General features: G+C 38.7%; 2 protein-coding genes and 1 pseudogene across 51 annotated transcripts; 2 read left to right on the top strand and 1 right to left on the bottom strand.

The window, feature by feature from the left end:
- Window positions 1-39,489: 39,489 nt before the first annotated feature.
- EPB41L2 (erythrocyte membrane protein band 4.1 like 2) lies at window positions 39,490-267,449 on the top strand. 50 transcript variants are annotated; one of them, XR_013416198.1, is made up of 24 exons: window positions 39,490-39,594; window positions 103,993-104,110; window positions 148,613-149,097; window positions 149,771-149,983; window positions 178,513-178,617; window positions 197,357-197,399; window positions 201,971-202,046; window positions 205,449-205,667; window positions 207,061-207,148; window positions 211,541-211,693; window positions 212,211-212,308; window positions 216,303-216,475; window positions 221,817-221,989; window positions 226,876-226,938; window positions 228,845-228,991; window positions 230,330-230,431; window positions 236,944-236,997; window positions 237,199-237,286; window positions 237,381-237,513; window positions 239,742-239,864; window positions 241,690-241,788; window positions 243,591-243,671; window positions 248,720-248,832; window positions 266,197-267,449. XR_013416198.1 is itself a non-coding variant. In XM_077999402.1 (23 exons), exons 3-22 carry the CDS (start codon window positions 148,627-148,629, stop codon window positions 248,825-248,827), a joined length of 3,153 nt encoding a protein of 1,050 aa, XP_077855528.1. In that variant the 5' UTR covers window positions 39,490-39,581; window positions 103,993-104,110; window positions 148,613-148,626; the 3' UTR covers window positions 248,828-248,832; window positions 266,197-267,449. The 50 variants fall into 50 exon arrangements, 38 of the variants coding, with proteins under 38 accessions (XP_077855528.1, XP_077855526.1, XP_077855539.1 ...); XR_013416196.1 differs by lacking the exon at window positions 103,993-104,110; XR_013416195.1 differs by lacking the exon at window positions 103,993-104,110 and having other exon boundaries at window positions 237,381-237,762.
- On the top strand, window positions 48,435-48,998 carry LOC144340278 (interferon-activable protein 208-like; annotated as a pseudogene).
- Window positions 267,450-271,524: 4,075 nt separating the features above from the next.
- Window positions 271,525-279,430, bottom strand: SMLR1 (small leucine rich protein 1). Its single transcript, XM_001104212.5, has 2 exons — window positions 279,172-279,430; window positions 271,525-271,941 (listed from the first exon to the last, which is right to left on the bottom strand). Exons 1-2 carry the CDS (start codon window positions 279,407-279,409, stop codon window positions 271,856-271,858), a joined length of 324 nt encoding a protein of 107 aa, XP_001104212.1. The 5' UTR covers window positions 279,410-279,430; the 3' UTR covers window positions 271,525-271,855.
- Between the last annotated feature and the right edge of the window lie 193,436 nt (window positions 279,431-472,866).

Below are 472,866 nucleotides of genomic sequence, written 5' to 3'. Positions count from 1 at the left end.
ACTGAGAGCTAGAGACTTGGCATAGCTCTGAGACAGGACTATTGTGTACTGCTTACACTTCTGTGTAAATGTAAGGGGCTCCTGTGATCCTTACTTATTGGTATAGAATGGGAGTCAGAAGACTAGAATCTGCAGACTGGACATTTGTTTTGTAAGTAAAGATTCTTTGGAATACAGGCATGCCCATTCATTTACATATTGTTCGTGGCTGCTTTCACCCTACCATAGCATATTGAGTAGTTGGGATAAAAACCTTTACAGACCAGCCAAAATATTGCCTTCAAACTCAAGATAAAAAGAAATAAAACAAAGTCTTAAATTACATCTAAAACAAAACAATGGCCCCTTTATGAAAAACATATGCTAAAATGTATTAATAATGGTTAAAATCAAGTGCTTTTTTTTTCAGAGATTTGCAATAATTAATACCTATTTAAGTGGGCTTTCCCCCTAGGTCTTTACCTTCTAGTATAAAACAGGCAGAGCTGGGCATTTCTCTTAACCTCTGATCAAATAAGCTTGCTTAGAAAAAGCTATGTGTTTTTCTTATATCATTGGGCAAAGTAATTTGTAATATATGATTGACATGATAAATCATTACTTCTAATGAAGCACATTTTTAGAAAAATAAAATCTTTGTGCACCTGTTTTAAAAAGCTCCAGTGCACTTTCCAGCTCAATCAGAATCCTCATTTGGATTCCTTCCTTCCTTCCTTCCTTCCTTCCTTCCTTCCTTCCTTTCTTTGTTTCTTTCTTTCTTCCCTTCTTTCAAGATGGGGTCTCGCTCTGATATAGTTTGACTGTGTCCCCACTGAAATCTCAATTTGAGTTGTATCTCCCAGAATTCCCATGTGTTGTGGGAGGGACTTAGGGGGAGGTAATTAAATCATGGGGACTGATTTTTCCTGGGCTAGTCTCATGATAGTGAATAAGTCTCATGAGATCTGATGGGTTTATCAGGGGTTTCTGCTTTTGCTTCTTCCTCATTTTTCTCTTGTCGCCAATATAAGAAGTGCCTTTCACCTCTCACCATGATTCCCAGTCATGTGGAACTGTAAGTCCAATTAAACCTCTTTCTCTTCCCAGTTTCAGGTATGTCTTTATCAACAGCATAAAAACAAACTAATACACACTGTCACCCAGGCTGGATTGCAGTGGTGCAAACATGACTCACTGCAGCCTCCACCTCATGGGTTCTAGTGATTCCCCTGCCTCAGCCTCCCAAGAAGCTGGGACTGCAGGCACACATCACCAAGCCCAGCAAATGTTTGCATTTTTTGTAGAGATGAGGTTATGTCATGTTGCGCAGGCTAGTTCTGAACTCCTGAGCTCAGGCAATCTGCCTGTCTCAGCCTCCCAAAGCGCTGGGATTATAGGTGGGAGCCACGGCGTCCGGTCTTAAGAACTTTTTAAGAGTTTAGTTGTGATATTCTGAAATATCTAAGCACAGGAAGTTGTGTCTCTGGATAATTATTAGGTTTTTGTTTGTTTGTTTGTTTTGTTTTGTTTTGTTTTTTGTTTTGTTTTGTTTTGTTTTTTGTTTTGTTTTGTCGCCCAGGCTGGAGTGCAGTGTCATGATCTCGGCTCACTGCGACCTCCACCTCCTGGGTTCAAGCTGTTCTCCTGTCTCAGCCTACCAAGTAGCTGGGACTACAGGTGCACACCACCACGCCCAGCTAATTTTTGTTATTTTTAGTAGAGAGGGGGTTTCACCATGTTGGCCAGACTGGTCTTGAACTCCTGATCTCAGGTGATCCACCCACCTTGGCCTCCCAAAGTGCTGGGATTGCAGGCGTGAGCCACTGCACCTGGCCTAATTATTAGTATTAAACAGCAAATTAATCTTTTGGGAATGATTCCAGTGTAGTCCTGCTTAAAGTCAGCAGCTGCCTGAAATGTTTCCCATCCAGTTCTGTTATTCTATGCTATTACCTCTAGGAAGAGGGTGTTTTTCCTGCCACTTTAACTCCTATACAGTCATTGTGAAAGACTTTGTAATCTAAGATAAGAATATGCTTCTTGAAGTGTGTGTCATCAAGCTCTGTGCAAATGTGAAGCAGAAACAAGTATGCTTTTCCTTGGCTTCTTGCTGAGGTCACACACTACCAGATTTGCCAGTTATTCACTCATTAATTTATCTGATAAACATTCATTTCATATACACTATGTACTTGATTTGTAGATTATAAAAAAACTTCAGTAAAACCATTTCCTAGCTAATAGATTTTGAGTGGCCTTGTCAAAACCAATTCTAGTGACACATGTGAATTATTATCTTCATTAGAAAGCAGTTTCAAGTGCCTGGAAGCCTAAGGCTAGATAATACACGAAGGAAACTAAACAAGCATCCTTTTGTCATCTGGCGCAGGGGTCAGCAAACTTTTCTGTGAAGGGCCAGATTGTGAACATTTTAGGATTTTAGGGCCATATGGTCTTTGTTGCAATGACTTAACTCTCCCTTGCAGTGCAAAAGCAACCATACAAAATATGTGAATGAATGAACATGGCCATGTTCCCATGAAACTTTATAGAAGGGCTTAAATTTGAATTTCACATAGCTTTCATGTAACACAAAATATTATTTTTTTGACATTCTAGAAACCACTTAAAATGTAAAAACCATTCTTATCTTGCAAATCATACAAAAACAAGGCAGTGGGTTATCATTTGCCAATCCCTGATCTAAGAAAAAAAGAAAATATAGTTGTAGATGAACAGAAAGGACATGCAGGCAATATAATAAAATGTCAAAATAAATATAAAACTAAAAGGTAAATATTTAAAATATGTTAATGTCAAGAGTCTGAAAGATGATAAAGTGTTATGTGGGTTTCATTTCTGGATGGAGCAGATTTGGCTCTCCTTAGATGAGTAATTTCAGCCATCAGTAGAGAAGGACTCCAAATGACTGCATGCTAAAAGATGAAAAATAAGAACTTATCTTCAAATGTGTCACAGCGCTAAGCCTTATGTTGTCTGGAAGTTGAAGTGCTTCCCACACAACTCTCTGTACTTAGCTACTATTTTTGTTTTTTAAATAACTGACCTGAATTTCCAAACTATGTGTCACTTGGAGAAAGTATGGTAGACAAGGGAGAAACGGTATATTACAAGAAACCTCTTGATAAGCTCTCTTAATAAAATCAAACTTTAGCCATCAAGGTTTAGAATGGAGGTAGGGTGTTCAAGTGAAGACTGTGACTAGAGCTAGGAGTGGGGACTGGAACTCATAGACCTGATTGGAGTCTTTAGAGGGTCCCCACATTGACCATCTCCTGTGCCTGGCCTCACATCCTTTTGCCTGTCTTTAGTCCAGTCACACCTGTTGCAAAGAGCTTCATGTCTTATCACCCAAGAACAAGTTTCCTCAGTTTTTTTTTTTTTTTTTTTTTGAGACAGGGTCTCAATCTGTTGCCCAGGCTGGAGGGCAATGGTGCTCACTGCAATCTCAGCCTCCTGGGCTCAAGCAATCCTCCCACCTCAGCCTCCCGAGTAGCTAAGACTACAAGTGTGCACCACCATCACATCCAGTTAGTTTAGTTTGTTTGTTTTTTTGGTTTGTTTGTTTGTTTTGTAGAGATGGGGGTCTCACTATGTTGCCCGGGTTGGTCTTGAACTCCTGGCCTCAAGTGATCCTCCCACCTCAACCTCCCAAAGTGTTGGGATTACAGACATGAGCCATTGAGCTCGGTCCAGTTGTACTGTTTAACTATCATGTTTTATCCTGGGACTATCCTACCCTGGGATAGCATAGGGTGGGATGTCTGCAGAGACCTACCTGGCATTCAAGCGAGTGTGCACACTGGAAGTGTGAGGGAATCAGTGCCCCATGGACAGTCGCCTTGCCCGGTTGGGACAGGAGATGGTGAGTCGATCAACTGTTCCCCTTTTCCTTCCCTTAAGAGACAATTCTGAGGCTCCTTGGAAGGTCCTGGCAAGATAACATCATTTTATTGGCTTTTTTTTTTTCCTTTGAGGGTCATTTTAATATTCCAAGCTGTTTTTACTCATAACACTTTTGGCAGCAAATGTGTGGGTTGTGTCCATACCAACAACCAGTTCTCCAACCTTCCAGATACTAACTAGGTATCCTACAATTGAATTCAATTCCTATAGTAACTAACTGGAGTCAAGTCAGATTCCACAGGCTCAGTCCCACAAGACCAACTGCCTTCATTTCAGATGCCAGTTGCAAGTATCTTGTTTCCATCAGTACTTCTGACCAACTGACTAGTAATCATGCGTTCCTATAACCCCTTCCTCAGGTTTTATCATTTGCTCGAATGGCTCATAAAACTTGGGAAAAGACTTTGTTTATTATCTCTGCTAATTACCAAAGGAGAGAAATGAACAGCTAGATAAGGAGATACACAGGGAAAGATCTTGAAGGGTCCTGAGCACAGGAACTTCTGTCCCCGTGGAACTGGGGCGTGCCTCCCTCTCAGCATGCAGATGTGTTCTGCAATCCTGAAGCTGTCTGAGTCGTATTGTTTAGGGCTTTTATAGAGGTTCCATTATGTAGGCATGATTGATTAAATTGTTGGCCATTGGTAATTGAACTCAATCTCCAGCCCTTCTCCCCTCCTTAGAGATCCAGGAATGGGGCTGAAAATTCCAACCCTTTAATCACATGGTTAGTTCCTCTGGCAACCAGCTCCCATCCTAAAGCTATCTGGGGGCCCAACAAGGGCTGGGTGCAGTAGCTCACATCTGTAATCCTAGCACTGTTTTAGGCCAAGGTGGGAGGATTGCTTCAGGCCAGGGATTCGGAGCCAGTCTGGACAGCAAAGCAAGAACCGTTCTCCACAAAAAAATTGAAAAATTAGCCAGGCATGGTGGCACACGCCTGTGGTCCCAGCTACTCAGGAGGCCAAGGCGGAAAGGTCATTTGAGCCCAGGAGGTGGAGGCTACAGTGAGCTGTGATCACATCACTGCACTCCAGCCTGGGCTACAGAGTGAGACCCTCTCTCTCTCTCTCTCTCTCTCTCTCTCTCTCTCTCTCTCTCTTTCTCTCTCTCTCTCTTTCTCTCTCTCTCTCTCTCTCTCTCACACACACACACACACACACACACAGTTCTGTGTCAGGAACTGGGGCCAAAACTAAGTATGTACTTCTTACTATGTCACAGGTATCCAGAGTGCCATAGTCTGCTCAGACTGCCATAACAAAGGATCATAGGTGGCTTAAACAACAGAAATTTAAATTCTTGTTGTTATGGAGGCAGGAGTTGTAGATTAAGGTCCAATAGGGTTGGTTCCTAGTAAAGGTCTTCTTTCTGGCTTGTAGACAGCTGCATTGTTGCGGTGCCCTCACATGGCCTTTCCTTAGAGGCACTGAGAAGAGAGGAAGTCCTCTGGTGTCTCTTCTAGTAAGGACACTAATCTCATTGGCCAATTATAGGTTAGCCACGCTAATATTATATGTACAATGCAGGCTGTAAAATAAGATTCCCTCTTAGTTCTCTGAGGGCCTCAGTGGTTTTACTTGCAGCTCTGATGATTGATACCATATTTCCCCATGTCAGAGGTTCTAGATCCTGGCTGCACAACTCAATCAGCAGGGGAGGTTTGGCAAAATAACAAGGTCTGATCCCACATCCAAAGTCTGATATAGTTGTTCTGGTGCAGGGATTGAAGACTCAGCAGGTTTTCATTCTAACGTGCAGGCTCAGAATATAGGTCACTGCCCTATGTGGGCCTATACAAACTGCTCACTGCTCACTGTGAGTTTTCCTACTTGACAAACAGTGACTTTTGAAAATGACATACTAAATACTCCTAACTAATTTGGGGCTGGATTTATCAAGAGGCCAGGCAACAGTTAATTGTAAAAGTTCTTCCAATCACTCAGGAGAAAGTAAATATGATAACATTTAAAAACGAAACATTGTACACCAATGTTCAGTGAAGCATTTTATACAGTAATCAGAAGGTGGGAGCAATTCAAACGTTCACTGATGGATGAAAGGACAACCAAAATGTAGTATACACATACAATAGAATATTGCTCAGCCTTAAAACAGAAGGAAATTCTGATACATCTAGAGCATTCATCAACCTTGAAACATTGTACTGAGTAAAATAAGCCAGACACAACAGGACAAATATTGTATGATTCCACTCCACTTATACAAGTTACTCGGAATAGGCAAATTCACAGAAACAGAAAGTAGATTAGAGGTTACCAGGAACTGGTGGGTAATAGAGAGTGGATGGAATAATTGACAGTTGGTATTTAGTGAGTAAGAGTTTCTGTTAGGGATGATAGAAACATAGCAGAAAGTATTACATTACTTTCAATGGCAAAATCCGCAATTACCTTGGCACCAACCTATAATGTTAAATTTTATTTTATGTATATTTTACCACAATAAAACAAAACCTCCTCTTTTCAAGTACGATAGTTCTGAATGAAGATTGAAGCTGTTCTGTAGTTCTGAGGGTTATCATACCACTGAGAGTAAAAGGTGAGTTGGCAACAGTGAAAGAGAAACCTCATTTAACAAATGTTTTTGGAATGTATCATCAGTCTGAAGTCACTATAAAACGATGTACTTGCAGGACATTTTTCAGTGTGATAAATATTTAAATATCAGTAAGTATGTTTAAGCCCCTTAAAAGAAAAAAATAGTGCTTTCTGTTTGGAATTTACTTTTCTAAATTTTTTGACATTGAAATTAATGTTTGAAAATAATAAAAGTAATGATGATCTGATCAACTTAATCTGGTATCATAACTCCGGAGTTGTAGATGCAATAGTAGAGAGTGTGTATCCCTCAGCTTTAAAGATTATCACCTAATGATTAACATCATGTTGGGACAGGTGCTGTAAAGGATGGAGATTATCATGCTTTTGGAATTTCTGACTCACACTATAGTCTGCCATAAAGAGCAGCATAAAAAAGGATTTGTTCAGATGGACGAAAATCACATAATTAGTTCTTTTAGTGGCAGTAAGAAGTGCATGTTTTAAGATAATTCTAGGTCAAAAGGACTTCCTGTAGATTAACTGTTACCAGCTCCCTTTTTCCTGCCTGACTGTCAACTTATGCAAAATTTTACTCCTTTCAAATTTGGATAATACCTCTCTTTCTTTGCTCGCTATTAACCTGATAAATCTGTTTCTTGTACCTCCATTTCTCCCTTTCTGCCTCTCTCTCACATGAAGTCTTTTTCCGTGGTAACATATTCTCAGAAATTATAATGAATGTAATGAGAAAAAGAGTAACTCATCATTTCAATGTTTTCTTTGCAAACAGCTTTTCAGTTACAACTCAACGGTATTAGACAAATGGCATTTAGTAAACAGTTCTGACTCTTCTTACTCTTGGAGATGTGGGGAAGCTCTTCTCAAGATGTTTACCAAACTCTCCTGCAGATGAGATTTTATGTTATAAAAAATTTCAGAGTCGAATGAATGAATAAAGAGATGAGACAGAAGTTGTCTAAAACATTCAAGTTTATAAAGACATTTACAGAATGTCCTGGAGTCCTTCAGATCTCTTGTGATGAAATTCCCTTCCACATATCTCACATAAAGACAACTTGCCTCAAAGTGAAGAGACTTTTGTGATCAAAACTGTGTCTTCATTCAGAAAGGAATTTCCTTATCCCTAAGTGCTTGGTTGAGGATCTTGTCTTACCCAATTTTTGTTCCTTGCCTACCAACAGCAGCCTCACTGTGTGTGTGTGTGTGTGTGTGTGTGTGTGTGGTCAGAGACTGGCATCTTGCTTTTCCTTCCTGCCTTCTAATTTGACTGAAGACTTCTAGGAGCTTCCCTTTCCTTCCCTGCTTCCTTAGGGAATCTTCAATAGCTAGGGGGCTACATTTTGAGAAGGTGTTTTCCGATGGGCTATAGTTGAACATCAGAAACAATTGTCACCAAGAAGCAATGTTGCCCAGGAAAATGTGTCCTGTGGCATAAGCAAATGGAAAAACATTCCACCCTCGTGGATAGGAAGAATCAATATTGTGAAAATGGCTATATTGTTCAAAGTAATTTATAGATTCAATGCTGTTCCCATCAAGCTATTTGATATTCTTCACAGAATTAGAAAAAAACTACTTTAAATTTCATATGGAATCAAAGAAGATCCCATATAGCCAAGACAATCCTAAGGAAAAAGAAAAAAGCCAGAGGCATCACACTACCTGACTTCAAACTATACTACAAGGCTACAGTAACCAAAACAGCATGGTACTGGAACCAAAACAGACATATAGGCAAATGGAACAGAACAGAGACCTCAGAAATAACACCACACATCTACAGCTATCTGATCTTTGACAAACCTGACAAAAACAAGCAATGGGAAAAGGATTTCCTATTCAATAAATAGTGCTGGGAAAACTGGCTAGCCATATGCACAAAACTAAAACTGGACCCCTTCCTTACACCTTGTACAAAAATTAACTCAAGATGGATTAAATACTTAAATATAAAACCCAAAACCATAAAAACCCTAGAAGAAAATCTAAACAATACCATTCAGGACATAGGCATGGGTAAAGACTTCATGACAAAAATGCCGAAAGCAATTGCAACAAAAGCAAAAACTGACAAATGGGATCTAGTTCAACTACAGAACTTCTGCACAGCAAAAGAAACTATCATCAGAGAGAACAGGCAACCTATAAAAAGTGGGCAAAGGATATGACCAAACACTTCTTAAAAGAAGACATTTATGCAGCCAACAAACATATGAAAAAAAGCTCAATATCACTGATCATTAGAGAAATGCAAATCAAAACCACAATGAGATACCATCTCATGCCAGTCAGAATGGCAATTATTAAAAAGTCAAGAAACAATAGATGCTGGGAGGCTGTGGAGAAATAGGAATGCTTTTACACTGTTGGGAATGTAAATTAGTCCAACCATTATGGAAAACAGTATGGTGATTCCCCAAGGATCTTCAACCAGAAATATGATGTGACCCAGCAATCCCATTACTGGTTATATACCGAAAGGAATATAAATCATTCTACTGTAAAGACACATGCACACATATGTTTACTGTAGCACTATCTACAATAGCAAAGTCATGGAACCAACCCAAATGTCCATCAATGACAGACTGGATAAAGAAAATGTGGCACATATACACCATGGAATACTATGCAGCCATAAAAAACGATGAGTCCATGTCCTTTGCAGGGACACGGATGAAGCTAGAAGCCATCATCCTCAGCAAACTAACACAGGAACAGAAAATCAAACACTGCATGTTCTCGCTTATAAGTGGTAGTTGAACAATGAGAACACATGGACACTGGGAGATGAATAACACACACCAGGGCCTGTTGGGGTTTGAGGGGTGAGGGAAGGGAACTAAGAGGACAGGTCAATAGGTGCAGCAAACCACAATGGCACAGGTATACCTATGTAAAAAAACCTGTATGTTTTGCACATGTATCTCACAGCTTAAAATTTAAAAAAAATAATAAAAAAGGAAATGTTAAGAAAAAAGAGTATGTGTCCCATAGGCATATGGATAAATACACAGTTGAGCTACATTGTGGTGCCCCAATCATTCATTTGTTGGTTTAACGTGTATGTATTTATTTATCAAATAACTGCTATATCCTATGCACTATTTTACAGATTTGGTATTAAAAAATTAAGAATCACTACTCTTGTAGGACTCTTATTCTAGTGGGGACAGTTAAAAAGGTAAACAACTAAACTATATAGAGTGATATATCCAAGAAACATCCAAGAAAAAATAATAAAGCAGAGAAGGCAGAGTAAGGAAGAATGGTTATGCAACGTTAGATAGGGCAATGAGATAAGGCTTCTCTGAGGAGATAACATTTCAGTAAAGACCTGAAGGAGGCCAGGCATGGTGGCTCATGCCTGTAATCCCAGCACTTTGGGAGGTCGAAGCGGGAGGATCACTTGTGGTCAGGAGTTCAACACCAGCCTGGCCAACATGGTGAAACCCTGTATCTATGAAAAATATATAAATTAGCTGGACATGGTGGTGGGCACCTGTAATCCCAGCTACTCAGGAGGCTGGGGCAAGAGAATCGCTTGAACCCAGGAGGTGAGATTGCAATGAGCTGAGATCATGCCACTGCACTCCAGTCTGGGTGACAGAGTAAGATTCCATCTCAAAAACAAAACAAAACAAACCTGAAGGAGAAGAAAGTCTTGCATAAAACCGAGGGAAGAACATTCCGGGCAGAGGATTCAGCAAGTGGAAAGGATCTACCTGAGGTAGTTGTGAATGTGTGTTCCAGGAAGAGCAAGAGGACCAGTGAGGATAGAGTACAGTAAAAGAATGGGAGTGCATTAGGGAATGAGGACAGAGAAGTGCAGCTGGACAAACCCTATGAAAAAATTGCAAAGACTTCGGTTCTGCTCTAAGTAACATGGAAAGCTACAAGGAATTTGAGCAGATAACTGACATGATCTGACTTCTATTTTATAGCTCATGCTGGATACAGTGTTGAGAAAAGTCTGAAGGGGATGTGGGTGAGAGTAGAAACATCGAAAGCAGTTAGGAGGTTATTGCAATAATAGGTGAGAAATGAGGGTTGTTTAGATCAAGATAAGAGCAGTACAGGTGATGAAAGGAAATATATCTGGAAATATTGTGAAGGTCAAGTTAATAAGCCAATGTCTGTGGACGTAATAAGGGATGAGCAAAAAGAGTAGTGTTGAGATGACTGGGTCTTATTGAAGTGTTGCAGTGTCAATCTCCAATTGAAATCTATACTATCAATAATGCTTATAATTACAGATGAGAAAACAGAAGTTTAGAGTGGTTAGGTAATTCACCTACAATCACACAGGGTGGAGGAGGAGGAACCAAGGCTTAAACCCAGATATATTTGATCAGAACCCATACTTTTAAACAGTACTACTTAATAACACACTTTTTAAAGAAAGCTTTTATTTTAAGGGTTACATGTGCAAATTTTTTTTATATAGGAAAGTTGTATCATGGGGATTTGTTGTATAGATTATGTCATCACCCAGGTATAAAGCCTAGTACCTATTAGTTATTTTTCTTGATCCTCTCTCTTCTCCCACATTCTACCCTCCAATAGGCCTCAGTGTGTGTTGGTTCCATCTACGTGCCCATGTATTCTCATCATTTAGCTTATAAGTGAGAACATGCAGTATTTGGTTTTCTCTTCCTGTGTTAGTTTGCTAAGGATAATGGCCTCTAGCTCCATGCATATTTCTGCAAAGAACATATCATCCTTTTTATGGCTGCATAGTGTTCCATGGTGTATATGTACCAAATTTTCTTTATCCAGTCCACTATTGATGGGCATTTAGGTTGATTCTATGTCTTTGCTATTGTGAATAGTGCTGCAATGAACATATGCATGCATGTATGTTTATAATGATTTACATTTCTTTGGGTATATACTCAGTAATGGGATTGCTGGGTTGAATGACATTTCTGTTTTTAGGCCTTTGAGAAATCGCCACACTGTCTTCCACTATGGTTGAACTAATTTACACTTCTACCAACAGTGTATAAGCGTTCCTTATTATCCACAACTTCACAAGTATCTGTTATTTTTTGGTGTTTTATCATAGCCATTCTGACTGGTGTGAGATGGTATCTCATTGTGGTTTTGATTTGCATTTCTCTAATGATCAGTGATGTTGAGCTTTTTTTCATATGACTGTTGTCCTCATGTATGTCTTCTTTTGAAAAGTGTTCATGCCCTTTGCCCACTTTTTAATGGGTTTTTTTTTCTTGTGAATTTAAGTTATTTATGGATGCTAGACATTAGACTTATGTCAGATGTGTAGTTTGCAAATTTTTTCTCCCATTCTTTAGGTTGTCTGTTCACTCTGTTGATAGTTTATTTTGTTGTGCATAAGTTATTTAGTTTACTTAGTTCCCATTTGTCAATTTTTGCTTTTGTTGCAATTGCTTTTGGCATCTTCATCATCAAATCTTTGCCTGTTCCTATGTCCACAATGGTATGGCCCAGATTGTCTTCCAGGGTTTTTAGTTTGGGGTTTAACATTTAAGTCTTTAATCCATCTTGTGTTAATTTTCATATATGTTGTAAGGAAGGGATCCAGTTTCACTCTTCTGTGTATGTCTGGCCAGTTATCACAGTACCATTTATTGAATAGGGAATCCTTTCCTCATTGCATGTTTTTGTCAGGTTTATCAAAGATCAGCTAGTTGTAGGTGTGCAGCCTTAGTTCTGAGTTCTCTGTTCTGTTCCATTGGTCTATGTTTTTGTACAGTGTCATGCTGTTTTGATTACTGTAGACCTGTAGTACAGTTTGAAGCTGGGTAGTATGATACCTCCAGCTTTGTTCTTTTTACTTAGGATTGCCTTGACTATTTGGGCTCTCTTTTGGTTCCAAATGAATTTTAAAATAGTTTTTTCTAGTTCTGTGAAAAAAAATGCCATTGATAGTTTAATATGAAAGCACTGAATCTATGAGTTGCTTTGGGCAGAATGGCCATTTTAATGATATTGATCCTTCCTATCCATGAGCATGGAATGTTTTTCCATTTGTTTGTGCCATCTCTGATTTCTTTGAGCAGTGTTTTGTAGTTCTTGTTGTAGAGATCTTTCACCTCTCTGGTTAGCTGTATTCCTAGATATTTTATTTTGAGTGTGTGGCAATTGTGAATGGGATTTCATTCCTGATTTGACTCTCAGTTTGACTGTTGTTGGTATATAGGAGGGCTAGTAATTTTTGCACATTGATTTATTATCCTGAAATTTTGCTGAAGTTGTTTATCAGCTTAAGGAACTTTTGGACCAAGACTATGGGGTTTTCTGAATACAGGATCATGTCTGAAAACAGGAATAGTTTGACTTCCTCTCTTCCTATTTGGATGCTATTTATTTCTTTCTCTTGCCTGATTGTCTTGTGCTGGTTTTCAAGGAAAATGCTTCTAGCTTTTGCCCATTCAGTGTGATGTTGGCTGTGGGCACTTATTATTTTGAGGTACATCCTTTCAATACCTAGTTTATTGAGAGTCTTTAACATGAAATAGTGTTACATTTTATCAAAAGCATTTTCTGCATCTATTGAGACAATTATGTGGGTTTTGTCTTTAGTTCTGTTTATGTGATGAATCATATTTATCAATTTGTGTATGTTGACCCAACCTTGCATCTCATGGATAAAGACTACTTTGTCATGGTGGAAAAACTTCTCGATGTGCTGCTAGATTCAGTTTGCCAGTATTTTGTCGAGAATTTTTGCATCAATGTTCATCAAGGATATTGGCCTGAAGTTTTCTTTTTTCGTTGTCTCTCCCAGGTTGGTATCAGGATAATACTGGCCTCACAGAATGAGTCTGGAAAGAATCCCTCCTTCTCAATTTTTTTGATTAGTTTAAGTAGGAATGGCATCAGCTCTTCTTTGTACATCTGGTAAAATTCAGTTGTGGATCTGTCTGGTTCTGGGCATTTTTTGGTTGGTAGCTTATTTACTACTGACTCAATTTCAGAGCTCATTATTGGTGTGTTTGCAGATTCAATTTCATCCTTGTTCAGTCTTGGGAGGGTTTATGTGTCCAGAAATCTATCCATTTCTGCTAGATTTTCTGGTTTATGTGCTTAGAGGTGTTCCATAATATTCTCTGATGGTTATTTGTATGTCTGTGGGGTCAGTGGTAATATCCCCCTTGACATTTCTGGTTGTGTTTCTCTGAATCTTTTCTCTTTTCTTCTTTCTTAGTTTATCTAGTGGTCTATATTATTAATTTTTTCAAAAAACCAGCTCCTGGATTCATTGATCTTTTGAATAGTTTTGTGTGTCTCAATCTCCTTCAATTCAGCTCTCATTTTGATTATTTCTTCTCTTTTGCTAGCTTTGGGATTGGTTTGCTCTTGGTTCTCTATTTCTTTTAGTTGTGATGTTATAATAGGCTGCTAAATTGAGATCTTTCTAACCTTTCTTTTTTTGTTTTTGTTTTGTTTTTGTTTGTTTGTTTGTTTGTTTGTTTGTTTTTGTGAGACAGGGTCTCACTCTGTCACCCAGGCTGGAATGCAGTGGTGCAATCTTGGCTCACTGTAACCTCTACCTCTTGAGTTCAAGCAATCCTCATGCCTCAGCCCCCCGAGTGACTGGGACTGCAGGTGTACCCCACCACGCCCAGCTAATTTTTGTATTTTTAGTAGAGATGGATTTTTCCTTGTTGGCCAGGCTGGTCTCAAACTCCTGACCTCAGGTGATTCACTCACCTTGGCCTCCCAAAGTGCTGGGATACAGGAGTGAGGTACCATGCCCGGCCCTTTCTAACTTTTTGATTGGTCATTTAGTGCCATAAATTTCACTCTTAACACTGCCTTAGCTGTGTCCCAGAGATTCTGGTACATTGTTTATTTGTCCTCTTTAATTTCAAAGAACTTCTTGGTTTCTGCTGTAATTTTATTATTTACCCAAAAGTCATTCAGAAGCAGTTTATTCAATTTCCAAGTAATTGTATGGTTCTGAGTGAATTTCTTGGTCTTGATTTCTAATTTGTTTGTGCTGTGGTCCAAGAGATTGTTTATGATTTCAGTTTTTTTGCATTTGCTGACAAGGGTTTTACTTCTGATTACATGATCAATTTTAGAGTAAGTGCCTGTGGCAGTGAAAAGAACGTATATTCTGTTGTTTTGGGATGGAGAATTCTGTAGACGTCTATCAGGTCCATTTGATCCAGTGCTGAGTTCAGGTGCTGAGTATCTTTGTTAATTTTCTATCTTCATGATTTAATATTGACAGTGGGGTGTTAAAGTGTCCCATTATTGTGGGAGTCTACATCTCTTTGAAGGTCTCTAAGAACTTGCTTTATGAATCTGGGTGCTCCTGTGTTGGGTGTGTGTGTGTGTGTATATATATATATATATATATATTTAGGATAGTTAGATTTTCTTGTTGAATTGAACCCTTCACCATTATGTAATGACCTTCTTTGTCTTTTTGATCTTTGTTGGTTTAAAGTCTGTTTTGTCTGAAACTAAGATTGCAACCCCTGCTTTTTTCTGTGTTTCAAATTGCTTGGTAGATGTTTATCCATCCCTTTATTTTGAGTGTAAGTGTGTCACTGCATGTGAGATATGCAAGCTGGATAAAGCACCAAGACCCATTGGTATGCTGTCTTCAAGAGACTGGATAAAGAAGACAGTATACCAATGGGCCTCAGGTCTTTATCCAGTGTGCCACTCCGTGTCTTTTAATTGGGGAATTTAGTCCATTTACATTCAAGGTTAGTATGGATATATGTGGATTTGTTCTGTTCATCATGATGTTAGCTGGTTGTTTTGCAGACTTGTTTATATGGTTGCTTTATAGTGTCACTGATCTGTGTACTTCAGTGTGTTTTTGTAGAGGCTGGTAACCGTCTTTCCTTTCCATGTTTAGTGCTCAGGAGCTCTTGTAAGGCAGGTTTGATGGCAACGAATTCCTTCAACACTTGCTTTTTTGAAAAGGATCTTATTTCTTCCTCACTTAAGAAATTCTGGGTTGGAATTTTTCTTTTTTTTTTTTCTTTCTTTCTTTTTTTTTTTTTTGAGATAGAGTCTTGCTCTGCTGCCTGGGCTGGAGTGCTGTGGTGCAATCTTGGCTTACTGCAACCTCCACTTCCTGGGTTCAAGCAATTCTCCTGCCTCAGCCTCCCTAGTAGCTGGGATTACAGGCGCACACCACCATGCCTGGCTAATTTTGCATTTTTAGTAGAGACAGGGTTTCACCATGTTGGTCAGGCTGATCTTGAACTCCTGACCTTAGGTGATCCGCCCGTCTTAGCCTGCCAAAGCACTGGGATTACAGACGTGAACCACCATGCCCAGCCTCTTTTCTTTAAGAAGTTTGAATATTGGCCCCCAATCTTTTCTGGCTTGTAGGGTTTCAGCTGAGAGGCCTGCTGTTTGTCTGCTGTACTTCCCTTTGTAGCTGCCTTTCACATTTTTTCTTTCATTTTGACCTTGGAGAATCTGATGATTACGTGTCTTGGCCATGATCTTCTTGTGAAATATTTTACTGGGGTTTTCCGCATTTCCTGAATTTGAATGTTGGCCTTTCTAGCTAAGTTGGAGAAGTTCTCATGGATTATATCCTGAAATATGTTTTCCAAGTTGGTTCAATTTTTCCCCATCTCTTTCAGGGACAGCAATGAGTCATAGATTTGGTCTTTTTACATAATCCCCTATTTCTCAGAGTTTTTTTTCATTCCTTTTCATTCTTTTTTCTCTTTTCTTGTCTGACTATTTCAGAAAGGCAGTCTTCAAGCTCTGAGATTCTTTCCTCTGCTTGGTCTATTCTACTATTAATACTTGTGATTGCATTATGAAATTCTTGTAGTGTGTTTTTCAGCTCTGTCAGGTTGGTTACATTCTTTTCTATACTGGCTATTTTGTCTGTCCGTTTCTGCATTGTTTTATTATGATTCTTAGCTTCCTTGGATTGGGTTTCAACATATTCCTGTAGCTCAGTGATCTTCATTCCTATCCATATTCTGAATTCTATTTCTGTCATTTCAGCCGCCTCAGCTCAGTTCAGAATCCTTGCCAGAGAGGTGTTGTGGTCATCTGGAGGGAAGAAGTCACTCTGGCTTTTTGAGTTGTAAGGGTTCTTGTGCTGGTTTTTTCTCATTTTTGTGGGCTTATGTTCCTTTAATCTTTCAAGTTGCTGACCTTTGGATTCTTTTTTTAGTTATATTTGATGTCCTTGAGGGTTTGGTTGTGGCATAAGGTGTATTCAACCTCCTGGCTTTGTTTCTGGAAGATTTTAGGGGGGCCAGTGCTCAGCTTTCAACTCCTGGACTACATGCTCTAATTCTGGGGGTTTTGTGATGGGTTCCAATGTGGTTCTGTGACTCCTTGAGGTTAGGAATCCATTGTACTTGAGGGCTGAAGGGCTTCTGAACCACTGGTCACTACACTTCAATGGGTAGTGTCAGCCAAAAGTGTTTCAGTGTGGTGACAGTGGGATCCATCCCTGTTTGCATGTGCCAGCAGCAGTGGTAGCAGCAGCTGCAGCAGGATGCTAGCAGGTACTGGAATTCTTGCCTCCCTGTGGGCATTCACCACAGTTCCAGAAGCAATGCAGTTGTGGGAGTGCAGGGGGCCCCTGCTGGTGACTGTGTGCCTGGTCACACTGATGATGGTGAAATAACACACTTTTTAGATAAATGTAAGAATAATGTTTTAGTTTAACTTTGTTACCTACCTTAGAGATATTTTTTAAAATTAGCAGGAGTCCGCTGGGCATGGTGTCATGTGCCTATAATTCCAGCTACTCAGGAGGCTGAGGCAGGAGGATTGCTGGAGACCAGGAGTTTGAGGCCAGCCTGCACAACATAGCAAGACCCCGTCTCAACAACAACAACAACAACAACAACAACAAAAGTATCAGAAGTCATTGTAAAGGTATACCTGAGCAAGAAAGAAAGCAACATATACTGAATTATAGAATCTGTTCTGTTTCCTGTTATCACTCCTGAAATTCATGTATACTAAAGTGTGAACAATGACAGGCATGGGTTATAAGAGCAGAAACAGCTCCTTAATGAGAATGAACTGACTGTAGGTGGGAGGGTGTCTTTCTTCTAGCCCAATTTGTCCAGCCTGATTGATGAGCTTTAAAATGCTTTCCCCAATCTGGGGACAATATGCTCAATAAATATTTCTTTCTTTTCTTTCTTTCTTATCCATTTTGCTTCCTTCTGCCTTTCACCATTGGTGTCAATATGGCTCCACTGTATCTGAGGGCTTAAATGATGAGTCACCTGGCTTCATTCACCCCACACCCTGTTTTTTGATATATTTTCAACCCCCTTTCAATGCACCCTCCAGTTACAGCTCAGCCTAAACTGATCCAGTTTGCTCTTTATTTTTGTACGTCCTGGCCTCAGGCCTTGCTCTGATTCTCAGCTATTGTTTTCATCTCTTTTCCACAGTTCAGGGAATCAGTGAACAGTTTCTCAGGCAACACCGCTCTTGATCTATTTATATGCCTTAGGTCCTCCCCTTTCAGCTTTTGTTTTAAATCGCCCCCCACCCAGATCCATCTTGGCCTTCTGCATTTATTTGTAAGTCAGTGGTTTAAAACTCAGTGTGCACTTTCCCACTAACGCTGCACAAAACTGTTTGTACCTCAGGCACATCTATAAAAGCAAATGAGAGCATTTTTTAGCAATTTTTCTGAATAGTATGGCAGACCTGAGTAGTATGAAGAGAAAACTGAGCAAATATTGTAAATCTAATGTATGACTCAGATTAGGGCTCAGTAGATAAGAGTTTTTTCCTTCATCATGACCTTACTGCCAAACAAAATATACTCTCATAGCTTTTCCCCTATACTTCAGTCCCTGAAATAAGCACATAATCCTCTGGAGGACGCCTAGTGTTTTCAACTGTTAGTAACAATGGGAAAAGATGAAGTATACAAGTGTTCTTAAACTTTTATGGACATCCCCTTAGATCGTGAAGTGAAAGCCATTGTAACATATTGATACCAATGTTGAAAGGGAGAAGCAAAATGGAAGAGATGGGAAAGCAGGAAGGAAACATTTATTGAGTACATACTCAGTGGTAGGCACTTTCCGGTATGACCTCAGTGAATCATCCATCTTGTGTTATCTCTGTTCTATACAGACGAGAACATCATACCTCCGAGGTGATGAATCTCACCTAAGTTCCGACAACTGGTAGGTGGTGGAGCTGAAATTTAAAGCTGATTTTGTCTAACTTCTAAGACTGTAATATTTAATATGTTTAATAGACATAAAAATGTGTATAAATAATATCTGACATTTTTATTAAAATAAACATTTTTCTGTCTCTCATAATCTTAATTATCTACCTTCTTTACCCAGGTAAGCACTATGCCATTGTTCTCCTAGAGTAATTTCATATTGCAATCATAATATGCCAGCCAGGCTTGGTGGCTCATCCCTGTAATCCCAGCACTTTGGGAGGCCAAGGCAGGTGGATCACTTGAGGTCAGGAGTTCAAGACCAGCCTGGCCAACATGGCGAAACCCCATCTATACTAAAAATACAAAAATTAGTTGGGTGCGGTGGCAGGCTCCTGTAGTCCCAGCTACTCTGGAGGCTGAGGCATGAGAATCGCTTGAACCTTGGAGGAGGCGGTTGCAGTGAGCCAAAATCATACCACTGTACTCCAGTCTGGGCAACAGAGTGAGACTACCTCAAAAAAATATATAAATATAATATGCCTAATTAATATGAGAAATTTGAGTAAAATGGCAATTTAGTTTTGTTTTTCACAGACTTACTTTATAAGGAATTTATAATAAAAATGCCTTTCTAAATGTAACTGTGGTATAATTTCCTCAGTTCTTTAATAGCTTCCAGATGCTTGGATAATTTTGTTTAAAAACGTTTAAAATTATCGAACTTCTTTGCTGTTTAAATAGTGCTTATAATAAAGTAAGTCTTCTCTCCCCTGTTAGGCTTTGTGATGTTGAAAACTTTTTGAAGTCATAACTTCAAAGTAGTTTACATGGTTATTGTCTCATAATAAATACAGGATTATAGACTTTTCTGTGAGATTATAAAGGAAATTAAAAAGAAATAATGACAAAGTGACTTCCCATGTTCATATTCTTTCTTTAAATGTTTACCAGTTGGCTGCTAAACTTGATAGACTGAAAAGTCTTATTGACATCAAAGGATATTTTCTCCAGGACAAAGGGCCAAGTGCAGTACCTTAATTGTCAACTCACAGATCACTGGCAATATAGTTAAACAATTTACATAGACTTCAGATAAAGTGAATGACAATTTGTGCAGTGGGAAGTAAAAAAATCCAGGTTTGTAGGTTGGAGGCATGGACAGCAAAGTTTCCTTTTGTTAACAGTCAGAATTATTATTATTATTATTATTAGTAGTAGTAGTAGTAGTAGTAGTAGTAGTAGTAGTAGTAGTAGTATTTTGAGATGGAGCTTTGCTATTGCTGCCCAGGCTAAAGTGCAATGGTGCAATCTCAGCTCACCACAACCTCTGCCTCCTGGGTTCAAGCGATTCTCCTGCCTCAGCCTCCCAAAAAGCTGGGATTACAAGCACCTGCCACTACGCCTGGCTAATTTGTTTTTTCAGTATAGACAGGGTTTCACCATGTTGGCCAGGCTGGTCTCAGACTCCTGACCTCAGGTCATCCACCCACCCAGGCCTCCCGAAGTGCTGGGATTACAGGCATGAGCCACTGCGCCTGGCCCAAAACAGTTGCTAAATGGTGAGGAGAAATATGGAACCAATTGAAAAAAGGATGGAGAATTACAAATGAGACATTTAAAGACAATGTTTATGTTTTAAATCCCTAGAGTCTGAAGATTAGAGAAGGGGATCTGATTTAAACTACAAAAACAAAAATGGCTAGTGACTGAGGGTGAGAGAAAAACTTTTTAAGTTTTGCTTTCTCTGTTTTAAAAAGAGATAATGGCTTAAGGCTGCAGAAAATAACAACAACAACAAAAAGGGATAGCTTGAACTTCAGTAATAGTGTGACAGAGAGTGACACATGGCTGTTGCCATTGTGTGTGTGTGGTAAACTCCCGTGACTACCACACTTCTGGATGGAGCTCTGTTATACAGGCGTGTTCTTTTTATTAGTCATCACCTACCTTCCATCTGAATTGGTGTGAGTACAAAAACACACACTTCTTTTACATGACTTACACGTTAGTGCTAAGCCCTAAGAACTGTTGAGAACTTAGACCTGAACCCTCTCGTAGTAAACTTGCTTTTCAAGTGTAGCTTTAAAAAAATTAAAAGGAGGCACACATTGTAAATATTATTGCAGTAGAAGATTCCACTTGCTTGGAGTTCATACCATTATATTCCAAACAATTGGTGAGATACTTATTCAGAAGTGGTTTTCAGTTGTTTCATTATATTGTTTCCTGGATCTTTTTCATCCTTTCCTCTAGTAATTCTCTTTACTAAAGTTATTCCATGATCCGATAAAAGGACCATGTCATCAGGCTGGAAAAAATAACTTGTTTACTTTTCTCAGACTATTATTTTTTGCCTTGATTTGTCTTCTATCCCTTTTTCCATTTCTTTTTCTTCTCCCGCCCTCCCTCCCTCTCTCTCTCTCTTTTTTTCTTTCTTTCTTTCAACAGGATTTCACTCATTTCACTCTGTCACCCAGACTGGAGTTCAGTAGTACAATCCTAGCTTACTGCAGCCTTGAACTCCTGGGCTTGGGGATCCTCCTGGCTCAGCCTTCCAAGGAGCTAGGACTACAGGCATGTGCCATCACACCCAGCTAATTTTTATTATTATTTTGTGCATTTAGGAATGGTGTCTTGCTTTATTGCCCAGGCTAGTCTTGAACTCTGGGTCTCAAGTGATCCTCCTACCTTGGCCTCTTGAAGTGCTGGGATCACAGACATGAGCCACCATGTCCAGCCCCTTTTTTTCTTGATGGATAAAAAGGAGGATATAATAAGATAGGCCTTCCTTTGCCTACATGTGCTCTCCCACAGGCTATGCAACCCATATTCTGTGAGTGAGTTTTTAAAAAATACTTTTTACTTTAGAACCTATATTGATTGAGAAATATATTTCTTCACATGTGCATATATACAAAAACATAATTATGCTACTGCTCTAATTCCTCGACTACTCACAGAAACAATCATATCCCATTCACATTGTTATGTTGAAAATTTAAAAATACATACATTGGAGACAGAGGTCATATAGACAGATGTACAAATCTACCACATATTTATTTTAAAGTCCGTCATTGATCTCCCTGAATACAAAGTGAAACTGCTGTTGAAAAACATTAAACAGGCCGGTCGTAGTGGCTCATGCCTTTAATCCCAGCATTTTCAGACACTGAGGCAGACAGATTGCTTGAGTTCAGGAGTTTGAGACCAGCCTAGGCAACATGGTAAAACCCCATCTCTTCAAAAATAAAAAATAAAAATAAAAATAAGCCGGGCATGGCATGCAGGACATGCGTGTGTTCCCAGCTACTCAGAAGGCTGAGGTGGGAGGATCACTTGAGCCTGGGAGGCAGAGGTTGCAGTGAGCTATGATCTCACCACTACACTCCAGCCTGGGTGACGATGAGATCCCGTTGCAAAAAAAAAAAAGACAAGTAAAAAGAAGCAAGCTTGGTTTTCAAAATTAAATGTTGAATATTTTTATCCAGCATTTAATTTTGAAAACCAAACTTGCTTCTTTTAAAAAAAAATTTACAGAAATGAAAATAAAAGTTGGTAATTACTTAGGTAACAGTAATTAACAGGTTGGAGTTAAGGAGATAGGTCAACCCTATCAAACCTAATGTTAAGGTTAGGATCTGTATTATTTTTAAAGGTATTTAATATTTTAATACAATTTGACATACACACACAGAGTGAGGAGTTTAATTCTTTCTGCTAGGAAGGCCTACGATAAAAGCACAGAAATGCTGCTACTTAGAGTTGGTATAGACGCACATTTTTTCCTTAGCATTTTTTTTTTTTTTTTTTTTTTTTTTTTGAGACGGAGTTTCACTCTTGTTGCCCAGGCTGGAGTGCAATGGCACGATCTCAGCTCACCGCAACCTCTGCCTTCCCGGTTCAAGCGATTCTCCTGCCTCAGCCTCCCGAGTAGCTGGGATTACAGGCATGCACCACTACGCCCAGCTAATTGCGTATTTTTGATAGAGACGGGGTTTCTCCATGTTTGTCAGGCTGGTCACAAACTCCTGACCTCAGGTAATCTGCCCGCCTCAGCCTCCCAAATTGCTGGGAGTACAGGCATGAGCCACTGGGCACGACCAGCATTTGTTTAATTCAACTTTTTTTTTTTTTTTTTTTTTTTTTCTGAGAGAGAGTCTCACTCTGTCACCCAGGCTGGAGTGCAGTGGCGCCATCTTGGCTAACTGCAACCTCCACCTCCCGGGTTCAAGCGATTCTCCTGCCTCAGCTTCCCAAGTAGCAGGTGCGCACCACCACGTCCAGCTAATTTTTGAAGTACAACATTCATGCAGAAAGTTCACAAATTATAAACCTACCACTCAATGAATTTTTAGAAAATTAACACACTTGTGTAACCACCACCCATATGAGAAAATACATCATTGACATCACCTCAAAACCCCCTTTCAGTCATTCCTTCACCAGCAAGTTAACCATCATCCTTGATTGATACCACGATAGATTATTATTACCTGCTTTTGTGCTTTGTATATATAGACTCGTATTGTGTATATTCTTCTATTGGGCTTTTTTCACTCACCATTACATTTTTGAGGTACATCCACGTCTGATTGTAGAAAATTTATTCATTTTCATTGCTGTATTATAACTGATTATATGAGCATACCACAATTCTATTCTTTGGGCATATTCCATTATTTGGGTTATTTCAAAAATGCTGTTATGCACATTTGCATATGTGTCTTTTGGTGTGTTTATGTACACGTTTCTTTAGAACATATTCCTTGGAGTAGAATTTTTGGGCCGTAAGATATGCATATGCTCAGCTTTAGTATATTTAGCCAGTTTTCCAGATTAGTTTTACCAGTTTGGACTCTCATCATCCTTAACATTTGGTATTCATTCTTTTTACTTTTAGCCCTTTTGGTGGCTACATAGTGGTAATACACCATGATTTCAATTTGCATTCCTCTGGTGACTAACGATGTTGAGTAACTTTTCTGTTTTATCTTATTTTATTTCCATAGGATTTTGGGGAACAGGTAGTGGTTGGTTACACGAGTAAGTTCTTTAGTCGTGATTTTTAAGATTTCTGTGAACCCATCACCCCAGCAGTATGCCCTGTACCTAACTTGTAGTATTTTATCCTTTACCCCACTCCCACACTCCCCCTCAAGTCCCCAAAGTCCATTGTATCATTTTTATGCCTTTGCATCCTCATAGCTTAGCTCCCACTTATGAGTGAAAACATACGATGTTTGGTTTTCCATTCCTGAGTTAGACGTTGAGAAAGTTTTCATATGTTTGTTAATCCTTTGAATATCCTGTTTGTATGAAGTTGCCATGTCTTTGGCCCATTTTCCACTGGGTGTTTTGGCTTATTTTTATTGGTTTGTAGATGTTCTTTATATATTCTACACAAGGATACTTTGTCAAATATGTGAATTCCAAACATTTACTTCCACCCCACAACTTGCCTTTTCATTCTCTTAATGGTGTCTTCTCCTGAACAATTGTTCTTAATATTAATGAATGCAACAGATCAGTCTGTTTCTTTATGGGCTGTGTATGTGTACATGCACACATACGTTAATTCTAAGAAACTGCTACCTATCCCAAGATTATGAAGACATTCTTTCATATTACCTTTTGTAGATAAGAGCTTTACATATTTCCATTTACATTAGGTCTATTATACAATCTAGCCACAACTGATTTTTATATGGACAGGGAAGAATGGATCAGGATTCATTTATTTTTCCATATAGATATCCAATAGACCCAATACCATTTATTTGACAAGAACATTCTTTCTCTGTTTCCCTGCAGCAGCACCTTTCTCATAAATTGAGTAACTATACATGTGTGGGTCTGGTTTCCAACACTCTGTTGTGTTCCAGTGGCCTATTTGTTTATCCTTCTGGCAATATCATGTATCCTATAGCTTTACAATAAGTCTTGATATCAAATACTGCCAAATACACCCAGATTTTGAACTAAAAGAATATTTTTAACTAAATGAAAGCAAAAATATAATATCAAAATGCATGAAATGTTAAGAATTTTATAGCCATAAATGCATATATAAGGAAAAAAGAAATACTGAAAAAGCAATAATCTAGCTTTCTGAAGATTTTAGAAGAACAACAAATGAAATAAATAAAAGAATAAGGGCAGATACTAATTAGATTTAAAAAAAAACACCATCTGGGAGTGGTGGCTCTCGCTTATAATCCCAGCACTTTGGGATACCTAGGCGGGCGGATCAACTGAGGTTGGGAGTTCGAGACCAGGGTGACCAAAATGGAGAAACCCCATCTCTACTAAAAATACAAAAAAAAAAATTAGCCGGGCATGGTGGCGCATGCCTGTAATCCCAACTACTAGGGAGGCTGAGGCAGGAGAATCATTTGACCCTGGGAGGCGGAGGTTGTGGTGAGCCAAGATTGCACCATTGCACTCCAGCCTGGGCAACAAGAGCGAAACCCTGTCTCAAAAAACAAACAAACAAACCAACAAACAAAAAACACTCGGGGGGCTGAGTGTGGTGACTCATGCCTATAATCCCAGAGCTTTGGGACACTGAGGTGAGAGGATGGCTTGAAGTAAGGAGTTTGACATCACCCTGGGCAACATAGCAAGACTCTGTCACTATGAAAAAAAAAATAATGTAGCCAGGCATGGGGGCAAGCACCTGTAGTCCTAGCTACTTAGAAGGCTGAGGTGGGAGGATCAATTGAACCCAGGCGTTTGAGGTTTCAGTGAACTATAACTGCACTATTGCACCCAAACCTGGGCAACAGAGTAATACCCTGTCTCTTAAAAAAAAGGCACTGGGAAAAAAATTAAAGCCAAAAGGTCTTCTTTAAAATGACTAATAAAATTGATTAACCCCCAGCAAGACTATTCAAGAAAAAAAGAGAAAGCACCTAGCCTGGGCCACATAGGGAGACCTCATCTCTACAAAAAATACAAAAAATTAGTCGGGTGTGGTGGCACAACCATGGCCCCAGCTACTTGGGAGGCTGAGATGACAGGATTGCTTGAGCCCAGGAGGCAGAGGTTGCAATGAGCCAAGATTGTACCACTGCATTGCATCCTGGGCAATAGAGTAAGACCGTCTCAAAAAACAAACAACAACAAAAAGAGAAAGCATAATGACCTAGGCCAGAAATAAAGAGACAGCACTACAGATCCTTTTGACATTAAAAGGGTAATAAAAACATGAACAATTTATGCCAATAAATTTAAAAATTCAGAAGAAATTTTGATTCCTTTAAAAATGCAACTTACCAAAACGTTTTTTGATTTAAAAAGCTCTGTAATTAAAAACCTTTCCACAAAAATTTCTGAGACTATATGTCTTTATTGGTGAATTATTATACACTTAAGAAAAAATAACACCAATCTTATAAGAAACCTTTCAAAAAATAGAAAATGAGTGTAAACTTTGCAACTTATAAGGCTAACATCACCTTGATACCAAAATTTAATTAAGGACATTACTAAAAAGGAAATATTACAATTCAATGTCTCTCGTGAATAAAAATGCAAAAATTCTAAATACAGTATTAGCAAATTGAATGTAGCAGTGTGTAAAAAGGTAATACATTACAATCAAATTGATTTTTTTAAAATTATTTTTTGAGATGGAGTCTTGCTCTGGTACCCAGGCTGTAGTGCAGTGGCACCATCTCAGCTCATTGCAACCTCTGTCTTCCAGGCTTAGGCAATTCTTCCACCTCAGCCTCTTGAGTAGCTGGGACTACAGGTGTGTGCTACCACATCTGGCTAACTTTTTGTATTTTTTGGTAGAGACAGGTTTCATCGTGTTGCCCAGGCTGGTCTCCAACTTCTGAGCTCAAGTGGTCCTCCCACCTCCCAAAGTGCTGGGATTATAGGTGTGAGCCACCATGCCTGGCCTAAACTGAATTTATTATAGGAGCACAAAGTTGACTTAACATTTGAAAATCAATTAATGTAATTCACTTCATAAAGGAAAGAAATCATATATGATCATCTTACTAGATTCAAAGAAAAAAACTCATTTGATTAAATTTAACAGCTGCTCATTATTTTAAAAAAAAGAAAAAGAAGAGAACTCTTCACAGTTTAGGAATAGAAAGAAACATTCTTAGTTTGATAAAAGGTATTTACCCAAAAAGCTAAACACAGGCATTCTACTTAATAATGAATGAAATATTCTCCTTGAAACTAGGAATAAGATATAGAGCCACATTGTCATTAGTTCTATTCAACATTGGCCCAGCTAGTACAGTAAGTCAAGAACAAGGAATAAAGAACAAAATGAGAAGAATGAAAGAAAACTATTATTTGAAAATAAAATATGGGTAGTACACATTTTAATTATCTATTGCTGTATAACAAATTACCCCAAAACTTAACAGCTTAAAGCAATATTTATTTATTTATTTGAGATGGAGTTTTACTCTTGTTGCCCAGGCTGGAGTGCAGTGGTGTGGTCTCGGCTCACCACAACCTCCACCTCGCAGGTTCAAGCGATTCTCCTGCCTCAGCCTCCTGAGTTACTGGGATTACAGGCATGCGCCACCACGCCCAGCTAATTTTTTTTTTTTTTTTTTTTGTATTTTTAGTAGAGACGGGCTTTCTCCATGTTGGTCAGGCTGGTCTCGAACTCTCGACCTCAGGTGATCCACCCGCCTAGGCCTCCTAAAGTGTTGGGATTACAGGTGTGAGCCACAGGGCCTGGCCTAACAAATATTTATTATCTCACAGGTTCTGTGGGTCAGGGATTAGGGAGTGGCTTTGCTGATTGATTTTGGTTTAAGGTCTTTCATGACATCAATTAGGGTTGCAGTTACCCAAATCTTGCCTGGGGCTGCAGCATCCACTTCTAAGATTGCTCACTCACATGGTTGTTGGCGCACGGGCCTCTGCATTGGGCTGTTTGAGGGTCTTCACCATGTGGCAGCTGGCTTCCCAGAACCAATGGTCTAAGAGAGAGCAAAATAGAAACCACAACATGTTTTACAATCTTGCCTTGGAAATCATACACTGTAATTTTCTGCCATATCCCTTTAGTTAAAAGCAAGTTATCAAGTATGGCTCACACTCAGTGGAAGGAAATTAGTCTCTGCCAGACAAAGGTATGTTAAAAAATTTGTGGGCAGATTTTTTTTTTTTTTTGTAGAAAAGGGGTATGACATAGGGAGGGGAACATTATACACTGACGCCTGTTGAGGGGTTGGGGGCAAGGGGAGAAAGAGCATTAGGACAAATACCTAATGCATGCGGGGCTTAAAACCTAGATGACAGGTTGGTAGGTGCAGCAAACCACCATGGCACATGTATACCTGTGTAACTAACCTGCATGTTCAGCACATGTATCCCAGAACTTAAAGCAAAAAAAAAAAAAAAAAAAAGAAGAAGAAGAAATGGGGTCCAGCTATGTTGCCCAGACTGGTCTCAACTCCTGGGCTCAAGTGATCCTCTCATCTCAGCTTCCCAAAATGCTGTGATTGTAGTTGTGAGCCACTGTGCTTGGCCTGTGGGCAGAGTTTTAAAACCATCATAGTGTACACTGAAAATTCAAAAGAGTTTTATTAGTCTGTTCTCAGGGTGCTATAAAGAGATGTCTGACACTGGATAATTTATAAAGGAAAGAGTTTTAATTGACTCACAGTTCCACTTGGCTAGGGAGGCCTGAGGAAACTTACAATCATGGCAGAAGGGGAAGCAAGCATGTTTTACATGGTGGCAGGAGAGAGACAGCATGACTGTGTGTAAGAGGAAATGTCAAACACGTATAAAACCATCAGATCTCGTGAGAACTCACTCACTATCATAAGAACAGCAGGGGGAAACCACCCCCATGATCCAGTCACCTCCCACCAGGTCCCGCACTTGACATGTGGGGACTATGAGGATTACAATTTAAGATGAGATTTGGGTGGGGACAAAAAGCCAAAACTATATCAAGAGTCTGCAGAAGAACTGTTAGAATTAAAAGTAGATTTATTAAGATCACAGGATACAAGCACACATACTAAAATCAATTGCATTTCCATTTAATAGAATCAATTACTTAAAAAATAAAATGTACAAAATGATACTATTTATAATCGCATGAAAAAAATGAAATACCTAGCAACAAGTACAATTAAAGCTAAGAAAGATGTCTACATGGAAAAGTTCGGAACATTTAGCTAAATTATAGATACTGAATTGAATTTGTGAAATTAAATAACTAGCTATATTTTCTTCTAAATACCATCCAATTAAAGATCATCAGCTGCAAAATGAATTGCATCTTTTGCTAAAGGTTTAACATACTTGTGTGTGAAAGCAAAAGAGAAATCTCTATCGTCGTCAGTTTTCTTTCTTTGGCCTACAAGGTTCATCTCACAACTGTGCCAAGTAGTCAGCCTCCTGTGGTTTTCTGGATCTCCTGATGTTCTACTAATGCTGCCTCTGTTATATTTGGAAGCAACTGGCTTTCCATTTCCTTGGCCTGTTACTTAGGTTTTACCAAAATCTTTCCTTATCTTTTTTCCTTCACTGTAGTTCTGGCAGATGTTTAAAATAGATAGCAATAAAAATAAATCTAAACTAAAATTAAAACCCAATTTTAAAAATTCAAAAGCATAAAAACAAGCAAGTTTAGAAAATTCAAATTTCCAAATATAATAAAGTCAAAATTGACTAAGCGCACAGATGTCTACTCTTTTTCTGACCCTACCTAAGAGATCTCCATCTTGAAGTAGCTTTGCGTTGGCACAGTAATTATGCCTGGAATAAGTGTAGTTATTCAAAGAACCTGTGTCCTTGTTCTCTCTTTGTATGTTCTAGGGTATTCAAGACCCAGATCTTCCCCTGAGTCTAATAATATTGAACTATTCAAACAAAGTACCTGTAGTATTTACAGTTCCTACAGAGGGAATGGGCCCCAGGATATTCTTTGAACAGGAATATTCATGTTAAATTTGCGACCCTCATCTCTCACCCCCAATATATGCACAGCCATATTGTATTCCCAAACATCTGAACCACAGCCATCCAGCCAATCCACAGTCCAGCCAGTGACCTATGAGGTAATTTGCCATGAAAATTTGTCTTCAAATACGGCAACACATATTTAGAATTTCTTCAAATATTCTTCCACCCAATAGTTATACTTCTGGAAATTTATCCTACATATACACTTGTACATTTTACTTATAGACATATAGACAAGAATGTTAATTTTATTATAAGCATTATTTATAGCAGCAAAAAATTTTAACTATATATACTTCAATAAGGGACAACTTAAATGCATTGTAACTTTATAATACAGTTGTTGAAAAAAAGACACAGATTAATACATTGCTTTCACTCTGTCATGTTTGCGTGCATGGTATAAAAACCTCCTTCCCATGGGGAAGTTTGAGTTCTTCACAGTGGGTTTTGTCTTCCCCAACCCTAACCTCAGCTAACTTCTGGATTAATTAATTAACCCATTTTTGCCTAGTTTACCATTATTGAGACGCTAAGCTTGTGGGGGTTATTTATGTCCTACTGCTCAAGGCCATTGCCAAAGTTTGACTTTTCAAAAAAGAAATTTGCAACCTCTGGCATAAATGGATTAATTTTCTTTGTGGTATAAGATGTTAGATATGACTTCTACCTTTGGGAGCCTACCCTTGTCTATTAGCCTTTTCCAAAACAGACAAAAAATTATTTTTAAATATTAGTACTAGAAATAAAACCAACTGGGAAAGCTATTTGTTGAGGTCAGAGCTTTTGGAGATCTGAACAGATACTGGTGAGGAAGCAAGGCAAAGTATTTGACCAGGTAGATCAGATCAGTACAGACTGGTGGTGAATTTGCCTGATAGATCTCACAACCAAACTATTCTCACATCTTAAATTTTTCTTCTTGGAAAAACCTCATGCATCTGGAATTCTCCCACTGTGTTCCTACTCCAGGTGGTAGAATGCCTAGTGTTATTAACTTGGCAAGAAATCTATGATTGACACCACTGAGCTCAAATGAAGAGTCAGACCCTACTTACCCCAAAGGCTTACCTCCACCCATTTTTGGAGGACTCTATTTAGTTCACTCTTTTTTTGGGGGGGCGGGGGCTGGCAGATATTTTGGAATATTAAATTTACTTGACATAAGCAATGTATCAGGATGAGTGTTATTCTTTCACAAGGGATACATGAAGCTCTTAGAGAAAAACCGAATTTTTTAAACGTAAAAATTTCACCAAACCTCTACTTATTTAGGCATCATTGAGCAATGGGGTAAAAGTTATAAGCCAAGCACTAATTTTTTTTGAGGGGTGGAGGGAGAGACCGGCTTGCAAGTCTACTTAGTTCATGGCACATTGCAATAAAAATATTTGCTCAATTTACTGAATTTAGACTTTAATGAATTGAGATATTATACTTTGACATTTTGCTTAAGTAAGACTTTACAGGAAAGCTATATTTACAGTAATAAATGAATAAAACATTTAATAAAAGACAATTCTTCTGGGAATCTGTAGTGATTCCTTATTGCATATAGGCAATCAGGAACAAACTCAAGCTCCTCTTTGAAGTCTCAACACCTTTGCTCATGAAGTTCCTCTCCAAAGCCACCAACTCTGTCAAATTTCCACGATACTCTTCATCACAATTTATCATTTCTTTCTTTATTATGCAAATATCTTTAATTCAAATTTTAGCTATTTTCCCTGTTGTGTAAATTTCCCTTTTGTTGAGATTGATTTGAAGATTTTTCCTCACTGTAGTGTTCTTGTGTTTTGGAATTATAAAATGACTTGGAGTGTGTTTCCTTTTTTCCTGTTTTCTGGGTGAGTTGGTATAGCATTGCTTTATTTTCAGGGTAGGCTAACTGATGTTAAAAACAACAACAACAACAACAACGATGACAAAACAAAACCTTCAAAATCTTAGTGGCTCGACAATATAAGGGTTTATTTCTCCCTCATTCTTACTCACACTTCAGTATTGGTTATGAGTGGGCATGGGGGAGGACTCTGCTCCATACAGTCATTAAGGGATCCAGGCTTCTTACATTTTAGAAGATCTATTGTCCCCTAGGGCTTCAGAGTCCTCCTCTGGGTCCTCTGCATTTAACAAACAAAGGAAGAGACAGAGAGTGACAGATCATACAAGAGATTTTTTAATAGGCACTAGGCCTACAGACAGTGTACATCATCTCTAACCCACATCCCATTGGCAAGAACCCACTCACATGACCACACTTAAATGCAAAGGATGCTGGGAGACACAGATAGTTTTGTGCTCCAGCAGAAAAGAAAATATGATGTGGTGATCACATAGCCTTGTCTCCAGTGATCTTTTCTTCTGGTAGGGAAACATCTGCTTCCCCTTCTTTCCACACAAAGAACATACTCACCTTTTCCACAAGAAAAACAACCCAAAGTCCCACAATGTCATGTAATCTAGCTAAAAATACATGATCTCTAGGTGATGTGTAGCCTCTCCTTCAGTTTCAGATATGGCTTCTCATGATCTAGCAAGCTATCACCTAAAAAGCCAAGTGGTCTGTAGGCCTAACACGCAGTACTGTAGCAGTAGAGCAAGGACAATTTGTTATTTGTTGTTTCTTGACTCTGAATGTTTGGTAGATATTCTCATCTATAAACTACCTACCTCTGGTGCTTTCTTTTTGGGAAGTTTTAAACTTCTGATTCAATTTCAATAATGGTCACAGAAAAGATTAGCTTTTCTATTTCTTCTTTAGTTGAATTTAGCAATTTGTAATTTTTCTAAGAATTTTCCCCTTTCCCTAAGCTTTTACATTTGTCTTAAAGTTAATAGTATTTTTGGGTTATCCTTTAAATCGCTGCTTCATCTTTTTCCCTTTTGGTATTCCTACTATTGCTTGTTTGTGCCATCTCACTTTTCTAGATTGGTCTTGCCAGAGATTATTAATTTTATAAGTGTTTTTACAGAACCAAATTTTGACTGTGATGATCTTTTCTTCCCAGTGTTTTCTAGATCACTAATTTCTTCTTATATTTATTACTTTCTTAGGGAATATTCTTTTCAAACTAATTTTGTAAGTTGGATGATTATCTTATTAATTTTCAGCCTTTCTTTTTTTAACTACATACGTCTAAGGGTATGATTTTTTTTGAAGCACTGTTTTAGCTGAATTCCACAATCATTCTAATCATGTCATTATGTTGTTCTGAGCATTTTAATAATTTTTATTATGTTTTCTTCTCTGTCCATGAAATATTAGGAAGTTCCCTCCTCCTGAAAATAAATGGAGTTTTAAAAGTTATTTAGTTACTATTCATTCATTACCTAATTGCAATGATGTCAGTGTATGGTATGCTATACTATATCAGTTGTATGAAATTTGAGACTTGGGTTTAAAGTTGAAATTTGAAAGTTGTAAACTGCCTGAGCACGGTTGCTTATGCTTGTAATTCCAGCACTTTGGGAGGCCAGGTGGTAGGATCACTTGAGGCCAGGAGTTTAAGACCAGCCTGGGCAACCGAGCGAGACCCAGTCTCTATAAAAAACGTAAAAAAGAAAAAATTAGCTTTGTGTGGTGGCACATACCTGTAGTCCCAGCTACTTGGGATGTTGAAGTAGGAGAATCACCTGAGCCCAGAATAATTGGTGGGACCGTTGAGTGATCACACAACTGCACTCTAACCTGGGCGATAGAGTGAGACCCTGTCTCAAATTTTAAAAAAAGAAAGGAAGGAAGGTAATTAGTTGAAACTTATTTTACAGCCTACTATGTAATTTTCATAAAGAGTCCTTGTATGCTTGAGAAAAATGCATATTCTGCAGTTGCTGGGTGAAATTTTCTACATATGTTCATTATTTCAATATTATTAATTCTATTTTTAAAATCTTATGTATTCCTATTGACTTCTATCTCTTGCCTCAGCCTCCTGAGTAGCTGAGACTATAGGCTGATGCCACTGCACCCAGCTAATTTTTGTATTTTCAGTAGAGACAGGGTTTCACTGTGTTGGCCAGGCTGATCATGAACTCCTGATCTCAAGTGATCCACCTGCTTTGGCCTCCCAAAGTGTTGGGCTTACAGGCTGAGCCACCGTGCCCTGCCAGATGAATATCAAAAACACGTTTCTTCCTCTGGGCTGAGTCAAACCTTGAGAAGCTAAGTGTGGATTAAACATCACTTCACTGTTCACCTTGACTGGGCGCTCTTGTGCAGGGCACAGTCTTATCACTGTGTGCAGAGCTTGTGCCTGCTTTAGCATTTGCTTATCTTTTGGGATCTGCTCTTCCTCACAGATTCTAGCCTCTCACAATTACTTTACCTTTTGTACCAGGCTCAGCCATGTATTTTTAAAATGCTTTAAAAATTACATTAATCATTTTTAGGTGTTATGCCCTGGGAATTTTCCTCTGAATACCGGACCTATCAAACTGTAGGAAATCGAAGGTACCTCACTCATTTTCGATTAGATTGACTCTTTCATCAAATATTTACTTAAGAAGCCCTCTATGAGTTGCTGTGCTTGGAACTAAAATACAATGATAAAGAAAGCAAAGTCCCTGCCTTTGCAAAACCTATAGTTGAGTGGTCCTTTTTCATTTTCTGGGTGTGTTTTTCTTCTCAGGGATTGCACCCTCCCGGAAGGTTTTCCTCTGGAAAGTGTGGGATCATAAGCAGCAATAGCATACACATAACCTTAAAACTCCTATCCTTCTAAGTGTTTTCTAATAAGTAGAACACATTTGTGTGCCTTGGGAAACCACACAAAACCAAACCGAAGAATGGTACTTTGCTAATACCAACCTTCCGCCACACATCTGTTTTGAATAAACGAAGGACCACTCTCTAAGATGGTCCGTTTTCCAAAGGGAGGAATTTGTTTGCTTAGAGACGGCAACATTCCAGCTCCAATCCCACTGTCGCCACTATTTCCGGGGGCTATTTTGCAAACCAGCCAATCAAGTCTGGGCTATGCAAATATTCCAAGGATATAATCCAGGGGATTACTCTTCCAATTTTCCCCCGGTACTTTTATTCAGCAGCCTCTCTGCTGCTCCGATTGTAGCTGTTGATGGGTTTTTACCACCATTTGCTGAGACCACTTACAAATTATGCTCCTCCGGCAAGGTTCCCCAGCGTGGGCCCAAGGCTCGCCTTGTCACACCACATCAAAAGTTGTCTATGGTATTATGGGGGTAATTCCGTCTGTCCAGCAAAGTCCAATGACACTCCTTAAAGGTCATTTTGCTTTTCCCATCCCATCTAATTAAGTGGGCAGTCTGCTGACTGCAGGCTTGTAGCGGAGTGGGGTGGTCACATGCCAGTCCACTTTTAGTAAACTTTGGTGTTCTGTCTCTCATTTTCCGCAGCAGGACATCTGCGAACTCCCTGCAAAACAGGAATCTAAAGAGCCCTTTAGGCTCTTTTCAGAGTCTCCTCTTTGCTTTGACTATGTCTATGAATGAGTCTGGAGCCTTCTCTTTTGACGTCTCTGTTTTTTTTGTTTTTTTTGTTTTTTTTAGAGAGAGAATCTGGTTCTGACGCCCAGGCTGGGGTGCAGTGGCACCATCTTGGCTTACTGCAACCTCTGTCTCCTGGGTTGAAGCAATTCTCCTGCCTCAGCCTCCCAAGTAGGTGGAATTACAGGTGTGTGCCACCACTTGCTAAAATAATATACATATATTATATGCTTTCCAAATGTAGCTTTTCTGGACTTTTATTGGACCTGTACCATTTGTTTTCAGTTCTAGGGAGCAATTGATCATGAGATGTCATGACGAGCAACTCTGAAGACTATGTTCCAGCTTAAGGGAATGAACCACTCCATGCCTCTTTCTTTGTCATTGAGCCTAATGAAATAGGGGTGTGTGTGGGGGGGGGCAAAACTCTAACTACAATTGAGAGAATATCTCAATTTGGCAGGCTTGAGATGCATATACCTGTTATTAGCCATGGTTGGGACTGGCTTTTCCAAAGATGACATCATTTAGTGTGACTTAGACGGAAAGGAGGCCCTGTGATGCTTTTAATAAAAAATCTGTGTGAAGAGTTGCTTGAGGACCAACTTGAATACCAGACTAGAAAAACATGGTGTCTGTAGTGAATTGCTAACAAGATGTCTGCCAACAATTTCCCCCCTCACTGTACACACATTCCACTCCTTCTACTGTGTCCAGAATTGCTGGGTTCTTGGTCTCACTTACTTCAACAATGAAGATGCGGACCCTTGCGGTGAGTGTTACAGTTCTTAAAGATGGTGTGTCTTGAGTTTGTTCCTTCTGATGTTCAGACGTGTCCGGAGTGTCTTCCTTCTGGTGGGTTCATGGTCTCGCTGACTTCAAGAGTGAAGCCGCAGACCTTTGCAGTGAGTGTTACAGCTCAGCTTAAAGGCAGCAGGTCCAGCGTTGTTCATTCCTTCCCTGGTGGGTTCGTGGTCCGGCTGACTTCAGCAGTGAAGCTGCAGACCTTCAGGGTGAGTGTCACAGCTATAAACGCAGCACGAACCCGAGTGAGCAGCAGCAATATTTACTGCGAAGAGCAAAATAACAAAGCTTCCATGCCGTTGACAGAGTACCCCAGTGGGTTACCGGTGCTGGCACTGGTGGCCTGCTTTTATTCCCTTATTTGGCCCCACCCACATCCTGCTGATTGGTCCATTTTACAGAGTGCTGATTGGTGCATTTACAATCCTTTAGCTAGACAGAAAAGTTCTTCAAGTCCCCACCCTAGGTAGAAGCCCAGTTGTCTTTACCTCTCACTACCAAGAGGCAAAGTCTATGACCCCTCTCCTTGAATTGGGGCTAGCCCTCTGATTTGCTTTGACCAACAGAATGGAACATAAGTGATGCTGTGTGACTTCTGGGTCAAGCCCTTGCAGGCCTTGCAGCATTTGCTTTTGTTCTCTTGGAAGCTGGGTGTCATGTAAAGAAGTCTGTGTTATCCTACTAGATAGGCCACATAGAGGATGGAGGGAGGAAGCACATGCAGAAAACAAAGGGAGGAGGGAGAGAGAGAGTCTGGAGGATGAGAGTCCATGTGGAGGAGAAGTTAGGAGCCCCCAGTTGACAGGCAGCACCAACTGCCAGACATGTGAGTAAAGCCATCTTAGATCCTTTATCCACAGTTGAGCCTCCCAGCTGAGCATTGCTTGAATTCCTGCCCCAGAGAATCACAAGCAATAAAACGGTTGTTTGAAGTCACTAAAGCAGAGTCTTGTAGCCCAACTGAAACTGAGCCAAAGTTGGGCAGGTGACAGAGTGACTCCTGCAGTCATTTGTGTGATATGTTTGTTGCTGTGGCAGTGGAACTGGGATTGCATGAATTCATGATGAAGCTTGAGAATGCCTTAGAAATAGTAGGAGAGAGCCTTTTCAGGTCTTGTTGCCTGTGGATCATGTAAAGGAAGGGCAGGTCCTCAACCCAGAGCCACTCCAACCTGGTTTGGGCTTGGCACACAGAAGGCACAAAGATAAAACAATGACTCATGGATATAGTGAGATCAAGCTTTTCCAGGGGCCATGCCTATGGGGGTGAGTTGGTGAGTAAAGGCACTAAGGAAGTCCTGGCTACATTTCTAGTCCATACTTCCAAACTAACTATGTTTGCAGATAGTGCCCAGGATTGAGGCTATTATGGTACATTTGGATGTGGTAGCTCTCAGGACTAGTACCTATATTCCTGTCTTGTTCTCTGCGTCAGTCCTTTGCCTGTTACTATGGTGTGTCTAGTGGGAAGACTCAATCTTGTTCTTTCTAGTGTGTTTTCCTGGGGATTAACATTCTGTCCTTGAACTGCAGCCTGGTAGTCCTGACAGTACTTCCACCTGCCTGAGTCTTTGAATATCACCTATTCCAGGACTTTGTCCTTCTTTCTGTTCAAACTCCTCTTCTCTTCTTGTTAGACTTCCCTGGTTGTCTGGACTACCACCTGTTGTTTGCTAAAATCTCTATGATGCCACCTTCCATCAGTTTTTTTCACTTCCTTATAGCTCCTGGGACTTGATTTTTCTACCCTCAGTTCCTGCTAGGTCCTCACTGAATCTGTTCCATTCCATTAAAATGCTAGGGCTATGTAAGGCTGTGTCCAAAAACAGAGTTCAATTCTTCTTCCACACAATAGCCTTTAGAGATTTGACAACCTTTTCATCACCTTTAATCGTCTCTTTAGGCTAAATCTTGCTGGTTCCCACATTTTCAAGGTCACGCATTTATGGTTATAATTCAGGTTTCAATATTTTCTTTTGGAGGGAAAAATTCCTTCTTAAAATGTGGTGTATAGGAGAGATTCATGTACTTCAACAGAGAGTATAGGAGGCATATCCTTTCTTATGAGAAGGGCATTGTATTTAATTAATTATGCCTATATTTATGTTATTTTGCACTAGCATTTTAAAGGGATTCCATCAGGGTGGATCAATGTTTTACGGGCCCAAAAGCTTATATGACTTTAGGGACTCTTTAAAAAACACAAAATGAAATACAAAATTATAAAGTTAGTTTCAAGTCTTGTGAAAATGAGAGATCCTGGCTTGTTTCATTAGTTTTGTTGTAAATCTGCTGCATATTTCTTATTATGAGAAAATAATAGTATTTTCTCATTAAATTTCCAGGTCTCCTTTACCAGAATTGCTGTCTGATCAGATTTCTGCTCTGTTTTAGCACATCTTATAAAATTTAACTTGTATACTTAGCATAAGGGATTGTGATTAAGTAAATTAATACATGTAAGGGACTTAGAACAATGCCTAGCGCATAAAGCACACAATCAGCCTTAACTATTATTATTTGGATTATTTACTAGAAGGACCTTGGCAAATAATTTATTTTCCCAACTCTTTTTGATGTAATGGAGCTAATACGTGCCTGCCTTTTTCGTAGGGTAATTGTGAGGATCAAATGATAATAAAATATGTGAATGTATTTCGTTAACTAGAAGGTATTGTTACTGAGGTTTCATTTGACATTGTTAATTTTGGAAAAGGTTCTGTTTAGGAAAGAAAGGGAGACTTAGCTGTGACTGGTGGAATCACTAAAGACCTCAATAAAGGAGGGAGGAGTAAAAAGGACAAGAGGTGTGTGTGAGGCAGATGCTGGAGGCAGTGAGCTGGACACGTTGACACCAGCTTGACGCGCAAACCTTCAGAAAAGATGAAATATGTTGAATCTGAAACATATTGACCTCATCGTACAAAAGAACCAGAAGGGTAGAGTGTGTGTGTGTGTGTGTGTGTGTGCTTGTGGCTTTCCACAATTTAGCCCCAAACTAGGTTTTTTCCAGACTCTTCTTCACCCGTGGTCATGCTCTGCAATCCAGGTTCCCAGGCCTCTGCCCGGAGAAATCCTACTTACTCTGGGGAGGCCTTTCCTCCACGGGGTTTCCCCAACCCCTCCTGTCCTTCCCACAGGAAGAAAAAATGGTTCCTTTTCAATGCCCTTTCTGTGAAAGCACTTTTTCCACTCTAGACTGAGGGAGACCCGGTTTTCCTTATTCTGCATCTCCAGGCTCTGCTCCAGTGTCTACCTCTACGAAGGCGCTCAATGAAGGTTTAGTCAGCGAATGCACTTTGAATAAATAACTTTTAAAAGTTAAGAGGACATTTAAGGCCAGGAACCGCAGTTGAGAACGCGTTGCCCAGGCGCATTAGCTATCATCCGGGCTGCCCTGAGGGCGAAGGACGTCCTCCAGCCCCGGGTCCCCGCGGCAGCCCTCAGCGAATCCCGCGGGAAAGGTCTCCCGCCCGCGCAGGGGCGGGGCCTGGGCGTCGGGGGCGGGACCGCCCGCGGGGGTTTCCGCGCCGGGGGCTCGTCCGGCGGGGGCGCGGGAGGGGCTTCCGCCGCAAGGGGGCGGGGCCGGCGCTCAGAGTCCTCTGACGGCCCCAGCCAGGGAATTTCAATTTGAAACCTAGCGGAGGGAGGAGGCAGGCGCGGCTGCCGGCGGCTGGGACCGAAGAGGGACGGGTCCTCGCGGCGAGCGAGCTCCTGAGGTGCGGCGTCGGGGTAAGGAGGCTTGCGGGGCTGCACGGGCCGGGCAACTCGTCAGTGTGGGGCTGCAGGGGCGGCTCAGATTTTTCCTCTGGCTGCAGCTGGGAAGCTGATCCCAGGCAGGAAGCGGTGGCTGGACGGTCCCACCGGGATGGGGGGCGGGGAGAGGGGGCCCGGCTTTGGGATTTTCTGAGGCTCCCTCTCTCCTTTCCCTCCCGGTCTCTGCCCGACCTGATTCCTGCCCCGGGGTCCGGGTCCTGTTGCTCCGAGCCGGATCCCGGCTTCGCTGCTCCCCGCGGTCCCCCTCTTCCCTCTTCCGGGGGACCGGGGCTGCGTCCTGGCGGAGCCAGGAGAGGCGGGGGCACGGGGAGGACGCCGTCCCCCCCGGGGTGCCGTGGGCTCAGGTCACGCGTCCGGGCCCCGTGGAGCAGCAGCGGGAGAAATCCGTCTCCATCCCCCCCGCGGGGAGGGGCTCGGCCGCCGCGTCGCCCTTCAGGAGGAGGGTTTTAGGAGGGGAAGCGCGGGCCGGCCGCGCGCGTGGGGACTGCGGGAAGCCGGGCGAGGGCGGCGCGCCAGCCCCACGCGCGGTGCGGATCGGGCCCGGCGTCGGCTTGCGCCCGCGCCCCCAGCTGCCGCCTGCGCCGTCTGGGAGCTGCGGAGAGGGACGCGTGTTTCGTGCTCGGATCGTTACAGTTCCCACACCCAGGCCATCTCACCACCGATGGCTTGTTTTTTTCTCCTCCCGCGCTGGGGGCCGAGGGTTGGGAGCATTTTTAGGGCAGCAGCGGGGAAGGACGAGGAGAACCTAAAGGAGCGCGACAGGGTTGAAGTCGGCGTCTGGGGAACCCATCCCCAGGCGCAGACGCTGCCCCCAGCAGCCTGACGTCTGTGGTAGGACATCAGTTATGCTTCTCCAGATCGCTCACCTCCCCTGAGGTCAAGTTTATTTATTTATTATTATTTTTATTTTTTTAAATAAAATGAGGTTTGGCGAGAAGAACTCCTGCCTAGAGTCTATTATTTTGGGGAGGGGTCTGGGTATGGAGCCCTCCCTACTGACCCGGGTAGTCTTTCATTGAATTGCCCCATCAACACCACAGCTGCCCCTAATTTTAAGATCCCTGGGTGGTTGGGAGGGATGGTGGAACCTAGAGAAGCTGTGGCTATATTTTCACATTTCTGAATCACATCTTTCCCCAGTTTCTTGAACTTCTTGCCTCTGAAATGGCGTGTGTGTGCCAGGCGTCTTGTTCCTCTTGTTACTGTTATTTAAGCTGTTTTAAAAAAAAGACTTTCGCGGTTTTCCCCTCATTTCTTCAGTCTTTATTTCCTCCCCACCCCCCGTTTTTATTGTTTTTTTTTTTTTTTCAACTGAATACTTTATTTCTGTGGTCTCTTTATAATGCTCTTGAGAATTAGCATTTCAGTTGGTATTCTGTCACATTTCACCTTGGGCTTAGCACTTGAGGGAAACTGAGTCAATTTCTATGCTGCAAGGGCTAGGATTTAGAATTCTCAAGCTTTGAACAGGTTTCAGTGGGGAACGAATAGTGCTTAATCCTATTCAGTTTCCCTTTGCAGGCTCATTGCTGTGAGAAATCACTGGGTGGCTGTTGCAGCCGCTGATGGGGGCTACATTGCAATGCAATCTTGAATTGTGATAAGGGCCAACGGGGTACATCCATCAGGCTGTGAGTTTGACGTAACTTTTAAAGAGCTATGCTGTGTCACCTGTCAGAGCTCGAGTGGTCATTCTTTTAATTCAATTTAAGAACTACCATCAAACTTCAGATATCTATTCTTGGGAGGTTATTGGAGAACTGTACAACTGGTAATGGCTTGGAACAATGGTGTGGATTTAGCGCTAATTTAATCCTATCCTGTCTTCCTCACTTCTTGGGCAGAATTCCCACTGAAGTCAGTAGTGGTCTTGTGTGCAGACAGACTGCTGAGAACAAGAGGCTGCTCATTTAGCGTAACGGGAAGGGACGGTTTCTTTCCTTTTAAAACATCCCTCTGTAAGAAAGACCTAGTCATAACAGTTCTTTAATCTTTCACCACTAGTCCAAGTAGTTAAGAGCACTTTTTGCAAAAACCTTCGAAAGAAAATTTGTGGATGAATTGAGCCACGTCCCTCGAACTCTTGATATTTACATTGGATGGTGATTGTTAAGATTAAAAGCGATTTAAAAAATCAGTTAACAAAGCTATAATTTCAGTAAAATTTTTCCTAACTTTTGTAAAAAACGTAAACTGCCAGGGAGCATTTTGTAGCAACTGGGTATGTATGCTTCAAATCTGAAATTTAAGTCCAAGTAGAAAGAAGCAAATTTAATTTAGGGGATGAATCTGAAGAGAAGCCACCAAAAAAATAACTATCTAAATATAAAAGAAGGAAATTCAGATATCTTTTGCTGTATTTCAGGAGATAGCTTTAGGGCAGTTTGCTCACTTTCATACGTGTTCTTAAAGACTTACTGACTGCCTGGGTCCATCGTTAGATATGCGAGCACTTGGAGGTTTCCAAATGAGCTTTGTGCTGATCTGAGTTGCTGAGCTAGTTAGATCCTTGGCTTCTTAACGTAACATTCTTGTGGCTTACCCTTTCCAAATTACTACTTCTAAGGAATTGAGTTTAAAAAACCTAACCAGTGACCAGAAAGTAAAAATAGGTATTTAAAAATCAGAACCATGTCCACGTGTACTACCCAACCACTTGCTTTCAACTAAAAATACTTGCAAAGATGACAAAGCAGTCCACAACCAAAATATTTATTGGTACAATTTCTCTGTAATTAGTAATATTGTACAGTTATGTTTAACATCAGGTTCTGCCCTGAATCACCCCTCTCATATTACTGTGGCCAGTGAACTACAAAGGTTGTATCTTTGCCATTTCATTTAGGAATGTGGGGTTTATATTTTATATTGCAGAATGCTAAATATTTTTGAAGGTTTTGTTTTGTTTCTGTTTCTACCCTGTCTTTACTAAAAATACAAAAATGAGCCGGGCATGGTGGCGCACGCCTGTAATCCCAGCTGAAGACACGGGCTCTTTTCTTTCTTTTTTGAACTGAAGTAGTCTGTTTAAAAGCTGTGTGTGGACTTTTTATTGAAAAGTATGACTTGCTACTAGTGTTATAAGGCAAATAAACAGTTTATAGAGATCAATACCACTGAGTCACATTTTGCATTTCTAAAATCTGTATTGTTTACTTGGAGAAAACAAAAGAAATGTGCCTACCTCCTTCCTCCATCCCACCTTTATTTAGAAACATTTCCAGTGGGCTTTTTTTTTTTTTTTTTTTTTTTTTCAGATTCAGAATTACTGTACCTAACCACTGGGTACCCTTACAGATCTCAAAGCCTCAAGTAAATGTTTATGCTGGCTTTCGTAGTCAGCAAATAGTAGCCAAACCCTAATTTACTGCTCTTTTATAGAATCTTGGAATCTCAGGGCTGAACCCTTAGGAGTCAGCAGATCCACTCTTAGCCCTAGTCTCTTCCTCTCAACATGCAAACAGTTCTAATCTCTTTGGAATGTCTGAGCAAACAGAAGATTTGTATGTGATTCTGTCACCTTCTAGACAGAACATCCTTTGGGATGCCATGTTTTGGCATAAACCAGCAACTTGATATTGTACGATTTGTAGCATTTCTCTGCGTGGGCAGTGCCCTGGACTAAAATCTAAAATGGAGTCAATGCCTGGTGTCGTTAACTATAGGGAAATAGCCTCCAAGTTAGCTATTAGAGTTATTTAGAAGTTATAGTCGAGTGTGGTGGCTCACACCTGTAATCCCAGCACTTTGGGAGGCCGAGGCGGGCAGATCATGAGGTCAGGAGATGGAGACCATCCTGGCTAACACCATGAAACTGCGTCTCTACTAAAAATAAAAAAAATTAGCCAGGCGTGGTGGCGGGCGCCTGTAGTCCCAGCTACTCGGGAGGCTGAGGCAGGAGAATGGCCTGAACCCGGGACGTGGAGTTTGCAGTGAGCCCAGATTGCGCCACTGCACCCAGGCCTGGGCGACAGAGCGAGACTGCGTCTCAAAAAAAAAAAAAAAAAAAAAAGAAGAAGTTACAGGGAAGCCAAGAAGGAAAGAAATAAATCATCTCAGTTATCATCTAGAAATGATTTATAGTTTTTGTTGTTGTTGTTTTGTTTTGTTTTTGAGACACAGTTTCACTCTGTCGCCCAGGCTGGAGTACAGTGACTGTGATCTCGGCTCACTGCAACCTCCGTTTACCAGTTCAAGTGATTCTGGTGCTTCAGCCTCCCAAGTAGCTGGGATTACAGATGTGTGCCACCATGCCCGGCTAATTTTTGTATTTTTAGTAAAGACAGGGTTTCACCATGTTGACCAGGCTAGTCTTGAACTCCTTACCTCAAGTGATCCACCCAACTTGGCCTCCCAAAGTGTCGGGATTACAAGTGTGAGCCACCGTGCCCAGCCGGTTTATAGTTATAGCTAATGGATTTTGGTAGCTTTTTCTATAAAGTATGTGTATGTATGTGTATTTCATATGAGAAAGGGAATATTGTATGTATTCATGATGTGAAGCACCTACTCATTGTATTTAATAAATATTTGATGCATTAATTCATTGAACCTTTAATATATTAGAGGAGAAAAATCTTTAGTGAAGATTCTTTGATAGAGTTGACGTAGAAATGGGTAATGTTTCATGTAGAAATATCATGTCGGTAATATTTCATTTAGAGGATTTGCTTTTCTAACCACTGGTATTGTTTCTCCTGGTTTTGTGGTTGGCTTCGGATCTGTGTTGTAACTTTCTTAGATGCATGTTTTTCATGTCTAGAAGAGTAGATAATCTGTGTATTTCTGTGGTGTTGGGATAGTATTAATTTTAATTAGAATTTCAGAGCTTTCTGAATTTTCTTATTTCAAAGCGATACCTCTTACCCCTTGGCATTGGAATAGATTTCATGTGATCTATGAGTGCATTCATACTGCTTCTGGATTTTTTTTCTTCAAAGATTGCAATTGAGCTAATTTCATATTCTCAGTTATCTTTAAAATCAAAACATGTTTTCACTTCACAGATACCTCTCTGAATTTTGCATATTTTCACTCTAGCATATTAGAGCCATAAAGTCAAAAAGTACATAGATTATCTCCCAAATAATCTGGAATAAATTGAAGGATAAGAACAATCTTTTCTTGAGATCTGAGCTGTATCTTAAGTAAGGTTTTGCTTTAGATAGCCAAGTTGACATTTTGCATAGATAACTAAATCCGGCATCATGGGGATAATTTTAGTTCTTCCCAGGTTAGGAACTGGAGGGCATGGAAAGGCTCCCAAAGTGGTTTTGTCAGTGTTCATCTGTAGGACCTTATTGCCTAGGTCAGTTAGGGTAGTTCATGCATTTAAACCAAATCTTTCTGAAGAGACCAGTTTCCTTTTGCTTTGCTCTTAGGGCCTCACCATCAACCTTCAAGAAAGAATTTTCAAAGACTTAAAGACCTATGTTACCCTTCAGTTGCCTTTTTCCAGAATAATTGTGGTTTTAAAAAACTTGTCATATAGGTCTGATTACCAGCTCTGAAGTCACCTTTTCCAAGCTCTTGTAATCAAGTTTCCAGACCTGCTGATGGGCTTCAGGGCTGGGCCATTGTAACAACAGTGCTGAATTTACTCACATTTTTCATAGTTTCCTACATTCTACCAATATATGTACATATCCCAGTAGCTTAAATACATAAAATTAAAATGTGATTTACACTCTGCCATAATTCTTTGTTTCTTTCTCTTTTTGTCCAGAAGCTACTTGTTTTTCACCCTAGATTCATTTACCTCGAGGGCCAGAAGGGAACTTGGAGATAATTTGGTTCAGACTCCTGACCTGGGGGGGAGAGTGGGGTTCTTGGGCCTCACGGGTGCATAAACTGCCTGAGACTAAGTGAGGTATTGAGCTCCCATGTACATGCTCTCCTGTGTGTGTGCGGCATCTGTGTGTGTGTGTATGCACAAGTCGATGAGAGAGACAGGTTTGAGGGAGAAAGAACTTTAGGAGCGGTTTTTGAAAGGGTTTTGGGAAACAGAAAAGGTTGAGAACTGATATTTCAGTTCTTATTTTCGAAATTAGAAGATGAATGTTTTAAGAGCATTCTTTTGTTTTTCTCTTCTTTTTCATTTTTTCACCCTATTGCTCTTTTCATAATTTATTCTCCCCTACCCCCCATTGTATTTCTTTCCATTTATTTGAATTCATTTAGTTGACCCCCATTTACGTAACTGTCAAGGTTAAACTGAATTCTGATATAATTCTGGCCACTCATATTCTTACCTGTGAACTTAATGAATGTGCATTTATTTCCTCACAAATTTCTTTGATGGAATATTGATTAGAAGGGATCAGTAACATGTCCACACTATTTGATGCTGGTTAGACTGCCACATATGCTGTTGTGATCTTGGGCAAATTATTTCTCAAAGCCTCGTTTCCTGTAGTAAGGGGTTAAAAATCATACCTACCTCAGAGTTCCATGAGGATTAAATGAGCTAATGCTTATAAAATGCTTCACAGAGTGCCTGGCATCTGTAAAAATTACTAGGTTAAGAAAAGACCTAGTGGGTTGGTTACTGGTGAATATGTAGTAAGCAGATTTCTTGCAGTGGTCAGGAATAATTATCTGTGTGGAAGTACAGTGTTTGATATGAAATGGTAATTTCCTATGGTGATCACAAGTTAAAACCACTTTTTAACAATTTCAGTCCAGTGTCTATAAATGTTTGAGCTTTTAGAAACTCTTGTCTTCATTCTTTTTGGTAATTTACAAAAGAACATATATATGGCAAAACAGTTGGGATCTAGTTTCAATAACACAGGGATAATGTAGTCTTTTTTGTTATGTTGCCAGAGGTAACTGATTATAAATGTAAAATTGTGTGCATATGCTCTATTATAACTTCTCTCTATAACCACAGTAAACTTGCTGAAAAAAGCCTATTAGTGAGTAGAATTTTTATTGATAATGTTTAAACCTCTGCATATGGCATTAAAATGTAACCTTTATAAATCTGTGTGAAATATACCTGCACACATAATTTCTAGCAACATAGTGTTTTAACTTGTTAGTTGCCAACATTAAGAAATCGGATTTTATATCAATATTTTTATTTTAGGCTAGAAAAACTGGATGATGGTGTAGCACTGGGCCCACTGGGTCCACTGGGTCTGTTGCTTCTGGTGCTGTCACGCATCAGCTGCTTTGCTTAACCTGTCCCTGACGCATGCATTTTATGCTCAGTTCTAGCTTTGTTCTAGGTTCCATCGTAAGTAATCCTGTAAGGCGTGAAGCATTGATAATCAATAAACATGTAAAAAAAAAATAATAAGGAAGCTAATGGTTTTGCAGCACAGACTATACACCAGGTGCTGTAATTGGTACTTTATATATGTTAATAACCCTGCTCCTTTTTTGCAGCACTGTCTTGGAGTAGCTGGTGTGCTCATTTTATGGATGAGAAACTGAGGCTTAAAAATTGGATAAATGGCTCAAGGGCACCCAGCTTGTGTATGGCTAAAACCCTTGTTTTTTCTGTGAGTTCCAGTTATTGCTTTTAATTGTTTGTTGTTTTTACTCAGTAGAAGTTGATGTTTTTTGGAATTTGTTGGCATTTGCAGTGTCTAACTTTTATGAAAGACAGGCTTGCTTTCCTGACTGGGTTCACCCATCTAGTTTTTTGTGTAAAGGTATGATTATGAAGCAGACCTGAGTACTACTGTTAGTTGTGTGATTCTTGAATTATGCTGGAACAGGGAGTACCCTTCATCTAGTTTTTCAGACTAGAAACATTTAGAGTAATGTTTCTAGCCTGATGTTTCAATATTAGAAAAGTATACCAGAGGATAAAACACATCAGAATAAAATGTGGCTCTCCCTCGACCTTTAGTTTCTGCCTTTTCTGTGGTTTTGCACTTTTTGCTTTCATTTAAAGTGCAAATGGCGTTCCCTGGGGTGCTTTATATGATTTAGAAAGTCAGGTAGTACTGTAGGGATTATGAAGAAAAGCAGCAGACTAGTGCCCTAGCTCCCTTCTTGACAGATTTCTGCTCCCCTGAGGTAACTACTTGTTGGAGGCTGAAAGAACGAGGGTTGTAATCAACTCAGTATACCACTGGAGGCTATATGAGTAAGCAGCAAACTTTTTCCATAAGTGCAGAATGTTGGCAAACTGACAAACTGCATATGCCACCCAGAAGGAATGCTGAGGGCAGTCACGCCCCAAGTGCAGTGTTTCTTGTGATTAGGTACATGTGACGCCTGTTAGTAACAATACGAACCTGTGATCAATTAAGCAGTGGACCAATCATTACCTCCTCCTCCCTGCTCTTGTTACCCAATAAATAAAAAGGGCTATGGAAGCTCAGGGGTTGCCTTTGCTCACTAGAAGCAGGGAGCTCTTTTCTTCTTTCCCTGGCCCTTTAAAACAGTTTCTTTTGTGTTTTTTGTTGTTGTTGTTGTTGTTATCATTTCCATGCTCATCCCTTCATTTAGTCTCATAATGACGGTCTCAAGTAGTAACAGTAGTAACTGTCATAGTGATGGTCTCAAGTAGAAACTGTGGCAGTCTGCCACAAGTGGCGCCCGAACAGGGACTATCAGTGACAAACAGAGACCTGAAGAGACCTGAAGGGACCTGAGGAGGCCTGCAGGGACAAATAGAGATAAGTAGGGATAAATAGAGACAAACAGAGACAGATAGGGAAAGATAGGGACTTGCACCAACTTGGAGGAACTAACAGGGACCATAGGAACAGACAGGGAAAGATAGGGATAGGTAAAGACTAGCAGAGACTAGCAGAAGCCAGCAGAAACTTGCAGGGACAGACAGAGACAGATGGAGACAGGGTCCTACAGGGACTTGAACGAGGAAGGTCTGCTGGAACAGAAAAAACTAAAACCAACCAGACAAACGAGAAACCCCCATACAAGTCTGCTGGCGGCAATATAAGGAGATGAACAAACTGTGTGGGTGCCCTCAAGGTGTGTGTGACCATGGAATGGAAGATTGGAGATACCCGTGGATTCCAGCTACAGGCCTGATTCCCCTAGTACAAGCCATGAGCCAGTTGAATCTGAATGCAAAGTTGGAACAGAGGACCGACTGGAGTCACACTGACATCAACTCCCATGACATGGGGACGGATAAAGAAAACTACGCAGGAGGCTGAGAAACTGTTAGAGTGTCAGGGCCAGGCAGAGACCACTGACTCCATGTTTGTGGCCATGCTGGCCATGGTTTCCTGTGTGTCTGTAAGATCAGCTGGACCACCAACCGGCAATTAAGGGCTGCACAGGCTGTAGTTGCCTTTCTCAATTAATTCAAAAACAAAATGGGAGAAATGTTGGAGGTTGAAAGAATGAGGGTCGTGATCAATTCAGTATACCACTGGAGGCTATAGGAGTAAGCAGCAAACTTTCTCATAAATGCAGAATGTTGGCAAACTGACAAACTGCATATGCCACCCAGAAGGAATGCTGAGGGCAGTCACGCCCCAAGTGCAGTGTTTCTTGTGATTAGGTACATGTGAAGCCTGTTAGTAACAATACGAACCTGTGATCAATTAAGCAGTGGACCAATCGTTACCTCCTCCTCCCTGCTCTTGTTACCCAATAAATAGAAAGGGCTGTGGAAGCTCAGGGGTTTGCCTTTGCTCACTAGAAGCAGGGAGCTCTTTTCTTTTTCCCCTGGCCCTTCCTTTAAAACAGTTTCTTTTTTTGTTTGTTTGTTTTTTTTGTTATCATTTCCACGTTTGTCCCTTCGTCCCTTTATTCAGTCTCCGAATGATGGTCTCAAGTAGTTAACAGTAGCAGCTGTTGTAGTCATGGTCTCAAGTAGTAACTGTGACAGTCTGCCACAGCTACTTTCACTAGTTTTGGTTTTATTTTCTGGTGTTTTGTCTCTAAATAACATGATTTTCTTGTTTCTTGATTTTTTTAAAGTGACAGAATATTTTTATGTTTTATTATTTGTTAAAAGTTTAGTGGCTGGGGCCGGGCGCGGTAGCTCAAGCCTGTAATCCCAGCACTTTGGGAGGCCGAGACAGGTGGATCACGAGGTCAGGAGATCGAGACCATCCTGGCTAGCACGGTGAAACCCCATCTCTACTAAAAAATACAAAAAACTAGCCGGGCGAGGTGGCGGGCGCCTGTGGTCCCAGCTACTCGGGAGGCTAAGGCAGGAGAATGGCGTAAACCCGGGAGGCGGAGCTTGCAGTGAGCTGAGATCCGGCCACTGCACTCCAGCCTGGGCGACAGAGCGAGACTCCGTCTCAAAAAAAAAAAAAAAAAAAAAAAAGTTTAGTGGCTGGGCATGGCGAATCACGCCTGTAACCCCAGCACTTTGGGAGGCTGAGGTGGGTGGATCACCTGAGGTCAGGAGTTCGAGACTAGCCTGGCCAACATGGTGAAACCCTGTCTCTACTAAAAATACAAAATTAGCTGGGTGTGGTGGTTCATGCCTGTAATCCCAGCTACTCAGGAGGCAGAGACAGGAGAATCGCTTGAACCCAGGAGGTGGAAGTTTCAGTGAGCCAAGATCGTGCCATGGCACTCCAGCCTGGGCAGTGAGAGTGAAATTCCTCAAAAAAAAAAAAAAAAAAAAAGTTTATATTTTTGTGTGTAGATAGTTGTTCAAATTGATGTTTCTGTAGGGGTGAGGTTAGCAGGCCGAGTGGGGCAGAGAAGCACTAGAAAAGCCTATTCTGCTACCTTGCTGAGGTCTGCTTACTCCTGTTTCTTGATTTTTACATTTTACATGTAATACCTGTTTGACTTTCTACCTCTAGTTAGCTTCCTTACTAACTCCTTCCCATTTTCTCCCCTCTTCTGTTTTCCAGCTTATATATACCAAAGCTGAGTGCTTTGATTACATGTACTTTCTTTTACAACTTTATGTTTTATCCTGAAGTTATCCTGATCCTTATCCTTTTCCTTATTTTCTTTGTTTTCTTTGTACCCATCCTTGGTTCAGCTTTAAACTATTTTAGAAACTGTGAAATTCTTGCTGGTAGGATCAAACATGATATAATCTTTTGGTTCCATTTTCTTTTTTTGTTAAAGCTGTCCTTCCTGGCTGGGCCCTCCATCGTCCTGAACAGGTTTTATTTCTAGAACTGCTGTGTAGCTGTGTGCAGGGAAGTCCTTTGCCTCTTTTTCTGCGCTCTATGTTTCTTTCTTGGTTCACTGACAAAAAGTCAAGAGTTTATCCGTGAACTTGTAACCAGAACTGTTTTTGAATCTTGGCCATTAAAATCAGCATCAGTGGCTGGGTGTGGTGGCTCATGCCTGTAATCTTAGCACTTTGGGAGGCTGAGTCAGGTGGATCACCTGAGGTCAGGAGTTTGAGACCAGCCTGGCCAACATGGCAAAACCCCATCTGTACTAAAAATACAAAAATCAGCCAGGTATGGTGGTACCTGCCTATATAGTCCCAGCTACTTGGGTGACTGAGGCAGGAGAATTGCTTGAACCCAGGAGGTGGAGCTTGCAGTGAGCCGAGATCATGCCACTGCACACCAGCCTGGGTGACAGAGTAAGACTCCATCTCAAAAAAAAAGAAAAAAAAGAGAAAAAATCAACATCAGCACAGGCTACATCCTAATTTCCTTAATGAAGACTTCTAGTAGTTGCCCAAAAAAGTGTGAATGGGAGGTGGGTTTCTTGATGCATGCGTGTCTTAAAATGTCTTTCTCCACTCTCAGTTTGGTTGCTCTTACAGTTTGGTTGTATATAGAATTCTATTAGGTGATTACTTTCCCTCCAAATTGTGAAGGCATCTTTTGAAGCCATTTGAAGGATGCTCTTTCTCTCACCTAAGTCCTCAGAGGTACCTGGAACCTCCAAATCTTCAGACTCTCAGGGCTTTTCCAACAATCAACTTGTTTCTTGTAGGCCTCCACCAAAACAGTAACAGTTTTCTGCTTCCTCTGCTCTGCTAAGTCAGTTACTTTGTACATCTGCTTTCCATCTTCTAAAATTTTGTTGACATATCTGCTGGCCTGACCCCTCCCATTGTTTTTTTTTAATGTATTATTATTATTATTTTTGCTTTGCTTTTGTGAATTTGTTCCTTGTAAGAAAACTTTTCTCACTGTCATTTTAGTGTGGTTCCGGGAGGAAGAAGAAATTAGCTTATGTTAAATATATTGGATTTTGGAATTTAAATAGATTAAAAACAAAATTCCACAAGATTGCCATGGTACTCACATTTGATAAGGACTGCAGCCATAATAAATTTATACTTGTTTCCCCGTGCCAGCTGCTGGGTTGAAGTTCATTTATATAGAGGGAGGTGGAAAAGTCAGGTGATTGAGTGAACATCTAGGGTGCCTGTGAGTGGATAATTGATACGTTATTGGTCAAGAAACTGCTTCCTAGGAAAAGTTCAGTAAATGTGTTATATTTTTTTCCTGTGGTCTTTCAAGGATTAGTTCAGTATAAACTCTTAGAAATATTATATACTTGAACTAGACTTAACAATACATACTTACCAAATTTGTTTTTGCTGTGTATTGGAGGTGACAGCATTAGTTTAGATTTATTGAGTATATTGGTTTGTCTGTCTTTAGACAGACATATTGTTCTCACACATATACTTGAATATCCTTTGGACCAGGCACGATTGCTCATGCCTATAATCCCAGCACTTTGGGAGGCCAAAGTGGGCAGATCACTTAAGCTCAGGAATTCAAGACCAGCCTGGGCAACATGAGGAAACCACATCTCTATTAAAAATAAATAAATAAAAGAATATTGTCTGAATATGATTTGGGGATTACAGTAAGCTTTGAACATATGCAGGTTCTGTTAAATACTGTAAGGATGAAAATTTCATTTCATTACTAGGTGGGACATAATTAGGGATAATGTGAAGGTACGGATGTTAGGGATTTTGAGTATGGGTTTTGGGGATGGTAAAACAAAAAGGAAGGTTCTGAATGTCGTAGTGGGTCAGTAGTGACTGTGAGGTCTGAGGAAATGTCAGGATGATCTAATGCCTGTTATGTGATCAGTGTTGGTTAATTTAGTTGCCCAGTGGGTTTTAGAGATTTAGAAATTCAAATCTATTATGCGTTAATGTAGAAGATGTTTCAGGGAATAGATAAGGAAAGTATTTCCCCAGAGTATGTTGGTATGCTAAATGACTTGAGTCTTTCATTTTTTTTTGGGAGACAGAGTCTCGCTCTATCGCCCAGGCAGGAGTGCAGTGATGCAATCTCGGCTCCCTGCAACCTCCACCTCCCGAGTTCAAGCAATTCTCCTGCCTCAGCCTCTTGAGTGGCTGAGATTACAGGTGCCCACCACCATGCATGGCTAATTTTTATATTTTTGGTGGAGACGGGGTTTCACCATCTTGGCCAGGCTGGTTTTGAACTCCTGACCTCGTGATCCACTTGCCTCGGCCTCCCAAGTGCTGAGATTACAGGGGTGAGCCACCGCGCCTGTATGAAAACTTTTCTTCCCCCTACCCTGACCAAGGAGGGCAGATCACCTCTGCCCTCCTTGACCTCCCAAAGTGCTGGTATTACAGGTGTGAGCCACTGCACCCAGCCCCCATTTGATTTTTAAAACAATTTTGTGCCACGGGTCTGACAAGAAAAGTGAAGAGTTGAAACTTAACCAGAGTCCTGGAGCAGTTACTAACGGAGCTTCAGGCACAGCCAAGGTCTCTTATGTCCAGAGTTGTTCTCTCTACACTGTGCGCTTTTGCCAGTTGAAGTTTTCTTGGAAAACTCAGGAAGTCTGCCAAGTTTTATAGCTAGAGGGATGTCCTGTAGCTTTTATATATTTGTGTCTTGAGCCCTGAAGGTAGACAGAGCTCGGTCTTCCAAAAATAGTTCAATAAATGTGTTAACATTTTGAAATACTACTGAAAAAACAAGGAAGTAAAAGTCCTATGGGATTATTGGAAAATGGTGCCAAATGCCTCCACAAGTATTTGAAAAGCAAATGTGGCAGTGGTTATAAGCTAGACAATGGTTCATATTCAGCCTTTGCTTTTGGGGACCATTTTTATTATGATAATCTTTTACTGTTTCCCACTACTCTGTTTAATTGCTTCTAGACTCTGGTAGAAAAGCTACTAAATGAACATCTTCCTTGGAAAATTTTCTTTAATTCACTTCTCTTAAGGAGAAAAAGGAAAACTTTTTTTCCTTAATAAAGTGGGTAAAAGTTGTGTGTGGGAAAGGTCAGAATGTCACGTACTGAGTTGGGTCTGTCCACTGCAAAGAAATCAAGAGTTTATCCATGAACTTGTAACCAGAACTGTTTCTGGATCTTGGCCATTAAAATCAACATCAGTAAAGCCTATGTCTTGATTTCCTTAATGCCAAGATTGTCTGTTTTAAATTACACACATATGGGAATGTGAATACATTCGTCTTCCCCCACCTCCCTCCGTCCGAAAACAGGAGGAAAATAAAGGTACGTTGAAGATATTCTAAACTGTTGCAGCTCTGCAATGAAGAGCCGTAGATGTGGGCTGCATATGTGGTGCAGATGTGGCTCCTACCTAATTGAGGCCATTTCACCTTCATCCTCAGTGCTGCAAGCTTAAATCGAAAGAGGGTAGATTCTAGAATAGTCTATAGATCTATGATTTATGTGTTACTTGCTCTGTGTAGAACACATAATAGCAGTGAAGGATAATGTGGCATTTTTTTTAAGGAATTTTTTTTTCCAGTTAGGTTTTCTAAAGCCATGTTTGGTTAGGTTGTTTTTTAAAAGTCATATAGTATCTGATTATCAAAGTGTTTTTGGAAGAAAGACTGTACCATTATCAGTTACAGAAAAGTGTTTTATTGTTTTAAACTTTTTACTATGGAAATTTTTCAATATATTCAGAAGTAGAGAATACTGGTATAATGAACCTCACGTATCCTCGCCTGGCTTCAACAGATACCATCCACATAACCAGTCTTGTTTCATCTGTATTTCCCTTTGACTCCCTGACCCACTCTCCTCTTTATTTTGAAGCAAATTCCAAACATCGTATAATTTTATTTGTGAATACGTGAGATTCCCTCCGCTTCCCTTTTCTTGGCATGTGCTTCGTGGTCTCCCAAATAAAGCTCATATTTATTACTGATTTTGTGTAATAACAGAAAGTAGATCATTTGTGACATATTGTTGTGATGTTTTTGGAATAAATATCTGAATATTGTTTTAGTCAGTGAAAGCGGTTTCACCTAAATGTAGCATTGTGGACACAGAGAATGCTTTAACCAGTGCCAAAAACAAGGCACATAAAATAAAAAATACAGCAAAAAACCCTAACAATTTCTAAACCAAATCTGAACTGATCTTCAAATTCTCATATTTTCTCAAGGTAATGTTAAAGTTGATGTTGTATATATTTTTTTTTCCTATGACTCCTACCTATGTTTATATTATGTTTTATTGTTTTTAGATTTTTCTTTTTTCTTTTCTTTATTTTTTTTTAAGATGGAGTCTCACTCTGTCGCCCAGGCTGGATGCAGTGGCGTGATCTTGGCTCACTGGAACCTCTGCCTCCCAGATTCAAGCTGTTCTCTGCCTCAGCCTCCTGAGTAGCTGGGATTACAGGCGCCCACCACCACGCATGGCTAATTTTTTATATTTTTAGTGGAGATGGGGTTTCATCATCTTGGCCAGGCTGGTTTTGGACTCCTGACCTCGTGATCCACCTGCCTCGGCCTCCCAAGTGCTGGGATTACAGGCGTGAGCCACCGCGCCTGTATGAAAACTTTTCTTCCTCCTACCCTGCCTTCTTTCTTTCCTTCTTTTGCCTAACATAGTTTAGTGGAAATATGTTGGAACTAGACCAAGCAAAATCTTCTTTTTTAGCTGACTGAACTTTAATGGGACTACACAGTTACAAAATCAAAGCAACCTGTTTGTATATGGTTCTGTCTGGCAGTATAGAAGGGAAGGTACATGCCTTAAACATCGATGATACACTAATTTAGAAATCATTATGTAAATTGTTGGCATTATAGCTGCCCCTGACAATCACTTCATAGTCGAAGTGCTTTTCCTAAGTAACAGGCAGTATTTTTATGTTGGAGATAGTTTATTTTATATTTTAATCTGTACTTTCAATTAAGATATAATTATTTAATATAATTTCTTTGTAAAGTCATTGAATTATAAAATATTGATAATAATAAGCACCATGTTTTGAATACTTAATATATGTCAGGTGCTATTCTATAGGCACTTTTATTTTTAAATTTTTTTTTAGAGATGGGATCTTGCTGTGTTGTCTGGGCAGGAGTACACTGGCTACTCACACATGTGATCATTGCATACTACAGCCTTGAACTCCTGGGCTCAAGTGATCCTGCTGTCTCAGCTTCTTGAGTTCCTGGGACTAGAGGTGTGTGCCACCATGCTGGTTATCTATAAGCACTTTTACGTATATTTATGTATTTAATTCTTGTAGTAACTCTCTGTGGTAGGTACTATTATCCTAAGTATCCTATAAGAAAACTGAGGCACTGCATTTTGAAATAACTTGCTCAGGATCACTCAGCCAATTAATGGTGGAGCAGGGATTTGAACCCAGGCTGTCTGCTTCCACAGCCTATAGCCATAACTACTGTCTTATATTATCCCTAAGAATATGTAAACTACGTCAAATCCCGATCCTATTTGCATTCGCCTCCCCACGGGTAGCTATCTTTAATCAGAGCCAATACTACACTATTGTATTAGGATGTAATTTCATCATTGGGGGAGAGTTTTCATTCAGAAACTAGAAAGCACTGATGAGATCCTACCATGTTCCTTTACCAGCTTTAGTTATAAAGGGGAAGCAGGAAAATGGCAGCATGTAGAGGATAAGGTGATAACCTCCATCTTACCGTCTTCCTTCTCCCCACTTAAAAAAGAAATGGAATGTTGAGTCCATCTGGAATGTTGACAGGTTACAAAGGACCTGTTGAAGCCTGTCGTTCACAGTACCATTGAAAGGTGAAAATTTGTCTCCCCTTGAGTACCTTGAAATGGCAGGTGTGTTATTGGAATATTGGACATCGTTGGTCAGTACTGCCAAGTATAGTCTTTTGTAGGAGTTTATCCCAAATCTACAGTGACCGGAATTTCAGCAAACCAGGTATTTGATACTGTTTTTTCCCTTTTGTTTCTGAAAGGAGCAGAGGATAGAAAGACAATTGTTCTAGCCTCAAGTCCCAGTCTACTCATTAGTTAAGTGTGACGGTGGTCAAATGATGTTGCTTTTTGTGTCTGTTTTCTCTTAGGTGGTTCAGGTACCCTGAAATAAATCCTAATTTACATGTCTGTTGCTCATCATAAAGTGTCCTTCCTTTAAGAAGGAAAGAGCCGGGGCATAGTGGCTCACATCTGTAATCCTAGCACTTTGGGAGGCCGAGGCGGGAGAATTGCTTCAGTCAGGAGTTTGAGACTGGCCTGGGCAGCATAGTGAAACCATGTCTCTACCCCCAAAAAAAGAAAAAAATTAGCTTTGGAGACTGAGGCGGGAGGATTCCTTGAGCTCCAGAGATGGAGGCTACAGTGAGCTGTGATCTTGCCACTGCACCCCAGCCTTGGTAGTGACAGAGTCACACACAGTCTCAAAAACAAACAAACAAACAAACAAAAAAACAGAGAAAGAAAAATACAGGGATTGTATCTTGGCAAAACATTTGATAAAATTTTCATAGTATCTTTATATCTTTATAAACAACTTTGGAGAAAAATCTCTGGTGGTATTTGTTACCAAAATTTTAATCTTTGTCATCTCCTATCCAAGATATTTTTGCCAGTGATTTTTAATGATAACAAACAAGGATTACTTATGAGATACACAGATTTCACAGAAGTTTGTAGGGAAAACCAAGTAAGCTGTACCTAGATTGTCTTGTTAGCTACAAAATGGGCTGAAATAAATAACATGAAATTTGTTGGGATGTCTTTGAAAGTCTTCGAGTCTCTCCTGACATGTTTTGGCTGTTTGTTCTACTTTTCCTTCTGTTCTTTGCAGACTTCTTTTCCTCTGACTGTCCTTTCAATTTTCCTATTTCCCAGGGTTCTATCGTTAGCCTTTGATTCGTAGCCCTGACTAATTTTTATCACCCAAGACTTTACCTATTATAATCTGTTAACTCACATCTCTCTCCAGGTTAAGTCTTTCTCTTGAGTTCTGGATCTTCGGTGACTTAGAAGAATCTCTGCCAGCATCTCATCGTTTTTAAATAAATGTATGAAATATTTTGTGTAGAATGTGGGCTGTATGGATTATTTTGCATTGACTTAGAATATTTAGATACCTCATTTTAAGGGGTACATAGTGTGCACTAATAGACATTTGTTCAATAAAGATGAGTGGAAACCATATCCATGAAGGGTTGCTGGGATGTTGAGATGAGGAGAAACTATAGCACCTGAAGAACTAGCCGTTGAAATAACTGAAGGGATAAGACTTACGAGGGGATAGCTTGTTGAGAGCTGGTTTAAGATATAATTATTTAATATAATTTCTTTTTAAAGACACTGAATTATAAAATATTGATAATAAGCACCATGTTTTGAATACTCGAGCACTGCCTTTCTAATTTTGTTTTTGACAAAATCTGCTGGAAGAAATAAATTTTACATCTTGACCCTTTATTCAGTCTGGACGTATGTATGTGTATATATATGTATGAATAACAGAAACAAGTTTCACAAATTAGTTCTTAACCTTACTGTGTGTATTGTGCTCTGAGATTTTCTTTTCTACTTGATAATAATAAAATTCCAGTCAATAGTCCACTAACTTAATTTCACAACTCACTAATGGACTGTCGCTGCAATTTGAAAGTTCTTTTTCCATGGATAAAACTAAGAAATTTGGAGAAGGGAATTTTTCTACCTGGTAGCAGAAGAACTTTTTAACAGTTGGAGCAGGCTGACGATGGAACGGGGCTGCCTTGGAAAGGAGTGCTTTCCCAAGGCTCGAAGGACCCAGACAACAAGCCGTTGGAAGGTGGGAGGAAGATTCACTGGGTGGGAGATGGAACTTTGTGACCACCAAGGTGTCTTCCAAGTCTTAAGATTTTATGATTCCCATTTTGTGACTTGCTGAAATTTTAAGATGATTAAAGTTATTTGAAGATGAAAAAGATTCTGAATTTTATTTACCATGATTCTACTTTTTTGTCAAAAATGTCTCAATTGTTTTAGAAATTAATTTTTAAAGTAAAAAGTTTTAAGAATTTTATATGCTAACTGTATTTCCATTATTAATTTATTTCCATTTCCATTATTTCAATTTTTTTTTTTTTTTAAAAACATTACTGACTGGGTGCTGTGGCTCATGCCTGTGATCCCAGCACTTTGGGAAGCTGATGCCGGAGGATCCCTTGAGCCCAGGAGTTTGAGACCAGCCTGGGCAATGTGGTGAAACTCCATATCTACAAAAGGTACAAAATAAACTTCGGCATGGTGACCAGTGCCTGTGGTCCCAGCTACTTGGGAGGCTGAGGTGGGAGAATCTCCTGAGCCCAGGGGGCCAAGGCTGCAGTGAGTGGTGATTGTACCACTGCACTCCAAGCTGGGCAACAGAGTGAGACCCCATCTCAAAAAAAAAAAAAAACCATTATTTAGGAAGTTTTAAATATATACAAAACTAAACTGAATAGCATATTTACTCCCCGTTCCTTTCCCACCATTCGGCTTTAACAGCTGTCGGCTCACGGCTGGCCTTCTTTCATCAATCTCTCTATTCACTTCACTTCTTACTATATTATTTGGAAGCAATTCCCAGGCATGTCATCATTCCATCTACATGACTTCGGTATGTATTTATAAAAGATGAGACTCTTGAGAATACCATTATAATATCTAAATAAATTAACAGTAAATCCTTAATGTCATCACATATTCACTGTGTTCAAATTTCCATTTGTCTTTGTTTCTTTCATAGTCTCTTATTTGAATCAGGATCCAAGTTAGGTACATACATTGCGATTGTGATGGGTCTCTTCAATTCTCTTTAATCTATCGGTTCTGTCCCCTTCTTTCTTTTATATTTCCTTGCAGTTTTTGTTGTTGTTGAAGAAGTTGGGTTGTCATCTATCCTTCCTGCAATTTCTGTTTTTCTGATTCCATCCTTGTGTAGTTTAACCTGTGCCCTCATCCTGTGAATTGGTAGTACATGCAGAGGCTTTTTATCAGCTTCTGGTTCAATTTTTGTTGTTGTTAATACTTCATGAGTTTTGTTTTTCTTAAAACCACTCAAAGAGTATACCTAAATGCTAAATGTAAGGATGTTTGGATTTATTTATTTATATTTTTTAAGACAGTGTCTCACTCTGTCACCCAGGCTGGAGTACAGTGGCGCAATTTCGGCTCACTGCAACCTCTGCATCCCAGGTTCAAGCGATTCTGCTGCCCCAGCCTCCTGAGTAGCTGGAATTACAGGATCGTGCCACTACACCCAGCTAATTTTTTTATATTCTTAGTAGAGACAGGGTTTCGCCATGTTTGCCAGGCTGGTCTCGAACTCCTGACCTCAAGTAATCCGCCCGCCTTGGCCTCTCAAAGTGTTGGGATTACAGGCCTGAGCCACCTTGCCCAGCCTCAGATTTCTTACTTGGTTCTTCATTTTTTGAAATCAGCCTAAGCCAAATTCCCCCTAAAAACAGATGGAACCACTTAGAAATTTGGGAAGATAATAATCCTCTGCGAACACCACATCCAAATACAGATTACACAAGAATTTCTACTCCAGCTTCATTTCCAAAAAAGAAAGGGAGAAAGCAGCTGTCTTAGTAATTTCCGTGGACCACAAACCAGGTTTTCAGTTCAAGTGAGACATTTTACAGTAAAATCAGTCTTGATTTTTCTAGCACAGTGATGGAAACTTTTTAGTTTTGCTAGTTAGATTTCTCACCCAGTAAGCAAGAATCCTTAGTGACTCTTTTTTCCCCCTGTTACTCCTTGACAATTAGAAGTAGGATAAAAGTGAGAAAATGTGAAATCAGAAAGCAACCAATTTATGTGGGAAATTAAATAAATGTTCTATAGTGATCCTTTGAAGGAATTTGTAATCTGTTTTTACTTCTTCTTGTGGAAATTTTTCTGTGTATAAATAAAGAGGGCAGAATAATACCATCCATTTCCCCACCACCTTCTTTTCCCCCTAATGTTTAGTGCATTAAGAGATGGAGATGAAGTCACACTGCTATTCACTGTAATCTTCTCTACTTTTTCATTTGTTGTATCAGGCTTGTAGCATAGGTTTTACATCTTTTTCTTTCTTTTGTTAATACTGGTAAATCTTGCTAGTTTTTATTTTAAGGTCTTTTGGCTGTTATTCATTTTGCTAGGAAGTAGACGATTCTATGGTGAGGTGAAGATGCTGGGATTAGGGTTCATTTCCTGCCTTATTTTATTTTTTATTTTTTTTGAGACAGAGTCTCGCTTTATTGCCCAGGCTGGAGTGCAGTGGCATGATCTCGGCTCGCTGCAAGCTCCTCCTCCCGGATTCACGCCATTTTCCTGCCTCAGCCTCCTGAGTAGCTGAGACTACAGCTGCCTGCCCAACTGATTTTTTGTATTTTTAGTAGAGATGGGATTTCACCGTGTTAGCCAGGATGGTCTCGATCTCCTGACCTTGTGATCCGCCCCCCTCGGCCTCCCAAAATGCTGGGATTACAGGCATGAGCCACGGCGCCCGGCCATTCCCTGCCTTCTTACTGAGTTTCTTTTAAAAAATACTTTTTATAATGGAGGTGTATGCAAACATAGAGTAGAATAATGAATCCCCGCATACCCGTCTTCCAACTAATTACTCCCATATGGCCAATTTTCATCTGTGGACCTTCCAAACCCATGTTCCCTGTTCCATGCTGGATTGTCTTAAAGCAGATCCCAGATATTATATGACTTCATTCATACTTTTAAAAATAGGTCTGTGATGAGTAAGCATTAAAAAAATGAAAACCACAATACTGTTGTTACATCTAAAAAACTTACTTTCTTAATTTATCAAATATTCAACGTGTGCTCATATTTATCCAGTTGTTCATAAATGCTCTTACGGTTGGTTTAAGTTAGAATCCAAATAAGATCTATATTATGTTTGGTTTATATGTCTCTTGAACACAGTATCTTAATACGTACTTTGTTTCTCTTCTTTTTCTTTCAGTTTATTTGTTGGAACTGTGTTGTTTGTTCTATATTCAATTAATTTGTTGAAACTCTATTGTTTGCTCTCTAGAGTTTCCCACATTCTGGAATTTGTTGATTGCATCTCTGCCTGTGCTGCTGTTTAATATGTTTCTCTCTTCTGAATTTCCTATAAATTGGTAGTAGGTCTGAGGCTTACTCAGATTCAAGATTAACTGGGAGTTAGGAGTATAGAATCCTTCCTAGTTATTAGTGTGTATTTCTTACTGCTTCCCATCAAGAGATACAATATAGGATTAGTTTTCTTTTTGGAATGAAGATTGATCAGTGAGCTCAGGTGTTTCTAGCTGGACTGATCCATCCATCAGTCTGTTGGGAAAAGCTTGATTTCCCATTAAGCTTTTTTGCCTAATGGTTTTTAACAGCCATCGATGATTATTGCCTAGACACATTATTTCCTTACATTACCTTTTTCCCCATATGTTTTTTCCTGAAGTAATTTAAATTATGAAACATCACATTTTCAGCCCTAACTTTTTTGTTACGTATTTGTAAAAAACATGGACTGTTTCTCATTTAACCAGCACACTATTACATGAATCAGTTGACAGTAGTTCTCTAATATTAGCTAATATCTATGCTATATTAAAGTCTCTCCAGTCATTCTCATGATGTCTTTTATAGTGTGTTTGGCAAACTGGGATCCTGCCAAGGAGCACATAACTGCATTTAGTTATGATTGTGTCACTTAAGTTGCTTACAGTCTAAAATAGTTCTTCGCCTTCCTTTTTCATTCACTTTTCATGATGGTGACCTGTTAGAGAGATGCAGGATGTTACAGGTCTTGGAGAATCTTTGTTTTTCTTAGCTGGCTTAATTGTTTCTATGTAAGAGTATTTAAATCATTCGTCTAAACTCTGTATTTTCTGTAAAGTAGAATTTAGATCTAAATTCTTCATTAGATTCAGAACAAACATTTTTGGTAAGAGTATTTTCATAGCCAATTTGTATGCTTTGCATTGCTTAGTATCAGGAACCACATAATGCAGTTATCTCACTATTAGTGAAGCTAAGATTGAGTAAGGTGATGACAGATCTCCCCATTGTAAAATTATAGTTTTCCCTTTTGATAGTGGCATGTAATCTGGGAGGAGGGAGGAGTGAGATGTTGGTACCATACAAATAGTTAATTCTTTGACAGTCTTTGACATAATAGTGTTAGTATCCATTGGTGATTTTACCTGAATCAGTTATCTCTTTGGGAATAGCAAAATGGTGATAAAATGGGATTTTTAAAGAATTGTGGTAAAATACACATACCTAAAATTAACCATTTTAGCTTTTTTTTTTTTTTTTTGGGGGGGACAGAGTCTCGTTCTGCTGCCCAGGCTGGAGTGCAGTGGTGCAGTCCCAGCTCACTGCAACCTCCACCTCCTTGTTTCAAGCGATTCTCATGCCTCAGCCTCCCGAGCAGCTGGGATTACAGGTGCGCACCTCCATGCCTGACTAATTTTTTGTATTTTTTAGTAGAGATGGGGTTTTGCCATGTTGGCCAGGCTGGTCTCGAACCCCTGGCCTCAAGTGATCTGCCTGCCTTGGCCACCCAAAGTGCTGGGATTACAGGTGTGAGCCACTGCACCCGGCCACCATGTTAACCATTTTTAAGTGTATAGTTTAGTAGGAGTAAACACATTCACATTGTTGTGCAACCAGTCTCTAGAACTCTCGCAACATTAACACTCTATACCCTAAAATGGAATTTTTAAGTTTTATTATTTCTTCAATTTTATTAGGTTGCAGTTTTCTGAGCAAAATAGCTTTCCCTCATTAATGCGGGCTATTTGATTACTGTGAAATACAGGCTTTTATTTGAAATGCAGGATAAATACTTAATTTTCCCCTTTATCAAATTTCAGAATAAACTGTTGGCATAATAGTTATCTCGAGTTTTTTTCTTTGGTTGTGTTTCTCTTTTTGAGTATCATTTTTGACTTAAGGATGTTTATATATTCAGTGTTTCAGTCAATTGCAGGCATTCTTTTTGATGTTCAAATTGTTCCAACTTTGGCCATCCTCTTCAAACTGGCTCCTGTATCCTTTTGACACAAACTTGTCAGGCCTTGGAAGCAAGGAGTGTGTTTATTTAAAGGCAGTAATGTTTCTTTTGGAGAATAACATCAAATCTCCATTGACTGTGGCACAGAAAGCATTTACGTTATAGGAAGGTACTGCAGAGCATGGTAAAACTTTGATACTATGGCCCTAATTCAGTAAATGGAAAAACAGGGTAAAGTTAGATAATCTCTAAGGCCTCTTCTCATTTTATGGTCTGTGATCTTTTACTACCTATAAAACTGTTTTGCTATTTGATTATTTTTGGAACAAAATATTTCAGGGGTTTGCATGTTGTTAAATTTTGTCTTAAACAACATCTTCATTGCTTTCTTCCTATTCTGATAGTTTCCTGGGCCGTGGATTAAAGGATTGGAAATTTGGAAATGTAGGAGTTCCCACATATTTTACAGTTACAAAGTCCATACCCAGAGGAAGTGAGAAGGGGTTTGTGTCCTAACCTTTGCCTTTTATACCAACATAACATAGCTAAACATTCTGTTGAGAGAAGGTCGACCTTGTGATGCTGGATCAATAAGCTGCTGTCTTGTTTCCTGCAGACAGCTTTATTTCCTCTGATTTGGGTAAACAGATGAGGTTTCATCGAGAGTTTAAATATATAACTGAATTTGTGAAGAACTGTTTTCTAATGGAATAACATAATACTTTTATCATGTTTCTAAGCCTCTGGGAAGTCACTGTCTGACACTTAAAAAAAAAGTTGGTTTTGTAAATTGACTTTTCTTTTCCTAATGTAGAGTTTAATGTGGAAAATGGTCATTCTTTTTAGTTTTGTAGGTTTTTTCCCCCAGAATAAATGTGGCTCAGTTTTATCCTTATGCTCCCAATAGTCACTATCATGACTCTTTTGTTAAGCATTAAATACGAATTGCCAGTTTGAAATACTTTGAACACTTACTGAATGCTGGGCAGCAGTACAAATAATACAGCTGCATACCATACTAATAAAAACAAAATGCTGTGCCTTGAAAAACCATTTCTTCTCTAAGAATGAAAGAAGTATTATGGAATTCTGTATTTATTTACCAGTGACTTACATTTTAGTGAAAATAAAAGATTATACTGTATTTTAGTTAAAAGTATTCCTTTTCAATGTTAGGAGGCATGCTTGATTTGTGAAATAACTTTACAAGATTATTTTTATAAGTAGACCATTAATTATTTTTAAAGAACCAGCATTTAAAAAATGTGTGAAATTGCTTTAACTGTGAATACTGTTATATCCAGTAAATAAAGTTATTCTGTGAATTTTCCAGATGGTGATAGCCAACTAGAATAATTTAATTCATCATTTCTGTCTCATGCATGATATTAATGAATTGTGAATTAGTACAATTAAAAGCTGCACTGGATTGTCCCATGTAAGACTCTACAGGCTTGGTGTTTCTTAAATGAGAAATGCTAGTATATGTTTTTAGAGAGGTAGTTATTTTCTGCATCACTGGTATAAAGGATTTAAGGCATTGAATAGGGAATAACTATGATAAAATCGCTTAAAATTTTATTATATTGCTTAAATTGCTTATATTTCTTTTTTATTTTTATTTTTATTTTTTATTTTATTTTATTTATTTATTTATTTTTTTTTTGAGACGGAGTCTGGCTCTGTTGCCCAGGCTGGAGTGCAGTGGCCGGATCTCAGCTCACTGCAAGCCCCGCCTCCCGGGTTCACGCCATTCTCCTGCCTCAGCCTCCCGAGTAGCTGGGAGTACAGGCGCTCACCACCTCGCCCGGCTAATTTTTTTTGTATTTTTAGTAGAGACGGGGTTTCACTGTGTTAGCCAGGATGGTCTCGATCTCCTGACCTCGTGATCCGCCCGTCTCGGCCTCCCAAAGTGCTGGGATTACAGGCTTGAGCCACCGCGCCCGGCCTTCTTTTTTATTTTTAATGTACTTGACTTTAAAAACAAATCAAGATGAAATACATTAAAAAGAAATATAAAAATGAAGATCTACATATGTGTTTATTGATACTCTGTTTATGTGTATTTTTGTATGTATATACACAAGAAATATTTTTAAAGGACACAATACTTGATAAGTCTCTCTTCTCTGAAATGTCTACTGTAAATTATTGCAGATTTTTTCCCCCTTAAATGTGATTCTTAAATGTTTTAGGTTTTTAGGGCTGGGTGCGGTGGCTCACACCTGTAATCCTACCAATTTTGGAGGCTGAACTGGGCAAATCACTTGAAGTCAAGAGTTCGAGACCAGCTTGGCCAACATGGTGAAACCCTGTCACTACAAAATTACAAAAATTAGTCAGGCATGGTGACACATGCCTGTTGTCCCAGCTACTCTGGAGGCTGAGGCAGCAGGAGAATCGCTTGAGCCCAGGAGGTGGAGGTTGCAGTGAGCCAAGGTTACACTACTGCACTCCAGTCTGTGCAACAGAGCGAGACTCCATCTCAAAAAAAAAAAAAAGTTTTAGGTTTTCAAAGTATAAAGATAAATAACATTTTTGAAAAAAAAATTACCATAATTAATAGTTGAGAGTAATTTTTTTCAGTTTTATTTTCTGAAAGCATTTTATAAGCATATGCTTTAGAGCCACTTTTTTTTCAAACCCTGGACCCTGCAAAAGTGAATCATATCATCTAAGGCGCAGCTCATACGTCAGCTTTTCTAAGTCTTTCCTAACTCCCACAAGTAGTGTTAATACCTCTGTCTTTTGTGGCACTTACCAGGTTGGATTTTGAAATCCTAAAAATGTCAGTTTTCTCCACTTACATAAATTTTTTCAGGGCAGCAGCCCTAATTTATTTGTGTATTCCCAGTGATCAGCATAGTAAGGCATTCTGTAGATGCTTGTGGAATGAGTAAAAACCAGTAAATGAAATGAAAGTTGTAATAAAGTTCAGATTGTTAAAATAGGTTGGTTGTTTTGGAATAAGCAAATATATTAGCTGCTTTTGGCAATCTTTTTATTGTACAGAAATTTCTGAAGTGCTAATCGTAATGTGAGTTGGCTTATAGTTGAATTTGAGACAGATTCTTCAATGGAGAAGGTGGAGGTGATCAGCTCACAACTTCTGCTTTGCAACCTAACAGCGACTTACCCAACCATACCTCTTTCCTGCCCCTCTCGGTGGAAAAGATGGCCTTGTTTCAGTCTGTGTATAAGTACACTTATCCTGTCTGTGCCCTAGAATTCTGTCTCATCACTTCTGGCCTACTCTCAGATGTCCTATCAATTAACCCATAACTGTTTTTTTTTTCTCTTTGTTTAGATAATGGTATTCAACCCTGGCTTGTACAATAGAAACATTTGGGGATCTTAAAAAAAACCTGGGCCCCAATCCAGATAAATTGTATCAGAATCTTAGAATCATAGGATTGTAGAGTTGGAGGAGATGAAAGTTATTTTATGAAGGAATTGAGACCTAGAGACTTTAAGGGGCTTTTCTAAGCTAATGCTTCTAGTTAGTCTAAAAACTTGGGGCAAGAACTGTGGTTGCCATTCCCATCGCATTGTTCCAGAATTGTTGAATCCCATTCGTTTGGTTTCTCATTGGTTTTCATCCTCTTACTCTCCTTTTCCCAGTTTATTCTACTCTTTATGCTATTACTTTATTACATCCGTCTTCTGCTCTTTAAGATACTATTATTGTTTTGTTATGCCACTCTCTTGCTTGTTAACCTCTAGTAGGTCCTTTCTACCTACGCGGAGGTAAAAATGAGCAGTTCATGTTCTCTCCTCCCTTTTCCCCCATTGGATCTTACACTGTAGCTAGGGGATCCTTTCCTGTCTTCTGTATAGCTTTATATTTTTCAGAATTTTACAACATTCCATAAACTGTACCTGGACTTACTTCCTTCTTTCACTTTGCCTACCTGGTTCCTACACCAAATTACAGAATGTTAGCTCTAGAAGATTATAATCATCCTTTAAGTCAGTTTTTGAACTTACAAATAGAAAAATTGAGATCCTGAAATTTTAAATGATTCCCCACTGCCCACCACCCAGGTCACAAAGCAAATTAGCCTCAGATCCAGGTTATAACTCAGGTCTCTCTGTTCACTTTTCACTTTGAAGATGTAGCTGAGATTTGACCGTTTCTCTCAAACCTTCTCTAATCAACTTAGAGGGTCTATTCTGGCCTCCAAACTTTGATACCATTTATTTTATCATGGCAGCATTTGTGCTTTCTCTTGTAATAATAATTAACAGTGACATTGCTAACCTCTGACTTCTGAACTCTGGACTGATAAGTGTATTGCTTATCTCATTTAACCTCACAAGCACACATATATATTGCTATCCACATTACAGAAGTAAGGAAGCTGAAATTTAGAGAGGTAAAGTCTTAAAGGGTCAAAGTTTAGATTTGAATCCAGGTCTATCTGGTCACAGAGCTGGACTCAATACCCTGTATTGTAATCTTTTACACAGAAAGTTTGAATTGTAAGGCTCTTAATAACAATAAATAGGTCACTAAATGTCTTTGAATTTTCTACTACATCTATCCCAGAAGAGCTCAGTAAATATTTATTGACTTCAGTTGGAAGGATCATAACTTTTGACCGCATCTTGAAGATGAAGGTGTTGGTGTATGGCAGGGAAGGAAGCAGAAGGGGAGATGGGAAGTACAAGAGTAGGACTACATTTAGGCTCTAGCTCTAGGAAGGAGACAAAAGTGTGGAGGTGATTGAAGTTTCTTTGGAATGATATGGGCAGCAGAGGTTCATAACTTTCCTCATTTGCTGGTTGTAACCCAATATTACACATGGATTCACCTGTAAGAGTTTTCGATAGCATCTCAGTTGCCATTGTCATTGCTGGCTTTGCTCACTGTTGTATTTGGCATTTCCTTCCTTAAGTAGTCCTGAAACTGTCTCACAACAAGAGTATTAACAAATACCTTTCCATGTAAGATTGGTTGTTTTAACCAACAGAGGTCTCGGATGCTTTTCTTAGGTAGGATCTTGAACTTTGTCTTCTTAACTAAGAGCTCCCAAGCTGGTAGCCTGCTTAAGCTGTGCAAGTCATTTTCTTGTGGATGTGGGATGTGTGAATGTTTGTCCTTTTGTAGTTAGGCAGTTAGGTGTGAAAAATCTTTTCTCCCTTCTTCTGCGCGTTAGGAAAGTGAAACCCTTAAGCTGTTATAAGCATATTGATTTACCATTTTTCTAGGATTTAAGTTTAGTCTTGTTGTTCTTTTGAACTAACCCCCATAGGATATTGTGCCAGCTTACTTCTTTAGTGATCACAGGAATATGGGAATGAACCCAACCTTCAGATAGATTCAGGAGTTATAAGGTGATCTTCGAAGTGTAGTTCTCAGGACATTTGAATAACCTTTTTAAAATGAATGCCATTACTTGAAAGAGAGGATGAGTGACATATTCAAGCCAAACTAAGTGTAGGAAGAGTACCAGTCTAGGGACAAGAGACTTGAGTTGTTCGAGTCCTTGTTTTGTTATAACCAGTTGTATGATTTTGGAAAAGTAATTTTGAGTTTAATTTTCTTCATTTCTTTTTTTGACACAGGGTCTCAATTTGTTGCCCAGGCTGGACTGGAGTGGCGCCATCTTGGCTCAGTTCAGCCCTGGCTAATTTTTGTAGTTTTTGTGGAGATGAGGTTTCACCATGCTGCTCAGACTGATCTCAAACTCCTGGGCTCAGGCAATCTGCTTGCCTTGGCTTCCCAAAGTTCTGGGATTACAGGTGTGTGACACTACACCTGACCAATTTTTGTCATTTCTAAACTTTTAATGAGTTGGATTATATTATACTGTCCCCCCCAACTCCCAATATGTTTACTGGTCTCAGACCCCAAATTCAGTTTGTTTCTAATAGATATGAAACCATAATTTACATTCCGTTTGTTTAGTTAAGAAAATAGGTCTCTAGTGTCAACTTGCAGTAGTATTACACCATGTAGTTTATTCAGAAACTGGCATGCTGACTTTATGGTTCTCCATATACATTAGATGTTTTAACAGTCATGAACTCTTTCTGTGCTTACATCTTCAAGTAATTGTTGATGATGATAGATTTAGCCCTTGAGTTTTATTTTTTATTGTGGTAAAATACGTATAAAGATATATTAAAAACTACACAAAACTATGTTAAAAATTGCCATTTTAACTATTTGTAAATGTGCAGCTCAGAAGAATGAAGTATGTTCACAATGCTGTGCAACCATCACCACTGTCTACTTTTTCATCATCCCAAACACAGTCTCTCTACCTGTTATACAGTAACTCCTCTTCCTTTTTTCTCGCAGCCCCACGTGATTTTTGTTCTGCTTTCTGTCTATGAATTTGCCTATTCTCGGTACTTCATAAAAGTGGAATCATACAATATTTGTCTTTCTTTATCTGGCTTATTTCACTTAGCATAGTGTTTTCAAAGTTCATTCATGTAGCATGTCAGAATTTTATTCCTTTTAAAGGCTGAATGATATTTCATTGTATGTGTATGTCTTATTTTGTTTATCCATTCATCTATTGTTGGACATTTTTGTTTCTACCTTTTGTCTATTGTGAATAATGCTGTTATGAACATTGGTGCACAAATATCTATTTGGGTCCCTGCTTTCACTTCTTTTGAGTGCATACTTGCGTGTGGAATTGCTAGGTCATATGATAATTCTTAAATTTGTGGGGAACAAACAGTTCTACAGGGACTGTGCCATTCATTCTATATTCCTGCCAGCAACTTATAAGGGTTTTATTTCTTCTACCTCCTTGCCTATACTTGTTTTGCTCCTTTCTTCCTTCCTTCCTCCCCCCTCCCTCCCTCCCTTCTTTCTTTCTCTCTCTCCTTTCTTTCTTTGTCTTTCTCTGTTGCTTTTATTTTATTTTTTAAATCATAGCCATCCTGTCCAGGTGGCTCATGCATGTAATCCTAGCACTTTGGGAGGCCGAGGCAGATGTATCATGAGGTCAGGAGTTCAAGACCAGCCTGGCCAAGATGGTGAAACCCTGTCTCTACTAAAACTACAAAAATTAGCCAGGTGTGGTGGCAAGCACCTGTAATCCCAGCTACTCCGGAGGCTGAGGCAGGAGAATTGCTTGAATCCGGGCGACAGAGGTTGCAGTGAGCTGAGATTGCGCCACTATACTCCCAAAGTGCTGGGATTTCCCAAAGTGCTGGGATTACAAGCGTGAGCCACCGTGCCCAGCCTTAAATTTTTTTTTTGGTTGTTATTGTTGGCCTTTGATTTTTAAATGTAACATTGAATAAAGAGGTACCATTATGAGGTTAGTGCACTTAACTTCAGCATTGGTATATATAAAATTTTTACCTTATGGTTATTATTTTGGCAGGACTGGTAGGTAAGAATACATCCTCTTTCATACAGTTTTTCACAAATGATAATTCTTTTGTGACTTGAGAGATTAAGTGATGTAGTAAACAGAATTTTTTTCTGTTACTTTTCTGTAAAGTTCCAGGCTCGAGTCCATGCCTTGGGCAAGTTCACCTAGCAAGTGAGCATACCTTGTGATATCCTGGGATGATGGTCACTCTGCCTCACTACTGGTTGTTGAGATTTAAGTATAAATCTGAAAGTGCTTTGTGAACTGAATAATGCCATTTGTTATTTTTTGCTTTGTTCCACTGAGATACTGTGACCTTCTGTGCAAACGAGTTTTTAATCATGAGGAAAGAAAATGAAGGTTTATGTAGCACTTGTCTTTAAAAGAACCACAATTATTTCATTTATTCCCTTTACATTCTCAGAAACTGTAAGAAGATAAATGCTACCGCATCTTAGGGATGAAAAAACTGAAGGAAGGATGAAACCCATGCATTTTTCCATAGCTTTGTAAACCACTATATCAGTCCCTCTTCAAGCAAGACTTTATTGTGCTGGCTAGGGCTGTCTCTGTGGTTCTTGACTTGGTAATATATAAGAATATATGATATATGAGAATATGTGGGACTATAACTGATGTAAACTTGGTTTATGGGCTTATCTGATAAGCATTTCTTTGAGTGGTTTTCTCTTCACATGTGTTTTTAGGGATATTTTCTCAGGGGTGAAGCCATTTTGAAATTTGCTGTATAGTTTGAACAAATGCCTTGCTTCCTCTCCCTTTTATACCCTCTTCACTTTGGAGTAAGTATAGCTATGCCCTCTTCAAGAAAGAATTTCATGGCATTTAAAGAGGAAAATATTATCTTCTGCTAATGGTAATATTAACATAGCATTTCTTTTTCTAATTTTTCTCTAGTTCTCATTTGTGTACTTCAATAAATGCCGCCGTCAGAATTGGAGAAAGGTTGAGATAGAAAACATATATTATCAGAGCTTCATGATCAAAAGGTTCATTTTATAGTGACAATTACTATCTCACAGATTGGATTATTTATTTCTTTTGGTTGTAAATGTTTACAATTCTACTGCATTTTGAGCTAGTGTGCTTATACATTATTTTCTTTATTGTATGACAATTCATATGACAGAAGAATTGAATGAGGAAATTAGGAAGTTTTGAACTGTAACGTTGGCCAGGAGTTGGATTTAATTTATTATTAGTAAAATTTCCAGTTAATTAAATAAGATAATTCTAATATTTATAAGTTACTGTGTGTTCTTTCAGCATGCTTCTTGGTGCGAAACTATTCAATTGAATTTACTAACTATATATGATTATCTTGGAGCCATTTTTGGTACCCTATCAGCTGTTTCTATGGCAATTTTTTGTTCATTGTTATCACTTATAGCTTACTCTATTATGGCTTTAAAAAAAAATTCTGTATATTTTCTCATTCTTACTTGTTTGCTTACTTTTCTATCCATTAGTCTAAATGGACATTTAGGTAAATTTGCTTTTAAGTTGAATACTTAAGCCAGTGATTCAGTCATTTTGTCTTTTTTGGGGTGGTTAGTGCCTACTAGATACTTAGCTCTGTGCTACATTTTAATATTTCTTACCATTCACTATAAACTTTTTTTAGACAGGATCTCCCTCTGTTGCCCAGACTGGAGTACAGTGGTGCCATCTCGGCTTGTTGCATCCTTAATCTCTTGGACTCAGGCAATCCCCCCACCTCAGCCTCCTGAGTAGCTGGAACTGCCGGTGCATGCCACCATCATGCCTCACTAATTTTTGTACTTTTTTTTTTTTTCTTTGTAGAGATGGGATTTTGCCATGTTGCCCAGGCTGGTCCTCGAACTCCTGAGCTTAAGCGATCCGCCTGCCTTGGCCTGCCAAAGTGCTGGGATTATAGGCGTGAGCCACACCATGCCCTGGCTCTCTATACATTATTTAATACATCAGACCCTTTGGTACTTCTAGGCAGAGGACCTCAAATAATTTATGAGCAGCTGTTGCTGTATACATGTAATTATGTTTGACTACAAATGCATCTTTACAAAATGGTCCTAGTGGAGTAATAATATAAATGGTTCAGATTAACTTAATTCAGATTAAGGAAATTGTTTCATACTGAGGTAAGCGCTTGAAAAATTGTCTATTTAAAAATGTAGTGCATTTTAAAGAGTTACTATTTGAGGATCTAAAATATACAGGGAAGGCTGCATATTTTACTTTGATCTTATTACCATCCAAAGGAAAGCTTACTTAAAAATGATTTGTCACTTTCTGCTTCCTGAAGAAGATATATGAGTCTTTTAGCCAGATCCTGACTATGTAGTCAATTGAGAAATACTTTCAGTAAAAACCTGTTGGTAGAATTTTGCCAGTTTATGGAGCACTTGCTCAAGTAGTTGTTTTCCAAGGGGCAGTGGTGAGACCAGGATGTTCAAGCCCCAAGGAAGGCCATGCAGTCCATCTCAGCTCGGCCATGTCGTGCTGTGAGAGGTTCCATTGTCCAGTGGTCAAGGAAGGGATCAGGCCCTGCAGTCACACTGCCTTTGCCTCTTGCTGACTTTATTCTTGAGCGAGTCACTTGGCAGAGCCTCTTTTAGGGTTGCTGTAAGCATAGAGCACAGGTCCTGGTAGGGAGCAAATAATAGCAGGGCCCTGAACCATTTGTTAAAGTCATTGAGGAATTGCAAACAGTGGTCCTGAATAGTTTTTAGTGTGTGTGAAACCATGATTGTAACTGTACATGTGTTTGTGGAAGGCCACAATCCAATTGTGCAGGCTGGGGTGCTGCATTAAAAAAAAAAAAAAAAAAAAAAAAGAAAAATCCTCCCCTGAGGATTTCATTGTTGGATAAAGGGCTCGGAACAATCAGATCTTGCTTTGGGCTTTTAGGTATTGTGGCACCAACAGCTGTATCCTATTATAGATCAACTTTCGGCTGTTTGATAGCAGTTAAATGTCACTGGAATGTTTAGGCAGTTGCTTTGTAATTTGACAGGCATCTCTAAGTTTTTCCAAAGTAAATGTATTAAATCTAAGTCAGCCTTTGACATGAAAATTATATTCAGGATTCGATGGGAGTTGAGGTGGGAGAATGAACTTTTAATTTCTGGAATTAATTTGGCATTTTAAAAATAGAGCTGCGATAGCTCTAATGTTGAATCCTTTCTGCGTGTTTAAAAAATTGTTTCTATAGAATGAAATTGTAGAAGGTAGATTTAGTTTTTGAAAGGACAGTTATTAATGTGCTATTTATCCAGGTGGTTTTCAGAATTTGACTAGTGGAATTAAGCATGCTTTCTTTTTTTGTAACAAATGCTCAAGTGGGGTGGATGTGATATTTTCAGGTTTTTGCAAAACCCTACACTGTTATGCTTTTCAGTCCTAAGCAAAACAGAACAAAACATCAGTATTCCTTTGATGCTTTTCCGAAGCATAGCCCACTAAAGGAGGAAGTTATATAAGGAGACAAAGTCTTGTATTTCCGTACCAGAATTTTGGGAAGTAGAGAGATGTTAGGGAGGAAAATACCCATGCAAATATGAAATATTCAAGATTTTTTTTCCCTTTAGTATTCTTTCTCCATTGTTACCACTGATGAGTTATACTGATTGGAAGACGGGAAGGTTGAAACGTTTGCTATTTGATAAAAGCAATTGATCTCCCAGAGAGAATTGTGATAGCTTTGCAGAATTCTTTGTAACCCTGTAAAGCCAAGTTAATCAGTCATTTTGGTGTACCTTTAGTAATCTGGCTATTCAAAAATGCAACAAGAGTTTATCCATTTGTATGTACACATGGGGATAAAAGGAATGAAGGACATGGCAAGTGTAGATTATTTTAGAGTGAGAAACATTGCTTTAAATAATTATTACTTAGAGCATTTGAGTTACCTAGTTACCCAAGTATGATTGGAGGTCAATAATGAAGAGAAAAACATGTATATATAAATACATACTTATCTGTGGTAGGTAAAGTACCCTGAAGAATTTTCCATGAAACTGGTGTTATGTAATATTAATACATATTTTGATAATTTGGTATATGATTTAGAGACTGTATGATCTTTTTTTCTTGTGATTATGGGAACAAAAAACTTGTGTTGTTTGAGGGCTACTTCAGTGAGGTATGTGTACTTAGACAATGTAGTATCGTAGTGTTCAAAGTATGGAATCAGATTTTATGATTTGATCATATAATTAACATTTTCTCTTTTTATTTATTTATTTATTTATTTATTATTATTATACTTTAAGTTCTAGGGTACATGTGCATAATGTGCAGGTTTGTTACATATGTATACTTGTGCCATGTTGGTGTGCTGCACCCATCAACTCGTCAGCACCCATCAACTCGTCATTTACATCAGGTATAACTCCCAATGCAATCCCTCCCCCCTCCCCCCTCCCCATGATAGGCCCCGGTGTGTGATGTTCCCCTTCCCGAGTCCAAGTGATCTCATTGTTCAGTTCCCACCTATGAGTGAGAACATGCGGTGTTTGGTTTTCTGTTCTTGTGATAGTTTGCAAAGAATGATGGTTTCCAGCTGCATCCATGTCCCTACAAAGGACACAAACTCATCCTTTTTTATGGCTGCATAGTATTCCACGGTGCAACCCCACCAAAAAGTGGGCAAAGGATATGAACAGACATTTCTCAAAAGAAGACATTCATACAGCCAACAGACACATGAAAAAATGCTCATCATCACTGGCCATCAGAGAAATGCAAATCAAAACCACAATGAGATATCATCTCACACCAGTTAGAATGGCAATCATTAAAAAGTCAGGAAACAACAGGTGCTGGAGAGGATGTGGAGAAATAGGAACACTTTTACACTGTTGGTGGGATTGTAAACTAGTTCCACCATTATGGAAAACAGTATGGCGATTCCTCAAGGATCTAGAACTAGATGTACCATATGACCCAGCCATCCCACTACTGGGTATATACCCAAAGGATTATAAATCATGCTGCTATAAAGACACATGCACACGTATGTTTATTGCAGCACTATTCACAATAGCAAAGACTTGGAATCAACCCAAATGTCCATCAGTGACAGACTGGATTAAGAAAATGTGGCACATTTTCTCTTTTAAAATAATAAAACAGCTAGAGTCAACTTTTTATATAGTCTAGTACGTCCTGAACATCAGACAGTGGGATATTTTTAGCTCATTGCTTTATTTCTTGGAGAGCAAAATTGTTGCACTAAGAGATGACCCAATCCATTTGTGACAAATAAATAGAACATGGCCAGGCAGACTCAGAAGGGGAAATGAGTTGTGTACCAGCATAGAAAACTGCTTTATGCCCATTATGTAAGGCTTGTTTGGCATATACTTTTCTGAGTGGCCTAATAATCATTTTGTCCACTCCAGAAATAGTTTTAAAACATGTTAATTCTTAGAAGGTGTCGGTAATTCTGATGTTGCTCTGGATTGGTAGTGTTAGTTGGTGAACTGACATCATCTTTTTGCTGATAGTGTTAATGAGGGGTAGATCGACTTCATGTATTATAACTGCTAACTTTTAAACTCAGATATCTAATTTTAAAACATGTTGAAACCTTGCTTTCTGTTTACCGGTATTTGCTTTTTTGTCAGGTCTTTTGAAATGATCTTGGCAGACACCAAATAAGTATATTGTATGTTGGATATCTGAATTTTGTTTAAGCACTTATGAGATAAGTTATAATGTAAAATTTTCATTTTGCCTTCTTTGGGAATATTTTAAGTCCTGGCAGTTTGGTTTGAATTTTTAAATTTTTAAAAAACTTTAAATTTTTGTGGGTACGTAGTTGGTGTATATATTTATGGGGTACATGAGATGTTTGGATATAAGCATGCAATGTGAAATAATTACATCATGGAGAATGGAGTATCCATCCCCTCAAGCATTTATTCTCTGTGTTATAAAAGTTTCATATAAACTGTTCAGAATGATGCCAGCGCTATTGCTATGATGGTTGGCTCGTGGTGCCACTATTAATCACTGGCTGCATTAAGCATTGGCCTTGTATCTTTTTGGCAAACGTTTGAATCTCTGCAGATTTTTAAGGTAATGGGTAATTGTTGGACTTCCTAGGCAACAGCCCGCTGAGACCCAATCTGTTGTGTTCCAGGGGGAGCTATAATAGCTATCTTGGGGCCTGGCCCTGTGGAAAGGAAGCTTATTTACCTTATTGTCAGCTTTTACTGTATTAAAATACACAGTTGGATGTGGGTGATGCACATTTAGCTGTGAGTCTAACTTGTAAGGCTTGCTGTTATGACTGAGTATATTTCAGATTTAATAGAATCAGTTATACCTAATGGTTCTGGCTTGCAGAAAGAAAAGACAAACAAACAAACAGAAAAACCAGTAACTGCAAACCCAGCCCTGATATAGAGAGAAAATTTAACTTTTTAAGTATTTACTTATCAAATAATTTCCATTTATTAAGAAAAATGTGGTTTTTTTCCAATGTATTTTGCCCGCTCAATCTCTTACGTAGTATATATATTTGGAATGAGGGCTGTAAAAGTCATAAGAATTCTTGTACTTGAGCTTATTTAGTAAGTCAGACAAATTAGTTATATAGATAAAACCATGACAGAGTAAGTTTTAGACCAGTAACATGTATTACATGCATTGAAGTACCTAAAGGAATATGTAGTGAGGGAAGAAGTCTGGGAAACATTGATGAATGGGGCTAGAAAAGGCGAGGGAAGAGAAGAATGGGATGAGATGAATGCAGAGAGGCCATCTTGCACATACCGTAGGGGACTGTATGGCCTTCCATACAGATTAGAGGAGTTAAAATTTCATCTCCGGGCCATAGGGATTCCGTTGTAGCTGTTAAGGTGTGGCACGGTGAAAGTAGCATTGAAACAAATGAATAGCGTTTGCAGAGATGTCCAGGATGGTTTGTGTGAAAGGGCTAAATTGGTGGTGTATACCAGGAAAGATGGGTTTACTGGTACAAAGTGACTACCCTCATAAAGTGACATTTACTTTGTTCAGTTCTCTTTAGCCCAGAGTTTGAGCCTCTGCTTTAGATACACAAATTCAGTCTTGTCAGCATCTTGTTAATAGGGCTTAGGAAAGCTGAACCATGCCCTTCCTGCTCTCCCCCAAGCAAGAAAAACAAAAACTGAAAACCCAACTCCCACAAACAAATAATAAGCCTTTAGAGGAGATGGGAGGGTATGAATTAGAATGCCAATAAATATACAAATCATCTGTCTAGTGTGTGTTCTGCTTGTTGGCCACATGGCACATTGTCAGATGGTGTGTTATGGGAGTTGAATCAGAACTGGAAGGTTGGTTATAATGATAAAGCTTATGAGCAATTCCTTGTTATTTCTTGTATCTGTTACCTGTTTGTTCCTGGGCTAGGTGCTTTCTCTTCATACAGCTTCAACAAAATGAATCTAGTCCCTGCCCTTGCCTATCCACTCAATAAAGTTATTCTTACTAGAAGGGATTAAGTTCCTAAATTGCTTCTCTCTTTCCTCATTGCTGGCCACTCTTCAGATTTACAAATGTATAAAAAGTCTTTTTAATAATTTCAATCATAGTGTCTTTAGTCTCAGTGACCTGGGGACTGTTTGGTATTTTTTTTAGGTGACTTTGCACATCTTTGCTTTGATCCACTTTGTAATGACTTTTGTATACTCTTAAAGGATAATCTTACATTTAGATTTCCTTTTGCCCCTATGTACTGCATACAATTCGAAATGGACCAAGATTGCTGGCAGGGTAGTAAACTAGGAAGTCAGCTCATGGGTTCAGCTTCTGACTGTGAGCTTGCTTTGCTGCTTGTACAGTATTTCCATACTTTAGGGGGTTTGGAGTAGAGAGTTTGCTATAAGAACAAAGACAGGGATCAATCTACCAACCTTTGCAAGGAATAGATGACAGACACTAATGAGGACAATTGCGTTTTTAAAGAAAGGATGGAGTCGGCCGGGCGCAGTGGCTCACGCCTGTAATCCCAGCACTTTGGGAGGCCAAGACAGGCGGATCACGAGGTCAGGAGATCGAGACCATCCTGGCTAACACGGTGAAACCTCGTCTCTACTAAAAATACAAAAAAATTAGCTGGGCGTGGTGGTAGGCATCTGTAGTCACAGCTACTCAGGAGGCTGAGGCAGGAGAATGGTGTGAACCTGGAAGGCGGAGCTTGCAGTGAGCTGAGATCGCACCACTGTACTCCAGCCTGGGTGACAGAGCGAGACTCCATTTCAAAAAAAAAGAAAGGATAGAGTCAGAGGCAGCTCTGGAGTGAAAGCCCAAGGGGAGTCAGTTTTGTGGGAAGATGATTAATTTTTGACAGAGTCACAGTAGATCATCCAAGTGGAGATAATTATAGGCCAGTGGTTTGGTGTGGTTTGATACTGTGACTTTGCTGATTGATCAAGGCCAGAAATGCACAGTTGGGCGATGTAATATGAAATAATTGCTGTCTGATCTCGATCAAGTCTGTTACTTTTTCTGAGCATCTTTAAAACAAGTCTATAAAGAAGGCAACAATTCATGCCGTAAATTCCTTAGGATGTTGGTTTGATGATTAATAATAAAATAGCTAGCACTATTGTGGTATTATGCTAAGTACTTTTGCATGTAGTATCTCAATGTCTTCAAAACAAGTTAGGAATTGGATTCATTTATCCCAGTCATACCAGAGGGGAAATAGGCTTAGAAAGGCACCTAAGGTCACAGTTACCAAGAGTGGTCTTGGAACTTGTGGGTGTCTGGCTGCTACTCTTAACTACTACACTGCATTTCCCCTCAGATAATTTCTATAAAAGCAATCTAAAAATCATGTGGCTTAAAAAAAACCCTGAAATAAGCGGAATAGAGTGAAGCCCCCAATGAGAAGATGATGGGCTGAACTGAGTTTTGGAATGATACCCATAGAATGAAGAATAGAGAGGAAGAAGACTATTCTTAGGAGAATAAAGGGAATTAAGAAGGATGGCTTTGAATCCAAATAATAGTGTATTAAAGAGGAGATTTAATGTTAAACATGAGCTAGGGATATAAGGAGAGGGTAGGAACCAGAAATTCTAGAAGCTAACCTTTTTTTTTATTCTCAGGTATCACTTCCTCAGAGAGCCTCTAAGATTGCTTGGGACAGGGTGGTCTAACATCTGTGAGTACCCAGTGTTTAGTATAACACCTAGTGCGTCGTATGTGCTTGGCATTTGTTAAGTAAGGGAATTATGTTAGTAGACATTTGGGAGATAACTTGAGTGAGACACGGTTGGTCCTTGCGCTCAAAGAGCTCTTGGTGCAGTCAGGACATTTGATTGTAAAAACATGAATAAATTACTGTGTGCTGGTGAATAGCTGTTGTGTTTGAGGTGGCGCTTTGGCTCGTGGTCCTGCTTATTTCTGTCATAAAATGGCTTATGACATGCCATTCTATGACAGAGATGCTTAGTTTTGGGAACCTCCTGCAGCTGGAAGGCTTAGCCGTGCCATACCTCTTCCTTGGCCTGGATACAAGACCCCTTATAATGAACACCCCTCTTTCCCGGCAGCTCTGCCATAATCTCAACCATAAACCCAACACACGAGTGACATCAGATTACTCATTTACTTCTTGAGCATGCCATATTGTTTCATTGCACGTAGGCTTTTGTATATTTGTTCTTCCCTCTGCCTTTCTCTTCTCACCTGTCAACCTTCTACTGATTTGCTGAGTTTAGTTTAAAAAAAAAGTGTTCATTCTGTTGAGTTTTTGGGCTGTTCTTGCCCTTACAGCATTTGGCTTCTCCTGCCTCTGCGATTCTGCCTCTGTTGTAGACTTAGAGCTCTGTAAAATTATGTGTTTCCATGTCCATCTTTCACAGTGACTGCAGGGCTTTGTCCACTTTCCTCCTTTTTTCTCTAGAGTTCAGCCTAATGCCTGAGTCATAGGGGGAGTATCCAATACACAGATCCTGAACGAGTGAAATAATAGTGGCTGACTGTCTCTCAGAAAATGACAGTTTTCTCCAATATTTGTTTTAAAAAAGGTTTATTTATTTGATATAGGAAAAAAGAATTAAATATTCCTATAGACATAGAGTTCTTTTCAGGAAACAGATATAGAAAAAAGAGTTAAATATTCCTATAGACATAGAGTTCTTTCAGGAAACAGATATATATATATATATATATATATTTTTTTTTTTCTTCTGTTTTTGAGACGAAGTCTCGCTCTGTCGCCCAGACTAGAGTGCAGTGGCACGATCTTGGCTCACTGCCACCTCTGCCTCCTGGGTTCAAGCGATTCTCCTGCCTCAGCCTCCTGAATAGCTGGGATTACAGGCGTGTGCACCACCATGCCCGGCTAATTTTTGTATTTTTAGTAGAGATGGGGTTTCCCCATGTTGGTCAGGCTGGTGTCAAACTTCTGACCTTGTGATCCACCTGCCTCGGCCTCCCAAAGTGCTGGGATTACAGACGTGAGCCACCATGCCCAGCCTGTATTTTCATCTACTGAAATCTTTGGCTTACTAAATAGTAGATGGAATTAATTTTGGAGGGAAGATGAAGGACAACACAGGAAAATAAATAAGAAATAATAGGAAATAAGTTAGGCCGTTAACATCTTAAGAAGTCTATCAACTTTGAGGGTAGCAGATGAAATAATAAAACCTTTGAATATTGGAGTTATTACATAATAGTCACATACACATGCAAAAATAGCAATATATCATTATTATGTGGAAGGAATACTTTGCATTATTTTATGAAACTTTATGTAAGATTGTGTAAAACTTATCTAACCTAGTTTTTTAGTACATACTATATTCATTTTCTTTTATATTGTTTGAGATTCAATACTTTTTACTAATTTATTCAACAAACATATATTGATGCCAAGCAATATTGTAGGTAATGGAAATAAGGTGTTTTACAAAACAGACAAAAATTCCTGCCGTTGTGGAAATCGTCTTCTAGAGTTGAGTCTGGCATGATGATGTCACAGAATTTTATCCAGAAACATGTTTGATTACTTAATATCCATGATATCTGCAAAAGGTTAGTGTTACAGAATTCCGTTTAAAAAATATTTTTAAAAGGCTTATGTGCAATGGTATTATTTACAGTTTAAGAGGAAATAATAACCTAGGAGCACTGGATGATGATGATGACGACACTGTTTTCATAATAGCAGTGAACACAAATTACTTACCAGGCACAGTAATATAACTAGAGTGCTATGATTCATTTGAACCCCACACTTAATTTTGACATAGGTGCTATCAGTTATTTTCCTTTTACAGATGAGGAAACCAAGGCAAGGAGATTAAATCACTTGCACAGCAGATAAATATGGAACCAAGATTTGAACTCAAGCCTGTTAGTAATTTATTATTCAAAATAAAGCACTCGAGAGATTTTTCCCTTTAATAAGAGACCTTGTGAAGATCTGAATATAAAGCTGGTGGAGGGTTATCTGTATATAGGAAATTGATAGCTCCTATAGATGACTAGGAGTAGAAAGAAGGTAGTAGAAAGAATGCAGTGTCACGTTACCATGTCACAGGGGTAGCAGGGGTTCCCAATCTCCAGGCCACGGACTGCAAAGCAGGAGGTGAGGGGCAGGTGGCCATTACCTCCTGAGCTCTGCCTCTTGTCAGTGGCATTAGAGTCTCATAGGAGCATGAACCTATTGTGAACTGCACATGTGAGGGATCTAGGTTGTGCACTCCGTATGAAAATCTAATGCCTGATGATTGGTAACTGTCTCCCATCACCCCCCTGATGGGACTGCCTAGTTGCAGGAAAACAAGTCCAGGGGTCCCACTGATTCTACATTATGGTGAGTTTTGTAATTATTTCATTATATATTACAATGTAATAATAATAGAAATAAAGTGCACAATAAATGTAATACACTTTATCCCAAAACCATCCCCCGTCCCTGGTCTGTGGAAAAATTATCTTCCACAAAACCAGTCCCTGGTACCAAAAAGGTTGGGACTGCCGACATATGGTGTGGTAATTATGAGCACTACTGGAGCTTGACTGTCTGGGTTTGTCCTTACCAACTAGGTGCCTTAATTTCATCTATAAAATGGGAGTAAGAATAGTTTTTACTTCATAGGGTTTTTGTAGGGATTACATTAGTATATACAACAGAATGGTGCATAGGAAGTGTTAGCTGATGCTCTTACTATTATTGTTTTTATTACTTTTTTTTTTTTTTTTCCAGACAGAATCTCACTCTTGTCGCCCAGGCTGGACTGCAATGGTGTGATCTTGGCTCACTGCAACCCTCCGCCTCCTGGGTTCAAGGGATTCTCCTGGCTCAGCCTCCTGAGTAGCTGGGATTACAGGCACCCGCCACCACGCCTGCCTAATTTTTTGTTTATTGCCATTTTAAAATAGGATTCCCTTTTCCCTGAGGGTTTTTATTTTGAAAAAGTTGCCATATTTTGGGGTGTATACCTTGCTTACTTCCCTGATTCATTTTTTTTTTTGTTTTGTATCATTTGGGAGGTTTTGGCCAGCATTTTGCTCAGAGGGTAGTGGCGTGCAGTTCTTTAAGTTTATGTGGGGGTTTTAATGTTTTCTATTAATTCTCGTTTGCTATACCTGCTAATAGTTAGAGCCATCAGTAGGTGTTGTAACCTAGGAAGTCTTGCAGTCTTGAAATGATGTTTGTTGAAATGATATTCTGAGTGAGCTCCTTCTGTGGAAAGATCACAGCTCTCACTAAACTGTCATGAAGTGAGAAGAAAGGGAGAGGTCAGAGTGAACTCAAGAATTGTTGCAAGCCTAGTGCGGTGGCTCACGCCTGTAATCCCAGTGCTGTGGGAGGCCAAGGCAGAAGGATCACTTGAGGCTAGGAGTTTGAGACCAGCTTGGGAAATAAAACAAGACCCTGTCTCTACAAAAAAGCTTAAAAAAAAAAAAATTAGCCTGGTGGGGTGGCACGTGGCTGTAGTTCCAGCTACTTGGGAGGCTGAGGCGGGAGGATCACTTGAGCCCAGGAATTCAAGGCTTTAGTGAGCTATAATCATGCTACTGCATTCCAGCCTGGGTGACAGAGCAAGACTCTGTCTCTTAACAACAAAAAAATTGTTCCAAGAGCATTACTGGCACAATGAGTGCTGAAGAGCTGAAGACTCATGGGAAACCCCTTCAGTAAACTGAGCAACTTTGATGGAAATCATCAGTAATGGCCTGGTTGACCCCATCTAAAGAATGAGACAAAATTATTGATTGGCATCTCTCACCAAATAAACTTTAGATATTTAGCATGAAAAATCAGTCCATCAGTCTTTTCACTGTCATTTCATTTACTGTCATTTTCATTAGCGAAAATGCAAAGTGCTGATTCTTGGGCAGGGTGGGAGAAGGCAAATCACCCAATAAAGGATAACCCTTTAATATTTTATCTAAGAAAAAAGAAGGAAGAGAAAAACATTTACCATCTCAGATTAGAAAACAATATAAATGTATACATCTATGTTAATACTTTTGAAAATACTGACAAAATAGAAACATATGTTTTCCTCCAGAAATATAGAAAACCTTGGAAATTAGTAACCATGTTTCCATGGTTATTAGACTAAAAAATAGTGGTTGTTGGAACTAGACTATGGGAAAGTGTTTTCATACTGCCATGGGGGAGAAACTCCCACACTGTTCCAGAAAATAGAAACATATTAAAGCATTCTTGAATTTTTAAGCTAACATAACCCTGGTAACAATAGTGACCAGAACAGTGAAAACAGGAAACGTACAGGTAAATGTCACCCATAAATATATGTAATGTCCCAGTAAAACAGAAAAAAAAATCTATTATATGTAGTATATTAGCTATAATTCATTTTAGGAATGAAGAAATGATATACAATTTCACCCTCCTTTAAAGAATTGATTGTTAACTAAAAGGAAAACATAACATTGTTTTGCTAGATAAAGCATTTTATGAAATGCCAATATTCATTCATGAAAATGCTAACTAAATTAGGAATGCAGTATAATTCTCTACCATGCTAAATAATGTCTTTGAAAATAAAATTCAACGTTATATTTAGCAATATGATAATAGCACAAATTTCTTAAGGTCAAGATACAAAATTACTACTTTTAGTCATTTATATAGTTGTTGAAATTTGTCAGTACAGTATGACAAGAATAGAAATGATCATAAATATTGGAAAGGAGGAATCAAAATTATCCTTTGCAGTTTATATAATATACTGTATGCAAAACTTAAGTGAGTCTAGGGATAACCAACTAGAAAATTTATGTAAAGAAGATCAAGATCATATTTCCATTTTCTAAAAATGCAAAACTCTGTTTCCTGGGAACAAATCTAACAAGATATATAAAATCTTTATGGATAAATCTTGAAACATTGAAGGATGTGAAAGAAGGGATGAATACATGGAGAAGTGTTCGTTGTCCACAAGTGGGAATGCTTGATATTGTAAAGATAAGTTTTCCCCAAATAAATTGGTAATTTCCGTGAAAATTCACTCATAATCCAAGCAGGGTTTTTATGGGTCAGCCAATTCTGAAGTTAATATGCAAATGAGCATGTGTTGAAGAATAGTCAAAATAATTTTGAAGAACAGGTTGGGAAGATTTTGTCCCTACCACATATCAAGGCTGTTAAAACTATTGTGGCAAGGATAGATAATTATACCAGTAAACCTGATTTAAACATATACAAGTCTAGAAACTTAATATAAACGAATATAACGAAGCTTGTTACACTATAGGAGCGGTGTTATAAATCAGTAGAGAAAGGTAAACTATTAAATAAATGGGGTAAACATCCACTGATTGGTCTATATAAGAAAAAAAATTCATTCCCTACTTCATGCCATATACAAAATGCATTATAGATGCAGTATAGATTTGGTATTTATGGATGCATTACATTTAGGCTTGAAGGCAAGAAGCCAATCTTTAAAATATTTAGCAGAAAATACTAGCATTGTTGGTGAGTGGGTTGGGGGACACAGAAAACATGATAAAGAAAAGGATTCAGAAGTTTGATTCTATTAAAATAAACTTCCTTATAAGAAAATTACCACAGTGAAAAGAAAAGGTTTACACTGGTGTCATGCGTTTGTAAGGCATGTTTGAAAGCCATTGCTAGCAGCTTAGCTCACCTATTCACCTTTCCTTACCAACACAACCCTGATTTTGTGCCCATTTAGAAATAGCTGTCTCATCTGATGTCCTTTAGAGGTCTCAGTGGTGGCCAATGAGATGTGAACTTAGGATTTCTGGGAAAGTTTTACTCCTTGAATATGAAGTCCAGTCTTTCTTCTCCCATGCTTGAAGTGGACGTAATGTTTAGAGCTGCAGCAGCTGTCTTGCAGAGGTGAAAATGAGGCTAGTGTTAAAGACGGCAGAGCAGGAGGGCAAAAGGAGGCTAGTTTCTTGATGACATCCTTGACTGTGTACAACAGCCATGGCTTGCGTACTCCTGTACTTGTGGTCACATGAGAAAAATGACTTGGGTCTATTCTAGCTAGACCTTTAGGTAGCCTTGGCCAAGTGGCAATCCTGTTGAAAATAGCCTATATGCTACAAGGATTAAAAATCTAGATTATATGAACAACTGTTATAAATTAAGAAAAAGGCAGATAACCTAGTAGCAAAATAGAGCATAATTGTACACAGCTCAGAGAACTGGAAACTCAAATGGCCAGTAACCCTGAGTCTCACGAGTAGTTAGGCAAATGTAAGTTAAAATAGAGACGTTTTCATGACCAGCATAATATAAGTATAAAAATACCAATGTTGGGGAAGATTCATTGTTGGTGAGAGCATAAGTTGGCATAACCATCTTGGAGAACAGTTCGGCAGTGTAAAACTGACCATACCATACTAGCTAGCAATTGCATAGGTATATACTCTCGAGATTCCTGTACCTATAGGCGAAGGGAAACTCAGAAGGCATGCTTATTGACGCTTTGATAATAGCAAAACGTTGGAACCAACCTACCCTTCAATTAGGAAAAATAAAGTATATTTTATAACAGAGTACTGTATAGGAGTTAAAATGAGCGAGCTGCATATGAACTATATAGAGCTACATATATTAACATATATGTACTAAAATACAAAAAACTATGAATATGGTGAGAATTTATATAAAATATGAAAACAATAATGAAATTACACGAAGTTCTGTTACCAGCCATTGAGAGATGTGCAAACTCTGATAAATGATTTCTACTTATCAGTGAATTTTCTGGAAGCCTAAACATTGATTTTTAAAATCTAGCCAATGTTAGTTTGTTTTATTCTTAACAAGGTTTTACCAGCTGGGATATTGAAACCACTGAGCTGCTCCTGTTCCAGTGGTATAATGTTAAAATTTAAAGCACTTTGCAACACATATTCATGTATATTTTTATTTAAGTATTCTAATAACTTTATGAGATAATAGGACAGGTAGGATTTTTATTGTAACTCAAATTAAGTGATGGTAGTTGGACTTGAACTTTCCTTTTCTGATGCCTAGTTTGGTTTTTTTTTTTTTTAAATAATAGTTTCATAGTGTTTTTCCAACACACAGTTTAATGTCTAGGTATACTTCATTTATGCAGCGGATTTATTGCTGAAAAAGTGATGTGCAAATAAGTGTTTAGAACAAGTGTTATTTTAAATATAACTAGAGTGGCTTTCTAATTTCAGAGACCCAATGGTGAGTCTTTTAAAGTAAATAATGGCATGCTAATTTATTGTCAGGTTTTGTGTGTGTGTGTGTGTGTGTGTGTGTGTGTGTGTGTGTCAGTCAATATAGTAGTGCTTTTTTTTTTTTTTTTTTTTTTTTTTGGAGACAGAGTCTCCCTGTGTCACCCATGCTGGAGTGTGGTGGCATGATCTCAGCTCACTGCAACCTCCACCTCCCGGGCTCTAGTGATTCTCGTGCCTCAACCTCCCGAGTAGCTGGGATTATGGGCACATGCCATCACCTTAGTATGTACAGGAATCATCCTGGGAATTTATGAAAAACACAACTCTGACCCCCTTGTTTCTCTCTGTTGTTATGTTGGTTTCTTAAGGGCTGTGAGTTTTTCTCATTGATTTTGGTATTCTCCACAGTGACCAGCCTGGTGGAGTGTGTGTGTGTTAGTGTTTCCTTATTAAGTGCTTAATAAGTATTTGCCGGATGATTTCAGGAAGAGCTTCCCAGAAGTGAATACCTGAACAAAATGAATACTGTGTTAATTGTGGATGGAGAATACTAGAAGTAATTTAATGCTCTTTCTAGTGTGTGCTGAAATTTGTTTTCAGTTAAGCTGTTGAGCATTATTTTGAAACATTCTTTTTACTGGAAAGATCATTTAAAAACATGATTATTTTAAATTTCCACAGAAGAATTTTGCTGGAAAAGGTATAACAGAAAATAACTGAATGGAAAAAAATCACATTGTTTCACACAATTATCCCAGGCCAGCTTGGAAGTTACAGTTCTCTTCTCAGAGAAGATTTCTTTAGCCACAAGCTACTGGGAATTGTTCAGCCCATTGGCAGCTACACAGAACACTGCCCTTTTCACCCTATCCAGTACACAAACCTAGACGATTCATAGCTGGAACCTATCTTCAAGAAAGTGATGGCTTTATTGAAGCCAAATGTCCAGACTTTTTCATTTAGACACATGAAGGACCTTCAGTGCTTTTGCCATATAAAAAGTGAACCACAGAGACATTCTTAAAAACAACACCAGGAAACAAATAAAACACCTGAACTTACCGTGTGCAAATTGCAGATGCAGACATAGCCTGTTTGGCAGTAAGTACATCTCTCTATCTTGCTCACTCTATCCCTCTTCAGTACTAGCTGTGTGCTTTTTAATATAGTAACTGTACAATAAATATTAGTTGAATGTAGGTGGAAGTAGGATGAGAATGAACAGAAGTCAGTGACCAATTCTGTATTTTTCATCTCTTTTGTTTTTTAGAAGAGTCCAGTTTTGTTTTAAGATGAGTGTTCTAATAGGGTGAATTTAAAAATGTAACAGTAGTAAAGAGATTCCTTAATTGCCCATTTAGTTTGATTTTAAGTAAATCTTTCCCAGGCTGAAGTTTTCTACTATGGGCCAGGAAACCCATGTTTAAACTGTGAATTTGAGTGCTTTATCTTCTTATGCCAGATCTCTGGATAACGTTGGCCTAGTTGTTCTGTTGTTGTTTACTTATTCGAAAGTTATTCTTGTGAAGATGTGGACTATTAACTCAAGAAATCTGTGTTTTTGCTTTTTGGTGATTGTCTTACAGGCTATTTTATGATAGTGATGAACAGCACACAAAACTCCTTCAGACCCTCCCGAGTGAGTTTCCAACACAGACTCTTTCTTCTTGCTCTTTCCACAGATGCTGTCTCATAAGTAGTATCAAATACAGATGTAGTTTGATGATGCTGATAAGCTGATAAACAATAATGTGAAATCTCTTTGATATTCTGTTTTGTTTATGGAGATGAAAGATAGCCTGGTTTACTAACATTTTGTTAAGGCAAGCAGTGAATGAAAGCATGTTTACAGTTGGTTCCTGCTCCACTGTGCAGTTTATTTAAGTAGGAAAAATTACCTAAAATAACAAGGTGTGCCTTTTGTACCTAGATATAGCCAAGCAGGTCTCTTTACCTACCAGACATCCAAACATTTTTCTTTGAATTTCTATTTTGAATTCCTTGGTTTGCTTCCCGGATTTCTTCCCTGTGTAATCTAGAGGATTTATTATGGTGGAATAATTTAAAGTGTGCCTTTGAAAAGAAGTTCTGAATTTGAGCATATTTTACATTAGTGTTTATGTTGGACTCTGACTGAAAAATACTCTTTTATCTCCTCTTGAATCGAAGTGTAATGGGTCTTGTGTAATTGAATCGAGGTTCCTTTGCTTATCATTTTTGTGTATGTGGTTTTTGGACAGTTTCTGAAATTGTACCCTTTTGGAGAGGTTGCCTTTGCGTCATTATTGGAACTTGTTTGCAGTTGCAAGTCGTTTTTGGAGACAGAAAACGTCCCTTGGAAAATATTGTGCTGATTTTTTTTTTTTTCCTCCAATCTATGAATTGTGGAACTTGGGTCACAGATTGAATTTTGGCATTCAACTCTCCCAGGACAGGGTAGTATCCAGCTTCATTTTGTGAGTGATTGCAGATGCCTTTTTACCATTTGGACTTTCTTGTGTTCTAAATAAATGACCAGTCTGTGAAATTTTAAGCCAAATGGGATACAAAGGGATTCCTGGTTTTCAAAGGGTCGTCTTTAATTTTGCATTTAAAAGGCAGTATTGGCTTCATTTTTAGAAATTAAATACATTATAGCTGTTGCATAATTTGCCACCTCCTACCCTCACCTCCCCTTAAATAATTGAAGGAGAAAAATGTGGGTTGATTTTGTATACTTGAATAAGAAAGCTGAGAAGAACTTCAGCTTCATCCTGTGACCTGCTCAAATGTCTTTATGTGATCTATAATATTGTAGAAAAACCTCAGATTCAAATGAAAGATATAGTGAGTGAGTGGGCTGCCTGAGTTTTGTTTTAATCACACCTATTTTAACTATTTATTTGAAACATGGCAAGTTGAGAATAGTGGGACACCAAGGCACAGTTAAGCATCAGGAAATAGCTTCACGTGTTGCCCATTGCATTCTTGACAATTGGGATAAAACAGAAACAGCTGTGATTCCGAATGCCCTATAAATTTCAAATGTTGGTGTAGCACACTTTATGAGCTGATTTAATAAATAACCACCCGTATGTCTTTGGTGACTTGCTTTCAATTTTCTTTACAAAAATGCAGAATATTTGGGGCCCTTTCTTAATGCTAAATGAAAAGTTGTGTGCATTTGGCTCTGTAAAGCAAAGTAGCCTTGAGACATGGGCTCGCCTAGAAATTGACTCCATTTTTGTGGGAGAACGGGTGAAAAGGGCAGTTTCCTGTGTTGCTGCCAAAAGGTCTGAACAATTTGTAGTAGCTTGTGGCTAGAAAACAACTTCTGTGAGGCAAAAACAGCAACTCTAAACTGGCTCTGGGTATGTGTGAGAAAATACTCTTTTTTCTACTTGATTATTAGGCTTCATAGAAAATTTCTTTTACAAAGTGAATTTTTAATCTCAACTCCTTGAAAATGGTATTTTAGCTGATTTGGTTAAAAGTCTGGGGAAATATATTTGGAGTTCGTGCTAGTGGGAAATAATGTGATACTTTAAAAAAAAAGTAGCGTTTGTATTTTGCTTTTATTATGGCCATGTGCTTGGTTGGTAATCCATGTTTTTCTCCTGCCTTAAGAGCGAAGTGAATTTTGGCATCTTAGGCATGTATTTTACAGGATTGGGTCTTACGTTTTTTTTTTTTTTTTTTTTTTTCTTCAGTTAACTGACTAAAAGTGTGTTTTCTTTGTAGTTCCACTTGGGCAATGTCTTCCATTTTGTAGTAAAAGCATGTTAACAAAATATTATGTATAACTACTGGTAATTGCCATTTATTATTACTTATAGTGTGCCAGACACTGTGCTCATGTTCTTACATTGGTTACACCTTTTACTTGTCTGGATAGGGGAAATAGCTTAGAGAGGGTGTTATGTAGATAGAAGATGGTTGGAACCAGGATTTGGAGTCCTGTCTATGTGTTGCTAATTATTATTAATACAAAATAGTTACTATTACAGATGTTCATTTTGTAGAATCAAATCAGATGATTTGTTACTATTACAGATGTTCATTTTGTAGAATCAAATTAAAGAGGATTCTTGTAGAATGGGCTTGGATATATGGAATGAAGATAGAGTTGGTTTGACTTGGTTTTAACGTTTTCACTAAACTCTGTCTTTGTTGCACTTTCACCATACCTGAGCACCTGTGTACTTAATCATTTAATGTAATTTTGCGGTCTCAGCAATTAGCATCACATACACACAATCATGTTTTTATTAAATGCTGCAGACTTTGCTTTGCTTTACTTTGTTGGACTTAATTTTGATTTTTTTTCCCTCTTCTGTTGGGGATATCTATTGGCTTTTCGTTAAAATGCAGGCAGTAGCCCAATAAGGCATAATCTTTTCCTTATCTCAATATTTTGTCCTATTCATCAACATCAGTTTCTTCTTCATTGTATAGTTAATAAGGAGCCTGATGTTCATCATCTAGTATGGTGGTTCCCAGCCCAGGTGACGTTCCCTAGGGAACATTTTTTATTTCCACGACTTGAGGGTGTGCTAGTGGTATCTAGTGTGTGGCAGCCAGCTGTGCTGCTAAACATCCTACAGTTCACAGGGACAGCTTCTCACAATAAAATGTTGATAGTGTGGAGGTTGAGAAACCATGACTTAGCTAACACAGGGCCTAGGCTAAATCTAATCCATTAGAAGCTCTGACTTCATGAGATTTTTTTTCATAACAAAACAACTCAGTAGTAACTAGGGAAGCTCCCCCCACCCCCATCCAGAGTCTCCCTCTGTTGCCCAGTCTGGAGTACAGTGGCTCAGTCTCGGCTCACTGCAGATTCTGCATCCTGGGTTAAAGTGATTCTCATACCTCAGCCTCCCAAGTAGCTGGAACTACAGGCATGTGCCACCATGCCCAGCTAATTTTTATATTTTTGGTAGAGATGGGGTATTGCCATGTTGGCCAGGCTGGTCTCGAACTCTTGACCTCAGTTGAGCCACCTACCTTGGTCTCCCAAAGTGCTGGATTATAGGCTTGAGCCACTGTGCTTGGCCTGGAAAGTTTTTCTCTTCTAGAGATGCAGGAAGAATATATCCATCTGCTTTCTCACCCCGTCCTAACTTAACACCCATTTACTGTACACTGGATTCTCTTTCACTTGCTTCCTATCTTCACCCCTACTTAGGGGAGGTCACACTTTAAACTGATATCTGCCATTCCATTAGCCATGATAGCTGACTGCCTGTTAAGAGTTGTACCTGAACTACCTTGGCTTGGGGTGGGAGAGAAGCCAAAGAATGAAAGGGATACCCACCAAAGATAAATTTCACTTAAGACAGTTTCGGCTTGGATGAAGGTCCTAGTATGCCTCTCAGAATTATATTGAGTGCCAGAGAATGCAGTTGTGATTAAGACATAAGTTTGAAGTACATGTCTGTAGAGTCAAGTGTTGATTTGTAAATTGAAAGCCGAAATACGATGGTTACATGGAATTTTCAGAAGATCTTGAAAAGAAGAAACTTCTCAGTTAATATCTAAAAAATATCCACCTTGTTAGTAGAAAAATGGACTGATTTATTACCTTGGAAGTTCTTGGGGCTACACTTTGTGATTTTGACCAAATTTGAAAAGTTGAAAAGAGCAACTTGTAGTGGTCTTTTATGCTTGATGCCTTTGCAGGTCCTTGGGAATCTGTACCTCCTTTCTTCCCTCCATCCTTTATGAATGGCTCCCATTTTATCCTACTCCATCTTCTGTTCTTATGCTACTTTGCATATGGCTTTCTGTAGATAGTTCTCAGAATGGATTATAATTATGCACTTACTCCCTGTGTCCCTTACTGGGCTATGATGTCCTGGCACAGTGCTCATTACATCATAGCCAGATTCCTACATTTTGAGTGAATGAATGGTGGAGGAGAAGGAGCAGCATAAACATCTTAGCAGTCTTAACACTGAATAAGGGGAAATGGTTGGTAGGATGATGAAAAGTCAGGGTGCTGAGGAGGGCGCCTGAGTAAGTGAAGGTAGGAATTGTTGCCGTAGCTTGATCTTCTTGGTGCTGTGCACGTTCCTTTTTGATGCTGGAGGTCTGGATGAGTAAGGCTAGGAGGCTGGCAGGCTAGCGTGTGGTCTTGGCTATATCTACAGGTCCAAGAGGTGTTTACGTTTTTCACCTGAGGTTCCTCCAAGCTGAAGAAAGATCTGCCTATTTGCTGGTATGTGGATTTAAACACTCAAGTCCGAGTATTTTTAAAAAATTGATTATTTAATTCTAGCCAGGTACAGTGGCTCATGCCTGTAATTCCAGCACTTTGGGAGGCTGAGGCGGGAGGATCACTTGAGGTCAGGAGTTTGAGACCAGCCTGGCCAATATGGTGAAACCTTGTCTCTATTAAAAATACAAAACTTAGCTGGGCATGGTGGCGTGTATCCATAATCCCAGCTACTTCGGAGGCTGAGACACGAGAATTGCTTGAACCCAGGAGGCGGAGGTTGCAGCGGGCCAAGATTGAGCCACTGTACTCCAGCCTGGGCGACAGAGTGAAACTGCATTTTGAAAAAAAAAAAAATTAATTCTTTATTTCTATCAGGAAGAAAGGGGTTTCAAAGCAATAGAAATGGCCCTTGATGTCCTGCAGTGATTGTAAAATGACAGCACTCTTGTAGCACCTGGAATTCTGGGCTGTGCTTCTTACAGTCTCTTTGGGCAGACATGCTTCCTTAGCCTTCACTTCTACTGGCCCTTGAATTTGAAGAAACACAGCTTCATTTTACTATGGGGTTTATATGCTTATGTGCATTGGTGTTACCATTAGTGACTTGGGTTAGAATAAATAGTAACTCTATAATGTACATGTTTTGGTTTTGTTGAATTACATGAAAGCATTTATTAGACACTTGAGTTCAATCTAGAGATAATTGTGGGAAAAGCTGTTTCATTCAGCGAAAGGCCCACTAACAGCGCATTGTTGCTTATCACTTGTGGCCATGTCATTGGACTTGTCCCTGGCAAATTGAACATGTCTGATTGCACAGATGTTTGCATGGTTGAACAAATTATATTTGGACAATAAACTGTTATGCCTATCGGTGATTAGGGAGGCAGGACATAGTTGCGTATGGACTACTTTGGTAAGAGAATTAAGAGAGAATATTACCAAACATTTTCATAAAAGGGGAGAAAACAAAAGCACTTTTTGAGAGTAAATTTCCTTGTATTCTTTAATGGTTATGTGGCCTTAAACTTATTAATATTACTGGGGCAGATTTACCTTTTTTTCTAAATGACTAGTTTTTTTGGTGGGGGCGTGGGTAACAGTTAGTTAAACAGAATGTTAGATTTTTCCTATTGGAGGATAGCTGTAGTTGGATTGTGGCTGAGAACATGGGAACATCCAATTACTAGTGTTACATATTTTTAAGTCTATAATTTTTTTTGCTTTATGTACAGGTGTGAAATATGTACAGGTGTGAAATAAGTTTCTAAGAGCCTGGAAGTATGGATTGAGTAGAGAATTCTCATAGGATTTCTGAGGATCGCTAAGGGTCTGTGTATTAGTCTGTTCTCATGCTGCTATGAACAAATACCCGAGACTGGGTAATTTATAAGGAAAAGAGGTTTAATTGACTCACAGTTCCACATGGCTGGGGAAGCCTCAGGAAGCTTACAATCATGGTGGAAGGCAGCTCTTCACAGGGCAGCAGGAGAGTGAATGAGTGCCAACTGAAGGGGGAAGCCTCTTATAAAGCCATCAGATCTCGTGAGCACTCACTCACTATCACAAGAACAGCATGGGGTAACTGCCCCCATGATTCGCTTATCTGCATCTGGCCCGACCCTTTACACATGGGGATTATTACAATTCAAGGTGAGATTGGAGTGGGGACACAGAGGCAAACCATATAATTCCAACCCGGTCCCTCCCAAATCTCATATCCTCACATTTCAAAACACAATCATGTCCTTCCAACAATCCCCCAAAGTCTTAACTCATTCCAGCATTAATTTAGAAGTCCAAGTCCAAAGTCTTATCTGAGACAAGGCAAGTCCCTTCAGCCTATGAGCCTGTAAATCAAAAGCAAGTTAGTTACTCCTAGATAAAATGGGAGTACAGGCATTTGGTATTTACCATTCCAAATGGGAGAAATTGGCCAAAACAAAGGGGCTACAGGCCCCATGCAAGTCTGAAATCCGATAGGGCAGTAATTAAACCTTAAAGTTCCAAAATGATATCCTTTGACTCCATGTCTCACATCTAGGTCACGCTGATGCAAGAGGTGGACTCCCATGGCCTTGGGCAGCTCTGCCCCTGTGGCTTTGCAGGGTACAGCCCCACTCCTGGCTGCTTTAATGGGCTTGCATTGAGTGTCTATGGCTTTTCCAGGCACACGGTGCAAGCTGTTGGTGAATCTACCATTCTGGGGTCTGGAGGACAGCAGCCATCTTCTCACAGCTCCACCAAGCAGTGCCCCAGTGGGGACTCTGTGTGGGCCTCTAACCTTATATTTCCCTTCCACACTGCCCTAGCAGAGGTTCTTTCTGAGGGCTCCACTCCTGCAGCAAACTTCTGCCTAGACATCCAGCTGTTTCCATACATCCTCCGAAAGCTAGGTGGAAGTTCCCAAACCTCAATTTTTAACTTCTGCATACCCACAAGGTCAACACCATGTGGATGCCACCAAGGCTTGGGGCTTGCACCTCTGAAACAATGGCCTGAGCTGTACCTTGGCCCCTTTTAGCCACCACAGCTGGAGCTGAAGCAGCTGGGATGTAGGGCACATGTCCAGAGGCTGCACAGAGCAGCAGGCCCTGGGCCCAGCCCACAAAACCATTTTTTCCCTCCTGGGCTTCTGGGCCTGTGATGGGAAGCGGCTGTTGTGAAGGTCTCTGACATATCCTGGAGACATTTTTCCCATTGTCTTGGGATTAACATTGGCTCCTTGTTACTCATGCATATTTCTGCAGCCAGTTTGTATTTCTCCCCAGAAAATCGGTGTTTCTTTTTTATTGTATTGTGAGGCTGCAAATTTTCCAAACTTTTATGCTCTGCTTCTGTTTTAAACATAAATTCAAATTTTAAACCATCTCTTTGTGAACACATAAAACTGAATACTTTCAGAATAATCCAGGTCACATCTTGAATGCTTTGCTGCCTGGAAATTTCTTCCATCAGATACCCTAAGTAGTCTCTCTTAAGTTCAAAGTTCCACAGATCTCAAGGGCGGGGGCAAAATGTCACCAGTCTCTTTGCTAAAGCATAGCAAGAGTGACCTTTACTCCAGTTCCCAACAAGTTCCTCATCTCCATCTGAGACCACCTCAGCTTGGACTTCATTACCCATATTAGTATCAGCATTTTGGTCTAAGCCATTCAACAAGTCTCTAGGAGGTTCCAAACTTTCCCACATTTTCCTATCTTCTTCTGAGTCCTCCTAACTGTTCCAACCTCTGCCTGTTACCCATTTCCAAAGTTGCTTCCACATTTTTGGGTATCTTTACAGCAGCACCTCACTCCTGGTACCAGTTTACTGTATTAGTCCGTTTTCATGCTGCTATAAAGAAATGCCCAAGACTGGGTAATTTTTAAAGGAAAAAGTTTAATTGACTCACAGTTCCACTTGGCTGGGAAGACCTCAGGAAACAAAGTTATGGTGGAAGACACCTCTTCACAGGGCGGCAGGAGAGAGAATGAGTGCTGAGTGAAGGGGGAAGCCCCTTATAAAACTATCACATCTTGTGAGAACTCACTATCGTGAGAACAGCATGGGGGAAACTGCCCACCTGGTCCTGCCCTTGACACACAGGGATTATTACAATTCAAGGTGAGATCTGAGTGGGGACACAGAGCCAAACCATATCAGTCTGCTTAAAGTTTGTGGCTGTGAATTTATATTGAGAAAAGTTATTGTGGCTATTTTCATTTTGACTGCTTGAGTGCACATCTGAAGTAAGGCCAAGTTAAATGTAACCATAAAGAAGGGGAGTGTGCTGGAGGTAGGGCGGGGCAATGGAGTTAAGATGTGATTGGGGCCCATGGGATCCAAGCTGCTTAAGGAAGGGAGTGAAGATTGGGGCGCTGGGAAGGTGGTATGGGCATAGGATCCTCAGCGTTACAGAATTGTTGGAGAAGAGAGATTGAGCTGGAAAGATAGATATTCAGAGGTTGGGGTGCATGAAATGAGATAATTATATAGAATAATAAGTCTAGGGCAGGATTTTTCAAAACCTAATATTAGAGAGTCATGACTAGCATTTTAAAAAAATGCTAAAAAATCTAACTCCTATGGAACTTTTAATGAATCTTTTTTTTTTTTTTTTTGAGATAGAGTCTCACTCTGTCACCTAGTCTGGAGTTCAGTGGTGTGATCTTGGCTCACTGCAACCTCTGCCTCCTGGGTTCAAGCGATTATCCTGCCTTAGCCTCCCAAATAGCTGGAAATACAGGCACGTGCCACCACACTCGGCTAAATTTTTTTTTTGTTTTCAGTAGAGACAGGGTTTTGTCATTGACTAGGCTGGTCTCAAACTCCTGACCTCAAGTGATCTGCCTGCCTCGGCTTCTCAAAGTGCTGGGATTACAGGCGCGAGCCACCGTGCCCGTCCTTAAGTGAATTTAAAAAGAAGTTGGTCGGGTGCAGTGGCTCATGCCTGTAATCCCAGCACTTTGGGAGGCTGAGGCAGGCGGATCATTTGAGGTTAGGAGTTTGAGACCAGCCTGGCCAACATAGTGAAACCTCGTCTCTACTAAAAAATACAAAAATTAGCCGGGTGTGGTGGTGGGCGCCTGTAATCCCAGCTACTCAGGAGGCTGAGGCGTGAGAATCGCTTGAACCTGGGAGGCAGAGGTTGCAGTGAGCCAAGATCAAGCCAGTGCACTTCAGCATGGGTGACAGAGCGAAACAAAAAAAAAAATTCCAAAAGAAAACCTAACACACAACAAGGAGGATTCCTCTTTGGGAAAGGAAAGAAATAAGGAAGGGGAGGAAAGAGATGCCCCTTTTTTTCTGGCTGAGGCAATCTGCTGTCAGGGAGAAGGCTTTTTGAGTGGAAGGGTTGGGGCTAGATTTAGCATGAATTCTCGAAGCTTAGCCTTGAGTCTTGATCAGGGTGATCACATAGTCATTTAAAGATGTTGTTTTCATTAAAACTGGGTGTGTTTACTGTGCATTTGTGAACTGGGTTGGGATGTAAATATTTCCCTCTGGGTCACAGTTGGAAAAATTTGAAAGCGAGTTCTTGGGGCATGACCGTGGGAATGGGTAACTGAGATAGTGAGAAGAACAGGATCACTGAGATTTGCCTTTTAAGTAGGAATGCATACACACTCGCATAGTCCTCTGCCCTGTGCCTTATAGAAAGGAGCAAGAATATGGGTAATAACCAAAAACTGTTTACATTTGGAATACATCATATACGTGAAGGCTTGGCTTGAGATTCCGGCTCCCCCCCAACACTCCCTTTTCCACTGACTTTAAACATTGTAGAGTGGTGGGGAAAAGCATGGTCCAGAGATACTGGTTGAACTTCTGGCTCCACCCAGATAGCTCCAGCTTATTGTCAGACTGGGAGAAATAGATTAGACAAATGTCAGGGTCTGGGGCATCTCTAAGATCTTGTGTCTGTAAAAGCTGTGCAATAAGGAGAGGGGACTTTTGATGTGCTTTGGGTCACAGGGAGAGAGCTTTCTGGAACGTAGTTATGTCGTTGCCTACAAAACATATCACCAACAGTAGATAATTGAAAACTGACTAATTTTCAGAGGGTTGTGAAGGTAAAAAAAAAAAACTCTGTAAAAGATCAAGTAAGCACCATCTTGGGAATTGCAAGATAGAAGTTGCAGCTTCTTCCTTTTTCTGTTGTCTTGACTACTTTAAATATATCTATATTAGCATTGACGTCTGAGTGTGATTTTTGCCTTTGCCTTTGGAATGTAAGTAAAAACAGACAAACATATTGGGGCTTTTCTTACCCATTTCTTGATTGTTATGGATAATAAAATCTTGATAGATAGTTGCAAAGCTTTATGTTGCTTTCTAGACTGAATTTGGAAGGTGAAGAGTCTGGTTTCTCTTTGTACATGACCGTCCTGGACAGATGTTGGCAGTGGGAAGCAGGAGGGCTACATTTGGTGGCTCCTAAAAAGGAAGGGAAAGGTGACTGGGAGTTGTGTAGTGGGGAGTTGGGTGATTTGGGCAGAGGCTTAGATTTCTGTAGCCCTTCACCACTAGTCTGTTAGAGTTCAGAGTTCACATCCCATCTCCTTTTCAGGCACCCCATTTCTGGGTGGGCTCCTTGCTGGAGGAGTGGCGGGGGTCAGGATTCAAAATTGCACTGTCTGGTGTGAATGGAGAGTGCACTTCTTCCTCTGGAGAGCATATGTGTGCTAGTCAGAACTCCTTATTGCATGCTTTCCTTAGAAGTGTTGTTAGGATTTGTGGTTTTCAAGTACTTTCAGGTGTGTTAATAGATTAATTGATCTTCCTTCGGTAGGCCTAGGGAATTAATACTCCCTTTAATGACTGTTTCTGTAAAGAGAGAAAATAATAACAGTAGCTAACATTTATTTAGTGTTTATGTCAAGAAACTGTTATTCTACCTGCCTTGTTTTAGATTTCCTTAACCTCATTTTGCAGATTGAGGATTGAAGCTTACACCCCCAGGTTCACTTTTGTCATTCCCTGTCGGTCTCACTCCCCCACTGTGCCCACCCCTTCTTCAATCAAGCCTTCACTACATCTGTTGTTGGGGAGGATGCATAGTTCTTTTTCCAAGCTGGTGACTCAAAATCAGGCTTTTGGAATACAACCTATCATGAATCAGGGACTGTCTATAGATAGGCATGCAGAAGGAGTCGTTCACAGGCCTGCCAGATATTAAATAAAGGTTTAGAGCTGTAAAGTTTGGCCTTCCAAGGATGATCCTTGACAATATTTGATGCTATGTTCTATAAAAAGTTTAAAGCTGATAAATTGTAAGTACAGGGCTTCCTAAGCAGAGCCAGTCAAATGTGAGTGTGTTTTATGTTCAGCAGCGTTGGGTGGGCTCAGAGATTCAAGCTGCAAGCTTCATTCCAGGGACAGTTCAGACCCATGGCTGGTAATGACATCACCTCCACAGGTGCCAAATTATTCTCCTCTTTTTTCTGATGTTACCTGCCCATGCTTTTGAAAAAAGGAAAAAGAAAATGTTTAAGTACCACTGGGAGATTTTGTTGTGAAAGTAAGTATGAAATCCAGTTCTGGGCGTGTGTGAAGTAGGGAGATGACAGTATGATGGTTTTTGAAAACCATACAGTTCCAGAAATTCCAGTTTTAGGTTACTTGCGTTCAGTCACTCCCAAGAGGTTTTTGTGAGGAGGGGGTGGGGTGGAGAAAGGGATTTTAGACTAGGTGAGAAAAGTAGTAGTGTAAAAACAAAGTTGTGGGTTTGCCCCTTCTCTTTTCCCCCTAATTGAAGACTGGGCTTACAGTGTTTCTAAGACAACTCTGATTGGCAGTGTATTTCGAAGAGGCTGAAGAGCTCTGATTCAAAATGTCAAGCTTGGATTCAAAGGATTGGATCTTTTTATATGTTTATTAACTAGAATTGGAAATAGCATAAATAATAAAATGAGAGCTGGCCTCATTTCCACCTTCACTGTTAATATTATATTGTTTTTATCTTTGTACCCTACATTCATGGCTTATGGAATAAATCTTTAAGTAAACACATATTTTTGTACATTTCACAAAGTGAGGCTCATATTCTGATTTTGTTGTCATTTTCCACTCAGTGTTATTTTGTGTGCTCTTTGCAATGCCAAGTGATTTTTTTTTTTTTTTGAAATGTAGAATTTTATAACTAAGTGATGCTTAAAAAGAGATAACTAATCCCTCCTCCTTTAATTTTACTGATAGGAAATTTAGTAAAGTGAAATAAAATAACTTGCTTAAAACTACTATTGTTTTCATAACTGGAATTACAATTGGTTCCACCTATTCCAGAACATTTTTCACTATACCACTCTGCCTGTTTTACTTTATCTACTGGGGAAAATGCATAAAGTATTGTTTTCCTCTAGGAGGACTTAAAAGATCATTGACCCCGAGGGTTAAATCTATCTAATTATAACTTTGAGTGAAAAACTGAGACCACCCAAACACAGCTGTTTAGTTAATTTGGCCCGAGCAATTGGAAGAAGTTTGAAAACCATTATGATGTGGCTGGATTGTTGCCATTTTAGGGTTATTTGATATGAACCTGAAAGGAATAGAGGTTAAAAACACACAGCCATATCTGAAGTATTTCTCTTCTGCCATATTAAAACCAACAAATCCATTAAAGCTTTTAAAATGATTTTGCCAAAGTAACTATCTCATCTCATATGCCAAATTCCTTTTACTCTGGAATATATTCGCTTCATTTTGCTGAATTCCTATAGGAATTTGTAGCTGTGTAATTCCTTTAGCAGTTGCTCATACACAGTCTTATGGCATTTATTCTAATGTCACCTTGAAATTTGACCCGTTTATTAATGTTAACTTTCCATGAGGTTGTCTATGTTAGCGGTCTAGGTTATCAGCTCCTCAGGGACAAGGCTATTGTATTGCCATTCCCCTTCTTCTTTCTCCCCTCCACTTTCCCTCGACTCCATAGTGCTAGCAGAGGGCCTTGTATGTTCTCAGTATTATTGCTAGGACTTGTGAAAAACGTTCTGAGTGCATTTGGGGCTAATTTGAGGACAAGGTCTCTTCTCTGCGTGTGTTTATAGTTGTGCTGGCACTGATGATCGAAGGAATGCCTCTGAAGAATAAGCAAGTCTGGCATGATTGGCACACTTTCAATCAACAGGTAGTTAAAGTTCTTTTTGAGGCAGTAATCGTGGCTTCAGACTCACATTTATTTGCATTTGACCTTAGTCTAAATCTAGAAAAATCTATATATGACGGCTCAGGTGAATTTGGTGAGATGAGAAGGAATATCTGAAAAATAGATGATGGAGAATCATTAGTTTTTGGTTTGCTTGGAAATACTCTTCCACAGAAATGTTTAGAACATTAAATTTGGCATCCTAAAGATTTATTGACAATTTTGTGCATTTCTTGGCTTTCTTTATCTTGAAGGAAGAATTGAAGCTGGTGTGGGGGCAACGGAGAAATTTAGTTTTGAAAGTCTAAGGAGAGCAGGGAAAAAAGGAAGTAACTTTTCTTGCTGGGATCTACTTGTAGGTAGGGAAAGAAGGACAGGAAGAAAGAATGGAAAGAGATCAAGAAATAAGGGGGATAAACAGCCAAATATTAGGGTGGGACTTACTCTGAAACTCATTTTGAAAATTTGGTTATACTTTTGGTTCTTTTCCAGAAGGTTTTCAAATGCATGGGGTGGGTGGGGAAACTCCAGTAGAGATGACAGCTTAAGTGTTGGAGAAAGATGATGGAAACTGGCCTGTGTGGCTAGATAGAGTAGGAAGAAACAGAACTAAAAAAAAGAATTCTTTTTTTCTGGAGGCACTCTGCGCTTCTTATAATGCTGTACTTAACTTGTTCTCTAGTGTTGTACCAAAAAGTTTATTCAGTGTAATATAAAGAATCTCTGTTTTGACTGACTGCTTGCTTGCACATGCTTGTTCGCGCTCACGCGCTCTCTTTCTCTTTCCCTTGCGCTCTCTCTCAGCTGCTTGTCTCAGAGGAGGCATTGGAGCTCTCCCTGTCCCTCAATTTGTTCACCATGGAAGTGTCAGGATGTAGACGTGACTGATTCTATGAGCTTCTGGAGAAGCAACCACACCACTTTATAGTCTAAGCACACTTGAGTGATAGCGTGTACGCACACATGTACGCTCTCTTCTCTTAAAAAAGAGAAGTGTATAGTTGTGATATACTTGGCAGAAAGGTTCTTGCGTTGCTAGAGTGGGATCTCATTTCTCTTTAGTCTTTGTTTATTATTCATTATATTTAAATAATAATGGAGCGGCATTCTCTCCAGATCATTTGGAATTATTTGTCATCTGTTTTTGTTTGGCTCTGGAAAAAAATAAGTAAAATAATTTGGGAATCCATTTCATGATTTTAGAAGCAATGCTGCTTCCTAAAGATATTTATGTTTACCTTTGGGCTCTATTATCTGTCTCATTATTTCCTGACCCAGCGCTGGGCCACCTCTGACTTAAGCACTAGGACTGGATTGTGTCAGCACTGTACTTAAGGCGTTTATCCTAATCCAGGCGTCCTTGGATTGCACGGTGCCAGCAAGCAAGGTGGTAACAGTGATCACAGCCCGGGCTGCAGGTGTGAGTTCTGAGGAGATCTATGGTTTACCCAGTGAATTTACTACTGATAAATGTGAGTTGCTGTTTTCCTTGAGATGCTCTGTTGTGGGGCAAGTGGTATTTCTGTTATTTACTGTGTTATTGTCCTCAAATGGAAGGATTGCCTGTGAATTTTGTTTCATAGGGTGCCATTAACCCGTTGATGTATGGTACAGGTTAGAATTTTGGTAGTTGGGTTGGCCAGATTTCCTGGAAGAGAGCTTGTATTTTTCTTCCTAAAAGTTATGTGTAACTGTTACAAATTATATTTGAGGGGTTGCAGAAGAAAAAAGTAATAGCGGATTTCTTGTCTTATGCCTCAGTTGTGAGCTTTCCTGGATAGGCACCCTTCACTTTTCCAGGCATTCTGCGTTCCTATTTTCTGCTGTGATTTTAGTACCAACTTGAGCAGTGAAGGAAGAAGATCCCCCCTACCCCAGTCTCGTAAATGTTATACACGGATGAGAGATTATAGTGATGCTTGTATTTTTTTTTGTTTTTTACAAAGCCACTATTCCACATCTTTATATGGTATTTACATCTATAGGAAATTGGAAGGTCCACAGTGAGAGATGCATTGGGAAGACAAAGATAACAAGAGGAAAGTGTATTTGGCAAAAATGAGCTCCATTTGAGAAAACACTGAGGGGTAAATTCATTCAGAAACGTGAGCTTATCACCTAATTGATTTCAGCTCATTGCCTGGTTGATTTAACATGTTTATGCAAATGAGAAATACCTGGCAACTATTTTTTTTGCCAGGAGGTTAGGTTTCTGCCTTTGCTTAGGATATTGTAAAAAGCTGCTATTTCAGTCTGTTAGCTCAGTCTAAAATTTCTTTGATTCTCTAATATCTGCACAGTAAAGGGTTAGCTAAGTTATTTTCTTGGGTCCTTTCCAGATCTAAAATTACTATGATTCAGGAGGATTGTATACCTGCCAAATTAATTTTAGCATGTCTTCTAGAGACATTTCTAGTTTCTTCTTGCTTTTCTTAGAATTTGATATCTTTTGAAGCTAGTGACCCAGTAGGCCAATCTTAATCCATGAGAAGCAATCATGCAGGGTGAAGATAGTAAATACCATGCTTCCCACATTTTCTTAATAGGAATCTTAAAAGATGACATGAGATTTCTTACTACAAATGGGCTGAAATAATATTTGTTCCAGTAGAGTGCTGTTTGACTTAATATTACAATAACTTTATTGAATCATTAAGATGATTATCTTGGATAATAGAAAAGTAAGATTATAATGCCTAGAATGGTTTGAAAACTTAGGCATGCTGGATTTTTCTTATCGTTTCTTTCTGCCCAACGTATATTAAGTAGAACTTTGTGCAAAAGGGTATGTTTGGTTGCTGTGGTGCATACAGAGATAAGTAAGACAGACTTGTTTGGTAAGGTGGATAAGATGGGTGCATTGGGCCTGAGTGTAGGCAAGGAAATGCACAGCGTTTTACAATATCCTAATCATAGTAATTTAAGACAGACTTGTTTGGTAAGGTGGATAAGATGGGTGCATTGGGCCTGAGTGTAGGAAAATACTATACACGAGAAATCACTGGACTTCTCAGAGTGAGATTCTGAGAAGTCCAGTGATTTCTCGTGTATAGTACTTCCACTGGATTTCTCGTGTATAGTACACAGGGTAGGGGATGCTGTGGCATCTGGGAGAGAACAGCATTGAGCTGAGGTAGGCAGGCAAGTCATAGCCTGGTAACTGGACTCTACAGTGGTGCTTGTGATGATGGGCATTCTACTTGGGTGGCTGCCTTTTGAGAAGAGGCTTGAGGATTGAGCCTGGAGACAGTGGCTTTTACCTCCAGAATGATAGCATTCATCCCGGGCAGAACTGAGCATAAGTCTGGAAAAGGAGAGTCAGGCCAGAGTGTGGAGGACTCTATTCGAGGTGGAAGAATTGCTTTCTGGGTTTGCTTTCCTCACTCAGTGGAGTCACTGAGGTTTCCTGCACAGATGAATGATATGATCAGAACTGGAGTTTAGGAAGATTAGTTGGGTAACAGTGTTCTGGGATTCAAACTAGGATTGACAATTTATGAAACAAATAGTCATAGGGAGAAAAATTTACCTGTTGCTAACTTATTTACTGGTTTTATTTACTGTAATCAGAGTCTACTGTTTGTAACTATGACTGAAGTTGTTTTGCACAATATAGAAGTCATCAAATAGTTTTTTAGAGTACTGTCCACTAAAGATAACTAAGCACATAAACCTCAGATAAAGTGAGGAATAATCAGTTTAGTATCTTGATTATCATCTTTCTCCATCCAGTCTATTCAGACATGATATTTATTTTGTAATTAATCCTAACTCTCATCATTCCTTCTCTTCGTTTTTTTCCTAAGGCATTCTTAAGCTACTCTTTTAACAGTGTTTTGAAAGTGTTACTTGGTTGGTCTTGGGTGGGTATATCCCAATTTCCCCTACGCCCCCAATTCCTTAGGCAACTAGCTCCATTTTTGTATGATGTTACAGGAAAGTTCTTGTCCCATTTTTGAAAATAATTTGTCCTTAATCCATGTGATAATTGTTTGATTTTCATAGTCTTGGAATTTAAAGTATCTTGGAAAGAAAGTCAGAGTCTCATAGCTAGTAAGTGAAGGAGTTGGAATTGAAATTCAAATCTGCCTGATGCTGAGCTATGTTATATCTCTAAGCTTCAATTTCCTTACTTGTAAAATGGAGTCATTGGTAGTACATTTCTCGTAGAGTAGTCATGAGAAATTAAATGAAATGATACACATAGATTGCTTATCATAATACTGTTATCGCTTGTTTATAAACTACCTTTTAACAGGAATTATAGAAATACAGGGCTTATGAATCCAAAATTAATTCAATTGATAAGGTTATTTTGTGCTTTTTTTAGTTATAATTTTATTTGCAAACAACATTTGCAATTACTCGATTTTTAAAACATTAGGTGCTCTTATATACAATAATGAGTGAAACTTGTGTCCTCAATAGTTTCTTTTAATTCTTCCCTACAGACTGTCATTCTCCATGTTTAGCTCTGTTTTGTGTTAATTTTCACTGCTTTTTCCCCCCTGAAATGCAATAGTCCTGTAGTGTCCTACTGGAAACATTGTTCTCTTTGTTACAGCTAAAGAAGTGCCTTTGTCACTCCTTTGAGACATTCTGCAGATGCCATTTTGCAGTCCTGAAAAATATGTCCCTGTCCGCCTTGTGCTGTGTTAAATTGTGCATGTATTGTGCTTGATATTTTAATGAAGTCTTAGAGAAAATTTGACAGTAACACTTGTCATATAACAAAAGAAAGGCTCTTTCTTGATCTAATGTAGATATGTGTTCCCTGATCCCTTCATAGCTCTGTGTGGTCTGAAAGTAGATGCCCCCTACACTTAGATGTGACCTCAGATGGTTGATGCTTTTTGACTACCTTCATAGGAAACTGTTAAAACAACTTCTGAGCAGGAACTCTTAAGTCTTTTGTTGATGTGTATTGCTTTTTAAAGACCTCTTAATTTACATGATCTTAATAGCGTTTTAAGTGGCAAGTACGCTCTCTAATTTGCTAAGTGGCTTTAATCCTTGTATTAAGAACTGAGGGAAAAATCTCCTGGGAAATTGCTGTGATAAAATCCAGGAAATTCCTTTCATTCTTTTAAATCCAGTTAAAATCTAACTTAAAGAAAAGTCCTCTGATGTAACAGTGTCTGAAAGCTTCTCAGAGTCCAGTGATTTCTTGTGTATAGTGCCAAGCTCAAAGAGGAATAGTATGAATGTAGCTCTGTGTTTTTGGTAAATCTATACCACATGGCACAATACCAGTTTATTATAACTTTGCTGGGACTTAGTTATCCTGTTTTATACTGCCCTTAAAACTGTTAAGGAGTACAGAGTAAAGGGTGAAAACTCTACATTTTTAAATTTTAATGGAGTTTATTTAAATTTTTGAAAATTATAACACATGTTCAGTGCAGAAAACTTGGTAACAGAAAAATGCAAATAAAGCAAAATTTCCAGGTACCCACATTTCAGGAATAATTACCGTTACCATTTTGGTTGAACATTTCTAGTCTCTTGTCTGTAAATATGTTCGCATAGGTTAAAACAACAGCATTATCCTTTTTAACTCATTTGTTTTCCCTTTGCAAAATAGGGTGATGCATCGCCACAAATTCTTAAGGTAGTAGGACTTACTTTTGGAAGTGTTAATCTGTAGGGCATTCATTCGTTCATTAGATGGACTCGTTTGAAAGTTCACAGTTTGTAGAAAGTGTGTATATTTGTTGCCTACAGAAGATGTGTGTCAGAAAGACATAGGCTAGTCATTCTGGATGTTTTCCAGGATCATATAAGTGTAACAAGTCTGTATTATAACTCTTAAGAAGGCTTTGGAGCAAGTAAAGATCTGATCACATAAGCCCTGACCTGTCCTGGAGAGCCGGCTCACTGATTTGCAACAAGAGCTGATTCTGTGCTCGCCTGACTCCTGTCATCTGGGGCGGGTTCCAGTGTTTGTTTATGTCTGGGCATCAGTTGGGCTTGTTTTATAGAATGATTCCAAGCTCTTGGTCGTGCCATTCCATCTGTGTCTTTTAAAGATAAATACACAATTGGTACCGGACAGATCCTGTTACAGTAAACTTTATGGCAGAAACCAACTCTTTATATGGATGTTCTTTTGTAGCTAAGGGGTATAAGTGAGAGGAAACCCTCCAAGGAGACTCAGATACTGGGGCCAGTCCCTCTCCCCAGAAGAGACAAAGTATCTCTGGCTCCCTTATTACTCTGAGGTCCAATGGGAAGAATATTTACTTATGATATACAGATAATAGAACAGGAAAAACAAGTTTCCTTATCTATTCATAACTGTGCTGTTGAATTTATATGTTCCAATATGGTTAACCTGGAATTTTATGGGGACAGTGGGAGGAGATAGACAATGATTGGGAAGCAGGATATGACAGCATTCCAAAATATGGCTGAACTCAAACTGCTTGAACAGAGCTAGTCTAAATCATGAGAGTGAGGTCAACCATAGGAGGAGGAAAGGATCAGGCAGATCATGACAAAGGGAAAGTTAAGTATGGCAGCTAAGTTAATTTTTATGAGTGCTACATTTCACCTTTTTGTTCAGATATATAGTATGTACTATGAACCCTGAATATCTGAGACAGGTCTCAGTCAATTTAGAAATCTTGTTTTGCCAAGGTTGAAAACCTGCACCCATGACACAGCCCCAGGAGGTCCTGACGACATGTGCCTATGGTGGTCAGAGCACAGTTTGGTTTTATACATTTTGTTTTATTACTATTTTTGAAACAGGGTCTCACTCTGTCACCCAGGCTAGAGTGATTTCACCATATTGGCCAGGCGGGACTCGAATTCCTGACCTCAGATGATCTGCCTGCCTAGGCATTTTTTTTGAGACGAAGTCTCGCTCTGTCGCCCAGGCCGGAGTGCAGTGGCGCAATCTCGGCTCACTGCAAGCTCCGCCTCCTGGGTTCATGCCATTCTCCTGCCTCAGCTTCCCGAGTAGCTGGGACTACAGGCGCCTGTCACCATGCCCGGCTAAGTTTTTGTATTTTTAGTAGAGATGGGTTTCACCGTGTTAGCCAGGATGGTCTCAATCTCCTGACCTCGTGATCTGCCCGCCTTGGCCTCCCAAAGTGCTGGGATAGCAGGTGTGAGCCACCATGCCCGGCCGGCCTGTTTTACATATTTTAGAGAGACATAAGACATCAGTCAACATATGTAAGATGAATATAGGTTCTATCTGGAAAGGTGGGGCGGGACAACTTGAAGCAAAGGTGGGACAACTCAGTGGGGAGGGAGATTCCTGGTCATAGGTAGATAAGAGACAAATGGTTGCATTCTTTTGAGTTTCTGATTATCCTCTCCAAAGGAGGCAATCGGATATGCATTTATCTCAGGGAGCAGATCGGTGACTTTAAAAAGAATGGGAGAGTCAGGTTTGCCCTAAGCAATTCCCAGCTTGACTTTTCCTTTTGGCTTAGTGATTTGGGGGCCCCAAGATTTATGTTTTTCACAGTACGTATACTTTTCTATATATTTAAGTATAATATATAAACATGTATATCCTTTCAGTGAGTGTAGTCATAGATATGTCCTTGTCCGTCATGCTTCAGCTTTTATAGGTACAACTGTAGACACAGTCCTTTTGTTGCCTGGGGCAGACCATGCAAAGTCCAGTTGACCTGTTGCACCTGGAGGCCGTCTTTTTTCATAGAATGCAGTCTGCAGGGGCTGTTCATTCCTCTGGTTCCATTTCTATCCAGTCCGTGTGTCAGTGGTGAGTCCCAGCGTTAGGTTTTCCCCAGGACATACTCTGCCCTGCCCTCTCCTGTTCCACAGCCATATCCCAGTTCTATACGTCATTAGTTGTATGGCTCGTGGGTAGATGATCAGGTAAGTGATTTTCTGGGTCTCAGCTTGTCCTTGAAGTGTGATTCCTGATCAGATCTAACTGCCCCTGGTTCCTTCACGCACTGTGTTACAGCTCAGGGTCATCTTGGAAAAGGGGCTACATTACTGTTAGCCCATTTTAGTCTTTCACATTCTTGGCATCCTGCTTACTCCGCCAGTGGATTTTGCTGGAGTGGTAGAGACTCCCTGCTGGGTTGGTTTGCCATCTACTAGATGTCTCTTTCACAGCCTTGTGATTTGTGAATGTGTGCACCATAAACTCACAAATAACTTTATGATGTTTTTCCCAACCCCAAGTTTTATTCCCGGTATACTGTGGCTTAAAATCGGTAACAGAGCTATTGTTAGGTTTGGTCATATACTGCCTATTTTTAACCATATACCTGGAAGCTTGGGTTGGTTTTTAAAAATTTTTCATCCAAGCCAAGGGTAACCCTGATGGTGGCAGGTAGGCCAGTATATTTTTAAAAAATTCACACTGGGGCAACCTACTCTGCTTTACCTTTTCTATAACCAAATAGACGGGAATGAAAGATTCTCCCCGGGCCCTGGAAGCTTAAGGGAATGAATAACTCCTCCCTCCTCAGGCCCAGTCCCAAGGAGCAAGGTCACTTGCGCCAGCAGCCAGCGTGCGTCAGCAAGATAGCAGAAGCAGGAAGAGAGCTGGCCGGAAGACACATACCCCCTGAAGATGGAGAGGGAGGCCGTCTGGGTACTACGTAGCAGTTATGTCAGACTGAGACACTTCCTGTTTTCAGGAGACTATAAAATCCCTGCCCCGTCCTCTTTGGTGCTGACGCCATTTTAAGCCTCAGCCCGCCTGCACCCAGGCGCTCATTAAAACAGCGTGTTGCTACACACCGTCTCGTGTTGTTTGTTGGCGGGCTCTCAGGGTTTGAACCCATACAAGAGCCTTGCAGAGGCAATTACAAGTATCTGTGTTTCAGAAATATATGCTGGGTTTCCCAGAAGATTACCTAATTTCCCTGGGCCGAGGAAGCCTCATTTCGTATTTCTTTTATCTATAGCTACTAGATGTCGTTTCTGGGTCCAGTAATGATCTTGTATTTCTCTCTGTGCGGTAACACCTGGTGGTATATATACCTTTTTGGGGTATTATAAAGGTGACTAGGATCAAATATTTAATTGTAATAGTGAATTTTGTTGTTGCCAATTAAATTCATTATGCTTACCACTATAATAACACAAAGATTGAGAATACAGATTTAAGGAACTATCTTTGGTATTTGTTTTTCCTTATTATGAAATAAATTGGTGCCCAGTCTTACTGTGTGCCCAGCTAGGGATTCAAAGGTGAGTAAGAAGACTGAGCTGCTGAGTTCACAGTAAGACAGACTGATACTGAGAATTCAAATTGGGGCGAGGTGCCGCGACTCATGCCTGTAATCCCAGCACTTTGGGAGGCTGGAGGCTGAGGCGGGTGGATCAAGAGGTCGAGACCGTCCTGGCCAACATGGTGAAACCCCGTCTCTACTAAAAATACAAAAATTAGCTGGGTATGGTGGCCTTGTAGTCCCAGCTACTTGGGAGGCTGAGGCAGGAGGAGAATCGCTTGAACCCAGGAGGCGTAGGTTGCAGTGAGCTGTGAGATGGCGCCACTGCATTCCAGCCTGGCAACTGAGTGAGACTCTGTCTCAAAAAAAAAAAAAAAAAAAAAAAAAAGAATTTGAATTGATAATTTCAGTAGTAGAAATACACGCAGAGAAAGGACAACAAACTGAGTCCCCATAGAAAGAGAGGAAAGGATGAGGAATGATGGCTATACTGAGTTCATTTTTTGTTTGTTTTACTGGGATTTGGTTTGTAGCTGTACACCACTTAATGAATTAGGTACAATTATCGGTTAACTCATAAAATGTTCCATTGACTACTGACTACAAGACTAAGTTATTAGGGTGTGGAGGGTATGGATGTAAGACTGCTGACTTTCCCCTAGGGATCCGATTGCTTGAGTGGCAGCCAGTCAACAGCAATTTAGTGGGAAAGAGAAGGATGCTGGTGCTAGGAATTTGACCAGCAAAACTGTGGATACATAAATTTTTCATACTGAACCATTTTGCTTAATATTTAACAGAATCTTACCAATATCAAATATGTGAGAGTGTGAATCCTTTTGCAAATCACCCTCTTAATAATTACTCAAGAAACGTGTTGAGTCAATGAATGTATCTTTTGTGTAAGAATAGATTTTTATAAATTGGTATTAACATTTGTATTATTTGCTACTGGCTGTCCTTCCATAGAAAGATTTTCTTTCTTTTCTTCCCCCCCCCAATTGAAACTTCCAGGAAGTATCACTCTCCTAGGATTTCTGTCCAAGTAGTTTTCTGAAGCCAATGGGTGGGTGTATGTTTAGATCCAAGAGAAACAAATTATAACCATGGATGTGAACTTTTCACAGTCTTCTCAAAATAAAAGCTTGAAAAAATATTTTTTATACTTTTCTTCTGCAAAGACCAAATCTCTTTCTGAAGAGGAATAAAGCAAAGACAACATGTTAAACATATATGCATCTTCATGTTGTTGACCCATTCCCCTTTCCTAATAATTAGTAGAACACCTCAAAATGTTTATTGTGTATTTTTGGCCATGATTTTACATTTTAAAAACCAGTACAAAGATGTTGCTATATCAAGTCCAACAGAGCTTAAAGGTAAAAAAATAAAAAAAGTAGATACGTAGTGGAGTTCAAATAATATTGGACATTGCTCTTTTAACGAATGCGTTTTGAGTGTCAAGGAACAAAATACTGCAGGATTAGATTTATGAGGGTAAGCCAAGTAAAATGTGGATGCCGAGTAGTAAGAGCTTTCTACTGTATCAAACATGAATTAGACATGTTTAAAGCCTCTTAAATTTATTAAATTAGAATATGATTGGGAAAGGGTGAAGGCTCTGTAAACTGTAAAGCCCCTGTAAATATCTCCTTGGTTTACCACACTGATTGGTTTCTTAAGCTACTTGCCTCCCATATGACTACCATTGTGTTTTGTTTGTGTGGAAGAGGACATAGCTGTGAGGGTACACATTACTAACCTGGTAGATGGGGGCATTGGAAATCAGGGTAGAAAAGGAGTATGACAGCCACAAAACTGACATATTTTAACTTCAAAACTACTGATGTTTCCAAGTCATGGACTTGAACCAAGATTGTATTGTTTGGTAGGTGGTTCATGCCTGTAATCTCAGCACTTTGGGAGGCTGAGGCTGGCGGATCACGAGGTCATGAGATTGAGACTATCCTGGCTAACATGGTGAAACTCTGTCTCTACTAAAAATACAAAAAAAATTAGCCGAGCGTGGTGGCAGGCACCTGTAGTCCCAGCTACTTGGGGGGCTGAGGCAGGAGAATCTCTTGAACCCGGGAGGCGGAGGTTGCAGTGAGCCAAAATCCTGCCACTGCACTCCAGCCTGGGTGACAGAGTGAGACTCCATCTCAAAAAAAAAAAAAAAAAAAAAAAAAACAAAAAACCAAAAAACAACCTCTATAATTAATAAAGTTACAGGCACCTTTAGGACATTTAATTATATGTCCTCAGTATAGTATACCAACCATACTCATTTGTATTATTATGAGATCTTTGTCTAGACTTTTACAGACATTCACTCTTGAACTAAACAGAGCACTTCAGTTTTGCCGTTTAGGGCTATCTCTTTATTTTACCATCAAAGTTAATTCTGTATATCACAATTTGCTGCTTCATACCATCTCTCTTTTCCTATATTTTTATCTTTAAAGTAGGTTTCTTGTACATAGACTAGAATTGATTCTTCCTTTTTAAACCAGTCTGACAATCTCTGCCTTTTAATTTGTATCTTGAGACGATTTACATTTAATTCTTGATATATTTGGCTACCATCCTGCTATGTGTTATGTATTTCTCCCATCTAGTCTTCGTTTCTTTTTCTCTTTTACAGCCTTCCTCTAGATATGTTTTTCCTCTGACTTCATTTTGTCTTTCCACTATTGGCTTTTTTTTTTTTTTGAGACAGAGTCTTGCTTTGTTGCCCAGGCTGGAGTGCAGTGGTGCGATCTCAGCTCACTGCAACCTCTGCCTCCCGGGTTCCAGCGATTCTCTTGCCTCAGCCTCCTGAGTAGCTGGACCTGCAGTCATACACCACCACACTGAGCCAATTTTTGTATTTTCAGTTGAGGCAGGGTTTCGCCATTTTAGCCGGGCTGGTGTCAAACTCCTGACCTCAGGTGATCGGCCTATCTTGGCCTCCCAAAATGCAGGGATTACGGGTGTGAGCCACTGCGCCCGGTCAATCCACTATTGTCTTTTATTAGTTATATGTCTTTTTGTGGTTGTTACCCGGTCTAAATTGAACTCATTAACTTCCCTCCAGAAGAGCCTAGTCCTTCCTTGTTAACTATTTCAGTGAATGGCTTTACTGTCCCATTTCTCGTTGTTCTTTCTTTAGCTTTCCCTTGCTCTCTTAATTCCCGAATGTCTTTGGCCATGTGTCTTCTTACCATTCTACTAATTGAATATTTCTTGAATTTGTCCACTTCGTTCCACTGACACTCGCCCTATTCAGATACTGTAACTTGCATAAAGATGAGCTCACTCAGGGCCTAGTTTTAATTTTGATAACCAAAGAAACACAGATCCCAACATTGACAAAGAATTGACAAACTATTTAAGTTTTTAGTCTCTAAAGAAGCAAAAGAAAAGGTTTTGTTATAACAGCAAAACTTAAGAAAAATTCTCTTCATCAACTAACCTTTTTTGATTCTTCATTACAGTATAGAGCAGACCCCAAACACTCTCCCTTAAACCAGTTTCTTGCCCACCAAATATCAACTCTCTCACAGTTCTTTTAGCAGCTGTTCTTTTCTTTTTTCTACTCAGCCCATTCCATAATATGTCAGTCAAGCTGTGTTCAAAATTGAAATTATAAAGGCATACTTCTCTTTGAGAGAGAGAGAGAGCAGAGGCTATGACTACCTATTTGTCAACCTTATATTTTATTTTAAACATTATACAGCCTTGTGGAGCTTGTAACCTGATAGGGGAGAAAGGCAAGTAGAGAGTCAATTGGGGAGAATAGAGGTTGTTCAAAAGAGTATGTATTAGGTGTGTGTACCTAAGGCATTTATCGCATGTGTGTCCACAATTGTCTGGCACTTAATGGGCTATCAATAGTTATTTGCTGAATGAGTGAACGATCAATGAATGATCTGATATTGGGCTTCCTGTCCTTCATTCTTTTTTGTTTTTGAGATGGAGTCTCACTGTCTCACAGGCTGGAGTGCAGTGGCATGATCTTGGCTCACTGCAACCTCTGCCTCCTGAGTTCAAGCAGTTCTCCCACCTCAGCCTCCTGAGTAGCTGGGACTACAGGCATGCACCACCATGCCCAGCTTATTTTTGTGTTTTTAGTAGAGATGGGGTTTCACCATGTTGGCTAGGCTGGTCTCGAACTCCTGACCTTAGGTGATCCGCCCGCCTCGGGCTCCCAAACTGCTGAGATTACAGGCATGAGTCACCCTGCCCAGCCTCCTTTCCTTCATTCTTAGCACTTATCTTGCCTGTTGATTAGTTTGCCACTGAGATTTCCCTCCAAATATTTTTTCATTAGACACATGGAGGTGACTGTACCTTCTTAAGAAGGTAGACTTGGTCTACCACATTTAGTTCTTACAGCACCTTGATGCTATTCTTGTTATGCAGACTTTTATATATTTCTAGCCCCTTTGGATGCCCTGCCGTAGTCTCCCCCGCCACCCCTCAGGAAAGCCTGGCTTTAGGGTGCTTTTTCTGTATTTTTGTATTACTAAAACTTTTCAGGAATAGTCACTTGTTTGGAAACAAGTTTTAAGATTAATACTAGTAACAAATGATAGGATCAGGGTTAATCTCTCATACCTCTGGGGTGACCCCTAAATTATCATCTTTACTCTTGATTTCTGTAATCTTCTGTAAGAACTTAGGTGTCACATCACTTCAAACTCAGTGTACTTGAAAGTTCCAGCATCTTACAGTCTTCTAGTCTTCTCGCCTTGAATCTTGGCATTATTTTTTAGTTATTCTTTATCTGCTATTTAGACTTCAACTCCTGTGGATTATTTTCTCTTAAATATGTTTAATACCTACTCTTTTGTTGTTGTTGTTGTTGTTATTTTGGCTGGTACTTCCACCTGAGCCTATTTTTATTTATTTATTTTTGAGACAGGGTCTTCCTCTGTCACTCAAGCTGGAGTGCAGTAGCCCAGTCAGGGCTCACTGCAGCCTCCACCTCCTGGGTGCGAGCAACTTTTCCACCTCAGCCTCCTGAGTAGCTGGGACCACAGGCATGCACCACCAACACTCAGCTAATTTTTAAATATTTTGTAGAGATAGGGATCTCACCATGTTGCCCAGGCTGGTGTTGAACCCCTGGGCTCAAGCAGTCCTCCTGCTTAGGGCTCCCAGAGTATTAGGATTATAGGTGTGAGCCACTGCACCTAGCCCACCTGAGCCTATTTACCTTTCTGTCTGCATTCTTCCTGTTTCTGCTGACTACTCTTCCCAATTTTGGGCTCCCAAGTTTATCTTCTCAGAACAACATTCATTCATTCGACAGAGTCTTGCTCTGTTGTCCAGGCTAGAGTTCCATGGCATGATCTCGGCTTACTGCAACCTCTGCCTCCCGGGTTCAAGTGATTCTCCTGCCTCAGCCTCCTGAGTAGCTGGGACTACAGGTGCACGCCATCACACCTGGCTAATTTTTGTATTTTTAGTAGAGATGAGGTTTCACCCTGTTGGGCAGCCTGGTCTTGAACTCCAGCAATCAAGTGATCCATCTCCCTCAGCCTCCCAAAGTGCTGGGATTACAGTCATGAGCCACCATGCCTGACCCTCAGAACAATATTTAGTGTTCATCCTGCTTGGCCACAGTAGGCCCAGGAGATTGGAACCCATGTATACTGCTGGTGGGAATGTAAGTGCAGTCATGTTGGAAAGTAGTCTGGTGTGTCCTCAAAAACTTAACATAATCATTTGATCCAGCAGTTCTGCCCCTAAGTATATGCTCAACAGAAATGAAAACATGACCACACAATAAATTATACACGGATTTTCATAGCAGCTATTCATACTGACCAAAAGGCAGACACAACCCAAATATCCATCAGTTGATGAACGGATAAACACCCTGTGATGCAGCCATAGTATTTAATATTATTGGGGCATACAAATGAAGGAAGTACTGATATATTATAACATGTATGACCCTTGAAAACATAAGTGAAAGAAACCAGACACAAAAGGCCACATATAAGAATCCATTTATGTAAAATGTCCAGGATCAGGACATTTATAGAAACAGAAAGTAGATTAGTGATTGCTGGGGATAATGTGGTGTGACAGCTGGAGTATGAGGTTTCTTTTTTCTTTAATGAGATCAAAATCATATAACATAAATTTATTATTTTACCCATTTTAAAATATACAGTTCAGCGGTTTTTATTACATTTGAAATGTTCAACCATTACTACTATCTCAGAACATTTTTATCTTCTCCAGAAAAAAAGTCCTGTACCTCTTAAGTAGTCACTTCCCACTCCTCACTTTCCCTAGAAGCTTCTGAATCTGCTACACCATTTTACATTCCTGCCAGCAATGGGTAAGGATTCGAATTCTCCAAATCCTTACCAACACTTCTTTTTTATTTTTTAAACATTGCTATCCTAGTGGGTTTGAAGCGGTATCTGAATGTGATTTTGATTTCCATTTTCTAATGACTAATGATATTTAATATCTTTTCATGTTATGATTGGCCACTTGTATATCTTCCTTGGAGAAATGTTACTCCTAGTTTTTTGAGTATTTTTACTGTGAAAAGGATGCTGGCTTTTGTCAAATGCTTTTTCTGTGTCTATTGAGGTGATCATGTGGGTTTCCCTGCTTCATCTCTATTAATATGGTTTATCGATTAATTTTCTTTTGTTGCACTACTCTTGTATTTCTGGAATAAATCCCACTTGGCCACGATATAAGATCCTTTAATATCCTGCTGGATTTGGTTTGCCAGTGTTTTGCCAAGGATTTTTGCCTGTATGTTTATAAGGGTGTTGGTCTTTAGTTTTCTTTTCTTGTGGTGGTTTTGTTTGGCTTTTGTATCAGGCCCCATAGAATGGGTTAGAAAGGGTTTCTTTTTTGGGTGATAAATGTGGTCTAAAATTGTTTGTGGTGTTGGTTGTACGACTCTGTGACTATACTCAAAACCATTTAATCGTATACCTAAAATGGGTGACTTGTATATCTCCAAGCTGCTACCAATCTCCATGCTGCTACCAAAAAAGCAAAACAAAAGAAAAACATCTGCAAGGAGCTTCTCACCTATATTCTTTAGCCCAAAGTTCTTTTTCTGTTCTTCAAAGCCCTCAGCAGTCTTTCTGGCTGTCATATTTCAGCATTACCTCTGATTTATCTTTGTATATAATTCTGATCCAGTGACAGTGGTCATTTTGCTGCCCGGCTCACCAACTCTTACTCCCCAATGACACAGGATTCTTTTCCTGGTCACTTTGCAAGCCAGGGACCTTCAACTTGTGATGTCCCATCTGGACCTCACTTGGTCATGCTACCTGCTGTAGGAGATGTCCCTTTCACTTGGCCCGTCCAGGTTGAATCTAGCTTACGCACTGGTTCCCGAGGTCTTGTCCCACACACTGGTTCCTGAGTTCTTGTCCTGTACCCAAGAAGAAGGAAGTACACTGACAGTTGAAGAGTGAGCAAGGCAGGGAGCTTTACTGAGTGAGGAAAATAGCTTTCAGTGGAGAGGAGATGCTGGGTAGTGTTACTACTTGAAGGTGGAAAGCCCCCACCGAAATGCGGCTGAGTGTGGGGCTTTTATGGGCTCAGAGTGGGGTAGAGGCCGGTCATAGGTAGGATTGGAAAAGACTACATTCAGTTGGTTAAAAAGCATTATTCAGAAAGAATCAGCTGGGAAAGGGTGGGCAAACAGGAACAGAAGATCTCACTCTGGGTTATGCGTTTCATTCAGGACTAGCAGTCCTGGTCTTTCAGCTTTCAGGCTGGTTTTTTTGGCTTGAAGGTGAGGGTTCACTGGGGACCTGCCCCTGTCTGTCTAGGCATTTGGCTGCCTCTTGTCACTATCACCAAGATCTTTGAGGGCATGTTGTCCAGTCTGCATCTTCACCCTGCCTTAGGATTGTTTCCATCTCTCTTGAATGTTCCTGTCCCTTTTTCCTACCAATGGCAATTCAGTCTCCCTTTCAGAGTTTTATTCGAGTTTCTTCTATTCACCTTCTAACCAATAGTAATCTCTTGGTCCCAAGCCCCTAAATCTGGTGATTATGTTGTTTCAGTTAAAAAATAGAAAGGATAAATATGATCTAGAATGTATGTATTTTCTTAAGGAGACAGTGGGACAGAATATTTGAAACCAGAACTGTTCTGGGAAACCTGATGTATGTGTTGGTAGTCCTTTAGGCATCTTTTTAAAAAATGCATTTACAGTTACCTCAAGTTTATAGAGATACCTTTTCATTTGGACTTCTCTGATCTCCCCAAATACAGTCATGTGATACATAACAACATTTTGGTCAACAACAGACCACATACAGGATGGAGGTACTATAAGATTATAGTGGAGGTGAAGAATTCGTATTATCTGGTGACACTGTTCCCATGGTAATGTCATAGCACAATGCATTACTCTCACATGTTTGTGGTGATGTTGGTGTTAACAAACCTACTGTACAGCCAATCTTATAAAGATCTAGCACATACAATTAGGTACAGTACATAATACTTGATAATGATAGATGATTATTTTACTGGTTTGTGTATTTACTGTACTTTTTATCACTATTTTAGAATATACTTGTTCCACTTACACAAAACAAACTTTAACTGTGAAATAGATTCAGGCATGTCCTTCAGGAGGGGTTTAAGAAGAAGGCATTGTTATCATGGGAGATGATAGCTCCATGTTATTGCCCCTGCCGACCTTCTAGTAGCACCAGATATGGAGGTAGAAGACAGTGATAGTGATGATTCTGACCCTGTAGGGACCTATGCTAGTATGTGTGTTTTTATCTTAGTTTTTAACAAAAAAGTTTAAAAATAGAAAAAAGCTTATAGAATAGGGATTTAACGAAAGGATATTTTTGTAAAGCTGTACAATATATTTGCATTTTAAGCTAAGTGTTACAAGAGTAAAAAAAGCTTTAAAAATGCAAGTTTATAAAGTAAAAAGACAGTAAGCTAAGGTTAATTCATCGAATAAAAATATTTAAAAATATTTAATGTGGCCTAAGTGTACAGTGTTTATAAAGTCTATAGTCAGGCTGGACATGGTATCCCATGCCAGTAATCCCTGCACTTTGAGAGGTCTAGGCAGGAGGATTGCTTGAGCCCAGAAACTTGAGACCAGTCTGCAAAACATGGTGCAATCCCATCTCTACAAAAAAATAAAAAAATCAGCAGAGCAGGTGGTGTGTGCCTGTAGTCCCAGCTACTTGGGAGGTTGAGGTGGGAGGATCACTGGAGCCTGGGAGGTTGAGGCAGAGAGCCATGATCACACCACTGCACTGCAGCCTGGGTGAACTTTCAGGTGAACTCAAGATTGTCTCAAAAAAAAAAAAAGTCTATAGTAGTGTACAAGTGTATAGTAACATGTCGTACCAGTTTGTAGCCTAGAAGTAATAGACTATGCCATCTAGCCTAGATGTGTAGTAGGCTATGCCATGTACGTTGTAAGTACATTCTATGATGCTTGCATAAGGATGAAATCACCTTAAGGATACATTTCTCTTTTTTTTTTTTTTTGAGACGGAGTCTCGCTCTGTCGCCCAGCCCAGGCTGGAGTGCAGTGGCGCGATCTCGGCTCACTGCAAGCTCCGCCTCCCGGGTTCACGCCATTCTCCTGCCTCAGCCTCCCGAGTAGCTGGGACTACAGGCGCCCACAACCGCGCCCGGCTAATTTTTTGTATTTTTAGTAGAGACGGGGTTTCACCGTGGTCTCGATCTCCTGACCTTGTGATCCGCCTGCCTCTGCCTCCCAAAGTGCTGGGATTACAGGCGTGAGCCTCGTTGACACATTACTGTAGTTCTTCCTGTTCGAAGAAAGGCATATACTGATATATCTAGCCAGTAACATTCAATGCCAGGCAAGCCTCTGTTGATACATATATATGTATTTGGAAGGTAGAAACATCTGCAAATTTCATTTGCTGTTCCTGGTTTCTCTTATGAAATCTTTTTGAGAACTTTATGGTACTAGAGTGGAAACAGTTGAATAAAGTCCTGATGATGATAGTAAAGTCTTGTGGGCAAATGTGAGACACTGGAAGGTGAGGCTGTTTACCTAAAGGCTGCTTTTTGTAGTTCAGGCTATATAAGCATCATGGTGTGATGTCAAGAATGTATCTCACATAAACTAGAATTGGATTTACACATGGTTGTTAGGCGGTTGAGCCAGAATCAAATTCAGGTTTGTCGAACTCCAGGACTGTTGATTAACCACTGTATGATTTTTGCATTTTATGCTTATTAAGGGAAGTTATGTAATTTCTCTGAGCCTCATTTTCTTTGACTACAGAATGAACTTGATAATATGTGCCTTACAGAGATATTTTGAAGCATAAATATGTTTGTAAAGCATTTAGCAGAAAGTTTTCTCACCAGGTAGGTAGGTCTTTTATTATTAGTAAAATATTTTCTTCAAGACAATGACTCCAACAAAAAATGGTTTTTGAAAGCAAGTCTGAAACTTCTGCAGAGAACGTTGCATATTTCTTGGAATATTTGAGTGCTTTACGTTTTTACACAAAGTTTTCAGTGTTCCGTTTCTCTAGAATTTAGATAATGTTCCAAATAAGTCGTTTGTTGGTCATTACTTTATTTCCCCCTATTGTTTTTTTGTTTGTTATTCTGAATGAATTGTTGTCAAAAAGGTAATAGAATTATACCCTCTTTGTCATTAACTTCCCTTCCGAAGACTTGGAGAATATCTGACACTTGTGGTTAACTGCAACTGTTATATAGTTAAGCCTTAGGTTTTGAAGTTTATGGAATGAGGTTTGGAAAGGCTGATTTTTTTGTTGTTGTTGTTGGAAGCCACAATAGAAATAAACTGGAGAAGTGGTTATTGGTTTTCATCTTGGCTGCAGAAGAAGTATTTGTTGGTGTTGCTATAGAAACATAGTCAAAACTACAGTATTGAAAGCATCACAAAATAAAGCATTGATTTGATTACTTAAATTGTGTTTCTTGTGTCGGAGTTATTCCTAATTGACTTAAAAATGCCTTTGGTTTTTTTTTTTTTATTCTTAGCTGTCATAAATATCCAGATATAAGTTTAAATGAAATAAAGCTCAAAATAAATCAGTGTTCTGAATATGAATGCTAATCATCTAAACTTTTAAAATCACCATTATTCCTTAGTAGTTTGAAAAAATAATTATGTTATAATAAATTCAAATTTCCTGCTGGTGATGGTGATAAGTTATAATTTTAAAAATGTATAGCTTTATATATTTTAGCACAATTTTGGTTCATTTGGGGATTTTGCATAATGAAAACCACATATGCTTTTTATCTTCAAATTTTATTTATATTTTCTTTTACCAATTTAAATGGACATGCTATTTTAGCTTTTTAATAAAGCTACAATTTGGATCAGTAGAAGACAGTTCCACTAAACAGTGTGTAGGGGAAAATAGCTCTGCTTCTGGCTTTTATAGACTCTCTTGCTCAAAGGAAGAACTGCTATTGAGTCAGTTACAACTTCAGTGGAAGATGTCTTGCAGCTGTGCCTTTTTGGTTTTGTTCCAGAGATAGTATTTGTGTGCACTGTCAGAATGTCTTAAAGGCCCACCCTGGAAAGGATTCAACCCTATAAAAGGAGTTTTGTTTTATAACCTTTCACATATTCTTATGGAGTTCTGGTGGTGATGGTGGTCTTCATTATCTTGTCTTTTAAACTGGCATTTTATTGAGACACAGGCTTCACAGTTTGAGAATAGGAGCTACAGTTGTAGGTATTGTGTCTAATGAAATAAATTTAGTCAAGCCCTTCGCACACACTATGATGAAAACAAAATACCCTTCCCCAAACTTTGCAATTTCAGTGAATTATTTTTAACAACTTTTCTGCCTCTGTACTGATAAGGAGATTGGCACTCATTTGATTATTCTCCTGGGTAACTTACTTAATAGATACTGATTTACAAATCAAGTTACTATATGAGAAGAGTTTCAAACACCAATTACTTCTCATATTGAAAATTGTTCGGCCTAAACTGTTTTAAGCCATATGTTTATATAAATGCTAGGAGAATTATCATTGAATATATTCTGGGTGATTGACCGTATTTTCTCCAAAATTTCCCCCTTTCTCCTTAGTTTTTTTCATTTACATTGTTAAAATTACAGCAAATTTAGTTTAAAGATTTTAATGGTTTTTATTTGCCATTCAAGACTGGAGCAACACCTCATTCTATAAAATAGAACGAATATCCGATAAGCTGAACAGAGGAAGTTGCTTTTATAGACAGAAAAGAGCTGAGGGAAGCAGAAACAGAGAACAAACGCATGTTGGTTGTTTCAAAGTGACTTTTCTTATAGCGTTAAAACAGAGGGGACTTCCTTATGCCTTCCCCTTTGGATTGGTTGTTGTGAATTTCTTTCTTCCTTTTTAAAAAACTGCCCCGTTTCAGAGTTTAGTTTGATTACCTGGCTCCATTCTGGTGTGATATGGTCTGCTGGAGCCTAGTGCAGGAGGCTAGTCCAAAACAATGGCCTCCTGTAAATTTTATTTAACAAAATGCTCCAAAGTTGTTAGCTTCCTTAAACCCCTTCCTCTCCGAGCCCATGTCTATCTCCCATTACTGTTCTCTTTGGCCTGTGGGGTCAGGATGTTCCTCCTGCCCCCACAGAAGGTTAAACTCTTCTCTGTGGTTTTGATCCTTTTCCTCCATCTTTTTTGAACTACATGCCATTCATTTTCCTTTGTTTCTCCTTTGTGTCTTCAACCTCTCCTCTCTCTCTCTCTCCCACCGACAGACTGCACCAAACAAAAACAGCCTAAACGTACATCTCCCCTCAATCTTAGACTCTTTGTAGTTATTACTTGACCTTTTCTCATTGCTAAACTTCAGATATTAATTTTCACTTATCTCTTTCCCTCCCCTCTTCTGATATTTTATCTGTAGCCATTAGCTTTTTCTTCTCCTAGCCACTGAACTTGCTGTTTGAGGTTAGCAGCAATCTTGTGACCCTTTTAACCCTTATTGTTCCCTGAAGCAATCTACCCTTGCCCCTGTTGACCATGCCTCCCTGTTAGACTCTTCTTTCTTGTCAGTACTTTCTTGGTTTTCTTTCTCTTAGTGCCTTTTAGCCTTCTTGATAGGTTCTTTGGTCTCTCTGCCTGGGGATTTTTGGTGAGCATTTATCCTACTGTTTGCTTTCTCTACAGTTTCATCTACCTCTGATAATGCTGATTGGCTGAGCAATTCCACATCTCAGTCTGGAAACCCAGGCTCTGTCATTCAGACACACACCTTCAACCATATTCGGATTTCCACCTGGATGTCACACATTTTCAGCCCAGATGCATTCAAAGTGGAAGCTTTTGCTTCCTTTCTTTCTGATTTTTACTTTGTTTGGAAGTCTCTTTCTAACTTCATGGTACCACCATCTAACCGTTGACTCTCAGGAACCTGGGAGCTTTATTTTTCGTTACTCCCACCATCCAGTTAATTATCAAGTCCCATTCATTTTACCCATTAAATATTTATTGACACCATCTCTTCATTTGCATTCTTATTGCTTCTATCTTAGTCTCCTGGATCCCTGGAGCATCATCTTAACGAGTTTCTTTTTTTTTTTTTTTTTGATAGTCTCGCTCCGTCACCCAGGCTGTAGTGCAGTGGCACGATCTTGGCTCACTGCAGCTGCCGCCTCCTGGGTTCAAGCAATTCTCATGTCTCAGCCTCCCAAGTAGCTGGGATTACAGGTGTGTGCCACCATGTCTGGCTAATAATTTGTATTTTTAGGAGAGATGGAGTTTCGCTATGTTGGCCAGGCTGGTCTCAAACTTTTGACCTGAAGTGGTCCACCCACCTCAGCCTCCCAAAGTGCTGGGGTTATAGGCATGAGCCACCACGCCCGGCCAGTCAGTTTCCTTTCATTGTGTCAATTGGTCTCACATGGCTGCCAAAGTTATCTTCCAGAAATACAAAGTTAATAGCTTTTTAAAAAATTGCCTGCAGGATAGAGTAAAAACATCTGAGCTTAGCATATTGATCATGCATTATTTGGGTGTTGCTTCCCTTGTCCTGTCTCCTCCACTCCCCACCCTGTGTTCCAGGCCGTTGAAGTTCTCACTGTTCTCTACAACACATTTATCTTTCATGATTCTGTGTCCTTCACTTACTGTTCCCACGGTGAGGAGTGTGCTTCTACCAACTTATAATAAGCCCAGTAAGCTCCTTCTTATCCTTCAAGGTCAGGGCAAGTGTCACCTCGGGAAGCATTCTTTCTTCATCAAGTCTGTTAACTGTTAAATTGTTTATGCTTCCATCATAGCTCTTATTCTCTTTGCAGTTAGCTATTTAAATACCCTACTGTCACACCACTAGAGCCACATTTTACACAGGTCTGTATCCTCAGCAGCTATCAGCAAGCTCAAAGCAATTCCTCATGGAATGAATGGATCTTTACAAAACCCAGAAGTACAGTATTAAAATCAAGATTTCCTGGGCAGAGGTAATGGTGAGTATAATGGCTTGATATTAGATATTTTTTATTTATTGTTTTGAGTAGGTATGGTTGTGGATTGAGAACATCTTGGCACTTGTGGTTAGGATTTTCTAATTCAAGTTTAGAGAATTAGGTTTTGAAAGTGAAGCTACAGAGCTGTAGTCTCAAATTATGGAGAGCTAATAAAGTTATGAAGGATGGGAAGTACACTGGGTTCTCAACAAGTGGCCACACCATTGCAGATCATATATCAGGCAGAAGGAGGATAGCGAGACAGGTGAAGTGAGGAGAGGGCCCCAGACTGGGGCTGTACCTCCCCAGCACACTCTGGGTTTGTAGCTGTGCCTTGCTTATTACATACACCTTAACATTTCCCCAGCTTGCCCTGGTAGAAGCAGCATTCAATTTTATACAACGTGTTTTTTGATGAAAGCTTTGTGTTTACACGTTTGATGTTTATATGGTTCTAGCAGAGCCTCTTGGAATGGTGGTGGCTGTCTTAAAGTAAAGGAGAGAAAAGAAAGAAGGGAAATTATAGGGGGTGGGTTGGGGTGGGGATATAATTTTCTTTCTACAAGTTGAGAAAGAAATAGATACATTGGATTGGTGGGAAATTATTATACATTAATGTTTACTTTTTAAAAATGAAGTTAAACCATAATGATACCTTCCACCACTTTTAGGGGAAAAGGCGTAGATGAATCTTTTGACCATGGAAATTCTGTGTTTAACAGTAAATTGCATTCATTTAGTGTTTTGCACTTTACCAGTAGCTATTATGGTTCGTTTTTGATCCTTTCAATCTCATTATATAGGTAGGTTAGCAGCTGCTACTTTTATTTTATACATGTAGCTAAATGGCAACATGGGAATATATCTAAGCTATTTGACTATGTTTGATGTTCCTTAAGGTTAAGAAGGGTAGATATTTCTTGTCAGTTGCCCTTTTATTTTTGGAGACTTACAATTTTGGGGGAGGAGGGAGGTTATAGCATTTTTCTTGGGTACAGAAGTTGGAGCAGAGCTGGGGAGCATTGTAGGTCTCTTGGAATTCCTAGTCTCAGGGCTGTTTTGTTTCTTCTGGCCCTTGGACAACAATGAAGGGTCTCTATTCTTTTTTCTCTCCTTAACAGTGTGTCTCCCCTTCTCATCCAGGCAGGACAGTTTGCTACAGGAAAAGGCATTGGGATTATTGGTAAGAATCTGACATCTAGCCTGGTGAGATCTTGCTACTGATTTGCTATGTAAATAATCTGACTTCTGGGCCTTAGATTTCCCATCTAATTAAAGGCAAGAGGTAGAGGTACATGAACATTGAGATCCTTTTTAGCTCTGAACTACTTTGATTCTCTACAAATTCCATTTTGCTCAGTCATATCTACAGTATTATACAGCTGCTAGCAAGATTGTTGTTTCTGCTTTGTATGTAGTGGAATTTCTGGTAGGTGCTTTTGTTTTATTTCTTTAATCCCTAAGGCAAAGTGGGTGTCATTATGACCTAGTGGTAGCATCTGCTCATTCAAAGTGTGAGAGAAGAATGATCCTATAATTGTAATCTTTATAAAGCTTTCCTTGACCACCGAAAGGAGGTGACCATTTCCTTTGTGCCCTTCTTGTACCTGTCTTACAGCCCTTATCACATAAGGTGTAATGATTTGTTTATGTGTCTGACTTCCCTGCTAGACTGTAAATGTCCAGTAGACTCTTGTGGGCAAGAACTTTCCCTAGGTCCTTAGGGCCTAGACCAGTGTCTGGTGTAAAGCAGGAATTCAGCACATATTTCTTAGACATAAAGTAGAATAAAAATAATACGGTTTAATGTACCTGCTGGATTACTATACTGGTCTGATTGTGTAATTTAAAAAGTGGCGCTTTTGACTTTTGTAGTTAATTAAAAGCAAACAAAAAGGATTTAAGAGTTTTATCCTGATACTTTTTAGATGCTTCTTTGGTTGAAAACAGTAACTTTTTGATTAGAGATTCTCAGCTACCACTCTTTTATTCTTTATCCATTTTCCTCCTTCTGTACCTGCTCCCACTTTCTCTCCATACCCCCTGTAAAAATCTGAGGTCATGCAGTGTCTTTCTTTCCTAGAGTCCCATAAATCTACAGTACTTTTCAACATTACATCTTAAAAATGTAATTGTTTTTAATGTAATTGAACATGTGAGTCTAATCTTGCTAAGATGTCTGGTAGGGAAGAAATTTTGCAGGTGACGCATGTGTAGTTGTATACATTATTCTGGTTTAGAGCCTGAGAGAAGTTAAACTGTGGTATGTGGTCAAAGAAGAACTTGCACATTAGAGCCAACGTGCTAGTGAAAAAAATTATTTTTTCTGCCTACATCAGATACGTCAGTATCAATGATCCTATGAAATGTGGACCATTTTTAAAAATGTTAAAAAAATGTTATAGACTGATTGGGAAGTTCATCCATATTGAAGAGTCATGGAACTCCTGTCCATATTTGTTCAGGAAGTAATCTTGCATGACAATTGGTAGATGAGAAGATTGGATTCCCTGTACAATCAGAATAAAAAGAGTTCTGTTTTTTGTTTTGTTTTGTTTTGTTTTGAAGACGGAGTCTTGTTCTGTCACCTAGGCTGGAGTGCAATGGCACAATCTTGGTTCACTGCAGCCTCTGCCTCCCAGACTCAAGTGTTTCTCCTGCCTCAGCCTCCCGAGTAGCTGGGATTATAGGCACATGCCACTGTGCCCAGCTAATTTTTTTTGTATTTTTAGTAGAGACGGGGTTTCACCATGTTGGCCAGGATGGTCTTGAACTCCTGACCTCAGGTGATCCACCCGTGTTGGCCTCCCAAAGTGCTGGGATTACAGGCATGAGCCACCATGCCCGGCCAGAGATTTTAAGAAAAATTTCTTCTGAATACTTTTTAGGTTATTTTAGTTTTTTTCCAGAAAATTGTGTTGTCTGCTTCTTTTCTTAGTAGGATAGATGATAATCACTTTACAGATGGGGGCTAAATGGGCAGAAGTGAGATGACCAAAAGGAATTCTTCTTCCTCATTGTCTTTTCTGTGATATTGATAACTGTACTTTCTGCCTAGAGTTTGTGTCTCTTAAGGTTTTCGAGCCATTAGTGACTCATCAGATTATGGGGTTCTTTATGTCTTACGCATTCTTTGTCCTCATAAAGTAGGAGGTAGGATGATTTTTAAAAGTCAGGTGATACTGGGTTTAAGATAAAATTCTGTGTCTACACAAACTCACATACACAAATGTAGGGAAAGTGTTCCCTTCCTAACCTTAACCAACTTCCTTGAATATTTTAAAATTAACTTTTGGAGGATAAACCTGATTTCCTGTTTTAATGAAATAATGAGACATTGTTGAAACTTGACTTTTTTCGGTCTTCTCAAAATAGATGTAATACATATAAATTCATATAATAACAATTTTAAAATATTAAGACCTTTGTAGATGTTTCAACCTATATATTTTATGTACTCAAATGTATTTAAATCATATTGGAAATGAGTAAATGACACTGGACCTTGTTTGTATACTTCTTTGCTAATAACCCATCAAGTAATCTCATATGTTATTTCACCTCTCTGGGTTCACTTGACTTATCTGAAAAACAAGAGTGTTAAAAAGACTGCCTTGCCAGCCTGGTCAATATGGTAAAACCCCATCTCTACGAAAAATACAAAAATTAGCCAGGTGTGGTAGCAGGCACCTGTAGTCCCAGCTACTTGGGAGGCTGAGGCAGGTGAATTGCTTGAACTCGGGAGGCTGAGGCAGAAGAATCACTTGAACCCGGGAGGGAGAGGTTGCGGTGAGCTGAGATCGCACCACTGTACTCTAGCCTGGGAGTCATGGCGACACTCCATCTAAAAAAGAAAGAGGCTGCCTTGTGGAAAAGTCTATTGGCTTTGAAGGCAGACCAAATTGATGTGAATTCTGGCTCTACCACTCATAAGTGGGTATGTGAGTTTGAGACTCAATTTCTTTAGGTTCTAATAGTCTAATTTTTAAATTCACTTTATTAATAGTTCTTTTTCAAAATCATAATGCTACAAAACTCATCCTCTCTGAATTCTCCCAACCTTTTTTTAAACAATGAGATTCACAGGTCTCCTGAGTAGGATCTTTTGAGGCCAGCAGAGGAGCTGAGCAGTAGCATTGGGTTCCCTAGTTAAGAAGGTAGGCGTCTTAGCTCATGCTGCCATAACAAAATACCGTAGACTGGGTGGGTCACACAATAGGTACTTATTTTCTCACAGTTCATCTAAGTTGGAGGGTTTCTGGTAAGGGCTCTTCTTTGCTTCCTGACAATTTTTACTGTGCCCTTCATGGTAGAGAGAGAATGAGAGACTGCACAAGTTCACTGGTGCTTCTTTTTATGAGGGCACTAATTTCATCATTAGGGCCCCACCCTCATGACCTTATCTAAACCTATCTCCCAAAGCTCCTACCTCCATCACGTTGTAGGTTAGATTCAACATAGGAATTTTAGAGGGATGCAATTCAGTTCATAGCAGTAGGAGAGTAAGAGAGTAAGAGAAGAGAGCAGGAGACACAGGGGTGTTAAGAAATGCCTAGGATGGACCAGAAGATCTACCACTATTGAATTCATAGGGCCCAGTGCTGCTATAGGTTATAAGTTTTCACATTTCTGGATTACAAGGAGTTATGAATTTCAGAAAAAAAGGTTGAAAGTGTGAACCCGAATACCTGACGACATGCGCCTACGGTAGTCAGAGCACAGTTTGGTTTTATACATTTTAGGGAGAAAGGAGACATCAGTCAACATATGTAAGATGAACATTGGTTCAGTCTGGAAAGACAGGACAAATGAAGCAAAGGTGGGACAACTTGAAGCAGAGAGGGGGCTTCCTGGTCACAGGTGGATAAGAGTCAAATGGTTGCATTCTTCTGAGTTTTCGATTAGCCTCTCCAAAGGAGGCAATCGGATATGCATTTATCTCGGTGAGCAGAGGGGTGACTTTGAATAGAAAGGAGGGAGGCAGGTTTGCCCTAAGCAGTTCCTAGCTTGACTTTTCCCTTTAGCTTAGTGATTTGGGGGCGTCAAGATTTATTTTCCTTTCACAAAGGCATTATTTTTCCAAGTTAAGTATATTGTAACAAATTTACAGTTACATCAGCAGTGTTTATTAAAAAACACATTTAACATAAAAAGGTGGGAAGAACTTAATCTGCATAAGGGAAGATGCTCTGGATTGAATAAAATTGGCTGTATTAAAAAACTCACCAAATTTGCCCTTTGTGAACCCGTGAAAACTTTATGATGGATAGTACAATTTACTTTCACTATGTAGAATGACTTTAAAAAAAAGTTTTGTGTCTGCCCATTTTGGCAAAGATGAATCTCTTCAGAGGTGCCGTGGAAACTTTTACCACAATAAAATTTTTTTAAAAAGTGAAAAAGTGAAGAAGAAAAATGAGGACTTTCATCAAGTCTTCCTATTAAGCAAACCTTAGTTTTTAAAATTTTTAATTTTTTTTGAAATGGAGTCGCTCAGGCTGGAGTGCAATGGCGTGATCTTGGCTCACTGCAACCTCCGCCTCCCAGGTTCAAGTGATTCTTCTGCCTCAGACTCCCGAGTAGCTGGGATTACAGGCACGCGCCACCATGCCCGGGTTTTTTTTTTTTTTTTTTTGTATCTTTAGTAGAGACGGGTTTTTACCATGTTGGCCAGGCTGGGCTCAAACCCCTGACCTCGTGATCTGCCCACCTTGGCCTCACAAAGTGGTGGGATTACAGGCGTGACCCACCACGCCTGGCCGCAAGCCTTACTTTTTTTGCTAGTTGGTACTGGTGACATCTTGTTTATTAATAAATATCTGAAGTGTTTTCTTTGTGATTTACAAGAGACCCATTAAAGACTTTGCTGTAGGTGAATGTGAACAGATTACTACTGCTCTGTAGGAGTGTAACACAGTAACTGGATAAAGTTGTAAAAATGCACAAGTGCACTTCTAGTCTATCTCAGTCATGAATTGTCAGTGCAAATATGTGTGTTGGGGAAAAAAACCCAGAATTTAAATTGTGGAAATGTAAAGGGGGGTTGGTACTATGGAGTTAAGGAACATTAGTTATTTCTCAGATTGCTCTGACCTGAATCTTAGAATTGACGCATTTTCCTTTAGTGACTTTACATTTTCGTTGCTTCCATGTTTCTTTAGTCATATTATAGGTGGATATAGTATTATCTTATTTTTAGTCATTTCTCTTTTTATTTATTTATTTTATTTATTTTTTTGAGACGGAGTCTCGTTTTTGCCCAGGCTGGAGTGCAATGGCACAATCCTGGCTCACTGCAACCTCCGCCTCCTGAGTTCAAGCAATTCTCCTGCCTCGGCCTCCTGAGTAGCTGGGACCACAGGCGTGCGCTATGACACTCAGCCAATTGTTGTGTTTTTAGTAGAGATGGAGTTTCGCCACGTTGGCCAGGCTGGTCTAGAACTCCTGACCTCAAGTGATTTGTCTACCTCGGCCTCCCAAAGTTCTGGTGTTACAGGCACGAGCCACTGCGCCTGGCCATTTTTAGTAATTTCTCAATTTAGGATTGAAATATGAAACAAGGATTTAATAGCTTTATAACTATATCACGGTACCTATACTATCTGGGTTAAAATGTACCTCCATTTTTATATACAGTGTGAATGAATAGACATTCTTGTATAAATGAGTCAAAATGAATATTTTTTAATGTTGAAATATGGATGATGTATTTGCACAGTTTTTCTGTATCTGAAAATTTGTCTATAGTAATTTATAGATAAAGATGATTAGACTGTACAATAGACCTCCCCTTATTCATAGTTTTGCTTTCTGCAGTGCAGTTACCTGCAGTCATCTGTGGTCTAAAATTATTACATGGAAAATTCTAGAAACAAGCAATTCATAAGTTTTCAGTTGCACACCATTTTTAGTAGCATGATGAAATATCACACTCTCTGCCGCATCCTGTGCGGGATGTGAATTACGCATTTGCCCAGTGGCTCCATGCTGTAGAAGCAACCACCTGTCAGTTACTTAGTAGCTGGCTTGGTGATCAGATTGACTATCGTAATATCACAGTGCTTGTGTTCAAATCACCCTTATTCTACTTAATAAAAGCACAAGAATAGTAATGGTGGCAATTTGAATATGCCAAAGAGAAGCCATCAGGTGCTTCCATTATGCGAAAAGGGGAAAGTTCTTAAGGAAAAAGAAAAAAATCGTATGCTAAGGTTGCTAAGATCTATGGTAAGAATCCAATCTTCAACCTGTGAAATTGTGAAAAAAGAAAAAAAAAATTTGTGCTAGTTTGGCTGTCGCACTTCAAACTGCAAAAGTTATGGCCACAGTGAATAAACTCTTAGTTAGGGTGTAAGAGGGTGGCCAGACGCAGTGGCTCACGCCTGTAATCCCAGCATTTTGGGAGGCCAAGGCAGGATGATCACTTGAGTCCTGGAGTTTGAGATCAGCCTCGGCTGTATCATAGTGAGACTCTATCTCTACAAAAACGTAAAAAAATTAGCTGGGCATGGCAGTGCATGCCTCTGGTCCCAGCTACTTGAGAGGCTGGGGTGGGAGGATTGTTTGAGTCCAGGAGGTCGAGGCTGCAGTGAGCCATGAGTGTGCCATTGCACTCCAGCCTGGGTGACAGGGTGAGCCCCTGTCTCTAAAAATAAGGAAGAAAATTTAAAAAGTACAAGGCATTAAATTTGTGGGTGGAAGACATGAACAGAAGAAACACGTTCCAATTGATGAGTCGGGTTTGGTACTCTCAGTGGTTTCAGGCATCTACTGGGCTTCTTTCCCCAAGGATAAGGGGGGACCACTTTAAGTTGTGTACATATACTTTTGGTGTCTATTCTAGGATGAATTAAAATGACAAAAATAAAAACAAAGTTGCAGGATGGAGACCCGAAGCAAAGCAAAAATCATAACCACAAAAACTAAACGAGAAAAAAACTCAGGATAGAAAAATTTTATAAAAATTATAGAATTACAATTGTGTCATTAAAACTAGTTTCTATGCCGAAGGGTTCTTCATTTGTGGGGTAGAACAGGCAGCAGGAAGCAGACTTTTTTCTTTGACCCATGTGCATTTTCTAGCTGAGGAATGAAGTGACTTGGAACCAAACTGGGCTTCTCTACTGAGCATGTCCCTCTCCAGCAGGGTCTGGCTTGGGTGGGGCCAGTCTTGCTCATTAAGCTTTTGGACGCTGGATTTCCATCAGCTTTCCACAGTTTTCCAATGACAGGAAATAGCAGAGAGCGGGCTTGATGTGCTTAAAAGCTGCGTATGTATTTCAAGGGGGGAGATTATTAGGACGTTTTTGTTGCAGTGGTTGGGTTTTGTGATACATGCTTGTTTGTTTCTGCTTGTGGAGGAAGTTTGCTATTGAAAGTGTGACTAGTCAGGGGACTGAAAATTAGGAAAATACTAATATACAGAGTAGATGGAATCTGAGTACGTACACTGTTTCACAAGGGAATATGTTGTGATATTTGAACTAAGCCCTATGAAAAATACATTTTTCTAGTGGGCCGAGTTTAGTTTTAGATGTCTTGTTTGCATTTTTCTAGGCAAATGTTGACTTTTGTCAGGCTATCTTTAACATGATAGCTGTTTCAGGTTTGACCTATGAGAATAATGAAGCTAGTTGGTTTCTTTTATATGCTTGTCTGGTTGTTTCACAATTTTTTCAGTGGTATGACATAATACTGTACAAAATTAGTACTATATTATTTCCGGAAGCACAGTGAGGACTATGTAAGGTTAATTGTGTGCAGTTATTTTCTTTTTAGCATCTTAAAGAATTATAATTTTCAATTTACTTCTAAAGTGCTTCATTTTCACCCTAACTTGTTTGATTAAAAGAAGCTGTACTGTAGCTATCAGAGATTTGAGTTCACAGTTTTTAGCGTCTACAGATTAGTAGCCATTTAACAGTTACCAAGGTCTGGTTATTGGTTTGATGTTGTCACACCCTAAGTAAATATTGATAGAATAAGAATAGGTATCAACATCTTCATTTATTACTGAATATTTAATTGGTTGTCATATTGAATACATGTGAAAATGTATATTGCCCAGATTCTGACATCCAGACTTGGGAAAAAATCTTCTTGCATTTTCTTTATATAATCTAACAGTCTAGCAGTCTTCAAAAAGATTCTTGCTTCATTGAGACTTCCTGACAAAATGAAAAGCGGGGCCACTATAATTAGCGATGACCTCTGCGATTCCTTTTTTTATTGTTGACACTGTAAGGGATGCTCTATATCACTGAAGTGTTTATGGTATTTTGAGGGAGGTGCACGTGTACTTGGGAAGTTTAAGTTTTTCTTTTTTATTGTCACAAGGAAGATTTGTCTCTTCAAATTATTTGCATCGTGGGTGTGGGAGCTGAATAAATGATAACTGTTGAGGTGATGCTGATGACCTGGACAGTCAGTTGTCCCCTGCATCTACTTTGTAGTGTTCCTGTACAGATGATATGATATATTGATGATCTATAGTTTAGTATCATAGCAGGATCACAAGGCAAGTTACATTGGAAAGGTAAATTTTTAACTTTGATGTTGGTTTTGCTTGCATTTTTTGGTGGACTCCAGACATTGAATGCCTGACCTATTCTCCAGCGTGATTCTCTACCAAATCACTTTTGCAAATGTTGGACTTCGAGAATTTTACCTGTAAGAAAACAAATACATTTCACTGAAGTAAAAACTTATCCTAGCCACCAGCACCTAAAAATAGTTATTTGAAGTCCTCACTAAGTAGTTCTGAACTAAATGAATCCTCAGAGTAGAAATACTTTAAGGAAAAAAAAAAAAAGGTTTTATAGCACTCCAGATGGCATGTCTGTAATTCCATTGTAGTTACAGCTTTTCCCGCCGAGGGAAAGTTGCTCTTATCGCGCCAGGCTTGGAGGGTCCATAATTTGGATACTCTCTGGCACCTTCTGCTGATCAGCCGGTGGACTGGGGTCAGCATTTGGATATGCTTGCTTAAGCTAGAAAAGTCATTCAGTCTATAGTCTTAGTTTTTAGCATGTATGCTATGTATTGGTAGAACTCTTCAGTACTGCTTTAACTACTTAAAATGGCAGAAGAACTAACGGCCAAAACTTAAGAAGTGAATTATGTTTTTTATGAGGTTTAGGTATTTATGCCTGTTGACTACAGCATTCCAAAGCTTATAGAGAAGAGGATTTGAAAGTGTGAGATCAGTGTAGGCTCCAGCTTGGTGGACTTGTCATAGTGTGGGGGAGTTGATTGACTTTGACAAGCTTTTGTCTTATGACCTATTAAAATGCAGCATCTGCAGCCTGTGCGTTTATCCTGTGCAGTTAACCTTGGTGGATTTGTCGTTTGCTTATTTGGGAAATGCCTCCTGAACTGCTACTGTTATTTTTTAGAGTTTGACTCACACAGAAATAGTATTAGACTGGTTGTTGATTACTGTTGGATACCAAGTGGGCACGAGTTTTATGATGGGGATGGGGAGCCATTTTATGCGTAAGATAGTTGTGGGATGAGCTTAGGAAAAATAGGCTCGCTGGCATCTGTCATGATCATGGGAGTCTGTTGGTATTGGCCCTGCTCTGGTTTGAGCGTGGTTATGATGTCACTGGAATAAACTGCACGTTAGCATTTTTTTTTTACTATGGAGCATTCATTATAGGGGGGTGGCCCAAATAAATGTTCCCTAAATGCCAGGAACATCACAAAAGATACTTATCAGGAAGCCACCGGATGCAAACACTGTGCTAGGAACATGTAGTTGTTTATCTGCACAAAAGTTTTACCCTCTTCATGTGAATATAGTAGCAGATGGGCAGGGAAGAGGTGTGGACAGGAAACTTGATGACAAACTTGTGCTGTCAGGCCAATTTTATTCCTGCTTTTCCCTGTGAGGAGGAAGCTGCTGAAAGAGATTGGGGAATGTTTATGTATGACCAGCTTAGACATTTAATAGGACTCTTCCCATTCTGTTTATTCTGCCTTTAAAAAAAAAGTCCCCAACTTTCAGAGAACTCTGTTTCCAAGTGCCCTGTTCCCAGCCCTCCAGCAGATAATACGAATAATCTTTTTATGCTGCCTGCATATGCACCAATATTATTGTCAGCAAAAGACACTTGTTTGTTTCAAGTCCACACTGAGTAAAAAAGGATAAAAAACAAGCATAAAACAAGTTCCTGTTTTCTCAGGAACTGTAATTGACTCTTGAACAACACGAGCCTGCACCGCATAGGTCCGCTTATGTGTGAGTTTTTTCAGTAAATCTAATCAGCCCTGTATATAGGCCACTTCTGTATCTGCAACCAAATTCAGGTTGAAAATAACTGTTCGCAGGGTGCTAAACTCGGATACAGATGGCTGACGTTTCCTGATCCACAGGTTCAGCAAGGCTGACAGCGGGACTTGAGTATGTGTGGATTTGGGTATCTGTGGACCAATCCCCCACAGATACTGAGGGACAACTGTATTTTTTTAAATGAAGAACTGATACACTTCTTAAAAAAAATGTTGCTGCACTAAAAGCTTGGGTGTTGAGCTTATACTACTTAGGGGAACAATCTAGATGGGGTAAGTGGTGGGTTTGTGAAATATACTGAAGTGGAGGCTGGCAGAAATCAGTTTCTTTGAGGATACAGAAACAGTCTTAACCTTCATACACTAGGAAATCCAAAGCTTAGGCCATCTTAATGCTACTGCTCAGCTGGAATCGACGTTCATTTGTGTGGCTAGAGCTGTGTGACAGGGCAAAGTGGCATTGTGGCTTGTGGGAGTCATACACGTGTTGTCTCCAAGGAAGCTGGCTAACCAAGCTGGGTTCACTTAATGCATAAATATTGTTCTCCTAGTAAAATACTTAAGTGCTTAAGTTTATGAAAACTTCTGCTCAGTAAAAACATCATCTCCCACGTCTGTACCTCGGCAGTCATCCGCCATTGACTGCCACCCTCCATTCCGCGTAATCACTGTTGTTACTCTCTTGCATCCTTCCCTAGTTTCTTTACTCATTTAAAGGAAAATGTGTGTGTCCATATTCACATCCTTTGTATGTGTATCTCCCACATGCTTTACTTTCAACCTATAAGGTGTACTGTCTGTATAAGGTATCCTATCCCTATAAAGTGACCTATCACTTATACCATCTGAATCTTGCTGTTTGTACTTAACAATGTACTTAATAATTGGAGTTATTTTCCCAACTGGGGTGGTAGCCTTTCTCATCTTTTCTCTTTACAGTTGCATAGTATTCTGTTGTATGAATGTGGTGTAATGCCCCCTGTTGATGGACATGGATCCTTAGCTTTTACAGTGTTGTAGTGAGTCACCTTTACGTAATTATTTTACATGTGCACAAATATGTCTGTAGGATACTTTACCACAAGCTTGTCCAACCTGTGGCCTGTAGGCCACACGAGGCCCGGGACAGCTTTGAATTCTGCCCAACACAAATTTGTAAACTTTCTTAGAGCATTATGAGATTTTTTGTTTTGTTTTTTTAATCTCATCAGCTATTGTTAGTGTACTTTATGTGTGGCCCAAGACATTCTTCTTTTTCCAGTGTGGCCCAGGGAAGCCACCCCTGCATTACCACAAGCAGGATTACTAAAGTGCGGACACATTTGGAATTTTGAAAGCTGTTGGCAAATTGACTTCCACTGGGCCCATACCAGTTTATTCTTCTGCTAGCAGTTGTTTGAGAATGCCTTCGTTCCCATAGTCTTGCTCAGTGAGTGCATGATTACACTTTTGGATGTCTCCATTCTGAATTTTTAGTTTCATTTCTTCTTCTAAAGGTGTGACAAGCACCTCTTCATATGTTTATGTGCCATTTGTCTTCTTTCCTTCTTTCCTTCTTTTCTTTTCTCTTCTTTTCTTTTCTTTTCTTTTCTTTTCTTTTCTTTTCTTTTCTTTTCTTTTCTTTTCTTTTCTTTTCTTTTCTTTTCTTTTCTTTTCTTTTCTTTCTTCTCTGTTTATCCATTAGCCACTTTCTCTACCATTGGACCAATGATTTAAATTGGCCTAGCCAAAAATTTAAAAATACAATTTGTTTTTTATTTTTTTAATGTTGAGGCAACTTACACCCAAGCTTGTTTTATTGGACTTTTAAATTTAGGTTACTTGAATTCAGATAGAGACCAAATAAAAATGGGAAAGAGAATTATTCCTCTCTAAAAAGCATGTAATGACTATTTGTATGTTATGAGTGTTTAACCAGCATTTCCTATGAAGGACCATTCATTGTGTGATTTCCTGAAGAGATAACAAGAAAATCGTGGCTGCTTTTCAAGCTAGTAGTTATTTTAAAATCTGAATTACCAAGATTTATGAATTGGTTACAAGTTGTTTGACCCATGAATGCTAATCTTATTACCTATGTCTCCCACTATACTGAGAGCAGGATTCTTTCATCTGTATTACTGGTGCCTGGTGCATATGCTTTGAGAGTACTCAATAAACACTTGTTTTGAAAGAAGAGGATAAGATAGTGACCCCACTCACATCCTGATGGTCACTGAAATTCACGAGGGGTGCTCCGTTAGAACATCCTGCTAATGATTATAAAGCCCCAAAACATAGTGGTAATTATCAATTTCACTTTTCAACAAATCATTAGCTGTCAGGCATCATGCTAGGTGCAAGTTATACAGTAGTGAAGTCGTTTTGGGATTGAAGGCAGTGTTGGACAAGGTCTTTAGAGCTGGACGGCCTGGGTTTGAATTGTGGCACTTCTCTTTATTGGTTATATGGCTTTGACCAACCCATCTATCCTCTTTTTACCTTTTTCATCTGTAACATGAGAATAATTTCAGTTCCTTCCTAAAAGGGTTGAGAAGGTTCAAGTTGCTGCATGCAATGTTTCTAGAGCAGTGTTTAACAAATAACTGATATTATCATGATTATTTATGTTATGATTACTGTTATTACTACCATTACTGTTTTTTTTTAGTAAACAAATATAGTTATTTTCTTGGCAGAATCTCTATGTGATGACAGTGGCTGATCATTTATTATGAATTTATTATGTGCCAGGCACTTTATGTATTATAGCATCTAATCTAATACTTGGAATCAACCAATGAGTACATTTTATTATCCTTTTTTTTTTTTTTTTTTGCTTATGAGGAAGCTGAAACTCAGCAAGGCTAAAATAACTTGTCTGCAGTTACATGGCTAATAAGCAGAGCTGAAATTCTAATCCTGTTTTATTTCCCAGTCTTGATCTCCAAACCACCAGGCTATTTTATTCAGACATAGGTAACTTCTCACAGAAAGAATGTAGCTTCAGGCTGGACGTGGTGGCTCATGCCTGTAATCCCAGCACTTTGGGAGGCTGAGGCGGGTGGATCACTTGAGGTCAGGAGTTTGAGACCAGCCTGGTCAACATGGAGAAACCCTGTCTCTACTAAAAATACAAAAATTAGCCAGGCATGGTGGCATGCACCTGTAATCCCAGCTAGTCGGGAGGCTGAGGCAGGAGAATCGCTTGAACCCAGCAGGTGGAGATTGCAGTAAGCTGATAACATGCCATGGCACTTCAGCCCTGGGCGACAGAGGGAAACTCCATCTGAAAAAAAAAGCAAAAGAAAAGAAAGAATATAGCTTCAGCTTTGATTATTACGCAGAATTGGGTCTCTACCTGAGAGAAGGAATTGGAGCAGATGCCGTTCACCAAAATTTCTGACCATACTACTCAGTGTGCATAATTGATTGATGAGAACTCAGCAGGGTTCTGGATGTCTCTGTCATCTCTGCTAGTGTGTGTTGTTGGATTGCCAGTATTACAAGGTTTATATGCATTATGGTTATGTGAATAAAGATATCCAATATTAGAGTCCTTCATGATTTGTGTGGCCTCTGGTTGTTTAGCTTTAACTTCAGGAAATTGTATCCATTTCCAAGATTGCCTTAGTTGCTGGTGGAGAATGCTTTGCCTGGCACATGTCTTTTTCTTGACTCCATCCTTAATGACAGCAGTGGGGACTTGCTTTCAACAAAGAAGATTGTTATTGCTACTGGATGTTATTTAAAAGTATGCCTTGGCCGGGCGCGGTGGCTCAAGCCTGTAATCCCAGCACTTTGGGAGGCCGAGACGGGCGGATCACGAGGTCAGGAGATCGAGACCATCCTGGCTAACACGGTGAAACCCCGTCTCTACTAAAAAAATACAAAAAACTAGCCGGGCGAGGTGACGGGCGCCTGTAGTCCCAGCTACTTGGGAGGCTGAGGCAGGAGAATGGCATAAACCCGGGAGGCGGAGCTTGCAGTGAGCTGAGATCCGGCCACTGTACTCCAGCCCTGGCGACAAAAAAAAAAAAAAAAAAAAAAAAGTATGCCTTAGTTTTCATATACCCGTCTCTCCAACATATGAAGAAAGGGACTCATATGTTGATAAAGTAAGATTTTTTTTTTGTTTCATTTTTATTTAGAGTTGTTAGAATAAAGAATTAATGGTTTATCTCACTAATATTAACTCAAGTATTAGGTTTTAAAAAATTGAACATCATTTGGAAAAAATGGAATACTTTGACAACCATAGCTCTTAGGTATGAGGGTCATAAAATGCAAGTGGGAGTAATGATGACCTGAGATCTATATGTACTCTCAGTTTCTTAATGCTTATTTTCTAATGCTCTCCTCAGAATATGCAGAAGTCAACATCAAGATGTTTTTGAGTACAAGTCACTGAAATCCCTGGCTCATTGAGCCCTCTTCTCTGTGATTCTCTTGCTAGTGTCCTTTGTTGTATGACAGTGTGTCACCAGGCTTTTTCTTCTCTGTGGATTCAAGATGACAACAGCATTTAACAGAGTTATGTATACAATGTTCAGAGACAGCAGAAGGGGCCTCCTCTTCCTGTGGCTCTTTTTAGAGGGAGAGATCCTTTTCCAGAAGCCCACCAGTGGACTTTGTGCATATTTTCTTGGCAAAGGGTGGGAGACTACCACGATTGCCCTAGACCAGTAGATGCTACCCTTCAGGCCCATCTGGAGCTAGCCTCTGTTGAAACACATATGGAAGGGGGGAAGTGGAACAAAATTTAGGTTCTGTTAAAAAGGAGAAAGAGTGGAAGAAATATATGCTCTGAATGTCACCTGATCCCATCTAGACTTGAACTAGCGAAGATTGTAGTTCATATGTTTTGTATGTGTGAGTTTAATTTAAACTGGATATTAGTTTACATCTTTATAGTAATAGTTCTGTCTCTCTAATAGGTTCCTTATCCCTTTAAAAATAAATAAACAAGTGATATAGTGGGTTATAAAGGTAACTAGGGTGAGCAGCATTGGATTACTTGTTCATCCTCCCTATATAGATAATATGAACTAACAAATAGTCCCTTTGGAATGTATTTATACTTACTTGAATATGAAGTATAGTATTTTCTAGACCATCTGACATTTAAGAAACATAAACCTATGAGGGTAAGGACTTACTTGCACTCTGGTGCTCTAAATCTGCTTGTTTTTGTTATTCCTTCTTCCTCCAGATATTTCTTCTTCCTTGTTCCCCTTCCCCCTCCCTCTCCTCTCTCTTCCTCCTCCCCCTCCACCCCTGCCTCTCCTGCCTTTTCCCCTTCTCCTTTCAAATGATGAATATATTTGAGAAGCATCACTCCATTATTTCTCAAGTAGAGTTAGGTGGCTGCTGAATCATTTCTATATTTGTTTTTTTTCCCCCCCACGTTTGATGCGTTAATGGCATCAAATAGTGCAGTATTAAAAGACCTTCTCTTTTAATAGCTATAGACCCTTTGGGGAGGTGAACGTACAAGCACTTGATTGTGGGTATCAGCAGGATGCTCTACATATCCTCTACCCACAAGCAGATGAAAACTAGTTTTGTCAGATGTAGAAAATGGCCAGATTAGAGCTGTCTATACATTGCCAGTATGTTTAAAGTTCAATGGTTATTTGTTGCAAAGTTTTGTTGTTTTCTCAAAGCTCAAGTGAAAGCCTCCCTCCATCCTCTCGCTACCATTTTTGAAGCTTAGAAATGCATTCCTTCCCATTTTGTGAATCTTGGGTCCTTAAAAAATGGGTTGAGCTCTCTTGGTAGAAATCAAAGACCCTCATATTGCTTGTGATCTCAGCAGAGAATGGGAGCTACTCAGCTGGCAGCAGCACCTACCCTGTTCCCTGCTCAGGGGTTTTATTAACAGTAAGGTCCCAGTTTCCTCAAGGTTTTAAGGAAACATCTGAACCCAAGAATTAGCATGAACCCCTTGCTTGAAGTTGTTTGTATGTTTGTAAGGTTGTGTATCTGCTTTGCTTTGCTGGCTGTAGTATTCTGATTAAGGGCCAATGTTTTAAGTAGCATGATGTTATATGGTTGGCAGTTCAGCCTACTGATAGAGATAGCACGTTAAAATGTACCTCCTTTTTTAAACTTTGGAAAAAAAAAGAATGGGTTTATGTAACACAGCTCCTTACCTAACCAGTACTGATCCTCTGTTGATGATGGTTTTCTGCTTCATTGCATGTTAAATGATGCATGCTTTTTCTCATGAAGCTGTCACAATAACGAATACTTTTATCAACCCAGATGGAGCATGCCAACATGGTAATTGTGTCAAAACCACATGCTTGTCTAATGGGCGGGCTGTTCACAGCAGTGTTCTTTTTGGTTGATGGTAAGTAGAAAGATCATTACTTAATGTATTATATAACTATACTAATGATGGATTTTGGGTAATTATAATTAAATATTAGTCAATGAGCATTGCCAGAATTTGGGAAACCTTAGTTCCAGCTTTGGCTTGCCCATCTGACTTTACCATCTCAGGCAAATCTCCTGGTCTTTCTGATCCTCAGTTTTGTTGTTGATAAAATAAAGTGAGGATATTAGGCTAGATGACTGAACAATACTCACTTAGTAAGTACTTATTAGGTACCTATTATGTGCCAGTCTAGATGCTGGAAACATAGCAGTATATAAAAGAAAGATCCCAGCCCTCATGGAGCTTTCGTTTTAGAGGGAATGTCAGCATTCCACTGCAAGAGTTCTCATTTTCATGGGTGATAGAGTTTAAAGGCTTATCCACATCTGAAAGAAACTCAGGGTTATAGGCATGATAATTAGGGTGAGTGAATGTACTGTAATCATGTTTTCTTGATGGTGGTAATTTGTTCAAGAAACCATTTTATCAACAAAGAAGGTAGTGTTTTGTTTTGAGCTCTGTTGAACTCTTGAAACTGTTTCAAGAATATGTTGAGTAATGATCCAATTAGTCTTTTCCATTGTTTTCTGTCTTGTAACTTCTATTTGGATGGGTGACAATGATCGTCACTTTTGAGGCTCTTAACCCTTGTAGGTGTTGTGAATACAGTGGTGATTGAGGATGACTTTGTGAGGCTTAACCATATGGTTTTGTTGGTGCTCTTCATGTCTGTATTTGTACTTTGTCTTCAGTTTCTGTTGACCGGCTCAGTTATGATTACATGGTCAAGCAATAACGTTCAAATGGGATTTTCTTTGTGATTTAAATTCATCTATAAATTTCTTACTTTTAAGAGAGAGTATTCTGAATAAATCTGAGAACACATTTTTGTTATTTTATAGTCAGTTTCATTAACTGGCAGGAGCCTTCTTTGAGTACTAGGCCAAGGACTCTGTGGTTGAGCAGGTCATTCACACATAATGGAACTGTGATTGCATTTGAAGTGTGTGTGAGGGAAGGTATACACAGCTGGGTGGTTCTCCATTAGTGGCCTTGGATAAGTGACTTCTGTTTATTATTTGTAAAATAGGGATAATACATACTTTGTAGAATATTTTGAGAAACAGATTATGGGTACTGTGTCAGACAGTAAACAGTGAGTAGTGACCCTTATGATTAAAATATAAACAACTATTAATGCTTTTAACATAATACTGGAAACTCAAATTTTATATTTCACTGCTTCTAAAATATTTTGGCCAAAAAGCAGCCTTAGCTGATTGGTTCCCAGACTGTTTCTCACAGCCAAAGTAATTAGAGAGCTGCCAATTTACCTTGGTTAGCTTAGACAAGTATGGGGCATTTTGGTTTTAATTTTACCAGGACATTTATTCAGCTCTTAGAATGTAGCTAGAGAGTATATACTAGAAATATACTTTGGTTATTTCATGATTAAAGTAAATAATACTGTCCACTTAAATGGTACATGGGAAATGGTACGTTAAAGAAGGAAAAAAGGTTTTCTGTGCAATATGGAGCTGGCTTACCTGTCCTCGGGTCTCGTTGGAAGATATACTTTTGAATTTCAAATACCTGAGAATGAGAAGCAGCATAGAATATGTAGGTAGGATAGTTAACTATTCCCTCTTACATAGCATTGCTGTCAAGGATATTACTGTCCCCTGATCTCCCTGCCTCGCTATGTATTTCTCCTGGCCCTCATGCGTTTTCTTCTGCCTGACCTTACATGTTGATGGTGATAAGAGCTCTTTTAAGGATCCTCTAAGTTTAAGCTACCCTTTTTCTCTAGGTGATGTATCTCCTGCTATCACCCATATGCTGACAACGTCCAAACCCTATCTCTAGTGTGTATCTAGTCTCCAATCAAAACCTGCTTGTCTCGGGGTCATCTAGACATCTCCACAACTTCTCAATCATAGTGAATTCAAAATTGAATTATATATGTCAGCCAGACCCACTTTTACAGGTGTTCCCCATTTCCATGAATGTTTCTACCATCGCCCTAGTCTTCCATGACCTGGGCATTTTCCTTGACTCTTTCCTCTCTTTGACTTTCTATATTCAGCCTGGATATCAAGTCATATCCACTCTACTTCTTTACCTTTAGATTAATATCTTGTCCTTTACCCTACTGTTTTCTGCCATAGTAGAGACCATCGTCTTCTCAGGTCTGGATCAACCAGAGATCGGATCAACCCAATCTCCTGGATGTCTTTCTGCTTCAGTTTTTTCTTTCATCCTGTACTTTACAGCCAAGTTGGGCTAAGTGAAATGAGAATCTTATTACATTTCTCCTCTACTTCAAGCACTTATGTAACTTCTCATTGCTTTTCAAATAACCCCCGCATTGCCTTTAAAATAACACAAAATCTTTTATGTTTTGGCTTCTGCCTTCCTTTCTTACTTCATTATTACCAGTTCAGCTTCCGCCCGTCCTATCTTCACTCATAAGCCCCCACTTCACTTGTACAGAGGATTATTGTTCTGTGCCTGTGGTTTCCTTTTTTATGAGGAATGTTCTCATGTTTCCACACAACTCCCTATGCCTGACACATACCTTCCATTCTGGCTATTTTGTCTGAATAATGAGTACCCAATAAAAAAATAAACTCAGATGTCAACTTCTGCAGAAACGCCTGCCTGGTGACCCTTTTCTTCTCCTAACCTGGTGGGTTAAGTCCTTTGCTGCTTGTTGTTGTTGTCGTTATTGTTGTTGTTGTTGTTGTTGTTGTTTTGAGACAGGATCTCGCTCTGTTGTCTAGGCTGGAGTGCAGTGACACAATCTTGGCTCACTGCAACCTCTGCCTCCCGGGTCAAACAATTCTCCTGCCTCAGCCTCCCAAGTAGCTGGGATTACAGAGACGTGCCACCACGCTCGGCTAATTTTTGTATTTTTAGTAGAGATGGGATTTTGCCATGTTCAAGCCAGGATGGTCTCGAACTCCTGACCTCAAGTGGTCCACCCTCCTCAGCCTCCCAAAGTGCTGGGATTATAGGCATGAGCCACCGCACCTGGCCTAGTCCTGTGCTTTTTGTGCAACATGCTATTGACTTATCTATGCTTATTTGTAGCCCTCACTCCCTTAGCTCCTCAAAGGTTGTCTTTATTCATGTGCCTATGGCTTACCACATCATAGAAGCCATTAAATATAGGCAAATTGACTTGACTATTTTTGTGGTTGCATATTAGATGTGAAAAACATTTTTAAGTTATTTTTATTGAGAAAATTAACATATCACAAAATTCACCCTTTTAAAGTGGCTGGTTTTGGATATATTCATAAGGTTGCCGGGGGTGAGGGGGAATGCAGAGTGACTACTAATGGGCACAGGATTTCTTTCTGGAGTGATGAAAATGCTCTAGAATTAGTGATGATGGTTGCACAACCTTGTGAGTATACTCAAAATCACTAACTGTATACTTTAAGAGGGTGAAATTTATGGTACATGAATTATGTCTTAATAAAGCTTTAAAACAAGTGTACTTTTTTTTGACTTATTCAAGTTTGTACCACTTAAAAAGTTAAGAAAAAAATTTTTTAAGACTTAGGGTCTCACTCTGTTTCTCAGGCTGGCCTCAGACTCTGGGCTCAAGCATGTTTCTTGTCTCAGACTCCCAAGTAGCTGGGACTACTAGAATACACCATGTCCGTCTCTAAGGTTTTATCACCTTTGAAGATAGCTGGGACACTGCTCGTTGTCCAGGGTGCCAGGACTCTGGGCGCTTATTATTGGCAAGGGAGGGGAGAGTGAATGTGATCAGCTGTCTCTGCAGGCCCTGCCTGTTGTCCTTTATGTCATCATGCTGCAACACTTTAAAAGTCCCTCTTTGCTTATGTAAAATTTAGTTATTTTCAGAATTAATTTAAATTTTGTTCTAATTTAGTTATGATAAGAGCAATCGTCGGATGCATTTTTTCCACCTCATAATGTCTTCATTTGGTATGGATTATGGCCCTTAGGTATTTTTCTTATATATACAAAGAAAAGTGTGATTACGGTTGGGTGGGATGGAGGTTTGGGGTTTTGATTAGAATTTGAGTACCTTTTCCAGAAGATTTAACTTTTGCATTGGAACATTGTTGGTGAATTACGGGATTTAATATTGGAACACAGAATAATATGTTTTTGTTCCAGATTTTACCTTCTTGCTGTTACACACCATACACTTAAAATTGGTTTTTCTAATATCTAGCACTTTGATAGATTTTGGGTTTAATGTATGAAATTGTAGTGAAATGTGTCTCATTGCTTACTAGCACTGTTGATAATGTTTTCATGTTACAGAATAAAGAATACCAAGTACAGATAAAAATACTTTTTCTTTAAAAAATTGGATTTTAAAAATCAATTATTGTTTATAACAAGTTGAAAGCAAATAAAATCAATCCCTGTTTCTTGAGTTCTTGATGATTTTATAACTATATAGAACTTAGAACACACAGAGTTCTATTGTGATGCTAGTTTTGGGTCTGTGATTCTGATAGAGAATTCTAAAAGTTAGAGCAACAGTCTCCATTTTGTCTTAGGCTTTTCAGTCTTCTTTCTTGATGTGCTTTCTCCCAGTTATCTGTTACTCCCCTTCCCATCTTTCCTTATCATGCCCCTTGCAACCAAACTGAATTTGAGAGAACTTATAAAATGACATTTTGTGATTTTTGTTTTGATTACAGCATAAGCTGTGACCATGACTACTGAAGTAGGCTCTGCGTCTGAAGTGAAGAAGGACTCTGGCCAGTTAGGAACAGATGCAACCAAGGAAAAGCCTAAAGAAGTAGCAGAAAATCAGCAGAATCAGTCATCCGATCTAGAGGAGGAAAAAGGTTCCCAGCCAGCTCCTGCAGCTGAAAGCCAAAGTAGTCTACGCCGCCAGAAGAGAGAGAAGGAAACATCTGAGAGCAGGGGTATTTCTCGGTTCTTACCGCCATGGCTTAAGAAGCAAAAGTCATATACCTTAGTAGTGGCCAAAGATGGAGGAGATAAAAAAGAACCCACCCAAGCTGTTGTTGAAGAACAGGTCTTAGATAAAGAGGAACCCCTTCCGGAAGAACAGAGACAGGATAAGGGTGATGCTGAAGAAATGGCTCAGAAGAAACAACAAGAGATTAAGGTTGAAGTCAAGGAAGAAAAACCCTCAGTGAGCAAAGTGGAGACGCAGGTATGTTTGGGAATAATTGCCTGGAAATGAAAACCTGATAGCGTAACCACATAACAAAAAGGGTTTGTTTTGGATCATTTCCAGATTTATTGTACTGAGATACTGCTTTGGCTTAATGTATACGGAATGGGTCTTAGATTGGTCTACCATAGCCTTTCCCTGTTACTCCTTGAAAAAAAACTCCACTATATATGCACATTGCTAAAAAATTCGTGTCTGTAACCTGTTAAGGTGAGATAGATACTCTGAGCCCTGCCATCTGTTTTTTAAACAGAATGCTCTTTTATGCCTCTTTTAAGTTTTCACCGGACAGTAAATAGTAGATTTGTGTGTGCGCATTTTGGTTGCCTAACAAAGCCTAGATTTTGCCATGGTATAAGATTTTAATTGGAAATGTTATTATTGGAGATGATACTTAAATTGTAGTTGCTGGGATGTAGTTTCTTTGATTCATTTAATGCTACATAACCAACTTGGCAAAATGAGAATTTTGACCATGAGAAGAGGATGAGGGGAAATATACTTTCTATTGGAATTTTCAAGTCTTTAAAAATCTGAGAGTTACAGTGTTTAAAGTAACGATCCTGATTCTTATGAAACATTTTCCTTTTAATATGTTGTCATCTGCAAGTTGGTTGACTATAGTATCAATTTAATTTTTTTTCCTCAACAGCCTACTGAATTAGTAAGTAAGGAGAGAGAAGAGAAGGTAAAGGAAACACAGGAAGACAAATTTGAAGGAGAAGCAGCAAAGAGGGAGACCAAGGAAGTGCAGACCAATGAACTGAAAGCAGAGAAGGCATCTCAAAAAGTCACCAAGAAGACCAAAACTGTCCAGTGTAAAGTGACCCTCTTAGATGGCACCGAATACAGCTGTGACCTGGAGGTGAGATAAGGAGCTGAGTGAGAGCTAGCTTAATGTGTGGATTGTGACATGGCATGATGAATAGATTTTTGTGTTTTACTAAGTTCCTATAAGCCAGTTTATTACAGTTTTGTACTAAAAAAAAAAATACATTGAAGTGGGTCATCATTTCTGTCACAAACAATATTTCATGACCTTAGGTTAAGCAGGGATGCTATTCTGCCAGTCTGCACTAGTCATGTTTACTGGTTGGTGTGTATTCTGAATGGGTGTTAAATATTTGGAATATTGCTTTTGGCTAGAAGATGTTTTTCTTGAGGGAAAATGATAGCACTAGGCTGACATTTCGGAATAAAGAAGTTTCAGCAGTAAACTTAGCCCCAAGTGTTTTATCCTGAGACAGATACTGGCTTAACATCTAATTAATTTAGTTTCATTTAATTAAAAACCACCGGTGATTTGCAAAACATACAATTAGTGCTGTTGCTGACAGAAGTCAGTTTAATCTTTTAATGCATCTAGTAACTTATAATTTTATATCCATCAGAAGAGTTTGTTGCTTTCCACAAATTATTTACGTAACATATACTGATAGCTAATGTTGACTGAAGAACTGTGTGAAGTGCTTTGAACGGATTATCTTGTTTAATGGATTATCTTGTTTTGTTGATTAAGAATCGATAAAGGTAGATATTATCATTGCTATTTTCAGTGTTACATGTTACAGTGGGGAACTTAAGGCTTAGAGAAGTTAAATTCCTTGCCCAAAGTTTCACAGCTGGTTAGAGGTTGAACAAGGATTCCACCCCCTGAAGTTTGGTTCTAGAGCTCACGAACCTCACCACAGAACTAACTATGCTGTTTGGTCTGATACATGTGGGACCTATCTTGCCTGTTTCTTTTGTGTCCTCATCTATTAAATATTAGACACATTTTCCCCTAATTCGTTTCATTCTTATTAAAAAGAGAAGTTACACTGCAATAAAAATGAAAGTATTCAGCTTCGTAAAGACACTTAGGTCTATCTAGTTGAACAGTAGTTTATTATATATTTGAATGTGTATTATATTGCAAAGTGCTGAGGGTACTAATATGAATAATTCTTGATTCTTGCTCTTTGTATTAGTTACCTATAATTTTATTTTACTCATTTTAGTTATAATTTTTCTGATTTCAATTGTTTAAAGAAAAGTAGTAGCAAAAGAGGATTAAAAATCCTTATCTTAGTTTTTGCTGTTGTAACAAAATACCTTCAATTGGGTAATTTAAAAACAACATGAATTTATTGCCCACAGCTCTGGAGGCTGGGAAGTCCCAGATCAGTACACCAGAAAATTTGGTGTCTGGTGAGGAGCTTGCTCTCTGCTTCCAGGATGGCCCCTCCTTTCTGGATCTTTACATGGTGGATAGGGCAAGTGCTGTGTCCTCACCTGACGGAAGGACAAGGCAGCTCCCTTCAGCCTCAGTTACAAGAGCACTACCCCCATTCATGAAGGCAGAGTGATTAAGTCACTTCCTAAAGACACCACCTCTTAATGCCACCACCATAGGGATTAGGTTTCAGCGTGAATTGTGGAGGAATGCATTGAGACCATGGCAGTCCTTAAAGCTTTCTTTTCTTTTGCTCTTTTTAACACTTCCCTTTGTCCTTTCCTGAGACTCCCTCTCTATGCCAGGGAGAGAGGAGAAGTCTTAGGGATAGGAGTGAGAGACCATAAAGAAAGGGACAGAATGGTTTTCTGAACTTGACTCAATTACATTATATTTGATTGCATGTCCCTTGTCTTTCCTACCTATCCTGGAAATTAGGGGATGTAGATTTTTGAGAACCAACTTGATGTTATGTAACCTTGAGTCATTTACTCAACCTCTGTAGACCTCAGTTTCTTCATATATAGAATATAGGATTGCTTAGATCATCTAGAATGCCTTTTCATTTCTAAAGTTCTTTATGTCACTAAACCACAAGACTCACCAACATACTTTATGGTTTAAATCTATCTTTGTTCTCTTTTTTAAAAAATCATAAAACGTTTAAAAAACTACAAAAATATAAAAATAATAGAGGAGACAGTTGTGTATCCAGCACAAAAATTTCAATCAGTTTTGCCATTTGTTTTAGATTTTTTTTTTTTTTTTTTTTGAGATGGAGTCTCACTCTTTTTCCAGGCAGGAGTGCAGTGGTGGAATCTCAGCTCACTGCAGCCTCTGACTTTCTCATTCAAGCAGTTCTCCTGCCTCAGCCTCCCAAGTAGCTGGGATTACAGGCATGAGCCACTACACCCAGCTAGTTTTTGTATTTTTAGTCAAGACAGGGTTCCACCATGTTGGCCAGGATGGTCTCTATCTCCTGACCTCATGATCCGCCTGCCTTGGCCTCCCAAGTGCTGGAATTACAGTGTTTTAGATCTTTAACAAAATAGAACATTAAAGACATTGCCAAAGTCTCATTCTCATCTTTTCCTTCTTGTCCTGCATGTATCTTTTTATGATATATAAATCTATTCATTTAAATTGTTGTATCGTATTTCTTTGACTAAACTAGTTTATTCCCCTCCTAAGTCACAGTTTCTTTGTATACTGTAAGAAGTAGTTCTTCAGTGAACACTTTAAGACATGTTTCCTTGTGTAAGAGTTTCTTGAGGGTAGATACCTAGTGGTGGAATTGTTAGATTGATGGAATCCAGTTTTACTTCTTCAGTTTCCCCAGATATTGCCAAAGTAATAAATGAAATTGATAAAATTTACAATTTACATTTCAACCAGCAACCATTAAGTTTGATTTTGCCATATTGTCATCAATGATTCTTGTTATCAGACTTATTAATTTGGACCAATCAAATGTATGTGAAATAGCTTGTTAGTATTTTAACTTGCATTTGTTTGATCACTGTCAGCTTTCACTAGGTTATGTTGCAGTAACCAAAAAACCTCAAATCTTCATGACTTTTAATAAAAATGGTTTATTTCTTGCTCATGTTACATGTGCTTGGTGGGTTTGTTACGGCTTTTTTCCATATCATCTTTATTTCTGATCAAGACTGAAAGAATAGCCTCTACGTGGGACATGCTGGTTTCATGATAAAGGGAAAAGAAAACACAGCAAAACCACACTACAGTTCTTGAATCTTCTGCTTGGAAGTGGTATATATTACTTTAACTCACATTTCATTGGCCAATTAAGTCTCATGGCCAAGGCTGATAACAATAAGTGGGCAAATATGATCCTCTCATGGGAAGGATACTCAAAACCATGAAAACAGTACTACAGCTCATATTAGCCTGGTGCAAAAGTAATTGCAGTTTTTGCCATTAAAATTAATGAGGCTGGGCACGGTGGGTCATATCTGTAATCCCAGCACTCTGGGAGGCTGAGGCAGGCAGATCACGTGAGGTCAGGGGTTCGAGACCAGCCTGACAAACATGGTGAGACCCCATCTTTACCAAAAATACAATTAGCCGGGCGTGGCAGTGGGTGCCTATAATCTGAGCTACTCAGGAGGCTGAGGCAGGAGAATCACTTGAACCCAGGAGGCAGAGGTTGCAGTGAGCTGAGGTTGTGCCACTGCACTTCAGCTTGGGCAACAGAGTGAGACTCTTGTTTTTTTTAAAAAAAAAAAAAAGGCTGAGCATCTTGAGCACCCCCCCCTTTTTTTTTTTTTTTAAGACGATTGCTCTGTCACCCAGGCTGGAGTACAGCGGCGTGATCTCGGCTTACTGCAACCTCCACCTTCTGGGTTCAAGCATTTTTCCTGCCTCAGCCTCCCAAGTAGCTGGGATTACAGACGCATGCCACCATGCCCATCTAATTTTGTATTTTTGGTAGAGACGGGGTTTCACCATGTTGGCCATGCTGGTCTCGAACTCCTCACCATCTTTTTATGTTTTATTTAGGTTTATATGATCACTCTGAAAGTTTTAAAAATAAATATTATTTCTCAGATTAAGGACTTTCTCCCCTCATTTCTAAGACTTACTCATGAGTAGGTGGTGAATTTTATCAAATGTATTTTTTGCATCAACTAAGAGGATCATCTATTTTTCTAACCCGCTAATGTTGTAAACTACATTATTTTCTACTGTTAAACCATCTGAATTTCTAGTGTAAACTTGGTAGTGATGATTCTGCATTCATTTGTATTATTTTTGTTTAGGACTTTTGCATATATTACCTTTAATTTTCTTTTATCAAATTGTCTTCATCAGATTTTGTTATCTGGGTTGTATTCTATCCTCATAAAGTTGCTTCCCTTTTACCATTACCTAGAAAAGCTTGGATAAATTACTGATGGTCTGTCTTTTGGTGATCTGGTAGAACTTGCCTTTAGAACTGTCTTGGATGGTAGGTAGCCTTTTTGGGAGAAGAGTGGAAGTGGAAGGTTGTTTTTGTTTTTTTAAATCGTTGATTCAAATTTTTAAATTTTTTTCCCGAGTTAGTTACAGCAATTAATATTTTTGGTAGAGATTGTCCATTTCATCTAATTTGAAAAATTTATTGGCATGAAAGTTTTCATAGTGTTCTTGCTTTGTGCATTTGATTTTTATTTCTTATTTCTAGTGTTGTTTGCATTTTAAAAATTATTCTTACTATAGATTTGCCATTATATGTTTTTTCCCAAAGGAAACAACTTGGTTTTATCATTTCTATTGTATCTTTTCTATTTGGTAACATTTCATCTCGTTTTGCTCTTTTTCTTTGGGATAACTGTTCTTTTTCTAATTTCTTGAGTTTAACACTTAAAACATTGTTTTCGGGGCTCTAATTTTCCCTTGAAGTACCTCTGATTGATTGTACAAATTTGAAATATAGTTGACCCTTGGACAAGGTGAGAGTTAGGGGTACCAGCTTTCTGCACAGTTGAAATTTTGCATATAACACTCGACTGCCCCCACATGTAACTACTAATAATCAGTTTCCTGTTGCCTGGAGCCTTTCCAATAACTTAAACAGTCAATACAATTTTGTGTGTTGTATGTATTATATACTGTATTCTTACAATAAGGTAGAGAAAAGATGTTCTTAAAAAATTACAAGAAGGAAAAAAATATATTTACTATTCATTAAGTGGAAGTAGATTAGCATTAAGGTCTCCATTTTAATTGTCTTCATATTGCCTGAGGAAGAGGAGGAGGAAGAGGGGGGATTGGTCTTGCTGTCTGTTTCTTGGTGGAAGAAAATTGAGGTGTAAGTGGATCCGTGCAGTTCAGACCTGTGTTGTTCAAGAGTCAACTATATGGTGCTTTCATTACCATTCAGTTTTAATTTTCTCATTGTATCTCATTTGGCCCTTCCCTTTCCTGTCCCTTCCCTGTCCCTTCCTTTCCCTTCCCTGTCCCTTTTTCTTCTTTTTTCTTTTCTTTTTTCGACAGGGTCTCTCTCTGTTGCCCAGGCTGGAGTGCAGTGGCAGTCCCTCTTCTTGCCTCAGCCTCCAGAGTATCTGGGGCTACAGGTATATGCCACCATGCCCAGCTTATCTTTAAACTCCTTTTGTAGAGATAGAGTCTTGCTTTGTTGCCCAGGTAGGTCTCAATTACTGGGCTCAAGCGATTCTTCCTCCTTGACCTCCCAAGGTGCTGGGATTATAGGCATGAGCCACTGTGTCTGGCCCCATTATGTATCATTTTTGACCACTGGATTTTTTACAGGTGTGATTTAAAATTTCCAAAATGTGTGTGCATTTGTGTTTGTGTATGCATGTCTTGTGGGAAGAGAGAATGTTTTTGTTTGTTCATATTTCCAGTTTTATGTTACATCGTGGTCAGAATGTGGTCTAAGAGATTCTTAAATTTATTAAGACTTTGAAATATATAGTCAATTTTTATATGGGTTCTTTTTGAATTTGGAAAGCATGGTCTTCCTATTGTTGATACCAGTTTCTAGGTCTGTCATCTTGGTCAGACAATTATGTGGGTCGTGTTATCTATCTCTATTAATTATTTAACTGCTTAGTTTATCAGTTAATAAGAGAGGTGTGTTCAAACCTTTCCTTGTAATTGTTGATTTGGTAATTTCTCTTGGTATTCCTGTAAGTTTATGCTTTATAAAATTTGAGGCTAGATTATTAGATGCACACATGTGCAGAATTATATATTCTTGGATAACCTTTTTTTTTTTTTTTTTAACCATCATGTAATACGTTGAAATTTATTTTATTTGATATTTATGTTATTGTACTAGCTTTATTTTGGTTAGAATTTGTCAGGACTCTCTTCTGCCTTTTTTTTTTTTTTTTTTTTTTTTTTTTGCGTTTAAACGTTGTATCCTTATTAAGTCTTTGAGGTGACTTTTTAATCACATTTGAGAATTTTGTCTTTTAGCTGGTAAATTTAAACCATTTATTTTATAGTACTACTGAGATTAGTGACTCTATTTTGCCATCTAATTTTGGATTGTCTGTTTTTCTTTGTTTACTTGAATTTTCTTTTTTCCCTTTTACTGCTGCTCTTTTAGAAATTAAGTATATTACAGACACACTTGAGTTAATAAAGTCTAATGCTAATCACTATACCTACCCCCCTCTTTCCCCATCTTATTTAGTATGCATTTCGTAGATCTCAGGTCTCGTTTTGGAATGATACAAAAACAACAATTTCTTATCTGTGTAACTAGTCCTTCTATGATCTACTACCTGTAGGGAATCAACTTACTGTATTGCCTGAAGCAGAGTTGAGGTAGTATCCAAAGCAAAAAGCAGCAGTTTAGTCTTCTAATTCACCAATATTTAAATTGGTTGGGAAAGCATAGGAGTCTTTATTTTTATGACTGTGTTAATTTATCATTAGAATATCTTTTCATTTAATAGATGATTACTTAATATTGCCATCATAAAAATGAACTTTGGAGGACAAGACATGATGAAATAAGCTTAAAAACAGCATTTGTGTTGAGTAATCCTTTCTTTTTCTTTTGAGTTCATAGCAAAATGGAGTTTGAATAGATTTTAGTGATACTATCCCACAGCAGATCTTAGGTACCAGCAGTTCACTTGAATTCTAAGCTGTGACTTTACATCTCAACATAGGCCATAATTCATCAATATCCTAATAGCTATTATAACAATGCAGAAGTTATAAATTATATTAGCCTTTTTAATGAATTTTCCTTTTATACAAGTTTTCCTCTTATTTTGGTTTTCCCGTTGCTTGCTTAGTATCATTAGTTTGGGTCTGTTACTCATCAGACCTGCTCTTATTTCCTCCTCAGGAGTGGAGCCCAGAGTACAGCCATCACGGGGTTGAGCAGGCTCCTGTTTCCCAGTTCCAGTATTGACCTTAGGCAGATTGGATGATATGCTGATACTGCTTATCTGTGGTTCTGTATCTCTACACCGGAAATCACTGTCTGAGGACTATTTGGGGAAGTAGTTGTGGGAAACTGTAGCTATTAATGAACTTTTGAGTACTCAAAAAAGGAGAATAGAATATGGGAAAGAAATACTTGTATTTGGTTTGAGAGAATAGATTGTTTCCATCTGTTTACTCTCAGCAAAGATTGTATTTCTTCATGGCTCTTCAGAGGACTGTAGTTATTGTTTGTTCTTTTTCTTTCTATATGTACATTTGTCTAATTGTCAATTAAACCTTGATATAACATGCCCACTGAAGAAGACCTAATTGTCTTCACTTAGGGTGCTTAAAACAATGGAGAGAAGTCACTCAAAGCATGGGCTGTGCAGGAAGTCATGAGGTGATAGCTTGGCTTGCAGGGATCTTATAGAGTAGGGTGAGGTTCTAAAAGGCCTCAAATGCCAGGATGAGAAGATTAAAACTTATCCATAGAGCAAAAAGGAGCTGCTGAGTAATGGACCAGAGGTTGTAAAGTCATTGGTATACAGGACCTAGCAAAGTCAAGGGCACTGTTTAGATTTTGGATCATTGTAGCTAGCTACATGACTCGTAATTTAAGGGAGGGTCTTCTTTATTCACTGCATTGCTTATGATGCACATCAGTGGTCTTTATAGATAATTTTTTTTGTGATGCGATTAGAACATTGGGTACGTTAGACACTTTCCTGTGCATGTTACCTTTGGTCAACAAAAGTACCCCCTTTAAACCATTTAATGTGAATACTGCTGTATTGATGGAATAATATTTTTAAAACCAAAAAACATAATTCGTGGGGGCATTTTGGTTTGACATCTGAACATCATCTCTGCTTCCTAGATTACTCACTATATATAGATGTAATTAATATATTCTGTATAATCTATATTACTATGTTGTTATATATTTATATGTATTTTATATGTACATCTCCATATATCTGTTCATATCCTTTCTTTCTCCCCTTATCCTCTACTTTTCATGGCTTCCTGTTTCCACATTCTTTTTCCTGTGGGCTATCAGCCTATTCTTTCTCTCCTGAACTTCAGGAGAGAAACTGAAAAAAGACAACTGCCCAAGGAACCAATACAGCTCTGTTTTTGAAAACAAATTGCCATCTTTGAAATTTGTGTTCTTTTAAGGAAAGAGGGCATTTGCTAATATTAAGTGGATAAAAAATTTTTATGCCACACAGAATTTTCTGGATTCCCCAAAGCTGGAAATAATAAGTGAGCATAAACATTGGGTAATAGTGCATTTTTAGAGGATAATTATATTTAAGTTAAACAAAATACTATGGAAATGGCCCAACTTTAATGTTATTTTTGGCTTATGTAACAATAGGTTTATTGTTAAGCCATGCATTAATTTTGACCTGAGGCCTAGGCTCTCTTTGTGCATTTGTTCCAAATCTTTGTGGTAGGTACTGTTTCATTGTTGTCACTGAAAATTACAATTTACATTCTATACTAATTTATCATCTATTGATAGTAAACTGAGATCTCAAATATTTTTTGAAAAAGCTGAAGATTTTTTAATGAAGAAACTTATAATTTGGTTGTTTTTGAAATGTTAATTTTTATCTCATTGAGATATTTAAATGGTATGTGCCAACCTTCTTTGGTTCCAGAGTTAAATTTTAAAGAATTTTAGGGGCCGGGCGCGGTGGCTCAAGCCTGTAATCCCAGCACTTTGGGAGGCCGAGGCGGGTGGATCACGAGGTCAGGAGATCGAGACTATCCTGGCTAACACGGTGAAACCCCGTCTCTACTAAAAATACAAAAAACTAGCTGGGCGTGGTGGCGGGCGCCTGTTGTCTCAGCTACTCGGGAGGCCGAGGCGGGAGAATGGCATGAACCCGGGAGGCGGAGCTTGCAGTGAGCCGAGATCACGCCACTGCACTCCAGCCTGGGAGACACAGCGAGACTCCGTCTCAAAAAAAAAAAAAAGAATTTTAGGGTGTCTCTTGGATTCTGCATGTTACAGGAACTTGACTCTAGCACTCTGTGATATTGCTGCTAAGGTCATTTACATACTCAGTGTGTTAAAACAGCAAAGCTCTTTCCTCTAAGCAGGGTGAAAAAGACAATAAGGTTTAGTTGAAGCCATGGATATAAAGTCAGGCGATCTATGTTTACTTTTCTTTTTACTCTTTGGGTATCTTGGGGGAGTCACTTCCTCTCTTCTATTCTCAGATTGCAAAGAGAGTGAAAATATTTACTTCCTCCATTTTTAGAATTGAGCTGGTTTTACTACAACTGATAAGTCTGTGTATGTGTTTTAAAGTTTGCAAATAAGTGTGAAAGTTCCTGCAAGACTTTGGAAGCTTGAGTGAATGTGCATTCTGAGTTAGAGTTGCTCACATTTTCCTCTGGCATCTGAAAGTTGTTCCCACGTGTTGATTTTGTCTGAGAATCGAGGGCATTGTTTCTGCCCACACAGGAATGTCAGTACCATTTTTCTTAGTTATGAATAAGGCTAACAGAATGTAGGCTCTCTTCATCAGTGTCCTGATGATAAAAGTATTTCTCAGAAAGCAGAATGTGTCAAGGTCTTTTTGCCTTTTTTTGTGTTGAGTTCCAGTCTCAGAAATCCAATTTGCTATAATTACTTTGAGTGTGTTTTACTTGCTTACTTGTTTGTTGTTGTTTCTTTTCACCCTCCAAGGTTGTGTTTCAGACCTATAGTACTGACGCTTACTAAGTTTACTAAACAGTTTCAACTATCTATATATTTGTAGAGGATCTGGAAGTTATGATACTCTATAAGATTCCATAAAATAGTGGCAGATTTATATGTGATTTTGGGAACTGGGAATAATTTAATGGGCGTGTATTATGTGCAATTTAAAATTCCAGTGACATTGGTCAAGGTGGAATGTCTTTATCCTTTTAGCTTAAAACAGGATTTAGGGTGATAATTCTATTCAAAATTTAATTTGTATTTACTAAATAGGAAAAGACTGCCGTGCCATGTAAGTGATAGAATATTTTGGTCCAGCTTGAAGAACACAAAGAGCTCACAGCAGCAGAGCCTGGCCTCATAATCAAGTCACTCCTTAGCTGGACCTCGGCCCCCCTCCCCGCTCCCCTCTCCACACTTGGTCACATATAACCTCAGGCTGTCTTTTGACCTCTCTTACCACTTGATTTTCTGAGTCTTCCGTTGTGTCAAGTTGGTTCTCTAATCAGACACATGCTGAATTGCCTGGCCTTCCTTCCAGTTTCTGACCCTACCAACTCCACATTTTACTTTCCCCATCACATGATTCCTGCCTATCTTTTCATTTCCAGTTCAAATCCAGCTCTCAGAATGTTCTTTTCTTCCTTGGAACTTGTTTGCACCATTAGTTTGGCAATTAATCATGCACTGCCTTGTGAAAGACTCTCTTGTATTGCTCTGTTGAACAACTGCTAAACTCTTGTATTGTTTGATTTTTCTTATGCTGATGTTGTTTCTTCACCTGGTTTATTATTAGTTTCTCTAGAAAAATAACTTTCTTCTCTTTCCCCACAGAGTCTTAACGGAGGACTTTGCCTAAAATACTTCTCATAGAAAGTAATTTTTGACTTATTTCCCTGTACTTTCTTGTACATTTATAAAGTTTTTATCTTTCTATCCAAGATAAATGATAGCATTTGCTTATTTGTGTTCCTAAGTCTTCTCTCCATCCCCTCTCATTAGAAACAAAGATTTGGGCATTTGTGTGTGTGTGTGTGTGTGTGTGTGTGTGTGTGTGTGTGTGTATATACATATATATATAATCCACCTACCCTCATCATTGCGACTGCTGTCCACTATTGCTCTGCTTTTCAGATGCTTGGAAACAGCAGACCAACTTGTTATAGAAATACTTCAAGGGTTTATTGTAAATGAAAACTGCTACATTTCTACAAAAGGTTGTGAAACTCTAGGCGTGAGAGCCATATAGAAGTTACTGTGGTGTGACCCCTGGCCCTTTAGGGTTCACATTCACAGCCCTGAGGGAATTGCAGGCACCTGGGAGCTCTGTTCTTTCACTTCTGTTGGAGCTGCTGTCAGACCAGGTTGCTTGCTGGCTAGGCATAGGCTGGGCTTGAAGAGACTATAATTCTTATTCTCTGCCCCTTGTTTTCTAATAATGCCTCCTCTTCTCTTGAGGAAACTAAAGAATGATAGACCATTTTATTTCTCACATTCGAGGAATTCTCCCACATGCCTTTTTCTTCTCTGTCTTCTCCACGTTTGGTTTCAAAACCAGGGGATTACTTTGTTTGTCCCTACATCACTGGTATTTTAAAAGCATTAAACTTGAAAGTAACTTGTAACTGTAAGCAGCCATCCTGACATACTTTTGAAGACACCATCCACCTCTTGCTGGATAGGCATGCTACACACTGGCAGCCACGCCAACTCCTTGGTGATTTACCACTTAGTAAGTTTTCACTCTTTTCAGAGGGTGGTAGTAGAACAGGAACTAGATCTTTAAATTATTTTTCTATTTTGGAATGAAAATTACTTCAGGGTCGAGTAGGGTTAGAAATGGTGGGAAAAATTATTTTCAGAATAAAATTTGTATTTTAAAATCAATTTGGACACATTTTTGTTACTTTAAAATATGTACTCACGCTAGTTAGAATGGCGATCATTAAAAAGTCAGGAAACAACAGATGCTGGAGAGGAGGTGGAGAAATAGGAACGCTTTTTACACTGTTGGTGGGAGCATAAATTAGTTCAACCATTGTGGAAGACAGTGTGGCGTTTCCTTAAGGATCTAGAACCAGAAATACCATTTGACCTAGCAATCCCATTACTGGGTATATACCCAAAGAATTATAAATCATTCTACATAAAGACGCATGCACATTTATGTTTACTGCAGCACTATTTACAATAGCAAAGACTTGAAACCAATCTAAATGCCCATCAATGATAGACTGGATAAAGAAAATGTGGCACATAGACACCATGGAATACTATGCAGCCATAAAAAAGGATGAGTTTGTGTCCTTTGCAGGGACATGGATGAAACTGGAAACCATCATTCTCAGCAAAACAGGAACAGAAAACCAGATACCACATGTTCTCACGCATAAGTGGGAGTTGAGCATTGAGAACACATGGGCACAGGGAGGGGAACATCACACACCAGGACCTGTCAGGGGTTGGAGGCTAGGGAAAGAATAGCATTAGGAGAAATACCTAATGTAGATGACAGGTTGATGGGTGCAGCCAACCACCATGGCACATATCTACCTATGTAACAAACCTGCACGTTCTGCACATGTATCCCAGAACTTCAAGCATAATTTTAAAAAAATATGTAAGCAGTGAAATTTTAAAAATCTTTGCCAGAGTTCATCAAATGAAGGGATATAATCTAATTGCTCTCTCATGCAAGAACATTTATCAGTATCTTTTGTTAAACCCACTGTGTTTAGAATCATTCTGTCATCGTCACTGTTTTATTTCTAGTCTTTGATTTCTCTTCTGTTGCCTTCTATTCTTCTGAACAAATTAAAGATGGTGTTACTGACATAGTTTTTGTTTTTCAGCTGTCAGGAAATTTTACCGATTATTTGCTTTCCTCTTCCTACCTCCACCTTCCCAGCTTTCAGGCATGATATGGGGGACAGGGATTTGGGAATATTGTCTCCACCCGTGAATGTTGTTTAATTTATCGCACAAAAGCTGGAGTTAGGTTCATTCTTTTCATCCATTGCTCAGCAGAAGCGCATACTCTGTGGCCAAGTGGAAAAGTGGACAGAAGTTATCATTAGTATTTATAGCACTATAACATAATATGCCAGCATTTGGAGCTTAAAGGGATTAAATGTGGTATAACATAATAAAATATAGTCTATAAAAATCCCTGGATTATTCAGAAAAATAATTTTATGATGCAAGGTAGTTAAATGATTAAAGCACTGATAAATGATCTGTCAGTTTGCTATTTAAATTTTTATTTAATTATGTTCTGCAATGGAGTTATACATTAACTCTGAACTGTGTTAGAAAAATTATGATTAGGAGTATTAGTTTATCTTTTATTTTGTTTTGACTCTTGTATTCTGGAGAGTCACCTGAAGACAAAAGCTCCATTCTGTCTAGTAATCAGACTACATCTCGTAAGTGTACTTCATTTGCAGAATATGCCATTTTAACCTGTTTTGACATTAACCCTGATTTTGTGCATCAGTCTAGTTATTTGCACGAGGGGAAACTTAATCTGAGTGTTACCACCCTCTACTTGTTGTATTCATTGACATCTCCTTCCAGATTTCTGTCAGCAACAATTTCAAGTGAATCAAATAGGACTGCTCTCATAAGCTATTCTTCTGTAGCACAGAAAGCCTGTATGAATCAAATGTCAAAATTCATTCTAGGCAAATAGTTTACAGAGAATGTGCTAGCCTACAGAAGTTTGCTGCTCATGGTTTTTGAATAAGTTTTCATGGAAATATGGTGCTTAGCAGCTTTTATGAAAGATATTTTTTAAAATTTGGTGTTTGCCTCTGGCTAGAAGTTTGATACCAGCCTCTTCATTATCTAACAGTTATAGTCAGTTCTCCATCTTTTAAAAGAGATTATAATTCTTTACAGACTTAAGCCAAGTCTTGCTGTTTAAAGTGAGTAATAGAAAAAGTTGGACAAAAATCCTGGGTTTTCATTTTTAAAAAATTAATGACAAGGTTGCTAGTCTCCCTTAGGGATGATATATAATTTTTAAGAAAAATGAGAAGTTAAGGAAGTCATATTTTTACACTATTTTACAAATTTCCTCTCAAAATAGTAGTTATTTAAATATATCCTGTGAGTTCAGAAATAATTTTTATCCCCAGACATTGATTTGGTTCCTACTTGGGCTGAGAAGATAAAAAGAAAAGTATGAGGTGTTATTTTTCCTTTTAGTTACGAATTTTACTTTCAGAGCTAAGCTTTACATATAAAACAGTAATAGCAGGTGTATATACACACACAGTTATATCCACACACATAAACATATGAGTAAAATTGATAAAGTATTTTTTATAGTAAAGTAATATAATATAGTAAAGTAATATAAAAGCACAGAAGTGCCAAGTTACTATAGACTGGAGTTGGTAGGCATGTCTTCATTGAGGAGAAACTTTTGGATTTCAAAGAATAATATATTTAGGGCTGAGTGCGCTGACACATGCCTGTAATCCCAGCACTTTGGGAGGTCGTGGCGGGCGGATCACACTTGAGGTCAGGAATTTGAGACTAGCCTGGCCAGTGTGATGAAACCTCATCTCTACTAAAAATACAAAAATTAACTGAGCATGGTGAGGGGGGCATCTGTAGTCTCAGCTACTAGGGAGGCTGAGGCACGAGAATTGCTTGAACCCATGAGATAGAGGCTACAGTGAGCCGGGATCATGCCACTGCACTACAGCCTGGGTGACAGACTGAGACTCCATCTCAAAAAAATATATATATACACACACATATATATATAAGTTAAATATATATATAAATATATATATGGAAAACTCAGCTATACTTTACCTGTTACATTTTTCATTTGAAAATTGCTTAAATAGTAGAATCTAAGCAAAAATTGGGGGTTACAAGAAAAGGTTTTAATATATCCTTGCATATCAAGGATGACATAAAAAAAAAATGTACCATAAACATTTGTTCAGGGCAAACCACCTTCCTGACTTTACAGGGCCAGTGTTGCCATTTTTGATCCGGGCTTTCTTTGGCTTGGCATTAACTAGGAATCTTCCATCTTGCAAAACCAGTGTATTTATTGGGGTTTAAATAAATTAAGCTCTTTGCTTCTGCTAAATCATATGGAGAAGTGGGTTCCCACCCATGGGAAAGAAAGCATAAAATACAAATGCACTGATCCTGCCTCCTGTCCTTTTTCAGTCTGCTTGTCCTACTTTTGCTGGTCTCAGGTTCCTTGTGTTGGGGGAAGAATCCATGTGTGCATCTGTACACAGTAACATGCACACTCTGCGTTGTCTTAGAACAAATTCTTTAGGGAGCAGAGCTAAATGTGCATGTTCATTCTACCATCTTTAATTGGAAGTCCACTTTCTACTTCTAAAAGTTGAACAATGAGCATGTTTTATCACATACTAAAATAAAGTGGACTCTTCCCCTGAATATAGCACATGTCAAAGTTACCATTAGGCTGTCTGGGTATCTTCTAAAAAGACTTTTGATTGTGGTAGCTTTAGTAGCATCTGTTTTGACATAGTTCTTTGTTTTCTTGCAGATGCTTCTCAGTAGTTTTCATTTTCTTGCTTTATTATTCCCTGCAGGTGTCTAGATAATCCATTTTATTTTGCATGTGTGTTTAATTGGGGAGTGGGTCCTAGGAGATGAAAGAGGATAGAAATGCTTTTCTCCTTAAAATATGTTATTTGGGGCCAGGCGTGTTGGCTTACACCTGTAATCCCAGCACTTTGGGAGGCTGAGGTGGGCAGGTCACGAGGTCAGGAGTTCGATACCAGCCTGGCCAACATGGAGAAACCACATCTCTACTAAAGATACAAAAAGTTAGCCAGGCGTTGTGGCGCACACCTCTAGTCCCAGTTACTCTGGAGGCTGAGGCAGGAGAATCACTTGAACCCTAGAGGCAAAGCGGCGATCACGCTATTGAACTCCAGCCTGGGCAATAGAGCGAGACTCAGTCTCAAAAAAAAAAAAAGTTATTTGGGTTTTTGGCAAATAATAGGTGCAATTCATTTGTTATTCACTTGGTTTCGGTCATTATTTATCATATATAGTTTTGTGGCTTTGTTCATTAAACATTTCTGGAGCAAGCAGTGGTGATACCATGAGGAATTTTTAGTCTCCTCTGACCCTTGGTTGGAGCCTGTGCAGTAAAGGGGAAAGGATTCGTTCCTGTGTTCCTGGTTGGATTTCACACTGATTTACTTTTCTATTTCTTGGTGCTTTTCTCCCTTAGACTTTCATGTTACTAGTTCCATAATGACATCCAGGTGTTCCTTTGTAGTATTATAATACAAAAAAAAAAAAAAGTTCTATGCTTCCTGACTACTTTTTCTTCCTCTGGAAACAAAATCCCTACTTTTTCAAATCTAGCAGATAACCTAGAGAGGATCAGCAGTTTGAGTGAATGACTTTAGTGTGTGAATTACCTGTACTGCCTTCTAAGAGATATTTGCATTTTAAAAGAAGATACCTGTTTACTCTAAAGAATCTAGTGGTCGAATTCTAGTGGTAGAATTTCACTACTGAAGCCTAGAGAAGTAAAAAAATAAAGGCAGTTTGGGGTGGGAGGAAGGTCGAGGGCTGGATTTTTGGCATCTTTGGATCAGGTGGTCACACTACCAGTAGTACAGCCTTTTTGAAAGGCACGGTTCAGGGCCATGTTCACCCAAAGCTGCTTAACTTCCCTGCTTCTGAATTCCTAGGTTCTTTCTGATGCCTCACAATTTCCTCCTTACATAGTTGTAGCATTTTTTGTGTATGTGTGTTTTAAATCAAGCGAGACCTTAAAGATTCACCCAGCCAGGTCCCCCTCCTTCCACACTCCAGTGGTGAACAAAGACCTTGTTGTCACTTTGTCTTTTATTTTACTTTGTTAGTCATCCACCAGGAACGAAAAGCTTTTACTTGGAAAAAATGTCAAATTGAATAGAAACACTGTTGCCCCAAGTAGATCAATGTTTAAAAACTGAGATATCTCAAAATGAACTGGATTTTTCCCTAGATTGCCCAGAAGTTACTTGTCATCAAATTCAAGAATCAGAAATTCAGATGGTGAAGTATAAGGCAACTACTGTTGTTAGGAAACTCATCGAGACCTCTCCTTAGTCACATATCCTATCTCCCTCTGCTTTACAACCATAATAAAGTAAGCATTTAAGTGATTAAGATTATTCTGCATTGTAACTTGTCTTCTACTTTGGTTAGTTGTTGAAAGAATAAGCACTTCTGGCTAGTAGAGGTAAGAACAGTTTGAGTGGGTCTGGCTTGTGATAAGATATAGGATCTCTAGTTGTCTTGTGTTTTTTCACCTGATGATTTCTTTCACAAAGGTAGACTCAGATATAGTTGTCATTGAAGATTGTCAGATAAATCTTATTTTATCAGGCTGTGTTAATCTTTTTTTTTTTTGAGATGGAGTCTCACTCTGTCACCCAGGCTGGAGGGCAGTGGCACAATCTCTGCTCACTGCAACCTCTGCTGTCTGGGTTCAAGCAGTTCTCCTGCCTCAGCCTCCCAAGTACCTGGGATTACAGGCGCCTGCCACTGCACCTGGCAATTTTTTGTAGTTTTCATAGAGATGGGGTTTCACCATCTTGGCCAGGCTGGTCTTGAACTCCTGACCTCGTGATCCACCCGCTTCAGCCTCCCAAAGTGCCGGGATTACAGGCATGAGCCACTGCGCCTGGCCAATCATTTTTTTAAAAAAGAATTTTAAGTGAATAATTGAGCATTTGATTTTTTATCCTGGCTTTTCTATCTGGGTCTTTGAGAGGGACAAAAGGAGCACATATACTCCATGGGATGTAGCCTGGCCAGATTGAAAACTGAAAATTGATGGATTTGGAGTATGCGGGCAGATAGTTGTATGCTGGGACAGGGATTCTCTTTGCTGACTGCCTCATGTTTAAGCTTTTAAAAATTTGTTGGTTAAGCTTTTAAAAAAATTTTAGGGTTTTTAGGGCAATGAAGTTACTCTGTATGATGCTATAATACATCATGGATACATGTCATTGTACATTTGTCCAAACCCATAGAATGCAGACACTGAGAGTGAACCCTGACATAAACTGTGGACTTAGGGTGATAACGACATGTCGGTGGAGGTTCACCAGTTGTAACAACTGTACCCACTGTGTGGGAGATGTTGCTAATTTTCCCAATGGGGGGGTTATGCATGTGTGAAAGCAGGGGATATAGGGAAAACTTCTGTACTTTATGCTCAATTTTGCTGCAAACCTAAAACTGGTATAAATAAAAAGTTACAGATGCCCAGGATCCTCTTTTGTAGATTCTAATTCAGTGGATCTGATGCTGGCTGGAGCATCTGTGTAGCCAGAGTTAAGAACTGCTTTGAGAGACCTCATGTTAAGACTGTAGGAGGTCTTATTAAGTGTATGTTTGGGTTCATTTAATTCACAGCTGTTTGCTAACTCTAATTGGTAGCTGAATTTGGTTATGATTTGTTTGGAGCAATGCCTAGGACATTATAAGGGCTTGACAAATATTAACTATAATTTTTATTGTTAAAATCCTGATTATATGTTTTTCTCAGAGTTTGACAAGCTTTCTTAAATTTCTGATGAAAATACTTAAGTTCTATGCCTTGGATAAATTCCTAGTATTCTTATATTTTATCACTATGTGGCTTAGAAGGGCCATAATGTAAACGGATGCCACTTATATATTCACAGTGACTTTGTAATTTAAATAACTTGGTTAGACTGAAAAATTAAACCCTATTTAGTACTTTTACAAGTAAGAAAAACCTCACAAGATTTTAAAATAATATATTTTATCTTGTAATTTTGAATAAGCCAATCCCTGGTGTCCAAGGACTTATCCTTTTGTTGGAGGGTCAGAAGAGAGACGTTGGCTATAATCAGTTGTGTTACAAAAATGTAGAATGTCAAAGGTGAACTTATTTCCCACTGAAATAAACTCTAAGAGTAGAAATATTTGTTTTTTGCAGTTGAGAAATTGCAAATTTAGCAGGCTAGTTACCAGCTGTTCACTTAGAGCAAGCGAAGATTTAGATAATTCTTCCTTATAAGCTAGAATACTATTCCATTAAACTTTTATTACCAAAGGAAGGCATTTATGGAATGCCTGCAGGGCTGTATTTTATGAATGACTGAGCAACTGACATATACTAGAACTGACAGAGGTGTTTGTTGTTTTGTTTAAGCAAAAAATACATTTTTTATATAAAATTTGTGGATATTTACATGTCATCAAATATGGTTTTCTTAACAAGCTTTAAGATCCATTGCTCTGGGGCTTTTTTGAGGTTTTCTGCATCTTCATTCCAGAGGTTGGCTTTGGGTTAGTTGTGGAGCTAGAACGTAGGTGTGAGGAGTGGGCATTGGTTGCTGGAATAGCCTTCTGCACACCTGTTTGGATATGTGGAGATAGAAACCCTCCAAGTGGGCACACCCTAGTCTACTAGCTCATTCTTGTGTCTTGAAAACTATTGGAAATTTCTGGGCTGCAGGAGATAAAAACTGCAACTGCCTAAGAAATAAATTTGTGTGTAGTTATGAATGAGATATTAAAAGGTTAATATTGTTTAAAAACTAGCATTTGTTTTCTTTGTTAAAAAAAAGGGGCCATATCATAGACTTCAACTTGTTGACAGTGTGATTTTTTGTGTGTGTTAATAATGTTGGTAGCAGGATTTCAGATTTTTTTGGTGCCATTTTCCACATAGCAGAAAAATGAAATACATTTTCCCATCTTGTCTGAGCTTACCAAGTTGCTTATGAGATTAATTGTATGCTCAGTTAAGAACTCCGAAATATTTCAAAACCCAGCAGACTGGGGTGGAAGAACATTCCATTGAATACTGCTCTTAGACTTGATGGGCTTGGAAACATCGTGCTCATGAAATAAGGATCTTACTTTATAACATTTAAGAAGGGCAAGTACTTCTCTCCTTGAGGAGTCAAAGTGTCTGTGTGATTTTTTTAAAGGTGAACCTCTGTGCTTCTAGCTTTACTAGGATATCCTTTTAAATTATTGCAGGTTACAGTTACTGAAGGTTATCTTTGCAGTCTGTTCTAGTCTAGTGTGTGTTTTCCTAAGTAGCAGCTTTTTAATTTTAATTTTTAGCAACTGAAACTACATTGAATGCATGGTATTTTGTGTCATTCCTGTCAACAGCACTGCAAAATTCCCCCAGTATTCTCTCATAATCCTCTGAATCCTGTGGAATGGAAAAGATGTGGCAATCCTTAATGAACTGTGAGAAGTTTTCCTTTCTCCCTCCCTTCCTTTTTTTTGGTTTAGTCTCTAAGGAAATAGTATACAAGAAAAAATTCTTTATAGTGACTTGTAAGAAACCAATATGTTTAAATAAATCTGATATCTGTCTATCTTGTTTACTTGTATACATATATACAAAGTTTTCCTGATTAATGAAAACTAAGTTTGAAAAAAATTTTTCAGTTACTAAAAAAATAAAAAAAAAGGGATGGGTGCTGTGGCTCATGCCTGTAATGCCAACACTTTGGGAGACCAAGGTGGGAGAATTGCTTGAACCCAGAGGTTTTAGAGACCAGCCTGGGTAAGATGATGAAACCCCATCTGCCTCTACCAAAAAATTTTTAAAATTAGCCAGGCATGGCGGCATGCACCTGCAGTCTCAGATACTCGGGAGGCTGAGGCAGGAAGGTCATTTGAGCCTAGAAGTTTGAGGCTGCAGTGAGCCGGGATTGTGCCACTTCACTCCAGCTTCAGCAACAGAGCAAGATCCCATCTCTTAGAAGAGAAAAAAAAAATGTAAATGTATTTGTCTTCTATATTTATGTATCTACATGCATATGTTTGTATATTATATATAATATGTATCTTTTTTAAGTATTTGGGAAAAACATTTTCAAATTTAATTCTTATTAATGATCAGGGAAACTTACTCTTAAGAATCTTCCTTTACTATATAAATGTCTCATTTACTACTGGAATTATGTTTTTAACACACACACAAAATTGACCAGGGTTTCTTTTTCCTGGGGTTTGAATGAAGTTTGGGAAAGAGATATGTTGACAGCTCCCTTAGATTGGTAAGAAAATAATTATCTGATAAATCACAGCCTTGGATAATTTGAGACACTCTCTATTCTTCCCTAAGGTTTTATAGGATTCCCATCCTCCTTCCCCAACAATGTATCAGTTGTTGTATTTGCTCTGTGCATACCTTTCTTTCCTTGGCCTTTTATATTTGCATAGTGTAGATTGGAGCTAGTGCAAAATACATAGCTTCAGGGCTGTAATGTATAGATTGCATTGTGCACTTCCCATCATCGTCTCCTCAGCACACAATAACTGCAGTGTGGAGGGCCCTACACAGACACAGTGATGGTGTTTATAAAACGCCAGTGGTGTGTGGCGTTCACTACAATCTGCCGGGTAAGCAGTTGCACAAATTCCTCTAAGTTGAGAGGCCTCCAGAAATGTCATGTTTTGGCCTCAGTGTTGAATGCCACAAATAACAGCACAGGCATGGGGGACTTTGCTCAGCCTCTCAGATTCCAGCCTCCCTTCCTTTGGCTGCATCTACAGTAGATTTCATTGCCTCTTTCTTTTTAAATGAAAGTTCCCAAAAGCTAGCATTCTAATTTTTGAATAACGTATCTTGAGCCCATCTAAATTGTCTTGTTTTTGTCTATTTTCTTTGGGTATCTATAATACAGTATGTAGGTTTTTAAAAAAACTAAAATTCTGATACCTGGAAAGTAGACCAAAGAGCTTTTTTTGTTTGTTTTTTTGAAGTTTTCAACCCATTAACTTTATATTGCTAGTGAGTGGTATAAGTAGGGTTAGGGAGAGGCAGACAGAGGAAAAACAGATAGCTAAGCTTGTTGGTATTTAATATAGAAAGTTATATTCAAAATATTTCTTTTTGAAGTATATTTGGCAAGTTTTATTAACAGTTGCATGGTTTTTATTGTTTAATAAACTTGATGTCATATTATCAGAATAGAGATTGACACAGCTTGTACTTTATGAAGATTCTACTGTGAGAACAGAAACACAGCGAAGGCATGCTTTAGATAGCAAGAAGAAATGACAGCGAAAGTGATGTCTTAGTGAAGGAATGTGCAAGACTAGGAAACCCCCTGTCCCTTCTGCATAAAGATGAGGTATGGCCTACTCTTGAGAGGAAGGGGCAGATTGGCTTTTTTGCTCATGTCATTCCTCTAGTTCCCAAAACGTATTTGGAAATGCCCCAGTTTACTAAGGAAGAGTATAAGCACAATGTAGAATTGTGAAAATGAAGTGTTGGTCTACGCTGGTCTTTTCCCAGAAACTAGTTAGCAGCGTGTGTTTGGTTTAGGTCCTTGAACATTACGGGTTGGTAGTCCATGAGCTAGATAAGGAAGATTGTGTAAGAAACCAGAAGGCCTGAATTCTAGACTCAACCCTGCCAACTTTTTGACTGGGCTTATGGCATTGAACCATTCCACCAGCAGATATCTTTTGGCCTATTAGTCAGGTAATTACTCAGTAGGAGGCATTGAAGTAAGATGTCCTCTTTCTTCAAGAACTCAATGTCTGAAAGTAATAAGTATCAAAAGGAGTACAGTGGAAGAATAAGTGCCATAGATGTGAAATAATGCTCTTGAAGGAGAATGATGCAATATTGGGAGATTGGAACAGGCTTCATAGGGAAGGATAATTTAGAGATTTATATACAAGTAGAAGTAGTTTTGACATTTGTAAATAAATCAGGGGAAAAAATTAGAATATGTCTTGATAAGTCAGTAAGTGGTTCTCTTTATCTGGGGCAATACCTCAAAATTGCTGTGACAACTAAAGAAGCAACTATGTGTACTGGTATCTTAGGTGCAAGTTATGAAGCAAAATTATGTGTATTGCTTGGTTAACAAATGTATATTTGTAGTCCTTTTATACAGTAGAATTCAAGTTATTGTTTATTTAAAAAAAAAAAAGCAATGTTAATGGGAGAAAATTACTTTCCTGGATAGAAGTGTGGAATATTAGTGTATATTAATAGCACACATAATAATTTAATTATTTTAACTGAAATTCAGAAAATCAGACTGAAAAATTAGATAAACTCTCTATAACCTTATTTTTCTTATTTGTGAAATAAGGAAGTTTGCTTAAATAATGGAAAACTTTAAAATCATATTTAAAATCAATTATTATTTTAGAGCAGCTCAAAAAGATCTTGTAATTTCAGCTGGCTTTAATGAATCCATGTAATAAGCCAAACATTTTATTGATCACTTTAAACATACTTCATTTAATTCTCTCATCACCATTATAAGGTGGGTACTTTTACAGAGAGGAAACTGAGGCACAGAGAAGTTACGTAACTTGCCGTGGTTACAGAGCTGTTAAGAGTAAGGCTGGGGGTCAAGCTCAGGACACTGTGATTATACTGCAGTACTTTTCTTCCATATTGTTAAGAATTGGTGATTCTCAAGAAAGATGGAACATACCAGAATCTGGGGGGGAAGGAAGAACTATTTTGAGGAACAATTTCAACTTACATGCCCCCGTACATTTTTATATGCTACCATTATGCATTGTACCTTGGTTCTTCACCCCCATCCCAAAGGGAATTACTATTTATGGAGTGTGTTGTGAACAATGTCAAGACAAAGTTGTGAGCCACTAACTAGATGATGTTGCTGTCTGAGCCGATCCAATCGAGTTTGATTGCACATTAGTGCTATAAATGTTGTAACTTGGAACATTCATATGTAGCATTTAATGTGTGTCACCTGATAATCTGATGCTTTTTAGAATATAAGAAGAAATGTGCTACTTATTTTGTTTGCGTTTTTGAATAAGCCTTCAAAGCACATGTTTTAGGTTTCTTAGAAGTGACTTTTCTGTGTTTTTTTGTTACAATTTTCCTTCTCAGTCCTTCTTTTTATTCCCTAGTTTATGTTTCATTCCCTCTTGTCTTGATGACTTTATTATAGCTATTTAAAAAAATGCATGTTAGAACCATTTATGTGTTGAGTATAAATAATAAATTAGTAGAATAAAATCATTGTGGATTAATAAATTTTATTAATTTTGCTAGGGATTTATTGAGCTTTCTTAATTTGAAGTTTTATAGCATTGTTTCTTTTAATATTGCCTTTCCCTTATTCTCTCTCGTCTCCATCTAGGATTCTGATGAGATATTTGTAGACCCCTCATTCTGTTCTCCATGTCTGTGAAGTTCTTTCATATTGTCCTTCCCTTTGTCTTTTTCAGCCACATTCTGGACAGTTTTTTTCAGATCTGTCTTCCAGTTCACTGGTTTTCTCTTCAGCTTTGTCATATCCTGTCCATTTGGATTGTAATTTAGTTACATATCGTTTTCATTTCTAGGTGTTTTATTTGATTATTTTCAAAAACTGCTTTTCCATAGTCACTTTTTCCTTAGTCATATTTTAAAATATTTCTTACAAACACATAAAACATATATATTTTGTGTTTTGTACCTGATAATTCTATTATGTGCAGTCTCTGAAAATCTGATTCTGATACTGTGTCTCTCAATAATGGTGTCTGGTTTCCTTGTGGTTTTGTGATTTTTAATGTATGTTTTTTGAGATTTTTGTTTATGAGAATTTCTTGCTTCTCCCAGGCAGCTGGGCACATCTAATCTTGGACCAGTTTAAACTGGATTCTCTTTTGGCATTTTTGAATCAAACAGATATGAGTACCAGTGTCTACATCTGCGTTAGAGTCAGATGGTGGTACAGGTTGAGTATCTTTTATCTGAAATGCTTGGGACCAGAAATGTTTTGTATTTCAAGTTTTTTTCAGATTTTGTAATACTCGAACACTCCAAATCAAGAAATTGGAAATCTGAAACGCTCCAATGAGCATTTTCTTTGAGCATAATGTTGGCGTTGAAAAAATTTCGGATTTTGGAGTATTTCGTATTTTTGGTTTTTGGATTTGGGATGCTCAACCTGTAATTCTTTCCTACCTCATTTCTTGAGGTGTGGTCATTAAAACAGTAATTCTGTTGTAGAATACATTAGTAAATGTATTAAAAAATAGCGGGCTCTTTTGCTAAATGGTTTTGGGAAACATCAGGTTTCCCAAGTGAAAGAAATAATGGGAAACAGGGTTTTTGCATTGCAGAACTCCTCAGGGTGTCTGTTATACAAATAGGTGTTTTGATGCTCAGTAATCATATGCAACAGGCAGATTTTTTCTTGTCCCACTCTGCTGCTCTTTTTGGGAATGAGGGATGTATATAACTCATGGGACAAGTGGGACCAGTGGAAAATAACTTTGGCAAATATACGTTGGCCTCCTGATACTCTTGGCTTCTGCTAATTGCCCTTCTCGCTGTCTTTCCTACTGTGTTTACACCACTTTATGACCCTGTGTGTGTGTGTGTGTCTTATATTTAATCTGCCTGAGGGAAGTCATGATTGTATCTGCTATTCCTTATCCCCAGAGCAAAACATTGTCATTGTGCAGAGCTCTGGTATCAGGCTATCTCGTAGGCCACTGGTCACTTTTCTTTGAGCCAGTTTGGCCAAGTACCTAATTATGTCCAAATTGGTAGATACATAATGCTTTATTTTTGGCTTCCCGTTCATTCTGTTTCTCTGCCAGTTGCATATAAATTTCCTAAGACCATGTTTGTCGTGCTCATCATTGATTCCCCGGTATCTTAATATAGGAACTGACACATATGGGTCAATATAGATTGAGTATTAGCTTGGCAAGCCCTCACAGTCATCTGAGAGTCAGACAGGGTAACCAGCAGTCATATCGCATGGCTTGTTTATTCTAGATGGCTTCCTTTTTTTCATTTTACTGTATCCTCCAGTGTCTTTTGAACAGAAATTGACTCAGTCTCTGGAAACATCCAAAGTAAAAAGTAAGCTCTATAAACATACATCCAAAGTAAAAAGTAAGTTATTTTGAATATCTGTTTTCTCTACCTCAAAAAATCATTTCCTCCTCGAAGATTCACTTCAAATATCATATTCTTGGTGAAGCTGTGATTTCTGTTAGTCACATTTACTCATTTCATTCCTGGTGTTCCAATTGCACTTTGTACATCACTCTCTCAACATGTGCTTCCTGGTGTTGTTGCATTTTTGCTTTTTCTTCCAGATTTTGAGTTCATTGAGGGTGGAGAGGCAGATGGAAGCTTAAGTAACGTGTATGTGCAGTCAGGATCTCATGAAGCATTGAGAATATCTGTTTCCTGGAGACAGAAGGAAAGAATAGTAGAGAAGCAGGCTTAGCATCCAAAAACATTTTGGTGTTTGTTAGATGTGGACTAGTGAAGGAATAGTTGACAGTAGAGTACTGCTATGGTTGGTTGAGGCGTATTCCATCTCACTGGGTTAATTTTATTGTCATGTGAGCTCTGAGGTAGTTATTATCCTCATTTTACAGACAAAGAGACTAAGTGGTTTTCTATTGTCACACTGGTTCAGTAATAGTAAATGCTTACAAAATGTTGAATGATAGAGGAACTAGGTCCGATAGAGGAACTGGTCCAGCCATCATGCTGATACCTCACGTACTGCATACCAACACCAAATTGTAGTGGTGAGCTGTGTGGGTGTTTTTTCCTCTTATTCTTGTACGGAAATTCTGTGCATGAGGGCATGTTCCTGTTTTTGAAATGGAAACCAATGAGAACGTGTGAATTATTAATAAGAATTGACTTAAAGCTAGTATTGGAATTGCAATGTGTTTTCTCCTTGAACCAAAGTGTATCGTTGTAGACATCAGTTGTCTTAAATATCCTTTTTACCCTAATTTCAAATAACATGATAACCAACTGTTATGTACTGAAACTCTTTTAGTACTCACCACACCTCCTGTAGTATCTGCTACCTGTTATCCCCATTTCACAGATGTGCAGATTAAGGTAAGCAGACATTAAGTGTCTTGCCACATAGCTTGTAGGTAGTGAAAGTGTATTTAGAACTTTGGTGTTTGACATACAGAGCCCAATCCTCTTATTCTCTACACTGTATTTGTATATACTTTTAATATATAGACAAACAAGCACATATCCATCTTAAACATGCTCAGTAATTTAATTGACTATTAAATCCTGATTGTGAACCTGTAATATGTATATGGCACATTGCTTTATTTTTAAATTTTTTATTATTTATGTATTTATTCATTGAGACAGGGTCTCACTGTCACCAAGCCTGGATTGCAGTGGCGTGAACACAGCTCACTGCAGCCTCAGCCTCCCAGGCTTAAGCAATCCTTCCACCCTAGCCTCCTGAGTAGCTGAGACTACAAGCACAAGCCACCACACCTGGCTAATGTTTGTATTTTTTGTAGAGATGAAGGTTCACCATGTTGCCCAGGCTGATCTCAAACTCCTGAGCTCAAGTAATATGCCTGCCTCAGCCTCCCAAAGTGCTGGGATTACAGGCGTGAGCTACCACGCCTGGCCTTACACTGCTTATTATGTTGAAATAATGTAATCTGTGTGGCATTCTCCTTCTTCCCTTTACAATTTGATGCAATTCTATTCTTTTCAGAAATGTTACCATAAGAGGCTTAATAACAAAAGTACCAGATTCTCCTCCTCAAGATATATATGTGGGGAACATTAATTTTCACACACTGGGTGAACTAGTACACATTTTGATAGTGAGAGGGCATTTGTTTAGAGGATGGAAAAGTCTGATGGCTTTTTCTTTTTCACTAGCAGTCCATTGGTGGCTTTTATCAGTGCATCTGGGGAGGAGGCGTGTGTCTGACCTGACCTCACAGTTGGGTTGTTCCAGGGGTGTGCATCTTAATTGGAAATGAGTCACCACTCTGCTTATGTTTTGCCATTGATTAGACAATGAGCTTTTCTTCTATGCCTGTCAAAGGCTCTTACATCTCTGTTCATAGCAGCTTCTTAAATTAAAATATATGTGTATATATATATATTCGAGGTAAAAATATGTTAAGTCCTTAGAGGCAGTTGATTTCTTGTCCCACTTCCATTATCTTGTATTTTTAGAATTTATCCTAAGGAGCGAACACCCTATCGTTCTCTAGGAAATTGTAAATAGGAGCATAGCTCGTACAGAAAAAGTAATTCTATTCTACACATATCATGGAACAAAAACTCAAACATTAAACCGAAGTGCTGATAGGATAAATTATGTTAGGATCTACTGAATAATAGGGCTAAATGATTTTCCTGGGGAGTAGTATACTTTGTAGATATGAGCCACCTTGAGGAATTGATGGAAGCAGTTTGAACATTTTTAAAATAAGAAAATGAACAGCTAACATTTTGCCTTTTTAGTCCTTTTTATATCCATATCGAGTAGCAGTAAAGCAGACGGTGCTTGCTTATGCTTTTGTTTCACATTTTATGCTTTGTCTGTGTGTGCAGGGTGGGAGGGGTGAAGTTAAAAATTTAATCATTTTTATATTGTTAAAAAATGAGAAAACAAATATTTCATGTTAATTTATAATAAATCATGTATCTGATATGATGTCTTATATTTATAGCAGTCTTGGAATCTTTAGTACTTGAAAGGTAAAGTTGTTATTTTTTCTCCAGAAACGTGCTAAGGGACAAGTGTTATTTGACAAAGTGTGTGAACACCTCAATCTCTTGGAGAAGGACTACTTTGGACTTTTGTTCCAGGAAAGCCCTGAGCAGAAAGTAAGTGATTTCAAATTTATTTGTCTCTTTTTAGAACATAATGTATTTTTTATTAACCAGTTTATCTCAGTTTAAAATTTAGCTTTAAAATAACTTAGGTGTTTATTATGATTTCACTGTGAAATTTGGTAAAAACTGAAAAACTTATCTTGTGTAGAGAGAAACCACCTGTAGCTTTTTGGTGTGTGTGTATTTGTGCATGTGCGTGCACGTGTGTATGTGCTTTGCACTGCCATCATGCGCAGACAGAATAGAATGTCATCAGTGGAAAATTGATGTTCTGGCATAAAGAGAACACAGACTAAATGGTATTAATCACTTTTGGTTCTCAATCACTGAATCTCGCCTTTTGGTACTAAGTAAAGAAGCTGGCCACAGCAGCTCATATTGTGCAGTCACCTGTATGCTAGATATTAAAGCATACCCAAAAGACAGGGAAGGCAGCGCATTGGAACGATTCTGTCTGAGGATACCAAGAACACTTGGTCACAGTGAAAGGGATTACTCCCCGTGATCTAACATTCAGATCACAGTCAGGAGAACAGAGCAATCAACAGAAGAACAGAAGTGTGAATTTTATTTGCCTACGTTGCTATCATTGTTAGTATTTACATGTCCTACTAATGAAATATAGGATAGTAAGAGTGATAATTATATATACTTTAAGTTTTCTCAACTTGCTTAGCTTTAAATACTTGATATCTAATTTGTGGTTTAATTCCATGTTTAGACTAAAGACAATTAAATTGCATGCGTGCCTGCTGAATAGTACATGAGTATTCTTAATAGAACTCTGTTTAGAGTACTGTTCTCAGACATAATAGCACATTTGACTAAATAAATTAGGTTTTTTAGACTATAAATTATAAGGTGGTCTTGATAATGTTTCCTAAAAGCTGCAAAAGAGAAAGTGGTGGGAATTTGGCTAGGATTACCTACTTTTTTTGAGATTACATACTGGTAGATTCATAGGAGCATGTAATATAATCTTTGTAAAGTAGAGGGACAATTGAGTATGTTGTACAATATGTGGAATCACATGTTCTATTAGTAGGCATAGGATATACTACATTAAGAAATCTGGGCTGAGCGTGGTGGCTTATGCCTATAATCCCAGCACTTTGGGAGGCCGAGGCCGGCGGATCACTTGAGGCCAGGAGTTCAAGACCAGCCTGGCTAACATGGTGAAACCCCGTCTCTACTAAAAATACAAAAATTAGCTGGGCATGGTGGTGGCCGCTTGTAATCCCAGGTACTCGGGAGGCTGAGGCAGGAGAATCGCTTGAACCCAGGAGGCAGAGGTTGCAGTGAGCCGAGATCACGCCACTGCACTCCAGCCTGGGCGACACAGCGAGACTCCGTCTCAAAAGAAGAAAAGGAAAAGAAAAGAAACCTGATATTTTTGAAATACTAGTTTTGCATAAGAAAGAGTAGTATTTAGATAGTAGGATATACTATTTTTTTTATTTTGACAACTCTCAATTTATGTGTCTACTTCGTAGCTTTCACTGAATCTCAGACTCATCTACTTAACTGCCTGCTGGATGTGGGAGTTGGCAATTCCCTTTGTCTGTCATGTATACATTATACACACCTTGTTTGTTACTCTTTCTCCCCATTCTATGAATTCCTCGAGGGTAGATGCCATGCCTTACTTATCTGTATAGTCTCTGTATATGTAGACGTTAGCTGCTATCTATTACCTGTGTGTCATATCACACCTATAAGGATGTCCGCTCTCATGAAAATAGAAAATAGCAAGTGTTGGCAAGGATGTGGAGAGACTGGAGATGCTGTGTGCTATGGTTAGGAAGGTAAACTGGTACAACCACTCTGGAAAACAGTGTGGAAGTTCCACAGAAAATTAAAAATAGAACTACTGGCTGGGCACGATGGCTCACACCTGTAATCCCCGCACTTTGGGAGACTGAGGCGGACAGATCACGAGGTCGGGAGTTCGAGATCAGCCTGGCCAACAAGGTGAAACCCCGTCTCTACTATTAAAAATACAAAAATTAGTTGGGCATGGTGGCACACGCCTGTAGTCCCAGCTACTTGGGTTGCTGAGGCAGGAGAATCACTTGAACCCGGGAGGTAGAGGTTGCAGTGAGCTGAAATCGCGGCAGTGCACTCCAGTCTGGGCAACAAGAGCGAAACTCCATCTCAAAAAAAAAAAAAAGAACTACTACATGATCTAACAATCCCACTTCTGAGTATATATACAAAATAATTGAAAGCAAGATCTTGAAGAGATGTTTGTTTACCCATGTTTATTGCAGCATTATTCATAATAGCCAAGAGATGGAAGCAACATTAATGGGTGAATAAAGAAAATGTGGTGTATACATACAATGGAATGTTTATGTACATATCAATACATACTCAGCCCTGAGAAAGAAGGAAATCCTGTCACATGTTATATCATGGATTAACCTAGAGGACACCATGTTAAGTGAATTAAGGAAGTCACTAAAAGACAAGCACTATAGCATTCCACTTATATGAGGTATCTAAAGTAGTCAGACTCATGGAAACAGAGAGTAGAATGGTGGTTGCTAGGGGCTGGGGGAGGGGGAGTTGGGGAATTGTTTAATGGGTAGAGTTTCAGTTTTGCAAGATGTAAAAGTTCTAGAGATCTGTTGAACAATGAGAGTATGGTTTACACTACTCAACTGTACATTAATAAATGGTTAAAATTGCAAGTTTTATGTTATGTGTTTTTTACACAATTAAAAATAATCCCACTACCTGTGTATAAACCAGCGTGCTCACTGCTGAGGCTCTAACTGTAAACAGTGAGAACCTAGACCCTGCCCTCAGAGGTGTCCCTGCTTATGTTTTAGTTGAAGAGGCAGAGTGGAAAAGCTAATTCTGCAGTTAGTGAATGTTGATTACTACTCTGCAGGAGAAAGTCATGGTGCTAACAGGAAGACTCTGCTTAAGCAGAAACCTCATGTGTGAGTGGACTTTGGCTGGGCAATGGGATATGGGAAGCACATACATGAGGCCCTGAGACTGGTGCAGCTGTCTGGTTAAAAACTGGAAAGAAGCCTGGTGTGGGTTAGTAAGGGGAGAATGAGATTAGGCTAGGGGAAAGGCTGGGTATTAATGAGGCTCAGATCATGCAGGGCCCATTAAGCCTATATGTTAAGGTTTGGGACATTTCCTTTTTGCTAAGAAAAATGGCAAACTGTTGATAGGCTGAAGCAAGGATGTGAGACGACCAGTTTTGTCTTTAGAAAGGTCACTTTGGTTGATGGTTGGAATGGGATGAGAGGGGACTTGAGTAGGGCTGTGCACCCAAAGCACAAAAGTAGCCTTGAGTAAGGTTGTGGCAGTGGAAATCGAAAAGCGAACGATTGAAGAGAGAGTGAGGAAGGAGGCAGACTCAATCTGATGAATAATTGGACATGAAGAATGACAGATATCAAGAATTAAGGCCTGGGTTTCAGGATGGTTGGAGCTGTTCAGTAAGAAGGGAAGGAGGACTCGATTGGGGGTTGGTAGGGGATATCATGAGCGTAGTTTCTGACATATTGAGTTTTAGGTTCAATTACTTATGGAGAGAACAAGTAAATAAATGAATTTAGTTTTGGATGTGTCTTAAAGAATGGCAGATTGCGTGGAACAAATACTCCACTCTAGGTATAATCTGTCTTAGCAGTGCAGGGTGCGTGGGGTAGTTTCATTTTCTGATGTGAATATCTTATTTGTGTGGAGGCTTGTAACCAGAAGTACTTCTTTGTAACTTACCTGTTTTTAAAAAAATCAGAGGTGGCTTTTACCATACAAATATTCCAAATAAAACAGAAATGGCTGTTAACAGCTAATCATTCTGGTATTCTCACTAGGCAGCAGGCACCTTACCTGTGTTATCTCATATAGTTCTCAGAATGACCCTAAGAGGCAGGTGTTATTAACTACACTTTATAGATGCAGAGATTTGAGGCACAGAGGAAGTTTAAAAAGTCAGCCAAGGTCACCTAGCCAATAAGTGTTGGCGATAAGATTCAAATTCAGGCAAAAAACTCAGAAGAAAAAGATACATTTTAGATTTTAGGGAAAATGTCAACAGTTGTAAACCTTCTGTCAGTCAAGGTAAAAATGGGCACAATTTTTCATAGCTATCATAACTGGAAAGTAGAAGAATACCATCTTGCCTCAGAGGAATTTTTCATGTTCTGAAATCCTGAAAGCTACCTTGCAAGACTTTACACATAGGGTGTTGAAGGACATTGTGAGCTGAGTTCCTGGGATGAGTTTCACAGTTGATGTTTCTATTATATTGTCAACAAATTTAAGGGCATGAGCTGACTTACTGATGGTGATTCTGTGATGGTCCATGCCAGTGCTGCTCAAAAGAGACTTCTTCCTTTGTGGTAGAATCACCTGGAAGACAGATTTTCAATTAGGAATCTTATTTATCTCTCTTCTTCCTCCATTGTCCGTAAACACACATGCGTGAATTCACGCACATGCACACACACATAGAAATGCACGTTCATTGGGTATGTCTTGATTCCTCCCTTCCCAGTTAAAAAATAGTGCCATTACTATTTAATTTACATATAGGATGTTGAAGGATGTTATGGGCTGTGCTACCAGCAGGGATATGTCCTATTCCTAAGATAATTGGGGCCAGAAAACAGATTAACCTTTGGTCAGGCTGATATTTTCAAGTATATAGCTTTCCAGTAATCTAATTCAATTCGGTGATAGAGCTTAATATACCCTGTCCTAAATACCAGCTGGATATTTATTAGGGACTAGATAGGAGAGACACTTTCAAGTTTTACTACCTGACAAGGGCCTGTGATATGAATATTTTATATTGTTGTATTAAAGCAAATCTGTAAATTTTGGAAATCATATGAGCAGTTTAGTGTTGACATTCTATTATAGCTATTGAGAATTACGGCCAGTATTCTGGATGTGGGCAGGGAAGGGACGTTTTGCACAGAAGAAAAGTAATCGTTCCAGCATGAATGATCATGATGTGGGTGTGGAGTTTCAAGTTGTCCAAAGGGCTGGAGGATGTGGCAGTTCCAGCCTCTCTGAATAGGAAAGACCAGTGAGGGGTAGGCATGCTGGCAGGGGGAGGTAGGGACTCGTGTTGCAGCTGTGTTTTCTCATGAGCACACTGTTTTAACTTAGACCATGGGTTAATTTGGGGTGACTTTGTGGGGAGTGCTAATGGAGTTTATGGGAAAGCAGCTGGAAAAATAAGTGAAGATCATTCTTTGGATCTTGTATCTCATGCTGAGGAATCTAGATTTTAAGTAGGAAGCAACAGAGTCAGATTTTAGTATCAGAAAGAACCCGTTCATAGTGTGGAGCGAGATGATAGGGGACTGAGACCAGAGGCAGGAAGGTCAGGAGACAGTTGCAGTAGTCTCGAGGTGATGAAAACCAAAGCAGTGGTACTAGGAGTGAAGAGGAAAGGACAGAGATTCAGTGTAGGTAATGTCCGCAGGACTTTGTGACTGCCACCTCTTAGCTATGGCAGTGAGGGGAGAGTTGGGGAAAAGTCCTAGGTTTCAGGGTTGGGGAGCTGGGGAGCTTGATGGAGACTTTTATACAGGGACCTTAGAGGAGGAGCCGCAGTTTGAGGTATGCTAGGGAGCGGAGATGGAATTTAATTTTTATTTTGCCAAGTTGGACATATTCGTAAGCTGTTAGCTAGATGATTGGGGATCAGGGAGTAGGTGAAGCATGAAGAAAGTTAGCAGTAAAGAATTTGAGAGGCCAGGTGTGGTGGATCATACCTGTAATCCCAGCACTTTAGGAAGCCCAGGCGGGAGGATCACTTGAGCCCAGGAATTTGAGACCAGCCTGGGCAACATAATGAGACTTTGTCTCTACAAAAAATTAAAAAACTAGCCAGGCAGCGTGGCACATACCTTTAGTCCCAGCTATTCGGTGGAGGAGAGAGGGGTGCTGAGGTGGGAAGATCACTTGAGCCCAGTAGGTCAGGGCAGCAATGAGCTGTGATTGCACCACTACACTTTGGCCTAGGTGACAGAGCAAGACCCTGCCTAAAAAGAAAAAAAAAAGAAATTTGAGAGTGAGTGTAAACTGTTGTTTAAAGAAGCGTTTGGCCGTGGAGAAAAGAACAGTTGGGAGAATGATACTAGAGGATATAGACCTGCAGTGTCCAAGTCTTTTTAGTTAAAGCCTATATACAAAACATGTGTCTAATTTTATATGTTCATCTTACCTTTCATAAGAGACACTACCATGTATAATAAGGAATTAGGAATTCCTTATTTATCATTAGTGTCTTTCTGTTAGTAAGAATGCAATGTAGACCCAACCAAATGTATCTTTATCTTTTTTCTTCCTTAATGACCTTAATCTCTCCTTGACCTTAGCCATTCCCTTTCAAGGCCACACACTGGGTCTTGTCATGCAGGACTTTGTGACTGCCACCTCTTAGCTATGGCAGCGAGGGGAGAGTTGGGGAAAAGTCCTAGGTTTCAGGATTGGGGAGCTGGGGAGCTTGATGGAGACTTTTACACAGGGACCTTGGAGGAGGAGCAGCAGTTTCAGGATTTTTTTTTTTTTTTTAACAAGAATGGATCACAAAAATTTTCATGGAGAGAAAATCTACACATTTGTTTGGTTTTAATATCGAACTGTATCTCATAGTTGAGACACTGAGGTGAAAGCCTTTTTAGTTCATTCTGAGTATGAAAATCTATCATTGTTAGTGTTAAAGCTTTTTTAATTTCTATTGAGAGTGCTTATATAAATTTTACTATGGAAAATGTTGTTAAAAAAATGGATGTGTTTTAACAAGACACATCCAACAAGAATCTTGCTCCACACCATAAACAGGTTCTTTCTGATACTCACATCTGACCGTGTTACTTCCTACTTAAAATCTAGATTCCTCAGCATGAGATACAAGATCCAATAGGCTGATACACTGGGGGAGGATGAGGAACTGCCACATCCTCCAGCCCGTTGGACAACTTGAAACTCCACAAGTTTTCATGATGATGAAATGTTTGATACCTATACTGTCCAGCATGGCAGCCATTAGCTGCATATGGCTATTGAGCACTTGAAAGAAGGCTAATGTGTCTGAAGAAATAGACTTAAATTTTATTTACTGTAACTAATTTAAATTTAAATAGCCTCGTGTGACCAGTGGCTATCATATTGCACCGTGGAGAGAGTTTACTGAGAGTTTTGGGGTTGGCAGATTTACTTTGATGGAAATAACTTTGACTTTAGCTATGAGAAAACCCAAGAAAAGTGTATGGTTGAAGAGAGAAGAGAGTGACTATGATGACGACAGTCATGAAAAGGATTAGTCTTGAATAAAGATGTTATGTCATCCTGAGTCTGCAAGAAACAGAATAAGAGGTGGTGCAGTTGTTAAAAAAAAAAAAAATCTTAGTTGAGCAAAGTGCAGCCTCAAATCTCTGTGAAATAGAAGGTAAAAGCATTTGCTTAAGAGTGACTAGGGTAGCAGTGGGACAAGAGAAGGAGCCAACCAAGAATTAGTAAGTGCATTGCTGTTAACAGTTCTTCTGAGATTGGGGGGTCATACAGTTGGGATGGCAGCAGAATATATTTGTGTGTGTTTTTCTCTAATTGCCATTAGCAACCTGAGTATCATAGTTGAGAAATGGGAGTATTAGCAGAGTTCTCAGTTGACTGTGTTCATGGAGGCAATAGTAAGAGGATGACGGATTGTGAAATCTGGAGTTGCTGATGAGATGTAATTAAGCTGATTATTCACAGGGTCACAGGAAAGAAAATTACTGAAGCTGTAATAGGCTGATACACTGGGAGAACATGGCTGGGGCAAAGGATGAATGTTCAAAGATGTTGAAGAGTAGGTACAGTGGGGATACATGGGTAGAAAATTAGAAGGAGAGGAAATGACTGCATCTGAGAATGGGTTGATGGAGTCTAATGAAGTGAAGAGCTATGTGATGATGACAAGACCCAGGGTGTGACCTTGAAAGGGAATGGCTAAAGTCAAGGAGAGATTAAGGTCATTAAGGAAGAGAAAAGATAAAGGTAAATTTGGTTGGGTCTACTGTAGCATTCTTATTAACAGAAAGACACTAATGGTAATTAAGGAATTCCTAATTCCTTATTGTACATGGTAGTTTCTCTTATGAAAGGTAAGATGAACATATAAAATTAGATATATGCTTTGTATATAGGCTTTAACTCAAAAACTTTGGGAACTTAAGAATGAGGTGTCCCATGCACACGTATGTTTATTGTGGCACTATTCACAATAGCAAAGACTTGGAACCAACCCAAATGTCCATCAGTGACAGACTGGATTAAGAAAATGTGGCACATATACACCATGAAATACTATGCAGCCATAAAAAAGGATGAGTTTGTGTCCTTTGTAGGGACATGGATGCAGCTGGAAACCATCATTCTCAGCAAACTATCGCAAGAACAGAAAACGAAACACCGCATGTTCTCACTCATTGGTGAGAACTGAACAATGAGATCACTTGGACTCGGGAAGGGGAACATCACACACTGGGGCCTACCATGGGGAGGGGGGAGAGGGGAGGGATTGCACTGGGAGTTATACCTGATGTAAATGACGAGTTGATGGGTGCAGCACACCAACATGGCACAAATATACATATGTAACAAACGTGCACATTATGCACATGTACCTTAGAACTTAAAGTATAATAATAATAATATAATAATAATAAATATATTAATTAAAAAAAGAATGAGGTGTCTTTCTGAGACATTCACTTTTCAGGAGTGAATACTTAAATATAATTAGCAATATATTTAATTATTTATATATAATCTAATTTGCTATTACTTTTGTATTGTGTAATTTTTAAAAATTTCTGCTATGTAGACAAAATCCAGTCCTCAAGACATCTAGGCAAAACAACTCTTATTCTTCCAGTATAGATTTGTATGGTATCCTATTTTTTTCCCATAGAAATTTATTACTATTATACTAACTCAGCTCAATCAGTCCTACTTTGTTTAAAGCCCATGCAGTTCTAACAGCAGAATATAATGATGTAAGGATCTTTCTTTTTCATGCTGAATATTATCTGTACTTACGGGAAATTTTGATATTTGTTTCAACCCATTAGAAAGTAAAGGTGGGTGAAAACCACAATTATTTGTATAAAAAAATTTTCATGGAGAGAAAATCTACACATTTGTTTGGTTTTAATATAGTACTATATCTCATGGTTGAGACACTGAGGTGAAAGCCTTTTTAGTTCATTCTGAGTATGAAAATCTGTCATTGTTAGTGTTAAAGCTTTTTTAATGTCTATTGAGAATGCTTATATAAATTTTACTATGGAAAATGTTGTTAAAAATATGTGGAATCAAGCAGCATGTTTGTTCAATATGGAATTCCAAGTCCATATAGTTCTTGTATTTATGTCTAAATGAAACCATCGTTAAGGGTTTTGGACTCTCTTTAAAGGGAAAAATACTGTCTTAAATTTTGATGTTAATAGTTTGGCATTTGGCCCAAAATGACATTATAATGTCATTTTGCTGCACGCTATATTGAGAAAGGAGCTTGTTAGAAATGTAGTTGATATCCACGGCTAACTTTATGAAAATTAGTTGAAGCAGTCATCTAATAGACCATTTCTTTCCAGAAACTAGAACTAAAAACTCAAATGTTAAAGTGTTTGCATATATAAACTATTCTTTAATAAATTTCTACATTCAATCCAGTTAAACTTTATAATCACACATTCTCCCAGATGTGTAGTGAATGTTTCACTGTGATACAGTGCCTGTAACTTTTCTCCTAACACCAGCATTACGGTAGAGTTCTTTTAAACCCAGTTTAGGCAAAGGTATATCAAAGGGGATCTGTTTCAGCACTATAAATTCCTGTGAGAAAATGCAGATTCTAGACAGAACTACTTTGAATTTTTAACATTTAGTAATACACTGTGAATTGGGTGGAATTCGTTAATTTCTCTTACCTGGCCAAATTAGAGATCCTCTAAAGCCAGTGAGGAAGGCATGGCGAGGCATTTGAAGAAACTTCTAACTCTGGGATCTTAGGGTCTAACTTAAAGGGGAATTAAATGAGTGAGATAGATGTTTTTTGGGGGGAAAGGAACTGTTAAAGAAAAAGTTTTTCTAACACTTGTTAAAACGATAAGACAGACTTTATTCAGGACTGTTGCAATAGGTATAAGGACCTTTGCAGTGGGGTTTTGCAGTAGGCAAGAGAGATTGGGTTCAACTCCAAATACAACAAGGAAAAGTGGAAATTTATAGTCAAGGAGCAGGGTGGGGGTCAGTAGATGGGAAACTACTAAGAGGAAACATCAGGGGGCACTTAGGGGAATTCTGGCTAAACCAAGCTAACAGGAGTCTTGCTGAAGGCAGGTGAGGGTGATCTGATATCACTTGGGGGATGGTGGAGGATGAGGAACCCCATCAGATATCAAGGGTAGTTAGTAATGAAGAGTGGGGCATTCCCACTAAACCAACTTATTAACAGGATTCTTGCTAAAGTTGGATGGTGTGTAGATGGACAGAGAAGTCTGAAAGTTGAAGGCTAATTGGGAAGAGGATTCAGAGGAGCCTGACTAAAGTTTGGTCAAGAAAAGACTCGTTGTCTTAACTAGAAGATGGATTTTGTGACTGTGTTTTGGGTTGTTATCCAGGTCAAGCATGGTTGGGACCCTGCTGTGGACAACCGCAGACCCAGACTACTAATAGCATGGTGCCAGTTGATGACTGTGGTTGCGTATCTCTTGTCAGGTGAAAGTGGTTAGCAAGTAGAATAAAAAGACCCGGTATTCTTTGGTATAGCTACTTATTGTGATGGGGAGGAGTTCAAAGGAACACTTAGATATGGTAATGTGGAAACTGTGCCCTGCTAGGGCTTTCTGCAGGAAGCTGTCAGTAATTAGAAGATTTACTCAGTGAAGGCTGACAAGCCAGCAGAACTTGAAAAATGTCTCTCTATATTGAGCTTTCAGGAAAAGAAAGTGATTTCTACATAAAAAGAACTCTAGGGCTATCCTACTCAAAGAGTGGTCCAAGGACCAGCAGTGTTGACACCACGCAGAATCTTTTTAGAAATGAAGAACTCCAGCTGTCACCCTAGACCTGCTGAAATAGATTTTATTTTGGCTGGATGTTCAGGTGATTCAAATACACCTTTAAAGTTTAAGAAGCACTGATGTAGGGCTAAACTGTTCTTTTGATGTAGCAGAGAGCATTACAGGAGTTTGAAATGTCATGAAAGCCACGGGAGGAGGGGAGTCCTAGTGAGCCCATGTGGTTCGTGGTCCCAGAAGTGTTCAAATATTCATAGCCACAGAGGCAAGAGTTAGGCCATTCCCCAAATATGGACATTTGGACCATATATTCTGAGGTTCTTTCTAACAGTGGTATTCTATGAATATGAATACAGTATTAGGATTCACAATTAAGCTTTTTTTTCTTTTTCCCTAGATGTTTCTGTCCCTAGAGCATAATTGATAATCATCTTTAACACTTTTTCTGGGAACCCGTAATGAAAATGTTGTAGGGGAAATGTCGCAAGACAAGACTTTCAGCCTCAGATTTGTGGCGGATAAAGAGTAAGATTAAGGAGATTCTCTATTTAACTAATAGAAAGACTTTAGTGTAAAATACATATAAGTACAGCTATTCACTGTGCTGCTTAAAAAAATTTCTGTAACCTTTTAAGGCAGGAAAAAAAATCCCACCTCTTTTTGTGCCTTGGATTCCTTTGGCAGTCTGCTGAATTCTATAGGCTGCTTCTCAGAACAGTATTTTCAGTTTATAACTTTAATAAAGTACACAGGGCTACAAAGAAAGCCAATAACTAAATAACATTCCCAAAATAGTAATATAAAATTTGAGACAAAGTAATAGGCGTGCGTATTAGTCCATTTTCACACTGTTGATAAAGATATACCTGAGGCTGGGCAATTTACAAAAGAAAGAGATTTATTGGACTTACAATTCCACATGGCTGGGGAGGCCTCACAATCATGGCAGAAGGCAAGGAGGAGCAAGCCACATCTTACATGGATGGCGGCAGGCAGAGAGAGAGCTTGTGCACAGAAACTCCTGTTTTTAAAACCATCAGATCTCTTGAGACCCATTCACTATCATGAGAACAGCATGAAGATCCACCCCCATGATTCACTCATCTCCCACCAGGCCCCTCCCACAACAAATGGAATCATGGGAGCTACAAGATGAGATTTGGGTGGGGACACAGAGCCAAACCATATCATTATGTGTTTTTATTTATATATTAATCATCAGTATCAAATCTAATAGCTACTGTGACTTCAAAATATTGGCTAACATAAATGGTCTTTTAAGATCTGCAGCTACTGCAATGTGATGTGGAAATGTTTTTGATTTCTGCAGGTGACAAAGAGGTTCTGCTGATATTAACCAGGTTTTTTTCTGCTATGTTCCTAATTGACAGTGATGCCAGGTTTCAGTTACAAGTTAGTAAAAATAAAGATGTGTAACATTTTTTCCCCAAACTTGAGTTCATTAACTCCTGATTTCATGTTTGAAGGTGATTTAACGATACTTGATATTCTAAGGCCACATTTTAATTTTAGTTTACTTCTGATGGAAGCCCGTTTTAGGATTCCATGTAACTTTAAGCAATTGGCAAAATCCTTGGTTTTTTTTTTTTTTTTCTTTTTTTTTTTAAATAAACCAAGATAAATTTTATTGAAAACTGATATAGGTCAGCTCTTGAGTTTTGCATGGTTGCTTACACCTTAATGTTCGGGAAACATCAAGAAAATCCGTGTCTTGCCTGATCTTGAATTGCCTGAAACTGTCACTTTCCGGGGTTCCTTCCCTGGAGAATGTTTTAGGATGTTCCGGGGGGTTGTCCATGGACAAAGCTGTCTTTTAAAAAATTTGCCAGGTGGGTTTTTACTGCTTGTCAAAATGTAGAAAAGCTTAGCTGGATAATACTTTAACATCCACATAGAAGCTCTTAGACTAGCCACATCTGTAACTGTTTTCATGAGAAGGCGTCATGTCATTGATGTCTTCGTTTCCAAGAAGAGTCTTTTCTGCAGTGAAGCAGCTTTACATAGAAAGGACTGACATGAGACATTTTCTCTAAGGAAAAGGGGTGTGGATTTCATTTCATCTCACCTGTGAATACGGTAACTGTATTTGGTGAACCCAAAGTCTGATTTATTAACTTTTTGTGGGTGAAATATTCATGTAGAGATTAAATTATTTAATGTATATAACACATCACCTATGGAAATATAAAATTATGTGAAGAAGAGATATATACCAAAAGATGACAATTTAGTTTTATTATTGCAAATAGTGATCTACTAATGCTGATCTGCTGGGGAAAGTACTTGTATGCATATTTATTCTTCAGGAATGAATATTGTTTGAAAAGAACTACCCTGTGAGGTAGATATTGTGATCCCCATTTTGTGTTTGAGGAAATTGAAGCTTAAAGAAGCCAAGGAATGTGCCCAAGTTAGGGTTGATAGAAAACCAGAATTTAACTGCGTGTATTTCTGATTCCAAAGTTTATATATGTGGCTGTAGCAGACGAATCTCTAAGTCTAAAACCTGGCAATGAATACTGTAATGTACCATGGGGTGCGGGTGGTTGTTGTATGTTGTGCACACCCACCCTCATGCATTTTTCTTATTCTCTGATGACATTTTCCATCTTCTTCCATCTGCTTCTTGGTCTGCCCAGCCCTCCTCCTTAAGTGTCAAACCAAGAAGTTAATTTTTATTATTTACTGTATTTATTTAAAAGTTTTGTTTATTATTTCTTCATAACCGATAATGCAGATCATTAACTTGTATTTCTTTTAAGTCATGTAAGTAATTTTTTTTTTTTACTTAGGAATTTATGATACTATACCCCACTTACCATCTAAGTACTCATTAGAGATACTTATTCAAGTAAAAATAAATGTAATAAAAATAATATAACTTGTGATCATTTAAGATGATCACAGTGTGGAGAGGAAGGAGGCAAGCAGTGGGCATGTATCAGTCAGCAGGTGTTAATTTAGTGCTTACTGGTTGCCTAAAACTGTATTAAGTACCCTGGGAGATGTAAATATTATGGTCTGTTCCAGCCCTTGCAAAGTTGTAGTACTGGGGAGTGAGAAGACGGCCTAATGCTTGGCAGGAATGGAACTTAACAGTGTGAAAGTGAATGTGGTTAGGAAAGGGAAAACCAGGTGAGGAAATCATGCTGCTGTGTGATCACATCAGGTAAACTCCGCCCACGTAGTCTTTGGATGGGGTTGAAAGTAAGCCATTTCAGCCTTCAGTAATCTCTCTGGCAGTGTTGTAGAAAGTGGCCTGAGAAGTACACCAAGTCTGAATTTGGCTGGCTGACTTTTCACTCATATTGCTGGGTTTATGGAGCTGACTCTCACCATGCCCTGTAGAAACTTTTAGGTAATTTGTACAAGGGCTGGGTGCTTTAGGTGAGAATAGAAGATGCCCGGTGGCTGGGACACAGGGTTAGTCCCTGGGGTGACAAGCTTCCACCATCTTCTGGAACAGAAAAGGGTCCTTTGTTGCTCTTCTGTATCGGGGATCTATATCACTGTTCAAACTTAATGAAACTGGGGATTTGGAAGGGTCTGTCTTTAAGACCAGCACTTTCTCCTCTACTGTCTTCTTTCTCTGTGCTAATGTTCTGGGGATTTCTTTTTTTTCTTTTCAATTTGACACTATCCAATTCCATTTTTCTTGCTACAGTTGTTCGTTGGGTGAAAATTCCACCCATTTGCCCCTTTCTCACCTCTCTCCCAGCCTCCAGCCAGTCTGGGCTAGAGGCTGAATGATGTGTTTTTTCATTCTTGTGCACTCATCGAGGCTGGCCATTTGTGAGCCAGCTGTTGGGTGGGACAGCAGCTGCAGTGCATGCAAACTGAATGGCAGGCTGTCTTGTGAAGGGAGAATTAGAGCTGCCCCTCACATGGCACTGGAGGCACCCTTAGAGAGACCTGCTGCCCCTCACATCAGTAGTGCCTGCAGCTGGGACACCAGTAATGTGAAATTATTGAGAGGTTTGAATATAACCAGTGTTAGAACAGAGCCATGCACACCTTGGATCCTTGCTACCCCGAGTGCGGGCCATGAACAGTAGTGGAACCCGAGGGGCCGTGCAGCTCTGCTTTCATAGCATCTTACAGTTTTACTTTTTAATAGTGTCACTTAATGTTCCGTTATACCATTTTAATATGTTATTAAGACAGCAGGTTGTTTTCTATGTACTAACAAGCATTTTAATTGTTTGCTTTATATATCTGAATAAAATTCTGTTTAAGCACAGATCTTATAACAGTGGTCCGCAACCTGTTTGGCAACAGGGACCGGTTTTGTGGAAGACAGTTTTTCCACAGACCGGGGCGGGGGCGAGGGAATGGTTTTGGGATGAAACTGCTCCACCTCAGATCATCAGGCATTAGTCAGACTCTCATAAGGAGCATGCAGTCTAGATCCCTGTCTCGTGCAGTTCACAATAGGGTTTGTGCTCCTCTGGGAATCTAATGCCGGTGCTGATCTGACAGGAGGTGGTGCTCAGGCGGTAATGCTCACTTACCTGCTATTCACATCCTGCCGTGCAGCCCAGTTCCTAACAGGCCACGATCAGTACCAGTTCATGGGCTGCGGGTTGAGGGCCCCTGTTATATTATTTTGGACACTGCTTAGAATGAAGAAAACTGCTAGACTCATTTATTTGAATTAGTTTATTGTGCCTCAAAAAACTTGCAGTTCTTCTATGTTAGTGATAACTTGAGGATAGAAAAGTATAAATATAAAAATATAAACAAAAATCTAAATTTTTTTATTGGTCTTTTGCTTATAGCTTCAAAAAACAAAAATTTAATGTCCTTGGGTAGTTAAAACCTAGTGATTAAATTTGGTCTTTTTTGCTTTAAGATGCTATAATAGTTTCCTAGCATTTTTTTTAAAGCTTTCTTTTTTGTGGTTAATTGGAGAGTTTATTTAACTTCCATTGGATGTAACTATTGACTTGTTTTCTTTTTTTAAAAAAAGTATTGTTACACTTTAAGTTCTGGGATACATGTGCAGAATGTGCAGGTTTGTTACATAGGTGTACACATGCTGTGGTGGTTTGCTGCACTCATCAGTCTGTCATCTACATTAGGTATTTATCTTAATGCAATCCCTCCCCTAGCCCCCCACACCCTGACAGGCCCTGGTGTGTGATGTTCCCCTCCCTGTGTCCATGTGTTCTCATCGTTCAGCTCCCACTTATGAGTGAGAATATATGGTGTTTGGTTTTCTGTTCCTGTGTTAGTTTGCTGAGAATGATGCTTTCCAGCTTCATCCATGTCCCTGCAAAGGACATGAACTGATCCTTTTTATGGCTGCATGGTATTTCATGGTGTATATATGCCACATTTTCTTTATCCAGTCTATCACTGATGGGCATTTGGGTTGGTACCAAGTCTTTGCTATTGTGAACAGTGCTGCAATGAACATACGTGTGCATGTGTCCTTATAATAGAATGATATATAATCCTTTGGGTGTATACCCAGTAATGGGATTGCTGGGTCAAATGGTATTTCTAGTTCTAGATCTTTGAGGAATCACCACACTGTCTTCCACAATGGTTGAACTAATTTACACTCCCACCAACAGTGTAAAAGTGTTCCTCTTTCTCCACGTCCTCTCCAGCATCTGTTGTTTCCTGACTTTTTAATAATCGCCATTCTAACTGGCGTGAGATGGTGTCTCATTATGGTTTTGATTTGCATTTCTCTAATGACCAGTGATGATGAGCTTTTTTTCATATGTTTGTTGGCTGCATAAATGTCTTCTTTTGAGAAGTGTCTGTTCATATCCTTCACCCACTTTTTGATGGGGTTATTTTTTTCTTGTAGATTTGTTTAAGTTCCTTGTAGATTCTGGATATTAGCCCTGTGTCAGATGGATAGAGTGCAAAATTTTTTTCTCATTCTGTAGGTTGCCTGTTCACTCTGATGATGGTCTTTGGCTGTGCAGAAGCTCTTTAGTTTAATCAGATTCCATTTGTCAATTTTGGTTTTTGTTGCCATTGCTTTTGGTGTTTTAGAAACGATGTATTTGCCCATGCCTATGTCCTGAATGGTATTGCCTAGGTTTTCTTCTAGGGTTTTTATGGTTTTAGTCTTACGTTTAAGTCTTTAATCCATCTTGAGTTAATTTTGTATAAGGTGTAAGGAAGGAGTCCAGTTTCAGTTTTCTGCATATGGCTAGCCAGTGTTTCCAACATCATTTATTAAATAGGGAATCCTTTCCTCATTGCTTGTTTTTGTCAGGTTTGTCAAAGATCAGTTGGTTGTAGATGTGTGATGTTATTTCTGAGGCATCTGTTCTATTCCATTGGTCTGTACATCTGTTTTGGTACCAGTACCATGCTGTTTTGGTTACTGTAGCCTTGTAGTGTAGTTTGAAGTCAGGTAGTGTGATGCCTCTAGCATCACAGCATTGTTTGTTATTTTTGTTAAGGATTGTCTTGGCTATACAGGCTCTTTTTTGGTTCCATATGAAATTTAAATTAGTTTTTTTCTAATTCTGTGAAGAAAGACAGTGGCAGCTTGATGGGGATAGCATTGAATCTATAAATTATTTTGGGCAGTATGGTCATTTTCACGATATTGATTCTTCCTATCCATGAGCATGGCATGTTTTTCCATTTGTTTGTGTCCTCTTATTTCCTTGTGCAGTGCTTTGTAGTTCTCCTCGAAGAGGCCCTTCACATTCCTTGTAAGTTGTATTCCTAGGTATTTTATTCTCTTAGTGAATGGGAGTTCAGTCATCATTGGCTCTCTATTATTGGTGTATAGGAATGCTTGTGATTTTTGCACATTGATTTTGTATCCTGAGACTTTGCTGAAGTTGCCTATCAGCTTAAGGAGACATTGGGCTGAGACAATGGGATTTTCTAAATATACAGTCATGTCATCTGCAAACAGAGACAATTTGGCTTCCTTTCTACCTATTTTAATACTCTTTATTTCTTTCTCTTGCCTGATTGCCCTGGCCAGAGCTGCCAGCAGAGCAGCCTGAGTAAAGTTTTCTTAAGGAGCAGGAATGAGGGGAAAGTGAAAGGGAGTTCCTCATGATTGTTACTTCCAACTTAGAATCAGATTAAGAAGAAAGAAGTATGTTATATTAAGACCAGGAAGGGAAATATTATCTACAGTCTGACCTTACCTCTCTTTATAATTATAGAGTTGGAGGGAAAAGGAGGATTAAGGAGGAGGAGGAGTTGGTTTTAGGAGTTGAGATAATTGATTGGTATGTATATACTTTTAGCCATCAGTTTCCATTTTCACACTTTATCCTTCATGATTAAGAATCCATTATTGTCCTTGAAAAGCTCTCATTTCAGTGTCTGCAGGGGCTATTTGTTGGGAGTTCTACAGAATAAAGACTGTATGAAGATATGTCTCATCGTTTGGACCATCTTAGATGCAAAAGAATGAGGCCCATGAGACCCACCTTAAAAGCATTTGAATATTTTACTTATAATACACACTTAACACATTTACACACATATGTACCCAAGAACAAAGCAATACTTAGCCCAGTGGAATGCTAATAGGTGACAGTCGCTTTGAATAGGACTTTATTAAAATGTGTTTACACGTAAATAATTATGTGAACTGTAAACTGTTCTATTTTAGACTCTAGAATATTTCTTATGAATTAATTTTTTTTTCCCTCACGCAGAACTGGCTAGATCCTGCTAAAGAAATAAAGAGACAACTGAGAAGTAAGTATTTAAATAATCATTCTTTGAAGTTAAGGTATCTTGATACCTATTTGTGATATAAATGATCAATAATAAAATGGTCAGTTCTATTTTGCGTTTATGCCATCTTAGAAGTTAATAATACTAATAATATTTTTGTGGAATTGTGACTGTTTTGTACATGGCTCGGGGGCTCCAAATTTTGAGAAGTTTCTAGACTCACATTCCTAAATATTCACTCAGAATATCCTACCAAGTAACATCTGACCTTTTTTTTTTCTGGGAAAGAGAGAGAAGCTACTTTTCTGTAAATTTTACTCCAATGCGACCTGATACTTATGCTTTGCTTCATTTTGAAAGTGTATAATTGGTTCAATATGCACATCTTTGGTCACAGAGACATATAGAGACACTGTTCCTAGTACTGGAGTGAGGACTCTAGGGAGAAGCAAGGGGAACAATCTTTTTTTTTTTTTTTTTGAGATGGAGTCTCGCTCTGTCACCCAGGCTGGAGTGCAGTGGCTGGATCTCAGCTCACTGCAAGCTCCGCCTCCCAGGTTTATGCCATTCTCCTGCCTCAGCCTCCTGAGTAGCTTGGACTACAGGTGCCCACCACCACGCCCGGCTAGTTTTTTGTATTTTTTTTAGTAGAGACGGGGTTTCACCGTTTTAGCCAGGATGGTCTTGATCTCCTGATCTCGTGATCCGCCCATCCCGGCCTCCCAAAGTGCTGGGATTACAGGCTTGAGCCACCACGCCCGGCTCGGGAACAATCTTTTCAGTTCTCTGAGGTCACTGCCATCTCTGCTCATTGGTTCTACAATCCAAGGCCACGTTGCATGCTCTTTGAGCCTGGGGTTGTAGTTAGGCCTCACTGTTCCTTTCTTCCCCTTTCCCCATTTGTTCTTGTTGTACAATCCCAAAATGACTTCAAGGGTCCCACTCTAACCAGCTTCAGTTCTCTCTATACGTTCTGCCTTTGCAGGTTGTGTTGCCTGTGGCTGGTTTTTTGGTATCTGTGCCAAGAAACATGATCAACAGAGAGAAATCTCTGTTAGGGGGATTCTGGATACTTAATTTACTTCAGGGTCTATGAATAACTGAAGCAGAGAAGGTAGGCAGCTACAGGCAGTTGGAATTTTCGGTCTGGAGAATAAAATCTGAAGGCTGGTGAATTCCTAACAGCCTTCCTCGACTGTGGGACCCAGAGTTGTCGCAGGAGAAACCTCTTCTCCAAGTGCCAGTCAGTAAGATACCCTTTGTACTGTTGATTTCATTTCCCTACTTATTTATAATTCCTAAGGTCAAAATACTGAAACCAATCTGTACTTTCCCTTCTTGCCCTTTTCATCTACCATCTAGCTCCCATTTTAGGTTCTTCACATTGGTTTTCTTTCTTTCTTTCTTTCTCTCTTGAATGATTTATCTTTTTGGTAGTCTTCCTATCATTTCTTTGGTTCCCTACTCTCTTTTTTATTCTGAGCATATACCTTATTTTCCCCATTTCCTCTTCCTATAGACTCATCTTTCTTTTCCTTTTTTAAAGTGTGTTTGATTAGAGTGACCAACCTCCTGATTTGCCCAGGACTGAGGGGCTTCTAAGGATATGAGACTTTAAGTGCTAAAGCTGGAATCAGTCCCAGGCAAGCTGGCATGGTTGGTCACTCTATCCTTTGACTGTTATTCCTGGCTTTCCCGCATTCTGTCTCTTGCATTTATTTTCTTGGTGTTTCATCCATTTATGCTTGCTTCATGATGGAAAATGGAGGAAAAGAAGAGGAATAAGTAGACACCAGATACATTATGCTTGCCTTATGGGAGAAACAGTACCAGAGTTTTGAGACTTTTTCCTTTGTCCCTTCTGCAGTTGTTACTTTGCAAAGTGCATGCATTCAAAAAGGTTACGGATGCTTAGTTCTTATACTTTCTCTGAAACCAGACCTGCCAAGTGACCCAAACAGAGAGAGAACAGGGCAACCTCTGAAACATGATTGATGTTCCATTGTGTTGTTTTCTATGGTTTTGTTTGGGTTCTTGTTTAATTATTATTATTTTTGTGTGTGTGTGCCACACGCTTCAGAGTCATGGAGATTTCCTAACTTTTGGAAGCGAAACCTCTTGCCGATTATGAATCACGTTCTTATGTTTTGATTATCTGTGAAGTTTCAGAAAGTTATTTCAGAACTTTTACCCTTGTGGTTTGGCAATATGAATAACATATTAAAACTATTGGACCCAGTTCTTTAAATGGCATCCTGAACTGTACCCATCATGAAAGAGGCTGAGGAAATGAAGCTTTAGCAGTTGTATCTACCTCTTACTTCCTGTATTAAAATGGATAAAAAAGCTGCCTATTCTATCGTTGGTCTCTTCTTTAAATTTGATTTTTCAGCTCATAGGCAGTTAGTGAAGATAAATATTAATCTTTTTTGAGTTACCTGTGACAACCAACAACTTAATGATTCTCATTTAAAATTTGCTTTAAAACCTTTATTTCCTCAAACATAAATAAGACTATATGTCTAAGGCTTGCATATGACTAGTATGTAAACATTTCTGTAGCTAGAAGGACTTTCTAAACACCTAGGTAAAAATTATAATGAAAATAATATGTAATTAAATTAAAAATTTAACTTGAAAACTGCTAAGGGAGTAGATTTTAAGTGCTCTCACCACAAAAATAGTATGTGAAGAGTAATACATATGTTAATTAGCTTAATTTAGCCATTCCACAATGTATACGTATTTTCAAACATCATATTGTATACCATAAATGTATACCATTTTTATTTGTCAGTTTAAAAAAAGCTTAGCATTCTTGGTACATTTCAATAGCTTTTAGATTTGGAAGTATATTCGAAAATATGTGATCTAGTGGAAATGTCTCCAAGTCCTATCGAGGCAAGCATGTGCTAGTGTTATTACCTAGAAAACAAACAAGGAGCCATTAAGAAATAATAAAGCTGTGATAACTTTACTTAATTAGAAATTAGCAGTCACCTTGAAGTAATGCTTACACAAACATGATGCGTGGATATTTGACAGTCAGCATAGCGCTATAGGCCAAGAAACCTCATGTATCTTGATATTCAGGAAAATCTTATATCCCAGTATTATGTTTTAAATGTGTAAAGCAGAACTGAAATCTGCTTCTTAAGTTCAGCAGGACTGACTTCATTGGTTGAATAGTAGTGCATTGAGCCAAAATCCAGCAAAAATGCCTGTGTATATAACAGTAGCCATTTAATAAATATTTGAGTGAGTGAAAATGTAGTGTGCTGATGGTAAGGCAAAGGACAAAATGCCACACTGAACAACAGCATGGGATTCAAGGAATTTTTCTTCAAGTTCATAAATTAAACATCTCATGAGGTCTTTAAATATGTATAGAATGGAATAACTTGGGTGGGCGTGGTGGTTCATGCCTATAATCCCAACACTTTGGGAGGCTGACGTGGGAAGATTGCTTAAGCCCAGGGATTCGAGACAAGCCTGGCAACTTAGGGAGACCCTGTCTCTGAAAAAGTAAAATATAAGTTAGCCAGACATCATAGTGCATGCCTGTGGTCTCAGCTACTTGGGAGGCTAAGATGGGAGGATCACTTAGGCCTGGGAGGTCGAGGTTGCAGTGAGCTGTGATCATGCCATGGCACTGCAACCTGGGCAACAGAGTGAGACCCTGTCTTTAAAAAAAAAAAAAGGAATAACTTATATATATATATACACACACACACACAATTTTTTTTTAATTTAAAAATATTATGAACTTGAAGTCAAACTCTAAATTCAGGCTAGTGGAATTACTTGGATAAACCCTTTAGGAAAATAATACCTGCCCTTTCCCCCATAGTTTTACTTTTTTAAAGCTATCTTACATGTGATCTATCAAAATAGCAGTTACATTTTAATGTATAGATAGCAGTGTTTTAACTTTTAACAAGCCACTTATGATATGGTTGCTTGATTTATTCATTCTTTATGGCACAGTACAGCAAAGTGTTTGTTATATACGAATATACTTACACCTACTCTATAAAACCTGGGAAATAATTGTATTGTCCTAAAGTATCATGAAATTGTACCATGCTTTCCTTTCTTGGGATCTTTTTTAACACCTTCTTCAAATAGCCCATTAATAATTTTTTGAATAGCTATTATCTCTTGATCATTACTCTCCTTCCCCACAACAATGTAGAAATCCTGAATTTTTTTTTTTAAGGGTAAAGAATATTTGGCAACAGGAGATCCTGTGGTTAAATAAAATCTTACCTCATAACTATTACATGGAGGTTATATTAAAATTTTTGTGTAATAGATCACCATATAAAACACATGTTGAGGTACCAGTGAATGTTTATGAGAAAGGCAGCCTGTTACACTTTAATGGTGGCTTATTCATGTAATTGATTTCTATTTTATTTTTATTTCATTTTTATTTTGTAAGCAATTTTTATTTAAATAAAAAATAAAATTCTGCATGTTGATTTATAGTTGGATTAGTCTGTACTGTTTGATCCTTGACCTTTAAATTTTATCACAATAGTCATTCTTCTGTTAATTGGGTGCATAACTGTGATATTTAATAATTACAGACCTTCCCTGGCTATTCACTTTTAATGTGAAGTTTTATCCTCCTGATCCTTCTCAATTGACTGAAGATATCACCAGGTACTTTATATTTGCATTTTGAAATGAGTCTTTCCTTACAGCTCTCATTTATTTCTCTGCCCTGGGAGCATAGTGGTAATTTCAGGATTGAAAACCAAAACAGTTTTTCTTAAGTTTTAGAAGTTTCCTTGAAATTGGGTACATCCAAATAGTTTGAAATGTTGACAGTTTCAAAAATTTTATTCACTTTCTTTAATTTCTTCATTTATATTCTAGTAATGAAAAATTTTAAAATGATACTGCTGACAACTTTGTTTTCTATACTTTTAAAAGTCACTAATATTTAATATTTGAGATTTTAATACCAAGGTCATTTTTATTGTATATAACTTATGTGTGCCTATATACTAGTCTCATATTACAAAGATGATAGGAGGTTAGAAAAATGAAATTATTTTAAAAGGCCAATTGAACTGGTAATTTATTTCTGTCTTCTCCCTCCAGAACCAAACAAGATGGGATTTCTTACGTAGTCAATAGCTAGTTCATTTCCATCTCCTTGGAGATTGTATGAGCTATAAGAACATACACTAAAATTGCAAAGAAAGGATTCTGTTTAGGAGCAAGAGAATATTTATTGATTCTGAGTACTTGCATGGCAACCAAGAAACATTGTGAATTAACAAGTACCTTGAAATCTTAGCCTGATTAGACTGAGTACCAGAAACATTGTGAATCAATCAACAAGTACCTTAATCTTAGCCCGATTACACTGGGTACTAGCGATAGCATTTCTTAGCTTTGGTAAGAGGAAGTATAAAGGATTGATTTCTTTTTTTAAAGGATAATTTTTATATACCATATTTTAAAAAGGTTATTTACGTGGCCAAATGTCCCCTTAACATATACACATTGGAGACAAACATGCCCACATACTTATTTGACACTGTGTGCAGTGCATGACTTTTAGAAAACTAGAGGGCTTAGCAAAAGAGTCTGCTTGTCGTTACTTCCTGTATCTTTGATGCTTTCTGCTAGGCCAGTTTTGTTGTCAGACATCAAGTTGTGGAGGTGCTTAAGAGAGCATAATATCCATGTGAATTAGGAAGGATGGAGATTTCTTTCCAATATTGGATACATAGCAGGCTGGCCTTTTTTTTTTTTTTTTTTTTAAACTACTTGTTGCTGAATAGGAATGTGCTAATTAAGCTCTGAATGAATTAGCTTCACCTAGTAAATAATAAATGTAACTTTGTAACTGCACAGTGAGCTACTTAGAGCATAAAACCTGACCGAACAGTGTGTGTAGGATGCAGAGCTTCACTGCTGGATGCCTCTGAACAGTGCATGTGACTGGGGCTTTGTGACCCAGCGCTGTCTGTACATACACTCCTCCTTGCAGTAATTTGTTTGGGGAATGATAATCCTTTGGTGACTGCAAGTTTGTAGCATCAGTAAGTACTTTGGTTTTCCGGAACTTGAACAGTCTCCCTGTCTAGTGGGAGGAACAATATAGTCTACTCAGCTAACTAAAGGTCTCAGTGCTGCAGCCTGAGAACAGCCACCTGCCTGTACTTGTGGCCTGGCAGCTTAAATGTCATCATTGAAATCTTCACCATGATGATTGAAATCTTCACCATGACTTGAGTGAACATTTAGAAGGTGGGGTAGGCTTCTGAGAAGGGCAAGAACACTATCTCGAATAATGTTTGAGGAGTGCTTCATAGTGCTGTGTGAAGGTACAGTTGGCTATTTCAGGAAGCTCATGCCATTTTTTGTTTGAAGTTTTTAGGGTTTAGACAGGTTCTGAAAGCAGAGGAAAGGACTAATGTGAAAAGCAGAGACAATAATAGGAAGCAGCAAGATGAAATATTTGTGTTTAGGTTCTAAAACTGCCGTAAAATGTGGAGAACGATCACTGTTGTTGATTAGAGAATTTGAGGATAACCTGGACCCATGGTTGAAAATTCAGTTTCTGAAGTATGTACAGTTATGCTTACGTTTTTCTATGGGCCAAGGAAACAAATGATCCTCCTTAAAACGTGAACTTCTGCAAGGCATAAAATACTCAAAGTACTGTAGTGATAGCGAGAAGACTTTCAGTCTCTCAATTACTGAGCACTTGTCATGCGGCAAGCCCGTTAGTAACTGTGGGACTGTGGTGATGATAAACAGAGTCCCTGCCCTGCCTGATAATGTATTTGAGTGGTAATCCAGGTTCTAAACTGAACTGGCCCCATGTGCTGGGTTGTGTTCTCTGACCCAGTAACAACAAGGCCTGGACCAGAGGCCAGCACTCCCCATTTGACTGTGTAGAGTAGAGAGCAGGAAGAGGATTGGGCCCTAAAACCCAGGCCAGGCAAGTGTCCACAGGACTAAGATGGACAGCTGCCAGTATGAATGCCAGTCCCTAAAAGGTTTTAAAGAATGGACTCTGCTGTTAATTTGGGAGGATCCGTGGTGACCATAGCAAATGGTGAAATTGGAGAGTAGAAATCACATTTTAAAATGTTACCGAGAGGAATTGGTAGTGGGGCTAAAAAGGGTGGGGTGGGGGGTTGAGTGGGGAACCACAGATTATATATCACGTGTTTCTGCATTTTATTTCATGGAAAATGGAAATTCTTTTATAACTGTAGTGAGCCACATGGAACATTGAATGAGAAACATTATTATAGCCACTAGTTATTGATTCTTAGGCCTCTGGCAGATATTTTGTTTATATTATCTAATGTTCATGCTCATCTTCAAAGGGAGGTAGAGTTCTTAGCATCTTACAGGTGGGAAATTACCCTTAGGCTTAAAGTAAATTAACTTGCTCAAGGTCGTATAGAGTCAGGTCTTCCTGGCATCAAAACCCAGGCCTTTTCTACTAGGCTGAGCTAGCTACTGCTTTAGATGGGGTAAGTGGACAAGTAAGGGCTTCAAAGTAGATTCACCAATAGTTGTTGTTAAAGGTGTTTCTGGAAAAGAAGAAATTAGTATAAAAAGGGTCAAGATGATAAAGGGTGAGTGACCTTAGCTTTTCTTAGAAATGATTAAGACTAGTTTTTTTTTTTAAATCCATTAATCTTTACATCTTTTGAGGGGTAATTTTTATTACAATTTGAAATCCAAGGAGACAGTTTAAGTGATTGAAATTTTTACTTCAGTCACAAAACTCTTCATAGTAATCATAGACTGACTATTACCAGAAGAGCAGTTTAGAATTTTCATTCCATTGTATATATATATACATATAAATTAGCCTTCGGACTCAGTTTCTATAAATAAGCCACAAATTTAGAAGCCCAAGGAACAAGTTGAGGCTTTTTATTAGAGAAGATGATTTTTGCTGTGGATATGAAGAGTGCCTATATTGTATATTTGTTTTCAAAGGGGTATTAGGTTTTAAGGACTGTGAGTGCTCCAGTCTCACCTAATGGTTCTCCTCTGACCCCTTTCTCCCTCTGCTCCACACAGATACTTCTTGTGCCTTCAGCTCCGGCAGGACATTGCCTCTGGCCGCCTGCCCTGCTCTTTTGTGACTCATGCTCTCCTGGGATCCTACACCCTGCAGGCTGAACTTGGTGACTATGACCCAGAAGAACATGGCAGCATCGACCTCAGTGAATTCCAGTTTGCCCCTACTCAGACTAAGGAGCTGGAAGAGAAGGTGGCAGAGCTGCACAAAACCCACAGGTCTGTTGCCTTGCTTACTGGCGAGAGAATGGCCATGGTAGATTTAAATAGCTTCTCTTGTAGCACTTACTAGACGTTTGAGCACGATTTACAGGATTATCCAATTTTTCCTTTTGGATCTTCTTCACCTAGCATTAATCAAGACAACGTGGAGCCCTTGAGGTATCCTTTCATTATTTTTATGACTATCGTATGAGAAATTATGCTCGTGAGACTGTATTTTCATGTATTGGAAAAATGTACTTTTCCCCATGACACCTTTTTCTCCCTGTCCCCTTAACATATACACATTGGAGACAAACATGCCCACATACTTAATTGACGTTTACGTTATATTTCTTCTGCCTTGTAATTGTCCTTATTACTATATGTGGTAAGAAAGCCAGGGAGATAAGGAGGCATTGGGATTTGAATTACCAGTGCAGGTGGTGATGGACATAGGAATAGTAACTGAAATGTACAGGTAATTCCACTGGAAGATGACCCATTGGTTTAGCTAAAATTACTTACATTACATTAATACCATATTACGCTTCGAGAACATTTATATGTGTGTGAAAAAAATGGACTTTTTACACAAATTTTTATAACGCTAACTACAAAATGATAATTTGTTGTATATTGCAAAGTTATAGTTTTATTAAATATTTACTAAAGTGATCTGAAAGGAACTTTCAAAAATTAGGTTTTTAAATAGGCCACATTCATTGATTTTTTTTCTTTAAAAAACAATAAATATGGTATTTGACTCTAAATATTTTCTTGTTAATTTACTTAAATTCTACTCAATAGACATTTGTTGTATAATTCTAATATGAAATACCAGGTACTGACATGCCATGGGGAATGTGAAAATTAATGGGACATGGTCTTGCTCTTTAGGAGCTTAAAGTTTGTTTAGTTGGGCATATAGATAGGAATGGAAAATTTTAGTATGGACAGAATGTGATTTGTGTTACCTATCGTCGGTAGAAAATCAAATACAAGTAATTTCAATCTTTATTATAATCAACTTTAGTGAAATAAAGTGAAGGAGTAAGAATATGTTTATCACAGAAAGATGAGATCACTGTTTTTTATTCTCCAGTACTTATGTTGTACCCTATTGCTGGGGCTTTTTTCCTCAGTGGAAATAATCAAAAGCAACTTTTTAAGATAAAAGGGGTAAGAGTGGAGGTATACCTCCAGGCAGTTTAGCAGGTTTAGATTATAGGATCTTAAGAGAAAAATGTTAGAGGTTGAGAGTTGTTTTCTTACTATTTCCTACTTTTCTGCAGACTTGGCTGGGTTACTTCCTCTCCTCCAAACCGTCTGAGTGCAGACACTCCTCCCATTCTGACTACATTTGCTCTGCATCCATTAATAAGATAATACTGTTTCTTTTGATTTTCAGGGGCTTATCTCCAGCACAAGCTGATTCCCAGTTCTTAGAAAATGCAAAGAGGCTTTCCATGTACGGTGTTGACCTACATCATGCCAAGGTACTGTAAATGTAACGGGAAGTAGCATCATAGCAGTCTGTTGACTGAAGTGTTGAGAGGGCTCCAGTTTCAGGATAGCACAGCTTATTTTTGGGGAAAGGATATCTGCCTTCAGTTGAAGGTCTCTGGAATATTTCCTTGGTGACTAATTACAGGGTGTATGGTTGTGGGAGGGACCATGTATTCTCCCTCTACCACTTCTTTTCTCAGTCTTTTTAATTAATGCCCTTTCATAGGTACTTACTGTGACACACCTTGTCAGCCTTTTTTTTTTTTTTTTTTTTTAAATTACCTCTTTTCCTGGTTTATTCTGCATCTCAGCTTCTGCTAGGCCAAGTGCTGTGTCTGTCCCAGTTCCCTCTCCCACCTTTGTCTTGGGAGAGGAGAGGAGACCTTAGCAACCATGAAAGAGCAAAAGCAGCATGGATAGGACCACTTTCCAAAACGCTTCTGTGTGATGAAGGAGCCCTAGAGTTGGTCTTTTCCCTATAGGTATGTTTTGTACTTTGTGAAAGATAATGTAGGCGGGCCCAGGCTCTGGGTGATAAAGCACCTTCAGTCTAATTTGAAAGGTGGTAAAAGAGTGGGACAATGGGGACATGGGAAGCCAATCATAATCCCGAACGAACACCATAATCCCAAAAGATCAAAATCTCAAAAATATAATGCTTGAAAAAATAATTTTAAAAGTTATTTAAAAGACATTTATTTACGTTTTTAAGGGGGGATTTGAGAAACATACAACAGACCTTCATAGACTACTTTACACGATAAATTAGGCAGTAGTAACATACATATTTTTGCAAGCATAAACATTCCGGTATACTAACGACAGTCACAGGGTATGAGTTATGAATAGACGAATCCTGTTCATAGAGAAATAAGTCAAAAGGTGAAATGTGTAAGTGCACATTACTATAGTTGCTTGCCAGTAACAATATCACTTACTTCATGATTCTAGTTTAGATGATTATGTAGTGGGGAGAGTCAAGGAGGAGAATGACAGACAAGGTGAACTATGGATTTGGTTTTAAAAAAATATGTCCAGTGTCAACGTGTTCTTATGGTTGCCTGGTTTTAAAAGACCCTGCCAATCTGTAGGTGTTGTTTAGAAGCCCAGATTATATGATTTGAGAAATCTCGGAAAGCTCCCTAGGCCTCTGATTAATAATTCTTGCATTTGTGTTATTAATCATACTTCATATTTACAAAGCACTCTTTTTCTCCTCAGTGGCTTCCTTTATTTAAATATTTTTCTTTATTATAAAACTAATACATTCATCATAGAAAATAGAGACAAACAGAAGAAATTAAAGATCACGTAAATCTTTTCATGCAGAAATAAGCACTCTTAATACATTTTTTCTTCTTTTTTAGATCCCTGGTCACTTGAATTCACATGCCTTCTAAAAATGGGGCCATACTATGAGCATCATTTTTGTTAGTTTTTTTTTAACTTGGTACTATAAGATTTTTCTGTCAGTAAGTAGTCTCTGGCAGCAGCGTTTTTAACTACTAGATGCTGTATGCCCTTTGTTTTAAAAAGTACTTTCATACCGTCTCACTTCTCAGAAGTATACCATCTCATTTAAAGTTTGAATGTTTTTTAGTTTACAGCTACATAAAACAGTTCAGAGAATGACTTGTGTAAGGCTGTGTATTGTTAAACGGTCTATCTGCCTGATACCTTCTGATAAATTCTAGTAGGAGGTGAAACAGATTGTCTTAACACTCCAGTGTTTTTCAGATCGTGTATTGTTAAACGGTCTATCTGCCTGATACCTTCTGATAAATTCTAGTAGGAGGTGAAACAGATTGTCTTAACACTCCAGTGTTTTTCAGATCGTTTTCTATATAATGGGGACGGGCTATGTTAGTCAAGAAACAGAAGTAGGGAGGAAGGAAAAAATAAGTTTGGGACCAAAATGACCTACCAAACCTCTCTTCCTCTAGACCCTGCCATTCTTGCCACATGTAAATCTTGCAGCTCTACTTTGTTGATCATTAGTTAGAAACCAATTAAGGTTTCAGGATTCTTGTTTTTAATGTTGTGTCTTAGAAAAGTAAGAAATTGTGGACTCTGTTCTAAGTATAATATTCTTTCTTGCTGTGTAGTTAGGAGCAGAACACTAAAAAAATTCAAGGTAACCTTCATTCTGTTTATCATCTGATAGACTCCTTAGATAATAGTTGATAAGCAAGATATTTGTGGCTTATTGAAAAGAATATATGTGGCAGTTTAAAAGAACTTTTCATATTTCATGTTGTTTAAAGTTTTGTGTCTTTTAAAATTTTTCATTGACTTAAAATCAGATTTTTTTTTTAATTAGAAGAGTTTGTAATGTCATATTCATGTTAGGATGAGTTGGAGAGTGTTAAATAAAAGGAATCTCAACAAAGGTGCAGAGAAACCGTAAGAGAAGCAGGACACTGGTGGTAGCCCTGGGCTAATATCTGTAGCTATCCTACTCTGTCTGAAGGAGGGAGGGCAGAGTGGTTTCCAGAACTCCCAAGGAGAGACGCGTGGAGAAGACTGTTTTGCGGGGACCCATTGTCAGAGGGATACGGTCAGCCTGAGGTGACCACGTAGGGAGGGAATCTGCGTATTAAACACCCTGACCTCCCTTTCCTTCCTCTCCTGATCCTTTGCGAGAACTCTCTTTATACCAAACTCATTTGAAAGCCAGCCAACTCCATATGGGGCAGTGAGCAATGCAGAGGGGGTGCTTCTTTTCATTCGTTTATTTTTCTGATTTTGCTACCATGTGGCATAACTTACATATGAAGGATCTAGGCCCGCCTTTTCCTCTTTCATTTCCTACCCTTCATCTGTCGTTTCTATTCACACAAATACTGGTAATTCTAAAATAATTACATAGAACAACGAAAATCAACTGATTTACTTGAATCTGAGTTGTGTCTATTTTTAAGTCAGATAAAATAGTTTCCTTGTCCCATCCCAAGGTTGCTTCAGACTAGAGATGGCTCATTCAATGTTTCAAATGCGGGTTGCTTCCCCGCTGGTGGTGAGAACATGCCGTCTCAGGCAATCTTCTGCCTTGCTCCCTGTGGCCATGGGCAGCGATGGTTTTGGCAAACACACCATGGGGTCTGGTGCCAAGTTGCTTGGGCACCTGTGCCTGATTCACCCCAGCTTTTTAGTCTATTCCTAGAGAGAGTTGTGGCTGCCAAGATAAGGGTGAGTAAAGCAATCGATTGGATTTTTTAAAATGGCTCAAGTTGGTCTAATGTAATTTTATTTGTGTATATGAATTATTCCAGTGTCACAGCAGAGAAAGCAACTGGCATCAGTTAGCTAATACTATACTTTTATTTATGAAAAACTGATTTAAATGGTATAAAATGTTCTTAGTAATAAGACAGACAAAATGTCCTTTTATTAAATTGGGAGTTAGACTAAATATGGGGTTTGTTACAGCATTTTTTATGAGAATTTGTTTCGTATTGTTTGTGATTTCTGAAAATGTGAATATCTTTGAGCAGTAGTCTTCAGTTTTACATATGTTGAATGAGAGCCAGTTCTCCTCTTAGAGATAAACAATAATTTGTATATTTTGAATACATGCATCTTAGATCTTCACTACTTGAAATGTGAGGAGACAGGTTTTCACTTTTGTCTGTAAATTTGTTTGGCTTTTAAAACATCTCCTTTAGGCCTGTGATTATTCTAGATTGTCATTGATTCCAAATTAAAGCTCTAGGGAAAGAAAACTATTAATAACTTCAAGAATAGTCTGCAGTCCTTTGAAACATGCCAGGCAAAGGAATGCCTAATGAGAACTGGATGTCAGCGTTCTAAGTTAATGAAAAACTGCTTGAATGAATTCAGAGATTTCAGCACTGTCAGCCTGGAAGAGAAATTATCTGTGAGGGATTGGTGTTTTGCAAAATATTGGCATAATTTTAAGAGCTATTAGCTAGGGTAATCCATCTGAGGTAAATGCACCTAAAGGAAAATGGTTGAACACATCTTAGGGCAGGCCAACAGACTGTCCCTGAGGCTGGACTAGCCTACAGGGAAAGCTCATTTTGTTTCCCATATCTTCAGGATCTCTAGTTCTGCTTCCTTTCTTCTCTGTTAGCTCCTACAGTGGAGCTTGAGAACACATGCATGACGCCTTTTGAAGGACACCATGTCCTATAGTCACGTTGTCATAACTCTGGCAAATCACACCTGATCACTGAAGATGTATAAATTTAACATGTACGTGTGTGCGCCGTAGTTTTCATTAACGTGCATACTGTCACTAAAATTTAAATACAAACCTGGTAAACTGGCATTCCTGATCATGATTTGAGGGAGCTAATTAGCTTCTTGATGTGTGTAACTTTCACAGCTCTAACCATGGTTAATTGGGTTATGCTTGGCAGGACTCAGAAGGTGTGGACATCAAGCTGGGCGTGTGTGCTAATGGACTTCTCATTTACAAAGACAGACTGCGAATCAATCGTTTTGCTTGGCCGAAAATCTTAAAAATTTCCTATAAACGCAGTAACTTCTATATTAAAGTCAGACCAGCAGAGGTAAGCAAAGACATTTCTGATCAGTTGTTCTTAGTCGGCCTCTTTACGACCATGAATTAAAAAATTCTTTCCTCAAATTTTAAGAAAATAAACTATTTATTCTTCCATTGTAAAAGGTCAAGGTTCTTAATGGTAAAATTGCAGTATATATATGTCTGGTCTGTTTTTTAAAAAAGCAACCATCATGCTTTTTACAGAAAAGAAAACGTGATAAGGTGTGGGCTTGTTTTTTTCTTGTTGAATCAATTAAGTTGTGATCATTAGGAAAGCAATAAAATGAGTTTCAGTGAACATTGAAGGATAGTTGGTTTATGTGAGTAGTTGTTACTTGCTTTTTGTAGAAAATAGTATTGCAGTCTATGAAATTCATCTTTATATGATCATATTAGACATACAATATTTACCTTTTTTGAGAAGAATAATTGCTTCTAACAGGAACATCTGAATCCATGCTTTTCCATGACTTCTAGTCAGTTCTTAAGGAAATGTGCTGATTTGTTGTATGAATTTATTCCAGCTGGAACAGTTTGAGAGTACTATTGGATTCAAACTGCCCAACCACCGGGCAGCGAAAAGACTATGGAAAGTGTGCGTGGAGCATCATACTTTCTACAGGTAATTTTAGGAAAACAGCTCAGAAGCTGGGCATAATGGCACACGCCTGTAATTCCACTGACTCAGGAGGCTGAGGTGGGAGGATGGCTTGACCCCAGGAGTTTGAGGCCAGCCTGGGGAACATAGTGAGACTCCATCTCTCTTTTTTTCTAAGAAAGAAAGAAAACAGCTTGGTATTGCTTTTAGTAACCTCTGTGAATTAGGAGGTGGTAGTGGTGGGAAATGTGGCAGATGCATTCCCCCCCTGCCTTTGGACTCTTTTCTCCCCTCGCCTCTTCTCCTTTGTCTGCAGTCCCTCCCAGGTCCATTTCTGTCCATGCATTGTCATCATTCAGAACTGAGCTGCCCCTGCAGCTGTCTAACTGTACTTTCTGACTAACCACCTTTCCTTCCACCACAGCCACACTGCCTCATTCCTGCTGCCATTCTTGACTTTCCACTATCCCTCCTCTTAGGTTTCACTTTGATATTCTCATCAGCTGCCTCCTGACTTAACTTCTTTCCCAAACCAACTTGAACCCTGTGGTCTGCCTGCTTTGTCAGGAGTGTTATGACCGCCTCAAACTACTCTCCTCTTTGCACATTTACCTTGTCTGTCGGCTAGTCCTGGATTAGTCCTGTGTCCTGACCTCACCACTTTTGGACCTGTGCTGTCAAGTGCTACCTTAAATAGTACAATTGTTGTGACACATGCAGTTAGTCTATATAACAAAAAATAGCACAACTGTATGGATCAGTGCTCTTACAGATAAATAATTTCCAGCATGAGCTGGATCCTCAGTGCTGCTAGGCAAGCAATTTGTCCTTTGACTTCCGTTGCCACTCCAAATGCTTATTGTCCTCGTGAGGCCCTAGGCACCCCTGCTTCCTCTTCTGATGCCCTCCACTGTGCCGGTCACTGAAAGTCGAAGCTGTGCGTCATGAGTGTTCTTGGTTTCATGCACCTTCCCTTCTTCCCTTTTGTCTTTAATGAAGCATCGCCTCTCTCTCCTCCCATTCATTCTTTCACTCTTCTCCTGTCTCAAGGAGGAGATCATCATTCCTCTGCTTTGATCCCTCATTTCATGCCTCACAAATGAGGCAAAATTCACAAAATAATTTGTAAATTATTTATTCTCTAGTGGGTACCTTTAGCTTCTTTGGCCAATAAATATGTCCACATCTTGCTCTTTAAAAAATATGTCCACATCTTGCTCTTTAAAAAACAACAACAAATATATATATATATATTATATAAAATCTTTGATCATCTAGCCATCTTTATCTTATATCTTTTCTCTTTTTATGCTTTTCTTCAAGGACATATTTTTTACATGAGTTTGCTTATCTTTGTTTTCTCCATTTCCTCAGTTTTCTATCACTGCAGTTTAGCTAGCTGTGTATCTAGATCCTTCACCTTTAAGGTTTTTGCTCTGGACTTACAGTCTAACACTGTTCTACCAAATACGAGCTGTGTGACCGTGGTACGTTACCAACCTCTCTGCTTCACTTCCATCAGCCGTATGTGATAGTAATACTAGTATCTACCTCATAGGATTGTTTTGAAAATTAAATAAGATAACACATGAAACAACTTAGAACCATTTCTGGCATATCATAAGATTTATCTTCACCATTATTATTATTATTAGTTTGGTACCACAGTTTGCTATTTTTAATGTGAATTATCAGCTGGCACAAATGATTATTTCTTGAAGTTAAATTGACTAGTGTCTATTTTTCAAGACTAATATGTTAATTTTTGAGGAGAAATATAGCTCATAAAATATACTTGAATCCCTCCGACTCAGTTACACTGATCATATAAATCTTTGAAAACTTTATAATTTTTCTTGGGTAGCCATAACAAATTTCTCCTCCAGACAGACAACCTGAGCCAGCTCATGTAAAGCTAGTAGATGACATTTATGACACAGGTCCAAACTGGGCAGACAGCAGCTTTCCCTGTCACATAATGATAAAAAAAAAAAAAAAGCAATAATCTGTTTAGAAATGACAAGTGCTAGCATTCAAACATTTATTAGAGTCAGACACAGAATTGATTGCTTTATATCGTGGTAGTCTATTTCTCGCCCTAGGCAAGACAACTGATTTCTTAGAGATTGGTGCCTATGGAGGAGCACAGCAGCCAGGCATCTGAGCAGAGATGGGGGCCGGGCCGCCTGATTCTGAGACCTGTATTCCTCACCTGTGTGTTGTCCTCTTCTTGTATTCTTCTAGCAGGAGTTTCTGAGATGCATTAGTTGTGCAAAGCCTCAAGCCTCCTCATTTTTGCTAATGTACCATGGAATCCAATTTAAAAGTAGACCAATTTGCTCCTGCAAACTTTTGATATAATGGTTAACAAGAGCAGTTTTAAATTTTTAAACCTTGCATAACGTTGCTTACAACACTGTAAAAAGAATATGTCTAACACAAAGGGCCAGTCCTACTTTGTAGATTGCTTTGAATCAGATCAGTGGAATTTATTCTGTTTCAGTTTATCATGAAAGGTACAAATGATTTCTTTAGAAAATTACAGTGGCTTGCAGATTGAAGCCATTAATCTATAAACACGTCTATTAATTGATAGCCAATCAGCTAGATTGATATTAGTGGAACAAGGATGTAATAATAAAACTGATACGACCCGGCACAGTGGCTCATGCCTGTAGTCCTACCATGTTGGGAGGCTGAGGCGGGTGGATCACAAGGTCAGGAGTTTGAGACCAGCCTGACCAACATGGTGAAACCGTGTCTCTACTTTTAAAAAGTACAAAAATTAGCTGGGCGTGGTGGCGTGTACCTCTGTAATCCCAGCTATTCGAGGGGCTGAGCCAGGAGAATCACTTGAACCCAGCAGGTGGAGGTTGCAGTGAGCCGAGATTGCAACACTGTACTCCAGCCTGGGTGACAGAGCGAGACTCCTCAAAAAATGAAATGAAAGAAATAATGAAATGAAATGAATAGAGCTGACACCCTTGCTTGGAGCATTTAATAGAGCCTGTTGCCATTCTAAGTGTTGTATATAATAGAGCCTGTTGCCATTCTAAGTGTTGTATATAATAGAGCCTGTTGCCATTCTAATCGTTGTATATAATAGAGCCTGTTGCCATTCTGAGTGTTGTATAGGGATTCCTTTTTTTTTTTTTTTTGCTTTATTGCAGAAGGCAATTTCTAAAAAAATTTTACAGAGGGTCTAGAAATACTTGAAATGATAGAGTTCTTTAAGAAATCACTCTTCCATAGTAAATGATAGGAAAAGTTTTGGTGGAATTCTTCATATTTTTGAATTGTCAACGAAAGTCTTCCTATTTAATCAATTAAGAGCTCTGAGATTGTGTTTCTGTTAAGATATTTATCAACTTTTGATCAAAGAGCACAAAATAATTTCGGTTGAACTCCCAAAAAGATTGCCCCATTTACTAAAAACATGCTTTTGTATAAGCCTGGGAATATTTGACATCAAGAAAGTTTGAGTTCATTCATTATGAACCCAGGGATTAAGCAGTAGAATTATGCTGGCAAGAAGGGATGTTAGCCATCTCTACAGATCCACTGTGTGGCGTGTTCATGGGAAAGAATCACTTAATGGAACAGATTCCTGAGTTAGATGTTTTCTCCCCAGGAGAAATAGGCATAAATATTAAGAATTACTAATGGTAATGGATTGTTACTTGGCGCTTATAGCTAGAAGCAAAAATTCAGACATGTGTTTATATAAATGATTTAAGCTAACACAAATAAATAACCTTTGATATACTGAGAACAGCTGTTTCTTTGCTAAGGTTGAGGAGAACATCATTCATGAATACATGAATGTGGATTTAATCATCATCATCATAAAGCTGTGGGTGTAGGAGGGTTTATAAATAATGTTCTTCAGAAAGTTTAGTTTTTGAGTAATCATACTTAAAATGAGATACGAAAGTACATAGCTTTAAAGTTTTTTTTAAAAAATTCATAAAATCTAATTTTGCTTCCCCTTTCTCTGTCTCTTTTTTTCCTCCTATAGACTTGTTTCCCCGGAGCAGCCACCAAAAGCCAAGTTCCTGACCTTGGGGTCCAAATTCCGCTATAGTGGCCGCACCCAAGCACAGACCCGCCAGGCCAGCACCCTCATAGATAGGCCAGCACCACACTTTGAGCGCACTTCTAGTAAACGGGTCTCCAGGAGTCTAGATGGAGGTAAACACATTTATGATAATTTTGATTTTCATTCATCTTTCTCTAATCCAGTGAGGTCAGAAAATGTTAATCCAGTTAATAAAGCCACCAGAAACACCCTACAGGGATAGCCATTTTTTCCCCGAGTAAATAAAATGCTATTACACCTACAAGAAAATAATTTTGTTGTGTTTTGGAGTTGTTACTGTTTTTTGAAGTTGTCATACTTTTTTCTTTTTTTCTTTTTTTTTTAAACAGGTTGAACATTCCATATCTGAAAATCTGAAATACTCCAAAATCAGAAAGTCTTTGAGCACTGACATATGCTCTAAGGAAATGCTTATTGGAGCATTTCAGATTTCATATGTTCAGATTTGGGGTGTTCAGCTGCTAAGTATATATAAGGCATATTTCAAAATACAAAAAATACTAGATATCCACAACACTTCTGGTCCCAAACATTTCAGATAAGGGATACTCAACCTGTATTGTCAGTGCACACAAATATTCGTTAAGAGTTCTCATTTATGAGATGTTGGACACGTTTGTTTTACTGATTTCTCTTGATCGTGATGTGTTTTATGTTCAATTTCCTGAACATGTTAATTAATGGGAAAATGTAATTCTAAGGGTTTTTTGGTATGGTAGCATATGAACCTTAATTCAGAGGAACATAAAACATTCCCTTCATCAGCAAATGTTCATGAGTGAAACAACTTACTGAAGCTTACCAAACTTTGCATCATATGAGAAAGCTTTAGTAGCTTCAAAGGCTTCATTTTAAATACAGCTTTTTGACAAAAAGTAAATATAATGTGTTTGTTCTTTAACCCAAGGGAAAATATGTATAAATGTGAATTTTTTTTTCTGTTAGAATTCTAATTAGATACAAATTGAAGTTTTTTTGTAAACTACACATGAAATAAGTTTTATATAAACTACACATGGAGAAAAAAAAATATATATATATATAAATTATGTGGTCCAAAATGGGTTAAAAATAGGGTTTCTATAAAAGAGCTAAGGTTAAATTTATATTAGAATGCCTTATGAAGGAATATTCTTTCTTTGTAATAGAAAATGATTAGTATGGATAATTTTCTACCCAAAGAAACAGTTTTCCAACAGTTTTGGTTGATTGAACTAAAATATATATATGTATATATATAGATTTATAATAATACTAAATTTGAAAATTATATTTTAGTACTTATTAGCGGAAACCTTTTTCTTGTTTATTATATTTTTCTGAAATATAAACTCGAACAACTTATATTTTAAATAATTAGAGTAGAACAGGCAAGATAATGCTAACAGATGAAAAAAAAAACTTTCTTAATAGTGAAGGATTCATATGCATTGCCTTCATCTGCTTTTCCTAGAAAAAAACTTGGAAAACAAATGCAGGTGGACACATAGAGATATTTGCCAGGATTTGTTGGTTGGGATTTTGGTATATAGTTATTAAATCCTGAAATGTATGAGGGGATGGTGAACTGTGCTTTAAACAAATTTCCAAAATTGTGGAAATGATTTAAATTCAGTTAATTATTAAGGTACTATAGCTGCTAAAGTATCATTTTAGCTCTTCAACAACTGAGCACTTTTCCAGCTAAATCTGAAAAATGTGCCAACCCATGTAAATATTTCACAAGTCTTGCCCCTTGCCACAGAGAATTTATACAAGTACTGAATAAATGCAGTCACTGTTGTTTAGTGCCCTGAGAGAAATCATTGCTCTTTCTGAACACTGTCTGTTTTCAGCATTTGTTTGAAACTATGAGGCTATATAACTCTTATATTGCAAAGTTTAGCATTTAAAAAGAGCAGTAAAACAGCATTTTCTTTGAGGTATACAAACTGTGCTCCAGGAAACCCACCATCTTGTATGGGCAGTTAGTGCAGAGGGTTATAGGAGGTCTGTATCTGAAAACAATGATTTTTACAAGTAAAAACAACAAACATGGCACAGTAATCCATTATTTTTCCCTTTGTGTTTTGGACACCGTAATTCATCAGATGGGTAAGTCATCAAAAGGATTATTGTGTTATTGTGAAAAATAGGAGGCTTTTAATGCCAATACATGACCAGACAGCCAGTGAACTCTTTGATTAGGGCTTATGTTCTCCGTTTTTTCCCCCAAAGCAAAGCTAGGCTGTAACCTGGCACTGAGCTTTATTTTCTTTGCCACTCTTTATCAACATACCATTTGTTGTTGTAGTTGACATGTGTTGTATTTTCTTTTCCTGTTTACTTTATAAGTGAGGCGAATGATTTAGGTATATAAGCCTCACTTTAAAGTTTGGCAAATTAAAATAAATCCTCTTACGATTACATGGCAAGTGAAAACCGGGATTCAATCTAAAGATCAAATATCAAAATGAAAATCAATGTAGAACACCTGTTTTAGGACAAGGCGTCTCCTCCGAGATTAGAAAATCAAACCCCAAAGAAGGCAAATCAGTCATTTGAGAGACCCAACAACTGAGATGCATTTGGGGGTTGAGGAACCAGTGATTTCCTGACGGTGGAAAGTATAATGAACAGGGACATGACTTAGATAGGATCATCAGCGAAGGAAGGCCTGTCGGAGGAAGAACCAGGTCGGTTGAGACATGAAGGATGAGAAGGAGGCAGCCAAGGAAAGGACAAGAGATATTTAAAAATAAAGCATTCCAGGTAGCAGAGGCAGCAACGATGAAGCTATAAGGCAAGGGAGAGCTGGATACAGTCCTGGAACAGAAAGAAGGCAAGTGTAGTCAGATCTTAGGAAGTGGCGGGAGAGGTAAGCCTGGGTCACATCATACAGGGCCGTGGAGGCCATGGTGAAGAATGTGGATTTTATTTATTCCATGTGCTCTAGGAAACCATTGAAGGGTTTGTGTGGGTTTATGTGCACACAAGAGCACAGTGTTATCTTGTTTAAAAAAATCATTTGATGCAAGAGCGCAATTAGATTGAGCGAGGAAGCAGGCAGGCTGGTTAGGAATGGCCCAGGTGAAAGCAATGGTGGTCTTCCCTTTTGTGGGAGTAGGCCAATTAGCCATTTGGTATCTTGGGCTCTGTGCCAGGGCCTACAATCTTCTCAGATGTTTAAGACCCGAATAAATGTATCGGCTCCAAAATACAAGAAACTGCATGCTGAAATTAATAAGTATTTAAAAGTATGCAAAGTCAGCATTTTGTCAACTTTAATAACTTTTAATTTGATATTCATATTTTAATAGCATTACATTTGAAGCCATTTCTAGGTCAGATTTTTGCGTTTTGCAAAATTTCTGAGTATGTATAATAGGTGTGTAGAAATCATAATTGTAAGCAAAAGGATTAATCATAGCCATATACTTTCCAAGGGAAAATTATTTAAATCTTGTTAGAAGTTTTTTTTATTAGAAAACAAACCACTGGAGGCCAGGCACTGTGTCTCACACCTGTAACCGCAGCACTTTGGGAGACCGAGGAGGGCAAATCACAAGGTCAGGAGTTTGAGACCAGTCTGACCAAAATGGTGAAACCTCATCTCTACTAAAAATACAAAAAATTAGCCAGGCGTGGTGGTGCGTGCCTATAATCCCAGCTACTCAGGAGGCTGAGGCAGGAGAATATCTTGAACCCAGGAAACGGAGGTTGCAGTGAGCCGAGATTGCACCACTGCACTCCAGCCTGGGTGACAGAGCGAGACTGTCTCAAAAACAAAACAACAACAACAAAACTGCTGGAAAATAACTATACTTAATGTAAAATGCAAATTTATTCTAATGTTGACTGTGATTTGGTATGGGCATTGCAAGTATGAGTATTTAAGGGCTGGGAAAATCTCCCCAAGTTGAGGTGGTAGAATTAGAAATGGGAAGAACTGGCCACATTTAGAAATATATGCAAGGACTTTGTTGGACTTGCTGGTGTTAAGGGGTGAAGGTAGAGTCCTGGAAGATGTCCATGTTCCCGGTTCAAGCAAATGGGAGCAAATATGAGAAGAGCATTTTGTGAAAAAAGCAGGACTGGGAAAGAATTAAGTTTTGGACAGGGCAGGTGAAGGCTGTGGATTGAGAGGTATTTTGGGATACATGTATTCAAAGTGCTTGAGGCCTCTCAAGTTCAGTATGGTAGCTCACACACAATCCTGCCCTCTAAGAGCTTGCAGTCTAAAGGTGTTTGTGTTGACCAGGCTTCCCTTGGGACATGGAAGCAGAGTAAACTTCATGGTGTCTGTAGAGTACTCTTTATGTAAAGTGAAATGACCTTGTGTAGTTCTGTTGTTTGGGGAGGAGCTACAGATGGACAGAAGTCCTGCCACCTACTACTCTGCCTTGCTAATGTTTGAGGTAGTCTTGGTTTGATCTGCAATATGACAGAATTTTCTTTTTTCTTTCTTTTTTTTTTTTTTGAGACGGAGTCTCACGCTGTTGCCCAGGCTGGAGTGCAGTGGCGCGATCTCGGCTCACTGCAAGCTCCGCCTCCCGGGTTTACGCCATTCTCCTGCCTCAGCCTCCTGAGTAGCTGGGACTACAGGCGCCCGCCACCGCGCCCGGCTAATTTTTTGTATTTTTAGTAGAGACGGGGTTTCACTGTGGTCTCGATCTCCTGACCTTGTGATCCGCCCGCCTCGGCCTCCCAAAGTGCTGGGATTACAGGCTTGAGCCACCGCGCCCGGCCCAGAATTTTCAATACAATATACATTTCTGCCTGTCTCTAGGAGAGAAGAGAGCACAGGAGGGCCAGGTTTTCTGGGATGAGGGAGGTGTCTATGTATAGACTTACCATAGTTCATGTTGAGACATTGAGGAAGGGGATTAAAAAATAAAAAATACTGAATATAAATACAGAAGTTAAAATCCTTACAATTTACCTTTACTGTCTTTTATTTACTATTTTATCTTTTGAATAGTATTCAAATTAAAGTTTCCTTCATGGAGCAATTCTTAAAACTTGTTGGAGCAAATCATCTTAATAATTGCATAATCATTTGTTGCAATAGATAGATTCAGAAATAAATCAGAGGAGACCAAAGAGTTAAAATACTGCTTACCTCGTAATTCTGTTTGCCTTAACTCTGGTGTTTCAGCTGGTCTTAGAGCTCCTCCTACTGGCCGGTTCCATGATCTGACTATATCCTTCCAATACCTGTGATTTGAGACCCTGGTGTAGTTCAGTGCATTAAAACTCAGAATACTTTCAGAATTTGGTAAACGTTTAAAAATTTGTTTATTTTATATGGTAGGTATTTTCAGAGTTCAAGCAATGTCTCTGTTCCTGTTCACTGTTTATATGCTTCCTGTTTCTCTCTTTAAGGGGAAAATTTTCCATAAAGTTTACGATTCACATGTCCTAAAATAATCCAGAATTGTCACTCTTTACTAGCTCCGATTGGTGTCGTGGACCAAAGTCTTATGAAGGATTTTCCTGATGCTGCTGGGGAGATTTCAGCCTATGGCCCTGGAGTTGTCAGCATTGCCGTGGTACAAGATGGGGACGGCAGGAGGGAAGTGAGAAGCCCAGCTAAAGCCCCACATTTACAGCTCATTGAAGGAAAGGTATGGTAAATTCACACAGGTTGTGGTTTTAAACATTTACTTAACCTAGAGGCTATCTGTTGTATTTTCTGTTTCAGAAATCAAGTATTTAAAATCAGTTGTTCTATGTTCTCTGTTGGTCATTTCTGTTTTCAGATATGCATAGTGGTCTCTAACCTTTGTTTGATTGTGGTTCAAAGCAGAATATTTCAATGTAAATTATTTTAATGCAAGTAAGTAATTTACTGGCCTTTTTGACTGTCCTCATAATCACCTTATCTAATTGAGTCCCCAAAGTAGAAAAGCTATGATTATTTGAAATTTATTTTTGATTTGGTCCAAGTAAATTTTAAAATGTAGCTTCTTGATGGTTTTAATTATTGACTTGAATTTTTTGAAATCACCAAAGATAATCTTTATAAACAAAGGTATTTTTCATTAATAATCTATACTTAATGAAATTCTTAAGAAAGGGTAATTGTTTTGTGAATAGAGAGTGAGAATATGGTGTGTTGCTTTTGGCTTTATCTTGTGCGTACACCATAGTGAAATGGAGAAGTAACCCATATTGTGTTCTCAAATGTGTCACTGTTATCTTTTGTTACCTTGGGCAGTAACATCACTTGAATATTGATTTGAGAAGCCTTTAAATTCAGATCTCTTTTCTACACAAAGTGACTTTTTTTTTTTTTTTTTGCATGTAACATTGGAAGTAAGCACAGATAAAAACAAATGAATCCATCATATTGATTCATAGTGTTTTCTATTTTATTTTAATTTTTATTTTTTTGAGATGGAGTTTCCCTCTTGTTGCCCAGGCTGGAGTGCAATGGCTCGATCTCAGCTCACTGCAACCTCTGCCTCCCAGGTTCAAGCAATTCTCCTGCCTCAGCCTCCCAAGTAGCTGGGATTACAGGTGCCTGCCACCACGCCCAGCTAATTTTGTATTTTTAGTAGAGACAGGGTTTCGCCATGTTGGTCAGGCTCATCTTGATCTCCTGACCTCAAGTGATCCACCTATCTCAGTCTCCCAAAGTGCTGGGATTGCAGGTGTGAGCCACTGAGCCCGGCTGTATAGTGTTTTCTAAATTTTAACTTTCAAAATTTTAAAGACATAAATGTATAAAGACTTGCTAGATGACGTAGCTGCCAGTGCCTCAGGTATTGCTGCTCTGATAACCTCTGAGGCCCAGCATGGAGAAGGTCTCAGAGACCAACCACCACATGGGCCCAGTCTCGTGCCACAAGGTCAAGTGCTACTTGTATAGCAAGTGACATCAAATCATCGACATTCCATTGTTAAAGAATTTGTGACTGTCATATGGAAAAATGATTTGGTTGGGAATTCATTTAAAAATAACAGAAATTGTGTCCAACAAGGTTTCTTTCAATTGCTGACAAGTTTTCAGGATAGTTTTTAAAAAATTTTTGCTAACAAGGCACCCAGGAGAGTGACTGCTTACATCAGAAACAGAAGAGCTCAGCATTTCAGAATATCTCTGTTCCATTTTGCCTAGTTAACTTGACATATCTTGTTATTTTCCTTAAACAATGAAAAAGGTCTTTTAAATTTTAAAGGAAATCCTGCTTGTCTTCGGCAAACAACTGGGTACACTGGTATTTTTGCTAATGCTTTGAGTGTCTGTCAGCAACCAGGTTTAAAAGTAAATAATGCTGTTTGAGTTTCATGGGATTTATTTGCAATCAGTTTGAAAATAATTAAATGAGTCAATATGTATAAATTTTATGTGACACAAGTAGTCTAGTCTTTTTAAAAATGGGTCATTTAATTCATTTCTAACTACACTGTGTTAATATAATCCCTTCTTTAAAGTAAAAGTTTTCACTAACTACTCATTTTTTCTTTTGTCCTCTTTCTCTCTTGCATCTGTTTTTCCTTTGGTTGTATCCGTTGTGTAATTTCATATTCAATCATGGGTTTGCACTTGAGAATAGACTGTTTCCATATGCCCACCTTCACCTCTCATCCACCGTGCTTCATCTTTTTCCCCAAACCTATTGCCTGTCCCTGAAATGGACTTGCTTTCAGACATTTCAGAGGAGGACCCCTTTGGGGAGGCTGACCAGATCACACTAGACAGCTTAGAGCACCTTTCCACAGGTGAAACATCCGAGCAGGGGGATTCTGAAGTTGCTATGCCTGATTTGGTCTTGGATTCTGCCATAGCCCCTTCTCAGCCTGAATGCCCTTCTCCCATCCATGGGAAGACTCTTAAAGCAGCTGACAACAGTGATTCTGAGTTTGGTTACTTCTCCTTCAGTTTCTCCAAATGTTTTCCCTCTGGCTTCCCCTCCCTTCTTGATGAAGATGGATATCTTGCTTTCCCCAGCCTCCCCAAGGTCTGGGTCTCCTTCCTCCCCGCTGGTGTGCAGCACTATGTCCCAATCACCTCCCCTTCATTCATTCCTTCCCTTATCCTCATCTTTGGGCTACTTCTGTCTGCTTCTCAGTCAGTTCCTTTTTCTCTTGCCTTTTCCCTTCCTCTGGCTCTATGCCTCTGCTGTCTGGAGGCTAAAGCCGCCTCCTTTAATGTTTCTTATGACTGTGACTTGAATGACAAACTAGAGGAAGAGGAAGTAGTTGCTGGCATGCCCACATAAGTTCAGTTTGTGGAGTCAACACAATACACTTTATCTTAAACCCTTCCTAACATAGAGTGTAAATGTGTGCATACATTTCACCACTGATTACCCTCAACATAGTAATACCTGCATATTTTCACACACACAATGTTTTAGTGCATGAGAAATAAGTGTAGACACTTCTCCTTCATTGATACCGTTGACCAGGTCCACACATTCTAAGTTTGGAGCAAAATTGTAGGATTATTTTACAAATATCTAGCTCAAACTGGATTTGTAACAGAAGGTGTGGGGGAGGAGGGAACCTGTATTGCCCGTAACAATCCATACAGGGTCTCTCCATTTTGCAAACAGATATTAATGCTGTTCCTTTAGGATGGAACATTTTTGTTTTGATATAGAACTTAGGATGCAGTGGACATAACTGTTCTTGATGTATCTTAGTAGAAGTCCTTAGTACTATTATTTCTCTTGTTGGAAACCCAAATGTGTTCTTGCATCTATGAGGATGTATCTGTAACCTTTACTCCTGATATTAGTAAGTCTCATCTCAAAAGCTCCTTATATCCCTATTATTGTAGTATTTGGAGACCAGATGAATTTTAGCTAGTTTTTTTTTCTAACCTTAAATTATGTAATTATATATAAGAGTCACTGTAGGGTATTTTATAAGGAAGGTACTATTCTATTGTCTTTAACAAATGTATGTGAGAAGTAACACATGGCTTTTTTTGAATATTTAGACTATATAACACTAAGATTGGGCCTCTTAGTGCTGCTTTATTTAAATAGGTGTTTGGTTTGAGGATTTTTACCCCTATATAAGGCACATTTTTTTTAAGTATCCTACCTCTGTGCTACTAAGTCAGCATTAACATGTACAATATATTTTTGATTATTTTGTTAAATGTGGCCTGGTGATTTAGTGCCTCATATTCTGTGGACACTACCACTACACAGAGTAAATGACAAAATTTAGAGCAAACGTAAAGAAAAATGTAAAGATAATGCAGTGAGTATGCATTGTAGGAGAAACCACAATTGTTAAAAAGTTTACCTGAGGAATATCAAAGATCAACATTTTAGGGAATTAAGTGTTGACCAAGGAGTTGGAAGATGTTTCTTAACAGATGATTGAATGTCTCATTTTTCACATCTGATAAAGACTCTGAGCTCCTTGCTTACCTCTGAAAAATACTATGAGTGGTTAAAAAGGAAAACCTTTTGAACTCTCAGATTTAACACTATCATCCTAATAAAGAAGGAAAAGGATATATATTAGGAATTAACCTGTAAAGGTTAAATGATTTGCCTTTGATAAGGGAGTCAATATTTGTATTCTCACCATTTTTTCCATTGAGTCAAAATTCAGTCAGTGCTTGTTAGTTTTAAACTTCTACATTCATTCTTTTGAATCATCAGATATTGAGAAATGTCCAACTATGAAAAGCTGTTCTTGTTTAAAGAATTTTATGTAAGTGGTTATATTTCAAAGATTATTTTTAAATACCCACCATTTTAATATGAAACTAGTTAAACAAGCCAATCCCCCACCCCCAGCCAGGAAAGAAATCCATATTTAACAAACTGAATCATAGGTTGAACATTTGTTCACCAATATAAAGCTAAAAACAAATTTAACATCATTATGCTTTACCCCATCACTAGTTGCTTTAGACATTTCAAATTAGAACAGATTGAATTATGCCATTTTTGCACTCTCATATTTTTGTTCCTGAGTACAAAATATTCAAAAGCAGAGCATAATCTAGGGACTGAGAAAGAGTGAAGCTTCCATCCTCCATTCCACCTTTGCAAAGGATCATTTCCATCATTGGTACAACACTGTAGGTGAAGAAAGACCAAAGTGGCTTAATACGCTGCATCTTCTGAGGGCCTCCCAATAAAGGTTGGTAACACTGGTTCACCATTTAAGTTCAAATACAGCTTCTTTGCACTGATGGTAGAGTTTCCACTAATACTCCCCTTCTTTCTGGCCGTTTGCTGTGTGACTTTTCAGGCGAAGATGGAAGAAGAGGAAACACAGCTGGAAGAGGTGGCTGAGTTTTCCCTAAAGTTAAACATCTCATGGCTGCTGCCTGCCATTAGTATTGTGGGGGGAGGGTCCACGCTCAGGGTTTATTTGTGAGTTGTGCTTGTTGTGGCTTTAAGTTCATAAGATTTGTATTCCTCTTTTATTTTAATGTCTTAGACTGTCGAACTCTGGGTCATTTTGGTGCTTGCTGATTGATACACTTATGTTTATTTGCCTTTCCCCCCCTGTGTGTGATTTAATTTCACAGAAAAATTCCTTGAGAGTAGAAGGGGATAATATTTATGTCAGACATAGCAATTTAATGTTGGAGGTTTGTATAATCTAAGAAAACAGCTCTGTCGTAATGGCTGCCCGGCTGCTGTGGACGGGAGGTCACGCCTAGGCTGGCCGGCAATGTTCTTCGAGCACGGTGCATGCAGTGCATGGGGGAATTCAACTTGGGAGTGCATGTTACCAGCCCGACGGTGTTCCTTTCAGGTGGCTTAGGCAGGACTGTATCTACTAGAAGTTCTCAAAGTGACAAGTGGGAAAAAAAAAAGTTTAGTCAAATGAATCAAGTTTTTATCCAGTACTTTTGAAGTTGTTCTACAAGTAAACCTATTCTCTCCTAAAGGGTTAACTCTAGGGCATCAACCTGAAGTAACGCAGTCTCATCCTTAATATATATTAACCAGAACAGAGATTTGTTTATTGATCTGGCATTAAGTCATTTGACTCTTGATCTTGATCTATGCCCACTTTTTTTGGTTAAAATCCGTGATTGGGAATGTGGTCCACTTTCAGTATTCTGTTTCAGAATATGCTAATTAAAGGAATTATTTTAATTAGAACAAGCAAAAGTGAGAGAGAAGGAAAGGAGGAAAAGAAAGCCCAATCACCCAATTAGGAATGTAAAATATGTTCCCCATGTCACATGAGAACATTTTTTTTCCCCTTCTTATTTTACAGTAGTATGTGGCAATGTATTCAATGGAGAACTGCAGCTCTCAGTAATCTGACTAATCTGTTTGGTTGCTTTTGGCAGCTTGATAACTGATGGAAATATACTTTTGCTTAACTTACTAAAATGCTGTACAGTGTAATAAGTAACATTGCTTTCAACCAATGCAAGAAATGTGCCTGATCTCAAGCCATAGTCATTTTTCCATGCCATGCAAAGATTTTTAGATTTTCATGAGTTTTTGCAAATGGCTATAGAAGCTCATAGATGAGCTACTATGCTTGTGCATGAATATGGAATATCTAATTTTATTGGTTGCATGACCTGTTCCTTAAAGTGGGATGAAAGCTATAATCCACAGGTGGCCCTATGATTTTTGAAATATAAATAAATATTTAAAATTTGGTTAAAACCATTTCCTGAACACTAATTACCTTTTATTCCCACAAATACTATTTATCAGAGCCAGTCAGAAAAATTTCCACAAATACCATTTAATGGGGCCTCTCCCATGAAAATGGACCTGGTAGTTTTTCTTGCATATTTGTCTGGATAAGGACCATCTGGCAATTGCGGAGGCTAGACCCCACTTTTGTGCTTGGCAAGTACATGAGACCAGTCTGTGGTTCATTTTTTTTTATAAAGAGGCTAAACAGAAGCAGCCTCTGGAAGCAGTAGTTTTTATTCCTTAAGAGTTAAAAGCCACCACTGGAATTTCCTGAAAACAAACACACAAAAAAATCCTTGACTTTTCCAGTTGGGGGATGAGTCTGGTCTGGCTTTTTCTTCCAGCCACTGTGCTTCAGAGTCTCTACCTTTCTCTATTTTGTACTTGATTTACTATGTTTACAGAATGCAATTTTATGAGTAGTCCTAATCAGAAAGGTAAATTTGCCGGAACAAAGTCATAGTCTGAATTTCAAATCCAGGTACTGGAAGGAAGTGTTATTAGCCATTTTGATGATCAGTTCCATGTCATCTTTCTAATAATGTAAATAATTATTCCTTTAAAAATCCTAAACAGAGAAGAAATCAGAATCCTTTAAAATGTAAATCATTGAAGAAGTACGCATTGACTTTATTTTCAAATTTTGATGAATTCATGAACTTATTCATAGATAATAATATGGCTTTAGAGACTTGGCATTTTTCTTGCTTTACTATGGTTTTTTAAAATCATAAGTTTGCTTTGTCTTATTTTTTGGTTTTATTTTTGTCCTACTGGGTTTTTTCCTTTTGGATTTTTTCCCCCCTTTGTTACGTTACGTATTGCTAGGAACTGGATAAGGCCCAGGAGGACATACTGAAACATCAGGCTAGCATTAGTGAACTCAAGCGCAATTTTATGGAATCCACACCTGAGCCGCGCCCTAATGAATGGGAAAAACGACGTATCACACCTCTGTCCCTACAGACACAAGGGGTATGTCATTAGCTATTTGTTGGCTCTGTCTTACTCCAGTTGTTCAATAAAACTTAAATTGTTAATCTCCTATGTTGATTCTAGGGAAGTTATAAAATGTTCCCATTTAATTATTTTTATGTAATTACTAACAATTTTTTAAATACTAAATATTTATTAACAGTGTAATAGTTATTGGCCTAGTTCTTAGGTAAATTGCATGAGTTTCAAAATACTTTTGAAATAGTTTCAGGATAATTTCGCTATTTTACTCAGGTAAATTGGTAGTAATAATGAATTGTTATATAGGACAATTTAGAAACTAACATACTGTATTTAATAAGCTTTTTAGTTACTGATATCTGAAATAGGGAAATTTACTTAATATAAATAAATAAATAATAAATAAAGGACTATAGACTATCTTTAGAGTGGTTTAAGGTTATTACTGTGAGGAAAATGAGTTTAACTTAGCTTTAAAGACTGATGAGCCCTGTTGAAAACTTGAAAAATATTATACATGATACAACTTAATATTGAAACTTCCTAGTAAGGAAATGTTAGAATTGTGTTTTTAAAATGGTTTTTCAATCATAACATTTCTCCTCACTTACTCTATTTCTTTTCATGGTTTACTTCTCCCCACCACTGGTATGAGTACATATTGCCTTCAGGATATATTCTCAATATATTTCTCCATTCGTTGTCATCTGCCTCTGTGCCTGTATGATTCTTCCAAATCCCTCCTCTTACTGACCAAGAACTTCCATGGGCTCATTTATCATACTTGAGCAGACAGTGATCATACTATATTTAATCTGTAGTTTAAAAAATGGTATAAAGATGTTACCCTACAATTTCATCTTTTTCCTTTCAGCATCAAGTCTGACTTGAATGTCGCCAAATTGTAGACATTGATTTAGATATTCTACTGCTATTTTTATTCACCTTTCCTTAAAAAGAAAAGCTGTTAGTTGCTTTAAATTTCTAAGTTTGTGCCATTGAAAAAGAAAGCTCTTTAAGAACAGATGAGCAAAAAGAATTGCTGAACTGAAACACAGAACTTTTGAAAATATTAAGACATGCATGGTAGAGTCTTATGAAGTTGGATACAACTTCAGTTCTTAGTTTCAGATTTTTCTGAAGATGATAAAAAATGTCAATTTCAGTAGTCCATTCGAGAATGTTGTGTTTTCTGGAGGTGTCTGATGCCATGCCAAGGCTTTCACCTTCCATTATGTGCCGCTTCTCTTGGTGTGTGTCATTGGCCCACACAGGGTCAGTGTTTTATGTTTGTGTTGCTATAGGTGTAATGTATGTGTCTTATTTGTTGATTATGTCTATTGTTTAAAACAATAGAGAAAAGGAGACCATCTTTTCAAGGATATTTTATCCGTGAAGGAGAAGTACCTGATGCCGACAACACGGACAGTTGAAGAAAAAGCTCAGGAGACGGACAAGGTGTTCACCTTGCACCCTTGGATCTACTCTTGCTTTTTCCCCTTTTCCTTTTGTTTCTATCCACAGCCATAAGATTTCTTTTTTCCTGTGTGTCATACTAAAATTTTTTTAAATGATTTTTGAGCATTTAAAAAGTTAAATCCCCTGTGTATAGAAGCATAGGATTGTTGGATGAGAAATACCATGTTGCAGAAGCACTTGAAAAGTCAAAATTTGAAATACAGAAACATCCACCAATTTAGGTGATAAGTGATTCCTAATTTGATGTATGTGGCTGACAGTCGGGAAACTGATTTCATGTGAAAATGCACTGTTTGTACAATACTTAAACGCAGGCTGTGTTGTTAAAATAACCACGTATGTACCTTAGATTATGAGTTTACTAATTACATATGGAAACCTTTTGAGTTTTCATTTGTAAGATTTTTAATGGGAACAAAGATTTTGATGCACCATAGCAGCCCCTCATCTCTCTCTCTGCTCTTGCATGTGTGACATTTCTGACATTGGTGAGGAAGTTCGCTTTCCATTGCCTTTACATCCTCATTCTTCTCTTTCTACTGATTTTACTTAGTCAGGTGGTCAGTCTATTTGCTGGGACTAGAGAGCTTGGAGTCTAGTGGAGGAGACATGGAAATTGTTAATTAGAAAAGTGTCCCTTTTTTTTATTTGTTGAGATGCAGTCTTGCACTTTCGCCCGGGTTGGAGTGCAATGGCGCCATCTCGGCTCACTGCAACCTCTGCCTCCTGGGTTCAAGCAACTCTCCTGTCTAGCTGGGATTACAGGTGCCCGCCACCATGTCTGGCTAATTTTTTGTGTGTTTTTAGTTGAGACGGGATTTCACTATGTTGACCAGGCTTGTCTTGGACTCCTGACCACGTGATCTGCCCTTTTCAGTCTCCCAAAGTGCTGGGGATTACAGGCGTGAGCCACCACACCCGGCCAGTGATTCGAAAATTTTCTAATTGGTACTTAGAAAGTTTCAGACACTAAGAAGTAAATGTTAAGAAGGTGAAATACAGTGTTGTGTTAGGAGGGGATTAGGAAGACGGTTTTGTCATTGTGGTCAGGAGGAGATGGCATTTGAGTTGAAACCTTAATGATGACCAGGTGGACATGTGAAAATGTATCCACGTGTAAGGAAGAGCCACAACACAGGAACTGAAAGACCAAATGACATGGGCCTGGTGAGCATGGGGCAGCATGAAGGAAGGAAAATTCAAAGAGGTTAGACCCTAGGTCATATCACGGTCTTAAAGACCGTGCTAACAGTTTGGAATTGTACAATAGGAGTGATGGGAAAGCACTGGAGAGTTTGAAGGTGAGTAGTGGCAGAATCCCACCTGTGTCTGACAGGCGTCCCCCTGGCACTGGATGAGGAATAGATTATAGGGGCCGTGAATGAGAGCAGAGATTATTAATAAGGAAACAGTGATTCCCTTCCACAAAGTAGATTCTATTAATTAGTAGAGAGTATTTATCAGAACACATAGTGGGGTTGGGGAAGGAGGCAAAATAAGTAGAAATAAGGAGTTTGTGGTCTAGTTGAGATGAAATATTTTCAGAACATTGCAAAGGAGAAAGACAATGTCATGAAGCTAAACCAAGTGACATATTTATATACTTTGAAGGTTAGCCTGAAACCAAAGCGAATTAGACTCCATGTGTACAATGAGGACTTTAATATCACATGCTTTGAAATATTACGTATTTGTGATAACCTGTCCTCCAGAAGCATCTCATGTTTTAGGAATGTACAGTATAAAATATCTTGTCATAGAAGTCACATTAAAGTGATGTTAACGTGAAATTTAAATCTGGAAAAGCCCCCAAATGGTTTATCTGTACTTGAAGTTACTAGTTTTTCTGTTCTTTTCCTCCAATATATGCAGGAAAATACGTACTTTTTTGACATACATATAGATTGTTCTTATTACAATCGTCCATTCATCCGTTTGCCCAACAAACATTTATTGACCACCTACATTGTATCTTTTTTTTTTCTTCAAATAACATACTACTATTAGTTGAAAGTATATGAGCATTTGTCTACTGGAGTGTTTTGACTTTACTGGAGTACCTTTTCAATTTCTGTCTTTGTCGTATCTTCATTTTACTGTTAATTCTGCAGGAGTTCTCCTTTATCTTTGAATTGTAATTCTTACTGAAAGTAAAATTTAAAAAATTATGCATAAGTATATAATTTGACAGTTTTTCTAAATTTCTATAATATGGATTTTTATAGTTTTTTAAAAAAGCATTAATAGTTTCTTTAAAAAAAAAAAAATTGAATTTCCAAAGTGGCTGTAGTTTGAATTTGAACAATTTTGAGAGTAGAGCAGAAAATTGGAAACCAAGTCATTTAATCTTTGATGGGTAAATAACTATTATAAATTTCTTAAAGCTTTTACCTGGTTAGTGAATTATTTATAAACTGAAGTGCATTGGTAGTTATACCCATTGATAGCATTGTCACTATTCACTTATAATCTGATATGAGAATGGAGTGAAGTTACAGTTGGCAGACCAGAGCTTGTGTTGAACTCTGAACATACCTATGGGAAAGCATGATATTTAGGGCAAAAACATAAACAGCTTAAGAATGGAGTTTTGTAAAATATTTACCTTTGGTTCTAATTTGTGTCTGTGTCACTAGATAATAGACTTGGTCTGCTGAAAAAAAAATAGACTAAATAAAATACTTTGATAAAAACAAAAACTATTGTAATCCTCTTAACGTGTTGTACAAATTATGATGACTTAAATTTGCATAGACTATTCTCTCCTGAGTCTAAGAGATTTTATACATTGAGTTGTAAGGTACTTTTGAAGGTATATCATTGAATAATGAAATGTGTGGCATTTCTTTAAGCTCACCAAACAGTGATCTCTCACTGGGAAGGGCACCCCACCCATCCCCACTTCCCCTAGGGATGGTGTAATCATAGAGATGGTAATGAAGCTAAATCAGTCCAGAAGCTTTTTTCTCTGCTGAATATTGCAAGTGCCTACTCACCTCACTCTCCTCACCTGACTGTCTGCACTCCTCACCCTTCTTAGCTTACAGTATGAGAGGACCCCTCTGGAGTGTCATTGATTTTTCTGTAAGATTTCTAAATAGTGGCTGGGTGCGGTGGCTCACGCCTGTATTCCCAGCACTTTGGGAGGCCGAAGAGGGTAGATCACCTGAAGTCAGGAGTTTGAGACCAGCCTGGCCAACATGGCAAAACCCCGTCTTTACTAAAAATACAAAAATAAGCTGGGTGTGGTGCCTCATGCCTGATAATCCCAGCTACTGGGGAGGCTGAGGCAGGAAAATCACTTAAACCTGGGTGGTAGAGCTTGCCGTGAGCCGAGATCACTTCACTGCACTGCAGCCTGAGCAACAGAGCGAGACTCTGTCTCCAAAAAAAAAAAAAAAAAAAAAAAAAAAATTCTGAATAGTGGGGTTTATTGGGAGTTATTCTCACACTTCTGACACGAGGGACTTCGTGGTGACTCTTGAGTACTGACACTTCAAGTTTCTGAGGACGGTTGTCCCTCAGGCAGGTTAGGAGCCATTGTTTAAGAGCCAGACACAGCAAAGTTAAATTTGCTTTCATCATTTTTAGGGAGAAATAATTTTCACGTTGCTCATTGAGCTTTCAACACTGAGTTTGTCTTCCTGTTTTGAGTTGTTTTTCTTTACCTGTTTCTTTTTGCAAAAAAAAGGGGCAGGGTAATTTATTCTGTGGCATATTTAGCATGCCTGAGGGAACGAATGTGGTCCGCTGTCAGAATGTTTGTTGTACAGAGAGTTAAGGTGGTATGGAGGAGGGAGGAGATTGTAGGAGCTGGAGTGGTCAGAAAGGCCTTACAGAAAGTACAGACTGTGAAGTGGGCCTCAGGGAGGTTAGAAAACTGGAAAGGACCAGAGTGTGCAGAGAAGGGCAAAGAAGGGTCTTGGAGGCAGGAGAGGGAGGACTGTCCAAGCTCTAACACAAGAATAAGCATTTCAAGTGTAGGGGCCACTGAAGAGGCCATTCCGTGCAGAAAAAGGCCGAGGAACTACCTCAAGAATATGTGAAATGGCGTGTGGGTGGGTCGGTTGTGCTCAGTTGTTGATCAACCAAGCAATTTTCCCTGGTTTCTGTAGGTCGCAACTATCAAAGATTCTCAAGCAGGGTGGAAAAGCTGGCGCTCACAAACCTCTGCATAAGCCTGCTGCAGAATCTGTCAGAATTCTCATCTTTCTTTCATTTTATGCTGTTCTGTTGTTCTTTCTTGTGTAACCTTTCCTTTCTTTCAATAGGTCACTGCTGTCTGTTCTGACTTATTGCTAATTCTCTGCTCTTCCTTTTCTGACCTCTCTAGAGCCTAGAAGAGGAGATAACATCAATATTGTTTAGTGAAAAGGGCTTTTCTGATAGCATGAAAGCCACCTTCACTTCAGCCACCACTTGGACAGCAGAGGGCGCTGTTGTGAGCGCTAATGCACCTTCTGAAAAGCTTTCTTCCTCGCCCTTCTCACACTTGCTTGAGGTGCATTTTACTTTGTTTCCGCTGTTACTAAAAGCCACATATGAGAGAGATTTTCATTTTTTAAATATTCAGGCACCATTCCCTCCAGTGCTTTCATTGGTGAAATTAATTCTTCCTGGGAGAAACATTCAAGAAACAATGACTGATTTGGATCATGAAGAAAAGATATAGATTGGATGTTTCTCCTGCTTCTTTGGTCAAATAAAAAAAAATCTGCCTAAATTCAGAGAATAATTTAAATCATTAAGTTCCAGAGTCTGAGCTGTTAAGCAGAGGGAAACCCTCAACCAGATAGAAGCCAAGTATGCTTTGCAGAGTTGACATTTTCAAAACCCCAAATTTCAGGCATCCTCTGATGGCGTGTTATTTTTAAAATTGTGTTTATATGGAAAAATCTGAAGTGCCTCCCACGCACCATGAGGTAATTGTTTTTGAATGACCCTAAGGAATTCCCTGAACTTGGGCAGAACCTATCCAGCCCATTGAGGTTAAGATATAACAGTAATAGGAATTCACTGACCTGTAATAATAATGAAATGTGTGTTTCAGAAATGTTCTGGTCACTGGATATCTTTATTATATGTAGTCACGGTTAAACGTTACCTGTTTATCAAAATAGATTGAGAGTTTTTTTAGTTTAATATCTAAAAACCTCTTGAGTTTTCAATAAAACTGGAACGATAACTGTCTACTGTTAGTAATGTGATTTACATGGTATTAATTTGGATCAATGAAAGCATGCCCTTACCATGTGTTTAAGAATAATAGGGCAGGTCCAAGAGAGTTTGTGAGTAGATGTTGACAGTGCTGCAGAGACGTGTGTGTGTGATGTTAGGATCTTCAGCTCATGGTGTCCATGTGTCTGGGACAGATGAACACAGCCCTGCTATCTGTTATAGGCTCCAGTCCAGTTAGTACCTTGGCAACTTCACAACAATATCCAGAGGGCTCAGTGGTGCGGCGCCCTTCTCCATCCAGAATGGAGTCACTTTCATGAATAAACAGGGCTCCGGGCTCTAGCTGAATTATTTTTAAGTTAGATCATAGGCAATAGGACCACCTAGAAGTCAAAAAGTTGGCCATGCTTGAGTTGTATCATTGTAAAGCAAACTTTTTGTGTGAGAAAAATGTGAAGCTTTAAAAACTCCTCTGTACAAAAAGGTTTCCACTCTAGTTAATAATACCATAACATAGTAATTTGTTACTAATGTATTCAGTCAACAGATATTTATTGAACATTTAGGTACTATATTACTCAACTGGGGTAAATTAATTTACTCCCAAGAAGTAGATGTCTGCGGGGATAGGAGTGAACATGTCAAATAATAAACTTGACTCATTTTAGATTTCAAAGATGCTAGTAGAGGAGCTAAATTGTAAGAAAAAACGCTTGGAGCCACCATTGACATCCACCCTATTGTATAATGTAGCCTTTGCTGACCTATGATACGAATTGGAATGTTAATAACCATTTCTGAAATGAACATTTTCACATTAATAGCCTTCTGAGGCCAACTATAATTTTGCCAATTAAAACTTTTTTTTTTTTTTAAAGAAAACCAGCAAAAAATAAAAGTGCCATCTCCTTGGTGCTATGTTCATTTAAGAATCAGGGTTCCAGGCTAGACTTTACAGTCTGATTAAAACCAAAACTGTTGACTAGGTTTTAAAAGTTACATTTTTTTCTTTAAAATGATGAGTCAGCTTTGGTATAATTCGATTTTTGTAAACTGTTTTAACTACATAGGTAGAGCTTATAGGTATATGTACAATAAAAGCATTTTACTTCTTTGGGAGGATGCTGGCTGTTTTTGTGTCTTTTTGTAAGCCCTTTGGCATTTGTCTTGATTGTCCTCTATGTGACCTTGAGCAGGTTTCTGTAGATGTTGATTCTTGCTGTTTTGTCTTTGCAGTGTCAGATGTTTGTTTCAGTGGTTGTTGAGGTAAAACTGTATTGATTTTGTGTCCTCGGTTGCTTTTTGTTCCGCAGACACGTGCTCCTGAGTCAGAAGGGCCTTGCACTGGAGCCAGGGATGCTGTTAAGGTTCTCCCCTTTTTCCATGTTAACACCATCGCCTCACGTTTCTCATTGCCCTCACGTTTGCCCCGCTTCCCTTTCAGTCAGCTATCATAATCATCTTTGTTTTTCTCCATGACATGAACCTGCCATCGGTTAATTTGGGTTTCCGTTGTTTTTATTTATTCATATATTTTTGTTTTCCCTCGTCCATCTTTTTTTGTACAGAGTTCACATGAGACTCTGAATATAGTGGAGGAGAAGAAGCGGGCAGAGGTTGGGAAAGACGAAAGAGTAATCACAGAAGAAATGAATGGTAAAGAGATATCACCTGGGAGTGGTCCTGGGGAGATTCGTAAGGTGGAGCCTGTGACACAAAAAGACTCCACCTCCCTGTCTTCTGAGAGCAGCAGCAGCAGCAGTGAGAGTGAGGAGGAAGACGTGGGAGAGTACCGTCCCCACCACCGAGTGACCGAGGGCACCATCAGGGAGGAACAGGAGTATGAAGAAGAGGTGGAGGAAGAACCCCGCCCAGCAGCCAAGGTAGTAGAGAGGGAGGAAGCAGTGCCCGAAGCCAGCCCAGTCACACAAGCAGGTGCCAGTGTAATCACAGTAGAAACAGTGATCCAGGAAAATGTAGGTGCCCAAAAGATACCTGGAGAGAAGAGTGTACACGAAGGCGCTCTTAAGCAAGACATGGGAGAAGAAGCAGAGGAAGAGCCACAGAAAGTTAACGGAGAGGTGTCCCATGTTGACATTGATGTTTTGCCACAAATTATTTGTTGTTCAGAGGTAAATGGGAGTTCCAGGTGGGAGCCAAACTCTAGAGCTGCTTCTCAGGTGGGGAACTCCTGCCTTTCTTCTCCTGTCCTCCCAGTTCTTCAGCTTTTTGCAACAAGAATCTCATTTTTCTCTCTCATGGGAGGAAGGGGGAAAGCACTGCTTTGTGGATTTTCTGCCAGCTCAGTTCATGGGTTCCAGCTTCTCTGCTGCCACTGGACGCCTGTAGGGTAAACTTTCCTACAAGCACCACATCAATTTTTCCTTCCCTTTTCACATTTAAATTTTTCTTTGCATGTTTTGGGTGTTTCCAACTGTTTTGTCTTTAGTTGCACTGCTTCCTCACACTAAATGCCTTTTTTCCCCCTTTTGGTTTAATTAGAAAAATGTATATGTAATGTTGAAAAAAAAATGTTCAGTGCTGAGTGCGTGTGCCCCTGATGTCATGATTGGGTTTGACTTCTTGGCTCATTCTTTTACTCTTCAACTTCAGAGTTTTAGAAATGACAGCAGGCTCTGATTACCGTGGTTCTCTGAATGCAGTATCCAGCAGTGATGAGAATGTTATTTCTTGAATGCCACTGTGATTTCCATTGTGGGATTCCAGGGGTTGTGTGGTTTTGTTAAGAGCCTTTCTTTCCTTCCAGGCAGCCAGAGGCTAGGCTATTTGATAGGAGGATATCCTCTCTTCTCATTCTGTCCTAATGCCAATTCTGGAATATTTGCCAGATGATTATATGTTTTGTGGATTATCTATACATTAGATATGAATCTTTTTCTTTTCTCTTCAAAGAAGAGAACTTTTCAGACTTTTCTTAGATTAAGCCTTGGTCACTAGGTGCAGTGTCTCTCATTTGGGAGTTAGGCTGAGGGAGGGTTTATTTCCTTGGCAATATTTCTTGATTTTAATATTAAATGCCCGCAATACAGAGGTTTATTTTGTTCTCTTCGATGGGATGGAAAATGTTGAAGTGACTTTGTCTTAAAATAGCCAAGTGGATTTTAACCATGTTACTTTTAAACTTCTCTTTCACTTTAGAGAAGATTTTTCAAGAGTCTTTGAACACTTTGAACTATTCCGTATTTAACATATCGTTACTCCTCTTGAAATAATTATGCCTGTTGAGAATGTTCTCTCAAAGAAAGTACTGCAGTATTTTGGTAGTAATATAGTCTGGTGTTGCATTAATATTAAACATGCATACCCGGCAGGCTACAATGTTAATAAGCCGTCGAATATTTCCTTTAATGTTTTAAATTGTTCGAAGCATTGGTGTAACATTGATGGAGTAATTTTAGATAGAGCATTGTAACTTAGGTAATACAGAGGAAACACTGCAAGTTTTAGACAAGTATAATTGAAAACAGTAATACTTGAAGACATCCTTTCTGAAAATGGTGTGTCTGTTAACAATAAGGCAGAAAAGGCATTGTGGGCAGAAGAACAAATCTTAGCCTACCTAGCTGGCATGCCAGTTAAAAGCAGTGAGCCTTCACACAAACTATGCGGTCCTTTAAACTATGATAAAAATAGAGACAGGTCACTTCACATAGTTCATTCTATTTTCTTTTCAATTTATTATTACTGGCCCAAAGCCAAGGAGAGAGAGAGAGAGCGTGTGTGTGTGTGTGTGTGTGTGTGTGTGACTATACACTAGGCTTGACATATAAGTAGTTTGGGACCATCTTAAAGAGTAACATAGTAAAGGAAGCCGTCATGTCAACTTATTTTTCATGTATGTGTATATACACATACACACATTCATATGTATGTACATATCTGTGTACACATGTATGTATGTGTACATATGATATATTTGAAGGAAAATGTTTCTTTTATTTCTTTTGTTTGTTTTAGATTGTTTGTTTTTACTCTTTTGTGCATGAGTGTGTGTTTGGATATGTTTCTTACAATTATTTGTGAAGGTTCCATTAAACACTTTTACTTTATTACCTCTAGAATTTATTTTTCCCTTCCTTTTCCACCTCAGCCACCAGTGGTAAAAACAGAGATGGTAACAATTTCTGATGCCTCACAAAGGACAGAAATCTCCACCAAGGAAGTCCCCATTGTCCAAACTGAGACCAAAACCATCACATATGAGTCTCCACAGGTACAAAAGCTCTAGACTTGGACTGTTCAAGCTCTTTTTTCACTTAGTGTGGCTGTGTTTTCATTCTTTCTTCTCTTCGTTTACATGTTTCTGGCTTTGATGTAGCTTTTTGGATCTCTACTTTATAACTGTGCTTCAACAACATAATTTGCTGTGTTTCTCTCTTAGAGTGAGACAAAGAGCTGCAATTAAATTGGTAACCCAGTAATTATAGGGGAACTGTATATATCATTATTTAGGACAGACAGTGTCAATCTTGTTCATAGTATTGAAAGCCATTTCTGGGTTGACATATCCAAGAATGTTTGTGCACACTTAGGAAACAAATTGTCTTGCAAAGTTTAGCTGATATAATTCATCAATTAATAATTGGATCTAATTGTGGATGTGATTTAGGCTTCTTTCCCTCTGTTACTCCATGAAGATCAACGCAATCAACTCATTCTTGCTTGTAATAACACACACACACACACACACACACACACACACACACACACACACACACCTGTGCTTCTCTTTCATGTGGAATTATTTTCTAAAGACCCTATGTAGTCATTCATATGTGAATGATGATACCATGTGTCTAAATAATTATCAGATCTGTGTGTTTGATGTTAGGTTTTCACACGTTGGTTCTGTAAAGTTTTAGAATAAGCATTAAGATGTTTAAGCTTCAGAATAACAAAAAAAAAAGAGAAAGCATCATTTCAAAATAGAATATAAAATAAACATTTTCTCCACTGAGAAGATGAACCTTCTGTGGTAGAATTGTATCATGGTGGAGGATGTCAGGTTCTTGACCTCTCAGAGTATTTTTTAAAAGGTTTAATGCATGCATGTGTGAATCTTGTCTGAAAATTATTTTGGGTATGGCATCCCTGTGTGTGCATTGATCCCACATAAGCACAACAGGTTTCTTATGAACGGCTGCGGCAGGGGAGCAATAGTCATGTGTCTGTATTGTGGTAAGTTGCCAGAATGAAGAAATACAGGTGCATGACCCAAGTTTGAAAGAAGTTTCCTCTTACAGTCAGAAAGGCTCTGGACCGTCCAGTTATTTCCTTGTGTCAGTGACAGGAAACAGAAGACAAATATGTTTTGTGATCTTAACATAAACTATTAGGCTATTAATTTGCTTCATTGTTTCCCCTTGGAAACTCTAGAATCTTCTGCATCTTTCAATATCAAAGCAAACAAGTTAAAATCTATTTTAACATATGTATGGGATTTATATATATGTAGAGAGCACATGTGTATGTGTAATATTGAAATATTTGCCTATATATATGCTCACAACATACAAACTATTACAGGAACAATGTAGTTGATAAAAACAATCTGCTAGAGGTAAGCAGATAACCAAATCATGCAGGTTCAGTCTGTCCTAGTCAGGTTCTGTTGCTTGGTAATCTGATAAAATGTTTATCTATTTTTACCCACCTGTGCTTAAAAAACAACAAACTCAGTGCTTCTGGTCACTGTGGAAACTTCTCTGCCTGGCTCTCTAGTTTCATTTTCTAGCTTCTGCAAATGTCCTTCAGATAAATTCTGTCATAATTCCCTTGTAGCTTTCAGTCCCACCTCCTATGTCCATTCTCCTCTCTTTTCTCCACTCACACAGTTGAGTTTGCTTCTCCATGTGCACCTAGTCTTTTGCCTCTACTTGGTTTTAAATACCAACTGCTCTCGTGGACGGTAAATTACCACTGCAAACACGCAAACCACATAGATTTTAAAAGATGCATATTCGATGGGGTGGGGGTCTTCTCTGACAACATAATGGAAGTTAAGCATTACTTTGTATTTTTCCCCCAACTATCCAAAGATTGATGGCGGGGCTGGTGGTGATTCGGGCACGTTACTGACTGCACAAACCATCACATCTGAGTCGGTGTCAACAACGACAACCACACACATCACTAAGGTAAAACAATGCAGGGGATCATATGGAGAGGATGGTACATTACAGACAGAATCTTTTCTGAATTGTTTCTCTGTTCCTATACACACTTCCAAGTAAGATACAGACAGTGCCAGTGGAATAAAAATGCCTTGGTTTAAAGTATCCAAGAAATTGGGCTCCGTTGACAAATGCATTCAAACCAAATTGCAATTTTGTAAAGTACAAGGGGGTAAAAATATGTTATGAATAACTGTATGTAAGATAGCTACAAAAGCATAAATAATTTAATAAAATTTATAATTTATAAAAACAAACTTGTGCTTCTACTTTTATTAAACCAGCCTTCCTGACTAGCGAGTGAATGAAGGCCATCATTCAGAATTTTCAGCAAGTTGTTCAGATAATGTTGAATTTCCCTCATTTAAGATTGCTAGTATGCTGATTTGGGGCATTCCCCCTCCCTCCCTGCATAATTCTCTAAATGTTTAGCACTGGGTGACCAGTGTTCCCTGGATCAGCAGCATCAGCTTCACTCGGGGCATTGTTAGAAGTATAAATAGCATGGCCCCTCTCCAGTCCTGCTGAAACCTTGGAAGTGTCTTAAGAAGCTTCCAGGTGATTCTGATGCATGCTGAAGTCATCAGATTCCTAACTCCAGCCTTGTTTTCCATTATTTCCTTCTGCTTCAGTTTTTTACTTTGGATAAATGTCTAAAGGTCTTAAAGGTATCCCTTGTGCCCTTCCCAACCCATGTTTCCACGACAATTTAAAAAACAGCAAAAGTAATTTGTAAATTTTTAAATGCCACATAAATACAAGGTACCATTGGTGCTCACTTTAAAGCATATCCAGTTATTAAGCCTAGTGATAAGCCTTGTTTCTTACAGTAAAATGCCGTCATTTGTGACTGAGAGTATACATTTATCACAGTTTTAAAGGTTGGATGTGTGCTTTCCCAGGACAGTGTGGTATTTGCTTATTGACTATTTAGAAGGTCACAGCCAGATGATCTCCTCAGCCTCATCCAGTGTGCCTCAGGCACTCTCAGCTTGCAGGGAGCCCATAACACTGTGAGGCAGTTCCCCCAGGAGCTCCCTTCTCCAGCCTGGTCCTCAGCCTTTTGTCCAGCCATGTGCCATGTCCACGTGCACGACTACTTATGCAGGGTGTCATCAAATCAAACATTCAACAAAAATCTCACCCATATCTTAAACCAAAGCAAATCCTTTTTAAAATTATTGCACCAAATGAAAAGAACAAAATCAGCAACTGAATTTGTATGCTCAGAATCCGTCAGTCAAAACCATCACATCATACGGAAGTCTTCTGTGATGGGGAAAAAATATCTATCACATCAAACAATTTATCAAACCGAAAACAGATACCTAAATTCTTACAATTTCTTGTAATTCTGCAGATAACTGATTTCTCCCTACTCTCGTTTTTAAAAATTGGCCAGCTAGGAATAAAGAAACTGGGGAAATTATAACAATGCCCTAAAGGAGCTACTTGGATTAAATAATATCTGTCCTATTTTAAGTGAGATTAAGATGGGACAGATGCCATCTTGAATATTGGTAAATTAGTTTTAAGATTGCTCTCAGTTGAGGGATACTTGTGGATGCTATAACTTTAGTAATAGGATTCTCTGTTGAGCTTAAAAATAAAGCTCAGAGTGTTTCTAGAATATCAGTCTTCCGCTGCTTGGTGTGTGTGTGGCCTTACGATGATCAACAGGTCTAGGTGGACTCCATCTCTCTTTGCTCTGTGTAAACGTGCTTTAGTGATTGCTGTTTTTTCTTCTTCTCATTTATGACCTTTAGACTGTAAAAGGTGGAATTTCTGAAACAAGAATTGAGAAACGCATTGTGATCACAGGAGATGCAGATATTGATCATGACCAGGTAAATAATTTAAGTTATAGTTCTGGAAATGACCATGTTTGTTTTCTAAGTTTCACATGTGTCATCATGTCGCATACCTGTGTCAACCTCTTCTCCCAGTACCTAGTAGATGAAGTCCACCTCTTAAGCAGGACGTAAAGACACAGCCTGGACACAAGCTTTCCTACACAGATTTCTCTTTATTTCCCACTGGCTTTACGTGCACTTTTGGGTCGAAGTAATCTGGAGGATTTCTGGAAAACATTAGATTCATGTGGGCCTGGTTTAAAGGCAAGTGATCAAATATTTTAAAATGAATGGCAGTTCAATGCACTGGCTTCCAAAAAATGAAGAAAGCCACTAAGCTTGACCTATGCCTACTTTTAGGAACTTTTCAAGTATGTTTATGGCATTAGAAAATTTAAGCTATTTACTTCCAGGTATTTTCTTCTATTGCAATTATTGGAGGAGGGGAGGTAATATAAGGTTTCTTACACGGTGAAAATTTACATTGATTCTGAAAATTTTTTAAAAGAATCATGCCTCCATTCTAATGTTAAATTTGGCGGCATGCGTGGCTTTGAGCAGGTGATGAATGGAACTGCTGGGGACTTTGAGAGCAGTTTTAATTTTAGACTGCAGTCCCAAGTGATGCTGAGAATTTTTTAAAAAGTGATTTTAACTCAGCTTTAAAGGAGACCAAGCTGTTTTCCTTTTATAACAACTTGAAGAAAAGGAAAAGAAATATTCAGTTGACATCTCAGCTGGGGAGTAGGAGCTAACGATAGTTACACAGCTTTGGACATAATACTGAGCTCAGGAAAGAACATTTTAGAGAACAGAATTCCTCACTTGAGAAAGGCTGCCTATATGTGATCAGAGATAAATGGATTTTTTCATGCCTAAGAAGAAAATTACTCCCAATTTTTTTGACTTTGTAAGCATGATTTCACTTACATATTCGTAATGTGCTGTTAAATTTTTCTTAAGAGTTATTAGAGGTTAAAAGGTTGCCTTGACTCTGGATTTTGGCATAGGACTGGAGATTCCTAGAGAGTATTAGTACACTTGTCTGCTTACTGTGGGGAAATGAGTGACTTATGTGGAATCAAGCCTCCAGTTTTCCAGAGGGGGTTTATTCTACTGTCCACTGGAGCAGTCTTGAGTTTCGCCTGACCTGAAATTGGAGCAAACCTGCTGCTTTCTCTCTGGGACTTTTCTCAATAAGCACTCATTGAATTCCTAGAATATGTGAGGCACAAGCCCGCATACTTTGGCATGGTGGAAAGTGCAAACTAGGGTCTTCTCCCAGCCGTTGTTTCTTCTACCCCCTCTCCCCACTGAACCTAGGCCCTTTACACACTTTAAAATGCCACCTTTCTAGTACTTAGGTTTTACTTATGTGTATTCTTTTGCCTTTTATAACAAAAGGCAAAATAATTTTGTTATAAAAGGCAAAAGAATATTTTGGCCTGTTTTATCAAAAAATTCAAATCTAGATAGTATTGCTTCTGAAAGACAAATATTAAAAACACAATTTGAAATACAAGTGCCAAAATAACACGTACACCTAACTCTTTAAAAACCATGATGACTCTGCAGCCTTAATTGCTGTTGCTACAAGGATGGGAATCTCCTTTTTTGTATATGATGTCATGTTTCAGCCCTTTGTAAAACTGAGGTCAGATATCCAAATGAAGAGAACAGAAATTTCGCGTTTTTATGTTTGTGAGATACCATAAACTTTTTTTTTTTTTTTTTTGGAGATGGAGTCTCCCTCTGGTGCCCAGGCTGGAGTACAATGGCACAATCTCAGCTCACTGCAGCCTCCGCCTCCTGGGTTCAAGTTATTGTCCTGCCTCAACCTCCTGAGTAACTGAGACTATAGGCATGCACCACCACGCCCGGCTAATTTTTGTATTTTTAGTGGAGATGAGGTTTCACCATGTTGGCCAGGCTGGTCTTGAACTCCTGACCTCAGGTGATCCACCCACCTCGGCCTCCCAAAGTGCTGGGATTACAGGTGTGAGCTACCACATCTGGCCAACATTTTTGAGTAAATGTGATTGTGGCTTTCGGTATGCTTGTCACCAGAAGCTGTTGTGGGTTTACTTTCTCCTTAGAGTATGTAATGAGATGACAGAGCTACTTAAAATTAAATGATGAAACCACTTTCCTGTCAAAATCCGATGTTGATCATATAGGGACCTTCATAACATTGACATTTTTTTCAGTTCCTTGCCTACATTAAAAGGAATCTTAAGGCCAGGCACAGTGGCTCACGCCTGTAATCTCAGCACTTTGGGAGGCCGAGGCGGGCAGATCACGAGGTCAGGAGATGGAGACCATCCTGGCTAACACGGTGAAACCCCGTCTCTACTAAAAATACAAAAAAATTAGCCAGGCGTGGTGGTGGGTGCCTGTAGTCCCGGCTACTCGGGAGGCTGAGGCAGGAGGATGGCGGGAACCCGGGAGGCGGAGCTTGCAGTGAGCCGAGATCGCACCACTGCACTCCAGCCTGGGTGACAGACCGAGACTCTGTCTTAAAAAAAAAAGAAAGGAATCTTAAAATGGAAGGACACTTTCACTGGGCCAGACAGAAAACAAGAAATCTTTTCTGTGTTGGCAAATCAAAGAGGCATGCTTTTATAGAAACTTGCTTTGCAGATTCTTCACCCTGTGCTGGTCATGACACTTTAGCTCCATACCAGGGAGGGGTAAGCTACACTGCAGTTGCTCTTCACAGTGTGTTTCTTTCTAAGAAGTAATTTCTCAATTTGGCAATAAGATGTGATGTTTTCTCGTAATCCTTATTGCCATAATGACATTTTACAGTATTTAATTTTGTGTGCCGATATTATGGAATGAAAGGAGTTTTAACAAAGTGATTTTGATTGTGTTTCAAGATGACTGTAGCAGTTTTTGCTTTTCCCAACCTTTTTGTGAATTAAGAGGGTGTTTCATATATGTTGCCTTCCCTTGGGCATCATCTACATTTTCTCTTTAACAATTGCCCTGGTTTATTGTAGGCAGATCTTGGTAGACCAGATACTCAAAAGTGTTTGACCATTTGTCTGTAGCTACACTTGGCTTCCATCAGAGCTTGTCCTTGTCTTTGACTTTTCCCGGTGTGGACTGCACAAACCAACATGTAGTAAATGGCTTGGATCATTCCAATCTCCTTCTCTCTGAAGACACACACACACACACACACACACACACACACACACACACAAAATGTAGAACTACACCCCTGTGCTTCCTCTCCCTTCCCTTTTCCCATTCCAGTCAACACGCTGAAAAGCTTCTCTGCCCTTCCCTGGAATTAGATACCTGCTCCTGCTCCCGCTCCACGCTAGCCCTCCAGCCATTCACTCTCCCCCCTTGACAAACACTTCTGCTACTGCTCAGATTGGAGGCTGGTTCCGTGTCTCATTTCTCTCTCGTCACAACACAGGTAGTTCACAAACGTTTCTTCCCTGGTGGAAATTTAAGCACCCTCAAGTGTCTTCCAAGTTTCTGTGCAAAAGTTTTGTGGTATAAAAATTATGTCTTTTTTTTTTTTTTGCTGATAGCTTTCCTTTTTTTTTTTTTTTTTTTTTTTTAATGAAACAAGGCTTAGGGTTTCTGCTTGGTGTCCTTACAGCTGACAGAAACTATCATGCAAACAAGAAATGCAGTTGTCCCCTTAGGCAGGTGACAGCAAAAGAAAAATTGCACGGCTTTTTTTCAAATGCAGTTTCCTTATGAGATATGGTATTCTCTGTCCTAGTAAAATTTTCTCTTTGTTTTAGCATTCTTTCCTTTGAGACAAAGTGTCACTGTGTTGCCCAGGCAGGAGTGCAGTGGTGCAATCTTGGCTCACTGCAGCCTCCACCTCCCGGTTCAGGCAGTTCTCCTGCTTCAGCCACCCAAGCTGGGATTACAGGCGTGTGCCAGCCAAGCCTGGTGTTTTTAGTAGAAACTGGGTTTCACCATGTTGGCCAGGCTGGTTTCGAACTTCTGGCCTCAAGTGATCTGCCTGCCTCGGCGACCCAAAGTGCTGGGATTACAGGCCTGAGCCACCGCACCTGGCCTTTAGAATTATTTCCTAGACTTTGAGAGTTGTTCTCTGGTGTTTTGTTTTCTCACCCATGCTTTTAAAAACAAAATGAGTAATAATTAAGAAAGGCATTTACCTCCTCTGAAAAATAGGATCTTTCCATTGTGCCGCAATACTTTTATAGTTTACTTTCTGATAAAACGCAGAGAAACTTTGCTTTCTTACCACGTGGTCCAAGGAAGGAACCACGAACCACTGGAGTCAGTCCTCTGCGTCCTCCCTGCTCCTGTCCTACTGCTCACAGGCTGGATGGCCTTGAGAAACCCATTAATCTTTGTGCCTGCAGTTTTGTCAACTATCAAATAGGGACCTGTATTTTATAACCTGATTAGTCAGTCTCTGTTCTTTAGCTTTACTAATTGGATGTTGTTGCTACTGCTCTTTAGTTCTGTGTCTTAGAGGTTTATAGACATCTTTCCTGCAGTCTTTTAGTTCAGCAAACATTTTAGTTCAAACAATTACTGAGAGCCTAAGAGGATAAAGATGAGCAAGGCCTGGTCCTATGCCTTGCAGTTTCAGGCAATTGGGTGATAGCTAGTATCACCTGAATGTCTAGATCAGGCACTATGCTTTACAGCATTACTTCAGTTCACACAGAAAACCTTAAAATGATCATTACAACTCAGCATTGGTCTCGGGTTACATACAGGTAAGAACACTAAACTCCAAAGAACTGTTTTCTGCAAATCTCACAGTGAGTATAATAAGCCTGGGATTCAAAGCCAACATGTTCCCTCCACGTGTCATTATCTGAAAGTGGACTGGAGGATGGGGAGATTTAGGAAATGAGAAGTAGTCTATAAAATGACAGTGAGCCCATTTCAAAAATTCCTGCTTCCTCAAATAAAGAAGTGAGTGCCTCTTGGCTTGAGGTTGGGTCCGAGGTGATCAGTGTGCGTATGTTTTGCCATCGTGAGGTGGAGGCTGTTCCCCAGCTCACATCCGTTCTCTGTCCTGTCCCTGGCAGGCACTGGCTCAGGCGATCAGGGAAGCCAGAGAGCAGCACCCTGACATGTCGGTCACAAGAGTGGTGGTACACAAAGAAACAGAGTTGGCGGAGGAAGGGGAAGATTAAGTAAGGTAAGAGAGCCCTCATTGTCTGTGGCCTTTCTAGTGACTGCTTTGTACTCCTGAACTTGTGAAAGGATGTGAAATGAAAGTTCATATTAGTGTCTCCTTCGTATAGTACATTTGACCTTCTAGACTGTTATCCCCAAGTGCATCAGCTCAAGTGCATACAATCTCTGCATGTGGTGTCAATAACTCTGATTTATTGAGGGGCTGCTAATGATTGACATTCATATATTGCTTTACTAGCTATCAAGCACATTAGTATAAGTTACATTAATTAATGTTGACAGTGACCCTTTCAGAAAGATGCTATTACCCTTCTTTGGATGAGAGATTTTTATTGTAGGAGGGATAAGAGGGAGATGAGTTAATTCCACCCATCTCTACTGAAAATACAAAAATTAGATGGGCATGTTGGTGCACGCCTGTAATCCCATACTTGGGAGGCAGGAGAGTCATTTCAACCTGGGAGGCGGAAGTTGCAGTGAGCCAACATTGCACCACTGAACTCTAGCCTGGGCAACAGAAGGTGAGACTCCATCTCAAAAAAAAAAAAAAAAAAAGAAAAAGAAAAAGGATACATCTGAGAATGAACCAGATGAACCAGAAAGGAAAACATTTATTTGACTATGTAAAAATGGAAATAAATACTTCAGTTAAGCGAATAGAAACAAAACCAAAGGATAAATAAATGATTAAGTTTAATGTGTTTGGCAGAGAAAGGAATAGTATCCTGAATATATTAAGAACTCTACTGTGTCATTAAGAAAATTTAAACACTTTCGTAGAAAAATGGGCAGAGAATTAAATGAGTAAACCATGTGCAAAGTAAAAGAATAAACAAAAAATGTCCAGCTTCACTATTACTTAAATCAATGCAAATTAAAAATTTAGTGGACAAGTTTTCACCTATAAATTTGGCAAAACTTATGTTTTTAATAGTGTTGGGAAGGCTGTAGGAAACATATACTGCTGTATAAATTAGTAATATTTTATGGAGGACAATTTGATGCAAAACAATCTACATTAAACATGTCTACCATTAAACTACTTATAAGAATGTATCTTAAATAATCAGAAATATATGCAAATATTCACCTACAAGGGTATTTATCACATTTTAATACTTACATTTGTATAAATGTAAATTTGCTAGTATTAGTAAAAGGGGAAAGATTTACACACTCTGAAGAGAAACCAGAGTATTATGTTTGCTAGTATTAGCAAAAAAAAATTGAAATAATCTAAATGGTCAAGAGTAGGGGCTTAGTTGATACATTATTCTGTTTCCATGTGATAACTAACTCTTAATGAAATGGGTGTTTATAATTATCTATTAGGGCTTTAAGAAGCAGGTCTTATCACACAATAACACATAGTAAGATTACTTTCTGTTGTTAAAATAATCTGTATGTTGACCAGTCAATAGATAGGTAACCCACAGGAATGGCTGGGTCACAGGATATTTTCTGCCTTGGGTGGCATGGCCACCTGCTGTTGCATCCACTAGGAGGCGAGGATTCCTACCATTTTACAGCTGTCTCTCTGACTTTTGAATTTTTGCTAGTTTGGTGAATATGTACTTATGTGTAGCTGTGATTATAATTCCCATTTTCTTCATTAATGTCTTTTCATATGGTTATTAGCCATTCATGTTTTCTCTTCTATGAAAATATAGATGGCCAAAAAATTCAAAACCTTAAATGCTTGTTCACCTCTCTTGCCTGCTTTTGCTTTCATTCTTTCTTTCATTGTTAATTGATTATTGATACATTCTACATACTGATCCTTTGTCAATTTTATATGTTGCAAATATCTGCAGGCTTTTGGTTTGTCTTTCATTATTAAAATAGTTGAATATGGTTAATATTATTGAATTTATCAAGCTTTTCCTTTATGACATGTTCTTTCCATACCCTTAGGTGATAAAGATATTTTTTATGTAGAAATTTTAATGTTGTTTTTCATATATTCTTAATCCATCTGAAATCATTTTTTCTAAATGATGAGAAACAGTAGTCTGTTTCCTACATAAGTAGCCAGCATTCCAGCACTGTAATGAAGAGCCTATCTTTCCCCCTCTCATCTCCAGCATCCTGTATCAAATTTCTTATGTGTGTGGGTGTTTCTGACACTATTATTATTGGTCTATGTGTGTATCCCTGCTCCAGTGCCAGATTTACTATAGCTTTATAATGGGTCTTGATATACGGTATGTGTGTCTCTATCCCCCTGCACCCCCTCCCGCCACCACCAATAGCATTGTTTTTCTTCATTCTTGGCTCTTCCTGTTACATACAAATTTTAGAATCAGATTGCTGGGTTCTAAGATTAAATCCTGCAGTACTTCAATTGGCCTTGTATCTACTCTGTACTTCAATATGGGGAGAATTACATCTTTTTAATATTGCCTTCTTTTCCTTGAACATAAGATGTCTCTATTTGTATATATATTCTTTAATGTCTTTCATTAAAATTATATAGTTTTTTAATCAAATGAGGTCTTACAAATCTTTTCTAGCTGTTGCTAGCACAGAGAGATACAGTTGACTTTTCCATATTAATCTTATGTCTAGCAACCTGCCTCTTCATATCTTAGATTCTAGTTTAAACACAGTGTATATAATAGGCCATAAGCAGAAATCATTAACAATTTTAGTAAAAATAAAACATCCAGTGGCCTGAGTAAATGTGCAGTGCTATATGTGGATATTGATCTTCTTTATCTTTGAGATGTATTTCCCTAATGGTTTTATTTATTTTTTATTTTTTTGAGATGGAGTCTCCCTCTGTCACCCAGGCCGGAGTGCAGTGGCACGATCTTGGCTCACTTCAACCTCCATCTCCCAGGTTCAAGGAATTCTCCCTGCCTCAGCCTCCCAAGTAGCTTGGATTACAGGTGCCCGCCACCACGCCCGGCTAATTTTTGTATTTTTTAGTAGAGACGGGGTTTCACCATGTTGGCCAGGCTGATCTCGAACTCCTGACTTCAAGTGATCTGCTCCCCTTGGAGTGCTGGGTTTACAAGCATGAACCACCGTGCCCGGCCCCCTAATGGTGTTTTTTTATTATTTATTATTTATTATTATTATTTTCGAGACAGAGTCTCCCTCTGTCACCCAGGCTGGAGTGCAGTGGCGTGATCTCGACCCACTGCAACCTCCACCTCCCGGGTTCAAGCAATTCTCCTGCTTCAGCCTCCTGAGTAGCTGGGACTACAGGTGCCCACCACCACACCTAGCTCCTAATGCTTTTAAATAGGGAAGGCTGAAAGCATTCTTACTTAGGAGTCAGAAGACTGAAGGCTACATTTTCATCTTGCCAGATATCAAACTATATTGACATTAGGCAAGTCAGTGCTATGATCTGCCTTTCCTAACTCATAGGACTTATTCTAAGGATATAATAGGATAATAAATAAGAAAAGTGACTGTTATAAAAACATAAGGTAATAGCACTGGGTATTTTTGCCTCTAAGTTTTATCAATCAGACACTTCTTAATCAGGAATACTGGGCAAAAATTGGTGACACTCTAAGCATTACCAGCAACTCTACCTTCACTTGTGGCATTTTAATAAGTTTTTAAATGAGTTCATTACATCACTTATTCCTAGCACTTTATATTCATTTTTACAATGGACACACAGACACACACACAGCTTTTGAAGTTTGCCCATCTCAGAGGCTAACTTTTATGAGAAGCCTTGTTAAACAGATTTAGGAAGTTAAAGTATAAACTTACATATAAGGTGAATAAACTAGATACATTTGGAAAGATTCATTCATGCATTCAAAAAATATTTAATGAGTGCCCAAATGTGGTAGGGTAAGGCTGGATAATGATTCCATGGTAGACAAAGCAAACATGGCCCCCCTCCTTGGCGGAGACGATGTGCTCCAGGAAGGTAGGTGTTAATATTAACAAATGAACAAACTGTAAATGTGATCAGCCCTCTGAAGGAAATAAAATGCTATGAGAGAACAAAATAGGAGACTTGAACTATTATAAATTTAACCAATTACTTGAGAAACAAAGTTTGAGTTTAAATCTGAAGGACGACTAGGAATGACCTCAGTGTCTCAAAGTCATTTTGGCATCTCCACCCCCAACTGGCTGCAGCTCGCTCTTAAAAAATTTCCTTTGCTGGTGACTGTCAGATCTGGGAAGAGTGTGTTTTCACTGCTTCAGCTACTGTCTGGCTGCCCTGCCAGGATCCCACAGAGGCAGCAGGTGGGCCGAGGCAAAGAGCAGGATCAGGACAATATCTGAATGTCAAAAAAGAGGGGGAACTGTCTGCAATGTATCTGCTCCATCTCCCTTTTTCAGGCACATAAAGCTCTCCTCCTGACCTGGTCTCGCCCTTCGGAGTAGCTCTGAGCTTTTGATCAAGTGTTGAAAGTAGGGGGAGGGGAGAGCAAACAGAAAGATGGTAAAAGAACAACCTGCAGAGGACGAACCTCCCAAGTCCACCTTTCTCAGCAGGTGGCGCCCAGCTGTGAGGCAGAGAGGAGCTAAATGCAAACTCCGTTAAAAAGAAAACACACTTCAGATGAGGACTTCACTAAATCTTTGTAACTTTTTAATGTCCTTTCAAGGACTGCTCTCTCCTGCCGGCTTAGCCCAAATGCATACTTATGAGCCCTCACACGGGTGGAAAATATTGCTGACCTTATCACCACTGCAATGGTATTCCCAAACAGTCCCGATCAGGAGGAAGAAGGGTTCCAAGCTTGGTGGTGTGATCTGTGTGGTCTCAGAAAGAATTAGCCACAGGAGAGGGAGCTCTCCCAACCCAGACTTCACAGGAGCCTCTCTGACTCTTAGAGTAATAATTAATGTAAGGCAAAAAAGTGAATGAAGCCTCCTGTTCATCCAAAAACAGTGAGCACCTGAAGGATGAAATGACAGAGGAGTGGCTGCTCATCCTTACGCTCATCCGTTCATTTATTTGTTCATTGCATAAATATGTGCAGAATGCCCACCGGGTATCCTCTGCTGTTTTCCCATGGAAATATCAAATCTGCACTTCAGACAATAAATCAGTGGTAGCAGAAGAATTTCAAGTTTTGTGATATATTCTGAACCTCATGTGATGGGAACAAGAAGGAGAGACCTCTAAATCAGAATAGGGCATCAGAGATGTTTCACTTAAGCTTTGTGCGAGTAGGAGTTAGCTCTATGAAAAAGGAGTAAAGGGGGCCATTTCAGGCAGGATTGGGAGCACTGAACCTGACACTCCAAGAACAGTGCAAAGTCAGATGTAGCTGGATTGTGGGATACTTGCAGGAGAGTGATGAAGATGTGGGAGGAAGGAGGCAGAAGCCCAGTGTTAAGGAGTCTTCTAAGAAGCTGAGGAGGCTAAACTATCCTGAAAGTGATGGGGTTGCTCCTCCTGTGTTTGAGAGACGGTAAGGAGGTAACTTACCTTCTTTGTGACTTGTTGACGGTCAGCATGAGGCTATGGAAGTTAGTGCATTGGGAAGATGGGAGCAGAGGAGAATCACACATCATATTTAGGTTTTTGGCTTGGGCAGGGAGTTGATATTGGCACCTATAATTTGAATCATGCAATACATGAGTTTTGTCTTTTGCATGTCATGGCCATATTATTATGGCTGGTTTTCTTTGCTTGGCTACCGTAAAGCAAAGGTGTGTTTTTTGTTCTGCAGTACTGCCAGAGAGACCAACTGTCATGGGAATTCTGGAGGAAACTTAGAAGTGAATCTATAAGGCCGCATCTTATAACATGACATGATTAATTGGAAGTTTCCTGGATCATCTGCATGTTAAGAGGGAGCATAGGATAGCAGACTTGCTGGGTTCAAATCTAATTCCTAGTTGTTTGACCTTGGCTGGTCTCATCCCTTTGTCCCAGAGCTGTCATCTGTAAGCTGGGGATGGTAATAGAAGCAGAAGGGCTTGTTTCCAAGGCAGGTTGTTAAGAATTTTTTATAACTTACAAGGTCGGCCATGAATGAACCCTTTTCGCTCTTAAGAGTCCAATAAAAATGAAAATTTTCTATCCCAGAGATAATGAGTTTGAGATACATGTGAAATGCAGAAATGGCACATTCAGAAGCACAAGAGCTTTGAGAGTGCAACAGGCTTCTGAGCAGGAGAGAGATTTGTGAGTCCCCTGAATGAATTGTGTACTGATGAAGCCTGTGTTTTGAGCTGTATTATCCAGGGCTAGCTCAGAGTTGAGGTCTGGGGAACAGAGGCCATAAAGGAGGAGGAGCCAAGAGGCAGAAAGGAAACAGGGAAAGGGGGGAGGTGACACAAGTTGCAAGGCAAGATAACTTCAAGAAGGAGAGAGTAACCAAGTATTAAATATGTCAGAAAAACCAAATGAGCATGTTTTTGGGAACTGGTGAACAGAGGTCAGCCTGGAGGCTTTGTCAGAGCTGTTTCAGTGTGGTAGTAGGGAGAGAGCTCTGTAACAGGTTGAAAACATATTAAGTTGAAAACCCAGTAACAGGACCTTTTGCTCTTCCATCAGCTCTGCCTGCCTTCATCTGAGAAGATGGAGAACATTAGGTGTCATGGAGCCAGTGGAGCCAGTGCTGTGATTATTAAAAACAGGGTCAATTCACCATTCCCTGGAACCTCTTAGACCCTGCATCCCCCCTTTAACCTGCAATGAATACTTCTAAATTAGTCGTGTTGTTTTTTCCACTGTTGTGGGTACATGAATGCCAATTTCTAAACAAAACAATCTTGTGTTTGTTTCAAAGTCGGGGTGATATGCAGGGTTTCAAAACCTGAACTCATAAGCCAAACAGGAAATTAACATTAGCTGCCTAGCTGACTTGATGAGAGAAAAGAACCCTGTTGGCTGAACTGAGCTCTAGCTAATCATGAGCCACTCATTTACATGTGGGCTCTGATGAGTGTCACCCCTGACCTTCAAAGAGAACAAACCTATTGACTTTCAGATAACTATTTCAGTTCTGCAGGCATATCAAGTGTGTTGCATTTTTATTTTATTCTGTTAGCCTAGTTGTGCTAATCTCATACCTAAAATTAGCATCTTATTACTGCTTCATTTTCAATATAGATTAATCACACCTCAAATGAGGACTGACTTCTTCTGCATAGAAATAAAAAGCCAGTTTTGGTTTAGTGAGTTTTAGGCATAGCCAGTTTTCACTCTGAAATGCTGTGGAATGTTCTCATTTAACATTGCTAAATCTACCAGGTGTTATCAATGAGTCAGTTATAATCTATTTGAACTCCCCCCACACAAGAGGTGCTGGGTGCCACTGCTCTAATGTGTACATTAAGACCAGGCAATAGTCACTAATTCCCCAAGGCTTGCTCTTGGACATAACCATTACTGACTATTATTTTTTTAAATGAAACTATCTTTATTGTTTTTTCTGGTAATAAAAGAGAGGTTATAACTTTTTTAAAGGGAGAGACAGTAGAAAATGTAAGTGATCCATAAGTCCCATGCTCCCAGAGATAGAGAATTTCTTTCCAGTGTGTATGTGTGTGCTTATCAATATACACACATACAGACATTCACATCCACACAGCCCCCTCTTTCTATGTAGGCTGATATTGTGATTCTTGGTTTTTCCTCCACTTAATAGTACATTATAGTTGTTGGTCCTTGTCGTTACCTCATCATTTTTCAGCAGCTGTTGAATGGATGAGTGATGGTTTACTTAACCCCTATTAATGGACATTTAAATTACCCCTCAGTTTTCACAATTATTACACAGCTTCAAAGATTATACTTGTTTGTACATTTTTGTATGTTGATCTCATTGTTTCTCCAGGGCAAATATGTTCAAAAGTGGAGTTGGTATGCCACGAAGATTGTTTTTTGTTTTTGTTTTTTTGAAATAAGAGTTTCACTCTTGTCGCCCAGACTGGAGTGCAGTGGCACGATCTTGGTTCACTGTAACTTCCCCCTCCCAGGTTCAAGCGATTCTCTTACCTCAGCCTCCTGAGTAGCTGGGATTACAGGCATGTGCTACCACGCCCAGCTAAGTTTTGTATTTTTAGTAGAGACGGGGTTTCCCTATGTTGGCCAGGCAGGTCTCGAACTCCTGACTCACCTCAGGTGATCCACCCACCTTGGCCTCCCAAAGTGCTGGGATTACAAGCATAAGCCACCACTGCTGGCCCACCAAGGGTTTTTGACATATTACCAAATTGTCTTCCTTAGTGGTTCTGCAAACATAGACTGCCACTAGCAGTTTGTGAGCATATGTTTCCCCACAGCCTTGGCAACAACTAAACATTATTAAACATTAAAAAAAAAGCTTTGCTAGTCTGATCAGGAAAGAGCATTTTTTTCTCCCTTGTTTAAACTGTGAGGAAAGAACCTTCTTTGTATTTTTTCAGTGCTAGTGAAGTTGGAATACGTGCATGCATATGCTACACACGGGCACGGACACACACACATAATTTGCATTTCTTTTGGTTGCCAGTTTGTGTCCTTTGTCCTTCTCCCTATTCAGGTGTCTGTTTTTTTCTCTTATAGAGATTAGTTGAATGGATGCCTGATGGTTTACTCAAATAATCCCTACTAATGGGCATTTAAATTATCCCTAGTTTTCACAGGTATCACACAGCCTAGTAATTTGAAAAGATGAGTAACTATGCTACATTTCCCCCTCAATTTAAAAAATTATTATTAAGGATTAAAAATGGCACCAAAAGTGGGGAGAGGGACAAGACAGAACTGACCGCTTAGAGACAAGCAAGCCATATCCACAGTTTCGTTTTTTGTTTTGGCCTAAATGGTGTATCTTAGAATTTGAATCAATTATTAATGCTTAAAAATTAGAAGATACTCAGCAATTTTAGAAAAATCCGAAGCCCTGATGACATTGAGCCTGCTCTCCCTGTGGTTACACTGCTGGTGCTTCGTAGGCGTGGCCAGCGTCAGTCTGGGAGGAGCTCTCTAAGTCACCACAGTGCTACTGCCTGTCATATCCTGTCTTTATATTGAGGCCCTTGGGGCCCAGTCTCCTTAAGCATCTATATTACCCATCTGGCCTCTGACTGTGTTGGGGTGGTGGTTATGACTTTGTTACCCTGTCCTAGGCTGTGTTTAAGAGTCTGGAAATGTAAAGAATATTTAATGTTAAACTGCCTATAGAGCATCTTCGTGTCTCTCCTTCAACCTTTTTTAATAAGGAAATAGGATCTTAGACATTAACGTAACCGCCACAGGTCACCTGTGCTAAGTAGAGGTTCATTTATCTCAAGGCTTTTCTGTTAGATACCCCAGATAACAATTGTTTAAACATGTAAATTTTGTGGGTGGCATCAGAAGGGAGTTTTGCTATGGCAACTAATTAACAAGTTTATGTATGTGTGTTGTTGTAAAGATACTCCTGTCCTTATGAGGATTACAGTCCAAGGACATATCGATGCTTTCTTGCATCAAAATAGTTGAGTTAGCATTAGGGCACATGTGAGTCTGGACCTGCTCTGTCCGGTATGGTAGCCAATACCCACTTGTGGCTATTGAGCACTTGAAATGTGGCTAGTTCAAATTGAGATGTCTTGTAACTATGATAGTTACTGGATTTCAGACATGAGAAAAAAGTAAATTATTTCTAATTTTTAAGTGAATTATTGAAATAATTTGGATATATTGGGTTTAATAACTACATTAAAATTAAATATACATGTTCCTTTTTATTTTTTGAAATGTGCTTCTAGAAAGTTTACATTCATTGCTTACAGTATATTTCTCTTGGACAGTGCTGATCTGTGGAGGGTAAGAGGGGTGAAGTGAGAGGAAAACCTTAAACTAATATGGCACGATGCAGTTTAGATTGTTTTTGTGTGTGTGTGTGTGTGTGTATGTGTGTGTGTGTGTGTGTGTGTGTGAGTGACAGAGAAGGAGAGAGAGAGAGAGACTGTTAGGAGGCAGGGAATAGTGTTTAAAGATATCTTTATTTAACTTTGAGGAAAAGGATTTTTTTCCCATGCTCCCTCAGATAAAAAGTGAGAGAGTTGGGTCTATAAATTTCTTTTGATTCCCACTAACCTTCCTTTTTCTGAAAGATGAAAGCTTGTTAGTATTTTTAAGCTCTTATTTGATGCTACAGAGAAATGTTTTCTCATTGCTACCCAACTTATGAACCTAAGGGTGACAAAAGCTCAGCTCCAATAGAGTATACTGAGTGGAGCCTGACCATAGTTCATTTGTCTTTTAAAAGAAGCTTTAAGATTTTATGGAACGCTTTTATATCAAATTCCCAAAAGATTTGACCTAGCAGAGTGAACTAGAAGACCTTAACAGCTTTAGGGCCAGCTCTGCTACTCTTAGAAACTCGTGTTACGGCTTCGGTGATTTGAGGAAACCAGTTTTTTAAAGAAGTAAGAGTCCTCGTGGGATATCATAGATACGGTTAATCAACAAAGAGAACAGAAAAAAGAACCTGATGTTTTTCCACTTAAACAAGAAAATTGGCAGATGAGAGTAATGGTAAACATGGGAGTTAGTAAAGACATGATGCAATTCTGTTGTTTTTTCTTCCCCCGTTTCCTCAAGCTCTTATTCTTCAGTCTTACGTTACAAATTAGTCCCTGGTACTTTCACTTCTGGATTCATTAATCTATATTATGAGTCCGTTATGTTCAAGGGACTATTATAGTTGTGTGTGAGAGAGGAACGCATAGGAACATGCATAATGTTCAGGGCACAAAAATAGTATGTTTGAAGAGAAGCCTAGATAAAGGGCTGTGAAGGTTGACAGGAGAAATGCTTCTGATTGGCCAACCAAGACAAAGCTCTCCAGAAAGGTTGCAGGAAAGCTCCTCTGTGCAAAGCCCCAAGGGCAGTCTGGATGGTTGGAGATTGGGGAGGGAGGAAAGAGCACGTGGGAAAACAATGGGAAGGATGTTGGGAAAGCAAACCTCCATTGGTTATGTGTAGAGTTCTCAGCACAGCTGGAAATATTTGTTCAAGGCAAATTGCAGACAGTCTTACATGTCATGTCCTTTAGTAATATGAATTTATCAGTAGTGTGTATGATTGACTGAAAAGCTACTAGATTAGATGAAGTAACCTGTAAAGACACCAAGATACTGGTTCAGACAGTTAGTAGTGGGGAGACTGAACTGGACGTCTCTAAGAGTAAGATTGAATTTAACTTGGAAACAAAACCAGGAATAAAATATCATATAGGAACATCATAGGAACATCTATAAAAATTAAATCCAGTATTTTTTCCCTTTTCAGTCAGATAGAGCTCAGCATCTGTATTACTCTTTGAAGTAAAGTTATTTTAGCACGTAGGCCTTTGAGAGTAATACAGTTCATTCACAGGACACAGGGCTCAGGAAGGTCAGCCCAGTCCCGAAAGGCCTGAAGATGGGACTTGGGCCTTAAAGGACCCACAGAAGAGCCTCCTGAGAAGGTGGGGACTCCAAACAGCGTGAGCATGTTCCGGCAAACCAGGAGAAGCAAAAGCATTTTGCTGAATTATTTGTAGAACAGATACTGTGCTTCATTTGACTGCAGAGAATAACACTGGATTTAATTTCTCCCTCTACTCAGCAGATACACAAATATCTGTGACAGAGGAAGATGGCAGTAGATTAGTGATAGCAGATTGGGTGTAAGCAGTTCTCAAACTTAATGGTCTCAGGACCACTTTATACATCTAAAAATCATTGAAGAGCCCAAAGAGATTTTGCTCATGTGAATGATATCTATTGAAATTTATCATAAGTCAAAACTGAGAAGTTTTCCAATTATTTATTAAGCTAAAAATCATCACATAGTGAAAGAAGTCTGTCTAGAAAGACTGTGTATGTTGTGTGATCAAACTGTATGACATCCTGGAAAAGGTAAAATGATGGAGACAGTAAGAGGGTCATTCGCTGCCACTGATCTCAAGAGTCTTAATATTGGGAAGTTATCAAGCTCATGGTGGCCAAAACACCATTTTCGACATTCTAATGTTCACCTAAAAGCTTGAATTTTATCATTGGCAACAAGTACTGTCAATTGTTTCTCTTGAGGCGACAGGCTCAACTTCATTTTCAATAAAAGGTTTACCTAGTATCCAAATTGAATAAGGTCGTTTGTCTGTCAATGATTCTCTCAAGTAAGAAATGTGGTTTATGAAAAAGCTGCTTCAACTCACAGTGCAGACATTCGCATAGATGCTTTTCCTCTAGACATTGTACTTCTGTATGCAGCGGGAGTGGCGTGTGCATACTTCCCATTTCATCACACAGAATATTAAAAAGACACACTCAGGCTTGAGATGTAGAATAATTAATATTTCTTCTGTTTCCTCAAGGACATCCTTAAGTGAAACTGTCTTGTCTATTTTACTGTGAGTGCACACTGGTAAAGAATAAGGTGTCAGGCTGGGCCTAGTGGCTCACGCCTGTAATCCGAACATGTTGGGAGGTTGAGGTGAGAGGATTGCTTGAGATCAGGAGCTCGAGACCAGACTAGGCAGTATAGCAAGAGCCTGTGTCCACAAAAAAATTTTTAAAATTAGCTGGGTGTGATGGTATGTGCCTGTAGTCCTAGCTACTTGGGAGGCTGAGGCAGGAGGATCCCTTGAGTCCAGGAGTTCAAGGCTGCAGTAAGCTATGATTGCACCACTGCACCCCAGCCTGGGTGACAGAGCAAGACCCTGCCTCTAAAAAAAAAAAAAAAAAAAAGAGTAAGGTTACCTCAAATATAGTTTGATTCCTCTGCTTTGACTTATGTAGGCTCAGCTGCCAATAGGTTTACTCACCGTTGTTTGTCTACACCATTGGTGAAAATGCCAACACACTGGAAAGGACATAATGTCTTAGTATGATAATGAAAACAGTTTTGACTCTATGATCCCCGTAAAGAGACTGAGCCATCCTCAGGGGCCACAGGCTACACTTCATGTATATTTTAGTGATAATACAGACATTTTAAGAACTGACTTTTTTCTGGGTTTAACCAAATGGAAATTTAGCATGCTTGCATTTTTGGCTCTGGAATTTTTATTGTGTTTATTTATTTAATTTTTGAGACAGTCTCGCTCTGGCAGCCAGACTGGAGTGCAGTGGCGTGATCTCAGCTCACTGCAACCTCTGTCTCCTGGGTTCAAGCGATTCTCCTGCCTCAGCCTCCTGAGTAGCTGGAATTACAGGCATGTGCAACCATGTCCGGCTGATTTTTGTCTTTAGTACAGATTGGGTTTCACCATGTTGAACAGGCTGCTCCCAAACTCCCCACTTCAGGTGATCTGCCCTCCTCAACCTCCCAGAGTGCTGGGATTACAGGCATGAACCACTGTGCCCAGCCAATTTTTATAATTTAAACAATGGAAATTCTGTTTAGAAATTAAAATCAAATATGCAAATTGAGGACCAAAGAAGAATAAAATGAAAAGTTCAGCATTTGAAATAACTGTCAAATCCATAAAGTATCATTTAAAATTTGATTTTACACCTGAGTGCACAGAGTTCAATTTTGCTTAGGAAATGCAGTGTCTTAAGACAGTCTTGCTCTGTGGCCAGGCTGGAGTGCAGTGGCACGATCTCAGCTTGCTGTGACCTCCGACTCCCAGGTTCAAGTGATTCTCCTGCCTCAGCCTCCCGAGTAGCTGGGATTACGTGCCACCATGCCCAGCTAATTTTTTTTGTAATCTTAGTAGAGACGGGGTTTCACCGTGTTGGCCAGGATGGTCTCAATCTCCTGACCTCCTGATCTCCCTGCCTCGGCCTCACAAAGTGCTGGGATTACAGGCTTCAGCCACTGTGCCCAGCCTTAAGTAAATATTTCATTCCTGTTTTCAGAATCTTTGTTTATATTATTGCTCTGTGGTAATTGAATGTTCATTAATCTGAAGAAATGTTGTTTTCTTGTGTTATTTGCATTGTTGTATTATTTGGGGGAAAACCACATTTTTGCATTTTTATTGAGACTTCTCTCTAGATGAGTGCTGTATCATTTAAAGGCAGCATTGCTAGTGTTTTCTGTCAAATGCTTCTTAAAATTAATTTACTGAGTCAATTTCTGGAGTAGAGCACTCAAGATTGAGATCAATACATGAGGCCTTTGTCTCTAGAAACTCAAAGATTGTGCTTTTCAGGTAAGATCATAGAACTTCTGTGTATGACCTTTTTTCACCACTGCTTATTGGGTGCACTGAGAGGGATAAATAACTCTCCGAGCCCTCTGTGAGTGCTTAAGACATAGAATTATACCTGTGATTAGATGAAATTGAGCCGCATTGATCTATTCTCACACTGGCCAAAAGAGGGGGACATAGACCAGGGAATGTGACTATAGTAGTTAGAAATGTTTACTGACATTGTATAGGCCGGGGTGGAACAGTGACACTTGGAAACAGAACAGTAGTATGAATGCTTTTATTTTTGTTGACTTGACCACAATTCTAATACATAAAGTATAATCCATATGCTTAACAGCTATTATCTTACCCAAACTCAGGATGAACCTTGTGATATTGTAAAAATGAAAGCATGTTGAATTAATGTCTATAATTAATGCCTGCCAGTTTGTATTGGCAAAGATGCCCAGACTTCTATGAATATGAGTAGAATTCAAGCTTAGAAAAAGAAAAGAATATTCTTGAAACTTTTACAGCTTTTACATGAAGAGCCAGTGCCTAGTTTTCAGTTTGGTTGGAATATGTAATAAATCATTTAGTCCCAAATTCTAGCCTGTAAAAAAATTGTCAGATACTAAGTTTACTTCTCACAGACATCTCACAGAGGACCGAAAAGTACAATATTTCTGATGTACAATATTTCTGATGCTTATGTAGCAGTGAAATTGGTGATTCTATCTTTATCTCTTCTCTTTCCCAGCTCAAAAGCTAATGAACGGTTTAGTACTTAGGAACATATTTCTACATGTGTTTAAGTGCAAGAAACAGTCAAAAAAGATACGTGGATATGTAAATAAAGTCTTCATACAATAAGTTACTCCCTGTTCATCCACAGCAATAAGAAACTGGGATGTTTTGACACAATATCTAATTAACTCAGAGTTAAACTTGATTTGCTGATTTTTAAAGAATGAGAAAGTAAATAAGTTGGCAATAAAATTATTCTGAAAGCTGTTTAGAATCCTAAGAGCACATCAAGGTTATCATTTATAATATTCATTACCAGAAAAAAAGTTTATTAATGGAAATAGATTACATTTTGAGTTTATTTGGGTAACTATGTCTTTTTCTCTCTATTTAGCTCAGTAAATGTTGAAGTTTTTTGAGATCAAGATCTATTCCCTTCAATTCTGACATATGCTTAGTTTCCTATAATAACTTTGAAACAAGTTTAATTTTAGCTTTTCTTTACAAATTTATGACTCATACAAAGTGAAATTTTTATTTTTGATGAAAACAGATGCAAAGAAATAAAGTGACATAGGGCCTAGAGAAAATGGAGACGAGAATCCTATACATTGTTCTCTGTAGGTTTTCAGGCCCTGCTAGCATCAGGGATTTGTTCTTTTAATAACATAAACTAGGCAAAATGGCAGCTGTGTTCAACAAATGATGCATATTTACTAAACAAAGCAAATGGAAATACCAGCTCTGAAGGAACAAGAACAGGTACCATGACTAAAGGTGTCATATAACTGCCAAATCCAATTTGATTGGTAGTTGAATCCATTTCCCTTTATCATCCCCCACATTTCTTTTCATAATTACTAACCTAAAAAAAGACTTTGTGTTTTCTCCATTGATTTTTTTTCCCCCTCCGGCCTAGAATCAAGTAGAAGTACTAGTGAGTAATGAAATAGCCTAAGGCAGACAACAGGGTAGAAAACAATGAAGTTGATTAATCAATCTGTCCTGAATAATCAAGAGGCTGTAGTATTATCTGTGATAAATCTAAATGGTAGGGACTTTTTTCATTAAAGCAAGACTTACTTTTACCTAACCAAAAGAGTGTACATTCTAATTGACTTTGGGACCAGTGTCTCTTGGAAAAGACATTAATTACCACTCTCCACTGTCCTTTGTGATTACCTATCATTTGCCAAAAGTTTCAACCAAGTTGAAATATACAATGAAACAACTGCCGCCTTAAAACCCTTTGCTCTTTCAGGGCCATTGCACCATCATGGGTTGTTTTAGTCTTCTCCACTTACCTTTGATTGTGGGCTTCTGTAAGACTCTGTGGCTTTCACTTACTCCTGTGCTCACATGAGACTTAGTTCTGTCTGTTGGTTTCACTTATCGCTCGTTCTGATGCCCAAATCTAGATCCCTAGGCCTAATGCTTCACCCAGGCTGTAAGCCTTCATTCTTTCCTTTTTTTGAGGTCCCAGACTGCAAACCTTATCCTTTCTTATACTTCCTTCTTCACCACCACACTCTGATTATTCTTCTTAGTGGTGCCTCTCAAATTTCTCTCCCACCTGATTTCTGTGGTGACCACTCAAGTTTGGGTCCTGGCCGTCTGGCAGGAATGCCTGACATTTTTCAGCTTCCTCATCCAGCTGGACTCCTGCAGTGGTCTCCTGACCGTTGTTCCTGCCTCTACTCCTTGCTGGCTTCAGCCTATTCATCACACTGAAGCCACAGCAGTGTTTTCAAAAGGTAAATTACGCCATGACAAACCCTTCCTCACAACCAAAGAAGAGGCAATCCCAACCTCCTTTACTGGGCTTATCATGTCCTGTATGAGTGGCCAACCCCAGGTTCTTTGACCTGTCTTTTATCTCTCCGTGGCTCTTGTACTCTGCCCTGGACCATTGCAGTAGATTGCCAACTGGTCTTTTCGTCCGAATGTTTTTTCTTAATTCATTTTTTTTTTTGGTCTATTAGATCAAGCTGGTACTTCTCAGGTTATTAAAGAAAGAATAGACCTAATATTTTGTACCTTTATTTACTACTCACTATACCAATGCTTAACTTTAGTAATGTCCATTTCTTCACTGTCCTATTCCTCCCATTCATTTCTGCATCCTTACTGTCATAATAACCAGGTACTTCTTCACCTCCATGCCTCTTTCCTCATTGTGTTTTTCCACCTGAAGCACCATTTCCATTCATTTTAGCACAAAGAAAATGGGCTTTGACTTTCCCCCTCCCTGAGTATAACTTTAAAATCTACCCTGGTTTCTCTCTTTAAATTCTTACTATGTGAATTGTCTCTGTTTTATGCTAATAAATTCTTTTGCAGTGAACTATTAATTGCCAGTTGCTTTCAGCATACTTGTCAATTCTCTAGGTATTACAAGGCCCTTGAGAGTGGAATAGTGTCTCATGCTTGTCTTCTGGTAAACATACTATTTACTGTAAGACTAGGCAGACAGTAACTGTTGATTACTTGACTGAAAATTTGATGAATGTTGCCTAACTTTTTTTCAAGCCTGTGTTTTTGGAATATTTAAGCCTTCTATTTTTTTTCTTTCCTAGAAAACTATTTTTTAAACAACACTCAACTTTGTGAACCCCTGAAGATTTTTTGACCGTTCCGAGTCTTAATACCACACCACTATTCCAGCGAATTTATGCTACAACTGGTAACAATGACCAGAAGCCTGAAGAATTAAAATGCCGACACCAAACCTTTCCTTACCAGCTCTGGTCTATATTGCTCCCATGCATTTAATATATTATTTTGTTTTATAACCACTTCTAAATATTCTTGGTTCTTTCTTTTTTGTTGTTGTTAATTAAGGGGTTTTGGTTTTGTTTTCTGTTTACTTTGTGTGCAACTACCTGCTTTTAATGACTCACTTTGATCAAATGACAGTGAACAAAGCCAGCCCAAGCTGGTAAGGTGCTGTTCACCTGAACAGGTGCTGTTGTGCAGAAAGGAAACTCTGTGACTAATTTAGATAGTGGCTTTCCTTCTTCTGGATTCTTTTCCTTGAATTCTCACAGTATATATTTACGGAGTTTCAAATTGCAGTAAATATACTGTATGAGAAAATATTAATACAGATAAAAAGCATTTCTTACATCCTGAAAATTTTCTAATACTTGAGAATTTCACAGGGATGTTTTTTATATTGGACCCTTTTGACTTTCCAGTCCTGTGACTTTCTACTTTTAGTAGAGAGTCAGAATCTCTGGACTGGAGAATTATGAAGAAGTTCACTGACTGTGCACTGTGCTTAGAGACCCTGCCGCACCACAGTGCCAATGCTTGTCAGACACATGCCCTTCGGCAGCATTCCAGAACAGGAGGGAAGAGAAAGAGAAAACTCTTTCTTCCCTTCTACTAAAAGATTCAGGCAGCTTAAAACCTTAGTGCTTTCTTTCTTAACAAACCCAAATTTCAATTCTTTCCATTGTTTGAACACTTGGGTAGAACTCTCGCTTTGTATTAAACCTCCTTGTCTACACGTGTAAAACTGACCTTTTGTTATTGAGCAGGCCTATCTCTTTCAGCTAGTTTGATGATTCACACAGGTTTGAGGACGCTGGGGAGAAGGGGAGGGGCTGTGGTGGTGTTCTGTTGGTTACAAGAAAGTTATACCATTTAAAGCTGGTACCAGAGACCTGATAGGGACTTATTAACTATATTGAACATTTTTTCCTTTGCCTTTGACCCTATGTATAGTTATGATGCCAGATTAGATTTATAGCAGCTTCAAGTTGTATTAAATGATATTTTGCTTCCTGTAATACTGTTACAAAATAAAGTTTGTTTATTCTCTAAACTTGTCACTTCTCTTTTTCTAAAGGTTTTTTAAAAACAAACTCGAGTGATTTTTTCATCAGAAGTCTTAGTATTTTGTGAAAAGGAGCATTTCAAAATCTGTTTTCAGCTCTTCTGTAATTTGATGATGCTGCCAACATCACTATTTGAAACGGTGAAAGCGACGTTGAAAGTTTGTAAATGTAATGTTTAACGTGCCAGATTCCTTCTGCCTGGTTACATAATCCATTCCAGCTTTTACAAATTCTCCAAGGGATATTTTCGCTTGTTTTCTTTGTGCATTTTTCATTTTGTTTTCAGGAAATATTTTAGCTGTACCATCTGAATCTTGCTCCTCTGCTTCATGTCCTTCTTTACTTTGTGTCCACTGGCCCTCTGTGTTTCAGGCAAACTAGGCCCCTGAGGGGCTGCATCCCAGTCTGATTGGGATTCTTTCTTGTAAAAGTTTCATTGGGGCACACCTGGTTATGGTGCTGTTATCGAGCAAATAACCAACAGGGTACATTTCTTGTGAAGTGTTATATAGAATTTTTTTCTCTAGTCATTTAAAGTAAGTACATTAAATACAATTTGCATAACTGTCGTCTTTGAGATCTGTTTCCACTAAATTATCTCTCGCCTTGTGAAAGGCCTTTCTCACTTTCTCTATAATTATTACAAAACAACAACTCCCTGGAGAATCCAGTCTCAGCAAGCTAAGCCTCAGAAATACTGTGGAACCAAATGTGATTTTGCAAATGTATGTCTCATCAGAAAGTTTGTATAACACTCACATTGAAATCATCGGTTGAGCTTCCCTGGGTGTCTTGAAGACCATATTTGCAGTGACAGGAAGAAAGTTTGTCGTCACAGGTCCTGTGGACTAAGAAATTTAGTGTGCGGGGATTAGGGCTCAGTTTTATTCAGCTGGGACAGCAAGAATAGGGTTTAGGGCTTGGTGGCCATTGAGAGAATCTGTGGGAATTAATACCCACAGAGCCACTTGAAACAGTGGTGGTAATTATTCCCACCTGTGACTACAGGCACACGGCTGTCTTTGAAAAAAAAATTGTATTATAAAATGTTTCTCTGGCTGTTATAATCTCATCTGGTAAACTGGGCTAAATGATAGAATAAATAGGAAAGAAAGTAGATCAATAAGATTTTGGAACTCGGATTTGAAAAATTTGAAAAGTGGAAAGAATATTTTTAAATCCCCAATCTGTTTGATGGTAATTATACATTGGATGGTATTTTTGAGTACATGTTTTCTGCTGTCTTCTGCTTGTCACTCACATGTTAGACTGTGTGTCATTGCCTACATTGTGATAAATTCGAGGCCTCTTCTGACTGGCACACCAATTATAAAGTCAGAAAGCAAGAATCTTGTGAGCACACTTTGAAAATTATAATTTTTTCGTAAATGGAAATCAGAAAATTTATTTTCAAAACGTGCTTAATGTCGTGAATTCTGAGAGTTATCAGAGTTCTGAATTTTGATGGTTATCAGAGTTGTGAACTCTGATTTCTGATACTCAGTCTTGCCAAAGAACTTGAGATTTCAACAAAAAGCTGTTCTTATTATCTAGGAATATTTACCTCTTCTGAATTTTCCAGTTGCTAAATTATGTCTGGAAAATTCTGGAGGCTGTTACCTGGCCAGATTATTTTTTAAAAAGGTTTGCAAATAATATTTCAGAAAACATAAAATTTCTGTTTTATCACCTAGGTTTAGGATGTCGAGCAGTCATGGACCTGCAGTTTCCCAACACCAAATTGCCAAATTACCAACATGATTATCAAGAGGGATGGAAAGATAATATTTACAGCTTTGAGTTCATTCTATTACATTTTTAGCTGGTCACAGTGGCTCATGCCTGTAATCCCAGCATTTTGGGAGGTAGAGGCAGGAGCATAGCTTGAGGCCAGGAATTCAAGAATAGCATGGTCAACCTACGGAGACCCTGTATCTACCAAAAAAAGAAAACCAAAAACAAATTCAAGTGAGGCTGTGCACTCCTGTCCTGTAGCCAGAGGCTGAGGTAGGAGAATCACCTGAGCCCCAAGAGTTTGAAGTTTCAGTGAGCTATGATTGCACCACTTCACCCCAGCCTGAGTGAATAGCAAGACCCTGTCTCCAATATATTATATAATATGTACATATTATATATATATATATATATATATATATATGGTTTTTGGTAAATTTATTGAAAAATAATGACAATGTGACAGAAATTAAGGCACCTATTAAAGTGTTTTATTGAAGGCCTCCAGTTGGAGAAACATTATCCCTATTGGTGAACTGTCTCAGATTAGAAACTGTTGAAATAAGATTAGAAACTGTTGTAGTGAGACCATTTCGGGTTGTGGGAGCATTTCTGGCCCCTGGTGAAAGGCCTTGGAGCATAGGTTGCAGCTGAATGTAGGATTATGTAGGGAGATTGCCGACTTGGTCTAGGTGGAGGCCAAGACAGCTTGTTTTGGCAGCAGGAATGCAAAGGACCACAGCAGTTCAGGCCTGAATGAGATCTTAAACTGGACCTATGAGAATGAGAAGAGCAAAGGCGTGACTGTGTGGCTGCTTGGGAAAGCTGTGCTGGATAAAGGATTTGACAAATTTGTTAGCAGTGCCTTCAGGAAGATGATAAACCCTGGAGACTTGTTCCTTAATGGGAAAATGAATGTGTTTCTGCTCCTCTCTACATATAAAAAACATTCATGAATCTAGTCAGTTTCATTGGAGATTCTCTATTTTCATTGGATGGCAGAGAAAGAAACGGGTCTTGCTCTGAAGTACTTGGTAGTGCTTGGTGCTAAAAACATGTCTGTATAGAGCTCGTCTGTTATCACAATAGCTGAGATGGTGGACCAGCACCTGCCAGAGCCGGAACTGGGCTTCTAAAGTGCCCATTATTAGAGGAAGATGGAGCAAACCTTGATAGCTGAGCCATGAATTTGGCTGGCAGCTGCCTGAGATAGGAAGATGATGTGTCCTTTCACACTTTCTGTTAAAGAAAGCATTTTTACATAAGCTGATTTCCACCAGGGGCTAAAAAGAGATCTCTCCTAAAACTGAAAGAATATTGTTATTCCTTCCATATGGCAAGAGCACTGTTATTCTGAATTAGTTCAGTCTGAAAACCGCAGCTGACATTTTCATTGTAATCAAGGGCAGTAAAATGCAGAAATGAGTGTCTTTATTCTAGCAATAAGTTTTATATTATGCAAGAAGTGCAAATGGAGACTACTCACGGAATGGGTATCAACAATTTTAGAGTGGGGCTGAGGGGAAGAAGCAGTAAAAATCCAGCACTGGTGGTGTATTATTGCTTTGGGTCATCCACACTACCTTTTGTGTGACCGTAGGCCACCACTGAAACGGGCATTTCTTACAGGTGACCACATTGATTATGTTTTATAAAGTGGATCACTCAACCTGTTAGTGTCCTGCACAAAGATTGGAACGTAACCAGTCTTACACTTAGAATGCATTGAACATCTTTGATTTATGTTAACTGGAAGAATGTGGGGAGCACAACAGTAACCACAATCTAGTTTAACTACCCCTAGAATTAAGTTTCTTTTCAATTACTATGTTGTCTCTTTTGGGCTCCCACTGAAAGAAGAATTGCAGTGAAATGTTGACTTCTCTGCATAGTTAGAAATAGCTCCCTGTATTTTGGTATTACAGGCAAAGACTTGTATTCTCCTCCCCAGGAATTATGTGAACATTCCGTTCTTTCCTTTTCCTATTACCAAATTGCCAACATTTCCACGTCACATCATTTTGAAAGCTACATTTGTGGGTGAAACATACCTAGTGTGGGGATACTCCACTTGTTTTGTTCATGTTTGTGACAATAAGGATTTGTAAAAGCAATCAGAAAAAGGAGAGAAGCAAAATCGGGTCCAAAAATGATACCTGAACAGTGTCATTTAAGAGCTGCTGAACTACAAGAGGAGCAAGTGGAAATATTCTTGCATACAGAATCTACTGAGCTCTCTCCAAGGCATTCTTCTTTTGCTATTCATTGGATCTCCACCAAGGTTTCTTCACCTCTAAAATCAGAATAATACGGGTTCCCATGGGATTATGTAGTAAGGTGCTGCAGAATTTTATTTTTTAAATATGCCCTTTAGAGCAGACACAGTCACAATAAAAGTTAAAAAGTTACAATGTGTCCAGTGTATATACCCAGGAAATCTCTTGGTACTTTTCAAGAGCTGCTGTTTTACTGAGTCTCTGAGAAGTCCTCTCGGATAATAGCTGCCACTTTTCAATAAGGTTCAGAACGAGTATCTTAGTATTCTTTCTATTTTGCTATGGTTCTAGTTTATCAACCTATTTTATTAGCTGAACTGTTGAACATTGCTTGCTGACCAGTAGAAACTCATTGTGCTTTAGTTATTGGAAAGTCCCCAATGTCACGTCCATTTCATTCTCCGGTACAGGGAAGAGCCATCCTTGGGATTATGTTGGCGATCACAAGTCTGGGACAGTTCTTCATTAACTGAAAGGAAAAATATTAGTTAATAATTTGGAGATATCTGAGTGCCACTGGTCATTTAGAGTTTATAAGGGGTATTGGCCAGCATATCTGACACTGAGCCTTGGCAAGTCACAGAAGTCCAGGTCTTCCAAGCAGGTCATATTACAGGATCTATCCTTACTTCCTCAGCTACAGCCAGTGGAAATGTAAAGGCTTCTTTCCAAAGAATGGCCCTGGTTAGAGCAGAAAAATTACCACTGTAATGAGAATTGTTACATGCTAAGTATATTTAGATTTTGTTGATTAAGTTGAAAACAGCAAGTCACAGTGTCTGCCCCTGCTCATCCCTCCCAAAAATGTGTTTGGGCTTTAAGAGTCTTTGGACAGGTCAAATTAGTTTCTCCCTCTTACCTTTTGGCATATTTTACGGATGACTCTATTTCAACTTTTTGCAACCTGCTCATTCCTTAACCCCTTAATATATACTTTCAGTTAAAGCTACTCTACTAAAATATTAAAACTCAACCATGACATCAAATTACTGAATCTAGTGGCATTTTCCAATCCCTAGTTTTCTTCCTCAGTAGCATTTGACACAACCCCTCTTTCAGCCTGCCCCCATCGTTCTCCTCCCTTTGGCTTTTATAGTGTGCCACCTCTGTGCTTTTATCTGCTCCTTGGCTTCAACTATTATGTCTGTGGTGATAACTAGATTTGATCTTTAGCCCTGAGATCCCTTTTGAGATCCTGACACATATTCGTTGGGATCTTCCTGGCACATCAGAAGACACAGCTCTCTTCCTGAAACCAGTATACACAACTGATCCTGCTTTCACCCTCAAAAATTTTGTTTTCAGAAGTATAATTAATCAAGCCAGAGACCAGGAGCTTCTAATCTCATGGGAGATAACAAACATGTTTATAGACTTGAACCTGAAAATGCTCTCCTAGGCTCCCACATAAAGCCCATGCAATTTATCCCTTGCTTGATACCTTGTATGCCGTGTACCCCAGGACACATGCACTTTCCCTCACCAGGCCTCCACAAATGCTTATCATGTTAGTCAGGGAACGTACATATGCGTTGGAGAGTGAAAAGCCCCCAACGACATGGGCCTCAAGATTTAATAGCCAATACTTACTGAGTGCTTGTTCTGTCCCAGGCACTGTGTGAAGCTCTTTGCAATCTTTGTCATTCAATTCTTGTGATGACATGATGAGCTAGTCATCATTATTAAATTACTGATGAGCAAACTGGGGCAGAGAGATGTCATGATGAAGTAATTTGCCCAAGATCAGAGAAACTGATGAATTCAGGATTTGATCCCAGGCAGTCTGACTTCAGATCAGCTGCTGAGTCACACTGACTTTCCGTAGATTATCACTATTTCAAAGGTATTCCTTTGAGATGGCCCATGGCTTAGACTTTTAACTCACTGAAATATGAGTAATTTATTCCCTTTTAGTCTTAATTACCAATGGCTAGCTGCACAATAGGGTGCTTTGAATGAGGGACCAGTATACAGATTATAGAGCTGAAAATGGGTGACCTGAAGCATGAGATAGAAAAAAAGTGAACTTGTAAGAGTGGAGAGAGAACTGGAATGGAGAGTCCAAGAAGAAGCTCGTCAATCTACAGTGAATCATCTACCCATTGAATAAAGTGTCTCTCTGCTAGGCACCAAGTGGAGAGTGAGAGAAGTGAAATAATGCCTCCCTCACCTAAAAGAGCTTGCAATTTGACTGTCATTTCATTTCGTTGGGTCTATTTAGGAGTGTGTGCAGAGAGATTCGATAGGCAGGTGGCCTTGAAAACGCCCAAGGTCGTGGTTGTGGAAAATCCTGCAAGCAATGCATTGTGCCCTGTTAGATCACAGGTAAAGAAATGTGATCTGACTCAGGCAGATCTTTATGTGGAAGAATCACCATCATCAATAATTATTATGACCCCTGTTATATTAAGAGATTGATCAAATTCTTCAAAGATTTTGTAAAATTCTTGCCTTTTTAAAACTGTCCCACAGTTGGTGGTAAGTTGTTTATCTGCCTGGACCAAAAGGATTCAACAGATAGAACCCCTACTGAGGACTCCATACTCCAGAGGTGGTATGTGGGTGAAGAGGGTTATCTCAGCAGCCAGCCAGGGTTCGAATCCTCTTTCCACCACATTCTGGGTAGGTAACCTTGGGCAATGTACTTAATTATCCCAAGACTATTTTAATAATAGCTACTGTAATGCTATAATGACACAAACAGTGCCTTCTTAGAATTCTCAAGCCAGCAGGGATAATAATGACTAACAGTTGTTCGGAACAGGCACTGTTAAGAACCTTATATGTATTACCTCACTTAATCACCATACCAGTCCTCTAGTATGTCCTGCTGTTATTTCTATTTTACAGAGCAGGAGACTGAAGCTTCAAGAGGTTGAGTAGAGTGAATATGAAGTTCAGTGAAAGATGCCTAGCCAGCCTGTATATTATCAGTACTTTAGTTATTTGTTTTAGGATGTACATTGCTGAAGACCAAGACCTGGTCAACTACCTGACTTTCTTTTTGGGTCCAACTCCGTGCAAAAACGTTTAGGCATTTCAGTAGACACATTTAAAAAGTTTTTAAAATAATGACTATTTTTGGCCATGTTTGTCATTTTAGACAACAATTTGTTCCTGATCAGGGTGATGGTGTTTTGGGGGTGGGGTGGCCTGGAAGTAGAGGTTTGGGAATCTCAGGACTTCGGGAAATAAGAAAATGAAAACTTCCAACCTAGAAGGTGCAAAATGTCCATGACAATGGCTGATGCAGGGTTTGGCTATGGGAAGTTCAAGACTCACACTTCCACCCCCAGAGCTACTCCTCAAGGAAATTGACACAGATTGAAGAGTGCGGGATGTTAGAGAATTTTCTTTCTTCCTTTGTGAGAAAATTGATGTTGTCTACATACTAATTAAATGTACATGCACCATTACCTCCTAAGGCTTGAAGTGTGGGGATTAATGTTGAGTGATTACAATACCTCCACATGCTTTCCATCACATCTTAAAATGGCTCTCTTGTCTGACAGACCCAGCTGTATGAGACAGGCAAGCTGGTTTTCTGTTTTAGAATGCAGGACTCTGGGGTTCTGCGAACATGCCAGTTAATCTGTCAATGTCCTTCTCTTTACAGGAACAAAATAGAAATGATTACACTTGCCATAACCCTGGTTGGAAGATTAACGACATGACATTTGACCATCTGTTTACAGTTTTTTAAGTGGATGCTGCGAAATGGAGATACAAACTGGTGATATTTTATTTCGAGTCCAGTCATCTCATTTGCCTTCAAACTGGAGAGAAGACAGTACTACTTACCCTTAGGAAAATGGTGCCAGAAAGAACTATAATTTTTCAAAGCTACATACTCTTAGAGTTTGGGTGGTTTTTCTTGTTAGGAGAAAGGCATATTTGGAATTAAAGCGACCAGATCAATATAAAAATGAAAACATCCATAGTCTATAGTTGACTGCTAACACTGGAAAATATAATCAATAATTTCTCAAAAAAAAAAAAATAGATGCACTGATTCCATGTGGGAGAGGAGGGAAATACAACCAAAAGATGGTTTGAATATAAACTTCAGGAGAGAATATATACTACAGCTTGCCCATCAGCTGCTACCCTGACCAGGAATCTGTCAAAGACACCATCCAGGGCCCCCACTTTCCTCACCCAGCTTGCGTTGGGCCCAGTCACAACAGAACAAAAACTGCCATCAGGGAGGACTACTTTAGTCCACTCAGCTATGCTGCCCTTCTTACAGGAAAGGGGTCTGGATCCAGACCCCAAGAGAGAGTTCTTGGATCTTGCACAAGAAAAATTCAGGGTGAGTTTGTAAAGTGAAAGCAAGTTTATTGAGAAAGTAAAGGAATAAAAGAATGGCTAGTCCATAGGCAGAGCAGCCCCGAGGGCTTCTGGTTGCCCATTTTTATGGTTAGTTCTCGATTATATGCTAAATACGGGGGGATTATTTATGCCACCCCTTTTTAGACCATGTACGGTAACTTCCTGCCGTTGCCAGGGCATTTGTAAACTGTCGTGCTGGTGGGAGTGTACCAGTAAGGACGACCAAAGGTCACTCTCGTCACCATCTTGGTTTTGGTGGATAGGTTGTGGGTGGCTTCTTTCTGCAACCTGTTTTATCAGCAAGGTCTTTATGACCTGTATCTTGTGCTGACCTCCTATCTCATCCTGTGACTTAGAATGCCTCAACTGTCTGGGAATGCAGCCCAGTAGGTCTCAGCCTCATTTTACCTAGCCCCTATTCAAGATGGAGTTGCTCTGGTTTGAACGCCTTTGACATCCTCACTAAGCATCCTCCAGATGGTTGGCCGCCACTGGTAATAGTGCTTCTAGTCATTAGTGTTCTTTCCAACAATACATTTCAGATGAGACCCCCATTGCGTTAAGTAACCGATGCACAAATTTTTGTTCTGCCATGATAAATAGCTCCTTCTGCCTCCTCAGTCACTCTTCCTGTAAATCCTACCTGCAGCCTGGAAGCTCCAGGCACACTTCAATTAGAGCAAGCCCAAGTAGGAGACAATGGGGAAAAACCACAGAAAATGGAGGCTCATTACCTGGCTGAGGGTGCCCCCTTCACTGCAGAGGATCCTGCCCCTGGTGAAGTGCTCAGCCCTGACATTTGGGGAAAAGACTTAAGGGAAAAGTCCAGGTTATTATTGTAGCTCTTTGATCAGACATTTAATGAGGCCAGAGTCAGAAACATACAGATTTGCAACATCTCCTCTAACTTCTGCTGATTTTGACAGATGCCTTATGTGGTTTTCTAGAACTGGGATTATTTTCTCTTAGTCTAAAAAACCCATAGTAAAAATCCATTCCAGTATCTGGGACAATCTCTGGTATATGATAGACTGACAGATATTTGTTGAATAAATGAATGAGAATTATCACTATCCAGAATATGACATAAGTTTGGAGTAAGCTTTAAAGTTGGTGTAACGGTTCTACCCAGTGATCATGGACCCTCATCGTGAGAGGCTGACATGCTTGCTTTCCCTTGAGTTAGATCCTATGCTACAAAAATAAAGGCTCTGAGATGGAAGGGACAGACTTACAGTTGTGGGCAAGTCTAGAAGTCAAGAAAAGTCAGTAGTGCGTCAGAATTTGGAATGAAGAAGGGGGAAGGAAGTGTGAAGAAACGAGGTTATTGGGAGCCTCTGCTCCCTTCACTCAAATCCTTCAGAAGTAGTTTCAATTGTATTGAGTTACAAACTTGTAGTAACTTTTGTCTGAGACTTGATCTCTAGATCACTTGCACAGTCAGGGATGTGCTGAAGATAGGAGGGCATCACCGTGCAATCATCACAGAGATGTACACACATGGAGTGGGCTGGCACTTGGACTGCATTTCCCCTGCATCAGCCCCTGTGATGCCAGGCCGTACCCTGCACGTTGACTTTTCCAGGGCATTCTAAAGGAATGTGATTGATACATTTATACCTCAGAATTATCTAAATAAAATACCATAGACCCATTTACATGTTACATATTACAGACGTTTTTCCAGGAACGAGTAAAACTATAAAACAGATTCACCCTCTTTTTGCAGAGTCTATCCCAAATACCAGATGTCCCACCGAATTAACGGGCCTGTAATAGCTGGGAAGTAGAGGCCAATAAAGGATCTTGATATCCATGAGGCTATCTAGACCTGTACTTGCTGCAGTTTTTGAAATACTGAAAATTTCATCTAGCCAAGGAGGCAGCTGGAGATGAAACTTGGAAACTACAGGAAGTCTCCAAGTCCCCAATGGTGACATCAGCATCCTTTTATTGTCCCTGGGACGTTCAGTGTTAATGGGAGGCTGAGATGCAGTGAGTGTTACTGATGGGAATCTTTGCAACAACTCTGAAAAACTTTTCGACTTGGAAGACACTGAAGGGAAGCCATGATTAGGGTATTGGGAATTTCTTATTTTCTCTTCCTTTTTGGAGGCTGCTTCCGGGATTCAGTGGTAATGAATGGCCGGGTGACAGAGCATCCAACAGACTGGTCTTAGGGCAGTGGAGGATAAACTGACTTAACAAAGAAAAGGATTTATCACATGGCTATTATAGAGTGAGGCAGAGTATGGCTTGACCAATCAACAAAAGGGCTGTTCATAAAAATGAGACACACAAAAAATGAAAGGCTAGGGGGATATTTGAGTAAGTTATGATGAAAAACTTGATTCCATGACATACTCTCTGTGTCTTCTCGGATTACTTTATGTTCTCAATCTCATCTTAGGAACAAATATCCCTCATTGCACTTCTGTTAGTTAGGCTATATATTATAGCATTAGTGATTTAAGATTTTGAACATCTGTTTATATAATAACATACATGAAGGCATTTCTTGGACCTGCCAAGCTTTTGTGGAAGAGGAGGGGTTTTCAAATTTGTTTTAATATGACACTATCCAAATTAAGAAATATGACTGGTCTTTGTTGATTTTGCTAAAATAGTTATTATCCTTGATGATATTAATCTCATGTGTACTTGGCACAGTATTAACACATAGTCTATCTAATTACAGCCCAGTTTCATTAATTTTAATTATAGCAGAATAAACAGTGTCAATCCAAGACCCAAATGTCCATTCCAAATCACCTTAAGTTTCCTGAGTTTTTTAGTTTTGTTTTGTTTTTTCCACCTTAAGACTGTAATCCCATGGAATGTTTACACCAAGGTCAAATATTTATCTATCAGGGCTTTACATTTACAAAGACTGTGACAGCAGAATGTTTGGAACATTCCCTGACCAGAAGTTCAGTGGATGAGAAAATTGTGTGTGTGTGCACACACATGGGCGCATACACACGCACGGACATGCATGCACATGGCCACATAAACACATCTGTAAAGAAGGCAGACCATGATCAATGTTTTCACGTATGTGACTCTATTGCCTTGAGAGAGAGAGAGACAAGCAGCCACACGTCAAAATTGCTGATTCACAGTGTATCTGTGATGTGCTACAGGTGAGGCCCCCTACAGCAGGCCTTCACATCCCGGCACAAGATCCACACAGTGGATCAAACTTGGCCAGATTGGTCAAGGAACTTGAGAGAACACTGATTGAGAGACCTACAAAAAAAAAAATGTGTTTCTCCTGGCCAGAAAACACTGACAGTGCATCAGTATATTTCAAGGTGTGCTGTGGGAAAGGATGCCCAAGTCCTTCCATGTGTAACCTCACACTTACCCTCAATCAGTTTGATCCTGAAGTAGGCGATGAGGAGGAGCAGCAGCAAAGTCACAGGGAGGAAAACCCCAGAGAACAGGAACCAACCAGGGAGCTCCCTCATGAAAGCTGACAGTATAGAGCCCATTGCCAACCACACAGACCCCACGGGGACCGTGGGAGTCACAGTCGGGACCAGGGCAACTTTACTCTGAGGCTGCACTTGTTTTCTTCTGGAGCTCTGGCCTTTGTTCAGCATGTCTCAGTGGAACTTTGTGTGGACTTTGCTCTATTTAAATAGCCTGCTGAATTCTGATAGGATTGCTGGCAGGTTACTCTGTAACTCAGCTACTAAGTGTAGAGGAATTGAAAAGTCCGTCTTCCAAGCTCTTTCAGAGATAAGTATGTATCTGGCAGGGGGTAGGGATGACCCTGGGAAGCTGAGTTTTTTTTCTGTGACAAGGTTATTTGGAATGAAAATTACCTGACCAAGCAAACCTCGTTATTACATATATTCTTTCTATGTATTCTCAGACATAGAAGAGTTTTCCCTGTATTTCCTAAATTTTAGAGTTAGAATTTTCTTAATAGTTATGTCACTGTACCTAAGTACTTATGTCTAGAAAAAAGTGGATTTTCCTTTATGCATAGTTGATACAACTAATATCAAGGAAAGAGAAACGAGGCTTTTCCCACATGTAGAAATTCTTCCTCGTATTCCTACTCAGAATATTTCTCTGAGGAGTGCATTGGTTTACTCATTTATTCAACAAACATTTAATTCTACTAGAACCCAAACTCTGAACTAGGCCAGAGAGTGTCTTATGAGCTGAGGCTGGAAGAATGGGGTGGTGTCAGAGCTTATAGACTCCTCAATGTCCTGCTATGTTCCCTGCTATTTGAACAAAAGTGACCAATTAAAGGTCTTTGATCATGGAAATGCATGATCTGGCCTCAGCTCAGTGAGCACTTAGGTAGTATTTTAAAGAAGGGACTAAAGAGAAGAGATTAGAATAAGCTGTCTCATCATTGTAGTAAGATATAATGAGTTTGGGATTAGAGATGGCAGAGGGAGAGACAAGGGGACAAGAAAGCTGCAGAAATGAAACCAACAGCCCTGACAAACACAATTCAAAGATTACCACAAAGTAATCTTTGAACACTTACTATATGTCAGGCACAATATAAAACGGTTTATGTTTATAATCTTATTTAATCCTCACAGTAATCTTATGTGGAACAGACTCATTATAAAGATGGAGAAGCAAAGCAAAGAGAAGGTAAATGACTTGCCCAAGAAAAAAATCTGGTAAGTGACAAAGTTAGGACTCAAATCCAGAGCCCATGCTCTCATCCACTGTGCAATGGTTAGCTGCAGAGATGGTGGTACTGCAAACCGAGACCTCAACACATGCTGGGCAGCAGGTGTGGATGGGGAAAGATATGTCATTTTGCAGTCTTAAATTAAGTTGGAAGTAGTGTAGAGGTGTTCGATCGGAGCCTGGTAGAAATATGGAGAGGCCAAGTCTTGCCATATAGATTTGGGATTTATTATTATATAGATAGTAGCTGAGGTGGAAGGATGGAGAGATGCCTCAGAAAGGAGTATATATCAGAATAAAAGAAACCAACTACAGACCCTAAAGAATGCTCTCATTTAAGACATAGGAGGAAGGATAAGAACCAAGAAAAGAACCTGAAAAGAGAGGAGGCTCTGAGAGGTGGGAAAGAAGCCTAGAGGGAATAATGTTAGGAATATGGTGGCAAAAGAAAGTTTCAAGAAAGAGAGGAGATAGGTAGTATCATCTACAGGATCCAAGGTAATCCTGATCCACACTGAAAGTTTTGAGAGCATACTTATAAAGATTTTCTTTTTTTGTCTTTTTAAGTAGCTCATTTGGGGTATAATTGGCATACAATGAACTGCACATACCTAAAGTGTACAATTTGACATGTTTTGACATATGGATATGCCCACAAATTGATCGACACAATCAAATGGTGAACATACCCACCACCCCCAAAGTTTTCTTGTGTCCTTTCCTATCCCTGTCCTCCACCTCTCCCACTCCCTCAATTCTCAGGCAATCACTCATTTATTATCTGTTACTGTACATCCATTTGCACTTTCTAGAATTTTATATGAGTGGAGTCATGCAATATGTCTCTTTCTGCCTAGCTTCCTTCACTCATCATAATTATTTGAAATTCATTCATATTGTCGTATATGTCAATTTCATTGTTTTGTATTGCTGAATACCATTTCATTATATAGATATTCATTTGTTTATTCATTCACCTGTTCATGGACATTTGGGTTGCTTCCCATTTTACGCTACTACAAATAAAGCTGCTATGAACATTCCTGTACTAGTCTTTATACATATATGTGCTTCCATTTCTCTTAGAGAAATACCTAGTAGAAATGCTGGCTCATATGGTAAATATATGTTGACATTTTAAGAAATTGTCGGACTGTTTTCCAAGGTGGTTATACCACTTCATAACCCCTCCAGCAGTGTATGAGAGTTCCCGTTCCTTCACATACTCAGCTTTTCTTGGTATGGTGACTCTTTAATTTTAGCCATTCCAATGGTGGGAAGTGATATCTCATTGGTTTTAGTATGCATTTCCCTAATGATGTTGAGAATCTTTTCATGTGCTTATTTAATAATTGTGTATCATATTTGGTGAAATGCCTGTTGAACTATTTTACTGATTTTTAAAAAAAATTGTGTTGTTGTTGTTTTTAATTTTGAGAGTTCTTCATATATTCTAGATAGAAGTCATTATCTGACATATGACATGATTTGCAAATCTTTTCTCCCAGTCTGTGTCTTGTCTTTTCATTTACCTAACAATGTCTTTCAAATATTGTAAGTTTTAAATTATGATGAAGTTTAAATTATGATGAACAATTTGTCAATTTGTTCTTTTATGGACTGTATTTTTCGTGTCTGAGAAATCTTTGCCCAACCCAAGATCACAGGGATCTATATTTTCTTCCGGAAGTTTTATAGTTTTAGGTTTTATGTTTAGGTCTGTGGTCTATTATGAGTTAACTTTTGTGAATGATGAGAGGTAGGGGTTAGAGTTCTTTTCTTTTTTTGCAGGTGGGTATTCAATTGTTTCAGCACTACTTGTTGAAAAGATTACCCTTGCTTCACTGAATTTCCTTTGCACCTTTGTCAAAAATCAGAAGTCAATAATGTGTGGGTCTATTTCTGCACTCCCTATTCTGCTCTACTGATCTAATTCTTAATCACTGCACAAATACCAGTCTGTTTTGATTACTGTAACTTTATTATTTTTTACTTTTTTTATTAAATGTTTTTTCCATAGGTTATTGGGGAATAGGTGGTGTTTGGTTGCATAAGTTCTTTAGTGGTGATTTGTGAGATTTTGTTGCACCCATCGCCCGAGCAGTATACACTGCACTCAGTTTGTGGTCTTTTATCCCTCACCCCCTTCCACCCTTTCCCCTTGAGTCCCCAAAGTCCATTGTGTCACTCTTATGCCTTTGCATCCACATAGCTTAGCTCTCACTTATGAATGAGAACATATGATGTTCGGTTTTACATAATGAGTTGCTTCACTTAGAATAATAGTCTCCAATCTCATCTGGGTCACTGCGAATGCCATTAATTCATTCCTTTTTAAGGCTGAGTAGTATTCCATTGTGTGTGTGTGTGTGTGTGTGTGTGTGTGTGTGTGTGTGTGTGTGTGTATCACAGTTTCATTATCCACTCCTTGATTAATGGGCATGTAGGTTCCTTCCCCATTTTTGCAATTGTGAATCGTGCTGCTATAAACATGCATGTGCAAGTATCTTTTTCGTATAATGACTTCTTTTCCTCTGGGTAGATAGCCAACCCAGTAGTGGGATTGCTGGATCAAATGGTAGTCTACTTTTAGTTCTTTAAGGAATCTCCACACTGTTTTCCATAGTGGCTTTACTAGTTTACATTCCCACCAGCAGTAGAAGTGTTCCCTGATCACCACATCCATGCCAACATCTCCTTTTTTTTTTTACTTTTTTTGATTATGGCCATTCTTGCAGGAGTAAGGTGGTATTGCATTGTGGTTTTGATTTGCATTTCCCTGATCACTAGTGATGTTGAGCATTTTTTCATATGTTTGTTGGCCATTTGTATATCTTCTTTTGAGAACTGTTCATTCATGTCCTTAGCCCACTTTTTGATGGGATTTTTTTTTTCAAGACGGAGTTTCACTCTTGTTGCCCAGGCTGGAGAGCAATAGCGTGATCTTGGCTCACTGCAACCTCCACCTCCCGGGTTCAAGCGATTATCCTGCCTTGGCCTCCCGAGTAGCTGGGATTACAGATGCCCATCACCATGCCCAGCTAATTTTTTGTACTTTTAGTAGATTGATGGGAGTTTTGCCACGTTGGTCAGACTGGTCTTGAACTCCTGACCTCAGGTGATCTGCGTGGTCTTGGCCTCCCAAGGATTGTTTGTTTTTTCTTGCTAGTTTGTTTGAGTTCATTGTAGATTCTGGATATTAGTTCTTTGTCAGATGTATAGATTGTGAAGATTTTCTCCCACACTGTGGGTTGTCTGTTTACTATACTAACTGTTCCTTTTGCTGTGCAAAAGCTCTTTAGTTTAAATAAGTCCCAGCTATTTATCTTTGTTTTTATTACATTTGCTTTTGGGTTCTTGGTCATGAAATCCTTGCCTAAGTCAATGTCTAGAAGGGTTTTGCCAATGTAATATTCTAGAATTTTTATAGTTTCACGTATTAGATTTAAGTTTTTAATCAGTCTTGAGTTGAATTTTATATAAGGTGAGAGATGAGGATCCAGTTTCATTCTCCTACATGTGTCCAGCCAATTGTCCCAGCACTATATGTTAAAAAGGGTGTCCTTTCCCTACTTTATGTTTTTGTTTGCCTTGTCAAATATCAGAATTATTTGGGTTTATTTCTGGGTTCTCTATTCTGTTCCATTGGTCTATGTGCCTATTTTTATACCAGTATCACACTGTTTTGGTAACTATGGCCTTATAGTATAGTTTGAAATCAGGTAATGTGATGTCTCCAGATTTGTTCTTTTTGCTTAGTCTTCCCTTGGCTATGCAGCCTCTTTTTTGGTTCCATATGAATTTTATGATTTTTTCCTAATTATTTGAAGAATGATGGTGGTATTTTGATGGGAATTCTGTTGAATTTATAGACTTCTTTTGGCAGTATGGTCATTTTCACAATATTGATTCTACTCATCCATGAGCATGAGATGTGTTTCCATTTTGATGGGAATTCTGTTGAATTTATAGACTTCTTTTGGCAGTATGGTCATTTTCACAATATTGATTCTACTCATCCATGAGCATGAGATGTGTTTCCATTTGTTTGTGTTGTCTGTGATTTCTTTCAGCAGTGTTTTGTAGTTTTCCTTGTAGAGGTCTTTCACCTCCTTGGTAAGGTATATATTCCTAAGTATTTTATTTTATTTTATTTTTTGCAGCTATTGTAAAAGTGGTTGTTGAGTTCTTGATTTGATTCTCTGCTTGGTTGCTGTTGGTGTATAGGAGAGCTACTGATTTGTATACATTAATTTTGTATCCAGAAACTTTGTTGAATTCTTTTATCAGTTCTAGGAGCTTTCTGGAGAAATATTTAGGGTTTTCTAGGCAAACAATCATATAATCAGCAAACAACGACAGTATGACTTCCTCTTTACCGATTTGGATGCCCTTTATTTCTTTCTCTTGTCTGATTGCTCTGGCTAGGACTTCCAGTACTATGTTGAAGATGAGTGGTGAGTGGGAATCCTTGTCTTGTTCCAGTTCTTAAGGGGAACACTTTCAACTTTCCCCCATTCAGTATTATGTTGGCTGTGGGTTTGTCATAGGTGGCTTTCATTATATTGAGGTATGTCCCTTGTATGCCGATTTTGCTGAGAGTTTTAATCATAAACGGATGCTGGATTTTGTAGAATGCTTTTTCTGCATCTATTGAGATGATCATGTGATTCTTGTTTTTAATTCTGTTTATGTGTTGTAACACATTTATTGACTTGCGTGTGTTAAACCAGCCCTGCATCCCTGGTATGAAACCCATTTGATCATGGTGGATTATCTTTTTGATATGTTCCTGGATTTGGTTAGCTAGTATTTTGTTAAGGATTTTAGCATCTATATTCATCAGGGATCTTGGTCTGTAGTTTTTATTTTTGGCTATGTTCCTGGTTTGGGTATTAGGGTGATACTGGCTTCATAGAATGATGGAGGAATGGTTCTCTCTTTCTCTGTCTTGTGGAAAAATGTCAATGGGATTGGTACCAACTCTTCTTTGAATGTCTGGTAGAATTCTGCTGTGAATCTATCTGGTCTTGGACTTTTTTTTTATTGTTGTTGGTAATTGTTAAATTACCATTTCAATCTTGCTGCTTGTTATTGGTCTGTTCAGGGTATCTATTCTTCCTGATTTAAGTTAGGAGGGTTATTTCTTTCCAGGAATTTATCCATCTCCTCCATCTTTTCTAGTTTATGTATGTAAAGGTGTTCATAGTAGCCTCGATAATCTTTTGTATTTCTTTGTTGCCAGTTGTAATATCTCCTGCTTCATTTCTAATTGAGCTTATTTGGATTTTCTTTCTTCTTTTCTTGGTTAATCTTGCTAATGGTTTATCAATTTTATCTTTTCAAAGAACCAGCTTTTTGTTTCATTTATCTTTTGTATTTTTTGTTTGTTTGTTTCAATTTCATTTGGTTCTGCTCTGATCTTGGTTATTTTCTTTCTTCTGCTGGGTTTGGGTTTTGTGTGTTCTTGTTTCTCTGTTTCCTTGAGGTACAAACTTAGATTGTCTGTTTGTGCTCTTTCAGACTTTTTGATGTAGGTATTTAGGACTATGCACTTTCCTCTTAGCACCACCTTTGCTGTATCCCAGAGGCTTTGATAAGTTGTGTCACTAATGTTGTTCAGTTTGAAGAATTTTTAAATTTCCATCTTGATTTCATTTTTGACTCAATGATCATTTGGGAGCAGGTTATTTAATTTCCATGTATTTGCATGGTTTTAAAGGTTCCTTTTGGAATTGATTTCCAGTTGTATTCCACTGTGGTCTGAGAGTGCTTGATATAGTATCAATTTTCTTAAGTTTGTTGAGGCTCCTTTTGTGGCCTATTATATGATCTATCACAGAGAAAGTTCCATACTGTTGAATAGAATGTATATTCTGTGGTTGTTGGGTGGAGTGTTCTGTATATATTTGTTAAGTCCATTTGTTCCACAGTATAGTTTAAATCTATTGTTTCTTTGTTGACTTTCTGTACTGAAGATCTGTCTAGTGCTGTCTGTGGAGTATTGAAGTCCCCCACTATTATTGTGTTGCTGTCTATTTCATTTCTTAGGTCTATTAGTAATTGTTTTATAAATATGGGAGCTCCAGTGTTAGGTGCATATATATTTAGGATTGTGATATTTTCCTGTTGGACCAGCCCTTATATCATTATATAATGTCCCTCTTTTTTAACTGCAGTTGCTTTAACATTTGCTTTGTCTGATATAAGAATAGCAACTTCTACTCACTTTTGGTGTCCATTTGCATGGAATGTCTTTTTCCACCCCTTTATGTGAGTCCTTATGTCTTAGGTGAATCTCTTGAAGGCAGCAGATAGTTTGTTGGTGAATTCTTATCCATTCTGCAATTCTGTATCTTTTAAGTGGAACATTTAGGCCATTTACATTCAAAGTTAGTATTGAAATGTGAGGTATCATTCCATTCATAGTGCTATTTGTTGCCTGTATACCTTGTTTTTTTGTTTGTTTTTTTAATTGTATTTTTGTTTTATAGTACTTATGAGATTTATGCATTAAAAAGGTTCTCTTTTGATGTTTTTCCAGGACTTGTTTCAAGATTTAGAGCTCCGTTTAGCAGTTCTTGTAGTGGTGGCTTGGTAGTGGCAAATTCTCTAAGTATTTGTCTGAAAAAGGCTGTATCTTTCCTTCATATATGAAGCTTAGTTTTGCTGGATACAAAATTCTTGGCTGATAATTGTTTTGTTTGAGAAGGCTTAGGATAGGGCCCCAATCCCTTCTAGCTTGTAGGGTTTCTGCTGAGAAATCTGCTGTTAATCTGATAGGTTTTCCTTTAGAGGTTACCTGGTGCTTTTGCCTCACAGCTCTTAAGATTCTTTCCTTCATCTTAACTTTAGATAACCTGATGACAGTGTGCCTAGGTAGTGATCTTTTTACGATGAATTTCCCAGGTATTCTGTGAGCTTCTTGTATTTGGACGTCTAGGTCTTTAGCAAGGCTGGGGAAGTTTTTCTCAAGTATTCCCCCAAATATGTTTTCCAAACTTTTAGATTTCTTTTCTTCCTCAGGAAAACCAATTATTCTTAGGTTTGGTCATTTAACATAATCCTAGACTTCTTGGAGGCTTTATTCATATTTTCTTTTCTTTTTTTTTTTTTTTTTGAGCCGGAGTCTTTCTGTGTCGCCCAGGCTGGAGTGCAGTGGCTGGATCTCAGTTCACTGCAAGCTCCGCCTCCCAGGGTCACGCCATTCTCCTGCCTCAGCCTCCTGAGTAGCTGGGACTACAGACGCCCACCACCACGCCCGGCTAGTTTTTTTGTATTTTTTAGTAGAGACGGGTTTCACCGTGTTAGCCAGGATGGTCTCGATCTCCTGACCTCATGATCCGCCCGTCTCGGCCTCCCAAAGTGCTGGGATTACAGGCTTGAGCCACCGCGCCCGGCCTATTCATATTTTCTTATTCTTTTTTCTTTGTCTTTGTTGGATTGGGTTAATACAAAGACCTTGTCTTCGAGCTCTGAAGTTCTTTCTTCTGCTTGTTTGATTCTATTGCTGAGACTTCCCAGAGCATTTTGCATTTCTGTAAGTGTGTCCATTGCTTCCTGAAGGTTTGATTGTTTTTTATTTATGTTATCTATTTCACTGAATATTTCTCCCTTCACTTATTGTATTTTTTTTTTACTTCCTTGCATTGGGTTTCGCCTTTCTCCAGTGCCTCCCTGATAAGTTTAATAACTAACCTTCTGATTCTTTTTTAGGTAAACCAAGGATTTCTTCTTGGTTTAGACTGATTGCTGGTGAGCTAGCGTGATTTTTAAGGAGTGTTAAAGAACCTGGTTTTGTCATATTACAAGTTGGTTTTCTGGTTCCTTCTCATTTGGGTAGGCTTTGTCAGAGGGAAGGTCTAGGGCTGAAGACTGTTGTTCAGATTCTTTTGTGCCATGGGGTGTTCCCTTGATGTAGTATTCTCCCCCTTTTCCTAGGGACGTGGCTTCCTGACAGCCAAGTTGCAGTGATTGTTATCTCTCTTCTGAATCTAGCCACCCAGCAAGTCTACCAGGCTCCGGGCTGGTACTGGGGGTTGTCTGCACAGAGTTCTGTGATGTGAACCATCTGTGGGTCTCTCAGCCATGGAAACCAGCACAGTATTTAGGGTGTCTTTAGGGTCCTGCAGGAGCAATCTGCTTCCTTCAGAGGGTCTGTGGATTCTCTCCTTGATTACTGTAACTTTAAATGAAGTCTTGAAATCCGATACTGTTAGTCTTCCAACTTTGTTCTTTTTCAAACTTGTTTCAGCTAGTGCAGGACATTTTAATTTTCTTATGAATTTTAGAGTCAGCTTATCAATTTTTACAAAAAGACCTGCTGGAACTTTGACTGCAATTGTGTTGAACCCATAGATCAATATGAAGAGAGAATTAGTATTTTAACAATATTAAGTATTATGACCTGTGAGCATGTTATATTTTTCCATTTATTTGGATCTTCTTTAACTTCTCTCAACAATGTTTTGTAGTTTTCAGTATATCAGTCTTAAACATCTTCAGGTTTATCATGAGGTTATTTTATATTTTTATGCTATTGTAAAATGTATTGCTTTAAAAATGTCAATTTCTGATTCTTCATTGCTAGGGTAAAAGATTTTCTTGATTTACGAAACTTACCTCATGATGGGAACTTCTAGAAGGTTAAATATTAGAATATTTTAAAACATCCTGCAGTGCGTGAGAACTTTTATATACAAAGGCTCTTATCCCAATCCAAAATGGTTGCTTGAAGTTACACCTAGTAGGCACAGGTAGAAAGATGGAGATGTTTGAAACACTGGTAATGTCTATTTGATTTACCATAATTTTTGGGTGGAGTTCCATAGAGAATGTGCAACTTGCTACCACAATGACAGCAAATTCTTTACCAGGCTTTTTACCACCTGGGAATAAGAATTAATTTCATTGGAAATACCTACACTGGTAAAAATAAGGGACATATTTCATTGGGAATTCAACTCTCTTGTTGATTTTCTTAGTAGTGACTGCTTCCAGTGTTGATTTACATGATGATATAAGGCACAAGTAATTGTAAAAGTTGATTTTCAGGAAAATATTACTTGGGGACTACTGTCTTACTACCTATTATACTGGACTCTTAGTGACTGCTGGCCACTGACACTGCGAATTGTGACCTATTGAAGGTAATGCCAAACCCACCAGGCTTCTGATATGGATTCTGCATTTGTTTGACTGAGCCATAAAGAATTACTCATTGCAAAGACGTGCTGTTGAGCAACCCAAGTTCTGAAGTTCATCAGCAGAAGGTGTCAAAGATACCTGGAATATCTTTGACTGATACCTGGAATATCAAATTATGTCCTGCTGTACAACTAATACAGACAAAACTACAAAGCTCTTGAATTTCTAATGAAGTGGTTTGATTTAATTATATAGGCAATGTTTTATTGAAATGAGGCATCACTCGCCATGTAAATGTAGTACTGACTGTTCCAGTGTGAACTCAGATTCTGAATATGAAAGCCGATATTCCTCTGGCTGTTAACTGCCCCTCTGAACTTTGCTCATTAGCCAATGTCAATTAGGTAGCATCACTTGGCAGCAGTACTAAACACAACAATAAGGGCTCTGAAGTCACGTGGCAATGTTAGGTAATGAAGTGCTCATTCGAGAAAAAAAAAGATAATCTTAGCGTTGTGAACTTTGAGAAAAGTCCCATGAGCTTTCATTATTCATATTTGCTAGTAACAAATATATACTGAGGGCTTAACATGTGCCCCAGAGGCCCTGATCTGGGGACTGTGAACATATCCTTCTATAAGACAAGTTCCTTATCCTTATGGAGTTTACATTCCAGGGCGGTAGACAGATAGCAAGTACTAGCAAGTAATAGTTATTGTGTGCACATTTTGTTCCAGGTACTAGTTGAAGTACTTTATGGGTTATAGCTCATTACATTATTATAATAGTGCCTTTCAAGTAAGGACTATTTTTGTCATCACCATTTTACCAATTAAGAAGTTCCTGGAGCTTTCATAACTGCTCAAGGATCACACACTAGAAAGTGGCAGCAGGATCTGAACCCAGAGCCCAAACCCTTCTGCACTGTATTCTGCTATATTCCACTGCCTCTCAATCTCCAGGAGATACACATATAGAATGTTGAGTAGTGACAAGTGCTCTGCAGAAGAATAAAGCAGGACAAGGAGAAGAGAGAATAATAGAAATGCTTATCTTAGCTGGGGTTGTCAGGAAGGTATATAAGTCTGCTAGGGCTGCCATAACAGAACGCCACAGAATGGGTGGCTTAAATAACTGAAAATTGCTTCCTCGCATTTCTGGAGGCTGGAAGACCAAGATCAAAATGCTGGCAGGGTTAGTTTCTGGTGAGGTCTCTCTACTTGCCTTGGAGGTGGCCACCTTCTCACTGTGTCCTCACGTGGTGGAGAATGAAGTCTCTGGCATCTCTTTTCTTATAAGGATGCCAATCCTATCAGATTAGGTCCCCACACTTATGACCTCAGTGAACCTTAATTACATCTTAAAGGGCCTATCTCTAAATACAGTCACATTGTGAGTTAGGGCTTCAACATACCAATTTTGCAGGGGATACAACTCAGCTGATAACAGAAAGTTTCTCTGAAAAGCTGATTTTTGGGCAGGCACTTGAATGACATGAAAGAAAGAATAAGCCACTACCTATTTAGAGGAACAGAGTTCTAGGCAGAGGGAATAGGCAGTACTAAGTTTCTGAAATGGAAATTTTTTTTTTGGCCTGATAGAAGATGAAGAAAGAGGCCTGTTATGGCTGGAGCCCACTAAGTAAGAAAAAATGTGGTGGAAAATACACTTTTGAGAAACACTAATCTAGAAACTCAACAACACTGACAATAGGTTAAGGAAATATGCCCAAAGTCTGGTCTACAAAACTGTAACTCTACTGTGTTTTGTTAGACATTGCTTGGAAAATGCTTCTACATTTATGGAGAGAATATACTGGGGTAAGTAGGTTCTTTACTGCAAAGTTCCTTCGAGCCTTTATTTTGTAAAGTGCATTTTAAATCCCCGAGGGAGGTACGATATGCAATCTTTTCCAAACTCCTTTTTGTGGGGAGAATCTCAGGAGATGAGGGTCTGCAGAATATACTTTTGGGTAAGGGACTCTATATAAAGAGGTTTGTCCAGGTACTCTGAACATAAGCATCAACATACAGGTTTGGGGTTCTTAAGCGGGGAACAAGTGGATAGGGAGCAAATTATTTTGATAATTTATTGTTTTGTGGGTTTTATTAGTGTTTGTTTTTGTAAATGTTGCTAGCACAGTCTGGCCCCAACACTTCAAGGAGCATCAACTTTGTCTCATAGTTTATGAGATTTTCCAGTGTCAACTCATCCCACTTGGCAAAGTTATTTTGTTTATAGAAAAATGAACATTGAAACAAACCCACCTGAATATGGCTTCCTTGTGATCCCATCCTGTCTGTGGTGCAGTACAAATTAGATATTTCCAGTCATTAGCAATAGGCTAATGACTGAAATGGTAGCTCTCTGGGAATGATATAAGGATGAGTGTTTATTCTCCAGGGTCTTCAGGGAGATGAGAGCATGCTGACACACCAAAAAGTTATTTGTTGTTTGAACTAATTTGGTGTATCATATATGGAAGTTCTGGTTGATTCAGGGTTTCTTTCCCTTTACCCATTATGTTTTGGCCAATCAACATGTTTATGAAATAAGAGAGAAGAACAGAGGCTGATTTATCATGAAGCCAATGAAGTTTAAATGTCAGCAACCCTCATTTTCATGGCCCCTCTAATTCCCAGGAGGGATGCTGGGAATATATACACATGGTCATAGGTTTTTAAAAGTTTGCAAAAGAAAGACTTATTCACTGCAATTGGTTAATATTCTCTTTTCACTCCACTTCTCCTCTGTCACATTTCTTGTGCCAAGAAGTGTTGTAGGCCGGGCACGGTGGCTCATGGCTGTAGTCTCAGCACTTTGGGAGGCTGAGGCCGGTGGATCACCTGAGGTCAGGAGTTTGGGACCAGCCTGGCCAACATGGTGAAACCGCATCTCTACTAAAAATATAAAAAATTAGCTGGGCGTGGTGGCAGGCTCCTGTTATCCCACCTAGTCAGGAGGCTGAGGCAGGAGAATTGCTTGAACCCAGGAGGTGGAGGTTGCAGTGAGCCAAGAATGCACCACTGCACTCCAGCCTGGGCAACAAGAGTGAAAACCTGTCTCAAAAAAAAAAAAAAAAAAAAAAAAAAGGAGAAGAAGAAGAAATATTGTAGCTGCCATAGACATTTTGGGGACAGGTATATAGGGAAGATGAGTTGGGACATGCTTAGTTTAGGTTAGTAAAATGTTTATGTGGTTTGCAGCTATTTCTTTATATGGTTAAGTGGTAGTTAGCTGTCATGGTGTAGGGATGGCTTCCAGAAATACTCCTACCACCCACCATGCCAACTCTCATGCAGCTGTGACTCAAAGGTTCAAGGACAAAATGTCATATCACAATATCAATGTGTCCTGTGCACTTTACTTCAGAAGATTGTGAGAAGTACGGGAGAAATAAGGTTTGAAATGAATGGAGCCAATAGTTGCTCTGGAAAATGTTTTTGTAAATGTAAAATGATAAGTGGTAGATTTGATTCTCATTGATGTCCAGTGAAAATGAAAGTTGCCCACTGCAGTGAATACAGTTATAAACACAGTATATATTTTTGTGTGAATTGAGTATAATATAATTGGTCAGAGCACCTGTGTTTAAGGACAAGAACTATATCAGTAGTACTACTACAGTGAATGTACCGTTGTGTGGTGTTGCATGTTTTATGCGTTCTAAACTATTTGACTGCATGTTAGCATGTACAATGGACCTTGTCTTCACAAAGTGTGGTGGTTCTAGATGAAAGAACAAGAAGAATTTCCGCCTAGTAGTCCAGGGGCCTGAAGAAACAAATGTTCCAGCAACAAAGCTATATGTATTTATGAAAGTTCAAGGTATGCAATATAAAAGTAATTTAATAATATAGTTACATAGTTCTATACAAAATAATGGCAAGTTAAAAATAAATTTAATTCCTCTTGTGAATGCCTTCATTCCACATTAATTTTGTATGGTTTTCAAAATTATTGATTGGACCAACATTCAAATATGATGAAAAAAATTCCTCGTGGAGGCCAAAAGCAAAAATGGAAAGATTGCTAGAAGCTTCAAAATATAAAAAAAGTATTGATTTGTTAACTTGAAAAAAATTTGTAATTTGTAATTTCTTTTTTCAGTCTAAGTAAATGTTCATTTCACACAGAATTTTTTTTTCGATTTTGTATTCTTCTCTCTTAAATAGGACCCCTTCCCCACCAAATATGTAAGTTTCAATACCCAAAACCTGGATCTGCTGCTGAGTAAGAAATGACATTGTCCAGAAGAAGAAACCCTGAGAGAAGTGACCAGCTTTGCAGCCCATTTTGTGATTTCTATTCCGTCATTTGTGCTTCCTGCCATAATTTTGGTAGGAGGCTGACCTCCTCTAATTGGTCTCACTGAGTATTTGGAGATTTCGGAAGGCATTTCTAATTCAGTAGGCCCCCACTAGAGGGGCATTTATCAAAGGCGGTCATATTTAATATTAAAAAGAGAGTGAAAGTAAGGCTAGAGAATGGAATAAATCGGAGAGGAGCTTCAACTGAGCAGGAATTCAATTTAATTTAGATACTACCAATTGAGTTGATATTTTGTTTTTAATTGAAGGTCAGGCTTTTTCTACAATTTAGTATTATTCCTAAATACATGTCACAGAGGAGATAATCTAACATGATGCCCTTACACAGAATGATAGCTGACTTTGATATACAAATCAGAAAACTTTTGTAAAAAGAACCCATAATTTTTCCATTTCCCTTTAGGAAAGAACATCCTTGCAACTTCTGTAATATCCAGTTAATCCTCAGTGCTCATTTAAGCCTGAGTGTTTGCAGACAAGCCCTCATCAGACTGTTGGTTTTCATAAGCCCTGCTTTCTGTCAGAAGACTGATGCTTAGAGATGCATGGCTATAATACAGACTACGTTCTTTCCTTAGCAGAGTGAGTTTAATGAGCAAGTCTGTATTAATCACTAGGGGTAACTTACCAGGCCATTGCTAGAATTTTTTGCCGAAGTAGTAACAACAAAATAACAGTTGTTTGTATGAAGAAACTAGGAGCTCATTTGCACAGCTACTGGAGGCAATGGGGAGATTAATGTGTGTTGTCAGTTCTACAGGTTTAATTTGACTTGGGCTAAAATAGCATCAATACACATCTCCCCTTGCCATTAATTCCTCCTGAATGCTGATTAATTTACTCTTATTTCATCCTGAATACTGCCAGGCAGTAATGAGTTGTAGCCATCTGGCAGTTCTGTTTTCTCTTCCCCACTCCCCTAAAAAAGAAGCAGAGACAGGGACATTCTTTTCCTGGGCATTTCTCCAGCTGCTCAGGGCTCCTAACCTTCCTCTTGGGAAATGCAGGGCAAATGTTGGTCTGGACAGTACATTCCTGAACTGGCATGCAGTCTTTCTGTCATCGCTGGTGAGCAAAATCCTCCTCCATGTCAGAATTGGGAGGGACGCATAACAGGGTCTGTATGTCAGAATCAATAGTTAAGCCATGTAAAAGGAGATTCACAATGTACAGCTATGGCTACAAAGTGGCATTTTATAGATACATAATAATACAAAGTAAGAGAGATAAGACTCTTTATAGACACATAAAGCAATTCTGTTAATATTGTCAACTCTTCAAAGAGCAGAAAACCATCTGGTCTCAATAATTACTTCCACATATAACTTTTTTCTTTTCATAATATTTTCAGGGTAGTCAGACATATTAACTCATTATGGGCAAAATAATAGTAAATAAAACTGACAAAATCAGATTCTATTTCAAGGATAATTTTTCTTTAAAAATCAACTTTCTTGAGGTTTACATACAGTAAACATACAGTAAAATGTAACCATGTAAGTCTGTGTTTCAATGAATTTTGACACATTCACATACTCAGGTAATCATTACCATAACCAAGATATACAATATTTCTATCTTCCCCCAAAATTGTTCTTGTGCCTCTCCACAGTCTTCCCCACTCCTGACACCAGGCAAACTGATATTCTGTCAATGTAAATTAAATTGATCTTTTCTAGAATTTTATAGAAATGGAGTCTTACAGTATGCATGCTTTTGTGTCTGGCTTTTTTGCATAGCATAATTTGTTCATGCTGTTGCATCTTTCAGTAATTAATTCCTCTTGATTGCTGAGTAGTATTTTATGCCATATCCATTCCATATCATTATGGATATGCTATAATTTGTTTATCCATTCACCTGTTGATGGACACTTAATTTTCAGTTTTCGGTTATCATGAATAAATTTACAGACAATTTGTGTAGACATATATTTTCATTTCTCTTGAGTAAATAGTTAGGATTGGAATTGCTGGGTTGTATGGTGAGTGTATGTTTAAAATTATAGAAAACTGTCACACAACTTTCAAAAATGATTATACTATTTTGCAGTCTCACTCACAATGTATGAAGGTGCCAGTGGCTCACTATCCTCACCAGTGCTTGATACTGTCATCTTCTTAAAATTTTACATATGCTAGTGACTATGTAGTTGTATTTCACTGTGCATTTAATTTCAATTTCCATGTGTCTTAAAATATAAAATTTTATTATCTTTGAGGTATGGCAAGGCCAGTGGATCAGGATGATTGCCATTAAAAAAATACTTTGAGCCAGGCACAGTGGCTCATGCCTGTAATGCCAGCACTTTGGGAGGCTGAGGCAGGTGGATCATTTGAAGCCAGGAGTTCGAGACCAGCCTGGCCAACATGGAGAAACCCTCTCTCTACTAAAACTACAAAAATTAGCTGCGCATGGTGGCAGGCACCTGTAATCCCAGCTACTCAGGAGGCTGAGGCAGAAGAATTGTTTGAACCCAGGAGGTGGAGGTTGCAGTGAGCCGAGATCATGCCACTGCACTCCAGCCTGGGAAACAGAGCAAGACTCTGTCTCAAAAAAAAAAAAAAAAGTTTGTTGTCACTTGTGAGGTGCTTTTCATATGCAAACCAACCAATTCAGAGCCCCACCCTCAACTACATCTTTTGTAGAATTTTGGTTTAGTTAGACTGCTATCTTTGGGAATTAGCTAGCTCTAGGAGGAACCGTCCCCTCTAAGGTCAACAAGATGTCAAAGCATCAAAAACACAGAATAAAAAAACATGATGAATACACCTGATTACTAAAGATGTTGAGCATCTTTCCGTGCTCTTGTTGGTTATTCATATAACTTCTTTTGTAAAATGTTCAAACCTTTTGCTCATTTTTTATTGTGTTACCTTCCTATTGAGTCTTAGCTGACTAAATGCTTTTCTTTTAATAATTTTTTAAAAATTTAATTGAGACAAGGTCTCGCTCTGTTGCCCAGGCTGGAGTATAATGGTGTGATCATGGCTCACTGCAGCCTGAACCTCCCCAGCTCAAGCAGTTCTCCCATCTCAGCCTCCCAAGTACCTGGGACTATGCATGCATGACGCCATACCTGGCTAATTTTTTTTTTTTTTTTTTTTTTTGTAGAGACAGGGTTTCACTTTGTTGTCCAGGCTGGTCTCAAACTCCTGGACTCAAATGATTCTCCCACCTCAGTCCCTTAAAGTGTTGGGGTTACAGGCGTGAGCCACCATGTCCAGCCTAAATTCTTGTATCTTCTGGATATAAGTCCTTGGTAATATATTTTTATTGCAAATGATTTCTCCCATTCTGTGGTGTGTCTTTTTATTTTGTTAACTTCTTTCGAAGAGTTTAGTTTTTAAATTTTGGTGAAGTCTCATTTATAAATTTTTTATGGTTCATTCATTTTGTGTTGTAGCTAAGAAGTCTTCTATTCCAAGATCATAAAGATTTTCTCATATTTTTTATTTTTTTAAGTTTAATGGTTTTAAACATTGAATTTAGGTCTATGATCTGTTTTGTGGTAAACTTTCATATGGCCTGAGATGGCAAGGGTCAAAGTTAATCTTTTCCCCCACTGACGTTTGTTAAAAAGACTTTCGTTTTCCATTTGAACTACTTGGCATTTTAATTTTATAGACAATTAATTGACCACATATGTGTCGGTCTACATCTGAATTCTCTATTCTCTCCATTGATCCATAGGTCTATTCTTCCACTACTACCATATTCTCCTTTTACTAAAGCTTTATAGTAAGTATTGAAATCAAGTAGTGTTAAGTCATCCAACTTTGAATTGTTTGACGACTCTGAGTCTCTTTATTTTCCACATAACTTAAAAATCAGATAAACAACAATAATAACAAAAAGTCTGCTGGGGATTTTGTTGAATCTACAGATGAATTTGGAGGGAATAGAAATCTTACTAGCATTGAGAATTCCAATTCATAAACATGGTCTACAACTCTAGTTCTTCAGTCCTTTTTAACTTTCAGTAATCTTTTATAGTTTTCAGAGTACAAGCTTACACACAATTTGTTTAATTTATTTCTAAGTACTTCATGTTTTGGATGTTATTGTAAATAGAATTTTTTTAAATTCAATTTCCAGTGGATTGTTGTTAATATATAGAATACAATTAATTTTTTGTATATTGATCTTGTGTCTTGAGACCATTCTAAATTTGCTTGTTAGGTTTAAGACCTTATTTTTTGTGGATTCCTTAGAGGTTTTCATGTGTCTTCTGTACAGAAAAATAATTTTCTTTCTTTCCAACATGCATACCTGGTATTTCTTTTCTTTTCTTTTTTTTTTTTCCTAATTGCACCGTCTAGGGCCTCCACTACAATGTTGAACAAGTAATGAGTGGGCAATTGCTCATTCATTGGAAGTTGTTTCACCTGCTTCTTTAGTTTTCAACCTATGCATATATAGGTTTGTGTTTAGCAAAGACTCAACGGGTTCTCTGTACAGATCTTTGGAATTCTTTCTCTGCTTAGTTCCCTCCTCTTGGGTACTCTGTCTCACGCATTCTAACTGCCTTGTCTTCCCCAATCACCAATTTGAATCCTCAACACAGCCAGATTGCCAGGCTCTGTTTGGGTTCTTCCTCCACATCTTGCAGGCTTATGGTTGTTTACTGGCAGAAATCCTGGGCTCACCTTATTTTTTCCTGTACACCTAAGGGTCATAGTCCTCCACTGTCCGGTATCTGAATAAAATTTTCTATATTTTTTCTAGTATTTTAGCTGTTTACAGCAGGAGGGTAATTCTGGACCCTGTTACTCCTTCATAGCTAGAATTGGAAGTAGATGCCATTTAATATTTAATTATCCATTAAATTATTGGATTGTTTATTGTTGTTATTTTTATTATTGTTGTTGTTGTTTTTAATTTTGAAACTTGCTATGTGACTCAGCCAGTTTCGTTCTAGTAGGAGAAGAAAAATTTTGACCAGTGATTCTCAGCCTGTCTCACGTTAGGCTTATTGGAGATATCCAAAAAGATACCCATGTTCAGGCTGTTCCTCAGAGGCTGGATTTAAATGACATCTGTATTTTTTAAAAATAGCATAGTTGATTATATAATGTGTTGCCGGGGTTGAGAACTGCCAATTTACTCTCGGAATGCTACAGCACTTTCCAAAAGTGTTCCATGGCACCTAGCTACGATCAAAATTGATTTCTTCATTCCTGGGGATGACCAGTCTTATCCCTTCCCAGTTGCCCCAGCAGGAATCAGCTCCCTCAGTTTACTGCCACACAAATGTCATTTCCTGGAGGTGTTGTGACTGCAGAACATTGAGCTTTAGAGGCTAGTCCTCCTGTGGTCTCTCTCAGTTCCCACGTCAAATGTCACAAAACCTTTCTCTGACCCCTCGGGGGCCATCCTTTGTCCTTCTCACCTATTCCCTTTGCATGATATGTGTATTTCTACGACAGCAATATTTGATTCAAAATATGTTTCTACCTAATATTTTAGTCCTTGAAGGGTAGGGAGAGGTGTCTTTAATATCTTCTTATTCTTCCTTACTAAAATAAGAAATGAAAACGGAGACATTAGCACGTATTCTTCCTGCAGAGTAGAGTGTTTTGCACTTAATGTTTATTAAATTTGAGTAGGCTACTTTGGAGCTTAATGTTTGAAAGTATACTGTGGGCAAAAATATTTCCTGTCCTATGGAAAATATATTCTGTCAAAGTATGTTTTCAAATTTTCCATAAGTCAGTTGGGTGGGGGAGGAATGCAAACCTCATGTTTCAAATGACATTATTTCTAGTGGTTCTTGAACTCATTTCATGCCTCTAATATTTTTTCACATAATTAAATTTGTCCTTTAGGGACAAGAATTTGGTTATGTCTTTCTACCTTTAGGCATTTCTATTTCAGAAATAAAATTACTTGACTTTGATGAATTTTGCTATTTATACCATTTCAGCTTATAAGTCCAGAAAACTTTATTAGGTTGGATTATTTTTAAAATAAATAAATAGGATAGAAAATTAATTTCTAGAGGGATAATGTGGAAGAATGTGCAAAAGTTAATTGCTATTATTAACATATCACATTATGTTACCTAACACCTAGTGCATCATATGTTTATTCAATCTTTTAAATGTTAATACTGATATGACCATAATTCAAATGGGTCTAACAGACATATAAAGAACACTCTACCCAAAAACAACAACATACACATTCATCTCAAGTGCATATGGGAATGGGACACTTTTCGGGAACGATCATATATTTGGTCACAATTAAGTATTGTTAGAATACTTAAAGAATCTTATTGATATTTAAAATGTAGGTATAATAGAAAGTATCTTCTCTGACCACAATGGGATAAAGTTAGAAATCAATAACAGAAGTAAAACTAGAAAATTCACAATGTTTTGGACATTAAACACCTTCTTAATCAATAGATCAAAGAAGAAATCACAAGGAAAATTAGAAAATACTTAAAGATGAATGAAAATGAAAATACAACCTATCAAAACCTATGTGACCAGTGAAAGTGGTGGCCAAAGGGAACACTAAAAAGCAAGAAAGATCTCAAATCAACAACGTAATTTTATAACTTAAGGAACTGGAAAAATAAGAACAAACTAAACCCAAAGATAGCAGAAGAAAGAGAATAAAAAGATTAAAGATAGACAAAATAGGTACTGGAAACAATAGAGAAAATTAATGAAAACAAAAGTTAATTCTTTGAAAAGATCAACAAAAATTTACAAAACTTTGCTAGATGGACTAAGAACAAAAGAGAAGACTCAAAATACTAAAATAAGAAATAAAAATGGAGACATTACTACTGACTCTATAGAAATAAAAAAGGATTATAAGAGGATACTATGAATAAATGAATGCCAACAAATTGAATATCCTAGATAAAATGGGTAAATTCCTAGAAACATATAACCTACCAAGACAAAATCATGAAGAAATAGAATATCTGAATAGACCTGTAGCTAGTAAGGAGATTCAACCAGTAACTAAAAATATGCCAGAAAGGAAAAGCCCTGGACCAGATGGCTTCACTGCGAATTCTGTCAAACATATAAGGAACTAATGCCAGTCCTCAAACTTTTCAAAGAATGGAAGGGGAAAGAATATTCCTAATTCATTCCATGATGCCACCATTACCTTGATACCAAAGTGACACAAATATACTACAAGTAAAGAAAACTGTAGAACAATATCCCTTATCAACATTGATGCAAAAATCCTCAACAAAATACTAGCAAACTAAACTCAATGTTATGTTAAAAATATTATAGACCATGACCAAGGAGTATTTATTCCTGGAACGCAAGAGTGGTTGAACATACAAAAAGTAATCAATGTAATACACCACATTAACAGAATGAAGGGGAAAAAGAATCACATGATTATCTCAATTGATACAGAAAAAGCATTTGACAAAATTCAACACCCTTTAATGATAAAAAAAAACCACACAAAAACAAAAACAAACAAACAAACAAAAAACACTCAATAAACTAGGAATAGAAGGAAGCTAGCTCAACATAATAAAATGTGGAAAACATACAACAAACATCATATTCAGTGGTGAAAGACTGAAAGCTTTTTTTTCTAAAATCAGGAAGCAGGCAAGATGCCACTCTCCCCTCTTCTGTTCAACATAGTGCTGAAAATCCTAGTCAGAGCAATTATACAAAAAAAAAAAAGAAAGAAAAAGAAGAAGAAACAAAGAAAGAGAAAGAAAGAAAGAAAAGGCATCCACGTTGTAAAAGAAGAACTGAAATGATCTCTGTACACAGATAATATGATCTTACATCTAGAAAACCCCAAAATTTCACAAAAAAACCCACAAGAACTAATAAATGAAGTTACCTAAGTAGCAGCATACAAAGTTAACACACAAAATCTAGTTAACATTTTTAGGCACTAATGATAAGCAATCTGAAAACAAAATTATGAAAGGAATTCAATTGACAGTAGCACTGGAAAAAAAAAATACTTAGGACTTAACCAAGGAGACAAAAGACTTCTTCAATGAAAACTACAAAATATTGCTGAAAGAAAAAGTTAAGAAAACAAATAAATTGAAATATATTCCACATTGGCATAAAGAAAGACATGTAGATCAATGGAATATAATAGAAATTGTGCAAATATATCACCACATATGTGGTCAAATTACTTTTGACAAAGGTACCAAGACCATTCAATGGAGAAAGGATAGTCTTTCCAACAAATGGTGCTGGAAAAAGCTGGATAAACACATGCAAAAGAGTGAAATTGGACCCTTACCTAGTACCATGTACAAAAATTAACTGAAAATTGATCAAACACCTAAACGTAAGACCTAAAACAATACACCTTTTAGGAGAAAATTTAGGGTAAAAGCTTTATGAGATTGGACTTGCCAGTAATTTCTTGGATATGACACCATAAGCACAGTGAACAAAAGAAGAGATAGACAAATCAGACTTCATAAAATTTAAAACATTTTGTGCTTCAAAAGACAGTAACAACCTAGTAAACAGGCAACCTATAGAATGTGAGAAAATATTTGCAAATTATAGATCTTATAGGGTATTAATATCCAGAATATATAGAGAATTCCTAAAACTCAACTATAAAAGAAACAAATCAGTTCAAACATGATCAAAGGACTTAGACATATCTCCAAAGAAGATATAAAAATGGCCAATAAGCAATGAAAAGATACTCAATATCAGTAATAATTAGAGAAATGTGAATCAAAACTACAAAGAATGAGATACCACCACACACACACACACACACACATTAGGATTGCTACTAACAAAAATCAGAAAATAACAAGTGTTGTAGAAGATGTAAAGAAAACGGAACCCTTGTGCTTTGTTGGTGGAAATGTAAAATGATACAGCCACTGTGGAAAACAGTATGGCAGTTCCTGAAAAAATTAAAAATAGAATTACCATATGATCCAGGAATTCCATTTCTGGGCATATGCCTAAAAGAATTAAAAGCAGGATCTTGCAGAAATATTTGTATACCTATGCTCACAGCAGCATTATTCACAATAGGTAAAACATGGAAGCAATTCAAGTACCCATGGATAGATGAATGGATAAGCAAAACATGGTATACTCATACAATGAAATATTATTTAATCTTAGGAAGGAAAGTCTGCAATGTATTACAACATGAATGGATCTTGAGAAATAATTCTAAGATAAGCTAATTATTAATAGATACTGTGTGATTCCACTTACATGAGATATTTAGAGTAGTCAAAATCATATAGAAAATTGAATGGTGTTTCACATGGGTAAGGGTGTAGGAAATGAGAGTTACTGTTTAATGGGTATAGAGTTTCAGTTATATACGATGAAAAGAACTATGGAGATGGATGGTGGTGATGGCTGTACCATATTATGAATGTATTTAATACCACAGAATTGTATACTTAAAAATGGTTAAGAGGGTAAATTTCATGTTATGTGTATTTTGTCACATTAGATTTAAAAAAATCCCAATTGAAAAAAAAAGCCTGGAACCAGATGGCTTCACTGGTGAACCCTATCAAACATTTACAAAACTAATACCACTTATTTTCAAACTCTTACAGAAACTAAAGAGGAGCCAATATTTCCAAACTCATTTTATGAGGCTAGCACTCCCCTGAAACTAAAGCCAGATAAAAGGACCACAAGAAAAGAAAATTACAGACCAATATGAACTTAGATGCAGAAATCCACAATGAAATACTTGCAAACCAAATTTAACAGAATGTTAAAAGCATCATAAAACAAGATCAATTTAGATTTATTTCTGGGATGCAACGATGGTTCACCAAATGCAAATCAATAAATATGATACATTATAGTAACAAAATGAAGGATACAAATTATATAACTATCTCAACAGGTGCAGAAAAAGCATTTGACAAAATTTAACATCCTTTCATGATAAACCTCTCAACAAATTAGGTATACAAGGAACTTGTCTCAACATAATAAAGGACATCTATGACAAGCCCACAACAAACATATTCAATAGTGAAAAACCGAAAATTTTTCTTCTAAGATCAGGAACAAGGAAAGAATTTCCACTCTCACCAATTTTCAGTATAATAGTGTAAATCCTAGCCAGATATATTAGGCAAGAGAAAGGAATAAAAGACATCCAAATTGGAAAAGAGAAAGTCAAATTTTTTGCAGATAATGTGATATTATATAGAGAAAACCCTAAAGACTTCATCAAAAAATTGTTAGAACAAGTAAACAAATTCAGTAAAATTACAGGATACAAAATCAACACATAAAAATCAGTTGCATTTCTATACAGTAACAATGAACTATCCAAAAAAGAAATGATGAAAACAATCCCATTTATAACAGTATCAAAAATGATAAAATAGGAATAAATTAAACCAAGAAGGTGAAAGACTTGTACAATGAAAACCACAAATCACTGATGAAAGAAATTGAAGACACAAATAACTAAAAAGATATTTCACATTTATGGGTTGAAAGAATTTATACTATTAAAATGTCCATATTATCCAAAGTTATCTACATATTCAATGCAATTCCCATCAAAATTTCAATTATATTTTTCACAGCAATAGAAATAACAATCATAAATTTGTATGAAACTACAAAAGATCCCAAATAACAAAAGCAATCTTGAGGAAGAAGAATGTTGAAGGCATCACACTTCCTGATTTCAGGCTATATCACAAGGCCATAATAACCAAAACAATATGGTACCTGTATAAATCAGGAACATAGATGAAGGGAACATAATAAAGATCCCAGAAATAAACCCACACATATGTAGTTAAATAATCTTTAGCAAGCAGTGACACAAATTCACAACAAGGAGAGGACTATCTCTTCAATAAATGATGTTGGGAAAACTGGATATCCATGTGGGAAAGAATGAAATTAGATTATTGGCTTACATTATACAAAAATCAACTCAAAATGGATTAAACACTTAAACAGAGACATGAGACTGTAAAAATCCTAGAAAAAACATAGAGAAATAGCTCCTTGATATTGGTCTTGGCAAAATTTTTTGGATATGACATCAAAAACATAAGCAATGAAAGCACAAATAAACAAGTGAGACTACATCAAACTAAAAAGATTATACACAGCAAAGGAAACAGTCAATAAAATGAAAAGCCAACCTGTGGAATGGGAGAAAATATTTGCAAACTGTGTATCTGATAAAGGGTTAATTTTGAAAAAATGTGAGGAACTCCCATAATGCCAAATTAAAAAAAAAAAAAAAAACCACACAGGAAAACAAGTAACTGTGAAAAATGATAAATGGACTTCAATAGACTTTTTTTTCAAAGAGGACATACAAATGGCCAACAGGTGTATGAAAAGATGCTCAATATCTCTAATCATTAGGGAAATGCAAATCAAAACCATGAGCTATCACCTCACATCTGTCATTAATAGAATGGCTACTATCAAAATAACAAAAGTTAAGTATTGGTGAAAATGCGGAGAAAAGGAAAACTTTGCGCACTGTTGGTGGGAATGTAAATTGGTACAATGTTATGGGATAGAGTACGGGGGTACCTCAAAAAATTAAAAATAGAGCTAGCATATGATCCAGCAATCCAATTCCTGGATATATATCCAAAGAAAATGAAGTCGGTATGTCAAAGAGATATCTGTACTCCCATATTTATTGCAGCATTATTTATAATAGCCAACATATGGGAACAACCAAAGTGTCAATCAAAGAATGAATACATAAAGAAAATGTTGTGTATGTATTTATACATATACACAACATGCACACAATGGAATATTATTTAGCCTTAGTAAAGAAATCCTGCCGTTTGTGACAATATGGCTAAACCTAGAGGATGTTATGCTAAGTGAAATAATCTAGACAGAGAATGACAAACATTGCATGATCTCGCTTATACATGGAATCTGAAAAAGGCCAACTCATAAAAACAGAGAGCAAGCTATTCTGCCAATGGGGTAGCCCTGCTCTGTCTGTGGAGCAGCCATTTTCCTGTACTCTGTTGCTCTAATAAACTTGCTTTGATTTCACTTAAAAAACGAAACAAAGAGTAGAGTGGTGGTCTCTAGGGGCGGAGGGGTAGGAGAAATGGGGAAATGTTGAACAAAATGTACAAACTTTCAGTTATATAATGAATAATTTCTGGAGATCAAATGTACAACATGATGACTACAGTGAATAATAATATACTAAATCCTTGAAATTTGCTAAGAAAGGAGGTCTGAAGGGTACTCATCTTACACACACACACAGTAACTAAGGTGATAGGTATGTAAATTAGCTTGATTTTTTGTGATCATCTCACAATATATATGTATACCAAATTACCACATTGCACACCTTAAATATATAGAACTTTTGTTTATCAATCATTCCTCAAGCTGGAAGGAGATAAAGCAATATTTCACTAGAGTCATCTAAATCTTAGTTATATGGTTACTCCTTGTGGAAAGAAGCTCAGTGGAACTCAAAGGTAAAAAATGAAGTAAATAATGTTTCCCTTCATAACCCAAATATTAAGGCAAGGAAGAGGGACATGTGGGAAAGGAGCCAGGATACTGAAAATGCTTTGCCTGATGACTTCCATTAATGGCCTGTTTTGGTTGGCTAAGATACAAGAGAAACACCACATCTGCCAACTGGATGAACATGTATTTGCACAGTCTCTGGCCATAAAGACAAAGGCAGAGGCTGTTGGCTGTCAGCGAGGAAGAACTGAGGGCTGTGCCAGAAAGTGCCAGAGTAATATTAGGAAAGGACCACACAGTGAGTCCCTTTGTGAACTAATTGCTCTGAGATCTTGGATTTCTCACCAACCATAAAATTCAATTTGGTGAGATAAATATATTGTTTATCCGTTGACCATGGAACTTGATGACTTTGGAGTCATTTCTGAAATAGCGTACAGGGAAGGAAATGGAACACTCACGTTTATTGAATAGCCTCATTTGCTCTTTGGTGTGTTAGGTGCTTTCACATACATTGTCTTGTTTAAAAGAATCCTTAAGTGGTTTCATCGGACCTAAAGAGGAGGCTATAAAATTGGCAGAAAGAACGAGTTGGATGTTTTGGCTGTAGATTTTGCTTGATGGAAGTAATGCATTTTACTTAGGCTTGACTGTTTTTTCAATTGCCAATCACAGTGAGTGAATGTTGTTCGTAAATGAATGACCTCATTCATTAGTGTATGTGTTCCTTTCTTTTTTCACCTCCTGGTCCTTGTTCTGTTTTCTTCCCCCCTGCTGATTTTCTTGAACTTCTTTGTCCCACTCTTTATTTTTGGTTAATGTCATGTATTGGTAACCTGCTGTGTCCCCCAAGCACTAGGCCCCTACTTATTCTATAGTGCTCTCCTCCAGTCAGAGACACACACTGCTCTCTGGGGGTCTTATTTAATGGGCTACAATCAACAGCATTAAGAGAGTTCTATTCTGCATTATTTTTGCTTATTTTTTCTCTTGTTTCTTTTTTTTTTTGAGACGGAGTCTTTGCTCTGTCACCCAGGCTGGGGTGCAGTGGCGCGAACTCGGCTCACTACAAGCTCCGCCTCCTGGGTTTACGCCATTCTCCAACCTCAGCCTCCCGAGTAGCTGGGACTACAGGCGCCCGCCACCTCGCCCGGCTAGTTTTTTTTGTACTTTTAGTAGAGACGGGGTTTCACCGTGTTAGCCAGGATGGTCTCGATCTCCTGACCTTGTGATCCGCCCGTCTCGGCCTCCCAAAGTGCTGGGATTACAGGCGTGAGCCACCGCGCCCGGCCCTTTCTCTTGTTTCTTAAAAGGGAAATATCTTGACACAAAAATGGAAGTCTATCTCATATTATCTCTCAGTTTATTTTTCTTGTTAAAACTGAGTGTGAGCTAAAGGATATTCATCTAAGGTGGCTGAGTGAAGAACATAGAGGAAGAATAGGTTTGCTGTTGTGATTGATTTACTCTATATTGAAGATACAGAATAAATAGAAGGTGCTGCTCAGTTTACACATGTGATGGATGGCCCGGCCCACAGGCCTGAAGGACATTGTATCTCAAGAAGTGCTTTTTTGGGTCTTGTGACTTGGCAGATGCTGCACAGTCTTGCCTTGGACCTCGAACAGCCAAATATGTAGACATTATGTACAAATGTTCCCCGATGCAAAGTCATCATTTTAACCTTTGTAATATCGAAATCTCTGGTAAGTTCAGTGTTAGGAGATTATCTAAAATACTCATCTCTGGTTCTTTGTCAGGCACAGTCTGCTTGCATTCATTCACTTGTTTCCATTTAGATCTTTGCATATTCCAAAGTTGGGGTCTCTGTTCTTGAGGAAGCAGACAGAAATAAACAACTTAAATGCAATGTGTTATATAAGTATTGTACAAATTACAGTAGGGAGAGGTGTATTAATTCTGCCTTTTTGTTTTCTGTAATTCGGATGCTTTGACATCTTGGATCCTTGCTAATTCTGGAAGACTGACTACTTTTCCCAGGAGTAGCCAAATCCTAGAGATAGTAAACAACTCATCACTAGGGAGTATGACTTTCATATGCAAACCAACCAATCCAGAGCCCACAGACCCAACCACCTCCTCTACTGGGCTCTCACACTCAAGGCTAATATTCTCCCCTCTAATTGCTCCAGGGCCAGGGACCAGATGACTAAGGACACCCACTATACCCCAGAGCATTCTGAAATTATTCAAACTAGCCACTCCTAAGCCTTCTTACCTTGCCGAGCTCGTCTTTCCTGCAGAAACCAAAATAAAGGCTCTTGCCCTCCCTTTTGTTGTGACCTACCTTGGTGCTTCCCCCATATGGCCCTGTGTGGCATGGCTTGCCTCCTCCTCTTGGGAACTGTGAGTAACCAACTCTTTCCAATGGCAGTCATCTCCTCATCTGTTGTCCTCACCATACCTGAATAATAACAAAACTTGCATTTCAAAACAAAGGGCCACACTGGCCTGGGAGCTTGGAGAAGGTGTCCCCAGGGTGACTGTGATGTTACAGTGGAGATGTAGGGAAAGGGAAAGAAAAGGATTCAGAGAGTGAAGACAGCACATAAAAAAGCAAAAGTATGGTTTGTTCAGGGAACAGTGGATATGCAGGCTAGTATGAGGGTGGGAAGAAGAAGGAGGTAGAAGATAAAGATGCAAAGAACAGCTGGGTTAGACTGCCAAGGGCTTTGTTGGGCCTGCTGAGGAGCTGGATTTTATCCTGTCTGAGAAGGCAGCAGACGTTTTAATCATGATAGCAGGATGAAGACGTACATGTTATCAAAAGATAACTGGCAGCCACATGGAGGATGACTGAGAAGAGTAGAGAAAAGACTGGAACCTGGGAGGCTAGTTCAAGGTTGCCTCAAAAACTTCAATTATAAATGTAAAAATGGGGAGCAAGAAAAGCTAAAGATCAGACAGGTCAGTAGGAATGAAATCAGTTGCAACATTTACATCTCTATACTCTCCCATATGTTGTCTGCTGTCATGATATACTCCGCAGCTTCAGAAAAATCTTCCTTGCAAAACCTGGGTGGGTGAAAGTACTGGTAAGGCTACCACACACTACTTGAGTGCCTTCTTTATTTTCCTCATCTCCAGCTGAATTTGGAAATTCATGGCAACCATTTACACGAGTAAAGGGAATTTTAAAAGTTGATATGTTAGAATCAAAAGGAAAAAAGTGTTTCACATCTTGCATTATCTTAACTATTATGCAGGACATTATTTTCTTCCCTTTTTTTCTTCTATTTCTCATTCTCCCTTTTACCTTCTCCTTTGTCCTGAAAAAGTATTTATTACAATCCCAAGTTTCTTTCTTTAGGAAAAGTTGTGTTTCTTTAAAAGTTAAAAACCATTTTATTTGCAAATATTAGATGAGTTCAATAATACCTTCTTCAAAGCCAAAAACATTTCAGAGCTGACAAGAAAGGATTTTGAATATCTTCACAACAGTTATTTAGAATTGTCTGCTTTTATATGCATCAGATGCCATGACCAGTAAAAGAAAGATCAATGAATAATGATCATAGTTTGCCAATAGAAAGGGAGAGGAAATCACAGAGTAATTTAATTCCTCTCACTATCAACTTGTCTTATTCAAAAGTTTCCTGGCTGAAGAAGGTCTTATTAGGTGCATTGTTATGGTGCAAATAAAATGACATACTGGATTCTTCACACCACTGCTAAAAATTGATTTTGTTTCTCCTACTTGCTGAATTCCAAACTAATGAGATTTGACTGTTATCCAACTGTAACTGTTGTCATGTAGCTTTACAATTACCAGAGCTAGACTTATGAAAAAATAGCCAGTATATTGTTCTTTAATATTTGACATGTTTTTCTTTCTTTGTTCACTTTTCTTTATCCTTTCTCAGTTAAGTTCTCTGGTAGTATACCAAAGAAGTAACAATAGATTTCCCCCATAAAAAGATTTTTAAAAGTGAGGCAGTAAATATTGGTATTACAAATGTGGCAGTACAAATATTTTCCTTCTGAAAGATTGGAAAGGATTAGTCACTTTCTGTTTTTAGATTGAATGAAGTTAATATAACGCAAGCCCCCCATAGTGTTTTGTGGTGTTTACAGTTATCCTTGTTTAAATGCAAAAATTCACAACTCCTGGAATAGTGACTAGCAGTCGCATAGACTTTCAGGATGACCTAAGCAAAAGTTTCTGTGAGGCACTTTGATCCCTTGATCATAGAATCATCAAATCGTCAGCTTGCTTGCCAATTTCTCTCCCTGTCTGTTTCCAACTTGTTATTGATAGCACCTGTACATTTTCTTTTTGCCAACTCCAGCTATGTGGATTCCCTACCTTTGTTGTGACTTAAGGCTTACTGACCTTCAGCTGAGTGGAGGTTTGACTAAATAAAGAATTCTTCACAATATCATAAAGTCCTTGAAGGCCGGGATTCTTGACCTTGAGATTTTGAGATTCTTTTAGATACACAAATCCTGTCTAGTACACGGTCCATATAATGTGTAGTGAAGATGGGTGTCATGGTCATTAATCTTAGTAAGTTAGGGGACATTGCAGAGACATAAGTCTATGGCCCTGTTTCTGTGACTTCTGAGTATTAATCTTTGAGGGTTGTTGGATCCTTAATCCTTAAGAGGCTGTTCCAAGGTAAATATATTTAACTAAAAGCATTTTAAGGCTTAGCTTCTCAGGCTGTCTAGGTATTTATTTACATGCAGGAAATTAATTTATACTTATAATTTGCACACACAATGCAAAACCAAATGCAGGCCATGGTGTGGTGCCTTGTACAATGCCTAACATACTGTTAATCCTAAAGCAATATTTGTCCAAAGGAAATAGATTTGAAACATAATAGATATGAAAATGGGAAATGATCAGTCTTTTGAGCCCATAAATGTTATTTCTGTTGATTGAAGTTTCCATGATTCCTTATCTGTTGGACAAAATTAACTCTCTCAAAGAAACCCACCTACAGTGATACATAAATTCAATTTGTTGGTAAAAGAACTTTTAGCTCTCTAGAGAAAACAGCCTATCTTAAATGTTCTCAATTTAAAAAATCATTTGTAAACATAGACATTTTAACATTTTCTGAAAGCATGTTAAAACAAAAAAAAGATCCCAGCACTTTGGGAGGCCAAGGTAGGCAGATCACGAGGTCAGTAGACAAGACCATCCTGGCTAACATGGTGAAACCCTGTCACTACTAAAAATACAAAAATTAGCCGGGCCTGGTGGCAGAAGCCTTTACTCCCAGCTACTCAGGAGGCTGAGGCAGGAGAATGGCGTGAACCGGGGAGGCAGAGCTTGCAGTGAGCCGAGATTGCCCCACTGCACTCCAGCCTGGATGACAGAGCGAGAGTCCATCTCAAAAAAAAATAAAAAATAAAATAAATAAAAAGAAAGGGGCCATCACAATTACAAATAGAAATGAAGAGTTAATGAAGAAGAGACACATGTTAGTGAGCATCCTTCTATCTAAGAATGATCTAAGAAGAATTATTCATCTGACTCATAATAGCATTTGAAACTGTGCAAGACCAGTGGAGTTTAATACATTTTTCTCTTCTGATATCAACCAGACTTGTGTACATTAGGGCAGTATAAGCTAATCCTCCTTGAATCAGTTGACCATCAATAATTGAAATAATTTGTCAGGAATTTATCTTTAATGGTAGTCTTTCAATCTCCAAGGCAGTTATCACAATGCAAACCTCCCAAATAGGCAACCAATGGCTAACTACACCTATAAGCAAGGCCAATTTCACTCCAAGATACTTTAAATATTTAACTTACTCACTGCCCAAAATGGATTCGCTGACTGGCCATGGAATCTTATGGTTAAGATTTTAGGATGTCCAAAAATGGGTTGTGATATGCAACTTATTGCCTCGTAGGCAATGATCAGACAAGGTAACTACAACCTAATCGAGATGTTCCATGGCAGTGACTGCAGCCAATGGTGAATGTTACTTGAGGATTAACTGCCTAATAGCTTGGGCAGAGAAGCTTGGTCAGGATCAAAGTCTAAAGACATAATGTGCTTGCTGATCTCCTGGACTCCTTTATTACTACGGTTTGGAGGAACTTACAATTTAGTGGGACGAGACATGGAAGCCATTTTAATGCATGGCTTAAAGGAGTCCACTTCTCACTGCCAATGGATTGAGGAGAAGATAACTGAGAAGACTTTCTGAAAGGTCAGACCTGAGCTTAGTCCCTGAGGATGCTTGAGAGTTGGCCAAATGCAGAATGATGGGAGGGGTGTTCAAAGCAGAAGAAACAATATGAGCAAACTCAGGGAAGCACAAAACAGGAAGGTAGTTATGTCAGACTCTGACTTGATGTTAGCAAAGTGGAAAACGCAAGGTGAGGAGGAGTAGGAGGTGAAGCTAGAGAGATAACTAGGTATTATCATGAAGGACCCATAGCAATAGACCTAGCTGATGATGGCCTGAACTGGGATAGGAGAAGTAGGAATAGAGGAGGGACCACTTTTGCCTATGAAGCCCTTGATCTCTTATAGTAGTTGTCAGCAGTTTCACTGGGAAAAAAAAAATGTCCTCTACATAGACCCTTACTTTATTTATTTATTTATTTTTGAGACGAAGTCTCACTCTGTCGCCCAGGCTGGAGTGCAGTGGTGCGATCTTGGCTCACTGCAGCCTCCGCCTCCCGGGTTCAAGCAATTCTCCTACCTCAGCCTTCCGAGTAGCTGGAGACCCTTATTTTATTTTAGTCAAACTTTGCATTTAACCAGCTCCCCAAAACACGAGGCCAAAGAAGTTAATTTTTAAGTTTACGTTGGACGTCTGTGCGTATTTTTTTACTAACCTGATATTTGAGAAGGACCAAATGATATTTGGGAAGGGCCACTGAGTACCTCTATCTAGAACCCTCACTGTGTACTTCCAGAAGGGGACATGCTGTAGACTACAATATGAACGATGCCCCCTGGAGTTGTGTAGTGCAACTGCCCCTGTTTGGAACTGAATTTGCTTTAACAGGAAGAGAAACAAATTATGCACAGAATTTCGAGCACTTTGATTTCCTTTAAAAGTTTCACAATTCACCTCTTAAAAATGTTGACCCCAGCTGACAGAGACATTGAGTCACTAGTCATCATAACTAGTCTAGTTAGCTGGGTTTCCTTGGTAAAACGACGGTATTGTCTAAGATAATCTTCTGGACTTTTTGTTTGGAAGATTCTATATTTATGGAGATTAGTATGTTTTCTATTGCTCAGGTTATAGGAGTCAGAGTTCAGATAAAAACAAAGCATAACTTGCCTTTCTCCCCTTATTCCACCTGCCCCCACAAACATGGTTGAGAATTTATAGGTGATTTCTTTTAAAAAAACATGCAAAAAAAATGTGGTATCTTAGACTGCTAAGGCACTATGTATAGGTTGATGAAAAGCAATTGCGGCTTTTGCCACTAAAAGTAATGGCAAAACCCGCAATTACTCTTGCACCAACCTAATAACTGTGGACCGTGTAGCTGTAAAGGAAATGTCACATGAAGGACACTTGGATGGGCTGTTCCAGGTGTACAAGGCTGACTCTCCTGAGGCCAACTGCATAGGTTCTGTTCTGACCCAGGAGTCTTCTGACTTGCAATTATGAACTGTAGAGACTACAAATCTTTATTTTATCTAAAGAAGGAAATTACAGGAAGGGTTCTGGTTCAAGGTGAGTACTTTGCCTAAGAGACTAGAACTTGTGCAAGCTTTCTCTTTCCATTGTTGCCAATCTAGTGGCTCTCCTCTGGGTGAGTAGAGCAGGTTCAAAACTGTCATATGAAGGACCATATCAAAGGCTGGTTGTCTTCAGGGTCACATTGTTTCTTTGACAGGCCATGCTTTTGAATGCTTTTTCAAAACAAGGAGATAGTCTCCTCTTTTCCTAATGTTTCAGTTTAATTTTTAACATTGTCTTGTTCAAAGTGAAAAATGGTCCCTTAGCCCAGTTTTTTTTTTTCTTTTTCTTTTTCTTAATAGTGCTAACAGGATAAAAGAGACTGAGGCATTTGGCTTGGTGCTCAGATGTTCCCCCTGCACCCACCATGTCAACTGGAAGTCTATTGTTCCTTGCTCCCACTCCTTCCCAGAGTGACAGTGGGCCAGGTGACGTTTTAAAATTAGCTCACTTTGATTTATGAATGGGCTTTATTCTTTCACCTTTAAAAATGCATTAATGCCATTTTCCTGTCAGAGTTCTGGCAAGCCCTTCTATTTATGGATATGCGGTTTTCCTAGATTGTGTGGGAGTAGCTGGGAGAAGGGAGGAGGATGTGCCTCCTTGTATGTGGAAATGATGATAAACTCCCTTAGGCAATGCCAATACCTGTGGTCCTCAAGTTAGAAATCATGGTGGAGCTGAGCCATGCAGTCATTGAGATGCTATGTAGGTGAGGAAATAACATTTCTGGTTGCGGTTGCCTGTTCACTGTCAGTAAAAGATGGTTTCACAGCAGCCTACAGGGCCGTAAAGGATCTGGTCCCCGGTCCGTCTCTGAACTTGTCTTCTCCTCTCTCCTTACTCTCTCTGTCTCCACCACCCTGGCCTCCTTATCATTCCTTGGATGTGCCAGCTACACTCTGCCCTTAGGACCCTTGCACTGGCTGTTCTCTTTGCCTGTACATCTGCCTGGCTAACGTTTTCAGATCTTTGCTCAATTCTCACTTTCTCAATGATACCATCTCTGAATGGACACTTACGTGTCCTCCTTTTTCTTTTCTACTTTTCCTTTTTCCCATAGAACTTACTTATTATAAAATAGTAAATAATTCACTTATTGCACCTATTACTGTCTGTCGTGCCTGGCGTATAGTAAGCCCTCAAAAAATAATTGTTGAATAAAGAACATATATGAGCCTGGGGGTCTTTACCATTTGCACTCTCTGTTCGACCCCACCCTTGCTGTTACCCAAATATTTTCTTTTTTTAAACATTCTTTTTTGCTTGAAATAACTTATTCAATGTCAGTATTTCCCCATAGACTGCACACTTCCCTAGCACAGGACTATGTCTATTTTAAAAATCTCTAACATTTGCTTAATAATATGAATGCAATAATTATTATATGAAGAAACACAGTGTGAACAATGTTGAATTATATTGAAGTTTGTTATCTATTTCCTGGGTAAGTGATTTATTTTATAATTTTATTTTAGTCTTAAGTCTATGCTATGGCCACAACTTATGGCAATTCGCACTGTCGTTTCCAGGTCATCAGGTACATGTTGATGATGTCCTAGAGCAGATATCTGGAAATACTAATATCTTCCTTACACTTTAAAATGAACTGAAGAAACTACTGCATAGTCCACTAATGCCACTGCTGGGTATATAGCCAAAGAAAGGAAATCAGTATGTCAAAGAGATATCTGCACTCCCAGATTTACTGCAGCGTTGTTCATAATCACTAAGACATTAAATCAACCCAAGTATCCATCAGTAGACGAATGGCTAAAAAAATGTGGCATACATACTCAATGGAATATTATATGCCACAAAAAAGAATGAAATCCTGTTATTTCAGCAACATGGATGGAACTGGAGGTCATTATGTTTAGTAAAATAAGCCAGGAATTGAAATACAAATATCACATTATCACTCATATGTGGGAGCAAAAAAAGTAGATCTCCTACAGGTAAAGAGTAGAATGATGGTTATCAGAGACTGGGAAGGGAAGTAGGGGGATTAAAATAAGTAGGTTAATGAGTAGAGACATACACTTATGTTGAGCAGATAAGTTATAGTGTTCAATAGTATAGTAGGGAAAATATAGTTAACAATAATTTATTGTATATTTCAAAATAACTAGAAGAAAAAATTTGTCATGATCCCAACACAAATAAAAGATAAATATTTGAGGAAATGGATATTTCAGTTACCCTAATTTTATCATTATACATTGTATAGATGTATCAAAATATCACATATACCCCCAAAATATGTACAACTATGATCTATCAATCAAACATGTAAAAAAAGAAAACTACACGGAGATGGGAGGATTGCCTGAGGCCAGGAGTTCAATACCAGCCTAAGCAACATGGTAAAATCCCATCTCTACCAAAAAAAGAAAAAACAATTAGCTGGGTCTACCGTGCAGCTGTGGTCCCAGTTACTCAGGAGGCTGAGGTAGGAGGATGGCTTGAACCTGGAAGGCAGAGGTTGCAGTGAAGCGAGACCATGCCACTGCTCTCCAGCCTGGGAAACTGACCAAGACCAGTTTCAAAAAAAAAAAAATAAAGAAATAAAGAAAATTACAACAAAAATGAACTGAAGAAAATAATCTTTAATATGAGCATGGAAAAACTGCTTAACAAATTAATGAATTTGGACCTGACAGTTTTTTTTTCTAGGAACAATGGAAGAGATTAAATGGAGGCTTCTTTACCATCTAATCGAAAGTAGCTCTTGGTGACACTCTTTCACATTATCCTGTTTTGTTTTCTTACTGCGCTCACTACTATATTACACTTTCTTTTTAGTGTATTTTGTCTCTTTACTACAGTGTAAAGTTCCACAACAGACTATATTAGTTTCCTGTAGCTGATGTAACAAATTACCTCAAACCTGGTGGCTTAAAGCAACAGAAATTTATTGTCTCACAGTTTTAGAGCCAGGACTCCAAAATCAAGATGCTGGCAGTGCCCTGTTTCTTCTGAGAGCTCTTAGGGAGAATCCTTCCTGTCTCTTCCAGCTTGTGGTGGCTGCTGGCCATCCTTGGCATTGCCTGGCCTGTAGGCTTGTCACCCTCATCGCTGCCTCTGTCTTTGCATGGACTTCTTCCCCGTGTCTGTTTCTGTTTCTTCTTCTTTCATAAAGACTTGTCATTAAATTTAGGACCCATTGAATTTGAATCCCTCAACTCCAGCTCTTTCCTTGCCCTACTGCTCTGGTTCTGAAGGGGGAGAACTGCCAAGAAAATAAGAACATGGTCAGGTGTCAATGGTAGATTTTTACTCGGGAGAGTTAATAACTGCATGTATTAAGTGTCATGCAAAGAGAAAAAGGAAAAACACATACATAGAAGTATAGGGTCTGGGTTGCCTTCTCTACAGTTGACACTAATCTGTGCTGGGCTTGTGTGAGGCACAGTAGGTCCTCAGAGACATGAAAAGCATCCCCAGGCAGCTTCCCTTCTAGTTCCAAGACCAACATATGTAAAACAACCTGAAATACTATCAGTCTGTACATAATTAAGTGCTGTGTTGTGTGGCAGAGCCTGAGTGCTGGAGAATTTAGGGAAAATATTATATTGAGGCCAGTAACTGGCAGAAAATACAAGGCTTTAGATGGTCCTGGAAGGATGGTTAAGGTACAGCTATGTGAAAACTTTCTAAGGAGGGAAGACCATGAGAAAAGACACAAAGATAGTTCTAGGCACTGCACAGTTGTGGAGCTGCAAGGAAACAGGTCAATATAGAGGCAGAGTGTGTGATGGGAAATCAGGATAGATACGTGTATTAGTCTGTTCTCACACTGCTATAAAGATGCAACCTGAGACTGGGTAATTTATAAAGAAAGGAGGTTTAATTGACTCACAGTTCCTCGTGGCTGGGGAGGCCTCAGGAAACTTACAATCATGGCTGAAGGTGAAGGGGAAGCAGGCATGTCCTATACGGTGGCAGGATAGAGAGAGAGAGGAAGTGCCACACTTAAAAGCCATCAGCTTTCATGAGAACTCACTCACTATCAGGAGAACAGCATAGGGGAAACTGCCCTCATGATCCAATCACCTCCCACCAGGGGCCTCCCTTGACACATGGGGATTGCAATTTGAGATGAAATTTGGGTGGGGACCCACAGCCAAACCATATCAATGTGTGAGGTAAAGAGAAAAGACAGAAGTTTCGTTTTTAATCATCAGTTTTCTTTCTAGTTAAAGATGGTCAGAATTCATTTTCTTGCCTCACCTTATTCTTTCATCTCTTAATATGTGCTCTCTGACAATGAATAGCTGAAAAAAAAAAAAAAAAAGAATTGTCTTCATTTGTCCTAAACAGAGAAGCCCTACTATTTAGCCTTTTTAAAAAAATGCTATGACCACTGAGCAATCTTCATCTGTTATCTTTTCCAGCATTTTGCCCTCTAAATAACCTCATAGGTCGCATTCTGTTTTTCAATCTTATTTTTCCATTTCTCTTGTGATTTTTTTTCTTTCTCAAATGTCCATTTTATTAAATGTATTCATGTAACAATTCCTGTTTCTTGTCAGATTAGATTTAGTTTTTTGAAAGTACTTGGCTGCAATTCAATTCTAGTTCTGAAAACTTTAATGTTTCTTAAAATGGATTTCACTATAGTTTGTTGCTTACTCAGTTGCATCATATTTGAAGAAAACTCTTTATGTATTTCCAGATCTTAAAACATCACTGGCATTAGTTTCATGGTCGTTCTTTTCATATAGTGCCTTGGAAGCTAAATTTTGCAATTATGTAGTAATTATTTAAGCATTGGAGCATTGGAGCCAAAGAACAGTTCAAAGGAATTCACTGAACAAGTGCCAAATCTTTGGATTGATTTGTTATTTCAACTTCCTTAAACTTCCAAAAGAATCTCAGGTGCATATGTCTGAAGAATTATTAATATAAGAACAAAAGTATAAGAGCCAATTAATAAAATGTTTGGGAAATGATTGTATCTAAAATTTAGACTAAGGATGATGTTAAAATCGATTGCAAAATGGCTAGCCAAAGCAAAATATGACTAAAAAATATACCTTTTATCTAGTAAAAGCAGAAACAAACCAAAAAAATCCCTTCAACCAGGAGAGAGGGATTTTTGGTCTGGCACTAATTTATTGCCTAAGTCATGGACCATTGAGCATTTTCGATGATATATTAATAATTTCTTAAAAGATGCAAAAATACTCTTCTTTTGACCTTTCATTTTGCCACTGATCAATAAAAACCAAAGATATAATATGAAATTTCACAAGGAATTATTTTTTTGAGGCCAAGTCTTTTTTTTTAACCCAGGCTGAAGTACAGTGGTGCAATCTTGGCTCACTGCAACCTCCACCTCCTGGGTTCAAGTGATTCTCCTGCCTCAGTCTCCCAAGTAACTGGAATTGCAGGCACCCACCACCATGCTTGGCTAATTTTTGTATTTTTAGTAGAGACAGGATTTTGTTATGTTGGCTGGGCTGGTCTTGAATTCCTGGGCTTAAGGGATCCACCTGCCTTGGCCTCCCGAAGTGCTGGGATTACAGGTGTGAGCCACTGTGCTCAGCCCCACAATGAATATTTTTATATTGAGAGAGAAGAGGACTAATATTTAATAAAAGTTTTAGCAGACAGTGCTAATTATTAATCAAATGTCCTTTTTTCCATTTTTGTGAAAGACCCCGGGGCAGTGTGCCCAGCTAAAAACTAGATTTTCAGCTAGATTTGCATACTTCACAATTAGATATTGTATTAGGCCATTGTTGCATTGCTATAAAGAAATACCTGAGACTGGGTAATTTATAAAGAAGAGAGGTTTAATTGGCTCAGGGTTCTGCAGGCTGTACAAACATGGTGCCGGTATCTGCTCAGCTTTTGGGGAGGCCTCAGGGAGCTTTTACTCATGTGGAGGGTGGATGGGGAGAAGGCACTTCACATGGGGAAAGCAGAGCTAGAGAGAGTGTTAGGGGAAGAGGTACCACACACTTAACCAGATCGGAGGAGAATTCACTCACTACTGTGAGAGCAGCATCAAGCCATGAGGGATCTGCCCTCATGACCCAAACACCTTGTCCCAGGCCTCACCTCCAACACTGGGGATTACATTTCAACGAATGATTTAGAGGACACACGTATCCCAACTAGATCAGATATGACCACGTGACTAAGTTCCTATCAGTGAGTCATAAGTGAAAGTTACTTACCTGTAAAAGGAAGGCATGCATTCTTCTTTCCTGTGCCCAGCAGCCAACTTGGCCCTGAGGTGACTTTGAAGGTGGAAGAGAAGGGACCTCTGGGTCTCTAACGACTTTTGCATTTGTCTTGCCTGCCTGGACTGCCTACCTCTGGACTTCTTCTCTGCAAGAGAACACACCCTTGTGTGGGTTTGTAAATAAACCCACTGGAGTTGGGTCTCTTTTGCTAGCAGCGAAATTAAGTTACTAAGAGATACACATGCTCATATAGTGCCAGTTGCTTTTCAAATGTTGTCTCTTAAGTTGTGTCCACTTTCCTTGGAATCATATATGACTGATGCAGAGCACTGAAGGACCTGGCTAAAGCCGTGAGACTATTCAGAAGAGAGAGGATTTGAAGATAACCCAGAGGAGTGTGAATTCAGACTCTGAAGGTTTCTACCACACTTGTGGTCTGACCTGACAGCTTGCTACGGGGTGGCACTTAGAGGATATGGTATCTCTTTCAAGTCTTTCCTTTTGATTCTCAGTTGTCAGTGCAATTTTTTTTTTTTTTTTTTTTGTCAGTGCTAAGGGGAAGCATGGAAAGAGCTCTTTGTCTGGGTACAATCAAAATTTAAAGGTAGACTAACACGTCTACCTTGTCATATTCCCAACACATGAAACCCATATGTTGGGAATATGACAACCAAAAGAGAAACTCTCAAAAGGAAGAGGTCATTGAGGGTGATGGCATCAGGAGTCTATGCATTAGCAATTTTTTTTTTTTTTTTGCCTTTGAGACAGGGTCTCGCTCTGTCACCCAGGCTGGAGTGCAATGACACAATCAGGTCTCACTGCAACCTCAGTCAGGTGAGCTCAAGCCATCCTCCCACCTTAGAACTCCTGAGTGGTTGGACTACAGGCAGGCACCGCCATGCCTGGCTAACTTATTTTTAAAATTCTTTTTAGAAATGGGGTCTCCTTTTGTTGCCCAGGTTGATCTTGAACTCTTGGGCTCAAGCAATCCTTGGCCTCCTGAAGTGCTGAGATTACAGGTATGAGCCACTGTGCCTGGCCTTTGAGCACCTTTCTTAAACACTACAGTAAGCCCTGGAGGTTCTACATTCTATTTTGCTAAGCAAGGTGGTATTGCTTACATATGTGCTTCCTCCTCACCTCTGAGAAATTGTGTTCCCTGGCCAGCTGATTTATACGAAGGCACAAAGGTAAAAAGAGGAATGGTGGCTCAAAAGTTGACTGTAAGATAACTGCTTTCTAAAGTCCATGACTACACTGAAAGAATAATGCTACATATTGTTCCTCCAGCCCCACCCTCATTCTCCTATGGCTTCCTTAGCATAGGCCCTCATCAGCTCCTGTTCACCCTTTGCAAAAACTTCTAATTGGCCTCCCTCCTGCTGTAATCTGGCCAAGTGGTGTGTGCATCTACACAGGAGTCCTATTTTCCAACATAAATAGGAATTTGCTGTTCTCCCTTTCTTACAAATTTCTGATCAAGTCCATTACCTACGAGGTGGAGCCCAAACTCTTTGGCCCGTCATCCAATCTTCAAGTCTCAAGTTTTGTCTACTATACTTTCTTCTCTACAATCTTGACCTCCATCTTCCTGTAGGTCACACTGAACTTCCCATTCTGCAACATTCTCTTTTGCACTCAGCCAGGTTCAGACTAACCAGTTCCAATGACAGCCCATGAACACCAGGCTATTTTTGAGTGTAATTTATGCGGCTCTTTTATCATGTGTCTGAGTCCTGCATTCCAAAGGTCTTACCTTTGCTATAAAGGTGCTAGCATTACCTCTGTTTTCTCCTTTTCTCTCATTCTCTCAGTGATTTTAACAGAGGGCTGTGGCTTCCCACGGTATAAGTTTTTTTCTCTTGACACTGAATACTATTTGCCATATAAGGTATCACTAAACAACCTTGAGGCACTGCCTGCTCTTCATTTGCCCCAGCTGAGTTGGCAGTATTGCCCTTTTGTTATTCCCTAAAGAATTTGTTTTCCCAGTTCATGGATAACATACATTTTCTTCCTTTTTTCTTTTTTTAGCTTCTCTGCGTCATTATTTATTACCCACTTGCCAAAAAACAAAACAAAACAAAACAAAGAAATGATTACTCATTAACTCTCTAATCTGGAAGCACTGAAAGATCATTCTAAATTTAGTCTTTGTGGGACTGAGAGAAGGCATCAATTTTGAGGGCATTCAAGTGTCCTGTTGGTCCCCATGCCCTCTAATTCAGAACTTAACCTGTCTCTTCCTGGAGTCTCTGCCCTCTGGGGTTATTTTAAATATTTGTTGAAGGAGAAGGAGCCCAGAGCACTCATCTTTTCTTATTGCTTCTTTAATGCTCTTTTATGTGGATAATTTCCAAAAATCTGTCTTGCTGACAAGTTCCAGGCTCCTACCTCACAATCTACTGGGCATTTCCGCTAAGATACCTGGCTGGGACTTAAATTTTAATGTCTAAAAACAAACTTGCACCATCTGTACAACACGTGAACTATCCTCCAAAGAAACGTAGATCTGCTGATGGTGGCATCTTGGTCGTAATTATCTAGACAATTTCATCAGCCACTTCCCTGCTCAAAAGTTACTTACAGGCTAGAGATTAAACTCATGAACTTGATATTTAAAGCACTCTAGTACTGACCCTGATGCCTTTGCAACTTCATGCTCCATTCTTTGCCCCAAGCAGTCCTTCTTTATGGCCAGGCATGTATTCTTATTACAGAGATTTCTTTACTAAATTTGTTCAAGGAATATTCCTGCGTTAATGTCCTCCTTTCTCCAGTCTGAATGCTGTGGTGAAATCACTAAAGGCTTGACCCCTCGGTCCACGGAATTGTCCTGATCCCCTGAAGTGCCCTTTATACTTTGTATACGTATCACACCGTTAGTGCGTATTGTACGTATTATATCCTCTTCATCTAAGAGGATTTAATATGATATAAAAATTAGTGCAAAATTAATGTTGAAGTTAAAACTGTTTATAAAGAGCAGGAAGAGATGTTAACAGATAATCTGAGACAGAATATTTGCTATAATGGGTCACAAATGTGACTGACTTTCCAAGCAGCTGAGCCAAACCACAAGGCACATTGGGGTTACATCATCCTGATTTTATGCTTTAATTTTTAGAAAAAGGAAGCATATGAAAAAGCTTTGCAGAGAGTGGCTTTTTTTCTAGAACAAAACCTCACAACACATTTACAATGCGAGTCTTTTCTTCGTAGGTAAATCTGGCTCACAATGAAAAAAGGAAAAAAGGTGCTTTTTGCATGAAATCTACCAGTATCAACCCTTTATACAGAATATAGTGTGACACTGGAGAGCTTAGATCGTGTGATTCTGAAACTTCACTTTCTGATGATCTAGCAATACAAGATAGAGCTTGGAAAACCTAAAAGCATAGGTGGTTTGCTTGTCTATTTGACTCTCATATTGGATACAAGGGAGCTTTTGAATTACAGTTGGTTTCTCTGATAAGTACTTGTCCTGAATAAAGTCTATGTTGCTGATAAAAGGGAGAACCATGTGCTTAGAGACCAGATGCACAGAAGGCAGCGTTGTCATTTTGTTGTGAAAATTTAAAAGCCAGAGTTTGTTCTACCCAGACAGTGCAGCCCACTTGGATAACCAGAAATGAAGCCAACTCTCTCCTCCTCCTCTAAAAAAGAAAAGAAAAGAAAATCTTCATAAGAATATGAGATTGTACCTCTATAAAATTATTACAACAATTTTGCTTATGATGAGTCTATATAAAAAGATTAGAAATGACAATAGAAATAATTAAAATTTATGTTGTATTCAATTTTATTAAAATGATGGAATTATGGGTCAATTATTTCTGGTCTTAACATTTGTTTGGTTGTTGAGATAATGCTTAACAATACATAAAAATGTTGAAGAGCTTTCGATCTTCTCCCGTTCAGTTAGTTGGATGAGACTCAGGGTCAGCTTTAATGCCTTTATTAAAAACTTGCAGCAGGAGTTAATATGAAACATTCCTGTCTCTTCACATCTAGTGGGAAAACGGAACTAAGGCAAAAAGACGTGGATCACATTTTTCCTCTTCTTCTATTGCTCTCTGAATGACATCCTTTCCCTAGGTAAGGCCCTAATACTCTCACAGGATCTGATGCTGGTTTACCTGGAAGATCTTTTTTCTCCCTTCTCCCACCTCTCTCTACTCCAGGGATCACAGGTGCATAAAATGTGTTTTCTGGTGCTTTTGATATTACAGTTGACCCTTGAACCACACAGGTGTGAGCGGCACAGGTCCACTTATACGTGAATTTTTTTCCACAAAAGTTATACCGAGTGTCCCTGCCTCTCTGGCCTTCTGTTTTCCCTCCTCCACCTCTTCCACTTCTGCCACCTCTGAAAGCACAATACCAACCCCTATCTTCTCCTCCTCAGCCTACTCAATGTGAAGACAGTGAGGATGAAGACTTTTATGATGATCCACTTCCAGTTTATAAAGAGTAAGTGTATTTTCTCTTCCTTATGAGTTTCTCAATAACATTTTCTTTTCTCTAGCTTAAATACAGTATATAATACATACAATATACAAAATGTGTGTTAATTGACTGTTTACATGGTCACCAAGGCTTCCAGTCAACAGTAGGCTATTAGTGGTTATGTTTTTGTCGAGTCAAAAGTTATACATGCTTTTTTGTTGTTGTTTTGTTTTGTTTTTGAGACGTAGTCTTGCTTTGTCACCCAGGCTGGCGTACAGTGGCACCATCTCAGGTCACTACAACCTCTGCTTCCTGGATTCAAGTGATCCTCTCATATCAGCCTCCCGAATAGCCGGAATTACAGGGGCTTTCTGCCATGCCTGGCTAATTTTTGTATTTTTAGTGGAGATGGGGTTTTACCATGTTGGCCAGGCTGGTCTCGAACTCCTGACCTCAAGCGATCACCTGCCTCGGCCTCCCAGAGTGCTGGGATTACAGGTGTGAACCACCATGCCTGGCCTTACCTGGATTTTTGGTTACCAGAGGGCTTGGTGCCCTTAATTCTTGCATTGTTCAAGGCTCAATTAGTAATAACAATATTTAATCACCTAATCCCATGATCTGATGTTCTAGAATTATTCTCTATTCTTCGTTATTTCTGCCTCTGATAAGATGACTATGTTGGAAGTGACATGACAGGGCTGAGAAAACACAGTGACATAATGTGTCCTCCACATTGTTGTGAAGTTAGTGAACATCCATTACTGAGAAGCTGAGATAAGTGATTCTGGGAGCATGCTTTCTGGTACTCTAACTGTCTTAAGATCAATCTAGGAGAACATACATGATTGGATAGTTATTTATTTTGCTCACAGGACTCCCAGCCTTAGTTTCCCTCAGCTCTTACCTCCAGATGACTGTGGGGGGATCTTGTAGACCTCTCAGTTCCTTCCCCTCATTGGCCTCCTCAGTTCTGGCTGCTCTGATGCACTCTGTCCTTCAGATGGGCCACTCATTCCTTTGCCTTTGTGGTTTCCTCTGCCTGAAACATTCTACCCCTGGGTGTCCAAGCGCTTGGTTTCTTTCACTTTCTAAGTGTGATCTCAGCAACGCTTTCTATAGTTACCTACTAGAAAATAATCTTTACTTTTGTACTCTCTGTCCTATTACTGTATTTCACTTTTGGCCATATCTGAGAACATGCATTTAATGCTTCCTTCCTATCTCCAGGCCCCCACTAGAATGGGCTCCTTTCTGTCTTGACTGCTCATTTCCAGCTCTTTACAACAGTGCCTGGTAGAAGGAAAGGGCTCAGTAAATATTGGTTGAATGCCGAGTGACTGCATAAATATAGGAGGCTCACCTAAACGTGGGTTACTCTCAGATAACCAGAAGTCTTCAAATGGGCAGAGAGTGGAACAGTTGCATTTTTTGTCTTATTGGATAAGGTGCACAAATTATAACCTTAGTAGACAAGGAGATGCAGAATAAAGATGTAGCTGGAGTAGAACCCAAGAGATCATGAAAATGAGCTTTGTGAGCCCATGAATAAATGTAGAACAAGGGAAAATAATTTTATTTAGAATATAAAATAACTTACATAATAATAGCTAGAGTCCCAGCCAATCTGACCCTATAGATGTCTTCTGAAAATTTTGTCTCTTTAGTCTTGCCCCAGGTCTTTCAATAAATATTCATTAAGTGAATAAATTAGCAAAAGAAATGCTCAGAGGCATAAAATATAGACTTTAGGTTTTTTGCTGAAAGAGGTAGGCAGGCCTGATCTCAAACACAGTTATGGAGTTTGTCTGTACTACTCGAGTCTATTCAGAATTTCCATGTCAGTGCCCAGTTTTGGCCAATGCTTCTAGACACCATCCCATTTCTTTTCTGATCCTTCTCCTTTCAATATGTTCCTCTGTTCAATAGCTTAACACCTGGTTGAACCAGTGTTGGGATCAGTTTTGGGGTAGAGAGGGGAAGTGTAATTATTAGCCACTTCCTCAATTGTAATGGTCTGAGATTTTATCATACTTACAAACTTATGAGTTCGCCTTTTTCTTACTTCATGAATATTGGCAGGAGACATGAGACTTGTGGGTCAGAGCTAAAAAACGTTATTACAAAAGCAAAAACAGTAGCCAGAGTTTTGTGCCCCGAGTCACACACGGCGGATGGCAGAGATGGGCCTAGATGGATGCCTGCACATGCAGTGGGTTGCATTACAGGAGAGGAACGCTGAGCTTGGAGAATCTGCTACTTTTGTAATAAGCAGAAGCAAGCCTGCTCTTTGTCTTAGGAGAGATGTTGCCCTCATTTCTCAAGGTTGCAAACCCAGCTCTGAGAAATGGCTTGGGTAAAGAGTGGTCAGGGCCTTGAATCTTTGATGTATTCAGCAAGCAAATGCAGAGATTCTTGAGGCCAACAGTGGATTGCTTTTCCCAAGATGTACCGCATGAAGTGTGAAGAGAACTGAGTTTTGATAGACGCACATGGCAAAGAGGAGATGGAATGGTTGGGTAAGTAACACAGCAAAGGCTGACAAATGTTTAAAGTTCTTTTTTAACACCAAGTAGAAAGATATTTGAGCTCTTGGAAACTTGTAATTCTAAATGGTTTTTTTCTACACTCAGATTCACAGTAAGAAAAATTTTCCTTAGCAGAATGTCAAAAAACCTAATTCCTGAATATCTGAAATTCAGACGACGGCACTTTCTCCAAATCTCTCAGCTTATGTCTTTGTCATTGCCCCTCATGTAGACCTATTAAATAGTAGAATAAACGTATATACTTATTTCAGTATTTGGGGTGCATATCAGAATCTCAACATTGTATTCTTGGTGGTGCCTCCAATTTGGCAAATTTACCACATTCTTTTGCCTCCTGAAATACTTCCACCCTTCTTTGATGTCTTGGCATCTGCCAACATCTTCTATGTTAGGATCTCATGGATCCTAAGCAGGTGTGTTTTGTGATGTCAATTCACTGCCTAAGAGGAATCCTTTTGAAAATAGTAACAATTTCTCATTACAGACTATTTAAACTTAAGTGCTTAGAATTGAGAAGGAACTTAGAAGTCATGTAGAGTTTATCCTTCCACACATCATGATACCACTCAAAAAGGTTATTCAAATCTGTTAGATTCTTCCAAAGAGAGTGAGCTCACAACTTCGTGAAGTGGTCTATTGCACTCCAGTAACCGGGAAATTCTTTCTCACACCACACCAAAATATACCGCCCTAACACTTTGGCATTTGGAGACATCTACATATTCATGCTATCTAGATGATCCCTGTTACCATGATATTTCTTGCTATATTTTTCTAAAAGCTCTGTGCTTCATCAGTACCTCTTAAAATGTGCTCAGAACCAAACAAAATAGGGAAATTACAATCTGGCGAGCAAAAAATATAGAGAAACTATTATCTCCCTTGGTCAGGATAATCTACTTTTCCTAAAACAGTCTTTGTTTGCATTTTTTTGTTTTTGTTGTTTCTTTTTGGTAACAGAAATATCAGGCATACCTATAAAAGATTAATTTAAATCCCCAAGTTTTTTTCACATCAACTGTTGTCAACACCTGGAATTAAATCTCTTTCTCTCTATATATACACATTCTATTGCTTCTATTTCTCTGGAGAACTCTGACTAATACAGTAGCTATAGACCTACTGTCTTCTTACTGCATTCAGTTAAAAGTCTATTAAAATAACAGGTCAGCCTCTCTCATGAATAGGTGACTGTATTAGTCAGTGTTCTCTAGAGGGATAGAACTAATAGGATAGATGTATATATAGAGGGGAGTTTATTAAGGAATATTGACTCACACGATCACAAGGTGAAGTCCCACAATAGGCCATCTGCAAGCTAAGGAGCAGGGAAGCCAGTCCGAGTCCCAAAACCTCAGACATAGGGAAACTGACAGTGCAGCCTTCAGTCTGTGGTCAAAGGCTCGAGAGCCCCTGGCAAATCACTGGTGTAGGTCCAGGAGTCCAAAAGCTGAAGGACTTGGAGTCCGATGTTCAGGGGCAAGATTCATCCAGCACGGGAGAAAAAAGAAGGTTGGAAGACTCAGCCAGTTTAGTCCCTCCACATTCCTCTGCCTGCTGTTATTCTAGCCACACTGGCCGCTGATTAGATGGTGCCCACCCAGATTGAGGGTGGGTCTGCCTCCCCCAGTCCACCAACTCAAATGTTAATCTCCTTTGGCAACACTCTCACAGACACACCCAGGAACAACACTTTGCATCCCTCAATTCAATCAAGTAGACATTCAGTATTAACCATCCCAGTGACATTATTATTTATTGCCCCAAAGGGGATGCTCTTGAGAGTGAAAGGGAGAGCTATCAATAATTTGCTGGTAAAAGAGGTGTAACCTGGGATTGTCACAGGCAATTGGCACATATGGCCAATCCACTAATAGAGCATTACAGCCGTGTGATAACGCTGCCCAGTGCAAATTTTGAAATGCTAATATGGGTGATAACTGACAGACTGACGTTGTGTAGGAGTGAGCAGGGGAGAAGTGATTAGCACAGCCTGATTCACTGAGGACCTTAGCCCTATTGGCCTGTTAGCTGAGAGGTGTTCTAGCACCATCTAGACTCAATTCTTACAAGCCTGTCACCACTGGAGACTATCACAAAGTCTAGAATTCACAGATTTGGAACATTTTGACTAGTAACACCTGACTGGCCACTCACTCATGATGTTTTCAAAAGTGGGATGCCTGGTTACTTTGCTGAGTATGTGAGATGATGAATGGGAAGGGTTGGTGTTGGTCACAACTCAGAGGAGACTAAAGGCCCAGAGGGGCCCTGCTTTAGAAATTCACCTCGGCACACCTTTGAGGTTTGACTTAACACAATTCTCATTTCGTAGAAATTTCAATCGTTCATACCTACTTCAAATTGATTAAATCTCATGATTTGATTGATTCTCCTTCCCCATCCTCCACGAGCAAAGTAGTTGCTCAGGGGTGAGGGGAAGAAGAGAGTGAGAAGATATTCATGGAAAGGTTGTGAAAATTGAGAATGAACTGGAAAATATAGGGCTTTCTGAAGGAGCACAAGGTAAGATAAGGGGTTGCTATGCGGGACTTTGTGAAATTTGAGAGCCTTGGTCTATAGGCTGTTCACAGATTATTTGCAATCAAAGTAGAAATAAGACATCAGGATTTTAAAAAATTAATAAACTTTATTTTTCAGCTTAGTTTTAGGTTTAGCAAGATTAAGCATAAAATGCAGAGAGTTCTGATATATCCCTCCCTGTCCCTCAACATGCTCACCCTCCCTCACTATGGACATCCTGCACCACAGTGGTCCATTTGTCACAATGAATGAACGGACACTGACACATCATTATCACTGAGAGTCCGTAGGTAACATTAAGGCTCAGTCTTGGTGTTGCACGTTCTATGGGTTTAGATACATGTATTATGACATGTATCTACAGTTACAGTATCCTAAACAGTTGTTTCACTGCACCCCAAATCCCCTCTGCTCCACCTATTCATCCCTTCCTCTCCACTAAATCCCAATAACTACTAATATTTTTATTGCCTCCATAGATTTGTCTTTTGCAGAATGTCTTAATTAGAATTACGTAAAATGTAGCCTTTTCAGATTGGCTTCTTCGACTTAGTATATGCATTTACGTTTCCTTCATGTCTTTTCATGGCTTGTTAGCTCATTTTTTTTTTTTAGTGCTGAATATTTCATTGTCTGCATGTGCCACAGTTTATCCATTCACTTACTGAAGGAAATCTTGGTTGCTTCCAAGCTTTGGCAATTATAAAGCAGCTGTAAACATCCATATGCAGGTTTTTGTTTAGACGTATGTTTTTAATTCATTTCCATAAATACCAGAGAGCAGAACTGCTGGATCAAATGGCAAGAATTTCATTTTGGAAAAAACTGCCAAACTGTCTTCCAAAGTGGCTGTACCATTTTGCATGCTCACCAGCAACGAATGAGAGTTCCTATCACTCCACATCCTTGCCAGCATTTGGAGTTGTCCCTGTTCTGGATTTTGGCCTTTCCAACAGGTGTGTAGTGATATTTTCTTGTTGTTTTAATTTGCAATTCTCTAATGACATGATGTTGACTATCTTTTCTTATGCTTACTTGCCACCTTTACCTTCTTTGGTGAAATATCTGTTCAGGTTTTCTTCCCATTTAAAAAATCAAGTTGTTTGTTTTCTTATTGTTGAGTGTTAAGATATCTTTGTATGTTTGGATAACAGTCCTTTATCAGACATTAGACTTTTTATATAACGTTTCCTTTATTATTGATTTTTCTTCTGGGTTATGTATCCCATTGATTAATTATGATTAAGCTACCACAAATCTCAACTTTGTCTACTGTGATGTAAAGGGGAGGTAGAGCTGAGTTTGCCAAATTTAAAAATGTTTTGCACAAAGGGGTAAGGATGTGGTTAAAAGGAGGGTGAAACAGGGAAAATGAAACAAGTTAGCTTTAAAAAAATCCCTTGTTAAAATACAATTGCCTCTCTAATAAGGCACATGGCAGCCTTTCTTGTGTGTATAACATTCGAAAACCATAGTTTTCTGTCCTTATTTAGACTGGGATATTTTCAATTCTTTCTGAGGTATTCTCAAGGGAGTTTTTGTGAAGCAGGTTTTCGATCAACTTGTAAGATGAGTTTTGCCCAAGTTTAACTGGGTCATGCTTTCTCTTCTATCTCAGCAGAAGCATAATTTATCAAAAGCTGAAACAGACCCACTGTGGAATGTGCTTTTTAAGAAGGTAAGTTTGGGATGTTAACAAATTAGTTTTGTAATTTTAAATAGTTTCAAATTTAAACACCAAAATGTTTGAGTACTTGGACTTTCATTTGGATAACTAGCCCATTGTGATTTATCTTTCTTCTTAACACCTGAGCATGTGGGGTCTGGAATATAAATTTGACAGTTACAATTTAATGATTTATTTTTGCAACACATTGTCTTGTGCCATCATTTAACTTTCCAAGTTTTCCTGCTTAATCTGCACAACTGAAAGAAAAACTCTTGTGCATTAGGGCTCTCCAGAGAAGCAGAGCCAATAGGATATAGATATATGAATGTATAGAGAGATAGAGATTTATTTTAAGAAATTGGCTCACAGAATTGTGGGGGCTGGCAAGTCCAAAATCTGTAAGGCAGGCTGGGTAGCTGGAAATTCAGTTAAGAGTTTGTGTTGCAATCTTAAGTCTGAAATCTGCAGGGAAAGCCAACAGACTGGAAATTCAGGCAGAATTTTTATGCTGCGGCCTTGAGGCAGAATTCTTTACTCCTTTGGAAACCTCCGTCTTTGTTCATCAGGCCTTCAACTGATTGGATAAAGCTCAACCACATTATGAAGGATAATCTCCTTTATGAAAGGTCAACTAATTGCAAAGGTTAATGACATCTGAAACAAACATTTACGGCAACATCTAGACTAGTGTTTGACAAAACAGCTGGGCACCGTAGCCTACCCAAGTTGGCACATAAAATTAACCATCTCTTCTTGAAAACAGGAATTACAGCCTCTACTTCTTTGTGTTCACCAGTGTTTATGGTCTACTGAGTAAGGACATCCTGAGTACAGTAGCACCTCTGTATTCATGGAGGATATGTTCCAAGACCCCCTGTAGATGCCTGAAACGGTGAATAGTACCAAACCCTACATATACTATGTTTTCTCCCCATACATACATACGATAAAATTTAATTTAGTTAAACTTTAGTAGTTAAAATAGTTAAATTATGCATAGTAAGAGATTAATGGCAATATCTAACAATAAAATAGAACAATTATAAAAATAGGATGAAATAAAATTTATGTGGATGCGATCTCTCTGTCTCAAAATATCCTAAGATTTTCAGATTGCAGGTAACTAAAACCACAAAAATCAAAATCTGATAAGGGGGTACTACTGTAAATTCACACTGGTTAAATAAATATTGAACTTAAATATTTTACACTAGTTTATCTTCTGAAAATTACATGTATAGCCTCTTACATGAATACGCCAGTGGTATCCTGTATAATTTAAAAATATTAAATGTACAGATAGGAAATACTAGTAGTGACTCTTAAAAAATTAACCTCAAATAGAGAAATGGAAAGAAATAGCATTTTAGGAAATGGGAACAGCATGAGCAATTGAAGGTGTTAAAAAAAAAATGAGGTTGGTTGGTTTGCAGGACAATGAGGGGATCTACCTCCCTTGAGGGAGGTGTGTGTGGGAGTGCTCGAAGTAAAACTGACTATATAGAGGATAGCAATATTGTGGAAGCCACTGGAAATCAAGTGGAGAGATTTTCACCTAAATGAAGGGTGGCCACTGAAGTATGTTGAGCAGGAGAAGGAAATAATGACAATTTTTTTTTATTACACTTTAAGTTCTAGGGTACATGTGTACAACGTGCAGGTTTGTTACATATGTATACTTGTGCCATGTTGGTGTGCTGCACCCATTAACTCGTCATTTACATTAGGTATATCTCCTAATGCTATCCCTTTCCTCCTCTCCCTACCCCATGACAGGCCCTGGTGTGTGATGTTCCCCTTCCTGTGTCCAAGTGTTCTCATTGTTCAATTCCCACCTATGAGTGAGAACATGCGGTGTTTGGTTTTCTGTTCTTGCAATAGTTTGCTGAGAATGATGGTTTCCAGCTTCATCCGTGTCCCTACAAAGGACATGAACTCAACCTTTTTTTATGGCTGCATATTTTTCCATGGTGTATATGTGCCACATTTTCTAAATCCAGTCTATCATTGATGGACATTTGGGTTGGTTCCAAGTCTTTGGTATTGTGAATAGTGCCGCAATAAACATATGTGTGCATGTGTCTTTATAGCAGCATGATTTATAATCTTTTGGGTATATACCCAGTAATGGGATGGCTGGATCAAATGCTATTTCTGGTTCTAGATTCTTGAGGAATCACCACACTGTCTTCCACAATGATTGAACTAGTTTACAGTTCCACCAACAGTGTAAAAGTGTTCCTATTTCTCCACATCCTCTCCAGCACCTGTTGTTTCCTGACTTTTTAATGATCGCCATTCTAACTGGTGTCAGATGGTATCTTATTGTGGTTTGATTTGCATTTCTCTGATGGCCAGTGATGATGAGCATTTTTTCATGTGTCTGTTGGCTGCATAAATGTCTTCTTTTGAGAAGTGTCTGTTCATATCCGTTGCCCACTTTTTGATGGAGTTGTTTGTTTTTTCCTTGTAAATTTGTTTGAGTTCTTTGTAGATTCTGGATATTAGCCCTTTGTCAGATGAGTAGATTGCAAAAATTTTCTCCCATTCTGTAGGTTGCCTGTTCACTCTGATGGTAGTTTCTTTTGCTGTGCAGAAGCTCTTTAGTTTAATTAGATCCCATTTGTCAATTTTGGCTTTTGTTGCCATTGCTTTTGGTGTTTTAAACATGAAGTCCTTGCCTATGTCTATGTCCTGAATTGTATTGCCTAGGTTTTCTTCTAGGGTTTTTATGGTTTTAGGTCTAACATTTAAGTCTCTAATCCATCTTGAATTAATTTTTGCATAAGGTGGAAGGAAGGGATCCAGTTTCAGCCTTCTACATATGGCTAGCCAGTTTTCCCAGCACCATTTATTAAACAGGGAATCCTTTCCCCATTTCTTGTTTTTGTCAGGTTTGTCAAAGGTCAGATGGTTGTAGATGTGTGGTGTTTTTTCTGAGGGCTCTATTCTGTTCCATTGGTCTATATCTCTGTTTTGGTATGGTACTGATTTTTTTCTTTAATCTGCACATGTTAACAGTATTTGGAGCAGAAGTAATGAGGCAAACTGTGCCAGTTCACATCCTCCAAGAAGCAGAGGCTAAGACAGAGTTAGACATGTGAAAGGTTTGTGGAGGAGAATGTGAAATGTGAAAGATGAAAGGGAATGGAGCAGTAAGAATCTTGGGAACGGCACTGTCCAACAGGGTAGGTAGCCAATAACCACATGGGACTGTAGCATTGAACATTTGCAATGTGACCGGGTTGAGTTCAAATGTATGAAGAACACTCTGGATTTATAAGACTTAGTACCAAAAAACAAAAACAATCCCCCACCCCCACATACATGAGAATGTAAAATATCTCCTAAATGACTTTTAAAATATTGGCTGTAGGTTGAAATAGTATTTGAAAATAAATAAAATATACCATTGGCAAGTATAAATGTATATACTTAAAACTTATTTTGCTTATTTCTTTTTACTTTTTCAATGTGGCTACTTTGAAAATTTAAAATTATGTGTATGGCTCACTTTTTATTTCTGAGTTAGTTCTGCTACAGACCAAATTGTTGGTCTGATACTCACGAAAAGAGAGAAGGAAGAAGGATTAGGGAGGAATAGTTGAAAACACAACTCTAAGAAAGTTTTGGTCAGGTGATGGGGAGTCCCTGATATGGTTTGGCTGTGTCCCCATCCAAAATTTCATCTTGAATTGTAATCTAAATTATAATACTCATGTGTTGGGGGCAGGGGTATTGTTAGAGGTGATTAGATTACGGGGGCAGCTCCCCCATGATGTTCTCATGATAGTAAGTAAGTTCTCACTAGATCTGATGGTTTTATGAGGGGCTTTTCCTCCCTTCACTTGGCACTTCTCTCTTCTGCCACCATGTGAAGAAGGATGTGTTTGCTTTTCTTTCTGCCATGATTGTAAGTTTCCTGAGGCCTCCCAAGCCATGCTGAACTGTGAGTCAATTACATCTCTTTTCTTTATGAATTATCCAATCTTGGGAAGTTCTTTACAACAGTATGAGAACAGATTAATACAGTCCCAGAGCAAAGGCTGGCCTTTGGAAGAATCCTTCATTGCCCCAGAATAGGTTGACACTAGTATCCCAACCATGCTTAATCACTGACTGGGACCATCTTGGGGAAAGCATGACCAAAATGCTACAGCAGCAATGGATGCAAAGGGGCAACAGCTTGTGGCTGTCAGCCAACTATGTAACCCACAGTGGATTCTTTGGAAGGAGATCTGAGTGTACCGAATTTTTAGGGCTATCTCCAACACCAGCACAGACAGTTCCCGACTTATGATGGTTTGACATGTGATTTTTCCACCTTACAATGGTGCAAAAGTAATATTCATTCTGTACACTCTGTGATTTATGATGGGGTTACATCTGGATGATTTTTTTTGTAAGCTGAAAATATCCTAAACTGAAAGCACAGTTTGGACATAAGATACTTTCAAGTTAACATGGGTTCACTGAGATGTAACCCCATTTAAGTCAAAGAGCAGCTGTACTTCTTACAGTAATTTAGGTAAACATCAGCTGGTTTACTTGCCAATGCTGTTTGGCCTGATGCCATGGCTCTTCAGTCATGTTTCCCAACTTCTGTGTCTTATCTTTTTCTTTTTTTTTTTGAGACGGAGTCTCGCTCTGTCCCCCGGGCTGGAGTGCAGTGGCCGGATCTCAGCTCACTGCAAGCTCCACCTCCCGTGTTTATGCCATTCTCCTGCCTCAGCCTCCGGAGTAGCTGGGACTACAGGCGCCCGCCACCTCGCCCAGCTAGTTTTTTGTATTTTTTAGTAGAGACGGGATTTCACCGTGTTAGCCAGGATCGTCTGGATCTCCTGACCTCGTGTTCCGCCCCTCTCGGCCTCCCAAAGTGCTGGGATTACAGGCGTGAGCCACCGCGCCGGGCCCTGTGTCTTATCTTATGTGACCCGCCCCATTTGTGTGGAGAGCACCAACACTGAGTGCTACATGAGACTCACCCTCAGAAGCTCTGAAACTTCACTCTATATATGATAACTTTCTAAGGCTCTGTAACAGGAAGGCAGTCAAACTGCCTCTGGGCTAGGTTAATGTGATTGTTTCTTAAGGCCTCTCCTGTGACACCACAACTTGCTGTTCTGGAGCCATTACTCAGTCAAAATGGAGATTTCTGACCCTTGAAGCCTTATTTGATCCGTGTTCTCTAAAAAACGCTAGTTAACTGAGAACACTATAGAATTTCAACTATTTTCATCCTAAATTCTCAATTTTAGAGATTATTCCCATAAAATGTATTCAATCTTTAAAAATGATAAGCCAATCTTGTGCAACCATGCACTGCATAAACATTTCAGTCAATGACAGACAGCATCTATGACTGTGGTCCCATAGATTATAATAGGGCTGAAAAATTCCTATCAGCTGGTGTTGTCATAGTCTTCATAACGCTGTGGTGCAATGGACTACTCATGTGTTTGTAATGGTGCTAGTATAAACAAACCTACTGTGCTGCCAGTCCTTTAAACGTATAGCACATGCAATTATATATGGTGAACAATACTTGATAATAAATGGCTATATGACTGGTTTACACATTTACTATACTATTTTTTATCATTATTTTAGAGTGTGCTCTTTCTACTTATATGTTAAAAAGCTAAGTGTAAAACAGCCTCAAGCAGGTCCTTCGGCGATATTACAGAAGAAGACATTGTTAGCACAGGAGATGACAGCTCCATGCATGTTACTACCCCTGAAGACCTTCCAGTGGGACAAGATGTAGAGGTGGAAGACAGTGATATTGATGACCTGACCCTGTGTAGTCCTAGGCCTAGGTGAATGTGTGTGTTTGTGTGTTAGTTCTTAAGAAAAATATTTAAAATGTATAAAAATAAAAATAAAAAAATTTAAAAATAGAAAAAGCTTATAGAATAAGAATATAAAGGCCAGGTGCAGTGGCTCACACCTGTAATCCCAACACTTTGGGAGGCTGAGCTCAGGAGTTTGAGGCTGTAGTGAGAACCTGTCTCTAAAACAAACAAACAAAAAACAAAACCAAACAAACAAAAAAGAATGAGGATTTAAAGAAAAAATATTTTCATACAGTTGTACAATGTGTTTGTGTTTTAAGCTGTTACTACAAGAGTCAAAAAGTTAAAAGAAATTATAAGTTTCTAAAGTAAAAATGTTGTAGTATGCTAAAGTTAATTTAGTATTGAAGAAATAAATTTTTAAAAATAAAGTTAATGTAACCTAAGTGTACAGTATGTATAAAGTCAATAGAAGTATACAATAATGTCTTAGGCCTTCACATTCACCACCACTCACTCACTGACTCACCCAGAGCAACTTTCAGTCCTGCAAGCTTCATTTGAGGTAAGTGTCCTAGAGAGATACACCATTTCTAAATTTTTTATAATGTATATTCACTATACCTTTTCTAGTTGACATACATTCAGATACATACATACTTACCATTGTGTTCCAGTTGCCTACAGTCTTCAGCACGGTAACATGTTATGCTGGTGTGTAACTTAGGAGCAGTAGGCTATATCATATAGCCTAAGTGTGTAGTCAGCTGTAAAGTCAGCTGTACCAGCCAGGGTTTTTTAAGTGCACTCTGTGATGCCAGCACAGTGATGAAATCGCCTAACAACACATTTCTCAGAATGTATCCCCATTGTTTCGGTTTTGGTTTTTAGTTTTGAGACAGGGTCTTACTCTGTTGCCCAGGCTGGAGTGCAGTGGTGCCATTTCGGCTCACTGCCGCCTTGACCTCCTAGGCTCAAGTGATCCTCCCACCTAAGCCGCCTAAGTAGCTGGGACTACAGATGCACACCACCACACCCAGCTAAGTTTTGTGTTTTTTGTAGAGATGGGGTTTTGCCCTGTTGCCCAGGCTGCTCTCTAACTCCTGAGCTCAAGAGATTCACCTGCCTTGGCCTCCTAAAGTGCTGGAATTACAGGTGTGAGTCACCATGCCCGGCACCATATCCCCATTGTTAAGTGATGCATGACTGCATTGGTAGTTGAGGTCTAATGAGAAATAGTCTGTCCTCAAGGAGATTATAATCAGGCTCACCTGCAAATGCAGGGGATGCGGCTTTCTCTGAGCTGAGCGATTTCAAAGGGGAGGGGAGAGATTTAGATGCCATGGTTTGTGATGAAGTGATCAGTGCCGGTAAGAAGATGATATGAAAGTTTTTTTTTAAAAGCTACCTTAAAATGTAACAATAACCATTTTTAGTTTGCTTCTGAATTGTTGTTTGTTCTGTGTGTGTTGACAGTAAATCTCCAAAGAAGGAAAAATGTGCCACAGGTGAGAGGCCCCAGTAAGTGAATCCCCCTCCATAAAGCCAGGGATGATTCTGTAAGACCACAAGAGCTTTCCTAGTCCTTAAAACATTTTAAATAATAATGGATATGGTGGATTTTTTGCCTGTGTACATTTTCCACACATTTTCAACTTATCAATATGTGTTTTACTCCCTAAATAAGACAATACAATTTAGTGAATAGCTATGAGTGTATTCTTTGAAAATCTATCAGGCTCCATCACTTACAGCTGGCAGTGTGGACTTGGGTAAGCTATGTAATCCTTCTAAGCCTCAATTTCTTCAACTGTACATTGGAATGTTTATATACATTTATAAACTATAGTACCCAAACCATAATGTTGTTGTGAGAATTACGTGAGATAATGCTTGTAAATTTTCAGGATTGTGCCTAGCATATGCTAAGCGCTTAAATCTTAGCTTGAGAATTAAGGCTTTCCACACACTGGCCTTCCAATCAAACTTTCCTTCTTGTTATTCTTGTAATGAAACTTCCAGATAGACAGACAGGCAAGTCCTGCCAGGCTGGCTTGCTCATCCTCATCTCAGTGTCTGGACTGGCCTCCTCTTTTCCTCCTTATACAAATGACTCATCCTTCACAGCTGAGCCAAGTTCACCGGCTCCCTGAAGCTTGCCCTCCCTAACCTCTGTTTCACAGGGACCCTGCTCTCCTGGGGCTGGTGAGAGATCAAGTAGGGATTCCTGATTTGGAAAATGCTGCAAGTCTGAAGAAGAGAAGTTTCAGGTAGAACCAGGCTTGTCTCTTTGGGGAATTTTTCTTGGGAGAGAGTGTGTGACTTTACACTTCAAAAATTCTGAAAAGTCAAAACGCTCTTTTTCTTGGCATTTGAACTTACCTCAAATCAGAGGAAACTTCACGTTGGTCACATGTGTTATACCCAGGATTACTGATCATTTACATTTTGTGATACTATGTGTCACCTAATGCGCTTAACATTTGTCATCCTTTGGCTTTTCAATATCCAACTGTCTCTTCCTAATAATATTTCCAGTGCTGTTAGAGGGATCTCCCATTCTGTAGCCTTGGTGACAGTTAGTGCACAGGAGCATGGGACATAGATTTAGACAGACATGTTTTCACAGGAACTTCAGTCTCAACAGAAGGACCTGGAACTGGTTAGTGCCCCTCTTTCACAGCAGTAGTGGTGGGGGCTTGTGTGTGGACCAGACATCCTGCTGGCCATTCTGTGCTTTGACTGCGAGGGCCCAGCCTTCAGGACCTCTCCTGCCCCCCTTCATGGCTCCCAAACCTGATCCTCCTGCTTCCTGTCCATTCTGCAACACTAGATATTTGAAAAATTCCTCTTTTTTTTTTCTTAAAATTTACAGATTTAGCTTCTTTTACTTATTCAAAAGGACTTTGATAGTCCACTGTGGAAAGTAGTTTGCAGATTTCTCAAAGAACTTAAAACAACTACCATTCAACCTAGCAATCCCATTACTGGGTATATATCCAAAAGAAAACAAATCATTCTACCAAAAAGACACATGCAATCACACGTACACTGCAGTACTATTCACAATAAAAAAGACATGGAACCAACCTAGGTGCCTATCAACAGTGGACTAGAATAAGAAAATGTGGTATATATGCATCATGGAATACTACACAGCCATAAAAAAGAATGAAGTCATGTGTTTTGCAGCAACGTGGATGAAGCTGAAGGCCGTTACTCTAAGTGAATTAACACAGGAACAAAAAACCAAATATTGCATGTTCTTACTTATAAGTGGGAGTTATATTTTGGGTACTCATGACATGAAGATTGCAACAATAGAAACTGGACACTACTAGAGTCAGGAGGGAGGGAGTGAGGGAAGGGTTGAAAAACCAACTATTGGGTACTATGTTCAGTACTTGGGTGATGGGATGATTTGTATCCCAAAGCTCAGCATCACACAATATACCCAGGTAACACACCCGCATCTGCACATCTAACCCCTGAATCTAAAATAAAAGGTGAGAAAAAGAACTTTGGCTCATAAGAATTATAATAGCAATAATTACTATTATTTTTATAGCAATATACTTAGTTATTGAGCCCATTCAATGTGACAAACACTATTCCAAGTGTTTGACATGTATTAACTCCCTCATCCCCATAACCATCAAGGTAGACACTATTGTCATTATCCTGACTTCCAGATGAAAGAAACTGAAATGCAGAGAGATTTCTCAAGTTCATGTAGCTAATAAATAGCAGAGTTAGATTTGAAACAACAAAGCCTCTTAATGACATATTCAGCAATTTGTATCAGGAAATGATATTTTAGGTAACAGACTTACAAGGAAATGTGGGGAATTAGAGACTGGTTCTCAATATGAGATATAAACTGAACATCCTATTATTTTCTATGTTGGTAATCTACTTGTTCATGGCTTACAGTAATAAGATAGTGCAGTAAATGATCACCTATATGCCAGGTCCAACCCGCAGACCCTGTCCAAACGACGGATAAACAAATGCACTCAGACACAGGTATCCAGTGAAAGAGCAGGCTAGGGAATGGGGCTGCTCACAGACATCCGGAAGGATGCAGTAGAGAGTCACAGTGGCCACTGCGGGCATTTATTCAGTACAGATTTAATGACAAAGGCTTTGAGTCAACACACTTGTGGGTAATTGGGTAATTAACAAAGCTGCATGCATGCCCCCCACCCCGACCCCCAGCGCCGGAGAGAGCAGTCCTGCATGCTGATGATTAAAGGCCAGGGCCAGGTTTCTGGAGACAGGAGTAAACAAGCTATTCACATAAACTCTCCTGCATTATTTTTACCTACGTCTCGCCCTTTGCCCCAGAGTAAGAACTGCCACCTTTGGCTTATTCTTCCCAGAAGCTTTTCAGAACCTCCTGGCCTTCCAAGAAGATTTGCATCTTTCTATAGTTTTAAAAATTTTTCCCACCACCCTGACCGAACTCCTTACACCTATGGACATCACATCTGTAATCAAGGATTCATTAAGAAGATTCTGGTGGGCCATGTTATGACCACCATAAAAACAGTATGAATAATATGAAAAATCAGTAGGCGCTTGCTTCTGATAACACTGAATGGCTTAAAGCAGAGAATGATAAGCTCAACTGTCTAAATTCTCAATTTCAGCCATGGACTAAAATACAGGGATGTTCTGTTACTGTGATTAAAGAATTCATTATCTTGCAGCTGTCAGGCTACAATAATCAAAACCCAAACTCAGATTTTGATCCTGAAGGGTGCCGAATTCTACATCAATTACCTTTTCCACTATGTATGTCACTTACATGGAATTGTAGGCATTGGTCAGAAAAGAGTAGGTCCCTGGCCATGAAAGGACTCAGATACTTGAGTAACTCAAATCCCCACCCCTTATGGAGTTTCTGTTTCCCAAAGGAATAATCTCCCCTCTTTGGTCTGATAAGACATTTCTTTTCTTTCTTGAAGACTCTTGTTCTCGCCTGAGATAGTATCTTGAAAGATGAAAACTATTCTCCAAGTTCCCTACCTATCTTACACTTCACTCTGCTTAGAGGAATAACTAAAGTTAAATCCCAACATGATCTGGGGACATATTATGAAGTCACTCTTTGGGTAAGAAGGTTTACAACAATAAGAATAACAAAGCTTGGCTAATTCTTTGCAGAAAAAAAATCTTTGGAGTACGTGCAGGAATGACTTTGTTCTTAACCGTTAGGGAGGAGTATAATCATATATCTGCCACTTTTTTTTGACATGAATGGCTTAGCAGATATTTTGCATTCAGATCAAGCCTGAGCAGCTATATGTGGTTCCAACAATTTGTTTGGCTGGTTAAGCCCAACCTGGTCTCAACTCTGGACCACAACGTTTTGGGCCCAGTGATGATAAGAAGAAATGTATTCAAAACTTCAAGCCATGAGAAATACCAAGTGATGTTTTGTGAGCATCTTGTCTGACTATATCCTTAGTATAACCCCCCAAGCGGCCTCAGATCCACTCCCTTCACCAAGATCTTCAGACATACATTGGTAAAGGAAATGCCATTTCTGGGATGGGCCATTTTTGGAAGACTGGGGATTCTGGTAGGAAACCACACAGCTGAAATAGGCTATCTGATTTCAGTGTTAACAAGAGGATCCAGGGGTGGCAGAGGCCAAGTAGCTCCACAAAAGACAAAATCTCTTCACAGAGATAAAATGGGCATTATTTCCATAATTATCAGTAGGGTCAACATGCTAATATAAATGTTCTGACTCAAATATATTTTCAATAGAGATTATTGATATTAGGGTCTCTGGGACCAAACTAGACAGATTACACAGGTCTGAAGACTAAAGGATAATTACTTCTAAAAATCTGGAAATCTGCTTGCAGTTTTTGTTTTTTAACTTCTCATCCTTGCATGCTTGGTTAAGTTGCTTGAGAACAAGACCTTGGCCTCAGTCAGTACCACCAGGGACTCAGCTACCTCAGTTTGTAAGTTTTAGATAGTTCTACAAAACAGAGAGCTCCTGCAAACTGCTGACTGAAGCAGAAGGACCTTGGAATGCACTGAGGAGGAGGAGGGTCTGTGTCCCTGTGCATCACAGCTAGGGAACTGCATGTGACTCAGTTTGGCAGGTAGTCTCTCTGGAACTTCTACCTTGAAAGATGACTCAAGAATCCGGAGATGGAATAGATTTGTTCATCTCAGTAGTAGTGATGGTCGTCTGTGTCTTGGGCTGATGCTGCTCTGTAACCTGGTCTGAAATTCCTGTAGCCTAGCAGGAATCCTTGGTTACTTCTTGTTTTCCAAATAAGACTATTTTCTCCAGCCTCGCTTCAATTCCATGAGCTCTCAGTTTTTCCATTACACTGCCTTTTGCTTAAGATAGCCAGATTTAGGTTCTGTTGCTCCAACCAAAAATGCAGTTAATTAAATGCAAAAGATAATTTTAGTTTTTTTAAAATTTAAACAATTATTGTAGTTGAAAGTATCTATTTACCAAAGTTGAAAATTTTAATGTATTTTCTAAGAGGTCTTCAAATACTGTGGAGAATCGAGTTATCTGAGTTCAACTGAATATTGTTTTATGTTTCTGGGATTTCATGTTTCTAATTTCACCTTTTCTCTTTCTCAGTACATTATCATACTCATCAGAGAATCAAAAGTACAGAATATCACATTTCTGTGTTATTACATTGCTGACAAAATTCTTTCCCAGAGGCATTAAAAAAAAAAAGCCAAGTATTTACTTTCAGTTCCAGAACTGGAGTGTATGACCAGATTGATCACTTGTGATTTATAACCTCAAGCCTAATACTCATTAGTTCACCGGTTCAGTTGCTCCTTTCATGAAATGGAGAATTTCGCAGCATGCATTCTTCCAAACACATCCCTCATAATTCTTTTTTGAATTTTTAAAGCATCCATAGATATGCATAGAAATTTAATAAACGTTTCTCTACTCAAATGCATTGTACTAATCACATCAAAAGGATCGAATCTGAAGTTTTATGTTTGTATTTCCTTTCAGATAGCTTTTTACCTGTGAAATGTTTACACTTTTCCTCCCTGTTTTAAGGATAAATGACAGACTTATTTTCCCTAGCCTTACACTGAGGCATCTCTGAGAATAAAACAATAGGGAGATATGTACTATTTAGAAACGTGACTCTCAGATTTTTGTTGAATGGCTTACTTTCTGGATTCATTCAGAAACCTATGGACAAATAGTGCCTTTTTTTTCTTTGCTTGCTTGCTTGTTGTTTTTTCTTCCTCTAGCTCCCTTGTCTCCTTCTTTTTTGATCTTAAATTCCTCTTCTTGTATTTACTAGCTTGAACTGGAATATGGGTGTTTTCAATCAATACAACACAATAAATCCATTTAAAAATGAATGGTATAACACTTCTTTGGCTACTCAGAGCATCAACCACAGCTCGAAGTTTGGAGAAGAGAATGTGCCAACATACAAATTTTGTGTAGTTGGTTTTCTGTCTTGTTCTCTGTGCCTCAGAGCCTGCTGTTAACCTGAGTAGGCTCTGCTAGAGGAGAGTCCGTAATATAGGACCTCTCTAGGGTCACCTGCTGCCCTTTTCCTAAATTGGTGACTTGCCTCTGAATGCAAGCCCTACAGAAAGAGCTCTTCTGTGTGATGACAGACTGTGCTGGTGCTCATGTGGCCTGCCTCTTTGCTTGTATCTTTGATTATTGGCCATTTCTGGATTCTCCTATTCCTGCTCTGGCTAAAGGTAGGGCACAATGTTACTGCGTGTTGGATTGCCTGAGAGTGAGATGTCTTATCTGGATTTTTTTTCCTTTAGTGGGTGGTTAGACTTTGTAGATTCTATATTCCTTTTGCCAAACTGGACTTTCTCTTCCACCTGAAGCTGAGTTTGTCTGTTCCATATGTCTCTGTCCCAGCAGTTGTGTTGATGTCCAAGTTCCAGCTACTCCTATCCTGCCCTGTTCAGCTACTGTTGGCCAGGTGGTGCCAGGTCATGCCCTGGAAGAAGGAAACATTCCTCTATAGCATCCACTTTTTTCTAGGTTATATTTTGGTGATTTTTGTGTGCTTTGATTTTCCCTGAGCATCAAGCCCTTTGAAAACCAGATGCCACTGGTGTCTATATGCAAATCAACCCGCAACCCTGGCGGCGTTCAGTATATAACTTTAGACTCTTATGGAGTTCCTTAGCAGGGTCTTCCTAGGAATTAACTCTGCTTTCTATTGCAGTATCATCCATGTTTAATCTCTGTCATGCTGTGATCTTCCAGGAAAGCAGTGTGTTTTCACATGGGACTCTGGATTGAGGTCCCTCTTGCCACTAGCCCGTCTGCCACATTCATCTTCCCCAAGAATGTGGCTTGATTCTGCCAGACCCCTGGCAGGTGGAAAATGACTTCCCATGACCTACAGAATAGCGTTCTGAATCCTTGGGATGACCTACACATCCCCTCACAGGATGCCTCAATTTGCCTACCCAAGATATTTCTGACAACTCCTCTGGCAGTCAATGGTGATAGAGATGAACTGAATAATTGGATTATGCCTTCTTCCACTCCATGCTTTTCTGCACACTGTTAGCTCCATGCTCTTCCCTAAGAAAATTCTACTCAACCTTCAAGGTCCATCTCAAATTCTCTGAAGGTTTCCTTAATCTCTGCAACTAGAGATGGTCTCATGCTCCTTTAAACCTGATATTTTTGGCCAGGCGCCGTTGCTCATGCCTGTAATCCCAGCACTTTGGGAGGCTGAGGTGGATGGATCACCTGAGGTCAGGAGTTCAAGACCAGCCTGGCCAACATGGTGAAACCCCGTCTCTACTAAAAATACAAAAAAATGGGCTGGGCATGGTGGTGCATACTTGCACTCTCAGCACTTGGGAGGCTGAGGCAGGAGAATCGCTTGAACCTGGGAGGCAGAGGTTGCAGTGAGCCGAGATTTTTCCACTACACTCCAGCCAGGGCAACAGAGTGAGACTCTGTCTCAAAAACAAACAAATAAACAACAAAAAAAGATGATTTTTTTGGTTGAATTTTGTTTTTGCATTATGTCTTGAATTATAGTTATTTGTGTATTTAATTTCTCATTTTTTAAAATTCTTAACAAAATTTTGTGGATATATAGTAGTTGTATATATTTATGAAGTAAATAAGATGTTTTGATACAGGCATGCAATGTGAAATAAGTACATCATGGAGAATGGGGTATCCATCCTGTTAAGCATTTATCCTTTGAGTTAAAACAATCCACATACAATTAAGTTATTATTGACGACTGTCACCCTATTGTGCTATCAAACAGTAGGTCTCATTCATTCATTCTTTCTTTTTTTTTTTTTTTTTGAGACAGAGTCTCACTCTGTCGCCCAGGCTGGAGTGCAGTGGTGCGATCTCGGCTCACTACAAGCTCCTCCTCCCGGGTTCATGCCATTCTCCTGCCTCAGCCTCCCGAGTAGCTGGGACTACAGGTGCCCACCACCACGCCCGGCTAATTTTTTGTATTTTTAGTAGAGATGGAGTTTCACCGTGTTAGCCATGATGGCATGCTTTCTATTTTTTTGTACCCATTAATTATCTGATAAGGTTTGGCTGTGTCCTCACCCAAATCTCATCTTGAATTCCCAGGTTTCATGGGAGGGACCCGGTGGGAGGTGATTGAATCATGGGGGCAAGTCTTTCCCGTGCTGTTCTCATGATAGTGAATGGGTCTCATGAGATCTGATGGTTTTAAAAACGGGAGTTTCTCTGCATGAGCTCTGTCTCTGCCTGCCACCATCCATGTAAGATGTGACCTGCTCCTCCTTGCCTTCTGCCATGATTGTGGGGTCTCCCTGGCCATGTGGAAGTGTAAGTCCATTAAACCTCTTTCTTTTGTAAATTGCCCAGCCTCGGATATGTCTTTATTAGCAGCATGAGAATGGACTTAGAACATCTTTGAGTCTCATTTTTCTGTTGAAAATATTTATATCTTATAATTTTATGGTGTTTTCCAGTGAGTTGTATTGCTTCTTTTTTTTTTTTTTTTTTTTTTGAGACAAGGTCTCCTTCTGTCACCTAGGCTGGAGTGCAGTACACAATCTCAGCTCACTGCAACCTCCGCCTCCTGGGTTCAAGTGATTCTTGTGCCTCAGCTTCATGAGTAGCTGAGACTATAGTTACACACCACCATGCCTGGCTAAGTTTTGAATGTTTTGGTAGAGATGGGGTTTCATCATGTTGGTCAGACTGGTCTTAAACTCCTCAGCCTCCCAAAGTGCTGGGATTACTGGCCTGAGCCACTGAGCCCAGCCAAGTTGTATTGCTTCTTAAGTAACTTGCATGTGATGTTTCTTAAATAGTTTTAATGGAAAGATCATTAAATTGAACCAGTAGCTAATCTACCATAAATAATTTTTCCAGGAATAGATGTTCCATTGTCATCTGGATTCTACTCTTTCTGAAGAAAAGAAAACCATAATTATTATGATTGATCCCTTTATGGGATGAATCTTTTTAAACCCTGGCTGCTCTTAAGAGTTTTCACTTCATTTTTTTTTAAGTTTTCTTATAATGTTACCAGTTGTGGTTTTATTTGTTTTTATCCTATTTGGAATTCACTAAGCTTCCCAAATCTCTTTTTGCTTAAATACAGAAAAATTTTGGCCCTTGTTTCTTCAAATGTAATTTCTTGCTTGATTTTTTTTCTCTCCTTTCTTTCTGGGGCTCCAGTTACATATATGCTAAGTGCTTGATATTATTCCACAAGTAAATCAGGTTCTGTTTAGTTTTTAAAATCTTTACCTTTTCTGTGCTTCAATTTAGATGACTTCTATTCACTTATCTTTAAATTCACTAATTCTTTTTTTGTGATGGCCAATTTTTAAAATTTTTGCATAATATATGCACATGTTTTGGGGGTACATGTTACAATTTAATACATTCCTGTAATTTGTACAGATCAAATCAGTGTAATTGGGATACCCATCACCTTAAATATCTGTCTTTTCTTTATGCTAGAAACATTCAAATTATTCTCTTCTAGCTATTTTGAAATATGTAATGGATTATTATAAACTGGAGATACTTTACTTATCTGTCAAACACTAGGTCTTATTTATTCTATCAAACTGGATATCTGTATTCATTAATCAACTTCTCTTCATCTTCCCCTTATCGTTCCCAGGTTCTGGTAAGCACCAGTCTACTCTTTAGCTTCATGAGACCCACTGTTATAGCTCCCAAATATGAATGAGAACATGCAATATTTGTCTTTCTGTGTGTAGCTTATTTCACTTAATGACCTCTAGGTCCATCCATGTTGCTGTAAATGACAGGACTTCATTCTTTTTTATGACTAAATAATATTCCATTGTGTATATATAACCAAATTTGTATTTATTCATTCATTGATGGACACAAGTAAATTTCAATATTTTGTATGTTGTGAATAGTGTGCTTCAATAAATAAGGGAGTGCTGTTTCTTTATAATTTACCGGTTGATTTTCTCTTTCCTCCCAATCCCCATTAGGCCACAGTCTCCTTTTGAGCACTATATGGCGCTTTAAGCACAGATTTGTCTAGGTTCTAGTAAACAAAGCGCCTTCAGTCCCAAATGGTAAAGGTCCCAAAGGGAATATCCAGATAGAGTGGGAAGGCTGGCTAGGGTGTCATGCCCAGGGAACCTGCAGGACAAACCTGTAGCATGGTGCTGCTGAACAGCCACTCTGATTTGGCATCTCCTTTGGCTGAATTACAGAGCAGTTTCCAGGCCTAGGATGGTAGTCCTGCCTCCCCTGTTTGTCTTTGGCTGTCCTAGGGTTATTTCTCCCTTCAGGCACTCCTGCTGATTCCTGGGGCTGAGGCAAGGACAGATCTTCCGCCAGAAAACCCAAGATGATGTGAAAGCCGGTTGTCCATCTTCACCTCACTTTTTCCAATGTAGAAACCATGAGTCAGGGAAAAATTTTCTGTGCACTTGGTGCCAGGCAGATTGGGGAAAGGCTGTCACAGACATGGAAGTCTGATTCTCTTACTGTCTACTCAGAGATTCTGAGTTTCTTCACTTCTCTGTGGCCTTAGGAACCGTCTCATTCTCATATTTTGGTTTTGAATATTGCTGGTGATAATCTTGGGGCTGTATATTTGTTTTTGATTTTCTGTTGAGAGAGTGATGCTGGCTAGCTTCCATGCTTCCATTTTGGAACCAGAAATTTCTCAAGAGATCTATTGTACATCATGGTAATTTCAGTTAATAACAATATATTGTATATTTGAAAATTGCTAAGAGAGTAGTTTTTAAGTGTCTGTACCTTATAAAAAGGTAAGTATATGAAGTATTGCATATATTAAATAACTTGATTTAGCCATTCCTCAGTGTATACATGTATTAAAACTTCATGTTGTACACCATAAACGTATACAGTGTTTTATTGTCAATTAAAATGATTAAATAAAGAAACCCCCAAATAAATTACTATGCTAGGCACTATGAAGCAGTTCAAAATAGAATATGTTCTCAAGAAGCTTTCAATTCCATATAGATGATAGGAAAACCAACTTAAAAGATAAATTCAGAAAACAGAACAGCTGTGTTACTGCTTGTTTGTTTTGTCAGACTTGGATCGCTCATCCAACAAATGAGAGTACTAATGCCTATTCCATAGGATCATTGTGAGAAATATGTTTATATTTATAAATATAAACATAATATAAAATAAGAATAATGTTTATAAAATGCCTAGGGTAGTGTTTGGCGCTTAACTGGCATTCATTAGATGACAGGGTGGCTTGTGGCTGATGTGGCCCCTGCTCTTCTTCCTGTTGGTGGTGTTGATGCTTACTGATGAGAGCAGTCAGGAAACCTCCATTTTACACATGATTGAACTTGAAGGATATTATATTTGAATTCTAAATAAATGGGAGTAAGCATTGATGTGTTCTAAAGACCTTCCAGAAAAGAAGGTGTGGGGAGAGAAAATGCAGGAAACACCCATTTTGACTTCCTTATAGGTCTGCCCTAAGGAGAAACCATATAACCAGGGCCTGGGGAAGTTGAGTAAGGGATTCAAGACCAAGAGAGGGTTGAACCTCCCTTCACAGCTACACATCTCTTCTTGTTATTTCAGGAATTGAAAGGCCTGAAAGACAAACAAGACAGATATTTTTCTAATCTCTCAGAAGCTGACTCTCCCGCAGTCCCCTAGAGCTAAGCCCCAAGCACAATCCAGTGGAGAGTGGGTAGGGAAACAGATTGGGTCTCTGTTTTTCCCAATCTCTCTTCCTTCATATGTTGTTCTCCATTTCTCTGTTTCACCCAGAAAACCTCCGCTTCTGTACTGTAACCCCCAGATTCTGAACTCAAAACTGACTTTATCTTGATACTCGTCCTCACTATCAAGTGCCCCAGAAAGGGGAACATTTTGGGGTGGATTTTTCAATGATGTAAGGGAGGAACATATTTTTCCTCTACTCTCTGAGGTTCATTGACTGGAGCCCTGCAAATTAGATTGACAAAAGACAAATTAATAGGATAAAAGGCATACAAGTTTTATTGGATTTGTGTGTGTGTGTGTGTGTGTGTGTGTGTGTGTGTGTGTGACACAGGGGCCTTCCTAGAAAAGACATGAAAATCTCAAGAAACAGATAGGTCTGAGAGCTTATGTACCCATTTAACAAAGAGTCATAAATTGTGGAGGCATGTCAGGGCAAAGGAAAGGGGTTTTTAGACTTCTAGGGGCTGAAAACTGAGGAATGGTAACTACATGGAAGAAACTCACAGAAGATAAAGGGTATCTAAGCAAGGTTTATTTGTGCAGATCCATCTCAGTGCCATATTTCCATCTTCTTCATGGCCATAAAACTTCCCTGGGAGAGGAGCTCTATGGCAGTCATTATTCAGGAGTTTCTGCTTTTAGTCAGATCAGGGAGGCTCTGAGAAAGCATCTTTCTACATCTGTTGAATCTCACACGTTTTCAGCTCAAAATAATCTTTATGCCAAAGCACATATTTTGGAGTAGCATATTCTGATCCCCTTCAATTACAGTGACATATATAAACAAGACTGAGCATTAAAACTTCTTATTCTTAATTGCCCGTCCAGGCTTACCCCATTATTACCATATACCCCCTATGAAAAGGACAGTAAAATTATCACAAAGATAATATTTTTTGCTGTTGAATGTTATTTTAAGGTGTCTACAGGGCATATCTTTAGAAGGAGCTTCTAAATGGCAGCTTTAGTAATAAAACCTGAACTAGAGAATGCACATAAAATCTTTTGGACAGACTCTGTTAAGGTTCTGAGTCCTTTGGTTATTTTGTGTATTTAACCACATAGGCATATGGCATAAGTTCTGAAATTTTAGAGAATAGAGATGCAGAACATTATTTTATTTTATCAAAGTATTGATGTCATTTCTTTTTTCCCTCATAATCTTTTATAGAACTGTAGCTCCAAATTTATTTCTTTAAGTACATTCCTGATATAGAAAGATAAATCATCAAGTAGGGATCACACATAACCTTTGGAAATTATTTTTCATGCTTAACTTTTAGAAAAAATAGAAGCCAAACTTTTCTTATTTGGATGATACAAATAACCTTATCTAAATTCTCAGTTATTTCTGGTTTAGTTTTAGATCTGTATTTAGTTTAGTTATAGTGTTGCATTTTCAAGATAAAACAAAATGACTTTTGCTTTTTAAAATGCTCATTAGAATTTCCACATCAAGGTTACTGCATGTCAGTTGTAGTATATGTGTCTTTCTGTATTCCAATATCATCATCATTTTTCTAGTTACCTTACCACTTTGGGTTAAACTCATACTGCAAGTTGCTATGACAACAGAGATTATTGTGAATGCTTAACCCAGTATGCTCTCTGTAAATCATACTTTCAAGGGTAATTTTTCTAAGAAAGCATTGTTTAAATTGCTTCAAAGTTACAGCAATTAAGTCTTTGATTATAAACATCAGAGTGGAAAGAAAAGCAAATTTTGGAGCTCCAAAGCAGGTTTATAATACTAACAGCAGACAGATACAGTTTTAATAGGTGGGACGCCTCATATTTTGCATATGTTGCTATTGATTTCAGGCAGGGTAATGCAGGCATCTCACTTAAGCCATTTATAGACTGGTAAAATTGTTCACACTGTCCTTTCTTCTATTTAAACTTATCTTCATTATTATGATTTTTCAGTATGTTGTCATGAAAATGGCCTCTTCTGTCCAACTGACATGGAAATAACTGATTTTCTACTGGTAATTTAATTTCATCCATTAAAACGGTGTCTGTCTTAGATTGCCACCTTTGGTTCCAAGTTGTTTTAGATATGTACATGGCTGGGTGGTCTCTTGTGAGATTTTTGTCAAATAGGGCTGCGATCATCTCATATCTCAACTGGGGCTGAAGAATCCACCTCTAGACTCACTCATGTAGTTGCTGACAGACCTCAGTTCCTCAGCAGCTGTGGGCCAGAGGCCTGCCTCTCTTCCTCCCCAGTGGGCTTCTCCACAGGCCAGCTTGAAACATGGCAGCTGGCTTCTGCCAGAGCAAATAATCCAGGGAAGAGAGAGTATGACAGAGAAAGAGAGAGAGAGAGAGAGAGAGAGAGAGAGAGAAAGAGATAGAGAAAGAGAGAGAGCCAGCCAAGACCATCCAAGACAGAAGCCTCCGTCTTTTTATAACCTCACTTCAGCAACATTTCATCACTTCTGCCATTTTCTATTCATTACATGCTGGTCATTAAGGCCACCTTATACTTGTGGGGAGGGAAATTAAGTTCCACCTCTAGAAAGTAAGAGTATTAAAGAATTATAGACCTATTTTTAAAAACCACAACAGCAGAACTATGTGAAATGTTAATTATTATTTCTCCACTGATGCTTTTAACAAATCTACTGTGGCTATATAATCCTTTAAGACATTAATTTGTTTTTGTGGTTCTTTTATATTTTTCTATTTCTCTTTTCATTTTCTCTTTTAGGAAGTAGCTAATCAGCCTGTTGCCTCTAGGGATTTATGTGGCTGAAGGGAAAACAGTACTGGCTTACAAGTATTCCTGGCTTTTGCTTTACAAAAGCCTGATCACTTAGAAAAACAATGAGTATTTTCATAGACGCTAAGAAGGGTGGGTTATTTGTGGAAACAACCAGCATATTTGGTAGGTGAATATAGGAAGGGAAAAAAAAGAAAGGAAGCTTCTAGAGGGCATGAGAGACCTGGGAATCTGCACCAAGCTTTCTAACCCATCACCTAGTCGGGTCTCTCATGAGATGCCAGAGAGGTGTGGTTATGCAGCTTATCTGGAAGAGGGACCTAGGTTACCTCCCAGAAGATCCCCACAGCTGTGGGTGGCAGAGAGAGCTCAGAGAGCCTCCAGATCCAAGAGGGCCAAGCAGACAAGGGCAGTAACATGTGGGAACCACCACCATCCTTTTAGTCATGTGTAAAAATACAGAAAGATCAACATAACCTAGGGATGCCCCAGTGAAATGGGGGCCTAGGGCCAGAAATTGAGTTATAGAAAATTAAAAAATATTTCCTTCAGCCTTGAGTTGTGACCAAATCCCTGACAACCACACTTCTGTAGTACCAGGCCTTGGCCTGGCCTATGCCAGGGCCTTCCTATGTAATCTCCACTGATCTTTGCTGCAGCCCCTTACAGATGACACCACAGGCTTAACCAGGTTCTGCAACTCTGAGGGCCGGTAAGAGGCAGGACTAGGACCTCAACTCCAAGGACTGGACCTTTACATAAAACTGGATGGAGATTAAGAGCTTTAAAAGTACTTATTAAATATGTATCACTCATCCATGAGAACTCCTGAAGACCAAAGAGGATTTCAAATACAAGTGACTGTGCACAAACAGAAAAGGAGGCCGGATGATGGTTCTTGGCTGAAAAGTTTCACTCTTGGTTAGGGCAGTGAGCCCATGTGTAACTATTTCCATGTACCTGTCTCCCCATCAGACTGAAGAGCCTCCAGGGCAGAGACGGGGTTATAGTTAGCTCTTTCCACTCAACACCCATCATAGTTGGAGTTGAGTGCTCCGAATGGCTTTGTTGTCATTATTTTCCAGCCTGATCACTTTGTAATTCCTCAAATGTCTTACTATGCTTTCGAAGGGGAGAGGAGGAAGAGGCTAAATAGTAATGTGTATTTATGTACACATGTGTAATTTTTCTGAGTGATTGCCCATTAATATGAATATGAACAATAAAAATATTTTTTTCTAGCATTCTATCCATTGGAAATAGCTATGATCTCCTTTAACTCTGATATTTGACTCACTAGAACATATCTTCATTTATCATATAAGTTGGAGCTTGCTGTACATTAAAATAGAGATTGAGAGGCTGGGTGCAGTAGCTCATGCCTGTAATCCAGGCACTCTGGGAAGCAGAGGCAGATAGATCGCTTTGAGCTCAGAAGTTTGAAACCAGTCTAGGCAACACGGCGAAACCCAGTCTCTACAAAAACACAAAAACTAGCCAGGCATTGGTGGCCCATGCCTGTGGTCCCAGCCTGGGTGACGGAGGTTTAAAAAAAAAAAAAAAAAGAAAAGGAGAGAGAGATTGAGAAGAGAAGATATGTTACATAGAATAGAGAGAAACATGGAGCTAGAGATCTGGTTAATAAAATGTTAAATAAAATGACTTTTATTATATCAGGTTACTCTACATGTTTCAGTAAAATAACGATTCATCACAACCCAACTTTATTTAGAGCCTGTTACTGCTGTTCTCTTATTTTACCTTAAAGAGAAAAATCTCATTCTTTCTCTCTCTCACATACACATACATATGCACACACATAAAAGGACTACAAATATTTTTTTCTTAAATATTTTTCTGATTACAAAAGTAAATATTCTGAGGGCCAAAAATGTAAAAAATCCAGAAAAGCCGAAAGAAGAGGAAAGAAATCATTTAATCACCCAGAGATAGATATTTCTAACCTTTTCCTGATACTAGTTGAAATTATATAGTATATGTAATTTTGTATTCTGATTGACATCTTAACATACATTTTCTTCTTCATTAAGAACTCCAGATATATTACTAAATCAAGAAAGTTAATGAGGCTTAAAACAAAAATAATTCCTTCGTTTATGCTTTTAGCCAGAACATAAAAAGAATTTGAATACCTTGATTCCGAGTGTGCAGGAACATTTTTATATGTTGTCAGTTGCATGCGCTTCTGCTTGACTCAACAAATGTTTATTGAACACCTAATCTATGAGAGGTATACAAAAGAGTTTCATAGGTTCTGCCCCTGACACTCAGGACTGAAAATTTAGTTGAAAAGGCAAAATGTCAATATGCCCAAGAGTTATATAATAATGCAAACAATAGATAACAGGACTCCAGAGATGACAGCCGTGGAGGGCAAATATACAATTACAGGCATAATCACAAGCCAGCCTGTCAGGGTATACATCCACTCACCTAGGACCTTTCTGCAAATCTACTCTTCCCCAGTTCCTTGAAGAAGCATGCAGACAGTAGGAGAACAGGAATAGGCACAGCCCTTGAGTATGACAGCAGGGATGGGACAGTGGGAGATTATTATTTATTTTCTTTTTGTCCACATTCCTTCCATTAATTGGCACAACAGGTTGAAGGCACTTGGAAATCTAGATTGTAAACCAACAGTAAAACCATGCATTCGTGATTGAAAATACACAAAAGGATAAGCTACTGTTACAGATTCCACTTAAGTACATTGACTACTCCCAAGGTTAATGCAGATCAGTTTTCCTTAACTTCTAATGTAAACATGTGGTCTTATCTGAACTCAGAATGGCTTTAGGTCTTTTCTAAAAGTATGGAAAATATATTTTTAATGTGTTTCAAATAGCTGAAAGGAATATTTTTAAAAAATTATTTGAGAAGCTAAAAATCAATGTAGAAACTTTAAAAGATGATTTTTTTCAGGAAAAGAATTGAAAACTGGCTTGAACAAACACTATAGCTGATTAATTATTATAGTTAGAGTCACAGTCATTACAATTAAACTGTAACCACATCACACTCAATATGAGCATCAACAGAAGCAGCAAGAAATTGACACTTAATGTGTTATCTTTTTGTCTTCAGCTTTCCGAGCTTCCCTGCGGCGTTGGAGTCAAATACTGGGTCTACAACACATTAAGAATTATCAGCAGTGTTTATACTCCCTGTGAAACATGGGTAAGATTTTTCTTGCTTAACATCCTTTACAAACTGTAATTTCCATGAAGTTAAAGTATTTTACACTGTGACCTTGAGCATCAAATCATGGCCTTAGCAAATGAAAAATTATGCTATTGCATAATGTCTAGAAATGCAACGTGAACATATTAGCAATGAATCTTGTTTCACATCATTGAGTAGTTGTTGCAGATTGTCTTTACACTGTATTATCACCCAAAAGATGCAGCACAGAAAAAATAGGACCATTCCGAGACTCAGTAGCCAAAGTAACAACTATAAATTGAATTTCATTTATGGTATTTATCTATGTTTAATGCTGTAAATATTCAATTTTTTGTATTAGAAGGACTACTAGAAAAGACACCTGAATGGATAGGAAAAGAGTTTCAGTGCTTTTATTGATCCATTAATTCTAAAGTGAGCAATACTGCCTTGATGTCTAGATGGTAACCTCTTCTGAAGGAGACTGCCACACCTGTGGCCCCCACCCTCCATTCTGCATCCATTCAGAAACTGCACCTCCTCAATGCACTAGGGTAAAAGTAGGAGGAGATAAGTCGACATGATGGAGGGAGGATTTCCCACAATTTTGTAGATTCTGAGAGAAACAAAAAGCTTGGTATAAGCACAGTCAGCCTTTGTGTCCATGGGTTCTGCATCTATGAATTCAACCAACTGCAAATTGATTTTTTTTTAAAAGGATAGTTGTGTCTGTAGTGAAATGTGCAGACCTTTTTCCTTATCATTTTTCCCTAGACAATACAGAACTACTATTTACATAGTATTTACTTTGCATTAGGTATTACATGTAATCCAGAGAGACTGAAAGTATATGGGAGGATGTACATAGGTTACACACAAACACTATGGCCATTTTATATCAGGAACTTGAGGATCTGAGAATTTGCTATCTGTGAGGGATTCTGTAACCAATTCCTCATGGATATTGAGGAATGACTATATTTTTTTCTACTATTACAACTATATACTTTTTTCTTGTATCTCATTTATTCAGATTATCAGGTTTAAAGGAAGTAGAGCCAGGGGAAAATATCCCATCTCAGCACTGCAGAGTCACCCTGGAACAAGATGAGTATGCCAAGGTCCAGACATTAGGGTGGAAGGTGTATATGTTGACTTTGTCCACACGTGGATTGCTTGTTTCAAGGATTAATTTTAAAACTTGCCTAGGGCTTTTATCCTTGAGATTCAGAGCACAAGTAAACTTAAAAATATATATAGTGCATGAGCCAAACATTTTCAGAATTGTTTGGTATCCTCAATAGATTGCAAAAATACACTGCCTATATGGAAGAGGAGCCAAGAGACGTAGAAAACCAACTGGGATAAAGGGAAAATTAGAATTAAATGAAAAAAGAAGGTTCATCTAAAATTGGCTGGGGTAGTAAAGAATGTCAAGAAAATAAAATTAAAATAGAAGTAAAATTTACCTTTTTGTCAGTAAAAAGCAGAGCTCAGAAGAAAAGTGAATCAGTGATATGGAGAACAAACTTAAGAAGATCTCCCAGATTGCAAAAGAAAGGGCAAAAGAGGTTTTTGAACATTAGAGGATAATAGTCATTTGGAACATAGAGACAAGATGTTTTGTAAGGATTATATTTGTATTTCTGAGAAAGAAACAAGAAAATAAGTGTATCAAGAGCAGTAAGTGGGTAGGTGTGGTGGTTCATACTTTTAATCCCAGCACTTAGGGAGGCCAAGGCAGGCAGATTGCTTAAGCCCGGGAGTTCGAGACCAGCCTGGGCAACATAGGGCAGATATCCTGTATCTACAAAACAAAAACAAAAACAAAAAGGAAGCAAACAAACAAAAAAATATATATAAATAAATGAGCCTGGTGTGGTGATGCATGTCTGTAGTCCCAGCTACTCAGGGGCTGAGGTGAGAGCATCGCTTGAGCCCAGGAGATCAAAGTTGCAGTGAACCATGATTGTGCCACTGCACTCCAGCCTGGGTGGCATAATAAGACCCTGTCTCAAAAGAAAAATAAGGAGTGAAGGCACAAAATTAAAGATATTTTTGAAATTGATAAAATTCCTTAAAGGAGTTTACTGAGAGCTAAGCCAAGCCAATTAAGTGAGAGTGCTACATCCTGAGGAAAATTTTCAACCATTGCTATGTAATTAAACCAAATTATATGTGATCCCCAACCTTTCCCACATATATTCAGCTGTTGCTTTTCTTTGTAACATTCAGGAGTTCATTTTAGAGGGTGTTAGATTCCAAGCCAGATGTTCTTCCCTCTCTGATTGGCTAGGATTTCATGGCAAAATATTCTCAATCTTGGCATAAATTCCATCAATCAAGAGGTGAAGCACTGCAGTCAAAAAAGAGCACTCCAAGGTTGTCATATTTTCTAGAAAAATAAATAAACTTTGGTCTTCCTGTGGCTCAGAAAATCCACTATGGCCAGGCACCATTGGCATGGCAATACTTGTCTTTGAAACAGCATATTGAACCCATTCAGCTGAGGGCTGGTGAGGGTATCATGCCTGGTCATGAAAGCACAGGTATGTCACATGCCATCGGGTAGTATTCTTGTTGCATATAAATACCAAAAGATCACCTTAGGATTTAAAAGTGATAGCAGCAGGAGGGAAACAGAAGTGGATCCCCAGTGAAACCCAACCTTCAAACTAAAGACAATTAAAGCCTGAAAACCAAGCCACCAGTTCTGGGTAAAGCCCCTGACTGGAGTGAGAACTTCCTTGATGCCTTTTAGCCAATCAAATGGTGCTTTTTCCAGGATCACCCAGGGACCAGTCAAATACACTCCCCTATTCTGAGCCCATAAAAACCCTGGACTCAGCCACACAATGGCACTACCTGCCTTGGGTAGAGGCTACCCACATCGGGTCCACTCTCAGCTGACAGCTATTCTGTTGTTCAATAAAACTCTTCTCTGCCTTGCTCACTCTTCAGTCATCGATGTAACCTCATTCTTCTTGGGCATAGGACAAGAACCTGGGACTGCTGAACAGTGGATGTGAAAGGAGCTGTAACTGTGTAGTACTCCCGTCCTCTGCCAGCACGGGGTGCGTGCCCCACATGAAGGGAAGTGGCAGTAAGAATGGGCCTGCCCAGGAGCTGTGGGCTGAGGTGGGGCAGTGGGACTGAAGGAGCTGGGACCCTGTTCGCTGAAGTGTGTGGATGGTGGGAAAGAATGAACTGCGACATGAACAAGCTGCAACCCTTCTGGGTTCCAGACCTTGGGACTCCCTGAGCCAGAGCTGTGACATGCGTAATACCCCCTTTGCATTTCTGCGGTTGCTGGCGTCTCTGAGATTTTCAGATGCCACTGTGTTCCCCTTGTCCAGATGCTGGTGCCCAGGTCAGAAGCTGCTTGTGGTGGGCCTGGTCCAGCTGCAGTCTCACATAGAGTTGGCACCTGTTCTGGGACCTGTAGCTGCCCGCCATGCTACGGCCGCCAGTGCACCTGGCTTGCCCTTGGTGAGTGTGAGATCTGGGTTGGTAGCGGGAGCCAAGAGCAACCTGCCAGGCTGAGTGGGCAGAGCAAGTCCAGTGGTGAGCCTGGAGCCAAATGAAACTCTGACAGGAGCACTGCCAACCATGGACATTTTTGGCTGGCAAAGTGGCACCCCAAAGAATCCTTTGTCAATTCAGTTCTTTAGTTTCAATATCAGAATCCAATGACAGTTAATGGATCAAGACAGAAAAATAAAGGGGGAAAAAAAATTTGAGATCAAGCAGAAATAATCCATTGTTTACAGAGATACAAAAATTACTGACTTAAGATATTTCCCCAGCGACACCCATTAGCAAAAAGATGTGGAGCAATGTCTACAGAATTTACAACAAAAAGATTATGAACTGAGAATGTCTGCAAAGGCATCCTTAGGTATGAAAATGCCCAGAGAGCCTACATGTGCAGCTTTCTTGGAAAAATTACTTAAAGGATTACTCCAGCCAAGATGAATTACATTAAAAAAAATTCAACAACAGTTCAACTTTATAAAGAAGCTCTTGAACTTAACTTAGTTTGAATTCCAAGTGTAGAAATGGATCACGAGGTCAGGAGATCGAGACCATCCTGGCTAATATGGTGAAACCCTGTCTCTACTAAAAATACAAAAAATAAGCCAGGCGTGGTGGCGGGTGCCTGTAGTTCCAGCTACTCGCGAGGCTGAGGCTGGAGAATGGCCTGAACCCGGGAGGCAGAGCTTGCAGTGAGCTGAGATCATGCCACTGCACTCCAGCCTGGATGACAGAGGGAGACTCCATCTCAAAAGTAAAAATAAAAATAAAAATAAAAATAAATAAAATTGCATAGGTGGTGTCATGAGTATTGAATAGTCTGGGGACAAACCTCTCAAATGTTTCTCTTCTGCTTCTGCGTTTCCCACAACAATTCCAGAAAATGTGTTTCTTGAGTGCCATCCTTCACCCCAGAGTTCAGGGGGACTCCTTCACTATATTGGATGATCTTTTAAAACATTACTTGATGAGGCTGGGTTCCAGTTCTTGCTAACAGTAGCTAAATGCAGTTATGACACTGAACTAGGAAAAGCAACAAAACCAGAAGTTTCTTTTCTCCCAACTCTGTCTCCTCACCCCTCAACACACATAACAGAGTTTCCCAGAAAAATAGTGGAAGCCATTCTTATTGCCAAATAATCTGGAGACATTTTCTATTTCCTTAGAATTCATTTTTAATGACCTGAATAATTTACTTTTTCTAAGTAGAAAAGATAAATAAATATATTATCTGCCACTAGCCTCTCTGTATAGCATCTTCTACCAAAGTTTTACACTATTTCTCTGCTCATTATGCCAAAAAATTATTACTTATTGTGTACTTCTAAATATATAAAATATGCAAAGAAAAAAGCTCATATTTAAAATTATGAAAATATTAATAATGGGTTATCTCTGGGTGGGACCCTCGATTATTTTCATCTTCTTTATTTTCCAAATGTTCAATAATGTCATTATATTACTTTTATAATCAGAAAAAGATATTTTAAAATCAATTTATGCAATTTTATGTTTTATGTCATATGATTACAATTATTTCAGAATAAATGGCAAAATGTCTGGACCTAAATACACACATACACACACACACACACATACACAAGATTAATAGTGATTATCTCAGGGTGATAAATTATGGTTAGTCACTTCCTCGTGTGTAGTAAAAATATGTTCTATAATCATAACAAGTTATCTGATTATAGAAAATGTTATGATAAAACTCAAGGGTACAGGAGAGCTTGGGGGAGCATATATTCACCCATACCATAAAATATTTATTGTGTTGTATTTCTGTTTCACTTTTAGAATTTCATGAACTATAAGACACCCTACAGAATGAGCCACCTGGTGCCCAATCAGATATAATAAAACAGGCAGAAGCAGAAAGGTAACATATTAGGACTGTTTTGTCATGCTGCATGTGTCACAAGAGAGCAAGGACTGTTTTAATTACTAGTCATTTAAATTTCTGATAGATAGTATCACAAAATCTAATCTTGTTAATTTACTTTGGCAGCTTGACACTGGGCTCATTTACAATCCTTTGAGGGAATTGCAAATTTCCCATGCTTGGATTTAGGGTGAAGTGGCATTATTCATACAAGCCGACGTGGTGGAATTCATGGCTAAACATTAGTCAGAATATATTTTTAACCCATCAGGAACCTAAGTCATGAGTTGTAATGTTTGAAAGAAATACTGCAGTAAAAAAAAAAAAACACCAGTTTTAAATGTATAAAAATTCAAACATGATTCAACACCTAAACTTACAACTTAAAAGAATAAGGTTCTTTAAGACAGGGCTTAAAGCTTAAGTTCTGTTGCTCAGACTGGATGGCATGATGCAGTCACAACTCACTGCAGCCTCAAACTCCTGGGCTCCAGTGATCCTTCCACCTCAGCCTCCTGAGCAGCTAGGACTACACTTGCATGCACCAAGCCTGGCTGATTTATTTTTACGTTTTTATTTTTGGAGAAATGCAGGTCTTGCTTTATGTTGCCCAGACCGGTCTCAAACTCCTGATCTCAAGCGATTCTTCCATTTTGGCTTCCCAAAGTACTAGGATTTCCGACATGAGCCACCTTGTCTGGCTATTTACAACTTCTTAATCTAAAATTTTGTCATTGGAATATTTTTACATAGTTATAGTTATGAATGCTAAATTATACTGACCCCTCCCAGAAAATTATCTTGACTACTATTTTGTGAGCAGTGTAGTTTCTTTAAAAACTAAGCTCTTGGCTGGGTGTGGTGCCTCACGCCTGTAATCCCAGCACTTTGGGAGGCCGAGGTGGGTGGATCATTTGAGTTCAGGAGTTCAAGACCAGCCTAGCCAACATGGTGAAACCCTCCCTATCTCTACTGAAAACACAAAAATTAGCTGGATGTGGTATCAGGTGCCTGTAATCCCAGCTACTCAGGAGGCTGAGGCAGGAGAATCGTTTGAACTCGGGAGGTGGCGGTTGCAGAGAGCCAAGATCGCACCACGGTACTCCAGTCTAGGTGATAGAGGAAGACTGTCTCAAACAAACAATCAACCAAAAAACTAAGCTCTTGGCCAGTTGTGGCTCATGCCTATAATCCCAGCACTTTGTGAGACTGAGGTGAGAGAATTGCTTGAGGCCAGGAGTTCAAGACTAGTCTGGACAACAGTGACCCCATACACACACACACACACACGCACACACACATGCACGCACACATGCACACACACACGCACCGCTCCCCCCCACACACACACGCATGCACACACACACACAAAGCCTGTCACAATAATGCAAGCTTGTAGTCCTAGCTACTTAGGGGATTGATATGCAAGGATCATTTGAGACCAAGAGTTCGAGGCTCCAGTGAACTGTAATTGTGCCACTGCACTCCAGCCTGGGTGAGACAGCGAGACTGCATCTCTTAAAGTAAATACTAAAAATAAAAATCTAAGCTAATCCAGTCTTAGAATGTAAACTTCACCAACACTGGACGTTTCCTTTTCTTCATTTCACCTCCATCTAGGCCTGCAGTTTGGCACCAGGAGCATTTGGCATTTGAACAAACTCCATGTCTCAGGCATGGGGCAAATGGGGTACCCAGGTCAAGTTAAAGAGCAAAAAAAGAAAAAAAATAGTGTGAAAAGAGTAAAAAGTTTTAAAAGTGTATTTGTGGATATTTTGAGAACCAACAGCAAAGACTTTTCAGTCATGCAAGAGATTTTAAACTTCCAGCTTGTGTTTTTACAAACTTCACACAGGTCAAATGTCAAAAAGGCCTTGAGTGAATATTTATCAAGCATGAATATTCATCTCCAGGGGAGAAAGGACTCGAAGCAAGGGAATTTAAATATTTTCTTTTTCAAAATGCAAATATATCTTTTTCATGGCTGTTGCATCCGTGGGTGGTCTTTTGCATATTAGTACTAGTCTCTTTTCTTGAAAGCCAGTAAAGCACAGTTTCATAGAATGATAAAATAGGTAGTAAAGATGATCATATTTCAAATATTTGGATCACAAGGAAATCAACCTATTAAACATAAGACCAGTGGATAAATAAACCTTATACCTAAATAAATGTTGGAGCAAGGTATTTGCTCTCTGATGGGAGTGTTTTCAACTTTATCACCACTGTCTCTGATTTCTAGGCACATCTTGATGTGGTTAACTGTCCGCAGATGCTCTTTGTTATTCAAAATCGACAACCTGAAAAAGCTACCAGCACACAGGAAAAAATATGAATTGGTTCATTACATCTGTTCATTTCCTCTTCTGAATCTCTGCTCTCAGAGGACTCTCAGCTAACCTAGGAAGGCAAGGCAGAAGAAAGTGCTGACCTTTATCTTCTTAATAAGTAACTGTAAAGCAAACACAGATACAAATAAATAATCAGGTTTATTATTGAGACATCAATATCATCACCTGATCAACTTGAACTATGCAAAGTTTAAGTTCAATCTGCCAGCTTTGAAATTCATTGTAGGTTTAAGCCTGTCTTTTATTTTATTTTATTTTACTCTGGGTTTGGGGTTTTTGACGTGACAAGTTATCTAATGACCATCTCATTTCTTTGATGCGGTGAAAGCTTTGGCTCAGCTCCTGAGACTTCCAGTGTCCTTGCCACAAGGAATCTTTTCATCTTGCTCTCACTGAGCATCAGTTTCAGTTGGAGAGTGCAACACTGTGGAATACAAAAGAGTCAATTAGTTGACATTTGTAAGGACACTCGATTCTTCAGAAACCAAGACCCGTGAAATGATTTCCCCGATATCTCAAGGCAGCAGTGAATGGAGGGATGAATGCTGCCTCTATAATGAGAACGACAACTATATTTCCGCTCTGATGTGGATCTGGGATAAAAACAAAAACAAAACCAAACAAGTACTGTGAGAAGATTTCAAAAAGCCCCTACACAAATGCAAAGGGATCAGTAAGAAAATTAAGAGCCTCTATTGACTTTAAACCCTTTAATGGAGTAAACATTGTAATCCACACAGAAGTCCTTTAAGAGAATCTGATTCTCATCTGCATTCTACACATGAGGAGATCAAGGTTCTGTAGAGTTAGGTAATCTCTCCATGGTCACACAGGTAATAAACAAGCATTAGGAGCCTGGATTTAAACCCAGATCTAGCCCTAGATCCTGTTCTCTGGACCACTGCAGTCCTTTACTTTGTTTTTTGAGACAGGGTCTCACTTGGTCACCCAGGCTGGAGTCCAGTGACACGATCTCAGCTCACTGCAACCTCTGCCTCCCAGGTTCAAGTGATCCTCCTGCCTCAGCCTCCCAAGTAGCTGCGATTACAGGTGTGCACCACCACGTCTAGCTAATTTTTTGTATTTTTTGTAGAGACCGGGTTTCACCATGTTGTCCAGGCTGGTCTCGAACTCCTGGGCTTGAGGGATCTGCCAGCCTAGGCCTCCCAAAGTGCTGGAATTACAGGCGTGAGCCACTATGCCCAGCCTGCAGTGCACTACCTTTCGATGGCCATATACAAACCCATTTTTTAAAACTGTAAGTCATATACTCTATTGTCAATACATGAAAAGCTAGAATATTTGGTTGCCAGAGTCACAGGGAAGGCCTACATTTGTAAATTCAAATGTATGTCAGCAACATAGCACTAAATTTTGTTCAGAGATGTGTTTCTTTTCTTTCTTTTCTTTTTTTTGAAAAAGAAGGCAAATATGTTATCAGCAGACATGAAGAAGCTGCAAACATTTTCAGTAGATTCTGTTAACCTCTAACATTAGATAATATTAAGCTCTTCATTGTCTGGCATTTACTCTGGCCTCGGTTCACTCACTCAAAGTCCCAGATCCTTAGTGCCTGAGGATTGTGGAATGACTTTGAGAAAATGCGTGTGAAGGGCTTATATGGGACCTGCATATAATAATTGCAGTTGTAATAAATGTTATAATTTTTGTTAACAATGCTTCTCTCTAGAGGATTTGTTAGTTTTCTCTGCCCAAACTGTCTCCCTGCTTACTTGTGGCAACTACGCTTCCACTTTTATCCTCTATGGGATTCTTTCCAGCTCCGTGGGTTTGGAGGGACTCTCAGAGTCACAGTGCCCACCCAAGTTCGCTACTGGGGTGGGCTTATGACTCATGCTAGTTCAGGTAAAGACTTACTGGGATTCCTAGATTGGGAGTGAAGCAAAGCTCTTCTTTTACTTTGAATTGAAAGCTCTGAGAATATAACCCCAGAACTGTCTAGAGTTACATCTATGTGACAAACCTGTAAAGAAGTCAGGGAGGATTTGAAGCCAATTCATAGACAGCTATAACATAAGGAAAATATACCTAAGCCCAGATGGACCTTTATCCTAATAGGTATAATAACTGATAATGTTGCCTTTATGTTAGATTTTCAGAAACTTGTAATTGAAAAACTCCTGATTAAATATATTATTTCTTCTTTCATCCACTCATTCACTTATTCTTTCATGCATCTATTCAAGAGATGTTTATTATATATCTATCATGCACTGGTCTTAAATAGAAAATTATATACCCTGTTTTATCTTATATTTCTAAGAAATTAAGAAGCTAGAGAGGTTTTAGAAGAAATTTACAATTCTGGGTCAGTTTACACTCTTATTTTAGGGGTTATTTAGGTTTTAGGGATGGTTTAAGGCTTTCTGAGAAGACCCTGAGCATCATCTCTATACTGATAGGAGAACAGCAAGGGATATAGCTATCCTATACCTCATCTTAAAAAAAAAAAATCACAATCCAAAAGTAATTTGCATTTTTTTTGAATACAGAAAAACACAAACAAGAAAATAAAAATTTTCTATAGACTAACCACCCAGAAGTAACCTCTGTTACTATATTGACATATCTATTTCCAGGAAGACCTTATTTTTCTGGGGGAATGTTTAGGTCTGCATGTTGGCATTATTCTGACCCATCAAGACATTCCATTCATTTTTTTCCCTTTTCTGTCACAACTAAATTAGACGGCTGTTTAGCGTCTAATAAAAATGCTTCCAGTGGATAATCAGAGCAGCATTTAGCTGTGCCTTCTCATTAGGGGCACAGGTTCCACCTAACTGACAACTGTCAGTGGTCAATTGGTTATGTTCGGCAGGAGATAATTAGAAAAGCTGCTTCAGCTGCCGCTTGAGCGGTTAAGGATGAAACACGTGAAAACTTGTTCATCCCAGAAGACCAAAGAGAAGGCAGCAGAATCCTGGAACATTTCAGTTGTGAGGCTTAACAGGTGCTCTAGCTTCTTTTTCCTTCATAGGTAGAAAACCAACGGATCCATTAGTGTGCTCATAAATTAGCTCCATCAGAAACGGATTCATTTGTTCTCTCATGGAATTCAGGTCACCCAATCTTGTCTATATCTATCCAGAAACATGAAAGGTGGGCATGCCTAGCCCACTTCAGGACTGGGTCAACTAGCAGATGTCAGGAGTGAACAACCTCTCCTCAAGTTCTCATCCTGGTGAGGTATTCCTAATAGCGAAATGGTTAAATGCACAGGTGCTACCGGCACATCCCTGGGATCTGGGATCCCTAAAACTGCTACTAGCTGGGTGAACTCTCTTTTGGAAATATTAAGAGTTAACACATCAAAGCTTTTATAACAGTATTTACACATAGTAAGTGCTCATCCAATATTAGCTGTTCTCATTAATATCTATCCAATGGCAGTTAAATGCTTAGAAATATCTATCACAAAGAATTAAATGTTTTAAAACAAAGAAAAATGTAAAATGACCAGAAGCCTATAGAACTTTTCCCCACAGGTAGTTAAAGTACTAGTCTTGTAATCTTAATTATAATATTCATTTTCTTAAAGAAATTATAGCTAAAGTTTTGTCGCCATTTCAGAAGTGCTGATATCCTAATTATGCAGTCCTGAATCTCTTTTTAAATTCTATTCTTCCCACTAATGGAAAAACATCTTGTCATAAAGTCTTCTGGTGGTGGTGTACCTTGTTTGGGACTTATCCCCTTACCAACTACAGTGGTGTATTCTGGACAAAACATAGAAAGCAAATGTTTAAAATAATTGGAGAGTGATCAAAAGGAAGTAGAATCGGGAAGGCATTCAACGTTTAGAAGAAGCAACCACAGTAAATAAGACTCATATTGTTCAGCTTTTCCCGTGTAGGCCTGCTCCCATACAGGGCATGGAGGATCATCTCCAGGAGACAGCCTTAATCTTATTAGCCTGAGCACCAGAGTTGCTGGAAATTGAGAGGATAAATCTCAGAAAGGAGGAAGTCTTTCAGAAAGATTGGGAGCTCCCAAATCTTTCTATTAACTAGCCCCACTTCATGATTAACCTTTCAGTTTACTTGTGTAGCATGAGATTCCAAGGAACTCAGAAGAAAAATTATAGCTGGAAAGTTGAAAGACCCGTGATAAATTTCAGCAGCCACCCACCATAGAGGAGACAGAGTTTGGAGTTCGAGACCCACTTTTGGTTTTGTAAATGTCTCAGGCTTCCATTAAAATTCCAGCAGGGCCATGTCTTAGAAGTGAAGACCTCCTCTCCAAACTCTTAAACATCATGCTAAGTGAGAGAAGCAAGATGTAAAAGACTATCCACTGTATGATTCCATTTATGTGAATGGTTAGATGAAGCAAACTTAGAGGCAGAAAGCAGATCAGTGGTTGCCTAGGGCTGGGGGTGGGAGGGGCAATCAATTATAAACAGGAAAAAAAGGGAACTTTATGGGGTGATGGAAATGTTCTAAAACCAGATTTTGGATAAACAATGTGGTATATACACAGTGAAATATTTTCAGCTTTCAGAAAAGGAGGAAATTCTGATGCATGCTACAACATGAATGAATCTTGGAGGGCATTATGTGAAATGAGCCAGTCACAAATGGACAAATATTGTATGATTCACTTATGTGAGAGGTACCTAGGGTAGTCAAATTCCTAAAGACAGAGAGTAGCACGGTGGTCGTCAGGAGCTTGAAGGAGCAGGAAAGGGGAGTTGTTTAGCAGGTTCAGAGTTTCAGTTTTGTAAGATGTAAAAAAGTTCTGCAGATGAATGGTGTTGAGGGTTGCACAACAATGTGAATGTATTTAATACCACTGAACTGTACGCTTAAAAATGGTTAAGATGGCAAATTTTATGTTATATTGAGTTTACTAGAAGCAACAAAAAACTGGGCTCACTCCTGTAATTGCAGCACTCTGGGATGCTGAGGCAGAAGGATCGCTTGAGCCCAGGAGTTTGAGATTAGCCTGGGTAACATAGCAAGAAGGGTCTCTATGAAAAAATACAAAAATTAACCAGGTGTGGTGGTGAGTGCCTGTAGTCTCAGGTACTCAGGAAACTGAGATGGGAGGATGGCTTGAATCTAGGAGTTCGAGGTAGCAGTGATCCATGATTGCACCACTGCACTCCAGCCTGGATGGTAGAGAGACCCTGTTTCAAAAAAAAAAAAAAAATAGGAAAATTCTAAATTCTAAATTAAATTCTGGATTGTGATTATGGTTACATAACTCTATAAATGTATCACAAATTACTGAATTATATACTTACAATGCATACATTTTGTTTCAATGAAGCTATTAAAAAGGCCCTAGAGGAGAAAAAAGGCCTTCTCTCTAGATTGAGATATTTGCCCTGGGACTAAGGACAAAATTAAAATAGACCTACTCTAAGAAGAACTAAAACTAAGATTTTCCAGACTCAAGGTGATCATTCAGTAATACAATTGTCTGTTAGAACAAAATTGAACACTCTTCAGAGGAAGATAATGAAATTTATATTCTCTATAATATATTATTTACAATGTCAAGTATACAATACAAAAGCTACCACGTGTTTGAAATACAGAAAAATGTGACCTATAGTTGAGAAAACTTAGTCAATGGAAATAGGCCAACAGATGGCCCGGATGTTGGAATTAGCAGAAAGGGGCTATGTTTATTGCAGCACTATTCACGATAGTCAAAATATTGAAATCAACCTAAGTGCTCATCAATAGATGAATGAATAAAGAAAGTGTGGTATACATACACAATTATTCAGGCATAGAAAGAATAAAATCTCGTCATTTGCAGAACATGGGTGGACCTAGAGGTCATTATTTTAAGTGAAATAAGCCAAGCACAGAAAGATAAATACTGCATGTTCTCACTTGTGTGGGAGCTAAAACAGTGAATCTCATGAAGATAGAGGGTAGATTGATGCTTCCAAAGGCTGGGAAGGATAATGGGAAGATAAAGACAGGTTGATTAATGGGTACAAATACACAATAATTTGATAGAAGAAATAAGACCTAATTTTTGATAGATGAGTAGGTGAATATAGTTTACCATAGTCTATTGTATATTTCAAAATAGATAGAAAAGGATAATTTGAATGTTTCTAGCATAAAGAAAAGACAAATATGTAAGATAAGGGATGTCCCAATTACACTGAATTGATCTTTGCAAATTATATGAATGTATTAAATTATCACATGCACCAAAAACATGTACATCTATTTTGTATTGAAAAATATCTTGGTCTTATTTCTCCTATCTAACTGAAACGTTATATCATTTGGCCAATATCTCCCCAATCCTTTCTTCCTCTTACACCCATCCCAGTCCATGGTAACCACCATTATACTGTCTGTTTATTTGAGTTCAACTTTTTTACAGTCTACATATAAATGAGATCCTGTGGTATTTGTCTTTCTGTGCCTGGCTTATTTCACTTAACAATGTCCTCCAGGTTTATCCATGTTGTCGCTGTGACAGAATTTCCTTCTTACTTAAGGCTGAATAATATTCCATCTCATATGAGATAAATAAATAAATAAATAAATAAACACACATATTCAATATTTATATCTATAAATATTAAATATATATTTATAAATATGTATCTCTATAAATATTAAATATATATTCATCTGTATATATCGATATGTATATATTAAATATATATATGTGTGTGTGTGTATATATATGAGAGAGAGAGTTTGCTTTATTTATTCATCTGTTGATGGACACAAGTTGATTCCCTATCTCGATAGCTTGGCTATTGTGAATAGCACTGTGTTTTGTTCATAGGCACTCAATAGCTGTTAGTTGGTTGTTACAGTTTGTACATGGACGTAGTTTACCTTGCCTTATTCTTTCTATATTTGATACATCATCCATCTCAAGAAAAATTTCCCCTGAGCTATTTTGAATCTGAATTGTAATATAGCTGGTTAGAGGGTTTTGAAGGGGAGGGGTTATTTTGAAAAGTATTTGAAAGATTTTATTTATTCCTAGCAGTAGTAAATTTTAAAATCTTACTCTCTCTTAAAGCCTTAATATATATTATAATTTGTGGATTTTTTTCCCCTTTACAAAAGCAAACTGTTAAGAGACAGTATTTCACTTTAAAACTAAACCCTACTGCAAAGCAGATGCTTTGAGCTTCTTGAATTTTACAGTAAGTGGTTTGAAGAATGATCTTTCCATTTCAGTTATTTTAGATGGTGAGTTCAGAGTTCAGGTTCTGAAGTCTGAAATGTGATATAGTTTGGCTCTGTGTTCCCAACAAAATCTCATCTTGAATTGTAATCCCCACATTTTGAGAAAGGGACCTGGTGGGAGGTGATTGGATTGTGGGGGCGGTTTCCCTCATGCTGTTCTCATGATAGTGAGTGAGTTCTCAGAAGAGCTGATGGTTTTAAAGTGTGGCACTTCGCCTTTGATCTTTTTCTCTCCCTCCTGCCACCTTGTGAAGAAGGTGCCTCTTCCCCTTTGCCTTCCGCCATGACTGTAAGTTTCCTGAGGCTTCCCCGGCCATATTGAACTGTGAGTCAATAAAGCCTCTTTTGTTTATTAATTACCCAGTCTCAGGTAGTATCTTTATAGCAGTGTAAAAATGGACTAATACAAAATGTTTGCCTTTATCAAGGTGCTGCAAAGGAAAAAGGATACAGAAACTTCATAACCAGGACCTGATGATTTGAGGGCTCTGTTGCAATCACTTGGGGATCGCTATTACTCAAGGCTGTTGAAGTATCAGAAATTTCTCCCTCAACTCACTAGTTACTCCCTTTGAATTTAATGGTTTGTCACTCACATGACTCCACCTGATCAAAAGTTCAGACTCACAAATCAAAAGTTCACAATCAGGGCCAGGTGCAATGGCTCACGCCTGTAATCCCAGCACTATGGGAGGCTGAGGCAGGTGGACCACTTCGAGTCGGGAGTTTGAGATCAGCCTGGCCAACATGGTGAAACTCTGTCTCTACTAAAAATACAGAAATTAGCTGGGTGTGATGGCACATGTCTGTAGTCCTAGCTACTCTGGAGGCTGAGGCTGGAGAATTGCTTGAGCTCAAGAAGATGTTGCAGTGAGCCAAGATTGTAGCACTGCACTCTAGACTGTGTGACAGAGACCCTGTCTCAAAAAAAAAAAAAATTCACAATCATCATATTTATCATATTTTAAGAATGCATTTCCTCTCCAGCATTACCAAAATAACACTAAAATGTGAACCTTGTGCTTAGACTGATAGAGATGTTTTTTGTTAAGTCATTTTATAATGACAAGGTCATAATAAAAAGGAACACAAAGGTATTTTATGTTGCTTCACATGATACAGAAATTCTCTTTTTGAATAGCTAATTGCTGCTTTAATGAAATCTGCCAGCTCACAAGTAAATGAAGACACACATGAATGTGATCTAAAATGAAATTGTCTAAAGATATAAAAGTAGCTATATTGGGGAGTATTGCAGTTACTCTTTCTTAGCCTCTTTGTTTAAATTTTTCAGATGTGTTAGTTTGCTGATGGATGGCATCAAGTTCTAACACAAAAAATTAAACATAAACATAACCCTTGTTCTTAAATGGCACACTTTTTCTTTTTTCTTAAAAAAGCCTTCTTTTATGACATTTTCTACCTTTGAAATATCATTACAGGTGCTCTGTAGATTGTTCTCTTCAAAAAGGAGATACTACCAACATCCCTAATTGAACTTAAATCAGTATGTCCTTGAAACAACCAAAAAATTGTGATAGATAACCAGTACATTAGGAGACTCAGATAACGTAAAGGGGTTTAATATTGTAATCAGATATAACTCACAACAATGTGTATCGGCTCGTAATTACTACTGAACTGCAAGTAACTTCCATGGCAGTAGAAATCTGCTTGTGGAAATGACCAACTAGCCTTCTTTTACAGGGTCAACCTAGATAAATGTGGGGGCTGCTGAATAAATGGAAAAGGAACCTGAGAAGATGCCAAACTTGCCCTGGGCCGTAACCAAGAGACCCAGGTGCTGTGGTCTGTATGCTTTTTAATTAGGGATGATGCTTCTGTTCCAGGCTCTTGGTGGGTGGCGCAGGGCAGAACCTAGTATACCATAAGGCAGAATGGTACCTGTCCTTGTGCAATGATAGTTGTCCCATTTCATTGGGATATAAAAGCATTGCACTGAGAGTTATCATAGGCTGCATTATGGGAGTCAAGGAGGACTGTCCTATGGCTGATTATGCTTTTGAGAGTTCCTCCAGTAGAAAATCAATTAATCAATAATTGATTTTACACAAGATGCTGTGCTTGGCCCTGTTATGGACACAAAGATGATAATTATTCCATTCCTACTATACAAGGAATTCATTTTTTCTGCACCACCTGTCTAGGCCACTTTACTCCTTATCACAGAGCCTAGGGCTATCTCCTGGGTTACAGTGATAAAGTGCATGGTGGCTAAAAGGGAATTTGATGCAACTGTTTCTCCCCTTTGGGAGAGGAAATTGATTTGCGAATACTTTTCCCTCTATACTCCCTGGTTCTTTATAGACAGAAGGAGAGTATGGTCTGAGGGTAAAATTTAGGTAACTCTCTTTTTTCCACTATCAGTTCCTCCCTCTTCCTATTGTGTCCACACATTACAGAGTTTAACATTTTACCAACTGAAAATCATTTGGGTTGACAACACTTTTGGGAGTTGGATAACTCTATTTATAAATCTCCCCACCAGGAGTGGTGGCTCACGCCTGTAATCCCAGCACTTTGGGAGGCTGAGGCGAGAGGATCACTTTAGGTCAGGAGTTCGAGACCAGCCAACATAGTAAAACCCCATTTCTACTAAAAACACAAAAATTAGTCGGGTGTGGTGGTGGGTGTCTGTAATCCCAGCTACTTGGGAGGCTGAGACAGAGGTTGTAGTGAGCCAAGATTGTGCCACTAGACTCCAGCCTGGGTGACAGAGAGTCTGTCTTAAAAACAAAACAAAACAAAACAAAACAAACAAAAAACAAACAAAAAACTCCCAAGTTTGTAAATATCATTTACGTTCATCTTTCTATCTCATATTACCATTCATCATTTGACATAAATGTAAGAAATACATTTGAATGATATCTCAATCACAAGCTCTCTCAAGAAATGCAAATGGAATGGAATAAATGGTGTGAATTAATGGAATTAAATTGTTTTCCTTCCACCATCCAGCTGAGAGTCACGGAATGTAATTTGAAGTTTTCAGTGGTTGGTAGTATAGAAAGAGTGGCAATTTGATATAACGAATAGAAGGGTCAGAGGGCAGGCAAAGGCAGCGAAAACCTCACTGGCCTCTAGGAGATGGGAGGGCTTTGCTCTGGAAGGGAAAATGGACTGGGGACAAGGGAAGAAAAGGGGTTGGAAAGAATTAGCCCAAGGCAGCCTTGCCCCTCAGAACAAATGCTATACTCCTAATTTCTGTCCATTCCTCATCAGCTGAAATAACAGAGAGAGGCTCTCTGAAAGAAAAGATTTTTATTTGGGAACAGAGTATTGCTATGGGAGTATGTGTACCGTAGTAATCTGTGTGCATATTCAGAGAGGTAAAGAAAGACAAAGGTTTTTAAAGAAAAAAGGAGGATTGCATAATTGTATTAAAGTAGTTTCTCTTGGCCACAAAGATTCATAACAAGGGTGACACTAGTCTGAGCTTGGACAGGCAGTTGCTGGGCCAATGTCCTTGCAGAAGTACTTTTGCTGTAAGGTTGCGATGGCCTTTATGCAAGGTTGTGTTTTGTGTAGTCTTTTATGATAGTTCTTATCATCAGGCATACGAGAACGAGAACCCTCTCCTCATGGCCTTCTCCATCTCTATTTGTCAGTTTGTTTGTTTTTTAAACACACAAGTGACTTCATTTTTATTCTGACAGTTTTCACAAGGCATAGCATTAGCTTTCCTAGAGAATACTGAAGGGAGAGGTAAGATCAGAGCGGGAGAGAATGGAGGCTGCTTTACATCAGAAGCATAATAGATGGTTAGGGAGGGGCAGTTTGTGCCAGAAATGGAAGGTATCCAGGGGTGCTCTTTCACACACTTGCTTGATCATATTCCCAACTTCTCAGCAACTTCAGTCTTAGGTAGTATTCACACAAAATGCACTATCTAGGGGCTTTTGTTAACTTGGGTGACTTAGAGAACAAACAGGATTCTTTGCTAGCAAGCATACAGGTACCCCTAAATCAGGGGCTAACCCCCAAGGTTGGCCATGGGGGAGAGGTCAGGGAGGGAGAGTTTCGATGCTAGGTCTGAGAGGAGAGAAGATTGGGACTCCCTCATTTGTTAAACTCAGACAATAAGATCTTGCCTGCATTTAGGGGTTGACCAGGTTTTATTACTGAAAGAGTAAGGAAATGGAAGCTACAATTGACTGATCTATGGAATGAGAATGAAAATAACAGTGTCTATAATTTGTGTTGTTTCCTTAGCTTTTTGTAATCAGACAAGTAATATAGTCCCATGGATCTCAGTTTCTTCATTTAAAAAATACTCATAATTCTATGTACTAAGGTTAGGTGGCTAACTGGTAGCATAGCCGAGATTAGAAAGTAGGTCTCTGCCATTCAAATTCCAGTCTCTTTCCCCTGACCTTTAGTCCAGGGCCACAGCAGGGCAGGAGACAATAACAGCATAACTATTAAAAGAGACAATAGAGAAAGGATATTATTGAACCATCATAGTAAGTGTAAGGCTAGAAGAAAAATCACAATCACAAAGAAAAGTCTGTTATTATAAACTTAAAAACCAGAATTCCAGTATTTAACAAGGTAAAACAGAGAGCGAAATTAGTAAGGAAATTTGGTGAGGGCAAGGGGTGGTCATTTATTGGCTTTAAAAGTATGCCATGGTCCATAGGCTCAAAAACTAAGGCTTCAGAAGGCTTCTGAGAAACCAGGGGCATAAAACATAAAGTTTTTATCGTATCTTAAAATGAAAGGAGTTCATATTCATTTTAAGGAAAAACTGGAATAGGCATTTCTGCTAAAAGCATTCATTAGAACCCAAAAAACAAATGTTAGAGAAAGGTCATCCCAGCTATCACATGTCATTTTATCTGCCTTCTGTCATTTGATAAGCATAAAAGGTTTGCTTTCTGAGTTACTGTTTAAATACAGTGGATTTTTCCTGGGAAAAAATTGTGATTTTTCTTTGGAAAGTATTTCCCTGTTAATCTGCATGGGAGAGAATCTGTGAAATTTACAGACACGTCTCTGTGAAAGTTAAAGACATAAAATCCAACACTATAGATCCTTTATTTCTTCTGTTAAAATAATTAAGTGGAGGGTCATTAGACTGAGGTGGCTTTAATGCCCTGAGTTTCTCGTAAACAAAATGAAATTTAAGCACAGGAAATCGCAAGTGACCAACTGAACATTAACTATATCATCAGGGATTTCCCACCAAAATGGTTCAAATAAAGCAAAAGTTCAAACGTTAACTAATCAAGTAATTTATTTGCTCTGTGTCTGCATTCACACTATAAAAGCCTTTCTTTCAAATTCCTCCAGCAGATCCCAAACCAATAATGAATTGCTGTTGCTCAAATAAACTCTTAAAATTTTTAATGTGCCTCAGTTTATCTTTTAACATTTGTCTCATTGATGAGTTTAGCACTCATGCACTGAGTACAGCACTGGCCACCTAATTTTGGGGTTTGATGCAAAATGAAAATGGAGGAGATGTGAGGTTGGAGATATCCATTTGGGGGTCACCTGCATCACGACTGTATTTAAAGCCATCCGTCTGTCAAGAGGTCAGCTTGGAACGGAGTGCAGATGGAAATGCCAAGGGGAGCAGAGCATTCCTGTGCACACCAGCAACCGGAGTTTGAGGCCGGATACGGTGGCTCACGCTTGTAATCCCAGCATTTCGGGAGGCCAAGACAGGCGGATCGCTTGAGCCTAGGAGTTTGAGACTAGTCTGGGCAACATAGAGAAACGCCATTTTTACAAAAAAATAAAAATTAGCCAGGTGTGGTGGTGCGCGTCTGTGGTCCCAGCTACTTAGGAAGCTGAGGTGGGAGGATCGCTTGAGTCCGGGAGGTCGAGGCTGCAGTGAGCCATAATCGTGCCACTGCACTCCAACCTGGGTGACAGAGAGAGAACCTGTCTCAGAAACAAAGCACAACCAAAACCAAAACCAAAAACAATTGGAGTTTGAGCCTTGGAAAAAAGAGGAGCTAGCAAAGGATGCCCTGAAGGAGAAGCTAATGAGGTAAGAGTAAAATCTGCAGTTTAAAAAGTCACAGAAGACAAGAGAATGAAGTGCAAGATTTGTCAGACTGGGGGGGATGAAGAGTGAGAGAAAGGAGGGAAATGGGATGGAAACTGGAGGGGCTGAGGGATCAAGAGAGGTTTTTGTTTTGTTTTGTTTTGTATTTTGTATTTTGTTTTTGTTTTTGTTTTAAGATGGGAGGAACCAGAGCAGACAAAACTATGAGAGAATGTAGCATTTGTGGGCCTTTGATGGAAGACTCCATACAAGTTTACTTGGGTATGTCAAGGGAGATGATGGGGATCTTCCTCTTCTGGGCTTGTAAGAAGAGGGGCTTAGGCCACCCTGCCCCAAGTATGTCTCTCATTACTGTTTTTAGGATGTACATTTAATCATGTGACTCTCCTCCTTAAACTCTTTAACAGTTTCTGTTATTTTCAGGATAAATCCCAGCCTCTTTCACTCATCTCTTGTCATTTTCTTCCTCTTGTAGCACAAATCAGACACCAGACTGCTCTTGGGTTATCTCTTGCTGATGGCCTTTGCTAATGACATTTATGACTTTTGCTAACTCTTATTTGTCTTTCAGATCTTAATGTAAGTGCCACTTCCTCTGGGAGGTCTTTTGTAACCCCTAAACTACATTAGCTTCTTTACATTTTATTTTAACTACTTGTTTGTTTATTTAGTTACTTTCTTTACTAGACCATAAGCCCATCAAGGCAAGTATTCTCTTGGCCTTGTTTATGTGGTATTTCCAGTGCCTTGTGCATAAAATGCTCCCCCTACCCACTCAGCCCCATAAAGAGAAAATATTTCTTTATTTTCTGAAGCTAGTACAACACTGGTATCAAAACAAAAGACATAACAAGAATGCAATATTACAGTCCTATCATAAATATAAATTTAAAAAGCCAAAACAAAATGCTTGCAAACCAAATACAGAAATGTATAGAAAACATACACTCATCTCAATACGTGCAAAATAAGCACTGAATAATTTTTTAAACATTTAATAAAAATTCCTAGTAAACTAAAAATGACTTTCTTAGTCTACAACAAACATTGACCTTTCAAATCAGAAACATGACAAGGTTTTGACTATCACCACTTCTTATTTATTTATTTATTTATTTAACTATCATACTTTAGTTCTGGGATACATGTGCAGAACGTGCAGCTTTGTTACATAGGTACATACGTGCCATGGTGGTTTGCTGCACCTATCAACCCATCATCTACATTAGGTATTTCTCCTAATGCTATCCCTCCCCTAGTTCCTCACCCCCTGACAGGCCCTGGTGTGTGATGTTCCCCTCCCTGTGTCCATATGTTCTCATTGTGAAACTCCCACTTATAAGTTTGAACATGCAGTGTTTGGTTTTCTGTTCCTGGGTTAGTTTGCTGAGAATGATGTTTTCCAGTTTCATCCATGTTCCTGCAAAGGACAGGAACTGATCCTTTTTTATGGCTGCATAGTATTCCATGGTGCATATGTGCCACATTTTCTTTATCCAGTCTATCATTGATGGGCATTTAGATTGGTTCCAAGTCTTTGCTATTGTGAATAGTGCTGCAGTAAACATACATGTGCATGTGTCTTTATGGTAGAATGACTTATAATCCTTTGAGTATATACTCAGTAATGGGATTGCTGGATCAAATGGTATTTCTGGTTCTAGATACTTGAGGAATTGCCACACTGTCTTCCACAATGGTTGAACTAATTTACATTTTCACCAACAGTGTAAAAGCACTCCTACTGCTCCACAGTCTCACCAGCATCTGTTGTTTCCTGACTTTTTAATGGGAATTCTAACTGGCGTGAGATGGTATCTCATTGTGGTTTTGATTTGCATGTCTCTAATGAATGACCAGTGATGACGAGCTTTTTCATATGTTTGGTGACTGCATAAATGTCTTCTTTTGAGAGTGTCTGTTCAGATCCTTGCCCACTTTTTGATGTTTTTTTTTTTTTTTTTTTTTTCTTGTAAATTTGTTTAAGTTCCTTGTAGATTCTGGATATTAGCCCTTTGTCAGATGAATAGATTGCAAATATTCTCTCACATTCTGTAGGTTGCCTGTTCACTCTGATGATAGTTTCTTTTGCTGTGCAGAAGCGCTTTAGTTTAATTTGATCCCCTTTGTCAATTTTGGCTTTTGTTGCCATTGCTTTTGGTGTTTTAGACATGAAGTCTTTGCCCATGCCTATGTCCTGAATTGTATTGCCTAGGTTTTCTTCGAGGGTTTTTTTATGGTTTTAGGTCTTACATTTAAGTCTTTAATCCATCTTGAGTTGATTTTTGTATAAGTGTAAGGAAGGGATCCAGTTTCATTTTTCTGCATATAGCTAGCCAGTTTCCCCAGCATCTCTTATTAAATAGAGAATCCTTTCCCCGTTTCTTGTTTTTGTCAGATTTGTTGAAGATCACATGGTTGTAGATGTGTGGCATTATTTCTGAGGCCTCTGTTCTCTTCCATTGGTCTGTATCTCTGTTTTGGTACCAGTACCATGCTGTTTTTGTTACTGTAGACTTGTTGTATAGTTTGAAGTCAGGTAGCATGATGTCTCCAGCTTATTTTTTTTTCTTTTTTGCTTAGGATTGTCTTAGGTATATGGGCTCTTTTTTGGTTCTATCTGAAATTTAAAGTAGTTTTTTTTCTAATTCTGTGAAGAAAGTCAATGGTAACTTGTAGGAATAGCATTGAATCTATAAATTACCTTGCGCAGTGCAGTATGGCCATTTTCTTGATATTGATTCTTCCTACCCATGAGCATGAAATGTTTTTCCATTTGCTTCTGTCCTCTCTTATTTCCTTGATCAGTGGTTTGTAGTTCTCCTTGAAGGAGGTCCTTCACATCCCTTGTAAGTTTTATTTCTAGGTATTTTATTCTCTTCATAGCAATTGTGAATGGAAGTTCACTCATGATTTGGCTCTCTGCTTGTCTATTATTGGCGATAGGAATGTTTGTGATTTTTGCACATTGATTTTGTATCCTGAGACTTTGCTTAAGTTGCTCATCAGCTTAAGGAGATTTTGGCGTGAGATGATGGGGTTTTCTAAATATACAATTATGTCATCTGCAAACAGAGATAATTTGACTTCCTCTGTTCCAATTGAATATCTTTTATTTCTTTCTCTTGCCTGATTGCCCTGGCCAGAACTTCCAAAACTATGATGGATAGAAGTGGTGAGAGGGGGCATCCTTGTCTTGTGCCAGTTTTCAACGAGAATGCTTCTAGCTTTTGCCCATTCAGAATGATATTGGCTGTGAGTTTGTCATAAATAGCTCTTACTATTTTGAGATACTTTCCATCAATATCTAGTTTATTGAGAGTTTTTAGCATAAAGGAGTGTTGAATTTTATCGAAGGCCTTTTCTGCATCTATTGCGATAATAATGTGGTTTTTGTCATTGGTTCCATGTATGTGATGGATTACGTTTATTGATTTGTCCATGTTGAACCAGCCTTGCCTCCAAGGGATGCTCCTGCAGACTGGAGCTGTTCCTATTTGGCCATCTTGCCAGATCTCCCCCAGCTATCACCATTTCTAATTGCCATTGTATTTGAGGTCCTAGAATCATAGCGGAAGGCAAAGAAGAAGCAGGCACCTTCTTTATAGGGTGGCAGGATGAAGTGAATGCCAGCTCCAATATTTTTATTAAGTGTTAGTCAATCTGAATACATAAAAAAGGTATGCAGCGGGGAAGGGCCAGGCAATTTTTTGTTTCTTTGAGGGCTGGGCCAGGCAGTCCAGCCTAGCAGTCTAAGGAAAGACTCTGGAGCCAGATTTTCTGCTTTAAATTCTGGCTCTACCATTTATTAGCTCTGTGACCCTGAGCAACTTACTTAGACCATTCCACGTCCCAGTCTCCTTTTATATAAAAGGAGATGGTACTAGCACCTATATCACAAGGTGGTTGTGATAATTATATACATTTAAACATGTGAAATACGTTGAACCACTGTTATCATTATTTTACTTACATTTTGTGATTAAGATAATCATAGTTTTTGTCTTGGAGAAAATAATATTAAAAAATATCCTATAAACAACTACTATGGCTTGAATATAGTTTGTCCCCACCAAAACTTACTCATGTTAAGAGTTCTTTCCTAATATGGTGGTTTTGCAGAGGGTTGAGGGGGTGCCTTTAAGAGGAGATTAGGTTGTTAAAGTGGATTAATCTCATGAGACTGGCTTAGTTCTTGTTGAAATGGATTAATTCTCATGGAAGCAAATTATTTTCAAGCCAGAGCCTGTTTCTCATGTTTGGTCCCTTCCACATGCATCTGCTTCCCCTTCTGCTTCTCTGCTATGTCGTGATGTAGCATGAGGCCCTTGCCTGAGCAGATGCTGGTGCCATGTTGGACTTCCCAGCCTCCACAATTGTGAGTCAAATAAACCTCTTTTCTTTCTAAATTACCCCATCTCAGGTATTCTGCTATAACAATGAAAAACAGAAAAGCTCTTGGATTTAGCAGGGTTAGCTGGTTAAGAACATTTTTGTAGGAAAGAAATTTGTAAGGCTTATGTACAAGGGAAATTAGCATTAAGAAATGATTAAGACTGTTATTTCATTGTTGATGAAATTACTGTGGATTTTGAATATAAAATCATATTTACACAGAAAGTTAGCTGAAAAGGGTTTTTAAAAATTAATCTTCTTTCATATTTGTTTACCCAAATCCCTTCACAGCCCCCAGAGTAATGTCTGTTGCTCTCTTATTACACACTGAACTCATGGCTTTTCTGGGGAAATTGGGAAGAGAAAACTCTCAGCAGCTATGGAGGAAAGAAGAAAATTTGGTCAAAATTTACTGTTAGCTGAAAGAGTTCAGTCTTAACACCATCACTATAAAAATACACTGATTTCCACCCCTCCCCCCCGTTTTCTTCTAGGATTTAAGCGATAACTGCTTTTCAATTTTATCTTCTTATCTGTCTAAAATCTTCAAATATTGCATAGTATCAGAATCTTTGAAGACCTTTGTAAAATCCAAGTCTTTTTAAATGTAAATCTATACAAACTAATACTTTCAATATAAGAAATCAGAATCAAACGTAATTGGATATAGGAAAGTACTTGGTAGAGAGACCCTGGCTCTTTGTCTTGGCATTACCAGGCCCTTGATAGACTGTGAGCCCTGGTGCAGAGCCCTTCATTAAGTCTGTGTTCCCAGGTCTGCTGTTATTATGTTCATGGGTCAGTCAGTGTTTCTTGTATTGAACTAAGTCAGAGCTTGATAGATGATGTAACATGATAGTGTTGATTCTTAAGGAAATTGTTCTATAGCTTATAGTTATAAAGTTATAATGCTAGCTGATTTTGAAAATTACTTGTGTATTAATGAGGAATTCTATTGTGTATATAAAACTTCACTTTTCAAGAAGAAAATATGGGAAGTAATAGTACATATATATAAGTTAGCTGTCTTCTGTAACCAATCACCTTAAAACTCAATGGCTTATAATAATCATATACTGTTGTAGCTTACATGCCATGGGGTATGCCTGGGCTTGGCTAGGGAATCTTATCTAAGGTAGTTCTACCTCTTGCTTCCCTTCCTCCTACTGGGAATATAGGCTAACCCAGGCATGCTCTTTCTTGTGACAATAGAAGCTCAAGTGAAAAACAAGTAAAAGCATGTAAGAGCTTTCACATACTTATTAACAAGTTACATGACTGAACTTAGGGTCAGGGAGTTGGGAAATACTCAGTTTTCTGGGGATAATTGCATTCTCATGGCAAAGAGTGTAACTATAAGGGGAAATGAAGAATTGAAGCCATTAATGTAATCTACCACATTATATTTTAAAGGTTATAGAGATGAAATATAGATGAACTTATTATCATTACACATCTGAAAAGACTTTCCACTTTCATTATGATCCTATAAAGAAGTGTTATTTAAAGCAGATAATTTCATTACACATTAACTCTTTAGTCTTGGTCACCAAATAAACATTTAATAAGTCCAATGGTTCATATAGTCTTTGCCCTTCAATAATAAGGTAATTGAAATCTGACCCAAACATTTTCAGAATAAATGTATTTTGACTGTTCAGTTCTATAGATAAGGTCTTAAAGAGAGGGCACTCTATATTTATGTCTCAGGCTTATAACTTCCTGCATTGTTTACTTCCTATTTTTTCCAGTGTCACAAAAACATTTACCCTCTAGTAAGCAAAGAAAGAAAAACAAATAATTTACAAGTCATACCTGTCATCTCAAGTATAGATCAGGTTGTCCGTCATAGTTAAAGTAGTGAATAGTATCAAATAATGATTTCTTATGAGCAGGTTATTACTTTTCACCATCTCAAGAACTCAATTAATTCAGCAACTAAAATAAAATATAGGCAGGCATTGGGTTTCTAAAACCAGAAGCTTGACACATAGATGAATAGCTTTCTTATATTTTACAGGAAAAAAATAAAAATGAACTACTGCTGTATTCTCATACAGATTTTTTTTTAAATAAAAAATTCAAATCAGTTTGAAGATACGTGGTATTATACTCTGGAAAGATGATTTAATGTGGACTATATTAATACAAGTTTTATCTGGGTAAAACTTGGGAAGAGAAAACACCCAGCAGTTGTGAGAAAGTAAAATCTATGACTTTTGTTAACGTCTTTGGAGATAGTTGATAATTTTCAAGTTTCAGGTGAACGTAGGAATGAATGTGGTATGTGAGTGTGAAACAGGGAGGGCCCTGGACTGGAGAGGGGCATCTGGGGAGACAGTTCAAGAGAAATGGCAAAGTAGGGGTGGTATTCTTCGTCCTGGGCCTCTTTTTTTAATGGACTTCTTTTCTACAATTTTCCCATCTCCAACGCTTTCATTTTCTTTTTCTGCTTGAGCACCTGGTACCTTCATGTTGCTCATACTCACCTTCATTACAACTAGTGGTGTCCTGATAAATATTTAACAACTAGCTATCTTAAAAAAAAAAAAAAAAAAAGATCCTTGGTTTGTGGCATTTGCCATTTCCTGTGGTGTCAATATTTCCACCAAGTCTGACTTCAAGCTACCAGGCTGTCAATAGAATGCAGAGTTGGGAAGAGAGTCACACCGCGGACTCTGTGAGCCAACTCCAACATGTTGCTACTTAAAGCCCACCCCCTTAAAGGTAAAGGCTACACTGGCTCACATAGAGAGTTAGACATAGAGACTTTAAAAATGCCAGATTTGTGTTATGTCTGGGGGCTGGTGTACAACATTTATTGTAATCTAACATTTCCCGTGACCAAAGTCAAGGCACGAATTTGCCACTTCCCTCCTCACCTTTGATTTGTTTTTCAAGACATAGATACAACTTCAGTTTCTCTTGATAAAGACCTCAAAATTAAAAGCAATTTCCCTGTGTAGCATCAGAGCTGCCACATTCTCACTCTTCCCTGAAGAGATTTGATGACATGTAAATGGTGACTTTCCATTTTTAATGCCCTCGTTGAAATTAGGTCAATGGAGAAGGGTCACCATCTCAATGAGCTCCCACAGCAATGTTAGCCATGAGCTCCAGGAATGGACTGCGAGCCAGGATGATCACAGGCCCACTAGAGTGCACCAGCTCAGGTGAAGGCTGGCAGGTGTCCCAATTCATATTTTAGCAGCTGCAAGCTGACTTTTTTTTTTTTTTTAAGAAAAGGTAAAATAAAGCTGAAAATAGTATGTGAGTCTGTAGCAATGGCAAATCTCATAATGAAATTGTTACAGGCTTTCAGTGTCTGTGGATTTGAGAAAATGCATCTTTTCTTTTTGTTCCTTTTCTCCATATCCAGGCCTTTATGCTTCCCAACAACCTACTGCTTATGGAATGGGCTGTTCACCTGCTCCCGTAATCAGCTGAGGACAAGGGTGACAGTGGGATTGGGCTGGAGTTTTTTCTGTACTGATTTCATCCTTAAGACACCAGCAGTTTGATGCATGAGTATTTCTGTCTTATAAAAACAATGGCAACATCATTTACTGAGTTCCTATCAAGTGCTAGCATTATTCTAAATTCTTCAAATGCATAATCTGATTTCACTAATCTTAATAGGGGGAGGCAAGGGGAAAGGAGGTGAACATCTTGCAGTAGGACATCTAATATATTTTCAGGCAGATTTTTTCTATTGGTGGAGGCAAACTGTGATTCTAAGTCCTGAGATGCAATAAAGACAATCTCCATCAGTTCTATAAATTCAAAAACCCATGTACAATTTATTGCCTTGTTGTTTCCCATATGCTTGTTATCTCATTTTCTGCCCACGATGGAAAGGGGCATGCTCTGAATCAGCTGCTATAGCAAACCTCTGAGATGTAACTGAACTACAGGGGCAGGATGTTTGTCTGAAGGTTTATGGAGTTGGGATCTAAAAAGTTCATTCCGATTCAAAAGGAACCAAGAAAACAGGATTGATGCTCATCCATACATTCAGTAAGGTAGAAGCCATGATCTGTCTGCAAGTAAGGTGGTATGAATCACTATCCACAAACCGGGGTGTGCAAGATATTGTCATTTCTTGATCTTCACTTAACAAATCCACACCAGAGACCTCATACCCCCTTCCTAGCACTATTGGGCCTGCCTCTTCTCCCAGAGTCACATCAGAATTCATGGAGTCCCGAAGAACTGGAGGAATCTAATTCTGCTGACATTTTCTTTATTGAGGCCCTTCGTCATCCCCCAATATTGGCTCTGGGCTTCTACACAAGGGCATGGGAATTGTTTCTGAGGCTGGGACCACTGCTGCCTAGAACTCACCATTTCTGGGTGCACCCTGTAGCATCCACTCTAAGTTCTTGCCACTTCTATGAGTAGCAGGAGACAGGGTGGGCGTAGGTCCTGCTGGTCACTGTATCTGCTGACTTTCATTCCTTCCTCCTTCTCTTGCTCTCTGTCCTCTTTTCCCTTCTTCTTCTTTTTTTTTTTTTTTCTTTTCGCCCCCATGCTTCATTTCCCCTTTGCTTCCAGGACTCCTGGGAAGTATAATGTTTTTAATGGCTGAAACATTCGGAAAACCATGGTTGCCTTTGCAGTGACATCTGCTTTGGGGCCTGTATATATACCTGTGTGTATATATATACTTGCCCGTCTGCCCTGCAAAGGGGGCCAAAGTGAAATACATGGAGAAAACCACATGATATTATGAAAACGGTAGTGCCTTGATATTTATTAGAGTGGGCTACCGACAATGTTTATAGATTCCGTTTTTATCTTAAAAAAAAAAGACTCTTCCGCTAACCCCATGGGGCGCCTCCCTGTTTCCTCCAGCTGACACACATACACTGGAGTCTCCAGGAGGTGTCAGTCCTCATTGATGAGAAAAGCGGAGACCTCTGGGTCCACAGAAACCTCAGTCTCCAACAGCTCTCACCCATGACTGACAATCACTGACAGGCTGGCCATCAAACTCTTTAGCAGAAGAATCCCACCTATGTGAACAAGGATGGAGGAGGACAAGGGAGGAGGCTGGGAGCAGAGGCAGCTGGTCCCTCCATTGGACCTCCGTCTCAGTTTCTCATCCTGCCACACAGCATAGTGGGTACAGGAGCAGGGAAATGGCCGTAGCATGGGATGGGGGAGGGGAAGGCGGGTAGGTAGCGGGGAGATATGTTGTTTTTCCAGTGTCTATCCTATTTATTTATTTATTCATTTATTTTGGAGACAGAGTCTCACTCTATCACCCAGGCTAGAGTGCAGTGGCACAATCTCAGCTCACTGCAACCTCTGCCTCCCGGGTTCAAGCAATTCTCCTGCCTCAGCCTCCCCAGTAGCTGGGATTATAGGCGCATGCCACCACACCCAGATAATTTTTGGTTTTTTAGTAGAGATGGGGTTTCTCCATGTTGGCCAGGCTAGTCTTGAACTCCTGACCTCAGGTGATCCACCCACCTTGGCCTCACAAAGTGCTGGGATTACAGGCATGAGCTACTGTATCTGACCCTTTTCTTTGTTTTAGATTCAGTGGTGAAAGAAACAGGAAAAAAAGGGAGACAAACACTATCTCATTGCTACTTTTCACACCCCGTTAGTCCAACTTCCACCAATTTTTTCTTCCAATTTCTATTAAGATTCCTTATCATGCTCCATCCCCAGGCTGAATTGTGACTCCAGCTCCAGCCCCCTGTGGTGTTGTGTCAGTTTCTCACTGCCTCTATTTGCAGCTCCTCATATCTTTTTCTAGACCCCTCAACCCCCAGTTGACTTCTCTGTGCGAGGTCCAAGGGTCAGTGTCAGTGTAAGTGATGAGAGGGGAGAATGTGAGACTCCCAAATGTGGGTCTGCAGTAAAGGGAGATGTGTTTCCATTATTCCATGAGAAACTCTGAAGGAAGGTTCCTTGGGAGCACTGGCACACTTGGAAATATTGTGCTGTTGGAGAGTAAGTAGATGTTGGGGCCAACCTGGAAAACCTAACCTCCCTCCAAGTATAAATTTTCTCAAAGAAGGTGGTATCAGAATCCAAGACTTTCAGATGGTTTTAGAAAATGACGTATTCTCAGATTTGTGATTTCCAGAATAGAATGTTATTTTATCACTTGGCTATTGCTGTGCAATGAGCCATTCCAAAACTCGGCGGACTAGAACAATAAATGTTTATAACGTCAGTTTGGCCTTAGCTTGGCTAGATTCTGTTATGCAACTATGAAGAGTTTGTAGATCAACTGGGTGCTAGAATGGCTTCACTCAGATATCAGCTGGTCAGCTGCAGCCAAGGTGGGGATGTGGTGGGGAGAACCGAGTTACTTTTCTCAATCTTCAACAGAGGTTTCATGGAAGTGGCGGATTTCCAAGAAATAGTGGAACCACAAGGACCCTATGAGGCTTAGGCACAGTGTTACTTTTGCCACATTCTTTTGGCCACAATTAGACACAAGATGGCTCAGATTCAAGGACTGGGAAAACAGATCAAACCTCTTGATGAGAGAAGTTACAGAGTCACATGGTAAAAGGCATGGATCCAGAGAGGCCATTCACTGGGCTATCCATGCCATCAGTCTTCCATGGCATGAAACCCATAATTCCCCAGAAGTACTAGACCAGCTCTCAGATAAATAGAGAAGTGGTTGAAATTAATCCTTCTATTCTCCCATTTCCCATGTCTGTGATTCTTCCCTTAGTCCTTCAATAAAGTAACTACTTTATAAATCATTAAGGAGAGTCTAGCCCACTAAGATCTATTAAAGTAGTTCCTGTTTTTCTTTTTTCAGGAAGATTATATTGAATGGAGTGTTCCTAAAGTCTGTAGTGATGGAATTCCAGACACACAAGTTGATGGTAAGAAGATGAATTCAGAAGGTAGCAAATACATTTCTACAATTTTCAAATCATGCTAGTTGCTTGTAAGACTAACCCAGTTTCGTGCCATATTGGATTTGTTAGTTAATTTGTACACTTATTCATTCAGTTTTTCATTCTCTTATGGTTTCCTCTAAGATGTTGGAACTCCTACTAAATGCCATGTATACTAGGTTTATTTTTTAGTTAAAAGAAACATAAACCAACTCAGTCTGGCTTAAGTTTAGAAGAACACATTTCATCAGAGTGTCCCTCAGAAGCTAAGGCCAGAAATATGGCAGGCCTCAGGAAAGATCACAACAGGGAACTGGAATGCTGATGGAAACTTGGGCTCATCATCTCTTCCCTTGATATCTTTTCTTCAGATCATCTTTGTCTGTCTTCCTGTAGATCTACTGTGCATGAGTCCAAATTTAAGGTGCAGGAAACACAGGAGTCAACTAAGCAGGCCAAGTCCCTGCTTTCAGGGAGACTACATTCTTTGTTTTTTTTCTTCAACTTTTATTTTAAGTTCCAGGGTACACGTGCAGGGTGTGCAGGTTTGTTACATAGTAAACCTGTGCCATGGTGATTTGCTGCACAGATCAACCCATCACCTAGGTATTAGGCTTAGCATCCATTAGCTATTATTCCTGATGCTGTTCCTCCTCCCGCCTTTCTCCTGACAGGCTTCAGTGTGTGTTGTTGCTTTCTATGTGTCCATGTGTTCTCATCATTCAGCTCCCACTTATAAGCGAGAACATGCGGTGTTTGGTTTTCTGTTCCCATGTTAGTTTGCTGAGGATAATGACTTCCAGGTCAATCCATGTCCCTGCAAAGGACATGATTTCATTCCTTTTGGTATCTGCATAGTATTCTATGTACCTCATTTTCTTCATCCAGTCTATCATTGATGGAATTTGGGTTGACACCATGTCTTTGCTATTGTGAATAGTGCTGCAATGAACATATGCGTGCATGTATTTTCGTAATAGAATGATTTATATTCCTACTGGTAAATACCCAGTAATGGGATTTCTGAGTCAAATTGTATTTCTGATTCTAGATCATTGAGGAATTGCCACACTGTCTTCTACAATGATTAAACTAATTTATACTCTCACCAACAGTGTAAAAGCATTCCTTTTTTCTCTGCAATCTCATCAGCATTTGTTATTTCTTGGCTTTTTAATAATTGCCATTATGACTGGCATGAGATGGTGTCTCATTATGGTTTGGATTTGCATTTCCCTAATGATCAGTGATGCTGAGCTTTTTTTCATGTGTCATGTGTTTTTTGGCCACATGAATGTCTTCTTTTGAGAAATGTCTGTTCATGTAGTTTGCCTACTTTTTAATGGTTTAATGGGGTTGTTTTTTCTTGTAATTTTTTTTAAGTTCCTTTTAGAGTCTGGATATTAGACCTTTGTCAGATAGATAGATTGCAAAAATGTTCTCCTATTCTGTAGGTTGTCTGTTCACTCTGGTGATGGTTTCTTTTGCTGTGCAGAAACTCTTTAATTAGATCTCATTTGGAAGACTACATTCTTATGGCGAGATCAGGGGAACAGAAAGAAAAAAAGTACAAAATAATATAAAGTCAGATAGAAATAAGGTGGCAAAAGATGTTGAGTCATGAGAAGTAGAATTTTGATAGGATTTCAAGGAACGTTTCAATGAGATGACCTTTCAGCAGGCTTGAATGAGATAGGAGAGTGGAGAAAGAAGGTTTTTCTCTCATTATCCCCGAACTTCCAAGGAATGAATGCTGTTGGCCTAGCTTAGATCAGTGCCCAGTACTGCGAGGAGGCTGGGGCTGAGGGTAATGATCAGAGTCTTGTGGTACCAGCATGGCTAAACCCTTGTGGCTTGGTAGGAAGCCAGTTTCCAGAAACAGGAAGTCTATTAGTTTCCTAGAACTGCTGTAACAAATTACTACAAATTTGGTGTCTTAAAACAACAAATAGCATAAATTTATCCTCTTTCAGTTCTGGAGGTTAGAAGTCCAAGGTGCTAACAGAGCCATGTTCTCTTGAAAGTCCTTAGGAGAGTATCCTTTCTTTCCTCTTCCAGCTTCTGGTGGCTCCTGGTGTTCCTTGGCTTGTAGCACCATCACTCCAATCTCCTCCTCTGTCTTCACATTGACCTCTCCTCTGTGTGTCTTTCTGTTTGTCCTTTTCTGTCTCTTATATGGACACTGTCATTAGACTTAAGACCCACCTTAAACCAGTAGGATCTCATCTCAATCCTTACCTTAACTGTATCTGTAAAGACCCCTATTTTCAAATAAGGCCACATTCTGAGGCTGGGAGTATATGAATTTTGGGGTACACTATTCAACCCCCTAGAGGAGGAAAGAGTGGCTGTTGGTCCAGGGCTGGGAGAATGCCTGAGAAAGTGTCCCATGCCTGTGCACTGTATTGGGTAAAGAGTATATAGGTTCGTGTCCTAAGGCGCTCACAGCCTAGAAGTGAAGATATGTTGGTAGATGCTGGTAGAACAGTGATAAAAGTAGTAGTAGATTACATAACACTGTTGAAACCCAGACAGAAGTATGGTATAACTTTACCTAGGAGTGCTAGGGAAGGCTACCCCAACATCGGGACCTGGAATTGTCTTAGGTAAAGAGTAGAAAAATATAACTGGTGGTTGCTGGGATTCAGACTTGAAATAGGTATTAGGAAAAGAAAGATGGTTTCCATAGTTTACAAAATTACTATCCCTCTTTTTAAGGGGGGAGAAAGGCCGAGAAACTTGAGTACATGTTATAGAATCAGCCCTTGAATATTTCTAGGTGAGCTTTTGGCAGAGAATTGTCTTGACCCATAGATTCGTAGTTGTTTTCATGATGTTCCTTCTCAGCCAATTGTCCCTTCCCCATTCCCCTATTAACCTACTTCATTTAGTGCAGCTGTCGTTAAACAGCAAGAGCTAAAGTGACTGATAGGGAATGTATTAATATTCTTAGCGTCATGCTGAGAGGCCTTTAACACGGTGGCTAGTAGTCATGTCTTCCATAAACCAGAATCATCTCTCCTGACGCAGGGATATAAAAGGCTTTTTTGCTTCCTGCTAGGTCTGTTTCTCATGGAGGGTAATGAGGTTCAAAAAATGCCAAGCTAGATGCTTTGTGCAATTTTGTATAGCTCAATCCATTTGCCCACAGCATGCAAAGGTCTCAGATTTTAAGAGAAATTGGAGACCTGCTCTGAATCTGAAGCGCTAAGCTGCTTGTTTAAAATATTTTCTATTCCCTCGTTTCATTTGCTATCAGAAGGAATTAACCTGCATAATATTATTGTTAATATGAGTGTCCGTAGACACAGTACTTCCGTTTATTTATTCATTGCTAGGTATTCAAGTCGTTAGTCCCAGTCTCTGGATAGATTTTTCTTAATTATTTCCTTAGCTTTATTGACAATAGTATTTGCATGAAGAAATTTACTTATTTGAGATATACCATGAGTTGATGTGACTTCACTACAAAATGAAACAGATCATCAAGGAAGACATTTGTTTCAAGAAAATCAGTGAGGCTTGCTGCTTGTTTTGAGAAAAAAGAAAGAATTAGCACAGGTACATTTAAGAGAATTCATGTAATTACAAAGTAGTTTTAATGTGGTGTTTAAATATAAACTTTGTTTAGATAATTGAAGTAAACAAGACCAATGAAGATATAGTGTAAATTAAAAGACAGATCATTCCTTTTGTATTTATTTTTTCCTTTTAGTCTTTATTGTATTTGGTATTATCTGTTGGATCTATAATCAAAAGCAAAGGAACTCATATATTTTTCATTTGAAATAAATGGCTCTGCATCTTTATATTAAACACTGAGGGTTTGGAGGGAGAGATTCCTGGGATTCCCAGTTTTCCAGGTCCCAAGCCCTGGATCTAATTCTACATGCGTGCCTTCCTACCTCAGGGAAAGGGCCGCCCTGGCAGAAACCAGAAACCAGAAACCAGAAATGAGAATGACTAGGAAGAAACTATTGTGTGGCTTTTCAAAGGCTTAGGAATGCTTTGGCATATTCTTCCAAATTTTCCCCAACCATTGGTCAATGTCTGAAATGAGCTGTTTCAGGGTAACACCCATGGAGGGGTAGCTATTTAAGCAGTGACTGTGGTGTTTTTCTTGAAGGTGATGTGAGGATTATAGAACAGTTTGCCAAGTCAGGCAGAGTACCTGATGGCTCTGAGGGTTTGGGGGAAATTTGAGGAAACCCACAGAAGGACGCTTTTGTAGTTGGAGTTGTGTTTACGGCATGGGCTTTGGACTGGACCCCTGGGCTTCAGTCCTGGCTCCGGGCTGTTCTAGCTGTGCCCTTCTGTAAGTCATTTATCCTCTCTCTGTTTTCTGCTCTCGAGGGGAGGTTTCAGCCTCACTGTGATCATGAAATGCAGTGTCAGAGCATCTGGGATGTAGCAGGCTCAGCATAAATGAATATTCTCATCTCTTTCCCCATTTCCGCTGAGCCAGCCCACCTTCTTTTCAGGAGGCCAATTTCACACCTTGCCACCATCTCATGATTTTCTTTGTTTTATTTATTGTCCATGTCAATAATGAAGATAGCTTCATTTTTCCCATCAGTGTGAGAGAGACACCACTCTGTCGCCTCTGTTACTTTCACGCAGTCCGATCACCAACACTGTTGTTTTGACTCTAGTTCCCTCCTGGGTTCTGGTTCTAAACCTCCAAGGACTTGCTGGCCGTTTCCACTTGGATGCTCTGCCATCTCATCAAATTCATCATCTGTTTAATCTCAAACTGAATTTACCACGTTATCCCCAGAGCTGATTTTCTCTCCTATTTTCATGTGTGTCAATTCCATCATTCTTCTGGCCATCCAAAAGGGAACGTTTAGAATTATCTTTGATGCCTCCTTCTCTTTTGAATCTTTTATATTAGACCCTGAGTGCCATTGATTTTTCTTCTCCCTCATGCTCTTTGTACTTGTTATTGCCTTTTTTGTCTTTCTTTCATTCATTATTTACTCATCAAATACATTTATGGAGCATCTTGCAGGTGCCACTGCAACAAGGCTAACTGAATTCTTATCTCAATTTTATACTTTGATTATAATTTGTAACTGGTTACAGAAGTTGGACTCTGGAGAGAGATCATCTGGATTCAAATCCTGGCTTTGCAAATTTCTATCTGTAGGACTTTGACTACTTAACCACTTTGGCCACAGATTTCTCATCTGCAAAGTAGCAATCATAGTAGCTTACCTCATAAGGTTGTTAGTAGGAGTAAGTGAGTTAATGCATGTCAGGAACTTAGAGTAGCATCTGGCACACAACAAGCATATCATAGATTACAGATATTAATGAACTGGCTTCCCTCTCTTCCTTCTCCCATTCTCTGTAGATAATCCTTCATCTGATTTTCTGGATTTGCCTTAAACAAAGCTCTCATTCTATCAGTTTTTTAGTTTAGTGGGTGCTCATTCCCTGTAGGTCATTTCCTTTGCCTGACTTTCCAGATCCTGTGTATCTGTGGCCCTAACTTTACTTCCTGCTATTCGCAAACCTCTCCTCCTGTTGTTGAGAACGTGTGCTCATCATGAGAGCAGCACCTCAAGTTTGTGTGGTCCTTTCCTGTGTTCATGGGTTTCTTATGTGTCCCTTCACCATCCTCCACAGGCTCTCCACTTATTATCTAGAACACCTCCCTGTCCCTTGAAATGTGTGTATCCTAAGGCTTCCTATCTTTTCAGTCTCACCTTTAGAAGAGATTCTTCTCAGAACAGTCTGGGCCTGAGGGATACAGGGGAATTCTTAATAGCATTCATTTAGTTCTTTCTATTTACTGTGCCTACTTCAGTATTTGGCAGTCTTCTCTACCATGTTTTGGCTCCACATCATCTAGGATAGGTATTGCAAACTTTGTCTCTAAAGGGTCAGATAGTCAATGTTTTTTGGACTTTTGGGCCATACAGTGTCTGTCTGTCCTGTCAACTAGTCAGTTCTGCCACTGAAACACAGAAGCATCCGTGGAAGTACATAACTGCCTGAGTATGACCGTCTTCCCATAAAGCTTTGCTTAGAAACACACGTGTCAGGCCGGGTTTGGCCTCTGGGCTATAGTTGCTGACCTTGACCTAGCAAGTGTCTGTTCATAAACTGATATGTTAAAGAAATGCTATTGATGTAGTGATTTTGAATGTGAGAAGTTTGGATTCTAATGGGTCTGTGAACCTCTCCACATGTGGGCAGAGGAGATTCACCTACTACTTATAAACATGCAGCCGATGCAATTGAAAAAAACAAAAACAAAAACAAAACAAAATGCTTGCTCTATCACCATCCCTGCTCTTTGCAGAAATCCTATCTCAACTCCTGGTAGTGTAGAAAGATGGGAGGTGGGGGAGGGGTTGTTGCCAGGAGGAAAGTCTCATTGCCATGGAAACAGCTTTCTGCATTCCTGCATTGGTCTGTGAACACCAGGTGGTTCACAAACAACCAAGAAGGCTCTGCCTTACATTGTGAAGAGAAAACTGCTTTTGACAATATTCAGAAAAATGCACATGCCTTGGCCACAGGTCCATGGGTTTCTGAATGATTTCTCACATACCTGAACATCACTGTTTTCTGAACAACCTTGGGGAATATTTTTTCCTTTAACTGATTAAGCACAGGAAACAACAGTGACTGAAATTTTAGATGTTCTTTCTTTCCTTTCAGACTGTAGATTAACGCTAGAAAAGCGTGGCTAATCAGATTTACCATTTCTTCACACTTTATTACTCCAACAAATGAGACAGGGAAACCTTCCTAATATCCAAAGCATTCCAGGGTTTCATAAAACCATTTACAAGATTTATTATTATTTTTTCTCCCCAGAGTTTCTTGCTCAATTTCAAATAGTAAGCATCCCAATTTTGATCTTCTAAATGTAAAATGACTCTTCCTAATTGTCCTTCCCCCTTTATGCTGTGTGACAAATTGCAGATTAAATTTTTTGAGGTATAGCATGTAATAATTACTTTCTATAATTAACTTAATTATCAAATGATAAGCTTTTGTTTTCCTGCAAGGAGATATAGCTGGGGACTACAAAAATTAGAGGCTAATGCTAGGTACTGAGAAATAGTGCCCAGATTAGTGGAAGTCCTCTCCGAGTATAGCCACACGAGGCATAACGATGTTTTGGTCAATGTTGGATTGCGTCTATGACCCATAATATGATACCTTTAATTTACTGTACCTTTTCTATTATTAGGTATGTTTAGAGGCATAAATACTTACCATTGCCTTCCAATTGTCTACAGTATTCAGTACAGTAACTTGCTGTAAAGGTTTGTAGCCTAGGTAGGAGCCACAGGCTAAACCATCTAGCCTAGGTATGTAGTAGGCTGAACCAGCTAGGTTTGTGTAAGTTCATTCTATGATGTTCACACCACAACTAAATCACCTAATAACCATTTCCTCGCCTTTAAGTGATGTATGACTATACAAGGATGGTCATTTTTGGCTAGAAATATTATTGAAATTAAATTCCACTTGGAGACATTAATTATTAAAAGAGGGCTAAATGCTCAGAGAAATATCAAAAATGTGTGTGGCCTCCACTTGACTACACCACTGACTATACATGTATTTTGGATTGTTTTTCCAGCAGCATCAATATTTTGATTCATTTCTTTATGTTCTGACTACATAATTTTCAGATATGACTTGCTAAGATTAGAGTCTAGAGGGGTGTTAGCAAATGTTGATCACATTGTGAGAAATCACAATACATTGCTTGACTTGAAGCTCACAGGTTTGTATGTAACTGAACATATGTCCTGGTTCCTTTATACATCCCTCTTTCCATTGTAGTAGTATCCTCAGAGTTTCAAAATGCTCTTTATATCCCACTTTCATGACTTCTGCCGTATCTGAATATCCCTTGTTTTGTGGGTTGAATTGTGCCCTCTCAAAAGATATGCTAAAGTCCTAATCCTCAGTATGTGTGAATGTGACCTTGCTTGGAAACGGTCTTTGCAAGTATATTCACGTGAAGATGAGGTAGTACAGGGTAAGAGTGAACTCTAGGCCAATGACCAGTGTCCTTACAAGAAGATGGAAATATGGACAAATATGGACACAGACACACAGAGAGGAGGATGTTATGTGATGGCTCCAACACACACACACACACGAAGGACATGTGAAGATGGAGATAGAGACTGAAGTGATGCATCTATAGTCCAAGGAATGCGAAGGATTCTGGCAACCACCAGAAACTAGGGAGAGGTAAATTAAAATCCTCCTCTAGATCCTCCAGGAAGGGCATGACCCTACTGACAACTCAATTTCAGATTTCTGATCTCTAGACTGTGAAAGAATAAACTTCTGTTGTTTTAAGCCATCCAGTTTGTGGTATTTTGTTACAGCATCCCAAGGAAAATATTATGACTTGTAATATTTTCTTTAAGTTGATTCCTTTTTACATAAACACATTCATTTAAAAGTAAACTTTGTAGCAGTACTGTGCATGGGGAAGCAATATTTTCCACATGTGAAGTAACTATAAGATAAATATAAAATTATTTCTCTACAACCTGTCAATGGACTACCTAATGACCTTCGTTCCCAGTCCTCGGCATAACTTCTGGTTTAGCAGCCTGGTGCCCTTTGTGTTGGTTTAACCCTCCCTGTCCCAGTCTTTGAGGCAGAGGAGATTGGGCTGAAAACCTTGTTTCTACTTAGTTCATGTATCAGGATGCTTTTGGCAGAAACTAACAGAAACCCCAGTTTAAACTGTGTCGAACAATAAGGAAATGTGTTATCTCAATGAAGAAATCCAGAGAGAATGTAGGCCTCAGGTACAGTACGATTATGGCTCTCTGGCTCAAATTTGTTGCCCTTTGCTTCACTCTCTCTTTCTGTGTGTGTTTATAAGTAGGTTTCTCTCAGGGTTACAATCTAGTTCCTAACTGAAGGGGTATATAGTGAAGCGAAGGAGGGATATATGAGTAGGCAGGAGGGAGAAAGAGCCTCTCCCATATCATGGGTTATAATGACCTTCCCTTCAATTGATTGGGTCTACTTAGGACATATGCCCATCCTCAAACCAACACTTGCCAGAGAATGTTGTGCTCTGGGTTCCTGAACCCGCCATTGACAATCTTGGTATGGGTTGGTTAAGACTGATTTACATATGCTTGGGCTGCTTGAAGAAGGACTAAATATCTAAACTCAATTGGAACTCTGTTAAAAGATGTCATAGGGAGATTAGATGCCAAGTAGGCAAATAACAAGCTCCTCACTTCCCTTTGGCAATGTAATATCTAATCATACTCTATCTTTACATGAATATGCCTTCAAAAGTGTGAATGTCTACATGAAATGCACTGGGCCTTCCCAAAGGGAGCAAACTCAAAGCCTCATCCAGATCCTGCATCTAGTTCTAAGTTCATTATCTCTCAAGAACCTCTACCTTTTGGTCTAGAAATCGCCAGTTAAAAGTTAAATCACTCACCACTCTCCCCAGCATTATCTCACACAATGGTAGAAGTAAGAACCACATAAGTACTCATTTGGGAAGAGGGAAGAATGGAAGCAGCTCCCAATAGTCATTGGTTCAAAGCACATGTCCCACCCTGTTGGACAATAAGAGTTCATGGTTCATGTCCTGGCAGCCATTCTGAGTGCCCGTTTCTGTGCTACAAAAGGGTCTCCCATACATTGTTGTCTGCAAGCACATCTGAGATGGGCATTAAGGAGAAAGAAGAAGGATGTCCTTTCTGGGAGCTGCAAAGTTTTAGCACTTTTTTTTCTTTAGGTGCAATTTCAGACCTCTTGTGATTGCTCTAAGGGCTACACCATCACATGATGTTTTTGGCTGCAAGGGGGGCATTTTTCATACTATGATGGCCTTAACAATGTGATAGGCATTTTGTTTACTTAATTCTGGTTAATTCTGTTGATTAGAAAACACAACCAGAGATATTACTCAGACACAGTCTTTGTGTCTAGGATTTTTTCCCACCAGCTTTACTGAAGTATAATTTAAAATAAAATTGTATGTATTTATGTTGTTACAATATGATGTTTTGATACGTGCATATATTGTGAGGTGTTTACCACAGTAAAGCTAATTAACACGTCCATCACATCACATAGCTATTTTGTGTGTGTGTGGTGAGAACATTTAAGATCTATGCTCTTAGCAATTTTCAAGTATACACCTTATTATTAACTACAGTCAACACTGTTTGATAGATCTGCAGAACTTATTCCTCCTGTCTAGCTGAAACTTTGTACCTTTGATCAATATCTCCACAAGCCTCTTCCCTCCACCCTGTGGCCCTTGAACACCACCATTCTAATCTGTTTCTTTGAGTTCACATTTTTTTAGATTCCAGGTGGAAGTGAGTCCATGCAGTGTGATAGTTTGCATGTTGTCCCCTCCAAATCTCATGTTGAAATTTAACCCCCAATGCTGAAGATGGGGCCTAATAAGAATGTTTGTGTTATAGGAGAGGATCCCTGATGAATAGATTAATGCCCTTTGGTGCGGGGGAGGGCAGATAAATAAGTAGTTTCACTTTTAGTTCCTGAGAAAGCTGATTGTGAGAAAGAGCCTGGCCTCTCCCTGCCCCTTCTTCCTTCCTCTCTCACCATGTGATCTCTGCATACGCCAGTTCCCCTCCACCTTCTGCAATGAGTGGAAGCAGATGCTGGCACCATGCTTCTTGTAAAGCCTGTAGAGCTGTGAGCTAAAACAAACCTATTTACTTTATAAATTACCGAGCCTCAGGCATTTCCTTATAGCAACACAAACAGACTAAGACATGCAGTATTTATCTTTCTATGTTTGGCTTATTTAATTTAGTTTCCTGTCCTCCAGCTTCATCCACATCGTTGCAAATGACAAGATTTTCATTTTTAAGGATAAACAATATTGTATTATATGTATGTCTATATATGTACGTGTACATATGTATGTGTATGTGTATATATCTATTTCTGTATATCACATTTTCTTGATCCATCTGTTGATGGACACAGGTTGATTCCTTATCTTGGCTATTGTGAATAACACTTTAATGAATATGGAAGTACAGGTATCTCTTCAACATACTGATCTTGTTTCCTTTGGATATATACCCAGAAGTGGGATTGTTGGCTCATATGGTAGTTCTGTGTTTAACTTTTTGATGAACCTCCATGGTGTTTCTCATAATATCTGTACTCACATTCTTATCAACAGTGTGCAAGCATTCTCATTTCTTCACATCCTCACCAACACTTGTTATCTTTTGCTTTTTTTGATAATAGTCATCCTAGTGGGTATCAGGTGATATCTCATTGTGGTTTCAATTTGTATTTCCCTGATGATGAGTATGTTGATAATTTCTTCGTATACTTGTTAGCCATTTGTGTATCTTCCTTTGAAAAACATCTACTCAGATCCTTTGACCATTTTTTTGGATCAGACTGTTTGCTTCCTTGCTATTAAGGTGTTTTTAAATTTACTTTCTTATATACTTTGGATATTAACCCCTTATCAAATGTGTAGTTTACAAACAATTTCTCCCATTCCTTAAGCTGTCTCTTCTCTCTGATGACTGTTTCCTATGCTGTGCAGAAGTATTTTCATTTCATGCACGTTTTAGATTATCTGTGGGCTTGCTATCTGCCTCTGTGCCTTGCTCTATAGCTCTAGTCTCCAGTGTAAAGGCTGCTGCTCTATGACACTTTAAAGCAATAATCTAATCTGTAACTCCAGGCTGCATCCATTCCAGCTGCTGCTTCACATTGAGCATATTTAACTCTTAGGCCTGTAGAGAAGGCTAAATGGTGGTATACGAGAAGGGCCTGAGTGATCATGCATGTCTTTTGCTCCAGTCTTTTCTCCTGACAAGTCTCCTTAGTCTCTGTCTCTGTTGAAAAACTTTAGTTTGTAATAGAGAATTTTAATTTTATAATTTTGAAAGGAAGAAAATTATCAGACTCCCAGTCATTTTGGCTTGCAGACTATAGGCAAAAATAACTTTTTTGGAACACGTATGACATATACCTATTCATTTTATTTATTTATTTATTTATTTATTTATTTATTTATTTATTTATTATACTTTAAGTTCTGGGATACATGTGCAGAACGTGCAGGTTTGTTACATAGGTATGTGCCACGGTGGTCTGCTGCACCCATCAACCTGTCACCTACATTAGGTATTTATCCTAATGCTATCCCTGCCCTTGCCCCCCACCCCCTGACAGGCCCCTGTTTGTGTGATGTTCCCTCCCTGTGCCCATATGTTCTCATTGTTCAACTCCCACTTATGAGTGAGAACATGTGGTGTTTGGTTTTCTGTTCCTGGGTTAGTTTGCTGAGGATGATGGTTTCCAGCTTCATCCATGTCCCTGCAAAGGACATGCACTCATCCTTTTTATGGCTGCATAGTATTCCATGGTGTGTATGTGCCACATTTACTTTATCCAGTCTATCATTGATGGGCATTTGAGTTGGTTCCAAGTCTTTCCCATTGTGAATAGTGCTGCAGTAAACATACGTGTGCATGTGTCTTTATAGTAGAATGATTTATAATCCTTTGGGTATATACCCAGTAATGGGATTGCTGGGTCAAATGGTATTTCTGGTTCTAGATCCTTGAGGAATTGCCACACTGTCTTCCACAAGGGTTGAACTGATTTACACTCCCACCAACATTGTAAAAGTGTTCCTATTTCTCCACATCCTCTCCAGCATCTGTTGTTTCCTGACTTTTTATCCATCGGCATTCTAACTGGCGTGAGATGACATCTCACTGCGGTTTTGGTTTGCATTTCTTTAATGACCAGTGATGATGAGCTTTTTTCACATGATTGTTGGCCACAAAAATGTCTTCTTTTGAAGTGTCTGTTCATATCCTTTGCCCACTTTTTGATGGGGTTATTTTTTTTTCCTTGTAAATTTTTTTTAAGTTCCTTGTAGATTCTGGATATTAGCCCTTTGTCAGATGGATAGATTACAAAAATTTTCTCCCATTCTGTAGGTTGCCTGTCCACTCTGATGATAGTTTCTTTTGCCGTGCAGAAGCTCTTTAGTTTAATTTGATCCCATTTGTCAATTTTGGCTTCTGTTGCCTTACTTTTGGTATTTTAGTCATGAAGCCTTTGCCCATGCCTATGTCCTGAATGGTATTTCCTAGCTTTTCTTCTAGGGTTTTTTATGATTTTAGGACTTACGTTAAAATCTTTAATCCATCTTGAGTTGATTTTTGTATGAGGCGTAAGAAAGGGGTGCAGTTTGTTTTCTGCATATGGCTAGCCAGTTTTCCCAACATCATTTATTAAATAGGGAATCCTCTCCTCGTTGCTTGTTTTTGTCAGGTTTGTCAAAGATCAGATTGTTGTCGATGTGTGGTGTTATTTCTGAGGCCTCTGTTCTGTTCCATTGGTCTATATATCTGTTTCGGTACCAGTACTATGCTGTTTTGGTTACTGTAACCTTGTAGTGTAGTTTGAAGTCAGGTAGTGTGATGCCTCCAGCTTTGTTCTTTTTGCTTAGGATTGTGTTGGCTATATGGGCTCTTTTTTGGTTACATATAAAATTTAATGTAGGTTTTTCTAATGCTGTGAAGAAAGTCAATGGTAGCTTGATAGGAATAGCATTGAATCTATAAATTACTTTGGTTAGTATGGCCATTTTCACGATATTGATTCTTCCTATCCATGAGCATGAAATGTCTTTCCATTCCTTTGTATCCTCTCTTATTTCCTTGATCAGTGGTTTGTAGTTCTCCTTGAAGGAGGTCCTTCTGATCCCTTGTAAGTTTATTCCTAGGTATTTTATTCTTTTTGTAGCAATTGTGAATGATTACTTATGATTTGGCTCTTTGATTGTCTATTATTTGTGTACAGGATTGCTTGTGATTTTTGCAGATTGATTTTGTATCCTGAGACTTAGCTCAAGTTGCTTATCAGCTTAAGGAGATCATGGCCTGAGATGATGGGGTTTTCTAAATATGCAATCATGTCATCTGCAAACAGAGATAATTTGACTTCCTCTCTTCCTCTTTGAATACCCTTTATTTCTTTCTCTTGCCTGATTGCCCTGGTCAGAAATTCCAATACTATGTTGAATAGCAGTGGTGAGAGAGGGCATCCTTGTCTTGTGCCAGTTTTCTAAGGGAATGCTTCCAGCTTTTGCTCATTCAGTGTGATTTTGACTGTGAGTTTGTCATAAAGAGCTCTTACTATTTTGAGATATGTTCCATCAATACGTAATTTATTGAGTGTGTTTAGCATAAAGGGGTGTTGAATTTTATTGAAGGCCTTTTCTGCATCTATTGAGATAATCATGTGGTTTTTGTCTTTGGTTCTGTTTATGTGATGGATTACATTTATTGATTTGCATATGTTGAATTAGCCTTGCGTCCCAGGGAGGAAGCTGACTTGACCGTGGTGGCCAAGCTTTTTGACTGAGGTCTTTACTATGGCTCATTCCTCCTCCTAGAAACCTGAAATACTGGCATTATCCTCTTACTCATAACTATAGCAGCAGCCTTCATAGGCTACGTACTCCCATGAGGCCAAATATCATTCTGAGGTGCCACAGTAATCACAAACCTCCTATCAGCCATTGCATATTGGAACCGACCTTGTCCAATGAGTCTGAGGTGGGTACTCAATTGATAACCCTACCCTTACTGGATGTGCTGCTGGATTCAGTTTGCCAGTATTAAATTGAGGATTTTGCATTGATGTTCATCAGGAATGTTGGCCTGAAATTTTCTTTTTTGTGTGTGTGTCTCTGCCAGGTTTTGGTATCAGGATGATGCTGACCTCATAAAAGTAGTTAGGGAGGAGTCCCTCTTTTTCTATTATTAGGAATAGTTTCAGAAGGAATGGTACCAGCTCCTCTTTGTACCTCTGATAGAATTTGGCTGTGAATTTGTCTGGTCCTGGGCTTTTTTTTGGTTGATAGGCTATTAATTACTACCTCAATTTCACAACTTGTTATTGGTCTATTCAGGGATTCGACTTCTTCCTGGTTTAGTCTTGGGAGGGTGTATGTGTCCAGGAATTTATCAATTTCTTCTAGATTTTCTAGTTTATTTGCGTAGAGGTGTTTATAGTATTCTCTGATGGTAGTTTGTATTTCTGTGTAATCAGTGGTGATCTTCCCTTTATCATTTTTTATTGTGTCTATTTGATTCTTCTCTCTTTTCTTCTTTATTATTCTGGCTAGTGGTCTATCTATTCTGTTAATCTTTTCCAAAAACCAGCTCCTGGATTCTTTCATTTTTTGAAGGGTTTTCGTGTCTCTATATTTTTCAGTCTGCTGTGATCTTAGTTATTTCTTGTCTTCTGCTAGCTTTTGAATTTGTTTGCTCTTGCTTCTCCAGTTCTTTTAATTGTGTTGTTAAGAGTGTCAATTGTAAATTTTTCCTGTTTTCTGATGTGGGCATTTAGTGCTATAAATTTCCCTCTAAACACTGCTTTAGCAGTGTCCCAGAGATTCTGGTATGTTTTGTGTTTGTTCTCATTGGTTTAAAAGAACTTATTTATTTCTGCCTTAATTTCATTATTTACCCAGTAGTTATTCAGGAGCAGGTTGTTCGGTTTCCATGTAGTTTTGCAGTTTTGTGTGAGTTTCTTAATCCTGAGTTCTAATTTGATTGCACTGTGGTATGAGAGACTGTTATGATTTCCTTTCTTTTGCATTTGCTGAGGATTGTTTTACTTCAATTTTGTGGTCGATTTTAGAATAAGTGTGATATGGTGCTGAGAAGAATGTATATTCTGTTGATTTGAGGGGGAGAGTCTATTGGGCTCACTTGGTTCAGAGTTGAGTTCGAGTACTGAATATCCTTGTTAATTTTCTGTCTTGTTGATCTGTCTAATATTGACAGTGGAGTGTTATAGTCTCCCATTATTATTGTGTGGGAGTCTAAGTCTCTTTGGTCTCTAAGAACTTGCTTTATGGATCTGGGTGCTCCTGTATTGGGTGCATATATATTTAGTATAGCTAGCTCTTCTGATTGCATTGATCCTTTTACCATTCTGTAATGCCCTTCTTTGTCTTTTTGATCATTGTTGGTTTAAAGTGTATTTTATCATAAACTGGGATTGCAACCTCTGCTTTGTTTTTTTTTTTTTTTTTTTTTTTTGCTTTCCATCTGCTTGTTAAACATTCCTCCATCTCTTTATTTTGAGCCTATGTGTGTCTTTGCACATGAGATGGGTCTCCTGAATATAGCACACTGATGGGTCATGACTCTTTATCCAATTTGCCAGTCTGTGTCTTCTAATTGGGACATTTAGCTCGTTTCCATTTAAGGTTATTAATGCTATGTGTGAATTTGATCCTGTTGTTATGATGCTAGCTGATTATTTTGCCCATTAGTTGATGCGGTTTCCTCATAGTGTCGATGGTCTTTACATTTTGGTTTGTTTTTGCAGTGGCTGGTACTGTTTTTTCTTTCCATATTTTATGCTTCCTTCAGGAGCTCTTGTAAGGCAGGCCTGGTGGTGACAAAATCCCTCAACATTTGCTTGTCTGTAAAGGATTTTATTTCTCTTTCACTTGTGAAGCATAGTTTGGCTGGATATGAAATTCTGGGTTGAAAATTCTTTTCCTTATGAATGTTAAATATCGGCCCCCACTCTCTTCTGGCTTGTAGGGTTTCTGCAGAGAGATCCGCTGTTAGTCTGATGAGCTTCACTTTGTAGATAACCTGACCTTTCTCTCTGGCTACCCTTAACATTTTTTCCTTCATTTCCACCTTGGAGGATCTGATGATTATGTGTCTTGGGGTTGCTCTTCTCAAGGAGTATTTTTGTGGTGTTCTGTCTATTTCCTGAATTTGCATGTTGGCCTTTCTTGCTAGTTTGGGGAAGTTCTCATGGATAATATCCTGAAGAGTGTTTTCCAACTTGATTCCATTCTCCCCTTCACTTTCAGGTACACCAATCAAGTGTAGGTTTAGTCTTTTCACATAGTCCCATATTTCTTGGAGGCTTTGTTCATTCCTTTTCATTCTTTTTTCTCTAATCTTGTCTTCTTGCTTTATTTTATTAAGTTGATCTTCAATTTCTGATATTGTTTCTTCTGCTTGATCGGTTTGGCTGTTGATACTTGTGTATGCTTCACGAAGTTCTTGTGCTGTGTTTTTTCAGCTCCATCAGGTCATTTATCTTCTTCTCTAAACTGGTTTATTATAGTTAGCAATTCCTCTAACCTTTTTCAGGGTTCTTAGCTTCCTTGCATTGGGTTAGAACCTGCTCCTTTAGCTCAGAGGAGTTTATTATTACCCACCTTCTGAAGCCTACTTCTGTCAGTTCATCAAACTCATTCTCCATCCAGTTTTGTTCCCTTGCTGCTAAGGAGTTGTGATCCTTTAGAGGAGAAGAGGCATTCTGATTTTTGGAATTTTCAGCCTTTTTGTACTGGTTTTTCCTCATCTTCGTGGATTTATCTACCTTTGGTCTTTGCTGTTGGGATCTTCAGATGAAGCTTTTGCATGGTCGTCCTCTTTGTTGATGTTGATGCTATTGCTTTATGTTTGTTAGTTTTTCTTCTAACAGTCAGGCCCCTATTCTGCAGGTCTGCTGGAGTTTGCTGGGGGTTCACTCCAGACCCTGTTTGCCTAGGTATCATCAGTGGAGGCTGCAGAACAGCAAAGATTGCTGCGTGTTCCTTCCTCTGGAAGCTTCGTCCCAGAGGGATACCAGCCAGATGCCAGCTGGAGTTCTGTATGAGGTGCATGTCAACCCCTGCTGGGAGGTGTCTCCCCATCAGGAAGCAGGGGTGTCAGGGACCTACTTAAGGAGGCAGTCTGTACTTTAGCAGAGCTTGAGCGCTGTGCTGGGAGATCCACTGCTCTCTTCAGAGCCAATAGGCAGGAACGTTTAAGTCTGCTGAAGCTATGCCCACAGCCGCCCCCGCCCCCAGGTGTTCTTTCCCATGGAGATGGAGCTTTTATCTATAAGCTCCTAACTGAGGCTGCTTTCTTTATTTCAGAGATGCCCTGCCCAGAGAGGAGGAATCTAGGGAGACAGTCTGGCTACAGTGACTTTGCCGAGCTGTGGTGGGCTCCACCCAGTTCGAACTTCCAGGCGGCTTTGTTTACACTGTGAGGGGAGAACCTCCTACTCAAGTCTCAGTAATGGTGGACGCCCCTTCCCGCACCAAGCTCCAGGGCGTCTCGGGTCAGCTTCAGACTGCTGTCCTGGCAGTGAGAATTTAAGCCAGTGGATCTTAGCTTGCAGGGCTCCATGGTTGTGGGATCTGCTGAGCTAGAGCACTTGGCTCCCTGGCTTCAGCCCCCTTTCCAGGGTAGTGAACGGTTCTGTCTCACTGGCATTCCAGGTGCCACTGGGGTATGAAACAAACAAACAAATAAACCAACAAAACCCCCTGCAGCTAGCTCGGTGTCTGCCCAAATGGCCACCCAGTTTTGTGCTTGAAACCCTGGGCCCTGGTGGTGTAGGCACCTGAGGGAATCTCCTGGTCTGCAGGTTGCGAAGGCTGTGGGAAAAGCGGGCCAGAGTGCACCATTCCTCAGGGCAGGGTCCCTCATCACTTCCCTTGGCTGGGGGAGGGAGTTTCCCGACCCTTTGCACTTCCTGGGTGAGGCGACGCCCCACCCTGCTTCGGCTCACCCTCCGTGGGCTGCACCCACTGTCTAATCAGTCCTAATGAGATGAGCTGGGTACCTCAGTTGGAAATGCAGAAATCACCCACCTTCTACATTGGTCTTGCTGGGAGCTGCAGACCGGAGCTGTTCCTATTCGGCCATCTTGACAGGGAATACCATACATTTTTTAACATTTTAGATTTGGGGGTACATGTGCAGGTGTGTTACATGGATATATTGTGTGATGCTGAGGTTTGGGCTTCTATTGAACCCATAACCCGAATAGTAAACATAGTACTCAGTAGGTAATTTTTCAACACTTCCCCCCTCCCTCCCCTTTTTCAGACTTCCCAGTGTTTTTTGTTTCCATCAGAAAGAACTTTTAATATTAAATCCATACTTCCATTGTTTCTCTCCTTTAAAAGTAGCTACTTTGAACTTTTTCTGAGTTTTATAACTGCATAATAAGGCTCACCATTTCCCAGTTCAGAATAAGTTTGCAAACACAATGCCAGGGGGTGCCATTCATGTTGTGAATAATCATAATCCTCATGGCTATCCACTCTGCCCTGCGAGGAATTGTGGAGTCCTTACTGTGTTACTTCCATTCCTTCAGTCAATGCCCCATTTGGAGGTCAACTGCCTCCAGCACCCCACTGCCTGTTACCAATTTCCATGTCAGCCTCAGTGGCAATAGCAGAAACGGATTCTGCTTCACTTAAGCAGAATTGCAATTTATTGAAAGTGTACTATGTAGCTCACATAATTGTTGAGAAAGAATACAAGGTTTGACAAATAGTCAAGAAAAATGAGGCTACACATCGAGAGCCATAGCAAATTCTTGCCACTGCCACATGAGTAAGATCCACTAAAGCTACTGCGACTGACCACTGGATGTCACACTTTGTAGCAGCAGCATTGCTGCACCTGGAAAGTGGATGCTGATGTGTCTTCTGCCTCCCTCAGCATGATTTCTTGTCCCTGTTTCACTAGATCACAATCTTTAATGCAAAAATCTCAGATAGGTGCATCTGATTGGCTGAATTTAGTTCATGTGCTTAAGCTTTGCTTTCAGGTGGAACCGTGAAAGGAGCTTTTTAAGTGTTTTCAGCGTCTATGAGAAGAGGTTGGCTCTGCATTCTCCAGAAATTTTAAGATGCAGAATTCCCTATACATCGGAAGGAGATGAGGACACTGGGTCAATAAAAAGAAATGATATGTCCATTTCAGCTGAGTATGCACCCGTTGGTTGCATTTGCTCTGAATTCACAAACTAAGGTTTGTGCAAAGTTCTACATGTGGCTAGGTAATATCAACTAACGTTGATTAAATGGACACAAAATGTTTTTAAGTGATACTGATAGGTAATCTCCAATTTGTAAACTCCTCAAAGTGGATATTATGGTCCTAATATTATTGATGATGATCACAGTAACTATAGTAAACTAGGATTTACTGAGTGTATACTACAGGACAGGCCCTGTGCTCAGTGCATTATCTGCACAGCCTCAATCAGTCTTCTGAGTTTATTGTTCCTGTTTTTTCATGAGGAAATTGAAGCCTGAGAGCTTGTGCAACTTGCCTAAGATCAAACAGGTAGAAAAAGTTAGAGATAAGACTGGAATCTAAATGACTCCATTGCCCGGACAATTACCCCTGTGTCACACTTCCAGAGTACATTCACAAGGGCTGCACTAAAGTCAAGTGCTGGCCTTGAGTTTGGCCCCAGTTTGTAATTCAAGTTTGCTTTGACTTTGGTCTTTGGAAGGCCAAGTAGCTAAACACTCATTATAGTGTCATTTGTGGCATCCTTGAACTCTCCATGAACAAATCATCATCACATAGTTTTCGTTGTCTCTAATCAGTATAATCAACATTAGTAGTGTGAACAAAACTTGTCATTTGGATTTATTGTCAGTGTCTGAATAGTCACATTCAAGTATAATAACCATTTCAAATGTAACGTGAAGTGAACATTTCCTTATCAGCTAAACGTTTAAATTCTCTCAGTTGAAGTATTTATTATTGTAAGACTAAAATGCTTCAGATTAATGGGGATTGTTAGAGCTGTTAAATTTATGTAGCAAAACAGTTGTTATGAACTTTAAAATGGTCAAATAAATACCTAGATTGGTAGTTACCATGAATTAGTAGATTCATGAGTTAGATAGCTTTACAAATGTTTATAAAATTTTAAATAATAATACAAGAGGAAATAAAATTAAATTATACCGTAATTCTCTTCACTGACTTGTTTGGTGTACTGTCATTTATAATTTTAAAATTTAATCTTTAGGAACTGTATTTAATTTTCAGTCATTTAATTCTGTTTAGATCTTGAGTCTTTTAAGAACAAAAATTCTCTTTGGATTTTTTTTTATTTTGAAGGAAAAATTTTACAAAGTGAAATTTCACCTCAAAATTTTACAAGAAGGAGAAACTAAAAAAATGTGTACAATATCCAGGATGAATCATCCTTCACTAAGGTAGAATAAAGAATTTAAAAGAATATAAAGAAAAGAAAAAAGGATTAGGGAAAAATGAGACACCTCAAATGCATAACATTCTCACTAATCAAAGCTTAAAACAATAGACTTTACCAAAGAATAAGACTTTTTAAAATGATTTTCATTAGATAGAGACTGGAAATAAAACAAAAAATGGTGAATTGATTGTTCTAAAGTCTAGACTGCTCATTGCTTTTAGTAGTTGAAGGTTTTTTTTAGGTTTTCTGAATCTGTAAATTCAAAGGTATGAAGTTCTTTGTAAAAGACATGTTTCTGAAAAAATTTTTTCCATTATATTTTGCGGTTCATAAAAAGGTTAAAAACGTTATTAGATGAACAATTTGAAAGTGACTACTCACTATTGCAATTTTTGGCTAAAATTTTATATTTATTCTTTATTTTAAGGTTTTTTTTTTCTTTGAGAGCTATATTTCACTTTGATCCTTCCAATTTCCAGGCAAATATTGTTATTAGCCCTTGAGCGTTCATTCAAAATGTGTATATTGTTTACATTACTAATGGTTCCTGCCTATCCGGAAGGCCAGACATGCATTTCTTAAAACTCAGAAATAAGAAAGTGCGTTCCAGGCATGGAAGGAAGGGCTGAAGCTCAACCAAAACCAACACTTACCTACTTCTCTTTCTCAGGAATGATTTCCTTCGTTTCCAGTGTACTGGAGAGCCGCTGGTTTTGCTTCCTTGCTCAACCCAGAGTGCTACTCATTAATTTGATGAGCACTGAAAAGCTTTCGAAGGCTGTCTCAAACAAAGCTTATGCTATAAAAATTGGGGTGCCCTCTTGGGGAAGTATCACTGCGGCCATTAAACTTGGCCACTTGGTGGCACCAAAAAGTAAGAGCAGCACTGTACGGAGGTAACCAGTGTCTACTGCGTTACAAAGAAAAAGTAAAAAATAACCAATGACTTCCTGAAAAACCAAAACAAAACAAAAAAAGACCCTCTGAATTAAATTATTTTCTTCCTTTATAAAATTAGGGGTGGCCAGTGGTGGAGGAAGGGGGATTCTACCAAAGAGAAAGTCCCTTAATTCCTTTAACCTTGACATTCTATGACCATCATGTACTGTGAGTTTCCAGTATGCTCTTTGTTAATGAGACTGAAAATGATGGTAACAGGCAACATTTACCATGTGCTTATTATGTGGCAGGGCACTGAACTACGTATGTCATAGAGATCAGCATGAGTTTATTTTTCTTTCTTATTTTACATGAGAATTGTATAAATCCTCACAACACTATAATAGCTATTATTATTTTACACATGAGGAAAATATATAGTGGCAGAAGGACTTGTACATAGCCAGTAAACAGTGCAGCTGGGATCTGAGCTCCACAGTCAGTCTTCGGAGTCAGGGACTTCATTGCAACACTCTATTTCTGAATGACTCTTCTTATTTATAAGGGGGAGGTTTACTTCCATTCTTCTGGCTCCTAAGAAAGGAAAGACTGTAAGGAAAGGCCTCCAACATATGCATATCCTACGCAAATATGTAATCCATTTGAAAAATAATGCTTATTACTACATCGTTACCATTGGGGAATAAAAAATGATGTTTACTTACTGTACTTATTTCCACATTTTAAGTTGAAACGCTGTCTTTAACAATTTAGAGGCACAAGAATTTTGGTCAGGGACTCCCTTTGAAGTTCAAGAGTGGTAGTAAAATTTTGTTGTTAGCCCACGGTCCCTGGAGAGCATAATTACAGACCTGTAGTTTTTAAACGATGGAATGACATGATTTAATACGGGGTGAAGAGGGGAAAAAGACAATGAGAATTAGAAAGTGCTAGAAATCACAAGAGATAATAAGGGCTCAGACTGAAATGGCAACTGTAATATTAGAGAGAGAAGATGAGACACAGTACAAAAGAATAAAGAGATCTGATGAATGACTTGGAGACAAGAGCCAAGAAAGAAATTTGCTGTTTCCTTACTAGAGATGACTGGTGATGGTATTGTGAGTGATTCTCTGTGTTTCCTCCCCAAATGGCTGAGGCAAATAATTTTGGAAAATAAGTAGAACATATCGTTAGTGGCATATGTCCTTTGAGGGCAAAACAAAACAAAAAATAAATAAAGCCAACAAAAACCCAAATGTCCACAGAATACTCTGCTAAAAAAAAAAATGATCAAGTGCTAGCCATTAAATATACAGGCTATTCAGTGTCCCTTTAAAGTTTTGTTGTTGTTGTTGTTGTTGTTATTGTAATTTCTTGGCTATAGGGGGTGTATTTGTGGGAGCTCTTGGGGGTTATCTTAGAGGGTGACAACCACAAGTGGTTCCTGTCTTTTTAGCTAGTTAACCAGTTTGCACGATCATCAATCAAACACACATGGGAAGCACTGTGAGAGACCTAGATCAACTCGGGAAGCCCATTGCTAAAGTTGCTTAAAGTACAATGTTCCATTTTTAGGAGAACAGCTTTACGGGTTCTTTTCTCTTTCTCTTTCCTCCTGACACACAAAGTCTGCTGTTTTGCTAAATAACTGTCTATGCTGGAAAACTGATGCAGTCGTGGGGTGAATAGCAGGAGAAAAATAGAAGGTTGGTAGTTTGTTGGAAGGCTAAAAATAAGTTGACATTGAAGCTATGTGGCTCTGCAATTTGATTTCTTGCTGGGATGCTCTGATCAAAGATTAGTGGGCATTAAGTTAGTAACTCCTGGCCAAGATTTTGGGTTTGGGATTATCTGTGAATTTCAATTATCTATTATACTACATCCCTGTCCTCCATTACCAAAATAATGGAAATTTGGCTACATAAACAGAACATATGAAAGCCACAATACCACAATACCTCTTGCAATCAGCTTTCACACTTACCGAGTAGGACAATGGCCTTTGGATATATGGACATAAATTTTATTTTACCCTTTTCTAAGGTTCTCTGCATTAACTGAAGCTTCTACCCAGTTTGAACAGAAGATTATTGAACTGGAAGCTGATTGCTGTTTGTGGCATTTTTGCGTCTCTGAGAGGCATGCAGGCAAGCAGTGGAAGGGACTCTTAGACCACTCCGCTAGGGGCACCATCTGTCTGCAGGGAGAGAGGACAGATCAGCAGGCAGGGCCTTCCTTTCCAAGGAGGGCTTTTGGTCCTGGTCTGGAATGGGTGGTGGACCTGGGGGTAGGGAGTCAGGATGTGATACAAGCCTGGCCTCTAATCAGAGGACTTGGATGGAATCTGTTGCTTAAGATTTATTGGTGGTCATAGACACTAACTAGATTAGTGTGATTATTGAACATAGGTAACATTTCATTGCCATGTCAAAAGAGATAATAATCACCTTATCAATAGTTGTGATTTGGTGGCTCTGTTTTGTTTGTATAAGAGGTTGAACAAAGATATATAATAATCTCTGTGGCATCCCTTACCCCTAATCATTTTCCCAGGTGTACCAAAATGGAAGGTACTTTTATTAGAAGTTATTCAAATGTACTATTTGGTGTCATTTCTTTCATTCAACAAATATTTATTGAGGTCTATTGTGCTTGGGGGCTCATTGCTAGGTAGGGACTGACAACTAGACAGAGGTTCTGACCTCAGAAACCTTTTTAAACCTCTTGGGAAGGGTTTGATTATACATACATGTTACATTAGTCCATTTTCACACTGCTATAAAGAACTGCCTAAGACTGGGTACTACTTTATAAAGGAAAGAGGTTTAATTGACTCACAGTTCTACATGGCTAGGGAGGCCTCAGGAAACTTACAATCATGGCAAAGGTTAAGGGGAAGCAAGGCACATCTTACATGGCAGCAGGAGAGAGACAAAGTGAGCAAAGGGGAAATGCCACACTTTAAAACCATCGGCTCTCATGAGAACTCACTCACTATCATGAGAACGGCATGGGGGAGAGCACGGTCATAATCCAGTCACCTCCCACTAAGTCCTCCCTTAACACATGGGGATTACAATTTGAGATGAGATGTGGGTTAGGGCACAGAGACAAACCATATCACATGTAATGGATACAAGCCACAGAGTTGCTCTATTTCACTGTTCTCCCAGATATGTGAGAGTTTTCATTTTTTTAGAGCCTTTTTTATGCTTCTTAACTTATTCTGTCCTTCCTGCTGCTGCTTCTCCATGTTTCTCCTTGGCTGGGTCTGCTTTTCTCCTTTCCTAATTGACTGAGTCATAGCTGAGTGGCTCCTTGCTTTGCAAAGTTCTGTCATTGTAATGAGATATGCACAGTATAAGGATGCTCCAACTTCAGTACTGAAAAGCTGCGGGAAGACACAGTTGTTCTAAACTGAAGTATTTTAAATGTAGTAGAAGAAAGAGCTTGCCCTTTAAAAGAATCTTCTTTGCAATGAATCTTTTGATAAACAGCATCTTTTGTTATGTAAATAATGATCCTTTATTTCATCTGTTGGCAAGATCTAATTTTAAGGCAGTATGAACCTGCATTATATTGGAATAAGATTACAAAACTCATCACTCCAAAAAGAATTTTGTTGTTAAAAGAATCATTTGTAAAACACAATTGTCATGTGATTTTAAGGTTAAATGATGAGTGTGGAAAGTAGGTGGTAAACAATGGAATAACATTATGTGCTATTTTAAGGCCCCAGAAAAAATTTTTGTGTTTAATCTTTTGGAAAAATTACTCCAGGAAAACAATGATGAAATATGAATATAAATTTGATACTTGAAAATGAGACTGAACTTTAATGGTACATAATTCCAGTGAATCAATATCTGTCTTTCTAATATGGTTGCTATAGTCATCAGTTTTGCTGGTGGTGAATATAATTGTTGGGAAAGTGTTAATGAAGTAATGTGTGCGGAAGTCTGGAGCTATTCAGGGGCAGACAGTCACGTTTCTTCTTAGAATTCTTAGAATTTAGAGTTCCCTAACTACCATCATTTTTTGTATGTCGCTCTTCTTTGAAACTATTCTGAGTATTATCTTTCCTTTGTATGTCTGAGAAAAGCAAAGTCTAGAAAAGTTTCAAAATATTCTCTTCTAAGTCATTTGAAAGAATGTGCATTAATTAGAAGTTGAATTGTCTGTTTTTCTGTTTCAAATCTTTCCCTTAACAAAGAAATACAATCGTATTTAACAGCTAGTCAGTATCAGTCTATCTGTGCGGCAATATGTATATGGACTAGGGTATGTTTAGTTTTGCCCAATTATGAAAAAAGACTTTAGTTGAGGATATAAGTAGAGTTAAGTTAAAAAACTATTTAGGATCGCTAAAAGTACTTTATTTAACATCTACTTATTATTTAAACTGTGCTAATCAGAGGCAATTCTTAGATAATTAATAAAGGTTTGCTCTCTACTTGACAACACTAATGATTCTTTCCTTTAATTGGAGAAAGTTTAGAAAAATCACTAGACATACTACCCAGAGAGAATTCTTATTTGTGTGTTGGCATATTTGCTTTCAATATTTTTTTTCTGTTCTGTTTTTTCAATTTTTTTCTATTATTATTTTACACGTAAGGAATATATATATGTAGGTGGAAGGACTTGTACATTGCCAGTAAGCAGTGCAGCTGGGATTTGAACCCCACAGTAAGTCTTCAGAGCCTGTGACTTCATTGCAACACTGTATTTCTGAATGACTCTTCTTATTTATAAGGGGGAGGTTTATTTCCATGACTCCGGCTTTTTTTTTTTTTTTTTTTTTTTTGAGATGGTGTCTCGCTCTGTTGCCTAGGCTGGAGTGCAGTGGCGCGATCTTGGTTCACCACATTTGCTTCCAGGGTTCACGCGATTCTCCTGCCTCAGCCTCCTGAGTAGCTAGGACTACAGGCGTGCGCCACCACGCCCGGCTAATTTTTGTATTTTTAGTAGAGACGTGTTTCACTATACTGGCCACGCGGGTCTCAAACTCCTGACCTCGTGAAATGCCCGCCTTGGCCTCCCAAAGTGCTGTGATTACAGGTGTGAACCACTGCACTCGGCCAGATTCTGACTCTTAAGAAAGGAGAGACTGTTAAGGAAAAGCCTCCAACACATGCATATCCCACATAGATATATAATCCATTTAAGAAATAATGCTTATTACTACATTGTTACCATTGGGGAAATAAAAAATGACACTCACTTACTGTACTTATTTCTCTATCCTTGATGTGCTTTTGTATTTGGTTTACTAGTATTTTGTTGAAGATTTTTGCATCTATGTTAGTCAAGGATATTGGCCTGTTGTTCTCTTTCTTGTTGTCTGTTTGCTGGGTTTTGGTATCAGGATGACGCTGGTCTAAGACTCCCTTCCACTGCTTGCCTGCGTGCCTCTCAGAGATGCAAAAATGCCACAAACAGCAGTCAGCTTCCAGTTCAATAATCTTCTGTTCAAATTGGGCAGAAGCTTCAGTTAATGCATAGGAACTCCCCCTTAGAGAGGAGTTCTTCCTCTTCGATTTTTTGGATAGTTTCAGTAGAATCGGTGCTAGCTCTTCTTTGTACATCTGGTAGGATTTGACTGTGAATCCATGTGGTCCAGGGCATTTTTGGTTGGTGGGATTTTTGTTACTGATTCAATGTTAGAACTTGATATTGGTCTCCTCAGGGTTGCAATTTCTTCCTGATTCATCCTTGGGAGATTGTATGTTTCCAGGCATTTATTCATTTCTTCCCAGTATTCTAGTTTGTGTGCATGAGGTGTTCAGAATAGTCTCTGAAAATCCTTTGTATTTCTGTAGCATCAGTTGTAATGTCATCTTTGTGTTTCTGATTGTGCTTATATGGATCTTCTCTCTTTTTTTCTGTGTTAATCTAACTAGTGGTCTATGGATCTTGTTTATCCTTTCAAAGAACCCACTTTTGGTTTCATTGCTTCTTTGTATGGATTTTTGTGTCTCAATTTTGTTCAGGTCTGTGTTGATTTTAGTATTTCTTTGCTACTGCTAGCTTTGGGGTTAGTTCTTATTTTTCTAGTTCCTCTAAGTGTGATGTGAGATTATTAATTTGAGAACTTTATAACTTCTTGAGATAGGCACTTAGTGCTATAAGCTTTCTTAACACTGCATTTGTTGCATCCCAGAGATTTTGGTATGTTGTTTCTAAGTTTACATTTATTTAAAATAATTTTTTAATTTTCTTATTTCTCCAAAAATCATTCAACAGCACGTTGTTTAATTTTCAGGTAATTGTGTGGTTTTGAGAGATCTTCTCATATTCATTTCTACTTTTATTCCACTGTAGTTCAAGACTGTGGTTGGCATTATATCAATATTTTTTAATTCATTGAGACTTTCTTTACGACCAAGCATGTGATTGATCTTGGAGTATGTCTCATGTGCAGAGGAAAATAATGTATATTCTATGGCTGATGGGTGGATTATTCTATAGGTGTCTATTAGGTCATCAACTAAAGATTCTTGATGACCAGATTGATCATTAAGAATCTTTAGTTGGATTTGCCAAACATTTCAGAAGGACACACCAGTTGTATAGAGAAAACCTTCTACATAAATCTTAAGACATTTTACCTGTTAATGGATTCTCAGGACTTTTATCTTCACTTGCTTGAAACAAAAAATGAGAGGTATTAGGGTAAGTGACTCAATCCTCACTACTCATCAAACGAAGTCACTTTTCACTTATGTTCCCATGTAGCACCTAATGCCTTGTTAGGATGCAGACTACCCAGAGTGGTGTAGTGCTGGTAAATATGCTAGAGCAATTCATAACCTCTGTACGTCCTCTACATATCAATAGCAAGAAAATAAATAACTGTATTTAAATATGGGCAAAGAACCTGAGTAGACAATTATGAAAAGAACACATACAAATAGTCACCAATTGGTTAGGTGGCAAATTTAAATCCAACATTTTTCTAGTTTTCCACCTCAATGATCTGTTGAATGCTGTCAGTGGGATGTTGAAGTCTCCACTGTTATTGTGTGGCTAAATCTTTTTGTTAGTCAAGAAATACCTGTTGTATGAATCTGGGTGCTCCAATGTTGAGCGCATATGTGTTTAGTTAAGACTTCTTGTTGAATTGTGTGGTTTATCATTACGTAATGCCCTTTTCTGTTTATTTTTACTGTTGTTGACTTAAGAACTGTTTTACCTGACATAATAATAGCGACTTCTGCTTTTTTGTTTTTGTTTTTGTTTTTCATTTGTATAGTAAATCTTTCTTCAACCCTTTACTTTGGGTTTATGGGTGTTGTTACATGTGAGACGGGTCTCTTCAGGACTGCACATGAATGGGTCTTGTTTTTGTACTCAATTTGCTTTTGTTTATAAAGTCTTAAGATGTATGGAAATGTTAATTTCCATGCAGTCAAATAGAAATGGTTTTTAAATTTGCGTTCTTTTATTTTGCAGAAATTCTACATAAAAATATGCAATATCTCTGTCTCTCTCATGCAGTGGGGCTCCACTCACTTTTATCAGCCAGCTGGGCTGTTTGCTGGCATTCTCATCCCTGGGATCTGGGATCTCCTCCCTGCGATCTTCCCTTATTTATTTTTTTAATGTTCTTTTTTATATTGTAGATATAGACTTTGCCAACATTTTACAATATTCATGTCCAGTAAACCATTTGCTTTTGTTTATAAAGTCTTAGGATATACGAAAATGTTAATTTTCTGGTCTTTTGTTTTATCATTTAGAAATTCTACATTAAAATATCTAGTAACAATTCACAAGTTTTTTTAAGTCTTATGATTATTGAAATATTTACCATTTTAATATATCCTTTTTCCCAATTCTGTCTTCACTGACACTAGTTCTATGGAATGATGATAGATGAGAGGCAGAAAATTTTCTATGGTCACAAAGAAAATACAAGGCTACACGTTAGGCTCATTTTTGAAAAAGCTTTAGGATTTCTCAGAGTATTTAGCTTGCTAATGTACATTATTTACTTTATGTGAGGGAAGCAGAGGAAAGACACAACCAGAGTTATTTAATGAACACATTCTTTTTATTCTCCTGAGCACATATAAGATGCGATTCCTCAGAGCTTGCTTTGGGAAACGTGTTCTGATACATCTAACATGTTATAATTACAGGACAAGGTGATCCTCTAACTTTATTTTTTTCCCCTAACTCATTAATCAATTGTTTGAGCATCAGAGCATCACTTGTTCAATAATTGTTGATTTCCTTATTGGTTTGTGAATTGGAACTTTTTTCTTTTTTTAGCCTAAGTCGAGAGTGATGGAACAGGATAAATAGAAGACAATGTAGAGAAGCAGCAGGCTTGCATCCGAGCGAACAAAATCTGAAGGCAATTACATTTCCAAGTATTATGTTAATAACACAAACTGTGTTCAATAGTCAGAAAGAGTAAAACAGCAGACGGGCTTTAATTAAAGCTTCACATCACTCTTTTCAATGGCCATCTCTTCACATGAACAGCTGCTTCATGGCACCCACGGAAGAAAAATGTTTCCATTTGAAACTTTCACGAACAAAATATAAAATTTCAACCAATGGTAATTCTAAAAATTTGAGCTCTTCAACGTGGCTTGTATCTCCTGCATAATATATTACATTTTGTTTATTTTGGAAGCTCTTGAGTATGTTATTTGTGTCTATTTCTGATCGAGTGCCTTATATCTCTAAGACTTAAAACTATCATTCTGTGTAAAGTTCTTAGATTAGAGGAAAAATATAAATATTAGTTTAAATATAAAGATCATCCGCTTTAGAATGAATGACCTAATGAAGGAAAAAGGCATTACATGATGGCTGCACAACTAGGGAGTTTGATAGTTTGCTTGCTATCAATTATTTTGTGCAGTTAACATCTGTCTGGAGTAGCCACCTGTTCAAACAGCCTGGTCATCAAGAATCTTTAGTTGAATTTGCCAAACATTTCAGAAGGACACACCAGTTGTATAGAGAAAACCTTCTACATAAATCTTAAGACATTTTACCTGTTAATGGATTCTCAGGACTTTTATCTCCACTTGCTTGAAACAAAAAATGAGAGGTATTAGGGTAAGTGACTCAATCCTCACTACTCATCAAACGAAGTCACTTTTCACTTATGTTCCCATGTAGCACCTAATGCCTTGTTAGGATGCAGAACCCAGCGTGTTGTTGTGCTGGTAAATATGCTAGAGCAATTTATAACCTCTGTACGTCCTCTACATATCAATAGCAAGAAAATAAATAAATAACTGTATTTAAATATGGGCAAAGAACCTGAATAGAAAATTACCCAAAGAACACATACAAATGACCAACAGGTATATGAAAATACTTTCAACATCACTAATCATCAGGGAAATGCAAATTAAAACCATAATGAGATATCACCTCACACCTGTTAGGGTGGCTATTAACAAAAAGACAGAATCCTTGAGTTCTGTTGGTGGGAATGTAAATTAGTACAGCCCTTCTGGAAAACAGTATGGAGTTTCTTCAAAACACTAAAAATGGAACTACCATATGATCCAGCAATCCCGCTTCTGGGTATATATTCAAAGGAATTGAAATCTGCATGTTGAAGAGGTATCTTCACTCCCAAATTCATTACAGCATTATTCACAATAGCCAATGTATTGGAATCAACCCCAGTGTCCATCTACGGATGAATGGATAAAGAAAATTTGGCAATATACACAATGGAATAATATACACAATGGAATAATAGCCTTTAAAAAGAAGGAAATTCTGTCATTTATAACAACATGGATAACCCTAAAAGACATTTTTCTAAGCAAAATAAGCCAAGCACAGAACAACAAATTTTTTATGATCTCACTTATAAATGCAATCTAAAAAAGCCAAACTAATAGAAGTAGAGAGTAGAATGGTGGTTACCAAAGGCTGGGGGTTGGGGAGTAGGAAGATGCTGGTCAAAGCTTACAAAATTTTAGTAGGATGAATACATTTTTGAGATCTATTGTACAAAATAGTGACTGTAACTAATAATAATGTGTACTTCAGCATTGCTAAAAGAGTAAATTTTAAATGTTCTCACCACAGAAATGATGGGTATGAGGTGATGCATTTGTCAATTAGCTTGATGTATCCAGTTACATGAATACATACGTCAAAACATCATGTATCCCATATTACCATTTGTCAGTTAAAAAAAAAACTTGTAACTGGACCAGATAAAGAAGTTTAGTGTGACATATAATGTGCAAAGCCCAAGAGGTGAGGATAAGTGGGGCATCAAAACCAGTTTTGGAAATGCTTTTATTGTGTGCCAAGATGAGAAGTAACTAACTTATAGCATAATGATTAAGACCATGAGCTTCAGAGCCAATTTTGTACCTCACTGGCTGTGTGACCTTGGGTAAGTTACTGAACCTCTCTGTGTCTCTGTAAAATAGAAATAACAGTAGATTTATCATATCTATTTATACTATATGTGTGTGCGTATATATATGTGTATATATATTTATACTATATATGTATATATATTTATACTATATATGTATATATATTTGTACTATTTATACTATATGTATATATATTTATACGTATATATATGTGTGTATCTATTTATACTATATGTGTGTGCATATATATATGTATACAATTGTGCCTCAAATTAAATAGATCAGATCATCTGAGCATAGTAAATTATTATAAAGTCCAGTGTCTGGCATATAATAAGCATCATCTATGTGCTATGTGTTAGTTATTCTGATTATGGGAGATAAAAGTTTTCCATATGGTAATCAAAGTGTTCTCTCCCTACTCACCCACAGAGTTTGCACACAGTTAAAAAATATACTCTGTCTACCTCAGCCAGCCTCCCACCTGACTTACCCTACTTGGGCACAATCTCTTTTGGGACCCTGTATCTCCTACATAACTCCAACCAACTTCCCAATCTGTCTGAGTGTAATAGGACATGTTTTGCAACTTTTCCCTACCTCCATGCATTGTGGCTACTCTTTTCCCATGGCTATATTTGTTGATTAAAATTTCCTAATGGGCATGGATGAACAGTTTCTGGTGAAATAAACAAAAATAACACATACAGACCGAGGACAACATCCAGTTCTTAATTTCCTTGAAAATTCCTGAAGGGTTTCAATGCGTAACAAGTCAGATAAGCACTTGGGTTCTGTCTGCATGCACTAGAGCTTTGGTCTTTTCTGCTGGTAAAATAAGACTCTGTGTAACACTCTGTCAAAAGCATTCTGGCTGTTTGTTGAAGGTTGTGTTTCCTATCAGATGGTAAAAACACCAATTAGGGGTTCTCAGGAGAGCACCAGGCCTGTCCAAAAGGTGCAGAGTAAATGCGAAAAAGAAGCAAGGCTAAGGTGACCGTGAGGTGCAGAAGAGGAGAACTGGCCTGGGAATTCAGTGACCAGCCTCTCTATCCTGTCCTTAACATGCGCCAAACTCTGAACCATTCTGCAATGGACTGAATGTCTGTATCCTCTCAAATTACATGTTAAAATATGAATCCCCAGCATGATGGTATTCGAAAGTTGGGTCTTTGGGTGGTGAGTAGCTTATAAGGGTGGAGGAATGGGATTAGTGCTCTGATTTCAAAAATATCCCTGGTGCCTTCTGCCACGTGAGGACACAACAGCAGGGAGGCCCCGACTCTGAAGCTGTAAGTGGGCCCTCCGCAGACACAGAATCTGCTGACACTTTGATTTTGGACTTCTCAGCCTCCAGAACTGTGGGAAATCAATTTCTGTTGTTTATATTCCACCTAGTTTATGGTATTTTGTTAAGACATCCTCACTTATCTTTTCTGCGTGGTTTTCCGGCTCTGAGCTCCGTGATTCTGTGTTGACTTCTTAGATCTTTATCTCACGGATATTGTTATTAATTTATCATAGACAATTTCTGCAGGATGGCTGCAAGACACAATTCCTGGTGCTTTTCTCAGAAACTGAAAGGAAGAGAAAGCAAAGCCCTTTCTTCTCCGCCCCCCGCCCCCAGCTGGCTCTTAAGAACCAGGACCTTTTTTTTTTTTTTAGGAGCTTCCTGATTAACTTCTGAGTTTTCACTGACTGAAAGTCACATTTCCGTATGGAGGCAAGAGGGAATGGGATCATCCTTAGGCCAGACAGCACCAAGCCTGGAGCTTACTTGAAGCATGTGGTTACGGAAGAAAGGGGTAGAGGCCTGAGTTTAAACAGTGTTCGGTTAGAAAGGTGGGGATTGCATATATACTTCCCTAGTTTAATAAAAGATGGTGATGGGATAGGATCAGGGCCATAACTTCAGTTTTCCATGAATTAGCTCCCTCCACAGAACCGCTTGATAATAATTTTTCTTGTAAGTTTGACTCTAGTTGTGTCATTAGTGAAGGCTCCTTACCAACCTTCTTTTAATGGGAGAATGACGAAGGCTTTACTGAAATCCAGATGTACCACATCTAGTGCATTGATTCGTCTTCAAGCTGTAGTAACTCAGGGCTTAGTCCTTGGATCTCTTCTTCTTTCTGGATAACTCAGTTCCTTGAAGATGCTATCCAGACTTATGGCTTTAAATGCTACCTTATTTTGAAGCCAAAATTTATATTTCCAGCACTGACTTGTCTCTGAGCTCTATTCCAAACTCATTTCCAACACTTCAACTTAGATTTTATTAAGCAACTAAAGACAGCGTGTCTGAAACTGGACTCATCATATTTCTCCCTGTTATAACCTAAGCTTTCTCTAGTCTTTCCCATCCTTGTAGAGGAAATTTCATTTGTGCCAATGGCTCAGAGTGAAAACCTTGAAGACATCATTGACTTCTTCTTTACTTTCACCCCCCTCCCAGATCAAATCCATTAGCAAATCATGTTGACTCTGCCTTAAAAGTAAGTCCAGCATTATACCATATTCCACCACCTCTATGGCTACCACCCCTAGTCCCAGCCACCAGAGCCTGGGTTATATAAATTGATTTTCAAGAGGTTTTCTTGCTTTCCCTTTAACTCCCATTGTGTTCTTTTTCATAAAAGCAGCCAGAAGGATACTGTATAAGTCAGATTAGATCATTCATATGTTCAAACCCTCCAAGAGTAAATGCTCATGTCTATACATTGACCTACAAGGTCCTTCATTATCTCTGCCTTCATTTCCCACTATTCTTCCATGCCTTCTTTTACTTCAGACTGCATTGCTCTCCTTGGACACTTGTCCAAGTGTCCAAGTGTTCCTCGGACACTTCCTACCCCAGGACTTTTGCACAAGCTGTTTCAACCACCTGTAATACCTCTCCCCCTGCCCCCAGGTTTCTGCTTGCTTTCTAACCTCTTTTAGTCCTTTTCTAAAAATGTCATTTTCCCAGCTACCCCATTTGAAATTCTGCTCCATTCGAAGCTTCATATTCTCTTCTTCTGCCTATTTTTTCTCCTTAGCATTTATTACTTCCTAATATGCTATACTTATTTATCTTATTTAATGTGTGTCTCCCTTACTCGATGTAAACTCCATAAAGGATAAGATTACCGTTTTTGTTTTATTCACTGTTGCATGCTGAGAACTTTGACTCATAATACGTTCTCAACAAGTCTACTAAATGATCGTCGAATGAATGAATTTATCAGGTTGGATAAATATGAATGCCTTGATCCTAGGCAGGTAAATTCAATCAGAATATGTGGCATAGAGAATGGGCATATGTAGTTTTTTTTTTTTTTTTTTTTTTTGAGATGGAGTTTTGTTCTTGTTGCTCAGGCTGGAGTGCAATGGCATGATCTTGGCTCACCGCAACCTCTGCCTCCCAGGTTCAAGTGATTCTCCTGCCTCAGCCTCCTGAGTAGCTGGGATTACAGAGATGCGCCACCATGCCTGGGTAATTTTGCATTTTTAGTATAGACGGGGTTTCTCCATGTTGGTCAGGCTGGTCTTGAACTCCTGACCTCAGGTGATCCGCCCACCTCGGCCTCCCAAAGTGCTGGGGCATATGTAGTTTTTAAAAGCTTCCTAGATGAGCTGATAGTGTTGTCTGGATGGATCTAAGGTATTCTCTGACTAACAGTAACTATTTATTTGTCCCCATTAGTCTGTGTGCCTATTACACACAGGTATGGCACAGGCTATTTGTCTCTCTTATTACATTAACAATCCCAGGCAAAAGGCTGTGATTTAACAGAGAAAGGAAGAGTTCTGACCAAAGTAAAGTAAATTAAAGAAAGTAGAAAACCTGCTTTTGTTTTCACTGATAACAGTTCTTGCCATGTCGATAGGTTACCAAGCTGGAGGCATTTTCAATATCTCAGCAGAATTAGTTCTGTAATTACTCCTACCAACACACACCTACAATGTCTTGGGGCTATGAGTTTCAATAATATTTTTCAGAACACATTTGTTCATTTGTTTGCTCGAGGAGGCCAAAATATTGATTTATTTCATCAGGCTTGAATGTTCTCATTTGTCCCTGGCTGTCCTGCAGCTTTGACTCATGCAGTTCACATGTGTGCACACACACACTCACAAACACACATGCATGCACACACACATGCACAAACACACATGGATGCACCCATACATGTGTGCACACACAACCTTTACTTTGGGGTTTTTCATCCCTAGATAAATTACCCTCTATAGTTATAGTTTAATGCTAAGTTACAAAAAGAGAGGATATCATATACACCCTTCTCTTTCCTTTCACTCTGGTTAGTTCTGGCTCTATTTTATTCTATGTTGTTTTTTCTCAGCCCTTACAAAGTTAGACCCCTTACTACATAAAATATTCTGATCATAAGGGCTCCATTTCTATGAATGGTTCCACATTTGGCTTCTCACGCATGCCTCTTCTTTTGAAGAAGCAGTGGCTACTGTTTGTGATAAAACAGTGTTGCAAACACAAATAACCCAAGTACTAAATTGTCCCTTTCTCACCCCTTCCCTTGTTTATCTGAAACTTACAAGTCCCTGCAGGAAAAAAAGGATAATAAATTTGCCTCCATTTCTTCCTATGGAGACCCTATTTGGATCCTGGGTCTAAGAGAGAAGCTTGCTGTATTTCCACAACTCTTTCTCAGCTACAGAGGAAGAGAAATCAGGAAAAGAAGCAGCTCTACCCAGAAGCAAAGTGCATGCAGGATCCACTCCCCAAACGTTCCTTCTTTGGCAATTGTTGGGCCAGTTCTTCACTGTCTCTGGAAAAAGACAGGGGCACTTTTTTGTTCTGCCAAGAGCATGTACCTTTTTATGACTTCATACTATCCTGACATGTATTAGAAGAGGCTCTGAAGTTGCTGCTCATTTGATTGGGGTTTGGGTCAATATTGTGGCATTTCATCTCACTTTGTTCTCCCAGTTTTATTTGCACTTCTCCCCCAGGATTCTGTTTTCTCCCTCCCAGGCAAGTGATGGTGGACAGGTAGTTTAGGCTGTGGATGGGCAGCTAGTGGGAAACTCTACCTTCTGTGATTTTCTGCTTCTGGGTTAGCAGGGAGGGATCTAGTGGCACAAGGAGGCACATACTCTATGCGGGAAACTGTCTTACTAGGGCTCCTCTTTGTTCCTTGCACAACATCCAACCTTGGGTGTGAGGTTGGGAATTGTGTGTGTGTGTGTGTGTGTGTGTGTGTGTGTATGTAGAAAGGGCTCAGAAACTCTCATCTTCTAATTCCCACACTCAGCACTCCCTTCCCCGTACTCTCTTTCTAGAGAACGGCACATTTGAGGTCTCCTGTCAGCATCTGGTTTGGCTCCAAGTCAGAGCTGCCTCACTTTTTCAGGGATTTTTAAAGAATTAAGTTTTGAGAAAGCAAGGATACTTTGATTTTGCATTTTTTCTTTTGGCTTCCTTGATTCTGGCAAATCTTATCTGGTTGATTGGTTCAGATTCCTCCATTGTCTAAAACGGCAACTGCTCTAACATTTTTGTTTGTTTGCGACGGAGTCTAGTTCTGTCGCCCAGGCTGGAGTGCGGTAGTGCGATCTCGGCTCACTGCAACCTCCGCCTTCCCAGGTTCAAGCGATTCTCCTGCCTCAGGCTCCTGAGTAGCTGGGGTTACAGGCAGCCGCCACCACGCCCGGCTAATTTTTTGTATTTTTAGTAGAGACGGGTTTCCCTATGTTGGCCAGGATGGTCTCCAACGCCTGACTTCGTGATCCACCCGCCTCGCCCTCCCAAAGTGCTGGGATTACAGGCGTGAGCCACGGCGCCCGGCCTTTTTGTTTGTTTGTTTTTTGTTTTTGAGACGGAGCCTCACACTGTCGCCTGGGCTGGAGTGCAGTGGCGCGACCTCGGCTCACTGCAACCTCCGCCTCCCGGGTTCACGCGATTCACCTGCCTCAGCCTCCCGAGTAGCTGGGATTACAGATGCACAGCACCACACCCAGCTAATTGTTTGTATTTTAGTAGAGACGGGGTTTTGCTGTTGGCCAGGCTGGTCTCTATCTCCTGACCTTGTGATCCGCCCACTTCGGCCTCCCAAAGTGCTGGGATTACAGGCGTGAGTCACCGCGGCCTGCCAACACTTTCTTAAAGGAATAGACTGGAGGACTATGTACCAGAATCATTCTCTTGGATATTTGGGGCACCCTACCAGGATGATTTCTGGTTATTGCTTTGTACAGAGCATAGAAAAGTTAACCTGCTTGTTGGAGTTCTCTCTCTCTTTTTTTTTAAACAAGATGGTGGCAATGATGAATTGATTTGTTAACATGAGGCTTTGAAATTACAGTGCTTTTTACAGACTTCATATACCTATATTGTCTCCCCAGAGGCAAAGAAGTAGAATTGACTGCACCTCTATTCAAATGATGCTATTATATTCCCATTCCAGAAGTATACTTCTGGTGGTGCACTGTTCATCACTTGACAGATGTTTTTATGGTAAATCACTGTAAAATGAAGAAAGGACCAGGGGAGGGAACCTGGCAAATTGTTAAGAATTCTGCAATGTTATTGCATTCTGTTCAGCTTATGATTCAGAATTTGAATAACAACATGTACTGATTTATTAATCACGATATAAGGGACAAATTGTCAGGCTTTAGCATTGGAAATCATTGTTTTAGACATCATTTTATAATGTTAACAAAGCTAAAGATTAAAAAACTGCTTTATTAGATGACCTTTTTCTATTTGTAGTGATGCAACCTGTTCTTGCCATTCTGTCAAACACGTTGAATGTGAATAGGTGGAAAAATGCCTAGTTACTGTCTAATAAAAATAGCAATTAAACACATACTATTATTGGTTAAAATCCAGTGTATTCTTTTCATAATCATCAGCTACTAATGGATGAGCAATACGTAGAGTTTCAGAAGTACGGCTAAGCATTATAAATACCAAGTGTTTATAAGCAGTTGACCTGCATGCATACACATTTATCAACCAGAAGTTAGGTAAGAATAAATTAGACTTGTAGTGTTTTTGTTCTGTTTGGTTTCCAGTCTCTCTTAAGATAGAATTATCCTTTAATACAAAAAGGCTGTTTATAATATTTCACCTTTTTTTCCTTCTCAGGGAAAAATTCAATTGTGGAAATGAAAATAAGCCACTAATGGTTAAAAAAAATAATGAGTTTTGGCTTTGAAAGAAATTTTAAATTTATTATTTTATTTAATCCTATAATAACTATATGATATAGAGTAGGTCTTATTATCTTACAATAAATGTAACTGAATTATTTCAGATTAAGTTAATATCAAAATAGTTCCTCAACCTTCCCAGAAAAGCAGGGATGAATTTCAGCACTTATGACTCAATGCCTTTAAGTCCTATTCCGGTTATTGTTGTTATTATTTCACCATCTGGCTATTTATATCTTAGTGTGGGATGTCCTAGGAAAATATTTCCCTAAGGTTTTTGGTCTCTCAATTAACATCAAACTGTTTGAGTGAAGTTTCATTGCCAGAATTCCCCAAACTATCAAGAAGTTCTATTCAGATTTTTCTAACCAAAAACAAGCCTGTTTAGTGTTTCCCCATGCCCATATATCAAGATATTTTTAGTTTCAGGCTGGACTAGTACACAAAAGGACTTAAAGGCCACAAATGAAAATCTGCCACCCCTTATGGCACTAGAGTCTTCAGATAAAATTTCTATGAAATGGTAGTTTGTTATCGTAATGAATGTTAGACTGTTCTAATCATTTGGAGTCACGTCACTATTTATCTTGTGGTAACAAAAGGAATTCAATTCAGATACAATTTTTTTTTCAGGGTACACCAGAAATTGTTAGCAGTGGTTTCAACCTTTAAGGAGAGGGAAGGGAGATTACTTTTTCCTTTTTGTACTATTTAAACATATATATGTATTAGTTTTTTAAAAGTTTTAAAATGTACCATACTCATGTAAAGAAGTGAAAAATGCTTTGGGAGGTTGAGGTGGGTGGATCACTTGAGGCCAGGAGTTTGAGACCAGCCTGGCCAACATGGTGAAACCCAGTTTCTACTTAAAAAAAAAAAGAAAAAGAAGAAACAAAAGGAAATACAGAAATTAGCTGGGCTTGGTGGCACATGCCTGTAATCCCAGCTACTCGAGAGGCTTGAGGCATGAAAATCGCTTGAACCTCGGAGATGGAGGTTGTAGTGAGACAAGATCATGCCCCTGCACTCCATTGAGCTACAGAGTGAGACTCTGTCAAAAAAAAAAAAAGTGAAAAATGAGAATTGTAAATTCATCTTCAGGAGATTCAAGAATATGTTGTGATGAAGGATTTTCCTGGCAGCCTATATCTACCAGTTCAGGCTAGTCTGAGAATTAAGAATTAGAGCTGCCGGGCCACCACCAAACAACCAATTTTCTGAGTAATCAACTTGGCAAGAAAGTAAAAATGAAGGGGTGCTCATGGTGAAAGCAACAAGGGAAGTCAGCACTTTCACATTCCAAAGAATGTATGTCAGATATTCTAAAAGTTAAAATCACAGCTAACAAGAATATCCTTAATGATTTATTCCCTCAATAAATCATGTTATTCTTGTGAAAAAAAATGCTGCAATGCACTTTCTTTTCAAATCTATGTCTTTATCTCCTTTTGGCTGAATATTTTAATTCTGTTTGCTCTTACTGCCTTAGTTTTCTAAGTGCACATTTGAATCATTGTTCAATGGCAAAAGTCATATTACAAAGTGTTCCAAGTCTGTGGTCAGGCTAAGGACCACAATTCCTGGGAACTGGAGTTGTCTTTTAATCCCTCAAATTAGGAAGGAAAGGCACTGCTTACCCTGACATGAGAAAATGGAAAGTTATGATGTGGAAATAATCTTCGGGCACTTACTGAAGGCTTTATCAAGCGTGTAATTTGTAGAAGTTATATACATAGTATTAATGTTAGTTGAGTTTACCCCTGTCCCAGGCCCTGTGCTAAGTACTTGTATTAGTCAGGGTTCTCCAGAAAACAGAACCAGTAGGATATGCATTTATCTAGCTATATAAATATCTATGTGTTAAGTACATAGATATATAGGAATTAATTATGAGGGATTGGCTCAAGAGATTATGGAGGCTGAAAAATCCCACTACTTGATGTCTGCAAGATGGAGTCCAAAGAAAGCCAGTGGTATAGTTCCAATCCAAGTCCAAAGGCCTGGAAAACAGGGGAGCCAATGTGTAACTCCCATCTGAGTCTGAAGGCCTGAGAATCAGTAGCTCTGATGTCCAAGGGCAGGAGAAGATGGATGTACCAGCTCAAGAAGAGAGAATGAAATCACCCTTCATCCAACTTTTGTTCTTTTTGAGGGCTTGACAGATTGGATGATGCCTACACATATTGGTGAAGGTGATCTTCTTTACTTAGTCTGTTGATTTAGATGCTGATGTCTTCTGAAAATACCCGCCTAGACACACCCAAATATAATGTTTTGCCAGCTATCTGGGTATCCCTTATCTCAGACAAGTTGACACATAACATTAACCATCAGAGTGCTTTAGCTGCATTATTTCCTTTCATCTTTACAAGTGATGTGATGGGAGGTTTTTATTTTCCATATTTTATAGATTAGTTGAGAATCCCAGAGGAATAGTAACTTGTTTTAAGGTCACATAATTAGCAAATGGCCAACCTTCAGGGTCTTAAAATACATAAGGACCCAAGCAAAAAACATTTTAATTTCTACCGAAGTTATCCATGCCCTTCCTCTTCCTACATCCCTTCTCTCTCATTCTTATATTCTCCCAAAGCAAACTCCTTATTGTTTCTACATCTTTACTTTTTAGAGAACAAAACCCTTTAATTTCCTTTGTCTTTTCTCTCATATTTTCTGACTATCTTTTAGCTCTATATTCTGGGAGTTTCAAAAATTGTGTTCACTAATTATATTTGATATTTCTGCTGAGTTATTAAAATGCAACTAGCCAAACTTAATCTTTCAGATGTGTGGCAGACAGACTCTAGTATCCCAGGATACTGCCTCCTGATGTTCATGCCTCTAAGTGGGAGCAGGACCTGTCATTTGCTTCAAAGGAACAGATGGGAAGCTACTTCTATGATTGTATTGTGTCATGTAATATTCCATCTTGCTGGTTGACTTGCTCTACAGACTTTCCTTACTGGCTTGATGAAGTAAGTGGTCATGTTGGGGAAGCTGTCTTTGGAAGGAACTGTAGAGAGACTTAGTAACAGTGAACAGCCTCTAGCTGATGAAAACAGGCTCTAGCAGATGGAAGGTGGCCTTAGTCAAGTCAGGAAAAGGTCAGAGCGCTCAGTCCTACAACCAAAAGGAAATTAATTCTGCAGCAACCTCAGTGAGCTCAAAAGTGGACTCTCCCCCAATGTATGTTTGTTTGTTTGTATGTATGTATGTATGTATGTATGTATGTATTGAGGACTAGTCTCACTGTGTCACCCAGGCTGGAGTGCAGTGGTGCAATCTTGGCTCACTGCAACCTCCATCTCTGGGGTTCAGGCGATTCTCCTGCTTCAGCCTCCCAAGTGGCTGGAATTACAGGCATGTGCCACCATATCCGGCTAAATTTTTGTGTTTGTAGTAGAGACAGGGTTTCACCATGTTGGCCAGGCTGGTCTCAAACTCCTAACCTCAAGTGATCCACCTGCCTCGGCCTCCCCAGTTTAGACTCCTGATGAATATGTGGCCCAGTCAACACCTTGACTGCAACCTTGTGAAACCCTAAACAGAAGGCTCAGTTGAGCTGTGGCCAGACTCCCAATGTGTAGAAACTGTTACAGAACAGATAGATACTGTTATAAGCTGCCATGTTCAGGGTAATTTGTTATGCATTGTTATGCAATGATTGATAACTAATACAAGAAGGTTTTGATCTTTTTCCATAGTATCCTGTTCATGTCTTATGGCTCAACTTTTAAAAAGCATATACATTTGAATATTTCTTAAAAGTTTTTTTCTTTTCCCTGAATTATCTCTATTTTCTCCAGTGTCAGTTTTTTATTTATGTTATTTATTTTCTTTACTGCTGCTGGTTCAATACCTGGTAATCATTGCTTATGCACTTGTTTTAAGTCTGGAAGACTGTATATATTTGAGTTTTCTCTGCTCTTGTGTAAGATTTCCTACCTCAAAATCTCTCTTCTCAGTATGAATTCTGTCTAGAAACTCTGTGGTGTTGACTAATAGCATTTGTATTCAGGTAAATGTGTAAGAAGTCAGTTGTTAGACTACAGAGGTTCACATGTTAGAAAGACAGAGTTTTCATTTTGAGTCACTAAGCTAAAAAGTTTAATTATCTTCAAATGTTTTATTCAGTCTTTAGAGGAAAATGCTAACAGACTCTGCTTTAGATCCAGGGTTCAGGGAGGAGGATGAAAGTGTAACTTCTCACTTCCATCCTGCAGGAGTTACAACAGGACATTTCTTCTCATCTATACTGCTGCCCCCTCATAATTATGTTTGGGCTGTGGCCCTCTTTGGTCATTTCATCTATCTGTAAGTTTTTGGCCATCTTCAGTTTTCCAGAAATGTTGTGAAGTTTTTCTGTCCATTATAACGACTCCTCCTGTTCTCTTAGCTCTCCTTTTTGTACATTTGTTTCAGAGGGGATATTAGTCAGCAAGGGGTGACTTAAACAACAGACATTTGTTTTCTCACAGTTCTGGAGGCTATGAGTCCAAGAACAAGGTACTGCAGGGTTGGTTTTTGGTAAGGCCTCCCTCTTTGAATTACAGACAGTCATGTTCTCACCATGTTCTCATGTGGCCTTTCCTTCGTGTACATGCACTCTTCGTGTCTCATCCTTTTCTTATAAGGATGCCAATCTTATTATATTATGGTTCCACTCTAATAACCTCATTTAATCTTAATTACCTCCTGTAAGGCCCTATCTCCAAATATAGTCATCTTGAGAGTTGAGGCTTCAATGATTTTTGGGGAGACACAATTCAGTCCACAATAATGAAGAATCTCAAGGAGTCTACCCACTGACACTGATCTAAAAGTCAATCAAACCCCTTTGTTTAAGAACACTGTGTTGTGTTACTGAATTGTTTTGAACCCTGGAACTCTTTGGATAACTGCTAGAATCCTTAGAAGAGTAGGGCTATTTCAAAGGAGCAAAACAGCAACAAAAACCACATGAACCACAAAAAAAGGTATGACTGGCAGAGCTACTGTCTTACTTCAACGTGGGACATAAAAACACAAGAGGAGAATAACCAGATCAAAGAGAGTGAAGGCATGTGGCCTCCCTGGGAGACAGTGGGGGCAGCAGGGTAGGCAAGAGCAGCTCAAAGATTTTCTGGGTGTAGGCTGGGGAAGTGGGAGCCAGGAGCCAGCAGCTGGAAGGCAGCAGGTGCAGGAAAATCTTGATATTTTCTGTGAGCTAGAAGAAGGGATTTGGAAGTGCTGCATTCCAGGGAGCCAGCTGGTGAAGGCAAGTCACAAATTTCTGTTCTCTTCTTTCTGAGGATGACCCTCTGTAGCTCTTGGCTGGTAGCCTGAGAAACACCTGTTGCAGTTATTGGGGCCCAGGGACTTGTTTGGGTTGCTTAAGCTTAGAGGCTATATAGTTACCATCAGTAAAAATAAACTTATCTTGGCCAATGGAAGACTCCATTAGCTGGCATCTTTTAGTAAAACTCATTGCCCTCCACAAAAGAGCCTGCTGTTCAGGTACATATTCCAAATCATGCCTCCAATATGAAATAATGTCTTTTAAAGCAATAAACAAATTAAATAAAGCACATTAAGGGGATAAGATGCTCTGGACTATAAAAATAGCTGATTGTTTTCACTTATTTCCTAGCAACACTCTTATTTTTCCATTTCAAGCTTAGTGCTCACAAGTAGCTTCAAATTATGATGTTTTCTCTCTTATATAAATGCATTAATTCACAGTACAAATTTGTCTTTAATTGATCATAGTTGGGTATTGCTAGAATCCTAGAATGCTTTTCAAGGGGATCAAGTTTCAGTTCTTACAGTTTAAAATCATAGCTAATTTTGTATTAAAAGTATGGAGAGAAGCAAAGAAGACTATCCAAATTCTTTTAATAAATTGAAATTTTGTTGTAAATATTAAAATATTTTTGTAACCTCTTAGAATTTTCAAATAGCCTTATTTTTACAGGGATTAGTAAATGTAAAGGTATTTTGGGTGTTTCATCTTCACAAATTTCTAAATGTTTTTACTCAGTTCAGCCTTTACAACTCATCTGGCACTTTAATAAAATCAGAATATATAGTTTTTCTATTTGGGGTGCATATCCTAACTCTCCAGTGATATAGTTAGTTCTTTGAGGGAACAGATTATACCATTTGAGCTTGGAACTCAATAATCAATATTTGTTAAGCACCCACTATATGCTACATTCTGTGCTTGGTACGTGGGGCACAATGACACATCAATTGTAGTTTGCATCAGTCATTCACAGCCGGAGTAGAAAGACAAACACAAAGAAAGATAATTTCAATATAATACAAATCTCAAGATGGATGCAAAGGTCAGCAGTTCTCAAATCTTTGGGTCTCAGTACCTTTTTACATTCTTAAAAATTATTGAGAACCCCAAAGAGCTTTTGTTTATATGAGTTATAATTGTCAATCTATCAATTAGAAATTAAAACTGAGAAATGAAAATATGTTTATTGATTAATTAAAAATAACAAACCCATTGTCCATTAATATAAAGAACATATTTTATGAAAAAAACTACATTTTCCAAAACCAAACGATTAGTGGTAAGAATAGCATTATTTTACATTTTGGGAAATCTCTTTATTATTTAGATTAATAAAAAACAATTTAAGATTTAGATTAATAAAAAAAAAGTTGAATTCCCATATCTGTGTCTGCATTCAGTCCATTGCATTCCATTGCAATTATTTTAAGTAGATGAAGAAATTCTGGCATCATGCCAATAGAAGATTGCAAAAGCAAGAAATATTTTAATAGCCATTTCAGATAATTGTATATATTCTTTGATAACACATAAAAATTCAACGGTAGTAGTTTCCGTCATGTCTTTTGTTTTTTATAGTTACCCTGTGTGTTTGTATGTGTGTGTGTGTGTGTGTGGTTAGAACACTTAAGATCTACTTTTTCAGCAAATTTCGAGTATGAAGTATTGCATACTTAAAATTATTAACTATTATTATTATAACAATTATTAAATATAATCATCATGCTGTGCATTAAGACTCCAGAACTTTCTCATCTTATTACTGAAAGTTTGCACCCTTTGACCAACATCTCCCTGTTTTAAGATTCTATATATAAGTGAGATCATGTAGTATGTATCTTTTTGTGTCTGGCTTATTTCACTCAGCATAATGTCCTCTAGGTTCATCCATGCTGTGCAAATGACAGAATTTTCTTCTTATTAAAGGCTGAATAGTATTCCATTGTATATATATACCATACTTTCTTTGTCCATTCATTGATGGACACTTAGGTTGATTCCATATCATGGCTATTTAGAATATTACTGCAATGAAAAAGGGAGTGCAGATGTGTCTTCAATATACTGATTTCATTTCCTTTTGACAAATAACCACAAGTGGGATTGCCGGATCATATGGTAACTCTATTTTTAATTTTTTGAGGAACTTCCATATGTTTTTCATAATGGTTGTGCTAATTTACATTCTCACCAACACTGTAAGTGTTCCCCATTGTCCACATTCTTTTAAACACTTGCTAGCTTAACAGATGTGAGGTGATATCTTACTGTGGCTTTGATTTGCATTTCCTTGATGATTAGTGATACTGAGCATTTTTCCATATATCTGTTGTTGGCTATTTGTATGCCTTCTTTGAAAAAATGTGTATTCAGGTCTTTTGCCAAATTATGTTAATTCTTTCTTATTTTTTTCTATTTCATTGTACAACAAATAGTAGTTTATTAAAGGTTACTTACAATATAAAATCTAAAACTGTATTAATGAATTTTCTGTACTGTTTTACAATGAATTCTGTTGATCTATTTTGCATTTTGAATTGCTCTTTTTTGCCGTGTATGATTTCATGACACAGTCTTTTAGAAAATACAGTTTCACTGAATTACACAGCATTTTCAAATATTGACACATTTTATTATGCAACATTTTTGAAAACCACATTCATCAATATTGTTGCTGTAATCTAATCACAGATTAGAATTGTCTTTAAATTCATTGTGTAAGATACATGTCTACCAAAATTCTAGTTTTCCCTTGAAAGCTCAAATTTTATAACTGGCAACAAATACTGCCAATAGTTTTTTTTTTTTTGAAGTGAGAGTTTTTCTTGAAATGTCTGCCAAGTACCCAAGTCTGAATAACCATAGTGTGTCTGTCAATTATTCTTTCGAGTAAAAATGGTGTTCCATGAAAAAAAAAACAACCCGTTCTGCTTTCAACTCAGACAGCATGCACATCTTTAAGACAATATCAAACTTCAGTATGCAGCACGAATGTTTTATGTTACATCCCATTTAATTACTCCAAATATTAAAAGATGTACACTTGAGGGCCAAAATTTAATAAAATTAATATTTTTCATTGTGGGTACATGATGGTGATGACTACAGTGACTGTTGGTTCATTTTGGTGCCACTGCCTTGACTCATGCTGGGCACCAGCAGTTTTACCCACTGTTGCTTCAGAATCATGAGAGCAAACGTCAACACAGTGAAAAAGGCAAATGTTGCGTTAGCATTTGTGTGAAAATAGTTTTCTCCTGGTGGACCCAATAAAACGATCTTGGAGACTGAGAACTGCTGCTCTAGGAAAACAAAGGAGAGGCAGTTAGCTGGGCCTGACTGGAGAAAGGATGAAGGGGTGGGAGGAGAGGGCTGAGAGACTGGCTGGTGGATACGTGGCTCTCCAGAAGAACTCAGAGGCTGAGGAGGGGTTATTCAGCGGAAGAAGGTCAAGGATGGTGTGTTAAAAGTGGATTGCTTTTTATATTATTATATAATAATTTTTCACAAATGGAATGGGTTAAAACACCTATTTATTGATCTCACAGTTGGATAGGTCTTAAGTTCGTGCATGATGTAGCTAGGTTCTCTGCTTAAGGTCTCACAAAGCTGAAATTAAGGTGTCAGCTTTACCGTGTTCTCAGCTGAGGCTTGGGATCCTTTTCCAAGCTCATGTGGTTGTTGGCAGAATATAATGTGATGTAGTAGGACTAAGGTCCCTCTTTTCTGGCTAGCTGTCAGTCAGGAACTGTTCTCTGCTGCTAGAAACTGCCTGTGATCTCCTGCTATGTGGCTGTCTCCAAAACATGGCAGTTTGTTTCTTTAAAACCAGAGGGTGAATTCTTTTCCCTGCAATCTCCCCGTTTAGAAAGGGCACAATCCCTTTTCAGGGATCACCTGATTAGGTCAGCCCACCCAGGATAATCTCTTTTTCAAGTAAATCAAAGTCAGCTTATTTGGGATCTTCACCTTTTTCATGTGATGAAGCCTAATCATGGAATGAAATTCATCATATTTATTACCCCTCCCACATTAAAGGTGGAGGGCATTATACAGGCTGTGTATACCACAGGGCGAGAATCTTGCAGGAGCCTCTCTGAATTCTACCACCGAAGGACACAAGGACAGTTCAGGCAGAGACAGAAACTAGGAGGAAATCAAAGCCTTGTTGAGGGCATATTTTCAGTAGGAACTAAGGGTGGAGTGGGGAGGGAACAGACCAGAAAGGCGAGAGGAAAATTATCCACTTTGAAATTGTCCTGCTGGCTGTTCCCTGGGCTGCCGCACCTGATTGCCTCCCAAACAAATCCTCCACCTTCCCCCAGTAGTGCTGGCGAGCACCCTAAGGATGGCTCAGATGAGAGGTAAGCTGTTTTTCAAATTTTGTGGAGGAACTTTCTGGAACTGTTTCAAAAGAAAGCATCAGCTGTCATGGATTACTTAATTTGGAAAAGAGAAAGGTCTTCCTGACCTCTGGCAGCAAACTGGGATTCAACGCATACTCTGTCTGTGGGAGGGATCCTTTCAGTTTTCATCCTGCAGAGGCTCTGTCTCTGCCCGAGAGTGTGAGGATCTTTGCCCGCCCACTCTCCAGCCTCCCCAGCCCCACCTGATCTTCCCACAGGGCCACCAGAAGCCTGCCCGTCAAGATGTTGCTTTTTATCAAGTCACTCGGCTGCCCAGAAGTCTGGGAAGCCTCCTGAAAGTCGCTCAGGTTAAACCAGAATGTCTGATGGTGGATTCTGAGGCCTCTGATGAGACAGCCCTTTGTTCCTATAGCCTATTAGCCCACCTTCCTCATCTTCTCAGGCACTGTTTTGTTGATCACAAAGTACCAAGTGGGACTGTTGTGTTAACAACAACAAAAAAGTTTCAAAAGTTATCTCATCTTCTCTGTGAAATCATAGCCCTCTTCTCCTTCAAAACACTTCTGTGTCATATTTTAGATGGCCTTTCCAGAATAGTTCAATTTAGCATGAGTTATTTGTAGACATTAGAAAGGAATGCAGAGAGCAAGCATGAAACAACTGACTGGAAAAACACAGCAAGGCAATTTAAGAAGTGTTTTTTTATGGAATGCCCTCTGACCTTGATCATAAATATAAATGGAGCCACATCCAAATACTCCTCCATTTTAGGTTGAATTATTTTTCTCTCCATCTCATCAATGTCTTCTTTTCTTCCTCCCTCCCTTCTTTAATTTCAACATGCACTAATGGTGACTGGCGTTGGTATATAGATGACTATAACAGAGTCTCTCCCATTAAGAAGGATAATTTCCATGGGGGAAGACATGAAGAAATGTCACAATTCAATGTGATGCAGTGGAGCAAGTGGCTACTTCTTCCTTAAGGGTGTTGTGGTCAGCGAAGGTTCCATGGGGGATTCAGCCTTTTCAGGTGGGCCTGGAAGAATGAGTATTTTCCAGGGGGACTAGTGGAAAGGTTTTCCAGGAAAGGAAATCATATGTATAGAGCATAAAACTGCAGCAGTGACAGGGAATTATCCATTCAAGTCTAATTAGTTGTATCTAGTTACCTAGGTAATCATTTATATATCACTAGATTCTGAAAGGATTTAAGGTCATTTATAAAATATGTGCACTATAATAAGATAAACCAAAATGAAAAAAAAAATAAGTGGGTAAGAAATCAGGACAGAGAAAAATTAAGGATAGGTAAAATAAGATGATGGCAGGACTGAATTTATACAAAACACATGCTGTACGATTCTGTCTTTGCCAGAGGAAGGCCATAAATTTGGATCTAAGCCTTTTGGTGTCAGCTCAGAAAGAGAGAGATGCAATCAGTAACGTTCAGTGTCCCCATGATCAGATGAGCCAGTTGTTCAGGAGCAGCACACCTATTCCTGGTGTTGACAACAAAGAGTAATTTCTCCCACGGGCCTGTACAAAGAGGACATTCACTCATTGTGTGAACGATGCCCTCAGCAGCATCTTTAGAGCAATGCAGGGTAGAGGGGTCATAAAAAACGATTTCTTATAATGCCTTCAATGTAGGCTGATGACATGTATCCAAGGTACCAGTAAGTAAAAATATTTCTATGCTTCTCAAGGTTAAACCTTTTTACTGTTTTTGTTGTTGTTGTTTTAATCCAAGGAAGGGGTTGAGTTACATGAACTTTAACATTTTTTCCAGGCTAAAATTCTTGCAGTGATGTCACATGGTACAGGCTTGATTGTCCATTGTTCTGGGTGCTAGTTGGTTTTATAATCTTTTCATTGGGCTGTATTTATTTCTTAATTTTTAATTATTATGAATACATAGTAATTGTACATATTTATGGGGTTACAACTGATACAAGCATACAGTGTGTAATGATCAAATCAGAGTAATTGGTATATCCAAGACCTCAAGCATTTTCTTTGTGTTACATGCATTTCAAGTCCATTCTTTTAGTTATTTTGAAAAACACAGTAAATTGTTGTTAACTATAATCTTCCTATTGTGCTAATAAACACTAGATCTTATTTCCTCTATCTATCTGTGTTTTCGTACCCATTAATCATCCCTTCTTTATTCCCTTGGCCTCCTCACTACCACTCCCAGCCTCTGGTAACTATTATTCTACTCTCTATTTCCATGATTCAGTTTTGTTTTGTTTTTTTTTTTTAACTCCCACATTTGAGTGAGAACATGTATTATTTGTCTTTCTGTGCCTGGCTTATTTCACTTAACATAATGTCCTCCAATTCTATTCATGTTGTTCCAATGACAGAATTTCATTATTTTATGGCTGAACAATGTTCCATGGTGTACATGTACCATATTTTTTTTTATCTGTTCATCCATTGACAGACCATTTAGGTTGATCCTGTATCTTGGCTATTGTGAATAGTGTTGCAATAAACACAGGAGTGCAGATATATCTTTGCTGTACTAATTTCCCGTTTTGTGTAGATACCCAGCAATGTGATTGCTAGATCATATGGTAGTTCTATTTTTAGTTTTTAGGGAACCTCCTGTTTTTCATGGTGGCTGTACTAATTTACATTCCTACCAACAGTCTACGAGGGTTTCCCTTTCTCCACATCCTTGCCAGCATCCATTATTGCCTGTCTTTTTGATAAAAGCCATTTAAACTGGAGTGAGATGATATCTCATTGTGGTTTTGATTTGCATTTCTCTGATGATTAGTAATGTTGAACATTTTTTTCATATATCATTGGGCTCTTTAATTAATGCTTATAATTATCTTATCAACTTACCTGTCAGTTATTTTACAATTTTTTGCTCTATTTGCTCCATTAGATAATAAAATCCTTGCAATGGAGACAGGGGAGTTCATGACAACATATTGTTCTGAGGCTTGACCTACAGTGTGTGTCCAGCTGATGAGGCTGGCTTATTCCTTAATAAAGTATTATAGGTTTTAATTCCTTTAATCTTTCCTGATCTTATTGTCCTTGGAAACATTGCCTGATACATTAATTCTTTCATTAGGAACGCTTGCAACTTTAATTTTCATATCCTTCAAGTTCAACACCATTTAAGATATATCTAAAAAATAGAAATTCCAGAATATTTCAGATTCTTAGAAAAGAAAATAATAAAAACCTTAGTCATTTTCAAATATGATGTATTTATTTAACTGTACATTTAAAAGGTTTTAATTATAAGATAAAAAGAACTATTATTTCAGTGTATACATTTAATTCTGCAACATTAACAACTCAGATTTATAGTATAATTTCTTTCCACCTGTATAAATCTATTCTTTTTTGTAAGTCTGGATTTATTTTTTTTAAATAAATATTATATACTAACCAAAATAATACTTAGATATAAATATGTCAACTTCAAGTTATTATACATGCAGGACTATTCATGAGATAGCCAAATAAAGTATTTTAGAAATGCATCAAAACAAAATAATGCAATAGGAAGCTGTGTTATAGGTTTCATTGGGTACCAGTTTAAGCTGTAATCTTAGCTGTACAAAGGGCTGAAGATGCGCTATTTATAAAATGATTACAAAATGATATATAACAAATCTATTTCTCCATGGGAGTTCAGCTGAGGGGAAATGCTTCTCTTCTGTGGGGGCCTCAGCATTCCAACCAAAGATTTTCCAAAAGAAATAGATGAATTCTTTCTTTCTTTTCTTTCTTTTCTTTCTTTCCCTTCTCTTTCTTTCTTTTCTTTCTTTCCCTTCTCTTTCTTTCTTTCTTTCTTTCTTTCTTTCTTTCTTTCTTTCTTTCTTTCTTTCTTTCTTTCTTTCTTTCTTTCTTTCTTTCTCTTTCTTTCTTCTTTTCTTTCTTTTCCTTTCCCTCCCTTCCTTCTTCTTCTTCTTCTCTTTTTTTGTGTGTGTGGGGAGGGGGGCACAGTCTCACTCTTCTGCCCAGACTGGTGTGCAGTGGAGCGATCATAGTTCACTGCAGGCTTGACCTCCTAGGCTCAAGTGATCATCTCACCTCAGCCTCCCAATTAGCTAAGATTAGAGGTACATGTCACCATACCCCGCTAATTTTTAAAAAAATTTTTATAGAGATTGTTTTGCTATGTTGCCTAATGCCCAATTCCTGGCCTTCAAAAATGCTAGGATTACAGGCCTGAGCCACTGCACCTGGCCAAGATGAATAATTCTTAATTGTTCCTATTCCTAAGACCTATCCCAACCTGCTTGATGAATTAGTATAAAATTGAAAAAAAAATCCTTCTGAAAATAAACAATAAAAGGCAAGAAAGAAAGTTATTAATGATGTAATATAAAAAATAATCAAGAAGATTGTGCATTGAAGACTGGAAATGAATGAAGGTCAAGCAAATGAGAGAAGCAGAGGCTATTTATTCAGAGCTTGCTGTAGCAAGGGAGTCAGCCACCATCACTTGCATTTTGCAGAGACTCCAAGGCAGGCAGAGGAGTGCAAAAGCTTCATGGCAGAGAACTGTAAAGGCTTCAGGTGTTTGTGCCCCAACTGCCAGCTGTTGGCCTGGGGAGACTGGAGGCAGCTAATGAGTAGGGGGTGTCCTATGTGATTGGTTGGGGGCACATATTTGGCTTTTTCTGGTTGGTCTTAAATTAAAAATTGGGATAAGAATTAAGGAAGATGCCAGTTATTAATCAAGTCCTGGCCATTCTGGGCCAACGGAAGTTATTGTTTAGCTCCCAGGATAGTTACTAGAGATAGTAATCTGGCTTTCTGCTGGCCTGGCTGACAGCAGGCTGGCTTCATGGGCTGCTTATTGTAGATAAGGGGGCTGGTTTCCTGGGCACATTGCTGCAGCTTTTGGATCAGAGTTCTATTTTTATCTATGGTCTGGCCATTGTCTATTTGTATATTTAGGCTCTTAGAGGCCAAAAAAGCCTTATAATGTACTTCTGTCTCCCTGAACTTCAGGATATGGCCTTCTAGATCTGCAGAGATTATTAGATCCTAGAAAAAAACCTTGCACAATAAAATTAAAACAAAAATGATGCTTATTCACTCATTTACGATGGGAATTGTTTCTTTCCTGTAGAGAAGACAGTCTAGGGAGCCCAAATAGAAACTAGAAATTATCTTGCTCTCAAATGATGGTGGAGGTGGTGGAGGAGGGATAGTTGTAAGATCATTTTAATTTGTTCAGTCTCTACCTCTGCTTGCAGAATATCTCAGCTATGGTGTGGTTTGTATAGTTTTAAAAGGCTTCTCAGATGGTTCCTGAATATGCTTTGGGCTGTTGGTCTCCTCCACCCCCACACCCATGTCATGCCCAGGACAGGAAGGAGCTCTCTCTGTCTGATGATGGGCACTCTTGTCCTCAAGTTCTCTTGGAGAAATGCTGCCCCTCTCATTTTCCCAAAGGTTGACAGGATAACACTTAGAAAATTTTCAGAGTGCCTCAGTTTCCTTCCTACATACAGAGAAGGGGAGGGTGAAGGAGATTTAGTTTTTACGATAGGAATACAAAGAAGAAAAATAGGATAACATCCAGATTCTTAGGATTTTGCAGCAAAGCAACTGACTTGAGAGGCAGGCATTGTGGAAAGAGAAAGTCACATTGAAGTGCCTTTGGATCCTTGTCTAGTACATCCACAACCAAACCTGCGGACCCATGCTCACAACATTTGCTCTACACCTTAACCCCAGTGTCCTGGGAAGAAGAGCCAGGCGCAGGAAGAAAGAGATGGGGCATTTTCATCCGAGAAATAGTAAAAAATAACCAATGGACTGTTTAAATCATGATCTTTTCCATTATTTCAGTGATTCCACTGTAAGAAGTGAATTTTCCAGTAAGAACCAACAGACACACACACACACACAAACAAAAACAATCATCAAACAATGCTGATTTTAGTATAGTACATCCTGACATTTTCTTTATTATAGCCCCTCTCTCTCTCTTTTTAAACAAACGATTTTGAAAACCGACTAAGCTAAGGGTCATGACCCAACTAATGGGTCATGCTCCTCAGTTTGATAATACTGATTAAATTTCAGCTTGCTGTAAGCTATAATTCACATTTGACATTTAGATAATTTTTTTTCTGTTAACTACCATGTATGAGCTGAGAGGCAATCCTAAATAAATACAGGGAAAAAACGAAGAACCAGGGAAGAAAATTGACATTTATAACACAACCAAGTTCTAAGGTGAGTCAAATTTTAAGACCCCATCTCTCAGGCTTCCTCTTTTCGGTAATTCAATGCTCCTCTTTTTCCCCTGAGACCGACTTCCTTCCTTCCTTCCTTCCTTCCTTTTCTTCTTCACCATAGAATGTTTTGAACTACTCTTATATAACAATACTATACAGGGTCTTAAAAATACAATGGTGAACAAGACAAAGAGCAACTCTCATGGTGCTTATAGTGTCTTAAATCAATATTTGTACCACTCATAATGGCTTTAGGAAAAACAAAGCCCCCACATGGTGTTATTCTCTTTTCAAACATACTTATTCAAGATCATGATTTTCACTTTTCCATCAGAATTTTAGAGAAAACAGTATGGATAGAAAAAAAGCACCATCATGGAGTCAGAAGCCAGTACCAGCCTGGCCAATGAATTCAGCCTGACTTTCCTGATGAGGAGAAGGAGTACCATCTATGTTTATTGGACACAATCTATGTGCATTATTTCATGAGCTTTTACAATGGCCCTGTGAAATAGGCATTATTAATTGTGCCATAACTTGCTAAGGTCACAGAGCTGGTAAATAGCAAAGTCAGGATTGAATGCAGGTCTGTTTCTGGTTCACAACCATCCATGTGCTTTCCACTGTCATGCTGCATACAGGATTGAACTATTGGATGAGGCTAGTGAGACTCAAAGTATTTAAACTCCAGTATGGGTAGCTATATCTATCTGTCATCTATCTATCTATCTATCTATCTATCTATCTATCTATCTATCTATCTATCCACTATTTATATTCATTAATATAAACACAGATATTTATGTGTTTTTCAATCTATCTTTCCCAAGAAATTTAATTTATAGTGCAGATCATTAATCAAAACACTCTAGTAATTATGAAGTCATTTGTTAATTTCTAGAAATTGTGGATCTGATTTTGTCTTTGAAATGGCCCTTGCTAGATAGATGATATCTTTATCTGAACCATGATCTGACATCAACTGTTTTAAAAATGTCCTCAGAGTATGACTTGTAGTCTTAGTAAGTGGAAATTTCTCCTATCATCAATGATAATGTTTACAGTATTGAATCTTCTTTCAACTTCTGCTGAGCCAACATCAATCACATTAAACAATTTCTAGCCTTCAATATAGTGTCTGAGAGTTTTATATATTCTACATCTCTTTTGTCGAGTATGTAAAAAAATACTTAAAGGTATATAATATTTCGAATTCCATAATTTGAAAAAAATTAAAAATTCTTTATTTGCTTACTTTTGTTATCAAATGATAAAATATTTTATGTAATTTACTCTCTATACCTAATTGTCTTACTCTTGTGATTGGTATTTTAGATGATTTATTGTACTTTATCTTAAAAATAGAATCTCTAATTTTCCTTAAATGTTCCTTTTTCAGTTTTATGTTCTCAATCTGTTTTATTAATTGTTGCATTAATATCACTGTTAATAATCAAAACATCTTTAAAGTTAAAAACATTGAAATCTCTAATAGAACATCATTTATTAAAACCATATTTCTAAAAACATAATTTTCCAAATGTCTATAAATATTCTACGTCTTTTCCTAGCATTCGTTCATTCATTCATTCACTCACTCATTGTAGGATGCAATGAACTCCTCTTATATATGAGACACTGTCCCAGGCCTTGAGGATAAATTGTAACTAAGACACACAAGGAGTGACTCTTATGAAGCACATATTCTATTAAATCAATATTTGCACCCACCTTGATGGCGTTAGGATAAAATATCTATTTTTTTAAGTAGGCCTTTTCACAATAAGTATTAAGATGAAAATACTACACTCAGTACAATTTCCAGATTACTTTTCTAGTCCTAATATGAGAGAGTCCTCAACAGATCCAAATAATCTTCCTGTGTTTATTATTTCCAATCTTAGCTCTCATATTATTTAATTCTATGTGATGTTTAATTCACTTTTTAAATACAGGGTTTAAAAAGATTTACTTGATTACACCTTTTATTGCATCATCCAGAGAATGAAGTGCCAAACTAGAACAACCAGGAATTTTTGTTAAAATTGAAACTCCAGACTTTCTCCACTGGCCCTCTCCACAAAATTCAATAAAGTTCCCATAAAATAAAAACATTTTTTGTTAAAGCCATTTTTCCTGAGCTTTGATCATACATTTGATAAATCATTATTTAGATATATATTTTCCACCTTCGTGAGATACACAAAAAACATTAAACTATCTTTAAATACTGAATTTCATGTTTCAATTAAAATATTAAAACTATTAAATATAAAAGTCGAAACACAGTTGATAATGTAGAATTTTTTTCTCATTTCAGTGTATGTGAATATATACATATGTATACACACATACTGGAACTTCAAAATATGAATAATATGGATATATCATTGCAAACGATGTATGGTAGATGTATGTGTCTATACATGTACATATATGTATATATGTAGATATATATAAAAATGTGTATATTTATCTATCTACATACACATATATGTGACATAAATCAAGTTTGCAATGCTATACCGAACTTTTCCTTTTTCAAAAAGTTCTACGCTGAGCGCAGTGGCTCACATCTGTAATCCTAGCACTTTGGGAGGCCAAGATGGGAGGATCACTTGAGGCCAGGCGCTCAAGACTGGCCTGGGCAACATAGCAAAATCCTGTCTCCACAAAAAAGTAAAGGTAAAAAGTTAGCTGGGTGTGGTGGTGCACACCTGTAGTCCTAGCTCCTCAGGTCGCTGAGGCAGGAGGATTGCTTGGGCCCAGGAATTTGAGGCTGCAATGAGCTATCATCACTCCACTGCACTCCAGCCTAGGTGATAGAGCAAGAGTTTATCTCTAAAAAATGAAAAGTTTTGGTAAACCTAAAAATACAATATTACTTTTACTGTGGAATAGATAGTATCATAATTTTAAAATTTTCTGTATTTGATCCATTACTATTTTTATATAAATGTATATAGCAAATTCAATTTTTGGTGATATTATTTGCATACAATATTTTTCAATATTAATAATAACCCACTCATATTTATGTTGAGATGATCATTCTCACTTCAGAAATACAAACTATCTGTTAAAATATCTCCTGACCCTCACACTGTTAGAGGAATTTTGAGCTGTTCTAATTTTTGCACCAAAACCATAGATAACCTAGGTTGAGACTCCTTATAAATCTCATTTTTTTTTGTTCTGTTGCACATTCAGAAGAGCATGCTTATATTTACAAGAAAAGTTATAAACATATCTAAATTTTGTTGCCTCTCCATTCTTAAGTCTTTAAAGAATATTTATTTATATAAATGTATAACTTTAAAAAACTGCACATTTATTATATACACAAGAATTACAAGGCATTGACAATAACCTAAGAAAAAAATAAACCACTTGGAAGCAGCAGCAGCTGTGCAATTGAAGATGATATTAAACGGGTGATTTTCCTGGGGCACAGAGGGTCTTGAAAGAACATGCCACGAAGGCTGCGTGAAATCAACTGGTCTGACAGACGTGTTGGGGATGTTTCTCGGATGTTGCTATGTGTGACGGGAGGCTCGTTTACAAACGGTTGTTGCGACAGTCTTCAAATATTAGCTTGAACTAATGAATTCATATTAGAATATTTACTATCAGTGACTACTGCTTATTGCAGTTACTTTTACACTACTTACCAACTGATATGGAAAATTCCGTATTTCAACAGCTGCTACCACTATATAGATTTGCACCAGCTGATGTCAGGCCTGGACATCAGCTCTTGGTACCCTGAATTACCTTGTTAAATTTACTTTCCTGACTATTTCTTTCACATACCTCATAGCCAAACTGAATTATTTGTTCTGCCCTAAACACCTCACCCGATTTCCTACCTTACAGTCTCTGCTAATGGTTTTCTCTCATTTAGATGTCTTTCTCCCATAGCCTATGCCTGTTTCCTTCCATTCCATTATAATACGACTCAAATACTATTTGTCTGTTTCATACCCCTGCACCTACCCACTCATCCATCCAATATCTGATTTTATTTTTGAGTATGAGGTACTGCTAAATATAAGAGAAATACGGTAATGTCACTCTCCTTTATGAAAACCCACCTCAGCTCAATCTAATGAAGTTTCTCCCTCCCTGGAAGGAGAACTCATGGAATTTTCTGTATTTTATCCTGACTCATTCTAAAGTTAGTGGTTTCATCTGTAAATTACTGCAGGCAGAGATGTTTTACACTTATTTTTAATCCCTGTACCGCCTCATATGTTAACCTGCACAAAATGGTCAGTTAAGGAGTGTCTGTTATGAACTGAATGAAAGAGGATGAAAGCTATGTAAACATGAATTCCTTCAAAACATTTGCTCTTAAAGTGCTCTTTTAATTTACGTCCCATTCTATCTAGAAAGTTTTACCTCAGATAACTTAAAAATATTCACTTACGTGTGTGTATTCATTTCTGTATGTATCATTTCATACATGATTCATTACATGAATTTCATACATGATTCATACATGATACATTTCATACTGTATTCATTTCATACATGTATCTATATGTATGGATTCTAAGACCAGTTCATACCCTCAACTATTCTATCCCTTTGTCAGTCCTGATCACCTTCCTGTAGTTACATCACTGTCTGAACTCAAGATTCTGCTGAAATAGCTCAGTTTATGTGCTTCCGTGTAAGATATCTCACAGAACTGAGAAGTGCTCAAATTCTTTAATATATATGTTAAATTTGGAAAATTAAAGACTGAAATAAGCTTTGAAATTATCCATTTGCAGAGGATTTGAAAGCATAACAAGTTGTTCAAAAAAGAATTCTTTTTTAGGGTGTGTATTAGGCTGTTCCTGGATTGCTATAAAGAAATACCTGAGACTGGGTAATTTTAAAGAAAAAAGGCTTAATTGACCCACAGTTCTGCAGGCTGTACAGGAAGCATGGTACTGGCATCTGCTGGGCTTCTCGTGAAGCCTGTGGGAGCTTTCAATCATGGCGGAGGGTGAAGTGGGAGTAGGCGCTTCACATGGTGAAAGCAGGAGCAAGCGAAAGAGAATGAGTAGGGGTCGGGGGGAGGTGCCGCACACTTTTAAATGACCATATCTCATGAGAACTCACTATTATGAAAACAGCGCCAAGCTATTAAGTATTCGCCCCCATGATCCAAACACCTCCCATCAGGCCTCACCTCCAGCACTGGGGATTACAATTTAACATGAAATTTCATAGGGACAGATATCCAAATTATATGAGGGTGATAAATTTAAGGTAAGAAAATTTGGGGTACATTTTATAAAAATCTTAGAGAGTTAGTAAAAGATGGTTGGGGTCACCTTACATATAGGTAGTAACACAAAAAAAATTAAATAAAATATTCGTAAATTGCATTCAGTCAATTAGAGTGTTTTATTTTCATTTCCCCTAATTACTGTGTTTTTTTTTGCTTTGATCATTATTTTTAACACATAATAATCATACATATTTATGGGATACAGTGTGATATTTTTATACATGTATCAATGTATAGTGATCAAACCATGGTAATTTGTATATTCATTACCTCACATATTTTTCATTTATTTGTGTTGAGAACATTCTATCTGAAAACGTATATTGTTGAAAATATAAATGGTGTTACAGTTAGGGTTTTTGAAACTCTACAATAATGTAAAACAAGAGTAGGCAAGGAAAACACAAAAGGCCTTTTCTTAAAAACCACAGTAAGTCATTGTAAATACCAGGAGTTTAGGGTATCCATGAAGTTGATGCCGATCAGAAGATTAGAAAAGTAATATAGTCAGGGATCTGATAAGTAGGTGAGGAAAGTCTAAAAGGAAATTAAAGAAGACACTGGATTTGACCCAGAGGATGTCACTGGCTATAGCAGAAAGAGCAATTTGGGAGTCATCAACATGGACGTCAGGTTGCATGGAACATAGAAATGAATCAGAGGAAAACAAATTGTAATAGGGAGCAGAGCTAGTATGCTGCAGGTGTAGGAATTTGAAATGGAAATAGGAGATGAGATAGAAATATGGTCCAAATTGGCTATATGTAGTGTATAGAACCATATGAGAAAGTCTCAAAGTTCTATTCATGACTTCCCCAACTTTAATGGTTGAGACAAAAAATAAATTGGTAAGCAGTTTTCAACCTTGATGGGCATTTCTCTATATACAGAATATTCTTACAGTATTCTTTTTTGGGAAAGATAAGCACACACATAATTATATGCTTGGCTTTTATATACTGAGTATATTTTGACTTAAAACTTACTTTGGGGCCGGGCGCGGTGGCTCAAGCCTGTAATCCCAGCACTTTGGGAGGCCTCGAGGTGGGTGGATCACGAGGTCAGGAGATCGAGACCATCCTGGCTAACACGGTGAAACCCCATCTCTACTAAAAATACAAAAAATTAGCTGGTGTGGTGGCGGGCGCCTGTAGTCCCAGCTACTCAGGAGGCTGAGACAGGAGAATGGCGTGAACCCGGGAGGTGGAGTTTGCAGTGAGCCAAGATCGTGCCACTGCACTCCAGCCTGGGCGACAGAGCGAGACTCTGCCTCAAAACAAAACAAAACAAAACAAAAACTTACTTTGAATTAAAATCAGCTTTTCAAGGTGATGAGAGGCTAGGTAGAGAAATATTTTGAAGAAATTTTGGGATGTGATGGATATATTTATGGCCTTGACGGTAGTGATAGTTTCATGGGTATATATTTATTCCCTGATGTATCACATTATATTCATTGCATATATACAACATTTTATGTGTCGTGCCTCAATAAAGTTGTTAAAAAGAAATATTATCCCAGCACTTTGGGAGGCCGAAGCAGGCGGATCACGAGGTCGGGAGATGGAGACTATTATGGCTAACACTGTGAAACCCCGCCCCTACTAAAAAATACAAAAAAAATTAGCTGAGTGTGGTTACGGGCGCCTATCGTCCCAGCTACTCAGGAGGCTGAGGCAGGAGAATGGCGTGAACCCGGGAGGGGGAGCTTGCAGTGGGCAGAGATCCCACCACTGCACTCCAGCCTGGACAACAGAGTGAGACTCCATCTCAAAAATATATAAATATATAAATAATATATTAAAATTTATATATAATAAATATATTATAAATATAAATATATATATATTTTTGATTTGTTCTCTAATCGCTAATGCAGATGTTAACTTGAGTCCCCTATCGAGATCCACCACTTTTTTGTGGGCACATCACTGTCTGAGCTTAAGCTGCTGCTGAAATAACTCAGATTATTTGCTGCTGTGGAACACCTCTCATGGAACAGGTGAAGTGCTCAGGCTTTTCACTGTTTCCACAATAAACAAACCATATACACCCTTTGCTCCACAAAAGGCTTTTAGTGGGTAACAGATTTTACTGATGATTTCAAGAACATAAAGAGAGTGTTCACATCTCAACAGTGTCAACAACTTCAGATTGAACCTGAGACGGCTTTCTTTTTAGCAGTTCTTTATCTCTACCACCTTTTTAACATTTATCCAACTGTCCAAAATAGTTACTGAAAGTAAAGAAAAAAGTGTATGCAAAGATCGTGGGTAGAAGGAAAGAGCTATTGCTTTATGTACTCTACAAGTAATCTTAATATGAGAATAGAGCATGTTTCCAAAAGCTCTGCACACTCTATTATTAGATATTAGCAGAATTCAGTACATTATGCAACGCAATTGTATAAGCAAACAGCTTTCTTTAAAACTATAAGAGAAAATATATGCAATTGAATAATAAATGGAAAGAAAGAAAACTGCATAAAATTCTGTACCATTTTATAAGTTGAAAACAAATGGAAAAGAAAATGATGTTTGGGTAATCAAAGAGCTTCGTAAAGTTGCTGAACTTCAGGAGTCAAAAGAAGGGGTGGCTTTTGTATTTGTTTCCTTGCAGGCCTTATAAGAACACATTTCACAATATTGTGTTCCTCAAACATTCTCAAATACCTGAGTTGCCTGATATGGCAGAAATTCAGGCTCTGTCTATTTCAGGATAATGCTTCAGAGATTATTTGATGTGGTGCATGCTGATCTCTTACAATATTTTTTAAAAATGTTTTTTGTTTATTCATTTTTAAATAACACCAGAAATATCATTTTAAGATTCTTATTTGAATCAGGAGATTGAAATATAATTTTAAAATTTCCAAGTTTCAAAACATAGTCTAAAATAACCAAAATAGAAATGTGTTGGGAATTCTAAAGAGGAAAAACACCTTTTTCTTTACCAAGGATTTCTCATAATAAGCTCCTCCGCATAAGCCCTGTTTTCCAGATGTTAAACATATAATCAAGAGAATATTTGAAGAGCCCTTGACTCTTCTAATATATATATAGAGAGAGACTCTTCATATATATATAGACTCTTCATATATATATATATATATATATATATATATATGCATGAGTTGCTACACTTTTTAATACTTCCTGTTGTCTGTGGTGACTTACGTTGCCGGTGGCAAAACTGATCACAACAAAACATGCCAGGCTATGCTCACCCTTCTTACTGATTTGTTACTAAAGCATTTCATTGGGACCTTCTTGTTTTGTTTTTGTTTTGCCTGCTGCATAGCTTTATCATATAAAGTTCTCTTTAAGATAAATGCATGACTATGACCCAGGATAATAATTGCACACTTTATGTCCCTGTGATAGGCAGAATAATAGTCCCTCAGAGATGTCCACGTCCAAATCCCTGGAACTGGTAAATGAATTACCTTGCATAGCAAAAGGGACTTTGTAGGTGTGTAGCTGGGGCCTAGGGGGATGTGACTAGGGAAGAATAGTTAGAGACAGGATGACGCTGGCTTTGCAGTTGCAGCAAGGAGCCATCTCTAGAAGCTTGAAAGACAAGGAAATAGATTCTCCCCTAGAGCCTTCAGAAGGGAATGCAACCCTGCCCACACCCTGATTTTAACCCGGTCAGAGCTGTGTCAGACACCTGACCTGCAGTATTATGAATTTATGCATTCATTTTGTTTGAAGCCACTAAATTTATGGTAATTTGTTATAGCAGCAATAGAAAACTAATACAGCACCCTTCAAAGGTGGCCCAATATGTCCCTGCAAAGAAAATGAGCAGAAGTTGGGAAATTAACTTCTTTTCCTTCTCTCCCCAGTTTTAAAATTTTTAATTTTAATGTTTGTTGGTACATATAGATATATATATTTATGGGATACTTGGGATGTTTTTCTATAAGCATACAATGTATAATAGTCACATCATGGAGAATGGGGTATTCATCCCCTCAAGCATTTATTGTTTGTTTTACAAATAATCCAGTTATACTCTTTTAGTTATTTTCACTTGATCTAAGTGAAAAGGCTGAGAAGCGATAGTTATTTTCAAATGTACATTTGAAATATTGTTGACTATAGTCACCCTCTGTGCTATCAAATAATAGGTCTTATTCATTCTTTCTCACAATGGCATACAGAGCAGTGAAGGGGAGGTAGCTCCTGTCTTCTCTTTGCTTTGGTGTGAATCAAAGAGGAAACAATTTTGAGAGTCACTTTGCAGGAACCTTTCATTGTTTTAACTTGACTTCAAGTGATATAACCATGGAATTTGGACCATAGATATAACCTCTTAAGCAAACCACATATTTGGATAGTGAAATTATGGCAGTTTAAACATTTTAGATCAGTATTCTTTAACCACTTTTGACATATACAGGAATCCTGATGCTTTACACTTAAGAGTTGGCTTGCAAGGTCTATCAGTCATCAAACAAACATTTGGGGAAAACTTTCCTCTCTTGTCCTGCCCTTCTTCACCATTAAAATGCCAAAGATGCTGAAGAGAAGATGACCATGGGGCACCAAAGATATTGGTGGTTATGTTTTTAATATAAATCACTTACTTCACACTTTATTTCAAAATTAACAAAATTCTCTATACCCCAATAAGGAAAATATGATCATTTACAGTTAAGTGACCAGAGATGCCGAAAGGCCACAATAAACCTAAGCCTAAATTTAAGCCTGCTCTTGGGCATCACTGAACATTAAAACTGAGGTGAGGAGAAACCTTAAAAGTTGTCCAGTCTAACTCTCTCATTTTGTTGATGCTCAGGAAGGCTAAGACGGTTATTCAAGTTCAAAGAGCTATTCAGTGACAGGGCTGGTAATGAACTCACCCCTGGTTTCTGCACTTAGTTCGTCACACCTCTATCTGTTTCCTGCTTGTTTGTCTCCCACATTAAATCTGCCATGGGGACCTGTTGATCCTTCTTTGGAATTACCTCTCAGAGTTAGTCTTTCTTCACTCTCTGCCACATCTTCCTCATTTCATGCTTTCATTGCCACAACTGCCCTCTAACTAGTTTTCTTGGGTGCCACTCATCGAGCACCCTTCCACCGGGCTGATAAACCCAACCCATCATGTTCATTATCCCACGCCAGGACTTCCAGAACCTTCCACAGATGACCTTCAAAGGTCTCACGCTGGCATTCACTCTTCCATACAGTCTGGTCTTTATCTCTCCAGCTTGACCTCCTGATGCCTAACACACGCTTGCTGTGCCAGCTGGGATGGTCTCCTTAAGACCTTCCACACTCTCCTTCTCATTTCCACTCTCCTCCATAGTTCATAGGGTACTCATGGTCTCAAATGTCTTTTCTCTTATTCTCCCTGCAAAAATCATACTAACTGGTGATTTTTAAACACTGTCTTTCTTTCTGTGGCTCTTTCCAGTAACTTGGGACACAAAGAATTGCTCCCTTTCTTGAGTACTTTTAGAAAACTTTTGTTTTGTTTTGTTTTATGTATTATGCTTGATTATATCTACTTTAGCTCTTCAGTGTACATGGCATGTTTCTTGTATATAATGGAAAGATGGATCCATTTCATAGGAGAGATGTCAGGTTTTGGATTTGACTTGTGAGTTGTCAGTTAATGACACCCTGGAATGGGATGATGTCCCTTGAGGAAACCATGGGTGGAAATACAGAATAGAATCCCTCAAAGGGAAGAAGGAAACCAGGAACCTGAGAAAGATTATGAAAGAGAGGTCAGGGGAAAGTCAGTAGGACAACCAGAGAAAGGATGTCATGGAAGGCAAGAATAAGCAGCAAGTTTCCAACGAAGGAGTCTCTCTGCATTAGGAATGTTAAGTATTATTGCCTTTATTTAAGACGAAAGAATTCATGAACCACTAATCAGTTTGGGATTTAAATTAGCTTCCTCCCAAAATTAGCTTGTAGCTAAGAACTTTAAGTGTAGATAACAATAAATATAAAGCTACAATCTAAATAATTCTTATTTTAAAAATCTGTTATACCTACAGTGTTGATTGATGTTTCAAATACATAACTGAAATAGATAAAAAGACACATTTCTTTGAATCAAAGAACTGCTTTAAGAACAAAAAAGAAAAGAGAGAAAGAACAATAATTTAGGCAGCAAAAAATGGAGGATAATAGCTAGGCTGTTTATTACAACAACGCAGCATGTTGTTGCCAAATTACTTCTCCCACCATGGAGCAATTCAGTCTGGCCAGACTATTTCTTCAGGGAGACAAGCTGCTAATTGTATACACCTTGGAAGTGACCTTTAAAAAGTGCTGTGGCATTGAGAGCAACCAAATTAGTTGTGTTTGATTTATTATACTAGCTAATTAGATGAGTCTTTGACTCAATGATACTCTAGTTTACTTGAGTAAATAGACTACCTACAGAAATCAACAAAGTCACTTGCCATTAGAAGTATACAAAGAGTCTAAGAGTGCTCTTTGGAAAACAAAATCAAGCAGTACACAATCACGTCCTTATTACCAGGAGAGAAAAATCAGGAAAGCAGTATAGGGTTGAATCCAGATGCCCCAAATGTATTCCATTGCATGTTTAGCTGGCACAGCATTTATTCTCAATATAGTCAGCTACTTCAATTGAAGAACATTAGATGACCATTTGAGCTACCTATTTAATGTATGATTTTGCTGGAAGCCAAGACAGGAACATTACAACTTTTGTATTTGCATACAAAACTATTTTCCATGTTTTTTAATCTCTCAAGAGTCACCATAGTACAATATATTTTATGCTTTCCTATTGGAAGATGAAGCATACATTTATATTCTGATTTTCCAATATAAAATTCAGATCAGAACCCCTCCTTTTGTTGTTTGTGGCAAACTAAGGATACCTACTATTAATGCTTGACGTTGAATAGTGTTCTCCCAAAATTCATGTCCACCAGGAACCTCAGAATGTGACCTTACTTAGAAATGCCGTCTTTGTTGATACATGTGTTTAAGATGAGGCCATACTGGATTACAGTGGGTCCTAAATTCAATAACTAGTGTCCTTATAAGAAGAGGAGCGGACACACAGAAATGTGTACAGGAAAGAAAAGCGACTATGTTTTGACTCTTATTTACCATCCATTTTTTCAGAGTTTCTGTGGAGTCCTTTCACTGAAATGCCACCTCAGCTTGACCCCCACCTTGCTAACTGCCTCCTGTGTGTGCTCAGCAGACACATCCTTTGAGTATCATTATGTGTGTCCAACAGCCCAGGGAATGTGATTTCTTTTCTGTGACTTTCCTAACCCTTAAAGATCATGCAACAGTCTCATGTAAGCCTGCGGGAGCTCCTTCAATAGGGCTCAAGAGCCACTGGGGATTTTCCTTAGACGAAAGGTCTTTACTTTTTATTGCCTTTGGAAGGCATTGTGCTAGTCAAAGTCTGACATCTAAGCTTACTGCTTTAATATTCTTTCACGGTCTTAGTTGTATATTCTCCATTTAAGATATTTGTGGCTGGAGGTGAGTCTCTGGGTTTGGAGATTGTTGGTTTGAGAAGACAAAGAATTGCTGCTTCTTTCAATGCCATGTGGTATAATGCAATGGTCCTGGGTAGCTCACAGGCCCAGAGGTCACGTGTTCAAAGCTTGTTTCCTTGCTGTCTGCTCTTCCGCATGTTATTTAACACTGTCTGCCCTCTGTTTCTGTCTACCTCATGAGGTTGTTGTAAATTTTAAATGACTTTAAACATAAAAAGGGCTTAGATCAGTGCCTGGCACTTTATAAATACCAGACACATGGGATCTCTTATATTAACTGTGTGCATTACATCTCAGATAGAGATGCTCTTAGCTACCCAGCCACTAACACATAGGCACATCTTAAAGTCAGTGGGTAGTGTTCAAGTTTCTTGTGATTCACCCTCATCTACTTGTTTTCAGAGGGCCGTGTAGGAGCTAGGGGTAGTGATGCTCTGCTGGGAGAAAAGTGAGGACCATCCCCTCAAAACTTCTCAGGAAAGACTCTTTATCCAAGTCTGATCAAGTCATAAATGTCTAGCTATCAGTTTTTCTGGTTATTTGGGAAATGTCATTGAAAGTACATATGAACTGTTAAAATACTGCAATAAATAGAATAAAGAGGTCTCTAAACAAGACACCTGATAAAATATGAATATGAAGAGGCTTACATGAAAAGGAAATTTGTTCGATGAGGCACTGTGAAAAGCTTTGAAGTATAGGTAAAATAAACATTGTTCCTGGTCTCTAAAGAGGGAGAAAGTCATGAGGAGGAGCCAGAGTATTCATTTGCTACATGAATATTCATTCGGTTGTTCATTCATTTATCCACTCATTCATCTAGTGAAATATTTAGCCTCAGCTTCATATGAGGTATGGTGCTAGACCCTCAGAATTCAAAGGTGACTGAGTCTCTGTCCCTGTTCTCAATGAGCTAATTCAGAAGCAGGACAAACTGAGGCATTGGAAAGAGGTGATCCCAGTGGCCTGTGCCTAGTATATGCCACAGCCAAGACGTCTTCTGCTCTAATATCTGAGGTTGATTTCCCAGGGTGACCATCTGTAGAGAACCATTTTCATACAAAGTAAACCCAGAAGAATGTTTGTGTCGCGCTTTGTGCCAATCTTGAAGCCTGGAGCTTCTAGAAGATCATGGAGCTGATCAAAAAGAGGGGATCCTCTCTGGCTCAGGATTGACCCCTCTTTCATCCAGGGGCTTCTCCCTTTTTTTTTTTCTTTTTGAGACAGAGTCTCACTATGTTGTGCAGGCTGGAGTGAAGTGGTGTGATCTCGGCTCGCTGCAACCTCAGCCTCCTGGGTTCAAGATATTTATTGTGTGTCGTTAGGTTGTAGAAACTGATCCTAGGGTTGTTTTGGTACTGATAGTCAGTTATGTCAGATTTTCTCTACTTTTCTTTTTCCTCCATGTATTTATTTATGCATGTTCATACATTACATGTACCTGGAATACATGCACACTGTAAAAACATACAGAGATACAAGAATGTCTGTTTTTATTATTTCAACCAGTGAATAGAAAACACTTTAATTGTTTCAGGTGGCTTAAATAAAAGAACAAAAATCAACACACATACCCCAGAGAAGCCCCATAAACATGCCGACGTTTTACATATTGTCTTAGGATCACTATAGGATGACAAACTGCCCTGGTGGGCTGGGGACTTAGGGGTTTTCTGGAGTGTGGGACTTTCAGTGCTAAAACATGGAGAGCAAAGAGTTAAAGGTCTTTATCTTTTTTAAGCTTGAAGATGAAGGAAATTGGCCCTCTAAATTATTTTATTTTATGTTAATTTTTGAGATGGAATCTCGCTGTGTCGCCCTGGCTGGTGTGCAGTGGCGTGATCTCAGTTCACTGCAACCTCTGCCTTCCAGGTTCAAGTGATTCTCCTGCCTCAGCCTCCTGAGTAGCTGGGATTACAGGCACGTGCCACCACGCCCAGCTAATTTTTGTATTTTTAGAGACGAGGTTTCACCGTGTTGGCCAGGATGGTCTCAAACTCCTGACCTCGTGATCTGCTCGCCTTGGCCTCCCAAAGTGCTGGGACTGCAGGCGTTACCGTGCCCAGCCTGTGGTTTTTAAACATAGAGTCCATGCCCTCAGCAGAAACTCTGGTTGCCATGGTTTGGATGTTCTTCCTCTCCAAACCACATGTTGAAATTTGATTCCCAGTGTTGGAGGTGGGGCCTAATGGGAGCTATTTAGGTCATGAAGGTGGATCCCTCATGAACAGATTAATGCCCTCCCTCCAGGATGAGTGAATTCTCACTCTGTTAGTTCCCACTCAAGAGCTGGTTGCCAAAAAGAGCCTTGTGCCTCCCCCTACCCTTGCTTCTTCTTTCACTGTGTGATCTCTGCACACACAGCTCCTTTTCGCCTTCTGCCATGAGTGGAAGCAAACTGAAGCCCTCACCAAATGCCCAATCTTGACCTTTCCGGCCATCAGAATCATAAACTAAATAAACCTTTCTTTCTCCATAACTTACCCAGCCTTGGGTATTTCTTTATAGCAACACAAAATAAGCTAAGACACTGGTCCAGACTGGCACACCAGGACAGACCTTCTGGTCTCATCTCTTCAACAGTTTCTGAAGCAGAAGTAGCAGGAACTCAAGGTGGTAATGATAAAGCCACATTGGGCAGCAAAGTAGTTTCTGTAGCAGAGAAGGTGGGACAGAGGAGATAATGAAACTAGAAATAGATTGAATTCAGTTTTTGGACTCTTCCCAGACAAAACAAATTCTATGTTCCCAAATTAGATAATTCCATCTTCTAAGGATTTGAAGATGTTGAATAGTGAGACCCTTCCACTTGCTACTCATTTTGACTTCATCATGCTAGCTTTCTAGGGATTTTGATGTGAGAATATAGAACAAATTTGAGTGATGTGTTGATCAGGGTCCCACCAGGAAGCAAATGACATACTGAAATTAAGACAATTTGAGGAGAATCTATTAATAAAGAGGGTAATTACAAAGGTATAGGTGGGGTACAGGGGAACCATAGAAATAGTGCAGGTATCTGGGGCTAGGGGGCAGTGAGGCTGAACCTCTGGTTTGAAGGGATAATGGGGCAGAGTGGTTACCAGAAGCCAGAGGAGAGAAAGTGATACAAAGTAGGTCCCTTTGAGGGTAGTAGTGATCTTTTGTCCAAGGATACAATCATCCTGAGGGGATCCTGAATGAAGGCTGTCAGGGTAGTAACTACTCTGACTTCATTCTCCTCCTTTCCTCCAAGTTTTACTAGTGTTCTTCAATGTCTGAATCAAAGCAGAGGCCAGAAACTGTGGAAGTCTGTCAATGTATTTCATACAGATCAGGCTCCGCGGAAAAGAGCACAGCAGGGAAACAAGGCAAGAGCGGATCTGGAGGGCAAATGAAAGACACAACAGCTAGTTTTGGTAAACTTCAGTTACACTGTGTTGTTTATAGCTAGCAGTGGCAGGAGAAGCAAGTTTAATACCTATAAATCCATGATCCACATGGGTCCATTCTAGCATGTGGCCATGGGCAAAAAAGAACCATCCGTGCAATCAATAGTCATTTCAAAATGACTGGCCATTTACTTGAGCAGACCCAGGAATATTTCTCAAAAATCTACATTTTAATTATAGTTTCTTCTGTGTATTTCTTCTGCCTCTCTCTTTAGTACCTACCCTCCTTCCCCTTATAATATTCTCCAGCCACCAATTTCACATTTTACCTGTTGCCTATCTGTTTGCCCACATTCATCTCCTGTTCTTACAATATAAAAGCTAAATGTACTTTGATCTGCTAATGTAGGGAGGACCCTTGTTAGGGGTGAAAGACGGGGGCAATACTGAGGAGTAGGGTAATAGCGGGCAAGTGGGGCAAAGCTTCAGAGTATTCACATATTGTTATACCATCTTGTAAGCATAGGAGTTAGCTCAGGAGGCAGGATGGTCAAGCACTGGACCACTGTGCCAAGGGTACTTTTCTGGGACTAAGTGCAGTCTTAACATTGATGGCTTCACCTGTACCTCTGAGATAAGATGACAAATGATACCGTCTTTTCAAAAGATTCACTGGAGATCAATGCCTTTTGGGGCAAAGCATGTGATTTGAATGCTTATCACTGAGATTTACTTAAAAATGAAATGATGCACCCCACCCAGCTCTATGAAACCTGAAGCAGGAGCTGACTGCAGCAGTACTGGCCTTCCTCTCTCTCGGTCCAGAGGTTGAATAAACAAGGCTAGGAAAGCAAGTGGCTGTTGAAGGCTGTCAAAATCATTACTATAAACTTACCTTTTTATGAGGGCGAAATCCTAAGACAAGGCAAAAATCAATGATAGTGGTACTGACAATCTCTAGAAACTGCTATAATAGACTTCTTTTCGAAAATAACCACAACAGTTATAGCTCTATGTGTTGGGATCTGTATTTACTTCTCCAGTTCAACTAATGTTCACCAAAATAATTTTAACATATTAGGAAGTGTAGCCTCAGAAAAATTATCTGCCCCTTATTGAGAGCCTTTTGCATCACAGTAATTACAATGCATTTTCTAGTTAAGCACAGCTAGCTTATGAAGCATGTATAGAGATAGTCCCATTTTACAGATAAGGAAAGCCAGACTTAAGAGTGTTATGCATCTCACTTAAGTCTGCACATCTAGCAAATAGCAGAATTGAGATGTAAAACTGTAAGGTCAGTTGAAAACCTGCATTCTTTTTATCATGGCTATGTTTTGCTGCTAGAAGCATAAATCCATGTTGATTAATTATATTAGTTTCAATATTGAGTGATTAGGAACAAATTACACTTCTTTAAAACCTGAGTTAGATGTTAGAAAAGCTGCTCCTCCTACATTGTGTTAAGAGCACTCATGCTCACATCTTTCTTTTGCCTTGTTATTTTTCACTGAATTCTGGTATATTATACTTCAGTGGATGGAATAGGCTTTGGGGCCAGATATGCTTCTTCTGGAACTTACTAGGTCAATAGCGAAATCTCTGAGACCGTTTCCTCACATATAAAAGAGAGGTAACTTTTCACATTTCATGTAAGGATTACAAGTAATAAATGAAAGCATCTAGCACAATTTGCGTAGCTCAAAAACCGTAGCTATTATTGTGGCTTATGAAATCACTCTGGCAAAGAGATTAAAGCCTGCTATCTGCTTATGTGCTTTGGAGGCCTAAATTAATGTGTAAGGTTGTGAGTATTCTAACTCCAGTCTTGCCGTGCCCCAGACCTATACAGATTAAGCATGCATATCACTGCAAGTCTCAAATACAACGTATACTTTTACAAATATTCTAAAATAATGTACATTTTATAAAGTTCTAAAGTAAAAATTGTGTTGCATTGAACAGTTTATAAAATCTGCATTTATTTATGGATTCTGACACTGAATAGCAGATTAATAGAAAGATCTTCATTGAAAGATAGCAATCAAAGAAATAGAATACCTCACAGATCTGTCTGTTGACATATCCTTAAAACAAGATTAAACAATTACAGATTTTTATTTCAGAGACTAAAGGTCTTCCAGGTTTTTAAATAATATAATATAAAATATAACATCAAATAAGTACCTAATATAAGTGCCAATAGGTTGTCTGGCACAAAATTACTTGCAATAGATTTTAATATTGCCAAATTTTTACATAGTAATATCTCATATATATGTATATATACACATATATATACAGTACATGCTAACACAAAATTAATGTAAGTAGACTAACTCTTCAGAATATTTAGCAGTAGAGCCTAAAAAAGTCCAAAAGAATTTAGCAGCACACTTCCATTGCCCTGACGCAAGTCAACTGCACAATGCTTTCTTTTCCCAACTAATCATTTTTTTAAATTTTATCATTTCTGTCTCTTTTCCTCTTCCTGCTGATTTTTAGCATAACCGAAAATTATGTGGGGTCCTATAAGTGAGTCATGGTTTTTAAAAGAATGTAGAATAATTTTGGAAGCATTAATTTAAGCTGATTGATAGAAGAATATTATATTTTGATTGCATTTTGCTCTCTATAAATAAAAGCATTCCAAAAGAATGTGGAAATGCTGAAGGGAAAAAAAAGAAGACATTTGAAATTTGAAAGGGCAAATACCTAAAGGCTAGTAAGTCTCCAAACTAATCAAACCACAACTCAGAGGGGAAATAAATGCACCTCAAAAATCCTTCCCTGGGTTTGTTTTCAAGATTAAAGCTGAACAAAAGATAAATAATACAGGATGAATGAAACGAACTGAGTCGGAAAAGTTTTAGAAGGTCAAGTAGGAGAAATCCAAAGAAAGATTATTTCAAACTTGTTAGGCTTTTCCTTTCTATAACCAACTCTATGGGTATTCCTGTTTCTGCTTCTTTTACAGTGAGCACAACATTTATAGACTTCTGCTCTTCTATGGGCAAGTATTACTCAAATTATCACCTACCTGAGAGAGTGTAAAATGAACATTTTGTATTCTATACCAGTTTTACCCTAGGTTCAATATACTTCAACACATAATAGCTTCCATTCTCATCCATCAGCATATGGTGTTGATCAGACGGTGCACAGTAAGACAGATACAAGGTTTCCAAATGCCATGAAGTATTTTAGAGGCCTGAATTTTACAAAATAAAAAGTCATACTAGAGCCCTGTTGCTAGGCAAGTCGAACCCAGCTGTGCTCAGTCTCTGACAACAGGACATTTCATTCACTGCTCTACGGTGAACACGGATGTCGCTTAGTAGGAGTGAAACCTATTACCCAAAATGCCAGGATGACAGATCTCTTCAGAAATGCTCTAGAGATATATACATAGAAATTTAGGGACTGCCACATACTCAAATACACTTGCTTCTTTAAGCCTAAACCTTCCCACTGCTTTTCAAAGCTATAAATTTGCAGTGTGAATGAGGATGCTAATAGCCTAAGACACAATCTGTAGTCTCATTTTTCTTTATTGAGAAAGAAGGGAGCAGTCAATGTAACAGCATTCAAGACATTCTCAGATGAGGGATTTTCCTCCTAGGGAAAAGGAATGTAAATAGGTCAACCAAAGCTTCTGTTCATAGAAAATACAATTGATAAGATGTTCACTGTTAAAATAAATATAGAAGGCAGGCATGGGGGCTAGTACCTGTAGTCTCAGTTACTAAGGAGGCTGAGATGGGGGGATTCCTTGAGTCCAGGAATCCAGCCTGGATAATGGAGCAAGATCTCGTTCTCAAGAAATACAGAAAGTTATTCACTAAGAGCATTTTATTCATCAAACATTGTGCACTGCTAGGAAAGCCATTTGTTGACTATTGTACAGCTGGCACACTTACACTTGACTGTTGGGTATGGAATCCTAGGTTCACTTCTGGCTCTGCTACTAGCTCTGTGACAGTAGGTGAATCACCTTTCCTTTCTGGGTCTTTCCCAGCTCTAAAAATGAAAAGATTAAAGTTTCGTACCTAACATCCTTTTCTACCCTGAGTTTTAAATGACTGCTTACATTTTAAGGATCATATTAATTCAGGCATGTGATTTTTCCCAGGAAGATGATTTATTTTGGGGGAAATGTACAAACATTTATGTGTATGTATAATAATTCAATTATTTTCTTTTGTTACATAAAAAAAGTAAATTAAAATGACCATTGTCTAAAAATAAGTAGTATTTCCACACATTTAAGCAAATTCTAAAATACGGGAGAATATTTCTAAAGGAATTCATTCTAAAAAATGTTTCACAGTTATGCATTTACGTATAAAGACGAAAGATGGGTTTACAAGAAATACACATTTTAAAACTTTTTTTGGGGGGGGAGGGAGTTTCACTCTATTGCCCAGGCTGGAGTGCAGTGGCACGATCTGGGCTCACTGCAAGCTCCGCCTCCCAGGTTGGTTGACACCATTCTCCTGCCTCAGCCTCCCGAGTAGCTGGAACTACAGGCGCCTGCCACCACACCCGGCTAATTTTTTTTTTTTTTTTGTATTTTTAGTAGAGATGGGGTTTCACCGTGTTAGCCGGGATGGTCTCGATCTCCTGACCTCGTGATCCGCCTGCCTCGGCCTCCCAAAGTGCTGGGATTACAGGCGTGAGCCACCGCGCCCGGCCTTAAAACTATATTTTTAACAACTGTGATGAACACTCAACTTCGTTTCGTTTGAGAATGACCGATGCGAGTTTGTGTTCATGAGTCATTCATGTACTAAGGTACCAAGCTACATGTTTATGGCAGCTAGTCTCCAGGATGGCCCCCAGTGATTCTCACATAATCTCGTTATCTGTGAATGTGACCTCACTTGCAAATAGGGTCTTAATTATGATGAGGTCATACTGAATTAGGGTGGGCCCTAACTACAATACGACTAGTGTTCTTGGAGGTAGAGGGAAATTTGGATACAGAGTTTGAGACACACAGGTAGATCATCATGTGATGGACAGAGGCAGAGGATGGAGTGCAGCAGCTGCAAGCCAAGGATCCCCAAGGATCTCCAGCCACCCCCAGAAGCTGCAAGGAAAGCAGGATTCTTCCCCAGAGCCTGCAGAGACACCACAGCACTGACACAACTTACTTTCACGTTTCTTGCCTCAGAACTAAAAGCAAATAAATTCGTGTTGTTTTAAGCCATTCTGTTTTTGGTACTTTGTTTCATAAGCCCAAGGAAACTAATGTAGGTGGCATCATAGAGGAGTGGAGAATGAATGGTCTTTTCAATAAACAATGCTGGGATAAATCTATATCCACTTGGAAAAAGAGAAATTGGATCTTATTTCAAACCATACACAAAAATCAATTTTATCTGTGTTGTAGATGTGAATATAAAAAGCAAAATAATAAACCTTTTAGAAGATATGACAAACCTTCATTATACAAGGGTAGGAACAGATGTTTTTTTAAAAAAGAGGACACAAAAAATATTAACTATAAAAAATTGATCAACTTTACTACAATAAAAGTAACATCTTTGTTCTGGAAAAGATACTATTAAGTGAGTGAAAAAGCAATCCATAGAGTGGGTAAAGGTGCTAGCAACATATGTCGCCAACAAAGTGCTGTAATCCAGAACATTTACAGGACTACTACAGATGCTACAATATCAAATGTGGGCGAGGATGTGAAGCCGTAGGGCTCCCACACACTGCTCCTGGAGGTGTAAATTGGAGCAACTGCTTTGGAAGATGGTTTGGGATGACGAGTTATGGTTGCAGACATGCATTCCCTGTGATCAGCAAATTCCACTTTTAGAAATGAGGGTTTATGTATAGCCAGAAACACCTTCAAGAATATTCATAGCAATATGATTTGTAAAGTTCAGCAACAGTTGAGGGTAAAAATAAACTGTGGTATAAACGTATAACAAAACACTATAAAAGCAATAAAACTAAAAGAACTACAGCTCCATGCAATTAAGTGGGTATCACAAAACACAATGTTGAGCAAAAGAACCCAGACACAAAAGGATACATTCTATACAATTTCACTTACATAAAGTTCAAAACAAGGCAAAATTGAACCATAGTGTTTAAGGATATGTGCTTAAGTATTAAAATCATACTATTAACAGGAAGCATATGATTGATTTAAACGTAAAGACAGTTGATTACATTTGAGGGGTAGGAAAGGTAGGGACGGTAATTAGGAAGAATCATACATGGGCTTCTGAATGACAGGCAATATTCTATTTTTTCTAGAGATTATTAGAATGTTTGCTTTGTGATAGATCAAGGTATTATACATATCTTTGTTGTGCATTTTTTTGTATATGTATTTTATTTCACAATAAAATATTAACCAAGAACAGTCAGGCATATGAGACAGAAATTCTGATTTAGTTTTAAAAATGCTTGAACTACTAAGACTAGGACAGGTAGTACTCCCTACTGTTTTTGCTTTGGTGCTTCCATTGAGTTCTTTAATTTCCCCCATGCCAAGTATGGCTATGGAGATGATATGGTTTGGCTCTATGTCCTCACACAAATCTCATCTCAAACTGTAATCCCCAGGTGTCAAGGAGGGACCTGGTAGGAGGTGATTGGATCGTGGGGGCAGTTCTCCCCATGCTGTTCTCATGATCATGAATGAGTTCTTATGAGATCTAATGGTTTTATAAGGGGCTCTTTCCACTTCACTTTCTCTCTCTCTCTTTCCCGCCTTGGGAAGAAGGTGCCTGCTTCCCCTTCCCCCATGATTGTAAGTTTCCTGACACCACCCCAGCCATGTGAAGCTGCAAATCAATTAAACCTCTTTCCTTCATGAATTACCCAGTCTCAGGTATGTCTTTATAGCAGTGTGAAAATGGACTAATACAGAAAGAAGCAGTGTTGGGGGGGTTCTAATCAATTTTACCAACATGTTTCTTGACTGAATATGATGACAAGCTGAAAATGCAACTCTTTACTAAGCAAAACACATGTGGTGCTATGTTCCAAATAAATCACAGTTTTCAGTGAACCATCAAAATAATATTATGTTTATGAAAATGTTATCACTAATTTGTTGGAAGTGCTTTGCATGGTTTTAGCTTGTGTTTTCTCATCTCATCCATTCCACACTTAGAGACTCGCCATGCAATTACAGAAAGGCTCCAATTAAAGGAGCTTCCATCCCTACCAAAACTGACATTCATTTCAGAGGATTGTAATTAACATCTATAAATTAATTGGACTCTCTTTCCCTGTATATGTCAACTAAAGATCAAATACTACAACGAATGCACCCAAGTGAAAATTAAAGTGGTATATGTGTAACTTGTTCTTTTGATTTCACTCTACAGTATTTCCTAAGCTGTTTCCTTTTTCACTTTGAAGAAAGAACTTCTCTTTTATTCAAGCCATTGTCACATGTGAATTTGCTTAACATCTTTTGTTAATAAAATAATTACAGAACTGTTAAGTCCCTTTTATTTTTTCTTAGTGATATATGTTTTTACTTCCATTACTTTCATTTTTAAGCAGTCTATAGCTTTCAAAATTCACATTTCCGATGTCTAGAGCACATTACCAACTTCTTTTTAAAAAGATAATTAGAGAAAAATTATGAAATTGTTGAAGCTAGAATTTTATTTTCATAAGACTCAGTGGTATGTTTTGTAAAATGTATTGTGTCATCACTCAGTGATTGAAATTATGAAACATAAAAATTAGCATCTACAACCAACACAAAGACGTTTTAAAAAATCTTCAGTAGTTAAATTGTTTGTTATGATAACACAAGTAAAACAAGTCTGAAGAAAAATTAGATAGCTCAAAAAACCAAACAAATAAAGATATCTCCAAGAGACACTACCTTTTTAGTGTGTATTATTTCAAATTCTTTGCTACAAATACATGTACCTCTACTTGCATATATATATATATACATATATATATACACACACACACACACACACACACACACACACACACATTAAAGGAATAGCAACTTATTACTTAATAATAAATTACTGTTATTTATTAATTACTTAAACACTGCCTGATTTTAAAAACATTTCAGGTGTTCAGTCATAAGAACAGAATCCTCAAAGCATTGAATGGCAGGTAGAAAGTGAAAGGCCATACTCTCTGATTACCTTGAAACTCTACAATCCTACAACAGGCTGAATTGGTGAGCAACCTACCATGGTATTATAGTTAAACCTCCAGAGTTGAACCACCTCCTTGAAAGAAATTATTTTATTTTGTGTCTTTAGAGTGCTTGGTTCAATAGCAAAGCCAGTGTTCAAGCCCCTGTTGATAATGAACAATAGGAAGAAAATTATTTTAGACAAAGAGTAAAGGAAGTTTGTAGTGATTACAAATGCAAAGTAGGCAGATCAATAGTTCTTTAAGTAAGTAAGAGAAGGTCATTTTAAACCTGTTGTATAACATAATAGAACATATAAAATATAAAAATTATAATAAATAACATATAATCTCTGGGTATGGCATAGCAGTTACCATATCTCATATTTGCAAAATGTTTGATGCTAAACATCCTAAAAATGTGATCTTTATATAACTCTGTGCCATATGTAGCAATGAAGATATTTAAGTTAGGAATAATTATTCCCATTTTACGGGCCATTTTTAAAATACTTCTTTTAATTTAATTTAATTTAATTTTTATTCTTAATTTTACTTTAAGTTCTGGGATACATGTGCAGAATGTTCAGGTTCGTTACATAGGTACACATGTGCCATGGTGGTTTGCTGCATCTGTCAACCCGTCATCTAGATATTAAGCCCCACATGCATGCATTAGGTAATTGTCCTAATGCTCTCCCTCCCCTTGCCCCCCACCCCCAACAGGTCCCAGTGTATACTGTTCTCCTCCCTATAGCCATGTGTTCTCATTGTTTAACTCCCACTTATGAGTGAGAACATGCAGTGTTTGGTTTTCTGTTCCTGTGTTAGTTTGCTGAGAGTGATGGTTTCCAGCTTCATCCATGTCCCTGCAAAGAACATAAATGCATTCTTTTTTATGGCTGCATAGTGTCCCATGGTGTATATGTGCCACATTTTCTTTATCCATTCTATTATTGATAGGCATTTGAATTGGTTCCAAGTCTTTGTTATTGTAAATAGTGCTGCAATAAACATACATGTGCATGTGTCTTTACAGTAGAATAATTTATAATACTTTGGGTACACACCCAGGAATGGGATTGCTGGGTCAAATGGTATTTTTGGTTCTAGATCCTTGAGGAATCACCACACTGTCTTCCATAATAGTTGAACTAATTTACACTCCCACCAAAAGTGTAAAAGCGTTCCTATTTCTCCACATCCTCTCTAGTATCTGTTGTTTTCTGACTTTTTAATGACCCCCATTCTAACTGGCATGAGATGGCATCTCACTGTGGTTTGGATTTGCATTTCTCTAATGACCAGTGAAGATGAGCTTTTTTCCATATGATATTGGCCACATCAATGTCTTCTTTTGAAAAGTGTCTATTCATATCCTTCACCCACTTTTTGATGGGGTTTTTTTTTTCTTGTGAATTTGTTTAAGTTCCTTGTAAATTCTGGATATTAGCCCTTTGTCAGATGGATAGATTGCAAAAATGTTCTCTCATTCTGTAGGTTGCCTATTCACTCTGATGACAGTTTATTTTGCTGTACAGAAACTCTTTAGTTTAATTAGATCCATTTGTCAATTTTGATTTTTGTTGCAATTTCTTTGGTGTTCTAGTCATGAAGTCTTTGCCCTTGCCTATGTCCTGAATGGTATTGACCAGGTTTTCTTCTAGGGTTTTTATGGTTTTAGGTTTTACATTCAAGTCTTCAATCTATCTTGAGTTAATTTTCGTATAAAGCATATGGAAGAGGTCCAGTTTCAGTTTGCTGCATATGGCTAGGCTGTTTTCCAGCACCATTTATTAAATAGGGAATCCTTTCCCCATTGCTTGTTTTTGTAAGGTTTGTCAAAGATCAGATGATTGTAGATATGTGGTGTTATTTCTGAGGCCTCTGTTCTGTTTCATTGGTCTGTATATCTGTTTCGGTAAGAGTACCATACTTTTTTGATTACTGTAGCCTTGTAGTATTATTTGAAGTCAGGTAGTGTGATGCCTCCAGCATTGTTCTTTTCTCTTAGGATTGTCTTGGCTATATGGGCTATATCCCAGAGATTCTGGTACATGGTCTCTTTGTTCTCATTGATTTCAAAGAACTTCTTTATTTCTGTCTTAATTTTTTTATATACCCAGCAGTCATTCAGGAGCAGATTGTTCAGTTTCCATGTAGTTGTGTGGTTTTAGTGAGTTTCTTAATCCTAGATTCTAATTTGATTGCACTGTGGCCTGAGAGACTGTTTATTATGATTTCTATTCTTTTGCATTTGCTGAGGATTTTTTTTTACTTCCAATTATGTGGTCAATTTTAAAATAAGTGCTATGTGGTGCTGAGAAGAATGTATATTCTGTTGATTTGGGGTGGAGAGTTCTGTAGATGTCTATTAAGTCTGCTAAGTTCAAGTCCTGAATATCCTCATTAATTTTCTATCTCATTTGTCTGTCTAATATTGACAGTGGGGTGTTGAAGTCTCCCACTATTATTGTGTGGGAGTCTAAATCTCTTTGTAGGTCTCTAAGAACTTGTTTTATGTATCTGGGTGCTCCTGTATTGGGTGCATATATATTTAGGGCAGTTAGCTCTTCTTGTTGCATTGATCCCTTTACCATTATGTAATGCCCTTCTGTGTCTTTTTTTGATCTTTGTTGGTTTAAAATGTGTTTTATCAGAGACTAGGATTGAAACCTGTACTTTTTTTTGCTTTCCATTTGCTTGGTAAATAATCCTCCATCCCTTTATTTTGAGCCTTTGTGTTTTTGAGCACATGAGACAAGTCTTCTGAATACAGCACACCAATGGGTCTTGACTCTTTATCCAATTTGGCAGGCCCTTTTTTATGTGATGAAAGTTTGTTGCTTGTTACTCTGTGAGAAGTGGCTAGGAGTTGGCATAGCTGAATTTAATGGACAGGGAAATTATTGCTGTTATAGGCATATGGGTCCCTATACAGATGGTAAAAACTACTAGCTGATTTATATGGCAAATTCACCCAGAAATTTTTCTACTCTAATATTAGAAACTAATTATTTACTAGATAAGTTACCATAGATTGTGAGACACTATAACAAAGTCTTGATAGATGTTTTTACTGAATACTGTATGTGTGCATGTGTGTATATGTGTGTATGATGTAATATACAGAGAAAAGGTAGGCACATGACCATTAAGAGGCATGAAAGGAAGAAAGGAAAAAACCAGAAAGAATCAAAACATGTAACTTTATGAATTACAAGGTATTCCATCATGTTCATCTCTAATAAAGAAGGGCTTCATTCTGATCCTGAGTTTGGTTCACCTCAATCAGTAGCAGCAATTTCTACTTGTATCTGGCCCACAGAGACAAGAAAGCTGTAATTTTTCATATTTCTCCTCCTTCATGAAGGGTACCACATGGAGGGAGCTTCTTGTGTAGAAGAATCGATATTTAGAGGGCACTTTCATTTTAGAGAGGTTAAGATCAACCTAAGCCAAATATGTCTGAGACATAACTTTTTCTCATGGGATACATTATGGTTTCAAATGAAATACATTTTTCCCTTGGAATGAACAACCTTTACTTGCGAGAAAACTGTCCAAGGTGAAGACAGAAAATGTGTGCCCTTAGGAAAAGGTATAGCTCTACAGCTGGTGCAGAAAATTCCATTTGGGATATTTGGTCCAATTCGGCATCACAATTCCAACATCATCTACTTGCAGACACTATAAGTGTAAATACATCTGTTGCTTATTTATGGAGCCTAAATTAAAAATAAGAAAACAGAAGGTTTGGTCTGATAATTTTCTGAAATGAAGAATCTATTTTTAAAATCTTTACTGGAGGTCATACCCTGTTCTTGATCTCATTTAAACCGGTCGGAAATAGTTTTTTCGTCTCTGAAACCATTCTACTCCCAACCCTTGCCTTTAGAAAATGCTTCTCTTTCTCTTTGATTGATATGCACACTCATTCATTTGTTCCACATCCCCCCACACAAGACTTTTCATGATTGAAAGGGGGCTTGAGTGATAGCTATGACCTGGGCTTCCGGCCTTCTGTTCCTGTTTTATAGATGGGGCTTGTCAACTGCCTGACACATGCAATTTGTTTCCCGAGCACTTTAATTTCAAGTTTTTTATTTTTGCTGAAATTATTTTATTTTGGATTGTTCTCTTGTCCTCTTTGGATATTTTGTTTTTTGTGTAACTTAGTGATTGCACACTTTTGTTAATTTCTGAGTTGTAGGGTGGCAATATTCTCCTACACTTTCAATGACATTTTTTATTTTAAAATAATGTATAACTTTCTAAAAAAAGGGTAGCAAAGATTATAAAATAAAACATAAAATTTCACAACTCTACCACATATTCCCTTAATCAGAGGCAACTATAGCAAATTACATGTATATATACTTTATGTATATATATATATATACACACACTTTTTAATTATAAGAATAAACA

The sequence above is a fragment of the Macaca mulatta genome, chromosome 4 (genome assembly GCF_049350105.2).
Source record: "Macaca mulatta isolate MMU2019108-1 chromosome 4, T2T-MMU8v2.0, whole genome shotgun sequence".
Classification (NCBI taxonomy): domain Eukaryota; kingdom Metazoa; phylum Chordata; class Mammalia; order Primates; family Cercopithecidae; genus Macaca; species Macaca mulatta.
Note: the sequence above shows the minus strand (reverse complement) of the source record. Positions and strands in the feature narration are given on the sequence as shown.

Excerpts from the sequence above, each read along its gene's own strand:
- EPB41L2 (XM_077999397.1), top strand. The coding sequence starts at position 148,627 with ATGACTACTGAAGTAGGCTCTGCGTCTGAAGTGAAGAAGGACTCTGGC. Across the intron at positions 207,149-211,540 it reads TTGACCTACATCATGCCAAG|GACTCAGAAGGTGTGGACAT; the intron begins GTACTGTAAATG and ends TATGCTTGGCAG. Across the intron at positions 226,939-228,844 it reads ATAGCAATTTAATGTTGGAG|GAACTGGATAAGGCCCAGGA; the intron begins GTTTGTATAATC and ends ACGTATTGCTAG.
- SMLR1 (XM_001104212.5), bottom strand. The coding sequence starts at position 279,409 with ATGCTGAACAAAGGCCAGAGCTCCAGAAGAAAACAAGTGCAGCCTCAG. Across the intron at positions 271,942-279,171 it reads CAGGATCAAACTGATTGAGG|TTAATGAAGAACTGTCCCAG; the intron begins GTAAGTGTGAGG and ends TTTTCCTTTCAG.